This window comes from Anguilla rostrata, chromosome 17 (assembly GCF_018555375.3).
Source record: "Anguilla rostrata isolate EN2019 chromosome 17, ASM1855537v3, whole genome shotgun sequence".
Classification (NCBI taxonomy): domain Eukaryota; kingdom Metazoa; phylum Chordata; class Actinopteri; order Anguilliformes; family Anguillidae; genus Anguilla; species Anguilla rostrata.
The window spans coordinates 8,368,892-8,945,607 of record NC_057949.1 but is presented as its reverse complement, the minus strand read 5'-3'; the positions used below and the strand labels follow the sequence as shown (position 1 = coordinate 8,945,607).

At 43.4% G+C, this 576,716-nt stretch overlaps 26 protein-coding genes, 3 long non-coding RNA genes and 1 pseudogene across 52 annotated transcripts in view; 19 read left to right on the top strand and 11 right to left on the bottom strand.

Moving 5' to 3' along the window:
- rbfox1 (RNA binding fox-1 homolog 1) overlaps positions 1-3,592 on the bottom strand; it is a 398,869-nt gene extending 395,277 nt beyond the window's left edge. For all 3 annotated transcript variants that reach the window (XM_064314523.1, XM_064314524.1, XM_064314526.1), the window contains exon 1: positions 2,983-3,592. In XM_064314523.1, the coding sequence (XP_064170593.1) occupies positions 2,983-3,048 (66 nt within the window). In that variant the 5' untranslated portion in view covers positions 3,049-3,592. The remainder of the gene's footprint in view (positions 1-2,982) is intronic.
- Positions 3,593-8,187: 4,595 nt separating this feature from the next.
- On the bottom strand, positions 8,188-99,722 carry LOC135244062 (cytoplasmic phosphatidylinositol transfer protein 1-like; annotated as a pseudogene).
- Positions 33,475-99,055, top strand: LOC135243597 (septin-9-like). Its single transcript, XM_064315545.1, has 12 exons — positions 33,475-33,772; positions 46,820-48,541; positions 84,305-84,523; positions 89,617-89,745; positions 93,595-93,676; positions 93,838-93,975; positions 94,367-94,484; positions 95,646-95,712; positions 95,768-95,796; positions 96,551-96,647; positions 96,800-96,851; positions 97,437-99,055. Exons 1-12 carry the CDS (start codon positions 33,718-33,720, stop codon positions 97,591-97,593), a joined length of 2,865 nt encoding a protein of 954 aa, XP_064171615.1. The 5' UTR covers positions 33,475-33,717; the 3' UTR covers positions 97,594-99,055.
- A 3,022-nt stretch (positions 99,723-102,744) lies between the features above and the next one.
- Positions 102,745-146,950, bottom strand: LOC135243595 (F-box/LRR-repeat protein 16-like). 6 transcript variants are annotated; one of them, XR_010326691.1, is made up of 7 exons: positions 112,578-113,317; positions 110,821-111,483; positions 108,481-108,989; positions 107,758-107,842; positions 107,571-107,634; positions 106,364-107,228; positions 102,745-106,219 (listed from the first exon to the last, which is right to left on the bottom strand). XR_010326691.1 is itself a non-coding variant. In XM_064315539.1 (7 exons), exons 3-7 carry the CDS (start codon positions 111,475-111,477, stop codon positions 107,080-107,082), a joined length of 1,464 nt encoding a protein of 487 aa, XP_064171609.1. In that variant the 5' UTR covers positions 111,478-111,483; positions 112,578-112,699; positions 113,367-113,897; the 3' UTR covers positions 102,745-107,079. The 6 variants fall into 6 exon arrangements, 5 of the variants coding, with proteins under 5 accessions (XP_064171609.1, XP_064171613.1, XP_064171611.1 ...); XM_064315539.1 differs by adding an exon at positions 113,367-113,897 and having other exon boundaries at positions 102,745-107,228; positions 112,578-112,699; XM_064315543.1 differs by lacking the exon at positions 112,578-113,317 and adding an exon at positions 146,428-146,950 and having other exon boundaries at positions 102,745-107,228.
- On the top strand, positions 143,120-149,826 carry LOC135243598 (uncharacterized). 2 transcript variants are annotated; one of them, XR_010326693.1, is made up of 2 exons: positions 143,120-143,173; positions 149,148-149,826. It is a non-coding gene; the product is annotated as an uncharacterized LOC135243598 (long non-coding RNA). The 2 variants fall into 2 exon arrangements; XR_010326692.1 differs by lacking the exon at positions 143,120-143,173 and adding an exon at positions 146,925-147,973.
- A 165-nt stretch (positions 149,827-149,991) lies between these two features.
- gsg1l (gsg1-like) lies at positions 149,992-176,206 on the bottom strand. The gene is made up of 5 exons (XM_064315544.1): positions 175,484-176,206; positions 164,113-164,160; positions 158,978-159,130; positions 155,282-155,393; positions 149,992-151,323 (listed from the first exon to the last, which is right to left on the bottom strand). Exons 1-5 carry the CDS (start codon positions 175,770-175,772, stop codon positions 151,005-151,007), a joined length of 921 nt encoding a protein of 306 aa, XP_064171614.1. The 5' UTR covers positions 175,773-176,206; the 3' UTR covers positions 149,992-151,004.
- Positions 176,207-220,432: 44,226 nt separating this feature from the next.
- On the bottom strand, positions 220,433-229,309 carry si:ch211-76l23.4 (uncharacterized). 2 transcript variants are annotated; one of them, XM_064315084.1, is made up of 8 exons: positions 229,187-229,309; positions 228,778-228,840; positions 228,086-228,213; positions 227,060-227,133; positions 226,534-226,607; positions 223,174-223,300; positions 222,241-222,370; positions 220,433-221,207 (listed from the first exon to the last, which is right to left on the bottom strand). In XM_064315084.1, the coding sequence occupies exons 6-8, from the start codon at positions 223,274-223,276 to the stop codon at positions 221,012-221,014; spliced, it is 429 nt and encodes a 142-aa protein (XP_064171154.1). In that variant the 5' UTR covers positions 223,277-223,300; positions 226,534-226,607; positions 227,060-227,133; positions 228,086-228,213; positions 228,778-228,840; positions 229,187-229,309; the 3' UTR covers positions 220,433-221,011. The 2 variants fall into 2 exon arrangements, with proteins under 2 accessions (XP_064171154.1, XP_064171155.1); XM_064315085.1 differs by lacking the exons at positions 227,060-227,133; positions 228,086-228,213; positions 228,778-228,840; positions 229,187-229,309 and adding an exon at positions 224,693-224,767 and having other exon boundaries at positions 226,534-226,661.
- Positions 229,310-229,449: 140 nt separating this feature from the next.
- ift70 (intraflagellar transport 70) lies at positions 229,450-248,804 on the top strand. Of its 2 annotated transcripts, XM_064315082.1 has the most exons (20): positions 229,450-229,672; positions 230,084-230,149; positions 231,003-231,212; positions 233,322-233,378; positions 233,954-234,089; positions 235,232-235,336; positions 236,131-236,259; positions 239,208-239,257; positions 242,939-243,091; positions 243,736-243,801; positions 243,963-244,016; positions 244,480-244,545; positions 244,739-244,815; positions 245,177-245,387; positions 246,051-246,098; positions 246,291-246,362; positions 246,603-246,706; positions 247,081-247,159; positions 247,395-247,524; positions 247,958-248,804. In XM_064315082.1, exons 1-20 carry the CDS (start codon positions 229,619-229,621, stop codon positions 248,092-248,094), a joined length of 2,004 nt encoding a protein of 667 aa, XP_064171152.1. In that variant the 5' UTR covers positions 229,450-229,618; the 3' UTR covers positions 248,095-248,804. The 2 variants fall into 2 exon arrangements, with proteins under 2 accessions (XP_064171152.1, XP_064171153.1); XM_064315083.1 differs by lacking the exon at positions 246,051-246,098 and having other exon boundaries at positions 229,451-229,672.
- Positions 248,805-248,988: 184 nt separating this feature from the next.
- On the top strand, positions 248,989-254,557 carry alg1 (ALG1 chitobiosyldiphosphodolichol beta-mannosyltransferase). The gene is made up of 13 exons (XM_064314661.1): positions 248,989-249,313; positions 249,688-249,765; positions 249,898-250,001; positions 250,277-250,425; positions 250,714-250,803; positions 251,010-251,120; positions 251,231-251,352; positions 251,725-251,763; positions 252,195-252,254; positions 252,435-252,545; positions 252,858-252,972; positions 253,251-253,326; positions 253,931-254,557. Exons 1-13 carry the CDS (start codon positions 249,031-249,033, stop codon positions 254,066-254,068), a joined length of 1,476 nt encoding a protein of 491 aa, XP_064170731.1. The 5' UTR covers positions 248,989-249,030; the 3' UTR covers positions 254,069-254,557.
- eef2kmt (eukaryotic elongation factor 2 lysine methyltransferase) lies at positions 254,476-256,835 on the bottom strand. Its single transcript, XM_064314662.1, has 8 exons — positions 256,579-256,835; positions 256,367-256,429; positions 256,164-256,244; positions 255,932-256,033; positions 255,666-255,799; positions 255,176-255,426; positions 254,723-254,875; positions 254,476-254,632 (listed from the first exon to the last, which is right to left on the bottom strand). The coding sequence occupies exons 1-8, from the start codon at positions 256,693-256,695 to the stop codon at positions 254,532-254,534; spliced, it is 1,002 nt and encodes a 333-aa protein (XP_064170732.1). The 5' UTR covers positions 256,696-256,835; the 3' UTR covers positions 254,476-254,531.
- Positions 256,836-257,589: 754 nt separating this feature from the next.
- pigq (phosphatidylinositol glycan anchor biosynthesis, class Q) lies at positions 257,590-267,586 on the top strand. 3 transcript variants are annotated; one of them, XM_064314659.1, is made up of 11 exons: positions 257,590-257,737; positions 259,270-260,026; positions 260,631-260,762; positions 261,575-261,695; positions 261,786-261,912; positions 262,112-262,265; positions 264,008-264,119; positions 264,268-264,348; positions 264,859-264,973; positions 265,400-265,461; positions 266,009-267,586. In XM_064314659.1, the coding sequence occupies exons 2-11, from the start codon at positions 259,317-259,319 to the stop codon at positions 266,159-266,161; spliced, it is 1,767 nt and encodes a 588-aa protein (XP_064170729.1). In that variant the 5' UTR covers positions 257,590-257,737; positions 259,270-259,316; the 3' UTR covers positions 266,162-267,586. The 3 variants fall into 3 exon arrangements, with proteins under 3 accessions (XP_064170729.1, XP_064170728.1, XP_064170730.1); XM_064314658.1 differs by lacking the exon at positions 257,590-257,737 and adding an exon at positions 258,304-258,512; XM_064314660.1 differs by lacking the exon at positions 257,590-257,737 and adding an exon at positions 258,348-258,404.
- A 2,823-nt stretch (positions 267,587-270,409) lies between these two features.
- Positions 270,410-287,594, top strand: LOC135242918 (ras-related protein Rab-40C). 4 transcript variants are annotated; one of them, XM_064314244.1, is made up of 8 exons: positions 270,425-270,511; positions 271,133-271,298; positions 271,726-272,040; positions 277,932-277,992; positions 278,785-278,845; positions 280,677-280,754; positions 282,075-282,297; positions 283,533-287,594. In XM_064314244.1, the coding sequence occupies exons 3-8, from the start codon at positions 271,887-271,889 to the stop codon at positions 283,805-283,807; spliced, it is 852 nt and encodes a 283-aa protein (XP_064170314.1). In that variant the 5' UTR covers positions 270,425-270,511; positions 271,133-271,298; positions 271,726-271,886; the 3' UTR covers positions 283,808-287,594. The 4 variants fall into 4 exon arrangements, with proteins under 4 accessions (XP_064170315.1, XP_064170314.1, XP_064170312.1 ...); XM_064314242.1 differs by having other exon boundaries at positions 271,133-271,317; XM_064314243.1 differs by lacking the exon at positions 270,425-270,511 and adding an exon at positions 270,518-270,800 and having other exon boundaries at positions 271,133-271,317.
- Positions 287,595-288,380: 786 nt separating this feature from the next.
- Positions 288,381-295,989, top strand: gcat (glycine C-acetyltransferase). Its single transcript, XM_064314238.1, has 9 exons — positions 288,381-288,640; positions 290,231-290,361; positions 290,965-291,066; positions 291,695-291,841; positions 292,490-292,644; positions 293,111-293,193; positions 293,649-293,820; positions 294,678-294,799; positions 295,515-295,989. Exons 1-9 carry the CDS (start codon positions 288,424-288,426, stop codon positions 295,664-295,666), a joined length of 1,281 nt encoding a protein of 426 aa, XP_064170308.1. The 5' UTR covers positions 288,381-288,423; the 3' UTR covers positions 295,667-295,989.
- An 821-nt stretch (positions 295,990-296,810) lies between these two features.
- mcm5 (minichromosome maintenance complex component 5) lies at positions 296,811-304,967 on the top strand. The gene is made up of 16 exons (XM_064314229.1): positions 296,811-297,325; positions 297,657-297,783; positions 297,938-298,066; positions 298,336-298,508; positions 298,843-298,998; positions 299,306-299,478; positions 300,126-300,297; positions 300,470-300,581; positions 300,967-301,110; positions 301,486-301,551; positions 302,021-302,197; positions 302,605-302,717; positions 303,060-303,188; positions 303,714-303,856; positions 304,039-304,166; positions 304,444-304,967. Exons 1-16 carry the CDS (start codon positions 297,156-297,158, stop codon positions 304,543-304,545), a joined length of 2,214 nt encoding a protein of 737 aa, XP_064170299.1. The 5' UTR covers positions 296,811-297,155; the 3' UTR covers positions 304,546-304,967.
- Positions 304,968-305,123: 156 nt separating this feature from the next.
- Positions 305,124-311,803, bottom strand: hmox1a (heme oxygenase 1a). Its single transcript, XM_064314239.1, has 12 exons — positions 311,612-311,803; positions 311,192-311,243; positions 310,547-310,658; positions 309,717-309,932; positions 309,292-309,564; positions 309,095-309,182; positions 308,564-308,615; positions 308,238-308,349; positions 307,367-307,582; positions 306,535-306,807; positions 306,027-306,102; positions 305,124-305,657 (listed from the first exon to the last, which is right to left on the bottom strand). Exons 2-12 carry the CDS (start codon positions 311,239-311,241, stop codon positions 305,536-305,538), a joined length of 1,590 nt encoding a protein of 529 aa, XP_064170309.1. The 5' UTR covers positions 311,242-311,243; positions 311,612-311,803; the 3' UTR covers positions 305,124-305,535.
- Positions 311,804-313,460: 1,657 nt separating this feature from the next.
- On the top strand, positions 313,461-321,982 carry foxred2 (FAD-dependent oxidoreductase domain containing 2). 3 transcript variants are annotated; one of them, XM_064314230.1, is made up of 10 exons: positions 313,461-313,604; positions 315,251-315,474; positions 315,832-316,143; positions 316,582-316,833; positions 317,737-318,063; positions 318,590-318,756; positions 318,853-319,018; positions 319,759-319,985; positions 320,414-320,584; positions 320,913-321,982. In XM_064314230.1, exons 2-10 carry the CDS (start codon positions 315,260-315,262, stop codon positions 321,113-321,115), a joined length of 2,040 nt encoding a protein of 679 aa, XP_064170300.1. In that variant the 5' UTR covers positions 313,461-313,604; positions 315,251-315,259; the 3' UTR covers positions 321,116-321,982. The 3 variants fall into 3 exon arrangements, with proteins under 3 accessions (XP_064170300.1, XP_064170303.1, XP_064170301.1); XM_064314233.1 differs by lacking the exon at positions 313,461-313,604 and adding an exon at positions 313,693-313,714; XM_064314231.1 differs by lacking the exon at positions 313,461-313,604 and adding an exon at positions 314,512-314,689.
- Positions 321,983-322,611: 629 nt separating this feature from the next.
- ankrd54 (ankyrin repeat domain 54) lies at positions 322,612-330,129 on the top strand. Its single transcript, XM_064314240.1, has 8 exons — positions 322,612-323,555; positions 323,983-324,030; positions 325,249-325,347; positions 326,529-326,600; positions 327,004-327,051; positions 327,407-327,531; positions 327,768-327,875; positions 329,704-330,129. Exons 1-8 carry the CDS (start codon positions 323,183-323,185, stop codon positions 329,776-329,778), a joined length of 948 nt encoding a protein of 315 aa, XP_064170310.1. The 5' UTR covers positions 322,612-323,182; the 3' UTR covers positions 329,779-330,129.
- Positions 330,130-330,257: 128 nt separating this feature from the next.
- Positions 330,258-341,143, top strand: hmgxb4a (HMG box domain containing 4a). Of its 4 annotated transcripts, none has more exons than XM_064314236.1 (13): positions 330,258-330,528; positions 331,393-331,466; positions 332,430-332,566; positions 333,190-333,268; positions 333,847-334,572; positions 335,703-335,945; positions 336,455-336,660; positions 337,407-337,488; positions 338,230-338,294; positions 338,595-338,697; positions 339,163-339,335; positions 339,992-340,114; positions 340,407-341,143. In XM_064314236.1, exons 2-13 carry the CDS (start codon positions 331,430-331,432, stop codon positions 340,449-340,451), a joined length of 2,019 nt encoding a protein of 672 aa, XP_064170306.1. In that variant the 5' UTR covers positions 330,258-330,528; positions 331,393-331,429; the 3' UTR covers positions 340,452-341,143. The 4 variants fall into 4 exon arrangements, with proteins under 4 accessions (XP_064170306.1, XP_064170304.1, XP_064170305.1 ...); XM_064314234.1 differs by having other exon boundaries at positions 332,427-332,566; XM_064314235.1 differs by having other exon boundaries at positions 331,362-331,466; positions 332,427-332,566.
- A 6,821-nt stretch (positions 341,144-347,964) lies between these two features.
- Positions 347,965-350,773, top strand: si:dkeyp-69e1.8 (uncharacterized protein LOC100001340 homolog). The gene is made up of 3 exons (XM_064315528.1): positions 347,965-348,892; positions 349,361-349,542; positions 349,847-350,773. Exons 1-3 carry the CDS (start codon positions 348,694-348,696, stop codon positions 350,726-350,728), a joined length of 1,263 nt encoding a protein of 420 aa, XP_064171598.1. The 5' UTR covers positions 347,965-348,693; the 3' UTR covers positions 350,729-350,773.
- A 3,309-nt stretch (positions 350,774-354,082) lies between these two features.
- Positions 354,083-359,329, top strand: LOC135243277 (uncharacterized). Its single transcript, XR_010326593.1, has 2 exons — positions 354,083-354,340; positions 358,599-359,329. It is a non-coding gene; the product is annotated as an uncharacterized LOC135243277 (long non-coding RNA).
- Positions 359,330-371,076: 11,747 nt separating this feature from the next.
- foxd7 (forkhead box D7) lies at positions 371,077-372,777 on the bottom strand. Its single transcript, XM_064315558.1, is given in 2 exon segments — positions 371,077-371,487; positions 371,489-372,777. Coding segments are annotated over 2 exon segments (969 nt in total). The 5' UTR covers positions 372,376-372,777; the 3' UTR covers positions 371,077-371,405.
- Positions 372,778-376,916: 4,139 nt separating this feature from the next.
- LOC135243275 (riboflavin-binding protein-like) lies at positions 376,917-384,565 on the bottom strand. The gene is made up of 6 exons (XM_064314986.1): positions 384,376-384,565; positions 383,020-383,209; positions 382,165-382,264; positions 381,175-381,303; positions 379,691-379,787; positions 376,917-379,273 (listed from the first exon to the last, which is right to left on the bottom strand). The coding sequence occupies exons 2-6, from the start codon at positions 383,183-383,185 to the stop codon at positions 378,950-378,952; spliced, it is 816 nt and encodes a 271-aa protein (XP_064171056.1). The 5' UTR covers positions 383,186-383,209; positions 384,376-384,565; the 3' UTR covers positions 376,917-378,949.
- LOC135243276 (uncharacterized) lies at positions 376,917-526,148 on the bottom strand. The gene is made up of 2 exons (XR_010326592.1): positions 525,957-526,148; positions 376,917-377,691 (listed from the first exon to the last, which is right to left on the bottom strand). It is a non-coding gene; the product is annotated as an uncharacterized LOC135243276 (long non-coding RNA).
- On the top strand, positions 393,456-420,001 carry LOC135243973 (microtubule-associated serine/threonine-protein kinase 1-like). Its single transcript, XM_064316133.1, has 27 exons — positions 393,456-394,689; positions 400,542-400,573; positions 405,310-405,398; positions 405,495-405,570; positions 406,173-406,245; positions 406,487-406,638; positions 406,845-406,920; positions 407,201-407,410; positions 407,706-407,807; positions 409,014-409,146; positions 409,561-409,628; positions 410,084-410,160; positions 410,733-410,941; positions 411,096-411,234; positions 411,890-412,022; positions 412,422-412,587; positions 412,875-412,976; positions 413,136-413,289; positions 413,444-413,473; positions 413,861-414,091; positions 414,611-414,837; positions 414,967-415,194; positions 415,408-415,637; positions 416,165-416,287; positions 416,394-416,530; positions 416,835-416,995; positions 417,288-420,001. The coding sequence occupies exons 1-27, from the start codon at positions 394,651-394,653 to the stop codon at positions 418,820-418,822; spliced, it is 4,932 nt and encodes a 1,643-aa protein (XP_064172203.1). The 5' UTR covers positions 393,456-394,650; the 3' UTR covers positions 418,823-420,001.
- On the top strand, positions 423,523-451,604 carry LOC135243056 (transcription activator BRG1-like). Of its 2 annotated transcripts, XM_064314544.1 has the most exons (35): positions 423,523-423,730; positions 427,796-428,062; positions 429,016-429,148; positions 430,919-431,359; positions 432,417-432,515; positions 433,051-433,306; positions 434,834-434,960; positions 435,388-435,561; positions 435,953-436,126; positions 436,157-436,163; positions 436,481-436,641; positions 436,928-436,978; positions 437,258-437,388; positions 437,979-438,033; positions 438,775-438,884; positions 439,217-439,364; positions 439,674-439,837; positions 440,263-440,329; positions 440,569-440,679; positions 440,902-441,144; positions 442,041-442,154; positions 443,320-443,427; positions 443,643-443,729; positions 444,121-444,167; positions 444,657-444,823; positions 445,404-445,567; positions 446,125-446,352; positions 446,949-447,026; positions 447,287-447,505; positions 448,231-448,496; positions 448,645-448,753; positions 449,070-449,171; positions 449,379-449,511; positions 450,221-450,360; positions 450,849-451,604. In XM_064314544.1, exons 2-35 carry the CDS (start codon positions 427,841-427,843, stop codon positions 450,879-450,881), a joined length of 4,869 nt encoding a protein of 1,622 aa, XP_064170614.1. In that variant the 5' UTR covers positions 423,523-423,730; positions 427,796-427,840; the 3' UTR covers positions 450,882-451,604. The 2 variants fall into 2 exon arrangements, with proteins under 2 accessions (XP_064170614.1, XP_064170613.1); XM_064314543.1 differs by lacking the exons at positions 423,523-423,730; positions 427,796-428,062; positions 429,016-429,148; ... (5 more) ...; positions 435,953-436,126; positions 436,157-436,163 and having other exon boundaries at positions 436,556-436,641; positions 437,979-438,060.
- On the top strand, positions 460,118-477,523 carry LOC135243186 (low-density lipoprotein receptor-like). 2 transcript variants are annotated; one of them, XM_064314811.1, is made up of 18 exons: positions 460,118-460,410; positions 465,338-465,463; positions 465,907-466,029; positions 466,351-466,728; positions 467,325-467,444; positions 467,868-467,990; positions 468,286-468,405; positions 469,102-469,227; positions 469,603-469,774; positions 469,899-470,126; positions 470,365-470,483; positions 470,723-470,862; positions 471,661-471,802; positions 472,640-472,792; positions 473,158-473,283; positions 473,459-473,536; positions 473,817-473,974; positions 474,280-477,523. In XM_064314811.1, the coding sequence occupies exons 1-18, from the start codon at positions 460,332-460,334 to the stop codon at positions 474,313-474,315; spliced, it is 2,547 nt and encodes an 848-aa protein (XP_064170881.1). In that variant the 5' UTR covers positions 460,118-460,331; the 3' UTR covers positions 474,316-477,523. The 2 variants fall into 2 exon arrangements, with proteins under 2 accessions (XP_064170881.1, XP_064170880.1); XM_064314810.1 differs by having other exon boundaries at positions 460,119-460,410; positions 473,155-473,283.
- On the top strand, positions 486,234-489,060 carry cdkn2d (cyclin-dependent kinase inhibitor 2D (p19, inhibits CDK4)). Its single transcript, XM_064315814.1, has 3 exons — positions 486,234-486,618; positions 486,734-486,876; positions 487,526-489,060. The coding sequence occupies exons 2-3, from the start codon at positions 486,736-486,738 to the stop codon at positions 487,895-487,897; spliced, it is 513 nt and encodes a 170-aa protein (XP_064171884.1). The 5' UTR covers positions 486,234-486,618; positions 486,734-486,735; the 3' UTR covers positions 487,898-489,060.
- Positions 490,064-493,774, top strand: spc24 (SPC24 component of NDC80 kinetochore complex). Its single transcript, XM_064314984.1, has 6 exons — positions 490,064-490,212; positions 490,675-490,851; positions 491,356-491,500; positions 491,954-492,058; positions 492,448-492,524; positions 493,583-493,774. The coding sequence occupies exons 2-6, from the start codon at positions 490,683-490,685 to the stop codon at positions 493,687-493,689; spliced, it is 603 nt and encodes a 200-aa protein (XP_064171054.1). The 5' UTR covers positions 490,064-490,212; positions 490,675-490,682; the 3' UTR covers positions 493,690-493,774.
- LOC135243272 (sphingosine 1-phosphate receptor 1-like) lies at positions 496,570-501,716 on the bottom strand. Of its 2 annotated transcripts, none has more exons than XM_064314982.1 (2): positions 501,561-501,716; positions 496,570-500,246 (listed from the first exon to the last, which is right to left on the bottom strand). In XM_064314982.1, exon 2 carries the CDS (start codon positions 499,875-499,877, stop codon positions 498,657-498,659), a length of 1,221 nt encoding a protein of 406 aa, XP_064171052.1. In that variant the 5' UTR covers positions 499,878-500,246; positions 501,561-501,716; the 3' UTR covers positions 496,570-498,656. The 2 variants fall into 2 exon arrangements, with proteins under 2 accessions (XP_064171052.1, XP_064171053.1); XM_064314983.1 differs by lacking the exon at positions 501,561-501,716 and adding an exon at positions 500,525-501,507.
- Positions 526,149-535,481: 9,333 nt separating the features above from the next.
- LOC135243399 (ferredoxin-2, mitochondrial-like) lies at positions 535,482-540,514 on the top strand. The gene is made up of 5 exons (XM_064315189.1): positions 535,482-535,704; positions 536,080-536,131; positions 537,231-537,337; positions 537,813-537,900; positions 538,239-540,514. Exons 1-5 carry the CDS (start codon positions 535,518-535,520, stop codon positions 538,393-538,395), a joined length of 591 nt encoding a protein of 196 aa, XP_064171259.1. The 5' UTR covers positions 535,482-535,517; the 3' UTR covers positions 538,396-540,514.
- The last annotated feature ends 36,202 nt before the right edge of the window (positions 540,515-576,716 follow it).

The window sequence follows — 576,716 nt, the reverse complement described above, 5'->3', positions numbered from 1 at the left end:
GGCTCACTGTAGTACCATTATGTAAGGCCAGCAATCAATCAGCCAATTAAGGTTTATTGCTCATTAATACAGTAATAAATTACAACATTTAGAAAAAATGCCTGCCCTTGGCTGGAAGACCTTGGTCTTTAGCTCAGTGGGCTAATCATATTTCTATTTGTGCAGAGTGGCTGGAAAGTAATGCCAATAACAGTCACCATCTCTCCTGTAGTACTGTGTGGCCTGTAGGATATAAAATGGTCACTGTCTCTCCTGTAGTAGTATTCAGCTTGTAGGGTGTAACAGTCACTGTCTCTCCTGTAGTACAATGTGGACTATAGGGTGTTAAATAGTCACTTGCTCTCCTGAAGTACCGTGTGTACTATAGAGTGTAAAATAGTCGCTGGCTCTCCTGTAGTACCGTGTGGACTATAGGGTGTAAAATAGTCACTGGCTCATACAGTGCATCAGAGGGATGCTTCACCAGCAGTGCTCCTGGTGAGAGGGAGTGGGCAGCACAGCAGTAACTCAAGAAACACAAAAGAGGCGACTTCAAATTTGGAAATACACACAAAGCAACAAAAAAAAAAAAAGAGTGATATCCAGAGCGGACGTGATTTTAACGCGGCGTTAAAAGCCGGCACACGGCGCACCGCGCTAGCAGGGTTTCAGTCTGAAAGCGGCGCTGCTGCGTCGCGGCCCTCCCGGATTAAAAATAGATCCCTTTTCCTCGTCTCATGATCCCAGCGCAATTAAAAGACATTCACAGAAGACTGGAAGCAGGAACGAAGCAGGACCCTTTCAGCACGGAAACAGGCACCGGCGAAGCCAAAAATCCAGAAAAGAACCCCTTCGCCAGACCTCAGCAGCAGCAGCAGCAGTCAGGTGGTAGACGAGCCTATCGGAGCTTGTTAGACGGCAATGTCTTGCCCAAGCACGTCATCTGAATCCATCTTTTGTGACCTTGGGGAGGTGAAGGTTGTTTTTGGCCAATTTACACCAGCTCAGTTTTCATCCAAATTTACCCAATAACAATATATGTTCAATATAAAACAATATTGCACCTAGTAGCTACCTATATTGGTGTAATTTCAGACTGGTTTAAATACCGCAAATAGAGAAGGGTGAATACACACTACAGAAAAAAATGACTTAAGGAAGTACAGAATGACTAAGTCAAGAAAAGCTTGAACTGCTGTTTTATAAGATTAATGTCAGCAAAACCAAGGATGTGGTCTTTCATTTCCAGAGACATGAGGTAATGTCTGCTCACACCACTACAGCCAGCAAAAATATTGAAATCACCTGCTCCCATATCTGGGGACAAAAACAGACAATGAACAGCAATGGGAGGAACAAGTAAACTCAGTCCACTCCGAGGTGCAGCAAAATAAATCCTTTGGTGGCAATACTACAGACCTGACTGCCTCTTATAGCTTCTTAAGTGAATCCATTTTGTAATCTGATACTGAAATCATAAAGCAAATTGCATGAAGTAGTGAACATTTATGCACAGTGACAGGGATGTCCTACCATCGTCTTATGAATTCTATGGCAACCACATCTGAGGTAATACAGCCATCACCCGAGATGACACAGCTCAATCGCTATACCGAGAATCCAACCTGTTTCCTTCAGCCTGTTGACATGCAACACCCCTGTTAATGTCCCCCAGACCAGACCATTTAACCATTAGCCCGCTGAAGCTGTAAATGCTAAAATGGCTCAGGCCTAATCCTTGCCCTCTTTGCACTTTTTTAACCTTTCTGCCACAATGTGCCAACTACCTGACTAAATTTGACTCTTTGCATATGGACTAATTTCACTCCTTACAATCTATTTTCTAAGCTCTAAACTTTGAAGTTTTTGTACCTGTACAAAATGGGGTTTTATTGCTGCACACAAATTTCCTTCCAGGAACAATAAAGATCTACTGAAACACGAGCACCGAGGTGAACTAAAAACTTTCTGGAAAAGTCTAAGGCAGAGGTCATCACCCCCTGGTCCTGAAGTGCTGAAGGGTATACTAGTTTTTATTTACAATTGACAATCAGCAACCTACACATACCATGAGCCATGTAACCAACAGCTAAATCAATCAAGCGTTGAGTAACTATGAAAAACCCTGAGGCTCTCCAGGAGCAGGGTTGAAGACAGAGAACAGCAAGACTGGAATATTAGTAGACAGTTTAATGCTAGTCTTGATTGCATTGTCTAACAAATTCAAATTCAAACTCTTTCAAATGGATGCCACTGTTGGGACTCCACTGCACAACAACCGTTCCACAGCTCTAGTCACAAGCAGCACCCTGGTCAGTAATTGTCAAAAAAACATGCTTGGTTTTACTTGCTATTGATTGTTTTGATTTCTACTACCGCATGCACCTTGGGCAACAACAATTGCAAGAAGGATGCATTATTGATAAAGTACTGTTATGGTATTTTAGCAATTCGTCTAAATACATTTAGCTATATATCAGCATGGTAATCAACTCTGCTCTTATAATATAACAATGTGTTTAATATAAACAGTTTTCAAAACGCAAATAAAAGAAAGATCATATTAAACTTCGTGTGTGTTTAGGAAGAATTTTTACTCAATTGTTTTCCTCACAAAATGATCCATTTCGCGTTACATACTTATTTCTCAAAGACAAGTACCAGCCGACAGCGATACTCCCTACTGAACACCAAAAAGTTAACAGGTTGTTAAAAAGAGTTTACATTGTGAAAAGATAACAACACACCCACTGATCACAAAAAAAGCCTTATATTTTAGAAAAAGACATGCCTAGCCCTGATGGTTTAACAGGTACTTTTGGCCAGGAAACGCATCATCCTTAAGAAAATAAAACGTACGCGTGCGCAATCATGACCAAAGCCCTTTAGTTTACGTTGAGATATTTGTATGCATTCGCAGAATGTTGTCACCTGCAGAATGTGACACCGAACACCATTTGAAACCTTATAGTAATCAATGAGATTGAGTCGGTTTGTACTCACAGTTTTTGTCTCTCCAGTGGACAGGTTACTCTTCCCTTGTACGTGCAGCTCGTGACCTCCGTTCATTTTGACCACGATCTACCTCCGTGTCGTTAGCATGTATTCCTCTTTCACGGTTGTGCAGGAGGGCTCTGCGCTTGTGCGAAAATCTACTCGGTCTTCCCTTGTCGGCTCAACAAACTCGCAAGCTTTTCCACCAAAATAGCCCTGCGCGTTACTGAAATGATTTGCCATTGTACAGTATTTTTAGCCTCAGTCTTTAACCCATGAGCGACTTGTTTCGGTCTTTTTTTCCCAAGGGTGCAGCAAAGGTGCAGAGACACGGCCCCCGTGGGGATCTTGAAATTGTACCGCGTGCGCTGTGCCTGTGTGTACCGGGCTGCTGTATCTCCGTGCCGGAGTTGATTAATTCATCCTTGGTTTATGCTGCCTCTGTGACATTGAAAAGTCTTTTTGCCCGCGTTTGTATTTATGTGGGTTATTAACCCACTACCGTGTTGTCGCCGGGACGCCTACGTACTCATCCACCCACGGGAGACGGCGACAGTGAGGCTTGTGCAGTGCACCATGGTGTCTTGCACAGGTGTCTGGCCACGTGGAACTCATGGGCGCACGGGCACAAGAGTTGAAAAAACCCCGCAAAGACATTTTGACTTAACGATTAGTACGAAGCGCCAGCACTTTACACACATATTCTCAAACAGTGTTTTGGAATAAGTATGCACTTCCGCGTTGATATAATTAGGTATAGGTTTACATAACAAAGATATGACGTGAGAGGCATTTTATTTTGCTCTAGATTATGTTACTCTGAATTAACGAGTTACATCAGTCAATATGCCCTTCAAAAAGTCTGGCTACAGTCTTCAAACTTACAAGTGGGTGGGTGTCATAAGTCATACGAACTATAAAACCACTACTGTAGCACTGATATTATTTGAAATACTTTGCTTCAATTTTACAATTTATACCAGTCCTTGAGATGTTTGTTTTAATGGATTTTTAATGAATTTTATCTGTCTGCATTAATGATTCGTCTCTAAACTCTGTACCTAAGCCAAGAAAGGATATGTATACATTTTGTATACATTTTTTCTTAAGTTATAGCTTCTTTTTTCTGTGACTGGGGGAAAATTGCACATTTACATAATTTGCTTAGCAGATATCCTTACCTATGGTAATTTACACATTTTACATTTTCCTGTAAAACTACACATGCTAAACTGGACTGGGCTTTGTTTGTTTACTTGTATAGTACATGGAATAGGATGCCAAGGAAATGTGAACTGCTGCTGGAAGACGTGTTTGTGGACCAAAAGGGGATACTCCTCCCTCTGGACCAAAAAAAAATGCCCATCAATGTCCAGTCCTGAGTACTGGCTCATTGTCGACAGTAAAGCCTCCATATCATTTTCAGAGTGAGCACCTAGTCAAATTCCACCCAGCCCCAGCCCCAGCCCCAGCCCCACCCCCAGGCCATCTTACCACCCTACTACATCTGATACAGAATACCTTCTCTGTATTCTCTGCCCACCTTGAATCCCCAGGTTGTCACAGCAAATGTCTTTACTTGTCCTAAATGTAAAGATGTAAATAAAATGGATTCCTGTTGGTTTTCTACAGTATCATGTGTTCTTTTTTTTTAGACAATATAGACTCCGCAGAGAACAATCCAATGTTTCTCTCCATTTATGCTACCCTGAAGCCATCTGTGCAAGCAATACCCTGCTTGCTAGTGTATAGAGACCATACAGACCAAACAGTACTCCGAACTCAATACTCCAAGGATTCTCTATATGCTGCAGTTTATACGTAATAAATTCATCACTATTTTTGATCCATGGCAATTCTAAATTCATAACCAACCAATCACCAAACAAATCACATAACACACAAGGCAGTGGTTCCCAACCCTGTTCCTTGAAATCTTCCGTCCTGAAGGTTTTCATTCCAACCCTAATAAAGCACCCCTCAGTCAACCGCTAGAGATCTCCTTGAGCTGCTAATTAGTAGAATCAGGTGTGCCAGATTAGGGTTGGAATGAAAACCTACAGGACGGTAGGTCTTCAGGAACAGGGTTGGGAACCACTGACATAAACCATATAGAAGTGGCCTTATTTCATTTATTTATTTATTTTCATAAAATCAGGCCAGCAAAAAATAAACCTTGACCGTAATAGATGTAACCTAAGTTAAGCTTTAAAAAAAAAAAAACACACAGTCAACAGTGTAGGCAATGTGGGCAACAGTCTAGCAAGTATGTGGAATTAAAAGCTTTTACCTAGATTGCATGTGAACAACTAAGTTAACCACTGAGGTAATTTTATGTATTGTATAATGATCAAATCAGACTAACCAACAATATGCAAATAATGTATTACCTTTATTGATTACATTATCAGTGTGACGGTTCGGGTGCTGGGACCCAGGCGCAGAGTGGGAAAAAAAACACGAAACTCAAAAAGGGGAAAATTAACAAAGACTTTACTAACGGGTAAACAAACAGGGAACAAACAAGGCCACAATGGGCAAAACCACAAACTCAAAAAATAACAAAGCAGAAAACAAGAGGGACTCACAAATACAGGCAGGGCAGAACACGGTCAGGGCAGAACGCAGGCAGGCAGAGCACAAGGGTAATTCAAACAAACAGGTAGGTCAAACAAATACAAGTCAGAAACAAAACACAAACAGGTAAAAAACACAGGCAGGTACAAAGGGTCTGAAACATACGCTGAAACATAAGTCGGGAACAAACACAAGACAGAACAAACGCAAGTCGGGAACAAACACAAGCAGGCAGGTACATGTAAGTCAGGTAACAAACACAAGAAGGCAGGTACATGAAAGTCAGGAGACAAACACAACTCGGGGACAAACACCAGTGAGAACAAACACAGGCAGGTAAATACAGTTTGCAACAGAGATTGGAAACAAACACAAGCAGGCAGGAACATGTATGTCAGGTAACAAACACAAGCAGGCAGGTACATGTAAGTCAGGTAACAAACACAAGAAGGCAGGTACATGAAAGTCAGGAGACAAACACAACTCGGGGACAAACACAAGTGAGAACAAACGCAGGCAGGTAAATACAGTTTGCAACAAAGATTGGAAACAAACACAAGCAGGCAGGAACATGTAAGTCAGGTAACAAACACAAGAAACCAGCACCCGAGTCAAGGGAACAGAGAACTTAAATAGACAGGGGTAACAAGACACAGGTGAACTCAAAAAACAATCAAACCAGAAGGAGGGGATAAGACACAGGTGGGAACAATGATGGGATAACGAGACAATGAAACAATCATACAATTAACAGGGAGGGAGCAGGACACAAAACAGAAGTGCCGCCATCTGGCGGCCCAACAGGGGAAACACAGACAGGAACACCGGAACATGACAATCAGGGTGTTTCTGTTTGCAAAAAGATGCCACTGCTGCGGGGAAAGTTTCTAGAGAAATCCATCCCACCTGATACACTACACCATACAGCCACAAATTACTCATCAGCTGCTAATAGCATCAATAAACGATTTGAGGGTTTGAACTTTGATTTAAAAAATGTGACTGCATTTGTGTCCAGTAAAAGAAGTTATATGTTAAAATCATAAAGCCATCCTTACAAGCTTGTTGCCAAATTGAGCGCATTTTACTTACAATGCCCACATTGTGACATCAGCGAGTATTATCTTGGCAAGTAATGTCCGTTAAATTGTCATGGTCAAGAAAGTTTTTGTAATACCATTCAACCCAGGAAATGTTCAACACAGAGAATATTAGGCGTGTGATGACAGAGCAAGGCGCTTTACTGTCAACAACAACCCCCCCCCCCCAAACCATAGAAAACCATGCAAATTAGGGCAGTTGTCATTCTGCTGCCGAGTATTCAACGTACGTAAGTTTATCCTAGATTAGTGGAAACGGAGACAGATATCACACCAAACGCTGCTGACAAGGCACTGCTGAGGGAGTGAGGGACTGGAAACAGAGCTCAAGACAAAACAATGAACCACCAATGTGTCAAAACAATCAGCGGCGTTCCAGAGCGACTCACAACGCATCACAACCACAATCAACTCAAAAGCCATGTTTATATCAACTAGCTCACAGGAAGTACATCTTAAGATTGTCAAGAATTTTTATTCCCAAGGAAGCGTACAGACTTTGAGATGAAAACCCTCCCCCTAGACTCAATTCCACATTTTAACTAGAAGTGTAGATCCAAGCTGGGCCATAAATTATTAGCACAGCAAAATATCACTGCAATGTCACTGGGAGAATTCTGGCATATACCTGAACAAATATTTGTAAATCTTACTCAAAAGTCGAAATCATACTTCATACAGTCCATCCTAACCAATTCTGGTGATGCAGAACGGTCTCTTCATAAAGACATGTTTTCACCAAGCATCTTCAATGACATAGGGGACTGTTAAACAACTGACATGATCAAATCAGAATGTAGAAACTTTAATTTTTATTTGAACAGTGTACATGACTTTCATAACTTTTATTTATCATTTTTAACACACCTCCTGAAAGCTATACATTTCCCACAGATTCTAACAAAAAACATCATCTGTACAACATTTCAAAATAGTGCCCATGTCCACAGCCTTTAAGAACAAAACTGAATTGAATGCAAGAGTGTGACTTGTAAACAACACTAACACTCGTTTTTGCTTAATTAGTGGTAATTACTTGATCACCATAGATTATTTGGGTGATGCAATCAGAATAATCCTAAAACATGTGGCTTGTCAATAATCCTGTCAACTTCTTGGTGGTGGACCGAAGTGCACTTGACAAACATTGGAGACGATTTGGTGGCCCTATTTATAAATGATTAATGATTTTAGCAGTCTGTAGAAGAATTATTTTGAGGGACCTCTCCTTTGGGAGAAACACAAAACAACAATATAACATAAACTGTACATATAAAATAATCCTGACCAATAGCAGACCTGCTGCAAAATGTTTATTAAACCCATATATAGAGATATATAAAAAAAAGACAGGATAAACAAGTGTAAGTCAGAATGGATTTTTGGGTGGGTGCAGTGGCACACTGCCATACAGTGGGACAGGCATGGTGGTGAAGCATAGCAGTAGAGGACCGAGGGGGGGGGGGTCCGTTGCCAGGCGTGGTCAGGGCATTGCCGCTGGGTACATGGGAGGCCTTGTGGGTTAAGATGTCCGGTGTCACATGTCGTATTTTCTCACCTTGGAGGCTCCCTGAATCACCCCCTCCAACTCTTTCACCACAACCATCGCCACATCTGTCCCATTCTGGGGAGGATGCATGCAGAATGATAAGAATTATATTACGAAGTGGTCAGTTCAACTTGTGTCTCACATGTATATTGCACCAAAGGGCTACAATGATGTCATCATTACTAATGATTTGTAAATCTGGTTTATTTTATCTGAAAGTATAAAATTATAAATGGAAAATAACATAACATAACATAATGACAAGAACAGGCCATTCAGCCCAACAATGCTCGCCATTTTCCTAATAAGTTATTATTTATTTAAAGGGATTTTTAGCATTTTACTGGGGACTCCCGTCTGTATACCTCTCCTGTAATCAACAGCATTTGTCCAGGCCTGCAGAATCAAACTAAGAATCTGAAAACAATTATTGAATCACCTCAATTTCCCTTCTTCCCCACTAGATGGCACAATAAGCCAAATCTACTGGGCTGTTGACTCAGAACCTGAAACTCAGGTTACCCTAAAAGAGGGAATGGAAAAAAGTAAAATGCATACATCTGTGGGGACGCCTGTGGGTATGTGGGGTTGGGGGGTGGGGTCTGTTGTTAGCTAGGGCTCGTAGTATCCCAGCTTCTGATTGGTGGCTAAATGCATCTGGCTCTCAAACTTGCGCACGTCCTCCAGGGTCATTCCTACAGAGAGGGCGAGATGTGCAGCTCATTCACAGTGGGGGGTTGCACTTTACTTGTCGCCTTCCCAGAAATGATATGACAGGTGAAAGATAAAATTAATACAATGCCTATACAATAGAACATTTTTCACAATGAGTGTCAGATTGACAGTTCCAGTAACACTAGAAGGCATTTTAGGATCTCATGGATAAAAACTTAAAAACCTGCCTCTCGCCCAATGCACGCTGGGATAGGCTCCAGCACCCCAGCATAGATAATGGATGGACAGTGAAAATAATTCAATGAAATACAACTTAAATACTCTTTGATACAGTGATTGGTTCACTTTTACATTTTCAATTACATTTGTGGGCTTGTCCTACCTCTGCAACTTTTGTCAATTGGAAAAATTCAGGAGGGTAAAATGGCTGCTTCAGCCTCCCAGTCACAATAGCACAGCATATCCCAGCTGTTCCCTGCCGCTCACCTCTGGACTATTTAGAAGCAGCCTGACCTACATCTCCCAGCCTCATCACAAGACTCAATCCAGTCCAGCCCCACATATAACCCTCTGCAAACTGAAAACAACCTCACTGAGGGAGACAGAGAGAGAGAGAGAGAGAGAGAGAGAGAGAGAGATATGCCCCTTTTATTTAGACATTTTTTCCATTGCATTTTCTGAACTGAAAATTACCATCCACATTTATATATCAATCAGCTCTGAAAAGCACTGATTGATTTTTGTTGAGAGTGTTATTTGCTTCCATTTTTATTTTCTGAACTGGAGTATTCATTTTTGTCATTTCTCACCACGGTACATTACGTTTGACTCGCTCTTCCCTTTCACTGTCCCGCTGAGCGAGCTTTTCTCCTGTGAATGCACTCATCTGGCGGCGTGTATTCTGCTCCGCTCACACGCTGCCTGCTGGGTAGCTCTGCGTGTGACACAAACGCGCTCTTATCTCCGCGCGGCTCCCGCCACAGAGGAAGGCGCACTTAGATCCGCCCCCAGCGCGCTCCACGCCGCGCGAAGAGCCGCACTACGGCGAATCGCCCGCTTTCAGGCGCCGCCCCAGCCGTCGAAATTGGGAGACCGAGTGTCGTTCCCTTTTGACCAAAGATAAGGGCAGCTATTCGCTTTTCCCTAGCGTCGAAACCATTAATTTTCTAGGCCGGCCAATTTTCAAAAGGCTTTGAGAAAAAGAAAAAGAAAAAGAAAAAAAAACATTCCCGAAAATGAAAGCATAAAATGTGAGCCTCACAGGGGAGAAAGGAGCTCAGATTCTTACAGAGATGAGTAATTCAAGTAAAACGTTCTTGAAAGGAGGAGACGAGACGTCGTCGGTGCTGTAATTTATCTGACCCCATTTTTCTGGAAACATTATGGGGTGATTTCAGCATACGCACACATATCAACAGATTCCAAGCGGCTCTGTTGAGCTCAAACACAATGAAGAAGATTCAAAAGCATGAGAATAAATCATTATGCGATCCTGGAAAACAAAGCGTTCCGGCTGTTGTCATGTGAGACGCTCACGAGACGTGGCCAATCGATGGCAAACTAATGAGCCTGACAAGGGAAGGATTAAGCGATGGAGTTAAACATGAGCTGGGGTGGTGGCTCATCCTGTCCAGTCGCTGTTCTAGTGCGTGGACGGGCCTCGCGGGTGATTATCGGATCCGGACCGGGCCGGACCGTGTCCCGCAGCCCTGCCGGGCGATGCACAATCATCTCCAGCTACAGCCAGGGATGGGAGGGTTTCGGTGTGTGCCCAACGTACTGGCCGGGGCGTGAGGAGGTGACATCATGTGCTTTTGCGGAGAACGCTCGCATCACTGACGATTACTGACAATCTCGCTGAGCACTGGAAGCAGTTCCTGTAACTTCTCCAGGCGTCGGCGGTAGAAGCTGGGCTCTATGAGCTCCTGGCACTGGGATAACTCCTGCTTTCCCCACTGCCAGCAAAATCCTTACGTCCTTATCCCACCCACTGGTTAAAGGACAAAGTCCATTCTGACCGGACTTGGACTGAATAGGGACCTGCTGCTCAGCCTTTGTGTGGGAGGAGTCAATGCCAGGTTGTGAGGATGCTGGTTCTGGCATACATGTGATTGGCTACTCACCATACCACTCATCCACCCAGGCAAACGCCTGCCGGTGTCCCACCAACAGAACATCTCTGATGACCTGAGCATGAGAGAGTGAGAAACATGTTAATCTAGTATTTTAACATGCCCCTTCATTAGAAGTATATTATATTATATTTTAATAATTATAAACCTTTTTGGTGCACTGCAGGGAGCACCAAAGTGCTCCACAGACAGACATTGTGACTCAAGATGCCAAGCTCTCTTTTTAAAAATGTTTTTTTTATTGTGTTTCCCCAGCCTTGGTCCAGAGAGAAGTGTCCTGGTTTTTGTCCCTGGTGAGTTTTATGGAGCTGTTAACAGAGCACTGGCCTTTATTTGCAGCCAAGAGTGGAAATAGGGAAATCCTAACCAAATAAATATATATTCAGAGTATATTTTAACTCTGCATCACACATAAAATTAACACTTGAGTACAGGCCCAGCCCCAGATCGAAGGCCTCATCTCTGCACCGAGGATCGGACCCGTGACGCACCGCACGAGCGCCATTAGGAATTCAGTGCAAGCTGCCTGCAGAGCCGTGTGCGGAAGGCCGATAGGAGCGGGAAATCAATCAGCCGTCCTCACGTGAGAGACGCAGGGCCGCGTTAATTCATTCACTCGTTTATTTAATGGCCTGTTTCCAGGATAAATCGTCAGGAACCCGTGCATAACGAACAGGGCGCAAGTTAAGCACCTGCGGCAATGTGGGAGGGGGGACCCTTGTTACTTATAAACACCGATCCAACTGTTCCAGTGCTGCCTGTGCACCGAAATGGATTAGCACTCCCTCACTCCCCGCCATCCTGTGGAGGCCCTGATGACTCTGGCCCACTATCCCACTATTGTTCTCCAGGTTACTTGCCACAGGGTCAAACCCAAGCACAACTGGTGCACTGGTGCTCTTTTTTTGACTAACGTTTCTTTCAACATATCATTAAATTTCCATGCACGTGAGCCTGACAGTTTGCAGTTTTGCCTCAAAGCGTGTCAAGACTGGGACAGTCAGTCGTCACAGTCAGTGTACAGATGCAGGTCACACTGCATGACCACCACAGCGCATCATTAGAATATTTTTACACCGTTGTAAAAGCCTTGACAGTCACACCTGCTGACCGTTACCTTGTGCACAAACTGCTCCACCCTGGTCTGGAGACCCCACACCTCAAACTGGACAGCCACCTGTTTGTAGGAGCACATGACCGGTCTGCTGCTCTCCCTCCACCCCTCCTGTAGGGGGCCCCGCCCCGTTTTTACAGAGGAGAAGTGCCTAGGATCCTGCGGGAGAAGAAGAGTCTGTTAACACTGATGAACCATAACTTAACGCAGCGGTGCGCAGTGAGGGCTGATCTGTTCTGGGGGCTTTCACCACCATACTCTCGAGTATTAGCATTAACCCAATCATTTATTTAACCTATAGCTGCAGATTGAACATGTATTTTTAGTGTCTTACTGTGCTTAGATATAGGGATTACCCAGCACACAATGTACAGTCATTTCTGGACTAACCTCTTCTGGACTAAAGTTATGACAAAAAGCTGAAACATAAAAGACTTAGACACTAAAAGACCCAAGACCTTAGACCATGACTTAATACAGTTGTTGTTTCTGCTGTGATACACTATGGCTAGATGGGACGACAGTGACATAGAACCTTTGGAATGTTCTGGAATAGCATAACGGCATTAAGTGCAATGGCGCTGTAATGTAATTTAGATGAAAGACAGAATTGTGTTACAGGGCGGAACTCTCTATGCTGTACCTCAGAGGTCCTGTAGTGTCTGTCGGGCACGTCATCGAAGGCAATGTCCAAGAAATCCACTTCCTGATCGATCTCATTTTTGTCCCCACTGAATATCTATGATATGAGAAAAGCAACATTATACTGCATCAGGCAAAGCTACTGTTCTCAGCAATGTCATTAGTGTCAATAGGAGGCTCTGGGCATTTATATTATAAAAATAAAATTACCATGAAAAAATACTCAATTGACTTACATTTTCATTGACCCCACAGTTGTCCTCATATTTAGTTTCTATGTGAATTGCAAACTTTGGCAAAAAAGAGCACTGTAATGAGAAAGAAATAATTGTTATGACACAAGCCCTGTTGCACAGGAAAAAAATTCTGAATTTGACCCTTTTAGTTCTTGGAAGTGCAATTTCCTGCCCTTGTTCTCCTGACACACTTCAAAGGAACCACAACCTCAAAGTTTGTGCAGATTGTGTGTGTTTTTAAGGTAAGGGGTCTGGTTATTCAAAATGGATATATGAAGCACTTTGACATGTTCAACATGTTGTTTGATGGGACTTGTAGTTCCTTGATTCATTTGACATTTTCTACAAGCAAGTAAAGACTTACTGTGTATTCTGGTTAAGGTCCAAGGTCCAGCACATGGAAAGGACAGAATATATTATGCAGCACAGTCCAATAAAATTCAACACTGACAGCTTAAAAATTAAAACTCACTCAAAAACAGTGCATGGATCTACTGCTTAAGACAAAGCCAATTATCAATTTAGACAACATTACACTCACTCACACACTAGATACATGATTACATTGTAAAAAGTAATTCCGTTTTCAAGGAAGGGAGGCTCCAGTTCCACTTACAACTAATTTATGAATTGTATAAATACATGAAAATATGTTGCAGAGAATTAAACACTAAGGAATACAATGATATACATCAGCAGGACAGTAATTTATATGGTCTTAGACATTTAGAAATCTTTAGAAATATAATTTTAATCATCCTGTATGAAAACATCATGTAACTGGAGGATTACTCTGAAATACTCTCAAAGAAGAGAGTACAGCACAGACAGGTAGAACATTCAGCTCACCTGTGACTGTGTAAGGATAGTAGTTCCAAGACTTTTCTGTGATGTAAAAAATACGAGGGACGACAGCTTGGGCCCAGCCTGGCAGCCTGCTGCAGAATGAACAGAGGAGCACAGTTTTATTGGGATTTCCACCATGGAATGGGGTGGGGGCTGGAGAAAGAAGCGAGGAACCTAAACATCCCAACCTTTCAGAAACAAGTTCTTAAAAATAAACTCAGATGTGACTTTAGGGGTTAGTTTGAGAGTTCTGAATGACCTCCATTCCCAATGCGTTCCCACCTCTAAAGATGCATGGTATTATGAATTAAGCGGCTAGCATGACTGTCTTTAGCACTGGGTGTGTATTCTCCGTCTCACGAATTAGCAGATAATACAGGATCAAACCACCCAAGTCTAACAGAACAAAACAGATCTGAGAAGATTTAACCAAGCAGCCCCTTCACCAAGCCCCTCCTACCACCAGTCTCCACCCCCCCCCCCCCCCCAGCTTCTAGTCTTAACCTCTAGCCCCTTCTACTCCCAATCTCCACCCCTATGCCCTCCGACATCTATCACTCCTCTTTCAAGGAACATTACCAGAGGTAACCCTCTGCAAAGCATAAGTACACTTTAAAATTGTGGCTTACATATTAAAGCGGATAAAAATAGATTCCTGTTCATAGATTTTTTAAATTTATGTTTTGTTACTCGAGAAAAGTGAACCAGGAGTTGGGTTGCCTGGCAACAGACTCTGAAGAATGCAAAATATTAACACTGGAAATGAAGTGATGAGGGTTCAGTCAGCAAAGCTCAGGACAATTGGAAGCCTCTGACTGAAATGAAGACAAGTGAGTGGTTAGCCTTGAATTCCGGGTTGTTTGAGTCTATGACAATGGTCTCAAATGCATTCCCCTGAAGAGCAAAAAAAACAAAAAACAACTTGTACAATGGCTTGAAGAAGCTGACGACATTCCAGACTAATGAAATATCAAGGCCTAATATGGTCATTCATGAAAATACACATACACTCTACATTTCCTAAAGTATGTGGACACCTGAACATCACACCCATACACATATGTCATACTGAAACAGGAAAGGGCCTTCCCCAAACTGTTACCACAAAGTTGGAACTGCCCAGTTCTCTAGAATATCATTGTATGCTGTAGTATTAAGATTTCCCTCCACTGGAACTAAGTGGCCTAGTCCAGGATGCAGTTGGTGTTGGTTAAGGCAAAATTCCCCCACTGTACACTCAAGAACACTTAATAAAGATTATGAAAGGCACTATATAAACACAATACTTTAAACTGGAATTAAGCTCAAATGTGCATGTGTGACCACAAAATAGAAAGTGAAATAAAACAAGAAGTGATTTATTTTTTACTATGACTAAAATCTACACAATGGCAGTCGGCTTTTTGGGGATTCGATACGAGTACCAAGCGGTTGTCTCCCCTAATTCATTCATCCATTCATCCATCCAGGCATCCGGTCCTTTGTGTTTCTAAGAACACAACAGACAGGACCTTAAAAAGCACGCACGGCTGTGACAGAGGCAAACCGGGTAACCCTGGTGAACCTCACCATTCCCGGTACGGCACGTTCCGGCTGAGTAGTACCACCGCGCTTGAAGAGGAATACATCACACGGAATAAACAGAAGGCTGTGACGTGGAAGGACCCCGGCGGTGCAATTTACGGTTATTTTCCTGAACAATGATCGCTGTCGAAGGGTTCCAGGTCTGCGAGCTGCACGGCTGATGCAGAGTGGCTGTTTTAAAGGCACTCAGACTCATCTCGGCGAATGAGCACGGCAACACCGCACACCAACTACCACCCAGCCCTAAACAAACGGAGCTCTGAGCTCCACGACAGCAAGCCAAAAGGACCCTGTGGAAAAAACAATGCCTCCACGCATTTCAAATCCTGTATCCCCTTACAAAGGCAAGCACTGATTACCTAAAAATACACCACACACATTACAAAATCCACCAACGGTTGCGTTATCTCTTCAATACGGTGCACGTTTTGTGTAATGACAGTATTTGTGTGTGTTTTTTAACATTGGCACAAATAATACACTTGTGGTAATAATTCATGCATGTTCAAAACTGTAGATCATCTCTTTCGGCATAGGTTCAGATTCTCATAAAAATGTTTATGTATATTGTCTTTACTGAGTGCTTCATAGAGAGGGGCTTCTGTGTTTGGTGAGAATGCAAAGACAGAGGCTACACAGTAAAATGTCCAGAGTTACTTCGACACTTAAGAGATAACATCTGGTCCCACATTCCAAAGAGGGACCAAATGTTATGTGTTAAGAGACCTGAATTAACACCGCTGAAGTTGGATTAACACTGGATATTTTACTGCGTACGCTAACCGCGAAGGGGCTGCCCTCACCTGGACAGGTGAACTCTCTTCTCCGTGAGCTGACCCTGCCCGTGCACGGGGTCGGTGTGGGTCTCGTTCCGCACCACCTCCACGCCCTCCCCCTTGTCGCTGGCCTCGTGACTGTGCTTGCAGATGGTGTACAGCTGGCCTATCCTGTACTGGAGAGAAAAGGTCAAAGGTCAAAGGTCAAAACTGATCCACAGCCGGGGCGCCGTAACGACCGCAGGCACGAACGCAAAACGACTCCGTAAACCCACAGGCACGGTATGTCAAACATACACAGTTGTACACACAGTTATGGGCACACATACACACGCATCATCCATACTGCTGCTTTGTGGGGACGTCCAACGGAAACAAACAGGAGGCCACTCAGTTATATTTATGCACCGTGTCTCCCTAGGGAAACCGAACGAGTTTCCGATTCCTCCGTCACAGGCCAAAAATACATATGACATACATACTGAAATGGACATGGGATGAAATACAAACATCAAACTGTGAGGCAGACTCACAGCATGAAATCAACATGTCATGCTATAAAAGAGAGGGCTACAAAATGTGAATGTCTCTAAACTGCAGTGGGCAAGGAGGACCAGCTGCATCCATTTCAGGATTTCCTGCCAACTTCTGCTCTTCATCCTTTTAATTAGTAATCACTGACACAGTCTGGCATTTCACAAGGAAGGCTTAAGGCTGTTCTTTTCCTATCTTCCTCACAGGAAACGTTTTACTGTGGAAACGTTTAACGCTAATCTACGAATGAACTGCCATGTTGTGTGGAGGTAATAACTGAGTCAGGGTAATTGATGACAACAAAAAACTAAGAGTTGAGAGCAATGTAGAAACTGCCCAACACTGCGTTTAAACGAATATGACAAATAATTCATAAATGACACATGAACTGTGAGCAGTGTGATTTAATGACTTGGCCTTGTCAGCTGAGGATACAAAGTGGATTTGACATGTTTGACGGACGTAGTTCCTTCTATCTATCAGCTGTACAGAGGTTTACCGTCAGCGGTTTTCTACCTCAATCCTGCACTGTTTATAAGGCCCTTTCAATGGGGCTAAACACACTTTCGACCCTTTTTAACCTTTTGAAAAGGGTACGGTCGTGTACATGTAAACAAGGATTTGCTTCACCAGATTGGAATCCCCAAATTTCCACAGGACATCGGTGTGCCATTTGTACAAATTCTACAGCAAGGGCAGAAAATGACTGTGACGACCCCCTACACTGCTGCCAGCGCTGCTTGTTTGGGTTTTCTTCCCAGGAGCCTGAAGGGCGGAGCAGAGGGCCGCTGGTGTAGTTGGGAGCACCTGTGGCCAGGGATCCAGCAGATGTTAAGATGTGATGTCTCCAGTTTTTGAAGGGAGCTCTCTCCCCACCTTTTGGCTTCTGTTTAGGTGTTGGCTGCGTTTTGGGTTTACACCGCACAGCGTTGCTTCACCATGGCTTTCACACATCCCAGGAAACACGCTTGGCAGCCAGACGGCCGTGTGAAAAGGGAAATTCAGACGGGAGCAGAGTCTGAGCGAGCGAATTCCAAAAGCCAACCGGGAAACATCACTGCCAGTACCTTAACTGCCAGGATATAACTTTATCAACCACAGTGAAACTTATCAGAGCATGTCCCACAGTGGTAATATTACAAGGGGTTTTCCAAAACATTTCATCTCACTGTTACATAAAATAGCCACCCTGTGGCTGAAGAACCCCACATTAATGATTGGCATCCTCAACAGGCTGCAATGCAGTGGCTACTCACACTCATAAGTGTACAAGTACTCATACAATAAATTTATATTGTGATTTACAGATCTGAATAATACATATATACTTAGTAAAATGTGAACATTGATTAATTACACTGATCATAGGACCAAGTTTATTTTACCTGTAAGTTCAAAAAAAACATGAAAATGTGGATCAAGTAGATAAGCAAGAGACAGGAAAATAATGCAGTCTTCTTAATGCAGTTACAATGACTTTCATGTTCCATATGCAGATTAAACAAAAGACCAGTAATACATTTCAGCTAATAAAAAAGCTCTTTGTCAGGGTATTTTTGATGCGGTGTATATTTACCCTGCACTTTATAGCACCATGACAATTTCAGGTGACAGATGAAGATAGGATGTTTCTCCTTACAAGTTAACACGCAAACTTCCATAAAAGCTGCATTTAATCAAAACCTGTCAGAAAAAAAAAACTTTACTGGTAACTTTACTGACTTCGTTTTTGTCTCAGCCCCCACGCCCCCGCCTTACCGCCCTCCTTCGTAGGAGGGGTCATCCGCACGCAGCAGCAGGAGAGCTCACACATAGACCCCCTGCCCACCTGATGCAATGACTAACACCCTCTCACCAAAGCAGAGGCTTACTGAACATGCTGTACTGAACCACACATACAACCATATGAAAGACAGACTTAACTATAAATGTATTAGAGTCCATTTTGCCACCTGTCTTTAGTGTGGCTAATGTGGTTTGTTTCCAATTATGTTTTTTGTACAGCCTTTTTATCTAGTTTACTATATTCGATACACAAACCACAAAATTAAGCACCTAGTTGTACATATAATACCAGGTATAAACCAGCTCCCACAATGCAGGTCCAAACAAATGGTTCTCCTGAGTTTAAGTAACTTGAAAGCCCCTTTCACACATCCATCTTAACCCGTAAATGTCTTGGCAATTTTCCATCTCAGTGTCGTGTGTGAATAGGAGTAGAAGTCGATTTTTTGTGAAAGACATTTCTCCAATTTGCTGGGTCAGGACCTTGTAAGATTGATGGAAATCTTCAGTCATGGCTCTAGTGTCAATAGAAGCGGCAACATTCCCCAGTCAAGCACGCAGAAGGTCACATTCATACGCAAGAGCTTTTGTTTGTGGTGCAATTAAAGACTTCACTGAATCTGCCTTCTCAACACATCTCGTAAAAATATGCGACTTTGCACACAGAAGATAATGGACCTGCACTGTGTGATTTTGTGAGGGAAATTTCCAAATATTCTCAGAAATGGAATAAACAGTGCGTCACTGTCCTTGCTTGCCTGGCTTTGTGATGACATACGATTTTAGCCAATTGTTTTCAAATGATTGCATCCAAGTCATTTTTGTTGCTCAAATCACACAATTGCACAGCTTCAAATATTACTCTAAATCAATTTAAAATTTCCAATGAATAAAATTAAACTTGCAAAGTTTTAAGTTACTTTTTTACCCAATGTAGCAAGTTGGGTAGTGTTATATCTATGTAGGCCACAAATCAATGGCAGATATAGCTAGGTATTTAACTTGGCTGAAATAATTATTAATTGCATTTTATGGAAAACAACTCCGCATACAAGTCTTGACTTTTAGCAGATAGACCATGTTATTACTCTTCAACTATATTGTGTTGGTAGGCTCTACATCTCTGCCAAAACTATTATTCAACAAAATATCTATTTTAAAGAAAAACTAATGTAATGTTAACAGATGTCCTGCATAGCTTTGGAGGGTAGACATCCTTCCTTGCCTAATCTATCCAGAACGTTTATGTCACATGTGAACAGGCTCCATAGTGTTGACTCAGAATTTTTCTGTATATAAGACCTATTTGTGAATGGGGAAAACCACTACCTTACCCGAGCATTTGAGCCTGGCAATGTTTTGGGTTCCATGTGTGAAAGGGGCTACAGAATGTCCCTCACTAGCTTTAAAAGGTTCAGAACTGGAACCTGGACCTCAGTGAGGTACTGCTCTCTGGAACCTGGGCCTCGGTGAGGTACTTCTCTCTGGAATCTGGACCTCAGTTGAGGTACTGCTCTCTGGAACCTGGGCCTCAGTGAGGTACTTCTCTCTGGAACCTGGGCCTCAGTGAGGTACTTCTCTCTGGAACCTGGACCTCAGTGAGGTACTTCTCTCTGGAACCTGGGCCTCAGTGAGGTACTTCTCTCTGGAACCTGGGCCTCAGTGAGGTACTTCTCTCTGGAATCTGGACCTCAGTTGAGGTACTGCTCTCTGGAACCTGGACCTCAGTGAGGTACTGCTCTCTGGAACCTGGACCTCAGTGAGGTACTGCTCTCTGGAACCTGGACCTCAGTGAGGTACTTCTCTCTGGAACCTGGACCTCAGTGAGGTACTGCTCTCTGGAACCTGGACCTCAGTGAGGTACTTCTCTCTGGAATCTGGACCTCAGTTGAGGTACTGCTCTCTGGAACCTGGGCCTCAGTGAGATACTTCTCTCTAGAACCTGGACCTCAGTTAAGGTAATATTTATACAAAATATTTAATATTTATCTATGAGCTCCATAAATGCACAGGCAAGTGTAACATTATTTTCTTGTGGCAGCAAAATACAGCCACTGTTTCACCGTTGCGTAAGTTTTAACTTCCCTGAAGGAAAAAAGACTAAGACCAGGAAATCATGAGTCAAAGCCTTTCATTTCCAGGAAGGCACCATGGCACCAAGACAACTGATTCTAACATTGCTGTTCTTCCTCCCGAAGGGACAGCAAATGGGACACGGCTCAAAAACGGAAACACAGAATCAGAAATTGGCAGAGAGAAGCAGATAGCATGTGAAAGTAGGGAAGCCGAAGGGCACATCATTGGAAAACAAACGAGCCATTTCCCTGAGAGGGTCTAAGCATCACTATGGCAACAGAACACGATGGCTATTATAGATTATCATTGGTTTACAGACCATGATGGCTATTTTAGATTATTATTGGCCTGTGCGCGCATGTGTTTGTGAGAGCGAAAAACGATAAATAGTTTCCTGCAACAAGATAAATACTTACATTGAAATCTCTCTACCTCTCTCTCAATCCAGTAGAAGAAAAGATTTTACATTTTACAATGAAACCTTTCAATTCTGCCGCTCACACGAATCCAGGAGAAAATTTCTTTTAGTAAAAACATACGCACGACACAAGACGAGCAGCAAGGATCAGACGATCAGACAGAGGTCAGGAATAAAATGAAGCTGCTATTAATCTGGGACAGGTTTGACTGGTGGCGTAATTACCGCAGATGAGCCAAGCGTGCAGACAGAGGCCCACACACAGGCACACACACTCAGGCCCTTCGTGCAGACAGAGGTCCACACACAGGCACACACACTCAGGCCCTTCGTGCAGACAGAGGTCCACACACAGGCACACATACTCAGGCCCTTCGCGCATGCACAGCTGAGCCCGTTTTAACACGCGTCCTCCGATGGAGGGGTTTTACAGGGGACCGGCTGACTGCAAAACACTGAGTTCATTGACCTGTATGTCTTTGCAAACGAGTACCAACTGCCTCTGGTTTCAACGCACATCTGCTGCGACAGATTAAATTTATGCCTTTATCAAGACGCAGTTCGGCAGCCATCTGCTAGTTTGCATCGCAATAACCCGCCATTTTGTATAATTCATTTTTTTTTAATCCTTATTTTTCAACCACCATCGCAACATCAATGTGCTCTGTCTATTCAGGAAGGCACAGTGCGTGGATGTCTATATCCACCGAAATGTTCACTCTGCAGTCCAGCGGGCGAGGAGCCAGAGTTACTGCAGCAGGGCAAAGCGCGCCTGGTCACAGCTGGTGTGACTGGGCTACAGGTGCCCTGACTCAACAGAGGAGTCTCTATTGCGCAATGACGGGGGGGGGGGGGCACTCCACACTGGTCACACCCGCTCTGGTCAGCAGGGAAGTGCGAGAGCCGATCCCACCACTAGCAGGGGGGCTTCTGGGCAGCAGTGTAGTATAATGGGTAAGGAGCTGGTCTTGTAACCTAAAGGTCTCAGGTTTGATTCCCAGGTCACAGGTTTGATTCCCAGGTAGGGTTAGGGTTAGGGTTAGGGTATTGCTTTAGTATATACCCAGCTGTATAAATACAGTGTCAATGCTATGTAAAAAGTTGTATAAGTCGATCTGGATAAGAGCATCTGGTAAATACCTGGAATGCAATGTATAGTGTAATGCTCCCACTCAGGATGCTCACCAGCATCCTTCACCTGCAAAACCTGGAACGGCTCGCGCAGCTACGCAGCGGGACTGCCAGTTTTGTTTGCTTCCCTGGCCCTGGCTTACCTCCTCCACGGTCAGCGGCATGCAGATGCGGTACTCTTTCACCAGCATGGTCGCTGCCAGGGCTGGGGGACGGGGGGGGGACGGGGAGTTCCAGAACCTGCAGGCTCAGGATCAGGGTGGAGCAGCCGCTGGTGGAACGTCCCGCGCAGTCCAAAACCCACAAAGTACAGAACGGCCACACGACCTGCAAGATGAAATAAAACTATGAAAGCAGTCGAGCAGGCACCTTCTCTGAGAACTGTTCATTAGTCACGGTCTTCCCCTACCTCAGAGGGGCATCTACATTTCATACTCTGCAGATGCCGTTATCCAAAGGGACACAGCTGACGTTACTTAGCACAAACCGCATTTATAGAGCTGGATATCAACCAAAGCTGTTCAGGTTTAAATACCTTGCTCAAAGACATGGCGGTGCCTGCAACCTTTGAGTTATAAGACCGGTTTCCTAACCTCTGAGACTACAGTCAATAGCAGTCGTTCCCAAACTCGGTAGCCGCATGAATAGAGTAGGGGTGGATCACAAGATACATGTGAAGAAAACAACCTATTATTCACTTTCCATAGACAGTTACACTAGTCACAATGCAAGCTGCTACAGTTTCATGGAAAGTATTAGTAACAATGTACATGCACTTGTTTAGGCACATTAAAAACCTGCATTCCATATTTTAACATAAAATTGGTTATCTATTAATAAGGCGTAAGTCACAGAAAATGCATTCGGTTATTAAAGGAGTTGAGGGCTCAGAAAGTTGGAGCAACTTACAAGCTGGGCGTGCACCCATGGCGGGCACATCTATTGACTAAGCAGCCATTATCATGAGATTTCATTTAAGGATTAGTTGTTTCAATCACAGTCCAGAAAGTTTCAGTTTCATGTAGAAAATGCCTATTTTAAAGACAATGCTGTCAGCCTCTGTATTCTTTAATTCCACAACTGTGAAGGTTTATTTTGTACGGAAACGTTTTATCTAGAAATCGTGTAAACAGTTCTCGCTAAATTTGGATAAAGGTTTTTTCAAAACGGCAGAGGTTTGCCTGTCCGTGCATATTTTTCACACTGTCGCGACCTGGGCACTGAAAATGCTCGTTCACGTTCTTTGTTTTGCGCGAGTTTCAGAATATAGGATGTTTCTCATATTAGCGCCACTGAAAAAAAAATATAAAATGCATTTTTCATTTTACCCGATTCATTGTACATGTTATTAATTTTTTTTTTTCACGATTACCCATCTGCTTTAAAACCGTCAGTCGCCAGTCTTTAAGAATCTCTCTCACACGCACAAACATACACACGCACGCACGAAGAGTCGTGCGTACTACGCTCCACGCGCCTTACCTGCCCTGAGTGCAAGTTTATGAGCACATTGTCCTTCCCAAATTATGCAGATGAGATCTTTAACTTCTGGTCCATTTCACTTCTTCAAAAAAAAAAAAAAAAAAAGCTAATGTCAAGAACTTCGGAAATTATTTTTCTAAGAGTTCTCCTCTGTCAACAAATTACTTTAATACACAAAAATAGCATCTGTGCAATCGCGAAAAGCACGCTGTAAATTGTATACGAGTACTGTGTTCAAGCGCGTGCTGCACAACGTTTAATACAAAAAATATAGTTCATGCAAGCACGTTGTTGCGTCTCTCCTCCCCGTCCCTGTTACTGGGATCTCCCTACTGCCCCCTATAGTACAATTAGATACTGTACTACAAAGGTCCCATTTTGATCTGAAAAAATATGTTTTAGTTCCTTGAAAAGTAGTTCCTGTGACTAAAAGTTCCTGGTACTTTTGGTGGAAACGCGGCTTATGTGCGTAAAACGTCACGTGTGGTTATTCTGAGAAACGATCGACTACTTCCACCAGGCGCGCTGGAACTGAAAACCATTCACCCTCTGTGTTCTCAAAAAAATGAGTGATTGGACAATATTTTTATAATTGTTGCTATAATAATGGCTGCTTAAACCATACAATCTATGCAGTAGGCTGTATCAGAATGGGAATATAGTACATTTTACCAATTTAAAAAAATATATTCATAAAGTATATTCATATTAATTGTATATGGACAGATAAAATCAGTGGTGGCTCACATGCTGTAAGTAAACATATCAAAACTGTAAGGCTGTTAAGAAGCTGTCTTTGATTACATTTTTATTAATTTTTTTCTTTGAACAGGACAGCAGATTACAGGATATTTTTGCTAATCTTCTGGAGGGAACCTACTGTACTTGAGGCAGGCTATTCCACACATTGACTACTCTCTGCGTGAAAAAATTCTTCCTAATGTCTATGCAAAATGTACCTTTTGCTAATTTCCATTTATGTCCCCTCGTTCGACTAACAGAACTCAACCTGAAGAATTTATTGTAGTTCATTTTGTTAATCCCTTTTATGAATTTAAAAGCCTCAAACAAATCATGCCTAAGTCTCCTTTTACTAAGCTTGAAGAGATCAAGCATCTTAAGTCTTCCCTCATAGCTTTTATCTTTCATACCAGGAATCAATCTGATTGCTCTTCTTTGAACCTTTTCCAGAGCCTCTATATCCTTCTTGTAGTACGGTCCCCAGAATTGCACACAATTCTCCAAGTGTGGTTAAATAAATAAAAATAGCAAATTCAGAGCAAAATGCTGGTTTCTGGTACAATGTACCTGCGCTCAGAATTTCAGGTACACAACTTGTGCTGAGAATTAATCCACAGAGCATGAAAGCCAGGTCTACCACCATAATCAAGATATAGTCAGATATAGAAAAATATAAACCAAATACAGTCAACTCCTGATAACTCTCTAGACTGAGGGTTGCTATGATATCATGCATTTGACCAGAGTATGCAGTTAACAGGAGTTATTAAGTGAGTGACCTCACTGGCGGGAAGGAAGGCGTTCTTCCCTTATGTTTCTCACCAAGATGTTTTTAGTGGCTATTTTAAGATATTTTACTAATATCCTAAAATCTAATATACTGTTCTATGAGGTCAAAACATGCTATAGCTTTCTCAAACGCACTCAATGTAAAATACTACACCGTAATGCAATAACCATCATGTGCCTGAATTCCGTGGCTGAATGGTTTCATGTAACTTCAATCTACCAATAGGTGGCGGTCTTGACTAAATATACAACACCCTCAGGCTGCAGTTTTAAAAGATCCATAAAAAAGTAGAATTTCTGTGATGGATTCCATGCTTCAACAGTTTTCTTTTCTCTTTTTTTTAAAGCAAGTTCACTGCCATATTTACAACCCCTGAAGTTAAATGCATTAATTTTTCAAGTGACCGCGGATACACGAGCACAAAACCTCGCTGCTGTTATTCTATGAGAACGCCCAGGCTACCAATTTCTCAGCGTAAATCTGAGCACACTTCACAGACACTGCAGCCTTCTGTATATATCTCTATCCTCCCTTAAATTAAATGTTATTTCTACAAACGACCAGCTACGTAAATAAAGGTATGACAATTCCAGAGGGTGCTTGGATTGTTTCAGTAGCAGCCAAGAGCATAATATATCATGCAGAACAGGATCATGTTTAAACAGAAAACTTACTTACTTTTTTTTCTTTACTTGAACTTTGTTGGTGACAGGCTGGGACCCTCATTTACAATGGTGCCAAGCTACAATAAAACCAAATAAAACATTTAAAAGAAATTAGAGTAGAAAGAGAAGGAATAACACGCATCAGTTAAAACTGTTACAATCCAAATTAACATGATTCAAGATCAAAGATATTGAATTTCCCTGTGCTACAAAGAAATCAAGTTTCAGTATTTTTTGTTCATTGTAGGTATGAGGGACACAGAATTTTACTCTTTTTTGCACCTCTTCTGACTGGAAAATAGTCCCATCTTTCTGGTAAAGAAGCAATAAATTCACTAAATTCACTCTGGCCACCAAAAAAATTCTTATTGGCTGTTGCCTTAAAGCTAGAGTCGGTTGCAGGGTTTTAATGCAGGTCAGGTTTGCTGTTGCTGCACCTCTCTGAGCAAGGTTGACCTGAACTGCTTGGGTAAGTGTCCAACTGCATATAGGCAGAAGGTGTGTAAAACACAAGCTGTGCAAGGCCTTGCTGGATAAGGGGGTTTCACTGACATGAACCCCAAAGGCAGTAGTGATCGTCAGTGCAGTTTGGCTGAGTCACCAGACACGAGCACAGACATATGTAACGGCTGCACATGTAGTTACATTCACTTACAGTATATTTTAAAACCATTCAGCTTCCACATGTGAATAAACGGAAAACTCATTTACTCATTAAATGTGTCCGAAGCATCCACATTTAACTTACAAAAGTGCAAATACAAAAAGGCTTAGGGAAGTAGCAGAGCCAACACCAAGTCATCAGCATCACAATTGAGAGTGGCTGTTAGTACACAAACCTGCAACACAGTAGGTTGTAGGTTAACAGATGGGGAGACCGGTGGCTGGTGACTCAGCTAAGACTGCTCCAGTGTGTGGATGCGCTGATACGGTCTGACATCGCAGGAGTTCTGAAACCATGTGTGCTGGTTTTCATTCTAACCTTATTTACAAACTCTGAATTGTAACAAGCAGTTAATAGTTCTTAATTAGACACATTTAATGTCCATTGAAGGGTAATTTACCCTCGTAAGCCCTTTTTATTGTATGTGTTGGCGCGCCAGAGCTTCCAGTGCTAATGCTGGTAATTAACAGAGAGAGGTCTTCAGATGGCGGCTACGCGGGCCTGTTCATTAGCCCAGCCTGTATGTCAACGCGAACGCAACAGCCGCAGGTGTTGCGCACCGAGCAGCTGGACTCCGCCCATTGAGAAATGCGGCTTTGCTTAATCTGTTGTCCTGGGAACCGTTTAACACTGATGCCATGGGGTCAACGGCTTTTCCGCAGGCCTGGACAGAGCAGTTCCACCGCAGAGCAAGCTGGTTACGTCCTGTTTTATTACTGCATGTGCTACACACACCCAACTCCCTCAGCGAAATTAAATCACACTGAATATATCCCTAAAGCATGGGTTTGCAGGTTCCAGTATGTGGCCTGTGATTGGTTAAGGCGTTCTGGGCTGTTGTGGTTGGCTGCTCGGCTGCAACGCGGGCGGGGCCTTGCTAAGGGTAGTTTGGGGAACAGGACCTGCAGGGGAACTGAACTAGGACAGGCCGCCTCTCCTGCTCTTTAGGAGGTGACCACGGCTCACAGGCTAATTACTGCGTGTGTGTGTGCGTGAGTGTGTGTGTGTGCGTGCGTGCGTGCGAGTACCTGTCTGTGAGTGTGTAGGTAAGTAAAAGAATGTGTGAGTGCGCGAATGAAAGAATAAGATTGCATGTGTGAATGCATGTGTGAGAGTATGTGTGTGTGTGTGCGTGTGTGAGAGAGAGTGTATGTGTGTATGTGAGACTGTGTGTGTGCGTGTGTGTGTGCGTGTATGTGAGTGTGTGTGTGTGTGTTTTATCATGTTTTAAAGGGGGTAATGATGCTCTCAGGGGAGACGTGCCTGGAGCAGATAATGTTGTTACTGCTTGTTTTCAGGTGGCTTGACGCTGTGCGCAGCTCTGCAGTGTTCACAGCAGATGGGACCTGCTAGACGCTGGCTCCAGTTCCCAAGGGGCACATACCCCAGCTGAGTGTCTCTTATCTCTGTCCCACAGGCTGGGTGAGGTCAAAGGGCAAAGGTCACCCATTGTCCAGAGGAGCCTGACTCAACTCGCAGGGCCCTTCTCTTAATTGTCCCCTTCAGTGGTTTTTTTGACCAAGGAACCCAGGGACTCTTGCGCGAAAACTATTCAACCAAAACGTGTCCGAGCATCTCAGCCACGCGCGAAGAGAACCAGGGCAACTACCTCTCCAAAAAAGACCATCCGTCATCACCTTTGCTAGTTTAGATGGCCAGACATGGGAGGGTGGTAGCGGTGGTGGTGGTGGTGGTGGGGGGAGCATCATACTGAAGCCAGGCCTGATTGTTATCAGAGACACTGAGGTTGTGTCAGCCCAAAGCAATCACTGACAGATAGAAAGCCATACTTTCTTTAATGTACAGCTGACATTTAGTTCTTACTCACTTTGCTTTATTCATTAAGGCCTACTGCTCTACCTTTTTCACTTTTGAAACTGAAATGTCACTTTTGGAGGAAATTTTGAAGGAAATTGTAAAAACTATCAAGTCTATCAGTGTCTTTGTTCAGTGTATGTTTCACGGCAAAATATAATTCCAGGGTTCTTGCTAAACTGAAATGGGCTGGAAACACTAAAGGCGACGATTGGCCGACACCAGAGGGGGGCTGAGCATTGGGGTACAATCGGCCCTTGTGGAAGGCGTCAGAACCCCATTGGTGTCCCTATTCCAAAAACATATCAGGAGCCTGTCAGTGTGCCCCTTGAGCCAATCAGGGTGCAGTAGAGTTCTGACGTGGGAGAAGGGGGCTTATGGTGGAATACAACAACAATACATGAGTGTCTCCGCAGCTGCGCTTTCAAACCAGTGATCTGCTAGTTGATATTCCTTTGCGCGGTTATGCATGTATATTTTATTAGATTTCACAATCTACTTCCCCAGCGTGACAAACATTTATTTACCTGTTGGTAATGAACACAAGAAAGACGTCTGGGCTGTTTTATGACAAATGGGCACTAGGGGGCGGTCTAGAGTTTAGAATTTTCAGTTGGACTCAGGGTCTGGAAAATTAGCGCCTTGTGTCAAGTCCTGCCCAAAATGTTACAAATTCCACAGCGTTTCAGGGAAACCCGGGAATCAGAGAATGTGCTGTTAAATGAAAACTGAAACCAATGTCAACATTGTGGCCCCCATACCAACATGTCAGAGGAAATAGTTCAGCCCATTATACCACATGCCAGCATATATTATGCTACACTTTTACAAGGCAGGAGAGAACATTACCTGCTGGAGGACGGGGTGGGGTTGTTGGGGCATTCGTTTTACTGGTGAGAAAATAAAACAGGATGTCTATTAAATTTCAAAATGCTGCTCCACTGACCAATCACAGCTGAAGGTTTTCAGTAAACAGTCATTTAAAAATGTTTTGTGATTAATTGCACAATTAGTGGACTGTTTTCACTGAAGTTAGGTACAGCCAAATATGTGGTTATCACTTTGTACCATACTTTGAGATGTCTTTTTATGTGTGAACTATAAGTTATGTATATATTCCAAATTAAAGTACAAATAGGTACAATACAGTAGGTATATACACTTACCAGCACAGGAACATAACAGAGTAAAAACGGAGGGATTAAAGCACTACCAGCTGCACTCATATGCAGTACAGAGCGTGCAATTATGTGATATAAAATTATAGGGAGCAGGCTTGTTCATTCAAACAAATAATGTTTCTCAAATCTTCTGATTTCAATTGAAGACCTGGTCATATAAACAAATCTGGAAGGAGAAAAAAAAGTTGTAAAATGGTTGCAAAAGAAGTGATGTTCTTTGTTTTGTTTTTGTTTGTGAAAGTATCACTTACTAACCTGGAGCACAGTATTGTATTCTATTTCCACTGAATGATCATTATCTTTTGTATTTCATGCATCTCAATAAAGTTTTTTTTTTTGTTTTCTCTAAAGGAACTTCCTTTTTTGCCTGGCTTTTTGCTTACTCTATTTCAAAGCCTCTCACTGCTCTGCAAATATCTTTGGAAGGAACCTATTAATAAGACTCAGATGCCAGGAACTTCCTGAATCAATTTGTTTTTCTTCTCTCTTGCTTCACTTCAGATCGTAATACAAAGTGTGTTTTTAAGGCACCTTCACATTCTGACTGACCCTCCACCAAAGGAAAGAAAAAACACTGAGGCACGCAGACGCGCGCACACACACACACACACACACACACACACTTTCCTCAGACCGTGTAAAAGGGCTGGTGACAGTAATCCCCAGCCATGCCAGTCTCGTACAGCTAATGATGGCAATGTTACTGCCGGCCAGACCCCGCAGACTGAGGAAGAAGGGGATTGGGTAGGGTAGTGTGGGGGGAAGCATGGGAACTCTGTCACATGGTGTCTGGACTCGTTGGGGGCTTTTAATTGGGGGCTGTTTGATACCAAACTTCATGGCCCGCTCCCCTGGTACAGGACAGCTGACGGCCAGCTAAACTGTGTGTGCTGCTCGCTACCCTGCGCTCTCTCATCCAAAATTATGGCCATTAGTATAGAGTTGGTCCACCCTTTGCTAACTATAACAACCTCCACTCTTCTGGGAAGGTGTTATACTAGATGTTGGAGCACTGCAGCAGGGATTTGCTTCCATTCAGCCAGAAGAGCATTAGTGAGGTCGGGCACTGATTGGGTGATTAGGCCTGGCTCGCAGTTGGCTTTCCAACTGATCCCAAGGGTGTTGGATGGGGTTCTTCCACACCATTCTTGACAAAACCATTTCTATATGGACCTTGGTGTGTGCCCAGGGGCATTGTCATGCTGAAACAGGAAAGGGCCTTCCCCAAACTGTTGGGGAAGCACAGAATCGTCTTGAATGCCATTGTATGCCATAGCACTATGATTTTCCTTCACTGGAACTAAGGGGACTAGCCCAAACCATGAACAGCCCCAGATAAAGTGGTGTCCAGATACTTTAGGTCATATAGTGTACCATACAGGAACAAAAAGAGAAACTTCCTCAACTACCTCGAGTAACATTCAGCTCTGTGAGCTAAAGGTCTTTTAAGTCGGTTTTTGTCTAATTAAAAATAATCAACGGTATAGCCACCTGACTAAAAAATTTTTTACCATGTGCATTAAACAGATGCTTGGGTTTAATTTGCTTTTATGGATAACCCATTCTTACTCAGGGCAATAGTTAAATGCTCATCACTGCAATAAAAGTGTTCTCCAGGTCTCACATTCCAATACAGCCACAGGAGGAAGACACCCCTTGGCTACATGTGCTGCCGGCAGGCAAGTGGCCATAAACGGCCTTTGTGACAATGCAAATAGTCCTAAGCAGCAACCGCAAAACTGCTGGCCTTCTCTGGCATTTGCCAACAACAAATTAACAAGAAAGTCACCCTCCAATTAGCTCCATATTGCTGCTCCAGTATCTGCTCCACAGCAGCTTTTAGGACAAAAGTCAGTTTGAGGAGTGTCCCGTATTTTCCCCCACTATTGACGTTATTCAGAGAATGTGCCCTTCAGAGGAAAATGGAAAAAAAGGTCAGTGGTTATGAAAAATATTCCTGGAAAAAATGTGCAGTGATGGCGCACAATGGGGGGGATTGTTCTCTCAAACAAAAGGGGGAGAAAGGTATGAATATCAGTGCTGATAAGACATCTAAGCACCAGCTTTTCTGTTGCATTGGCATTAGCATCTCAAACAGCTTTGCGGTTTTGTGAACTTTGGTTGCAGCCAATATCCCAACTACACAGTCCCAACTAGACAGTCACCTCTTGGAGATCCACCCTCAATGGACAGGAAGTAACTGGAGAGAAACCGAAAAAAATTCTGAGGTAGTTACTTTTGCACAGGAAAACACTGATAGATCAAGGCGGTGACATCATTCCTAAAGAGTGGCTGTTTCCCAGAATGCATTGCCTCTTCCGCCCTACAGTGCATGCCGTCAGAGACCACCTAAGCACATTCAGTTGGCTCGCCATGCCTACATGTTATGTAAGTTCTGCATGCTGTCTGTATTGGTATGCCAGCCATAGAGATTCTGACTAACCACACCCACCCCCTCATGAATATTTATAAAAAGGCAGCAAATCAGAACAGTCTGTGACTTCAGCAATGGGATGGAATTTTCTGCCATAAACATTCCAAGCTGAATATCGGTTTAGAAAACAGAATATCTCTGGTTCCAAGTGACTCACATCCAGTCCTTGTGGTTCCCCCGACCCCCATGGAGTGAATGCCTGTATGCCAGAACCAGTCACATGACGCACTTAGGCCATGGCACGCAGTCTACAGGCAGATCATGAAAAATACAATGAGAGGTTTTAGGGCCACTGTGATTCGCTATACATGCACTGAAATCGTTCACCATGATTTTGTGGCCTCCAATGGCTCACTGTGGTTTATCCAGATAAAGTGCTGTTTTTTCGGTACAGAGAAGCGGAGGCAGGCTACATACGATTCAGTGCAAGAATGCTAGTGTATATCATATGGCTATCTCATAATGGGCGATGAAGTGCAGCTACTGACCATATGTAGATCAGTGTATAATTAAAGTTTTAGTTCTATAAACACATTTAAACAAGCCCCCATGTCTAGCCCACATTAACACCTACCCACTCACCCTTCCACATTTGAGGAGAGAATAGATTAAACCTGAACTGAATGACTGGAATAAACCTTTGGGTTAATCGTGCTGGTTTGACCTCTCGAGGGACAAATTCAGTTTTACAAGTGCTTTTGAACTTGGTTCAATAGCTTTGGGGCCATTGGACCTGTAACATGCATGTATGCAATGTGTTCAGTCACTTGCTAGCTTGCTCAGGTATTGATATTAATGCTGATATATGTGCTAGTAAGACTAAAGTAACACACATATCAGTTCACTGTAAAATCTAGAACCCAGATAACCAATAGAATACATGCATTATGTTACAAAACATTTTCTTTTTCTTTCACATACAAACGTAAACATATTTTCTCAAATAAATATACGGATTTTGCCATTAAAATCCTATTAAAAATTGGCATGTGCAGCCAAACGTTTAATATGACAATGTTAATGAAAATATTAATTAGATAAATTACTTATAATGTATTTATAATGCGTTTATTCTGTAGGAGCACATCACGCGAGGAATAAGAAGGATAGTATCCACAAATTTCTTGGGCCAATGGTGTAACATCACATTGTCAGACACTCTGAATGCAATAGAAATTCTGCCGTCGTGCTAATCCACTCTAATTAAATTGCTTTGCTCTGATTCCATAACCCCCTACATTCCTCGCCCTCAGAAAAGGAGGGGCGGGTGGGAGACTGCATCAAGCAGGGTTAAAGTTTGCTCAACCGGGACTCGAAAGATGCATCTACGATGCCAAATATTTATTAGCCAAGAGTTTATCATTCATTCCGTAATTTTTAAGAAACAAAATGGTTGGAGCGGAGCTTTGGAGCAAAGGGATAATAAACGATTTACGCAAGTTCCCCAAGTAGGGGGTGTAGGTGAGGCGTGGAGCTTGTGATCCACCAACCAATCTTGGGGGTGGGGGGTTGGATTTTCAGGGGGCTGGGCGGTTTTTTGAGATTACCTAAAGGGAAGTGGGACTTCAACTTCTAACGGAGGGTCTGTGAGCAGCACGGTATTGCTGCGCGTATTCGGATGTGAAGTGCAGTTGGCCGAAACTTTATTTTGCAACCAAGGCAGTAAATATCGCCGACACGTTTCTTTTTTGGGGGGACTGTATATTATATGCCAGGAGGTGATTGTTTTTCAACTGATAAAAATTACCTTGGCGATTACGCATTTGTCAAAAGTTATCTGGAAGCAGAAAGTTCAAGATGTCAGATACTTCTGTGAATGACCATCTGGAGGGGATATTGTCCGATTTTGAAGGTAATACAAATAAACTACGATAATAATCATACTAATGTGCATAATGTGTGATAGACATGTATCTCCGTATAGTTAAATGCATACATACAGTCACACAATGACCATTGAGTCCTGCACGACTGTGTCGCAGTTGATAGGCTGTAACGAAGTCGTCATAATTGCAATATACAAATTTATACCCTTCAGGATCAATTAATGTGCGCAGTACTGCCATTCAGGTTAGGAATTTCTTCATACACATTTTTACACAGAACAAGAATACAATATACTGCTTGGGGGGAAAATATTGATGAACACCGGCGGCACGACAGAAAAAGTTGTTCTAATTGAAGAATGTGTGTTCGGAGCGTTGGAGAAATGTTTCACGTCTCCGAGTTAATCGTCGCGGGAAGCGGTACTGGACATTAAACTTCAATACGAGAGAGGCGCAATTAAATGTATTGTTTTCGCACAAAGGACGAACAGAAGTGTTTAATTTTATAGCCTACTTCATGCCGACCTCCCGAGTTTCACTGGAATTTTTCTAGTAAATGGCAGTGGGATACAAGCACAAAAATCAATCCGATGTATCCGGAAAAAGCACACGCTCATTACTGATGATTTGATTGACACTTATTTTACATGACACTATTATACATGATCAGATTTCGACTGGAATTGCACAGCCCTCATTTTGCGCAGCCTCGTCGTGTCAGGCTACACCTGTGGAATTTTGGAACCATATAATGGGTTCTCAGAACTAAAAATTGTCATTTGTAACTGAGCTAATCTGCGAAGCGGCAAAACGTATGACGAGTGAGTTTTTCGACATGCACTCAACTAAATAACCTGTTTTTGAATACGAATTTTATTTCACTTTCATGTTTTTTTGGTTAAACTTTATGTACGTTCAATCTCTCCTTTGCCAGCCCGCCCTGTACTTAGCAATGCGAGTGAATTGTCCTTGCATGGGAGTGGTGATTAGTCTCACTTAAGAGAAGTGGTCAACTGTTCCTTTCTCTATCCTTACATGTAACTGAATTGGCAAATATATAAAAACAAAATACCCCATGTCACCAAAAAGGTGACAGACTCCATAATGTTTTGACAGGTGGTGTTTTTAATGAGGAAACCAAACCTGGAAAAGAACATGATCAAAGAGAGAGGGACAGTGTGTGAGCGTGGGCGCGCGCGGCCAATGTTGTTAACCTATTTGGAGAATTGGCGTTGATTTTTTTGTATAAGAACACACATTCCCATAGGCTAGTGATTATTCGGTTAATGAACACAGAGGTCAAAACACACTGGCATTTTCAATGCCCTAGAATAAAATGCAACTGCAAAACACAGAATTTCTGGCAAATTCTCATCGGCCAATTACTGTGTGAGGCCACGCCTTATATGACGACATTTGTTCAAGAGCTAATTAGGCAGCCCTTTCCAACCGAGTAATCATTTTATAAAGAAAAAAGAAAATAAACGGACGAACTGACCCTCATAACCCCATGAAGTCATTAACATCGCCAAGTTACAAGAACATTTATGGTTATAGTGTTAAGTGGAAATCCACAATATACTAGGCTATATATAGCTGCCATTAAATTGTTTGTATTAAAGGCCTTAATATTTTCAAAGAGCGCTTTCAACGACAATCCGGGAGCCAGAAGCATGTAGGCTGCTTAACTGGGATTCACTAAGTGTGACAACTATAAAGTCAGTATGGTCAAAGGACAGGATTGTTGTGGTCATCTGCAATTTTCTGTGGCATCCTTTGAAATGCAGCCTACAGTGCTCTGCTTTTGTAGACATGAGGCTCAATTAGCTCTGGCGTGAGCTTTCTTTTTCAAGAACTGGAGCGTCCTGGTGGTGTACGTTAGAATGAATCATATAGAAAGAGTCGCATTAATCGGTTTAAGCCATACCACCCCCTGGCTTTTCTGGCACGGGAGTCATTTTACCGTGTTTAGTCCCACTCAAGGTCCGTGGTGGACTTGTCAACACAAAGCAAGCCAAGGGCTGAGCTTGCCAGGTTTGCCACTGGTTGCGTGAGACATTTCGCGATCCTTTCTTTTGGGCGTAACCGACAGAGCATTCTCCCCCCTCCGTCCACGCTGGGAGAACGGACAGTTGACTGCGCGCGGCAAATCAAGTCAACGTGAAAAACCTGAGGGCGCCTGTCGAGACCCAAGCCTAGAGACAGAGCATATTTAAAAGGCACTGCCTGTAAACTACAACCCAAGGAAAAGGTTTTGTTGGATGCATCAAGGAAACATTTATGATGGTTGACATTAGAAAACATCTACTTTTAAGTGGTCTCATGCTAAGCTGTAAGATATCATGACCAGATAATCACATACATGAACAGAGCAACTCCCCTCTACAACAGACACTAAAGGCTGGTGATGCACCAATTTAATGCAAAAGTACAATTTTTGGATCTCCTCCAAACTTCCCCCAGACAAGACCTGGAATATATTTATTGAAACACTCTAGAATTTAAACATCTTTTATGTCAATTTTAGTAAACCCTTTTGTACCATCCACTGACTACAAAGATGCTTTTAAACAATGTTGAACAAGGTACTAAAAAATGTAGTTAACTAGGTTGCCAGTTGTGTCACATTGGGAGTACTTTAGCTACAGCAAAGCTACCACTGAGGGAAAATGAGCTACATAATGACTATTAGAATGTAGCTACCTACATTACTGTGACCTTTTGGATGTGAAGCCCCTCCTTTTAGCTAAGCTGACAAGATTCAAGGGGCCATTTCCCAAACCGTTCATAGGCCCATGTAGTTGTGAATTCCACCAATGGAAATGCCATGGATTCACAAAGCACATGTATTTGATTCTGGGGAAGGTTGGTACCATGTGTGAAAGACTGATCATAAACTGAGTGAACCAAACATCAACCACATTTTCCCTTCTCATGCTCTCCTGCTATTACTGAAATATTTTGGTTTAAATGTATGAATGAATCAGAAGTCACAGCCGGTTCTGAGGACACAACATTCAAAATATAGTGCGAGCGCTTAAGCAAGCCAAGTTTGATAACTTGCACCGCACTGTTTTAGTCACATGCACCATATCTCCATTAATTTAAATGGAGATATGATAGATATAAAAGTATAGCTTGTCAGAAATATCAGACCCTGGCACACTTAGATATAGAATTTACAAGCTGAATTTTCATTAGTCCATGTAGGATATGGAAACAAAGCTAAAATAAGCAGTATTTAGAAGAGTTTGCAGCTCAATTTTGTGATTTAAGTCATGCAATTTAAATGTAAACTTAAAAACTGCTGTCTTTGTAATGATTACAGTGATTAAACTCAAATCAATTGAAAGTTGTTTGCCTTGCACAAAGAGTATGGTGCTGTGTGAGACAAAATTCAATTACTTGCCAATGGGCACAGAAAATTCTGTAAAGTGAACGTTTTGAGAACTTTAAGTCTTTGAAATTATGTTCACAGATGTCATCAATATTTTAAAAGCTCTGGGGCTTTGAGTCTAACAGTATGCATGTTAGTTGCTGGAAGAATGAAGCAATAAACTCTGCCTTTGCTCAGTTGCTGTACATCCATATAAAAACCAGTACATGCTTGGATAATTCTGTCATAAGCAAAATAATGGTGATAAAAAGGGGATGAGGCAAAAGCTGCAGAATAGCTTTAAGTGTCCATGCGAACAGTAACTGGATACTGCAGGCTTTTGAGGCCGACTCACACAAGGGTGTTTTTGTCTATTTAAAAAAAAATCTAGGAATGTGTTGGTTGGATTGTTTTTATGATAGGGGCATAGAATATTTACAGCTCATTAGTAATGGGCTATGGAGTGCGGTAACTTTCAAATATTTAGACATGTATGTCATTTTCACTTTTCTTCATGTTATTCCTTTGAGCATAGCAGTGCAAATCACCATAAAATTACATTGCTGAATCAATTTTGTAAGTACTGCACGTAAAACCATTGTTATCCACTCGGGAAAAATATCCAGTGAGCCGAAATTCCACATAGTGGCCCATAGGTTTTGACCAGTTAAAATGGAATAAGCCTCAAACCAGGATTTGCTTGACTTGGAATTCAATGCGACACGCCTTCTTTTCAGTGAGACTGCATCCAAAGTGTGCATCTACCACGTCCCCACTAAAGTCACCCAAGCCGAGCTGCGCATCGGGAAAAAAATGCTTCACTTGTGTTGAAGTTCGGTTGAGCGCGTGTATCATTATTAGTATTAGTATCAGTCTGGTTGCTAGCTAATGATGTTGGCTAGCAGGCCAAATGTAGTTGTTGACCTGCATATAGGTTCTTTTGGGGGGGGGCATTTGTCGGTAGTACGAATGCACTTCATAAACCACGCTAAGTATGGCCACCATGTTGGCAGCTCACGTTTGCTTTTGCTCTCAGACCGAGAAAGGGAAGAGGGGTGTTCATTTTTGCGCAAACTTATCAAGACTAAAACAGAAAAAGAAAAGGTCAGTGTCAGAGATCAGAGGGTGATACTCACAAGAAAATTGTATTGTTATTATTCTAAAATTACTCAAAAACCTGTATGCGCTGTGAAAATGTAATGGATAGTTTTTTTTTCCCCCATGCTACCTTGAAACTTGTTGAAAAAATAAGCTTAAATGCTTCAATGCAACTTGATTTTGGAAGAAGTTAAGTTAATACACTACTGGAAAATGTAGTTCAAGAAACTCAGCTACTCCCAACACTGCTTGTCACTTTTTATTTCCAAAAAATACAAATGATCTTCAGGCTCCAATTAAACCACAGAAATGGCAGCCATTTGTGCACACATTGCACAGCACATGTACACTAGTGTGAGTGCTTCCAAATGAAAGAAACCCACAACGGGACAGGCCTACAATTACGAGGGTCCCTCCAAATTGGGCAGAAAAATGGATAATAAAAACATGAAATACTATTAGTCCAGTACAAAAAAAATCAAGGGGTCACCAGGCCCTGCCAGCTCTGATAGAAATGGTTTGGCAGACACCGGGTGATAGGGGGCAGGGGCTTGATTCGGCTGTCCTCGGCAGGGCCACAGTCCTATTTTCACGCTGACCACTGCCTCTAAATCAAAACAAGGGATCGTGTTGCAGTCCCTTTTTCCCCCCCAAATTCCTCTTGCCCCCCTGCATTCCAGCCAGCTTCAGGGCACCAGGTCGAAGGGAGATGATGTTTTAGGAGCAGAGGTGGGGAGGGGCGGGGGGGGGGGGGGGGGTCAGAGAGTAATCTGGGGGGAGGGGCACGCGCTGTTCATGTGGCCATTTCGGCAGTGGCATTCGGTTGTTACGGTAACTGCCCGGACTCCGCTGGGCGCGAGTAGAATTCTCTTTGGCTGTTTGCGCACCTCGGACTGGTTTGATTACTCTGCCCCCGCTGAGGGAGAACAAGGTGCAGGACCGTTCCTCTGAAAATAAAAAAAAACCCGCGGCGGGTCTCAGTCAGCGGCGATGATTTATGTGCGTTTCCTGTTTTACCCCAGGGCACGCGCTTTTGTCGTCGTCTCACCAAAGGCAAACAGCCCGTCTCTAAGCGCTCGGGCGCAGCCGGCGCGGTGCGGGAGTCACCGGCTCGCCCGCGCGCCGAAAGCTGACCGAGCGGCCTGCTAACGGCCTTTTTCTACCTGCTTCAGTCAGGAATGTGAGTAAACCGGGGAGCATGCAGGTATTGCACAGCGTTGCCAGGCTGTTCCTCTAACTATAAAAACAAGGAATTTGCCCCAATCACGGATTTCTGCTTACGGACCCAGACATTTCGCCACACAGTATAAGACCAGGACACCTCTTGTGAACTCTTGTTTTTTATTTTTACACGGTGACGTATTATTTATTATTTTAAGAAGCAGAAATTATTTTTTTTTGAAAGACCTCTTGAAAAATTTGACCTATACATCAAAATAAGCACTGTCTGGAGGAGGTAATTTTCAGGAAATTACTGTTTACCGACATGTTCAAATTCACTTTGAGTTCCAGTCGACACAGAGTACAGGTTTAATATATGGTAAACTACCAATTTTTTTTTTTTTTTTGAGAGATAACAGCCTCAGGTGCCCTTTAAGTCAGAGGTAATACAGTATTTTGACTTGCGAAAAGCCACTAAAGTGTTTTCTAGAAAGAGGAGATGAGACGAATGATGGGGAAAAGCACAAAAACCTCCCTCAGGCAGCAAATTTGGTGTCACCGTTTCCAAGGCAATGGCCCTGGAAAAAAAAAAAATAAATTGCTCAGAATTCTGGGTCCAGATGTGCCTGGGTGGAGTCTGTCTTCCACAGGTAAACTGAACACACCTGATCTGTTCTCTGAGCTGCTGGGGGGGGTGGGGGGTGGGGGGTCGTCAGTAAATACCTGAGAAGAATGTCAGGCTGTGGGTTAGTCAGGGGGATGGGGGGTTGGGGTAGTCTCCTGGGACAAGCTCCATCCTGTCCTGATGTCTGTACACCAAACAGAGAGAGAGCCAACTTTCACCCATGCAGCGTTACGATGGGCAGACTTTACAGCCCTCTGAAGAACATGTTATTTTCTCTCTTGAAACAGACATGGATGCTGTCTGGGGGAAACACTATACAGGCTAAATACTGGCATATACATCTATACATCAGTACCTTATCATATAGCCCAACGTATAGCCTTTATAGTATAACAGGTGTAGATTAATTGTAAAGTTTTTCCGATATTAGTATGTGAAATATGAACCTCTGAGAAAGAGCTTACTTTGCTGATCAATGTCAATACGTATCCATTCTGGAAGGCCTAATGAGGCTCATTTACATGGTGCCTGGCACTAACTGTGGTTTTTAGTTTTCCCAAGGAACTGTCTTGTTGCTTTCAAAGGCTTCATACAGGAACTTGGCACATCACTGGAGTTGCTATGGCTGCTGGTCTCTGGGGCCTCAGGGAAGGGCGGCAGTTGGCAGCCAGGCGACCATGTGTTGCACTCTCCTATAGGCTGGTGCTGGAATTGACCTCCCACAATGCACTGGGGGCATCACTGTGGTAACAAGCAATTTCTGGAAGGGTGGCAGAGTGGATTGAGTTGAATTTGTCTTGGGTTGGGGGTGCTGAATGTTCTGCTTTATTGAAAACTGAAGGTTTGTTGCTTTGTTGAGCTCAAAAAGCAGGTTCTTGCAAATGTTCAGTACCCCATGTGACTGAAACAGATTTTCTTGTTTCTGATTCTACTCATCGCATGCTGAAGCACTGCAACTGTAGAAGCCAGTCACTTGCAGCCGAAGCTCATTCCCAGCTTGCTCCTCTCGTGAATATTCCTAAAGGGTGGTGACCATTACTAGAAATCCTTCAAGTGGAATCCTGCAGGACTACAGGGAACAAACAGCGGGGTTTGTGATTTACACTCTCCAAAATCCGCCCCCGTGACCTTTCAGCCAGAGCCGCTACCAAGAGGCTGTAAATTTAGTGCCTCAATTCACTGGCCCGCTCGCTGTGGGCCAGCGGCACTGGAAACGCACGGCATGTCATACACCAACAGGTCTGTTCTTTAAGGCGGCGCCGTGACTGATGCACAGACTCGCCTTCGTGGTGGTTTGGCGGTATTTCACGCCACCTTAAAAGTGCTCGTGTGAGGCCGGGCGGGGCCTGCCGTCGGGTCTTTGAGAGCCGGCCCCCGGGGGTCAGCTGTGCATGTGTAGCGGTGTCCAGGTCGACCCTGGCGTGTTTTCCAGGTCAGATGCTGAGGTTAGGATCACACTTTCCGGAAGAGCGACGAGGTGCAGGAAAGTGCCGGCGCGCCTGTCTCACAGCGGTGCCTGTCCGCTGATGGGAATCAGCGTTACTCCACATCCGTGGGACTTCTAAATAGCATTTTAACAGGAAGATTAAAAACTAATCATTTCAGTGTCCTATCCAGTTAACGAACTAGCCCCTTCAGGGCCTCTACATTAACATTTTTTTTTCCAGGGAGCACATGTGCTCCTAAGCTGAAACATTTAGGAGCACACTAATGCATTCCAATAAGTAGATAAGTAGTGCTTCTAAATTATTTTTACAGTTAGCGCACACACAATTTAATTTTTAGGAGCAAAATGCTGCTAAATTGGGAGCACTGTAGAGCCCTGCCCTTGCTACAGTGACAAGCCCCAAGTTTGGAACTGAATCCTGGCCCTGCCAGTGCTGACTGTGGCCAGGGGTAGATGGAGCGCAATCATAATGTCTTGTGACATTGTGATACAACTACAGCTTTTACAAATTGGAAACTAAATGAACAACATGTCAAATTCGACTTTTTCATTGTTTATTTTTTTAATAGTGATGGAAGAGCAGGGGTTTATGCCCCACAGAATGAGAAAAGTGAATCATATACAAAATGTAAGAACTGCACAAAGTTAAACAAGCAAGAAACTGCACAGCAAACAATATCATGATGATACATGGTTTCCTGTGACAGTTTTCTAAGTGGAGGACCAGTTCATCACAACTCAAATAATTAAAAAATAATTTACTCTCTAACCTCACTCTGTAGCCTTGCTAAACTAGTGTGTATTTGTGTTATTTGGGTGATTCAGCACATCCTGCTCGGGCAGTTTGAGGGCAGAACATTCAGCAAAATGGACTGCAGCCACAGTGATCAGTGCTATGAAGCAGCTACACTGACTCAGACCAACACGCTTTGATGTTAAGCAGAGTAATTGAATTGGTTCATATGAATCGGTGATTGACAGCACATTGAAGCTCCGCCCATTACAGGCTTCAGGTCTTCCTTTAAACAGAGGCTCGTTCCTGTCGGACTGTGAGAGCGTAGCGCAGCGCGGTGTGTAACTTAAGACTTCAGACCTGTGGGAAAGTGCCGAGACGCGGAAGCAGTGAGCGTTTGACTATCATGCTCGACCGAGGCAGCAATTACACTCAGGAGAATTTGAGAGGGTGCCAGTAATGACCTGATGCTGTCCCTCCCCGCGCTCTCTCGATCAGGCTTCAGGAAGCGGCTCAGCCCGGCTCGAGAGGCAGACGCCATTATAAAAGGCCTTCACCGCGCCGTGCGGTGTGGACGAGAGCGAGCGCGCGTCTCCTGGCTGATTTAAAATTTCTCTGCCCTGTAATTGAGCCTTAATGAAACCACCCGATCACCCGTGGAGACCCTGCCGGAGGATTTTCAAACGCGAACGTTTTCGATAGCAAACACTTCCGCCCTTTGCGAGGGGCGAACGGCGCGGCAGTAAATTTCAAACGCAGAGAGAGAGAGAGAGAGAGAGAGAGCTGCGCGTCTGTGGAGGTGCTGAAAGAGGTCACGCTGACACGGGTTTAATGGCCGTTAAATCTCCTGCAGCTGCTTTATGGAGCTCGCACTGGAGTTACTGTACCCTCCATTCACTCACCTCATTTGATTTAGTGGCTCGGACTCGCTGTTAATTAGTAGCACCCGCTAACGGGAAGAAATGCCTCAGAAACCGCTGATAAACCCTGAGAAGGCAACATGTTGAAGGTCAATATTCACTTAGCATCTCCTAAATTCCTTTAACCTGAAGACTGCTATGAAGGTCGTCCTATGTCCGAGGAGCCCCAACTTTGGACATGTAGACACATCTGACACCTTTGTCCAAAAGCAGTGGGTATCTAACACGCAAGAACATGAAAGAGTGTCTATGATAATCGATAAGGTGCCCGGGGCAGCATTTATTTGAATGTGTCAATCACACACTAAAACGGCAGGTTTTATGGGGCTGATTTATGGGCTCAGAGCAGCTCAGAGCAGCGAAAACTTCCCTCTCCCTTCTTTTATACAGCAGTCAGTTGTCCTCTGTGCGAGGAGGCAAACTCAGAATGACGGTGGGATTCTGGGTAAGAAGTTGGGGGTTGGGGAAGTTACTGTAATCTGACCCTGACCTCAGACACCCCCCCTGAGTCGGTCTGTGAATTGGCTCTTTGTGCACGACCGGCCTGTTCACTGGCAAAGGGGCAGAGTGATCTGGCGCGGTTTACCAACGGCCGCTTGTACCCAAGAGAATGAGAGTATGAGACAGCACATGCCGATTTCACAGAGCATGCGCTCCGTTTTTTTTCTTTTTTTTTGTCTAATGTTCCTTTGTGGTTTTCTAAATGACATTTTTCAAACAATGCAGAAATATGTCCTCAACTCTGCAGCCGAACCCTGGCGCAGAAAATATTAGCCAGCATTCTCCCAGCGAACGCAAATTCCTCCCCCCCAGCAGAGCTTTTACAAGCAACATCCTTTAAATGCATTTCCGTTTTTTTCTCCCCTGCAGTTGGGGACGTGCTCCAATATGTTCTGGATCTGGACGCGTTTCTTCTCTTACATCTTCCATTTTAGCTTGAAAAAAAAAAAAAAAATCCTGCTTCTAATCATCTTGGAGGAAATTCTTGGAAAAGCCAACCGACCCACTCTTATCCGTCTACTGGTCTCCCGCGGAGACGGGAATGGGCCCCCCTCAAAGCTGGTGCCGAGACGAACAGGCTGTAATAGAGACCGCCGCTCCGGCACGACAGGGGAAGAGGATTAAGATGCGCTAAGCTAGGGGGAGCAGGTGTGGATGAGACAGGCTATTAACTAATTGAAGGGGGCTGCAGCGATGCCAGACCTCCCAAGGCCTGATTCACACCTTTCCCAAGCCCTGAAAGAGACATTAATAACCAGATTCTGTTTATGCTATTAAAACGGCTCGCAGGATGAGTGGTCTCATTCATTTTAAACCGCGTCTGCATCTGTCCGGAAGAGGGATACTCAGCCCCTCATAATTGGGGGGGAAAAGCTGCATATATTCACTGAAGACTTATTATTTGAAGTGGGTGGGATTGGTGCCTGTCTGGAGTTGAAAATCCTGTAGCCAGGCATTGAACAGGCCTGGTTTTAGAAATCCAGTATGTTAGAATGATAAATTAGTGGTACAAATGCTTTACATTTCAAAATAATTATGGACCTTTAAAAAAATGGCAAAACTGATCCAAGATCAACATTCATACTTTGAGATGCTTTATAAATATGGACTCTGAGCCTGAATTAAATCAACTTTTGTCCTTAACCATGACTCACAATTATGTTATTTTTTCTTGACTACAGTTTGGGGAGTTCAGCAACCACCATAATTAACTTATTAAACTGTGTTTGTGAAGGAAAGCATTACCGCGTGCATTTATTTTCTAAGTCAACGTTAATGATGAACATTGAGTCAATGCAGGCCCACGTCTACCAGTTTTTAACAAAATGTCTCCAAACGTCACACAGCCCACAAACGTCAGCCCTCTGCTGGAGAAAACAGAGGCCTACAGCTTTTAATAGAGTCAACATCCTGTCTGATTTACATGGTAAAAATACCTGGGCGTTCACTTGGATTGGCTGGAAGCTTGGATATCTGTTACACTGGCTGATTTGTCTGTGATCCAAAACATTTCAGTTTATTCTGAAGCACTTCCTGTGGGGGACAGGCAAGGCATGTTATCACTTGTTGTAATGGGTAGGGTGGCCGGCTAGTCTGGCAGGAAGTTTGACTGTTCTTGATTTTACACTTAAAACCTAAATAGTCATTTACCACTGTAGAACTGGCAACTGGCTGCAGAGGTGGAACCAGGCTGGCTCATTGCACCCCATCCCCACTGTAACACTGGGACCAAGCTGGCTTGCTGGCTCCAGGTGGTTTTCGATGATGTATTTGATGTATATCGTCTCAGCCTACTGGCTATATAAGCCACTCCAGAAGAATGAGCTGTGAGCGGAGTGAGAAAGCTCTGCATCCATGCTGTTTCCAGAGCTGTCCTCACTAAAAACTGAGGAGATAATCACGGAAGGGAGGGGAGGAGCACAATGCCATCTCTGATGACACCACAGCAGCAAACAGGAAGTCTACTTTGTTGTCCAGGAAAGAAGCCTCATCCAACAGCCTTTCAGACAAAGTCCAGGCAGCCATCTTGCCTCCAGAAGACAGTAATGTTAAGTGTGGAGTCACATGCTACGGCTGTGACTGCAGGAAATGCAAAGGAAAGGCAGTACTGTGTCTTACCACGTTCAGTTAGTTTTGCATAGAAAAATGGTCAATGTTAAGCAAACTAAATGAGTTTGCATGAGTAAAACAAAAAGGGATAGAATATACCCTGTTTGTGCAAGATGTACTCTATCAGAGGTGATAGAACAGTGAGGGTTTTTACTGTGGCTCGAGTACATGACAGTGTTGGTTCCATTTCTCCAGTGGGAAAACCCCCTGCTTCTACAAACACACAACCCTGCCAACAACCCCCCAGAGAGATCCTCCATAACCCAGCTAACCAGCCAGGGGGGTCTTCGTATGTGGGAAGCTCAAAGGCAGATCAAATGGACTGGGTTGTAATTAGGACTAGGCCTCTCTAACAATGCGTCTGGCAGAATTGTATTGATATAGGGCTCCCATCTGTCTGAACATAGACCTGTGGGCTCTTGCAGTGTCAAAGCTCTCCTCACACCCCCCGTATTTAAGAAATCTGGGAAATTACTGTTATTGTTTCATTTTCGTATTACCATTAAAAGGGCTCTCAGTGTCACAGGCTTTGATGTGGACCAGGCAGAGACTCACGGCAATGACACATGGCCTTCAGCACAGGTTTCTGCTGGAGCTCACCTGTACCTGGCTCAAAATCCTACGTTTCAACAAGGACACACACACACACACACACACACACACACACACACATGCAGAGCAGGGACTCATTTTTTCAAAGAGTCCTGTGAAGTTTCCATTTCACAAAAAAAGTCTGTTTTTGTTTTGTAAAACAAAGGGCATTTTGTAAGAGCAAAGCCAACTGACGTGAGATGCATGATTCAACATTTCTTTCATAAAAAACATACTGAGGTTCTCGAAAGATACTTACACAGGATGAATGACATATCTTCTCGGAAAGGTAAACGGAAAAAAATGTTTCTCCAGTGTAAGCTTGTGTGTCATAACATCAATCAGCTCTCACTAAAAGATAAAGCTTTCATTCAAACATCTAATAAAGCTTTCATGTAAAATGTCTCTGGACCTAGCTATCCAGTTTACATTTTGAATATTATAGTAAGTAAAGGTACTATGAACTGAAATAGTTTAACACCACATTTAATGTCTGTCTCTTTCCTCTACAGCACTGAAGAGATCATTTGACATTGAGGATGAGATCCCTGCATACTCTCCTTCCCCTGCACACAGTTCTCCCTTCAGCCCCACCCCCAACTCCAACAAGACCAATGATGGAAGAGGGCCAGCAAACCACACTCCTCCACCCTACCAATCGCGGATCAGCATCAACCCTAGCCCTGCCCAGAGCCCGGTGCTGAGGAACAAGATCGTCACCAGCCTGTCCTTCAACCGGGGGACAGCAGAGGTCGGTGTCAAGGCCAATGGGAATGCGAGTTCGGGAATCAGCCGAGCCTCATCCTTCCAGAGCAGGTTCAACCCCAATGGCTTCTCCTCCTCCTCTGGGCTGGGGAGCCACAACGACAGCCTCCGGAGCTCCTCCTCCAGCCTGGACTCCCAGGCCTCCTTGTCCAAACAGAGTCACTCTGGCACTCTCTCTTCGGGTGGCCTGCCCCAGGGGCCCATGGGAAGGCGGGAGTTCAAAACCACGGGGCTGGTTGGCCCAGCCCTCAAAAAGTTCTCCTCCCATGGGAATGTGTTCCGCTCAGAGGTAGAGGTGTCGTCGGTCCCAGCTGGTGAGCCTGTAGCGGTAATCCACGGCTCCATGCCCTCACTGGACCTGCAGGGCAGTGGCAGCCGGGGCGTAGCCTCGCTAGTTGACAGGTTTGGCCAGACGGGAGCGACCTGGAGTGCCAGCCGCCAACAGGGTGCCGTCTCCTCGCTCCGCCACCTGACCCCGAAACCGAAAGAGGTGGCCAAGCTTAATAAGTTCCCCCTGGATCTGGAGAACCTGGCGGCCAAGCCTCAGGCACCCCCCGCTGAGACCCCCTCTCCCCCCAAACCACCGCTACGGTTTCACCCCAAACCAGCCGGTGCCCCCTCCCCTGCTCCTGCTGGCCCCTCCATGCCTGCTGCTGGTGGCTCGAGTGGGGTGGATCTGGGGTTGTCCCCTGGAAATGGCAAAATGGTTGAGCCCGTTATAGCCCCAGGGCCATTCCGTGTGCCAGCTGTCACGGCAACACCAGTCCTACTCTCCCCAGCCCAGACCCCTGAGCTCACTCTGATCACCCGGCCGCAGGTTGTCCAGCTTATCCCCTCAGAACCACAACCTCCCACATCCCCAAATGTCTCCAAAGAAACCTGCCAGGAATTGCCAAGCTTGGGGAGTGAGATCATGGGATCACCTGACAAGGAAGTGCCACAGACCAATAAGAGCATGGTTTCGCCTGATAAAGCAGTACCACAAACGAATGAGAGTGTAGGATCACTTGAAAAGGAAGCACCGCAGGCCAATGACAGCATAGTCTCACCTGATAAGGAAGTGCCACAGGCCACTGAGAGTGTACAATCACCTGATAAGGAATTGCCAAGGGCCAATGAGGGCATTGGATTGCCTGAAAAGGAAGGACCACAGGCCAATGAAAGTATAGATTTGCCTGATAAGGAAGTGCCACTGGGCAATGAGAACGTAGTTTTGCCTGATAAGGAATTGTCACAGACCAGTGAGAGCATAGAATCGCCAGAAAAGGAAATACCAGGAGCCAATGAGAACACAGTGTCACCCAGCCAGGAAGTGCCACAGGCAAATGAGAGTGTAGGATCCATTCTCCAGAGGATCGCCTCCTTCTCACAGGCTGACAGCACAGAGCCCGGGCCCAAGGAAGACAATCGCCAGGGCAACAAAGATAAGGCGGAGGGGCCATACTTTCAACAGAAGGAGCGAGAGGAAGGTAAGAGCTGCAATCAGCAGGAATGTGTTTTTGCTAACCCTACAGGTTGAAAGAAGTTAATTATTGTCTGATATAAGTCTGGAAGGGCTGGGAGTCTCACAAGAATTTCTTTTGGGGAAAATAAAAATTCTTTCAAGAGGAAAATAAAACTTCATTATCAGTGCATACCACGGCAGTTAGTTACATAAACAAGCTAATAAATAAAAATAATGGGGAACCTGTGGTGCTTGTGGTGGCAGCGGCACAATCAGTATAAAAAACCTGGAGAAATTTATGGCATACCATTACATTGCTGACAGCAGTTTATCTGTCTGTTTGGCACAGGCTAATACGAGGCGATGCGGTATGACGCATTAAATGCACCATGGCAAAAGTGAGGACCACTGACAATGATAACAGGGCAGGACAGAGCGGAGTCTGCAGCGGCTAACGCTCATGAGGATCTGAGCCATCTGTCTGTATGGAAACAATAAGGAAATCTGGCCCAGAGCCGGCTAGCGGAGGAGGGGCTGGGGGGGGTTTGGTGACCCTTTGGTTTAGTCTCTTGTTGTGGGGCTACCCCACCACTGTGGTTGGGGTGTTGGTGGGGAGGGGGTGGTTGTGAGAGAGGTTGAAGGGTGCGGAGAGGAAGTTTTGCTGGTGCCTCTTTAGTTTAGGGAGTTTAATGTTTCCCACCAGTGGAAACCAGCTTAGAACAATGAAGAGAGAGGCCTGGGTGCAGTTCTGGGTGTGGACGACCCGCTGAACTCAAAGACCTGAAGTTTATTGCTCCGTTTGATGTAATATGTTACAAACTGGTCCGACGGCTCCTTGTAAACCTCCAGCCATATGTCTCAATCACCCCCAAGCCCCTTATGTCAAAATTGTACATGTCATTCCTTAGTGCGCTATAAGTGTTTGGGTTCTTGGTGTGATAAATTAAGAGTGTGGCTCCAGAATAAAAGATTGTGTATTTTCCTGGCTCTCTCTATCCCCCCCCCCCCCCCCCCCCCCATTTTCCCTTTTCTTTCTCTTTTCCCTTCTGCTGTATGTTCTGGGGGAGGGGTGCTGGGGTTCTAAATGGAAGAGGAAGTTTCTGTGTTACAGGCCAAAGGAAACTGTTATGGGTCAACTGCATGAGCATGCTGTACTGTGCCTAGTTAGACTGTTATAGCATTTTGTTTTTACAAACATCTTTCCCTCAGAGAGAGGGGGAGAGCGGTGTGAAAAAAGAGGGAGTGAGAGAGCCAAAAAGACAGTTTTTTGTCATCTCGTCACTGAAGTATTTATCAGGTTCTCCTGTCATGCAAATTATGCATTTTTTTATTTGAGAAAGTGAGAGAGGAAGGGAGAGGACTTGAAGGAAAGACAAATAAGAGAGAAGGAGTGACAATACAGAGCATAGGAAAAAGGAACGAGTTGGAAGGCAAGGTAGGAATAGGAAGTGAGTTGATTAAAAAAAAACAATAGATAAAAAGAGGGAGAGTACAAGAAAGAAGATGAGCAATGCACTACAAAAAAGAACGGAAAAAAGAGAGGATGAGTTTCAGAATGGCCGTTTGCACAGGGGTGTAGAGGAGGCCCCTGCAGCAGTGTGTTTAGTGTGCTCCTTGGCAGCCAGCCTGTTCCTAATTCACAGGGTCCAAATTAATGACATCCAGTGGAAGGACAACACTAAAACAGGCAAAGAGGTCTGAAGAAGAAAGTTCAAGACTGGAAGGAAAACCCAGGGAAAGGATTTGGTTGGCCGTACTAAGCTTATGGATATCCTCCTCTAAGGGCCATTAACTTGGTGTTAATCCCTCTCTAAGGGCCATTCTGGAGTTCAGTTTCAAATACTGAATCGCTTCAGGAAAATGTGAAGCTGATGTCTAATGTTCTGATGTTCCAGTTAGATTTACATCAAATCTGGGGTACGCAGACCAGTGTATGCAGGTTTTTTTTACTGTTAATTACCCCAGGCTAATCAGCAGAATACACCTAAATGTAACCGCAGATTAGACAATGTATCTTACTGGGACACGTTGAGTGTCTCCAGCTGACATTCACAAGTTAATCATGAAATTAATTTGACATGTCAATAAATTATTACAATATATAAATAATGAAGGGCACAAGTTGGCATGAAAGCCATGGATAGATACAGCTCTCTCCCTGCCCACCACTGTGCTAAATCAGAACTGTAGGGTAAGCTACTGATAAATATCCAATAGAACAGCCCCGTGTCCTTTAACAATGAAAATTCAAATGAGCATATTTTTACGGGTGTCCGGTCCTTTTTGCTGGGGTGTGTGCTTTGCAGCCCAACAGGAAGTGTGAGAAGAAGCATTTGGGTGACGCATGTGTGTGTTTTTCTCCACCGATGCCACGGCACAGTTGCTGTGTTTGGGCAGCCAGCGTCCAGTTCCGGCATTGCCCCAGCATGTGCAGGTGTGTAAATGTCACCCAGCCAGAAAAACACACGCCGGCATATTTTTCTCATTGTAATCCAGCCCTGTACACTTTGTGACTCCTCTGTTATTATTATTCTACAATGTATTTTTAGATTTTTACATCCTACACCCCGTAAGCTCAGCTGATGGCTCACGTGTAGGGCCAGGGCAGAATCACTGTTCCTGATTCTGGAGATAGGAAGGGAAAAGAGGCCATTCATCAAAAATCAGAAATAACAAAAATAAAAAAAACAGCTTTACACATATGCAAATAGCATGGGGGTGCTGTGTGGCTCATCCCGCTAATACACTTGGTTCGAGCGTGGGGATGCACTTCCTTATCCCATACTGAATCCTGACTAAGCCAGTGCTGACTATGGCTCAAAATCTCACAGGACGGTGCACTAATTGGCTTTAGCATTGACTAGCATTGAGCTAGTGTCAGTTCCACATTCAATGGACTTCCAAGACAACGACTGCACAGCTCAGCCCCAGAGTCAGGCTGTACAGGCTCTGGAGGAGAATGCGTGCTAGTCTACACTCTCTCAAACGGACTGAGGACCCTTGAGGAACAGTAAAAATTGAACAACCAATAAAAAAAATAGTTAGAGTCTGAGTCGAAGGACGACACTCTGTGTGCGTCTTAACAGGCAGACCTCCAGGCACCCCGCCGACCAGCGAACAATGAGATGGGGAACCATGCCAACCGAACCCGCCCTAACTCTGGGTGAGGCTCCCGCCAATCGCGCATCGTCCTGCAAGGCTACTGGCCACAGTCGCCACTGGCGTGGTTGGGATCCGATCCCAGACCGCAGGGCTATAAAAACTGGTTCACAATTTTTAAAAAAACGTTTGATAATCGTGCTACAGCAGCAGGCAGTTCCCCAAGAAAACATTATTGATGTGATTTTGTCAGGAATAATTGTAATAATAAATACCAGACCTGGCTTAAATACTGCGCGCATTGGAAACATTACCTCTTTAGATAGTGGTGAAATTTGAAAAGATTCCTGCAAATTCCTGCGAGAGAATTTTCAGTGCAACCAAAACATGCAATCAAGGAAAAATTTTTACTTTAAAATTGCGAGTAATTTTTACTGCTGGAATGTTATTGATGTCTAAAGGGTAAAAGTATACCAAATAATTAGCTGACCCAGGTCTGACAAGTGCATCTGAAATGTATAAAGCGTTTAGAGCGATTGATGCAAAACCATTACGACCCACCCTCCCAATCAGACATCACAGTGTGAATCAAAGAAGAGCAATTAGCAGCTCTCTGTGGCTTCTGTTCATCTGAGAAAGGGGTCGCCAAAGGCCCTTCTTTGAAGAAGAAAGTGAGGAAGAAAGAAAGAAAGATCAACAGTGTATCTTTCCGCCATGACGTCAGAAATTTTATTTGAAGAATTTTGAAAATGGATCCATGGGAACGTGTTTGGTCGGACCAGCCTGACAAGCGCAAACCCCAAGCAAGTGGTGCCCACTTCTGAGCCAAGTTCATTTATGCACACCTGCCTTCTAGCTAGTGTTCAATAAATAAAAAAAACTCCTCTCAACATTTAAAAATGCTTTATACAGGAAACAGGTACAATACAGAGAAACCACAATACAAGTCCCAACAACATCAATAAGCCACGCTGAAAGGATGGACTTCACAAGCACTCATTTTGTGTTGCAGCCTCAGATGTGGTCCAGAGTTTAGGGGTTTGCCCCGAGTCAGAGTGTTCAGGGGAGGTTTGTTTGTCCCAGATCAGGCCAGAAGTGAAGTGCTGATTAGCGTCTGTTTTTACTCATTAGATCTGCAACTGGCAGATTTTAGCCTGGGCCTTGCCAAGAGCTGGGAAAGTGCTGATGATGGTGTTGTAGTACAGCTGGAATTGTTACTCGATAGTATGGTGAGAATTTTCAGTTTTTGAAACGGGGGCTCATCTGCGATAGCATTTCCTTTTGTTCATTTTAATTAAATTGCCCTGCGGCAAAAGCTTCTAAAGTTTTTTTGGAAAGATAGTTGCATTATGTCACCTGATGAGGCAAAAAAGGAAAAGAAAATAGATTTTTATCATGTTCAGCTTCTGTATGTAAGGACTAGTTTGTGCAATTAAATATAACGACTCTGCTGCCCTTATGAAGCTTATGAGGTGTGTCAGTCACCATGCTAAGGCCTAAACCAGAGGACGAGTGGAGAAGTAATTCATTTGCATTGTGGTTTGTCCTTAGGATGATATGTAGCTATGGTTACTTCTTGTTTCCTTCATAACCAACAAGTGGTCAGTTTCAGTATCTCCAAACTGCCAGCAGAAATCTTTATGCTTATCTGATTACTGATGTTTGAGTAAGACTATACTCAAATACTGTATTCAAAAGCAGTGATGAACATATATCCTTCCCAGGGTGCAGTATGCAATCCTACTAACTTTGAAAAATGTTTGCATCATTATACACGCACACACTTTTAACAGCTGAAAAATATTAAATGTAGTGGGCTTTTTTCTATTCAATTTTCATTGAATCATGTATTCCAGAAAGTTATGACTGTGACTGCAATAGTACTGCAAATACTGACCTTGAAACCTGAACCTTTATTGCAGTGTTTTGAAAGACTTCCAAAGTGGAAAAAAATAAATAAATAAAAAAGCTGCAGTTTTCCCCCATGTCTCCATCCCTTTCATCCATCAGAAGTGAAATCCCTCAACAGGCTTTTGATGTCAGAGAGATCCGTACGCGTCTTTGTAGCAAAGCACGCTCAAACCTTCCCACTCTTCAAACGACATGTCACACGACCCACTGAAAGACAGGAAACGCTATCAACTATAAAAGGCTGTTGAACTGCTCTAATTTGTCTTTTTACATGTTTGAAATGTGAGGGTGTGTGTGTACAGAATTATGAAAGCGTGAGAGCAAAGATAACGATGTTCTGCGTGCAAACCTGACTACAACTAAATTAAATCCCCAATATCACAATATCTCAAAAATAAGGCTATACTGTGGACATGAACGATAGCTCTTCCTTGGTATCACAATGTTTTCTTTTTGTTAAGCTTCAGCTACTCTTTCTTTTCAATGCAAAGACAGTTGTAGCACAAGCAGTAGAATTTGTAACTGTTGTTGGCAGTAATAGTTGGTCCTTGATTCTGAAGTACATATTTTACACAAAATGCTCTCAGTTTCAACATAAAAAAGTGCTTTCATTCGCCGACAGACCTAAAAAGCACTGCGTGGTGTGTGCTGCATCCTCCTTCCCTTGAGTGTGAGTCTAAATGAGATTTATGACACAGTACATGTACAATGGGAGTCAGAGGTCCTACTTCATATTGGAAGCAGTACACAGAATCACATCCATCCGGTTGTAAATTAGCCAGTATAACACTGGAGGATTATCTGTTCAATTTCTATGTCTCAGAAATCAGATTACGCTGATCTCCGCACCCGACAGAGAGATTTTGAAAGCGGCTTATTCGGATTGCCGCGCTTTCTGGCAGCTTGACAAGAAACAGCATGTGTGGTTTAGTGAGTTTTATATACCGTCATTCTGAGTCATAGTAAATAACCACTTTATGTGAATTTCATCCCCTTTCCCAGCCGTGTCCCTCACACCCCCTCTGTCTTTCCTCGCCTCTGCTAGGGACGGGACAAGTACGCAAACGCTGGAGCGATCAAAAGGCGAGGGCTGCTCAAGCACTATACAGTATTGGGGGGGGGGGGGACTCAGAAGTAAATGGAAGTGAATGAATGGTTTTAATTAACTTTTGCATTGCAGATTTAGCAGTTTGTTGTTTTATGGACGATGATGCTTTTGGAACCCTTGCTCTGCAGTCTGCACTTCAGCAGCAGTTGTGACTCTAAAGAGGTTTTCAATGCTGTTTTCAAAGCTTCTTTTTTCAGGTTTACTTACAGAAGTTTCTAATGACGTACAGGCCGGTATAGTGGGCTTTTGTGAGCAGGAAAGTACATGTCACATTTCATCACCACCTCCCTCTTCTGATAGTTTTGTTGGTGAACTGCTACTGATAATGTTATCTCTGCAAACTTTGACTAGCAACGTTCCAAACGCGAGAGTATTCTAAAACTCTATCATGCTTCACATCACTACTCTCTGCTGACTTCCACATTTTCACACCTTCTCCCACTCTCACTCTTTCTCTCTGTATCCTTTCCATTCCCATCTTGCTCCCCTCATCTCATCTCATTCCCTTCTCACCTCCTTCATTCCCACTCCTCCCCTTTTCTCTCTTTCTGTCACCAAGTTCTTGTTGGGTCTTGAGCAGAGCAGGCTGGGGTTCTCTTCTCTCTCTCTTTCTCTCTCTCTCCCTCTCTTTCTTTCGCTCCCTCCTAGAGCCCACTTTATTCTGGCTTTAATTACAGTGGTTTAGGGAATAAATTCTTCTGTTGCAGATGTTCTACCCCCTCCACCCTTCCATGATCCCCCCTGCCCCCCTCACCGCCCCCCCAGGGTCAAACTTCCTCTGTCAGGGAGAACCGGCCCCTCCCCCCCCAGGCCTCCCTTCAGAGAGTCATTACAGCGCTGCCAGTGATCTCATCCGTCTGTCCCTTTGTCCATTTTCTTTCATACATTCTCTTTTTTTGTCATTACTACAGCTTTGTGCAGATATCCAGATATTCACTGAGTTTCTGGCTATTTCACATTGGATACATTCCTCCTTACATTTCTCCAAGTCAGATGTCCCAAAGAAGACAATGCTATTTAAACAAAACCATGCATCAGTTCAAAGTGCCCCAAAAAACTGAGCCACCATGTCAACATTTTTTTTCTTCTGTAAAGAGTGTCACTGACTTTTTGGGATGAGTAACATCTTTTTCTAACTGAAGGATTTTACCGACACCCATGTTCCAACAAAAACACAGTGCAGGGGGCATGACTATGCAATTGGCATCAACTCAATTTGTTTGTGATTTGCAGGAGAGACAACTTTTTTGACAGTCTTGGCATGCTCTTTGTTGTTTGTTATCTTATTGTACGCATATGATTGCACAGCAATTACAGTGAATGAAAATATGGCCATGTTTATAAAACCACAAATGTCACACTATTTATGGTCTTGTCATGTGAGTTTTGTCATGTCAGCAGCAAAAGGTTTGCACCATACCCAAATGGCATGGCATTAGACATATTACACTCGTTTGTTTTTTTTTGGTAATCACTGGCAATTTGCTAGTGTAGCGTGTCAGAGAAAGGCATTAACGAATCAGCATCAGCAAAGTTGAACACTGTAGAGACATGCATTTTTGCCCCAATTGTAAAACAACATCTTTTGGGATGTTCCCACACACAAATTACTACTGCACAATGCCATACTAGCTCACGGTAGCTCAATGACAGATGCAGTTGCCAGTTTGCCATGTGGAATGCCACAGCCTGAATCTCAGCGGTCAGGGGTCAGAAGCTAGAGGTCAGGAGGGGAGGGAGGAATGGAGGAACAATGTTTGAAAATGTTGGGAAAGAACATTGTGGAGGAGGAGAAAGACAAAGATATCAACTCAATTTTGGCTTCTTTGGACAATTACCCGAAATGTGTCACAACAACATATTGACAAGAACCCCCAAGGTACCATTTCCATTGGATATAAAATGACTGCATCACTTTGCCATTCTAAGTTTAGTACAATTGGTAAACAAATGTTTTGAGAGGGTAAATTTAAAAAAGAAGTACTTCTGATTTACTAACGGTAACTGTTTGCTGGTGCTTTACCATGGTAATGCCTGTCCTTTTAAGTCTCCATATAAGGAACACGAGCAAAACTACTCTGAACCTGCTGTTCAGAATTCACCCGTAATAGGGTGAGAAAGGCAGAACTCTTCCATTGTTTCCTGTTGCTTCTTCATGCAGTTTCCACAGAATTCAGAATCCAGGAAAGCAGGGTTCTTCATAGAATGCATCCAAGCTGATCTTTCATTTTGCCAGTAGCGCTGATCTTGATTGGGACACAGTTCAGCAGTCCCAAGAGGGAACGGGGCTGGACAGTGTATGTGTGGTGGGGGTGTTTTTGAGGCACACGTCCAATAACTTTGAAGAGTGGGACTGGGATCCTTGATTTCTGTTTCGATCCCCAGAGAAACATGTAGAAATGCTACGCCAGCCACCTGCAGCAGATTGAGACACTTTGCCCCTAACTGGCATTTTCTGAATCACAGGCATTGTAAAATCCACTGTACCTGGAAAAACAAACTCGTACTGGTTAGAAATGTGAGAGCTTAGGAATGTAAAGACGTATAGATTTTTTAAAAGTGTTTTGACATTTGGTGAGCTAAACTACCCATTACAGGAAAGTTCAGTTGAAGTCTCGATAGTCATTGGGGCCTTTCAGGAAAGAAAAAGATCCAGTGACAGGCACTACTATGTTAAGATGGAGAATTACACCAAATTGACTGTAAATTAGCCAGCAGGACAAAAAGGCTCGTATACACACATACATCTTCAAGGCAACACACCTGGGTTCTCGAGAATTTTCCCTCTCTATTTAAGCAGGTTACACAAGACACAGTGTAGTTTAAAATTTCTTGTCTCAGACCTTTGACTCACAGCGTGAAATAATTTCTTGCAGCTGCTGTTTTAAGAGCAGAGTTCTGTAGCTCTTGTAATCATTTATGTCTTTCTATCTCTCCTTTTTGTAGTAAAATACTCAAATCTTATTAGGGAAATCAGCGATTATGTTAGCAAAAAAAGCCATACCATACCTCCTGGTGCCTAAAGATACATCATACAATGTTCAATGTTAGTCAACTTCGATAGTGTGTATTTTATTCCTTTTTGTCTCTGTTGCCACAGTACTGAATTAATAAAGACCAATTACCACTGGGTCTGATAATTACTTGGATGGAGAGCACCAAGTAAAACTAAATTATTGCAAGAAGAGGTGTTGGTGGGTTAGCAGGGGGACTTTCTTCCCCCTGGACAAAACAGAAATCCAGTGTTCTACTGCAGTGATGGGGATACTGAAATGTAGGAGCCACTGTCTATTGGATGAAATGTAGAACCAAGGCCCTGACTCAACCCTGCAACAATTAATGCAAGGCATTCCCCGAGGTCCTGGCCTAATGCCTAATCTGGACCCCTAATCATCCATCCGTTTAACTGGATTAATAATCCGTCTTGACTTCAGAGGATATGTGATAAGTATTCTGGCTCAAAATGGATGCCATGCATCACTCATGGAGATGGGTGCTGCACATTGGTGGTGAAGACGAGTTTCCGCCTCTTCACTGTAAAGCACTTCGTGATCCAGACGTGTAAGGCACTATAAAATTGAATGAGCCATACATTGAATGATTGAAAAAAAAGACATTATTATGGTCCAAGAGCGAAAAAAGAAAACCAACATTTCCTTTGTTAACTGCCTGCTTTATGTGTGGATTTCCTATGAACTATGAATTCCTCTAAAAATGATGCAATGAACTTTTATATTCCTGGGTACACCGAGATGTAGATTTCAAGTCAGTGATCTGCCAAATTACAGGGTTTCAGAAATACCATGGGTTTGTCTACTTTGTTAAAATTACAATCTCAACCCATTTAGGAATCTCCCAGTATGGTCAGGGGTTTGATTCCCTGCTGTGGCACTGTGATTCCAGCCCTCTCTGCTTTACCCCATCTGGATAAAATTAAAAGTACATACGGACTGTGGCTCTCCTTTAAAGGAATTATGTTAACTAAAGAACACATCGCCACATACGTTTTGGGAAATAAATTTTCTGTAAGTGCTTGACTGGATAAGAAACAACTGTGATTTGATGTGAAACTGCCTAATTGGTTGAGAAAGTGTTTGATCACCAGGGAAAGGGTTTGATTGGACAAGTATGGAGAAGGCTTGGGGATAGCAAGAATGGGCTTATGTACGTCAAGCCAAATGCATCCTTTCAGATTTATTAAGACATACAGCATAGCGATAAAGGTGTCCTGTTAAATTTTGTCCTCCTGAAAAATACAAGACATTTCTATTTCTATTCAGCCTGAAAAATGCTATCAGCACAGGAAGTTAGTTTTTTTTTCTTCTGTTAGATGTTATTAATTGCAGTCGTTAAATTATGAGCTGACTGGGTTCCAAGGCAAACAGTACTACAGGAGCTATCTTCTCTTTTTGTTTGTGCAAAAAACCCGAAGTTCCCTTTAACGGGGTGTGGGTCCTATGCAGGGCAATGTAGCTGGAAACTGTCTCTCATACAGAGGCCTTTTCAGTGATGTGGCACTGCCATTGTGGAGTGGAAGGCCAGAGGTCCATTTCTCGTATCCAGTACGTAAAGTCTTTGCCTGGAAAAATCCTCCTGGAAAATCCCTCTTTGCCACAATACAGTCCTGAGGTTAACACTGTGGCTGATTCACATCTCTCAGCCTACATTACTATTATTTTAGGGCTCTTTATAGATGTTGTATGTATGAATTCAGGATAGCTGATTTTTTTTTTGTAATGTTACCTATATACACTCTCTCATCTACAAATATTGTTAGCCAGGTCTGGCAATTTCTCATAAAAATCAGATGAATTAAATTCTGTTAAGTTACACTGTCTGGATACATCTAGATAAGACTGCCTGCTTAATGAAATGCATCATCTCTTCAGGCGCTTGTGGGCAGCAGTGTAGTATAACGGTTGGGGAATTGGCTTATAGATCGGAGGTTGCGGGTTTGATTCCCAGGGCAGAGGCACTGCTAAATCCTTGTTGTGCAGTAATTAAGCTGAATTGCCTCAGTGGAAGTGCAGTCGTATAACGTATAAAAGTCATGTAAATGTTCTTCACAATTACAAAACATTTCCCGCGAACAGCCCTGTTCTGGCTGCTCCCTTTGAAAGCCCCCGGTGTGCGCTGAAGCGGCCGAACGCTCGCGTGAGAGACCGCGCGGTCCTCCGACACACCGGCGGCATGTTCCCAGGGCCGAACGAACGCGATGAGACGTCCCCTTACACAGACGGGCTTGTCTCATCCAGTTTATTTCTGCGCAAACACAAGGGGTCCATTAAAGCACACTTTGTTTCGTTTGTTTAGATTTAATTACAAGCGCGGCTGTTTAAGGCGGCCCCAGGTTTCCGATGCGCTAGGCGCAGAAAGCTCGGTGACGAGAGATCGCTGAAGACGCCGCTCTGCTTTCTCGGAAAGGCAGGACACCCATGATGGAGTGAGTCACCGTACAGTTCCAGATACTTGGTCATAAGTGCAGAAGACAAGTATTACTGTAGCTGGGCGTTCACTTTTGTGGCAAACATCTCTATTCATAGGGCCTGAATGAGCTCTTATCTACCTCATCTCGGCTCAGGCAAAGGGAAGTTGTCCTCTGTAAATAGGCCATCTCGGTTTATTCTAGTCCTGTTACTCAGCTGTGACGTTTCAAAAGATGGAGCTCCATTAGGTAAGGAAGTACAAATAAACAAGAGCAGCTTTTCTGTGCAAACGGCTGAGAATATTTTTTTAACAAAAGACATTTCATTCAGGAAGTCCGCTGCCCGTAACGCATTACTGCAGGGTCTTTTCCAACTGCCCGCTGCTCGAAAGCACTTGGGACGGTCAGATATGTTGCGTGATTCCGTTTGAAAGGAGAACAGGATGTGCACGTACAAATGTATTTTTTAATGGCTTTGGTGGTTGGGGGGGTGTGGGGGGGGTGTGGAGAGAGGAACATTTTTATTGCGTGTTTTCATTAGCCTTTATCTGCACAGCTGCCACAGGGTGAACCCACTGGGCAAAGATGTATGAGATGGTTTAATAGAATAAAGGGAAATTCTTGTCACACTTTATATCAACTAAACAGATTTATGGCTCTGAAACAAATGTGAACTTCTACAATTGACAATTAGAGTTAAATACAATTTATCGCTTCTCAACTGAAATATAATCACAACTATCATATTGAAATCATATTGTAAGCTTACTACACACGTATAATATGCTGATAAATGTTTTTAACTAAGTTGAAACCTATTTATTGGATGTTTCCAAAAACATATTTGACCGATGGAATAAAATGGTAAACAGGAAGTAAAAAAAGACCAGAGATATACTGTACATAGATACATGTAAACGTACAGAGATTGCTTATTGCCAGGGAGACTACACTCAGACTGCAGTCCTGGTGTTTGCAAATTTGCTCAACACACTGGCCTGTCCTCACTCTCTCTACAGAACTTGTGTTAACATTGTTAGCATGCTTAAAAGGAAACCCCTTCAACCAAATCAGGCTATGATGGCCGTTTCATGCCACAAACCCTTTGAGAGTGTATTTTTCATGGGTAACTGCACACTTAGGAGGTTGTTAACCATTAAAAGCCTACGTGCTTCCCCGTATGATCTGATAGGCAGTAAGTGTGTAATTACTGTAGATCACTTGACTACCACAACATAATTTACTAAATGCCATGGGAGAAGGTTTTTCTGTGTGCAGATCGACAGTCAGTGATTTCATATTTAGGACAAATGAACGAACAAGGAAAGGTTTAATCGACTTTTTAAAATGCAGATGAAGCAAACACACATGCTGTCAATCATGTCTGTCAGTTTGTTTGGAGTTAACTAAAAAGAGGTGTGTTTAGGGGGACTACTAAATCATCCAATCAGGAGTGGATATTCAGAAAATAAGTGGCCTATATATGTTAAGAACACACGGAATGGGCCTTGTGAAGCATTCATAGTGCCTATTATCAGCTCTGAATTATGACTAAAACACACAAGCATACACAAGCATGACGACAAGCTTATAACAACTGACACAAGGTTATGAATCATGAAAGTAAGTATGACTCTAGTGACTCTAGTGAATGTCACACATATGCAGTATTGAAACTAGCTGCTATAAAATGCAGATTAAAATTACAGTGTCTATTATACATTATGTGAAGCTTATTAAGATGTTATGAATGCAACTTAAGGGAAAATTCAAGTATTACCAATGTTTTAACACCGAATTCAATGCCAACTAGATCATGGTGTTGTGAAATCTGCTTAAACTTCAGTTGCTGCCCATTGAATACCTTCAGTTCCTTTCCACTGACAAGAGCTTGTTGAAAGAGCATAAATCCAAATCATCCCATAAATAAATAAATGTGACTTTTTTGGCATCCGTATCACTACCAGATGGATTAAATCACAGCTAGTGCTTGCGAGCTGACATCTGAAACTGTTATTAAGAGAAAAAATAAATTAAAAAATGCAAGACAAAATATAAAATATTTCAATATGCCGAGGTCAAAAAAAACAAAAACAAACATGACCTGACCTAGTCAGGGTGAGAAGACACGGTGAAATGGCATCAAGAGATGCCATGGTAACCACAACCAGGACTCTGGGTTATGTAACAGCTGGCTGCACGGCCTTGCCAGAGCGCAAATGGTGGCCGGGATACAACCGTGAAACACATGGTTATAATCAAGAGCTGCGCAAGTCATTTTCACGAGCCGTTTTTCACGTTTCAGGCACTGGGGGTTAGTGTAAAAGTGAGCCAACTGCCACCCGGGTCCATCCGCTTTTAAGCTCGGACTTGTCGTACCCTCATTCCACGCCAGTGAGTCACGCCTTCGCTCCGCCGCTGGCTGGACGTGATTCCACCGTTTGTCAGGGCTGCTGGAGCACCTACGCTGTCCTCAGCCGTGAAATGTGCACGCTCTCTCCGAGGGGTCGCATCTAAAAAACAGCACAGAGACGACGCGAGCAATGGTGGACTCCATGTACTGTTGGCACAGTATACCTTTGCCTGATGTCAAAGACCACATACAGTAAGACAGAACGAAGACGGACGAGTTTATGTCATTAACGTTCTGCTTAATTAACCTTTTGTGAGGGAGGAGAATGACAGAGTTATGCGCCGTGTCACCGGCTGTATTTCACGGCTGTAGGAAAAGCACACAAAGGCGTTTTAAAATAAACGCAGTTTATGATCGCCTGCTGAAAAAGGAGTTTCCCGCTATTGGCGAAGGGAATTGCTGGTGGAGTCGGCCAACGAAGCACGGAGCATGTAGTTTGTTTGGAACATTAGACGTGTGGTGTTAGGCACAAAGTGGTGAAAACGCTTTAGATGTGTGCAGTTTCGTAGTAACTGGAGTCGTATTTATTTAGAGGTGGGGCGGTTTGTGGTCTGAGAAAGGACTCCTTCAAATAAGACATTTTTTAAAGGGCTGGATGTGTCTTGTAGTTTACTGCGCAGCCCATTGTAAAGAGGTGAGGCCTAATAGGGCAAAATGTGGCAACAGGGCCCTGCGTGCAATGTGTCAAACAATTACATTAGCTTACCTCTGAATTTTTGGATCCCTACAGAGAAACAAAGAGCAATGCATCGATTAGACTGGTATTAAGTGGTAACTGAGCTATACAAGTGAAATGCTACTTTCAGTTGTTTGGGGAACAAACCCACAGAGACTGCTTTAGTGAACAAACAAAAAACTGTCAGCAAGTCACTACCTGCATTGTCTTAACTGTTGACAGGGAAGAGTAGAGGTCTGACAAACAGGCAACCATTCCAGCTGTGAGCTATACAGGAAGCTTTCTGAATTTGGTTTCATTGACTTTGCTGAGTATAACGACTCGTTTTGAGAAGACCTACAGTGCCAACACTGCCTTCTGGTCAGAAGATAAGAAGCATTTCAGCGTTGTGGCACAACAGAGGATGCCTTGTCATTTGCATGCATGTCCATCTGTTGACATCATCATTATCTGTAGACGTACTGTCCGCTGACACTTCGCTTGAGAACAGTGGAGATGGTGAAGAGGGCTTGACAGGTAGCTCGTCCTCACGCAGCTGTGTTGTAGCGCGCAAACACAAAAACCGCGCTCTGTGTGTACCAGCTTTTCTCGCGGGTGACAGACATGAGCGACCGCCACGCGGCTGGCTTTGGCGCGCTCGCCGCGGTCAGACAAGTGGGCCTTTGTGCCGGTCGGACCCGTTCGCCGGCCGAGGTCCCGATGACACTGTAACACTCGATACGCCCGGCTTTGGGCAGGTCATAATGGACGTTTGTTGAGAACGGCCACAGGGGGGGGGGGGGGGGGGGAAGGTGAAACATTCAGAATTGGCCATGTGGACGTTAGAAAGACTTCTTTATGAGGGCTGAGTCGTGTCTGCAGGGGGCAGTGAGTTTGTCACTGCATGTCAATCCAGTTGAACATCACAGCTATTTGCTTCATTCTGTAAGTCCTCTTGTCTGATTTCATACAGGACAACAAAAAAAAAAGCTAAATGAGGCAGCACTGTGGTTAATCTAGTAAAGAGAGCTTCAGAAACCCCAAAATTAATGAAGATACTAGGCTGTATCTGTGGCTCAACAATTTGAACCAATCATATTGCTTTGCTATGGAGATGGAATAGTTTTGACTGGGTCATACAGCTCAGTGACTGGCGACATGCATCACACTCCCTCACACTCCCAAAGCCTCACACTCCCACCACTCATGCAGTTTTTATTTTTCTTGGTGGCATGCCCCCACACTCCCCCCCCTCCCTTAAACATGAGGGATTTTCCAGTGAGATAAACTGTATATTTTTTCCTTTTTGAAAGTCATAATAATCTCACAAGCTAGTACATAAACACAGATATAAACACTGAGCCTGTTCAAAAAAACCAAGTGTTAGTGAGGACAAACAATGATGCTCAGTAGGATAATTAACTGTGATTAGTTTCATGCATAAAGAGATTGTGTGCATTTATTCAAATAATTTTAATAGTTTGCATGTATTTCTTGTACAGATTTGTGTATTTGGAATGGATTCAAGTCATGTGTGTTAAAAAAAAGAAGAATGTAGATAAAGGGAATTCGGTAGCTAAACTGATAAAAGTTCTGAACTCGCTTTTTATGTCTTTAGCCTAATCTTAGCAGAAAGGCACGCGGTAAGAGTCTGAGCCTTCGATGAATGTCGTTATAATTACGATCTGCAGATGTCTCCGGCTAGCTGGCACTTCGCAGGCAGAGAGGATGACGAGCTCCCGGGCGGGCGGCGTCGCGGCGCACCGACACGCCGGTCAGGCGCAGGAATGCCAAACTCCGCGGCCCTGAGCCACGCGGTCACGGCTCACCTGGCTAACGCAGTTAAATCATTAATCTCCCGGTTAAGGCGGTTTTGTTCCTATCTGATAACGCCCTGGAAACGCTGCTTTTTAAAACGGGTACCGCGACAGGGCAGTGTGTTGCAGACTAGGACTCGTGTTATGTACAACGTCTACTTTGCCCGTGCCCAAGTGATTTTGAATCTGTGCAGTTGTGCAGTTCTCTTGTGTATTTTGATTGAAAGCATATTTTTGTGCAAGGCTCTGCTAAAAAGGAAGAAGTTAACTGAAAGCCACGTTTACTACCAAATAGAATGCCATTTTTTGTAAATGGCAAGCCTAGAGGGATTGGAGGGTCTGTCCTTGTCTTTGTGTTCTTATGGCTTTAATTTGGTTGAAACTGCACAGACTCACCTCTTAGCCATACACGCACGCACACATGCACACAAACACACACACACACACACAACCTGGTCAATCTGACCTGATTGCGTGTCCACCCAAACCTCTAAATACGTTTTTAAAAAAGCAAACTTCCAAGGTTCTTTCTTTTTAAAAAAAACCCTGTCTAGCTCAAATTAGATTAGACTCATGAAAAAGAAAAGTGCGGTAAGTTTATAGAAACGGTTTGGAGACAGGTGACAGGTTCAGGGTCAATAGGGCTAAATATGCTTATTGACGCTTCACTGAAAGAAAACTAATATGGCTGCTTCGTAAATGCAAAAACTCCTTATCTAAAAACACCTTACAATCACCATCAAACTCAAAGACGACAAGGCACATCCAAAATAAAAAATTAGATGTAAGTTTGGATATGGGATCGGGGGCGGGGCCTACGGATCCCCCCCCTCTAACAGGAGTCTCTGATAGGACGGGGATGGGCGGGTCTTTATCTGCACGCCGCTTGGCGGGAAACAGAGAGGAGAGCGTGATTTGGCGGGGGGCCAGGGACGGGGACGGCGGAGCGGGGCCCCGTGGCTGGAGGGAGCCCGCCGGGGGGCTGCATCTGGACCTGGGATCCTGTTATTGTTATTCCAGAGCGCGCTCCAGCTCCGCCAGGCCTTGACCACCGCGCACACTGGAAATGGAACACAGATAGTGCTGTTTTTAAGCCAGGCTGGAAGGACGGGGGTTGGGGGGGGGGAGGAGGGGGATGTGGGGGAACATGTTGGGAGTTGGAAACAGATGTAATCAAAGGTGACATAACGCACCGTTTAGCAGTCGTTTCCAGTGCGCAGTTTGTTGTCTTTTCTACACCCCCTCCCCCCCACATTTGTAATTGCACATCTTACACTTCCAAGCTGAAAAGGACTCCAGAATGGGGGGGCTGTGGGGGGGGGGGGCACCTGGTTGTGAACAGTGAGAGTGCTGAGAAGCTCTCTGGCGCTGCAGACACGCGATCAAAACGTGCTGTCAGATGCCCCGAGGAGCGGCGGTTTTCACGTTTGTGAAAGCACGTCACCGAGACTCAACAGTGACGCTCTCACAAGGCCCTTTGTGTCACAGCTCCATTGACATAAGAGTTGTAATAATAGATACTGGTGACTAATTCTGTAAAATGGCTCCGTAATGTCCTCACTGTCTTCCCATGGCAGTGGCACTGAAGCAGTGACCGTGCCATAGGCGTATGTGGAGGAAAAAACACTTTTTCGCCTCAAACCATTTTTCAAAGTCCTCCATTTTTCTGTTTTCTCCCAGTTTGGGATGTGTAGTTCTTTTCACGGCCCTGTCCCATTCCTGAAGTTCCCTCCTCCAAACCAGGAGAGCGTAGACTAACATCGGCTCTCCTCTGAACCGCGTGCGGTCAGCTAAACGTCACGGCTGACGTAGGCGCTAAAAAAAAAACCACACCCGAGACACCCGAGACGGGCACTGGGAAGTGAGAAGCTGCGCCCATCGGTACTCTGTGCCCGGGCTGCGCGGGACTGTGCCCATCTCTGCCCTGTGGGCACGGCAGTCTGTCTCTGCTCTGCCAGCAGCATGTGCCTGCTGCAGGAACGCAATGCTGGATGTGAGAGCGATACAGGGGACAGAGCAGCCTGTTTGCACCAGTGCTGCCTGACCTGGGAGGACACAAAGATGGGAAAAAGTGACTTCATGTACGCACACACACACACACACACACACACACACACGCGCGCGCGCGCACACACAGACCCAGGCACACCCATGGAGGCACACACACACAGGGAAACATGATGTAGTCTGAACCCTCGCGACCTTCTCGTTTGCTGGGATGAACAGGAAGTTGGGGTCGCATGCCAGACACACTTCCTGCCGAACAACAGAGCCACACAGAGTCACACGCCCGTGTCAGGAACAGAGAGAGGGATGTCTCTGCACTCCATAAACTCCACTCATTCCTCTAACCATTTAGAGAAGCAGGGATGCAATTGCAACTCTGAGTGCGCGCTGTGCACAGTGTCCTCAGTACTGGTTAGTGACAGCTTTGCTCCAATTGTCTGCAGTAGCTCTGATTGGTCAGGCTGACATAACCCCTGACTGAACCAGTGAATTGGCCAAGCATGCCTGTTTTGTGATGAAATATCACCATTCACCTCCTGTTCAGATACAGTGAAATGCTGCTAACTTTGACAGTGCAGTCAAAATACTCCAATTTCAATATATTGTTAATAACCAGGTATCAAGCAAGCTGATTGATATATGATGCCACACAAAATGCACAATATACAGTGGCATAACAATCAGTTAAAACCATTAAAATGGAGATTAAATAATCAAGCAAGCAGTTTGATCCCATTAACATAGTCTATGCGTCACCAACAGGGGGCAGCAGAACAAGGCAGTGTGGTGTGCATTTCTTGAGAAATGGACAGTCAATTGGCTAGCAATAACATGAAGAAATACCAAACTGTCAGTTTTAAAAGCTGTTAAAAGGTGTGTAAATACAGTTCTGTGTGGACAGAAAAAACGCAGGGAAACTTGGCACACTTGGCACAACCCTACAACTAAGCTTTTCACTGTAAACCACATTTTCTGGTTTAACAACAATCCAAGTGGCACGTTAATCTGAATTACAGAAAAATATGTGATTCTGACTACACTATTCCGGTGCTTACACCCAATAAGTACGCGCCTGTTATGTTCTTGTGCCCAAGCAAGGCAGGGAACAAAGCCATAATCTTTATCTTTATTAAACGGCAGGGGTGCTTTAGATAATCGTTAGCAGCATTCGCGGCATGGCTGTTACGGCGGTACATAACGGGTGGCGGTTTAGGCAGTCCACAGTGCTTCGCGCAGCGGCGTTAGTGTTGGGACGTTTCCCGGGCGGGGCACCTGAGAGTGCGGATCATAGACAGAGAGAACCTCTCGCCGTGCGTGATGCGCTTCCTGCGGAGCGCGCGCTGTAAACCGCGGCCCGCGGGATTGCGCAGGAAACGGCTGGTCGGAGGTCTAGCTTCGCAGCTCCGCTGACAGGCTCCACTGACAGCTATTCAAAACTACTATAAAAAAATGTATTTCTTTAGATTATACATTTTGGCTTGTTGCCTAAAATGAGTGCAAATCATTGGCGGTCTCCAGGGATGTTATCCCATTTTACTGACATCCTAAGAGTCAAAAGTATTTGAAATGAGTATCGGACCCAGGTCTGGTTCGGGCTGTAAAAATAACACAAGGCAACGGGGTCTGTTGCTCCCATTACCTAAGAGCTGCCGTCCAGGTCCCATTCTGCCTGGGCGGAGCAGGCCCACGGGTGGGAGTCGAGACCTCCGCGGTGCTTTTTTAACGGTACGAGTTTCACAGAGCCTTGGAGGGAGATGCATGAGGCTACAGGCCTACGTGTCATATCTGTCAGACGGCTAGCTTCTGTCCCAGAGCGGATCTGTTTCTGTAATCAGCACTCGGGTCACATTAGGCTGGAATCTTTCTCAAGCTTCACAAAATTATTATTGCAGGTTTTTTTTCTTACCCGTTACTCTTTAATAAAGAGTAATGATACTCTCATTAATAAAGTAATATGTGTTTAAGTAAAACCACAAAGCTTCTATGTATTAGGTTTTAAATGTCAAAATATACCACAAATATCATGTGATACATCAGTTACTGCCACTTCCCATGAAAACAATGTAACATTATGTAAGCTGCCACAGTTGGAAGTCATTGTGAATGTTTTGGTATGCACATTACGCATACAAATCTTTCATACAAGACACTGTCAACAACTAAAACATTTCCCTCAAGTGTGCAGTGTATTCTGACTTATCTGTATACTGGAGGAAAATATTTGAGTTTCTGCCAGCGAGTGAGCGATTCCGAACGTATAGCCTACATACTTTGGGACGCTCTGCGTTTGACCCACTGATGTAATGAATCATTCACAGAGAGGCAATCTGATTCTCCTTGCGTGAGAGACGCGACAGATTTCACACTGTGCTGAATTTACAGGGCCTGAGCTGGGGTCTCCGGGGGGGGGGGGGGGGGTGGGGGGGGTAGGATAGGACGCACCAAAGAAAGAGCATGGCTGGACAAACCACAATTTAGAAATCTGGTCTCAGAGGGGCCTGTAGTTTTTTTACATGAATGTTCTGCAATAAATAAAACGATACATGACAGGAAATATATTACCGGCCCCTTTATTGCCGCTTTTAGATATTTCACTAAATATTTAATGCAAAAAAAATACACTGTTGCTTAATACATTTATCATTATAATTTCCCACATTACTAATGATTTGTTTTGAGTACTCCTCTCCGCCTTCTGCGGTTTAAAAAAAAAAAATCCCCGCTGGACGTTGCTGGGGTGGCGCCATCAAAAAGCCATTTCCTGTCACCCAAAGATGAGGCGTGACCTCTGGACGGGGGGGGGGGGGGGGCGCGGGTCAGAAGCGAGCGCGCCCCTCCCAGCCGAGGCGGCAGAAAGCGAGCGGAGCCAGGGGTCAGAGGTCGGGAGAGCCTGGGGAACGGCAGGGAAGGGAGTCGGACGAAAGGAGTCCGTTTCCTCTACAGCAACCAGGCGGGGCTTCCCGAAAAATGGCTCCTCCTCCCAGACCAAGCGGCCTGAGCGGCTAGTCGGGCTAACGCCACAGTTCTTATCTCGAGTCCCATCACAGAGTGATGAAGTGTCTGATTTGTGAGTTAGGAAGCCTTCCCTCAGGGTGACTGCCACTTGCTACCTCAAAAAAAAAAAAAAACCTGACCAGTGCCTTTTCCTGACTGTATTTTAAAGTACATACACATTTTCTGATTGTAATATTATCCTTAATATATTATCTTCCAGCTATTTTTTAGCAGTTTCCCCCCAAAAACTGAATCCTTAAATTATTTTGGAAGATATTTATTTTTAACTTGCAAAAGAAATACTCAGGTTATGCATTTTAAAATTTAACCCAAGGAATTAGGTTTGGAGGGACATACCAAGAAAATACCACTAAAATTCTTTCCGTGGCTAATTTATAAGCACTCAGAATGTGCAACCATTAACTTTCCATGGGGTCAGCTTTGCAAGAATCCGGGGAGCCTCTCAGTGAGTGCATGTTGGTGTGCAGAACAATCGCCAGCACTATGTGGGAGAAGTGCAGGGGGAGAGAGAAGGGGGAGACCCTTCTGAGTTTGTGAGTGCAGAGGCTCATTTCTATTCTGTGGCTGGCCTGAGGACTAACCCATTTCCTCCTTTGGGAAACAACAAACACGTGCATGCGCATGCACACATGAACGCACACACAGCATACACACAACATACAAACAACACACATACAGACAACATACAAACAAGTTCACATCCAACATACAAAGAACACATGCACACAACATACAAAGAACACACTCACACAACATAGATACAACACACATGGCAAACACATGCACACAACATACAAACACATGCACAGCACATACAAGCAGCACACACACAACATACAAATAACATGCTCGCTCTCTCTCTCTCACACACACACACACACACACACACACACTCTGTAGACTTGAGTACGTCTCTTTGAATTTAATGCGATGAGGAACCAGAGGACCTCTATAACCTCTGAGTTACAAACCTAATCAGGCTGTGGGCTGCAGTGTGGAAAGAAGCGGCTGGTGACGTATACAGCCATGCTCACGCTACGTGTGGGCGCCCCCCAAACCCCCCCACCCCCCACCCCACGCTGTTTCCCACTTGCACTGGAGGCTGAGGTGCAGCGTAAGCAGATGCTGATCAAGAGCCAGGGGGCCAATCTCCCAGCATGCACTCCTTCCTCTGCCTCACACGTCCTCCCCCCTACTGGCGGCGTTTCTACGGGCCGTGATTAAATTAACCCCTCGTGCGTCAGGGAAGCCGGGGGGGGGCGGTGAGTTTTGCCATGTGAGCCACTGAACTCTGAGGCAACCCGATACTTCCTGTTTCTTCTGGAGCATTTTCCCAGCGTCCATTCCGGGTTGAACCCGCAGCAATAGACCCGTGTCATGTGGTTTCGATTATAAGGCAAACAGTAATGAAGGGATTCAGTGACTCTCCCTCGTGGCAATACGCATACACGCACGTACGCATGTGCACACGCACACAGACACATACACACACGTACGTATACCTCTGGTGAAGCACCTATGGAATCACTCTAAAATGAAACCTACTTCAGATCCTACTGTCGTTTAAGATTGTCCATTTGCTGTAGTAACCAACTCATGCAGTTTGTGACAACATTCTGACGATATATTTTGACTTTAAAGGCCGCTTCTCAAGACACAATGAAAGGTGCATTCAGCGCTGAAACACTGGCATTTGTTGTAATAAATCTTTTGGATCTTACAGATTCTTATGTAATGAGCACAAATCATTTACTTAAATAATTTTTATGAAAGATGAATGTGGCATGAAAAGTAACTGTACACACTATAACTGTACTTGTCCACTGCATAGCTAAACAGATAAGGATAACTTTAGGCTCCCTGAGATTCAAATGGTGTAGTGACATTACTTTAAAAACAATTTTGTGCTTTTATCCCCTTTTTTCCATACGCTTGGAAACACCCAATGGAATATACTGTACATACAGTGTCACCCCTTATCACTGCAACTACTGTACATGTAACAGCATCACTTCAGGACTGCACAGATGAGCATGTGCTCTCCTACGAGGCACACGATGCCAGTCACCGCAGTTCACATGTCAGGCTCGCAGGGAGACGGCTTTACAGTGCCTGACTGACCAGCAGCGGTCACTGGTGTGCAATGAGGCGCCGGTCGGTGAGGCGCCGCCGGTCACTTTCGGCGCTGCCGCGCTCCGGGTCTGATACCGCTCCGTGTGGCCCCTGCGCGCACCGCAACAGTGCCTTACCGGGAAGAGCGACCGCGCCGCTCAGAAGCTCCAGATCCCGGAGATATTTTTTTTGTGTTCTTGGCAAGTCTTCGGTAGGTGATTGGAACCACATTTCAAAAGGTTTCGTGTATCATAGACATTTCAAAACGGCCGTGCCGCTCCAGGAAAGCTGACAACATAATGTGAGCTGTTTAATTTCAGACCAAGAAAACGACATTCTGTGTGTTTGGCCAAAGAGATTAAATGAACACAATATCAACCACATCCTACTTTAAATGCCACTCCTCACAAAGGAATTCTCAGTTTCTCCCATTTCATCAATTCATAATTATGACAACCCATAATCCTGATGGAAGTTTAGTTATATATAGTAAAATAATCCATAAATTGTATTACACATACAATATAAAGGCTTTACGAAAATCATGAAATATCCTATTGATGGAAACAGATAAAGGGAAAATCCACTTTATTTGCTAATGATAACAATTGAGCTAGTGCTATGCTGACTCAAAATGATAACACAAATGTATGTCGTTCATAATTTTATTATGACACAGGGATGAAATAGTGCGATTAGCAGGATGAAATAAACTACAAATAACGGTTTGGCATTCTGATCAAAAGTAAAATTTTGCCACAATATTTTTTTTTTAAACCCTAGGAGCTATTTCTGTTTTAATTTACTCATGTTGAGCCTAGCTAGAGCGCAACATTTCGTTTTCAATGTTTCATTCAAATTGAGAAAACTTTCTCTTTGAATCTTGCAATGCAACCAAGGGCTGTGCAAACATCATGGTCAAAAAACAACACAACTGTCAGACACCGAAAGATGATTGGCTCAAAGAAAGCGGAGTAATTATTTTGTTGTGGTTCACGTATGGGTAACTGCCCATTGTAATATTTTCAAAAAATATTTAAGAAATTTCCCCCAGCATTTTGGCTCTTTTTTCCACACAAAAAGCCAGAATCCTCCATTAATGTGACCACTGACAAGAAAAATAAGCTCATACTTCATTTAGTTTTTAGTGTATTTTAGTAAGGTGGGGGGGACAGGGTTAGGTTAGAGTGTTGATGGACTGAGGGTATGGTCAAGTTGCAGTTTGGATTTAAGTGGAATGGCTATGGTCAGGATGTGGACAACTGGAAGTTATGTTTGGATGAAGATACAGATTTTAGTGGAAGTGTGTTGATTGGGGTCATGGATAGATTGAGGACAGTGCTTTAGCTGGTAGGAGAATAGCAGTTTGGGTTCAACTGAAGTATCTTAGCGACAGGGTTATGGCACATGAATTATGGTCAGGATGTGAGTACGAGGGTTGCAGTTAGAGAGTGGATGAACTGAGGTTATGTTGGATTAAGGCTTTGATTTCAGTGAGTTGTTTAACATTACGATGCGGATTGATGGGGTAGTGTTTGTACAGCGCTTTAGTGGGAAGTACATGGTTTCATTTGTTGCTCTCGCTGTGTTGCAATTACTGTTATCGTTTTACTGTTGCATTTGCTTGGTCATTTGCATAAACCACTCTCGTATATGTGCTTATCTTGTTGAGTGCTCATTGACGTATGTTTGTTTCTGTGTCCATTGGGGTTCTTTATACCATGCTACACAATATATGGTTTGCATTCTGAATTTCCCCTCTGAGGGTTTAATTGTGATTTATCGAATTACAAAATGCCGCTAGCTTTAGAGTTTCCACCCACGCTGCTCAGCGGTAGTCTTAGACATGAATGGGAGGAGGGGAGCACTGTTTTCTAGCTTTCCTGGTGGAGGCAAGTGGCAGAGGAGAGATGGATTAAGTGGTACCAGACAACAGGCCAGTGGGGGGAGGGGGTGGAGGGAGGGAGGGAGAGCGAGAGAGAGAAAGAGAGAGAGACAGTGTGGGATGGGAATGTCGATAGTCTGGAATTGTGTGGCCTTAACCACTCAATGTAAGTGAATGCTTTCATTCAGTAGTGGTCACAGCCTCTCCTCAATTGGAGAAACACACAGCCAAGAGGCATACGAATAATGACTGATATAGTCAGGGCTCCAAATTAAACACTGCTTCTCCAAAACTGGTGTCGAGTTCCTCATGGAGAAGTAGCTCAAGACAATCTAATACAATAGTGTTACATTTAAAATGCTAAAATAATTGTTTTTTTTGTTTGTTTGTTTTTTTTTTGCAAAGAACTATATCGTCATTATTTTCAGTTACGGTAATGTACGGTAATTCATGATGATTTTGTTTGTTACAGTATTACATGATTTGCCATGACTACAACGCACCTAAGCTCATAATGAGAAAGAGACAGTGCAGTCAGCACCTGGATATGTATTGGGAAGGGGAACCTGAGCCGTGTTGCCTTGCTCACCTTGCTCAGACATCGTCAGATACAAACAGGAAGTGCAAGCGCACAGGGAAGGGAACACATTTTCAAAAAGACACTCGGGGAAATTTTGAAACCATGTGGAAAAGGTTGTGGTGTCTGATGAAACCAATATGGAACTTTCTTCTCCTAAATGCGCACCATCCATCCCCCCTTCTGTGAGGCATGGTGGTGGCAGCACCATGTCACGGGCATGTTTCCCATTAGCAGTGACTGGACCACCAAACAAAACACAGAAAAATCCAAAAGGATTTCCCGCTGCCTGCTGCGAGGAGGCTGAATTCGGGACAGGAGTTCTCTCGTCAGCCTGACAGCCTGAATGAAGTACACAGGCAAGGCTATTCTGACATGGCTGAGGAACAAAAAAGGTGAACCTAGCTGAGTGTCTCGGTCAGAGCTACAACCGAAATCCAACTGAAAATCAGTAGCACGGCTTGAAGACTGCTGTCTATCGATGTTACCCATGCAATTCGACTGAGCCGGAAGGTTTGTAAAGAAGAACGGGAAAATATTGCCCAATCCAGGTGTGCAAAGTTGGTAGAGACCTACCCCAAATTTTCAACAGACACACAGCTGTAATAGGTATCAAAGAGCTTCCAAGAAGAATTAAACTAGGGGGATGAATGCTTATCCAACCATTATATTTTTGTATTTTTTATTCATTTTCTCAAATTAATTTTCACTTGGAAATGACAGGTTACGATGAGTAAATAAAATAGAAAGTTCTTATTTACATTCACATTTATTACTTGTTAATTTCTGGCTCTAAAGCAAGAAAAGGTGACCATTTCAGGGGGAGTGCAGACTTTCCATGTTTCTGGTTTATTTTTTCACGAGTAACAAGCCTGCCTATACAATCAAAGCTGCACAAGTGCAGCCGGTTCCCGTTTTTACCCGTGACCGCATTCCCATCCTTCAGCTCACTCTGTGAATATAACGGGTTTGGGTGGTGCGGATACAGTGCGTAAAGAGGAGATATTGCGCGATGTTTTTTCAGTGGGGTTTCCTTCTGTTTGGGAGACGGCTTCATGGTGAAAGTCCGTCTTCTCAGATGCCGCTGTGTGACTCGGGTCTGGGGAAAGCTGTGCGTTCCTGCGTGACTAGCTGGGAGTCTGGAGTGTGAAACGGCACTTCTGTAGCATGCACTGACCTGCTTTCCTACAGCGACAGTATATCAGATATCAGAATCACGTTGACCAAAACCTTTAGTTTAAAACTGAACAAGGACAATGTTAAACATGTTTATATTTCCCACAAGCATACCTTTTCATTTGCAAAGGTATCTAGTAATTAAATATTAATAGAATGCTCACTCGGCAAGTACCTCTGACTCAAGCCATATTCTGTAGAACAGTATGCAAAAGTTAAAGCATATTGACCTCGTCATATACATTGACCAAGAATGAAGTATAGGCTACTTATTCAACAAGTGGTGTACGGGAGTCATCACTGATGGGCCAGTAATGTGAATTTCTGAAAACATGACTCATTTTGGCCTACTTTTTAAAAATATAAACCGTGAAAAATTACTCCCAGCTACCTGACAAACCTGTTTTATGTTAAGTTTTCCCACGACTCTCTCTCTCTCTCAACGGGCCAAAAGCCCCTAACTGAACAGACCTGCCAGGGTACGGAGAGACTGCACGTTGCAAAACCAACAGAGAGCAGACCGTTGCCATGGATATCCGAGCGCCGCAAAACGTTCAACAGAACGGCGCTGCAAACTTTCAGAGCGTGAACTCGAGCGCTATCTGGCAGGAGATTTCTCCACAGGCAGCTTCTAAGGGCCCCATGTCTGGAGAGCTGGTATCAGGGGCGGCAGATAACCCCAGAATGGATGGCATTTATTACCAGCGCCAAACCATCTCTCTTTTTTTGGTGTATTAAGTGAAAGTGACAATGCTCTTAATGTGTACAAGTGATCAGTTAATTTATTACAGGACAAGGGACAGAGGGGATTGCCTCTCTCCAAAAGAATAAGCGCTTGTTCACTCGTTTTATAGGTCAATTATTTATTCGGCTAGTTTTGTGAGCAGCTTCAGTGGAGTGTAAATGAGTCTGCAGAACTGGGAGGAACAGGGCTGGGGGTGGGGGGGGGGGGGGGGTGTTATTCTGTTGGATTAGCGAAGGCTTCTGGCTCATCTGCATGTGAATGGATGAGTGCAGCTTTAGGTGTATGGAGGGAGGGAGGGAGGGAGAGAGAGGGAGTCGCAGGAGCTTTAGTGAAGGGAGAGAAGTGGGGAAGAGAAAACGGGAGAGTCACTGTGTGCAGCTTGAGATGTAGAGAAGAGAGACAGATAGAGGAGAGAGAAAGATAGAGGAGAGAGAAAGCCGCCGTGTGCGCTTTTAGCTGTAGAAAGTGAAAGAAGAGTGAGGGAAGAGAGAGGGAAAAGTCTTGATTGGAGATTTTCGTGAGGAGAGGGAAAGATAAAGAGAGAGGGAGAGCGAAAGAGAAAGAGTAAGTGCAGTAAAACAGAGAGAAAGTTCCCCCTGCCTCGGAGAAGTGATTAGATTACAAGGCACGTCCAGAGTGGGCCACAAACAACTGCTTCTCAATGAGAGAAGGTAGGACCCGTTCTTTTTATGTGTGTTTGAATGCGGGTGGCCTCAGTGCTGCGCTATAGAGAGACAATGCAGGCTGCCTGGAAGGGTCTGCAGCTGCTGGGGTAGAAAAGGAAGGGGGGGATGTCTATTTTTTTGGTGACTTTAGAACTGGGTTTAGACCTCCATGATGGCGTGGGCATGTCGGACCTGTCCCACGCCCCCCACCCCACTTTTTTGGGTGTACCACCACTGATTTACTGGCACCCCTTTGAGCATGACGCTCACCCTTGGGGGAACAGGTGGCGGCTGTTTTCTGAAGTGTAGCCTCTCTCACACCAGAGGGCTTGTTTTCCTCTCTGTCCCTTGTTCTCTCATTACCAAACTTTTGCAGGGTACCACCATACAATATTGCTACTACTGAACCTCATCAACCCTCCTTTGACCCGCACATAGAGCTGAAGGGTCTAAACTGAATTTGGTTCATTTTACTTTGCTTTTTACTTTTAGTTGCTTTTTCCCCCTCGCAGACAAAATCCTGAGAAACAAACATTGCTTCCCCCGCCTTCTTTTTCACTGTCGCTTGGGCGTTCAGCTCTGCTGCAGAAATTGATATCGGCTGTGCGATCGTCTTGACTCGTGCTTTTTTTGATTTATCGTACTGCGTCGGCACGTCTAGCAAGAATGATTCAGGGCAGTAATCCGGAAGCCTGGCCCTTGACAGTTTTTGGGGAGGTCTGCCCCGCCCCCCTCCAGCAGCACATCCAGGGTGGCTCCTGGTACATCAGGCTCTTCGTGCACACGTCGCATGCGTGTGTCTGTCCCCCAGATGTGCGATTGTCCGCTGCAGCAGCGGGATTTATCAGAGTTTGATGACATCACTCAGAAGTGCGTTCATTCAAAACAGAGGTTACCCACAGAGGCAGAGGGCTAGAGTTGAATTTATGCTTTCTTTCACTGTTGTGACACGTTACGTGACGAATGCATACCATTACATTTATAAAAGTGTCATGCAGTAATGGACATGCAGTATCACCCAATTCATTCTACGGCATATCAGTGAACAGACATATAAATGGATTTGGGTTTTAGATTTGATCATACACAGTATTTATTTATATATTTTACATAAGAGTATATGTTTGGTCCAGATTTCATGCTACTGTGTTAATGTCACTGATGTCACACTGTGTCACTGAAAGCTAACACGTAGCTGCGTAAATCAGGTGTAACCTGCACAGAATTAAACACACAAAGGACATTCTAGTCACTGCAGTGCTCCAACAAGATTTGCGCACTGTCATTTAATACTGTAATCCGAAACACTAAGCCGCCAGGTGACCAGTTCATTAATTATTCCAAGAAAAGCACCAATGGCAGTGCCTTAGAACAAGGCAACAACACAACGATATGCCCTGGAAGCACGTGTACACTACAGCACTGTGCACTGCCACTGTGGTGTTATCTATGAGCTGCAGCGCGTATTTGATAAAACACCTCTAACCTAATCTTCGGTACGGGAAATAAAACAACAGGACAGGCAGATTAAAACTGAACTAAATAAGGGGGCTCATCCTGTTAAGGCACTGTTCCATTGTTCGGGTGGGCCCCACGCTGTGGTATCAAATCTGGACCGTAGCGGTGCTGACTGATTCTGGCAGTTTTAGCCATGAGCGTGACAGGGGGAATACCGTTACCCCCAAATGATGAATGCAGCAGGACCCTGCAAACTGCCCTGATAAAAGTGACAGAACAATAAAGTATGGCTTTTTGCTCAAAACTTAAGGTTAAGAACAAAGCATTGATTGTGGTCGCAGTAAATAGCCTGCAGTTTGCCGAAACAAACAGCGGAGACATGAGCAAAAAGCAGGCAGGTCTGTTCGATCGATCAGCAGGGTTTTACTGGGGGCGCGACACGTTACACATTACTCCCCACTGGCCCTTTTTCCAGCTCCTCGAGGCTCCCCATGCGCTCAGCGCTCGCGTTTGTTTTCGTACGGCGCCCGCGGACGGAGAGGAACCGCGTACGCTCCACCGGTCGGGCCTCCTCCCCGCCACTTCGTTTGTCAGGGCGCTCCGCGCGTTCCTCCGGCCCTGGCGCGCAGTCCCCGCCGTTCCCGCTCGTCAGACTCGAGGGAAATCGCGGCCCTGAAGACGAACGGCGGTACGAGCGCCGCTGCTCTCTCGCAGAGCCGAGGGGGGATTTAAAGAGAACTCACGGCAAGAAAAAAAACTTGAAACGTATCAGTCACAGTATCCATTCAACAAAGAGAGCATGAGATTCGCTTAAAGAGTTTTGGGAAAGGTTTCTGACAGCACGTGGGGAAAGCGCATTCTTTTTTATACACACTAAGGCTACATTCCAAAACACATACTTGTAAACGACACACTTGTGTACTTGGGAAGATGTACTGCCAAGCATACTGGTGAGTATAATACCAAGTGTGTAAGTGTGCAGTACCAGCTAACCAGGTTAGATATGGAATGCACTTTTTTTGTCACCACCATGCCATGAACTTTGACCTTATAAGTACAGCATTTTCAGTAAATTTATCAAACTTCTAATTCCTCCTCCTGCCACTTTCGTCAACTGAATTTGGCAACGTAGCACGAAACAGCAAGGGCTTTTGGGAGTGACAAAGGTCAAAGCACATGAGGTCAGTGGCTTCGGTTGCATGTTATGATTGCTGGAAAGCAAAGACGCATGCGGTGAATTACGATGCATAGCTGTTCTCACATAGTTCAGTTTTAGGACCGCACGCCATGCATCAGCTACAAGCGCGCACGCTTCTATGCGGTCTGTGCACCATGTGGTTTTGACTGTCGCCAAACTATTGTCCTTGCAAAGCTAAGTGGTCAGTGCTGAGTTTGGTACAGCCAACGAGACCCTTCCCTTGCATTTTTCAGTCTCGTTGCCTTATGGTTTGATGACCACAAGACTCCATCTGTGTTTGTGTTATTGCAGATTAAAACGGTTTGTTTTCGGATCACACATCACTGACTGAAGATCCTTGGCTGAAAGGGTCGGTCAATGTCTTTTTCAAACACTCTCTGTAATTGACTGTCTGTGGTCCCATTAACCGTGAGGGCATTAACCATGGTGTCCCAATTCCCATAAAATTGCATCTCTACATCTGGCCACCCGGTTCTCCCTCGTACATCTGATGGGCTACACAATCCCTGCCATTCCCTACCCACTGTGAAATGAACTCAGAGCTCCAGGGCGACTCATCCCGTTAAGGCACTGGCTGTGGACCATGCCGGTGTCGACTGTGGTCAGCAGCCCCACAGGGTGACTAAGAGCAACACTTTGGAGGTGATGAGACAGAGCAGAATGATGTCGCACTGTAGGCTATGTTCGTTTTCGTATGCAATCAGTGAGGACAATGCAATAGAAAGTTGTTTTCTATTTATTGTTTCGCCTCACTCAGTCTTCTGCTCTGTCGCGTCAGGGTATATTAGGAATGGGTGTAATAACCATGGAGAAAGTCAAGTGACCCAGTGGTGAGCAGCAACTAGTTTGAATGGGAGTTTGGAAGTCGTCTTGTTCGACAAGGGTGATCCTGACATCTGGGCACACCTTAGGAGACACCTGGGCATAAGATACCTTTAATGTATGCAAATTCGTAGACTGTGCAATTTGTTTATTTTGAGTATTGTAGTACGAGTCGTTCACCATCTATTGCAATTTAAAGTACTAAAATGTAATCGCCTTGAAAGAAGGGAAAATAAATAAACATTTAGATTAGAAAAGAATGCAAGTTTTAAATAAGGGGGTGGAGCTCAGCGGTACCCAGAGAGGTTTTATGGCTCCATAAAGCTCGAGAGGGTCTACTTAGATATGGCAGGCCTTCAGAGATGTGGCTTGCCGAGTCCTTTCACTTAGTTTGTGAGTATGGAACACAGACCAGAACACTCCCATGGGGACAATTTTACAGGCTTAATGACTTTACCCAGAACGCCTTCACTTTATCTCTGGCTGCTATTAGATAAGCACACTAATTGTGAAGGTAAATTGCTGATTGCGTCTGGAGAACAGCCTCTGTTCCCTTTGGGGGGGGGGGGGGGGAGAGGGAGCTAGACAGTCCGGACTGAGTCCAGCTGATAAGAACGGAGATGAACGAGACCTCCAAGGTCGATGGGGTCCGAGTCGCTGTGGAGATCCGAGATGGCCAGATTCTGGACCACTCTAGTGCCAGTGAACCAACTGGGCAGTGCCAACAGTGACAACCTCATAGGAAATAATGGCCAAGATGGGGGTATATATTCACAGATAATCTGCAGGATAGGCTCATGTAGCACAGGTCCCATGCTCTTCTCTGAGTCCCCCCTTATGATTATATTAGGCCTGTCTTAGGGGGTCCATGCAGATTTTTTAAATGTGCTGTCATGATGTCATTCATTAGAACCAGAGTTGCCATTTTCATTGTTTTTCTTTTTTTAACTCTGTCAATGATGACTGTATTTTTTGTAAACATGCATTACTTAGAAACAAGGTTTTGCACTTTCCACTACTTGAACAGATACTTAAATATATACGTACAGCTGTGTTTTCGTGTTCTCATTTTAAATTTTCCGCTTTAAAAAACATCTATGAATGTATACTTTTGAGTTCACGTTCCCTGATGGCTCTCACAGGCTGGCTAGATATGTGGGGGATCACACTGTGGGGTCTTTTGTCAGAACACAATGTGCACTATGTTCCAGAAGCAGGCCTCTTGGCTGGACGTGCTTCAGCACCGTCTTTGTTAACCTGCCACACAATGGCTGCCGCGCTTGTCTGCGGTGTCCCGCGTGTCACGATGCCGTCGTCATCGTCTGTGGTGCGCTGCGGCCCACACCATGGACGTGTGACTCAACCCCTGCCCCCCCCCCCACCCCCACCTCCAACCTGCCCTATCTCATGGTGGCACCGTTTCTGGGTGGGTGCCACCCGGAGACAGGGCAAATCGAAGGGGGTGGGGGTGGGGTGAGTCACACGTACGCATGTCTCAGACTCCAATTGTTGAGCAGTCATTGGTCGGTTCATCTTCGTTTCACGCTTCATTAGAAGGCTTTCCTTCAGACTGTGCTTTAGACAAACTGACTTACTGGTGGATTGAAGTCCATTTCTTCTCAGTGTCCCCTGCCAGACTCCTGAAGATGAGCCATAAAGCAATTGGCTACACCCTCCCACTAACTGAAAGAGACCGCATGGACTTTATGAGCTGGCAGTCCAGTTAATCCTCTACAAGGAATTTCAGTTGGCAGACACTAGAGAGACCCCAAAATTAAAAGCAACAACAGTATTGGTTTTTTACAACATTGCAGTAATAAAGGCTGAAGAGTACACGCACCAGGCCTCAGAATTTCTGTATTTGCTTTCCTTTTTTCTATTGAAGTTTTCTACTGGTATTGCAAATAATTTAAAATTTTACTGTTTATTTTTAAATTTATTGACTCACATCACTATGGCCCATTGTACTGCCTTAGATTTGATGACTAACACATTCGCTCACTAATGATTTTTAAATATGCTGCTTAATGAATTGCCGTCAGGGACAATAGATACACTGACTATGCGCCATTTGACCACATACTGTGTGCAAATTGATACAACCAAGTGTGAGTGAGTCCTTTCTCGTGTAATGTGACTCCTCTATAGGTCACACTTTATGTGGCAAGTGGGCGACTCTTCCCAGACCGCCTACTTGACCCAGTGTCAGAAGTGAAGTGGGGTCGTGACCTCCGGGCAAGGTCGCGACCCCTGAGTACCAGCATGAAAGATGCTTTGTAGCTGTTGAAAGAAACATTCATGTTGTCAGCGGGGCTCCTTCGCAAAAATAAAGGTCTGGCATTGCGCAACAGTGATCTCAGATATTACAGAGGACAGCAAAAAAAATAATAAATCAAGTTGTTTTGAGCGGCGTATGACTTGGAGGGTTTGCCGGTACATGAAAGTGTGAATACTAAATATGCGCTCGACAGCATTTCAGCACATCACACACAAAGCATCACTGAGAATTAAAGAAACTCAAAGATTTGGATTTGTCCTTTTCCTTACAATTGTCATGTGCCCTCACCTGTCGCTGTGCCGGCAACTCGAGTCAGCCTTGCTCGTTTGAAACTAAAATGTTCTGTTCATGGGGAAGCCAATTTGAGGCTAAACTGAACGCGGTTTGACCACCAACGTAATCCAGCAAAAACGAACACGAGTACAGGCGTCCACACTGAGCACACTGGGGCGGCATAGCTCAGGACGTAAGACCGATTGTCTGGCAGTCGGAGGGTTTGCCGGTTCAAACCCCACCCTGGGCATGTCGAAGTGTCCTTGAGCAAGACACCTAACCCCTAACCCCTAACTGCTCTGGCGAATGAGAGGCATCAATTGTAAAGCGCTTTGGATAAAAGCGCTATATAAATGCAGTCCATTTACCATTTACACTGAGCACACTGCTGCCGCATGTCGTCAGGGGCGATGCGGTTACATCGTTCCCGAGGCGGAGGTGTGCGGAGGCCGCGCGGCGAGCGTGCTGCGGGACGGCCTGCCGCGTGAGGCCAATCCTCTCCCCTCCTAGAGCGCCCAGAGGAGCCCGCTAAGCCGCCGCCCGCATTTAGACACGTCACCCGAGTTCAAGCCCCTGAAGCGCCGCGTCTCCGACTCCACGTGACCGCCGGGTAAACGCTCACCCTCAAAAGTGGGCTGGCACCCTTCGAACGGCAGGATCAGGAGTGAGCGTAGCAAACTAAACGGCCTGCACGCTTGCACGCTGATGGGTGTAATGCAGGCGGTAAAAACCAGACAAGCCTACTATTCGTGATTTACTGTGCGTGTGCCTGGCAGTATGTTCAGTGCATTTCTTCGTAATAAAACTGTTGCTGAAGAGCAATATTACGCAGATGAATGGGCTATGTCCACAGCAGTAAATAAAATAGGGTTTATGTCCAATCCCTTTGAATAGTACAGGCTTTGTGTACCAATGTGCAACTGTCATGTGGGCCTCAATGACACAACACATATGAATACATATTCAGGAGAATAGGTCATTCAGCCCATCTAGGCTTCCCATTTACTTACAGTCTAAGGAGTATCCAGCACTGCATCAGGCCTGGGCACTTCAAGGATCTCTCCCTACACATAACCTCTCATAGAAACACCTATAGAGATTAAAACCATGTTAATCTCCCTTCTCCCCTCCCCTCCCCTCCCCCTCCAGAAATGCCAGCGCCGGCCTTGGAGCCAGACGTCCAGATGGCCGAGGAGGAGGAGGAGGAGCCAGAGGAGCAGGCCCCGCCCACTTGCCCCAAAGAGCCCAGCCCGGACGGGTACATCACGGGGCACGAGCTGTTCGGCTATGTGGGCATCGAGGCCGTGCTGGACCAGATGAGGCGAAAGGCCATGAAGACGGGCTTTGAGTTTAACATAATGGTTGTAGGTAAGCAAGCATCACCCGGGCAACGGGGGCGGGGTTTCATAGATGGGTCACACTGATACCATGTCTCTTTCCCTCTCTACACATGGGACCACACTGGACATGGTCCCCTGGCTCTCTCTCTCTCTCACTTATTATGCAAATCCAACAAAACAGATAAGACAGCTCAAAATTCTTTCACATGTGAACAAATGTGGTGATATTCAAAATTAAATGCATTTAGTGTGTGTGTGCGCGAATGTGGATGAGGGGATTCTTCTCACTGATAAGCGAAGCGAAGTCAGGAGTCTGGCGCAAGCACGTTTGTGAGCGCGGGCGTGTATGTTTGTGTATATGTGTGTATGTGTGTATTTGTGTGCGTTTTGTGTGTGTGCGGGACGGATTTTTGTGTCTGCTGCCTGACGTTCACAGAGGGGGCGAAGCAGCGGCCTCTGGCATGGGCCGCGGCTTCCCGCAGGGGCGGCTGAAGGAAAGCCGTAGCTTCTCGGAGAGGAAGCGCGGGGACAGGTGAACAGGAAACGCCGTGCCCCGTTACTGGGGGGGGGGCGGAGCCACCTTTGGCCTCACTCGGGCAGGGGAGTGAAAAGAACAACGGTGACGCTGACGGCTATAAAAGCCTCGGCTGCACTTTTCGGATCATCCTTTTATCGCCGCTAGCGACATCCTGCATCGGATGGGAGTACTTCCCTTTTGTTTGCGAAAACAGTCATTAACAGCCAGCGATCAGCTGCTTCAGCTCAGTCACCACCTGTTACATGTAAACAGAGGAGCCATTTAATTCAAGAGCTCTTAAATCTCCTTTTAACGATGTCCTGCTAAGCATTCTGCAGTTACTACGTAACAAATACATAGAATTAGAATTCATTTTCGAAAGATTCTATTTACCTTGAGTGCCAAATTGTCACTAATGGGTTACATTAACGGTGCCTTTCTGCGGACCACCTAATCCATCACAATTGGGCATTACAATGAAAAAGAAAAATGTCCTTTAAGAAGTACTACTTTTACTGTGACTATTACTGTTACTACAACAAGTGCTACTACCTCAACTACTAATCATTACCATTACCATGCATTTATGACACTGTTGAACAGAATGCCAGATTGTGGTGCGGTGCTGGTTTTCAGTTAGATGCCATGGGCCACGGAGAGAGCCATATTGTGCATGACTCGAGGCTACAGTGCAGTTTAAGCCTGCGGTTATTAAGGGTGAACAGACAGAACAGACCCAGAAATACACACTGCAGAGTAATCCTGTTCCTGGAACCAACTGCCCATGACTATGGTTGCCAAGTCCACATTATGAAACTCAGGACCCTGGTTTTCCAGTGCTGTGCATGCCAGGCTAAATAAGATGAGCCCTTCTTAAGAGGATCAACAACACCAGGTCCTTTTCTTTAAGTTTGGGGGGTAATCAATTTCAGTAACTGACATTTAAATTGTTTCTGGCTACCCAGGGTGATTTAAACCTTGGGAAAACGTCTGCCTGGACGTGCCAAGAATTTATATCAGTCAGTCGGTCAAGGGCCAATGACTTGTGCTTGCTATATGCAGCAGAACACTTTCCCTGGAGTTTTTAAATGCTGATGTCTCCCGAATTTATTTAAATGAATTGAGTTCATTTAAGTTCAAATTTGATTCAACGCATTTTAGATGCATTTCAAAGCAAACAAAACCTTAGCTGTCCGTTAACAGCGTGTGAAAAGTGCTTTGATTCTTTAAGTTACAAGACGCTGGTCTTTGGAGTCGTGTAAAATCCTTCAGGGCCCCGAAGCAGTCTGTCAACAAACATTTTCTGTGCATTCCTTCTCCCCACGAGCTCTTGGGGTTATTCACACGCTGTAATCTTGGAGTGCTACAGCTGCTGCAGCTCAATGAGAATATCCCCGTCTCCCTGCCTCATGATCAGTCTCTGTACAGGCACTCTCTACATCTCCTCCTGTCAAACGCACTCCATGTTTCTCTCTCACACACCACATACCACACACACACTCATACACCGACACAGAAAAACACATACACACTTTCTGTTTAAGGTAGGAAGTGCAGGAAACCAATGTAGGAATTCCAGGAACTTCAGCAAATTCAGTCCCTGGAATCTCTGTGCCTCAGGTGTTCGTTATCACTTGCCACCCCCCCCTCCCACCCCCCTTCACCCTCCAACAATGCATCTCCTCCCTCCTGAGTTTTCCAAGAACATTCTTCCATACCATCTTTCACTTTCTCCCTCTCTTCCCCCTCTCTCAGTATCCAAATCCCCCCATCCCCTGGCCGTAAGGAGCAGGAACCCTTTCCGTCTCCCAGGCTGAGGCGCTCTGTATTTCTCGTACTGCACTGAGTGCTGAATCCGCATTCAGAGATCAACAATGGCTTCACAACTGCGCCGGCAGCTGCGCGCTGTGGTCACGGCTTAAACCTGATTAAGACTTTAATAAACTGGGGTTACAGTACGTCCCTACTGCAGGACAGGTGGCGAGGGTCCCCTTGTGTACATTAGCAATGATGTGTGAAGGATAATTGGTCAGAGTTGCAGTCAGAGGTCACTGCTGAACCGGCCAAAATGCAGATTCCACTTCCCCAATGAGCATCACCTTCTGCTCCATTCAGTTTGAGTGAAGAACACTTTTTCCATAAAATCCCTGGTGATGCAGTGATGTGTTGTTAGTCTCTGCATTTGCATAACTGTAAATTATTACTGCACACGGTTGATTTTAATTTGAAGTTAAGAGGCTAATTAATGTCTGCATAAAGTTCAGCCAGTGTTTCTGCATGGGGGGCACACAGCAATCAAGTAGAAATGATGCATTACTATCAAGCAGCAATTATTAGGTTTAATAATGTTATGCACTGGCTACACGCCAATGTTGTCTGAGCAACAGAATATATTGTAGTACACTGTTTACACTTCATCTCATAGCTACAACTAATGATTCATAACAGTTGTTTCTTGGGGGAAAAACAGCAACAACAGAAACAGCACTGAATTTCATTATTGTAATCTCGAATCAGGTCTGCAATTTCACAATTCAATCAGCTGAACCATCCGCAGACACGATGAGCTCAGGTTTTTTTTGATAGGAAAGAACTACAAAGACACAGGAAGTTGGGAATTGTCAACAGGAAGTGGTCAGCATCCTAGTCTTTCAGCTGAAATTCTGTACAGGGAGGAAAGCTGGAAAGTGGGAGGGGAGAGTCAGAACAAATAAAGAACGCCCATAACACTAAACACCGTGCAAGCCCTTATTGATTAAGCACCTCCAACTAGTGTGGCTTATATGGAAACACTTGAGCTTTTTATCCCATTCATCTCTTTTTTATCTCATGGATAAGGCTACGATATTAGGATAAGTGAAACCTTTTCCCAGATCATGGTAAATGGTAAATGGACTCTATTTATATAGCGCTTTTATCCAAAGCGCTTTACAATTGATGCCTCTCATTCGCCAGAGCAGTTAGGGGTTAGGGGTTAGGTGTCTTGCTCAAGGAAACTTCGACATGCCCAGGGTGGGGTTTGAACCGGCAACCCTCCGACTGCCAGACAATCGGTCATACCTCTTGAGCTGTCGCCCCTTAGATCAGCACTTATTCTCTGAGATGCTTCACAAATAGCTTTTATAAATAGACTATACACACACCTGTCAATCAGACCTGGGACAAATCATTTAAAAAATATAACACGGTCTGTAAAATGAGATGCAATATAGCAATCAATGAATTAAATGTAAGCCTTCCTCCTTGTCCAAAAAGCTAGGTTCCTCACAGTGAAAGATGTCATTCTTGGCGACACTCCATAACATGGAATTTTTGGTACATACAGAACTGTATAGGCACTGGCACTAAACACACACCTGTCAGACCTGCGACAAATAATTTAACAAAAAGTATATTATTTTAGATAAAATACTTGGCCCAGGGCATCGGTACTGTGCACGCCAAGGAAGGAAACCAAACCATGAAGCCATCATCGTGTACCATAAAAGGTTTTCCTTCAATCAGACCTCAACAATTTGTCATTGTCGAGGGTTTCATTCAGTCGTGCCTTCCCTCCATGTTTGATTGGCCAAAGTCAAAGATCAACCATCTTTTATTGGCTATCCTCAAAGAACAGCAAGCATCTCCATGCTTGCTTGGCTAACCTCAAAGCCAGCTCATAAAATAAAATAAAATAAAAACAAATATTTATGGGTTGTTAATTATTGCACATCCACGCATCTGGCAAGTTCTGTGGTGATTGACATAGTTTGTCAAAGGCAGGAGAAATTCCTTTATTTAAAAAAATGTATTTAACTGGACTTTGAGATGAGGTTAGGAAACATTCATAGCATCGAAGTCGCTTTGATGTTTTATTATGACATTAACCGTAATAGTATAGTTCCTACACACTGCACCGCTCTTTGTTGTGATATTTTTAATGGGTTTTATAGGCTTCCTGCCTCGATTGGAGGGTTCCGGTCAATTGCGTTGTTTGTGCTTGACGTCGATGTTTCAGGGAATAAGCACGGTGAGCGGTGTGCTCCAGTCGAGTCATTAGCAAGAGCAGGAGTTTGGCCAAATGCAGTTTTTGGCTCACTTCCCAACCTCCACCCAGACCCCTGTCTCCCCATTACCCCTCCAGTTACAAGCCAACCCAGAAAATAAATGCACATTTCTGCTTGACTGTATATAATTTTTTTTTTTTTATAGGATCACGCAACTACATTCTTATGACTTCTCTCCACCACTTTACAAGGGGCGTCAACATCGCAAGACTATTTTTGCTTGTAGTTACTTCCAGCAGTACCACTGGCTCAAGGACAAAAACTCCCAATGAACGGGTGTTAACACACAAGGTTTTACTAGGAGCAGGTGAGCGTACTCAACGGACATTTCAGACAGCTGGGTTCAACCCTGACCTTCACCTGGCCCTAGCAAAACCTCGAATGGCTTAAACCGGTATTCATTAGGAGTGCCGTTTCCATCGCTGCTGGACGCACCCATGATCCTCCAAACCACAGGACCCACTGCAGACTCACGGCTGTCCTCCGCAGTGCCTGCGAACGTGTTCGTTTTGCCTTTGTAATGTACGCAAGTCAAACCTGCCTGTCTCATTTTCTCAGGGCAGAGCGGCCTGGGCAAGTCGACGCTGGTGAACACGCTCTTCAAGTCCAAAGTGAGCCGCAAGTCCTGCACGCCCAACTACGAGGACAAGATCTCCAAGACGGTGAACCTGCAGTCCGTCAGCCACGGTGAGACCCGCCGAATCACAATCACAGGAGAGTGCGTTAGAGATGGGATCAAGAAGGACTCCCAAACAGCAGCTAGTATGAGCGGTTTTTCAACCCCTCTCCAAGCAAAGACGACCCAGTTGGGTCAGTTTTATCAGTGCCTCTGAGCCGACATCAACTTTGCCTTCAGAAAGCCAAAGGGCAATGGGACTGCCTCAGCAATGGCCCAAAAAACATCATCCAAGTGGGTTTTCTCTTTGGGGAACCAAGATGTGATTGTTTACTGGGCTATTTGAATGTGCCATTCTTAACCACTGTGTATTTCTGACTGATCATATTAGATGCATCCAATGGTGGCATGTATGACATAAGGCCAGTTTGACCCTGCCAAAGGTTAGCCAGATTTGGCTGTATATGTAAAAAAAATTAGCTGCTGATTGATGAGCCAAAGTTGGCTCCAGTTGGCAATGACCATCACCTATCATATCCTTAAAAATGCTACATTGAACCTGTCAGGTGATGTTTACTGCAATGTCGGTTGTAAAAAGCCCGGCTTCTAGAAAAATGTGCAATAGATCAAAATGATAGTACTAGGATTGTTATTTCAATTGCAGGTTTTTGGCTGCATATGTTTGTTGACAAAACCTGGGTGTTGAGTCCTACATAAAACATCTGCTTATATCTCAAACAGCTGACTGTTCAGCTTGGTGACTGACAGTGTACTGCTCAGGTCACAAAGCAAATTTGTCATGTTCAATTACTCAAACTGAACATCTTTAGGAATGAGGCAGAGAATTTGTTTTAAAAAAATTAGATTGGAGGAAAGAAAAACCTTGTCAGCTTCAGTCGTTTGTAAAAATAAGTTATCTGCTGTTTAACTTGGAGAGGGGCCAAACAGCTTAAAGACACTGATCTGGGAACAGTAAAGCCCCTAAGAGAACTGAAGGACAGAGAATGAAGACTATCATGGGGCTCGTGCCAATTTCACCCCAGCCACCAGTGAGCTGAATTTTTCAGCAATGGCTCACGGCACACAACCTGCTTACCTCTCTGCAGACAGATATCCTTCCGCCATAAGACACTTTGCCGGAGCTATAGTCGCAGAGGTTATCCGTACAATGTCTCATCAGTATTACCTGGCTGGTGACCTGAGCAACATTTTTTTAAAAATAGCCCAGCATGTAACTGTAAGAATCCTCACCTTTCAAAAATGACATTGCTTCCTTTTCTATAAATTAGTACACAGACACACCCACACCTACAGTTTTGATTGCTCTGCACGTACAATAAAACACTTTTTTCTCAGAACCTCCAGCGATTAGGAAATGCAATGGACTGAAGGAAAGCAGGAGCTGACCGTCTAAATTGGTCTGCAAAATTTGTGGTCCATGGTTGCGTCACCCAGACAGGTCAAATGGGGAGAAGTCCACAGAGCACCCCAGGGGAAGTTTCACGCTTTAAAGCGATCATACACGGTTTATCATTCTTCCATGCTGGTGCGATGCTTTGAGCCGCACGTACCCTCAGCTCCCCTGCACCCCCCCCCTCCCCACCCCAAACATAGGCTGGGGGCTCTTGACACCCAAGGCGCCATCATGCTCAGCTGGAAAGAGGCATTAAGGTCATTGCCATGACGAAGCTAAACTTAAACGTCTTCCTCAGACTGTTTAAATAGGGGCCATGTTTGGTCACATACAGTACGTCCCACTCTGCTGTGTGTAGCAGCTCTGCGTGCATTCATGCCTCCCTTCCCAGAACGACTGAGAAGACCCCAAAAAGAAAAAAAGAAAAAAACTTTAAAATGGTAGCTTTCTTTTTATTTGTTTATATTTTATGGTTTTGGAGCCAAGCAGTCGTGCGATAAGGTCAGGCCAGTCTAATTGTGCATGCTTGTAGACCGTTTCTGTATTCAGTATTTTTGAGGTGTAAGACGAAACGAACCAAATGCCTGGCTGAGAGTCGTATTCCCTGAACAATCAACCCCCTACCCCACCCCATCCTCTCCCTCGCTGCCTTCATGATTCAGCTTTGTTTCCTTAATCCTGCTAAATCTGGTATTGTTGGCTGCGGGCCTTGTGTCAAAGGGAAATTATCATTGCAGTTTCTTTCCTGTCATTTTTCGCACAGCGGCTATATTCACCAGGCTAATTGCAATAATCTCTGATGTTCTCGTTTGAGATTTTTTCCACCGCATACAAGATCTGTGCCATGTGTTTTGTGTGTGCACGTGTGTGTGATGTACCCCATTTGTTTAAAAGGAATCTAGGGCTTTACCCGGAAGGATTTACATTCTAGTGTACAATGATTATTTAGGCTGTAGGCCTACATCTAAACTGGAGCTGCAGTTCACTTGAAGTGTCCAGAAGGTAAGAAAACCCAGTGGAAGTGTTCTGTTGGACGGGGGGTACTGTCCGTGAGAAAAGCACACGGTACCACTTTAGAATGAAGGCCATTTTGCCAGGGGTCACATGACTTCCTGAGTCGTCACCCCAGGAAACTGGAGAGTGCCCTCACTGCCTTCCCACTTGAGCACAATGTAAACAATGTCCTCAAACGGAAACCAAATATTATTTTTTATGAATGCGAAATTTGTGAAAATCTCACGTTCCAAAGCAAACATTTTCATCATTATACTCATAAAAATATCAGTCAAAATGAATGACAAACATAGTCAAGCAACTATAGCTTGTGCAAGTGTATATACAAGCAATGAAATAATAGTACTTGTTTATTGGAAGGCACTTGAATAAATTGTTCAAAGACATTAGCAATGGAAGAAAAAAAGGTGTAAATGTTCATGGAGATTTGCTACTTAAAAACAAATGGCTTAGCAGTTAGGTATAACTTAGGCTTGTGTCCTCGTACATGGCCAAAAAAAAACCAAAAAACCTCAGCTCAGCTGTTCTGCCAGTGCGCATGCATGGCCCAGCAACCATTCACCTATTGGACTGCTGTTGGCAACAGCTGTCGGCATGACAGCGGCATGCAAATTGGTGCTACAGCGGCAGAGCCGTTCACCAACTCTTTAGCCCTATTTTAACATCTGGTCCTCATCTCTGCTGCCTCACCTTGACTGTCTGCTAGCGGAGCGCTGAACCCCTGGCAGGCCCCGCAGCCCTGCAGATGGTGGGCTGCTGGAGGGCCACTGTACGCTGGCTAGCAGAGTTCACACCGGCCTTCAAAGAGCTGGGTTGGAAATCAAGTACCAGGAAAAGAGGTTTACGCGGTCAGAGCCAACAGGCTGGAGCAGAGACTGAAATATGGGAAGCAGGCTGGCCGCGGAGCTGAATACCTCCTGATTTCAGCGCCCTGGAGAACCCAGAATTCGTTCCGCATGTTTGGAAAGAGAACCGATCTTTTTTAGTCTGAACGTGGACCTGCAAACTTACACAAACGAGATAAGCCTTGATTTTCAATGATCTTCGCTATGCCAAAGGTTAAATGTGTGGTCTTGGCGTTCTCAGACAATATTGCTCAGCTGAAGTACAGCATTTTTTTCCCAACCAGACCTGAGACGTGATTGTAAGTGTGAACATCTTCCAAACCTTTTGTGGCATCTTTTACCGATGGGTTAATTTTTAAAATATTAATGGGAATTTCGGCTTTATACAATTACAAAATATATATTGCATTAAATATGGTAAACTATTGAGGACAGCCAACAATACTCTTGAGGAGAGATGTTCACCAGCCCTTAAACATGGGACAAATTTCAGAGATGTACAATCAACCACTTACTGAGAACGAGTAAGAGTTTGTCTGAATAGTACTGCCACCTAGTGTCTGTTGTTTATAACACCAGGAACCAACTATTGCTAACAAAGTTTGACAGATGTGCCTAAGCCTCTCTGCCTCTATATTCCTCAACAGTCATCGAGGAGCGGGGAGTGAAGATGAAGCTAACTGTCATCGACACCCCAGGTTTCGGAGACCAGATTAACAATGAAAACTGGTAAGTGGGGGGCGATGTCAAAAATGCCCGATGGTTCTTGGCTCATTGAATAGGATTACATTTCTGCGCATTGAAACACATTGCTGTTTGCACAATTCAGAGTGATTCCGAAGAAACAAAGTAGAATCCTTATTCCTCACCAACATGTCGTCTTTCATCAGCTGGGAGCCCATAGTGGAATATATTAATGAGCAGTACGAGAAGTACTTAAAGGAGGAGCTCAACGTCAACAGGAAGAGGCGGATCCCCGACACGCGGGTCCACTGCTGCGTCTACTTCCTGCCGGCCACCGGACACTGGTAACTTGCCCCACTTCCCCTCTGGGCCACTGCAGCCAGCCGTCACGTGTGCAGCCCAACAGTCATACAGAAACGGCTTCACTGTCACCATGGTTAATCTGCAGCAGCTCTAGTGATGGGGACAGTGTATCTGACAAGTTTTCTATCTGCACAGAACATACTGAAGTGGTTCTTATTCAAGTACATTTGGAGGGCCTAAAAGTACAGTTCCACATTGCCTGCAATTAGACTCGCCGACCCTGAGGTCCACCCAAGTCCACCCAAAACCCATTTTAGCATTCAGCCTCCACACCGCACTATGAAACGGAAGGTGTCTTTATCGTCTAGCTTGCAGTCCTAATTTAAATGCTCTTGAAGGCCGAGATCCATGCGTTCTCCAACTGTTTTGCAGGTTGCGACCCCTAGACGTGGAGTTCATGAGGCGGCTTGGCCTGATCGTGAGCATCGTCCCGGTGATCGCCAAAGCAGACGCGCTCACCATCGAGGAGAGGCTGGAGTTCAAACAGAGGGTGACTCCATTAACACTGCTATTCCCCTCCAGCCACGTCTGTTAAGATGATGATGGCAATGATTATATTTGGCCATGAAAATAATGAGTGTTGGTAATGACGACGATACAATGGCGATAACCTGAAGGCCCGAATACGTGGATAGTATAATTCAGGGCAATGCTCTGTCCTGCAGAACAGGCATATGTTTCTCCTTTCTGCAATTAATACTTCCATGAAAAGCACTGCTTACGGACTCTGTACATCGTCAGCATTCCTACAGTTAAATAATGCGGAAGGTAATGAGCTGAAACAGGAACGTGAGGGGAGCGAATGCTCCAAGAAATTGTTAAAAAGTTTCATCCTCAAAAAGCATTTTTGATTTGATTTGACCGCACAGTCCGAAATACCACAAGCGGTCCATTATTTCCTAGCGAAAGCGGTTTGCGTGCAGTGGCCCGACGGGAGACGCAGGCCACGCCACCTAAAACACGGTCTGTTCAGCTCCGGCTCCGCACAGAGGAAGCCGAGCCTGGCGTCCGGCCAGCGCGTCTCAGCGGAGCGCACGCTAAGCCCTTCGCCCGGCTCTGACCTGCGACCTCCAGCAGCCAAAAAGTCTCCCGTCACTGGGGACTAATTAACTGCTTTTATGACGTGCTTGATCATTCGCTGTCCGTCCGCGAACTGGCCTCTGATTACAGTGCTGGAACTACTGACCTGAGTGGGAGGAAAGCACGCGGGATCTCGGCTGTGCTCTAAATATGAAACCGCGATGCAAATTGTTACGAGGCCCAGCAGATGTCTCTCTGAACCCCATAATCGGGGAGGGACTCTGTGCCATCAGTCACTGACTCATATGACCCAATCAAAAAGCTCTTCTCTGTAGCACAATAGCGATTGGTTCCAGCCAGTGAGTCACCAAGTGCATGCAATGGCACCACCCACTCTCCTATCAGTACAATTTGTAATACAGAACCGTATGTATATTCATCAAACTGTATGTTCACCAGATCTATGGTATCAGAATGTAAGGAGTACGAGGTCAGAAGTGCAGGCCTGTAAATTATGGCAGTGGAAATGAAGAGGGAAAGAGGTTACTAAGGCTCAGATTTGGGGGGGGGGGGGGCAAACAAAATGCTACAAAAAGTTGCTCAATCTGTTTTGGTTTTTTTGTCTCAACAGATAAGAAAGGATCTGCAGGCCAACGGGATCAGGGTGTACCCACAGACAGAGTACGATGAGACGAGAGACAGATAATGAAGACAAATGGGTAAGATGACAGATATGATGATAAATGGTAATGAATGACAGGATAATGAATGATAAAATTAGGGTAATGAATGACAGGATAATGAATGATAAAATTAGGGTAATGAATGACAGGATAATGAATGATAAAATTAGGGTAATGAATGACAGGATAATGAATGATAATTAGGTAAAACAGTAAGATGTAATAGAGAGACAGAATAATAGGAGAACAGGATAATGAATGATAAATTGGTAATACTACTTTGCACTCAGGCCACTCTGTGTTTTTTGCTACAAGGAAATAAAATTCACAGAAAGTCATTATTACACATACTCTACATACAAATAGTAAATAGTGTGTCCAATAGCAAATAATAGTCATTTATATTAAATATACTGTTATATGGGCCATTGGTTCATTGTCTTTTTCTCAAAAACATTAGATTGATCTCTAATTTTCTCATTAGGCCCTCTTTTCAGCTAACCAGCTCCTCTACTTTTCAGCTGTGGGTTACTTTCTCTGTCTTGTAGTGCTCTGACAAACTAAACAAGATTAAAACAAAACTCAAAAACTCGCTCTCTTAGTATGTGCTCCCGGCCTCGACTCCAAACTGTGGAGAGAGGAATACACCTTTAAACAGCTGGGCTGATTAGTGTACGCAGCCCAGGTGCGTGTGCTCTTTCCACCAGCCGGGGCTGCCGAGATCAATCCGCTTCTCCAGCGGACCCAATGCCACAATATGTTTTTTACATTATATATAAATTACAGTAGATACTGTATATTTGTTTTGTTTTTTTTGCCCATCTGCATCACAGTGTGTTTGTTACATTTTTAGGAAAAGATCCCTTTTGCAGTAGTGGGGACAGACAAAGAGCACCAGGTGAACGGGAACAAGGTCCTTGGCAGAAAAACAAAATGGGGAATTATAGAGGGTGAGTACTGCATGCGAAGTAAGTGCTTGACGTATATAAAACACATAAAAATATGAACAAAACAAACAAGCCTTCAGGAAGCCCTCAATGATGGGGGCCACATTCCTAACACCCTGTGAATGGGGAAATCCTAATTCATTTTGTCTTTGCAGTGGAGAATGTTGCACACTGCGAGTTTGCCAACTTAAGAGATCTGCTCATCAGGTAAGAGGCTGTTGATGGTGCTGTGTTTTTCTATTTCTAGTAGGGGCCACACACATGCATAAGGCATTCTGAATAATGTCCTACATATTATGAATTGTACTACATTATGCCTCGTAAGTTTGAAAACTTTTTTGTTCATTTTTGGACATTTTTTTTGGGAGGGGGGCATGCTGTTAAGACACTGCCCCAGTCCTTGAAGGCCCCCCTGATATTGAATCCTTACCATGCCAGTGCCGACTGTGGCCAATAGCCTGTGGCTGCTGTGTCATCTCAGCTGTGTTTCCCACTCAGCAGCCCCACAAAGGACCAGGTTTCTTTGCACAACAACCAGTCACTGGTGGGCTGGGGCCACTTTGGTTTACCCCTTTTTAAGTGCTTTTAGATCTATCTAGTGGTAGCATAGGGGTACGGTCTTACTTTGTGCGAGCTTCATCCAAGTCAGTGAGTGAGTGGGGCAACATTGTCCTTTAGTTGCTAAGCAGCAGCTCAAATGTCTTTACATTGTCAACTTTTTCTCACCAAATATATATATATATATTTAATTGGTATATTGTTTAAAATTCCTATTAATTTTCTTCTCCCCAGGTCCCACCTGCAAGACTTAAAGGACGTCACCCACAACATCCACTATGAGACCTACAGGGTCAGAAGGCTCAACGAAAGCAACCTGAATGGACTGGGGATTTCAGCTCTGAGCCCTGTGAACGGCGTGGCGGAAAAGAGCGAGCCTGAAAGCCTCTGATTTGAAGCCAGGAGTAGGCTAATAAAGCTGAGGACGTTTGTGGGAACTTCCGTCTTCTAAGGGACTGTAGTATGGACGATCCCGCTGTCAACCAATCAAAAGCGAGAGAGACTTTTATAAGCGAATTTCAATGCGTGGCATCACAATTTGATTGGGAGAGAGAGAAATCACCTGCAATATTTTCGCGTACACATTACCGCTAAATAAAGCATATTTCTTCATTATAAAGAATTAATGTATGCGCAGATATTTTTGGAGTTGTACGTGGGCTTTTACCTGGGGGGGCGATAAGGATTTCCCACGTTTGAAGAATAGGCTAAACTTTGTAGAAAATAACACTGTCAGACAAAAAAAAAAATGTAAAAGGATGCTTTGATCTCTGCGTGACTTTTTGCAGCACAGAATGGCTCACTTCCAGCTCTTTCTCCCAGTCTTCAGTCATACGGCTGTCCCTGGATTAAAGTAGGAAACTGGGACGACTTCAGAGCGCTAATGGCCGTGTAACCATCAATAACACAGACATTTACAGACAGTAATTACTGCTTTCTAATCTACATCCATTTTTTAGACACTGCGAGTGAAGTGATAGGACTTTATTTTGCCATGTTTTGCTTTTTCATCTTAAAGGGCGCCCAGGGCCTGATCGCTGAAATGTATCCTCGGTCTACATTATAATTATCATGCAGTTTATAAATTCCTGTCAGGTTCAAATGTTTTTCTTCAAAGGTATATCAAAGTGAACCCCGGTGAATGTTTTCAGTTGTGCCGTTTGGCGGTGCATACAAAGCCGTACAAATGCTTACAACGTCCAACAAAAACGCAGACTCGGGCCGGAGTTCCATTTTCACCTGGAACCACCCTTGGTGCCTTTTAAGGAGTTATCTGAAGCGGTGGCTGTTTTAACACAATTGTTCTTACGTTACCTGCTACGTAACTGATGGCTAACAGTACTTCATGGGTCGATACTTCAAAACCGGGATGTCTCAAAGAAGACATCCGAGTGTAAACACATTAATCTTATTTCCCGGTTATGTTCTTCTACAATTCGTATTCCACTCTGATAGTGTCTTTAACAAAATGAGTAGGCCTAATAGATGTCTTGTGAGGAGAGTCAAATTCCGTCCCTAGTGCCGCGTTAACGCTGTGGTAAGAACCCATCATTTTCTCAAATGATAAATTTTGGTCTTTAAATCAAATGTAGATTAAACGTATATTTTGCGACATTTGCATGTCTAACTGATTGCTTTGACAACATAAACGGAAGTTACGGCTGAAACAAAAACTGAGTAGCCTATACATGGGCACACAGGGCACCTCCAAAGGACGGAGTTTGGCACCCCAGGCTTGCATGCATTGACTTAATATTGTCTGTTCATGGGGAGGCGCAACTAAATACTTCACCCTGTAGATCTGAACAGAAAAGGTATAGTCCACTTACAAATAAACCGTTTCTGAAGTGCGAGTGCATTGACTAATGTCAATTTCGTTGCCGAATTCATAGCTAATGCCAAATGAAAATATCCAGCTAACTTAGTTGTGGTAAATGTCGGGCTAGAATTGTGGCCTGACACAGCCACCAGCCTAAAGATGTATCAACAATCAGAAAAATACACAACCAGTAAAAGTGCGTCCAGTTGGAAACTCCAACAATGTAAAAATAATAATAATAACGTTACGTTTCCAGTTCAGATGCATAAGTTGCATTATTTATCTTTATCTTAAGTTTGTTTAACAAAAGACAATGTTTGTCAGAGCAATAATAATCGACACCTTACCTGTTTGAGTCGACAGAAAATCAGTGTGAGTGTTGACGGAGGGTCACAGCTGGTTTCATTAAGGTTGAGTTAGGTGTTCTGGGAAATTATGTTTTGAGTCTAAAAGTATACTGTTCTAACTTCTAAGGCTGTTGTAGGCAATGAATGTCTGTAAATATTTAATGGATTTCCCTGTTAGTAATTACTTCAAATATCAATTAAACAATGACCACTTGCAACTTGGGCTCCTTTTGGGTCGGCATGTGCTTCAGTTCATCCACCTTAATTAATTGAGTGTATTAAAAAGTATACGGCGTAGTTGCAAGTTGAAAGCCTTAAAGTCTGAAACAAAAGCGCCATCTTGAGGCCAGGGTAGAAAAGTACACTCACAATCACTGCCCTAACAAAAAGATGCTCTGAATTTAAACTGATTATGAACGTTGCACCATATGACTGGCCACAAACCTGTGAGGATTACAAGGCATTTTATATTGCAGCCTACAACAGTCTCTGACATATATATATATATATACATACATTTGCATACGGTGGAGGTTGATATATTTGACAATAAATGCATTTTATCTTCACATTACTAAAATAGGCATTTGTTACATATAAATCTTACAGCATATATTAAGAGATAAGGACTGGCCAAAAAGATAGCTGTTCCATGTTATACTATCTTATTTCTGATTCAATTTTAAGTGTATTTACAATTAAGCACTTCTGGCTCCTCGTTTCTGATAAAATAACCTACTCAATCGTGCCATATACATTATAGCTCCAGTGCTAACTCACCCGCTCATGTTGTGACACTGTCCCTGCCTTACAGGCAATGGTGCCTCTTGCATATCACATCGGGAGTGCAGTGGTTTCTTTCGGCCGTTTAGAATGCATTCTTATAAATTCACTTCACAATCCAAAGACTCCCTAAAATGACCACCCTGTAGCTAAGGACCCTGTCTAAATGAAACGGTTTATGTTTGACTATCTAAAAACTACTCTAGGATGCAATGCAATGGGTATCACAAGTACATGGAAGCATGTTTGAATTATGTATCTATGGAAGACATGTAGCGATTCAGCACAAAATAAATATGTAATACACTATAGTGATTGTAATATTATAAAGGATGTGTTTATTTAATCGTAAATCTAAAATATGTAATGTATGCACTATGGAAATAAAAACAAAATTCTTCTTGACTGCAGAGAAATGTTTCGGAACTTCTTCACAGATTCCTGGGGGTCCCTGGACTAAAATCTGGGGAAACCCCTTTAAATGACAGGTCAAAGACAATAGCACATTGAGAGACAAAAGAGGACGGCAAAAAAAAGACACAGTTTAGTTTTGTACAACTTTTACTAAAACGGTGCAGACTGCAACCAAACCATTTCAAAACGACAACGCTTGTCTGACAAGGCACTGCAGCCATGAGATAAAATGAACAACAAAGTTCTCCTCAAATAAATTTCACAACCATTGTTATTTACAGAAAAATGAACACAGCAAAATGGGGGAAAACAGCTGAAAAAAATAAATAAAATGAAAACAATATCGGTTAGTTTCATCGTGTGGGTTCAAGACCCCACATTGATCATAATTAGCATAATTAAATAAGTCACAGTCGATCGTGTCAGCTTTAAAACCAGAACTTGTTTGATGAAGAAAGGTCAGTTTCGTTATTGATCCTACATATTTTAATTTGAAGATAACAGTGCAACACAAATGGCCAACATTTTTTTATCCATATAACACCATGTGATGCCACGTTATTTTTTTAGCCACTATTTTATAATCAAATAGCCGGTAAAGTCTTACCTGTACTTAGAGGGGGCAATGCTCTTTGTCATGCAATTCCTTTTCGGAAAATACCCATTCAGCATCTATTTTGGGTTGTATTCAGCCCAGCAGTTTATGAAATGTAAGATTTTTGAATGAGCACATAATCTTTGGGACTTGTCTTGATAAACCTGTTGCATAAAACATTTTACCCAGGGGGAATAACTTCATAAATAGCTTCTAATTGTAGTGCTATTGCTCCAGGGTGGTTATCCTTTTCTTTTGTATCTTTTTACTGTGGAGTAATGTTATGCAACCATAGTATGCCTCTGTGTTAGAAAAAACATACCTGCTGTTGTCCACCTGCAAAGAATTAATAGGCAGACTGCCTTCCAGTAATGCCCAATCTCTCAATCGTTTGCAACCCCAGGTGTTTTGAAACAGATTTTCTATTTGTTTTTTACCATATGGCCTACATTGGCACTGAAAACCAAAAGTATGTAATTGATATATATATATTAATTGCAACCTGGACTGGAGATTTTCAAAACAGAATTATCTTAATGGGTTTTGCACATATTGGAGAAATCAGTGTTCCTTATTCCAGGCCTTCTATGGCTAACTGTGCAGGCTGTTTTTTCAGTTCAGTTAAGCTGACTACCCATGTAGTTATTTGTTTAGTTTGACTGGTTTCTCTGTTCAGACCACTCAAAATACTCTGCTGAGGTCATAGTTAGGAGCGCAATGGATGCCATTTAAAAACAACTCATGGTAATGAAAACCAGAATTTACAGTGTACCCAACGAGGTGGGATTTAGTTCTCGGCCATTTGTTAATAGGATGGTGATTATTTCATGAAACCCAAACTGGGAGGAGTTATCTTATGCTTACTGATGTGAACCAGTTATTGTGACTTGCTGTGGAGAGCACTTTAAAATGGATAAAACTTGTCAGTGATTGACAGGTCACTCCACCAATGAGGTTTGTGAAACCTCACTCTCCTGTCTTTGTCTTCGATCCTATCTAACTGCGGTGTGCTTTGTCCTGAACTTTAGAGGGACACATTTTGAGTTTAAAAATTGGTTTAAAAATTCAGTTAGCTTATTTCTCCCCTCACCTCATCTTCACAATTTGTATCACTGTTTTAGGAACAATTGGAAAAGTGATATAAAACATTAAACTAAGTAATGAAACATGGACAAAGTGCATTGTGGTTAGTTGGAATGGAAGCCTGGGGCTGACCTATTAAGTGTTCCATGTTCTATTAATGTCATTAGCAAATAAACAAACGGATTTTGAATGATGTGAGATGATCTCTCATAGCCCGCCAGCACTATTAAACTCCACCGGGAGGCAGGTATCAACAACACAGCTTGTTTTTAGTGCTGCACTTTCAGTTTATAAATTCTGGTCATTGCAAACTGCTCCATAAATATTCACACTTGCATACATACTGTAGCACAATCATTCTCTCCAATATCAGTTATAATCACAGTCCCAAAATAAAAATACTATTTAATAATAGCTTTTTAAAAATCGAAAGGAAAAAGCACCACGAGAATGCCACAGCAGGCTTGAGATAATATTCTTTGATCAGTACGCATGCCCCAGTGATATTAATATTACTTTATTATTGTACTATTTTACAATTCATATATTTATTTGTATACTGTACCTCTCTGCAATAAATATTAACACGTTCGTGTGAATTCCTGTGGGATGGCAGAGAGGAACCAGAAGTGAAGAAGCCAAACTCTCACAACACCTCATCTTCAGTTCTACATCCTGGTCAAGACTCTCGAATACAGATTTGGTACAGATTAACCAGATGCTCAGCTCCTGCAGTCAGCTCTTGTTCTGTCTAACTATAGGAGACTTCCATTGTTGAGGGGTTCCCCCTGCGATATTACGGTTTATCAATATTCATTAAGAAGCATGCCGAAGGACAAAATCATCCACTGCCAAGATAGCCCTTAGTTGCATCCCTTCATGAACATAGAGAGTCTCAGCTTCAGAACCTTTTAGCTTTAATGGTAGCCAGACAGAACTTTTTCAAGGAATACACAATAAAATATTCAATGTTAAATCAACTCTTACAGAGTTTATATGAATACACTATGGCCAAAGTGGACTCAAATAAAACTCTTTTAGAATTGAATGGACACTGGACATTTTACTGTGCATGGAGATGACTATCTGGTCAGTGTCGAGAATCTGTGCTTTGGCCAGGCCCGTTTCTGTCAATTTAATGAAACTCACAGGTTGAAAATCCAGAAATACCTCTCTTGCTAAGAAACATCCCAGGTTTACAAAAGTGTTTACAGTGGACAATATGTGTCATGGTGTAGTTTTTAAAAAAGCAAAGCATCTTAAAGAAATATCAACTTTGGGCCTCTAATCTGTTATCTAAGTGAAATGTGTGACAAATCTGACCCTCAGTCTCTGTAATATTGACACACCAAAGCTACCAAAACAGGTTATGGCAGGTAGTGTCATTACCTTGCAATGTATCACAATGTCACCAGTCACACAATCATCTTCCTTACAAAAAATATCCTGTCAAATACAAAATCCAATAAGTAAGGAATACATTTCACATACAATTCTAAACTGTACAGCATATATAGCAAATACATACTTTATTGACATTACTCTATATGTCATTTTAGTAATTATTGTATAATATATTGTAACATACAATTAGGCTACACTGCAAAATGTTAGTCAAAGCGAAACATAAGCAATGCTCAAAAAATAACAATATATTTTGCCATATATGCTGTATACTTTCCCACATACGCACATACATATGCCCGCATTTTTGGATTTCATATTTTTCCCCCATACTCTGTGAATCAGAGGTCCGTTATTACAATAAAGCTGCCATCTTATCACCCTGGTTACCCACAGGAATCACCGTCTAAGCCCTGCCATCTAATCCTCGCAAATAAATAAGATATGTACATGAATAAATTATTCAACAAATCAACACTCTGATATAAAACGGCAAATAAATAAAGAGATGATTGATTCTGTTGACAGATAAATAAACAGGAAAACAAAGAGCTGGAGGCTAACGGTGGCTAAGGAACCAGTAATCCCAATCCCGCATGGGGCGCTTATTTCGCCAAATGAAACCGAACAAAACTAAAAGTATGCTTGAGCATGCAGTCGACTTGTGTCAGAGTGTCTGCTGAAGCAACCAAGAGTGTGATAGAGAGGAACAAGGCTCCTCATGCAAATTCACTCGATTCAAACAGCGTTCTCTAGGCCACATATATTAAGCCTACCTACCGTGAGGTAGGCTTAATCTGGTTCTCAAAGAAATCGGTCGTCTCTTCCGAAACTGGCCACCACTGTTCTTCCGTCTCTCCCGTCCTTCTGCTAGCCTGCCCCCCCCCCCCCTCAACTCAATAGGTCTTCTGTCTTTCAAATGTTCACGAAAGGCCGAAAGCATTTACGTCAATGCACCATATGCTTTCAGCGTTTCTGCCGTTTGCTGGCCTGTTGCTACAGCAACACACCAGTCCACGTGGTCGAGAGGTGGGTGTGCGTGTGGGCGGTCCGCTTAAACAAAGCACAGAACTTGAAAAGAACTACGGCCATCTCGTCCCCATCCACATCTGGAGTTCAGATTTAAACCAACGACCCACGAGGTCAAAGAGTGTTTTCCCTGCTCCATATCCACAGTGTTACCATCCCATTCCCTGAATCTATGCAACAAAAAAAACCAAAAGAATGCACAATACTGTCAGCAACTCCTCCCCTGCAAACACATCAAGGATTCATGTAAAAAAAAAAAAAGCCTACTTTTTTGTAAACACTTAAGATATCATGTTCAAAAACAGCAGTCTATCTTGGCTAGACTCATTAGAAGACAGACATAACGACATCCATAAAACTCGTATTGGAAACTCCTCACCTGTCACAGTTCAGACAGTGCAGAACAGCCTTTGGAGGGACCCTGGTTTGAATTCATGCTGCATTTCATCAAGAGCCTGAATAACTCTAGTAGCTCTATGATGGCTGATAGATATCGAGGGCATGGATTTCCACTGTGAAGTGATAGCTACCAAAAAATATGAACAAAACCATCTCCCAGCTGAGAAGCTGAAGGTTGCTGTGCAGAATATTTTATGCAGCTTATCCATAACCCCACAATGCGAAACCGTGCAGGCTTCTAAATGCTGTGAAGCACAGCAGCTGCCCAAGAGAATAAATCTAGCTGCGCTTCGAGTGACATTTACACAGCCCCTATGCAGACAGTTTTTCCACGAAGCAGCTAATCCTAGACCAGAATACCGGCACCCTGTCATCACTACACTACGCTGGGAAAATCCTTTTGAAATTTAGAATTCATTTAAACTAAAACCTCAAATAATTATTCCAGTGCACCAGTGTGTGCATTCAGACACTAGTACAATGAACTACTCTGAAATCCCTTTTTTACATTAGCGCGTCATGTTTTTGTACACATAAGACTTTAAGACAGACGTTGTGTGCTTACGTTTCAAAAGCAATGCCACTTTCGAGTGCAGTAATTCAGCTGTACAGCTAAAAATCTTGTGATCATGTAGCCGAATCATTGGTAACAACAGGTAATATACAGTTTCTCGCACTGAAATGACCTGCATTGGTTCCCGCTAAGGTCACCACTAGCAGCCAAATGTAGCATATAAGGACGTACAGTTCACTGTTTTCACCCTCCTTTGAAATAGGATTTAAACTGCAACCAGTGCACAAGCAACCACATTACATGACATTAAGACATGGAAAGAAAATAAACTCTTTTCTTTAAAAGGTCAAGTTGGACATAATTATCTATGGCATATATACATAACAGGCCCTTATGATAAGGAAAATGCAACCAAAATATCCCCTCTACCCTACATCCACATGTCTCCCCTCTTCCCCTGAGTCAATCCTGAAGACCTCTCTGCAAAGAATGATCTTCTTAGCGCTGGAAGTCCTCTTCTGAACACTCACAGAACAGTGAGCTCTGCTTTCAAAACCTTCTGAAACAGGACGTTCAACACAGGGCCACCACTTCTTCCAGCAAACCTCGCTTGTCAACAACCTTTTTTTTCTGTTAATCAAAAAATAATATTTAAAAAAATAATATGTTAAATTAAACAAAGAAATTGCATGACAACAAGCGGGTAAAAGCGTGCAGCTTATTTTACACAAAACAAAACTTCTAAAGTAGCTTTTTTAAAAATCTTCTACTTACGTTCAGGTAAACGTTTTATTTCTTTTTTCATATTTTTTTTTTTTAAGACACAGAAATGTAAAAAAAAAAGCCACTGTTTGCAGAATGTAAAGTGAATGCCTCTAAATCCTGTCAGGTGATGTCTGTCCAAATTTGTCCTCTTCCTCACACACACCCCAGCCTCCAGACTCTCAGAGCCAGAACAAGAAGGATCCCTCTCCTGGGTCTCTGTATTTTCTTCCTTTTGATTTTTATTTTAATTTTTCTTTTTTTGAAAAATAAAAGAACATGGAATGATGTCACACCAAAGCCAAGTTTCACTGTTAAACGTGTAGTTTTATGCTTCATACAATACGTGTGCACGCATGTACGCGAGTGAAGTTGGTGTTAATCTCAGCACGCTTTTTTCTTGTAAAACACATTTGAACACTTTCCCTGCTTTATAAAACAAAACAAAAAAAGCAAAATAAAAAACTCCATCAGGGCTGTCTTTTGCTTTCAGCATCTCACCAACTGTGGTTATTATGTCGAGATTTTATTTTATTAGTCGAATTTTCTTTCTAATTATTTCTGGCGTTCTACGTTCTCTTCGTCTCACGTGTCCCTTTTGCGCGGGCCCCCTTCAGGGTTTTGGGTGAAATCCACGTGGGTCAGATTTTGTTCTTTTTTTCTTTTGACCAAAGCGGGGGATTTTAGGCGTGGACATGTTGTGTTTCTATTCTGTGGCTGCTCGGCTGCTACTCAATGACCATGCAGCGGGGCAGGTGCTGGGAGTAGTACTTAAAGAGTTCGGCGGTGGCCCCGGGGCAGTTGGTCAGCTCCAGCTCCTCCAGGTCCTGCAGCTGTATCAGGCCTGACAGGCCAGTGGTGGTCAGCAGGGGGCAGCCTAAGATAAGACAGAGAGGGAATCAGAATGGGAAATGAGCTCAGCTAACAGATCTTTCTCAGAAAAATGTGAAAAAAAAAAAAAAACTTGCCTAACTCCAGGTGACATTGCTGTAAACCGGGGTGGCCAAAACTACTACCTAAACAGTCGCAGTTTGTGCTGGTTTTCCTCGTTACTAAGAATTTAATTGAAACAGTTAATTTCACTCACCTTGCATGGTTTTTTGGGTCTGAATTGGTGAGTTGGTTATGATTTTAAGTTTTAAGAAAACCAGCACACTCCGTGGCTACCCAGGAACAGGGCTGGGGATCCCTGAACTAAAAGAAAAAAATCTACAGGTACCTGCGAGGGACAGAAGACGCAGACTTCGCATGCCGAACAGGTGCTGTAACCCGAAGTCCTGCACCTGGAGAGGAAAGCAGAGAACGGTGAGAAAACGCATGAGAGCGATTTAAAGGACCCAGCGACGCCTGGCTCAAAAGCACAACCATCTCCGTTCTGGGCTGAGAACATGGTGAAGAAGGCTCACCTGGCAACACCACCTCAGGTACAGGCTGTGGAGGGACGACATGGTGGACAGGTAGCCCAACCCTGTGTCAGTTATCCGCACACACCTGGGAAAAGAGAACCACACGGGGAGTGGGGGGAGGGGGGTTAGGCAAGACTCACACCAGGGGGTACATCACAAAAATCTCTCTTTGAGCTCTTAACTTTGAGAGCTTAACAAAACATGTCTACTTCAAAAATCACCACAATTTATATACGCTGACTCAGCGGATATAATTCTTGAGTTTTCTGATCCAACACAGTCTCTAGTATAATTTGTTTCAAACAAAACATCACTATGTTGAGAAATCAAGTTACTCTTCATTAGAGCACAGTGGTCATATGCTGATGGAATGCTGCGTCTTTGGAATGCAGGACATTTAAAAATCTTTGTTTTACACTAATTTATGAACTCTCTGATAAAAATAACAATTTTCGCCATGATATGCCAACTCACAGCAATAACACAATAAATGTATGTCAATAACAATGTCATTATGACACTAGTAACAGAAGCACAATGAAACAGCAAGATGAAATAAGCTGACAAATAACATTCTGACATTCTGATCTGGCCCCAGTACCAGGCTGAACCAGGTAGAACGAGGCAGAACCAGCTTAGGACCAGGCCAGAACTGCCTCAGAACTGCCCGAGCCTAGACCTGCAGAAACTCGCGGCAGCAGGGCGCGGTGTCTTTGGACTCACCGGTCCAGCACCAGCTCCTCCAGCTTGTGCAGGTCGCAGGCGATGTACTCCAGCGCCACGTCGGTGATGCGCGGGCACCAGGACAGGTCCAGGCTGCGCAGCTTGCGCAGGTTCTCGGCCACCAGCTCCACGCCGTCGTCGGTGATCTTGGAGCAGCCGGACAGGCTGAGCGCGGTCAGGTTGGGCAGGCTGTGCACCATGTTGACCACGCCGTGGTTGGTGATCTCCCAGCAGGAGTGCAGGCGCAGGGTGCGGGTGGTGTGGCCCTGCTTGGCGGTGAAGTAGGCCATGGCCGTGTCCGTCACGTGGTAGGCCTGCAGGCTCAAGTCCGCCAGGTTGGGCAGCAGCTGCGAGATGGCGGCGATGGCGTCGTCGGCCACGTTGATGCAGTCGCTCACGCTCAGCGAGGTCAGCCTCGCGTTCAGGCCCGACCACAGCCCCGCCTCCGTGAAGTCATTACAGCCCGAAAGCTCCAGGTGCACCAGACCCTGCATTTGTTCCAGCATTACCTGCAGGGGGCGACATTTAATTAGTTTAATTCTACATTTCAAGGTGGCTTATTTTTGCCTACTGTAATGAGAGTATTCAGTCAAACACTGAACAAACTGAACTGAACACAGAGCACTGAACAAACTAAGGACCTCTCCACAATAAAGAAGGCTTCTGTGACACATTAATACCCACCGCCATAACATATAAAATCTGCAGAATCCATGTTAGCATTCCAACAGTGGCATTCACTCTTGCCCTGAGATCGCTGCAGGGTGTGTAGGTTTCTGTTTCTTCTCACCAGTTTATTGATCAATAAAAGCAGTTGATTACATACACACTCACTTCATCTGGTATGTTGGGTCTGAATTTGAGGCTGAAGTTAAGATGAAATCAAAAACCAACACTCAGTTCAGATTAAAAATTTAGTGCAGATTGTTTTATGAGTGTAGACTATTCTTCTTTTTGGACCTCTGGGTCTGCTACTCCCAGAGGTTCAAAAGGTTACAGAATCACAAGTCAGTAAAGCGTAGGTAAAGTGAGTGAGGATCATTTTATAAACCGATTAAAAAATCAGCTACTTGCCATTTCTAAGAAAGAAACATTTTCCTGACCCCACACACTACAGTTCACAATTATAGCCTGTGTTCCAAAAACATGATATGATATCTCAGATATATAAACAAACTCCTTATGCTACAAAACATAAAGCTGAGACATTATGAGAACTCAATTAAGTGGGTGACTTCTGGATGTGTTTTTATTTATTTATTATTTAACATTTTTTATTTTGGGGATGAAACCCAGCCATAAATTTAGCCAATGAAAGACTGAAAACTTAACGTGAACACAGAAGTGCAACGAATATAGGATTCAGCACTGAGAGCCACTGTCAGTTGATCTTGCTATGGTTCATTTCACTTTGTTAAAATTTCTTTTCTTTTTTATCATTATATAACTAGATGTCCTGTGTCCACATGCTCAATGAAGTCATAGAGACAAAAGTCACATGACCCCCGGCTCCCTGGCGCCATGACCTTAATGGCCCTAATTGCTGCCCCATAGAATACAAGGCCCATTTTCCTGGAAAGGGTCTCTCAGTAACTGCCTTCGGGTCATCAAGTGCAAAGGGTTTAGATTGCCTGATTGTGGAGGGGGGGGTGGGGGGGGGGGGTGGTTGGAGGAGAGGAAAGACAAGTGACAAAGTGCCTCTCTGTTGGGGCTGGCATGACTGACAACAAAGTCACATTCAAACTGGGGCTGTCGAATGTGGGGGGTGGGGGGGGGCGAGAGGAAAGAAATGGAGGGGGCACAGCGTGGTGGGCAAAGACACAGCTCACCTGTAGCATCCATAATGCATCTCTTTGCTGAAAGAACACGAAGCCCAACCTGTTATTTTGTGCGCAAACGGAAGTGCCCTGCTTCCAAGACACACCCATTAAGGTGGCGTAACAAATTATGGAAAACGTGAGATTCTAGAGTGCTGTCTCAGTGCTTCTTCCAAGGGTTCCCGGTGTAGAAAGCACAGGTAACTCCTTGCTGTATACAATGTAAATACCAAACCTGGGTCTAGAACCAGCAAACGTCTGATCAGAGCTCTAGCTGACCAATTGTTACTAGAAGCTGTAAAGGTGTAAGGTAGGCCACCAGACTCATAACCACATAGCTGCAGGTTCAATTCCCAGGAGTGGCACTGCCATTGATGCTCTATCCTGGATCAACAATTAAGCTGGATTTCTTCATTTTGTATTCCATTACCAAGAACAACTACCACCTCCCCAAAGGTTTAACCACATCACCTCCATAGCGCAAACCACAGAACACAAAGAGAAACAAATGCACACGTCTTACCTCCAAGCCGGCGTCTGTGATGGTTGACCTCTTGAGGCTGACAGACTTGACGCCCTTCTTGGACAGGGGGTAGTTATCGATGAACTCGCAAATGTCCAGGTCAGAGACACCCACCAGGCAGAAGGCCTGGAAGCCCCGGAGGGCAAAGGCCTGCAGGCTGACAAACTGCTTCTCCCCAGTGGGCAGCAGGTTGTATAGCTCCTTGGCGTGCAGGATGGGAGTTACCCCATCCCAGAACTTTGGCTGGTACAGCACCTTACGCCAGGTCTTGCACACCTGCGCAAGGGTGCACTTTTCGGCAGTGGTGAAGTACCACAGCAGCCGGTTCAGGACCTTCTCGTCCAGCACCAGCTGGCCCTCCCCGGGCGGCTTGGGGAACCTGCGGAGCGGGGGGTGGGCGGACGTGGGGGAGATCCGGTCGGGGTCGGGCCCCAGGAGGGAGGCGGCGGTGGGGATCGGGTCAGCGTGGTACGGCAGGCCAGGCGGGGGCAGGATGGTGGGCACTGAGGAGGACTGGCACAGGCGGTTCTTGGCGGCCGGCGTCCCCTTGGTGATGCTGGCTGAGCCCAAGCCGTTGGGCTGGGGGGGCAGCTTGACCATGCCGTTCCTCGTCACACACGGGGGCTTCAGGTCACCAGGGGTGGACATGTTCAGCATTTACAGCTGGAAGAGTTAAAAAATAAAAATAATAATTTCATTTTTCAGATAGATAGATAGATTGTTGACTTTATTAATCCCCAGAGGGAAATGCAATAAATTCAGTAAATTTACCTATCTGTACATAGGAAACTCTATGCTCAAGCAACTGAGCCAAGATGCAACCCTATAATAATAATTATGTGCACACACTGAATAAAAGGTGTCACTTGCATGTAGGAATCTTTGGACTACAACCAATTTAAAGTAAACATATATCTTACATCTCATATATCTTCCAACAAACCAGTGCTGCACCCTTAAGTAAATCAAGAAGAATATTAGAATGTGGTCCCGCACAAACGTTTAATGCATAAGTCAAATGAGATTTGTGTACAAATGCAAAACATCTATGTACAGGGATATTAAAGAGCAGCTACAGCATTTATATTTTAAAATGATGAAATGTGACTAAATGACATATTAGAAATCTCAATTTCCATTTATGGTGCACAGTTACCTACCGATTGAAATGGATCTTAACTGTTCCAGAGGTACTAGAACACACTGGCTCTCATTCCTCTCCTAATGTAGACAACAGGTTTCAACACTAACCACACAGATATATCAACAAAAGCCAGAAAAAGTTAGTCGTCCCTTTAATTTTAACTTTAGTTGAGCGGTTTGGCCATCAATTGGCAGACCATAGTGTGCACAAACCGATCATCGTTCAGCATGAGGCAAAAAGAGAAGATTCCACTGCATCAGTTTCGTCAAAGTTGTATTAGCTTACATGTAAATTTTTCGGTATTGAGGCAACGCAAGGGCCCGTTGTGCATATTCACAAACATCTGCGCACAGAGGTGTGCTGATGAGCAATCTACAATAAGGCTACAGTAACCCCCAGAGTATTGGGGGTTACTGTAGGTACATGCTGAGTGCAGCTCAGGAATCAGGAGATTCTCTTTCAATAATGTGAACAGACCATTGAAACGGTCGCAACACAGACGGCTTCGTTCCGCTAGTTCACGAATTTAAACGCATTTGAAGACAAAACGGCAATGTAGCCTAACAGGTTGAACTTGACCATTAAGTACAAAACTGAACAAGTTGAGCAGCACCTTTGCTCTGTTCGTGAGTTCTTCAGCTTGAGTTTACGATGATTTGCGGTCGTTCGTCTTAATTTTGGCCCATTCCACCCCCCATATTCCCGGACCTCATAGTGACAGCGCAGCGGGTCCACCTTAATGTTAAAGATGAAACAGCAAGTATAATTAGAATTACATAACGCGATTGTAGGCCAGCTCTGCTGTGGGCATTATCCCTGTTGAACAGTAATCATGAATTCTTTATGGCTTTATCGGTCTAAAAACAAATACTTAAAATGGCTGCAATCGCATACGTTTCAGTATTCAATATTTATGTTATTGGTGACATCTAAAAATAGCCTACAGATGCGTTGCTGAAATAAAATCCTGAAAGCGAAAACATAACGAGAACCAATGAGCCGACAATGAGAAAATCAACAACATGTTCTTGAACAGGCCGTTTTACTCGCGTTGAACAATTGAATATCACTTGCATATAGGCTGCCTCGATTCAGACTATTATTCAAAAACACAGCCTATTTATAGGACCGTTACAGTATACAAATGTCCCCTCAAATTGTATCATTACAGTTGCTTTCACACTGACTGGGTTTTCTGAGCAGCAATTACTTATCTTTAGATACAATCCCGTCCTTTTGTATGAAACATCCCAGTGTCAAGATACGAAGTGGGCTTGTCATGCGGCAACGACAGTACCAGCATTGTGACTACAGCGAATGGCTTCTCCAGAACAGCAGAACAAAAAGACACCCTTGCGGCACACAGTGCACCGTACATAGTGAATCTGCATCATTTTCTTACCTTAAAAGAAAAAAAAACCTGATGGTTTGCGACGTGTAGGCTATTTAGGATGTGACTGCACCTTTCTTCTGAAACGAAATCGCCATGTTACTCTATTAGCGTCCACTGGGAATGGCGGAGTGAGCGTTGTTCAGCTTGAAACATCACTAGCGTTATTAAAAACGATATCGAAAACGTGCATAGCGAGAGTACCAGTGAGACTGAGAGGCAAACAATCAATAAATAATTAAGACATCATCATCAGTGATGCACAATTCCCGATTTCAGCAACTCGGTTACAGCTATCTGTTTACATCTGTGCTGATTCGCGAGCAGGCTCCGAGCGGTAACCGATCGGCTTTCAGCATCACCATGGAAAACAAGGGAGAACAGATCACAACGCGCTGAAGCAGCTGCAGCGTTATTTTTTATATCCGTCCTGTGTATTCAACGGGCTGTTTTGTCAGCACAATAAAGAGGTTCCCTTCAAATTGTTTAGTCTCAATTACTTTTCGCTGCCAAGCGCGATTAATTCGATTAAACGATGAACCTGCAATCCAGGAAGCTATGTGGAGAGAATGATTCATCTTTATCAATAGCTGAACTCCACAAGTAAAATGTTCTAAATTTAAAAATGTCGTCATATAATTACAAGTATCGCTTGTCAGGTGGCCTAGTTATATTCTGAAATTTATAGAGAAATCCCAGATGAGAAATTGCGTGGTGTTCTGACCAACACTGATACATTCATTAAACGATTCACCAGTGGATATGGCTTTGTCTAAATAAACAATGACGCTATATATAAGAAGCATACATTTTTATCTGTTAAAAGCTGGTGTTGGGTACTTTTTTCTCTTTGAAGCATTGTCATGATCAGCACGTGCCGCACGTCCACCCCGCGCCTCGAGGTTACATTTGCCTTTTTGTTTATTAAAGAAGGTAGATAGAACATTCGTTTTCCGGCCTTTATTTTAAAATTTCAAATCACTTTTGAATTTCAATTTTGAAAATCACTGCCAAATGCATGCGGTTATAAATCTGTAAGTATTTCCAAATGAAACTACGAAGCACAGTGAAAATGATGGCCAATGCAGGCCAGTTTCACTTTGTTTCCTCGTTTATGCTGCAGCGGGTGAGTGTCAGAGAGCTACAGCTGGTCGAAGCTGGAGCACATTTTACACACAGAAAAATTGAGGAAAGTGTCATAAAACCTATTGTAAATAACATGACGTACATTTGTTGTAACAACTCAAATTACTTTGCCGTGTGTCTTAATGTGATAAATAGTTGTAATGTAGCCTACTGTAAACTATTTGCAAAACAATACAATTGTTTAACAGTTGTAATGTGATATTATTGGACATGTTTTACATGCAGGAAATTTGTGATTTAAACTCAGACTGAATAACAACATTGCTGGAGAAAAACAGACCTCCAAAGAAAATGGGTCATACGGTAGCCTTTTATCATAAATGACTGGCTATATTCCTGCTGTGAGGTAAATAAAATAAACAAAATGTACAATAATAACTAGGACTTAACTAGAGAATTTACCTTGTTCTCCGACTTTCATGTTCCCATAACAACATCGTAAATTGCTCATGTAATCGGGTAGATCTGCTGTAGGTTGTGAACCAGGGCGCTCGCCATCCACATTGCAAAAGACATAATGATCATATATATATATATATATATATATATATATATATATATGATTTTTTTGTAGGTTCCCTTTAAGGATTTTTTTAAGTTGACCGAGTAATGACAGATTTTGGCCAGAAAATAGCTACAACAGTTTCAGCAATACAGTTCACAGACACATCATACTAACATCTGCACAGGTGTTTGCACAATTATTAATAGGCTTTCACACACTATGAATAACTGCATATTGGCACAGCACAGGGCACATAACCAGGTGACTAGTTTGTACAGTGAGTCTCCATTTCACAGATTTTTTGATCACTGGCTGTCCTATGATTTCAGATCACCTGCATACACACATGAAGCATGAGCACTCTAATGGACAGGCCCACCTACCAGTGAATATTTTACACCCAGGGCACGCAGTATTACAGGAGAGTCAGGGACCATTTTACCCCCTACAGGCCACACAGTATTACAGGAGAGCCAGGGACTATTTTACACACTACGGGCCACACAGTTCTGCAGGAGAGTCAAGGACTATTTTACACCCTAGAGGCCACACAGTACTGCAGGACTACAGGCCAGAACGCATAGTACAGAAGAGCTGGCCATGATCAAAGTGTTGGCACTGACAATCAGTCGTTCTGACAGCTGTTAGGGGTGCTAATGCAGTGGTAACCCAAGGAAATATGTCCATCTTAAGTCCACCCTCCCCTGGTGGGAGGAGTACAAATGTGTTGAACTTGAAATGTATATAACATAGTTCATAAGGACCAGCCAGCAACTAACGTTAAAATAGGCACCCATCTGTAAGTCACTATGAATATGTGAATATAAGCTCGACTCACACGCCATCCACAGTGTGACGCTGCTCATTTATAACAAAATATTACAACGGACATCCAATAATGCCTCTACCTTTAAAATCTTCACCTAACTTAAAATGAAATTTTACCTAAAGATATGATGACCTTGCTTATTCACCATTACATCTTAAAGTTGATGAGAGTTACACTTCACTCTTGCATTAACCACCAACACTCTGATCATCATCATGTCGTAATTGTGCCAATGCCCGCCCTGGACTGGCCCACCACTTCGGGAGATTCATGGTGAGCACTAGCCACCCCCACAGCAAAGGTATGACCTAACTTAGCCCCGAATCCACAGGAAAACAAAGGCTCTCTATCCCCAGAGAGATGGCACTGCAGTGCAGGACGCAGCCCACAGGCTCTTGCACTCTCCACCTACGACAGCGCAGATTCTCCCTCTCTAAGTCATGACGAGTCGCTCCGAGCAGGAAAGAGAGCTCCCCGGCTGCCCACACAAAAGGCAGAGACTGCTGCACAAGCCCGCCGCAGCCATGACGACGCACACAGAACCGTGGTCTGTGTGTACCTACCAAACTTTAGCCTTGTCTGAATAATAAAAGCATTGTTACAAACTTTCATCAAATTGTCAGAACAAAATAGGTCACATGGTATACCATAAATGACCAACCATGTCCCTTCTGCAGGAAATACACACACATGCAAATAAGTAAACAGAATTCACAGAATACCTCATCTTTAGGCATTCAGCAGACACACTGAACGAAAGCAACTTGCATAGCTTACATTCTTTTAACATACAATTTATGCAGCTGGCTGACCCAGCTTGTACAGTGACATTATTCCTCCACAGGTTTTACATGCATATGCGACAATCTCAGAAGGAAGTCTTCCAGTAGGCTCTAATGTGTCTCACTAGAGGAGCCCTACCTTTTTCAAGTGTTCTTTACAAGGCAAAAAGGTTTAATCAGGAACTTTTCACACCTACCATAGAAGGTTCCATAAGGAATTTTATTTGAAGATTATGTATTGGAATTTTAGATTGGAACAATTTATTATGGCACATGCAACCTAAGACCACTGTGCTCAATGAAAGAGGTACTGACACAAAATAAAAAATGACACTTACAATTGTGAACAAATGCTATAAAATGAATACGTTCACATGCATAGCCCTTGGAAACACAACATTGCTGTACAAGCTGCATAACCCTGAATGCCCTATACCTGTCAATGTAAGACCAGCTGATCAGCAGAAAATTCTGTAAATACAGAATCCATAATATCCTTCATCACATACAAAACTGCTTTGGACATCTGAAACTATTAACTATTAACTTAAATATTAAAATTTCTTTGAAAACCCTTACATTAAATGTATTGTGTGTCTTACAGAATTTATTGTATTAATAGAGTTAATGTGTTTCATATTCAGTATCTAAACCTCTTCAGTGTTTTAGAGATAGTTGGAAGATGATGCCCGAAGCCTAAATAAGTTTATTACAGATTACAAAATATTAAAGATATTAATCTGCTGTCTTCCTTTGATTGCTCTATTAAAGAATAAACCAGTCTGTAGCAAGGACTCACTACTAGCTGCTGAAAGTCTCGAGTGTTATTCACCACTGACCTCTCAAAGACCTTTTAACCCTCCTGTTATGTTGCGGGTCAAATTGACCCTTTTTAAAGTTTGAAAATCTAGGAAAAATACTTAAAATTATTTTTTCAGTATGAAACTTCTTCTACTGGCCTTAATTAGTGTAATCAACATTTTAAATGAAATGTTCATTTCATGTCATTGCAACCCCTGTATGGATTGACCGGAACATTTTGCTGTACCTAAAAAATGAACAGAACAGGAGGGTTAAAATGGTCAACAGAAGTTGTATGAAGCACAATGAAAGTGGAAGAAAGAAAGTGGTTTAAAATAACTGCCATCAATGCACGGCTCCCGAAATCAGTGCCTTGAATCCACCCCCTCCGTTGCGTAACGCACATTTGCAAACTCTGCTGCACAGACAAGTGGATGCAAAACGCACATCTGAGTCCCATCCAAACAGTCTCAGTGAAAGAGGCCCCACGGACCTCTCCTTTTTAAACGGTGGGGTAAAAATAGCTCTCTGTAACCTGCAGGCACAGAGAGACAGAGTAAGAGAGACATGTGGAGACAGAGAGGGAGTGATCGAAGAGAAGACGGAGAGAGACAAACAGAGAGAGTGAGAGAGAGGAGATAAAGGGAGGAGACAGAGACCAATAGAGGGAGGAGAATGGGAGAAAGGGAGGAAGAGAGAAAGAGGAAGAGAGAGAGACACTCAGAGGCTTCACCGAAGCAGAAGAAATGCAGTGTTGGAGACCATCTGGAATCCGTGAATCTGTGAGGTGCGACTGAGAAAAGAAGACCCAGGAAATAAAGCACTGGGCTGCACTCTGAGAAGAGAATCTCTTAACAGGGACTCCTGAGTGGCATACCCATCTGAGGCGTGGTTTTTAGTGCAATGAAGCAACATGCAGGCCAGATTCAAGCCTCTTAGTGCCAGTGCCTGCTGTGGCCAGGATCGAGGGTGCTCAACGACACCCTCTATGGTTGACTGGGGTACCTCCGCCAGCTGTGTAGTCTTCACATTCTATGGGTTGGATTTAATCATATGCACGTGGAATGTTTAAGGGCATATGCAATTCAATCAGAGCTTTAATAAAGCCTACTTTGCCCGCACTACCTCAATACAATGACTGGAAGTAGGTTTCTACCAATGAAAATTATTTTTATTGAGCAATTGACACACATGGATGTGACTAATGGGTCAGATCCATCCATCACTTTTCCAAGCCTTATCTTATAATAATACATTTTATTAATTTAGCACCATGGTATGGTTTAAGGATATCCTGTAGTGCATGTGGTGACATGCTGATGTCATTACATTACATTACATTACATTATAGGCATTTAGCAGACGCTCTTATCCAGAGCGACGTACAACAAGTGCATAGGTTTCATGATGTAGAGGCGCAAAAGAAACACTAGAGTGAAGTAAGGATCGTAGTGCCAGAAGTGACCACATCGATCAGGACTCCAACCCTGTAGAGTAAGCGTAAGAGTAAGCATTCTTTAAGTACAGCCCTCAGTAGGCAGGGCCTATAAGTGAAAATAAGTGATGGTAAAATGTAGTAGTGTGCATACCTCACTTTCTACAATGGTAACTAAGCAGAACTGACATTATACAAAGCAGCATATATAACATCACAGTGTATAGCTTCCTCAGCCAAAAGGTCCAGAACAGGGGTGGCCAACCCTGGTCATGGACAAGGACAGGGTCTGTTGGTTCTTGTTGTCGCTCAGCAATTAACTGATCAATTAAAGTAATGGATGACCCAGTTAACTCCTCTCACCTGGTTCTTCGACTGGGATCTAGTTGCTGATTTTAAGGAGAAAGCGAAAAACCAACAAACCCCTACGGCACTTCAGGACCAGCGTTGGCCAATCCTGCTCTAGATATGTTTTTGCTATTTGGTCCATATCGCCCACCAACACCCATCCATGCTGCCAGACTCTTCCAAACCAGGCAGAAAATCACCCCCATCGTTCCAGACGGCTCTCACTCCCCCCCCCCCCCCAGCAGAATCCCATGCCAGCCCGCCCCCTCGTCTCGCTCCGCCGTGCTCTGATTGCGGCCCACGCTGATTGCGCTGGCCGCTCTGGTGTCTGCGTATCTGAGTCCTCAAGCCTAAGAGCTCCCACACACTCATCCCTGCCACTGCCAACCCCCAAACACACACGCGCATGTACCCACCCACACACACACACACTCACTCACTCACTCACTCCTGCGGCTGCTTCGTTTTCCTGTCTATCTCCCCCTCTGCTCAGTGACCGTCTCTGATCTCCGTTCTCTGAGTGGTGGACTGGGCAATGTTCTGCACTCCCTTTAGTTTTTTCAACCCACATTCATTCACCTGGGAGCCAGAGGCTATTACATACCCTAGAGGCGGGGTCTCCAACTGTGGTCCCGGACAGCAGCAGGGTCTGGTGTTATGTTTATGTTTTATCATTAAAATCATCTGCCAGTTTAGACATAAGACGTCAGGTGCAGTGGGTTAACTGTGCTATCAACTGCTTTAAAAGTTCTGAGAAACAACAAAAACCAGCAGATCATATGGCCTTCCAGGACCAGCACTGGGTAACCTTGCCCTAAGTCTGCACAGTACTACAGGTGAGAGCTATCACTTCTCTGAGGAAAAGTCTCTTGGCGATGACTGCTGGCAACCTCTGGAATATTCCTTTGAAATGTGTCTCTTAGAAAGCACCTTTTATCAAACCCACTTTCCATTTTATCATTTTACTTTTTGCTATTACAGTAAGTAGCCATAAAACATGAAAATTTATGGTGCCATTTATTTGACACTTGCCCGTGATTTCAATCAAAACGTATCCTTGAAGCTAAGTACAAATAAATATCAAGTTTTACAGCACAAACAATCATTTCCATTTACCATTATCTTTGAACTCTTCAAGCTGTGTTTGTAAAGGGAAAAATATCTAATTGTGAGTCAGAGATAAGGACAAAAGTGGTTTGCGCCCATTAGTCATCCATATTTGTTGTTGGTATTTAAACTGTTAATAGTGCTTTGTACTGGATTCGTACGTTGCCTTGGATACAGGCATCTGTCACATTTATAAATAAATGGAAAGAAATTACGAGCATGACTAGTGCATGTGTTCTTGACAAGTCTAGATTTTTAAATTATCTATATTAAAACTCATGAGCTGCCAATCTACAAAGCTGGACTGAATTCTGTCCTCAAGACCATTTCGTAGTCAAATGAAAAGAAATGAAATTTGGAATTCAAACGTTTTGTGTAGCTGTTGACACGAAAGTGGTAAGGAGGATATTCCCCAGGTTAGGAGGAGGACTGGGCCTGTATTCATGAAGAGTAGGAGTGCTGACCCAGGATCAGTTTTGCTTTTGGCTCATAAAGGTTATGGACGGGGGAAACCTGACCTGATATCAGCACTCCTATTCCATATGCCTGCTAGCTAGCCCTCCTACTCCTCTGCCAGCCAGCAGTTCTGTTCATCCCTCCGAACAGGGGGTACCACATTAATACATTAACTGCATAAATGCAAAGGAACACAACTGCTGTGTACTGATCAGCATTCATCCTTAACTTGTATATCTCGATGGTCTTATTAAATGAACTGAGCAGGCTCAACTTAAAAATGGAATAAGTTGTTATAACTCAATTACAAACAGTGAATAGTTTAAATTCAACAATTTACATAAGCTGAATGGAGGAGGGTAATTCCATTCAAACCTGAACCCCAAAAAAGTGAGCAACTGAGGTAAAAATAAAAATAAAAATAAAAATAAACTCTCAGTGGGAATAAAATGACCTCACTCCCTGGTAGACTGATTTCAGGACTGTCCTAAAACTCACACAACTGCTAAAACAACCAGACAATATGCTACCACTGAACTGAGCAATATGCCTGTTATCACTGAGACACGTATTATGTAAATGATTTCATGAAAAGAATAAAATTTTAATATTTGTTTAAAAAACAATTCTGATATAACATTTTCCATTCAGCTCATCAAATGGCAGATGTTCAACAGACCAGATCAATTAATATTACAAAACAAAAAAAAAGACATCAAGGGGAAGCATGCCATGCGCTTAAATCTCCTGCTCTGAGAGGGAGGGGCACTCCTGTTCTTACCCATGATGACTTGCGCACAAGTATCACTTCAGTCCATTCAGTTTTCCTGCAATTATGTGCAATTCAAGAAAAAGTGGATGAGTCATGTCACCCAAATTTGTCTGTCCATATAATAAAGCTAATGTCTCTGTTCCTTCCGGTTCTTAAATCACAACTTAAAATATACCGCTACTTGTTTCATTTTTCATTTCTGTGTGTGTGTGTGCGTGTGCGTGTATATAGACAGGGTATGAAACTTCATCCTAAGATAAAGTTATCCTCTATATCCTCTTTTGCTCACAAGCAGTTTTGTTTTTCCTCAAATTGGAATGGCAACCATAATTCCGCATAGCAGCCCAGTGGTCTCAGAATGAATGATATGACTGTTAGACCACCTAAAGAACCTTTGGCAGAGATGGAGCCATTCGCTCCCTGACCCCTTGACCCTGCCAGTCTCAACCACGCACACTGGACCTCCAAGCAGGGCTGTGACTCTGTCCCATTCTTGTCATAGTGTCACACAAGGTGGTGTGAAGCCCACGCCGGCACCAGTCCAGAACCTTCACACTTCCAGTCCCCAGTAACTCAAATGTTACAAGGGACTAGAAGAGTCCTGCAGTTGGCCGCTTGCTATCTATGCATCCAAACTGAGAATGCTATTCTATGCTGCACCACGTAAGCAAGAATGCATTTCACACAGTGCTAATGTGAGAATGAAAAGTCCTAAAATGAGAATGCCACACCGTTACAAAAAAAATTGTGACTGCTGTGTATATGTAAGAAAGGACAGTGCTAGTGTCAGAATGTTTCCCTTTGATATGGTGCTAATATGAGAATGTACGTGTTATACATGTGTCTACTTATGTGAGAATGAACATCTACGCTACAGTGCTACAGTGCAGTAGTGGTGTTAGCGTGGGAATGCGTCACTATGCAACAGAAACAACAAACAGCACCCAACTACAGTACTAAAGCGAGAATGAACAGTGCTAAAAAGGCCATACATGTCAGTATTACAATGCTACAGTCAGAATGCACATCTGTGATATAGAGCTAATGAAAGAATGAATGGCTGCGCTAAAGTGCTTGTGTAAGCGCGTATGTCAGTGGTGAAATGCTAATGTCCGCTTGCAGGTCTATAGATACATGCTTATAATGCTAATGTGGGAGTGCATGGGGCAACAGTTGTAACTACACTGCTAATATGAGAAAGAACAGTGATAGAGAATGCACATCTCTCCTACAGTGCTGATGTGAGCATACAAGACTACGCTAAAGTGTTAAAATGGGAGTGCATATATAGTGAAGCAGTTGTGCCTCAGCGTTAAATTCGCACGATGAGAATGAATATTGCTAAATGCAAAATATTGCATTCAGATGTCAAAATCTCTCAGTGGTCGATCAGGCTAAATCCTCCTTCAGCATGTTTCGCAGAATGAAGTCCATTCGGTTGACAGCATGGATAAGCAGACAAATCAGAAGCTTACGTTAACGTGAATGACATAGTAATGGTGTTACCATAATCAGGTATGGCACCAAAATAAATCACATAATTCAAATATCAATAATTTCACCAACAGGTTTGAAAATCCATTTCCACTACCAGTACACAACATAATGACATGAAAGATGTAATTTTGTTAATTCGCAGCTTTATTCTGAGTTCATAAGGGAATCAAGCGAGTACGGCCACTCTTTTCATTGGTTCTTAATATGTGAATTACTTATAAATTAATGTAATATTCAGAATCAAGGCATATCGCGCTGAATATCAGTTTCCATGAATGCAAGTTTAAGCAACTTATGAATTCTATCTGCCTGGCGAGAATTTGCTATGAATAAACCGTCAGCAAATATGAATGGGATTACATCACTGCGCTGAACAAGGCAAAGACGTAATGTTAGCATTCCTTAAAACGTCATGTCAATCTGACTGACAAACAAATTCACAAGACAAAGACATACGATATGCAACATGGCATTCAGTAGGGCCACAGTTCCCTTATCCCATATTGCTATATAATGATCTATAAATGTTGCTAAAAATATATGTTTACGTCCGTTCAGTTCACACACCCTTCAAAACACGTAACAGCATGCCCAAAATAAAATTATTCATCATATTGCTGCAACCTACCCAAGTCAGCTACCAAAAATATAAGCGCATTTAAGTAACAATGCACTTTATTCTACAGCAAAACGTCGCGTTTTTTATTTGTCCTTACCTTATAAAGTATACATGTATGTTAATCCATGGTCCGCACGTTTGGTTGATGAGGGTAGATCACGTTTCCCACAACGTTGCGGACCTCATCAGAAAATATATAAATAAATGACAAATAATAGGAGACCAACCCTTTATTTCCCAGGCAAGTCGAAAATATTTAGCACTGGTATTGCGATTGAATCCTACCGACTATCGGAGAGAGACGGATACTTGAGGGGAAATCGTAATTGAATCGACAAAGGAGCAGCGATGTAACCCAAAATAACAGTCTAATTTCTATTCATTGAATGCTCCATCACACAAAGCTCTCTCTCTCTCTCGTTCCCGCTCTCGCTCTCTCTCTCTCTCTCACGCGTGCACACAAACGGACCAATCCCATTTAAAGAGATAGATGCATTAATATCAGTAATCAACACTAAATGAACGGGTAAACATTGAATGAATAAAATTTTAAAGCTTGAGGTGCAGATCCTTCAGCACTGAAAAACTACGTATATGTGCCACTGTGCTATGCAAATGTTTTGCATATTTCTAGAATTATGAATAGAGTTATACATCAGTTTGCAGATCTCACATTTACTCGTCAGTTTATCATAGACTTCATGCCTATAATTTTGCCTCCAGTAGGCTAATATCATTGTATCATTTTATAGTAGATTCAGGCCTATATTATTATGGAAGTATCATGTTATCATTGTTTGAAATTGAACAAGCTAATGAATAATGACATTCGAGTACATGAACATGGTCCATCTACACAGTGCAATGTGGCTGTTGCACGTCCAGTACCTTGTGAGATTTAGTCTAGTGGTCTATCGTTCTGAATAACTTATTGACCACTTGCGGTCAGCAGTATAGGTTGATGAAACCGATTTGGGTTGTGTATCTCGCCATGTCTCGCTGGAATAAGCGGGTGGCGTCGACAGAATTGTGGGAAAATCTCTCCTGAAAATGCATGTTACGACTCGAACGCATCAAGCTAAACGCTTTAGATTAAACTGTCTGGGCGGCGGTAGAGGTGGAGTGACAATCTCTCTGTAAAAAGGCACGTCTTTTGCAGATTCCCAGATATCTGCGTCGTGAGACTGTAATAACACAGCACCATTCTTCTGGACTACCTTACACTCGCTATGTATGCAGTGCGCATCTAGTGACAACTGCCGCGGAGAGCGCGGAAGCTCGGCAGCGGTTCTATTTATAACCAGCAGTCTGTTAGCTCTCCATAGCTCCCCGACCGCCCACCTAGAGACACACACACACACACACACACACCCAACAATCACAGAGCACCACACAACAGATTGGGAAATGTTATACACCCATCAGAACCCAGGGAACCTTTCTAATATTCTCCGGTATAAACAAGTATCCGGTATAAACAAATATATTTGTGAGATGACGTGTATACGCCCCCAGTGTATTAATTGATAATGAATACATTATAGCGAACGCATATGAAAGTGAAAAACGGACATTTATATTTCACCACACATGCGCGCACCCGCGCAAACATACACACCTTTTAAAATATAATTTGTTTTGCAGTGTGTGTATGCGTCAATATATGAATGCGCATAACCTACACTTGCGTCACGTGACAGCCATTATTTGTCCTCAGAGCTTGTCCAGCATAACCCATCAGAGCATGCTCCTGTGTGTTCTCCAGGCATAACCCATCTGAGCATGCTCAGCGTGTCTTACAGGCATGACCCACCTGAGCATGCTCAGTGTGTCTTACAGGCATAAGCAATCTGAGCATGCTCAGTGTGTCTTACAGGCATAACCCATCTGAGCATGTTCAGTGTGTCTGACAAGCATAACCCTTCTGAGCATGCTGAGTGTGTCTTACAGGCATAGCCTATCTGAGCATGCTCAGTGAGTTCTCCAGGTATAACCCACCTGAGCATGCTCAGTGTGTCTCACTGGCATAACCCATCTGAGCATTCTCAGTGTGTCTGACAAGCATAACCCATCTGAGCATGCTGAGTGTGTCTTACAGGCATAGCCTATCTGAGCATGCTCAGTGAGTTCTCCAGGTATAACCCACCTGATCATGCTCAGTGTGTTCTCCTGGCATAAAGCATCTGAGCATGCTCAGCGTGTCTTTCATGCTTAACCCATCTGAGCATGCTCAGTGCATTCTCCAGGCATAACCCATCTGAGCACGCTCAGTGCGTTCTCCAGCATCGGCGCAAGTGCTGTACGTAGGCTACAACATGTATGAACTCATATTCTTATACTGAGATGCATTTTCATAGAATGTCGAGGTAATGCAAAACATTTCATAAATGTTCCAAACACGTGTGTGTTTCATCCCACGTCCAACATGCATTCATTATTTGAGTTAAATGCGCACTCAGTTGGTATGATTCATGGGCCAAATGAGTCGTGTAGGGCTGGTGTCCTTCATCTGTGGCTGGCACGGCTTTTAGCGAGAGTCATTAATTCATTTCTTACAAAGGACTCCCTCACAGCACAGCCTCACTGTTGACACGCCGCTATAGTCTGCCTTAGGGGCCGCAGACCCACTGACAATGCACAGCTCCTATAGCATGCTGGGTGAATCTCATAAGCGCTGGCAAGGGCGTCATTATATTAAAGTTTGTTGGCACTGCAGTTCCATGAGAAGAAATATGAAAATGTGTCAAACGAAATTTGGTATGGGTGAGGCTTAAGTAGCTTTGCACAGCTTTCCAGTCATGACTTGACCTGAGATAATATCGGGGATGTATAATGACTGGGCAATCAAATGGAGCAGGTGATTCAAGATCTCATTCAGCAGGTAGTCACACTAATAATGATTCATTAAAATGTTTTCCTTTGGTAGTGATTAGTTGGATAACAAGAAATGAGTGGATAACAAGCGATTTTACTTTTACAATCGTAACTGGCCAATGCATAATTATCTTAGGTAGGTTGCACGGTTATCATTGGATGTGTGTTGAGGCTAGCTGTACATATAATAAGCTGAATTGCGCGTGAAAATGCTAAAATTATATTATTGTATGCCAATAAAACTGTTCTGAGCAAAAGATTGTTTTAAGAAGTAAAAGATGTGCCACAGTTATTCGCACCCATGTTTTCAGTACTTTGTGTCCCCTCGGTTCACAAGGATGACACAACCAAAACATCTTCTATGGTGCTTCATCTGCATTTTTAACATTGGTTCTCTTTGATATCTAAGACTATGATGAGCCTTACATGCATGTAAATTCTAATTTTCTTTTGTTGAATTCTATTTCAAGTAATATTAGAGATGTAAATAACACACACACAAAAAACTTTGAAAATAATGCTACTCGCACACACACAGACACACACACTAGTGGTCAAAAGTTTGAAAACACCTGGCTAACTGAAGGACATGGAGTATATTGGCAGCAAACAGCATGTTGTGCCCACTTAGTGAGGACTGGCAGTCCATTCTTGGGAGTTGTTGTCCTCACTAAGTGGGAACAATGTGTTATCTGGATTTTTTTTGACAAGCACCCCGAGCCCAAGGAAAGTCGGTTTGTTTGCGCTGGCATATTGTGGTTCTCAAACTCAGTCCTGGGGGGCCCTGTGGGGGCCAGTGTGGGTGCACACACCTGATTCTACAAATCAAGGTGCTTATCAAAGACTCTTGTGGTTGATTAGTAGAGCCATCGCCCACACTGGCCCTTTCTGGATAAGATTGGGGATCCCTGATCTAAAACATGAAAGCACCTAATCTTGTTCAAATTCTGGGATTGCAATTGTGGTTGGAACGAAAACCAGCATACACAGGGGCCCCCAGGACCGAGTTTGAGAACCACTGTGTTAGGGCATTTTTAGGCATGAGCTCCAGTTATGAAGGCAGTCGAACCTGCTGGTGTTTCTTGACGACCAGTGTCTGAGGTGATTTCCGCATTGGAACTCTGAGGGAAAGACATCACCCTCAAGGTGCTCTTTCCATGTCATGTGGTGCCATGCCATGTCATGCATGTCTTGGTGCGGCATTGCGGTGGCAGTGGTTTTCAATGGCTTTGTGATGCCAGCACCACTGAGAGGAGCCATGGGCTTCACCCACTGCAAGCATACACACTGCACTGCGGATGACTCAGCCACAGTCATTGCCATAGCAACCAGCTCCCTTTTCCCATCACTGTCTCTTAGAAACTCTGTCTGGTTGCCAAGTAACTGTGTGTGTACATGTCTGCGTGTATGTGTCAGAGTTTATACTGTGTGTGTGTACATGTGTATGTGCAGTTGTTTGTGAGTTTTTTTAGGCATGTGATGTCTTCCATAGATAAATGATGGGCTGTTTATTTTGCACTCTTTGCAGCTCTTTCTAATTTCACCCCCTATGATGTTTCAAAACTCACGTGTGTACAGAATTAGTCACTTGCAGAACTGTTATGGGACATCACGTAAAGATATAACATTAACAGGAACTCCTCCCCCTACACACACACATACACACACACACAAACCTATACACAAAACATAAATAGACCAACAATGTCTATCACAAGCACACTTGTGTACAAAAACACGTTTACTCAAACACACAGACTTGATTGGTGACTGGGAAACAACTGAGGTGTTTTGCTTGTTTGGCTGAAGGTGTAATTCTGCCTGTACCGATTCATTTCTACAGGGAAACGTTCTGCAGAGCAGAAGCCCTCCTGAATCTCCTCAGCCCAGAGGGTGCAGGTGAGAACACACAGCCCAGCACTGCACTCTCCCATGCAGTGATGCGGGGGCAGTGAGTGAATTCTGGCCCTTAAACAGCCCACAGATTCTCTACGCTGTGTGTTATCCTGGCATCAAATCTGCACCCCCACATGCTCCAAACAGCCCCTCTGTACAAACAGCCAGCCCAGTGTCACCCACCCAACCCCCCACCAAATATGCTTTAACACTGTGGGGGCCCAGTGGAGGGAAGGCTGAACAAGTCAAACACTGACACACACACTCAGCCACATGCACATATTTGCAGACACACATGCACACACATGCACAGGCACTCAAAAGCAGACAGCCACAAACATGCACACAGGCACACGTGCACACGTGCACACATATACACACGCACACGCACACTCAGCCACATGAACATATGTGCAGACACACAGGAACTGAAAACCACACAACCACAAACATGCACACACACACACACACACACACGTGCACACGGACATCCAAGCACACGCGTGCACCTGCGAAGAGCGCAACAGCAACTGTCAGCGACCAGCAGGAGGTCACACAACCCAGTGTGGCACAGAGCAGAGCAGAGCAGAGCTTAGCAGAGCAGAGCTGAGCAGAGCAGAGCAGAGCAGAGCAGGGATCCTGGCTGTCAGACAATGCTGATGTTTCTGCTGCCAGTTTTTTTCCCCTCACTCATTCATGCCGGCTGGTGCGGCCCACCCACACAGCCCTCCACCTACTGCAGGAGCCCCCGGCCGGCTCCATTGACGTCAGCGCTGACGCACGAGGCCCAGAGTAAACTGCAGATGAAAGGCTGCTACACGCAGGCCTGAAGAGGAAGTATTTTTGGTTGGCAGAAAAAGGAGTACAAAAAGGGGGAGGGGAGTGGGTGGTAGAGGAACAAGGGAGATTGGTGGGGTATGGGGGGAGCTTGTTGGGACATGGGGGAGGGGGTGTTGGTGGGGCATGGGGGGAGGTTTGTGGGGCATGAGGGGAGGTTGTTGGGGCATGGGGGGAGGTTGGTGGGGCATGGGAGGAGGTTGGTGGGATGCTGGTGGTGGGCATAGTGGACATAGCTGGAACAAGGGTGTGAGCCATTGCTGGAGATGCTGAATTCACGGAATTCAACGGGAAACCCCTATGTTTTACTATGTCGAGGAAACAGTGTGGTTAAGTGCAAGTATTGAAAAAGTTTTCACCAAAAGGATACAGTTCAGAAAGGTACAGAAGGTTCACGCACAAGTGACTTGAAAATGAAAAAAGTAAAAGAACTGAAATCTGCATCAATGGCGATAAACAGCACACGTGCTTAAATACAGAAATGCAACAATAGCATCATTCAAGGCTGCTTTACCACTGGCTAAGAAAAGGACTGTGAAAATGAGAAGATCGTGAAACTGTGAAAAATCATCTCCGCTGTCAAAAAAAAAATTAAACTGCCAGAAAGCATCACAACTCAAAGAACTCGAGTTGAAGTCTGAAAATGTCAGCAGCATTTCAAACAACGTAACTGAGGAGTTTCATATATTGACATATCAACCATGTACATTAAAATGAGTTTGTGGTCACAGGGCTTGCAATAAATGACCCTCCTAAAACAAGGCTTACAAATGGATTCTGTTTGGGGTCGACTGGACCGGCCCAAGGGCTGCGACCACACTGCTACATATCCACTTAGCGGTACGGATCCCTACTGACTGAACCCTTCTTAGTCCTGTGTGAGGTTTACACCAGTTCACCCTGCAATCGAACCAGGACCGTGGGGCTCATCCATGGACTAGAACAATAAGGCTTCCATAACCTATTCAGCAGGCCTACAATTCATTTTTTAAATGGAAGAGTAAGATATAACATTTTATTTTTTATTATTTCCCTTTTTTTCCAGGTCTTGAGCTATAGCTAAAATGTATTTGTGGCACGGTGACGCAGTGGGTAGCACTGTTGCCTCACAGCAAAAATGCTCTTGGTTCGAATCCTGGCCAGGGCCTTTCTGTGTGGAGTTTGCATGTTCTCCCCATGGCTGCATGGGTTTCCTCTGGGTTTCCTCCCACAGTCCAAAAACATGTAGATAGGCTAATCGAAGATTCTAAATTGCCCCCAGTGTGCGGTACAGTATAAGTGTGTAAGTGAATGGTGTGTGTGGCCAGTAATGGACTGGCAAACTGTCCAGTGTGTATTCCTGCCTCTCGCCCAGTGCATGCAGGGACAGGCTCCAGCGACCCTGACTAGGATACGCGGGTATAGATAATGGATGGATGTATGAAATTTATCTTACTGCTTTTTAAAACTTATTCAAAAATTGGGATTATTTTCAAAAATGTAGCTTAAATCGTATCTAAATGGGAAAGAGCATACTTGTAGCTAACTGAACGGAGCTGCTTGGCAAAGCGCATATGCTTCCATTGGCACCCCGTCAGTAAAACTGAAACGAGCGGGTCCCTGGCAGCATTTGGTGGCTCAGTTCATAAAGTACACAGTCAGTGAACATTGAACGCCCGGGTGTTTCCAGCGCTTTCCGCGAATAAAGAATGAATCAGCCGTTATTGACACAACAAGGTCGTGTCAGTGCAGTTAACCTGACGCGGCGTTAACTGCCACTATCAAAACATTTTACGACGTGATGCCTGAAAAATTTGTTCGCGTGATTCATGTTTTTCCACTGGTGTGAAAGGAGAACGCGAGAACATTCGTATTTATTCCAAATGGGTAAGCACTGTCATAATAGATCGTGGTTAATGTAATATGAGCGACCGTATAAATTTGAGAGCATGAACTTATCAAATTGTGTAGGGGAAAAACTGATCTCCAATGATTTGATATTTAAGCTGGGAATACATTTTTATCATATATGGGACATTGCCTAACTGTCAGGACGCTGTGGCATATCAAGAGAAAGCTGAAAACGGCTAGTTTGCAGACGCAAGGTTATATTCTAAAACGTAGGGAAATATTACCGAATGGTGAGGGGTTTTTCAGCACTTTCCGATTTCCCATGGATGTCTGATTTAGGGCCACCGAAAGTTTCCACTTGTCGTCCGTGTGTTCTAATCATAGTTACATTTTGATTAAAATAAATAAGTAAATAAATAAATAAATAAATAAATAAATAAATAAATAAATAAAAAATCTGCAGTGTAGCGACATTAGTGGCAGTTTTGCTCCCTCTTGTGGTGAGGTGCTGCTATTACGGTTTGTAACAAACTAGTCGTCATCAAATAAAATCTAAATTATTTTTGAATAGCGCATTTCACAGACAATTGTCACCTGCGCTTCACAGATAACCCTGGCCTAAACCCCCACAGGAGCAAACCTAAGGCAATAGTGCAAAGGGAAAACTCGGAAGGAAGGAACTTGGAAGGAACCAGACTCGAGGGCAGAACCCATTCCTCCTCTGGTCGGCTCAAGGTGTAGGTTTAAATGATCAGTCAGTGAATGTTCACGTGAATCAATTTAGTGTCAGCTAGGTGACAATCCTGTGGCTCAGATGATAGGCGGGGCCGAGTGGCGATGGTGGCGAGCGGCCGGCGGCAAGTTGGCAGGGAGGAGGCGGCGACGAAAGAGGAGGCCGTGATGTTCAACACTAGGTGGCAGCAAATTCAAATAAAAGCTTCAAGCTTTTCTGATTGCTTAATAAACAATAGATGCATAAATGACTTAATCCGAATATGTTTTTTCAGTGGTGTTCCATTAAATTACTGTATGTATTGCTATAGATAAAGATTCGACCATTAACTTGGCTTCATATATGAATACTATTCACCAGCCTCTGCATGCATGTGTGAGTGGTGTGTGTGTGTGTGTGTGGGCGCGCGCGCGCGTGTCTGTGTCTGTCTTTATTCTATCCATGGATGAAATTTGCACACGACTGGAAGCTGTAATTAAATATTTACAGTTAACTATAACATTCTTTTATTATAAATACTAAAAACTGTTGAACATAGTGTTGTTCTATTGACCCATGCTGTCTTCTGAATTGCAACTTTACAACAATATTGTTCTAAGAAAGCATCTACAAGAATGTTGGATGATACACTGAGTGATAAACTTGGATAAGATCATATATTCCAGTGCCAGGACATTGTGGATTACACCATAACAGTTGTGAAGAGAGCGCTGTTCATGCCTTCAGTAGGTGCCAGTACTACTTCAGTAGGTGCCAGCTCTAAGTTTAGCACTTACACGTTTAAACATTGGGAGGTCTAAAGGAATAGCTCACTTTCATGGCTTTTAATATAATTTCAGATTTAGTGCATGTTTTCAACTGCCACAGGTGATTTTTGTGTGCGACGAAGGATGTTTCACACATTTAAAGTTTCTGATGTTCTATTCTTCTGGCTGTGCAATGGCTAGTACATGAGAATCTGGGAGAGTGTGGTCTAAAGCAAGAAAATACACTCAAAGGTACTAAAAAGCATCTTGTACAACTATATATTACCCGATTATTCCTCAAAAAATATGTTAATGTACAGTAACACAACATAAAAAGTCTTTATAAAACATTTATAAATGTTCACTTAAGCATACATTCAGCTGCTTAACACAGCATACAAATACTGTGCTGATGCATGGTCTAACATGATTAAATTATAGTATCTGTGCCCACATCCATTATAACTCATTTACCAATATATTCATGTTGGACAAAGTATTTCAATGTATATTTAATGATGTATAATGGTATTGCTTACGCTCAAGATAAAGAATGTGTAACCTAACTAGTAAAGTGTTAATGATTGATTTATTTAAACACAGACTAGAATACAGAGGCTGTGTCACTAGGTGGGTACATGACAACAATCACCAGTAGAAAATGGAAAGTTAAATAAAGAAATAAATAAATAAATACACCCACTGGTGAGTTTTCTACTGGAATAAAATAAATATTCATCACACCTACCAGCTGTTGCTATTTCTGCCTAAATAATCACACTGACATTAGCTGGCTCTGTGGGAATATTATTGTAATTATGCACAAAATGGTGGCTCATTTTGAAGAGAGAGGAGGAGAGTGTAAACTGTTGCTCTCGGCGTGCCTTTTTTGAACAGTGGACAGTCCGTTCGTACAGAGTGAAACACGTCCAAGGAACACAAGATTACGTGAGCTCACCTCCCCGTGCTTATCTCACTGATTCAGGCCATGTGGGGCCCCATTTAAATGATCCTCATTCATGCCAATGACATTCAGACTGTGTACACAGTCCACTATCTTGAAATAATTAGCCTCTTTACATTTCAGGCTAGTTTTTTCTTTGTCTGTCTGCTTGCTGCCCCATTAGCAACTGGCATTTGTCTTTGCACTTGCACTTTATCCTGCTTTATAGGTACAGTGCATGTGTTTAGTGTTGTGTTGGGTTTTTATAGTGCGCCATCCTGCGCGATGCTGCAAGACAAACGTTCCCCTGAGAGGTAATAACAATTCCATTCATTCTCTCATTCACGAGGTGCCACACTTTATGTAACACCATATGGAAACTGAAGTATCGAGGTTATTGCAGCCCCAAATGGATACATCAGTTGCTCACATGCTTAATCACCCACCTGTTTACGTGCTCATGCACGCTCACTCAGAAAGTACTCACCTAGTCGCCAACAAACTCACACACTCATTTACATACTCACTCATTGACAATCACTATTACACATGCATTCAGTTTGAGCTCCTGCAATGTAATGGCAATACTCTTCCTTTTCCACTAGATGGCGTTAAACACAACATATACATTTTAGCCATTTGGTCAATGCTCTTATGCAAAGTGATTTGTATAGATTACTTTTTATGCATACAATCCACTTAACACAGCTTTTGATTTTTTAAACTATGGCAATTCAGGTTAAGTACCTTGCTCAAGGCTATAAGAGCAGCACCCAAGCCAGGATACACCCCTACAACCTTTGGGATACAAGCCCAGTTCCCTCACAATTATACGACCATGCGATCCTTCTAACAAGGGTATCTGCCAAAATACTGCACATGGACCTAACAATGGCTGCACTGTTCCTCTCCGATTCACTTAGTCCATTAGAATGCCAATTTAAGTGTCTCATTTTGCTGTAACACCTTCCTGGAGGCAATAGGACACCCTTGCTCTAATCTATATGCGTGGCACCCCAAGCAAATGAACAGTAATGGAGGTGAATAGCTCGTATATCTCATCCTCACCTGGAAAATCCAGTCATTACAGAGGACAATATGGCGCTGCAGCTGTTTCGTCAGTCTGGTCACTGAATTGTTTTTTGCATGCATTTATTCGTTTATGACTTTTTTGGGGGGCTGGCGCATGTTTGGGGGGGGGGAATTCAGGAGGCATAACTGACCAGAAATGGACTAAACTCCTTTTTGGGTTTCCATGGAATTCCATCCAACTGAGTAGAATGTGTTATACATTCCGCTGTCCCTCCTACTGAGACAGACGTTCAAATGAGAATTGACTGGTTGGAATTTATTTTGTTCCTGGAAGATCTTCACATTACATGTGCAATGATAGACATTTGACATGCTGGATTTGATCAAGTCATTTCAATCAAGAGACCCCCCCCCCGACCCTCCACCACCCCTTTCCCCCCCCCATTTGCACACGAGCACAGGTGAGCCACATTCTCAGAAGAGCTGTAGATTGCAAGCTGCGCCATTCTAAACTGCTTGCAAATTCAGCTTTCAGTGTTTCAGAAACAAACGAAGCTCCACTGGTTTCTGCTCACAGTGGCGGGGTCGTGAGCCTTTCCTGTGGGTTTTTTGTTTACAGTGCTTCATCACAGAAGATGTACAGGCAAATAATAACGGCTTTTAAGTTTGCCATGAAAGGGACTCCGTTCAGTCCCACTTGAGTTGGCTGGGTCTGAGCTGAATTTGTGCTTCAGAAATTACTTGGAGGATTTATGCCGCGACCATAGGGAAATGCCATTAGCATAACTCATTCAACAAATATACTTTCTGGATATAGCATGCCTCCCGGGGTCTTGGCATTTCATATAGTCCTTTCAGGCCAAAAAACGTTAAAGAGACTTATAGTGGAATATCGCTATACATTTTTAATAGGTATTGATTTTGTCACAGGTCCTATATATATATATGAGAAGGAGAGGGAAGCTGTTGATTTAAATGTGATCCAGCAGGGTAACACCTTTTTTTCTGCGACTATCGAACCCCCTGATATTCCATGTCAGATGAACAAGACAGTTAAGCCAAATGAAATTGGGTCAAAAGGAGCTTTCACGCAGGCATTGACTCCTTTTATTCCCTCAGGCCTTTCCAAGGCAAGTCCTGCCAAGGTGTAAAGTGAGAATGTTTAAAGGTGGTTAGATAGTACCTGATATACCTCCCCAATGGAGTCAGAGCTGCCAATCCACTGTCTTCGGACCAAGTCTAAAAAAAAAAGACACCTCTCTGGACTTTACCTTGCTCCCAGACCTTGGAAATGAATTACAGTATGCCCAGTATTCAGCCTCCCACCACAACAAACTCCCGAGCGAAACCTTACACTGCTATACTGCTCCCATGGGGTTAATGGAAGCTTATTAAGCACTATGCATATCATACCATGATGCAAGATAATGTTGCCCTTACGGATCACCATTCGGCACCATGTGAACACTGTGACAAAAAGCAGTTCTGCTCTGTTTGACCATTATTCGGCTCTCCAGGATTTACAACACACTATGCGTATGCTAATATAGCATATTTTAGTACGGCTTTATTGCTTAATACAAATGTACCATTACTGGCTGTTCTGCAGCTATGATCTTGATGTTTTGCTGCTCCTGTGATACACATTTTAATCCATTTTGCTAAATTGAGCTTGAAAGTCACAGTGGAAGAAAACAATCTGAAAAAGAAATAACATAACAATGAAGCTGCTACTTCAACTTATAATAATAATAATAATAATAATAATAATAAATAAATAAATAAATAAATAAATAAATAAATAAATAAATAAATAAAAAGGTCATTTAAAATACTTATTTTTGGAGAAACAAAATCACTGAAAAACAGTGCTTGTCACTCAGGTTGCATTTCTGGCGGAGCGGTGATATTAGGCTTTATAAAACTGATGCATGTGTTTGGGTACACTGGGTATATTACCCCATGACTTAAATTACTCTCAGTGTTGCAGCCTGTGGCACTGCCATGAGCCACAACCCCAGGAACTGAAGCACAATTTCATTCCACCATTATCAGGATAAAAAAAAACCCCACAACATTCACATTTATTTCTCACAGGGAACAAAAAAAGAAATACACATTCGAAGAGATTGATGCCAAGGTTGAGACACGGGGCTCATTCTAAGGAAAGATAAACATTGACAATGAAAGAGATAAATACTGAAAGATATTCTCTTTATGAAGGAAGGTCATTCCTGTACCCCTGAGAACTGCATTCACAGCACTAAGGTAACGAGCAAAGGCTGTACAGAAGAAATTATTCTGAGAAAACATTGAAATAATAAATACAGTTACTGAGGTTGAGAAATTCAGCACAGTACTGTAATCTCCACTTGAAGACCTATTAGTCTTCATATTTAGTTACCCTTCTGCTCACCCTCCCACCATTGTACGTGGCCTATTGCAATGATTCAATTTAATGATTTATTCACTGCTTGGTCTTCGTTAGTCCAGTTAGCAAGCCTGACATCTGCATTCACGGGGCAGAGCAGAAGCACATAATAAGCACAACTGCTGCAATAATATTAAAAAAATACAAGTTCAGAAACGTCCACTAAAACTCAACATGCACTTGGTAAAGAACTCAGCAAGCAAGTACCTATTTGCCCGCTGTCGATACCAGCTGTGCGAATCGGCACTGCAGCCGTCTTCTCGTGGGAGGAATATTTAACAATTTACCTTCCCGGTCTTAACAGCCGATTCTCAGTTCTCACCTCAGCTGTCCTTTATCGGACCACTGTAAGCTCCGTTTTGTTTATTTTTTTAATAAATGCTGGCAGACCGTCGGCTTTGCCCGTGGCAGGCCGCTAGCAGGGTACCGTACGCTTGCAAGTCGAGAGGGTTCTCAGATGTGACGGTGAGAATCGCCCCCTCTTCCCCAACGCAAGCATATCTGCGCTCAGGAGTGGCGTCACAAAGCCATCGGGAAGAGACAAGCAAGTGAAAGACTTTTCCCTGAACACTGGCGTGAAGTTTTGACACAGCCCTCGGCCCCCCCCTGCAGCGCCGGAGGGATTACAGAGCGGGCGGAACGAGGCCATGCCAGCTCATGGTCAAAGCCAGGTCTCCCTACCGAGACGAGGAGCAGCGAGATGGAGAAGTGCAGTGGTAGATCCCATCTCCGCATGCCCATTCTGGTTAGACTGCTCCTGAATATTACATTACATTACATTACATTATAGGCATTTAGCAGACGCTCTTATCCAGAGCGACGTACAACAAGTGCATAGGTTTCATGATGTAGAGGCGCAAAAGAAACACTAGAGTGAAGTAAGGATCGTAGTGCCAGAAGTGACCACATCGATCAGGACTCCAACCCTGTAGAGTAAGCTTGTTCAGCAGCAAGAATCCTACCAAGTACAAACTAGCACTGGAATCACACCTAATCATACAAAAACAATCCTGCCAGATACACTAACATAATCAAATTATCCTAGCTAGGTAAACCCATCAGAGCCGTCCGTCTCTTTTCCCAACAAAATCCAGCGAGTGACCTTTACGTGGGTAGGCTGCGCTACGCATTGTGTTACGCACAATCGTGGAGCAAACAGCTTAAGTGTTGCACAGTTTTGACGGATGAAAATGTTTGACTGAAATCGGGTTGCCCCCTAGGGCACAGCTTCCACGTGAAATACAGAACCAAAAAGGAGATTGTGGGGATTTATGGTTCACGCAACCACAGAAATAAAGGAAGAGGTTAGAATAGGATAGGAAGAGGATATGTCCAGATAGGAAGAGGATGCAATAGAATAGGAAGAGGATACAATAGGATAGAAACAGGATAGTTGTTCTCCAACTGTATTGCTGCATGTTGAGGTACGATTAAACAAGTTTGTAAGCATTTATTTTCATGTCAAAATTCCATTGCTGCAATGTCATCCTCTAGTTTGGGAGAGAGCAGATCGGCATGCTTGTACAGCAAATTTTGACCTTTGGAGTAAACAACTGGCAGTTAGAATGAACTCAATTGGAGTGTACATGTGTGATCATCCAATATAATCTATCCCAACTTAAGCCACTCTCCTGGGAGTTGATCTTTTATCTCTCTCCAAGAGTTTAAACTGAACTCTTGTAGGAGTTATTACTACCACGCAGACAGAGTCTTCACTTAGCTGAACCTACATGTCATTGGACTGTGGGAGGAAACCCCCATGGACAGATGGAGAACATGCAAACTCCCCTGGCCAGGATTCGAACCTGGGACTTGTGATGCAACAGTACTATCCACTGCACTATCGTGTCACTGCACCTGTCATTCCCTCGACTTGTTGTCGGTCTGGAGTCAATGACGCTACCCTCCACCCAAAATAATACACCACAAGGGATGAATCCTGAAGACAAGCTGGAGCACAGGGCCGAAAATAAACTTCAGGAATCTAACACTGTCTAACAGCCCATCTGCAGCCCATCGGCTCGGCTGCGCAGTCACTGCTGCGCAAGTAACCAACCCGGCAGGAAAAGTCCTTCAGACAAGGCCCAGGAAAAATCCTGCTGCCTGAAACTGAAACTATGCCAAGGGCACCAATAGGGGCAGCTGGGAACCCTGGGACATCTGGCCACTGCCAGTACTGGAGGGATCCGGATTCAGTTTTAGACTGCGGATCACGAGTGCTTTGAGGACCCTCCCCTACATCTAGGGACCTGAGCAGCAGGTTCATTTCATATTTTGTGGAAAAGCCAAGTCAGGGATAGAGACTGAGGCCACGCTGTGAATGTGAAAACACACAATAAAATAAAAACATGGTTTACGTCCTCACCACTAAGGAACAACAATTTTTCCCGTCCATTTCTATAACAATTTACATTAATTAACCTGAATGAGAGGAGATGGGCAAGTAGGCTTTGATTTGTCTAAAATAGAGAGCAGGGCTGTGGACGTGTGTGAGAGATTGAAGTAACCGGGTGTGGGAGGGGGCAGCAACAAGAAGGGTTGCAGGTTTGAATCCCAGGGTTGGGGGAGGGAAAGGGTTGTGGAGTGGTACTGCCATGCTAACCTTGAGCTCAGCGGTTGAGCGGTACATAAACGGAGTCCTGCCAGCAAACATTCTGCCTTATGAACAGATGATGCACGTCATATTTGCCGTCCTGGGCAAGTTTGCCTGATAAGCATATGAATAATGGAAACTCAGTTCTACACCCCCTCCCCCTCCCCCCCACCAACCCCCACCCACCCCCTCGATTCAAATTTCCAGGGGGAGCACATGGCTGACGTGACTCTAGGAATATAATGGTTCCGTCTACTTGGGGGGCTTATAGTATAAATCTCCCAGATCCATTAAAAGCGGTCACTGATGCAGCTCAGAACAGAACTCTAAATACCAACCCCCACCACTTACCAACAAGGGCAATGCATCATGGGAATCTGTTCCCATCTGAAAAGTGTGCATATCTCATACATCACAACCGCAAGTGGCATAGTAGACAAATCCATATGTGCAGATTAATACAGATACAAAAGACAGCATTTTAAAGCACCCCCAATCGACACCCCCCCCCCAGAGCTACCGGAGTCTGAGCTATAATTAAAAGCTCAACTACCGATGGGCCAAGCTAGCCCAACGTAGAGATACTGTTGGCTCTTTGACCACTGAGAAACATAAAACACTATTTTTAAAACTCACTGTCAATATACATCAATAATTCTGACAATGTGTAGGTCCCACAAGTTACAGAATAATAAAAATACAGCTATGAATATTTTACCTCAATACTGTTTATACACATACAAACTATTTATTCATATATTGTTTTTGTAATAGCTGGTGGAAAATGTTTGGTTCATATCATATGCAATTAAATAAAAAATGTAAAAAAAGAATATGGCCTATAAGAAAAAGATCTCGCACAAATCTTGTTTTGCCATGTTTATATTGCAACAACCTGTCGTATCTCCTGTTTATGAGCCTTGAAACAATTCAATCACGTCAGAACATGTCCCTAATTCAAGCCTCGATTATGGCAAGCGGAAGAGTGGTCTATAATGAAAGCGCGTCTCGTGAAAGTTTGGCAATTTGAAGAAATCGCTCGCCGAGACCGGTAAACACGGAGCGCGGCTCTTCCCCAAGCTGATGGAGTTCAGGTCAGATTCCTAACGAGTCCGTGCTTCCCAATTACAGGCAAGTGTCACCCGCGCAAAAGGAATTTCAGACATTACTGAGGATGTCTCTTCGGTCTTCCTGCTCCAGCGAGTTCGATAATGACAGGTACCCCTGATTGGATGAATATGGGGACCGGGAAGGAGGGGGTTTGTGCACAAACCATGAGGGCAGAAAATGTTTTTGAAGAGAAAACACAGGGATGGAAACATTAATCACAATCTGATGGAATGTAAGGCAGTTATTTTCTCAACAACTTTTTAGGCCAGGTGGGGTTATCACTGCGGATTTGGAGTTCAGCTCTAAACACTGAGATAGCACAGGGGAGCCATGTACACTATAATACCCAGGGCCAGCCCTAGGGTTTTGGTGGCCCTAAACAAGTGGGTTAGGGTTAGGGTTAGGGTTAGGGTTGATCCTATGTTTAAAGACCAGCCTGTAAGGAAACTGACAAACTGACAAAAACATCAGTTAGCATTGTTCAAAAAACAGCCTTACTTGCCAATAGCCATAATAAGTGCAACAGACAGGGTATGTGCATTAGCCTGCAGCATGCTACAAAGTGGATAATGAAAACGAGCCTAAGCATCGCATCAGTGCAAACTGAGTACGAGGCCAAAATTGATTTATTGCGTTCTTTTCTGCTCTCTCATTGAAATGCCCAACCATATGTCGAGCCGGTCTCAAACTGCAGCAACCTCTGTCGCCGCATATTTAAAATCAAGCCGCGATTTCTTTTCTGGGAACCAATCTGTGGAGCCGTTTGACAGCCCAAATCATTTGCCTTGATGTACTAATCTCGTTCCAGTTGTCGGTTGTGTTTTTTTCTTCATAAATCAATGTCAGTATCCAGCGCCCACGCCGAGACAGGTATTGTGCCTTTTGGGCATTAAAATCCTCTGCGCTCGTTTGTTGATGCAGGGCCCAAATGTTTCAGCCCTTTTGCCCTTCACTCTTGGTCAGTGCAGCAGGTACACCAATGCGTCCTGATATCTGACTCACATTTACATCCAACCCACCCTCCCACTGCCAAACACGCAGTGAAAGCAGTTTCTCTAAGGTCTAAATAGCGGCAATAAATTGGTGAAACAGATTTACGAAGCAATTTCAGGATGCCGGTAATCCCATTACAGACTGTTTTAACTACTCACAACATTACAGACGAACAGGATCTTCTTTTAGCATGGAGGTGGAAAGGGAGCGATTCAGTTTTACGATTAAATATATAAGATTAAATTATCTTTGTAATTTCGGGCAGACTCTAAATTTGCTGACATAAGAGTACCAAAGCGTTTTATACTGTATTAAATTTGTGGTGAAGTTACCCTTTAGTCCACAATTTCTGCACTCTGCTTGGTTTCTCCAAAAGCAAAGTGGCCACTAACAACACATTTCCTCCGGTGGTCAAGGACCACGAGCGTATGCAAATCAAAATCTCAGAAATAGCCAAGAAAGGACCACACAATTGGATATTGCATATCACGTCCCCTCTAAATTGAATTCTGGCTGAAGAATTAAAACATTAGACGGTTGATATTTTCTGCCTCCCATAAAAGTTTATACTCCTGTCAAATCCCAGTTCCGTCTACCAATAACCCACTGTTTTACAGCCCAGCAGGTTATTCACGATTTCCCTTAAGGATATATGACCCGGCATCTCCAGACTGCCGGCGACCTTCATCAGCGCGCACGCATTAGAGGCTCCCATTACCCCTGCGATAGAAGTCATCAGCCAGAGTGAAAATGTTGGCACTGCCGGAGCTAGCGACTACACAGTTCTCTTATTCCACATGCATTTACTTCTTTGTAGCGGAGAAAAACGGTTTCAATTTCTGCTTTCCTTTATAATACATGTGGGAGTGAGTTGCCACAAGGAGGCAAGACAAAATGCAGCTTTCAGTATGCCATACATACATTTAAATTATACACTGTACATCCAAAGCTGACAATATTTATTCCTGAAGAAATATGCCTGCTATTTAACCGTTATTTGCAGCAAAAAAAAAAAAAAAAAAAACATTCACTGCCTTTCATATGGTAAATATATATAATATACAGTCTAACAGTTTTACTGTGGCAGGGTTTCTGATTCTGTTTTGTAACACTGTTTGCACTGCCATCATCACAGAGAAAGAAATAATTTCTATTCAGGTGCTGTCATACCGGATGGCATCAATGGTTGAGTGTCTTTTTTTTTGGCCACAGCACAGCTGAAAAGACAAGGCGGTGTTTTATGGAGCGGGGCTGGAACACACTGTTCACCGCCCGGTGACTTTACGATTTTGAGAAATGTTCATTGCTCTCAATCACTCTTTTTCTCTCTCCCTCCCTCTTTCTCTCCCTACCTCTCCCTCTCTCTCTCTCTAACCTGTGAGCAGATGGTGCCGCAGCAGCCGAGAGAGAGTGAAGACAGAGCCCCCCCACTGAGGGTGGGGTGGGGTGGGGGGGTCTCTGGCAGATGCTGGCTGCTCTAAGGCACGTGCTGCAAGCAAAGCAGGTATGCTGCAAACACTTCACTTATCCTTCTGAAAAAATGCGTTCTTTATGACTCTGCAGCCCGTGTCTCACAGACACTCCAGTGTGAAAACATTCTGTGTGATGCACTAGTGCTCCACGGGTGATTTTTTGTTCCGACTCTCTCACTGACTTGTATTGGGGCCAGTAATTGGAACGGGAATTTGGAATCACCAGTTAATCCCAACTGCTGGTTGGTCGAAAACCAGGACTGTGGGGTGATAGTGTAGTACAACAGTCAAATAATTGGTCTTGTTACTGAAAGGTTGCAGATTTGATTCTCAGATAGGGCACTGCCAATGTACACTAGTGCAAGGCACATAGCCTGCATTACTTCCGTTTATATCCAGCTATATAAATTAATACTTTGTTAAAATGAAAAAATTAAAAAAGGAGTGTAAAGTGCTCCAGATAAGAGAATTTGCATCCCCATATCCCAAGTTGCATCCAAACTGATTGTAATGTTTAATGGGAGGGGGCATGGAGTTACTAATCATTCCCTGGGGTGGGGGGGGGGGAGGGGGGCTGGAATGGGTTACTGATCACTGACTGGGGGGGATTTCCAACTGTCGTGAATGCAGCACATCCCATTTTTTCCCTATGCTTGGCGCCACCCTCCCCCCCTTCCTTCGTGCTGTGATACTGTACAAAAATTAACTGAGGTTTCCACATGTTTAACCTACCACATACTCTTAGACAAGCACTCCTACCCACTGCATTACACAGACTGGCCATGTACAGTGTCAAATTTCTCAATTCCTGTCCATCCATCTCTCTGGCATATCCATACACTCTTCAGTCACTGCACGTATTTGAAACTGTCCACTTGTTTTTTGTCTCGTCCACACAATCCGCTTCAGCAAAGACCAGCACTATCGCAGGCATCTAACAAGAGCTATCCAGGCTGCATATGGTTGACCTCATCGGAGCCTTGGACAGCCCGTAGACAGCTGCTTCGGTTCTACCTGAGGCAGCGATTTCAGTCATTGACTGGGACTGAGCCACACGCAAGTGCTCCAATGTAAGCATCCTGTTTTCATCCATTCTTGAGTAAAAACAATAACAAGAGCCATACAATTAAGAGACATATCCTGGCAAATGCAGGCGCTGTCGGTTTGAGGTTCCCAGGCCTTTTTGATCCAGCAGTTGTAACAACATGCGCAATTAGGCTGATTTAGCCGAAGCGCTCACTCCGACTTACTTTCACCCGCGACCCACGGAAGCGACTAGCCGCTTCGGTCTCCCACGGACGCATTTACTTCATCAAGCCGTTCTTACGGCCACCAGTAAATGTTTTCCGCAGTTAAGAGCCCTGGGGAGCGTAAAGCGCTGCTCTCGTGTAAATACTTGAGATTAAATGTGCTGCGAGCGCGAGCGACCGCTCCAGATGTTGCGTCTGTCACGGCAGGACAGGAAATCAACTTTGCCACCAGGGGAGATGAAGAACTAGCTTTACGCTTATGCCAGCCGTCTTAGGGTGAGTAATTTCTTACCTCTCTCTTTTACAAGAAACAAAGACAAGAGAAACATTGCGAGGGGAAAAGTAATCTTATGTGAAAATAGACACTCAATACAATCGCCTGCATCCAGTGAACATTCTTTTCTGAAGTATAGACTGTCTGTCCATCCCACCCCAATGCCAAGCCAGCCACCATCGGGAGTGAGAGTAACTCTCATCTAACCCTGATCTAAGTCTGTATATATCTAGCAAATGCATTCTGGCCCGTAATTGGTATTCCAACTTGTTTATCAAATCCGAAGCTCTTAAGACAAAATGTTGAAATGAAACCATCAGTTTTGTCTTACAACTGTAGCTTTGGAGAGGTCAAAGTCAAGGTTGCACAGGAAAAGGAGCAGGCACCACTTAGTTACTATGCTCTTTATAATTTATTGTGATTCATACATTGTCTAGAAACCTCTATTTAGTAGCATTTATGCTAATCTCTAACCCTTGCCCACTTTCAGTTTTTTTTAATTATGTGGAGACTGAATGAATAAATAACAAACACACACAACTATTTATCATCCTAGCCCAGTTAGCAGTTTTATAGATTAAATTGTATGCATACTTGATTAAATGGCAATAACCGATACACTTACGGATATGCAGTACATACACAGTTGGGCATATATTGGTACACAAACATATTTTCACGAGCATTCCGTATCTTCTGGAGTAATTGTTTTTACTTGTGCTCTGCTTTTTCTCATAAGATGCAGGAAGCTGTCCTTTGACACCAGCTCAGCCTTCTGGCCTCTTTCCAAAACCCAGAATTTTCCTCTTGCTCAATTTTATTGTGGTGGAGTTTAATTTTAGATTTTTAAAAAGTACACAAATATACACAGGAAAGATACAGCTCTGGACAAAATTGAGACCGCATCAAATTTTCAGTTACACAGTTTATGGGCATGTGTTTGTAAAATTGAACTTTCAATTTTCTTTCATTTATCTACTGACCACATTTGATTTTGATTCCAAAAAAAAGCATTGTCATTCAGAACATTTATTTGCAGAAAATAACTGGTCAAAATACAGTATACAATGAATAATGCAAACTAATCCAGTTTATACCCACAAGTAAATATAAAATAATAAAAATAACAATGTCTTTGCTATGGATTCAACTATTTAAATTTGGTTCAGTACCCCAATTCTTCTTAAAAAAAATACGGGGTGGTCTCAATTTTTTCCAGAGCTTTACCCTCAATCAAAGTAGGCACTGTGAACAGTCTTTCCAACAAAATCAAAAGACAGGAAACCAAAAGGAGGTTACTGTACAGCATTTCTACGGCAGAATGGTGCCTTTCTGTCATCCTCCCCAAAACTCCACCTTCCAAAAGAAGGGAGTTATTGAAACATTGCAGCTCACAAGCTCAGCGTGTAGCAATGCATCCATCCTTTGTCAAAATATATGCCCTATATATACATACACCGGTGAGCTGGGTTTTAGGAAAAACCATTTACTGTGAAAATTAAACTTCAGCCAATGCGTTTATCTGGTTATAACCTATTACACATAGTCTTTCCAAACCCAACTCACCACAATGCCTGTCCTTCCTCTGGGTGCCCATACCTTTATCTCCTATCTGAGGAAGTGAAGCGCCTGCAAGTTGCACTATGGCATTTGTGACACTTGCCCAAAAGGGAAAAAAGGATGCTCGTTTGTATGAGAGAGATGGGTTAGAAGCCCCATAACTGTCACAGAGGGTGTGACTGAAAGAAAAGGGTGAACTTACCTTATTCCCTTTCTGGATGTGGGGTGATGTTGCCCCTTTTTTCCCCTCTGTATACCCTCTGTACACATACATGTTGCATATTCTGTGCAGTTCTATGGGTTATCAATGTATGGAACAGCTTAGCTGGTGAGGTTGTAGAGGCAGAGATGGCCTGGATGGATTGAATGGCCACTTCTTTTCAACACGTATTCTCGTGTGCTAATGAATTGAGTGCATTTGAGTGTTGCAGTAATCCCAGAAGAGAGCGTTTAAAACAGCTTGTCAGGGTGCTCACTTCTGTGTCTCCCCTCACAATTCTGTATTATTATGTATCTTTGCTAGGCGTTGCCTCTCACAACCATGAACATCAATGCATGCATCTCGTGGTTGAAGGGTAGGGCGTCAATCCACGTCAATGCCTGTTAAATTTCTAACTATGCAAGCTGCAAATACATAGAACATATGATTTCAAATATCTTTAGTGGTACTGCATATATTATAACTAAGTCCATGAGCTTTCCTTATTTTTTAATCTCTAACACCTATCAGTCAGTTAAAGACTTTCGGAAGTCACTGACCTTAATAATATATATATATTTTTAAATTTATCACAAGAGTGTCCAAGCGCATCAATGAATGACAGGTGTGGGTGCTGCCTTTTGTTTTAGGCCAGCACTACAACACCTGTGTCAACTAATGAACTAATCAAGGTCTCCAATCAAAACCTTGATTACTTGCATTGGGTGTTTAATTATGAGGCTACAAAAAACGAAAAGAAAAAAAAACCTGGCTCACATACTGGCCCCTTTTCAGATAACATTGAAAACTGGTATAGAGACATGCATTCCAGCATGAATGTATGCCAGGGGATTCCAACCCCGTTCCTGTAGATCTACAGTCTGTAGGTTTTCATTTCAACCCTAAGTTGGCACACCTGATTCTACTAATTAGCAGCTTAGAGAGATCACTGTTGAATGAGGTGTGCTGTGTTTGGTGTTTGATGGAGTGAAAACCTACAGGACGGTAGATCTCCAGGAACAGGGTGAGGACACACTGTCGTACACCTTCGACCAAATTCATGTTTAGCTAAAACATACATTGCCTGTAGCACTTCATTTTTTGAGCTCTGAAGCTGAAATTACTTTGCTTTCAGACAATTTTTCCACTGGATTAGAAATAGTATTCTCAAGACAGAGAACAATAACAAAATAGATTCAAAGGAATGTCTATCATTATCCTGCTTTCCAAGTATGTTGGGCACTGGGACTAAAGCCAATTATGTTTTTCAGGTGCTTATCAACAAGTTTCTATTGACTGGTAACACAGTAACTTCACAGCATTCTTCAAAAACCGCAGTCCCAGGCAGTAAATGCACTTAACACAGAGATTCCTAAATAACTTTATGCTGCATATAAAGCAGGACCTTTTTGACTCCTTGATTACTGTGACTGCACCCTCCACCCACTCAAAATTGAATGCAAAGCATAACCAGTAAATTAATTATTCATCTATGGATATAAATCTATGCCAAGTACAGGAGGGCCTTCAGGCAGTAAAAACCAATACGGTAAGCGTGTGCCATGTCTCTGAATCATAAGGTACGCTGTCCTGTTTAAGCACGTTTCACATATAAAATTCTGGGGCACTCTTTTCTAGTTCAGTGTTGTAAAATTCTTAAACCAACAAACACCCGAAAGAAGGGTAAGTTTTGCAATGAGAATGGGTCCCGGGGTGAGAAAACCCTCTTCACTAAAGTGGTTATTTTGAAATCCACAGTGCTCTGGCATAGATATACTGCACATACAGAATATCAGATATTAAACTCCTGGATTTGTATGTATCTTGCCTCCTGTCATTGTCTGAGCTGAAGTGTTCAAATTTTCTGGCAAAATCACTTGTGTATCAACCGCATGTGCTCCTGTAACCAATCTGAGCATCCTGGATACCGACACAGGGTGCAAGGAAGGTGTGCCAGGCTGAACATCTTGTGGGTAAATTGAGTATCTGTGGCCCAGGTGTTTGTTCCAACGGAGCATCATCTCAAGACCGGTGTCAGTGATTAGATGGGGAGCTCAAGTCACCCAACGCTCCAGGTGTCAATCAGCTGCTTGCTGGACGGCGTCTCTAAAACCCTCAGGACCGCATGGCCGTAAATCTCCAAGACCAACCATTGACCAACCGCTCAGTTGTTGGCTGGTCAGCCTGGCCGTCTTCTTTCAACTCATGGTTTTTCCATACACGTGGCCTGAAATTCAGTCTAGCCCCTTCTAAACACATCTAACCTCTTTCTAGGAAACACACATGGTACAAGTTGGGGTCTATTTTTAATTTTTAAGGCTCTAGAACAAATCTTTCACTGACAAATGACCACAAGATGTTACACAACCTACAAGTTGTGGCGGCATCATGGAACAGATTTGGTTTAGGTGTGTTTGTGTTCACTGAGGTCACTGATCAATGTCACTTATTTCACTCAGTCGGGCCATTTCAGTGATTGCTTTCGAATACATAAATCATAAATCTTTAAGTGTTTTGAGAGTGCTGTCCAATTATTCTATTTGTGTGTACTTTCTGGAATTCAGCACAAAGTTCTTGTTTCTTGACTCGAGGATGTTTCTGCTATTCAGTCACTTTTCTTCTCCTCAGTTACTGGCCATGTCACACTTAAGAGCGGACTTTTGCAGTCCCGTATTGTTACGTCCTTTAGTGTTGTAATATTCTGCAGTACTGTTCTTTTGCAGGATCTTCCCATGCCACCTGACAGCTTGCAAGCCAAAGACACGGGCAGTGATGGAGCCAACCTTCTGACATCATCAACAGACTCCAAAGAAAATGGCTGCAACCCAGTTACATTTTTGGCAATTTAACACATTTTACTTTGAACTTTTTTAACAGCTGCAATATTTTTATGCATTGCTTTTTTTAGATCACCATAACTCCCTAAAATATTGCAGTTCTACTTTAACATGTGCTAATCAAGAATAACAATTCTGACATCTACTTCTATGACTGGTATTTAGGGTGCATGTTGAACAGTTATAAAAACATGCCAGGAGAGAGAAAACTTCTCAAACCCCTTGTAGTTATCAAACAGAAGTGAAGTTGGCAACGGTGGCCAAAAAGTATCGAAATCTGATTTTATTCTGGCACAAGATATTGTTGATTTTGCTTTTTTGAATATTGTGTATTATAACAACTTAAGAATTGAATCTGCGCTGAAGGAAAAGCAGAATGTTTGATAAAAGGGGCAGGCTCTGACGTGCATTACAATTAATGCCGAAAAGCAGCATCATAATATTTGAAATTACTAAACATACTCTAAAAGGCCATTTAAGTCTTTTAAAGTTCAGCATTTTTGCAAAATTTGTTTTGTAATGTTTAATATATTGCAAAAAACTTTCAAAAAAGAAAAAAAACAAACTTTTGAATATATTCCGTTCACATTGCTTTGACCAAATATAAGATCCAGAAACTAGTGTTCCCACAGAGTTTAAGGTTCAACATCACAAGGATGCATAGTTTACTGTTATTATGAATGTTATAATTCTGTTTAATTTTAACAGTATGTTGGCAGTGTTATCAATACATTTTTTAATTCTTTATTGTATGTTCTGGTTCTCTCTTCCCTCTGGACAACAGTCTGCCAAATTAAAAATATATAATGATGATCACGATAATAGCATTTAAATTTGTACAAATATTGTGTAATTATACATATAAAAGAGAAAACAGAGTAGAAACCATGAATAAATGTATGCATTCAGACAAAGTAGCTTCTGTTTGTTTGGGTACATTTACATAAGTGGATGCTTCAAGAATTACAAATGACTAATACACTTTGTCACTGAGCTTTTGTGGTAAGAATCCAGCAAAGTTCATAAACGACCACAAGCACGGACAAGCAGGATATAAACTGAGCTGTAATCTTGCATAAAGAGTTTCGTTCCTTAGTGCCATTCCATCTAACATCAGTGGTGTTGGCTTTTTAACTCTGAGTGACAAATTAAAGTATTACATTGTCTGTGATACCTACACCTATCTTCAGGAGTTCTGACACAGCTTATGGAACAAACATATTGTGCAAGCGTGAAAGTCTTGCATAAATTTGTCACGCAAAGATAAGGCAAGAAAGTAGCAGGTTGATAATAAAATTTAAATCCACATTCGATATATTTACGAATGGCAGTGATACAGTCCAAAAAAATGTGCATACCTAAATTCCTACACTGAAGTCTAGAAACCTATTTGATCCCCACACAAACCTTACCTGTTGTGGGCCTTTCCTTGTTTTGATAAACCAATGGCTCCTATGCTCCTAAGTCTGGAATTAAATCAAATTTGGATTGTTGGTACGCCCCTGCCTTTTCATGAGCACACAAATTGTCACCACTTGTCAAGATCTTAACATTAATACATACAATTTATTGTCCTGTTTAACGCTCTACCGCATGTCCCCCTAAAAAATCTTTCATGTAATCATACTTCTGGAAAGACATCCATCTTCAGTCAGAAAACGCTAATTTCTTGCCGATTTCTTTCCACGGTCCTCTGATAAGGTTCCAGGCACAGGTCTGGAGGTGCCCTCTGAACGGCGTCCCTCAGCACTGCTCCTCTCCCAGAGAGTCAGGGTTGTCGCCCAGGTCTACCGAGGTGGCCACCGGGGGTCCCCGCGTTTTGCCCCTGCCCCCGCCCTGTCCCGGACCCGGGGCCTGGAAGACCTCGACGGAGCCGGAGACGGACTGCACCGAGCGGTCCCGGAAGTAGTGGAAGGCCTCCTGGTCCAGGATGGCCTGCTCCTCCCGCAGGCCCTGCTCGAACAGCTTGCGCTTGTGCCGGAACTCGATGACCGTCTTCGTGTAGGAGTTGAGGGTGGTGACGGAGGCGGCCATGCAGCAGGTGAACGAGCCCCAGGCCATGCTGAGGGGAGAGAACGGGAGGCAGGTAAGGGGGTCAATAACCGAAAACACTTCCACCGCAACTTCTCCAAACCAGGGGTCCCCAGCATAGGTCCTGGTGAGCCGGTGTGTGCTGCTGGCTTTCACTGTTACTCAGCACGTACTTAATCGTGTGCTGAACGCAGCCTCTGGTTTCTTGGGTTAATAACATTAGCGTGCAAACAAAAATTCAGCACACTGTGGCTCTCCTAGATTAGGGTCGGGGACCCCACGCTCTAGAGAAGTCTGATGGTCATAACTCATTACTCAGTACAAATGAAGCTGCAACATTCCAATTTGAATAATCTTATGATTTTCTGTCCTTGGACATGCTTCTTTGTGACAATTCATATTCCCTTTCAGAGTAAGGAAGTACAGGGGGCAAAGGTAATGCAGTAGCTGACCATCTGCTTACTATCGACAATCTGTGCTTACAGTTAACATGGTTAAGTTAAAATTCATAATGTGAGACATTCCAAAAAAGTAGCCAAAGCTTGACGACATACAATTAATCATCCAAGCACATTTTATTAGACTGTACAATTCATCACCAACATGAGGAGTTACATTCAAAGATATTACAATTCACTGAAGAGACATTTAGTATAACTGATATGCTATGTCATCATAAGAATTCATGAGAGGGGTGTGGCCCGGGACCGAAAACCAAGGGCAAGAAAGCACAGCACTGATATCACTGCCAAATCCCGTTCCTAACTAGAACTTTCTTGATACAGAACTACAGAGCATTGAAGGAACACAGCGCTGAGTCTTATCGCTCTTAATTAATCACCAGAACATTAGATAAGCCCTTCTTTAGGTAGTTAAAGTGCTTAGAATTCTTTAAAAGGAAACCTAAAAAAAAGCCATCATCCGTCTTTCTTTTATCTTTCCACTATTACTTCACATGCATATCCAAAATGGTCTGACATTTTAAGTCAGAACTTGGAAATGTGTTTGGCTGAAAACATTTAAAAAAAAAAAAAAGTAAAACATGCACCTATGATACGAGTGGGCGGTTCCAGGAACATGAAAATGGGCAGGGCTAAGCTGAGCTGTCAAAAACAAACTTGTCTGAACCAATCAAAAGAACCATTTTCACACTTGAACAGCTGTGACAATGCGGCCGGAGAGGTACGCAACCCTTTGCGCCGCAAATTAGCCTTTGAGAACCCGAGAGCATTTTTAACAATGGGCTGTTTAATTCGAGGGCTTCCTCAGATCTTTGAAAAGCATCGCAGGAAAGAAGAACAGGGCCATATGGTGGGGAGGGAGGTGTGGGCCGGGGGAGAAGCTGGGATTAATGGCGACGGAACAGCTGGGGTACCGCGGCCAATGAAAAAGGCCCTTTCGCGGCTGTCAGAACCAAACGCTTTGCCTCTGCACTCCTGTCACGCTCCACTGCAACTCCACATAATCACTCTGCTGCAAACTGCTCGCTTTAAAGGATCTTATCTTCATTGCATGTTTTATAGCAATGTTTTCCCCCCATAAAGGAAAAGATAAAAGAAAAAATTTAATCACTTAGATGAGTGCAATTTTCAGACGATTTGACCTTCCCTGTATTCTGGAATGGGATGCACGAGTGTTCTGATTATTTTGAATGGAGCCAAGTTTGTGAAATATACCAGTGAAGTGCGTAATTAATCATACTTGGCCAGGATACACGACACAAGATGCCAATATCCATGGTTAAAATGGGACTATAACAGAGCAAAAGTATTGATTGTAACCAATACTATTAGTTCAAGTACACTACCTTAAAAAGTGCTCTCTTTCTCTCTCTGTACACACACACACACATAAAAAGAGACAGAGTGAATGAGAGAGAAAGAGAGAAAGGGAGGGCGCTCTTTCTAATTGCTTATTTTATCTTGCCTCCTCAGTCCTTGCTTTGAGGACATTCCAACCCATTAAACGCGGCTTCAAGAAGCTAGGAGCTTAGAGGCTCCCGAAGGATGCTTGAGCAAAGTAACACGGGTGCATCCTTTGTGGAAGTTTTTTTTTCTCCCCAGAACACACAACGAATAAACGATCGACCTGTGGATCCACCCCTCCCCATCTGCCACGTCTGTAAATGACATGGCTTCAAACTGATGCCTGAAACAGCAAGGACGTTCCATTTGCCTAATAGACGTTTCCTTGATCCCTCCGTCCTTCCTTCCACCAATGGGTGGAGCTAGGAGCTAGAAAAGGGTGCAAGGAAAGGAAGCAAGGAGGTAAAACAAATAATTCATTTGAATGCACAAAGAGAAAAAGAGAAAGAGAGAGATAGAGGGAGAGAGAGAGATTTTTACGGTAGTGTAATGCTGGGCTCCAGAGTGACTTGGCAAAAGTGTTAGATCTGCATGAGAATCCCCTTAGCAGCTTGCCATCTGCCTGCAGGTTTAACAGTTGACCAAAATATACTGCATGCATTTTTAAATATTCAATTATGATTTTCACAAGTGTGAAATATATTAATATGTATCTATGCAAATTTACACTTTAATTTATGCATAATAATGAATATCCTCCCAAAGATTAAATGTATAACATACCTGAATGTTAAAAAAACATATGTCAAATCTTGAATAATATTGTGATTCCTTTTAAAATAATATTTTTGCCAGTAAATAACAGAATGCCAAACAAATATTTAAAAAACACATTCTGCACCAAAATCGAATATATTTAAGTGGCTTTTATCAAGTCTTATCAAGTGCTGTTCTGTTAGCACTGATCTAATCTGCTGCAGAAACTCTGTTGAATGAGCAGGTTCGAGTCTATTCAGCGGGGTTTTACCTTGGAAATACAGCAGGCCAGGTGAGGAGAAACACAGATGTGTGGGAGGACTCTTTTCAAAGAATTTTCTGTGTTGTGAATTCGCAGGCCTTCATCCAAGCGAGAATATCTGTTTGCGCTGAACAATATGCACCAACATTCACCTTTGAGCTGGTTTCCATGGGAACCCGCTAATCAGCACTGATCTGTCTGGGTGTGTGAGAAACTAATGACGGACTTTATGTGTATAAAAAGGATTGTTTTCATCGCCGAAGAACCCACGGTGCATTTTGATATCCTCGCAAAAGCTTATTTCTGTTCCTTCTGACAACCTACATTTACCAGTTTTAAACCGTCTTTTCCCAACAAAAAAAAACCACACATTTGCTATGAGTCACAAACAGGTAACGAGTACTGACTGAGCAGGTTCAGTAAGAGTTTGTTCAACACCTACCCTTCCCACCCATCTGATTTCAGCTGTGACAGACAGTGACTTGTCTAGGAATCCCTCAAAAAAAAAAAAAAAAACCTTCAATTTTAGGTCACACAGTTGCTTGGTGTTTGGGGAGGAGCCGGCACCCAAATTCTTTTTCAGAAATGAGTACAGTATGTAATTGTGATTATGCAAGTGTTTAGGAAGTAAATTTCCCACAGTCCTGCACAGTTTTAACACAATGCGTGCTTTCGATTTACCTTTGAGCTCTCCACATTACTCATAACATACTGGTTTGAACAAATGACTGAGCCTCACCATTTGATTAGCATTAGCAATTACTGCCAATAGCATCAACACCCCAGTGATTTCACTTGCCAGTGTATAATTTTATCAATTAAAAAATGCAGCCATTTTTTAAAGGAATTTGCCATGCAGCATATAACAAAGATGAGAGCAGTTACAGCACTGCATGACTGTACTGTCACACTGGCGAACGTCGCCAGCAGCCAGGTGTGGCAGCGGGGATCTAACCCTAACAGCCTCGCCCACAGAAGAAGCCTGTTCTATTGGCTGGGTATTCTCCCTCGTCACACAACGGCTCCTCCTCTGGTCCTTCAGGTGGCTGCAGTCTGCAGTCCATCAGGGCACTAGCAAGGTTTCACGTCTACGCCCCACCCTAACCCAGTCTGGCAGACGGGCTGTGGAGGTCGGGAGAGGGAGGTGGAGGAGGTGAAGCACTGACCAGAAGGACCAGCCGTAGTCCCAGGTGTGAGGCCTCCAGTCCTCCGGTCCCAGGCTGACCGTGATCTGGAACACCTGTGTGTACATCATGTGAGCCACCATCCCCAGGAGCCCTGCAAAACAACACCACACACACACACACACACACACATACAGGTACACACGCACACACACACACACACACATACAGGTACACACACACACACACACACACACATACAGGTACACACACACACACGCACGCACGCACACACACACACACACACACACACACCACGCACACACACACACACACACACACACACACACCAGCACGCACACACACACAACAGGTACACACACCACACAACACACACACAGGTACACACACACACACACACACACACACATCAGGTACACACACACACACCACACACACACACACACACACCAGGTACACACACACACACACACACACACATACAGGTACACACACACACACACACACACACACAACACACACACACACACACACACACCATACAGGTACACACACACACACGCACGCACACACACACTCACACACACAGGTACACACACACAAACACACACACACGTACAAACACACACACACACACACACAGGTACACACACACACACACATGCATACAGATACACACACGCATGCAGGCACACCCACACACACACACACATGCATGCAGGCACACACACACACAAGCAGGCACACATGCATGCAGGTACACACACACACACACACACACACACACGCATGCAGGTACACACACACACACACACACACATGCAGGTACATGCACACACACACACACACACAAAAGCAGGCATACACACACACACACACACAAGCAGGCACACACACACACCCACACACACACGTGGATATCCATAAATACAAACTACTGAACAAAACTCTGCTTAGGATTTTATGTTTACATTCCGTTGCATCATGCGTGGTATACTTGTGTTTTTCATAAAAAAAACACAGTTCAGTTAGTTTTGAGGTTTTGAGGTGAGATGCTGTACTGTACTGGAAACAGCTGATGTGGAAAAAGACATTTCTGCAGATGTAACAGACAGTTTTTTTTGTACAGTACATTAAATCCCAATGAAGCTTATTATCTTTTTTGTGCAGTAAAGTTCTCCTTCAAAGCCTCAGGCTTTTCCATGATATGTAAAAACTTGCCCTTTTTTTTTTTTACAGATTTTCAAAAACTTCTCCAGTCTGTAACCCCGCAAAGACACAATCGCCAGGGGATGCTATTTTTACTGCGGGAGAACGCGTTACGGTCTGGAAACGCTCAGCCGGGAAACGGCGTGTGTGGGCCCGCTCCCTCTCTGTCCTTTTAATTAAATTAGGAATATGATCCTGTCAGGAAGCAAATGCGTCTCATAAATCTATCCAAATAGCTTTTTAATGGCGGATGTAATTGAACCATCTCGCAGTCCGTCCAGAGTTGTCCCGTTTCATCATGCAGGTGCAGCGCGGCTCGGGGTAATGATATTCGGATTTTAAATTACATCCACTCCTTCCATTGATTCGAACGGGCGAGTGAGAGAGAGAGAGAGCGAGACATAGAGGGAGAGAGCGAAGGGGGGGGGGGGGGGAGAGGAGGGGGATGGAGAGAAAGTGCATGCGTGAGAAAGAGGAGGAAAGTGAAGATCAGACAGGGGAAGAGGGAGAAGCAAAAAAGGTTTCAAACTGAGTCAAAGGTGAAAAAACTGTGTGTGTGTGGGGGGGGGGTTAATGAATATGTATTAAAAAACAGAACTACATCATTCCTTCAACTTTCGGTGGTAACCGACCAGGTGACATCCTTGCTCGGTAGTGACCCCCTCTGGTCCTTTGGGAACCCACGGGGACCGCCCGGTCTAGCTGAGTACGAGCTTATCTGGGCAGTGAAGCACAATATCGGCTAGCTGACAAGCGCTCGGGGAGGGGCCTGGTTTTGTGAGGATGAATTTGATCCTCACACATTTTGTCTTTAATTTTAGCTTGTTACTACACACCAATTCAGAAACACATTGTGACACCGTCTCAGAAGCCCGGGAGGCCTTCAGCACCACGGACAGCGCCAATCACACCTCCAGCATGAAGTGAAGCAAGAATTCAAACACGTCACTGAATTTTTGTCTAAAAAGTAGTTTTTTTTTAATCAACAAATGAACAAGTGCCATAATTGTGATGATTTAAAATCCTGGGTCAGACCAAGTGCACCCCCATCTAGGTGACTCCTGCAAACACTCCTGGAATGCTCACAGCACACTGTTCAATTTTTCCCAATTTCAGCTTAACTCCGTCATATCCAAGAGGAATCAAATGAACTCTGTCACAGAAAAGTGCAGTCTCCAGGCTCTGTGTTTTCACTGTGTTCACCCACAGCAGGGAGAGCGCATGGCAATCCCTGAGCTCGATCAGCACTGGCGCGGGAACTACAGGGCATCAGCAGGCAAAAAGAACAGCGGCATGGGGCCGGCAGACCAGCGGAGTAATCCCCGCCCGGAACCAGCCGCCGTCGGGGCTCAGAGGCAGCGGGGAATTACAGGGACGCCGCCGCCACCGCCGCCGCCGCAGTCGCTAAGGCGGGAGAGAAACGCGGCGGATACGGCGAGCGCTGGATCCCGTCCCCCCCCTCCACCGGCCTGCTTTACCTGCCTCCTCAGAACCCGCTGCCAAAAGCAAGGATTCCAGGGTCCATTGTACTGAAAACCTGTCCTGAAACGACTAAATTATACAGAAAAATCTAATATAACATTTTTTTTTTTTTACTTTACTGTGGCATTTTACTGTTCTTTAAAGAAAAGGCTCCCCTCCAAAACATTTTTAACTGTTCGACACTATGTTATATATATATATATATTTATTTATTTAACAATTTCATGAATTATCCATTTGATATATATCATTTCATGTAATTATCCTTTCCATATATAATGTTGATACAGTTTATATTGCACAGAACAAAGGTAATATACATAATCCATAACTAGGATTTTAAATTCCATTATAGAGACCTATTCCAGTTGTTTACAGCGTACTAGCTGTGGGAGAGATGTGTTATTCTGCTGATTTGTTTTATTTATTTATTTATTCATGCATTTCTGCGCTTTGCGATTTTACAATTGCTCCCGTCCACGGTCCACAGAGGTTCTGAAGAATAACCGATCCATTAGGCAACCTTTCGACAACCTTGGCACACAAAGAACAGCCAGACGCCAAAAAAATAAATAAGAAATGCATCAGATAAAAACGCCCCCCTGTCACCCTTCAGAACGCTCTTCGGCGGCGTGAGCAGGCGCGCTCGATTTCCCCTCGCGCTGACGCGACGGGCGTGAGGTCTTTAATGGTCCCGCTGCACCTGAGAGGGAGCGAGGGCGCGGCCGGGCCCAGCCACGGCTCCGAGAGCGCAGGGAAAAGAACGATGCCATCGGAACCGTCACCAAAACGAGGAACGGTAGATGCGTGAGGGGGGTGCGGGGTGGAGAGATTTGGGTTGCTAGCTGCGTTTAGCAGTAAGGCATTGGGGTTGAGGCACCGGGGGATCAGGTGTCGTGCTGGTTGGGGGTGAATTTGGGGCTGTCTGGTGAAAGGAGGGCAGTGTTGGGGGTGGGGCAGGGTGGAGAGGTTTGGGGTGGCATGGGGAGCAGGTGGGGGGGGGGGGGTGTGCGGGCGGGGATGTACCTGAGAGCACAGTGAAGACGGCCGCAAAGGCGTTGAGTTTGAGTCCATCGATCACGTTGCTGGAGTGGAAGAGCTCCAGACACATTAAGCTGAAGCCCACCACCAGGAGCATGATGTACAGCACCTCCGACACCACCGACAGCCAGAGGACTCCTGCAGAGACAGGGGAGCAGGGAGAGCGGCTGGTGTTAACAGCACCCTCAGGACCTGGCTTCTGCCCCTCACACCACCATTGAACACGCTCTGAAATACATCACCTGAAGTACATAACACCCATTGTGAAAGAACACAATGGGTGTTATGTTTTACATGCATGCACACAGACACACACACATACGCACGCACGCACGCACGCACGCACATGCACACACACATACATACATACATGCACGTGCACACACACACACACACACACGTACATGCACAAACACACACACACACACACACACACAGACACACACGCGCGTACATGCACACACACACACTATATATCAAATTAGGAAATGAATCACCGAACACCCGTGTTGAAGAACACCCATCGTATTCTACGAGGACTCTTCAAAGAACAGATTGAAATTCTGTTCATTTCCTGAACTGACTAAACAGAAATGGGACGAATCCACCCACAGATCCGCTCAGGGCTGATTTAGAGAGGCTTAGTATTCCAAACCAAACAGACCGCCTGCCTTTATTTTCCTCAAAGGCCTACTCTTCCCCCAGTTCTCTCCACAATTTAGACCGGGCCTGCGCAATGTCCTCTGTCCGCGTGGAAGGGCAAAGAGCAGCATGTGCACCCTCCGCCCCTTCCTACCCCGGCCCTCATCTCCACCGCTCGAGCTGCGCAGACGAGCTGCGTGGGAGGACTGCGCAGCCGACGCAGCCGGTGCGTAACGGCCCGCCGGGTGCCGAGAGACCAGGACCGAACCCCTCCCCGTGCTGCACGGGGGGGGGGGGTGCCCATCACCCAATGCTGTGCTGCAGGTCTGCGTAATGACACCATCACCATCAGTTAGCTGGCTAATAGCTCATTTGCTTTACTGCTCCTCGGCTAACCCGCGCGCTGCGTCAGGGCGTGTGAATGTGAGCGCGGCGCCCTTGTGTGGTCGGGCTGTAATTAATGAGAGTTACTGGGGGGGGGGGGGGGGGGGGGCAACGCAAAGTCACTCCCGCCGCGAAGGGGGACCTCTCTTTCCCCCCCGCCAGCGCCGGGACGGCTCGATCCGGTACACGCGGAGAAAACGGCGGGATCGGAGCCTTCCTTCCCAAACCTGCCTCCCGGACCTGCGTCGAATCTGAAATACCTTCACTTTTTACATGCCAGTAAAACGCTGTGTTTCCTGAGAATTTTCATCCAAGCGTCTTACTGACTAAAACATCACAGTCACAAGAAAGAATAACTAATCTGAACAGTGTTATTATATACTGTATACAAATTAGCTTCTTTTAAATTTGGCAGTGATCAGCAGAAATTCCTCTGGTGTCTGCTGGTGTCTGAAAAGTTCATGTTTCCACTGATAATCTGGCCCAGGCCTGCCCTTCATTTGAGCTATGTTAAAAAATAAAGTGACAATTTATTGCACAGCTAAGATACCATGCGGACAAAGCCTAATTGTTTTCTTATCCTTCGTTATTTCTGTAAAACAGTCCACGCGCTCTTAGGGAAGCTCAGGTAAATTAGCACTGCGATGCTAGCACGCATTGCCCACGTTTACTGTCCCCTTTACCCCTAGCTGCGCAGCCCACAGAAAGCTTGGAACAGAAAATGCAACGTCAGTACAGTTCCGTGTAGCAACCCGGGAGAAATATGTCCCCTGTCGCCTCTGGTTTTTCCCCGAAGAGTGAATCCAATAAATTTAAAGGCTGCAGCGCTGAGATAGAGGTCCTTAAACCCATCCGTCCTTCCTGCTCCCAGCTTGTTCTGTAATAATAAATCTGGGGGCTTTTTTTTCCCAGCCCTCTTTTCTCCTTTCAGTTTTCCAGCTGGGATTCCTCCCAGGGCAGTGCGGGGCGGGCCGCCCCGAGCAGCTGGGACGGACGCAAACAAGGACAACGGGGAAGTGAATAGCCCCCCCGTGGCCACGCCCCCCCCCTCCCATCACACTTTGGGCCCTTAACGAAACGAAAGGAGCATTTGCGCGCAGATGGAACAGCCGCTGGCTACCTCTCCGCAGAATCACGGGAGAGGATCAAGGATAAAATAAATAAAATCATGAGCAAATCAACACGAGCATAAAAAAAAAAGGCAGGGAGGTTTGATGCCCAGAGCGTGCCGTTCAGTTGCGTAGGCTCGCCACTGCAGAGTCCGGCAGAGCCGTTCTGAAACACACACAAATTCGGTGGATAAACGCCGCTTGTGTTTCACGGCATTTTTCAAAATCTCCTAAGTCTCCGAATAATTCACCTCCAACTATGAATAACAGCGGAAGGTTCCGGTGCAGCTCTGAGAGGAGCCCGTGTTTACAAAAGAGAATTAATTACACGCCGCATTCGAAGCTCACGGTTCGCTCGTAATGACGGTCATGGACCGAGAGTTTTGCCTTCGAGGCAGCCGAATTTCAGTAATTACACAGTGATTTTAACAGGTCACAATTAGATAAACGTTTCCAATTAAAATCTGCAGTGTTTTAATTTGATTCCCATCTCTGAGCGTTTTTATTTTTTAAAAACATCACAACTCACATTTGGTTTTTCCCTATCTGGATGCACACTGAACAGTGCCCGCTGGCATCCAGCCAGATCTAGGGTTCTACTCAGTCACACTTTAATGCCTAACAAGTGCTGTGGGTGAATCTGGCAAGACTTTCCATCTGAGTGTGATTGTTTACCCCCTGTTGCTTATACTCTCGTTGTTCAGAAACAATTATTTGTGAAGAGACACTGGGCTTCCCTGGGCTGCCAGAAGCCAGCATGAACTGGAATTTAATGAAATTCAGTCCGTTTTTTTTAGTTTTTTTTTTTACAACAATAATAAAATGCTTCCCAATTCAGTATTCTGCAGTTAACTTTCAAATAAATCAGACTGGAAAGAGCACAAACCCACACTTCTCCCCTGTCCATCATTAAGGTAAATACCTGTCTCTTTCACTACAGTCAGGACAACAGAGTCACTGTCTATCTTCTCCTGCAAACAGAAAATACACCTGTTTACATTACATCTTGGCTCAACAAACCCTGAAAGCGTTTATTATTGGTTTATTAGCCCTAGCTATGCTACATTGAACACTATGTCCTCAAACCCATTTACTGTTCAAAGCGCTACACCCTCAAACTCCCTCTCGCCCCTGCTATGGTTTGGTGTAGGTTTATGTATGGACTGTGACTGCTGGTTGTGAAACTGCTGACTAGGCATTGCCCCCGCTCTTTGCTAAACCATTATGCCCTGCAAGTCACTCTGGGAAAGAGTTCCATGTAACTCTTAAATGCAGTATAAATGTAACATGATTACATGATTATTTGCATGTTCATATTTAAACCACACTTGGGGATTGTATACAGTATATAACATACATTCTCTTTCACCAGAAACTCCATCAGCATGACCAAAATTACCCTCAGAATAACAGAAAGAGACACTCTTTATTGTCAGCCTTCTTTGCAATCATCTTTTCCACATTTTTACTCCCATTTCTGGGATGGCCAATCACATAGCAGCGCTCATAATTGGTTTCCTGCTACGGATTCAGAAGAGCGCATTCACCATCTGCCATATTCTATGAACAGTTTTATTTCATATGTGTTTGTATATATATTCACCTATACATAAAAATATACATACAGCATATGTGTATGATATACGTATATCAACTATTTTAATTGATATACTGTATCAGACCTGGCTCAAATACGTATTTATTGTGGTTTCAAATTCTTTTCTGTGCTCTATTGATCTTGCCTGGTGTAACTGAGCCTGCCAGTATGACCAGAAGGTGGGGTTTGCACTTTTTGAGAGTATTTCATTGGTTCCAATACACCAGACAAGATCAGTAAAGCATAAAAAAGTATTTGAATCCTAAACAAATACGTATTTGACCCAGGTCTGTGCTGCATACATGTCCAGTTTGGTGCATTTACTCCAGTGAGATACCATAATACCATAAATATTGTAATATATTCAAGTGGATCAAATACCTATAAGGGTGGGTAAGCAGATACAGCATGAATGCAAGCACAGCACTGTGCCTTTCAGGAGATTAATACGAATTAGTTCAGTAAACACCCATTAAGATAAATGATAAGTATAAAATTGGAGCAGTGCAGTGGTTGAGCAATGTGGGTTTTATGGACCAAAACATTCAGTTTAAAGTCACTCTGACTGTAAAATGTAATGGAGATGCAAACGTATTATCGTTCTCATTACATTAGTACAACCATTATCAGAATAATTGTGGTCTGCATGGAGCAATTTGATATTAAAAGTCAAAGCCACCTGATATTATAGCTCTGTATGTTCACTGGTTCACTGTTGAGTGTTGGCCAATAAACATATAGCTTCTTTGATGACGATATTGATGATGACAATGCTGACGTCAATGATTATTGTGACAAGGATGATGCTAATGATTATGATATACATGCCTAAGCTCAGACTTGCCAGAACCAGACAGATCATAAAGCCTGATTTACACGTCGTCGTGCACACCCTTTCGACAAGTGCCGTGCAACAAAAATGAGTCTCAAACAACGTTCCGCATTTATACTTCGGTGAAGGTCTGTGGAGAGGATTCTGTTGTCTGCGGTAACGAGACGCCAAACTGTTGATGTTTATGCTGTTTATCTCCCGGCGAAATTACTGAGAAACAGGGGAGGAATAAATTTAATATCTACTTTTGTTTTAAAAAATGATGCAAAAGGAAAAAAGAAGGCGGTCTGTCACTCAGATTTACATAAACAAAAAATAATGACGTATCCATGACAATGAATTCCGGTACTTCATTTGGCTGTCCAATCAACAGTGGGAGACAAAGTATGAAGTTTGCGACAACAAAATTCTAGAGGTGTGCGACACTGGGGAAAAAAAAGCGTTGAGACACTTTTTTCCATTTTTGAAATACTTTTTGTCATGCGACACTCGTCGAAAGGGTTGTGCCACGAAGCATAAATCAGGCTTAAGAGAGAAAATGAAGGCCTATACTCACCCCTCTCAGATGCTGGGGCCAGATCAATAAAGCTTCTGCACTTCTCACCTGAGAAGACACAAGGTTAACAAGGCGTGAGACCAAGAGTGCAACTTTATAAGTTGTTGAGTTAAGAAACCTTTGCACTGCACACAGCTAGGGAACTCTCAGCGTGTGCAGAATAAAAACATGCCAAACACAATGGACATGTGAGGTCACTGCTTGCTACAATAAAAAATTTTGCAGCGCACAAAAATATTGGCAAATATTTCAGCAAATAATGTAAAACAATGCACATTATGGGGGTGCTGGGAGGCTCACTCGGTTAAGGAACAACACGGCAGTTCATGGACAAGCCACATGGTCTCTGATCGAGTCTGGGTCGTGCCATTGCTGAATGTGGGTGGTAGCTCCATAGTTTCCATAGTTTTAAGCGCAAGTGTGCAAATGACCTTGAGTGCAAACAATCGACTGAAGGGATTTTTCTTTGCAAATGCAGTCTGCTTAGCACATAAAGCTTGGTATGCAGGTAAATGTAACAAGTACTGAAGAAATGAGAACTGTAATAAATAGCCATGCATACCTCTGAGACAGTCCAAGCATGAACAGCAAAATATTCAGTTTACTTATTGCGTACTTTCAACTCTTACGAGGGTACATTTAGTCCCTATTGGAGCCATAGATAAACTGTGAGAATGTAGCTGTGCGGATTACGTCTTGCAATTATTATTTTATAAAGAATAACAAATTTGTTACTGAGATATTTATAAATATGTGTAAACTCTATCCTGGGTTCCACACTAGACCTCATCACTCAGCCCAATAGACAGGACTCATCCAGCATATCGATTGACTGGCTAACACACAAAGTCGAAACTCGCAGTGAAAGTTATTTTATCTCACTTCAGTCATCGGTTATGCCGGCGGGCTATTGATTAACTATTGATCACAGACACGACGGAGCCTCAGCAAACAAGAGAGTGTGAGTCTGATATGAGAACCGTGATTTCTCACATTCTGTTTCGCAGCAGTCCTGATAGGACGCAAAGTCCGCAATTAAGAAACATTTTAAGACCATTTTGGGTGTTTCTTGTATACGTTTAAGTTCCCAAACTTCTCATCCACTCAGACTTTGTCGTCATGACGACGCATGCTTTCCCAGCAACCTTCGTTGAGGGACTGCGGTTTCCGACCAAATGTGAGCTGCGCTGAAGACGCAGTTCCTACGGCAACCAGTAGCACTTCACCGAAGATAAAATGGCTTTTGTGGAGATCAAAGCGCCTTCAAAAGGAAAAAGTCCTTGTTGTGCTAAATAAGGACTGGCATGCACAGTAGATTTACAAGGCATTAGAAATAAAGCTCACTTCCTTACAGGGTCAATTTGAGACTAAATTGTTTGGAAAACTTTGAATTTGGCACTTGATACTCCTTTTGAGTACATTATACAGTAGGCCCAGGCTGCCGGAGAGACTAAATGACTCCTGAAGAAAAGCTACAATAAAAGCATGCCAAGGTAACACAACTATTACAAAATGCAGTGTACACAGAAAAAAACTAGTCTGTTCAATCATTCCCACTTTAAAATGCAATTTTCACTTCTTTAGAGGGATACATTATAAAAATATTTTAAACAAACGACATCATTTCTATGTAAAAGCCACTGCATGTAAGACAGTGTCAACAATCTGTATACTTTCTTATACATCACAATATATTTTGGAATTACAAACATGGAGTTGTATCATATTTTCTTTTGGAAATCTTGACTTTTTTGTTTGTTTTTTTTTTTCAGAAAGGGGGAGGGAGGAAACTCACAACCCATTTCCGTGGCATTGAAACAGAAAGGCCCTGGGATCTATATTCCTTAGGCTCTCTCACAGGCAAACGCACTGACCATCAGAGCAGATAATCCAAACACATCCAAAGTGAGAGATTTCATGTCTCTCTCAGTCTGCATGGGTGTGTGTGTGTGTGTGTGTGTTTGTACTTTCCTTCCAGGACAGATCACATCGACAAGAACACGCGCTGTACCACAATTCACCAAGCACAGCATCTGCCCATAATTCAGAATATGACAAACACAGACAGCTCCATTTATAACAATATTCCCAGCCTGCCTGCCCTCAGAATACAGTTAGCACAGACCGGGGGATAATACATTCTGAGGGAAATACCATTCAGTTTGAGCCGGTCCATCCACTTTCAGGCTTTGAAATATGGCAACTCTGAGATGGTGCCAAAAAAAAAAAAAAAAAAACTCGAGCAAATGGACAACTGGCAACCCCAAGAGTGACAGATTACTCTCTGACATCATCATTTGCCATTGAAAAGGAACAGGATGACAGGGCTGCTGTGTGGCTGGCCCTGTTGTGGCACTGTTCCCCTGCATGGACGGGGACCTGCTGCGCCAGTGCCAACCGCAGCCAGTAATCCCGCCGGGTGACGCACGGCTAGCGAGGGTTCGGTCGGCCGGGATCCGGTCTCATCGCTCTCCAGCAACTCCCACCGGTCAAAACGGTGCCTGTATTTTATTGGTCTATTAGCTGTTGCCAACAATCTCTGACTGGTGGAGCTCGTCCCTGTTTGCCACAATCACAGCGGTCTTATCCCTATTTAAATATCGGCCAGGGAGGGAGGCCTGGGTGTTCCCGTGGCTCACGGTGTAATAAGGAACGCCCTGGTACCAGCGACAGCGGCGCAGGACGGGGGGGCTCGGCGGCTGGCTGCGAGCAGGTCGGGGGGGGGGGGGGGGCAGAGATAAAACGCACCCTCTGAAAATGACAGATGAAATGGGTTAAAGTGAGCCACCGTGCACTTAAAAAAAACTATACAGCACACAGAAATATACAGCACAGTGTTCACTGAAAATTCTGAAAGAGTACTTTCAGCTCTGTTAGTGGCCTCACGTTCCCCCCCTGGAATTGTATAAAAACTCTCTTAGAGTTGAATTAACACCGACAATTTTGCTGTGTAAAGTGAAAAAAAAAAAAAAAATTGGGACAAAAAAGGTATACAAAAACAGAAGGCAGAAAAAAAACGACGGCTTATGACTACTCGCATTCAGAGAGCATTTCCAACATCGCAAATCACTCTCCATTTGCATCCATTTATTTCAACCGCGTGCTTCAACCCATATTGGACACCTCTCCTCACATTTTCTTTAATTCCCATTTTTGTCGCAGATAAGGCTAATCATCCATTTGCTATTCATATGGATATATGAGCAGGACTCTCCAATTAAACACAGTGAGAACAAAACTACCATTGACTCTTCCCTCGGAGCACTGGAACATTTGTAATGGCAAAAGGTGAATACGAAGCGTAATTAAAAACTTTTAGGTTGACATTTTTCTTCTCTTTTGGACATGCAAATGAGGGTACAGTTTATTAATATTCATAGGCCACTGTCACAAACTTTGGGGAAAACCACATTTCCTGAGTTTGATTCATGCTGCTGGTCATACATAATTAGGCCACCGAAAGACCACACCGGAAAACAACAATAATTAAGACCCGTTTAAAAATGTACCACGTATTTTGGCATTTATTCAAATGTGTTCCAAACAGTTCGCATTTACAGTATGTTTTATTATTTATCGCTTTACAGTATCAAAATTAATGAAGTTTATGATGGATACGAAGAGTATCCACTAAATACTGAGTATTGTATTCATTAAAATCATGCAAATAATTCAGAATGGCTATTTTTATGATAGTTAAAGTAAAAAAAGAAAAATGCTCACAGAACACAACGCGCTTCTATTTAACACAGAATGAAAGGATTTAATTATTCCGGAGTAATTAACTCCCTCATCCCTCCCGGTCCACGCTAATGAATACCGGCTTCTGATTCAGACCCTTTTTTTGGGTGTAATTTGCAGAGCGGTTAGCAGCGGTTGTTTAACAAGGCTGTCGCCATTGTAACGAACGATCTCTCAGACCCACCGCCTCTATTATCCAGCATCGGAGACGGCAGACTCAGGCGCTCTCTACAGAAGCCCCCGGTGCTCCCGTCTCTTTGACAGCCTGCCCCGCTGAGAATCGGAGGGGTCTAAAAGGGTGGCGCACACATTGATTTCCCTCGACGTCTTTCACAACGCGCCCCCATGTGAGACATGCCCTCCGCACCATCGCCGGGTCTAAATGAAATAGAGAGGCAGCTTTCTTTGCTACAGCCGCTAGTGTCTAATGCACACACGCTAAGGCCCGCGCTTCCACTGACACGCTATCTCAGTCACACTTGCCGGCGTGGTCAGTGCTTGCCCCTTCTTGCGATTCCTCCCTGAAGAATAGTCCTCAAAATCCCCCATCTTAAGCTGCTGAGTTCCACTCAGCATCTCAAGACTACTTCCCATTTTCCGTGCTAAAATACTCTCATCCATGATTTACCTCCTATGCTTTTTCCCCTGAAAGTTTTGCACTATTCACTTTGAAATATACTTTATATTTGAGGGGAAAATTCAATAAGCCCTAATGTCAATATTATGTCATTATAAATTTACACAACTCATGGCATAACAAAATGCATAACAGGACCAATGACATAACCCTGTTATAATGAATGCAGCAAACTTCACAAAACAGATTCAGAACAACTTGTTTAAAACTGGCTGCAGCAAACATTATGACACTTAGGCATTAGGCATAAGATGTAATATGCTGTCAGACCAGATATGGCAGGTGCTTTGTCATGCTCTGGCAAGTACAGTTCAAGCACATTGTTCCCCAAAATTCCCTGGGCATGTCATGGTCAGGATTTGGGGATGATTGGTACACCGAGACCCAGTTTAGTTTTCTTTAGCAGGACAAGCCCCCAAACAGCTCCAGCTGAACACATTGTAACTGAGCTGGCACAGGTCAGCCATGTTGGGGATGAAAACTCTGGGATCTTCACAGCCTGCGGAGGGGAGTGATGGCACAGATGCAGGAGGCCACGGGGGTGAGGAGAGGCAGAAAAGCAGAGCACGCCCATTTCGTCCTAACAGACCTGTCTGTAGACAGGGCCCACGGATCCCTCTCAGTGAACACTTCCTACACAGCTGCACAAATACTTTCAAAACATTCAAAGACATTCTAGATGAGACTGCGTTGGGTTTGAACAGCCCAGCCCCACACCCCCAGCCTCCAATGCTCAAGCAAATTCCACTCTGAGGCAACCTTGACGGTGAAAGTCAAAAGTACACCTACTATACACAAAAATCCCTATTTTATACAAAGCATCTATTTTACACAAACCGGGCACCGAGTTTTACAGCAACAATGAGTTTCACAGTAATATTGTCCATTAAAAATGGAAAGGTTACAAAATACATATCTGCAAACGATTAAACGCATTTCGAAAAACATACAGAAAGTACATGAGAGAAATGATTGCAGTTAAAGGCAAAGAATTTCTGTGGTACGAAATGTGAACAGATGCACATTAATTGCACCACATTGCATGGGGTGCACATGTACAAAATAGTCTCTCTTGTGACGAGATGCAAGACACTCCTCCCTCGCCACCGCAGCTGATCTGCGATGAGTGTTCTTGTGCACAACGGCTGGTGTGCACCGCCCGGTTGGGTACGACACATCAGTGGGTGAGGTGAGCTTCCCCCTCACTCCAAAGCACTTTGATACTGTGAAAAGCGCTATAGAAATGCAATCCGTTATTTTTAGAGTTGCTGCTACACAGGCTTGAAACTCCCATCCAAGGTTTCAGCAGATCGTAGTATCAGTTCTTAGTCTCCAGGGGCTCTTATTCTGCCAAAACAATTTATCAGTCCCCAGGTACACAAAACCAACAGAACAGGGAAAGATATATACGGCACAGCATAAAATTCTAATGCATATTGCCACTTTCACATCTTATTTAAAGTATGTATTTTCCATTTCCTTCCAGAATGTGCACTATGTTTCCAATCATATGCATAAAAGGTCCATGGTGATTGATATACTCTATTATATTCAGAATATCTGACATATTCCCTACAGCCCTTCTGTATTACTGCTGATACACTATTCCTCTGTATAGGGCACACCCTTTGGGATAGATTGACAGGCGGTCATTATTCAAAGGTTCCTTTTCTCACAAAGTTACAATTATTACACTCCCTGTAGGGGGATAGGAACCAATTACTCATACCAAAGGTCAAAGGTCAGAGCTGAGCCATGAGGCTCCAGGTGACCCTACAGACGCCTGTTTAATCAACACGATTGGCTGAACTTTCGCTGAGAAGCGACGAGGCAAAAGAAAAGGACAAAGAAAAAAACGACCTTGGCGTCAGCACAGACGCATATGGCGGACAAGTCTTGCCTGTTCAACCCCCTTCCCCCACTCGTCTTCACCCACTTTGGTTTAATATGAGGCGCTTTCGAGGTTTGAAATGTCCCAATGTTTCAACGGAGCCTGGCCGTTCACTGAAATAATTAAGACCCACAGAAAAGGGCTTAGCCGTACGCTCCACGCCAAATGAGGCCATCTGTTGGGTGGTGTGCACGGTACACAGGGCTGCTGGGTGGCTGGTCCTGTAAAGGCGCTGTCCTAGTGTGCGGATGGGCCCCGTGGACTGGTGTCAAACCCAGACTGCCAACAGCGGTTGTGCCCGGGAGCCGGGCAGTGCAGTCTGGCAGCATCACCAGCATGGCTTGGCAGTCAGTGGCTCACCACTCACCTCAGGCTCATTGTTTGGGACCGTCTGACTGGTAGACAGTGGAGTCAAAAGAAGCAGCAGCTTGACATCCTGTCTTTGGGAGGGCAGAGCTTGCTTGTCTGTCTGCACTCTCAGACAGACCAAGCAGGTTGATCCCTAAAACCCTAACTTGTTCTCTCCCATTGTTTTGAATGTCTTCTGGCAAGCATCTGTGCAATGGCACCGATTTGATTATACCTTCACTATCTCAAGATCCAGTTGTGGTTTCCTAGCCACACTAAACGCACCTACTGCACGTCACACTGGCTAAAAGCACCTTCTAAATACCTAAACAGTAAATTGTGAGCAGCAATTGAACCTAACTGTGCCAAGGCTGGAAGGACAGCAAGGTGTCATTAGTTAAAGGGTCACCCAGGAATGGAGGGGGGGGGGGTGGTTGAGTAAGCTGACAGGGTTGGCTCACGTGCCCACTCTCCACCTGAATCGACGCAGAACATTTCCACAATGGAACCAACTACAAAAACGATTTCACACTCCAAACTCAGAATAAAAAAACTTAAAAAGGGGAAGAAAAAATGCTGGAAAAAATACCACAGGAATTTAAAGCCACATTCACTGTTTTAAGTCTTAAATGACAGTCGGGGTGAACAATTTTAGATTTTAATTGACAACTTTAAAGTGCTCTAACCCGGGCGTCATATCAGATATATTAAATTCAAAACTAGCAGGAGTAATATTAACCAGATACCCTGCTGTTGCCTCCAGTGCCATGTATAAATAATCACTAATTAGGCCGGACTTGAAGCACAGACAGAATAAAGTACTGACCATAGGGCATTGTTAGCACATCACTAATTAGCCTCACATTTATAACTCAACATCTACACTTAATTGCCATTTTTATGTTTTTTCTTTGTCAGGAAAGTAGTAAACGGTGAAGAATTTTAAACAGAACCTGCTGACACTGTTCTTCTCCACGTCAGTAAGTTGCCCTCAATAAGAGCCTCAGCTAGATGAAGCATTTAAAAATTTACCGAAAAATCCATCCGCCCAATCTCCACTGCCCAATGAAGAAAGGGTTCAAGATGGACTGCAAATCACTGACCCATAGAGAATTAGCTTAAATCCTCAGTGCTGACCATTCAGACACAAAAATAAATAAATAAATAAATAAATAAATAAAACTTGGTCCCTAGATTATTTTGTCATTTATGACACCATAACCCAACAGGGGCTTTCTTAGTGAGCAATACACTCAGACCCTTAGCTCTGAGATTTTTAAATGCACTAGTGTTTACTCATTCAGTACCGAAACGCTTCTTGTGTGCGACGTTGGCAGCGTCCCTCTCTCCCTCTCTCTCTCTCTCTCTCTCTCGCTCTCGCTCTCTCTCTCTCATCTGATCCCCAGATGCTCTCGTCATCATGCCTCTGGCCGCATTAGGCGCAAAGCTATTGATTAATAAGGCGGAAGGCGGGTTGTGACATCTGCTTTGAGGAAAAACTCATCAAGCCCTGTTATGTAATCCTCATTTCCATGCTCTCTCACTCCACCCCCCCCACCCCACCCCCACCCCTCACCCTCTGTCTCTGTCTCCCTACCTCTGTCTCTCTCAGACGATGCCCCGCCCCCTCACCCCACAGCTAATCAGACACAGATAACTCTACCGGGTTCACTGACTCATGACGTGACTGCACTTTTTAAAAGAGACCTCAATGTTTTAGAAAAAAAAAAATTATTTTATTCCTGGCAAAAGTTCCTTACACATGAAACAATTGCAATTAAAGCTACTGCATGCGTATTTTTTTTCCTTGGAAATGCAATGTGCCACATTAAATATTTTGTTTAAGGTTCATACATCTCACTAACATCTTGTAGTTTTCTTGATTACAATTAATACAATTAAGCAATTAACATGCTATCATGATCTGTGGCATTTAGATCTAAGGATCTAAGGGAAAGACATCAGTAAATAGGGTAGGAAATTGTGGTTGAAAGCACACATTTGATGACTGTGATGCTCACTCATTAGTGCGATATGTAAGGAAAAACAGAAGAGCAACTCTTCCTCAAATGATGTCAATGTCAATACAGGGTGTGATCAGACTGTGTCAGAAAGAGCAGTCCATCGACTAGATAGGGAGGGATATTATAATAGGGTTGTAGTAGATAAACCCCTCATTACAAAGAAGAATGCACATCTGAAAGATCAGTGGTGCAAAAACCATAGGCTCTGGTCTACAGAGACGTGGAAAGAAGTGATCTGGTCAGATGAGTCATCGTTCACCATATTCTCGACAAGTCGGCGAGTGCATGTATGGCAAACACCAAGAGAACGGTACAGGCCTGAACGCTTGACCCCTACATCGAGGGGGTCCTGTGGCTCTGTTATGCAGTGGGGGGGGGGGGGGGGGCATTTTCCTGGCATGGTTTTGGTCCACTTGTCCCCTTAGAGGGAAGGGTCACTGTAAATCAACACAAAGTTATTCTCAGTGATCATCTTTATCCTACGATGAAACATTTATATCCTGATGGTCGTGGTCTCTTCCAGGATGACAATGCCCCCATCACACAGGGTATGAGGGGTCACTGAATGGTTTTATGAGTATGAAAATGATGTTAATCATAGGCTAAGTTCAATCCTGCAATGGAGAGGAAAGCGATCTTGGAACTGGAGTTATTGCAATCGTACACAGCAAAATATTGTGAAAATTCAACTCAAGAGTACGTCTAACTCAAATGAACTTTGAATCCCTATTGGTCTTATAAACTCTGCTACCATTTATTTAACACTGAAACATTTGCTGTGCAGCTGCAGTCTGAGAGTAATTGTACATCACTGTGCATTACTGTGGGCTAGCACCACCTTGACAACTTCACCGTTTTCAGGGATTTCAAGCATTAATGGGTTTGTGGTTTAAAGCAATACACTTCAAGGATCTCCAAGCAGCCTGTACAGTTCCCAGGGCCAATACATATGAACACATTAATTCTATATAGCATTTACTCACAAAGAAAAATATAAAAATCTATTTTATTTTTGGTGGATGGTCACAGGCTGCATGCATCATAGGAAATGGTTCAAACCAAATATGAGATTAAAATTAATTTTAAGATAATAATCAGGGTATATACACATACAGCCTCTATTGCATGAAGTGTTGATCCCCAATCTCAACCATTGTAGGGCCAGCAGGGCATAAAAAAAAACTTCTTTAAGTATCTAAAATATCCTTAATTGTATACAAAAACTCTGGGTCCATCCAAAACATAGACTAACACAAAAATAACATAAAAACACCAGAAAATGAACTATCCTTCTATCAAAATGGTAAAGGCATATTTTAATCATTGTTCTCACTGCACTGTTTGATCCATATTTCAGCCACCTGACCTACCACAATCACCATCTCATTAAAATATTGTAGACCGCTGCTCAAAACCCCTTTTGTATGCGGTACTGTGATGTGTAGTTCCAGGTGAGCACCAGAAACACACTTTCAATTCTCTTCAGAGAGTGGACAGTGACACAGCTTAAAAGACCACCAATGTCAATCATGTCAAAAATTCTTAAGATCCACCAGATAACATTCGGTTTCTGTACCACTGAGACCAAAACTTAACTCGTTTTTAAAGTTTATTAAGGCGAGTGATGAAGAGCAACTTTATGGCAATTATACAACATCAGAAACAACCAGAACCTTTTGTAATTAAGGAGCGCTGAGGACAGAAGGAATGCAGGACCTGGTCAGTATCTGGTCAGTCTAAATATGCAGTGATATGTGAAGACGGGCCAGTTCCAAGCCTATGCGATGGCACCCGCAGCTCTGGCCGTGCTCGTGGCCCCACCCTCAAGCCCCTGGCAACCTTAACCCCGTAACCGGACTGCACCCCCAGCTGTCTGATATTTCCTGCCAGGCAACCTTTGCCCAACCTTTTCCTATAAATCCCGGACCAAGAGGCTCAGGGGCTAAATGGCGACCTGTAATGAGCTGATGTGTTTTCCAGGTGAAGAGAGTCTGCACCCACGAACACACCCACAAACAATTTGTGAAACGAGAAAAAACCAAAATGAAGCCGCAGAAGACAGGCTATTAAAGAAGTCGTTTCTCCCCCTCGAACGCCAAAATTCGGCTACTCAGCCCCTTTCTTCTTTGAATTGGACCTAAACTGTAAAATCTGAGAAAGGTTAATAATGTTACAGGCATTTCTTTCATCGCAGAATCTGGGCTGTTGCTGAGATTCCATGTTCTCGCGGTCCGTATGAACTTCCTATATTTTTACAACTGTCTGTTGTTCCGCCCACACAAAACAGCACAGAAAAAACTACCTATTTAAGCTATTAAATATTTTAATAATTTCTGAAAAAAGTGTACAATAGTTTTCGTAATATGAGACGCAGCAGCAGTAACAGTTGCTGACGATCAGTGAACGTAACAATTCGGAAATAAATTGATAACTTTTTCAGTTAAAAGTGCCTCGCCTCATTCAGGGTTTACAAATTAAGTACACATTCATTTCTTTTATTTGAACAATTTTTAAATATATGTTGTGTTTTTCTACAAATTATTCAGTGGTCACACGGAATACAACAAATTGCCAAGCATGTATACTTTCACCTTGATTTTCACCTGTGTTGAGAGAACATTTAACACTTGTTAAAACAAGTTAAACTATAGGCTGCGAATTGGAGAATTGATTTCTGTTTCTGCTTAAACCATATGAATTCATCTGCGTAAATGTCATAGCGTAGCCTACCTGCTCCATCTATATTTTCTTCGCATGAGTACCAGATTCCAGTGTGAAAATGTCGGAAGAGGAACCTGTCGTCTCCAGTCTCCCAGCTGTAGTGAACTTTGCTCTGGTCCGTCTGGTTCACCCCGTAATCGATGCAGTTGTGTCGCCTTTCTTTGCTGCAGTTCGGTTTGGGTACCCTCTGGGTTCCCTCGCACCAGTACGTCGTTATGAATGCCGTGGTGGAGAAGAGGAGGGCTAACAGGTTCAAACCCACGGACAACAGAGCCCGGCATTTTCGAGTGGTCTTCATTGTCCGCGAGAGTTACGCTCGGTTGAGTGAAACGAGTTCATCAATGTCATATGGAACAAATAACGAAAATATGAAGAAAAAAACGTCTGTGAAATTTAAATCCCACAAATTATAAGCTAGGCTACTGACTGAAACCGAAGACGATCTGTTAAAAAAAATTAAAGTAGCCTGCCTATGAATCATTGGATATATGTTTCAGTTTGGCGCTCCAGAAATGGGATCCAGTGACTCTCGCGTGGAAAATTCACAACAGTCCAAACTTAAGCGCAACATCTCCCTAATACTTCGTTTTAAGTGTTCCACCGACAGATATAAAACTAACCAACAGGAGCGTAGGAAGCCTGCCTGACTATATGCGCCCCCTCATGCCTGCCGCCCAAAGATTAAAGTCACGATTCTCTCTCTCTCTCTCTCTCTCCCCCTCTCTCCCTCTCCCTCTCTCCCTCCCGCACGTTCTCCTCCGTCTCTTTCTATCAACGCCCTCACAAAACATACACAGAAACACCCTGTCAAAAAGTCAAGAATGACGACGAATAACGGCTTATCAAGGGTTCATCGAACACAGGACATAGGCTACATTTGCAATTGACACTAATCTATAATACTGGGGTTGCTGAAACCTGTTGATTTGATTAAATTATTAGTTTCACATAATATAGCCTAAGCAAATATGAGATTTGTGACATTGACCAAAATAAAAAGAATCTTCTGTACGCACAAATCTTGCAGACTATCTTCTCAAATAGGTAAGGTCTATCGACACATTTTGCAAAAATGCTGGTTGAAAGTCAAACAAATGTAAGCTTTTCTCTCTTAAAGTGGAAAATATGAAATGAAACTAGGCCCTATTGCCTCCTATCGATTCAAGCTCACTTAGCGTACCGTCATACGTAATAAAAATCTTTACTATTGAGATAATCCCTCAGCAATGTTAACACATTAAGTAAATGATAATGCACTGAGCTAAAAACAAAAAAGGTTGGCCGTTCTCTGAAAAAAGGAAGAAAAAAAAAAACAATTGCATCTACATCTAATATTGCATCTACAATGGGTCATTAAGCCATTTATTCTTCTGAAAGAGAAAAATCCGTGCATATAAAGTTTATAACAGCATATTGAAGGAGATGAGCAAAAACCTTTTATAAATTCAAATATACTGTATATAGGTTTGAGTGATCACTACAAATTTTTGTACACGCTGGTACTCCATGGGGAGTAGTAAACATCCATCAAATTTCATAATGATTGGCCATCATTAAGTCTGTCTAATGACTGCTGAAATTGTATTGGCTGATGACAGCCAGGTTTTTTGAAGGGTCAACTTCTCCAAAACAATCTGTCTGGAACATTGATCAAGACAAAGCATACAAAATTTCAGATGAATTGGTCATTTGTTTTACACAGCTATTTGCAATCACATACCGATGATGTCTGTCAAGATTTGTGAGGATGTGAAATGGCATTCAGGGATTATAAATCTTCTGAATTGTGCGATACCCTACATTTTTTGTCTTCTGTCAGCCATATTGTTTGTATAATTAGCTTTTCTTACAGAAAAGAGCTGCCTGGATAGAGTCTTTAAAAAATAGTGTTCTGATCTGTCAAATGTTCTAAGAGTGTTTTTTTTTTTTGACAAATGTCCAAATGGCAGTAAATGTAATGAATTGAAAAGAGATGAGCTTGTGTGCACGCTTTTTTACTGAGCCAAGGAATCTGCTGGAAAAAATTAATTTTTAACTTTTTCCCAACATTTCAGAAATAATGGCCAGAAAAAGGTCAACTTTTCAATTTTGTGCTAGTGCCACCATCTGGCCAAAGTGAGTGAGCAGCGGGTGACCAAAGGACCGTTCATTTGAAATTTGGTAGCTGTATGACTTATGGTTCAAGAGCTACAAGCCTCATTAAGGCAGAAAAAGAAAGAAAAACAAAAATTAATTCATATATTTATGTATTTCTTCTTCTTCTTCTTATTATTATTATTATTATTATTAATAATAATAATAATAATAATAATAGGATTCCAACACCAGCAGTGGTTGGACCAAAATAATAATTCTGAGAAGCAGAACAGACTAATGTAGGGCAATCTATCAGTCCAATATGGGACCATATCAAACAGAATAAGACATAATTTTTACACTGTAGCCTTTAAACTATATTGACAGCATTTTCACATCCCAAGCAGACTTTCACAGCAGATCATATTATTATTATTATTATTAATTACATTTATATAGCACTTTTCCAGATGCTCAAAGTGCTTTACAGTGAAAGGGAACTCACCTCACCCACCACCCACCACCTGGGTGATGCACGGCAGCCATTTTGCGCCAGAACACTCACCACCCATTAGCGAAGGTGGAGAGGGAGAGAACATTTATTTAGCCAATTAAATCTGGGGATGATTCTTAGTGGCAAGTTTGCGAAAGCCAGATCTGGGATTCGACCAGGACACCGGGGAACCCCCTACTCTTAGCGATAAGTGTCATGGGATCTTTAATGACCACAGAGAGTCAGGACCTCGGTTTAACGTCTCATCCGAAAGACGGCATCTCCTACAGCACAGTGTCCCTGTCACTGCACTGGGGCATTGGGGTTTATTTGTACCAGAGGGAAGATTGCCCCCTGCTGGCCCACCAACACCAGATCAGCATCTCAGAGACCTCTTCGTAGCCCAGGGTCATCAAAAGTTGTGTCTTCTGATGGGAAACATGATTTTGACACGATTCAGTGTAGATGCTTGAAGAGAACTGCAAGACACACACACACATAATCATAATCCCAGCTTTCTTTCTCTCTGTCTTTTACAGGACTTTAAAATGACTTTGCTCGACCCAAGGGCTTACACGTTTCACACGTGGGACATGGCCTGGCACACAATGAAAGCATTTTTAGAATTGAAAGTAGTATTCAAGAATGACTATCATAAACAGTTGACTTTGAAACCTAGGGTGTTTTTTTGTGTGTTTTATGCCTACTGATGCATAATTCATGCCCAGTGGTATAGTACCAAATGTGAATGGTGAATCATGTTTCTTCTATACGAGACAGAGCTGTCAAACAAGAGTTTCAGCTATCCCAAAAGGAACATTGTTCTACACCCATTTCAGCCTCTGTCATCCCAGTTATACTGTACCAATAAGAATTTAGCAGTTTCTAGCATTACTCTCCCGGGAACTACACCACCAGCTTAAGCCAAACATTGATTCCTACTCATGGATAAACATGCATAGAGGGCAAGCATAAAATTGTGGCTGCAAACATGTAAATGAAAGCAAATAAATTTGTTTACAAGAAATCACATATTTAAAGAGGTTGTTGAAGAGATGGCAGAGTACTGTCTGTGTACTGAAATATCCATTTGCTTATATGCCGTGTCATAACACTTGACCAAATCTCCTACTTTACTATTGTCTCACCCTCTCACCTCTTCTTTTGTTCTTTAAATGCTAATATTACTTTGAACTGTCAGTAAAATGAGTATACTGTAATTCACTGAGAGGTTTTTTCCTCAAAACAGCAACAAACACACTATAAAATAGTATAAAATTTCCTCAGGGTCCTGACGCCTAAATCTACAAGGTTCACGATAAATCTAGTACAGACTTACGCTATAAAGTCAGAACTTTCCTTTTTATTATTTTTTTTATAACTGCTGCAGTCTTAAGCTGGCACGTTTCAGGGACTATGTCTTCTTTGGGGTGTCAGGGGAATATTCCATTAATGCGGTTTAGTCTCAGAAAGTCTTACTCCAGGCTTTTATTCACAGAAAGCCCAGTCGGCAGTCACTTGCCAATTCATGAAACATGCTTTGCCAGGTTTGCCGAAATCTGACATCTTGTAGTTAGGTGGGATTTTAAGTTGAACGCATCTGTCATCTTCATCTTGACAGTTTTTGGCTTTGATAAATAGTCTTTGTGCCGGAGAGCTATTCTCAACAAAGTAGAAGCCGTTTCTGAATGATGGCAAGGCTTTGTGCTTATCACCTTTGTTCCTCCATTTGTCTCAGTGTCTGAGGACTGATGAGGCTTCCCCTATTTAATCACAGCCCAGAGGAACCTGTATCATACAGTCCTCAGTGCCATTGGCATCCCTCAGAATCACGATACCCCTATTCTGAAGCTGAAAGTGGATAATTCTCTGGAAATTCTCTCTCTCTCTCTCTCTCTCTCTCTCTCTCTCTCTCTCTCTCTCTCTCTCTCTCTCTCTCTCTCTCTCTCTCTCTCTCTCTCTCTCTCTCTCTCTCTCTCTCTCTCTCTCTCTCTCTCTCTCTCTCTCTCTCTCTCTCTCTCTCTCTCTCTCCCCCCACAGCATATAGGAGTCTTTTGTCGCTTGTTCTTTTGGGATATCTTTAAGAGGGATAGTGGTGCTGAAATGGGATAATTAATAGTAGCTGGAGATGGATTCAAAGCTGCCACACCCTAAACTGTGATAATCCTAATTGCCCCGCAGCGACCAATCAGAGTTGGAGTTATTCCTCTGCGAATGAGACGACTGTAAACTGTGAAAATGTCTGTGAAAATCGGGCCTCAGTTTAGTCAGTGATGTGATTCGCCTCTTTCAATGGCTGAAGTCACTGGCTTTATCAAGAAGAAAAGCACAAACAGGGCGGTCTGAGAAAATGAGATGGTATTGTTAATTATAATCCACTGTCAGCTACATCTGGGGCACGGACTATCCTGCTGAGTAAGAGCATTTTGAGAAAGGTCAATCTCCGATCCCCTCCTAAGCTCTTACAAGATAGGCCCTCCAATGAATAAAGAGGTGAAAGTGAACAAATGCAGTACAATGGTCTGATGTGTCCTTTTTTCAGGCACACCTGTCGTCATCAAATAGCATTTACAGTTGACAATTTAATATGGCAGTGGGTGTTGGGGCAGGTGGGGGGGTTGGGTTGATGGGCATCTGGTTCAGTTCAGGTCTTTAATTTTGTTTTCTAGTGCTCATACCTATATTTAGAATGAATAAATAAATACATTTTTTTAATTCACATTTTTTTCGCGGCACTATTTGTCCTGCTTTGAGGTTGTCTTTATTTAAGTATGCTCTGTGCGTGTCCTTTACTCTCACTTAATGCTTCAGCTTTATAGCGTCTGGAAATTAATTGTGTTATACTGTGAAGATCATTTAAAAGACAGTTCCATAGCCACCAATGTTTATACTGATGATATTTCAGTTTTACAGCTGTGGGAAAATGGTGTTTTGTAAATCCCACATGGGTTATACATATGATATTTACAATAATATGTGATCTTACAGTAAAGAAAATTATCAATAAATGAGTGTTGAAAAGAAAACAAGGAAGCAATACAATCATTTATTTGTAACATTTTGGATTAATATAATAATTTACATTACATTTATTTGGCAGACGCTTTTATCCAAAGTGACGATTTTGATGAAAGCAACAAATTTACAACAAAGAGCTTACACTAGTACTGCCATTTTATTTATCCATTATTTTATTTATCTATAGTTTGGAAAACAATATTTATCCAAGATTTGTTCTTTTTACCCAAGATTTGTTCTTTTTACCCAGATGCTCAATCCTCTGCCATTGCAGGAGATGACAGATACGCATGTGCCCTCCTCCTCCTCAAGAGAACGTCCAGCCAGCTGCTGCTCTTCTTCCCTGTGCAGCCCACCGGCGGATCTGATCCGGCCCCCGGCTGCTGTGTCGGAGGAGCGCACTTCACACACCGTTAGCCAGGCAGGCAGAGGGCAGCGAGTACGCGGCTGACCAGAGGTGATGAGTCAGGGATAACCCAGCCGAATGACACCCTCCCTCCCTGAGCAACTCTGGCATAATCACATGCTGACCCGAGCGGCTGCTGAAGAATTCGGTCTTACCATAGCAAGGCAACTAGTTATCCGGGAAACCCCCCATCCAATTTTAAACATTCTGCCATTCACCAGTGGATGTCTGGTGGCCTACCTGCAGGCAATGGAAAACAAAGTGAAACCATAACATTATAACGTGTACTGTAGTATTATTTAATATGAGCTGCACAAGGCTCATGCATGGTCTATCCTCAGGCTTTCTATCCTGATGACTGAGTTAGTCTGATTCATAATTATTCAGACAGGTTCATCTTTTTGGAAACAAAGTCCAAGAGACCGGAGAGTGATAGATCCCTTTTTCCATGTGGTGTTACATCACTGTCTCGTTCCACCTGGGCGTAGCCCCCTTTCCAAAATAGATGCTGTGCTCCACAAATGCAAGACGCATGCAGCACACCGCGTTCTTCTGGAACATGCTTGTTGCCGTCTGTGAGGTGCCATATCTCCTATCGTCCAATTATATTCTGCCTGCAGGCTCAGACGCTATCCCACAGGCCTTCCACTGCAGGGAGGCGAACGTGTGAAGAGATGCGGCTCACAGTGCAAGTGGCACCTGGGACGCCAGCAAGGGGATGACTGTCAAGGCCCAGGGCAGAGAGGGGGGGGAGACAATGGTGGAGATTCACAGCGTCCTCAACTAGCAGAACCAGGCTCCCAAATGCATTCTGTTTGACCGGTTATCAGTTTTGCTGGTTCCATACCAATATGAAGTTAAAAGAAACCACTTTGATTTAAACCTCCGGCAGTGTTCCCACCCCTGCACTTTCTGCTATGCAAGAGTTCTGAGCTTTTCTGTTTTATAAACTTGTGTTTGTGTGTTCGTGTGTGTGTGTGTGTGTCTGTGTGTATACATGGAGTCCCCCCCCCAACAAAGAAATGGGGGGACTAGGTATAAAAAAGGCTGCAATTCCTACATGGTGCATCCAATATGGATGTAAATGCCCACACACTAAAGCTGATAGCCTGCACTTTAACCTCATATTCAATTCAATTTTATTTGTAAAGCGCTTTTTACAAAGAACTGTCATAAAGACACTTCACAGAGCAGCAAGGCAACAGACAGAGCAAAAAAGAGCCAACACCAGGCCCAAATCCCCAAATAGCAAGTACATAAGGTAAAAAAAACTCCCAGTGGGGAGAAATCTCGAGAACAACCCAGCTATAAAGGGGGAGCCCATCATCCACTGGCCAGTATTCATTGTTTCATTTCAAATCCAACGTGTAGGACTACAGAGCCAAAACAACAAAAACTGCACTGTATATTTACAGACTGCACTGTATATGAAAATAATAAGTAACATGAGAAGAATAATTAAATTTATAGGCTAGGACTACTAATAATCCCAGAGAAGAATACATGCACAAAAATGCCGTTTTTAAAGGTAGTTCACAAAAATACGATTTCACGTATTCATATTTCAGCCGGGCAAGCTCCCACAGCCACGACAAGAAGTGAGAAATCTGAGCGGTGAATAACGGAGTTTCACCCGACGCGGCGAGGGCAGGCCCCTCGTCATGAGGGGAAAGGTGCGCCGAAAAAGCGACTTTCCCCGTTCGCAACGCGACCCTCCTCTCTCCGAAACGCGCCGAGTCTCAGCCACGCGCGGGGCTATAATTCCACCCGTCCCAGATTCCCATCCTTTCTTCTCCCGCGCAGCCGTATGAAGTATGCCGGTCCCCGTCAAACGCGCGCATTAAACTACGCATAATCAATAACTGCTGGATGTTCCGTCTCACAGGGGGAAGGAAGCGTCTGCTTCGCTCCTCCCGCTCTTTATTACTTTCACACTCCGATGTGTCGGCTTGTGCGAAGGGGAGAGGCAGCGCGCTGTCTGCGGTTCCGCTGATTTATAAGTGAGCGCGGCGGCGCTTCTCTGTGTAAATCATGGCTCCAAAGAGGACATTAGATCTATAATGGGGGGGGGGGGGGGGGGGGGGCGGAAAGGGGGAACAGACCGCTGCCGTTCCTCTAAGGTAATCTTCCACGCTGGGTCGTCTGCTAATCCCCCGAGAAGAAAAAAAAAAGGGGGGGAAAAATCCAAAGGTGATGTCTCTCTTTCTCTGACCCACGCGCCCTTCAAATATGAATCTGAAGGTGGCCCCCGCAAATGCCTTACGGTCACAGACCTCACAATAACACAAAGTCTTAGTTTTTTTTTTTTTGGTAAGATGTGTTCAATTTCGTGTTACGTGTTCGGTTCTTTGGCAGTTAAAGAAAATGGATATTCTGTTTTCTAAATCCCCAAATCCCTGACCAAAGAAACCTACCTGAACTCACATGGGCTCATGCAGATTGGATTTCTAAAGGCCTTGAGCTGATTTCACAGAGAACATGCCCCATGTCACCCAAAAAGCCAGACTTAAAAAAAAAAAAATTGTCTTCCTACTTCCTACTTTGTAATCAAACAATTCACATAAGTGCAGATTCTCAGCTTTTTAAAGGGTATTTTTTAATACATTTAGGTTCCACCATGTAGAAATCACAACACTTTTTATACATAGTCCCCCCATTTCAGGACACCATAATGTTTGGAAGGCACATTCTGATTATTGGTCATCTTCCAATACTCGGAGGAACCATAGGATCTGAAGAGACCAGATGAAGTCAAGGAAGCCAAGCAAGCCATTATCTGGCTAATAAATAAGAAAAAGCAGTCAGAGATATAGCCCAAATCTTAGGCTTACCAAAATCAACTGTTTGGAACATCATTAAGAAGAAAGAGTGCACTGGTGAGCTCAGTAATTTCACATGCCTGGCAGACCAAGCAAGACCTCTACAGTTGATGACCGAAGAATTCTCACCATAACGAAGAAAACCCCCAAACACCTGTCCGAGAGATCAGAAACACTCTTCGGGAGGCAGGTGTGAATGTGTCAGTGCCTACTGTCTGAAGATTTCACAAACAGAACTGCAGAGGCTACACTGCAAGATGCAAACCACTAGTTAGTTGCATAAACAGGATAGTCAGGTTACAGTTTGCTGAGAAGTACCTAAAAAAGCCTGCAGAGTTCTGAAAAAAGGTCTCGTGAACAGATAAGACCAAGGTTCATTTGTATCAGAATGATGTCAAGTGCAAAGTGTGGAGGCCAAAAGAAACTGCCCAAGATCCAAACGAACCCACCCACCCCCCCCCCCACCCCACCCATCTGTGAAACATGGTGTTATGGTTTGGGCATGTATGACTGCCACAGTAACTGGCTCACTTGTCTACAGTGATGATATAACTGCAGATAGCAGCCGCAGAATTAATTCTGAAGTGTAGAGAAGCATCTGATCTGCTAAAGTTCAACCATATGCCTCCAAACTCATCAGATGGTGCTTTCACATACTGCTAAAGCAACAAAGGAGTTTTCCAAAACCAAAAACTGGAAAATTATTGACTGGTCAAGTCAGTGACAGTTTAAAGTTTGTCACTCTTTCCCAATTTAGTTTAAAACCCAACACAAAAGCCAAATACACATTTCACATTGGCCAGCAAAGCTACATTTCATTTCTCATTTAATTCCTGCCACAAATCACTTGGTGACAGCAGCAAAAACTAATGTATAGAGCAAATGCACTGTAATCCAATTCTAGCAAAGAAAATGGGGATAGAGACTCTACCTTATATTGGCCACAAAAGAAGTGACTGTTAAAATTGAACGGGGATTGTAATAAGATTGCAGTCTTGTAAAACTGTACCACACAACTTGGACCCAAGACCCAAGAAGCAGACCAAATACATGCCTGTATTAAAACAGGACAGACTATACTTAATTACATCACTGGTTATATTTATATCAAAATTATTAATACAATATTATAGAATATTTCATATCAAATAAAAATTTTACTGGATTGCATCAATTGGGCCCAAAAGAGATGCCCAAATACCTGCTTGTGCCAATAACTCTATACATTCAAGAAACTTATTTACGTCAGGTTTCATTATATGATTCTATATTTCCCGTTTGCCACATCATGGGTTTTATACAAACCTAGTGTTCTTCAGTCATATTCTCAAGTGTAACATTGCACAAAACAAGAGTGCTTGCATCTGCCGTCGAGGCATATGTGTGTACATACTGAATGCCCCTTGTGTAATAGATGCTCCCTGCAGTTGCAGAGTGATATAGAAATTTGATAATCTCCCTTCTCTATTACAGTACCTCGCTTCCCCACCGCTGAGCAGCTGGCCCCTGTGTGTTTTGTGTGTTTGTGAACGGAACTGAAGGGGCTGCCGTGGAGACGGATGCACTACGAACTCGGTGAGCCCGTTGCCCATGGGAGCCCGCAGAGGAAGGGGCCGTTTGATTTTAGCACTGCTGCGGCACCTGTTGCAGCTGGCAGAGGAAAATGCGTCTGTGCACCGTCACTCACTCAAGGTTCGAAGTGTATTTTGTAAAGTTGCACGTTTGAAATTTGAACAGATTTGGGTATCAAATTAAATTTCTAGTCTCATTACATGGGGCAACAGCATTCATTATTTCATTTTTAAGCTCTGTGACCACCTGGGCATGCTCAGACAGTGGTTTCCTCCATTTTGTTGCTGTGGTTTCTTTGATTGGCTGACCGTAAATTCAGTTTGTTGCAGGCCTGCTGGGAGTGGTTTTGTGCTCTTACGACGCTATAAAACGGGTATGTGGACTTTATGGGATGGGTGGCTGCAGGTTTCACATTTTGGTTTTGTTTTCCCAATGATTCAGGTTGATATACGATGCAAAGCCGCTCCTCTTCTCAGATTCTACGCGTGAACCCGGCTGTGGAACACCGTTTCACAATGATTCCTACTTCACATTCAATTCCATACACATTTTTCAAGGTTACTTACTCTCTACTGTTCACGCCCTTGTAGAATAGATGGAATTCAATCAGACTTATTCACACTCAGGCATAGTATTCATCACTCATCCACACACCCCAGTGGTTTCAACCTTTCGAATGAGCCAGATGAAGACCCATTTTAAGAATGAGTAGGCATGTTTTGCAACTAATAAACTCATTTGATTTTCCTCCAATTGTCAGGTCTCAGCCTAGCTCTCAAGTTCACAGTGTATAAATGCAGAACACAAAACAACCTTGCCGTTTCGTTGATTTTATGGCGGTTTATTTTGTACCTACCAAGTAACGTAGATCGTAGAAAATTCCTTTTTAAAAATTGTGACTACTATATAAATTTGAATCTGATTCAAAAGTATTAATCAGGATGTGTCTGCAGTCACAATATGTGGTGACTATCCTCCTCATTTCCTCTGCCCCTCTTATTATATAAATGTGCAAAAACTTCCTAAAACATGCTCTCCTCCTTCTGTCAACCCTTATTCCCTCCATCCCTCTTCACCGCAGGAATCCAGGTGTTATATTCACTTCAAATGAAAAAGAAGGGAAATAAGCCAGGGCCAAAGGGAAAGGGGCCAAACCCATTTTGTTTTCTATTTCGTGACATTACTGGGGACAAATTGAAAGGAGCGAGTGGTGTTTGTAGGAAGAAGAAGATGAAGAGGAAGCAGAAGAAGAAGAAGAGGAAGAAGACAACGACGACTTAGATGGATTTCGCAGAATTGAGGGATGCCATCCCTCCCAAACCCCTCCAAGTTCAATCCGACATTTTACTTTGTAATGAGTGAGACTCAAACTGAAATCCCACTGCTACATAATGGATTGAATTTATTTTATTTTAATTTATTTTATTCTCCTCCAGTTCACTGGCTTGAGAAGAGGAAAGACTGCGTGCGCTCTCTCTCGCTTCAGGGAGCCATGTTTTATTCATTCTTTGTCAATCATAAAATTGTTTCCCTTCTCAGCTTCTCATGCATGGCACTTAAGCTAACATGTGCTTTCCAGCTTAATAGAAATTAGGAACTTTTATTTTTTATTTATTTTTTTTTTTAAGTCAAAGCCGTTCCACTGACACGGCAAAGTCAGGCCTATGCAACCCGCTCCTGGACGAAGCCCTTGTCCTGCTTCATTACATTACATTACATTACAGGCATTTAGCAGACGCTCTTATCCAGAGCGACTTACACAACTTGTTTTTACATAGCATTTTACATTGCATCCATTTATACAGCTGGATATATACTGAAGCAATGCAGGTTAAGTACCTTGCTCAAGGGTACAACGGCAGTGTCCTTACCCGGGAATCGAACCTGCGACCTTTCGGTTACAAGTCTAGTTCCTTACCCACTGTGCTTCATCCCACGTCTGGGAATTTAAATCTTATTGGAAAGAGACAAACCCACAGTGCAATGCACACATGCCACTGAAACAGAAGGACACCCCTAATAAATAAATCACACAGTTTTCGTCGAAGTTCTTGGAGTTCACTTCCAAGAGTACATTTGTCTGCGCTCTCTTCTCATTCCACGCTTCCCTGTGCGTGAACTAATGATGCGACAACACACAGCTGGCCAAGAAACAGCTGAGCGGCTAATGGTCCAATTACTTTTTATCCCCCAAAAGGTGTGTGTATAAAAAGGGCTGCAATTCCTACAGGGATCACTGTATATTGACGTAAATACCCTTAAATTAAGGCCGACCGTCTGTACTTTAACCTAATTTCAAATCCAAAGTACCGTAGTACAAAACCCACCGAAACAAAATATAATTGTGTATCTGTCAAAATACTTATGGACTGACTAGCTGTCAGCCGCATGAAAAGAAAACTGCCAAGAAAGTAGCTGCAGGGATTGTATAGCGTAGCCAATCTCATGCATACAGAAGTGCCACACATGGTGGCACATCACATGGACCCACACACAAACACACAATGTAATAAACTTACTAATGGCCAATATACCTTTCATATGGCTTTCCAGCTGTATCACGCCTGCCTGATGCAAGGACTCCATTCACTAGCCTTCAGTCATCCTGGTCTCTGGAGGATGTTTAGCATTAGGGTAGCGGCACTGCAACCAACAGCTGCCCACCCGGACGTTAAAAGCCAATTTCAAAGATTCACATTTCTGAAAGTGTGAACTTTCCCCTCTCTCTGTAAAGACACAATGGTGGATCGATATCTAATCTTTAAAGTGTCTCCATATGAATGAAAGCGAGGATTTGGTTGACGAAAGATATTTCACCCCGGACATTCTGTCCCGCTTGGCATGAGCGACAACCCCAAAAAAACGATGATGGGTTTGACAGCTTCATTGATTTATAACTAAGAGGGCCAATAAATGCAAGAGGTAGTTATGGGACCGTAGGGAGCAGAGGCGGTGGAACAGGGTGGGGCTAAGAGAGATTTCGAACGGCAGACGGCAGAGGAAAAAGGCCCGGAGAAACTGTTGGCCCCAACGGACATTAGGAATCCATTCAAATGGAGCAAAATGGCCCCCAATGGCTCGATCAGTAAAGCTGGTTGCTAGGATGCTGGCGTAGGACAGGGCTAAAATAAGCTTGAAGCAATTATTTTAGCTTTCCTTTAACAGATTCTTACCTAAGATTTATTTTCGCTTTGTGCACACTTTTAAAAGGTTGAGTGAATCTCTCCTTTCGGACTTATTTCAGGAATCAGATACATAAATTCTGCAACAAATCCACAAATCTGTCCTCTCCTATTGTAACTGTGACAGGTATTCAGTAACCATTCCTGATCTTGTGCCGATTTTATGCCAAAGAAAGAACATTAAATGCAAACTAATCAGCAGCACTGGCATGGATTCATTTGCTTTCCCATGAAGCATTTTTCACCACTTCAGTTGGACATTAAAATGCCCTAATTTGACAAATGGGTAATCAAACTGTGCTACATCCAGAAGACGGATTTGCCCCTTTGCTCTTTGTTGTTCAATCAAATTATCCCTCAATATTTTGTTATGCATTACTGAAACTCTTAGATTGTGTAAATCGCTTTTAAGAAGTTGCTCACTAATTTTCAGCCCTAGATGCAGATACATTCACTTGATTTTGACGGGCAATTAAATGTGTTTATTTTCACAGTCGGGGTATTTCTTGGCTTACACTAACTTTCTAACACTTAAAATTTAATCGAGAGTCAAAATTAAAGACAAATGTTGACTGACTCCAAGCCTCAGCGTTTCTACATACTCAAAACTTATTCCAGTGGAGAACTGCTGAGAGATTAATTATTTAGTGTGCCGTCTAATGTATGACAATCGGATTCCGTGCACACAGCCTTTGCGTGTTTAATCTTTTCACAGTTCTTATTACTTTTAACAATGTGACCCGAAACTTGTTTCATTACTTTCGCATCACGTGCATGGCGGATAATATCACAGCCCTGAATCTGTGCCCAAATAATGAGCAGTTTTTCTTGGGATCTGCACGCACTTTGCACTCAGTCCCCCGAGTTTCCCGTGGCCCACGGCGGTGCACCTTGTTCCGGGTCCCGCGCCGAGAAAGAGCAGCTGGGTTTCCCTGCAGGTAATGTAACTAGCCAGGCACCATATAATTCACTGTGAACAGGCCACTGGTCTCAGACAGCTCCAGCGCTGGGGCTTTTGTTCATTATCTCTGAGATAGACCAGACTGGCACGATAACTCTGAGCCTCCGTATTGATTGAAAACCCAGTGCTGATGAAAACAGGCTGTGCTTTTTTACCGTGTCCCTGGGGCAGGCCAGGGAAAGTGTGGCAAATTCGGAGAGCCTCACGAATTTTGGGATCTCGATATAACAATGACAACACAGAAGAGCTCCCCAAAAAGAAGACCAGGAGCTTCTTGTTTCTTTTTGAAAGCGTAAAGTATTTAAAACCCTGATAATTCCCCCACAGCAGGAGGAGGCACAATGGGAGAGCTACCGTGCACTACGATTTATTTCATTGGATTTGAAATGAAACGATGAATAAGAGGTTAATGTGCTGTCATAAATACCTGCAAATCAGAAACTGTCAGCTGAACCAGTCGAATTGGTTGAACCACAATGACAGAGCAACACATTTTGCCTCACTGTCCAAATACTTTACAGACTGCATTGTAGGTCTGTGTAAACAAAGGAGACATTAACACATTTCTATCCAGGTGAAGACCCACGTAGGAAAGATGGGGATCGACCATTGCAGCTCACTTAGCCAAACAGTCACCCGTTCTCTCTTGAAACCACTAATAGACTACTGGTTCTACTGAAAGTGACCCTTCAAAATAACACACCACACACGTACACAACCAGATCAAAGGCTAATGTGAAACTTAAATTACACTATAATTCCCAGAATGCACGGCACCATGCATTAACTCCCAGCCAGCAGCCGGCACTTCAGACTGAAATATGAACAACAAAAAAGCTGCAAGAGAACAAGACCTCTCTAAAATCAAAGATGCTCCTGATGTTTTGTTTTGATTGCTTTTAAGATGAAATTTAAGCAAGGGAGCAGGGGGAGTTTTAATGACACATCGGGCGATAAAGCACTCAAATATGCCAGGTTTAATGAGCAACCCTGGTGTCGTTCGGCTCCAGCTTGCGTGTATGGAGGTGCCGTGAGATGCAGGAATCACAGACGAGGCGACAGCACGGCACAGCACAGCACCGCTACAACCGCCGCTTGTGTCACCTGGCCTTCCAGACGAAAACAAAAGACTACGCTCCGAGTCTTTCAGGAGATGCCAGATCATGACTGGATGGTTCGGCTGGATCTTCGGAAGCGGCGAGGTTCTGTCACACAGACACTATTAAAACTGGCCGTCACAAGCCCAGACTCAATAAAAGGAGAGAGAGACCTTGTAACCTTGTAGCATTACAATAGGTGCTTCAGTCTAGGTCTGTCATTTTGTCCATCGAAAAAAATGTATTTCACCTTGCAGTTGTCTGTGAGCAAAATAGCAAGGGCTGCCTTTGCCCAACACACAATGATTTGTGTTGCACATATTTGATTTTCTTTCTACCCTGTCAGTTATAAAGTAAATTTCTAGCACCAACAAATCATGTTTGTTTGTCTAGGACAAACTTCTATAGGTCTGGCAAACAAACAGTGCTTCTCTTGCCCTCAGTTCCTGGGACAATCAAATAACCACATACAATGCATGCAGCTAGCAGAAATCGACAGCTTCAGATAAATCCTAACAACATAATTATGAATTATGATCGTTATTTCAGGATAGAACACCTGTATTTGGAATACCATTGATCAGCTAGTGAAATTGAGGCAAAGACACAAAAATGAAGACCAACTTTCTGGCTTTCTCAACAAGTCATTGATGAAGTTTTCAAAGGACACTAGGAGAAGGACAAAAAAAAACAGCAAAACATTTGCTTATCCCAGTGACCACAGTTGGACCAACAATACAGAATTGGAAACTGAACTTTACCATCTAGATATTGCCTAGAAAATACCAACCATCCAAACTCAGCAAACAAAATGTCAGAGAATCCATTTATTAAAATTTCAAAATACAAATTATTATATTTATTATAGTACAGGGAATATATATGGAAATATATGTTCCCTGATTAAGGAGTAAGTCCTTATTATACATTCTTATGTTTCTATTCTACAGTTCAGAAAATGTGGTGACCCATCCATCCATCCAACCATCCAAACTCAGCAAACAAAATGTCAGAGAATGGAGAACATATGCAACAGTCCACAATATGAAGTACTACACAAACCTGGCCTGTAGGGTTAAGTGGCGAGAATAACTCAATTTTACATGAAGACTTCAATCAAGGTTGAGAAGCTTTAATACATGATATCATGGAGAGAAGAACAGCTTCAGTAATCCTCTCAATAAATGCAGTTTGCAGTGATCTTTATACATTTTCTTCTGTCATATAGTGTGATAAACAGTTTCACCCGCACCCAGAGACAGGACATAGCTGCTAAAAACTGTTGTTTAAGCAAATTCAGTTACATTTGTTAGTTCTCCCAGAACATTTTTGCAGTAACAGGAATGTCCACCTGATACATGTTATCTTACAAAAGTAATTACAAAAGTAATAACAGTTTGCATTCTCTATGCACAAATACATTTTTCCTCCACACATACACACAGACACAGACACATATAATTGGACCCAACTGGTTCCCTGTTTCTCTTCTCTAGTCCCCACAACCCCCTGTTTCTCTTCTGTAGTCCCCCCCCTTTCATGTAGAGGAAGGGGGTTTATGGGATAAGAAATAACAAGGGCTGGGGTGAGGAGACAATCTCCAGGCCTGACAAGCCTGTATCAGTCAGGCTGTTGAGGATTAAGCCAACCCAAGAAGTGTAAAAAATAAATACCACAATCTGTGTGGAAAAAAAATCAAGTGGAAACTGTTTAATTAAAGCTTAAAGATTCCTGGGTCTTACAAGAAAGGCTTTCTGCCAGATGCTTTTTAGGGCTTTCTGCTTGTTTGGCAAAGAAGTGAACAATATTCCTTTTTAAATTGTTTTATAGTTCTTTTTCCCACTTGTTGCCTCTCTAATAAGCTCATTCCAGTTGCTCCACTTAAAGCACTACGAGTTTCAATTAAGCTTAGTTAAAACCAGACACCAGAGCCAATTAAAAGAATCAAGTGGATTTCAGTTAGGAAGGCCCCCTGCTTCACCCCACCAAGGGGGAAAAAAGGAATAACAATGACCAGAGTGGTCCAGCTCCTCTCCGCCCTCCTTAATGATACATTTGTTCACACTTTCACAGCTAACAGGGGAGAAAATTACCTGTGCCACTCTCTGTGGTTTCTACTACAGCCTAATCACTGCCATCCTGCGTTCTGTACACTAACTCCGTGAAATGAATTCTGAGCCAACACTATGCGGAGGGAATGAATGAATATGTTCGTGAAAAGAATGGAAAATGACCGCTTGTTAGCAGCAACTGCAGAGGCACAGAAGATACGAAGAATACAAAACGCGATCATTTCAATGCTATAATGGTAGTCAGTCCCTGGAAACAGCTCTAATTCATTCCTTTTTATGGGCAAATAGCATGGACGTTTTCACCAGTGTCTGAAGCCAACAATGAGGTCTCGAGTGGGTTTATAGAATAACAGGTGCATGCGCTAAGCAAATAAATTATTGAAAGATGTGATTTCAACTGAATTTGCTGATACATTTAAAAAAATGATGAAGACGCACAAGCCTCTGGATCAAAATGTATTTTCAAAGTTCAGCCTGAGAAAAAAGGAAAAATGCACTAGAATGTAGGTCAGGATTGAGATGTAGAAGTCCTGTCAGAGACGACAGCACAATACTGAGGAAAAAAACCTTATTGGCTGTTAAAACTTACCCATCCTAGCCTCATAAAGAAGCAAGTTCAAGTTCCACTATCAATCAATATTAGAATGATTATATATAGAAATATAGAGTATATATATATACATTGAAAAATATATATTATTATGTATATAACATTTTGATCTCACTGGGATAATATATGTGAATAGAACAAACAGTAGAGTTGACAAAGATGACAATATACTGCCGCTATTGGATAATATATTTGAAGTTTCTCTATTTATTCAAATTTCAAAATACAAATTATTATATTTATTATAGTACAGGGAATATATATGGAAATATATGTTCCCTGAGTAAGGAGTAAGTCCTTATTATACATTCTTATGTTTCTATTCTACAGTTCAGAAAATCTGGTGATGACAGTTCCACAAAAATGGGACAACTGCACCTTCAAGATGAAAAATGGAGATCTGCAATGATGTGCACTGTATTCACGTCTGGCCGTTTGCAAAGATTATATGGCAGGCATAGCCATCTGTCTGGGTGAGCAGGAAAATCCTTACAGATTTGCAGTTTGAAGTCCAACTGTAACTCCCTATGCCTCTTGAATGAGATTTGGGGACCATAGAGTCCATTTTTAAGAATTTCCTTAGACCAATGGAAAAAAGTTTTCTTTTTGCTGTTGAAAATTGGCCTGGATTCAATCAACCATTGAACGTCTTTAAACCTTGACTTACAAATAAAGGTAAACATAACATTTTGTCTTCATTAAAAACAGTTTGGCAACTTAATTGTGTTGACTTCTGAAGTCACTAAACTGTGTTAATAAGAGAAAAATGTTTGAATTTAACTTTGCATTTACTTGTGAATCAATGTAAAGTTTACATTCCAGAAAGACTGTAAACAGCTGAATCCAGGACACAGATGACTACAAACAGTCCAGCACACCAGTCTTTACATTCGGTCTTCACAATTGAACTGTCATTCAAAACCCCAATCCCTTCAACTTCTCCTGGATCTCCTTTTGTCCACACAGCATGTTTCACAGGGAGATGTCCTGGAGACAACCTTTCACTGGAAGAAGGTTGGGCTTGGGGGGAGAAGTCCTGTCAGAGCAGGATGGGGGGGGGGGCTTGTAGGGAACCTTTTGGAAGATTTCTAAATAACGGAGGTTTTCCATTACAGAGAACTACATAAACCATAAAGTCTCCCACGAGATTTCCATCAAACAGATGTGTTCTGTGATTTCAAACCATTTCTGCGAGATTCTGTACGGTTTGCAGGCGTGCAGGAACCAAGGCTTACATCAAGGAGGCTCCCGGAACCTCTGGGAGACTCAGGCTGTCTGTTGTTGCCTCAAGGAATAATAATGTGTAAGCTCTGCAGTTTGCTCCACTAGACCATATAAATAAGAGCTTTGTTGCTGTACAATAAGTGTAGTCTTGGCACAGAGGACAGTGCCACATGGCCCATCCGTATGGTGCTGTTTTTTATCATGATGAAACTGTGAGGCCCAGGTCGCGAGAGTCACGCGGCCCTCGCTGCGCCCAGCCTGGTTTAACGCTGACGCCGACAACGAACGTCTAGACACCTGCGCTCTCACCGCAACGTTCCTTCGAGGCATACGGCTCCTCCAGAACAGGGGGTTTAAGCTGAGACCAAGCAACAAAACTGCCCGCAATCTGCAGTGAAAACTATATTACTGAAAAATCGGGGGGAAAAAATTACAATATGCGGGCAAATATAAAAATGACGGCTTCTTTCAGATAAGCAGTATTTTTTCTCTTTTTCTTTTAAATAGATTTGGAGCCCGAATTTTGGGGCTGAGCATCTGCGATTCCCGCTCCAATTCGGAACGCCCAATCGTCTGCAACCGCGGCCGTGCACACGTGGGAACCCCGTTGCCAGTTTGGGAGTGTGCACAACCACGGTCGTCCCCCAAAACATGTGGTGCCACCAGCTGCTTCTTCTCACGCCGAGATAACCTCTTAAAACGGAAATCGCTGCGAAATGTACTCGTTATTCATTTCCAAAATGTCCACATATTCACAGTATATTAGAATAAAGCATACATACCTCGCTAGTTTGTTAAAGGGGCTCATATAAATTGATATCGCGCAGTAGAAAGCTCTTCTTATGTCTCTCTACTAGAACGGCCACACTTACTGCAGCATATGACATGCAAAACACTGTTTTAACAGTACAGGACTGACTCATTGAGGGCTGACCTAAGTGTGAAATTGCCTCTTTCCATCCAAGAGAGCACCGTTATGCAGGTAGGAGAGAGAAAGAGATAGGAGAGATGAGAATAATAACTATGATGAGTTTTTTTAATATATATATTTTTTTAGAAAGAAAATCTAATCTTTCAGGTAAACTCAGTGACTCTTATGTTAATGAAAAATCAACTCTGTCCACTTAACTGTGGACAAGAAAACAACAATTAAACAGTTGAGAGAACATTCATCCTTTCTGAACACATTGTTTGGCAATCCTCATTGTAATCAAGGGGGATTTTTGGCTGCATTTTGGGCACGGTTTCCTTATTTTTTTATTTTATCCCTCCCCCCTCTTTCTCTCTCGTTCTGTGAAGTTCCTGCCAGCGTTTAATCCTACAGTTTTGTACGTTCTGTACCATGGTCACATCCTCGTCTATCCCGCCTGAGGGACTGGTATCTTAAGATGGGGTTTTACCCTTTCCGTCTAATTTGTTCACTCCATCCCCTCCCGTTTCTTTTTGCACAGCACACGGGTCGACCGCTGATTCACAGGAGATATTCGTCTACGGGTTTCCTTGAATTTTCTTCCTTATAATCTTCCACACAAAGGATACGATAATAATAATAATAATAATAATAATAATAATAATAATAATAATAATAGTACGATCTCTGTTTTATTTTGTATAGCACTTTTTTTCCTTCATGCTCAAGGTGCTTCACGTTAGCAGAGAGGATATAAAAAAAAACAAAGGGAGCTAAAAATATATATTTTAAAAAGAGGGAAAAAAAGACCATTAAATAGAAGTACCATTGTAAGTGGTTCAAGGTGGTTCTTTAATTACACCGAGGCCGAGAGAATGTTTGGCATGGGGAGGGGGAGACATTTTTCACTTTTACAACTCCTTTGTCGCAAAAAGCAACAAAAAGAGCCTTAGAAGGCCGCACGCTAGAATTCAAATGAAGCCTTGGCTGATGTTCCGTAATACTCTAGACCGCAGTATAAAAATCAATGCTGTCATTTCACTAATGTACAAACGGTTAGTGTACAATCTGTATGTGTTATAGGCATTCCTTATCATCATACACATTCCTTAACATCATATCTTAATAAAGCATTGCAATGTCGCGGGATCAAATTACTATTACTATGTTACAAGTCATCCTATTGGTTAGCAAATTAGACTGGCATAAAAAGGTTGCCCAAAGAAAAATGTCATAGCTCTAGTGTGCCAGTCTGTTGGCTTTGCGATGACATTATAGAGGGAAAATATAAATTCATATTTTTGGCGCACTTGTGAGTTTATTGTCCAGCTCAGACTGCACAGCAGCAAAATAAAAGATAAACAATATTATTGATATTTTGGTGTGAGAGTGATAACGCGGTGTGAGTGTGGTGCTGTGTTGTGAGAGTGATATCATGACACAAGTATTTTTCAACATACAAACATTAAGAACAAATAAAAAAACATTCACAACAAACCTCACTGATCAATAAAACGTTAAACTTTTAGACGAGAGGTCACAAAGACATTGGTCTATCTGAAAGCCACTTTATGTTGGTGGTGCCACGAACAGGCCGTTCCTTAAAAAGGCCCTCGTCAGAATGAATGGTGACAAAATTAACTTTGGGAAAGGCCATGACTGGGCCTGCCAAGCACAACCACCCTCGCATCGAGCTGTTTTTTTGAATCCCCGACTAATATGTCGGACCAAACATGGTTTCCCAGGGCGACTCATTTCTCACGTTTTAACAGGCTTTTATTGTTCACACGTGTGTCAAGGCCCAATGAAAACAAAGCACGCTGAAACATTACTGAGAGGGCAGCTGATAATCATTTGATCACGGTTAATTATGAACAGAACAGAGTGGGATAGGAGCTAGGATTTGAACTGGCTTCGGCGATCGGTGCTGCAGCTTGGCTCCATTCTTAATGGGTCCTGAAGACATCAGAAGAATTGGAACTTGGATCAGCTTAACAAAAACGTCAGGACAAGCTGTCCTGGCGCAAGGCCTTTCAGTAGGATCTTTATGAGGGCCCGTCCTGAAAAACCTGTTCAAGGCTGTTCTCACACAAAGAAGGGATGCTCCTCATCTGTTTGGGGTATATATTTACATGACAGAATGCCTCTAAAAGATAGGTTGAGCAGGGCTGACTCAAACCCAAGATGCCCTTTTTGTAAAAGAGTCAACCGCTTTCCAATGACCACATCTGCAACCTGGAATATGGCCACAGTAACATATCTACAAGGACGGAGCCTGTGGTCCCCCTCCCACTTTATGTGCTAATTTGTGCTATTTCTTTATTTTTGCTCAGAAAAAAACAGATTTTTTTCTGCTGCTATTTTTGTCTGAAGGTGAGCTTACTTGGAGGGGCAGACCGACAGAATCGGAAGATGATGCAGTCCTCTATTTTTCTGCGTATTGTTGTTAATGGTGGTAAATGCAGAAATAGAGATTATGTTGATAATTCTGAATCTGGGATCAAGGCAGTTAAATAATGCACACCTGAACAACAAACATCCAAAAATATAATTTGAAATGGAGTGTACTCAGCAAAAATGAAAGAAGCTCTGCTTTTTTTCCAAATGTAATACCACTTTAATAAGATGTTTCTATTCCTGTTCAGACTGTATTTTTTCTGGTCAATAATGAGCTAAATGGCTGAAATAGAAAAATAAGCCTAGAACAGTTATGGTGTGCATTAAACCAAAGGCATAATGGAGTCTGTGATGCAGTCCAAACATTAGAACAGGCAACTGCAGGTTTCATTGTGGGTATCACTGCAGATGAAAAAAAAAATCAATTTTAGGAAAATGACACATTTTCATCAGCATGGTTTTCACTTATTCTGCGCTTCTAAGACGCATCAGCAACGCTGGACTGGAAGCAATCTGGCCTGCAAATAAGTGACTCCATTATGAGCTGAGGGTGGCTGGGGATGGGGGGGGGGGTTCATTAGAAATGAAGAGGGCATCTGTGTTTTGTAGAGATGGTGCTGCAGGAATTTTTCTTTTGAGAGATGTACGATGTACAACAACAACAACAACAACAACAACAACAACAAAAACAAAAACAAAAATAATAATCATAATAATTATTATTTTTCAGTCAATCGCTGACCTGAATTCCAAGCTTTTTTTTGTTTCCCGGAGAGAACGCCATGTTTCTCTCTTCCCCTAACCCATTCCCCCCAGCGACACCATCTCCACCCCGTCTTCTGAGATTATTGGCTGGTCCTCTGCTGCTGCTCTCGGTGTGAAGCATCTGCTCTCTCTTCCTGGCCCAGGTGGCATGACTTCACCTGGCTATTCCTCTTCTCATTTCCTTTAATAGCACTGGCCATGTGGACACTCAATATTAACCACCTGCTCCATTTAATCCAGAGACATGGCACCTTCCCATCGCTGACATGGACGCCTCCCTGACTGAGTCAAGCAAGAAAAAAAAGCGTATGGTGCACCGTAGCAGTGTCCAAAACAGGACAGGTAACCAGAGGGCCTCACTTGTGTCTCCTACATACATAAATGGGGAAACAAAAAGTGAAACTCTTGTGAAACAATGCCACAGTGAGGCAGGGCTTATATTAACAAGTGGAGGCGGGAATTCACCGATTTGTATTGTCGATTACAAAATCTTCATAGGCTTTGAGATCCACAACTCACTAAAAGATCAGTAATACCTGAAAGAGAGTGAGAGAGAGAGAGAGAGAGAGGGAAAGAGAAAGAGGGAGAGAGAGACAAAGAGAGAAAATAGAGAGAGAGCGAGAGAGAGAGAAAGAAAGAGAGAGACAGAGAGAGAGCGAGAGAGAGAGAGACAGAGAGAGAGAGAGAGAGAAGAGAGAGAGAGAGAGAGAGAGAGAGGGAGAGAGAAAGAGAGAGACAGAGAGGGAAAAAGAGAGAGAGAGAAGAGAGAGAGAGAGACTCAGTGCAGCATATGTCTCGCGAGACGAGCGCCAGCCCTTGAACACGCTGACAGATGGGGCCTGGCAGGTCTTTTTCTCAGAGGAAGAACAGCGCTTACAAGATTGTCACCGATGCCCACTTAACCACAGGGAAGGCACTTTGAAGCACTACGGCGCATATCCTGTGTTTGGGACAGCCAGGGTCTGGCCACCTGGCCACGCTGCACCCCTTTTAGCTGCCAAGTATGACTTAAACAAACAAGGGGGGTGCTGGTGCAGTGTAGGGCGGAGAAGGGTCACAGCTTGGATGGCCCTAATGCTTGGACGGCCCACTGGATACCATATAATCACAGTGCATGTTGTAACTATGTGTACAGTTGTGACAGTTTTCAGTATCTGGATAACCTAGCTTTGAGGGTACCCTAGCACCCTAGGGACCTAAAAAGTTCCATATCTGACATGTCATTCTGAAACTGGCTCCAGAGCATGTACTGATGAATAAACTTGAATGTAGGAATGGGCTCTGACAGAGAAAGCAATAATTCCAAATTGGCAGAAATAGTTTCAAAGTTTTTTCTGCGATGACAACCACATCATTACTGCAGCTGTAGCGCACTGGCCCAGTCAAATCACATGCTGCTGCAATAGAGCGCCAAGAAAGAAGAATATTGAAAAGTTCTTAAAATGGCAGATCCCTTGCAAGGATTCCAGCAGTGACACATCTTCTCATGAGGAAGATGAAAACATGCCCTATGTCATTAACACGAGGGAGGGTGACCCCCCCCCCCCAGAAATCATTTATTTAATATACAGCAATCAGTATTTTATATCTAATTTAAAATATAATATAGAAATACACAGACATTAGATTGCCTCTGAATAACAAGTTAAAATACAATTTAATGCAATAAAATATATTTGCTTTTATCATACGCTGTAAAAAAAAACTGTTATATGAACTCTTACGGAGTACATGTGGTCCCCATGGTCCATTCCCCCCTCCCGCCTCGGGGGCTTTAAAACAAATCTGCAGCCCCTCCCTGCACTAACTGCAACTTTCTTAGAAAACTACGCTGAACCGATCTCAAAATCAGTCCCAAAGAGAGGAAACAATGGAATATAAGTGGGGCTGTGAATGATGATCATTTTTATAATCAAATCAAATCAAAATAGCATCAACGGGGAAATCTAGGAAGAGGTTTAACAAGCTCTTCTTTTTGCAAGCAAAGTTGCAATATAGCTTTGCAAATTCACGTGCATGAAGCAATAGCCGATTTTCATTCGAATTGTTCATGCTAGTCATGTGGAAGCGTGTTAGCATTGCTGTAGCACAGCAGATAGCAAGAACTCTGTCAAACTAAACCATGCATTAGTTTAAGGACAGCTAATGTCTCATCTACCACACACGCGTAGTGGCCACGTCGCAGCTTCGCGTGTCATCCATCAGTGAATCGTACTAAAGTAACGGCAGGGGAACAGCAGTGAGCAGGTCACGAACCCGAGCCCACTGAGGACCTTCCCTGACACTTTGCAGTCCACATCTGTCGTATGTTTTCGGCTTGCTCTGCAGCACTATGAAGCCTTTATACACATAAAGCTGGTCTAAAATGCTAGATACAGCCAAAGATTTCTCCCATTTATTTAGCTATGCATTTTGGAATTTTTTTTTTTGCCAAAATTGAGTAAAGGCAAGACTTCTGCAAGACAACCGTTTCATGTTCGTTACAGACTGCTGACAAATAGGCAGCACAATTGAAGCCGCCGTTTTTGGTAGGAATGGTTTGGGTTGCGCATATTCAAAGAGGGACGTCAAGTGGGAGCGGGACCGAAGGCCAGGTCCACGCCGGACCGTAACTGGAACAGTGATTATGATTGAAAATGACAATAAATTTAATAAGGCGAGAAATCACCCCGCAGTTCGAGAACCTCATCAAGTTCCCCACCTCCTCCCTATGCCGAAGACAGTGACACCAGCTCGGTCTTCGCGACCGCGGATGTAAAATATTAAATCTGACCGGGGTGCCCCCCATCCATGAGGTTCGGCCCGTCTGTTCGACCGTGAGAACGCTGACATAATTGATTGCCACTTCGGTGGGTCTGCTTTGCTTTGGCCGAATCGCAGAGCCCCACGGAGCACCCAACACATCCAGAGCGGATATTTTCACTACACTTTTATCAGCCCCCAAGACATCACTGGAAAAATGTTTATATAGTGACACTGAAAAAATTCAAGGGGGATATTATAATCTCCATGATATTCATTTTTTTTCCTTTCAGAAAGTGCCAAGAACATATGGTGTTACTTTCAAGCAAGCTGGTTGTTTACTTAAGTAATTATTTGGTCGAGGGTGGAATAACTTTAAGTAAATACTGAAAGACTGCTACTTGGTCATGCACAGTCACACTCACACCATTACACAGACAGGCCGGATGGGGGTGTTTGCGTTTTGAGGCTTTTAGAGGTTTAAATTAGACATGGCGGATAAGGCTCTATTTAAGGTGAAGACCCAAGGTCATTTAAACAAATTGTGCAAAAAAACATCAAACTGTAGAATTGCATGAAATTGCCTTCAACAAGGTATAGTATTCACACAGAAGTGTAAAAAAGGTGTCAGGCAAATAGACAGGTAGACTGGAGGTACACATACTGGACTGGTTTGAGAAGAATCTTCATCAGAACCTTACTTATTACTTCTTATTTCTAAAAAAAAATGTATTAGCTTAGCTGACACCCTTGTCTACTGCCATTTAAACTTCTTGCATTTTTACATATTATTCAACTGTGTAGCAATCCAGGTTGTGCATCTTTGTAACAAGTGAGAAGCACTCACCCAGGGTAACATTTGAACCTGCACTTGAAGGTTCCAAAGAGAATTGTGTTACCAGTCAACGACAGGCGAAACTGCCGCTACCTAAGGGTGAGAGAGCGCTGTCACCGTAACCTGCTCCAAGGTCTTTGCTATCCCGCACCTCACTGTGCTTACTAGCTACCACTATGCCACGCTACACTTAATACAAGAGCACAAGAGCAAAGTCCCGAAAAGACTGGAGAAGAAGAGCAGGAAGAAAGCAGTCTACATCACAGGAAAACAAGTGACAGAACTGCCGCAAACTGTGGAAACATTGACAAACATATCTGAAACACACGTATACAGTACATCTGTCACTGGGTGTATTAATTGTTTGTGTATATAAAAGGGCATTTCATTTATATTTATGGTATATAGGTTTTAACCATTTTATAAAGCAGGAGAGAGATAGAGGAATGTCTATACCAGGTTATGAAAGATCATGAACAACTGCTATCCTACTTACTACCTTTCTCTCATCTCTCACTAAAAAGGGCCCAAATCTTTCCTCTAATCCAATTCAACAATTGCCCAAAAAAACTGGCTCCAGTATAGAAGAGTTTTCCAGCGTGACGTTTGATCCACCACCCCCCTAAATGGCATCCGAACGGCTGATTAACAGGGGCCCCACTTTCAATCTGACAACAGGGGCCCCACTTTCAATCTGACAACAGGGCACTTTTGTTCAGCAAGTCTCAGATCCATTATTTTTGGAAGGTGCTGTGGCTGTTTTTAGTGCCTTCGACTGCAGCGTTTTCTCTTTCATTTCAGCAAGTGATAAACTCAAAGTTCAGCGATGGAGAACAGAAGTGACATTTTAAAAAATCTGTTGTTGAAACAGTTAGGAACAAAGCATATTACATATTGGGTTGAACCTAACCCAACAGTGCAAAGATATCTTGTAGTATTTGGAAGTGTGAGTTTCCCACACTGAATTTCAGAGTGTGACTTAGACACCGTCTCACCCTATCTGAACATGTATGGACATTGAGGGTTAGTGGATATGAATATTTTGGTAAATAAATTATTTTTAAAAATTAAGAGTACAAAAGGGCAGATTTTAATTAGCAGGAAGAATTAAAATAACAGAATAATAGAATAATAATAATAGAAAAAAATTGGACACTGCCATCCCAAACTTTCCAATAAAAAACAAACTGTCTTCTGAAAACATACAGCTATGTCGGTGGCGGCTGTCTCAGACAGCAGGCTAATTAAGAACCAGTTTTTTTAGGTGATCAAAACTAAGAAAAATGCTTTATGGAGGCTGACAGCCCACACCCACACAATACCATAGGATCCAGACAAAAAGAGACATTTTCAACTGACTCATAACAGACCTCTAAGAGTGAAAATGTTCATTTTACAGAAGGTGCAGGCCTACAGTTGTTGTACAAAGACATCCGTTACCACTTTTACGAAAAAAAACAAGACGTATGTATTGTGAAAACACAAAGTAAAATGTTCAGTATTTGATCAATATGCATTTTAAGCTGTTGAAGATTAATGTGAGAGTTGAATTAACTCTGAAAAGTTTGCTATATATACAGTGTGTTCTCTGCATTTTAGTTGGAGCTGTTAACATCAATGTAGTAAATTTCATTTGAACATTTGTGTGGGACACTGTGTTGCTGCCACAACCACCCACTCACTCACCCCCCAACCCAACCCCAACCCCCCAACTCAACATTGAGGGGGACAGGATGTCCCATCCCCAGGCCCCAATATCTACTTCTATGTTTAAAGTTGCAGGAGCAGCAATAGAGAATGCAGTCTCAGTGTCAGAGAACCAAAGACCCACCTTTTCAGAAAACTCAATTGCAACAACTGCCTGTTTTTGCTTTTGTGCTGTGCAAACCTAATTATAATCTTCTATCTTATAAAAGTTACCAATATCTCAAATTAGGAGACAAAGAACAAGTTTCTGCAATTATATGAAAGGGAAATAACAACAATGCTGAGAAAGTGTAGACTGTTATTTTTTCTGATAAATATATTTGGAGCAATTTTAGCCTCACTGCCAGTCCCCAAAAGTTAAGACAAAATACAGGACAAAGGAAACATGAGGCCTTCTATGCAACAGAGCTCAGAGGCAGGCTTCACCCTGGCAACTGCTTATTTCTGCCTGTCATCACCTTGGCCCCTACCGTTTCAGTTGGCACTGTGCTAGTGCATAGGCTATTGTAGAAACGGCGCTTTTTCAACACATCAAGCTCAAATTCTAACTGACAGAGCAACAGCCCCTCAAGGTTTAACATTCTTCAAGAGTACAGAAGTGGAGTGTTCCTAGGATTCAAACCTTGAACCATATACATGTTGACCAATTAATGTGTGAGGTCGCACAGCGTTTAACTTGTGGTATTGTGTTTCGCGTAGAAAATATAGTATTTACAATAATGAATGAACATGGTATTACCTGGTCCCTGGTTAGTCAGCCGCTGTGTTGATGTAAGCTGGTTAGTATTCCCCCGCTGTATTTTTCTTCTTTTGAGTTCAAGGTACACACCTAACCGTTACACAGTTAACATGTAGCTGTGGTTACTTGTATCGCGTTGTTTCGTGTATTGTTTTGTTAAAGTGGCCATCCTTAATTCCAGTTTTGATGGGATTTGGCTACGTCTGTGATGAATGATGGTCACAAACGTTCGTTACTCCAAATACTACAGTTCCATTCGCAATGAAACTATTACTTGGAACACATTACTTGAGTTATTATTTTTCTTAAATAATAAAACGGTAGCGTATTTCGGAGAAAGAAGCCAAACGACTGCTGGGCAGAATGTTGAATGTTGAGTTGAAAGACACCTCTTGGCTATGGTGCAAACACTTAGGTGTCTGCTTTTGTGCATGCGCGGTAACCCCATTTTCCATTTTATATTGACCATGACGTATGTGGCCACAGAGGTTTCTACTTGTAAAACTTTAATTTCTGTCAGATTCTAAAGCCTAATGGATAAACACAAGGTTACAGTTTCAATTCCAGGTGTAGGCTACCTGTCGTCCAAAAGAATCATGTAGTCCCTCTGCAAAAGCTTAAAATGCACACATGAATTCCAACCAGCGGCTCTCCCAAAGCATTAAAATGTTGACACTCTCAAAGAATTAGCATTGTTCAAAATGAAGCAAAAATTAATTTGCCATTTAGCTAAGACACCGCTACCACAGTATTCTTTTTGAGCTATTCTTTTGCATAGTGTTCCGCTTGACACATACTGTATATGCTTTTACCTTTAAAATAAGCTTGTTTGGAAAGCCTTCTAGCCTTTTATTTGTAACCCAGTGTTCCACGGTGTTTGCAGTGTGGTATGCTAATAATATCAATCAATGTGAGTTTGATTCAGTTCTCGCCTTCTACTTTAGTCAGGCTTGCTAAATTTACATGACAGCGTCGTATCATTTTAGACTAAGACAAAATCAAGGACAAGCCTAAAATGTACACATGAATTCCAACCAGTGACTCTCCCAAAGCAGTAAAACATCACCACTCTCAAAGAACTACATTAGCAATGCTCAAAATTAAACAAAAATAAATTTTAAAACATTAAAATACATATTTCCCCTTTGCAGTAGACTAGATGGCAGCAAAATACAATTGTTTCTCATTCAATCAAAACAAAAAAGGGCTATGGTTAAGCTGACACCCATTCCTGGAAGGACAGCAGGCTTAGTTCAAAAACAATACTGTGGTGCCCAGGCACTAGCTAAACCACATCATGACCCATGTAAACTGGGAAACCAGGATCACTGCACATACAGGTAATGTTTGCATCATGGGTAAGCAGTGGCTTGCAAATCACACACAATTAAATTTTGCTGCTGATCGTTCCTGTTGTTTTTTTTTTTTTCTTGAAAACTGTTCTGCTATACAAAATACTTTAATTGCTCTTGACAAGTCCTACAGTTGTACCACAAACTGGCACAATAACAGCCAGCCAGGAGCTAATCAATGTTTGCGTGAGATATCCCCTCAGATACAGAAACAGTGGAAGTGTCTAAGTGGTAAAGGGACACTTGTAGTCTTACCCACTGCAACTGGAACAGGATTCATTTAGTGATTTCGCTCCAAAATAATGTTGTAACCTTTCCTCTGCGCTAACAGCTATACATAGATGGAGAGTGCAAATGATATTCCAGTAGTGCGGCTCTATACGGATCACTATCTATCTTGGTAGATGCAGACATGACTCTGGTGTGTATAGCCTGCAAAGATACAATTGTGTATCTTGCAACAACGCTAATGTATTGGCCAGGGACTACAGGGTGCAGATATCCTGAGCTCTGTGTGTGTGTTAGGACCTTAAAACTGCTAGGTGTGCAGTGGTAAGAGTCAAAGGGGAATGGCAGGTTAAAGTGGATGCAATTTATTGTACAGTGTGTTCAATAACAGCATTATTTAATGTGCACTGCAAATGTGTGTGTCGTGGAATGGCTATAATAAAATGTCACCCTGCCGTTCGTATTGACGAGTCTTCCTGAACCATTCCACTTATACCCGAGGAACAAAGAAAAACCCCAAGTCATCAAACAAGGACACAAACACAGCAAAACAGTACATCAGTGATCTGCAAGCCTATCACACCGGGTTAACCTTTGAAGCACGGTGTGCTGACTCATAGATACCAAGATCTTTAGTCAGCGCCCACTGTACCACACTACCCAAAGACACTAACTTGTTCCCCATGACATCAGTTTTCCAACAATACCGAACATGATTACACTGTATTTTGGAAAACCTGCTGATCCAGTAGGATGTTTTGCAATTGAGTACTGTCTCTTCATCAAAACCTGCTGACTCTCTGTCAGCACTGTAAAGACGGTCTGTTTTCCTTTGGGGACACTTTTGTAAACCACCCTACACTTGCTTGCTACGATGCAGTACTTTTGGCAAGTTTGCTAACTCCTTCAGTTTAAGTTATCCTGAAGAAATCTAACAACATCAGAATCTCTTTTTTTTCTTGACCTTGCATTTGTCTTTGTCTAAAAAGATATGACTTTCCACTAAATGTTTGCAAGTACTAGCACAAGAACAAGTATGAGCACAAGAGCGAGTATAAGCATAAAAACTGAACAGAACTCACCACATATTCATTAGCAAGCATTAAAACTCTACAAACAGCTTTCTGGTACTCAGGCTTACAAATAAAAGACTAGAGGGCTTGCCAAACAAAGGGATATACCAGCATACATTGTGGTAGTTATACTTAGTTAACACTTGGGAATCATGCAAAAGAGTAGGCTTCATTCTAAAATAACAATGTGGTGCCCATGTGTTAGCTGAATGACTGGCTGGGGGGCGGGGGTGTTCCATAAAACTCAGTAGTTGTTAGCTTAATCAAATCCAATTTTATTTGATTGCATGAGCAACAGTTGTAGGAACTAAACCTTCATTCATAAAAGGTCTGAAATATCACGCTTGATACAGTGCTGGATACTCTCTCGTTCGTTGGTAGATGGCAAACCTAGATGGGAATGGTCTGCTCTCATCAATATTTATTCTTATGTTATTTGGTGATTGCTGAACGCTCCAGCCTTTGCTCGTGAATAAATTTAATCTTGAAAAAATTGTTGAATCCAGGCCAACGTGCATCCCTTCAGACGAGCCGTTAATTCAAACAGTGCTTGGGCATAGAAATAAAAGCCACTGTATTGCTGCAGCAAGGCGGCGAGGAGAGCGTATCTGTTGCCTATTACGAGGGTGATCACGTCCACGCTTCGAGCCGTTCTTGAAAAATAAGGTGCGTCATTCTTCGGGTCTCGGCGGGACGATGTGTAATAGGGAGGGCTTTTGCGAAGAGGATTGTGAGTTGTGAGTTGACCTTGATTAGTCCGCCTGAAGAGCACAGGAGAGAGAGCTGCAGCATAGACATTACGGGTTGAGACAGCTCGCAGGTCCTGCCTCTGTTTCTCCACCGTGAAACCGACAAATGAAATTCCTGAGGAATTCCCCTAATTGGTGCTCTTGAGCTCGGGAGTAGTTGTTTCGTTAGATTGCCCTGTGGTGTTTAGAGTTATCAGCGTGAGTTCTCGGTGGGTGTTTTATTCTACTGCCGTGTGACCCGTTGAGCGACATTTATTTAGCTATCCTGATAATCCACCACTGATGGCACTACCTCTGCTGAAATTTACGGGCCTTTTTCAATTAATATTGGGGCTGGGAATAGCTTCAAGGCTGAATCGGTCGTATAACAAACTGGTTCTCTGGTTCTTAACCTTTTGTGCGTTGTCGCACCTAAGCATCCCTCTTCAGACCGCTGTCAGAACATGCCTTTGAGTTTTGGGCAACATTGAAAAAATGCCGGGAGGAGCCGGCTGGGTCTGTGAGATCAAGTGGCAGAATCTCTGTTAATAAACAGCACACAGTAGATCTCACAGACGCATTTCCATGCATGCATATTAATCTAATGCTATTTTTACGACTGCCCCCCCCCCCCCCCCCCCCCACCCTTCCCTATATTATGTACCCAAGAATCCAAAGTCAAGCATATGAAATTATGGGATCATCCTCAGCATATTTCTCATGTGATCAATTATTCCTTTCCTTGATTTTGCTCCTTTTTGATGCACCTCTTCATTGTTAATTTGTAATTGTGGCGCTGAAGAAAATGTGGCTTTCTAATTTAGTATTGTCAAAACATGTTGTAATATGTATTCCCCAGCAGAAAAATGGATCCGCCCGGCAGGCAACCAACAGGAAATCAAAGACAATAAATTCTTTGCTGGTGATTAATTATGAATGGGTTCCATGGTCAATATGAATGCTTATCAACTGTTATTCACGCCATCCAACTGAGAAACTGGGAAACAGTGCCTCAATCAACATTCATCAATGGCTTTTTCTGTCAGTTTTAAATGCAGTCCAATCAGTTATGTTATTGTTCACATTGCAACAGTGAAACAGAATTTTTAAAGACCCTTTGCAAGCAAAAGCATATTTTTTCAAATAGGTACTTATAGAACCGATGATATCAAGCTTATTTAAATCAATCATTTGCTGACAGCAACAAAGGAAGAAAAAAAACTCTTGGTGGCAGTGCAAGGGTGCCAGAATGCTCTGATCTCTGAAAGCCACACCTGTGTCTCTCACTGTTGCTTTGAAGTGTTGGAACCCGTCCACATTTGCAGGTTCTCATTAGGCTGCATCCAGCCTGCGTCGCCTTCAAAAACTCCCCGGACAGCTCTGCGGGGCGCGCTGAAACACTGTGGAGGTTTTTGGTTGGGCGACGCACCATAGAATTTACAAATCTACCTTACGAGGACCACAGACCATATAATTTACAAAAATCTGCCTCGCATGGGCCATGCACCATAGAATTTATGAATCCACTCAACAAGGACCCCAGACCTTATAATTTACAAATCTACCACATGAGGACCACAGACCATATAATTTAGAAATCTGCCACATGTATACCATGTTTATTTCTGCACTATTAAGTAAATCATGAAATTAGTTTTCTCCAGATGATTTCTCCAGGTCATTGTAATTTGGAAAAACACCTGGATTTATTTTGTTTTTAATCTGTTGCTTATTTCCTCTTCGCAGAGTTTTAAAGACTGAGTTTTGGCTGGATCAAATTAGTTGTTGGCTTCTTTAGAAATTCATCTCATGCTTTTGGAAATGTTCACTTCCTGCAGTGCTGGGTTTTAGAAAAAGCAGCAATTTAGTCAAAAGGGATTTACTGTCATGGTCACACCTTGCTCTTAGGGTCCATTTGCATTGTTTAGAAAATGTGTCATGAATAGATTACCACCTATAAATTAAACATGGCTCTCCATTTGTCTAGGCATAGTTTGTAAACACTCAAAAGGAATTACGGACCAGTTAAAACTTCAGTTTTAATTGTTTTACGCAGCAAGGTCAGAGAATGACATTAACCAACAATTGCATTATTAGAGGCATATATTTAAAAAGAAAATGTGAAAAGCATTCATTGTACATTCATGGTCTCAGATCAAATTTGGACTCTGCTAGTGCCGACCGTCGCCGGTAGCTTCATAGAGCAATGCGCGATTGCCGTTTGCGTCGCCCAGGGAACAAGAGAGTTCACTCGGTTAGAGATCCATGCTTCATCATTATCTAATAACCCCTGCTGGTCGATTGAGTGCCCATGGACTGCATGTTAAAGAAACACATTAAAGCTCTTTCTCCAAATCTTTGCAAGCTTAGCTGTAACTGTGAAATGAATCAGACATACAACACCGTGGAGGCTGTCTGTACTCTTCCGAATTGGCAATGGGGCTCGCGCGTGAACGCGGTTCCGGGTGCAGACAGTTGGTCATTCGAAATTAGGGTGGGAATTCCACATGATCAACCCCACATTGAGTGCCAAATTTATAATAAAAATATTTTTTTCACATGTCATATGGCAGAAGATGCTAGTAACATTTATTCACAGTAGTTTCTTGCAGCTATTCTCTGTCTGTGAAAATGATTGCTTTAACCTGTTGCAACGTACAAAGTAATTTGCCTAGGAAATAAAATGTAATATGTAAATTTAGAAATGAGATAGTATATAAATGAATGAACTTGGCATTTATACTAGTATTTAAATAAGTATATATTGTCATTTGTCACATTCATTTGCTTGGGTTGTACTTTACGTGGTGCAGATTCCTGTAGGCCTTTTGTCAATTGATAAAAAAGTTGATGATTCTCCATAAAAATGACTTTGGTCAAACTGTAGCCCCCAAAGTCCCTCAGGCACCTCCAGCCCTATAAATCTGAACATTTTAATCATGCAAAAATTGAATCAGAATCATGGATTTCAAATCCAGCTTTTACACTTGGGGTACAGGTGCAGCTGAAGACTTTTGATTAAAACTTTTTCTTTCTTTCTGAAAGATACGTTTAAACAATTGCACATGTGCACACACTTGCATGCACTTGTGCGTGCGCACACACACACACACACACACGGAACTCTTAGATTCAATGTGTGCCACGGTCATGCTTATTAAAGTATTTGAATTTTGGGCTGCTGCCATAAGTCCCTGCGATCTTCAAAAGCCAAGGACGACTTCAGAACCACGGACAGAGCAGCCCTGCCAACAAGCACACACAGCTGAGGCTAACTGCTAATCAGTCCAGGTGTTCCATGTTGCCTTAATCACACCTGTTACCAAGGAACAACCTGCCGTGTCTTTTCAAAGACCCAACACCATCTGCTGCATGACTTGCCACAAACAGTCAAGTCAACAACCAGAACTATCTTTCTCAAAGCCTACTTCTCCATTAATGGGAATAAAATGGTTGCTGGGCTATTCAGAGCCAGGCTGGATAACCTCAGTCCTGGAGGAGGTGGCATGTTTGTCTGGATTTTATGCCAGCTTCTGCTCTTAACTGTTTAATTAGTCTTATTATTTCTATTTTTACTGCAGGGCCAATTATTGTGGAGAACAGCCATAGATTCAAGCAATGGTTCATTATTGGAAACTTATCACTGGGTCATATGCGTAATTAATGATGCTGTTAGAACTTAATGATCCCATATAACTTTCATTGACATTCATACACACATTGAAACATATCACATTTTCAGCCAAGTGTCATGATTGAATAAAAAGCATAGTAAAATATTTATGTTTGCCCATTGGGACAGGCATGCTACTTTTTATTTTCCAGCTGTTGTATCAGTTCAGCTGAACATCTTTGCTATGTGATGAGAAGTGTGCTTTTAATTCTTGTGACAGTCTTTCTTGTCCTTTAACTATTGCCAGGTCATTATCAATGTCCTTGGATTAAATTCAAGACATTGCAAAGTTTTATCAGTTCATCTGCCAATACACACATTTGAAGTGAGACACAGCCAGGATGTCTTGTTGGCAGAGTCTGAGAGTCAAAAACATCACAGCAGTGAAGAACTTTTGAGCTCTGTTCCTCTCAGACTTTATTATGGCTGGTTGTTTTTTCTTTTTTGCACGTAAGTTTGAAATTTCACATATTCAAACAGAAACCGTCTCTCTCAGAGTTTTCTATATAGAGTCACACAGGTGACAAAGTGTGAGTCTCAACTTTTATTCAACTTTTATTCGAGATACTAGGTGCTTTGCAACATTACAGAAAGTGTTGTTCAAATCATTCCCCAATTATACACTTTAACCTTTTATTCATGCTATATGGTGTCATTGTGATTTTATTGGTAAAAAGGACCTATATTCTGAGAACAGTCAGAAAGGTCAGAATGTATCATAGTGCTGGATTTATAAAGTCTAATATTTTAAAACTTATATTACATTGTCAGCTGCGTAGTATATTATGGCACCAGGAAAGGTGATAGACGAGCGGTCTTTACTGCTGTTGCTTTTATTGTACTGTTCCTAGTGGACAGTGCCTGTCCCACTCACAGGCAGGGTAACAGGTGTGCCTCCTTTCTCTGTACAGCTATTACCCACTGCCTAAGTGCTGGGGTTTATAACAGGTTTTGCACCTCAACCTTTTTGTCTTCCTGGCCAATTTTCTTTAGTTCTGGTAATGTCCTTTTGGACTGTTAAAATGGACTGGCACCTTACTATAAATGTTCCGTTGGATTCAAGTCTGGATAGTCACTGGTTTTGCTCTATAACTGAGCTATTATTACCATTTAGCATTTAGCCTGTTATAATTTAACCACACTTCAACTACTGACACGTGGCCAAGCAGTGGGAGATGGGTTCCCTACTTTAGGCCGGGTCCCTGCTGAAATTTATTTCTTCCTGTTTATTTGTGAGTTCGAGTTCAGTCATTCCATTTTTGTCTATTTTTTAAGTGTCTTTGTCACGGAGTCTCTGCTAATTGAAATTGGATTAAAACTGAAATGAGTTGTTTTGAGCCAAGATCAGTTTTGAATGGTCATTTTGAAGCCTGTTTTAGGTAAGTGGCTGACTCAAGCAGGGTCTCCTGCTAAAATTCACCTGTACCTCCACCTTCCACCATCCTCTCAGCCCTGTGGAGCTTTCCAGCCCCAGCTGGTGAGAAGTGCCCCCTTATCACCACACCTTATCCCTGGGGACCAGTCTCTCTGGCGATGTGATATGCTGGTCTTGTGCCAGACTTTTTAATTAATAGATTAAAAAATGTCCTATTTTTTGGCTTGCCTTTCAACAAAACCGTCTGCCACCTGTCCGCAAAATCAATTACATGCTTTTTCATAATGAAACGTTTTTTGTTTACTAATTGAAATGGGGGACTATGTATAAAAAGTGCTGTCATTTTGACATGGTGAAACCAAAGTGTATAATAATACCCTTAAATAAAAGCTGAGAATGTGCACTTTAACCACATGTGCACTTTAACCACAATGGTTTAGGCAGTGTAGTATAACGGCGTAGTTACTTGTAGGTCGCAGGGCTGTATATACTAGTCTTGTAACATAAAGGTCAGTGGTTTTATTCTTGGGTAAGACACTGCCGTTGTACCCTTGAGCAAGGTACATAAATGGATGCAATGTAAATGCCATGTAAAAGTTGTGTAAGTCGCTCTGGATAAGAGTGTCTGCTAAATGCCTGTAATGTAATGTAATGTAATGTTGTTTGATTATAAATCTAATACTGTGCCTCATGGTGAACAAGCAAAACAAACCCGGAAACATGTTTGGCTTACTGCCATTTATTTACCCCAGGTATCGAAAACAAACAAAAATGCTTCCGGAAAGTAAAAGAAAAGTGGGAAGAAACTGCGATAACTGCGATGGACTAACAGTTGCTACCCTGTCTGTGAGTGGCGCGGGTGCTGTCCATGGTCCTGCAGTTCCAGCTTTGCAGGAATACTGGAATACCTGGGGTGCTGAAGGGAGCGCACCCTTTCTGGAACCACTATATGTACAGTGAGCTCTGTGTTTGGGACAAAGACATGTTTTTCTTGATTTGTGCTCTGTGCTCCACAATTTTAAATTTTTTAATCAATGCATATGTGGTTATACACTTTGTTGTACATCGCTCTGGATAAGAGCGTCTGCCAAATGCCTGTAATGTAATGTAATGTGGTTAAACTGCACATTTTATTTGAGGGCATTTTTAATACATTTTGGTTTCACCATGCAGACATTACAGTACTTTTTCAAGGCTAAATCTGTGTGTGTGTGTGTATACATGGAGCCATTTTACAAAGATTTATTCAGGCAAAATATAAAGTCACAATAAATAGACTAATAGACAGACAGTCAAGTACTTTTTTTTAAGTTAACTTTATTGCGTTATCTGTCTTACAGGAATTGCCTTCACCATCATTGGAGATTTTTGCATTTGATTCCCAGTTCATCTACCTACATTTCATAAGCCCCATACTGAGTTCCATTTTGCAATGCACATGAATTATTCATATTGATGGATGTGTCAGAATTCATAGGGTTCTCTCTCCTCCGCTCTCTGTATTCATAATCTTTATAGTGTTTTACATTTTATTCCAGATATTCATTGCTTTTAAATAAACCAGACAGTTTTCTATTCTTTTCACATTAAGTTTTTCCTGTGTTCATTATTAATGCCTTTGTCACCAGCTCATAAGTAAATTCTTCACCCCAACAGTGACCTCACCACCTCCAAAAGTGACCTCACCACTGCCAGTGTCCCCACAATATCAGACATTGATTGGTTGCCCAGGAATCTCCCACCACAGTTCTAGAAGGCCACGGTGCCTGCAGGTCTCCGTGGTTTCCTTTTGATTTCCAGCAACTAATTTAGGCCTCTGAAATAATGTGTGTGAACTCTTTAGCCATGACATTTCATTACATTACAGGCAATTAGCAGACGCTCTTATCCAGAGTGACTCACATTACTTTGTGCATCACTTAAGTGGTGAATCGCACCAAAAACCAGCAGACTGGGGCACTCCAGGACTGGAGATTAAGATTCCTGGGTCAGCCCTTTCCTGTTAACTTAAACTGGATTCATTATGATTGCAACTAGTACTTTGAACACCCTTATTACAAACCCTTATTACTTTCCTGTTTTATTCAATTTTCAGACTACAGAGCTATAAGAATTGCAAATCGATCGGATTATTACCAACCAACGCACGATATATTAACTTACATGCTTTAAAATTTTGTGATCTAGTTGATCTTAAAATTGCACAGATAATGTACAAATCACAAAATAATTTGCTTCCTAACAGTATTCAGAGGTTGTTTGAAATTAGAGAGAGACAGTATGAATTTAGGGGAATAGGTATGTTTAAAAAAACAAGGGTAAGGACAAATATAAAGAATAGATGTATATCTGGGGTTAAGTTGTGGAATAGTTGTGACAAGGAATTAAGAATGTGTAGTTCACTTCGCAAATTTAAAAAATGTTTAAAAATAATGTGGTAAACAAATATAAAACTGAGGTACTATTAAATGTTTTTTGGCCAGTGAGTGGGAGAGTGAGCTTTCATGAACCCAAGAATGGGTGGAGCCCTAATGAGGCACATTAGCGTGAACTCGTTTGGGTCAATCAAAACATTTTTCTCTCCATAGGACAAGCAAAATGATTGGCTGAAGTCAGTGTGTCATTAATTCTATTGGCTCTGCATATTCTTTGGGTTTAATGACAGCCTCATTCCGCCATCACTAAATGTAAACAATTTAAGGTCCAAAAGTATCTCAGGGTAGTAGTGCTGATCTGGGATCAACTGTGCCTTTTTGCTCAGAGTCAGGATGCGCTGATCCTAGATCAGTATTCTCTGAGGAAGTTCATGAATATGGGTATAGATCTATGGCAGGAGACAGCAGAGGTTAGTGTTTCAGATGGTATATCCTAGTTGCTGCTCAGGATGCTGAGATTGCCTGTCGAATACGTCCAAATGATGAGAATGTAACAGCAATGACCAGCCAGGGATTTCAGTGTACCACACTCTGGTCTGAAGCCCAGGGGCTTCTTTTACTATATAAGCTGCTTTGGAGTTACTTGAAGTGTAGTTTCTTGTTTTAGACAATCCCAAGAATGCCCTATACCTGCCATGGTAAAGCCAGCTTGTGATCATCACAAAATATATCAAATATCTCTCATCACACACCAGTACTGTCCGAGCTAATCTAAAACATGTACTATTATAATTCTTTTTTACTAACCTTTATTTATGCAGGGTAGGTTGACTGAGCATGCATGTCTGACAGATCTTCAACGGTGATGCCCTGTTAATTCCCTGTTAGCAGCCTAACTTGCATGCCTTTGGAAAACTTTGGAAAAGTAAAACTGAAATATTATCAGAAAACTGCATAAAAGTGAATGATCCCTTTCATTTTAACAAATGCCCAGCACTACTAACTTATTGAGAAGAAAATATGTGAGACATTTTTATTACACATAAAATTCAGTACAAGTTGGACTTTGACCACTCAGTCCATATATTACTACCTTCATGATACTAAACCACAGCCTTATTTCCCCAATGTTTATCAAACAGGGCTAGGAGCAGCCGGGCCATAAGAAAGGCTAGTTTGCATTTCAAGCAGGGAGGACTGTTCTCTTCAAACGAAGGGCCTGGCACCTATGTTTCCTGTTTGGACATGATCAAAGCTGGGGGGGATGAAGACTTCTCTGAAGTACCCGACCTCTGCCAGGCTTCATATGAATGATGTTTGCACCTGTTAGAATACATCTGTTGGCTCAAATAATAAGATGCAGTAGGTCAACCACTGGCACACCTTGCTTTGAAAAGCAGCTCAAAACAGGTGAACTGTTATTCTGTGCATACTATTGAAATAAAAGTAGGAACAACTTGTAAGACCCATGAAACTGTGTGAAATTATAAGATGCTGAATAATTCTGAGAAAATGTCTTTCAATTCAATAAAAAAGAGTATATGGCTGTTCTGCCTCTTAAAATATTGATCTTGCATGTACAGTAATGTGTACTGCTGCCCCTGGGGTGTCACAGGGTTCCACGCATTACAATTCTCACTGTCATTGGTGCACAAGACTCCATTCCATTCCAAGCACCATGTTCCGTTTGAAAGTAAACTGTTTGGTACTGTGTATTGTGTGCATGTGCTAGAGAACAGAACACAATTATAGCTGTGTTGCATTCACTTTATTCACTTTACAGAGTCTCCTTGTTTGGGAAGATGTGATTGGCAGATAAAGCAATAGATGAAAGTACAAAAAAAAATGATCAACAATGGTGGTGCTTTCCGTGGCCAACTCAGAAATGCTAATTAGGACTCATTCGTTATTGTGAACTCAGAAAGGACAAGCGTTATCACACACTCTCGTTTCCGCCAAAAAAATAAAAAAGAAGGAGTTTAAATTATGCATTTCTAAAACTTGCAGTGATGCAATGTGATGCAAGCCCGACAGTTCCGCACACTTTTTCTGTTTGCCCGTCCTGTCTCGGGTTGGAACCCTCATTGGAGGATTACGAGATTTAGCTCTTAAGATTTTCCTTTGTTGATGTGCCAGGAAACTTCTGTGTATCCACCCGAATCGTGAGTAGAGTAATAGAAGGCCTGTCCCGGGTCCTTCAAAACCTATTGTGGGGACCCCTGAGTGTTCTGATTTGCTGTCCCAGTAGAACCCTTAATTCTTTTAGGTTATTTGGGTGATGTGCTTCCATGATTTTTCTGTTTGATTTACTCATAATGTAGGTTTGGCTCACTGCTATTTCAGGGATATAACTTATCTTTCTTTTAAAAGAAAAAAAAAAACTATTTATTTGAACAATGAGAGTTTTAAGCCTGTCTAGCATGCCAATAAATGAATACATTTGTATGTCTGGTGAAATAATTTAAGTGTGTGGGTGTATGTGTGTGTGTGTAATGTCACATACTGAATTTATATTTTAGTATGCAAATGAAAATATAAGCAACATAGAGAATCCTATATATGTGAATATTATGCAGGATAAATTTTAAACTTCCCCGAAGAGAAGAGTGTTGAGCAAATAAATACTTTAAATGAAATGTCTGTCTTTAAAATATGCAACCGCAAGACATACTGTACTTGCAGAGGGCATGCAGTTAACACTGGTGACCGCTTAGACTGTCAAAGTGTGTCAAATGAGGGAAAACTAACACTTTCCTTTATTTCTAAATCAAGGTTAAGGGTAGATATTGAAGACATCCAAGTCATTCTGGTCAGATTTGACACAGAGTCCTCTTTCATAGGCATATTCGAGATAACCAAGTTATGGGAACATTTTAAAACAGATACAGGACTCTCTGAACATCGAGATGCAGAGCATTGCAAGTATGATGACTGAGAGGGTGAATTTGTGGCCAATTAGATATTTTAACTCAGGGCTGCCCACGCCTGTTCCTGAAGAGCCACCATGCAGCAGATTTAAATTTCAACCCTAATTTGAAGTTCAGTTCAATGAGATCTCTGGCTGTTGATTGCTTTGTTAGGGTGGGACTGAAAACCTACAGGACAGTAGATCTTCAGGAACAGGATTGGGCAGCCCTGCTTTAACTCAATGAAAAACATTACATCACCATCAGCCTAGCAAAGCCAATATTCCTGCCCCCATGACACACCCACAAAACATCTCCTGAGGAGTGCGGTGAAGCACAACAAACTGTTCAGCGTGAACTTCTGGATCAACAGATGGAGCATTCAAAATAACATAAAGTTCTGCCCACTAAATAAGCTCCACGTCTGTCTGGAACTGGCGAGCTTCCTATTAACCAAAGACAATTCAGCGGTCACTCGTTTGGTAGAACTAGAGTGAATGAGAACATCATGTCTTTTAACTCTATTACAGGACCACTGGACTACACACAGGTATTTATAAACTCAACTGTAACAACCTCAGGAGAACCCAACCCAGAGTTATTTTAAAGAAATAAAAGTGATGCCAATTGCAGTTTTGTCATGACCACCGCCAGCACGCAGTGGGCGAGAGGCAGGAATGCGCAGGAGGCTAATCCATCGCTGGGCCCACATACCATTCACTCACACATTCACACCTATGGGCAATTTAGTGTCTCCAATTAGCCCACTGCATTTCTATGTCCATGTGGGAGAAAACCGGAGTACTCGGCAGAAACCCACGCGGACACGTGTAAACATGTAAATGCCACACAGAAAGGCCTGTGGTCAGGATTCAGTGCTATTTGCTGTCACCCTCGTGCCACCCATGACCACAGCTCCAAATGTATAAATAACTAACTATCCTTTGGTGCTGCTGCAGGTGTTGCTAGGGGAGCCATTTTCCATCACGATGCATGCAGTGTGCTCATTATTTTGAATCATTTCCATCTGTTCATTCGATTTTAAGGCTTTTTCCTCCCCATTTCACTCCAATTTGGAATGCCCAATTATAATTCCACTTCAACGCTCATCACAACTGCCTTTTTCATTCAGGAGGGCGGAAGTCAAGCATGGGTTCTCCTCCAAAGCATGTGATGTCAGCCGTCACGTATGACATCACAGCTTGTAAATTTGGCTCTCAAGAACAAGAGTCAGAGGAAGGTATTTCATGACTAGCTGAAAAGGTGGATTTGCAGGCTTGGTCTGGATTCTCTACCAGACCTCTTGGGGCTCATCCATGCACTGGAACAGTGCCTCAACTTGATGAGTCACCCAGCAGCCACTGTTCTTTCCTTTTTTAAGAGAACCCCTGAGATATATTCATGCCAGTCAGCATTACTCCCAAATTATTTTCAGCTCTTCAGCGCCCCCACTGCAAACAAACTGTCATGTCCAAACTGCCAAACCTCCCCGTGGTCCATAAATGTGATGTGAACATATGTCTCCCTCTGCTGGTCAACTGAATGGCATGAAGTCACAAGATGTATCGAAGTTGTTACTGTATGATATACAAATGAAGTCTGTACACACACAGAAGACCGTAAGTCCGTGCAAAATAATTGTATTTATTTATAGCTTACATCATTTCAGGATAGAAATATTTTAGCTGAGAGATTTCTACACCACAATGACCACGTTGTGCAAGGAGAAATAATGCAAAGCCATCTCAATTCTCCCCGGCATAATGTAACAAAATAGAAGATTGATAATATATCACGGTGTTGTTCTAAACGACAGCCATGGGTCCCATGATAGTCAAATGGTCAGTAAAATGATTTTTAATGCAAATGGGTGTAGCATGGTAACCTATTGGTTACAGCATTTGTCCATATGTTATCCACTTTTAAGACTTATTTCAGTTTTACGTTTGAACACGCGGGTTTTCGTTGCTGCTCGATATTTTATCGGGACACTGGATTCTGTACATGGGCTACCAATAGTTTGAATATTGACTGTAATGAGAAACCGCAAGAAAGGGAAAAAGATTTCAACGCGTTCAGACTGTTGCTATGGGGATACGCAAACAAAGCTTACAGAACAGGAGATGCACGAATCAATCACCACTTTTTTTTTCTCTTAAGGAAGTGCCAGCACTGTCGGTGGACGGGGGTCGGTGGTCGGCTTCAGGCCTCAGAGGCCGGGGCTTTCTTCTTGACGATCCTCCTCCTAACGGGAGTCGCGCTCGCGGCTCTCTCCGTCTTCAGCTCGTCGATGAAGGTCTCGACGGCCACGACTTTCTCGCCCAGGTCCCCCAGATGCGCCTTCAGGGCATTGAACTCCTTATAGAGATCATCCAATGCCTCGGACAGGGGTTGGATCCTAGATAAAGACATAGATGCAAAATAAATCAGACTTTAAAACAGATTTTAATGCAATTTGAGCAAGAGAGAGAAATAGCAAAACGAATGAGAGAATTCTTTGGCATAGAATTACCAGTGATAATTTTGTCTAAGTTGTCCTAGTATTTTGAGGGAATGAAATCACTGGCCTCCAAACCACAAAGATGGAAGTGTTTCCTGTTTTCCTTTGTGAAAACACCAGCTGTTTTCCTTCTGTGGTTTTGCAACGGGGCATTCCATTTGAAGGCAGGTTTGTGAGCTTTAGTGTCCATCAAAGGGTGTGACCCACACTGCATAGCCTCAAACCCAGGCCCGCCATGTGCTTTGAGTGGAAGGAATACTACAGCTGACATCAGAGAGCTTCACTCAACAACAAGGGCAGAAGAGGGGTGTGAGAGGGGCTATTGATGGGACAACTGAGGGGTACCTGACACAGCTTCTTACTCTACTCCTGTGATATACAATGCACTGTAAGTCTAGTCAAGGAAAGCCATGTCTTTGTACCGTGGAAAGTACAGGCAAACGACTCAAGGTTTTTTCCACCAATTACCTCAATTCATTAATTACTTCTATACACTAATACTGGTTGACTCACAGAATAGATAGACCACAGTAAGTCTATTTATGTAGGAACTCAAGAACAGTTTTCAGCTGTCATTCATGTGGAAATTAATTGAAAATGTTAATGTAAATGACTGGGTTAAATAAATAAAGTGTCACTGCATTAGTGTTACTGTACCTGTGGTAGTGTCACTCTGTTAGTGTTACTGTACCTGTGATAGTGTCACTGTATTAGTGTTACTGTACCTGTGGTAGTGTCACTGCGTTAGTGTTACTGTACCTGTGGTAGTGTCACTGAGTTAGTGTTACTGTACCTGTGGTAGTGTCACTGTGTTAATGTTACTGTACCTGTGGTAGTGTCACTGCGTTAGTGTTACTGTACCTGTGGTAGTGTCACTGTGTTAATGTTACTGTACCTGTGCAAATGTGTCACTCTGTTAGTGTTACTGTACCTGTGGTAGTCTGGGAGGACAGACTGGTGATCATTCTGCAGCAGGTTCTTCATCTCAGTCAGGATGTCAAACCTCCAGTTGTCCAGGACCTGGGTGAGGTTGGCCACTCCCCGCATGCTGACCTTCTCAGCTGGGTTTCAGGGAGAAAGTGTAGCTGTTAAAATATTTATAAATCGACATAAAATATGTCAACGAGTGCAGAATCTACCGGACATTATGGTTAAACAGAACTGTGGGATGATGGCTGGGGGAACAACCCCCAAAGGCTGTGCTTTTGAGCCCAAGATGAAAAGCAGAGAAATGTGCCCTCAGCCTCAGATGACAGCAGCTTGTGTGATGCCATGGACATGGAGTCCGATGATGCCATGGAGCGTCTAGTCAAATGTCAAACTGGACCTAGTTGTTTTCCAATGGAAGGATGAGGGCACATTGATTTGCTCAAAGCAAGTCAATATAAACTTAATATGGAGTCATGGACAATATGACCTCATGAAACTCAAGTTAAATTAAATTTAAGAAATTTGAATTCGATTTTCTTTCTTTGCCATTGTGGCATGCGGGCAGTAGTTCTGTTGCGCTGCCATTATAACTCTACCACTGCTAAATCCTCTATGCAGCTGTGACAATAGCTCAGGAGGTAAGACCGATTGTCTGGCAGTCGGAGGGTTGCCGGTTCAAACCCCGCCCTGGGCGTGTCGAAGTGTCCTTGAGCAAGACACCTAACCCCTAACTGCTCTGGCGAATGAGAGGCATCAATTGTAAAGCGCTTTGGATAAAAGCGCTATATAAATGCAGTCCATTTACCATTTCCATTTACAACCTGCTAAGGTGGGCTGAGCAGCTGTTTGTGCAGCGGATGTGCGAGTCCTCCCCAGGCGGGGTGAACACAGTATGTTTCCCTGTCTGGTGCGGGTAAGAGACGGAGCCGCTCACAGCCATCCCGGTAGTTCCACTCGCTCTGGGTCGGGCGTTTCCTCTGAGCCCACACTGTCACCGCGGCGACCGCCAATACCAGCACACTGAGTCTGAAACTCATAGTGGACCCCGAACGGCACTCGTCCTGCAAAACAAAAAATATACCCTCTCTCTTTCTGTCTGTATGGATTGTGTGTGTGTGTGTGTGTGTGTGTGTGTGTCTGTGTGCACGCTTTTGTGTGTGTTGTCAGGTCCAGAATTATTGAAATACTGATAAGGATGACAAACAAAAGCTGTATAATATAAACAACAGAGAAAATTAGAAAATTGAAAAAAAAATTAGAAATTGTGTGCTCAAAAATTGGGAAATTATATTTTTTGTACTCATACAATTGTTGAGTGAAAAAGATTTTTTACAGGCAATTACAAAGTATTTTTCCCCAAAAAGATCTCAAAACTATTGGCACCCCTGTTTTCAATTCTTTGTGTACCCCCCTTTGCAAGGACAAAGCCACTGAGTGGTGTTTTGTAGCATTTCATAAGATAGCAAGCATATTGGGTGAGAGACTTACCATTCCTCCATCCAGAATCAAGATCCTACAGTCTGTGTTTGTGGATGACCCTCTTGAGTTCAAACCACAAAGTCTGACTGTTGCAAAACAGTAATTTTGCGGCCGGTAACCATTTCTTGATTTTTGAGGTATACTTTGGATCATTGGCTCACAGAAAGATGCATTTGTGGCTAAAGGGGATACCAAGTTTTTGGCCAAAGTCTCTCACTTGTTTTTTACTTCAGCTCATGCTTTCACTGACCTTAACAAGAGCTCTGGAACCTGTAGATGCAAAACAGCCCCATAAAATAGAGATCTGTCACTATATTTCACTGTAGGTATAACATCCTTCAACATAAGCCTCCTTCTTCCTATGCCAAACCCACCACGACCAAGATATTTTGGCCAGAAAGCAAATATTCAACCCCTCACCCCCCAGGGAGCCAAAACCTGCCAGCAAATGGGTCGTTCTCAAGGCCCTGATCTCACGCATACATCAAAATCAACCTAGAAATGGTCGACTGGCCACAAAATTACTGTTTTATATGGCCATTTCAGTCTTCAGATTGATCCCAGTCAAAAATGAGTGGTTTGAATTGAAGACCACAGTGATTTGAAATGAAAAGAATACAATATTGTAACATTCCCTTTTTTGAGCATATGGCATAGCTCATATCCTGTGTTCTTTATTTTTTGTTATTTTGTGAGATTTTCTTTTAGGTTATCAAGAGTGCCTATACTTCTAGACCTGACTGTGTGTCTGTGCGCGTGTGTGTGTATGTATATATATTTCCACACTGTATGTATATATTTAGCATAGACTGCAGACATTGGTTATATTTTTTCATACTCTATGTACATATAGATTGCAGACAATATTTTACAATTCATGCAATTTTTCAGTAAATTATGCGATCTATGAAACATTGGTGCCAATAAGTCAGCCTGTACATTTTCTAATACTTAATGTTTTTACATATACACACATGTTTGCATGGGTCAGCTTCTCCTCGGGCTTCTGCTGTACCTCATCTCACCAGCAGGGGTCAGGCTTTTTGATTCTTAACACAAATCACAATTGTGTATGGGGCAGGACGGTGGTGCAGTGGGTAGCACTGTCACCTCACAGCAAGAAGATTTCGGATTGGGCCTTTCTGTGTGGAGTTTGCATGTTCTCCCAGTGTCTGCATGGGTTTCCTCCGGGTATTCCGGCTTCCTCCCACAGTTCAAAGACATGCAGGTAGGCTAATTGAAGACTCTAATTTGCCCATAGGTATGAGTGTGTGAGTGAATGGTGAGTGAATAGTGTGTGTGCCCTGGGATAAATTGGCAGGCTGTCCAGGGTGTATTCCTGCCTCTCACCCAATGCACGCTGGGATAGGCTCCAGCACCCCCCGTAACCCTGCCCAGGATAAGTGGGTATATAATGGATGGATGGACAACTGTGTATGTTCCTATTCAATGGGAATTCTGAAAGCTATTAATTTATACATTAATGATCAGCCCTATTTAATTGAACTGTAATGCGATTGCCTGTCAAGTTTATGCCATTGATTTTATTTTTGCATTAACGGCCGTCTCTAAAATTATTTTTTCATTAGTTGATGGAAAAATCATTTTAAAAAGAGGTTTTCATTCGTGACAGATCTAAAAAAAAAGGGTATTATTTTCACCTTTCAATCAAAACTTTATGGTATTTACCATACAAAATGGTGCCATTTGGCATTGATCCAGTCTCAGTTTTCATTTCCGTTCATTTTCTTTTGAAGAGCTGAGAGTCTGCATGAAGTGGAATTTGTTCAAACATGCAGGTGAATGTCTAAAGTAAAATCACCTTCTGTGTGTATATGTTTCTCCATGCATGTGGGTATGGGTATGTTTGTATGCTTCACATTTACCCCAATGGGTTTCATCTGCTAAATTTAATACTTCACATTCAGTCTTGTGTCTGAATGTGTTTGGGAAAACTTAAAAAGCAGTCAGGATTGTGGTACAGACAATCCTCATAATTGCCTTTTAAAGTTCACTTCTGACTCATTTTAAATCAGTTTTTAGTACTCTGGAAAAAAAGGTCAATAAACATTCCAAACCACATCACTGGGAAAGTCATTATTGGTAGACATTTACCCTTTCACTACCCACTTTCCCTTTAATGGGAAATAAATGCTAAAGTAGGTAGCCTACATCCAACCAAGCTCTTTCATATTTCAAAGAAAACAACCCCTAGATGTCTGTAAGTTTCTTAGCTTTAATATAGAGTATGGGACCCTGCAAGGCTACAGACCGACTTTATAATAACAAATACATGTATCAGTTTTTCATCTTTATCCTACACCTAATATTAAACAAATGATGTCCAAAAACATGTGCAGCATTGCTTTTCTGTCAAATAAAATAAAATATTGAAAATACCATAGCCGAAATCATTGATAATGTGCACACACACCCCAGGCTCACATATGTAAGAAAATGAACAGTATCAAAAGAAAACTAAGTGCATGTTGTGTAAATTGCATAACTGCAGTAGAATTCCATAGTAAAAGAAGCGCTGACCAAAACTACCAAAACATATGCAAAATAGAAAAGGGTCCCGCAGCAAACTGACTACTGTACATATAGTTACAGAACTGCACATATTTCTCCTGCATGTATAGCATTGCTGAGGAACTCAGGCACCAATAAAAACATATCCTTTCTGCATTCTTTTCAGGAACACGATGGAATTACGTCTTTTAAACATTCTTTAAATCATGCATGAGTAAAGCTTAAAAGCGTATAATTCAAAACATCATGGCATTTTAAACAGCAGGTATGGGTGCATACTCACCTGGTTGTTGATGAGGAAGGCTTGAGCTTATTACTTGACTGTGCCTCTGAATTCTAAAGCAAGGCTGCTTTCACCTCCAATCCACCAATCAGAAAGAGCAGCAGTTTGTCAGTGGAGCATGCTTCAACACACCCACACACATATATACAGTATATATACACACACACACACATACACACACACACTGACACACACACTCTCACACGCAGACACTCACACACACATGTAAGCACATGCTTTCTCACATGCACAAAATGATATTCTTCATATACACAGACCCACACATGTACAGACATGCACACACAGTTTGTCAGTGGAGAATTTTTCAACACACAAACACACACACACACACACACAGAAATACCCTCTGATGTGACATTGTGTGCTTCATGTATGCTCTTCCACACACACACACTCACACATAACATTTTGTGCATGAAATAACATTATTCACATACACACCCACCCACAGATGCAGTGCATCTTATAAACACACAGGATACATTCTGTTCATTTGTATGCTTACTCTCCTTAGTGGGGTGAGTCAAATGTGGTTTGAATTACAGGCAAGCCTCCAAGTTCTACAGGTCCTTTAGAGTTCTGGAAGAGGTGGGAGTTTACATTTACCCTTGATGCGTGCATACATCACCCATGCTTATATCCCATGTCCTGGCCCAACCTCATATTTCATTCATTTATCTTTAAATTTCCCTAAAATAATTCTGGTTGGAGGGAAGGTTCTGAGGAACACAAGTTCATGGATCAAGAAGTACTCTTGTTGAAAAAAAGAAGTCTACTTGGTTTGATTTCATTTTTCAAGTCTGTGGCTTTGCGGTGTTTGGTTTGCTTACTGTTTTAGAAGCTATGGAGAGTGAAAATGTCCTAAAAGGCACTTTGTATGACACTACAATTTAAAACCTTGAAAAATGCTTGGTGTGCCATATCAACTATTTATAAATCTGTTGAATTGTGTGTGCTTATCCTAATAAATCTATAGGGGACCTTTCACAAATACTCAGATACAGTATGACACTCAATTTTCAAATAATGAAATACAATATTTCTTTGATGTTTTTTCACAAAAAAATAGAAATTAGTTGAAGGTTTCAGCAGTAACTATGTGATACCATATAGGTGTACACCAATTTTTAAATAAACTTATAGCTGTATATATTTTCTTGTTTGTGGTTTAAGTAACTGTGCATCCTTAATTAAAGCCAACACAGACCTTTCAAACAATCTTTCATATATGTCAATTTCCAATTAAATGAAAAGGTCATGCAATCACTGAATAGAAATAGTATCACATTTCCAAAATCCAAATTAGTACTGTGTCTGAAATTGACATGGGTTCTCAAAATAAATGCTGATTCCTGCAAATGGGTGCGGGAGGGGTGTGGTTCAGTGTGCCGTTTGTTGTTGGTTGTTCCAGACCAAGTTGGGTGAATGCTTCTCCAAATAAACATTGATGGTGTTGTCTGACTGGATGCACATCAAGAGAAATGGAAATACACTAAAGAGCTGCCTCACCTTGCAGACTTAACAGACCTACCTGGCCACATTAATGTTGCTACTAATGTGAAGGATTACACGTTCCAGGAAGAATGACGGACAACCTCAACTTTCATATGTGCGCTTCACATCAACTGAGTCTGTTTTGATGAATTTCCCTGGTTTCGTCTGTGAAGAACCACAAACAGACATCTTATCCTCTCACAGATTAGTGTGATTTAAATGGCTTAGCCTATGCTTTTCTGTTGAATAGAGTTTCTCTCTGTATTCCAGTGCCACGTTGAAACAGCCATTAATGGCTAACACATGTGCACTGTGGTCATCATCCAGGTTTAACCACTAAAGCTGTGTATCCAAAGCGTTCCCTCCTAGGCCTTTCATACAAAACTTAATCTGGCCAATTTCAGTTTTGAGGTCTTGCAGAGTTTATTAAAAGTCAGGCTTTAAAGAAATTGTATAACTATTTTGGCATTAGCCACTTTTATTCTAGGAGTCTTCAAGCTTGAGGTCATTGCTGGCATGTGCTAAAACCAAGTTAATTTCATGTATGTCTAAACAATCTGATGTGTGTCAGCATCTCATACATAATTTTAACAAAGCTGTGAAAACGCTATATTTTATTTTGAAACTTGACAAAAAACAGTACACTTCTGCAGTAGCAGTCCAAAATATCTGGACTGCTGAAGGCCATGCAACGTGATGTTCTTCATCTTATAAGCAACTGAAAATTACCTTGTCTCAGGGCTCTGTCATCTCCATGGCACCTGGCTCTGCACTCTGCCTGTGCAAAATGGCCTGCAACAATGCAGAAAATGTATTTTCTGATGTGAATTGATCATGTTACCCAAAGTTTTGTCTTTAGCCCTCACTAATTGTGGACCTACTGGATAGGGTGTCCCTTATGCCATAATTAGAGGCCCAATTACCAGTTAAAGTTTTGTAATATTGTATTTATAAAAGGCCTAATCGTTTCCAAAATAAAAGATTAACACAGTTGCGGTAACAGCAAGTTAATGTATTATTATTATTATCATCAAAATCTACTTAAGATTCTAAAAATTTAACGTGGGATTAAACATTTATAAACTGTACATATATTTTCTTAAGTATTGCAAAACCCTCGGTAGACTACTGCACTCACGATTTCGCACTGAACAGCAGGGGTATAAATGGGCTGTATTAATCTTTGTTCCTAAATCAGTCGTCAAGGTCAGAGATGCTCTGTAACGGTACTTTTTGGCCACAAATTGTGGGGACCTAGCATCAATGCAAGATGCCTATATCTAATGATAAAATGACTTAGAAACATAAAGTTGTGTGGTTATAAACCATTGTTCTGTGTTTGAACCAACGATTCGGACAGAGACTAGGATCACTGTCTCAGGTTCGAACCCTCTGGCTTGGCCAGCTCGCTTCCTTTTCCGGTTCGGTTGCCTGGTAACTCACAGTAAGCAGTGGGGGATGAAAACAGCAGTAGCTCAGGCTGGAAATAAAGCTACCTTTAAAGTACAGTTTTAATCAGCATATTCTGTCCGTGCATTTTCTTTAACCTGTTTTATTTTGCGGACGAATCATGACGTTAATTACGATTAAGGATGGCGAATACACGGCTACAATATACAAAATGGTCGGTAATGTTTGCTATCTAACGTTGGCTTGGTATGATTGCTGTCGATAATATTTATTGAGTCTTGTTGCACTTGTAGCTAGTTAGCTAGAGACCCGAGCTGCAACCTATTTATTTGGTTTAGGCTATTTAACAAGTCTTGTTTATTTGTTTGAGGCTAGCTAACTGCTTTACAAGCGGTTGTTAGCTAGACAACTAAAACGATATCAGGCACGTCTCTAAAGGGTTGCGTTGAAAACTCATTCTCGCATATCACAAGAAAACGTTAGCTACGTTAATGAACGTTATTAAATTAAGCTAACATTTGCTAACGTAAGGTAACTGTCTAGCTTGCTAGCCAATTGAATGCTCGACAATAAAGCACATTGCTTAACTATTGGCATTAACTATTAGCTAATCTTTGTCTTTCAGATCAAAGATGGGCGTTACGGAGAGGCTATCCACGTTCTCAGTAATGAACTTCAAAAACAGCTCAAAGTAAGTCAACGTAATTTTTTTTCAGCTTTAGTTATGTTGTTTTGACCAGCTTAATGTTACTTACCTTACCGTGTCATGTGTGTTAAATGGGCGCTACTGTGTGTGCATGAGTGCACGGTGTATTTGAACAGCTTATGGTTAAGTCTGTTTCAGATAGGACGTAGCCTATTAGCTAACGTTACTTAAATAGCCATTCCCCTAGCTAACTAACCTACTCCCAACCACAATAAAATGCTTGTTCTGGAGCAACGACCCAAGTGAGGAAAACGAACCAGAAGGAATGTTTTGAGGTAGCCTACTGGTTATGGATGTTGTGTTTTTAGCCAACTAGTCATCCACTGGAAAGGCAGTACACCAACCCTGGCTTAATTGTAATCTTCACAATACAGCCCTCTGTCCCAGCACCCTCAGGTGACCTAAACTGACAACAATATTAGAGTTCAAGCTTCATTCCATTTGGCCAAAACCAGCTTTCCATTCCAACAGATCTCTTGTTCACTTCTTTCACTTTTCCTCCTATGAAATCCACTTGAAATTTCCCTCTGAATCACAGTTCAGGTAGAATATCAGATTCCAGCAGGCCTGTCTCTTGTTGTTTCTTGGAGTGTGAAGCCAGCCCACAGAACTGAAAAATTGTTTTCTCAGCTAGGTGCTTTTTCAATGGCCCTCTGTCTTTTCTCAGATTGGCCGATGTGACAGGTCACATGAAGGTGGTCATTTTATCCAGAGAACAGAACTCATTTAGTCAGAGGACAGACCTAGGGCTCCATATAGACAGACTGTCCCAGATCTCTGCTGACCAATAGTACCCCATCACTGTGTTTGCTCACCAATCACTGCCTATTGTGTACAGTCTAGGGCAGCACTGTCCCTCCTGGGCTACTGCTACTACCATATGCAGGACTACATCAACGCAGCTGAGTGCTACGAGCAACTGACCCAGCTGCACCCAGAGGTGGAGGAGTACAAACTGTACTATGCCCAGTCACTGTATGGGGCTTGTGCATTCCCTGAGGCCATGAAGGCCACCTTTCTCCTGGACAACCCCAACAGCCACACCAAGGTAAGCACTTTGTCTCAAACAGGCATGTGCTCTCCTCCAAAGCACTTAACGTCAGCTGCCATTGTTTTTCACAACATAGTTCACAAGTTGGCCTCGACACAGACGTGAGTCAGACAGCACTTCATGCACAGCTCAACAGGTGGATTTGCAGGCATCTCATCGACCAATGGGAGAAGAGATGCTGTAATATTGGCTGACTGAAACTCTTCTGTACTTGAGCGACTCTAGAGTGATGGGAATCGCCCTGTGGGGCTGCTGGCCACAGCTGGATTTGAAACCTGACTGTTGGGCTCGTTCATGCATTAGAACAGCCTTACCACAGGGATTTCAAACTCAAGCCTGGGGACCCACCGTGTATGCTGCTTTTATTTCCAACCATTATTGCTAGCTGTCAGTGAGCCTTTAATTGTTATTAATTAGACATTGTTATTAATTAGACACTTAATGTCTACTGAAAGATGAGTTACCCTTTTAAGGTCACAGTATGTTGGAAATGGCTCTGTATGCCATGTAGAATGAATATTCCACATTCATGTTCCAAGGACTTTTAATCAGTCAGATCAACTAATGTATTTATGTTCTGTAATGTTCTGTATGGCAAATGATTCCTTTTGAAAGAAGTTACATTTTAAAATGGATTCAGTTATAGACTGACCGGTGAATCACTGGAGTCTTCATTTCTCAAAGTGTGGTCAGCTGTTCACTGACGTCACTGAAATTAAACTATTTATGAAAAATGAAGATCAGCAACAGAGCAAATGGAAATGAACCAAACCTGTGGAAGTAAGTAAAAGTACAAAATAATGTTTCAACTTAAACACATCTTCATCAACCTCATCAGCATATTGGCTATAACTAAAACCAGAATACACGGTGGCTCCCCAGGACTGAGTTTGAAAACCATTGTTTTAACAGGATGAGCCACGTGGAAGCACCAAATTTCACATTTTGTGAAGTTTTTTTGGATGCCCGGTGTTGATGTCTGAAGTTATAAACTTTTCTCACGGACTCACAGAGTTTGTCTCACAAAGCCTTATGTGGGCAAAATATAGGAAATTCAGCTGCAGACAGCTTTAAGTTATCTGGAAATATATGTAAATATTTACAGGATGAGCTCCCAGAAGAAAGGATTTGGTTGGTGTGTTTTGGTTGTTGGATGTGCCAAGTGCCTAACAAGTCAATGGCCCATGTATAAAACTATTTTAAAAAGGTCTGGCACATCCAAAAACAAGAAATGCTTGCCCTGGGTCTTGTTTCCTTATAGCGTAACACGAGGTGCTTTACAGAAAAGACAGTCCTGTAATTTTAACCTTTACAGTGCTTCCAGACAGTTGTCCACAATTTTTTATTTGCTTTTAAATTGAATTAGCATGATTAAAGTAGTCTGCTTGACCACTGACTGTTAACCATGGCATCTCATCCTTAAATAAAATCTATCCCTGCCCTTCAGCTGGTTCAAGAAAAAATGAATGTGAACATGAATGAAGGTGAAACACCCTCCTGTCATATTATGCGATGGTGCCAGTCTGTTTTGCTCAAACCAGTCTGGCTTGCTCGCGTGGAATCCAGTGATCTACCTTTGGATGATTTTCATGATCCTGACTGTCTCAGGTTCAATCTGATTTGACTAATTTAACACCTCACTGTATATAGTGACTACCAATTGGGGTTCTTATGAATATGAATTGCTTCATTGGATGAGTTGAAATTATTCAAAGTTAGAAACGATTTCATTGGATACTCAAATACACATACACAGTTTATATTGTAGCTCATTCACGTGTTCCGTGTCTGTGGTGATTTACTGCGACAAGTGTAAAAAGCATGATTAATGTTGGTCAAGGTTTTCAACATAATAAGAATAAATAGTACGTTTTCAAATAACATCCTGAACCGGCGAGTTGTCATGGGGCTAAAAAGCAATCAGCACTCTTCCAAAATGCTTTCAGCTAGAATGTATCCTGCTCATTTTCATCTGGTAGAGCAGATGGAGAAAACTTCGCTTTGACTAAACGGAAAGTCATCTTGTGTTATCTGCTATTTTTATCCAAACCGAGTTTCATAATAGACGTTCTGAGTCGGAGTGGTGTTTGGTTTTTCCCCTAACAGATGATAAAACTGCAGGCTGCCATTAAATATGGAGAGGAAGACTTGTCTGGGGCCAAGGTAAAAAAAAAATAAAACAAAAACAAGGAGTTTTTTTCCCCTTTCTGTTATGAACTGCAGAGGATATTTAGCATGCCTGAACATCATATGCGGTGCTACTGTGCTGAAAATGTGTAACCTTCACTGAGGACAAGCACTGAATTTTAAAGATGTACACTGAGAGGCAAAGGTTAGAGAGGGAAGGTTAGAGGATGACAGAATGAAGTCGGAAAGAAAAGGACGAGAGAGGGAGAGAATGGAAAGAACACAGAGGGAGAGAGACAAGTGAGGAGAGGGAGAGAAAGTGAGAGTGAAAGGGGTGACAGATGAGTTAAGTAAATAGATGTGGCAGGGGGAGCAGATGAAAGGTTGAAAGCGAGAGAAAGGGAAGAAAGGTATAAACAGAAAAGTGTGTGTGAGAGGAAACAATATGTGATAAAACTGATTATGTGTTTGAATGTGAGAGCAAGAATGTGTGACAGCAAGAAAAGGTGTGTGTGTGTGTGTGTGTGTGTGTGCTTGTGCGTGCACACGTTCATATATGCATGTGCATGCATGCATGCAGTAGGTATTGAAAAGTTGTTTTTGTGTGTCAGAGTCTGGTGGAGCAGCTGCCGCAGGACGACCCGGACTACGAGGTGGATCTGGGCTGTTTGCTCTACAAAGAGGGAGAGTATGAGGAGGCCTGCAAGAAGTTCATCACCTCCTTGCAGGTGCTGGGCTACCGTCCAGGTAAGCCATCCTGAAGGCCTTTTTTAAAAGTTGTGTATGTCGCTCTGGATAAGAGCATCTGCCAAATGCCTGTAACGTAATGTAATGCCTTTTGACTGACTGAATTCCAGCATCTCTTGCGGCCAAAAACATTCTCCGATAGGGGGAGGGATTCAGTGTCTGGATTTGAGTGAGGGAGGGTTTCAGTCGGTAAGGTGTCCCCTGCCTGGTGAAAAAGTCACTCACTCTGCTTGTGCCAAATTGTGCAGCCCCATGGTGCAGGAAGTTCAGCTGGTACATAATGTAACAAAAACAACTGGCAACTTTGGGGGACACGTGCGGTGGTGAGCACGCTCCCAAATTCATGGAGGATGCTGCAGTAATGCTACAGGCCTACAGGTGACTGCTACTGTCAGATTAAGGCCCAAAAAAGGAAAACTGAGAGGTTTAAGCTCTTTTGAAAAGAACTGGGATGGGTCGTCTGGGTAGTGTAGAGGTATAAGCACTCGCCTACCACCGCAGAGACCCGGGTTCAGTCCCCGGCAAGGGTACTTCAGGCTTGGTCAGACGTTCTTACGAACACAATTGGCCGGTGAGGGTATGAGTACTGCTCGTTGCATTAGCGACTCCTACGGGTTGGTCGGGGCGCCTGTTCAGCTGGGCGGGGATCCTGGGGAGACAGCGTGCGTTACGCTCTCCCAGTGAAACTCCTCGCTGTCAGGTGAAAAGAAGCGGTTGGTCTACACCCTCCCCAGAATGATAGAGGATAGCGCATCGACCAGGACTGTGATACACACAAGGAATTGGTATAACGAGAAAATGGGAGAAAATGGCAAAAAAAAAAGAAAAGAACTGGGACAGGAAGTTGTGTCTGTTCTGTAGTTTTAGCATCAGTAATAGAGTCCCTCCTGGACCAGCCCTGGCTGAGTCTGCCATTTGAAGAATGGGTCTGAATAGTTCTCCTGCAAAATCCATCAAGTGAAACATTTGTAACTATGGCAACAGCTGGGGTAGCAATTTGGTTCTGTGTGGTTTTGGAGAAAGAGCAGGGAGCTTATGACCCGCAGGCCTGCGGCGAGGCGCGTTCTAAAAACAGCGGGCGTGACCGTGACGTTCGGGCCTGGAGCACAGCGAGCAGGAACCCGCCCTCTTTCTCGTTGCAGATCTGTCGTACAACGTGGCCCTCTGCTACTACAGCATGAAGCAGTACGCCCCGGCCCTGAAGTACATCGGGGACATAATCGAGCGCGGGATCAGGGAGCACCCCGGTGAGAGAGGCCTGCACACCGGCAGACCGAGTGGCCTAATCCGCCTCAGCCCGTCTCCAAGTCCAAGTGTGCCGAAGGAATCCACACTGACCTGGTTTAATGAGTCACCTTCCTGTTATGTGTAACGCCATCTGCGGCGATAAATCCATGTGAAACGTAAAAGAAAGTGCAGTTTACCTTTGTGCTAGGTACAGTTTTAAAAATGTCGGTCTGACAAAAAAATACACAAACAATTGGATTATGGTTTTTTTGTGAATTGCTTTGTCTGTATCCCCTAAATTTAAATTTAATCCTCAAAAAACTTTTGTTTCACGGTTCCCCTCTGAACCAGTCAAATTATCATATAGCTCAGGAAGTAAGAGCGGTTGTCTGGCAGTCGGAGGGTTGCTGGTTCGATCCCCCGCCCTGGGAGTGTCAAAGTGTCCCTGAGCAAGACACCTAACCCCTAATTGCTCCCAACGAGCTGATTGGGGCCTTGCATGGCAGCCTTTCGCCGTTGGTGTGTGAGTGTGTGTGTGAATGGGTGAATGAGAGGCATCAATTGTAAAGCACTTTGGATATATCAATATATAGATAAAAGCGCTATATAAATGCAGTCCATTTACCATTTACCATCATATTCTCTGAGTGTGAATGCATGCTTCTGAAGTAGCCTTACTTATTTAAATTCATGTTTCTGAAGTAGCCTTACTTTTTTAGTTTTGATAATTACAGGTTGTCTCCAAAAACAGCTGGAAAATGGTGAAAACCATGTCAGTGTGTGTTTATATATTTTTTTTCTTCTTTTACCTCAGAGCTCAGTGTTGGCATGACGACGGAAGGCATTGATGTTCGAAGTGTGGGGAACACTCTGGTCCTGCATGAAACTGCGCTGATAGAGGCCTTTAACCTGAAGGCGGCCATCGAGTACCAGCTGAAAAACTGTAAGAGCATTATGTGCAGCCTGTACACAATGTTCTAAATAGCTGAGCTAAAATGCTGCTTAGATTTATGGGTATGGCCATTTTCAGGTCATGATGTTGTATCGAACATTGTGTCATGCGGTCTAAGTAGTCCCTGTTTTTTGTACCTTCGGTAATATTTTTCAGAAATTGAATGATCGGTAATTCTAGTACAATTTCAGAGATATGAACTTTGGTTGACCAGTCAAAGTTACGGACTGACTGGTCAACCAATCCAGGCATTACCATAGTAGTAGCATAAGGAGTTACTCCTATTTATACGATACATAGTTTTTGTTTATTACAACTGGTGAAAAAAGTGAGCATTACATGGAAATGAGTTGCACATAAATGTGTGCTGGGTCTGTCCAAAATCAAGACAAGATTGTGGGGTTACCGTACCATAAAATTGGCATTAAATTACACTTTTCCAATAGTTTCCCTAACCAGTGTGTCTGGCACCAGGGGGAGATTTCCTTTGGGACAGAGCAGAAAATTGAAAATGATGACTGATTTTTGGACAGCTCGCTGAGGCATTGGAAAGGAGAGGAGAGAGCTCTGTGCCTCCCCGAGGGCCACGATCACAGGGGCCACGCCCGCCTTTCATTATATGCGCACACCAGGGCAAGACTTGTACCGGTGCTGCCCAAATTGAAAATCAGGATTAATGTTGTTCTGTGGAGGCATAGAGGATGGCAGGATTTTACCTGTTTGTGCATCTGTCTGTGGTACTCCTCCCAAGTTCATTATTCCCTCCTAAAAAAGTTATATAAGTTTGTTCACAGCAAATATGAAAGTCTTTTTTCTTTTATTTATTTATTTATTTTTAGTTTTTTGGAAGAATACACTTGGACACACACTCAGTGGTGTACCCTGGAATCATTAGGTGTTTTGGGTCTTTTAACATCAGAGGGGCGATATAGCTCAGGAGGTAAGACCGATTGTCTGGCAGTCGGAGGTTGCGTTCAAACCCGCCTGGCATGTCAAGTGTCCTTGAGCAGACACTAACCTAACCTCAACTGCTCTGCAATGAGAGGCATCAATTGTAAAGCGCTTTGGATAAAAGCGCTATATAAATGCTGTCCATTTACCATTTACCATACCCTCGCCCAGGTGACCCAGCCAAGGGTAATCAGGCCTCGGCTTGTTTTCAGGCCTTCGCCCACGGATCGCTACTCTTGATCCACAGTCGCATAGAGGCACGTTCTTCTGCCTTCTTTACCAACAGACTATCTGCCTGCAAGCCTCGGTCAAGTCCAGGGGGCTGTAGGCCCTACGGAGGGACTGCCCTGTGACCCCCTTCACCCCACTTCAGTGGGTTCGCGTCTCCCTTTGCCACCTGTTGCTCTGGCACTGTTCCTCCAGCTCAGCGTACTTTCCCCTCTTTCTCTCATTGGCCTCCTCGATATGGTCTTCCCAAGGGATGTTGTGCTCCGAGAGGATGACCTGATTGGAGGTTTTGGATAGCAGGACAATGTCTGGCTGCAGTGATGTAGCTGCAATGTATTCCGGGAACTTAAGCTGTCTCACTAGATCAACTCTGCAGCCCTGGCGAATGAGATGGCTTTCTTCGCTGTGCGGAGGTGCCTGCAGTGGGTGGTCCCACTACAGATGGTATCTGCTGTGGTCTTTAGGACTTGGCCATGATGCCAGCGGTAGTGCCCCTCACCCAGGGCAATTGGACAACAGCTGAGGATGAGCTCAAAGGTACCCCTCTTCAGGTACAGTGGGCTGGAATCCCTTGTCGGTAAATCTAGGCCTTAAAGTTTCCAGGTGGACCTGACTTCTCTACAGCGACCGGCCAGGGCCTCTAGCTTCCTGGTTATTTGTCCGTATCGCTGTTGTATCTTTCAGGCTGAAGTTGAGCGCCTTGCCCAGGCTCTTCGCTGGCTTCTCCGTGATGGATGGTGATTGGTGTCGTGCCAATGACAAAGTGAAACTTGTCGATAATCTTCGGCTGAAGTCATGCCAATGGCAATGCAAAACTTGCCGACGATCTTCCACCTCTTCAGCACCGGGTATCTGGATTTCACTGGCTTAAAGAGCTCACGCGATCAGGTCCTCCAGACCCTTCAGGGTCCACCTGCCCCCCAGGACAGAAGACATAGTGACTGTCAGATCATCCATGTCTGCCTTGATGGAATGTTTTCACACATCCTGTAAAGGACTCTCACTGCTCTCTTTTCCCCCCAAGCCAAAACTTTCTGCTGCTAGGCGAATGATGATATAGTGGTCATTGTCTGGAAATGCCTGTCGACCTCACCCTTGGCTGTTGCTTCCAGTACAGAGTCGGTCTTCATCTTCGTCAAACTGGAGCCACTTGCTTCTCTTCCTCGCTGGAGGCCTCTTAACCTGCCGCAGCTCCGAAGCTTTGTGCGGGGTTGGGGCTTGCACCACTTGGGGTTTCCTGGCACTGTGAGGTGACTCCTGGCCGAGCTCCTCCTGCGTCTCACCAGGAGTAGTTCCTGAGCGCAGTGGCGCATGTAGCGACTAATATCTATTTCAAAATATGCCAGGGTGTACAGCAAACGTTACATTTCACCATAAATAAAGCCGAATATTCTACGAAATGCCCTCGTTGCTACACGTGTGCCGGCAGCTATATCTGATTTTTTTTTCAATTTATGCATATTTGTTGTTGCATATTTAATTCTTAAATTGTTTATTAAATCTTTAATTAATACAGTGTATATTTTAGCGAAGGTTTTGTTCTGTGAATTGATTAGAGAGCGCCACAGCCGCAGGTTGTACTGTGGATAACCGTACTCAGTGCATTTCCCTCAACCCCACAGTGTGTGTGTACCAGCTGTGTTTGGTACGGTAATGAGAGATGCACACTGTGTATTAACCTGTTCCTCCCTTCCTTTCTCCTGCTTTCCCTGTCTTTCTCTGCTCTCTCTCTCTCTCTTTCTCTCCCTTTCTCCCTGAAGTTGACGCAGCACAAGAAGCTTTGACGGACATGCCCCCCCGGTCCGAGGAGGTAGGCGGAGCATTCGCAAGCCTTACGAAACGTTCACTCAAAAAATGGGACCCATACCACGATTTGTTATCACAGAGATGCTCATCAGAAGTGGGTAACTGCTTAAGACCAGAACGGTAAATTTATAAGAAAAGAGGTGCATAGATTAGTGGAATGTAGATGCAACTGCAAAGTGCTGACAATGGCCCAGAGTCCTATAGGTCTATGGATAATTGTCTGTAATGTGGTCCAGGGAGGGAGGGTTTCACTGGTTATTGTATTCCCAATCTCCTCACTCAGTAGCACCCCCTCTGGTACCTCACTGCACCTGCATTTGGTCTGCCACTGCCAGCTGTGTCTGCTGCACTGTCCTCTAGTACTCTGTTGTGAGCAATGACCAGCTTGGTTCATTTTAAATTGAGTGGTGTACATATTTCATTTTTAGGTGTTGCATACTCACTGCTCCCCGGAGGCATTAAGATTCTCAATTAAAACACAGACACCCTGACAGTGTTTGGTTAGATGTACCATTCATTCCTGTACACTGTACACAGTATAAGTCAAAGATAAAAACAGCAATAAATAACTGGTTTGCTGGGAAATTAATATTTTCTTAGCTGTAAATCAGATCTGGGCGAAATATGATTTGAATTCCTTTTCAATCATTTTTCTGTTCCTGACTGAGCTTGCCTGATGTGGTGGAATGGGCCTGAATGCAGAAACCGAAACCCCACCCATCTGGCACTCCAGGCGGGTTCAGTCAAGCACTCAGCGTATCAAAGGTTTTCAGTAGTGTTTCAGGCAAGTCTGTAAATCCAACAAATAAATCTATCTATAGACTCATAGAGAAATATTGCATCCCAGATTTTCTGGCACAAGCTACTGTAAAATCTGTTGAATGAGACAAATCATATCATTTTTTTTATAAATAAAAAGTGAGGGTGTGTCTTTGTCTAATGTTACCAGTGTGTATTCAATGTCCGTTAAAGATGTTTGGTGAAATATCCTTTACATCCAGCACTTTCAATACTTTCCTGTCCAAAATTGAAGCTGCCTGATTGGTTCACTGATTAGTGCCCTGATTGGCTGGATCTGTCAGGAGCAGCTCTGTGAAAGGAAACAAGCATAAAGAGTAGAACAGGGATTAACAGTTATTGCTGTAGACTAAACAGATGGTCGACTCCATATTCATAACATTGAAAGTGCTGTCTCCCATCTGTTAAACTGAAAACATTCTAAATTCTACACCATGAGCCAATACAGCACTGGAAACTGTTACTAACCAAAACTTCCTGTAGTGTAGGAAAATGGAACATAAGAGTCTACCATCTGGTTAGTCTATAGTAATGTCTGCTGAATCCTTTTTGGTTTGTGGTTGTCGTTCTGCCAAAGCTTACAATAGAGAACAAAGACGCTTCATACAACTTAAAACAATTATGAAATGTCTTTTAAGGCCACTGGTGGAAAAAAATATATAATGGGATACAGCAGTTTCCCTTTTGTTGTGATCCTTAAACCTATTTATTGAATAACTTGGGTATTTGTACTTGGACATACCAAGCCTACACAATGCTCAGCATTGCCACTTTCTCTGGGTTTCATTCTTGTATAGAACCACATTTGGTAGCTTTTTGAACCTATTTAAGATGAAGTGAGATGAACGGTAACAGCCTCTGGAGTCACGTGTGTATGGAGAACTCTGTGCTGAAGACATCATCTCCTGGCTCCCTTCCTAAAGCAGTCTGGAAAATTCCTTCAGTACTGCAGTACTGTTCTTACCCTGTGATCCTTCGGTCATCTGTCAGTATGTGTGTGTGTGTGTGTGTGTGCGTGCGTGTGTGCTTATGTGTATGTGTGTGTGTATGAGTCTATGATTTTGGGTCTGTGTGTGTGTGTGTGTGTGTGTGCGCGTGCAAGCGCATGTGTGTGCTTGTGTGTGTATGTGTGTATGAGTCTATGATTATGGGTCTCTGAGTGTGTGTGTGTATGTATATGTGTCCGTGTTTGTGTGTGTATGAGTCTATGATTATGGGTCTCTGAGTGTGTGTATATGTATATGTGTCCGTGTTTGTGTGTGTATGAGTCTATGATTGTGGGTCTCTGAGTGTGTGTGTGTGTGCATGTGTGTGTATGAGTCTATGATTGTGGGTCTCTGAGTGTGTGTGTGTATGTGTACTGGCCACTGGCATCGTGATGCACACCTGCTCTGTGGAATGAAAGCGGGCTGCAGGGACATGTCCTTATGCACTGATCACTTGGCAAGGACATTCAGCCTCTTCAGTCAGTTCAGCTCCACATAACCCCTTACACGCCATGACCCTGGTCTGCTGGAGAGATATCAGTGAGCACTCATACAGTACAGTTCTGAAGGAGAGAGCCTGGGCTGGTAGTGATATTAAAGCTGTTTTAAAGCTGATATAAAAAAGCTTCGCTTTTTGGACCAGGAACAGTCACACCAACTCTAATTGATAATGTGACATGTTGGATACATGCTGCCATGATGCAGTGTTCTTTAATTTGGTAGATGTTCTTTTGTGATACTATTTGCTCATATTTACTTAAGTTTTAATACAACACAGTATTGCTCTTGCATAGCAGTGAATGCATATGCATTGATGTAAAGCATGAATGTAAATTGTTATTTTAAATGTTAAATTGTATATGATAAAGTTTTAATTAGAAAGTACACAACAGTATGAGTTGTGCATACTCATGAGTACATACTCATACTTGAACTAGTTTTCTGTCATATTCATATTAAATAACTTGCCGGGGAATATTAATGAAGTGGCACTCCTAAATCCATTCGCCAGCAGTCAAGGCCATATGCTGGGAACACAGCTGTGCAATGAAATCTTATTTCATTTTAATTATTTAAATTACCATTTTTTCTGAGTCTGGGAACTCCGGGGGTTAAGTGTTAATATCCTGCATTAGCCAGTGCTTACGTTTCTATTCACCGTCTTCACTGTCCTCGCATTTGGAGGTGTACACCTCATCTCTGCTGGAAAGGTCCCTCGAAACATGTTGTCAGGCGGTTATCTCCAAATGAACTGATCTCCTTTCCCGTGGCCCCTCTGTGGATCACCCTTCACCCAGTTTGGAAATGTGTGATGTGAGACACCAGCTCCAAAGGGCAAGCCACTGTGACTTGATAACTACTGCCCTCTAGTGGAGGCTTGCCACAAGTGCAGTATTTTCCCACTGCCTGTGTTAATGGGAGGACATTGCACTTGTGACAAGTTATTTTTCACATATTTGAAGGTTAGCAATTCATTTGTTTTTCGTGCTATTGATATGTAGTTAATATATTGTTATGCGTGAAAAGCACTTGGCATTTGCTGAAGTGCATTTCAGGGTTTTGAGTTTTCATATCAAACTGCACTCACCACTCATGGTCCGGTACTGCATTAAATAAACAGAATCTCTTGTATTATTTCACTTGATTTGCATGTTTCTGGCACTACTGCTGACTACTACTATCTTTGTTATTTTAATGCCAGGAACATCTCTTTAGCAGTAACACAATACCATACTTTATCTGAAGCACACACTTTAGCTCAAATAGAGGTAAAAGAGGATAAGCTGCTTTAATTCTGTGGTTTGGCTGAATTGGATTGTTCTGGAGTAGATTGCATTACATTATATTGGATTGTTTGTTCGGTCCTGCAGTGAGTTGTGTTGTATTGTATTGTATTATAGGAGCTGGACCCAGTAACCCTTCACAACCAGGCCCTGATGAACATGGACTCCAAGCCCACAGAGGGCTTTGAGAAGCTGGCCTTTCTCCTGCAGCAGAACCCCTTTCCCCCGGTTACCTTCGGCAACCTGCTCCTGCTGTACTGTAAATACGAGGTGAGCTTGTGCAGTGGATTCTGGGTAATAGCCCCATATATTGGGTCAGTTTTTAAGGACCCCAGGGGGGCTTACCAGGACCTAAGCACACAGCTATTGTCTAGCACAGGGGTCCTGGGGAGCTGAAGGGTGTGCTTACCAAATTTTTACATGCATGTTGAATGGCGGTTTCAAGGTGAACATTTTAGGAAACAGCCGGAGTTTCCAAGCAGAAGACCAAAACAAGGTTGTTTTTGGGGATTTTTAGAATGCCGTTTAGGTGCTGGGGACATTAAGCACAAAGCAGCTCCGATGTATGTTGGCAGTGTAATGGCAGTATAATTTTAGTGTCAGCCAGCCTCCCGTATGTTTCAGCATGTTGCCAGGAGATTTAGCTGACTGGGCCTCATGGAAAATCATGGAGGTCATATTTTTTTCAAAAATGAACCCATTAAACCTTTTTTAATGCATCTGCATGAGAACATTTTATTTCACGTTCAAAGCGGCGATCCTGCTGTGGTCGGTGAACACTAATGGGGTCATTACAAAAAAAGGAACCTGTTGTTTGAAGTGTTTTATATAAGAAACAGTCACTCCGAGTAGCATTTGGAAAGTAATGTGATTTGAATTAGGCTATAATGGTTCTTGCTTGGCTATCTTCGCAGTACTTTGACCTGGCTGCAGATGTTTTGGCGGAAAATGCACATCTGACGTACAAGTTCCTCTCTCCGGTAAGAAAACACATTTGGTTTGGAACTAAATCTGGGTCTGTTTTCATGACAATACTTTGTGTTTTGCCTCAGTTGGGCATTCCTAAAAAGAAGCCACTGAAAAGTTTGGTATGCTGTGTATCTTTCAGTGTTTCATACACCTGTAAAACATTTCTTTTCAGTATCTCTACGAGTTTTTGGATGCCATGATAACCTGCCAGACTGCACCAGAGGAGGTAAGTATGGCAATGTTGCAATATGCCAACATGTTCCAGATGTTGAGAAATGTATTTTTTCTTTGGAATGTTTTTAGCTTTGAAATTTTTTTTTTAATGAACATACCACTCATCCAGCGCTAAGTTTCATGTATTGATTAATCAGTTAATGAACTGGACAGTCCCATGTAAATGCTAAAGTGGTAAGGAGGAATTAGCACACATTACAACAATGACCATTTTATAACAAGACATTTTATACAAAAGATTTAAACATGCTTACTTTATTGATAAGCAGAGAACATGAGCCTAGAGCTATGAAGTCCCTGCAGGAACATGTCACCTGGCACATTTATGACACATCATTGTATCAGCCATAATCATAGCTTTGGGCAGATACTGAGACGTCCCCTATGTTATCACGCATCTCTAGTTTGAGAGTGCAGTACTGATTCCGCCTTCGGGCTCTGCTCCATAAACGCAGGCCTTTCGCAAGTTTGATGAGATCGCGGGGAAACTGACGGAGCAGCTGCGCAAACTGACCAAGCAGGTGAGGCGCCACCGCGCATGCGCCTCCCCGACCCCACCCGCGCCTCCCTGATCCTGCCCGCCCCTCCCCGACTCCACCCGCGCCTCCCCAACCCCCAGACTGAGGGGACGCCTCGCGCCCGGCGCACCGAACCTCTTTAAACTAACGGTCATTCGGCCTTAATCGGACCTCCTCATTTCTCTCCACCAATCAGGTCCAGGAGGCCAGGCATAACCGTGACGACGAGGTCGTGAAGAAGGCCGTCCACGAGTACGACGAGGCGCTGGAGAAGTGAGTGGCCTTCCGTTCACATAGAGAGCACTGGGCTTTCCCCCCTGAGCGTCTGCTGCCCTGCTGGCGTGGCTCAGATACAATCAGACCTGAGATCTCTACCCATCCAGCATCCCTTTCTGCTGCTTTGAGTGCCGTACCCTTCTACCCACAGTGCCCTGCTACAGGATACATACCCATTCTCCTCCATTGTAGTGTTACAGGTTCAGAGCCAACTCGCCCTCAGTAATGTATAATCAGATTTGAGTTTCACACCCAGTCAAGCTTCCTTTGTGCTGTTATGGGTTCATTACCCATGAGCCCACAGTGTGCTCTTAGGGGCTCCTGACCCGCTCACTCAGTGTGCTGCTGTCGGTTGCAGGTACATCCCTGTGCTCATGGCTCAGGCCAAGATCTACTGGAACCGGGAGAACTACCACATGGTGGAGAAGATCTTCCGCAAGTCGGTGGAGTTCTGCAACGAGCACGACGTGTGGAAGCTCAACGTGGCGCACGTGCTCTTCATGCAGGAGAACAAGTACAAGGAGGCCATCGGCTTCTACGAGCCCATCGTCAAGAAGCACTACGACAACGTGAGTGCGACTCCCTCTGCGTTTCGCACGCCTGACTTTCAGTCCGAATCTCCCTGGAGCCTTATCCAGCGTCCCAGTCTTTTAATGTCATTATAACCAATCAGTGAATAGAGTCGTTATGACCGATCAGTGTGCAGAGCCATTATAACCAATCAGTGAGTAGAATATAAGTCCCCAGAAGTGTGCTGTCAAAGAAATGGCCTCCCTTGTTTGTTTGTGTTGTGATGAGACATTGAGGATTGTTACTTTCTCAGCAGGTACCTACATGACTTACAGATTTAACATGGAGGATCTCGGTCATGGCCTGGAAGGCTGTGGTGCCTGCAGGTTGTTGTGGTTTGCTTTCAATCTGCAGCCACGTTTGGCCTTGGAAATAAGGCCTGTGGACTCTTCACACCACGGCTTAAATGAAGCACTTGAGTGCTGAAAAACCAAACCCAGCTGCACTGGACATCATGTCCAGAAACACTGCAAGCTCTCCAGCACTGGAGCTTAGAGGCCTCGCTTTACATTAGCATCCATTTACACAGTTGGGTTTTCCAGGAGGTCTTGAGAGTGGGAATGTCGTCCGCATCATGAACACTACAGAAACCCTACACGGAATGACCTAGAAATGGCAATGACCCTGAACCCCAAATTGTCTTGTGCTCTTGTGCCTGCCAGCTGGAGCAGTGTAACATTCAGGAATGTCCGTGCAGGAGAAAGCCTTCGGTAAAACGTGCCTCTGACCTTTGATCTTTGCTGCCTTCCTGGTTGGAGATTTGTTTGTGAATCACCTGTTTGCGGTCCTGCATGGGAGTTTCTGTGTGGTGAATTGAAGTGTTTTCCGTTTGTTTTTTGTTCCAACTGGGTTTCATACTATTTCTTGCGGCGGAATAATGTTTCTGTTGCCCAAACCCCCAGATCCTGAACGTCAGTGCAATCGTCCTCGCCAACCTGTGTGTGTCCTACATCATGACGAGCCAGAACGAAGAGGTGAGTGCGATCACATGGCCATTTTCTAATAAGCAATTGGCAAAAAGCTACACAAGAGAAATGGTGGTTTAACAAGGGGAAGAAAAAGAAAAGGAAATGATTGGCTGGATATTTAAATATGGTGGTCCAGCATGTTCCTTAGGAAATATGCCTGCAGTCTTTTCCTTGAACGTGAATAGAAAGCGTTGATTTCTGAAGGTTGAGTGTGGTGTGCTTCTGTCCTGCAATGCTTTTGTAAAGGCAGAGGAGCTGATGAGGAAGATCGAGAAGGAGGAGGAGCAGATATCGTACGACGACCCCGATAAGAAGGTCTTTCATCTGTGCATTGTCAACCTGGTAATCGGGTGAGTCCTGCCTCATAGAGCTGCTGCTATTGGTACTTTTATTTTATTTGCTATTGGCCCTCACACTCGCCAATCACAGTGCCACTATGACTCACAGAGCTGATATTATCTGTACTTATATTCACCAATCGCAGTGTGACTCTCTGAATCCATAGTCTGTAGCTTTTCCTTTTTTAAACTGATAGGATGAAGAACCCACTGTGACACATTGACAAAATATGTACAGAATTTTATGTTTCATATATAAACTGATCAACACCTGGATTACATTATGGTGTCCTGATTAGTGGGCAGTTGATTTGTGACATTAAGAAATTGTATTTTGTGTTACACACATGCCCCCTTCATGTAATCTCTCTGCATTTACCCTGTAGAACCCTGTACTGTGCTAAAGGGAACTACGACTTTGGCATTTCCCGTGTGATTAAGAGCTTGGAGCCATACAATAAGAAGGTATGGCCACTTGTTACATTGTAAACAGGGCTAGCTTGGCCACTTTGAATAGCTGTTTCTGTGCTTTGCAGTTCATCACTGACCTTGTTTGTATAGTGTAGAATCTTTTTTATGTGGTTCTTTTATCTTTCCTCAAACTCGTTAATAACCGTTCCCCCAAAAAAGGAGTGTGTGTGAGGTTTTGGATGTCGGGGGCTAGTGGTCGCTGAGGCGCTGTTTCTGATTGGTCGCGCAGCTGGGGACGGACACGTGGTTCTACGCGAAGCGCTGCTTCCTGTCGCTGCTGGAGAACATGGCCAAGCACATGATCATGCTGAGGGACACCGTGGTGCAGGAGTGCGTGCAGTTTCTGGAGCACTGTGAGAGTACGTCTTAGGCCTCTGCTACAGGCGCACAGCTGTACATATTATTATTATTATTATTATTATTATATTATAGGGGTAGTACTAAGTAGTATATATTTGGTAAGTTGTACATATGAGAAAGGTCAAGGTCATGTGGCAGCCCTTCCACAGCTGGTGTGTTTCTTCGTGAGTAGACTGAAAAAGACTTTAAAATGACATGCTACTCTAGTACGACTGCTGCATTTGCAGTTGGTATGATTTCACCTGTGGCATTTTACATAGGTCAGATTTTTTAAATGAGTTTCATACCAGGGCTGGACGTGGTGTCCCAGAGATTGGATTAAGTGGTGTTGCATTACCGCCAACAGCAGTTAAGGGAAAGGAAAACGCTTTGTTTCCACGTTAATCAACAGAACAATTTTTTTTTTCTTTTTTTTCTCTTTCCTTTCTCAAGTTTACGGAAAGAACGTTCCAGCCATCATCGAGCAGCCGCTGGAGGAGGACCGGCTGCATATTGGCAGGAACACTGTGACCTACGAGTCCCGCTTGCTCAAAGCACTCCTCTACGAAATCACCGGCTGGAATCAATGAGCCGCGAGCCGTTTTTTAAGAGGCACCCCGTGAAATTAAATTCACGGAAAGAGTTTAGTCGAATGAGACTGGGACTCTGAAAACAGCTTTTTAAGGACCGCTGGTCACTGATGAGGACCGTTCACATGATCTGCAGTGCACATCCATCAAGAAAAGTTTCTACTGAATTCTTATTTTTCAGAATGTTCTGATAAACTGGAATATCCAGTTTAGCTACACATGTTAAATGACAATTCTAAAGAAAACAATTGATAATTTTTCATTGGGCAGTCTATTGTTGTCTTTATCCTGAATTGGCTTTGTGAAACCAATAGATCAATTATTTTTCACCAGTCAGCTCTCAAATGTATTCAGTTATATAACAGAGCTGAATAATGCAGGAGATGTATCATCTTTCATTGGTTCTTATTTATATTGCAATGCTATTTTGTCAGCTGAAAAATAGGTTATTTGTCCAATTACTCAACCTTACACCTGTAACATAGTATGCATATAAAGAAGAGAATCACACCTATTTAATTACAAAACACATTTAGATGTTGCCTATGTTATTGTTGAAATTTGTTTGGTCATTTTAAAGCAAGTGGATATTTAACCTTTATGACACAACAGACATTGCCCTCTCATGAATTTCATGCCTTGAAGATTTTCAAATGTAGTATCCTATATTTATTTTTCTATTTAATAAAAATATACATAAAAAACATGAATTCTGTATTCCTGTCTTCTTACATCTGGTTTATGTGTTATATATTTTTTAAAAGCCAAATTAAATGACTGTGACTGTTTAATTTGAAGTTACACTATGACTATGCGCAGGACTGTGTTGGAGGACTCAGCCAAACATCCACTAACGCGGATTCAAACAAAGGTTGCAATGTCCCTTTAAATCACAGTGTGCCTTCACGATGGGCCACGTCATACCGGAAAACAGTCATGGCGGACACGAAGTCCTCTGTGATTGTAGTTTTGTTGCTTCTAACAGTATTTGCGTGCGGTTTGTATTTCAGGCATTATGGATTATTTTACTCTACCTTCCTGGCTTTCGCTGTTGTATGCTTGTTCCTGCAAGCGAGGAGGTTGCGGGCAAGTAACGGACTGGCAAACCGCAGCGTGTGTGTCTTGGTGTTGGGAGATATTGGACGAAGTCCTCGCATGCAGTACCATGTCGTGTCCCTCAGCAAACACGGATACAACGTTTCATTTGTTGGCTTCCTTGGTAAATTATTGAAGTCCTCTTTAGCTATCAGTGCTGAAATGTACACGTGCTGTACAGATAGCCAGATCCATTCCTCTGACGCTAACTAACTAGCCTGAAGTCGTGTGAACTGGGATTATGAGAGAAGCTGTCACTTGGAAGACAATGAGCACACTTAGTCCCTGACTCTATAGCTAACATTAGCTATGCTTTGGAATCCCTCTTTGCATTTATTATGAAATACAATTATAATACTTTCCGTGTACCATCAGTGATGCCATGCTCTTGCTTGTCAATATGGAAGGCGAATCATATTTTCGTAATATGACTACGATTTGGCTTGATAAAGATGTACACATTTTAATCTACATCTGAAAGTGTATATTTACTTTCAGGCACAAAGCCCCACCAAGATGTTCTTGGAAATGAGAGAATAAAGATTATCCCAATTTCAGAACTGACAGGGCTTACAGGTAACTACAAAGAATTCCCGAAATGTTCCCATGTACACAGATCTATTTTTATTTTTACTCTGAAACTGGAAAATATGCTTGAATTTGCTGATGAAAGGAAATGGTATTTATTATGTCTTTTGCTGTTTGCAGCTGGCCCAAAAATCCTCAGATATGTCACCAAAGTGATTTTACAATCACTGCAACTTTTGTATGTGCTGCTGAAGATCGATGCTCCCTCTTATGTTCTCATGCAGGTAATAATTGTGTCTGAAAATAGTCACGGTGTGGAAATGAGCCCATCACCCTAGTTCTGGGGTGTCAGCCTGCAGCCCTGGAGGGTAGCAGTCTCTATGGGTTTTTGTGGTTTCTTTCAGCAGTTATTTAAGCATTGGAGTTCACAAACCTTGTTTTCAATCAATGGCTTAAATGACTCTTTGGTGCTGAAATACATTGAAAATGATCCTCACAGACTCACTAATTTTCTAATTCCAAGCCCAAGCTTAACTGTCCTTATTACTTTCTACTCTAGAACCCCCCTGGTTTGCCCGGTATTGCAGTGACGTGGTTGGTGTGTTTGTTACGAGGCAGCAAGTTCATCATAGACTGGCACAACTACGGCTACACCATCATGGCACTGACTCATGGAGAGAAGCATCCCATCGTCCGGGTTGCCAAATGGTCAGTACATCCGCATTACCTCTCATTGTTGCCGATGCAGTGATATATCTAGGAGAATTCGGGTTTTAAAATAGGGTTAAGACAGACTGTGAAGTATTTGGGCCAAATTGGAACTTAGTCATGTAAGCAAATGCTTCATTCAGGTTTGGCACCAAAGCATTGTTACATCACAGTCCGTCTTAACCACTGGACTGTATAGACAGTTGATAGAATCCTGTGGTCCCTTTTTGAAAAACCCTGTCAGGAATGCACAAGAGACTCTAGTCATTATAATTCTCTCTTGGCCAGGTACGAGAAGTTCTTCGGCGTTTTTTCTCATCACAACCTCTGTGTCACTAACGCCATGAAGGAAGACCTGCGGAGAAACTGGAGCATAAAGTGAGCCTCCAAACTCAATTTTCCAAATCGGCATTCCTGTTATTGCATTAACATGGAGATAACTAAATTATCAACACCTTTTATGCATGACAATTTCTAACGTTTTAAAATGTTAAATCACTAAACAGATAAACACTGAGGAATCTTCCGGAGTTATCTGGAGTTCGTGTGCGACGTATGACGCATCCCTGTTCCTCTTCTTACAGGGCAACAACACTGTACGACAAGCCCCCCCTGATGTTTAGGGAGGCCCCTTTGGAGGCCCGGCACGGTCTCTTTATGAAAATGAGGGATCTCTATTCTCCGTTTAAACCACCGTAGGTCAACGTTCTGCTCATCTGGGGTCAGTGTCTGAGCAGCACATGTGGGATATGATGCCCCCCAGTCTGAGAGGTGACACTGCGGTGATGGTTGTGTCCCTGCACAGGGAGGAGGCTCACGGCGAAGGGGTGGAGAGGACGGCATTCACAAAGCGGGACGGGGGCACGGGCACCGTCACCCTCGCTGACGGACGCCCCGCCCTGCTGCTGAGCAGCACCAGCTGGACCGGTCAGTACCGCACCCCCCCCCTTCCCCCTCTGAGATCACGGGGGGGTCCCAGAATATATCAGTGCTGGTGGGCTGTCTGGTGCCTGAGAGTGTGTAAGAATTTCAGCTTGCGAGAAGTTAACCTCTTCAAAGTGTCCAATCAAAATGTGATTTCATTGAAATACTGAGTGCTATACAAGTACACCACACAAAATGTGGGTCTGGGATTAAAAAATTAATAATTATGGATAAAAAAATTTAACAGAAACACATGCAGAATAATGTATGTTACAAATAATGTAATACATTGAAACAGTTGTATGTGAAACATTTCACATGATGTTAAGTAAGCATAATGTATTTTTTTTGTTCTTTCTTTTTCTCGCTTTACAGAAGATGAGGATTTCTCCATTCTGCTGAAAGCATTGGAAGGTAATGACTGTTCGTGTTTCTGTTGTAACTCAGGAACTGTGTAAGAATGCCACAGTTATAAGATAGATCTAAATAACTGAACAGTGTTTTGCTGTAGTAAAGTCATGGCAAACTATGACCTGGATCAACATGTCCTTTAGTTTTGACTTGCAAGCATTGCAAGTGTTAGTACAAACACGTTTGTGCAGTCACTGAAATTATGGTGAGTTGAGCAGTCACTGAAATTAAGCTGCCAAACCACAATATAATTTTGTGAAGGAAAAAACAACACCTGTATGCATTTATTTGTATGTCAAAATCAAGGAAATATGGCCCGCTTTTTAGCAGTGGACCAGGACCAGGTGAAATAATCAAGCCGCCATTTAGTTGAGAGGTTCTCATGGTTAACCGCCTGCGTTCATTGCTCCTTTTGACCAGCGTTCTCTTTACAGAATATGAGGAGTTCGTCGAGGGCGGGGCCTCATTGCCTCCTCTGGTCTGCGTCATCACAGGTACGCTGTCACAGTTCTGTGATGTGTTCTGTCTGACTGCTGGAAGACCACATTCAGAACAGGAAGTGATATAAAGTCAGAGTCATCTTTATTCACAAGTGAAACGTGTCCCATTAGCAAGACTAGTGATTCCTATGAGCAAATTGCATTTAATTCTTGTTTTTTCTCTCTGTACTGTAGGTAAAGGCCCACAGAAGGAGCACTACAGAGCACTGATTGACACACTGCAGCTCAAACATGTACAGATCTGCACACCTTGGCTGGAAGCTGAGGATTATCCCATCCTTCTCGGTAAGTGTATACAGTGTATACAGTAAATGTATATCTCTCAAAAAAGAGAGAAACCTTGTTATACTAATAAGTGAGTGTTTATTGCTGCTTGAAAAAGGCAGAAGAAAATGCAGGTATAAGCTGAGTCACTATGCAGTCAGTTTTTTTATCATTTCAAGGTACTTTTTAAGTAATCATCAAAACCAATAAGATTAAAATTAAAATGAAATCTTGAGCATTGACAGGCAGGCATATGTTTGGGCGATGCCTTTTTTATTTTTTTATTTTTATTTTTTTAACCTCCCCTCACATTTCCACATCTGATGCTACCAGGATCGGCTGATCTTGGAGTCTGCCTGCACAAGTCCTCCAGTGGCCTGGATCTGCCGATGAAGGTGGTGGACATGTTTGGCTGCTGCTTGCCAGTCTGTGCCATACACTTCCAATGGTGAGCTTGGGTGCATGGAGAAACACGACCTCCAGGGGGGTGTGTTGTGCCGTTCATTTTACAAGCCTGCTCTTGTGTGGGGTTTATCATTTTTTTTGCATTATGAATTAACATTTAAATGGCGGGGTCTCAGAGATTTTGTCTCCACTTTTAAACTTTGATTGAATCTTGTCAGCTTGGCCTTCTTGGCCATATTCTGTGGTCAGTCAGCAAAGCCAAAGCATTTGAAGCATTTCAACCCTAGGAAGAATTAAGCAATCACTCGGTCCTGTCCTCAGTTTGCATGAGCTGGTGAAACATGAAGAGAACGGGCTGATATTCAAGGACTCCCAGGAGCTAGCTGAACAGCTGAAGGTAGGAGATAAAGCTTCTTCTGTCATTAAAAAATGTACAAAAACACCTAAACAGGGGAAGGCCAGGATTCACATAAGTTCTGCATCTGAAGTTTAACGGTGTCTTACTATAGAATACCAAACTCCACAAGTGTTTTAGACCATTACATGCATTGCCATTGACTGTTTGTTGTCATAATAACCAAGTTCCTGGCCAACTGTGTTTGACCGAGAGGTAGCAATTACTCTGTAGTCCTTGAAAAGACACAGAGATTAAATGTTCTGAAGAAATTGTCCTCAGTCCTCTGCAGGAGAAATCAGACCTTGTAGATCCATTCCAATTCAAATAATTGGTCTTGTATATGATCTCGTGAATTTTAGTGATGTTAAAGTAATGTTATCGTCATGCATGTATTTGTAATATATTGCCTCTAGTCCTTATTCGCAAGGGTAAATTCCCTATTTAGATTTACAGTAGGACATGTTCTTATCCAGAGCAATGTACAAGAGTGCATACACAAAGGCAGAGAGCAGAAATGAGTCATAGTGTCATAACCTGTAGTCACTGTAAACTGTCAGTAGTTTTAAGGGTAAGAAAGTTCCGTTTCCTGTTGTTTCTCTACCAGACACTTCTGTCAGAGTTCCCGGGAACAGAGGGGAGGCTGGCTCGCTTTCGGAGGAACCTGAGGACCAATGAGCAGCTGCGATGGGACGAGAGCTGGGATAGAACTGTCCTCCCTCTGCTGGCCGCTGACGCCAGCTGACCAAAGACCCCCCCCTCCCCAAGTCAAGTGAAATTGGGTCAATCAAAAACAGCTGAACTAAAATAATATTGCCCTTGAAAGTGAAATGTGCACTTAAAAAGCAAATGGGGGCAGGTTTCACAGGACATTAAAACCCAGGAAAAGCATTTAGTTGACCAACATCTGTAAAGCGCCCTTGCAGGAGCCATTGACTTGGCACACATTTTGTATGCCCAACTTAATTTGTTCCATGGTGGTTCTTTTTGTGTACGTTTTTTTTCCAGAAAATGATCCCCAGAAAGATGCCCTATCTAATGGACATTTCTGCAGTGAAGCTTTCTGTTTTCACAGATAGCAACCTTGGGTGTCCATTTTCGTACATTCCACACAGAAATTGAAACTTGAATATATGTATGTCAATACACTAGAACTGTTCATGTAAATACTTTATTATAAAGCATTGTGTTGCATAAACATTATGCATTTATAAATGCAGTTTTATTATCTCAATGGAAGTGGTCCTGTTGTAAGGGAAGACTGGCTTGACAGGACCACTGATGACCTGTTGCTTGATTCCAGCACTTTCTGTAGATGAAACAAAGAGAGACAACAGGTTCCAGTTAGTCTGTCGTCTCTTAACTTCAGTCTGAGAGAAAGGGACCGTTTGGCACTAACCGAGTTGTGTCTTGAAGCAGCTGTAGGTGTCTGGATTTCGTATGGTGGAGGAAATGTAGATGTTTGCACAGCTGCCCCCCTGGACTGTGCAATTCAAAATCTTGTACAGTAGCCCCACCAGACAGCCAATGACAACAGGGTCATACACCACGTCTGTGCCAAAACAAAAAAACGGACTTCATTTTAACGCATTTATTCATTGCACAAATACATTGTTATCACTAAGGGCAAAGTGAGCTAGGGGTGAGATTGACTGGTGAATGTTCTGCAAAGGTGCGAACGACAGGTGAAGTCCATCTAATCTGGCTGTGGACTACTATTCCCATCAGCACTTCTGTGTAATATTGCAGTATTTCTCAGCAATCGCAGACCCAATCTGCTGTCTAAAAAAAGAGACTCCCCATGAACTGCAAAAAGAGCACATGCAGAACACTGTCCCGTTTGCCGACGCACCTGAAGCGATGACCGTGTCGAAACGAAGTTCCCGCAGCCGATCCTCCGTGACGGTGGCCCAGTCCAGCTCCTCCACTGTAACACTCGCGTGGGGGCCGCTGCTGACCGACAGGCCGTTCAGCCGCACATTATTGCGCAGCTGCTTCAGCACGCTGGGGTGGCAGTCACTGAACATGTACCGGTGCGGGGCACAGGACCGACACACGGCGATGCCCGTCAGCCCCACCCCGCTACCCAGTTCAAGCACATTCCTGGGGGGGTGGGGGGAGAGACGTTACAAACATATGCATAGCTGCCAAATGTATCTTTAAACTGCATGTGCCTCCATGTTCAATTGATACATTTTTGTGTTATTCAAATATTCCAAAAAAAGTTATAATTTCATAAGAACATAATCATGAAAATACATCCCAGACAGACAAGCAAACACTGGAACCAGACTGCCTTGTTCTGCTCTTTTGCGAGAAATTCCAGTGAAACCGATACCTACCTGTCTGCAAAGACTTGCGGGTTCTCCAGGGCCCACTCTGCCAGGTAGAGCGCCGCTTCCCACGTCACCAGCCCTGTGGTTCCCTCGGAAACGACGGCCATGCTTTCCGAAAGACTGACAGCATCTCCGGAGGGCTAAAGAGAGAAATAAGTCGCGGTGAGCAGCGTAGTTTTGTAAAATGTAAACAATTGTGTAGATTGAAGGTGACACTAAAGATAAAACTGGAGGGTTTAGAAGTGCAAGCATTACAGATGTGAGTTTTGTACCAGTAAGTAGCTTTTGTAGCACACCGATTTTTCTTCCGCACCCAAAACTTCCCCTAAAGCATCGTAGAGTTCATCCAGTGGTTCGGTAGTTGTGGCTTCATGCTAAAGAGGGTAATCACCATTAATATCTTCAAATAAATTAAATGTTTTAGTACTGAGTAGCCTCTGATGTGTGTTATAACCAATTATATTCTCACTAAAATAAAAACGCATTCTTGAACAAGTTACTCACCCTTTTAATCAATTCGGAGAGGAAGAGTCGCCTGTACTTGACAGATGGGGGAGTCTTTCGACATATTGAATGAAGAAACGTCTGCGAAAGACATGATACGATTTGAGGCCGTTTCACGCAACACACAATAATGCATACATTTTATTGGTTAAACAGGCAGTTCTGACAGTTCTGCTCGATATAATGAAACGAGATACCACTACCTTGTTCAGAATTTCAAGGATAATGTCAGAAGATTCGTCACACTGTAATTTCATTTCAAGGGTCTAGGAAACAAAGCACAAGATTTAAGATATCGTTCACAAAATCGACAGCTTACGGCCCACTACATTTTTTTAAACTACAGTTAGCATTTTTAATCAATTTTCACTAGTAAAAATCCAGAACTTTATGTACTACTAGTTAGCCTACTTACATTCCATGGAAACGAAGACAATCGACACATTGCGAAGAAGGAAACTTGGAAAGTAAATATCATATCTCTAACGCTCTTCCTGTCATCCTCGCCAATTTTATCATTTATAATATTCATGATTTAAAATAAAAATGTATTTAATTCATCTGTAATTAAATAATTTACGATGCGATTAAAGCTAGACGCTGCACGCCAAAACAATGTATGGCTACAATCACAGCCATGTGTTCCATTTTGTTCTCCCATAAACACTTCTGCTTCCTGGTGTTTCATGGTAAATGTAGTTTATTTTTTCGATGCAACCCAATTATGTTCCTGACGGGCTCCAGTTCAGGAAATTTCGTTTCCACCCATTCACTGTACTAATTAAGCTCTTGTTGTAACCCACAGTGGTGGAACCACATATACCCATTTTAAACTAACATGGGTGGGGGTACCCGATAACAGTCCATGATTAGTGGCTGTATTGTGCAGCCCAATATCATTGGGCTGGCTTTCAAGATGAATGTTTTACAGACACCCATCAATTCACATCATTAACGTGTATGAATAGACCTAAAATATTGAACTCAGCAAGCAGGATGATCAGTAGAAGGTAAGTGATTGCTAGAAATCTTTCTAGTAGTGTAGAATTCAAAGTACACTCAGGAAAATATGTGTACCACCAACAAAAGTAAACCTTACATTTGGATGCCAACATACTCTTTCCTTTCCATACTGTGAGTTGTGCCATTACACTATTCAGTTAGTGGCTAGCCGAGTCCACTTTGTAAAGGGCTACACCCATGTCTTATCAGCTGCTGCAACCAACAACTCAAAAAAGGTCAGGCAGAAGTGTATTAGGAAGTTGTTGCTCAGAGACGTTAGCCGGAAATTGTTGCTGAAAGACTTGATATCAGACTGCACATATAGCCTGGGTGACAGTGATTGCAAATGTGTTCTTTTTGTTGAGAGAAATCATTTTGGGTTGCAGAGTCCTGAATTAACTGACTAAACATTCTTTTTCACAACGGCAGGGGTGCACCGTTATCTGTATCCTTATGCTGGCTCTTGGCCAGCCCGCCCTTTTATTGCAATGTCATAGGCAGAGGTGGTCTTCAATGCTTTGCATCTTCGCACTGTGTTATTACCACTAACAGCACAGAAGAGAACACTGTGGGTAAGTACTTGTCTATCACAACAATGTTTTCTTTAAGCTAAGGTATTTATTCAATACTGTATAAATTCAGTTCAATGTGCCATTAATGTGGGGGATAATCTCAGAAGGACAAAGCAATGTGTTTTAACAACAAGAAAATGACACAGTACACCTCATGCCTATACAGCAGAGGTTGACACTTATTCGGTAAGATTAGTCTTGAAAAGATTATGAATAATCATGCAGATTGGAAGGCAGTGCAGCACAACATGGAACTGGGCATGCAACTCTGAGGTTCTATGTTCGATTCCTTGGTGTGGATGATGTTGAACCATTGAGCAAGGTATGCTACTAACTTGAATTGCTTCAACAATTATCCAGTTGTATAAATTGATTGTGTATGGAAAATAATGTAGCGCTAAGCAGTGTAATCGCTTTGGAGTGTTTGCTAAATGCCTAGACTAAATGCGATATAAAAATACCTAACATACCCATCTAATTTTGGTTGCGTCTCAAACCAGGTTACAAGAAAAACGAAAACCAGGGTCTCTCAACGTCGGAACGGAAGTTATTCATTCTAAAAAATATGCTTGGCGGAATAGTTTCAGTGACGAACCGCGACTTAAAAATGGCCTACAGTGATGTCGGTAGCTAGCTATGTTAGCTTAACTGATGGCTAGCTACGTGGGTAATTATTATTTCGCGATATACATTTGGGCTAATATGAGTGCTGGATTGCTTTGGTAGTGTCATATTAAGTCAAGACTGGAACTAGCTAACAATGAAATGATCAGTGGTAAGGTTAACATGTTTGTTCCACGCTAAAATGCAGTACGTTTAGTCTAGTTTGTAGTGAATGAGACGGAATAGCTAGTTAGCTGGGTAATGTTAGAAAACTTATGACCTCCTTGCTTTTGCAATTTTGCTAGTTGAAAAATTAGACTGCCTACAACTATCTTGTTACGAACAGCTAACGTTAGGTAACTTAACTAATGTTGGTTGTTGGGAACTAACTAACGACGAGGAAGCATAATATAATTGAGCACTGTACACAGCTAGAAAAATCAATTTTTGTTTTCCCCCGGGGCCTGTGGTTTCCATAGAAACGCTTGCAGGGTTCAATATTTGAAGGACAAGAGGACACTTTGGGCTTAGTTTAATAACTTCACTGGGGAGCTCGCAGCGCATGTGACATCCGAGACGAACTAAATGATTATATGTATGATTTCTCTATTTGGAAAATATATGACATACTATTCTGCTTTTGTGAATGCACTCCTTACAGGAGTATCCATGGAATTGTTTGTTATATATTCGTCCACATTGACTTTTGTTAACTTTGAGAATAGACATTTCTGAATGTAGGCAAGCTATCCTTCTAATGTGGCAATATATTGGGCTGACAGAGCTGATTAAAACAACAAAGCAAAAATTGTGGACATCTTTTTATTTTAACTCAATACTACTTTTGCATCATATGTGGTACTAAGTGTGTATTGTAATGAGTAATGTATTATATTGTGTAGTTATAAAATAATTTCCTCTCCTTGCAGGTTTTTTTTATTACAGTATCATCCAGTGTGATCTGTGACCTGGCGCCATGGTGCTGAAGATTTTCTTTCCCCGGTGCTGCAACATGGCGGACAGCGGCCTCCTCATTGGCCACTGGCTCCCGGGTCAGGACTCGGCCGTGGTCCTGGCCGTTGTCCACTACCCTTTCATCCCAGGACAGGTGAAGAGGTACCTCAGCCAGTTGCAGAATGAGAGCCGGGTGGAGCTGGCTGTGCTGGGCTCCTGGAGTATGCCAAAGGAGGGCCAGGAGGGGATGGAGAGCTTCCTGAGGGACCTGAGCACAATCTTCCCCCGCGGCCGCTGGCTGCAGCTCAGCCGGGAGATGGGCAAGAGAGGCTTCACCTGTCAGGTGGTCCACAGGGATGGCGAGCTACCCAGAGGGGAAGGCGAAAACTGCAAAGGCGATAATGGAGACGGGGGAGGGGTCATCTTCATCCACTATGACCAGCGCAAGGTGATGCTGTCCCAGCTCCACCCACTCGAGGGAGGGGATGGGGGCGTGGCCACTGTGATGGGAGCGGAGCCATCGGAGCTTCGCCTGGTTTTCTCGACGGTGGCGCAGAGCCAGCCGCTCTTCCTCACAGACAAGTACGATGACGGGCCCCTGAAGCTGACGCACTGGCAGTCGGAGGGCCGGGAGGCCAGCATCATCGTGGAGTTAGCCAAGCAGGCCTCCGTCCCGCTCTGCCTCCTGCTCACCTGGCTGCTCTCGCTCTGGACCTGGCTCTGCAGTTCCAGGTGAGACACGTCTGCGGAAAGGGACTCATCCGAACACTGCCCAGACCACAGTGTGGATTATAAAACAGCCTTCCTGAATATTGTACTATTACACTGCCACTGTAACACTGTGGATTATTTCACTAGCTTCAGCATAGCGCATTATTACACAGGAAACTTTCAGAGTTAAATCAACACTGATAGAGTACATTTGATCCATCCTGCAATCCAACAAGAGTTAGATGAAAAATAATTATTTCATTCTGTACGCTGCCCCCATAGCACAGTTTATTATAACTGCCAGTCTCAGCAGTGTATTTTTAAATGAATGTTATTGCACAGCACTCAGAGCACAGTTTATTGATACGCTGCTTGCTTCAACATTGTTTATTTTAATGCCGGTTTCAACAATTTTACACCTGAAAGTGTAATAGGAACATTTCGTTCTTTTGCGTTCTTTCTTAAAAAATGCACCTCGGCTGGTTGCATATGGTACATCTGTATGTATATATGATAAATATATTTAATTTCATGTAGACTCTTGCTGTATTTTTAAAGAGAGCTGCCTTTGTAAATCATATTTGTGCTTTCCTTACTTTTTGAAACACCCCCCCACCCCGCACAGGCTTCTGAACCTACCGCCGGTGCGTCTTGTGTCCAGTAAATTGTCCACCTGTGTGCAGTTGAGCTACAGAACGGAGCACCTTCAGACTGTGAGCTCCCCCAAGAGAGCTCTGGGCCACGCAGAATTCATGAGGTGCGGGCTTTTGGGTCAGGGGTCCTCCGTGCTCTGAATTCACAACTGAAGCACGTAGGATTCAGTTAGTCCTTACGCCTGTAGGCACTATTCAGTTCTGTTTAATTACACATTAATGGCATTACGTTTGGAAGATGTTTTTGTCCTAGGACCGTGATGGCACACAACACAAAGTGCAAATAACCAGGATAATTACAGGCACCAGTCCAGAGTACATTGCATTACATTTATTTGGCTGGCGCTTTTATACAAAGCGACATACAATAAGTGCATACCAAAGGTCATTGGAACAACTACAAAACACAGGTCTGATACAGTAGAAAGTAACACTGGAAGTATTATCAGACTCAGGCACTCTACAGGCAAGTCAAATAAGATATTATATGCACAATTGTTTTTATATAATGTAATTTTTTTTTGTTTTGTTATTTTATGTCACACTGTATGCTACATAGGTACTTTTCGCAATTATGTTTTTTTCCTTTTTGTTTACTTCTCTGATTAGTGTATTGATTCACACTTACATTTTTATTCTCATTGCAAATTGCTGCTTTTACATAGTTTTTGAAAATTTTCCTGCTTTTTACCTGCCAAGGGACTACAGATGAAATTGGGGCAGTTTCTAACTGTCCATTGTCCCTTTCAAACAAATAAATAAATAAATACACAAACTTCAACGGACTAGTCAGTATTACACTAAAAACACAAGCAGTTTGAATGTAATAGATGAAGAAAGGGGAAAGTGTTGAATTGTATCTGTGTTTGTAGCCTGTAGCAGAGCAGTGAATTGTGGACCTTCTCTTTCCCTGCAGGAAAGCCAACATCTTTGTGTCTTTCTTTGTGGACGTGGCTCTGGGACTGCTCCTCATCTCCTGGCTGTATCGGGAAAACCGAATTAGCCGCCTCGCTAACACACTCGTGCCAGTGGCTGATGTGAGTGTCAGCCTGTGTACTCTCAATGCCAGTGGCAACGTGTATGTATAGTCACCGCAGTGTTGGTTGACTCGTTCTCCTGTGTTGCAGCGTGTTGCCAAGGAGCTACAGGAGCTACTGCAGTGGCTGATGGGAGCTCCGGCTGGATTTAAGATGAACCGGGCTCTGGACGAAGTCCTTGGCCGGTTCTTCCTCTACCACATCCATCTGTGGATCAGTGAGTGTGCTGTGCAGTGGCAAAGATTCTATAGCTTAACCAGATAGTTATCTTCTGCTTTCACACTGCTGAAACAAGTTGAAATGCATGCATAAACACACACACACACACCTGTATACATGCATCCACTAGTAACCCCCCAGGATGGATAAAGGGATTGCTTTAAAACTCAGCTGTACCGTGCTTGTACCCCACTTAGGTTACATCCACCTGATGTCTCCCTTCATTGAGAGTCTCCTTTGGTACATGGGTCTCTGTGCGTGCTTGGGGTTGACCTTTGCCCTATCTGTGCTGTCAGACATTGTGGCCCTGCTCACCTTCCACATTTACTGCTTCTATGTCTACGGAGCCAGGTGAGTGATTATTCTCGACAGGGGTTATCACATAATCCCATGCGCAGTTTTGCCTGTCAAGTCTCTTGCATGTTTGTTCAATGTGTTCTATCCTGCTGAGCTAGCCTCTGCCACCAGGGGGCGCCATTTTGGCTCAAGCCATTTGTTCACTGCCCTCTAACTTTGTCTTTTACAGAACTGTGCTATTGCACATGACCGAGTGGGCTATCGGGTACATTGTTTACATTGGTTGTGTCTAATCATGATGGGAAGTAGTTGTGTTGCCATCGTGCCACATTTCACAGACCTTTGTTCTTAGTTCTCCTCACGGCTTTGTTTATGAAAAGTGACCATATGCCAGGTCAAACTCATTTTACTCTAGGAATGTTCTCTTTTTTTACACTATCTGCTCGGATCTGCTTGACAGCCTAATCCTTTCTAAATGTAAATTACACATCATATTTTAATTATGCGATGGGGCCATTCATTATTCAAGAATCATTTTTCTGCAGTGTATTTTTGGATGCATTCATTCATTAGTTTTGTAGTGGGAGCACATTTGAACAGCTAATGAAGTAATCTGACAAATTGGTGAAAATCCAGCCCTCTGGGGATGGAGAATATTGTCTGAACTGGAGACGGTCGTTCCCCCCCCCCCCCCCCCCCCCCCTGGCTGGGCTGAAGACTGATTTCAGCAGTCTGGACTAAGACTGGCGCAGAAAGTTTCACAGACATTTGAGTGACTCTAAGGCCCACTCCAGACGATTAGTAGAGTAGACCTTCTGAGCTCAGGTTATGGGTTCAAGCCTCTGGCTGGACTGGTCTTAAGAGACACCACCCCTACCCATGCTCTTGGGAATGAAGGCGTAATATGGTGGCTTTCATAAATATATAAATAATCTTTAATTACAGACAGTGTTTTTACTGCAGTCACTTGTCAATTATAGCTTTGCTGATGACAAACCATTCATGGTACAGGAAAAGGTGTTACAAAAAATAATCAGAGAAAATCAGCCAAATGTCGAAAGATTGCTTTTGCAGCAACATCGGGGAAAAAAAAATTTGAAAAAGCATAATGCCTTTACGTGGGTGTGCCCGTTGTTTTCACTGCGGTGAAAATAGGCCATTTGATATGGGGAACCTTCAGTTTGCTATCAAGATCAGGAACTTCCTAGACAATGGGCTGCAATGCAAATTAAATGGCCTCAGGCTAGGAACAGACGCTAAGATAAAAGCCATTTTTCCAACAGTTGAGACCTTCATCTATAGAATCACAGGTGTTCCCTTCCAGCTTTGAGGTTGCACGTACTCAGAAACCCAGAGCGATAAACAGCGAGGCGATTATACACTTCCTCTCTTTTGGATCTTGCACCATATGGGTGTGAGTGGCATGCCAATTTCTCAGTTCACCCATGCACCCTCTTTGGCAGGTCACCCATGCTATTTACTTAACTGAAATGTGAGTGATCATGGCACCGATTGAGTGACGATGGTATTAATATTTATTGAACATATTTACTAACACTAATTAATGGCTGTACGGAACTCTGTCATGTACATTTACTCATTGTGGCATGAAAAATAGATGATATCCGTCACATATCAAACACCTGTCATGTATGCAGGGCCCTCAGAATTTCCTTCATAGAAAATGAATGAGAAATAATTTTGAAACAAATTGTTTAGGGAACTGACGTGGCAGTGTCAGCTCACGCTATTGGGTGAACCCTGAGTGACAGGTGTGCCCATGTGCCCTCTCACAGGCTGTACTGTCTGAAGATCTACGGGCTGTCCTCTCTCTGGCGGCTCTTCAGGGGGAAGAAGTGGAACGTCCTGCGCCAGCGCGTGGACTCCTGCTCCTACGACCTGGACCAGGTGAGCCTCACACCTGGCACTGATTGACAGTACAGTCCCCCCCCGTGGCTGTTCAGGACCGCGGTTGGCCGCCCCTGAGCATTGTGAGCCCGTTAGCCTATGACTGGAAAAAAGGCCAAGCTTAAAAAGGTCTGTTTGTATCTTTCAGCTGTTCATTGGAACGTTGCTCTTCACCATCCTGCTGTTCCTGCTGCCCACGACCGCTCTGTACTACCTCGTTTTTACCCTGGTGAGTCTGCCCGGCTGCTTAGGGGAGTTTAAAGGGAAACTTCTGGGGGATGCTTTCAGATCACAGAAACAAAGGGATGATATTGTATGATACTGTATGATATTTTATATGCTTTTCCATAAGCACATGGGGTATTTTCTTTCCATTCTGGACTCAACATACCATCTGCTGTGCAGGACTGGAAATGACTCTCTTCCTGTAATGTCTTTTGGATTTAAGTGACTAGGGTTGACTGTCAGTGTTGATTAGTGAGTCTTCATAGACCATGTAATGTGTGGAGCTCTGGGGTGCTGTGTTGTGATGTGCTGTCAATCGCCGATTATTATAAGCCAATCAGAAGGCTTTGAATCTCACAGGCGGGAAATAAATGACATGAGTGCTGGTGAGTCACAGAGAACTCAATTTCCCCCAAACATTTTTTGGGGTTCATGAAGAAGCCTCACTTTCCCATCACCACTTGCAAAGCTTGTGGCACTGTTATTGAAGGCGCCTTCGTCTTTTGGGCTCTAGCTCCGCCTGGTGGTGGTCCTGTTCCAGGGGTTGATTCACCTGAGTGTGGACTTCATCAACTCCTTTCCCCTGTTCGCCATGGGCCTGCGGCTGTGCCGGTCCTACAGGCTGGCCGGTGAGTGACGTTTGCGCAACGCTGCTACAACGGTAGCAGATCCCGTTCAACACCTCATATGCCACCTGTAGTCATTCTTGTCAGCTTTGGTAAATTTGAATTGTATACCCGTGGTCTCCCTCCCGCTCGGCTAAGAACGTTGGTGTCACCCTGGCTACCCACGTTCATATCAAATAGCTTGCACTGGCAGACCGGTCTATGAATGGCACCGTCCCACCCTATCTTTAGACAATGATTACACTGTACATTCCAACCTGAGCTAGCCAGTCAGCCTGTCCCGTCTCTTCAAGCACCTGTCTCGTCTCTGTCCTTGGCCCCTGATGGCGGACAGGCAGGTTCACAGGCGTTTAAAAATGTGACTTTTTGGTTTGGACCTGGTTGGTCCACGCTAACTTCCCAGCTCTTTCTCTGCATCTCTCCCTGCAGAGGGCGTTAAATTCCGGGTGCTGTGTGAGGAACCTGGCAAACCCCTGCACCTACTGATGGAGGTACACCATCCGCCTTACCACACACTGGAGCCAGTACACCCCACAGAAGGGACCATTTACTACAATAATAGTCATCATCATCATCATTTTATCGTAATTGTTTGAGTTCACATCCCTGTAGTAATTAGGCAGGTATTCTAATGGGTGTTACTGGAAATGGTAAACATGACCGTATATGGTATATTAGGTTTCGTGCTGATGCTCAGGGTGCACATTGAGCACCTTCCTTAATACATACGGGGAAGTGAACCCACAGCCCTCTGGTTGTGAGTGCAGTTCCTTAAACACTACACTGTGTGTGCCCCTTATAAAAAGTGTGTGTTGTATGGGCAAGGGTAGTGATGGAGATCAACCTTTTTCACTCTTTCTCTCTGTTTCCCCCTCTCTTTCTTGCCTACTTTCATTTTCTCTTATACTCATTTCATGTTTTTATCTCGCTGTTCTTGTGTCATACTCTCACTCCCTCATACTCTCTCTATAAATCTTTCTTTCCTCCCTCTTCTCTCTCCCTCTGTCTCTTTCTTTTGCCCCTCTCTCTTGTCTGCAGATTAACCCCCTGCAGTATGGCTCTGTGCTGCAGTGGTACAGAACTCCCACCTATAACTGCTACCCCAAGGACTCCTGGGCGGCCCTGTGCAAGAAGCTGTTTGTGGGGGAGCTGGTGTACCCCTGGAGGCAGAAGGGCACTAAGACGGACTGAGTCCAGCGGGGGGCGCCACTGAGCCATGCATGGAGAAAGTTAAGTTGAGCTCACCATTCATGAAGCTGAGCATTTAGGGAAGGAGTGGTGTTGGGTCTGGTCATTTCTTTTGGCATCCGACCGCTCGTGGAGTTGAAACCAGCACTGTGAAAACACCCAGCACTTGCAGCAGCACAACGGAAAGCTGCCTGAGATTTCTCTCTTTTTTGAAGTGAAATGAGAATCTTCCTTTTCTCACACAGGGATACGTAGCTCAGGACTGCACTGATTCAAGCTGGTACACTGTCTTATATGTCTTGACAAGTTCTTAATATTTATATAAATGTATAGTAAGTATATAGTCCAAAATATACAGAGTACATACTTTGATGTCTCGGAATATATAGCATATTATAGAAAATGATGTGTATTATATTGGGAGTAATGAAGTAATTCAAATTTAGGTTGTATATTTTGGCACTTTTAAAGTGTATTCCTTAGATTTTTAATGTTGAGTTTTAATCTGTGTGGATTATTCATTTGATGTAGTGTGATCTGATTTTAATCTTTAAATAATTTGCCTAATATTATTAAACTGCTAATAACGAGTCTTACTCTCCCAATGTCTTAAATGTCCAGGGGAGATTTTTAATGTAATTGGTCAAAGTATTTTATGTAATAGTTGATGCGTCCAGCATTTATTTGCGTTTTGTTGTAATGTATGTCTGTTTTTTCTATGCCAATAAGGAGATTGTACTTTCAAATAAAAATACGTTTTTGTGCCAAACTTGAACATTCAGTCGAATGTAAGCATTGTCATCCAGGACAAATCACCCTTCGTTCCAGTCAAGTGGTCTGAATGTGAAAACAGCAGTGGTCCAGTCGCAGACGAGCTCTCCAGAATTGCTCATTGTAACGTAAAACACTGACAGACTCACTTCTGTGCAAGCGAGGGAAATCGCAGGAAAGGCCACATGCTGTGTTGTACTCTCATGAGTCATTGCTGCAACCATTAGGAGAGCTGCGCATAGGTCAGTTCTGCTGCCAATTATATACTATTCAGTCATTGCAAATTGATTTGTTACGGGGCGAATGACTCTTGAGAATTATTATGTTTTCCTTTGATGCTTACTTTCTCTGTGGTGCGTGTTCACGTGCGTGAGTGTGTGTGTGTGTGTGTGTGTGAGAGAGAGAGAGACTTGGCAGCTTGATTGAATGATTGCTGGGAAGCCTTACATTCTCTTAAACTGACCAAATCCAATGAATTGATGAGAGTTTATTACACTATGATGTTATGAGATATTATGGTCCATCGTCTGCCTTGTTACTGACCCTACTTTGGATGAATTACATTTGTTTTTGTCTTGGATCCATTTGCTGTAAAGCTCTGCTATTTTTCCTTAATTTTTGTGATGGCTTAATAAATTTTCTCGTGATTAAAAACCATTCCTGGCCGCTTCATCAAAATCTCTGTGATGTCATTGTCTGAACCTCAGTTCAGTAAAGCAGCCACGCGATGTCCATGTGTGCAAGCGTGTGCATGTTTGTGTGTGCGCGCGTGTTTTCGCGTGTGTGTAGTGTGTGCGTGTGTGTGGCAGAGCGAGGTTACTGTAGGTTTAATATGAGATGTACAGGTAAGTAGCCGCACTGAGGCTGTCAGCAGAGAATGTGACCCGACAGGCTAGGTGGTGATGAAACCTGGGAAGGACACAACAAAGAAGGACCCCGTCAACCAAAATGCATCAGTGTGAACAACAAAAAGCATGCGTGTTAATCTTTTATTTATTTAGGATTGCTGGGCTTCCAGTTGTTTTCTCTGACACAAGAAAGCTACATGATGCTGGACTGGGGGGGTTCAGCTGGTTGATCTGATCATTAATTCAATCCGTTATTCTGGTAAGCAAAATCATTAAGCAGTCATGGATTCACAAAACATATTCATACGAAATATACTCACACTCAACAATGACAAGCAAAAAAAAAAAGCTGTTGAACTAGACTGTGGCAATGTCCACAGAGCAGCTGACTCAACCTCTTTCCTCAAAGCAGCTGCGGATTTGATTCCTTGCTGTGGTATTTCTGTACTACGATCCCATCTCTGTCTGGAGCCCGCGCCGTTTTTCACATCTGAGTACAGAAGAATGAGGGCATGCTCTCTGCTCTCCTTTTAAATCTTTTTTTATGCAGTTTTACATAATTAAGACAATTACCACAACAGCAAGTTTTGCCAATCTATTTTAACAGGGCTGAAAGAGTTTGTTGTTTTGCTGCAAAGATAAAGGTTTTAAGTAGGTAGGAAAGGCTGCTAGTGACACAGACTGAAGACCCGCCTCGCAAGGTTCTGGCATCGCTCCCCTGACCCCCTTTGTGTCCTTTTCTTTTTCGTTCTCTGGATCTTCTTTTGGATTATGTCCAAGGTATATCTGAGTAAAGATGAATTATCTGTCTAGTGTTACCTTCTTTTATTGCAACACAAATGAACATAACACTTACTAATTATGAATTGGCCTCTGCGCCTTCTTGGTGATACCACTTTTTTGTATTCCTGAAAGTAACATTATCAGTCTCCACGTTTGTAAATCGCACTGGATAAAAAACTAATGGAATATGTTAACATGACGATTTTGTCTTACAACAGGGGCTGTATTAATCTTGAGTTGTTTGAGGCAGTATTACTAATGAAAAGAATAAAAATTGTATTATTTTTTATTAATTTTGCGGTAAAAGTGCACTAAAATTGCCATTTCATTATTGATTATTAAAAAAAGATAATAGCCTCGGTAAGTTTGATATTTACCGTTCATTGAGGCGTTGGGTAAATTCGATTGTGGAGAAACAGTGCTATTTTGATTGCGTTTTACATTCCGTTTGAAACAGCAAGGAGTTGTGATGCTGTAAATATTGCCAGGTGGTTGTTTGCGTCATTGGAAGGGAACACAGCCCCTTATTTACACATGGACATGTTTTCACTCTACGCCCTCTTCCTACGTGTGCGGAAGGCCTGAGCTGGGGCCGTGTCGGCCACTGGCTGGCCTCAAGGCCCAGCTCAGCTGCCATGTTCCATCGGGTTACGATGTCAGCATCTCCTTCCAATGCAAACACAGAACGTAATCAGTGCACACCCACAACAACTAACCTTGGTACCACGTACGGTTTATATGAGGGTTCGCTAGACACAATGAAGTCGGTGACTGTCTTGGTCTACTACTGTCTTAACTTACACTCACAGAAATAAAGGTAGTCTAGGCACATTTTTGTTATTTAGGAAACACAGTTCCCAAATGTATCCTGAAAGTACAATTATTTTTTATTTAGGTACTAAAGTGGCTTTTACAAGCAAAAAAATGTACAAATTAATTTTGCATTGCTGACAAGGGGTGCAGTTTCATGTGGGTACCACCCCAGCGACAAGCGTTTGTACCTTTCATTTTTTTCATACCTTTTTCTGAGAGTGTACGGCTACTTCAGTCTGGCCAACCAGAAGTGATTTCATGTTATTCTGGGGGTTTATGAAACTCGTGGGTATTGTATTTGAGATTTTCTTTTGCTTGAGTGGCTAAAACACACAAAGGCGGTTAGCCAGGTAAGGTGAACTGTTATATGTAGCGCACTGATGGAGACCCTGTCAGAAATAATAATGTTTGTGCTTGCAATGGGTTACATTCATCAGTCCACTAATATTATGTGGTTTTTATCCCCTTTACACGCTACATTTCTTAATTTAGGTCTAGTTATCTAAAGTTAGTCTATTGTATGTGTGGTGACGACTATAGGGTGTGTGTCATACTCGCATGGTAAAACAGGTTTTACACGAGCTACACCCCAGCGCACTGCATAAACACATCAACGTACATCGTCATCAACTTGCCTCCATCAAGATAATTCCAGAAGGAAATAAAATGATTCATTTATAGTTTTGTGTTGTCTCGTTCACGTCACGTTTGACACCCCGTAGGCTACTGTCATTTTTTTTACTGTACAAAAATCCATACAGTAATATCAGACGTGATTCTGTCAGGCAGTTAAAATTGTATACTTAAATGACACCTTGTGATGGTGCCTGACTCTGAAAAAAGGTTAAAGAAGTTCATTAAAAACCAAACAATACCTCATTGTCGTTATTTTCTTTTACGTAGTTTTGTCTCTTCAAATTTTGCAAATACAGTCAACTTGACTCACATGTGTGGCAGTTCATGTAACAGAATGTGTTTTAAACCAATCGCAAGAAATAAGTGATCTATTATCCAATTGAAAACGGAGGAGGGTGGGTTTTGCGTTTGGGGGTGGACACCGTGAGCGCGTCGTGTCTGACAGATCTGCCAGAATATGAATAACGAACAGGACACAGGCACAAGCTGCTCGACCTGATATGTATGTATATTTTTGGCTGCGTGATCAGGTTAAGGTTTCATTTCAAGACGCAGTCTAGTTAGCTTCGTGGGAAAGACGTGTCTGGCCTTTCAGTTCAAAATTAGTTTCAATACATGCCGAGGAGTTCCTAAGCTTTGTTATTCAGGCCCGGATCTGTACCTTGGACTAAGTAGTGATAGCCAGTTAGCTGCACCCGTGTTGTGTACGCTCTTCAAAACAGATATGATCGTATAATAACAAATAGTTAGTACGCAGCCCGCTAGCGTTTTGGTTGGATCTGGACAACGAGGTAGCCAATTTAATCCGTATTCAAAGTTAACGTAGCTAGTCCGCTAGTGTTTGCCAGTTGGTAGCCTTGCTACTAGTTAACGTTATCTCCAGTCGTCCTATGTAGCCAAAGCCATCGTTGTCTTGTTGATTGTTAGCTAGCTAGATTGGATTACCTAGCTATCGTCTAAGTTCTTGTTGCTTGTTTTTACACGACTTGCCAACTAATTAGCTTGGTCTCTCTGTGAGGCTGCGACTTGCTACCTAACCTTAAATAAACGTTTCACGGTTGTGTATGACCGCGGTTCATGGGACATTTGAAACGTTTCTGAAAGACTTCCTTTGTGTTGACAGTGCGCACCCGCACGAGAACAATGAAGCATCAGACCTAGGCGAGGAGAAGGAGCACATCATCGTTGCACGAAGGGAAAAAGAAAACAAAGATGTGTTTTCCTTCCCGTGGGACTGAGCTCCTTTCGGATTGCGCTACGCTTTTCATATGCAGACTGTCTGTTAGGCGGTAATTATACATTTTAAATGTAAGTTCTGCTCAAATCTTAAACAGACGTTGGGCTCTAAAGAAGAGGGCAGCAATTGTTCCATAAAATTAAAACTTGATTTTTGGCAATTTGTTTGATAAATTCAGTGATTAATGAGTTGATTAGCTAGCTACGCTGGAGTGTGAATGTGTTCATTATATTAAGTGTGTTTATTTAGCTCGTTGACATAGGTACCATTGGATAAATTTTCCTCCGTTGGCTTTTGTCTTTTATTTTTGGGTGTAGTATTTTAACTTGCAGCGCTGAGATGTTCAGTGATGCTCATTTTTCTGTCAAGATGCTGTAAGACTTCTGGAAATTCTAAGTTAATTTAATGGCACGTTTATTGTGTGTTTGGGTCTTTGTACAAATACTTATTTGATGTTTCCCGATTATTTTATTTTTAAGGACGAACAGAAGAGAACATCGTGACCTTGCATGCCTGCTCACTTGGCCGAAGACGTGTCCGCAGTAAGCTGTCATTGCTCTGGGAGGCGACAGCTAGGAGGGGTGCAGCCGTGGGACCAGCCCAGGGCACGCCCGGCGCTCTCGTGTCACGTGGAGTTCCGATGCGAGGAACGATGGGGACTCAGGGTAGCCCCGTCAAGAGCTATGACTACCTCCTGAAATTCCTGCTCGTGGGAGACAGCGACGTGGGGAAAGGCGAGATCTTGGACAGCTTGCAAGATGGATCGGCAGAGTCGCCCTATGCCTACAGCAGCGGTGAGTGTCACGCGCACACATCCACAAGCTCTCCTGGACAAAATTGAAGTTCTGCGTGCATGTAGCGAAGCATTCCATACGTTCAGGGGGATTTGGAGGATCTGTCGGTTGAATGACAAGTAAACCAACACAAATATAAAGCTGGTATAGCTGGTATGACTGCACACAGTATCCACAAACGTACACGTTTTCAGTTTTCTTGCAGGTGTTACTTTTTTAATCTTGCCGTCATACAGCATATTTAGAAGTGTTGCCTACTGTTTCAGTGCTAATTAAGTATTAATTATGTATCTTTATTCAGCAAGGTAAACCCCTATGGCCACAGTCAGCCATGGTGGGCTTAGTCTAAGTTTTGCAGAGATCTTGTACACTTAATTCAGCAAAAGTGGTGTTGACTGCACAGTCATTCATGTGCACTCTTTACATGAACATTGTTCTGATAGTTGATAGTTCATTAAAAGAGATAGTCAGTCTCATTTCACTTACCAACACTTTCTGATGAGAGATTATGATCTGTTATCTCCATGGGAAGTCAGATATTTCCCCTCTAGTCTTCAGCATGGTTTTCATAATGGTCCATCAAAGTGTTTTTAGGGAACCAGTATAGTGAGCCAGAAGCCTGATAAACATGAGTCTGTCAAAGCAGCAATGATTGACACACTGTTTCCATGGCAACATTGACAGTTGGGCAGGCTCAGGGGCTAGGCAATGAGTTTATTTGTATACAAACACACACAGACAATCAATCTTATCAGGTCCCTGCATATGGTTACAGTTGGATAGTCTAATTGTATTCATTTTTATTTTTATTATTATTGTAGGAAATACTTAAGAATACTCTAAAGAAGTGTGAATATGATTGAACATGAGATTTTTTTGTTTAAAGTTGTGAAGACAACATTTTTGAAGGCGAAGATGTTTCTTTGATGTTAGGGGGTGGGGGCACCGATTGGATTATGTACTATCTGCTCAGACCTTTTGAAGTCTTGATGGCTTGTTGCCCTCTTCATCCGTGAACTGAACACCCCACAGTGGGCCATCACTGACTGAACTGCCATGCTCCATCACCGATTTGCTTGAAGGAGCAAAAACTAGCCCTTATCTCTTTTAATGTAGCGGTAATTGCTCAGACTGCCACACTCCACGTCTGTTAACACGTGCCGCCATTTCCCACCCCAATGCATGTTCATTCCTTTGAGTCCAGAAACATTTTTTTTGCTGGATAAATGGGGGGGGGGGGGGGAGTTGTTTCCATTGTAGTTAATGCCGTATACTGTACCATTTCTTTTTCCTCACAATGCAGTCACCCCGCTTGGTTTGATTTCTACAATGCCCGATTTTGACTTTCCAAGCCCAAACAACGTGGCCTTGTTTTATTTAGTCTTCCAGCAGGCGAGTTTGGCTGTGCCACTGGTTTCTCTTAAATACTTTGGTTTTCAGATACACAATTCATCGCTGCCTCTACCGTGACCTCTCTGAAACAGCAAAACTATGAATCATTAAAATATTCACAGAAACCTCTGCATCAGTGGCTTACATACCATGGAAGCCAAGCTGTACTTCTGGACAAGAAAACCATTGTTTTCCTTAATAATTGTTTGATTTATTTACAACAATGTTTTCATTTTTATTGGCTGGTTAATCAATTTGTATTGTGTAATGCTTATTCAGAGTGATATATACAGCTTTAGGCATTACAGTGCAGAACAGCCATAGCCTAGTTAAATAGCTGTAGGCCTAGGCCTACCTAAAACACATCAGTGGGTCTTTTTGGATCTTATCCAGTGAAAACACACCCCCCTGACAGTAGGTAGCAGTTCATTGTGACTGCATTTGAGCTTTGAAATATATCTAGCTGTATTAAGTAGTGATGGAAATAAGGCAATTGAATATATATGTTTTTCTTTTAACAATAACATACCATCTAACGGTTGTCATGGACATCAGAACACTCTGTAGAGCCAATTCTCTTTCATAGAAAATTTGAAGAGAAGCAAAATTCCTTGGGTCTTACAGCTTTTACTGATGTTCTTTCTAGATGTCTTCCTTTCTAGTTGAGAGAGCTTAGTCGTAAATATTTGAAGAGCGCAGAGCAGTTACACAGGAGAATTTATCCGGTCATCTCCGGCTTTTAGTCGTCGAGAGTTCTCCAAGGCCCTTTTCAGCGCAGGTGTGGAATCCTGGGCTCCTGGCTCTTGTAGATATATCTACAGACCTAGGGCTTAAAGGCATGTCATCTGAACCTGTTATATCAATCAGTAAATCAGATGTATTTATTTAGTGCTTCACACATAGAATTCCATAGAAACCGTTCATGAGACGTCCTACCAGAAATGAGGTGTGCTGCAAGCCCGTCCACTATAATTGCAGGTACAGGATAAAGACATAGGAAACAATGAGGAAAAACATTACCTACACAGTGCTACTCCTCCAAAATGTGATTTGTGAGCGTGAGCCCATTGTTACCTCCTCATGATCACCTAACGAATACCAATGTGGTTGAACTGTTGTCCTTTTGATTGCATGATGAATCGTCACAGTTAGGAACCAGTGTACGTTGTCCCCCTCCCTCACTTCTGACAGGAACACGCAGCGTATTTTAAGATGTCATCAATATGAGTACTGTAAACAGCGTTGCTCTTGAGGGGGTCTGAAACCGCACCTCTGGCATTTGTGATTCGCTGTTTTTCCAAAAACACAGAGCTATAATTTAGAACACAGAGCTTTTTTTTCGGAGATGGGAGCGCTAGGACTACGGCTGGAATCCAAATTTCAGGTTTCTTCTTCTTCCTGCAGCCTGCATATTTCATCAGGGCAGAAGAACATTATGATGACGGGAACAGACTGTTCAGCTCAGCTCAGTGATTTTGCACGTATCTGCAGTAAGGATGATCATCTTGCATTTGCATGGCAGTCCTTATGGATGAAAAACAATGAAGATCATAGCTTTATATGCAGATACAAATGGAAAAATATGATATTCAAGCTGACCTGAAAAAGAATAAAAAGTAGATTAAGGTGACTGTTCATCTAGAGCGAAAGACAAACCCAACATGTTTTTTTAGCTTCCTCAATTATTCTGGTTTTTGCAGTAACTTGTGCTGCTTTAAAACGTGTATTTCTATGCAACAGCCACAGAACAAGCTACGAAAGCAACACTGATTTTAAAAATAACCCAGAATGACCATGTTTATCGTTTTATGCTGTTTCGCTGGCAGTCGGTTTTGTCGTTCAAGGGTTTGCAGTCTGCACGTTTTCAGTTCGTACCAGTTCCTCGGGGCCAGATGCAGTGTACTCTAAACGCAAAGCTTTGCCGTTATCTTTGAATAACAGAAATAACATCGGGAGTGCCTGGAGCGAAAATTCTTCTGTTTTATTCCCTCTGAGCGTACGCGAGTGTCAGAGTCGTGTTGCTCTATAACCAATGAATAGAGGAAATGTACAATATTTCTCCACAATTTAAGGACATGGAGCACATTGCGATTAGATCTTATCCTCAGTTTCAAGAGCAGGCGATGGAAGAAATGTTATCTGGGACTTCGGAAGAGGTTACACTATGTCATTCATGATGATGTTATCTCTGATGTAATGACATGGCGATGGTCTTAATATCTGGCTGCCATGTGGCATTTACATATTCGCGGGGTGCAGTCGAGCTACCTGGACGTCAGTAGGAGTGCAGCGCGTGCATCATTTTCTGTCAGTCACTGACAGTCGTATGAGCCAATCAAAAGAACCTGTTCTTCATGGAAAAAGGTGATTGGCTGGAATCACTGTGTTGCTGATTGAGCTCATTATCTCCTCCGACTGGGGTGTATGAAGCCTCACTCTGCCACCACTTCACTTGAGTGGCTCAGCTTCTGTCAGAGACCGTGTGAAGGCCGACTCAGCCTGTGAACCCGCACCCCTCACCCCAGCCCCCACCTTGTCCACCTGCTGCCCTGTGTGTGTGGTGCTTCTGCAGGGGGGTCTGCAGGCGCGGAACACGAGCTGGTAATTACACCGACGGCACGTGCCACGCGTCCCCGGTGGCGGCAGCTTGGACGACCAATCACAGAGCGGCGCGACCAAATGAGTCCGCCCCCCCGAGGCTGAGTGGGCTGATGGATGGACGGAAAAAAGCAGGTCCCTGTAGCCTGGAAAGGGTGCTTTTTAAACCCTCTCCTCCCTCCGGCAGGAAGGGACAGGAACAGCTTGGTGATTAGCGTCGCTCGCTCCATTTGTCACAGCTGTGCCGGTGCGGTTGGGACCAGTCGTCCTTCCGCGGTAATCTCGTTATTGCGGGTGACTAATTGCGAAAGATGGACGTGCGAGGCCTGTCTGTACCCCTGTCCCGTCTGTCATCTGAGAGAGTGGCGCGTATCTCCGTCCCCAATACCGGCTGGTGTTTCTACATTCGTTTAACCGAGAGAGGTTTTTTTGGTCATTACTGGGTCATCACAGAGGATAGATTAGCACAAAGTAGCTTCCAGGAATTGATGCCTTTAACCTCAGAGAACCTGTTAGTGTTCTGTTTTGTACATCCCCCCCCCCACGTTCGGCCTGTGGGAAAAGCACGCCGGCCCTCTGTTGCAAGCAGAAGACCCCATTAATGTGCAAAACAGCTCTGCTTAAATACCACCTGGAGAAGTCGTGATTCCATCAAAAAAGGAGCCTAACTAGTGTACAGCATCACTGTGAACACCAGAACACTGTGATATCCTAGCAACAAGCAGACTTCACTGAAAGCTGTTATAAGGCTTTCCAGACCTATTACAGAATTAAACTCAGGGAAAATGTTTTGCTGGACATTACAAAGTGTTTCTTCATCTGCAAAGTAAGGCCCTTTAGCTAGTTTGTGCCAGGTATATCCAACTTAACCAGGGGTGCATTTAACTTCTGTTCTGAATTTATTGAATTGAATTGAATTATTTCCTTTGTAAACAATCATTTGTTTGAACTGGCCTTTTTGATAGTTGTGAGCTACCATTGCAGTCCTTGTGTATTCTGCCCTGTCCTGTTTTGATGTGGTGTGGTCCAGCGCTGGTGCATACAGCTGTTGATAAAGATAAGCCAGAATAATTAGTTGGAACAAAAAGCAGAATACACCGGCCCTCCAGGACTGGAACTATGCACCGCTGAACTTTGACGCTTTCCCCGGCGAGCACTTTCAAATTAATTAACTTCTGAAAAAATTCTAATTAATTGCTCCACTCTGATTAGTTTTCCACATCATGCAGTAAGGGCTGGGTAATACGGCATTGTCCAATGAGAGACAGAGAGAGCTCTTCTCCTCCCCGTGTTGCCTTCCTTTCCGCCTTGTCGATGGCTGTCGCGCGAGGGTGCGGACTGCGCTGGCCGTCGCCTCCCGTTAGAGCGACGAGACGGCGGAGCTGCGGGATCGAACGCTGAGTAACCGCAGTGACAGGGAGGCACAGCGTCATCCGCAGGGAGGTTTCCCACAGCTGTACTCCAACGACAGGATGCTAGCCAACAGGCCGCCTGTCGCTGGGTCATTGCCAGGACAGACTCAGCTGCCGCTTTCCCCTGGAGATGTGCTGATGCTTCGTTTGATTGAATATCCATGTGTCTGTCAAGGGAAGCATTTGCTCAAAACTGTGCTGATTCAGGCCATAAAGACAATACAAATAGGCCTAAAACAGGTCATACAGAAATTTTGATTAAATATAATTGGGGGACTTGTTAGGGAAATGAATGCTGCATTTACAACACAAAAAAAAAAAAGATTTTCCTATTGCTTTTTTCCTGTAAGGCATGTTTGAGTCATACTTGGGACGGGAGCTTTGCTACGTGTTGCTAACAGACTGTGTGTTGGTTACCAGCTGGATGTTTGTAGAGTCGGTCATGTTCCAATTCTTTTTTCCTGGCTCACTCGTCTGGTTTTCTTCCAGGGATCGACTACAAAACCACCACAATCCTGCTGGATGGACGGAGGGTCAAGCTGGAGCTGTGGTGAGTGGATTTCCACAGCCTGCGTTCCACATCTGCACACGTGTGCTACACACTCGTACGGTACCGCTAACCTCTATGGTACTGCACTCCTGTACACTGCAACGTACCTGCACCCAACGTCCTGCAGACCTTTACATTACTGCGCACGTTCACTATACACCTGTGCTGCACTGCAGATCTGTGTGCACTGTAGCAGAGATAATGATGCTCCTAATGCGTAGTGCAGAGGCAGATTTGTGAAAGAGAGGAGAGTGAGCCGCTGAATGAGCACAGGGCCAGCATCCAGGGCACGACAGATGCAAGGGATTATGGGTGTCGGCGTCGCCTGGCTCATGAGCAGATTAAGTGTAACATATGGGAGAGTAATGGAGGGATAATGGACGTTCTGGGCAGGCCTGAGGATGGGTGCTTACCGGTGAATGCTGGGAGATGTGTTTCAGGGCCACAGCGAGGCCTGCTTTTGGCGAGTGAGCGCTCGTCCTACTCGTTGCACACCCAGAACCACACACGAGGCCCAACCCCCCCCTCCCCGCACCATGTGTGTCTTTAATTACATCACATTATTTATTCTGTTAGCCAGCAGCCCAAAGCCAGGTGAGAGTCTCAGCCTTTGCTGTGTTTACACTGCTGGGTGTTTGCTGGAGTTGGCTGGCCCATGTTTTTCGGGTGAGGCAGCTGCAGTGAATCTGCGACCATCTGGTTCAGGGCCCCGCTCCACTGCACTACCCTGCTACCTAGCAACCAGCGTCCTGTCTATCCTTCACCCTCTCTGTCTGGCTGTTTGTCCTGCAGGGATACGTCGGGACAAGGTCGATTCTGCACCATCTTCAGGTCCTACTCCAGAGGGGCACAGGTATGGGGGGGAGAGGGTTTCGGTCATTGCTTAACTGCATGAGGAAAGGTACTGTTGTTTTCATTTCATGTTCTGCTCCTTTGGAAACTTGCTCCCAAACCACTGATTTTGGATGGACCCGACATATCGTTAGAAAGGGAGACAGACCTGGGTCAAATACATACTTGTTTTGGATTCAAATACTTTCCTGTGCTCTGTTGATCTTGCCTGGTGTAATTGAGCCTGCCAATATGATCAGAAGGGTTTGCACTTTTTGAGAGTGTTTCATTGGTTCCAATACACCAGACAAGATCAGTAAAGCGTAGAAAAGTATTTGAATCCAAAACGAATACGTATTTGACCCAGGTCTGGAGGGAGAGGAGCAATACCAGCTTTTTTTACTGGTGGAAAGTGTGACTCCTCTATGTTTAATGCTCAGTGATAATCAGAAATGTAATATATGTGTTGTCTAATAAGGAGGTTGAATTTTGAGGAGGTGCTTGTGTGTATGATTGTTTCATGCTCTTTTTCGTTTGACCGATCGGTCTGTAACTTTGGGGCCTTCTGCTGTGTTGTAGTTATGAAAGGAAGTCAGTCAGTTGGGGGTCTGTCTGTTGGGGAGGAGATGTGCCTTTTGGTTGGTTGACAGATGGAACTGCATGTGATCCCGGGGAAATGAAGCTACAGCTATCTGCTGCTGCAGAGGGCTGTTCTCTGCAACTGCCCGCAAGCTGTCAAATGTGCTCTCTTCCTGAGGAGTCTGCCTGTTACTGTCGGCCCGCTAGCTGTGTTACTGTGTGTCACTCATTTTAATGAGCTGCCATCTCTGCACTTCAGTGTGTTCACACTGAGCTTCAACAGGCTGCTCTCTGGAATAAATAAAACAGCCACATATCAGTGCCCAGTGGAGGGTGCGGGATTATTATCAGTTGTTACTATTAATTAATTAATTCATTCATTCATTCATTCATTTATTCAGTAGGTGCACTTAGTTCATGAGCTGAGTGTCTGAGACACCATGGAAATATGCATTAAATTCACATCACAGGAGCAACAAGACAGGGCAGCAGCACAGTGATGGAGAATCCAACTGAAGAAGTGCCACTTAGATTAATCTTTCCCTCATTGTCCGTTTTCATGAAAATTCCTTTTGTAGGCATTGGCACACACATAGTGCTGCATTGCTGTACATACTATACCGTATAATAATTATCCAATACAACACAATATATATTGTGCATGTACACCGATAGCCAAATAATATTCTGTAAGAACAACAGAACCTGATTACAGAGCTCATGTGGTGCCACATAGTGAGCCTTAAGAGAAACATTGCCTTGCATCATTTTGGAATAACACAGAGAGTAACAACGAGCTGGAATTTGCTCTGTATCAGATCTCACTACGGGAGGTGCAGTGAACAGATGCTGGGGTCGGGGGCATTAGGTCAATTAGCTGCTGAGGTTTTGGAAATGAAATTGGCTTAAAAAGATCCCATTGAGCGACAGGGAGAAGCTGACCAGTGACCTCTGGCCCACAGGGAATTCGAGGTCTGGCTGCTCTATGGATCAGTTAATTAGATATTGAGCCTTGTCTAGGGTTACCTGTGTTTGAGCGGAGAGGAGGGCATGTGTCATTGGAGGGGAGCTGTAATTGGTCTTGTGTAATGTTAAGCCTCAGGGAAGAAGCTACAAGTCAGTACATGTCATAGGGGGCTGGTCTTCACAGTGCGTTTTTCTTTATGTATGTTTTTTTTATTATTTAATGCCTGATGTTGGCCAGGAGAGTGATGTCATAATTAGAAATAACGTCGCCAATGTCACAGGAGACTGGTCTTCGTGTGTCTCCACAGGGAATTTTGTTGGTGTATGACATCACCAACCGCTGGTCCTTTGATGGAATCGATCGGTGGATTCGGGAGATTGATGAGGTGAGGGGGAAGACCCTTGTCGAGGAGGAGGGTTTGTCAGTCTGAAAGGGGTCTCTCAGCTCTCTCTCTCTCAGTGGAGACGTTCTTTATGTATTTATTTTTCTGTTTGTGGAAGAGCTGCTCCCCTGGCAGCTCGTGCCTCAGTGCTGTGGAGATGAAGACAGATGTGACAGGGGTCACTGTAGGCCCTGGTGCCATTCCCCTCCCCCACAGTCAGGCTCAGCACATCTCCAGTGTGTATGCACGCACATGCACAGGCACACACACGCACATACATACGCACATACACACGCAAACACACACACACACATGCACATACAAACAAACACACACACGCACATACAAACAAACACACACACACACACACACGCACACACGCACATACACACACACACACGCACATACACACAAACACACACACGCACATACACACAAACACACATACATACGCACATGCACACACACGCACATACATACGCACATACACACACACACACGCACATACACACAAACACACACACGCACATACACACAAACACACATACATACGCACAAACACACACACGCACATACATACGCACATACGCAGGCAAACACACACACTAGCTTAATTACAAATGCATACTCACTCTCACATGCATACACATTTACTTGCTTACAAAAGCATACACACACCCACCCCAAGACATGCACAGCACTCACACACATGCACACACATATTCAGACATGCACACTTACTTGCTTGCAAACGCATACACACACACACACACACACCCAAAGAAATGCAAACCACTCACACAGACACACATATACATGCATACATATGCACACTCGCTTACTCATAAATGAACAGACTCGCAAAAACACACGCAGGCATCCATGTCCTCAGGAGTGTTCTGTCCCAGACAGGCTGTGTCCTCGTCTGCCTCGGGCCCCCAGCCCCCCTAAATCAGCCCCTCACAGGCCAGAATGCAGGGCCTGATGGCTCCTCCTGAAACATGCCCCCCCCCCCATCCCCCACAGCACTGTACTACATTCAATACACTGGGGAGAGAGAGACCGAGAGATCTTTTTGGGGGGGGGGGGATGCAGAGAGAACGTGGGATATATGGGAAGATATCAGATGAAACAGATTGAAAAACAGACAGTGGGAGATTTTACTTCACGTGCTGTGGTAATACTCCATTTCTCATGTTAATAAAGCTTGAATTAAAAAAAAAAAAAAGAATAAACGAGAGGGATAGAGAGGTGACAGTCGTAAGCAAAAGCTGTGAGGTCCATGCCTGAGTCTGTGGCTGATCTCTCTGCTCCCCGTCCCAGCATGCACCTGGCGTGCCGCGGATCCTGGTGGGCAACCGGCTGCATCTGGCGTTCAAGCGGCAGGTGCCCACGGAGCAGGCGCGGGCGTACGCGGAGAAGAACGGCATGACCTTCTTCGAGGTCAGCCCCCTCTGCAACTTCAACGTCATCGAGTCGTTCACCGAGCTCTCCCGCATCGTGCTCATGAGGCACGGCATGGAGAAGTTCTGGAGACCCAACAGAGGTGAGTGAGTGAGCCACTGACTGACCGACAGCCCAATAGATGACTGACTAGGTGACTGACTAGGTGATTGACTGACTGACTAATTGGCTGACTATGTGGCTGACCGACTGACTTGGTGACTGACAGACTACATGACAGATTAGGTGACTGACTGACTAACTAGGTGTCTGAGTGACTAGGTGACTGACTGACTGCGTGACTGACTGAGTGACTATGTCACTCACTTGACTCGGTGTTTGAGTGAGTTAGTAAGTGACTTGGTGACTGGCTGACTGAGTGACTGACTTTACTGAGTGAGTGAGTGAGTGACTAGGTGACTGACTGAGTGACTAGGTGAGTGAGTGAGTGACTTGGTGACTGAGTGACTAGGTGAGTGAGTGAGTGACTAGGTGACTGAGTGAGTGACTAGGTGAGTGAGTGAGTGAGTGACTTGGTGACTTGATGTGTATGAGTGAGTGGTGAGCTGAGACAGCCTGTGGGTTGGCTATTGAGGGCTGAAGCCTGTAACAGCTCTGCTCTTCCCTCAAACCCGAAGTTCCAGGCTTCTCAGATGCTAGTAACCCCTGGCGAAGCAAGTCTGTTAAAGCACTTCCTAAATGTTGGCAGTTATTATTGCATTTTTCATGTCATTTGCATCACTTAAATTCTCACCCTTCCACCGTTCTGTCAAAAACTCTGTTACTGTGCATTTTAATTATGGAGTTGCTGACTGGTTATTGTTTTGACGCCTTTGTTGTGGTTCAGTTTCAATTGTCTGTTGTGCGACGTAATTATTTTTAATTAAAAATAGCCTTAAAGCAGCTTTTTCTAAAATCTAAAAAATTTTGATATTTAAAATTTTGGTCTTGCATTTTCCATAGGTTTTCAAGTTAATTTCAGTTAAATACAGAAGAAGGTATCAAAAATTCTAATTCTCCCTAGGGAAAAGTATTTGTGGTCCTTCTAAATTGATTCTGGACCACCATCTAGTGGTGTGGAAGGAAATAGCAACTTGCTAGTGATCATTCCGGAAGGATCTGTCAGGCACTTTAACACTTTCACCACTCTAACAACTTTTTCTTTAGTTTGACTTTTCCTTTAGTAACAAACACATTTATATAAAAAAAAACTAGCAGGTCCAAAAGAAGAAACTAAAAGCCCTCTGTAAAAGGGTTTACCAGTTAAGAAGTAGGTGTGTATATATGTGTGTGTATGTGTGTTTATTTTTGTGTTTTGTGTGTGCTTGTCTCTTGTAGTGTTCAGCCTGCAGGACCTGTGTTGCCGGGCGATAGTCTCCTGCACACCAGTGCACTTGATTGACAAGCTGCCCCTCCCAGTTGCCATAAAGAGCCACCTCAAGTCCTTCTCCATGGCCAATGGCATGAACGCAGTCATGATGCACGGCCGCTCTTATTCGCTGGCCAGCGCCTCGGGGGGAAGCAAGGGCAACAGCCTGAAGCGCTCCAAATCCATCCGGCCCCCTCAGAGCCCCCCCCAGAACTGCACCAGGAACAACTGCAAGATCTCTTAGCGCAGGGGGGGGGGCATGGGGGCAATAGGATGTCCAGCAGGCGGTGGGTAGGTGACCCTCACGTGGTGGTTTGGCTCATGGAAGAAAGAGTGTCTCATACTCCACAGAGCTCCGGCTCCTCAAAGGGGGGCTGCCCCGCTCCCGACCCCCTGGCTGAGCCCACGTCAGCAGTCAGTGCTGTGAACCTGCATGTGACAAGCCCAGAACTGACCCCAGATCAGCATGGAGTAGCAAGAAGGTTTTGCCCACCTTGGAAAGCAGGAGGGGGGTGGGGCATCTGAACTGATAGGACAGAGATTTGCACAGGCTCCGCCTTCCGCATTCCAGAGCCATGCTTCTCTGTTCTCAGTCTACACTAAACTTTTTTTCATTGTTTTGATGTATATATGGTAATTTAACAAATGTAATATGGAAAGTACCTGTAAGTAAGGTGTTATGGTTTGTTTTTATTTGTTTATTTTATGAACATTTTCATTTTTTGCTCATAGCATCAGTGTTTTTGCACTGAATCTCACCACCACCTCATCACCTGGAGAATTTGAAACACTTGGCCATTTTTCTTGAGACAGAAAATACTAAACCAGCAACAAGATAATGTCATCCTTCACTGCTGCCTGCTTCCAAATCCGCCCTGCTACTCTTCATTCACCCCAGAACCCCTGGATCATTCTCTAAGGACAGCGCTCAATGGAGAGGCTCCTGTTGACGTGTAACACTTGAAATGCTGTTGCCTTTAACACATCAGAACTCACTCAGTCCCGTATCTAGGGCTGTGTCTGAGCTGATGGCATGTTCAGCGCCATCCTTCCACTCTTCTTCTTGCAAACTGCTCTGTCACTTTCTCTCCTGTTCCCTCTCCCTCATCCTCTCCCTCTCCGCCACTACCATTCTCATCTCTCACTCTTGTGCCCTCTCTCCCTCACTCTCCTCCTCTTTTCTATTTGCAGTCATGCATGTTTGTGCGGAGTCCTTGGTCATTGTGTTTGTGTTCCGTAATTTAATCATTTTTTCATATGAAGCTATTTCCTGTACAGGTCCAGGCCAGACGGGTCTGATAAGGTTGCTCTTTTAATTGGGGACACTACAGTAGTGATGGAAGAGCCAGTCTTTGTGAATCCGGGAATAGGTGGAGCCGCTGTGTGCTATCAACTGCTGACTTGTCTCGGCCAATCAAATGCCTTTTCTGTCTGCAGTAGAACACTAGCTTTGGCTCCTGTCAGTAAGTCAGACATAGCCCACAGTGGCTCCACCCATTTTTGCAGTTCTCGAACCCTCACTCCCCCGTCCCTACTCTCCAGACGCCCTTTCTGGGAAAGCCCTCAGTGATCAGAAACACGGTTTCTCAATACCCTCTGTTTATTTCACAAATCTTAGAAACGCTGCTTTTCTTCCTCTTTCCCTGCAAGCTTGCATTTGCAGTTGTTTCGATTTGAATTTCTTTCCCATTTGCATGTGCGCAGAGCCCTTGGATCCAATGCTTCAGTAACTGCCGCTCGCTGCCACTTTTAGCCCTGTTACCCACTTGTGCCAAATGCATAATGGCTGCACCTACTCTCTGTCTACCTCTCCTTGTGTTCAGTAGCGTACAGTGCTAAAACAGTCACAGGAGTTTTGCAGTAGATTAACCCTTTTATGTCAGGACTCTAGACTCCAGGTTTTTTAATATACATATTTTTGATCTCCAGTGAATTACCAGGAAATAATTGTGTTATAGCATGTTTTTGAAACTGCACCTGATTTTTTATTTTATTTTATTTTTCATTTTTTGTTAAATGCAAATTGAACTATTTTTGAATTGTCTGGTTTAAGTTGAGAACAGGAAGTCCATGCAAAGTGTGCCAAAGTTTACCTGAGTGGAAACATTGATAAGCAGAGGAACAAGAATAAAGTTATTTGATAAGCACAACAGAGAACATACCCTACAGCTCCTGTCAAAATTATGATTGATGACTTATGATTGACAGCCGCCCCTGATGTGTACATTTGAATGGGCGTAGATCTGTTTGAACATTTTTAATGTTTTTTTTTTTTAATGTGATAGGCTAATTTGTATTTTTTTATGTACCAGTATTTGGCAAATGACTGAACTGATTTGCAATCAATGGAGTCTTGTTTTCTTGATGGCTGACATAATGGTCACAAGGGTAGCATAACACCACCTTTTTAAATAATTAAACAACTGGTATAGCATCCATCAAGGAATGATTACCTCAGTCGATCGGGAGATGATCAGGATAAAATTTACCGATGAATACACTCTTTTTTCAGTAATTTTTAGTTGTGGATATAGAAACCCTAACCAAGCACCACTCTCACCATTTCCTGATTCACCTATCTTTTTCCCCCCTCGTTGTATGTGGAAAAACAGCTAACAAGAAAACAAGACTTGATTGATTGACAATCAGTTCTGTAGGTCTAAAAATGAAAAACGCATATGCGTAGGTTCTATCACAACTGAAATATGAATTATAAACTAAAGAACAAAAACAAGCAGCATTTCTGGGATGTAAACTGCAAAATTGGGCTTATAATTAGGGGCTTGATGTACTTAAATTGAAAAGCCACTGGCAAACAAGCACTTGGGATAGGAGGGATATTTCTACTCCACTTAGCTGGAGTACAGCACTTTCATTCCTGTGGTAAACCCAAGCCCTGATGCATTTACTGCTAATATGTTTTTTTTTCCCTTTTTTGATTCTGTTTGTTATTTAAGCAACTGCCTTTGTAGCAATAGTTGGCTGTCTGCTAACCCCAGTCATTCTCTCTCCACTGCCCCCATCCCCAGACCCTTTTTAAATCTCAGGGACCACCCCATTTAGCAGGACCCAACCAATGCAACCTGCGTGCTTAAGGCTGAGCATTGGGTCTGACATGGAGGCCTTCTTTTCAAGGGGGACATAACCCCCCCCCCACCCCCCACCCCCCCACCCTTCCCCCTCACAACCTGTTCTTCGGGTTGGGGTGAGTTCAGTATTATAGAAATTTTTACCATCAGCGCAGGAAGAGAGATCTGCCAATAACCCAGTCCCCAGGAGGAGTAGAGAAGACCCAGAGTTAATTTGAGCTCCTGTACCTGCATCTGCTCCTGGGCTTTGTAGGGGTCTTTTACCCTCACCTGGAGTCTCCTCAATGTGCTTCCTGTGGTAAAGTCATCCACCTCACACCCCACCCCAGGCATCTGGACAGATGCATTAGGATTTGTTAATACTTCTGCTCATGTTTCCATTTGATGAGGTCATTTGTAGCTTCTCCAGCAAGACGCATCCTGTTCGGACCCTGCAGCCACTCCCAAAAAGATGAGTTTATTACAGATAGCCATGTTTTGTTTTGTTTTTTGGTTTGTTTTTTTTTTTTTACATGTATTTTTGTGAATGCAGGAAAGTAGTCAACCATTTATTCAGTATGTCTGGCAGTGTCTGGATAATTTCAAATGGAATGTGAGAGAAGATTAATGGTGGTGGGGGTAGAGTGGGTTTGGTCATAGTCCTTGCTGATCTTTTGTTGCTGCTGGGGAAGGGTGGAGTGTGAAGCTACAGTTGCATTGGTTCAGTCTTATCAGGTTTTTCCTCTTGTGTGGAATGGATGAAGGGAAATGTGATATTATTACTATGATTATTAAATGTAAACACTATTCTTTTGGTTTAAGCTGCTGGGTAACTTTAATGAGGAATGCTTTCTAAGTGTTATTGAAATGACAAATGGAAAAATTATTATTATTATTATTGATTGTACAGTTCTTAGTATATGAAATGCAAGGCTTTTTCCACAATAAAACTTAACAAAACAATCCTATTTTGTTTCATTTCCAGCTGTGTGCTGTCACAGTGCCTTTAACTGATTATAAAAACCAATCCCAGAACCCAAGTGATCCTTTTGCCAGTAGGCAAATACTCAAAAACACAGAGACTCACGAGATGAAGTAAGTTGAAGCACTACCACTGACAGAATTTGTTTTCATAAAACACCCAAAGCAAAAAAATTGTTCAAACAATGGTGTCATTTTTATTTATTTTTTATTTCAAGTGTAATAGCTGGACTGCACATTAATTTAACTATAAATGATTGCTATTTAACTTTCATGTGATGCATAAACTTTGAATGACCACATTCTCTTCAAATGGTAAGATGAAAAAACACAGGTCCAAGTTATATTAAATAATTTAGGAAACATTGGGAAAGCTTTGGGATAGAGCTTGTTTAATTTGTGTGAGCTAAAATAGAAAATATTGTTTATTGTAACTTGGCCTCATTTTGATATCAATACTTTTAACGGCAGGCCTAGATTTTGCTAGTTTTAATTAATGGCTTACAGACAGTGCTCTGTATTAGTGAGTAACTTGCCATTTTACGCTGAAAACGTGTTTTTGTTGAGATTACATTCGCCGTACAAATCATCGAATACGAACACTGAACTGTATTGTATAGAAAAGACTGAAACGCTTCCGCGAAAATACGGCAAAGTGGTATTTGATTGGACTCGGACCTCGCTACCCTTCGTACTGGATGTGGATTGGTCATATTTCCTCCACCCCTTTCGAGTGATGCGTAATCATTACTGGCCACTCCCACACGCCAAAGATTTGCCAACTGACAAAGCTAGAATCGACAGATTCGCCATGCTCGTCCGGAAGGCTGTGCGCAGTTTAGGCAACCCCTTGCGGGGTATTTTTTATCCTTCTGTCACCGTGAATCGGAGCCAGACAGCTCTTGCGCAAGCTAGATCAGTGTTGGAGAACGAACTGGACACGATTCGAGCGGGGGGCACGTGGAAAGGAGAACGAATTATCACCTCCAAGCAGGGAGCGCATATCTACGTGGACGGCAGTCATGGTGGTGAGAAAAAATGATGAAATAACCGAGCTAGCCAAGTTGGCTTGCTTGCTGCCTCTGTTGAAAACTGCTTGATGTCTTTATCGAACAATAACGTAGCTGTGCTCTGGCGGCTAATTCGCATGCCGTCAAGGAAAGTTCGACTGAGGTCATGGCTCGTAATTTTGTATGGATAGGTGTCATCTACTCAGCAGGTATATCATAATACAACGTGCTCACGTTAGGTTGGTGTTCGATATTCACACGTTCGGCGGAGTTTAAATCTCAAACAACGTCATTTATTCTTCCCTACTTAGCTTCGTTTAAGATATTGGATATTAAGCGACGTTTCAGTCTTTTCCCCTCGTTGCCTATATCCAAAGTTATAGCGTTTTGAATGTCGGACACCTCTCGTTTTGAGAGAAAATTAATGCAAGATACCCTGGAGTGTAACTTTTTTGGGGCAGTATTTGTGTGAGGTCAAGCTTTTTGTCTTAACCTTTTGTTTCTATGTTTGTAAAAGTTCCATTAGGTGCCAAAGTGATTGCATTGTACATGCCTTCATTGTAAAGGCAACAGAGGGCGCACCCGCCTGTTTTCTGTAGCGTCTTGTGTTTTAAACACAGTTCATTTTTTGACACAAAACAGCTTTTGTGTATCTCTGTCTTCTGTTTGCTGTTCAGATTTGCTACATCATGCCCCCTTCCCTCCCTCGCCCTCGTGCACTATGCACGGTCGCTGCTTTCCTGTCAAGCGCCCCCCCCCCCCCCACCTTTGCTGTGCTTCTACATATCAAGAATAGCAGCCCAGAATATTTACCTTCAACCCAACAGTCAATGAAGGTCATCACATAGCTGTTCTCAAATTCTGGTGTGCACAACAAGACCTGATCTGTTGTCGGATTTCATTCCAACTTCTACTGTAAAGTATTTAATTATTTAATTTTACACAGAGTAAAAAAGAGCCTGACTACAGAACCACCTTCATTTAAAATCAATATCACCCCCTTCGTATTCTGCATAAATGAGATATTTGGTCATTACTGTACGCAGAGCACCCCCTCAGCTGCCGTAGAGAAAGTCTGTTTGCTTTCATTTGTAATACTGTGCCCACTTCTCTTAACATCCCAGACTAAATCTGGCCTGCTGGCCAGGCACACATGACCTGGCCTAACTGAAGCCCTCAGAAAGAGTCAGGTGAAACACTAACAACCAGTCACCAGTAAATCTATGTTGTTCCTTACAGGATATTTCACATGCTGCTCACTTAAAATCACAGTCTGAATATGATTGACATTGTGCCTAGAGATACACCCATATGGCTGAAATACTAAGATTTAATAGTTTTTTTTTTGGGGGGGGGGGGGGGTGTCACAACGAATTCCAGCCTTGTCTGGCCACTTTCCTGAAATTATTTAGGGATTTGCTGAATTTTTTTACAGCTCTTCATTACATTATTATTATTATTTTTTTGGCTATGCTTTCGTTTTATTTTTCAGCTGACTCTAACCAGTTTTATTACTTGTATGTCCAGTGCAGTATAATCTACGTGCAGGTGGTATTCGCCTCCTACCTCCTCCTTTCTCCTGACCTCTGCCAATCCCCCACTCTGCAGACATATTGAACTTCTGTGCCAATAACTACCTGGGCCTGTCAAGTCACCCGGCGGTGGTGGAGGCGGGGGTGAAGGCTCTGCAGAGCTATGGAGCAGGGCTGAGCTCTGTGAGGTTTATCTGTGGAACGCAGGTAATCGCATGGACAACTGAATGGAAGACTCCCTCGCAAAAGGGCTGGGTTTCACCACTCAGTAGATTAAAAAATAAAATAAAATAAAAAAAACATGGATTCTGTTGTTGAACGAAAGGAGGTGCTGCCTGGCGGAATATATAATTTAAAAAGGGAGACTGCCGCTCTCTCAAGCTTTGATGCTTGGAATATCTTTATTGTTCAGACCAACGTCTCTAGAAACAGGTGCCAAGGGAAGCTAGAGAGTGCTGCAGTCTCCCTTAAATTAAAAAACTGGATTCACCAGTGAACTGTGCAGTTGCCAATGTGACAATGAGGCTTCACAAAGCGCAAAATATACCAGGCTGTCCTGTGTTTATTGGAGGAAAAATCTGTTGTGAATGTGTTGTTTTGCCACAGAGATCATCCACGTTTTTTTGATTGGTTGTTACGGGGTAGTGATTGACAGGTGCTGGCAGCCACACCTCTTATAGGGTTTGTGAAGTCGTGCTGCTGCTGTAATGTCAGGGTTCCTGTGAGAGTGTTTAGGCAGTGTGTGAGCCTGATGGTATGTGGACCTCTCTGTATATAGGTGTGACTTTCTGGCTTTTGTTTTTTTCTCAGGATATTCATAAGAATCTGGAACGAAAACTGGCAGAATTCCATGAGCGGGAAGATGCCATTCTCTATGCCAGCTGTTTCGACGCCAACGCTGGGCTCTTTGAGGTGCTCTAGACTTAATCATTTTGTTTCCTCCTCCATGCTGGTCTTCTGTCGTAATCCTGGACTTTTTCCCTCAGACTGCTTTTAACATTTCCCCTCATATCATACCTAGTTTTTTTAAAACCATGTTTCAACACACAACACATTGTATTTCTCAACCGTGGCAATGCTGTGTGCTGCCCTCAGTTTCAGTTCAACTCAGTGAGTCGAACTTGACTCATAATCAGCTCAATGTAGGTCATGATCTCTGTGAATGTCTCCACTTTTGCATTGTCTGCAAAAATAAATGTATAGTTGGGTGTGTTTTTGTAAGTCAATGAAAAAATAATTTTTGAAATTTTTTTTAATAAGTTAATTTAGTCAGTTTAAACGAATTTTATGCAGGCAGGCATTTGAGATTATTTGTTTTTTTGTTGTCATAACTGTAAATGGTCAGAATTCAGTCTGAACTGTAGAGTGTATCACTGCACCAAACACAAGTGTCCTAACTGGAAATCATAAGCGGTGCAAGGAGGGTCCCAGGGACTGGAAATAAGAGGGTTTGGCCTGCACAGCTGCTTGTCTGTTTGTTAGTGCATTAATACATGTTGTGTGACATCACATCATTGAACTTTGTCCCCCTGTACCCTAGGTTCTGATGGGCCCGGAGGACGCGGTTCTGTCGGATGAGCTGAACCATGCTTCCATCATTGACGGGATCCGGCTGTGCCGAGCCAAGCGGTTGCGGTACCGCCACCTGGACCTGAATGACCTGGAGGACAAGCTGAAAGAGGCTCAGGTGCCTAGTTGAGCGTGGACCGATGGAAGACTGAGCCAGATCAGCACTAGCATGCCGGCTGGGGCCTCCTCACTTCTTAATTCTGTTAAACTTTTACTTCTGCCTGAAGTTTACTTTGTCAGCCCGACTTGTTCACTGCGATGATAAAACAACTGTCTATGTAATTTTCATTCCTTTTTTATATCAATATAATCAAAATCTATGACTGGGTTAAGAAGTCAAGGTCACCTCACGAGGAAGCGTATTATCTGTTACTTTGAAGGATCGATAGTTGAAACTGTTTGAAGTGGCTCACTTAAGACCGTAAGACTTATGGGAAGAACTTGGTTTTACTTGAGAAAGATTTCACAAACTGCCCTTGTAACAGCCATTGATTTCTGGAGTACTTTCAGTGCTTCCTGGGGTTACAGCAGTGATTCAAGAGGCATAATTGGTGATTCCAAATTAGCAAGGGAAAATTAGATTTTAAAAGAATGGTAACCTAGCTCTTGCATCAACAACCTGTTATGACTGACTACTGTTTTCCTCGGCATAGTGTTCTTCACACGTTCGTTGTAGCAGTGGCACAAGGTCATAGAAACTTTTCCGTTTCAGGGTCTGCCGTTAGCATTTGTGTAAGCCCCACCCCCTTTTTTTTTTCCTCCACAGTCATCCCGGCTACGCCTCATAGTCACGGATGGGGTTTTCTCCATGGATGGTGACGTGGCGCCCTTGAAAGAGATCTGCGACCTGTCTGACCGCTACGGCGCCATGGTCTTCATCGACGAGTGCCACGCCACAGGCTTCCTGGGCCCGCGGGGCAGGTGGGGGAGGGGCAGTGATGGGTGGAAGGTGGCGAGGGTTGGGACTGGAGAGGGTGAATTTACATGGTGCACGGTGCAAAGTGAACTCGTAGCTAATGGAGTTACGGAATTCACACATTCCAGGAAGTACAGGTGTCCTTTATTTTTAAACCCATTAAGTATTTACCACTGTTCGTCTGTTAATGAGGAACATCATTTTAACAGTTGGTGCTCATATTTTAACCAGAACTGAATAACTGAGCCTGATTTGCCTTCTGAATTCAAACTGGCATAAAAGAACTCCAAAAAAAATCTAATAGCCATATAAGTGGAGGTCTTAAAGCTTTAGAATCTTTGTGTATTTACGTTTTAGTAATTTAACCTTTATCCCTTGCATAGTTTGCAAATGAACATGCTATGCAGTTATACTCCAGTGTATTTTAGTGTCTCATTTATGAGATTGATCGGGCTTCCGTTGTGTTTGCAGAGGCACAGATGAGCTGCTTGGCGTTATGGACAGAGTTCAGATCGTCAACTCTACTCTGGGGAAAGCGCTGGGAGGAGCGGCTGGTGAGTTCTGTCTCTGTTCTCATTGGTCAGAATTCCTCTCTGCCGCTTGCACAACAAGCAGTTTAACGACTGATAATAACTTACTTCAAATTCCAGAAACAATGTCTGGGATGATGTGTGAAATAATGCAACATTGTGCTTTAGATGTTATACAAAGCATGCTTTTTGCAAATGTTTTTTTCCCAGTTAAAGTTGAAAACAACGTTTCAGCTGTTAGACATCACTAGCTGTACTAATGTGTGGTCTGTACGGAGCAGAATATTTCGTTAGTAAGGATTATTTATTATTATTTATATATTATTATTCAAGTTGCACAATTAGGAGCAGAAAAGGGGGTTACATATTTACTATAATAATCTGCCATGTCTAACAGTACTAGTGTTGCGGATAATTTCTGGTACTCTGTAAATTCTGTGTGTGTTTTGCATTTAAATGGCTTTATCTTCCCCCTACAGGTGGCTACACAGTGGGTCCTAAACCATTGATTGACCTGCTGAGGCAGCGTTCTCGCCCATACCTCTTCTCCAACTCCCTCCCCCCTCCCGTAGTGGGATGTTCCACCCGAGCTGTGGAACTTCTCCTGGAATCCAATGAGATTGCTCAGTCCATGACAGCCAAAACCATGAGGTGAAGGCTAAAGGGGATTTCATTGGTTTAGTGCTTGTGAGCCGCAGGGGCGTATACACAGTGTTCCCTGCTTATACAAGCTTTTCAAATGGCTATCTATTAGCGAAAATCTAAAAATAAACCTACCCTGTTCGTCTTGCTGCAGGGTGGTGCATACACAAGGCAAAGAAAAGTGTTCTACGTCAGAAATTATTAGATTTTCACTCATTTCAGTATTCAAATTGAAACAATTTTGAAATGGCAAAACATGTCTGTCAGAAGAGATGTACAAGTCTTTATACTTAAAGGAACACTTTACAAAAAAAATCAAAATTCTTGCCCACAAAATTGTTTTCTCACTTAAATAGATGCTGTTGCCTTCACACAAATTACTCACAATTTATGTACCCTTCAGTGTTCCATTATGCAAGGCTTGGCTTTCCTTGTCAAAAGTAATGCTAGAAATACAAAACGGATGCCTACACAAAAACACATAGCAGTGCTATAGAGTCATTGCATAATAATTTTAGTTGTGGCAAATTTTTCATACAGTCTAGCAGTTAGTCATATGCAAGACACTACTTTTTCAAACGTGCCTTTGCCCTGACATGTCACAGGAAGTCTTTGGAAGTGTAGTTCTTCCTGCCAATTTAAAGTTGATGGTACACAGTGCTAAACTACACTACCCAGTCTGTGTTGCAGAAACTATTCCAATTGAAGGAAGTGTACAAAATGTAAAGATAGTAGTCATATCCTTAATGAAACTAAGTAAGTAGAAAATTGGGACCTAAGGATTGATCCAGTATAAATTCTATTTGATTTCAGGATAATGTTGTGTATGTGTCGACTAACCTTGTGTACTCTTCCTTCTCCCTCAGGTTCAGAAACGCCATGACTGCGGCTGGATTCACCATCTCCGGCAAACTCCATCCCATTTGCCCAGTCATGCTGGGGGATGCTCGGCTGGCCTCTCTCATGGCTGATGACATGCTGAAGCTTGGTGAGTGTCTGGAACACCCCTCCACAGGTCTGACCGAAGGTCACAGCTCACAGCATGCACACACACACACACACACACACACAAACAAACAAACAAACAAACGCATGTTCAGATTCAAGATGAGCAATTCCAGCACTGTTAAGAAGGAGCTCATCACACTACACTAGAGGGACAGTTGACAGATATACACATGCTTCGCTCCACCCTCTCTGTTCAGTAGCCTTCCATGCTGTTGCAAGTATACACATTTGGTCTGCCTGGTGCTTGCTGTTGTTTCACTGTCTGCCTGTCATAGACAACCAGTCATGTTTTTCTGTGCTCTTTCATATCCTTATTCACTGCACCTCATTTTGTATTACATACAAAACCTATAACTTTGACATAATCACATTATACAAATTGATGAAATTACGTAAGTGTTGCAGCATTTGGAAGTGACAGCTGTTGCGTATATATCACGTGACAAGAAGTGGTCTTTAGAGATTAGTTTTTGCTTTCAAGCAAATTATGTGTGGGAGTTGTCTTAGAGATGTCTTAACCAGCAGCTGATTGGCCTAGGAACATCAGGTGACTCATTCCCAGCCAATGGCTCAAATAATGACCATGAGGCCTCAGTTCGAGTTGAGTGATCTTGTGTAGCAGGTACACCATCATTCTAGGCCAGTATTTCCCTCCCCAGTCAGGCTGATCATTCTGCCTTTTTATTTGTTTTCAGGGGTGTATGTGATTGGTTTCTCATTCCCCGTGGTTCCGAAGGGGAAGGCCCGGATCAGGGTCCAGATCTCGGCGGCGCACTCGAACGAGGACATTGACCGCTGCGTGGATGCATTCATTCAAACGGGACGGAAACATGGTGTTGTGTCCTGAGCAGAGCAGCGCCGCTACAAAATCAAAGGGCTACAAAAACGAGAAGGATGCAACCAGCAGGCACATCAAATGGACTGTTACAAACTGGAGCTGAAGACTGAATATTAGTGCTAATTATGAAGGTCAAATGTGGTCAAGGCTATGTTCTGTATTGAAGGAATAAAGCTTGATTTTTTGTTTTTTTTAAAGCATCACTGTTCTGATGTCAATCCCTTGTGTTGAAATGGAACTGAAAGCCCATTTCCCGAAGGAAATTTGTCAAGGTCGCAAAAGTGCCTGTATATAATAAGCACGTAAAATACAAATACAAATCCTCAACCTCAGTTGCACTTGCGCATCTTATGTGAATGGGCTGTGGGCTGTCTGAAATTCATTTGTGTGAATGTGATGACGTCCACAAACACCAGGGGGCAGGAGTCCATCAAACGTAAACAATTACACATTTTGCAACAGAAATGCAAAATAAAGTGTAAATTACGATATTAAAGGACTGTTGGTTTGTGACAAACAACTGTTAATATTCATTTCGAAAAATGTTTCAGTGCCTGTCAATTATTTTTTTACATTTAAGTCTTGTGATGGTGCCCAATTGCCTCAGAAGCAATTTGTTCTTTTAAACTGCTTACAGCATAGCGCGTGTACCATTGCAACAAGTGAAATTATTTTTTTATGTGAAAGTATTTTTATATTATTTTTAGTTTTTCCTACACTACGAATCGAATCGAAACAAACACACCTTGCAATATATCAAGGTAAATGCAATGATCTTTAAAAACTACTGTATATTTAACTTATTATTGATATGGTAATATCTTTCTTACGGATTTAGACACTTTTGTTGTCCATATTAATTTTTCCATGCAGATATGAATATAATCAAAATTTCGTATGAGATGAACAGCGAATGTTTTGGCAAAATACAGACAGGACTCATTTTCGTCGGGCAATTCAGACTACTTCTTGTTACCGCCATATTATCCCGAAACAACCCTTTCCCGCCACCAAAGCTATAAAGCTCCACCTTCCAGAAATAGAAGGCGTTTCTATCAACAATTTCCAGCGAATGGCCGTCAGGAACTCACTTTAACCGTTATCTTTATACCAATGACTTCGTTTGTCAGTGTGCAGGGGATGTACGTAAAAGCGTGACGTAAAGTTTTGCCGCGAAAGTTGCAGAAGGCAGCAGCACCGGGAGAGGAAGGATAGTAAATGCGTAGGGCAGTATTTCAAACATCTATCCAACAAAGACGGGTCTATTTTTCAGCATATACTTTTGTATTGTTATTAGCATCTTTGACTTGCAGACAGCGGATTTTCTACAGCAAAAAGTCTTACTTCCCAACTGTAGTTAACATACAGTTGTAGTTCAGCTAACCAGCACAACTTCGTTGGTTGCTATTGTTTGCCTTGCTAACAATATCAACAGGACTTTGCACAATATAAAAAATAGTTTATCCGTAATTAACTGAAATAAATCAGTTGGTGCAGTATGTCCGGTTTCGACGACGCTGGAGTGTATTACAGTGACAGCTTCGGCGGCATAGATGGACCGGCGGATGACGGAGCTGTTAAGCGGAGTCAGCTCAAGAAGAGATTCCGGGAGTTTCTTAGGCAGTTCAGAGTTGGCACTGATCGAACGGGGTTCACCTATAAATACCGGTAAGCAGAAGTTCCCAATAATTAAATTGCCTCTGTGTCCAACGATTCAACCCTGTCAAAAACTTTCCTATTTAGATACGTGTTACATGAAATTGGCAAATATTCGCTAACTAGCGACCATGAGGTTTTAAGTGCATTAGCGCAATAGGCTACTGGTATCTTGGAAACTGACCTTTACTACTCTTATCACGCGACGGCTAATTTCAGAGGTTTTTACATTTTTTCCCCGAAGAAATGTTGCTAGATGGCTGGTTTTGGCTACCGCGTGAGGTGGCTGTGTATTTTGTTGGCTAAATTGGTGTGACTGACAGTCGGTACGGTTGTGTTTCAGTGATGATCTGAAGAGGCACTACACTCTGGGCGAGTACTGGATAGAGGTGGAGATGGAGGACCTGGCCAGCTTTGACGAGGACCTCTCCGACTGCCTCTATAAACTACCTTCCGAGAACCTGCCTATGGTGAGGTCTTTTTGTGGTATTTATGAATGATTGCACGCATTGGTGACCCTGATGTTCTCACAATGAATTCACGTGAATTCGCTAATACACTTGGTGTGTAGGCGTATACACCCCCGCCTTGTTTTATTTATTGCACTTTCATTCTTTTCGGCAGCTGGAGGAGGCGGCACAGGAGGTGGCGGATGAGGTGACTCGACCCCGCCCAGTCGGGGAGGAGGTGGTGCAGGACATCCAGGTGATGCTGAAGAGCGATGCCCACCCAGCCTCCATCCGAAACCTCAAGGTGAGACGGGGGTGAAGGTGGGGGCTTACCAGTGTTTAGGGAAGGTGTATATTTGCTGGCAAATATATTAGCTGTGCATACTTGCAAGTTAATACTTTTAATACTACTGAGTGGTTCATCAGTGATCCCTTTGCATGGGACCTCTGTTCATTATGGGATGTGTGAAGTCTCACTTTCCCTTTAACTAATGTGAAGGATCATGAAGGCACATGCTTTAGGTATCCCACGCACACTCACTCCTCCCTGACTACTTCTCTCCGCCCCTTCAGTCTGAGCAGGTGTCCCGTCTGGTGAAAATCCCGGGGATCATCATCTCGTCCACGGCGGTGCGGGCGAAGGCCACGCGCGTGTGCCTGCAGTGCCGCGGCTGCCGCTCTGTCATCAGCAACATCCCCCTGCCCCCCGGCCTGCAGGGCTATGCCCTCCCCCGCAAGTGCAACACGTGAGTCCCCCCCCCCCCCTCCGCCACCCTCCCTGCTGCTGCACTCTGTAATGGACACAGGAAGTGCTTGTGTGTTTCAGGTTTAAATAAAGGTTGTAGAATTGTGAAATTACAGATTACTCTCCTTAAACGAAGTGCAATCACTCTGGGGGAAATGTCGGTTGTAGCAAATTGGGTGCACAGTCTTTAATGGTTAAAGGTAAACCTTACACTATAGGTTGCCATGGTTATGGCTTTTCACCACTACAAAATGGGTGATGTCATAATAGGCTCCTGCTCGCTTAAAAAAAAAAAGATAGATTTGTAAGTGTCCTCTCCATTCCCCATCCTGCAGTGAGCAGGCCGGGCGGGTGAAGTGTCCTGTGGACCCGTACTTCATCATTCCGGACCGCTGCGTGTGCGTTGACTTCCAGACGCAACGCCTGCAGGAGTCCCCTGACGCTGTACCCCACGGAGAAATGCCCCGACACCTGCAGCTCTATTGCGACAGGTAACACGCACACGCGCACACGCACGTTCCTCTTAACACATACCTAAGCCATGCCATTCACTTGCACGTGTGTAAACACAGTTACCCAGTGGCTGCTGGGTGGCTAATTCTGTTCAGCTGCTGTTACAGGCCCCATTGTCTGGTATCGAATCCAGACCCTGCCAGTGTTCCCTACAGCCTGTCAGGGCGGTGAACACTTGACTCTAGCCTTGCCCAAGGATGGGAGCTTTTCGCATACAAAAGTGAAATTGTATTCATTGCAGCGTTTGGGCTCTTGCTTGCACTCACCTGTGCCTGTCTTTCTCAGGTACCTGTGTGATCGTGTGGTCCCGGGGAACCGGGTGACTGTCATGGGGATCTATTCCATTAAGAAAGGGGCCCAGACGAAGGCCAAGGGTGGCCGGGAGAAAGGGGCGGGCGTGGGCATACGCTCCTCCTACCTGCGCGTGGTGGGCATCCAGGTGAACACCGAGGGAGCAGGTATGACAGGAGAGCAGGTCACGCCCAAAGGCTGGCTGTGATTGGTCTAATTTACAGTTACTACACTGTGTTATTAGTACTCCTTTGCCTTTCTAATATGGAGTAGTAGAAAGGAATTGTCTAAGTATTTGTGCTTTTGGTTTTGTTCATTTATTTGTGTGGTGACAGCTTTGCACAAAATATCTGCAGTGTTTCTCTGTTCTGATGCTTGTAGTTACCCTTGTTTGGTGCATGTGGTGGTATTTTTTGTAATGGCCTGGGTGAAAAGAATCTGCTAAATGAGTAAATTAAAAGTGACCATTAAGGAAACGAGATCTGATGTTGACTCTGCTAAGATGTTCTTGTAGGAGTCTGTCAGTGAGGTACACAGTTTGGTCTAGAGCCTCTAGTCTATTACTTGACTTTGCTTTCAGTTGTTCAGCAGACACCCCAGTCCAGAGTGAGGCATTAGTGTTAAATTTGACTGTCATTAAACAAACCTACAGTGTGCTGTTAAGTGCCATAGTAGGTGGGGGGGGGGAATATAAGGACACAGTGCTATGAGAAGCGTAATGAATTTGAGAACGTAGCGTTAGATGTGTGAATGGTGGTGTATATGGAATGTGGTTGTGCGGTGCTCGTGGTAACGAGTTCCTCTTCCCCCTCAGGACGCGGTGCCACGGGGTCCGTGACCCCTCAGGAGGAAGAGGAACTCAGGGCGCTAGCTGCCTCCCCCTCCGTCTACCTGTCCCTGGCCCGCTCCCTCGCTCCCTCCATCTACGGCAGTGAAGACCTGAAGAAGGCCATCGCCTGCCTGCTCTTCGGCGGCTCCAGGAAGAGGCGCGTCCCTTTACTCTGTTAGCGGAACATTACGGTGTCCAGCAGATGCCAAAATTGGCTATTGTAAATTGCTTGTAACCCGCATGTTAACGGGTCAAATCTGTATTTAACAATTGAAAGTAAATTAATTGATTACATCAGTCTGTGTGATTGTAATACTCCCTTTGTGCAGGTTGCCAGACGGCCTGACGCGTAGGGGGGATATTAATCTCCTGATGTTGGGGGATCCCGGCACGGCCAAGTCCCAGCTGCTGAAGTTTGTGGAGCGGTGTTCTCCAATCGGGGTGAGGGGAGCCTTGCTAGTGAAATTTACAGTTGCTATTAAATTTATTTGATAAAGAACATCTCCACTAAAGGTTAAAAAACAAACTTAAGCGCCATATTGGTAACATGTTAACTGGCACTTATCATTGCTTATCAGCATACCAGTCATTTCTAACTACTGATGATGTTGCAAAGGGCCTGGCATTCTCCTTACTCTTGATCAACCATTTTGGTTGCCTTTTATTTGAGATGCATTTCTGTTCACATAGTTGAGGGGAAAAAATGGCTGGCTCCCACTGCAGTGCTCTTATTGCTAAGTGGGATTGTGGGTCCCCCAGGCAGGTTGTTTGCGTGTGAGGTACTGACCGTTTGCTCCCCCTCTCTCTCCCTCCCTCGCTCGCTCAGGTGTATACCTCGGGTAAGGGCAGCAGCGCGGCCGGTCTCACGGCCTCCGTCCTTCGGGACCCCCACACCCGCGGGTTCGTCATGGAGGGGGGCGCCATGGTGCTGGCTGACGGGGGCGTGGTCTGCATTGACGAGTTTGACAAGGTGAGTGGGCTGGCGGTTAAAATGTTTCACATTAATCCATTTTTTCCTGAATTGTGTGTTTGTTAATTAAATTTATTATTTGACCCGGTTCTAGTCAGTGTATTTTGTCTCCATTTTGACTTTCTAATCTTACAGAAGTTACATGTTTTATTACACAAAATATATAGCTGTGTTTGCAAAAAATGGATTCTGTCTGCAAGCACTGTCCCTAGTTGAGCTTTACATTTACGGCTACATAAACCTGTTTCTGGATACTTTTCCCACAAGTCAGTTGGGGTTTGCTGGCTGGATTGATAAACTGATCCTGGATCAGCAGAACCTAAAGCCTGTGTGCTGCAGTGGGAGGGACTGTGCCCATCTGTCTGTGCTTTTCAGATGAGGGAGGATGACCGAGTGGCCATCCACGAAGCCATGGAGCAGCAGACCATCTCTATCGCCAAGGTACGGTCCTTCCTGGATGTGTGGTCAATGTGCGGTCACCTTCTGGTTTGCCGTGTGGTCCCCATAGCATAAGCCCCATGCCGGCTCCCAGTGTTGTGTGTTCACAAGCTTTGTTTAAGTTCATGTATGTCAGACACATGAATTTAGTGTGTGTGTGTGTGTGAGAGTGTGTTTTTGTTTTAAGTATGTTAGCTGCTGCGCAATTTGCAGTCATGTTCTCGCACATTTCCACCATTACTCAAGTTCCATATGTGTTTTATGTTTTCATCAGTGCGATCAGCATGTTTAAAGCTTTTCAATCACAATGATTTTCAGTTGTAAATGCTGCATGTAGCAGGTGAAAGGTTTAAGTAAAAAAAAACTGTTCACTGGTGCTGGTAGAAGTGGTTCATTTTGGCTGCATTTCACATGGACCGAGTGCACGCTATTAATCGTCATAACCCCGCCCCTCTGACTCCACCCCTTACAGGCCGGCATCACCACCACCCTGAACTCGCGCTGCTCTGTGCTAGCTGCTGCTAACTCGGTGTTCGGTCGCTGGGACGACACCAAGGGCGAGGACAACATCGACTTCATGCCCACCATCCTGTCCCGATTCGACATGATTTTCATCATCAAGGATCAGCATGACCAGGAGAGGGACATGGTGAGACAAGTGCCCGGGTTCCTGTCTGTCTGTTTGTCTTGTCAGGTATTCTTAATTAGCTGCAATATCCTTGCCATAAGACAAGGTACCAAATTCCAGTCTTGGAGGGCTGCAATGCTTGCCGTTTTCTGTAGTTTCATTTCAGTCGGCTGCTAAGCTTTTAGCAAGGTGTGAAATGATGTGTGCAGCCTGTAGGCAATCAACAACTTCCATGAATCATTAAAGTGCTGTAAAGCAGTGAAACTTAGCAGACACTGGCCCTCCTGGACCTCCAGTTTTGTGTTACAGATAATGCAACTCCCCCCCCCCCCCCCCCATAGTTTTATTTATGTATTTATTTATTTATTGAAGTGTGTACTCATTGTGACCCCACCTCTCCTCATTGACCCCTCCCCACTCATCACCAGACCCTGGCGCGCCACGTGATGAACGTCCACCTCAGTGCTCAGACTCAGACGGAGGGCATGGAGGGAGAGATCTCACTGGCCACGCTGAAGAAGTACATCGCCTATGCCAGAATGTGAGTCGCCTTCCAGTCTGACTGGGACTAGAACAGGAGGGGGAATCCTGGGAACTGTAGTTCCTGGGGTCATGGTCACCATGATGGAAAATCAATTCAGGTTCTGGTTGCATGACTGGTATCTACACAGACAGTGCATGTGCCTGTCTGTACCCTCCCACATTAACGGTGGAGTGTGTGGTATTGAGCGCTAGTAAAACACCAAATAGGGCATTCCAAATCAGAAGGAGGCGATTAGGGAGGAATTTTTAATTAATTTTCATTAAGCTACTGCTCACAGTCAGTATTCCCCTCCTAGATGATAGAAAATGGCCGTAAGCCTTAAAATGCTTTCCCTGACAGAAAATGCGGTCCTCGGCTGTCGGCCGCAGCAGCAGAGAAGCTGAAGAACCGATACGTGGTGATGAGGAGCGGAGCGAGGGAGCACGAGAGAGAGAGCGACCGGAGGCCCTCCATCCCCATCACGGTCAGGTAGGTCCTACCCGCTCACTCACGACTGCCTGACACACCTGCAACCGACCATCACCAGATGTACTCACCTTTCCACAACAGTGCACACCTGACCATACTCACCCATACTCAACCACACGACCACCCATCTAAAACTGAACACTCCTTCATTCTTTACCTCGATGACCATGCCTGGCAGGACCTTACTGAACCGTTATTGTCCATGGTTGTAAGCGTCCTTGCCTCATTATCACTGCCATTATACAGGTACTGGCTTTTAATTGTGCTGCCTCTTGCAAAAAAATGTTGGTTGAGTCTCTCTTGGTAAAATAAAAGTTAAATAAAAACCAAACCTGGTACCTTTCCAGTCTGCAAACATTGATATGCAGCTACTGCATACATTCATACACGTTGCACTTCCAGTCTCTTGCTGCGTACTATGATGGCCGATTCACACGATCCTCCCCCCATGTTGACATGGATGAATCAGAATGTGCTGAAACGCGCGCTCTCTCTCTCTCTCTCTTTCCCCCTCTCCCTCCTCAGGCAGTTGGAGGCTGTGATCCGGATTGCTGAGTCTCTGGCTAAGATGAAGCTGCAGGCGGTGGCTGGCGAGGAGGAGGTGGACGAGGCTCTTCGTCTTTTCCAGGTGTCCACCCTGGACGCCGCGCTGTCCGGCAGCCTCTCTGGTATGTCTGTGCGTCCGTCCTGTCTGTCACACCGGAGCGTGCCACTTCCCCCGTATTTATTTTCTATAATGTGTATGTGTATGTGTGTGGGTGTCTGCCCAGTATTGTTTGTGTTTTGACTTGTTATGGGTATGTAAACCTGTGTGTACACGCGTGTTAACGGTGTACGCCTGTGTGTTCAGGTGTGGAAGGCTTCACCACACAGGAAGACCAGGAGATGATCTCTCGCATTGAGAAGCAGCTCAAGAGACGCTTCGCCATCGGTTCCCAGGTCTCCGAGCACAGCATCATCCAGGACTTCACCAAACAGGTGAGCCTCAGCCGTGCACCCCTGAGCACTGCCCGAGCGCCTGAGCGCTGCCCTGAGTGCCTGAGCACTGCCCTGAGTGCCTGAGCACTGCCCTGAGTGCCTGAGCACTGCCCTGAGTGCCTGAGCACTGCCGGTAACTCGGCCACGCCTGTTCTCAGATCAGCCTTTGGCTCTGTGCTCTTCTCTCTTCAAAATGCTATTTCTCATTGGATCGGTTTTGTCTCTGTGAGATGGCTGTTCTCAGATCAGTTTTCCTCGCTTCTCTCTCTCTGTACAGAAATACCCAGAGCAGGCCATCTACAAGGTGCTGCACCTGATGATGAGGAGGGGTGAACTGCAGCACCGCATGCAGAGGAAGGTCCTCTACAGGGTTAAATAGATAGAGACACACACGCGCACGCTGTGGCATTGTAAATAGTTTGGCTCAATCTGTATGTCATTCTTTATTCTGCTCTTCTGACAAGCTGAACAGCCACGCCCACCTCCAAGCCATTAATCCTGACCACATGGTTGCCAATATACAATAATGATGATTGTGATGACGGGCTTTGGGGTGTCACATCTGTAAAGGAGCTGTGGTCTTGTTTTACGTTTCCTTTATTCTTTAATCTGCAGTGTGTGAGTTGGAGATGGAGAAAGTTTTGTGTCTCTGGCACCCCCTCCCTACATGTTATTGTATGTGCAGGTTGGGGTGGGAAGGGTTAATACATTTGTTTCCCTGTATTGATTGTTAATGTAGTTTGGCACTTCACCTTTTTTGCAATGGGAAAAACTAAATAAATGATGGCATTTAGCAATGTTTACAGTGCTTGTATTGCTTTTGTGTGTGTGAAGTTTGAGATGTGTGTGTAGCAATCATTTCCTGGTCAGATTTGTCTACACTTGATTGGTCTGTATGTGAATTTGTGTGTGGATGGTAATCTGTACTGTGACCGCACATAATCTGCAGACGCCATGTACAGAATTCATTTGCCTTGTTTTATTTGGATGTGTAAAATTTTTGTACATATACAAGAAAGTGATTACATGGTAACTAGCAGTTGAAATTTGACAGTATTTGAAATCTCGATTTTGCTTACTTCATTCAAGTATTGCAACATTATAAACATTATTACAATAGACCCAGTGCAGAACACTTGATTACAGTAACTTCAAATCCTATTAAACTGAAATAGTAGTATTAGAACAGTAAATTACTGCGGTAGTCTTCACATACTTTGGAAATAAATTTGAGCTACAGTATGCACAATTATAATGTTAATGAATCTGTCAGTCAAAGCCTGTGCGTTGCCACTTGTCATAATAGTACAGTTAATACTGTCCACGATACAGTGAGTGAAGGTTCAGAATGGTTCTGATAGTTGTATTGTCATCGCAAGTATATTCCCACAGCGACTGCCAAGACGATGCAGACTCCTAGGACAAATCGTGTTACAGATAAGGAGGAAACCAATGAAGTGGGTAGTTGAAAAGCCATAGTTGATGGGTCTCCTGGAAAAAGAAAGGGGAAATATTTTTTTTATGGTTTGTTGCCATGACATTGTATTTCAAGCAGCCCTACACAACTGTTGCTGATCAAAGTTTAAAACTGTGTTAAAGGACCTTTGAAGAATGGATTTCTAATACCCAGATTTTTAATACCCTCTCCAATATTTCCTTTATCTGCCTCATTATCTTTTCCAAAATGGGGGTTTCCAACCACATTACTCCTGTGGTGCTATAGCCAGTTACAAGCTTGATAATGTTTTTGTGCTACAGTGTCAGAAATCTTGGCATGTTCATGAATCATTCATAAATTTGTGCACAAAGTTTGGGTTGATTATGCTATTTGTCACATTACAGTGCGGGTCGTGGCCTTACCGTTGCCCGTCGTGCGCCTGTGTCTGACGTCAGTCTCTTCTGTGACTGTAAGCATTTTCTGCAGGTCATCAAAAACCTACCCCACAAAAAGATTAATTCAGACAACTACACAACTGAACACAAGATCACTGATGCTAGTGTGCTTAAGAATATCTACATCAACTCATGGGCCTAGAAATTCCAGTACACAGCATAGCAGCTTTCTTCCTCTCTTTTACCCTCTTTAAATGGTATTTTGTGATGCAAAATTAAAGCTGGCAGGGTGTTGGTTGCCGTGCAGAAAAACAGACTAACTGATCTTTGCCGTGTGGATGCCTTGGCATATTCCCTGAGCCCATGATAAGATCCTGATTCACAAATGATCAAATCAGCAGAATCAGTAGCATTAATCAAAAAAGAGGCCTATAATTGTGTGGTATTATCCCATACAAATACCATAGAGTTCAGTGAATACACAAATTACACCATCAGAGATGAGGCTGTCCTCCCTCCCGTCTGTCTCTCTCACCTGGATGTTAAACTCGAATGCTCGGACAGCCTCCTCCAGCACTCCCTCTCTCTCCTCCTCTGTCAGCTCCACACTGTTCATCCTGCTCCTGTACAGCTGCTTGAAGCGGTTGGGACTGCTCACTCCAGGGAACGAGAAGAAGGACAGACCCTCGCCGCTGCTCAGCCCCAAGGACTTCTGGGTAATGCGTCCCAAGACCTGCCCACCTGACAGGTCACCCAGGTAACGGGTGTAGGCATGAGCCACCAGCAAGATGGGGTTTTCTTTGCCAATCTATGAACAAGAAACACAGGAGTGTGAAATTTAACAAAGCCCAGATACAAAAATAATAAGTTAAAAACCGTGAGAGCTGTTTAACAAATGAAATGGCTGTTTCCACAAGAAGAAGATATGAGTTGGTTGAGCATGCTGATTTGGTGTTTCATCTCTGGGAAACCACAGAGATTCAGCAGTTGTCACAGAGATTCAGCAGCTGTTACAACTTGCTAATGTGTCAATCCATTATCTATACCCACTTATCCTGGGCAGTAATGCATCCAGGACAGGCCGCCAATCTATCGCAGGGCACACACACCATTCACTCACACACTCATACCTATGGCCAATTTACAGTTTCCAATTAGCTTACCTGTCGGGGCTGTGGGAGGAAACCCACGGGGCACAGGGAGATCATACAAACTCCACACAGAAAGGCCCAGGCTGGATTCGAACCCTTGCTGTGAGGCAACAGTGCTACCCACTGCACCACTGTGCCGCCCTTTGCTAATGTATAGTGAACAAAAAAAACTGTAGTATAAGGTGTTCTGGCAACTTGTTCTGTAAGGCTCAGTACCTGTCTCAGTCTCTCTGTGTATCTGTGTGTAGCAGCAGGGACTGCTATCCGCTCCTGCCAGTTCTTTCCAAGCAGGAACTCGAGGTCCTTCTCCAGTGTCTCTTGTCGTGCCAGTTCCTGGGGGAAGTAAATTGGTGCAACACCTGGGTGGGAGGAGTTTCTGTCCAGCTCCTCCTCCAGAGCTCTGTAGATCTCATAGAGTGAACACAACAGGAACTAGAAAGAGAAAAAGAAAGTAATGAACATCACTTAGTCAAAATCACCATACACCTAATAGAAAAATATTATCTCTGATTGTTTAATGGTAAATGGACTGCAATTATACACATTTATATGGACTGTTTAACCCTGTTAATCTCGGTTAATCTCATGGAGAGACGGAGAGAATGGAGACAATGAATGCAATCTGAATGACTGCACTGATCACACCCCGACAACCAGACTTTGATATCAATGAGTACCTAATTAAAACTCTGAATAGAAACAAATATGAATTCAAAATAAAATGAGCTATACTGGAGATTAAATGTGTCTGGTACAATACGTTGATATACTGAACCACTTTTTTCAAATGAAAATGTTATTTTAGGACAGGGGTGCCCAACCCTGTTCCTGGAGATCTACTGTCCTGTAGGTTGTCATTTTAACCCTAATTTCACACACCTGATAATACTAATTAGCAGTTCAAGGAGATCTCATCTGTTGAATTAGGTGTGCTTTGTTAGAGCTGGAGTGAAAAGCTACTGGATGGTAGATCTCTAGGAAAAGGGTTGTGCAGCCCTGTTCTAGGACATGGGTGTGATTCAGTCACGTATTCTCAAGAATAGCTTTGTGCATGTTGTGCAGTTATTGATAGAGGGTTATGGATTACCTTGTATTGTGGGAGAGTTATATGTCCCCTTTGGTAGCTCAGCATAAGTTCTGTGTTCTCAGCTCTGACGTGACTGTCCTTAGTCACAGCTTTAATCTGTTCTGATAGGTCACTGGAGGGAGAGAATAAGGTGTGTTAATAACATATAGTCATATTGACTGAAGTAAAATAACTAACAGCAAATATTTGCACTGTGAGTAGGTGTAAAAGGAGGACAGGAAGTGAGGTAGTAATGGTTGTATGCCAGGGTAGGTTAACAGTTCCAACAGAGGCCGTACTGGGCGCACACAGTATTTTGTCTAGTGAGAGTAGAGAACATGCATCACCTGCTACTTATCTGTACTTTTTCCGTCAGTCTGTTCTTGACAGTCTCAACACCTGTGACCAGACAATAGTGCAACACCAGGTTAATTGATCATAGTAACATACAACAATAAAACAGCTCAAGAGCTGGGTGACGTGGGAAAACCTGCATCTGATCTGTGCATCTGTACATGCTGCAAAATTCTGATAATTGCACAGGGTGTTCGCACACTTATTCCTTTAACACAACTGTAAATTGGCTTTCATGTAACAGGATTAAGTACATTTAGCGGCATTTCAACAGGACCAGTGGCACCGTGTGATAAATGAGACTACGTGATTATCCAGTTAACCGATATGGAATGTGAAGCTCCTAGGTTTATGTCCTGTTTAAATGTTCATTCACTTTAACGTGTCATTGTGCACTTAACTGAGGTCTGCACAGTTCTATGTAACTTTGCTGTCCTCCCCTGTGTGACATGCTTTCACAAGAAGTCCACTAGTCTACTTTGAGCCCTGCCACTGTATTTGAGCAGTGGATCAGTGTGTCTTACCATCTTTACTGGAGTGTTGCGCCTGTCGGCGTTGCCAGTTGGCGTCGGCCTCTGTGACTGTCAGCATTTTCTGCAGGTCATCAAAAACCTGCACAACACAAGCGAGAAACCGTGGATTACTACCACTGCACTCAATAATACAACCAAACAACTCTCCCCTTTTGTGTCCCTCCCTCTCTCCCGTCTGTCTCTCTCACCTGGATGTTAAACTCGAATGCTCGGACAGCCTCCTCCAGCACTCCCTCTCTCTCTTCCTCCGTCAGCTCCACACTGTTCATCCTGCTCCTGTACAGCTGCTTGAAGCGGTTGGGACTGCTCACTCCAGGGAACGAGAAGAAGGACAGACCCTCCCCGCTGCTCAGCCCCAAAGACTTCTGGGTAATACGCCCCAGGACCTGCCCACCTGACAGGTCACCCAGGTAACGGGTGTAGGCATGGGCCACCAACAACGTGGGGTTTTCTTTCCCAATCTGTAAGGGAGAAACACAGGAGGGTGACTACAACAACACATACAGACATGTAAATAATTTACATGCATATAATTTATATGTATAGCGATGTATATAATTAAAATAAATCCTATCCAGGATTGCCCATGCTGTTACAGTAACTCTCTTAGTACCTGTCTCAGTCTCTGTACATATTTGTGTGTAGCTACAGGGACTGTGATCTTCTCCTTCCAGCCTTGTCCAAGGAGGAACTCAAGGTCGTTCTCTAGTGCCTCCTTTCGGGCAAGTTCCTGGGGGAAGTAAATTGGCGCTACGCCTGGGTTGGCAGAATTTCTGTCCAGTTCCTCCTCCAGGGCTCTATAGATCTCATACAGTGAGCACAGCAGGAGCTTTAGAGAGAGGGGCAGAGAAAAAGAGAGGTTAATGAACATCACTCAATACACATGTCCATGAACACAGAGAGGAACATGAACTCTAATGACTGATAATGACTCCCTCTCACAAAGAGGCACTTCATGCCCTGAGTGGAGGACTGACTCACAGCCAACCTTTTTTTTTTCAGCGGTAACTTTAGAAGTAAATGTGTTTTTTCATATTTAATTATGGTACAAGCTCACATTTACATTGTATTTGCATGGTAAGTTATGAACTGAACCGGTTATCCATGAGAAAGCAGTTGCAGGACATTGGTGCAGTTTAGTCATGTATTCCTGCATGCTTCAAGTTCAATTTATTCCTCTGTACTTTTGTATGTAGAAAATACATACAGTAACATCTTCATTTTATCATAGGCTGCTTAATATAATAAAGGAACTAGTCGGTCTGTTCCCCAAGTACAGATCAACGAAAACCAACAACTGTAGGAGACTGTCAACACTTTAACTGGATTAGAGGATAGACAAGGTTATCGCACATTGGCCTACTACAAGGTGAGACATTTCAGCAGGGTTACCTGCACTTGGCTCCCATGTTTTCCTACAATTGATAGTGCGCTATGGATTACCTTGTACTGTGGGAGAGTTATATGTCCTCTCTGGTAGCTCAGCATGAGTTCTGTGTTCTCAGCTCTGACGTGACTGTCCTTAGTCACAGCTTTAATCTGTTCTGACAGGTCACTGGAGAGGGAGACAGAGATGTGTGAGCACAGCACAGTCACAGCAGCTGACTGAAGCACACGCGCACTGTGAGTTTAATGCAGTGTGTCACAAAAACATTATGTTAGCAATGTGTAGGGATGTTATACATTGTACAGAGACCAACAAAGAAATAACAGTATTTATGTTTTTACATTTTTCTTGCATTTATTTATTTATTTTTAATTTTGGCATTAGATATATCCTTAGATATTTATTCAGACATACCAAATGCAGTCAGAGAAAACAGTCAGTACCTTTAATACTGGCTGTGCAATCATGTTTTCTGTTGTTACTTCTGCTTTGACAAAACTGTGAGTATGTCAAATATGTACCATCAAAACTCAAAATGAAACCAAACATTTAATGGAGAGGGGGAGAGTCTTAAAGTTAACTTGGTAATGAGATCAGACCAAAAAAGGCTTGTATAGACTTGGCAGGTAGGTGCACTCTAATGTAAGGCTCTGTATGGTGAATGAGTGTCGGAGGTCATATCAGGGAGAGATAGACATTACCTGTCTGTGCCCTTCACTTTCTCTGTTACCTTCTTCATGTCTGCTTCCATCTCTACAAGAGAAGGAGAATGGGTCATGCAAGCAATAAAGACTGCAGTGTGATGCATTTGACACCCAATAGACAGCTATTACAGAAAGAATTGTCATACTTTTAAATTGACAGTGTACAATTTGACAGTCTACATATTTGACTATAAAAGCATGTGACTAAAATATTTGCTGCTTTGCCTGCCCCACTTTTTTTCTTTTCACTGTGTAAGTCCTGAAACACTTCATAATTTTATTTGGCGCTGTACAGGTGGCCATTTCCCACACTGAGTTGGCTATCCAGTGCACTGTTAAACACTATATCCTTTTCATGAAAATAATCTTACAATTAAGCCAACATAGCATTATTCATAATGTGTGTGCATTACTCACCTGTGGTGTATGTTGCTTGTGGCCTCTGAAGTCTTCCTGTCCCCTGCTTCTCTCTTGATGTTTTTTTCTGCAGTGATTTGCTCAGCTTAAACTTAGCGTTTTGTCTCCACTCCTCTGTGAATACGTTTTTTAACTGCCGTCCTTTGTCGTTCAGTCCTCAGACATCTCCTTTTTATACCTCTCTCCTCTCCCCTCCCTTTCTGGCCCGTCACTGTGCTATTCAGCTGAGAGAAAACGGGAAGTGAGAATGTTGACTTCCACTTGATAAAAAAAGTGGGGGGGTTCCAAAACATGACTGCGCTGATTTTTTTTTCTAATGGAGGAGGGACTGGGAGGTACAACTGTTACTCAGCAAAATTAGGAGAACTTTGAATCCTTGGAAAAGTCATACATGCAAGAATGTGAGTGGCAGTGATTTTCTGTTTGTTTTAACAACTAACCTCTGTGGTGGGGTGTGCTGAACCATGGCCTGCAAAACAGGAGGCTTTATTACTTATCATTAAGAAATAGTCACTCCAGCCTTCTTTCCTGAATATTTCAATTAAGCAAATAGGTGTGCCATTTTAAAAAATACCAACTGTAATACAGTTATCGGCATAATGAAATGGTGCCTTCAGGTGTTTAGGAAACATGTATTAGGAATGCATTATGAATGGTTTATTGATATGAAGAAGAAAAAAATCTTACAATTAAGCTAATACTATAACTATGTGTATAACAAGTACAGTCAAATGCACGTTTTATACAAACCTTTGCTTTGAACACAGCATATTGGTTAATGAGAAATATGCCTTGGCCAATATTTACCTTATGGTTTAGACTCTTACATGCCCTTACATTCTCCCGTTTAACAATAGGCAAGTAAGCTGTTTCGGACACGGCTGTTTCCATGACTCAGCACTAGAGACGAGGCAGGCGACTGAGAGAAAGCAGGAACCATGACTCCGCATAAACAGTGCACAAACAGACAGAACTTTCAACTGGTAAAAAAAGTTCAAAACTGGACTCAGCGGAAACGAGACTTCTCGTGACTAAGTTAAACAATAGGCAAGAGGGGATGTGCGTAGTGCTGTATCGTCAATACAGTCACGGCTACAAGGGAGCAGGTGCTCTGTTGATTTCTCCTTGTCGAAATGTCCTGGTAGCGCAAATTTATAGTCATAATTAGAGATCTTTTCTACCGACTACCGCAAGTAGATTTTTAGTTCTACTTATTAGATGATAAAGTAGGTAACCCTTACCTTATGCTTCTTAACTAATTACATTATTTTCTTTAGGATAAGTCATTCTACACCAATCGCAAATATATCTGGTTGGGTTTCCATGAGACTAATAGCCAAAGATATTCCTTTTCCAACACTCTTGCATGACCACAGCACTATAACAACTTTTTCTTTTAACGTCAGAAAAAGCTACCGACATAAAACTTTAGTTAGTAGACAGTCTAAATTACCTTATCAGAAAATGCTACCAACTTGAAACTACTATTGATATTTTATAGCAAATATTATTAATAGTGACACCGCAAAAACAATAGGAAGCATATTTTGTTGGGCTAATTCGCCCAATCAGAAAATCCTACCATTGTTTTTATTTTTATTTTTTATAGGAAATATCACAAATTGCCTCCAGAAAGTGGCAAAAACAGCAAGATTATGCGGCCCCATTGCTTGAAACAAGTTCGTAGAGAGTAGTATGGTGGTACAATTGTCTTAAAAATAAATAAATAACAGGAACATTCCACGAACAAAATGAGATTCACACATATTTTCTGTAACTTATAAATTAAACTGAATTGCTTTCCAAAACAATTATAAACACGTGCAACGTGTCACGTGACGTTGGGACCAGTCTTACAAACGCGAATGTCTGTGACTGAGTGGTGAAGTTACACTATTGGTCGGCCGGTCCAGCCATATACTAGGTTTTGGCCTGGTCTTGCTAGTAATACACAGGTGAACTCAAGCTTAACGTTAAAGACTCTCATCTCAAGGTAGGCCAGATAGTCATTGAAATTGCTTACGTTTTATTTAGGCTGCAGAGGCTGCAAGATAACTATGAAGACTCTAAAGACCCACGGGTTCACAGCTCTTGTCCTCGAGGGTTGGTTTGTGTGCTGGTTTTTGTTCCGACTAATTACCTTAGTTTTAGTTTTTGACTGCTCTTGAGCACAGTAAAAAAATTATTTAGGAAACACTTGCAACATATTCCACAGTTTGGGAAAAGTCCAGATCTCTTTGTTTTTAATCTAGATCTGGGGGTTACTAGCAACCCTTGGTCCTAAGGGACAAACAAGTTCCAATAGACCCCATTTAACAGAGAGATTGGTAAGATGTCTAAGGGACATCATTAGAAGCACCAAATCAGTGAGGTCTTGTAAAGTAATGAGAAGGGGGAAAGAGTCCAAAACTACTGGCTGAGATGGGCAGCTGATTAGGGGTGTAAAAGTAGGGAATATTTTATCCCTTATATTTCTGACTTTGTCCACAAAATATGAGAAATACAATCAATAATACAATCAGAAATGGAAAAAACGGGTACTGCAGGGGACGCAATACTTTCGGATTGCATTTACTGAGAAAATAAGCGGCCCGATCCTTAATATCCTTAACATGGCATTAAAATTTAACATCTGATCCTTTTAAATTCTGGTGATGAACTTCCACGAACGGGATTTCCACGAACGCTTAATCTTTCTGCATGCACGCTTAAATGAACGGATATCATCGAGCCACTAAAAATAATAGCATCTTAAGTTATTTTCTGTGTCCCGTTGTAGCATATGATCGGTAAATGTTTTATTGAGTTGTCTGAGTAGTTTGGTTTTTTAAATTATTTCAACTCTTTTGCCCTCCGCATGCGCAGTAGAGGCCTTTTCAGTTACTTCCTGTGCTTCACCGCCTGGCTCCTCCTACCCACGACTGTTACTATACGCTCCGAGCGAGTGTAATTTAGGCATTGACTGGTTATGAAACATGAATTAATCTATATAAAGCCAGTTACGTTTGAAAGAAAAGAACAACGCTAAACCAGTCTGTTTGATGTGTTAGCGGGACGAAGGATACCCTGCGCTGTCAGGTAAGCTGTTCCATCTTAAATAGGATATTACTAGCCCTGTGGTCGCTTTTTTCCAGATTAATTGCCATAGGTAGGCTATGGTCTGAACGTTGTTCCTAGATTCCAGCTGCAAGGGTGGGAACTGTAGGACCTCAAGGGCGAGGATAAAAACATAGCTAGGCCAACAATGTTATGGTTATGCTTGTTGTCGTGCATGGAAATAAATGTATTTGACATGTCGTCCTTATGTGCAAATGACTTGACTGTAACGCAAGTTTCCTAAATTCATATAACAAAAAAGTCCCTCCCATGTATCGAATTTGTAGACTGCGAGGTTACATTACTTGGGGATACCGGAGTTTTAATTGTTGGAGATTGTCTTGTTTGGCTCGGTAATTTTGTGGTGAGGTTTTTCCCTGTGCGTGCTTCTCAGTCACAACACTGTACAGCCAGTAGCCTAAATGTTACTGATGACGTTATGCATAGCATCTCACTTGATGCTGTGTATATGCACTGTGTGGGGATGTCAGTCTACTGTCCAACTTGAGTTCCACTGTATTCATCGCAGACTTTATTTTTCAGTTGGTGTCCATGCCTTCGTCGCCCCTCCCTATCCTTTCCCTCCTGGTTGCCTGGATCCACTGTCTCCCCGGCAATAACCACAGTACCAACAGCACCCATCACCATGACTACTGTGTGTTGGGGGCAGGACCAGCAGGGTTACAGATGGGATACTTCCTGTCCAAGAGCCAGCGGGATTACATTATCCTGGAGAGGAATTCAGGACCAGGGAGCTTTTTCAACATGTGAGTGTGGAGATGGAAAAACACTCCCACTTCATAGAGGTTTCAAACTGGCACTCCAGGTCTTGCATACTTACTGGTTAGCATAGCATATGCTCAGTGCATTAACCAGCTTCTATTAAAAACCTGGAATAGCTGGCTCAACGTTAACTGATAGTTTAGTCTTATTCCATTACTGGAGTATCTTTTTGCTATTATTATAGTGTTTCTTTCAGCTCTCTTAAAAGGTGGTGACCTGTCCCATATTTGTCATCAGACTTTTTCTCTTGCATCTCCCTGGTCTGTGCCAATTCAAGGTTTATGTGAGTGAATTTGTGTGTCTTGCTGCATAAAACAATGTTCTTGCCATTCCTTTACCAGTTACCCTCGACACAGAAAGCTTATCAGCATCAACAAGATCTATACGGGAAGGCGGAACCGGGAGTTCAACCTACGACACGATTGGAACTCCTTGCTGAGCGACAGGCCGGACCTGCTGCTCCAGCGAATCAGCACACAGATGTACCCTGAGGCAGACGCCCTCCCACGCTATCTCTCCCTGTACTCCAGGGAGCTGGGGCTGAAGGTGCGGTATGGAGTGGACATTGGGAGGGTAAGCGCCTCAAACCTGAGGACCCCTGGGGGGAGGAGCTATACACTGATTGACCAGCAGAGAACGGAGTACAGCTGCAGGTGTGTAACTCGCTTCCTTTGTTCTCCTCAAGTCAATACCGGTCTGCCCTTTAACCTTCAATATTTTAAACTCTTTCCCCCAGTGATTTAGTCTCCAGTTATTCTACTCTGTTTCTGTCATTATCACTTCAAGAAATACTGTTTTAGTCTTATCTTTCCATGTCCTGACTTTCTTAAATCCAGTTTTTACAGTTAGCAGGAGATAAATTGGTAAATGTTGCCTAAGTGTACAGCAGCACATCTGAATATTAATACTGATTAATAATCTGTAACTTCTATAAATAACTGACAAAAATGAAGACTACCACCTACTCTTGATTCTTGTGAAATTCGGATACATTTGATTTGTTACTATTGACCCATGTGGTGTGTGTGCCTTCACTGAGTGAGCCACTTAGTGTAAACCTTGTGCTTCTATTTTGTGTTTCTCATTCTCAGAGTCCTTTTGGTTTCCACCGGTCTCTGGGTACCCCAGCAGGTCCAGTTTGTCGGGTCTGAGCTGGTGGAAGGTTACGAGTCGGTGCCTGTGGATCCAGAGCAGTACCGGAACCAGGCGGTTCTGATTCTGGGAAAGGGGAACTCTGCTTTTGAAACGGCTCAGAACATCCTGGGCCATGCCAGCTCGGTGCACCTCTACAGCCCGAACCCGGTCCGGCTGGCCTGGCAGACACACTACGTGGGAGACCTCAGGCATGGGAACAAATCTAAATTCAGATTCAAATATGCTTTATTGACATCCATGACTACACAGTGGCATTGTGATGCCAAAACCATTTGCATCATAAAATATAGATCAACATTAACAATTCTGTTTAATTTTCACATTAAATTTTCCATTCAAATTTTGCTCCACTGTCGAGACAAACTCAAGGTGTTATATTTCCAAAACATGTATGTTAAAAGAAACAACACATCTAATAATGCGAAGGAAGCACTGGAGCTCTATGTGGTATGTGGCAGTGTGTTCTAGCTAAAGCACTATGTGTCCCATGATACGGGGTGTAATTCTAAACGTGTGAGTGTCCAGCACCGCAGGCGACACATGATTGCCTACAGTTTGTCCGGACAGTTGTTCCCTGCTTCGTTGTGTAGGAGCAGCTACTCTGGCCAATCGGGAGGCCGTGGTCTGCCTGTGCCAGTGTGCAGGATGTGCAGTCCTCTGGTGCAAATGGCTGTGCTGCTCAGCTGGTGGACCGCAGTGTGAAAATGAGTGGCAGTTTGCTGCACATGTCTTAGGAGAACCTGCTTGATAATCTCCACCCTCTCAAACAGACAGGTTGTTGCACAGATGGGACAGGCTTACAGCAGCTATTAGGCATTCCATATTAAGGAATAAGGAAAAAAGTGAGCATTTTTTTGTATTTGCATTAAATTCTTAAATTTAAAGTGTTCATTAAGATTAAAGATAGGGGTTGCTGGGTGGCTCACCCTGTTAAGGGAGTGTTCTAGTTCATGGATAGGCCCGGCGGTAGCAAATCTAATGCCGCTTGTGGCTCACAGTTGCTTTTGGTTCTTTATAATTCAACTGTTTAGAAAATCTAGATTTTGTTCGTACAGGGTCTTTAAAAAATAGTGTGACCTTTTCTGTTTCAGGGCAGTAAACAATGAGTTATTGGACACTTACCAGCTGAAGTCTTTGGACGGCCTTGCGGACGGAGGTCTTGAAGAAATCGCCATCGTCAAAGATGGAGGTGCAGACAGGAAGCGCAAAGGGAGGGCAGGAAAGGGGCGGGACACAGGCAAGGGGGGGCGTGGCCAGCTGTACTTCACCTTGGCTGAGCTCCTGGATAGGCCCATGGGCAACAAGACTTCAGATCCAGTCTCCATATCCAGTTACCACGATAACTTTCCTTTCCGGCTGCCATATGACCGCGTCATCCGCTGCCTTGGGTTCCGATTCAACTTCTCCATCTTCGACAGGTAAGAGCTGGACGTATCTGATATATTGTTTTATAATTCACAATATACTGTGTTATATAAATGTTTTCTGGGAATTAAATGATTATGATCACAGGGTTTTTCCATTGTCATGAAATGGGTCTTTGGTTGATCCCCATCATTGGGTTAGTGCTTGTGGCCACTCGTCCTCCCACTTCATTCACATTGAACTATTTTGCTTTGCTATTTTGGCGCTTGCAAATTTTGCTTTGGTGAATGCCAAAGATTTCTCTATGCCGGAAAAACCTTTGATCATTAAAACTTGTATAATTATAACTGGATGTTTTATCTTAATGAATCTGCCCTCATGTTCTAAATTGGAATCCTCCCCCCCGAACATCACCACCACAGTAATCTTTATTGGTCCGAGTTCTTCACATGTACAACCAAATACTTTCCTGGGGTTTAATTTCACATTACTTCTCAGCGGAACGTATTGTCCACCCGCTTTTGTAATTGTGGTTCTGCTCGTTGGTTTATACTGTACTGCATTCTGACTGATCTGCAGCTCTGCCAGACCGTCGCCCAGTGCCGAAGCCAGGGGGCGGTTGCCGAGGGTGACAGCATGGTACGAAGGGAAGGGCACCCCAGGCCTGTTTGTGCTGGGGACCGCAGCACATTCCCGGGACTACCGCTCATCTGCTGGGGGTTTCATTCATGGATTCCGCTACACAGGTGATGACTCTTGACATTCGACTCTAGAATTGACTTTTCCAGAAGTCAGATTCACTGGCAGATTCACTTCCCCTTTCTGGTTTTTGATTTCCCCAGTACGTGCTGTGCATCGAGTGCTGGAGCAGCGCTACCATGGTAATGCTTGGCCATTGACATCGCTCCCGAACAATCAGCTCATTTCCTGGCTGCTGAGGAGGGTCAATGAAGCCTCTGGACCATACCAAATGTTCCGAGTGCTGGGGGATATTGTGTTACTGCGAGGGTAAAAAGGCACTGCGCCTTGTTCTCAGCATTTCCACATTCTAAGTGGCCATCTTCAGTATAGATTGTCTTGCCTTCATAATATGTTTGGACTTTCTCACTTTGATTGGGTGACTTCCTCCCATTTAAAGGATCGTACTGGTATTTTGGATGTTAAAGCCCATTTACACATTCTTTACGTAGCTGCCAAACGTATAGAATTTTTGAATTTGTTTTTCCTAACAATTAGTTCACCTTCCAGGCAGCAACATACTGCTACCATGTACTGGTGTCAAATAGCCACTGTACTGCAGCCTGTTGTGGGTGTTGGATAGAAGTGCCAAATTGAAACCATTATATTGAGGTGGGAGTCCTCAATCTTATTTTAGGTGGACTTAAGTTTAAAATAGCTCAAAATAGACAGTACAGCTGAACATCCACTTATACTCAAAATACTCACCTTGGGAATCTTCTGAAAAGCTTGTTTACTGTGCATTCATAATATGCTGGGTGGGTTTTTCAGAACATTTCATTCAGAAGAATCACATGTATACTCCAAACTTAACAATGCAAACAGACAAGGCTACATATCGTTATTTCATACGAGTACTTGAAAACTCAGTGTATGTGATTTCAAACTATTACTACTTGCCAAAAAATCATATGCCAACATGAATTCAATAAATAGCATTGCTATTGCTAGACATATATATAGATTTTATTTTATTTAAAATTCTTCTCTCCCATGCCTCCCTCCCACAGCTCTCACTGTGAGTACCTGGAGGAGTTCCCCCTCCAAGCTCTGCCCAAGCTCCCAACCCTGTCAGGCCACCAGGTCACCAAGCCGGGCCTGCTGGTTTTGGTCATGGAGTATGGGCTGAACAACACCGACACACTGGGCGCCGGGCGTTCCCAGACAGAGTGGACCCAGGGCTGGAGGTCCAGATTCCTCCACCCGGTCCTGTACTTCTACAGTAAGCTGCCCACAGGTGAGCCATGGTTACATGTATTTATATAGAGTGAATGACGATATACGGCATTATTTTAATCTAATCTTGATTTAACCAGGAGATCTCTTGAGACTGAGAACCTCCTTTTCAAGAGAGACCTGGTGAAGCCTGCAGCCTGTATTTGAGCTTGTAATTTGGCTAGCCACAATGCAAAAAGACACAGTCACAATAGAACATGTAAGCATACTTTAAGCTGCAGTAACAAAGTTGAAATATAGCATAAGCTGTGGTAAACAGTTTGGCCTGGATTCAATCAATGGTCTTTAATTTTGCCTTTTGAATGATTATTGATTCTAGGTCATTGTCCCATGTAAGCACTGTACTAAGGAGAAGTGTGAGTAGCATTAATAATACATGGTTATGCTGTTTTCATTCCTGAAATATTTTTTTAATAACCCTCTTCTCAGAGCGTGATATGAGACAGCGGCCTGCTGGGTGGCCCCTACCCCGCCCCAAAGCCGTACACCACATAATCGAGGACTTCTTGACCAAGTGGGACGCACCCATATCCCACATCCAACCGCTACGTCGCTTTCTAGAGCACTGCCTCCAGACGGACCTCAGAGCCTTCTATGCAGGTACTGCTGATACCTCACTGCAGGTGGATACATTTAATTTCCACTTTAGGGATTATGCGTTCATTCATGCCTGATGATCACAAATCACTGTGGTTTGGAGTGGTACTATATACAACCGGAGGATATGTACTTCATACCCCTTACAAAGGATAGCAATACATTCATTGTTTTTGTCACTGCAGGTGTATTCATATTATCATTGGTTTGTTTTAAGGAAATAATGTCTGCACTCAAACAGTTTTCTGAAGATTCTATATCTGATACTACATATGGTGGAACTCCTCTGAATACTTAATCTGTTGTGTTCTCCCCCCCCCCACACACACAGAATCCTGTTTCCGTTTCTCCCTAACAAATCGAAGGCCACCCACCTTCTGTTACCAAGCATACCTGAAGAAACAAGGGCTCATAGGCAACAGTCAGCTGTGGCAGCATGCACGGGACGCGGGGCTCATGGCCACCAATCATAACTCTTGGACTGCTCCAGAGAACACGCCCCTCCCTGATCACGAGTCGCCCCCGAGCTTTTAATGGCTTCAGGAAGTAACGTGGACCTCTGATTACAAAACTCATGACTCCTAGTTGAAAGACTGTCACAGCGAAAATTCAGAGGGGATTAACTGACGTGTATGTTGTCTTCATGCCTTGGCCCATTTTCTGCCTGCATCGCACTTTACACAACAGAAATATCAGTGGACCTGTGCAAAATTTTAGCCCAGTAAGAAAACGGGCATATCTCATCCCACATTTTTGAGGCGGTAGATTCACTGAACTGTAGTAACAACTTTAGTTCTGTGAGTAGGTGTGAGGGAGGTAGTTCCTGATTGGGTCTCGACACTACAATTGACTTGTCGTTATTCACCTCCTCTTTCTCTAGGCCCATATGGGGTATCTAACTCCAATTCTGGAGGGACATGGCGTCCCGATTTTTGCAGTTTTCAACAAATAAGCTGGCACTTTAGGCCTTGGAAACAAGGTATGAACCGTTTAAACTATCAGTGACTTAAATGAATTATTGGTGCTGAAATGCACTAGAAACCAGCAGACATTGTGACCCTCCAGGACTGGAATCTGACACTTCTGCCTTATGTTCACTCACTGGTTACTAATGGTACTAAGAGGTAAGATATTGCGCTCGGAAAAGTATGTCTAATTTTCTTCCCTGTTCATTCTGAAACCAACCAGCCAATCTTCACCCTGTCTTGCGTGTCTCTTTTTTTTGGGGGGGGGGGGGGGGGGTTTTGGTTAACAAAGAAAAGTGAAAATGTTTGTGTATATATGTAGTATATGTATATGCAACATAAATTATGCAGTGTTTTTTTAATATATATTTTTTGTGGTACAATTGTCATTTTGTATTTGACTATTTATGCAATAAACAAATGATTTTAATAGCTAGTTTTGGATGGCTTCAGACTGCAGTTTCATTTTTTTTAAATGTAAAAAATAGAATAAAATTGCTGGACAACCAGAATGCGTGCTCTGGGTGGTATTTCACAAAGCAGGATTACGGAGTTAGCTGGGCAGCTGCGTCGAGTAAAACCCAGAGCAGCTTTTTTACTTTTTATGTTCCAGATTTGGGAGGGTTCTGGGTTTTACTCTGTGTAGTTGTTCAGCTAACTCTGTAATCCTGCTTTGTGAAACAGGGCCCAGTTCTTAACCCTGGTCCCGAGTCAAGGTCATGCTGGTTTTCCTTGTTACTCTAGGCATGATCTGTGGATTAAAGCAAATGAGTTACCTCTCTTGGGTTTAGGTATAAATTGGTCGCAGACTTAAGGCAAAATGGAAAAACCGGCTGACCCTATCCTCCCCCACAAATTAATATAATGTTAAGAGCATTTGGGGTATTAATATTATATTTCTTATCAAATTTTCGTAATTCCGTTATCAAACATCCAGACACTTTAATGATAAACTAATTATGGTAGGCAGGTGATAACAATGAAAAGAAACAGGGTTATTTTGAGTATACAAACTGAACTTTGCACATTTCTGAGTCAATGGAATTAAAAACGGTAGGCGTTTAGATAGATGCACTTCATGCAACTTTGACTATATGTTATGCTAACTGACATGTTCTTTTAACCCATTGTAGAGTAGGTTTTTTGAAATTCTAGGCCAGTGTTTGAGAACCCCACTGCTTTCAATTAACAACAGTGATTGTTACATCAGCATTAGAATGTGCAGTTAAGAACATTTTTAAGATCATATTTTTGATCGTGCACCTTAAAGCGTTAATCTGTTTATCACTATTGATTGGCTAGTTCAACGTTCAATTCAAGTGTACGGACAAGTAAATGCGATGTGTATAACATAGGAAATGGCTTCTCAGGCCAATGTAAACAGAAAGTGTGAAATGGGCACCATTTTGGCTCACGAGACGGGAAGTTACTCACTTAAGTGTCAATATTTGAACCAAAATGGCGGATGTTTCGAACGCTGGTAACAGCATTTTGGACGCTGTGTGTTCGAGTCTGTAATCCAAGTGAAGGAAAGGGATATTAATAAAACTGTTCACGAGAATTAACTAACTAGCGACCACAAACATAATTTGAACAAAAGCGTTAATATAGAGAATCTACGTATGTTACTGTGAAAATGGACGGGTGGAGTCCTATCGTTGCTACTGCTTCAGACGATGAGCACTCAAGCTCCGAAGGCGAATACACAGTCGAAGCTGGACCGCCGCGACTGACAGAGAGAGACAGCAACAGAGAGAGGGACGAACAACGAAGGGATGGAGATGCCGTTGGATTTGGGTTTAGTGGGTTTGGGGAAGGGGCAGCGAGGCTCGGCCGAACTGGACAGACCGCTGAGCAAGAGCTTCGGTACCTGCACCTATTGTGGGAACCGAGCCGAGCAAGCACTGTGGCCGGAGGTGCAAGCAAGCCTGGAAAGATGACGGGGAGCCGATCATGGCGGCACGGCAGAGCGCGGCGCAGTACTGGGCCCATCGGGAAAGATCTGTATGGTAAGTTACCAGATATTAAAATGAATGTGAATAACCGTAACGTGTGTCCTAACTAAAATAACTAGATTTCACGTGAAATGTGTAGCTAGCTATATTTTGTGATCGCCACTGGAAACGTTAGCGTCCTGAAACTGCATTAGTCTAAATATTATTTCTGCAACAGTTTTGCTCTGACGAGTGTATTGGCAAGCTAACATCTGGTCAGACTACCTGACAGAACAGTCTTGACGTTGGTAGTGTATGTTGAATACCACAAGCGGCACTAGCAACAATCTAGCAACAGTTTTGCGAACTAATCACGGCATGTAGAGAGCTGTGTAATTCAAATTGTAAATCTGTTTCTAATAACTATATCTATTGGCGATACCGTCATTGTAAGGATATTATATTCTAACTCCTAGAATGTATTGTCTGCTTTCCTCTGCAGCGGTGAAGAGACTCAGAGAGGCAGCGAACGGGAATGACATCGATACAGGTAGTGTCTATTATGTGATTTACGTCTATAAAATGATATGGTGCGTAAAATTACCCTAGTGTACGTAGCTATGTGTATTTGGGACAGAAAGGTTTGGTTTGAACGGATGTAACGTTACGAAATGAAAGTGTGTGTTTCTGCGTGTCCGTTTCTGTCAAACAACAGATGTATGGTAATGTGCGTGGGAGTGAGTGACTGTAACAACTGTAACTGTAGCAGGTCCTCACTGAAGACCTCTCAAAACTGGACCAATACTGCAAAACCTGGCGCCTAAAACAAAGCCCAGCAAAAACAGTCTCCAGTGTATTCCACCTCCAAAATGCAAAAGCTGCCAAAGCACGCCCCCAAACCAACCTATCTGGGAGTGACCCTTGACAGGACCCTGTCCTTCAAGGAACATCTGAAAGGAACGGCGGCAAAGGTGAAGTCCAGAAACAACCTGCTTTGTAAGCTATCAGGCTCAAAATGGGGGGCAGCAGCCCCCACACTGCGTACCTCAGCACTGGCCCTTGCATACTCTGCAGCAGAATACTGTGCCCCTGTCTGGTCCAGGTCGTCCCATACACACCATGTGGACGCCCAGCTTAACACAACCATGCAAATCATAATCGGGACTATTCACTCAACACCACTCCCCTGGCTCCCTGTCCTATCTAACATAACCCCCCCACATATCCGACGAGTCACACTTACTCAAACAATGCTCCAAAAGGTCAAAGATTACCCCCATCTACCAATCCACGCAGGCATCTTCAATCCACCTACTGCCCGTCTCCCATCTAGACGACCAATTTGGAAGAAAACCCCACCAGCCTACTTTACCGCCCAGTCTGATTGGGAGAAGGATTGGGAGTCCAAGGATGCCCCAAACAAACGTCTGGTGTCGGACCCCACTCAACAGGTCCCTGGCACCAACCTCCCAAGGAGACAGTGGTCAACCCTCAACAGATTCAGGACCAGCCACGGCCCCTGCTTGGCCAGCCTTCACAGGTGGGGCAGCAGCCCAAGCCCACTGTGTGCATGTGGAGAGGAGCAAACAATGGAACACATCACTGAAGCTTGCCCTCTGCGAAGACTAAAAAGAGGATTAGTCACCCTCCATACAGCAGATCAGGAGGCAACTGCTTGGCTCGAGGACTTTGCATTCGCTAAATAAATAAACTGTAACTACAGCTTGTGTATTCGTAGGAACTACATTTAATTCTGTGACATTCCTAGTGCGCCGCCTGCTTCAGGATGACATCGACCCCTGCGCTGCAGACGATAAGGGAAGAACGGCTCTCCACTTCTCCTCCTGCAACGGCAACGAGAGTATTGGTGAGTGACAGACGGATACGCCGACCGCAAAAGCTCGTTAGTACCCAGACAAATACCTGGGTTTCCAAAAAGCAACAAATTTATTACGCTTTTGATGATATTGCTGAAGCCTATGTGGTTGGTAGATACAGCCAATATCCTCGTTTTTATTCACCAGTGATTCCCAAAATGGTATCCACACACATTTTTAAGCTTCTAAACTTTCTTGATACTACAAACCTGAGCTATCGATTTTCCTACCTACCTCATTCCAGCAGTTCTTGCTGTTATTGCACTGATATTGACAATAACTGTGGGCATTTAGCTAATTGGAACTAGTTTCAGGCAAAGGGGAAATAAAAGGTAGTCTTTATTTTGAGTACAACCTGGAAACTACCCCAGTTTGGGAAATAATGGACTTCAGGCTTTCCTGTGTGAGACTCTTATCCTCTTGACATTCTATAGATTATACTCACATATGAAAATAAGGTTGTAAAAAGGAGATTAATTATATATTTTACACCATCCCAATCTGGCAGAAGACCTGAATTGCTGCGAGACATTTTCATTGTCTAAACTGATCACCTGTGTTTCTGCTGCATTGTTGAATGTTTGCCAAAGGTTTCTGATATGACCTTATGTCCACCAATGGGGAAAGATATTCATCTGTTAACTGCATGCATCCTCCTATTTGTTGCAATTTCACTTCTGCGTTTGCTTGCTTTTTTGTGGACAACCTTGCCTTCTCCATGTCCCACACAGCGATATTGCTTCTTTGCATTTTCAAGTGAGAAGATGAAAACATAATTGACCACCAGCTTAGATGTCATGAAAACAAACAGCCAATGGTAACTTTGGCACTCATCCAAAACACCTATTAATACTGGCATAATGCAGCTTTGCTGCAAAAAACGTTTTGTAGCCTACTGTTTAATGCAGGGGTCTGCACCCCTGGTCCTTAAGAGCCAGAACTCTGCTGGTTTTTGTTTTCACCTTAAAATCAGCACCCATTTCAGACCCAAGTAACCAGATGAAGTGAGGTAACTGTGTAATCAATTGTTCGATTCGATTATTTAAGTGCAGAGTAACAATGAAAACCATCAGAGCCTGTAGCTATCCGGGACCAGGTTGCAGACCCCTGCTTTAATGCTTTCCCATTCCTGCTCATAAGAGGTCTTTGTCTCCCCCGTGTGGTCTTGTAGTGCAACTGCTGCTGAGCCACGGTGCAGATCCTAACCAGAGAGACGGCTTGGGCAACACTCCTCTTCACTTAGGTAACAAAAAAAGATAAAGATGTGTAGGGTGGAAACAATGTTCTACGCCAAGTTTTTTAAAAATGTAGAGATAATAGCTTCCACGGTATACTTATTTGAAGCATTGCAGTGAAATTCAGAAACTTTATGAACATTCCAAACCGTTGTATGGATCGCATCATATAGAAAAATGTAGGCACTGTATTAGACTATTAGAGTTATTTTAAGCAAGCAATTATATTTTAGTTTGTACAGTTGTCATTTTAGATGCTGTGTTTGTGTTACTTATGTGTTATTCTGACAACTGTACAAAGTGTCCTTGCACTATTAGTCTCAGGTAAGAGTTGTTGAGAGGGAAATGTTTGGGTTAGCATTTTGTGATCAATAATTATTTCATGCTTTGGTTGTTTTTCTGTCTCTGCAGCGGCCTGTACCAACCATGTGCCTGTCATCACTACCCTTCTGAGAGGAGGTGAGAACAGAGTATAAATTGTAGATAGAGGTTTTTACATATTGTTGGCATTGACATTGCTATGAAGAGCATTGTAACAGGATATTCTGCCATGCCAAGAGGCCTGGCCTTCTAATACTGACTGGAATATGGTGCTGTGCTATGAGTTTCTGTATCAGGAAACTAAGGTATAATCTTACATATATATATATATTCAGAAGCCTCTGTGTCCATTTTGAAAATTACTCCTAATGTGAAGTGCAACTGTGCTGTATAAATGAAGCTTCTTTTTTATTCTCATTTCCCACACTCCAGTATGCTGTACTTATTTTGTACTTAACACATAGGAAATTGAACCATTGCATTTTTGTTTCAGGCGCACGTGTAGATGCCCTGGACCGTGCTGGGAGGACCCCTCTGCACCTGGCGCGCTCCAAACTCAACATATTGCAGGAGGGAGACTCGCACAGCATAGAGACTTTAAGAGGGGAGGTCACACAGGTAATGGACACCTGTCTATATCCACAGAAGCTGGCAATTACTCAAAGAATCACTCTCCCATTTGAAGGTCCAACTCTCCAAGTACTACACCACAGCATTAAAGACTCCAGTGCTCTGACCACTATGGCAGAACACTATCTTATTCAGAGTCCAGTGTCCTGACCACGATAACCCACAGCACATTCTCCCATTACGACCAGCTCTCTGACCGCTACACCATGTTATCTCACCCACAGATTATTCAGATGTTGAGGGAGTACCTGAATGTTGTTGGCCAGAGTGAGGAAAGAGAAAGGCTGGAGCACATCTCTGCCCAGCTGCAGCACACCCGCACCAAGGCACAGGTAACACCCTCACCTGGACACACCTTCAATGTCAACATCCAATGTGGATGGGGACAGAACTAAGCCCAAAGGTTCTAAAAGCATTCATGTGAATTTTTTTCTTTTTGTATTGCAATTAAAACAATAGGCAAAGTGATATTCTTTGAACTGGACTGAGAAAAAACACTTGATGTCTGAACAGCGATTTGTTTTAAAGGCACACTATGGAGGATTTTTCTTGCCTTGCTGTGGTCCTGTATTTACAGTTAAACAAGTCTCCTCCTCCATCTTCAACCCCGCCCACTCACCATGAGTACCCTACCTAACATAGCTAGCTGGATATCTAGAGGTAATGTTACTCACAGGTCAAACAGAAAACAAGCCAACCCCAAATTATGGTTATATTCCCCAGAAGTGACAATTGCTTATCTTCTTAATATTTCTTTCAAGTTTTTAACACTATTATACCTATTGAATTTTAATAAACACTATTTTTGTGACCTGTTCAGCAGATAAGGATAGAGTGGGCATGTATCCTGCGCTCATTATTGTTCATATCTGTAATCACGTTATATGTAAACTGTTCCTCATTGCTCGGTTAGAGTAGGATGTCCCGTGCAGTAACATTAGACTGCCAGGCAACACGAAAGTAAGCAACATGAGCTTGGTTTTACCATAATATATTTAAATGTGCAGATCATTCAGTGTGTAATAATGTAACACTGAGCTATTGTACTCTTAACATTTGACTTGATAGCAGTCTCAAACTCCGGACATTACACCCGATTAAAGAAAGGATTTGATTTGATATATCTCAGCTTGAAAGATATTTAATTATCGGCAGCTAACGATAGGCCTACTTACTGATCCATCACGTGTCTGTTCTGCAGCGGCTGTTGGGAAGGAGGTGAAGAGAGGGAAGGCACTACATGCACCAGCGCTAGCTTTTTAGAAAAGCCACATTGTTTTTGTAGATAGTTGGTAGGATGGAAGTCTCCCTCACAAAAGTGGGCACTACAAATATTAACTGTTGGGGTGATTGCAATATTTCAGTGCCCATGGGAAAAAAGCATATTGGTTTTATGCATCCAGAGAAGGCACAATGTTTAGGCATTTCCAAGTTAGCTTGCCTGCACAAAAGTGGCAAGAGCATCACTTACATATTTCAGGTAGAACCCCAGTTAATCCCACCTACTGAAATCCTGACGTTTAGCCAAGGGGGAAAGCAAGCAAATACATCAGCAAAGAATTCACAGATTTCAGTTTCCAGGACCTTTAATTTTGTTAAAAATAAAAAACAAGTAACTTAATAACCCAAATGTATACCATGCATACTTCCACAGATAAGATATAGACATTAAAATATTTTCCTATGAAGAATATTTTGTATAGATTTCTATATTTCATGAATTGCCTTTCTTGGCTATCAAATAGAATACATTTGTGTGGATTAGGCATCCTTGGTAATTGTTATTATTCAGCATTAAAATTGCAGTAAATGGTCATTGAATACATCAGATATACTTACATTGCAATTATAGAAATGATCCCATGTGCTGTTAAATTTCCACCGCATTTTAAGCTGTAGTGAGTGATTGATAAAGATTTCAAATATTGGGGTAAGGAGTCCTTGGACACAGGGTGGTTATTTTAGGGGGCTTTGAGTTGAAAAAATTGGGAACCATACGTTTAAGGTAAGGTACACAGTGTTAGAAGGTTGGTGGTTTAGGACAAGCTAAGTAATATGAAGCGTTCAGTAATAAATTGTCTTGATTTAGGTGTGACACTAATGCTTCTAAGAGATAAGCTGCTTCTTAACAGGTATCTGCCATACCATTCTCTCTTTCAGGTGGATGAGGTGGCAGACTTGCTGGCCAGTTTCACGTCCCTCAGTCTACAGATGCAGAGTTTGGGGGATAGGTAGAGAGCGGTCTCAGGACTGGACAAGGGCGGACATGGGGCGGTTTGATTTGGTTGGGGGTAGAGGCAGAATTGGAGGCAAATGACAAACTGAGATACATGGTTTCATTACCTCATCCTTAACATTTTTGGAAGCTGGTCGAAAATGTACTAGCTACGTGAACTACATTCACAAGTACCGTCGCTGTTTTTTGGTCAGTCTCTTCATCCCTGTCACGTTCTACGTTTGCTTCTGCCCTCCTCCCCCTTTACCGCATGTATTGTACAGGTGCTCAGTGTAAATGAATTATAGTTGTTGGCTGTTGTTGATGTGTGTAACAATCAGGATGAAATAATAAAATCACTGAAAATTAAACGCTGAGTTTGAGAGTGTGCTTGACACTGTTACCATATGCATTGCATTTTGGCAACGTTAATTGACTAGTTTTCGAGCTGTGTAATGTTTTCGATTTCGCCCTACGTGCGATTTATCTAGCAAATGCTCTGGCCGCATCTGTGTCCACCAGTACGTTCAGTAGCAGTTAATGCGCCACTTTACGATGTATCCTTTTTCGTTAAATGCAATCTTAATTTACGGAATACCTGTTAAAAAGTAATACTATAACCTAATATAATCTATTTTATTGCCATCAAAGTTACGGTCGTAGTACGCGCTTGCAGTTCAGGACCCTCCCAATGTGCCAGCGCGTATTGTTTACTGAATTCAAAGATGGCGGCTGCCAAGCAGTAAATGGTAGCTATCTGTGGAGCGGAGGTAATTCAAATATTTATATTTTATATATATTCATTTGTTTACAGCTTGAATATCTAGCCATTATTTGCAAATAAGAGGGGGAATTATGCATGCAACGCATTATATGTTGTACAATTTATGTCGCACAATTTCGCTAAACCCCAAGTTGGCCTACATGCTACAAATCCATGGGCTCGATTAGCCATGCTGCCCGAATTGCGATGCACATACCCGGCCGGGAGTATTTCAAATAGTTTCTGTGCCGGGACAACAGAATGGTGATGGCTGAAGGGGGTGTGTTTGTATATGTTTTTGAAAGTAGGCGGGAAATATTTCCAGATTTAACGTTATCAAGTCTAGCAAATATATTAGTTATCTGTACATTTGATTTAGTCAAGATTAAGTTGCTGGCTAACACGGCTAAATGTTACCCTTACCAAATATTAGCTAGCTAACCGGCCAACAGTCTAACCAGAATTCAGCTAGATGGATAGTTAAGTTAGCAGACTAGCAAACTGGATTATTACATTTCGATAGCTAGCCAGCTAGCATTCACTCCTTACGTGCTAAAATGGATTCCTAGAACTAGCTAGCTTCCCTTATAGCCAAGTGAAACTAGACCGTAGCTGGCCGAATTATCGTGCAAGCTAACGTTGATTGTACAATATTTCAGACGATGTGTGTTTGTTCGTAGCTACATGTTAATAGCTAACTAGTTGGGTATGATTTTCTGAAAATAACACGTAACTAACATTGACGTTGCCCGGGGTGATGGCTAAATTAAACTGATAACACAGGTCATTTTCACTCGTTTACCGCTGGCTAATGACATTACGGCATTAATATTTATCTAGCTAATGGACAAAGATATATTTCTGTGAACAGAGAGCCTTGAACGGTGACTGGACCAGTGAAGAGGACTATGGCGTTTGAGGAAATAAAGAAGAAAGGGATGATAGGTATGGGCACTCATTTTCTTCAGTCTTTTAAAAAACCTCTCTAGGCTTGCTTACGTATGACACAATCCCATAATTGAATTTGTGTAATTAGCTACTTCGACCTGATCTTGTTAATATCTGAATTGCTAATTGTCCTTTAAGAGACCCCAGACCTTTTTAAATGTGTTGTCTTGTTTTAGACTCTCCCTCATCTATTATTTGAAAGTTATTAAATGTTCACACGTTTTGAATAGAACATTGAAATCATTTGATAAGTCACAGAGGTAGGTTTGGTCATTTCATAAGGTTGTCATTTCTCATTTTGTTTTTTGTATTTGTTCTACTGTCTTTCTTGGTATGTGGGTCCCTATAATGATATCTAGTTTCTGTTTCTGTTCTGTGATTCACATATTTCACAACTTTCTGTCTTTTAAATAATTAATTTTATGTTCTTTTGTTTTAGTTCCAATCGCTGCTGTCCTTTCAATTAACTCATTAAAATAGTATTTCAGTTCCCTGCAATCATTTACATTCATAAAGCGTTGTGTGGCAGTCTTATTGGGAAAGAGCTCTATAAGGTAGCAAGGACTGTCCCCTGAAAAAGTTATCATTTAGCATGTACGTATCCAGTAGGGTGGGTTGGGGGTGAATCGAATGAATTACATTTTCTTTTCTTAATTGACTGAATTGATATGGAACTGACCCCAATCCTAGTATCCATTTGGAAAAAAAAATGTAAGTGTTCTGGCAAAGAGTGAATAAGCATTTTGAAGTAAAGTGAATAAGTGGAGGTGCCAAGCACACACAGTCCCTCTGCAGAGCAGTGCCTAATCCCAAGCATGTTCCCAAGAGACCGTAGCCCCTAGCAGGTGTGCCTTAATCCCCAGCTCTTAACAGGCAGAATTGTGAAGTTGGACCCTTATGAAAATTCAGTTGCCAGGAGCTTTCAGCAAAGATATACTATGTTTGAATACCTTTCAGAAGTTTCGGGGATGGAGGGGGACGTGGGCTTGGTGGCTGGGCGGAGTCAGAGGGAGAAGAGGAGGTCTTATAAGGACCTGCTGAGGGAGGAGGAGGAGATCGCAGCGCAGGTGCGCAAGTCCTCCAAAAAACGGCCCAAGGTAACAGCGCTCTCATTTCTCAAGTTTGCTCATTGGAATTTTTTTTCTCCCTCATCCGTGTAGACCTGTCTAGCGTTCTGTTCTCACTTCCTCTCCCGCTGTCCCTCTCATATCTGTGCATTTTGTGTCTCTTATCGTGATCGGTTCCTCAATTCAGTTTATTAATATTCAGTGTTAGTATGCATTACAGTCAGTAGATATTGCCAAACCATAGTGCTGATTATCAGTTTGTGAATTTTGCAGAACTCTCCTTCAAATATTATACAAATTCAGTACACCTAAACACTAATGTTGAAAATGCAGCGACATCAGCGTTTGGGTTTTCGAAACACACGAACAACTAGATGAACATGTTTCATTGTGAAGGCAGCATTCCCATGAAATGTCAGTTAATAGCATGTTAATAGGTAAACAGAAAATGATTTATGGTAGTCCTGTTAATGCCAATTAGTGCCGTTGCCGCTATGGATATTATTGCATGTACGGGTAGTATCCAGTCATTTTGTCACATTAACACCTGCCTTTAATAATACTGCCGTTGGTATTGGTCCATCTGTAGACTGTGCCGCACTGGAGAAGTTGCTTTGTGTCTTAGCCTCTGCCGTTCTCCATTCTCCCCTCAGGACTCTGAGCTCTTCCTATTAGGAGGAGACTCGCATAAGAAGAAGAAGAAGCACTCGAGCGAGGACTATTTTTACAGAGGTGAGGGATGGAGCTTTTTGCATGTAGCTGGTTTAACCAAGGTTTTCATGTGCTGGTTGTTTTACAGGGCACAGAAAATGTATTTTTGAGAACTGTGTGATGCTTTTGTGAGATGCTCGATGGTGGTTTATTGTTCTTCTGACTTACTTTGTTGACGGGTACCTAATATAATCTCAGAGCAAACCGTAGTGGTACCCGGGACAAAAGCCAAGTTGCTTAACAAAAAACAGAAATACTACAGTTTCACTAGTGTGCAGCTATGCATTCCTTCTATGTGCTCCTTCAATTAAATTGTTAATTTAAATTAAATTAAATTATTTTATTGTACTGTAACATGACAAAGTGTATCAAGGAGAACGGAATGCATTGATGGAATCAGCAAAAAGTAAGTGCTGCGTGAATATCAGGAATTATTTTTGGGAAGTTGTCGATGTGTGGAACAGTTTGACACCTCACGTAGTAGAGGACGTGGGACATGTGCGGGCTAGAGCAGTGCTGGGTGGTCCTAGTAGACGTGTGTTCTTGTGTTCTTATGTGTTACCTCCAACCTACTCTTCCTTCCCTCTGCCCCGCCCCAGACCTACAGGGCTCTGGCCCACCCCCCCACAAGAAGAAACGCAAGCTGTCCGACCACTCCTCCAGCTCCTCTCACCACACCCCCCACTCCACAGACACGGCCATGGGACTGCTGCAGGCCATCACCTCCCCCATGGCCACGGGCTCCGAGCCCAACCCCCACCTGCACAAGAAGCCCTCCTACCCCACCTTCTCCTCCCACTCCTCCTCCAAGGAGCGCAAGCGCGAGGGGGGCGGGCCCGGCGGGAGCAAGGGGGGCCACTCCTCCTCCTCCTCCCACTCCCGTTCCACCTCCTGCTCTTCCTCCTCCTCCTCCAAGAAGCACTCCTCCAAGTCGTCGCTCTACCACAGCGGGGGCGGGGGTCACGGAGGTCACGGGGGTCACGGGGGTCACGGCGGTCACGGCGGTCATGGGGGCCTCGGACACGGCGAGCCGCTCACGCTCAGAGAGGCCGAGGGGCTCAAGATGAAGCTCATCCTCTCGCCCAAGGAGAAGGCGGAGGGCGGCGGGGTGGCGGGGGCGGGGGTGGGCGTGGGGGCCAGCGAGGGGTTCCCCTTCCCGCCCCTCTCCTCCTCCTCCTCCCTCTCGTCGTCCTCGTCCGGCCTCCGGAAGGGCGGGCCCAAGAAGGAGAAGGACCGGGACAGGGTCCTGCTCTCCAAGGCCCCCAAAAAGAAGCAGCAGAACCGGGACCCCTTGCCCGTGGTCGGAGAGGAGGTGGAGGTTGAGGGTGAGTGTGGAACTGAGGTCGAACAGAGAATGTTCAGTGTTAGGGTTAGGGTTAGGGTTTTTAACTGGCATGGAAATGGTACTCTCCCAAAGTGTAGTTGTTTGATCCATTCCAGGTTTTATGACTAGTATTCTTCTTGTAAGACTGCTGCCATCTTGACCAGGACTCCCTGGCAGAAGAGATATTGTATCTAACCTTTCTGGTTAAATAAAGGATAAATAAATTTTTTTTTAAAAACCTGGACTGGCTTAAACAGCTGTGCTTTTGGATCGCTAGTTCATAATTGGGTGTATGTGGGGTCAGGTAACATTGTGAAAATGTGAGCTGTATTAGTGTTCGTTGATCGGTTAAAGACAGAGGTGCAGGTTCCAAGGCAAAGCCGAGGAGAACGCTGGTGAAGGTAATCTCCACTGAGGATATGAGGTATTAGTTGTGATTTTTATTCACCTCGTTTACCTCGCTGCTTGGATTGCGATGATTGATTTTGTGCACGACCCGCTCGTGGATCCTGGCCCCGTGCTCGATCCGCTTTGACCGCGCCCCGTCGAACCGCGTTCGCCCGTTAACGTTCGATGTGCATCGACCGTGCCCCGTTGACAAATCCTTTGATTTCCCGCGAGCCGCTTTGGCTCCGCCCCCCAGGCCGGGCCTTCGTCTCCCCTCGGCTAGCGGTCGAGGCGGAAAGCGCGGCGCTAAACGACTGAAGACTCACCTCTTCAGGCTGCACCTCTCCCCATCCCTCCCTTCCCCCCTGTAAATGACTAAACTTAGGGTTGTAACTAGGCAGCTGTTTCATAGGTGACTTAGGCGCATCAGCTGTCTTAACGACTACTTGTATTTTTATTTATTTTTATTTTTCCATAGATTGCGTTGTTGCCGTTCTCGTTGTTAGTGTTAATCAGTTTAAACCTTCAGGGTCCAAGTTGAACTATGCGGTTGTTCCCTGCACTTGGACCGGTACTTCTCTCTAGGGGTTTCGTCATACTTGTTCCTGGTTATGGTTATTACACTTTGTTGTACGTCGCTCTGGATAAGAGCGTCTGCCAAATGCCTGTAATGTAATGTAATGTAATGTAATGTAAGCCTGACGTAGCCTCGGTAGCGTAACGCGCCTCCTCTGCCCGCTCCAGGGCACTACGGCGCGGCGCTGGGGGCGCTGGCGGGCGACAGCTCCTCCTCGGCGGGCGAGCTGGAGGCCGGGGAGCTGGTCATCGACGACTCGTACACCCACCTGGCCAAGAAGAAGAAGAAGAGCAAGAAGAGCAAGAAGAAGAAGGAGAAGGAGAAGGAGAGGGAGCGGGAGAAGGACAAGAGCGGGCGGGAGAAGAAGCACAGCCGCGGAGGGGGGAAGAAAGGAGCGGCGGGACAGACAGGTGGGGAGAGAGAGCGAGAGACGGAGGGAGGGAGGGAGGGAGGGAGGGGTTGGGCAGGAGAGGTCTTTTGTGTTTCTATCAGACCTATCTGGCCTTTTTGTGTTCAAAATATGGAATCATAAATACATTATACGGTAATGTATTATACTTAAAAAATGCATGATTTACAGTATCTGAAAGCAGCAATAATTTGTGTACTTTTCCACATATTGTGAAAAACATATTAATCGTATATTTTATTTTGACATATTTTCAGTCTACTCTATTTCTGTAATGGGTGAGGCTGGTAGTTGCCTGCTTACCTAAACCGTCTTTCCCTGGGTTGTGCAGTGACCATTTATACGTTAATTGATCACCCTGTGGGGCTACTGGCCATAGTTGGTAATGGTATGGTCCAAATTCAGCTCGTCTGCACATCATAGGATCCTATCAGGTTTAGGATTTATTAACCGATTAGTATTTATTTTATTTTTGAAATTGGTCTGAATTTACCCTACTCTGTTTCACAGGGTCAACCGTCCTGCTCTCTCCAGGTGATGCCTCACGAGGCCACTCCCACTCCCACAGCTCAGCCAATCACAACACGACCGTGGGGATTTACACCATGACCTCTCCGGTCTCCTCACACCACCATGTGGGCAGTGACTTGCAGAATGAGAAGAAGAAGAAGAAGGAGGAGAAGGAGAGGGAAAAGGCAGAGAAGGACAAAGACAAGGTGAGAAAAGAATGCAGAGGAGGTTGGGGAAGAGGGGGCAGACTAAGAGGACACCTGTGATGGCGGATGAATATTGAGAACTCTGTCAGGGTGAAAGTCCTACAGATTAAAACCTACAGGTGCACCACCAGGTCTGTTCCCTTGTGTTTGCACGTGACGTACAATACATCTTATATTCTTCTGCTTTTCTGTTCCTCAGCTGATTCTGGCTACTTTCAATGGCAGATTTGATCACCTTTACAAATTTTTTTCATATATAAATGTAAACTCTCTTCTGGTGTTGCCCTTACTTAATTTGTTAGCGTATTCGTATGTTAGCATGTTTAAAAAAATAAATTAATAATTTATTTAACCAGGAAATAGCCCCATTGAGATCGAAATCTCTTTTGCAAGGGGGACCTGACATAAAACACAGTTACACACGACAGTAGACAAACGTTACAAACATCAAATGGGGAATGAGACAGCAGTGTAACAGTTACTAAAAAGCAGAGCAGAGGTTAAAAGCAGGGACATATTTCACTAAGAGTCATGATTTGCATGTTTAAAGTGAGCAATTGAAAGTAATTTGTCCTCGTCGGCTTGCTCAGTAACTTTGCTGTGTTCGGCTGAGTTTTTTCAGCGAATCCAGTGCGTTCCTGCGTAATTAAATAGGATTTATAACGGGATGTATATAGTTGCTGCAGGTGTTGTGCGGGGTTGTGTAAGATGTGGTTTGTTCTCAGTGTGCTGTGTGTCTCTCTCAGCCCAAGAAGAAGAACATGACCGCGTACCAGGTGTTCTGCAAGGAGTACCGGGTCAACATCAACGCCGAGCAGCCGGGACTGGGTGCGTTGTGCTCTCTTACCTCACACTCTAAAACCTAGGGGTCTCAAAATCAGATCCCGGAGTGCCGCTGTGTCTGCTGGTTTTTGACGTGCTCCTGCACTTTACTGCTTAAGTGAGGACGGAGTGTGGCACAGTGGGTAAGGAACTGCGCTTGTAACCGAAAGGTCGCAGGTTCGATTCCCGGGTAAGGACACTGCCGTTGTACCCTTGAGCAAGGTACTTAACCTGCATTGCTTCAGTATATATCCAGCTGTATAAATGGATACAATGTAAAGTGCTATGTAAAAAGTTGTGTAAGTCGCTCTGGATAAGAGCGTCTGCTAAATGCCTGTAATGTAATGTAATGTAAGTTGTTGAAGGGGTAAAGAGTCTGCACGTCTTGTTTCCAAGGCCAGTACTTCCAACTTATTTGTTTTTTTTTTGGTCCTTCAAGAACAATTTTATCACTTTGTAGTTCACGTTGTGGTTTAGGAATTTAGCGGAGGCGTTTGTCCAGAATGACTTGCAGATTGTTTTTACGTACAGTCCGTTTATGCAGCTGGGTATTTGCTGAAGTGATTCCAGTGGAATACCTTGCGAAGGATTCGGTGTCAGTGCCACAGCAGTCACACAGCCCAGTTCCCTGAACGTTATGCTCCACTGACGTATCTGCACGTGTCACTGTTATTGTGCTCTGAAAGGCCTGTTGTGTTTTTTTTTCATACAGAGGTTACATGTGAGTCTGTCTTTTCACTTCTGCAGTGTTTGGGGAGCTGAGCAGGAAGCTAGCTGACGTGTGGAAGCAGCTACCGGAGAAAGACAAACTCGTAAGCCTCCTTCCCCCCTCCCTTTTCACTATTCCCCTGTGTGTTACCTGCATCTGCACAAGGAGCACTGCACTGATGCACTCGCATGCAAGACTGTTTTACGCTCTAGTGCACACAGCACTACAGGAGGGTTGTGGCATCCCTGATCTGTTGTTGATTGAATATATACAGAACATGCTTTTGAGTGTCAGTTTGGATTGTACACTGGACTGGGGGGTGGGACTTGTCACTGTATGGATGTTTCATGCTGTGTCGACAGTAGTCCAAGTTTTCAGTCTGTGTCTCTGTCGCCCCCTGTAGGTGTGGAAGCAGAAGGCGCAGTACCTGCAGCACAAGCAGAACAAGGCGGAGGCCACAACCGTCAAACGGAAGAGCTCCGGCGCAGACGCGTGCAAGAGCAAAGGTACCTTTGCCCCGGTGGGCTCGTTTGTGTGTGTGTGTGTGTGTGTGTGTGTGTGTGTGTGTGTGTGTGTGTGTGTGTGTGTGTGTGTGTGAGAGTGTGTGTGAGTGTGTGTGTGTGTGTGTGTGTGAGTGTGTGGAGTGTGTGTGTGTGTGTGAGTGTGTGAGAGTGTGTGAGAGTGTGTGTGTGAGTGTGTGTGAGTGTGTGAGAGTGTGTGTGAGTGTGTGAGTGTGTGTGAGTGTGTGTGAGTGTGAGTGTGTGTGTGAGTGTGTGTGTGAGAGTGTGTGTGAGTGTGTGTGTGCGCGCGCGCGCGTTGGTGTGTACGTAAAATAGCATCTCGGTCATACTATGGAGGGTCTTGCGAAAGTAATAATTAGCAGAGAACTGTCACAGAAAATAAACAAATAAATGAGTAAACTTTAAAAAATAACAGCACGCAAATTGCATCTCTCTCTCTCCTTCTCTCAGGCTCAGTGAAAGGGGCTGGAGGAGGCGGGGTTATGTCACCAGGCCGGGTGTCGGTGGGTGTGTCCCTGTCCCCGGCGCGGGTGCCTGAGGTGGACCCCATTGATGCAGCAGCTCACCTGCAGCTGCTGGGGGAATCACTGTCTCTGATTGGCCATCGGCTGCAGGAGACTGAGGTCAGCAGTGGTACAGGCACAGATGCACTGTCACCACGGTTACAAGCATTATTATTAATATTATTGATTATGATTTCATAAATGATTTCAGATGCTTTTATGTATTTTTAAGAATGTATTTTTTTATCACTATCCCTTGTTTCCTGTGCATTTTCATACACTACATTTCCAAAAGTATGTGGACACCCCTTCTAATGAGTGGTTTTGGCTATTTCAGCCACACCCATTGCTAGCATATGCATGAAATTAACCATACAGCCATGCAATCTCCATTGACAAACATTGGCAATAGCATGAATGAATTGTACTGAAGACCTCAGTGACTTTCAATCTGTCAAAGGATGCCACTTTTCCAAAAAGTCAGTTTGTCAAGTTTCTGGTTTTGGAATGAGATGTTCAAAGTGCATGTGAGAGTGATGTTCAGGTGTCCACATACTTTTGGAAGTGTAGTGTATGTTGCATATCACAGTGTAGCAGTTTTTTGTAGTTTTTAAATTTTTATTTGAATGAATGTGAGTTTAACTGAACTTAAGTGAATTGTGACTGAACTGAACGAAGTAAAACAGAATAGGAACTGAACTGAACTGCAGCTGAATTTCGTTGAGCTGAGCTGAGCTGATTTTTTGTCATGACTGTGTGTCTGTGTGTGTCTCTAGGGCATGGTGGCTGTTTCGGGGAGCCTGTCTGTGCTGTTAGACTCCATACTCTGTGCTCTCGGGCCTCTGGCGTGCCTCACCGCACAGGTCCCAGAGCTCAGTAGCTGCCCCCGTCATGTACTGGTGAGTGCATTCATCATTATCAGTATTGTTATTATTAGTCATAGTATTGTTACTATTCCTACTACTGTTATGAAATAATATGTAATAATATGCTGTATTTGTCAATATCTGAACCTGGAATTGATTCTGCCTGTATGCTGTAAGGTGGTATGCCAATAATATTTGGGTGTATTGGATCATGTGTACATTATGTTTATTGCACGTGGATGCACATAGCAGCCATTGTTTAAGAGACCTTTAAATTGCCTTTGCCTTTCTCCCCCATGCCTCCCTCCTCTTTGGGACCTTCCAGTCAAACACCCTGGACAATATTGCCTACATTATGCCAGGGCTGTGAGGGCAGCTTGGACCACTGAGAGGAAGTGGCTGTTTGGAGCATACCAACCCAAGAACAATTGGGGGGGGGGGTGCTTTTTCCCCATAAAAAAAGAGGGAGTGGCAGTGTGAGAACCTGACATGCTATGATCAAGCATGGGGACAATGGGGAGCTGGCAACAGACACACTTCTGGATTTTAACTTGGTTCTTAACATTTTTTATACATGCGTTTTTGTAAAGTCGTTTTTAAAAATTAAACAGATTTTAGGGAACAGGTCTTTTTTCTTTCAGCTTCTTTGTGTGTCCAGATTTGACTATTTCTGTGTGTGTGTATGTGTGTCTGTGTATATGTGTATATGTGTGTGCGTGTGGGTGTGAGCGTGCGTATGTATTTGTGTGTGTGCATGTGTGCACACAAATTTTAATGTCCTGCTGCGTTCATTTTTATAAATACCCGTAACACAGAGAGAATAAACTTGGTATTTAAGGAGTGATATTATTTCTGTAATGACTAAAGGCCGACGTTTTGTTTTATACATGTTGGATATTTCTATTGAACTAAGAGTTGAGTTTGAGCTTTATTTTAAAGAAAGAAAATGTTTAGAATGTAGATAGGTGCATAGGAAAAAAAAAAAATCTTATGTGGTCATTTTTGTAACCATACAACTGTAAGCAGTATTTTTATTGCCATTAAAATATTTCAGTCCTTGTACATTTTTTATTTCTGTGCAATGGAAATGTCAGGCTTTACCAGCAGAGCACACTGGTGGTGGATGAAGGTGAGTTGTTTCTGTTTTTAACAGTGGGGTGCTGGCTGGTCTCGTCTGTAGTGGCTGTTGACACACTGAAAGAGCTACACTAGACTGAATCTGAATTAATTTCATGATCCAGGCAACCAAATTTGCTGTATCTGTGTAAAACTATGTTTCCATGGATACAGGATGTTTATAAGTGTTGTGTCCCTTCTGTTGTGATTAAGTTACTATTATCTGGAAGAACCTGTTACACTCCTGTATATGCTTATATAATATGAAACCACCTGTGTTACACCCTTGAAAGTGTTGGACAGGTGAGGCTGATTCATTCATTACTCTACAGGTAAACAAAGACATATACTTTATATTGGATTCTTTTGGGAGTGTTATGGGTATAACTGTAAAGATAGATTATATGTCTTGCGTTCTTTTTGTTTCTGTTGTTTGTTGTTGAACGTTGTACTTATCGACTAAATGGGCCGTCTTGGTGATCTCACACTTTTGTATTCCTGAGATTAACACCTCCTTGACTTGACTTGTCCTTGGCTTCCGTAAGTTTCTCTGGACAAGAGCGTCTGAAAAGCAACTCTAATGGGATGGATGATGTGTTGAGAATCAGACATGGTACCTTATTTTTTTTAAATCAAATGGTTTTCATTACTGAGGGTGAGTGGGGACGATTACAGCTAATATCACAGCATCTTTTGTTTTTTCCCGATCAGAGCTTCAGGGTGTTATAGTTGACCTGGGTTAAATCCTACACTATTATTTGGAACATCAAGTTCTCAAGTTCTCAATTTCTCCTGTTCTCAATAAATAATTATAAAGATGTTTAAGAGCCATGAAAATATTAGAATCCAAATCATTGTTATTTAAATATTTGATCCACATCCAATACTTGAATGGAGATTTGTGGTTTTATTGTTTATAAATTGTGTTTCCTGACTTTCTCACACCAGACTTACTAATTTCAACTCTTTGCATACAATCATATATTTGCCTCTGTTCTAATTTATTGAAAATAATTATAACGTAACATTTTTAATGCTACAATGTTATTCCTGTCTCTTAAACATTTTTATAATATAAAATTGTTTTTCAGTTCCTAGCACGCTTGATTCAGAAATTGAATATTTATGTTATTACTGACAGATAGTTCCTTGAGTTTCACATTAAATTTCACTCTCAAGACCACCTCAGGGCTATATCGGAGGACTACGCAGAAAAAGGGAATGGGAATGGAACGGCAGCTGGGGGAGGCAAAACAAGGGAAGAAGAAGGAGTACCTGCTCCGATTGGTGGGAGGCAACAGCATGGACTGGGTCCCGCCTGGTTGTGAGTGCCACTGTGCCTGGTGTCTGAATCTGGGGTCTCCTCACCCCTCCACCCCACAGAATCAGTCATTACATGACTTTATATTATATTATCGCGTATTATTATAGTTCAGTAAGGTACATAACCTTAACAAAGGGAAAAGGTTCTGGCCGTATTACTGATCTTTAAAAAAAAAAGACATGGACTGTATTATTATTGCATTGGTGGTTTATGCCACTGGTAGCTTATGTTTGGACTTATTAATATGGAACTTATTTCAGGACTGAGACTGAGACTGTACCATGCTCGGCTATCTGCCGATCGCAATTGAGTTCATCTGTGCCGTTGTATGCGTGTGGTATGTAGCTTGAGTCATATGAAACAAACGAGTCCTGCTGCTTTTGTACAAACCTGCAAGGACATTCTGATAATTTATTTACATGGCTGTGCACAACCGGCAAAATTAGCTGATACAGCCGGGTCTTTTTGTAGCCAAGTAGAATTTGGACTCCTATTTTTTTCCGACTGGGAATCAAATCCACAACCTTTGAATTACAAGCCTCACTTACATTATTTCTTACCCATTAAACTACACGGCCATGTCATATCCAAGCCATTTGAAAACGTCCAAATATTTGAAAAATGTCAGCTAATCGAGACCTATCATTTGAAATCTGCACAAACAGTTGCTGTGGATCAGAATTTTAGCAAGTATGTAAAAGTGGCATTAGCTCAACGGGATAGTGATTGATAGGGATATTGATCAATGTGTTCTTTCTGTTCTCAGTGAGTGAAAAAAGGCTGGGGATATTGGAAAGAGGTTTGGACATGATCCCTGCGACTCCTCTCATCGGCTCTGTCGTGGAGCCTGGCAAACCTTCGCCGTGCCAGTTGCCGAGTGGTCCGGAACAACCCAGTCTTTCACCCGGTCTGCCGGTGGGCTGATTGGCCAGGCACTCTTTAAAAATCTCAAATGAGTGAAGGGGGTGAAGCAGGTGATGATATTGGACATGATCCTCCTTTATGACACACCTCTCCGCTGTTAAAATATGCCTTTGAACAATTGTTTATCAAGCGTGAGCTATTATTTCAACATTGGCAAGAAGGGCAGGGCAACAGAACTTGTAGTTTTTGTAGTTTTTCAGCTCTGCAGCTTATAAACCAAATATAATATCTTTATCTGTTTATGTGTACGTAATGTATTTCTTATTAAATGTTAAATACAATGGTAGTGTAAGGTGGAATTTTATAGCACCCTTGCGCTCGGTGGGAACCTAGATAAAACCAATACCTACATTGTGGACTGAAATAAAACATTATGTGGGCATAACTGGGGATGATCTGATAATGTGGTGGACCCGGTCACATTGTTCACGGAAGGCAAAAATCCCTTGAAACAAACAGGAACGGAAGATGGCTACTGTACAGGCCTGGCAGAGCATCACCAGAGAAGATACCCAGCATCTGGTGATGGCTGTGGGTCGCAGACTTCAGGCTCTCATTTAATGCAAAAGATTTGCAACTACTAAATATGATGACTTTATTTAAGATCATGTACATTTGTTTGATTACTTCTGAGAGACTGCGTATAATAAAAGCTGAAATTCCTACATGGCTCATCACCTGATGTAAGTTCCTGCAAATAAATAAAGCAGACAGTCTGTACTTTAATCTAATTTTCATTATTTAATTTCATGTCCAAGGTGTTGGAGTACAGAGCCAAAACCACGAAAATTGTGTCACCATCCATTGTGGATATATATTTTCGGATATTGAGTGGCTACATGATGGCCTAAGAGAGAGAAACAATGTAATTGTGATAGGGCAAACTTGTTTAAGGTTCATAAATATTATATTGTTTCTAAACAAGAAAGCCGCCTGTTCTCCCCTCGACAAACATCAAAGGAAATGTGGACGGGGCAATTAAGTCATGCTGAGACCCTAATCTAGGCATACAATGAATTGGTCCCACCTCCTGCAGAACTGGAAGATATTTATGGGGTGTCAGGGCCAAGCATGACCACAGATGGGTCATGGATTTCTTTTTTTCCATTTTAAGTTTGAATGCCAATCCAAGACATTTGTTTGAATTTGTCTGCTGAAAGTCCTAATGTCTGTGTAGAACTAGTTATTGAGGCCTGCCAGTTGAGATTTACTACCATCACATCTGTTGTTAAAAGCAGCATCATTTTTAGCACTTATTTCCACTGGTACTGTTCTGCAAGGGTGATTAAATGCAATCTCACCTCTTACGTTTCACTGTGTTTCCATAGCAGACTGGGGTGCTTTACTGCACTGAGAACTAGTATTTTAGCAGGATGAACCACAGTACAACCCCTGTACAGAGGTATTCATAGGTTGAGATCTGAAATGACAGCAAGGGAAAGGGAACAACACTGTACCCATAAATGGAATCCTTTTCATAGAAGTGAAACAGCTGGTGCAAAGGCTCTGTTATGACGTTAGTCAAATACGTATTTGTTTTGGATTCAAATACCTTTCTACACTTTACTGATCTTGTTTGGTGTATTGGAACTAATGAAATGCTCTCAAAAAGTGCAAACCCTGCCTTCTGGTCATATTGGCAGGCTCAATTACACCTGGCAAGATCAATAGATCACAGAAAATTATTTGAATTCAAAACAAATACATATTTGACCCAGCTCTGTTTCAGTGCCATTGAAACTGGCATGTTGAGAAATGCCTCTGAAGCCTCTGAATACCTCTGAAACAGCAACTCTTTTGAAATGCACACAAAGGAATCTTTCTGAGTTCCACTATTCTTGTCTGGATGAGCCTGGCTTACGCGGAGCTATTGATTCACTTACACGGCAGGAGAACTTTCACCCTGCGGTTTCATTCCTGGAGGTCTGAGAACAACAGGGTGTTTGGTATGTAAAGCGTGGATTAGAGAGCAATAGAGAGGGAGAGAGAGAAGGTGTAGAATGAGGGTGTTAGAGAAAAATGTGCTGTGTGTGAGTGAGAGAGAGAGGACGAGAGGGAGAGGACAGGAGGGAAAGATAGGGAGAGAGAGAGAGGGCGAGAGGGAGAGGAAGAGAGAACGGGAGGGAGAGAGGGCGGGAGGGAGAGGGAGGGAGAGAGGGCAGGAAGGAGAGCACACGGGCGGAGAGTGTTTTATGCTTCAGAGGGTGGAAGGAGCGAGAGAGAGAGAGAGAGAAAGAGGTGTGGCAGGAAGTGCTACAGTAAGTGACGCATTCTTGTATTATTTCGAACAGGAAGAGAAATTAAGAGACTGAAAACAAGGCGACCAAGGGCAGATGCAGTGAAGATACTGAAACAGTCCTCAGCAGACGCTAATTTCGTCTTAAGGCAGAGCGATGTCATCACATTCCCCTCAGCCAGGCAAGTTCACAGTCCGCTTAAAAATGCAGGGATCCCTTATCTCTGTGTGAGTATCATGCAAATTTTTTTTTAAAGTGGCACTGAAGGTAAATGCAAATAATATGTAGTGACAATTTGCAAAAACATGTTTTGGTTCCTCATTGACTGAAAAGAGTAATGTAAATTCTTATAAAAGAATAGATATCATCGTGGTTAAGTTTAAGCTAGTACTGTATCAGTACCAGAAAAGCAGAGTCGTTGGCACAGCGGCTAACTGGCATGTCCTGGACGTGATAAGACGAGGGTTGTAACTACATGTAAGATAGTTATAGTGTCCCCTAGTGGTGATGTTTGGAAGCAGCAGTCACGGGGATTAAGGAAAACATCTTGACGGTGTCCAGTGCCACAATGCCACGGTGTCTCTGTTCAGTTCTGTGTGCTTGTCATATGTTTATCTATAGTTGGAATGTCCAGTGTGTGTACAATTACAATTTATAATGTAGTCATTTGGTAGACACGTGTAACCAAAGCAGCGTAAAAATGTTTTTAAAAATGAGGGAAAGTGAATCCCATGTGGTAAGCAAACATCAGAATTTAGCTAAAGTTACAGTCATGCTAGTGCCTCGAGTTCTCTATTTATTTTTTATTAAATAGAAATATTGAGGTTTAGTTCTGAAAAGTTCAGATGAGTTTTGTAGATGTCTGTAGAAAACAGACTGAATGACTGGGGGGGGGGGGATTTGTTCCATTATTGGCTGATGAGGTCAGAGACACTGGGGCCACAAGGAGTTACTACTGGATGTTTGAACGAATGGGACAGCCAGCTGGTGGGCAGTTGCTGAATGGAGGTTATATTTGTCCAGACGAGAGATTAGGGGGGTTTGCTCAAATAGCTGTGTAGCCTTGTGAGTGGGGGAGGGGCGGATCCTTCTGGTACTCTAAAGCAGTGGTGTCAAACTCGTTGCCATGGAGGGCCGTGTGTATGCAGGTTTTCATTCCAGCCTCAGATCTTGATTATATAATTAGTTAAATTATTTGCTGAATTAGGGATGCAGGTTTGTGCACAATGGTGACCCGACGTCTATGGTGACCCGCATGGTCTAAATAAAAAATTTCTTATATTCTGTGCTTCAATGCAGTTAAACGCATATGGCTGAATGAGTAATTGGACTCAATTAAGGCAGCATTAATTGGTTGGAATGAAAACCTGCATACACACGGCCCTCCATGGCAACGAGTTTGACACCACTGCTCTAAAGGGAGGGAGACCCAGCAGGACCGGGTGGCCATGAGCAGAAATGACTGGGCCAAACAATTTAAAGACAGAACAAACGAGGACCGGGTAATGAGCCCTGTGGGATGGTCTTCAAGAACTGAGTCAATCCGCACGAGGGCAGAGCCTGTCCATGAGGAATGAGAGAAGGTTTGATTAGCTGATGCTGTCAAAAGCAAGCAGACAGGTCAAGAAGGATGAGGATGGAGCTGAGTGGCTTCACTCTCACTAAGAGCCTCACTTGCTGTGAGCAGAGCAGTCCCAGTGGGGTGGCTTGAATTTAAACCTGATTGGTTGGGGTCAGGGAGGTTACTCAACAAGTGGGAGGGACCGTTCACTGTAAAATGAGAGGAGTGAGGCAGGATTGCAACTGTGTACGTTAGCTGGGTTCAGAGAGGATTGTTTCAGGAGAAGAGTGACATTAAAAATAATGGGGACCGTGGCAGTTGAAAGAGGGCAGTAAAAGGAACGATATCGTTTTGAATGGTTTGAAGGAATAGGAATGGAATAGGGTCGAGAGGACAGGCAGTGGTGCAGTGGGATGTTAGTGTTACAAATAGGAGAGGAGTGCGAGAAAGGACAGGGATTTGGTTTTGTTAGCACATGGGCAGACTGCAGAGGAGGTGAGGAGAAGGAGGTACAGCTGATATTTTCCTTTTCAAAGAAGGATGCAAACTGGTCTGTGGTTACAGAGGAATGGGTGGTGACAGGGTGAGGAGTAAATGGTTTGCGTGGGTTAGAAGTAGCAGATTGGATTGTGGAGTCGAAGCTGTGTTTCAGTGCGCTTGTTTCCTCCTGTGAGTGGAGTGCAGGTAAGGACTTGCAGGGTGGAGTGTTTTCATGCTTCATGGACCCAAGACTGGAGAAATGCTATACACCTACACGTATCATATCTCTTTGTCTCTCTCTCTCACACACACACACAGTCACAGAGAAGGGTTGCGCCTACTTACACAACACTAAATCACTGACAATAACTGTCAACAAAAGTGTGTGTGTTTCTGTGTATGTGTGTGTATCTGTTTGTGAGTGCGTCCATGTATGTGTATTTTGTACTAATCTGATGCCTTTATACTGTCTGTGTATCTATGTGACAGAGTATCTGTGTGTGTGTTCAGTGTTAGTTTATTTGTACTGTGTGTCAGTATATCTGTGATAGTGTATCTACACTGTGTATCAGTGTGTCTATGTGTCAGTGTGTCTGTGCTGTCTGTCAGTTTATCTAGATGTCAGTGTACCTGTACTGTGTATCTGTGCCGTGTGTCAGTGTACCTGTACTGTGCATCTGTGTGTCAGTGTACCTGCACTGTGTGCCAGTGTATCTGTGCCGTGTGTCAGTGTACCTGTACTGTGCATCTGTGTGTCAGTGTACCTGCACTGTGTGACAGTGTATCTGTGCCGTGTGTCAGTGTATCTGTGCCGTGTGTCAGTGTACCTGTACTGTGCATCTGTGTGTCAGTGTACCTGCACTGTGTGACAGTGTATCTGCACTGTGTGTCAGTGTATCTGCACTGTGTGTCAGTGTATCTGCATTGTGTGTCAGTGTACCTGCACTGTGTGCCAGTGTATCTGCACTGCATGTCAGTATCTGTGTGCTGCTCCCTCCCCTCTCCAGAAGAACAGGAGGTTGGGGAGCAGCATGGAGCTGAGGAAGCGGTGGCTGAGAAGCAGCTGGGGGGCAAAGGGACCCTGGAACATCAGCCGCACCCTCAGCCGCAGCAGCTGCAGCCAGAGCCGTGTGACCAGGGGCAGGCCTCAAAGACCCGCCAGTCCGCAGGTACAGACGCAGGCCGTACGCCACGCCTTCAGCCCAACTGAGTCTCTCACTGAGTTCAGTTCGGCCTTAAAGACGCAAGAGCCTCCGACTTCACTGGAGAGCTGGGCTTGTCTCTCAGAGCAGGAGGGCTGATCCCTGGCCAAACCCTAGACCAGGGATCATCAACTCTGGACCTCGAATCCAAATCCAGCCCTGGTTTTCTTTTCTCCCGGGTAATTAGTGCTACTGATTGGCCAGACTGTCTTCACCCCTGACTCCCAGGCAAAGGGCGGGTGGAAAACCACCAGTTCTCGGCCCTCGAGGACCGTGTGTTGCTGATCCCTGCCCTAGACTGACCCATGCTGAGACAGACAGGCGAAGCTGACCCTGGATCAGCTCTGTACTCTGAGATATGTCCACACGCATTCTCTTTATCCTGCTGCTAACGGGTTTATGGAGCTGAGTCTTTTTTCCGTTTGCGTGCTTCAGTTCCCTGTAAACCCCCGGGGATCGCTGAGCTCAGGCTGGTGCTGCTGGGCCGAGTGGGCTCGGGGAAGAGCGCGGCAGCCAACGCCGTCCTCGGCCGGGGGGAGTTTGAGACGGGGGACGACGACGCAGAGGACGTCATTCAGAAGTGTGAGAAGAGGAGGGGCACTGCTGCTGGGAGACAGGTCAGATGCTAAAACGCTTTGTTGACCGATTTAGCACCGTCTCTAAACTCGCAAGCATTGCTCAGAGCTAGCTTAAAAATCAACAGCCCAGAGAAACCTCATGGAGCCTGCAGGAGTCTTTTGTTACATAAAATTAATTAGAATTAAAGTATAAAATAAACCACTATAGTGTTACCCAGATGTTATAAAAAGGAGCTAACCAAGGTAAGCATACCTGGCTCTGCCAAGCGAGTTAGACTCTCCCCCTCTCTCTCCCTCTCTCTCCCTCTCCCCCTCTCACTCCCCCCTCTTTCTCTCCACGCAGGTGGCAGTGGTGAACACGCCGGATTGGTTCAGCTCACAGCACCCCCCAGAGGAAGTGGTGAGTCAGCTCTCAGCCTGCGCGGCCCTGGCCGCCCCGGGCCCCCACGCCTTCCTCCTGTGCGTCACTGTGGACCGGCCGGCCGACGTGGTGCTGAGGTCCCTGGGGCCCCTGGAGGAGGCCTTCGGGCCTGGCGCGGTGCGGGCCCGCACCCTGGTGCTGTTCACCCACAGCGACCGTCTGGAGGAGAGCCAGGAGGGGGCGCAGGGAGTGGAGGACTACATCGTCACCCGCCGCGCGGACCTGGTGGCGGTGGCGGAGAAGTGCGGAGACCACTTCCACGTGTTAGAGATGGGGGGCGGGGCCGAGGACGGGGCTGCGGGTGGGGCGGAGAGCGTCGAGGCGGTGGAGCTCAGCGTTAGGGAGCTGCTGGAGAAGGTGGAGCAGATGGTGGGGGAGGCCGGGAATGCCCACTACACCAGCAGCCTCTTCCAGCAGGCCGAGGCCAGGGTGAAACAGAGGCAGGAGGAAATCATGAAGGAGAGGAGAGAAAGAAGAGGGGAAGAGGTGGAAGAAGAGTGGGAAGAGGAGGAGGAGCGGGAGAAAGCGAGGGATGAAGCGGAGAGGAGTGCGGGTGACCTCCAGCTGGACAAAGTGCCCTCCCTCTGGCTCTCACACTCCGACACTCCTCCTTCTTTTCTGCACTCTGTCTTCAATACCCTGGCCGGCTGGCTGAGGAGCTTTCTCAAATTCGTACAGGGCGGGGCCTTGCTGGGTGGGGTCGTCCGGGTGCTGGTCGGGGGGCCCCTGGGGGGCCTTTTGGGGGCGACTGTGGGCTCAGTAGCGACAGAGGTGGGGAAACGAAAGCACCTAAAAAAGCAGTAAAACTTGAGAAAGACGTTGAAGTGCTTAAGGGCAGTGATAATTATATTTACCTTATCTTTACATCGTGCAATATTATCACCTTTTGTCCTCATCAGCAACCGCCAGGTGTGTGTTAAACTAAGCCTTAGTGCCACTTATTCAGGTTTGTTGTATCCTTTAATCACGCATACCAGATGTTAGGCTGGATGTGCGACTGTTCACCATCCAGTAGGCTTGTGACTGCCCCTTTAAATTAGGTTGTAAGAGACCATGTGGTATCCACTTATTTATTTAGAGGTGACTTTAGCGACTCGTGCTGATAATTCACCTGGGATGTTTTCGGTTGTTGTCTTTACTAAAATTGAGCTGATATGGCAATGAGGTATCCACTTAATATTTAGTGGCATGACATTTACTTTACTCGTATATATTTGGAACTGTTAATCCATACCATCCCTTTAACACCCAAATTGCGTCTCTCTTGAGAAATTATGCCAGTGTTTCATTCTATTATATTGTAAGGGGAATGTTGGAACATACATTGCTTTTTGGCTGTTTTCGAACATGTAATGCAAGACATGTGCTATATGTTGCATTGCATGACTAAATTTATGATCTAAGGATGAGTTTATAAATGCTAGCAATTATGTTTAAATATTTCACTGGCTACCATGAACGGATTCCAAAAACATACCCCTAATCCACCATGTATCAGAGTGATCTACACATTGTTTAACATTTAATATGCTTACTGTTGTGATGTATTTTATTATATCCTGAAACTCTTTCAGCAGTGAGTCACTTTATTTTTGCATTTTCTTTTGACACTAGATGGAGCTAAAGTGTCACATTTGCCATATGAATCATTATGTGCCCTATGGCTTTCCAATCAGTTCTGATTTCAAGCTTTTTGGGGAAAAACACATTTTCAGCGTACTGCATGCACAGCACGTTAAAACAAGTTCTAACGCACTTATGAGAATACCGACACAGTGTTGTACCGTACAGGTAAATGCACTTAATGTCTACAAGAGTTCAGTGGAGTATGAGGGTGTGTGCGTTTTACATACAACTGTATCTCATTCCATGCTTCTTAGATGCACACTAGTTTACCGGTGCTGAATTTGGGATTCCAGACAGAGGATATGGGTTCATAATCAGTAGGCTGCAGGTTCGAATCATTGGCGACTGCTACATGACCTGTGATCATGGTGCCTAAACCTGAATTATTTCAGTGGATGTCCAGCAGCATGAACGGCTGGTGTATAAAAGCTACAAAGTCTGTATGTTGTGCTCGACAAGGGCTTCTGCTGAGAACATGAAATAAAGAATAAAAAGATTATGCCCAGAAAGCAGTGTGTAGAATTTATTTGGAGTAGATGGAACCCTGGATGGAAAAACTTCACTGGAATTTCTTTACACTTTCAATTTTTCAGCCATATGAAGATACTATTTTTGGCATTTAATTGTGTGTCACACAAAAGAATAAAACAAGTTTTTTAAAAATTATTTAAAATGTAAGAAATTCATTGACTTCTGCAGCAAACGTATATGGATAATTATGTGAATTATTTTGCTAATAGTTTACTGCCAATATCCTGTGACTGAGACATTTAGAATGAGACTGATATCAGTTGAAAGGTTCTGTAAAAATGCTGTGGAGAAAATCTCTGCACAGAATGCATTTTACATTAATGGTCTGTTCCTGACATTAGGTAAGACATTATTTGACTTTACTAACAATAAAAACAAAACAATTCAGTATCTTATGTTGAAGGATGACAGCTAAAGAATGCAGTAATTCTGAATTGTGAATAATTATAATTGGTCATATGAAAGACAAAACCATTACTACTACAACTCCTACTACTACTTTTACTACTACTACTACTAATAATAATAATAGCTAAAAATTGCAATTCTCAGATTTGATGTTTTCCCCGTTGCCCCTCACACTATTCCGCTGCTCTCTCTCCTTCTCTCTAAGTGAGGCGTTTCCGAATGTGGGTGGTCTCTCTTCCGCATGGGGAATTAGTACTGTGCTCAAGTTTCCAGAAAAGAACAGAGAGAGAGAAAGAGAGAGACTCTGGACCACATCTGTCGCCCAGATGTGGCCTCCACGGCTGTTTGAAACTGAAAAAGGGGTAAGAAGGAAAGGAAAAGTCGGTGCAGAATAGCCTTAATTATGAGAGATTACTCGTACAATACGGACTACAGTGTACTGGGCCGGGAACAGACTGGGTTTGATTTGATCAATCTTGCAGGCCCCGCTCGTTGTGCAATAGTAGGGGAGAACTGCCATAAATGTAACGCTTGATTAATGTAACACGGTCTATAACTTAATATACAATGCGGCTACCGTAGCCATTTCAGGTTTGACCCTGTGCAATTCAGTCGTCGACCACCTCCCAAAGGAACGAAGCAATGCGATAGGCCTAGTCGTTGCGGGAAATTACTATTGGAACTAAATGTTACTCGTGGAAATGTGTTCCTTTGATTAATATTAGCATGTGCAGAAAAAACCTGCATAGGGCGTTTTCATTTCATTCACTGTTACAATTTTCCCGCACCTGTCTCAATCATACTGAGTGGGTTGTATGAATGTAACATTTGTTTTAATTGTGTCCTACTCGATTAAGTTATGAATGTAATGACATGCCAAAGCAAAATTGGCTAGTGCTAGGCTAAATAAATTCACTTGTTTGACTCACCTCCTCACCTGCAGTGATACGCCCGCATCTCTCACTGACATGCCCTCGTGTGGAAGAGACAGAGAGGTAATGCGCGGAGCAGTATAACAAAACAAAACAAAAGTCATGGACTCTTTTGAATTTGTAAATATTTTAATGATGTGGATTTTGTAACATGTAATGTGCCTGAAAATTTAATGAAGCACTTTTAAAAGGAAAGGAGACATAGGAGGAAATAAAAGCATGGAAAAATGTTAATGTTTTTAAATCGACTTCCAGATAGAACCGAAGCGAAGATAGGAAATTTTGCACGAAATCTACCGTGGTGATGAACACACGAGGAGGAAAGAATATTGTGCTAATTTAAGTAGCTGCAGTTAGAGGGTTACTCAGTGAATTAAGTGAGGTAATTAAAAAAATTTATAATTCACGAAACTTGCCTCTGAGAAACGTGCTGCTCAAACATCTTTGATGTGTGAAGGAGCTTCCCGTGCCTTCTGTCTGGACACGTGTGTGTTCATAGCCTATTGTTACAGAGATGGAAAGTCCACGGGACAGAGAGTAAAAGTCCTGCCATGTGTTTATTTTACTCATGAACTCAGCCACCTGGTTTTCACTGATTAGTTTTTCCTCCTAGTTGAGGAATTATGTTAATTAGGAACTCCAGGTGATTGAAACTTGAAGACCTGGATTTTCCACCTTGCCACTGTTTGTGATAGCATCGCCACGCCTCTCTTAAATGTCCAGGCTGTGTCTAGAATGTATCGATAAAGCATGCTCTCCTGGCCAGGGTATCGGCCCCTTTGAAAAGCGCGTTTGCCTGGCTGCACGAGACATGCATTTTGCACAGGCGGGCAGACACTCTTCCCGACAGTTGCCAATGCTCGTATGGACTATTTTCTGCTCAACGTGAAAATAGTTAATACACGATGGCAAAAAGTAGGTAGGTAGCAGACTGGTCAAGTGCTTTAAGGTCATCACTTAGGGAGCCATTGACATGGCGATAGTATTGGATATAATGTATTAAACGCGAAAGAAAACCCAGCGTTTCGGCAGCATTGTCTGTGCCTTGTTCAGCGCACAAGAAAGATCTTGTGCTCTCCAGTACTCCATACTTCATTCTGACATAAAAAGCCCTTCTAAGTGGGTGGAGCAGTAGACTTTCTGAACCCCGAATGTGATACTACAGTGGCACGTGAGTAATAGCCTACACCTCACCTCACCTAAAGCGCTCGAGTAGTACACGCTTATCTGTACGAATGGCCTGTCGACAGTTGTCAAGCTATAGAACATGGTAACCTGCCCATGCACACGGTTCTTTTCTGTTTCTCTGATAATGCAGGCATTGCAACGTAATCTGGTGTCCGCATGTTTTTCCGATTAGCGTTTTGACATCCCTCGCAGGAGCCAGAGCGTGTGTGGCTGTGATTGTTCACGGCGCAGCGCATATAGAGTTCGCCCCGCTTTACGGACGCTGACAGGCCGTGTGTTCATAGCCGAGCCTTGTAAAGTGCAGGATGAAAGCTAATTAACGAGAAATAATCCGAAAAAGATGTGCGCCTGGAAACAATGCAGTATATTGTAATTACACTAAGAAAAACAGCTTAACTCATCTCTGTTTATGTGTCGCTGGCGACGTAAAAATATGCATTAAAACGTTCTGTTGAAGTGCTGATGCGTGTGTTCACGTCGTGCCAGGCGTTTGAGGCAGCTTGAACCAAGCCGACGTTAGTTTTTCTTCATGAAGACATCCTGGGGTTATTAATGGAGGGCTGGAAATGGAGCACAATCAAATCTCGTTTTGCAATGTGAAAACAAATGAGAATTAGCGCAAATCCAACCAACGCAGTCTATCGTTATCTCTCACTACACAAAAGAGGGGACTCCGTTCAACCCAAAGTGCATTTGCGCTGTAAAATATAACTTCACACTTAGGGTTCTCACATCCTTTCTGGTGTACACACACACACACACACGTTACATACAATACAATTAAGTCATACAGAGTTTTGATGGAAGCCTAAGAAACACTCAGTTTCTAGAGAAGCCAAAGTTATTAAATTCTTTTAAAAATAAATGAAGGCACTACCGAAACTGAAACACTGAGTGAAAACAGTAGTCTGAGGGAACACAGACAATATTGTTCTGAATCCATATATTGTATGTTAAGTGTAATTTAATATCTTTATTTTCTACACTGTATGCTGCATAGCCTTTTGTTAGAATCTTGTAAGAAATCCAGCCAGTTTTACAATACCAAATGATTACTTCCTCTGAAGACAAGCCAAGTACACAGTCATCCTTTGACTCAGAGAAATATGATACCTACAGTTTTGAGTATATCTGTCAAATAATCAACGTAGAAAACTATACATTGGGGACATCTAGAGCCTGTTCACATCTGGAGGAGCAAGCAGGGACATGCCAGTGGAAGCAGTAACTAAATCTGCAGAAATGATGATCCTGTAATGTGCAATCAAACGTGTACACACACACGTGCACACACACATTTTTTCTCTCTCGCACACACACATACTGTCTCCCTATGTACACACACACAAGCATGCTATCTTGCTCTGTCTCAGACATGCACAGATATTCTCACTTTCACACAAACTCATGCTCTCACTATCTGACATACTCGAGGGAACAGACGAGCAGAGGAAATGGAAGGGAACTACTTTTGAATAAAGGAGAGAACAAGACAAAGAGAAAGAGGGATCATACGCAAAGGAAGGAAATAAGGAGTGTAAGTGATGAATGAGTGACAGAGAGGGAGAGAGTAATAATGGAGGTGAAAAGAGAAGAGGAGGAAAGGGTGAGGGAATGAAAGTGAGAGATGGTGGAACTGTTTGTAGGATCACTTAATTGATGTGTCCTACGTGGTTCTGTGCGGTATGCTTTATTCACTTCCTGTTTTTCATTCTCTCTCTTTATATACCCCTGCAGTCCAGACAGCCCTTCTCGGAAATCACCCGAAAACAACAACAATTTAAAAAAAAAAAACAATCGCAAAAATAGCTTTACACCAAATTATAGCTCCTTTTTTGTTCTCCTTCTTCCATTTGATTTATGCTCCCAGTGTTGTTACTATAATACTGCTGAGTACATCATTGTTAAGTATCTGTGCACTTAATATAATGTATAATTTCTCTTACCGTGTAGTGGCACAGTCTTATCAGATTTGCACAAAATATCTGTAAGATAGTGGGAGGGGTAGGGTCAAATCTTCATGAGAGAGTCTTGGCTGAGTTTTTATGACCTGTACATGGGGGAGGCTTCTATCTGTGTTGCGGCGAGGGTTTTTGGGGCTCAGGGATGAGGTTTCAGGGGAGGGGGGGCTGTGGGATTCTCATACTTTTTTTTGCCATAACACCTTTGACAGGATGTCACTAAGAAGTTAGGATGGCTTAATCTGATGACTAATTACCCCTCTCCCCTCCACCTTATCCAAAATCACTGGGGTAGGGGGAGTTGGAGGAGGTTGGGGGGATATGTGATTAATGGCAGAACAGACACATACTGACGGGTGCTGTTTGCTTTGTACTGTATGTGGGCAGTCAGTATTATTATTTTTTTAGGAGCTGAAGCCTAGAACTATGTTTGAATATTCAACAGATGCTGTGGCTTGGTCACTGAGTTGGCAGGCCAATATAACTTTAGATTCTTTCCATTGAACTTGGGACTGGGATGAGGGTTTCTATTAGTTGTAAATTAGAAAGCCATTTAAGGGGAGGCTTTATGAGAAAAATACACCCCAGGGCAGTGATTTTTGGATAAATCCGCTTTATAAGGGACACTTTTGGTAAATCTGCTTTCCATATGTTTTTTTTCCCCCCCACTTTATTCAAGCAGGGGGAAGTCAGACAAGGTTATAGATAAAGATGTGGTGACAGTGCAGGAAGTGCCGTGGAGGGGAATCAAACCCCTGGCTGCACGGCGGGATTTGTTTATGGGTTGAGAGTCGGCCGCCCTGCTGACTGCACCATGCAGCCTCCCTGTATTCCCTTTTCTTTGAAAAAGTGCCTACAGACAACCACCCCCCACCCCCAGAACTATGTGTATTAATTTCGGTACTTTATTAAATAGTTTCAATCTTGTTCACATGGTAAATAGCTTTTATTTTCAGATAAACTGTTTGCTTTCTTAAGGACCTATCCTAGAGACCTCTTCTGAACCATCCAGGTTGAATTCAAGTAGCTACCCTGGAGTCCACCGCTTTGGATGTCCTCACTCTTCTGATCTATTCAATCAATATCACAAAATGGCCGCTCTGACAAGCACAGTGTGACAACGGAGCAAAGATACAAAACTACAAGACCTGGCGCTAAACTCACAAGCTCACTGAGGTGCTTGAGAAAAACTGCCCACTGAACAGTGGAGTGAAGCTGCTCGGCAGTGGACTGTTTCCCGAGGCTGTTTGGCACTGGCATGGTCAGGGCTCCATCCCAACCACAGGGCGTGTCACCGCACCACATGTGCGGCACAGTCAGATTTTCAGTGTTAAATAAACTCTGATAAGGGTAAATTTTACTCTGACAGGCTACATTTGAGCCCCCTTTGGCTCAAACTCTTTTAATTCAGTTTACACTGAGCATTTTACCTTGGACTGAGAGCCAGTGCTTTGGATAGATATGTGGCCCAGGAGCTTGTGCGTGAAAATTTATAGAGCCCCACAGCCCTGCGGCTTCCACAGATCAACACAACTTTGCTAAAGGTTTCACTTTATTATTTGTTTTGTTTGCAGATAACATACATAGACATGGTTTATACAGAGACAAACATCTGTTGATGGATTATTGAAGTGGTCAAGTAATGTTATGATATTTTCCTATAACAGTAGTATGCCTTCAGGTTACGAGCAAGGCTCCCTAAAATTAAACGCCAGGCCAACACTGCCTCCCACTCAACAGAGACATAACAGGAAACAAAATGAGTGACTTTGACAGTGATTAACTCAAGCTGCGGCCCAGCGCACTAAGAACCATTCAAATCAAATTAAGGGGAAGGAAAAATTACTTTTTCCTTGGGCACGTAATGACTTTTTGTTTAGAGAGACATTATCTTGTCACGGCTTTCCCATTTGAAAACCCGAACGAATTCCCGCAAGAAAACTGGCCTCGCTGGATTGTTTTTTTTTTTTTTTTTTTAGTGGAGGGTTGTTGACCGCAGAACCCGGGGGTGTCCTTCTGATTTCGCAGATGTGTGTGCATGGCCCCTTACGGTGCCTTTGTCCCGGACCGCCACGGTCTGCACGGCGGGGCCGGAGAGCGCAGGCCTGGAGCTCCGAGCGGCAGAACGCCCCTCAGACGCGGGCGGGCGCGGAATGAAAGGCAGCTGTCCGTTCGGCCCAGGAATAGAGCTCCGATTCGTCATGTGGTTCTTCTGCGGGAGCGCACATTGCGAATGGGGAGGGAGTGACAGCGGGGAACGATGACACAGAGACTTTGCGGGGAAAGAAGCGCGGGTTTTTGGTGCGCCAGTGCAGAACTGGCTCCCCAACGGAAGGCGGCCGTGAAATGTTGCTGATAGGTTCTTAAAGCTGTAGCACCAACAGCAAATGGGGAAAAACACACATTTCTGGCAGTGTTTGTGTATGTTTGTAATGATGAAAGACTTGCTCCCTGGGGAGCTAAATTTGTGCTTTTTTTCCAAGAAATAGTAGACTTGTGCACAGTTTCAGTGCAGTGTGAGTACTGGTAGCTCAGTAGATTAGTGCATGCGTATCTGGGATTAGATGTGTGTTTCTGTGAAACTCGGGATACTGAACATAAGTATATATAAACAAATGATACTGGGGGAACTTCAAGTACCATATACCCAGCACAAATCCTAAAAGGGGTTTATCTGTCTCTTACTGCATCTTTCCCTTTGAGGAAAGTGCTGGTTTCTACTTTACCTTTAAAAATAATAAATTTATGATATAAATTCATTATTTCTCCAAATTCCCAACACATTTGGCTGATTCCATATCAGTTTGATTCTGTTTAAATAGATTTTTGCACATATGAGTTTGATTAATGTGGGTTTGTTAGATTTCATCTGTTCTGATTCATATAGTCCACGGGGACAGTAATGGGAGAATGTGTTAGAGACAAGAAGCAAAAGAACAAGACAGATTGTGGCTACTTTGAAGTACATTATGGATACATGCTATGAATAGATACAGAGAGTGTGCGTACATACACACATGTAATATAATACTCACAAAGATACACAAACATTTCATTATATTAGTTTGCTGTTATCCTGAGTGACTTAAAAACACAGACAGACATACACACACACACACACACACGCACACAGACAATAAATTATTCATTTCGTCAGACATGGAGTGGAATATGTGTGTGTTTGCTATGAGCTGTGTACACACGCGCGCGCACACACACACGTGTGCATGCATGTTAGACCATAAGCCCCTCACATGTGCAGGCTTGTCCACCACGTCACTCGGTTCCTGCCTAAATAAAAAAACCCTTCCTCCCAGAACATCCCCCTGCCTGGGTCAGACAGGCGACACGCCTTAAACAGACATAAACCAGCCTCCGCTGCATCCAAAAAGCTTTCGTAGTGGTCTCCCCTTACCCCCCTCCTTCATGAAAGAGAGGAAGAGTTGCATCTGTGTGATCGGAAATCTGTAGCCAATATGGCCACCATATGTCTGGCTTCAGCTTTTGTCTTTCAACTGGGGTTATGTTTTTGTTTTTGGCAAAATCTGGGTTTTCTGCACATATCTATTTGTCTATTTTTTCCTCCCTCTTGCTGTATTTCTAGTTTATTAAATTAGAGCATGGCTCCACTGGAAAGCCAGAGAATGCGTCTATATTTAATAGCCAGAGATGCAGAGCAAACTGAGCCAGTGCGCAAACTAGAGACTTTAAATCATACACACACACAGAAGCAAAGAGATTGTTTACGAAGTAACAATAATAATACCAAAAGATGATAATTGTTGTTGTTGTTCTTTTTAGTATTAGTGATGTTTCTGTTATTTATCAGCTTATGACTATGACTAATACATTGTAAAAGCATCAGTATTACAAATATCTTATCTAAGGCAGCTTACTGTACAGCTGGGTAAAGACAAAAGAAGTCTCTTGCTCAGTCTCAAGGTGGCAGACTCCAGTGAAATCTAATCTGAACGGATTTTCAACATGGGTTTTTTTTTTAAACAATGCCCTTGAGTGCGTGAACCATAGGGCAGATGGAGAAAAAGAGTATCCCTCAGGTATTACAAGATTACCACTACTATCCCTTAGATATCCTTGAGATACTCATGATATGTTCATCATGTGGTTCCACACAGGTTTAGCCTCTCAGTCCTTCTGAGTGGCTGTGTTCATATAAAGCTAACATTCATATAAAGACACATTTTCATTGCGACGTGTGAAACCAAGCAAGTCATATATCACTTGATATCATTTCTTATGTCGCCTTTTACTTTGTAGGGCCTGTGGTGTCTGGGGGACACCTGCCTGTTTTGGAGACACTGATAAACTGGCGGCTGACTGACACCTGGAAGAATAGGTCAGTAATGCTCCTGCTCAATTTGTAGCCTCAGGTAAGAAAATAAGATGCAAGCAGTCCAGAACCCCAGGGGTCCATTGCAGTGTGCTAAGCTGGAGTTCAAACCTCAGGCTTAAACTTCAAGACCACAGGACTGCATTACAACTGGAACAGCTCATCCTCGTTCCACAGTTTTTGGTAGTTGTTCCTGTTCTGTTTAACAAGAGATTTGAACTCCAGCTAAGTGCACTTCAATTGATCCCATGGGTATCTAACAGAGTTAATCTATGAGCCTCTTAGACAGAAGTCAAAAATATAAAGACATCCCATGACCATACTTGCCCTTTGTGCAACATATCTTGGTTGCTACCATCTTCATCCTTGTGCAGTGGAGGGCCTTACTGATGGAGAGGAGTGCAGTTTCTGTTGAGTGGCTGGTCCAAAAGCAGGTTGTTCTGCGTCAGTCTAGCTTTAGGACATCATGCTCAAAAGTCCTAACTTTAACTGTAAAGGTGTTCCACTGGTCCTCAATCTTTTGGTTTTCAAATACACTATTACTGTGACTGTTCGTGTGAGACGTGCTCTGCAAAATGACCTCTGTTTATTATTTTGTTAAATTCACTCATGACTAATCTGGCCTGGGGGTGCTGCATCCACAGTATGTAGCGCTCCCATGAGCAGGTTAAAGGCCAGAAAGGTGTTTTTTAAATTGTAGTTTCCATTGTTGGACATTTTATGTGATGGGTTTGCTCTAAATTATTCAGCAAGAGAAAAGCACACTTCCTGACCTAAGCAGCGACTGCTTCATGCCACTCAACAAAAGTCATTCTGCGGATTACCCTGCCCCTCTAATTTCAGCATACCAAACTGAATGTCTGTTCTTATCAATCAATTACAAATAGCAGATGGGTGACGGACTACGCATGTGCCTGTGCCTGACATGAGTTCAGTCGTCTCCCACAGTGCACTAATACCACTAATACAGCTAAGTTCAGCATGGTAGCGAGCTTCTTACAGTGGTGGGTTTTTTTGTTTGTTTCATTTTTTTATTACTGATTCAAGCATCTGAACAATGGTCATTTTATTTGTCTACATAAATTGTACTGAGGATATGTGTTTATTTTCCCTCTGAGCCGTGCATATTTAATGTGCAGTGTACCATTTATGTTTGCAGTGTCCCACTGTTTGTGTTTACATACTTATCTAACTGCTCTGCTGTGGGAGTGAAAAAGCAGGCATGGTGTTTAAAAGGCGGCCTGGTTTCACCAGCATTGAGAATTTACAGTGTGAGACCGAGAGAATCTGTGTACAAAAAGCTGAAATTTACCTTTTAGCGTTGGGGTCAGGGTGGACCATAATGCCCTCCTGCCAAATGGGTGTCCAGTTATGGTGTATCTGAGCACGTGAGTGGGAACCAGGATGCCATAATGGGTGGGGTTGCAGGCACACATCCAGGAAGAGGTACTGCAGGTACACCACTTTAACTAAGCCTTTGACTCAAATCACTCCAGTTAGAGTACTTTTTTGAATGGATTTAATGTTAAATAATTGGGATTTGCAGATATACCATCCACTAAGTTTCCAGGGCACACCCCAGAATTATACATTTAAGAATTATACAATCAAGATCCTGTGATTTATTTATGTCAGAGCACAAGCAAAGCACAAGTCTGCTATAGCAAAGTACATTCAACGTCATAACACGAGCAGTAATAGTTATATGTGCAGAACAGCAAGAATGATGCCTATAGGCATTAAGCAGAAAGTGTTAAAACTTAACCAAAAAATGTTGTCCAATATCTAAAATAAAAAGAACATTTCTGCACAATCATGCTTCTCTCGCGTGGAGCTGGCTGCGGCAATAAAACTCTGGGCAATGCGTTTTGGGTGTTCCTTCACCAGGTTCGTTCTGTAATGGATTGAATGCATCTGTAATAGATTGTACGATTTGTTCGTTCTCTGTCATCAAAAGGACAAAGAACTTTTTGCACCAATGAAGTACAGTTTTGAGTATGTGGCAAAGGGAAAGCTAGAGCTTCCCATTGTCAGCTACATTCGGTGTCGTCTAATATCTGTTATCCTTAAGAGAAATGCACTTACCTCACACTAAGGCGAATATTTAGAGAATATATGGAGACATACATCTAAATATGTATTAAGTGAACAGATGGGTTTGTAACTGATGTTTAAAATACAAAAATATTAGCAGTCAATGAATCATTTCTGGCCAGGCTGTAATCCTGTTTTGATTCAGAGAGGGAGATAGAAAGAGAGAAAGAAAATCACTTCCTCAAGCAGCTTTTTCAAATTTGCAGCTTGAGATACTCGGCCAAAAGCCACAAATTACCTCCCTCTAGCAGCAGAGAATTAGGGAACAATTTTGTATTTGCTATAAAAAAAACAGAGAGAGAAACGAGTGGAAGAAATAGAGCCTGCAGCGGACCACCAGAGCAGAAGGGAGCGCAGTGAGTAGTTCGGGTCGCCCCGTGGTTCACCGGTGCACCCTCGCAGCTCTTGACCAAGAAGCCCGGGGTTCAGGTCCCTGTGTGGTGCTCGTCATGTGCCCATGAGTGTGTCTCAGCTTCCTCCTTTTTCTACCTCTAATAATGATACATGGTCCAAGAGGTTGCATATTAAGCAGTATTAGTAACAAGAGGTTGCATATTAAGCCATATTACTAACACATACATGCAAATGAATGCAAAAATTTGTATTAATTAAATAATAATTTGTATAATAAGAATAATGATCACTGACATTATTATTATAATTATTATTATTATTATTACTACTATAAAAGCACACAGTTGTAGAAATTGACACGACTGGTCCAGCAGGAAAGAGCTGAATGACAATCGAATGTTTTTGTGGAGCCCTTCCGTCTGTTTCTATCCATGTTTTTCTCATCTCGTACACTCTCCAAAATCCAGCTCCTCTTAAATCTGTTTCCAAGCCGTAATTCACCACTACAAAATGGACTGAATATGGATAAACGGATGCCGGTATGGGTGATTAGGTTACGCACTTGGAAAGTTTAAACTTGATTTCTGAGGAAATGCCTTATATTGACAAGTGAAATCGCTTTTCTCATACCCGAACATATATTAAATGGAGCAGAAAACGGCAAGGCCAAATAATTTAACTGCTCTCTTCAAACCACACGGCAGTCTAACCCAGCCCCGGCAATTCGCGGAGACCCGGACGTTCATTATTTTTGCGATTCCCTTTGTCTTTACGTTTTATGTTCAGAGAGTGTTCAGATTTTTTCGCCGCGTGCGCAACCCGGTAACGCTCCTACAAACAGCTGCGTGTTTAAAAAAACAAAAAACACCGGACCGCGCACACGTGAGCGTGCTTCCCAGGCCGTCTTCCAGCATTCCCTTTCTGCGGCTGTGCAGCCCCCCCCCCCATTCCACCTGGGCAGTGCCAGGTGGTGGCAGGCTGTGTGGCCTGGTGAAAGGTGCCAGTGGAGAGAGTGGCACCGCAGAACAAAAGGCCAGCAGGGAGCCAGCAGAGAACAGGGGAAGGCATTAGGCATACAGAATACCACCCAATGTGAAACATATAATGGCTGGATAAGCATTAAAACCATAATTTTTTGTGGGTTATGATGGTGCAGAGAGCCTGTTGGTCCATTTCATCTTGTGTAATGAGGCTGTGATTCCTGGCCCCAGCAGAAATCTGGGATTTGACTTGCTGCATGATGTCACACAACCTGGAGTAGCATTTGCACAATAGTGAGGAATGATGTTGTACTTTTGTGTTTTTCTGCTTTTTAAACATCCTTTTTTTGTGTTTTGGTATGGTAATGACTTAACTGGAAACATTTCTGGAATCACATGTCAAAGGAGGAGGGAGAGGGAAAGGGAGAGGAGGAGGGCTGGTGTTTTTAAAGAACACGTCAGACAGGGACTGGGTGGGTGAGGGGTTAAGTGGTTAGGAGTGTTGAGGTCACTGGAATTGTCTTTTGCTTTTGGGAATTGCTGTGAGACCTGGGACTGTATGGTTTCTCACCATTGTCAACTCTGTTTTGTTTTATCCTCTTACGTTTTCACACCGTCTGCTCTCCCTATCTGTGATGCTTTTACACCTCATGTTCACCCTTTCTCTTTATGTCCGCTTATAGCTCTCTCTCAACATCCCACTCCATCTCTCACTCTCTCTCTCTCAATCTCCCACTCCATCTCTCACTCTCTCTCTCTCAATCTCCCTCTCCATCTCTCAGTCACTCTCTCTCACTCCTGACTGCCAACACGCCCTCACATCAGCACACACTCTCACACATCACACTCGACTCACTCACATACTCACAACCTACTCACACTACTCACACACCCTAACTCACACACTCACACACACACACACCCACACACTCACACACACTCACACTCACACTCACACACACACACACACACCCTCACACTCACATACTCTCACACACTCACACTCGCACACCCTCACTCACACATACTCACACACACCCTAACTCACACACTCTCTCACACACACACACACACTCACGCACACACACCCACACACTCACACACACTCACACTCACACTCACACACACACATGCTCTCACTCTCTCTGGAGGGCCGGAGTGTGAGCTCATTTGCCTTCTGGGTGGCTCTGCTGCTGCATGTCGCTGTCATCTGTCAGCGCTCTGGGGGGGTCCCGCGCTCCTAAAACACGGCCGCGGTCCTGTCTCACCACCCGCGCGCATAAATCCTGGGAGAGTGTGAGGGCTTTCAAACGGCGCAGGGCGGTGTGGCGGTGTGGCGGTGTGGCGGTGTGTTCCCTATGCCCTGCCTGTGGTGTTTTTTACAGTCTCTGAGTGTGACATGCAAATGGGGCCAGAACATTTATAACTGAACAGAGGATAAGTGTGAGGGGACTGGGCTCGCCAGAAATGACTTTGACCACGACAGTTGAAAAGAGGGAGACATTGTGTTTGTGTGTGTGTGTGTGCGCGCCTCTACGTATTTGTGTGTGCATGTGTGCGTACGTTTGTGCGTGTGTGTGTGTGTGTTTGTGTGTCTCTATACGTATCTTGGAGAGAGATCTGCAGGCTGATTCATCTACGTGCATTTTGATGATTTTATATGGGAACTAATCCTTGGCTTAGTATGCTACCAAACCAAAACTCCATCTGTTTACCATTTACATAATAATCCTATCAGGCTTAAATTATATTTTGCTTTGCTTAGCTTTGCGTGTAGGTTTGTGTATATATTTGATCCAGCCACTAGCAATTTAAAAGTACATACTCTTATGATTAACAGTATTATTTATAGGCTATTATATGTAATGCTGTGGGGATAATGAACAGTGGGGATAAAGGGGCAGATATCAGCACAAATGGACACACTTGAATTGAGAGATAAAAAAATGTCCACTTCAGTGGCGGAACTGGCAAGAGGAGAAAAATCCACGGTGCTCCTCCCTCTTTTTGGTGGCCTTGCCTGCTTGGTGTTAAAATGTGTGAATAAACTGCTGCTTGAGAACAGTTGGTACTCATGACAGAATACATTCCAGAGGTATGACCAGAAAATGTAGTTTTCTGGGCCAGGCTGGCAAAACTGGGCATTGCTACTGTAGAGTATTCCATTAATATACTTTGTCAAATCAGTAAAACCATTTACTTCACTTAAATTATAATATTGTGGTGTGCTGTGTGCATGATGTCAGATTTGTGCTAAGATGTGAAGCAGCTTGACGCTTGTAATTCTTTTAAAGCTTATGGTTGCTTTCAGCCAGGGCTGTGGTATGTGTCATTCTAGCATAGGCAGATCACAGTAAAAAACTGAGTCAAAGGATTGACTCATTTTCCAGAACGTACCATGAGAAGGAATCTTGAAAGAGAGAAGAGGTGTGCTTGGAGTTGGTTTCCATCTTCTGTGTGTGTATTTCAGGGGGTGGTGAAGCTCTCTGCTCACACTATCCCAGGATGAACAGCGAGAGCAAAATTAGCTTGTTCACAGAGCAGGAGCTGCATAGATCCACTGATCTTCATCATGGGCAGTCACACTAATTCATGTCATATAAAGATTATGATCACCTGCCCTACAATGATTCTTGTGGGCAGAGTAAGGAATACTCAGAGAACCAGAGAGTGCATTTGCCATTCTCCAGATCTCCTGCACATCTGCTGTACAGAAAGCAAAGTCCCATTCTGTGTGTCTGAGACACACAGTTTTAAACTTTAGATAATTCTTGTCTTGACAAGTCCAAGGACCAATGTACATTAGGAATACACCTCTGTAAGCTCATGGCCTAATTCAGTCGAATCTCACATTGGTTTATCTGTATGAACATGCACTGAGGAAGTTTAGCAAACAGGATCTTTGGCATCTGAGAAAGTGCTATATAAATGGAATGCTTCATTCATTCATTCATTCATTCATTCATTCATCAGAGGCTTTTAAGCGGTTGTTTTTCTGTTGTTTTTAAATTGCTGTTGAAAATCTTTGCTCAAAACCATCTTTCTCAAGACTGCAGCTGAGATCCTTTGCTAGCCTGAATCGTCGAGCGCTTCTACCACAGCGCACCGCGCGTTTCAGCTTGGAGATCTTCACCTGTACTGTATACAGCGCTCAGTTGTAGCTAAAACTAAGGAAATAAGTTACTTCTGAGTCCCGGCCACCCATACGAGGCATATGCTACTCGTAACCACACACGCAGCCTCCCTAACGACTAAACACACGTGACAGTTTACTGTAAAACTGAATCTGATGTGGCAGATTCCCTTGTGGTCAAGCTTCCATAAACATAGGGCTGGTTTATTTTAGATAAGATGAAAAGATTAGTCGTCAAAGCATTGTCGGCGAAAGGATAAATTAGCCTATTGCACAGATTATTATATATTGAGTTTCATAATCAGTCTTCAAATCTAGCGAGGCGTAGGCCTATATGTACCCTACGTTTTGTTTCCGAAGTCATTGTGTCCTGTCTGACCTCAGTGTCACAGTTTATTATTTTTCAATATAGGCCTACGACACTGACATATTTTTGTGACATTGAAAAATGTTGACAGCGTGAGTTATATTTAAAAGTTATTAAAAGTTAATTATTTTTATACAGCTACTCTACTGTGGTGTTTTTCACAAGAATATGAATGCTTTTCATATTTAACAACCTCTATATTAGTATAGTGTTTAAAAAAACAAAAAAAAAACATATCCCTGTATAGTAAACTACGTTCTGAACAGTCAATATGCATAATTTAAAAAAATAATTATGGCACGTTTTTATTTATTTTATGTCTTTAACTATCGGGTCATTATGCTTCCATATTAACGGGTTTCCTATTTGTGATTTTTTCATGTCAACTTCTTGCAGCTGGTAGGAGTTGCAAATCACATGCATCTTTCGGATCCAGGAGCTGTGGAGTTGCCCTGGAATTACCTCTTAATAGCCTAATGTTTAATGTGGTTAAGTCCTTGCGTCAGATTAGACATGGATTTTCAGCTGTCCATTCACATACTGATACGGGCCTCCGAAGTCTCAATGTACCTAATTTAATTTAACTAGTGTGAAATGTCAAAATACAAATCGATAACGTGCGCATTCTTTAAACATATCCGACTTAGCATCTATCTTTTGCGACAAAATCCACGAGGCAGGCCCGAATAGTGGTTTTAATTTACTGCTCAGCAATTCCACTGCTTGCGTCCGCAATACGTCAGCCAGGTTTAAATTAATGTAGTATAATATATTTAAGCATCCAACTAGGAGGGTTTCATGCGTATAGTTTCAATGCAATAATATTTCCTGTCTCCACTTAGTTTGCAAATGAAACCTGAATAATGAGAACTTGTCAGATCCAGATTTCAGGTAACATTTAAAAAAATGTTCAACAGATACCCTGGCTTCGATAAAAGCAACCTGAGGCAGTCTCACGGATTTTGTCCCCTGAACATTCTAATGGGGAAGAATACATTTTTGTACAAGGCTCAGTGGAATAAACTTCCCTCTGAATTGAAATCATGTGCATCAGAGAATAATTTTACGCTATCCTTAAAATGATTGCTGTTAGATGTGTAACCATCATTGTTTTGATAATATAATCTGCCTATCTGCCAGTATGCTGTCTGTCGTGTGGTGAATGTACTGTTCTGTCATATCTGTTTGTATTGCACTAACTATTGTATTGGATGTTTTGTCATGTCTATGTTTGAATGTTAAAGACCACAATGGAAATAAGCCTGCTGGCTTTATTGTGTTTCTATCCTCGACTATCTTTTAAAGATTTACTGTCTGCTATGCAGTCTTATGAAATCTCGTTTTAAAATAGTCAAATAAATGTATTCATTCATTCATTCATTCATTCACTCAATCTAAAATATGTGGCTGGGTGCTGGTGAAGTAGCCCATTGCAATGAAGGTACATTTGTGTTACGAATGACACCAGCCTTTATAAGGATTGTAATATAGCCGATAGAAAAGGGCCACAAAATTCTCAAGCGACATGATGTTGCGTCTTTTAAAAACACATTTTAAAGCAATAAACTTAATTTGGACTCTTTTGTTCTTCTGCGCCCATAAAATTGTATAGTCTGTTCGTACTTTCACGCCTAAGAGTGATAGCTGCCGATAGGTTATCATTAAGGAAATCATTGAAACCAGACTTTTTATTTGGAGACCTCATTCTTCTCGATCACCGTAAATATTAGGCAAACTCTAATTGTTTTATTTTTTAGCAGAATGTCAAAACTCGCGAATGTATTGTTAACGGAAAACCAACTGTGGTTTTATAGAAATCGCTCCATAAACAGCCCTGACAGAATATTTTACAGTCTCCGAAATTAAATGTGTCATGCATATTTTCTCCTGCATGTGAAATGGGCTTGAGTAATGTCAGTGTGTGGGCCAAAACCGACGGATGTGTTATTCCCCAAAAATCGGAATATATCTGAAGTCTGTGTTTATTTGCAGGGCTAATTGTTTTGCAAATTAGTCTTTGAATGACTATTACGGAAAATCAGTATAGGCCTATATATGCTAGTAGGTTTAAGCTTACTGATACGCCATACACGAAGTTATATGATAATTTCCTGCAAGAAGCAGTTGTAAACATTTAACGTTTAAGGGATGGCTCAAATATCTTTCTTTTGTTTGATTGTTGTATTAGTGTATATAAATTGGGGCACAATAATCTAAAAAAAACACGTAATTTCAATGTAATTTTTTAAATTATCGCAATACGTCCCTATATCACACCATATTTCATAGACCTCGCCTATATTAGTTATTCAGTTGATCAAATACATGGGCTTTGATGATGTAAATAGCATGTCTCCGCAAATTAGAAACTATTTTGACGATTACTATTTTTGACAATTATATTATTGCTGTAAAAAAAAAAGCATTAGCCGTTCTAGTCACAAGCGCGAATAACTAAACAGTATGCTAAACGTTTGAGAATTAATTTAGCAAAAGAAAGTCCAATGCGATGGGCTTGGTGTAAATTAGCTTTGTATTTGTATTACTGTTTCGAGTCGTGTCTAAATCTGTGTTAAACGAAAACTGTTAATACGGCTATATCTGAATCTTCCTGTTAGCGCTTGACTGAATGCATTTCGGTTTACTGAAATATTTTGAATAGAAGCCTAACCCGGCCTTCGGAACTACGTATTATTTCAAGTCAATAATAAATGAAAGTCGTGCATGCATGAGTTATATTCCTTGTAGTCGAATAAAATGGCAAATTATTATGTATTTTCGGCAACAGTCCTTATTTGAAAGTGCAATGATAAATTAATCTGGACGGATTTGATTCATGGATAAAAAGTGGATTGTAATGTCCCATGTTGCCAGTGATGATGAAGGCGCGCTTAAGGTAACATTTTGCGCCATCGTTGAAATCACCTGGTAGAGATGATATCATTTCGTATATAACCAGCGTGCCGTACATTTATGCATGTCAGGCACAGCACTGGAAGTAAATTATTTAAACTTATTAACACCATTTCGGCTGTAGTGCCAAAATAACTCACTTTATGACCACAGCCTACTATTTAAATTTCCATATGCATGATATTGATATTTAAGATGAAATCTACCTTTCAGTCAAACTTGTCAACTTATGTTACAGTCTTTTCACTTTGACACAAATGTATATGCATATGTAAAATGAACATGGAAACTTGCTCAAAATCAATTTTCTTGACTTTATTTCTTTCCAGCGGTTGTTGATTAAATACCATATCCAAGTTTATTTAAAAACAAAGTTTAATTATTTGGAGAGGAAGCTTGTTATGGTTGAAGGAATATCGTTCACGGACAACCCATAGTCACTCAAGCAAGTATAAGTGAGAGTGGCAGTTCAACACCCCGCGGGAATTGCATCCATGAAACTGATCTCTTCATAATATTCAAATAAATGAAATTGTCAAAACGGTTCGAATTCCACTGAATCAATATTTTCAGTTAATCCGAGACCTGAAAAAAATCAAACCATCTTTGATTTCCCACACAGGCGATTACTACTTTTGGTCGCCTAACTGTCTCTGAAGTTTTTAACTGTCAGATCGGAGTTGCTGCGGAGAGTTTTCTGGTACTCCTGTGTAGCCGACAAGATGCGGAGGCGCCGTGGGTTGGACCGGCGCGGTGGACAGGAACGGAGAATTGGGTAGTAATGTCGAGGTGAATGCGCACCGGTTTGTTGTAAGATGCTCAAAGGCTATGGACGCAGGGTCAAAGCCCTTGGCACCTAAGGAATTACGGGAAAAAAGAGTAGACAGAGCCGGTAAGATGTTCCGAACAGGTTGGGTGGTGAAAGTGCACGGCGAGTTGGAATGGTGGTGCACGCCAAGAGGATATATGTTCGGACCAGGGAGCTGCATACACGCCGCGGCAGAGGCGTAAGTACCGTAGCTGAAAATGGGCAGCCCACTGTGGTCCAACACTTGTTCCGTCAGCATTCCGAATCGCGACTGCCGCTTGAAGCGCTTTCTCCTACGCAGAAAGCTCCCGTTTTCGAACATGTTCGAGGAATTAGGGTCCAGTGTCCAATAGTTACCTTTCCCAGGGTTCCCAGGCTCTCGTGGTATTTTTACGAAGCAGTCGTTGAGCGATAGGTTGTGTCGGATTGAATTCTGCCAGGCCGGGAACTTGTCTCTATAGTAGACGAAACGGTTGCTGATGAAGTCACATATTTCACCGAGGGTGAGGCGCTTTTTTGGGCTCTGGAGGATAGCCATGGTGATCAGTGCGATGTAGGAGTACGGAGGCTTCACTGCCGGACCTCGTCTGCCCACATTTGCACAAGTCGTCGAGGGGCTGCCGTCGTCCCTCTCAGCTTCTCGATGTTTTGGAGATAGTGGCGCAGCGCGCGATCGAAACAACAGCCCGTTCTTCACCTCCCTCACAGGTAAAGACAAGTGCTGCTGCTGTTTTCTGACGTCCTTGTTTTCGTCTCCCACGACGTCGATGTAGGATTCTTCCATGGGTTCAGTGTCCAATATCATAATAACCGGAAGAGCAATCCTTTAACACCCGTACCATCGAGTGGCTCTGATCTGAGACTTGCGGGGGCTCACGCACTAGCCTTTGCGCTTTCTGTCAGCGCGGACACACGCAGTATACACATAAATAAATCTACAACAAGTGCATGATATCTCTGTTCCTGTCGTCAAAATCCAACGAATAAAATATACTGTTAAAACCCAGCGTATTTACTTTAACTCATCTTCAAAATTGACAGGGAATGAATTTAATCCGTATTGGTGAAAGAATGTTAAAATAATATTGAAAATAACCTAAAATCGTTTGCCCCACGAGAAGTCTGCTATAACTTTGAATACAACTAGTAAAGAAGACAGCATTTCCCTTCTTCTAACTGTAACCGAAGTTTGGTCCGGTGACTGTGATGTAATGACACTGTTCCACAAAAGTAACTCGCATTCAGAGTCATTCTGTAGCACCGCCCACTATTACATAATTGTAAACCCGAACGTACACCTGTGTGAAGTCTCTTCATTTTCTGGACCTGTCATGGCATATCAGTTTGTCCTATTTTAAAAACTTAGGCTTACATAAAGATTTTTTAAATTTGCCATAATAATAGTGTTGAAATCCTACTTTGCTATTCTAATAAGTAAAACAGCACCCCGGATATAGTAAGAAACAGTTATCAGTCGGCCAATACTCAGCTATTGATTGGGTAACCTAAAGGTTTTTTAAAGGTTTTGAAGGCTTAATGATCAAAGGCAATATTTTACGCATTAAGCAACATCAAAATAAATCAAAAACAAACTTGTTGGTTTCATCGTATAAGAGGATTTTAGGCTACGCTGTGAATCCATAATTTAGTTAGTAGAATGTAAAAAGCATTTCACATTCTTATGGAAATGTAACCTATTCTTAATGATTTTTCTAATCATTGTGCATAATGTTTTGCCGTAACTTCTCCAAATATTCCGACAAATGGGGTAGGAGAAATTGACTTTAATATTTGACTGACGCAACTGACGTAACTGCAGATTAACATTTGCTTGTTAAAAGGTTGTCATAAAAACAGTATGTTTTTCTGCAGCCTACTTTCACTTCAAGGACCAACTCAGCGAGGTGAAGTTTTGCGTGATTACGTGGCATAGCTAGCGTTTTTGCGTTTTTATTCGGAGACCTCCTGAAAACAATGGCAGCTATTGTACCTTCGCTGAAAACATTTGAAACTGCATCAGTTGGTAGGCTACTTGCGGCACTGTAGCTTATGTCCGATAGAATTTATTATGAAGTAGTGTCTTTATTAAAGACGTATTTTTACCCGTCTAAAGCGGCTAGCGTAATGCACCTGATTCAAATAGGCTAGTTAAGCTACCTGTTGACTGGCAGTAATTATATCAATTTTCAGCCCATTTTAACACACAGTTTTTACGGGAATAGGCTATATAACGAGTCAACAATAGCCTACAGCATTTAGAAATTAACCTGTCGTCGTTTTATTTGCGTTCTCATGGTGCTGTGGTTGATTGCTTTCGTTTATACTCTATAATCAACGTGTTTTAAAATTTTAAAATATATTACCAGTTGTCACATTAAACGTTCATGGTTTTTCTTAGAGGGCTGCTTCGTTTCGTGTGATTGTTGTTTAATTCAATTGAATAGATGTGGAAAATGTAATGCATTTCAGCGTTGACGAAATAAAACTATTTTCACACAATAAATTAATAATTTAATGGTTTATATGAGTCAAATGTGGATCTAACTAATCTTATGTATTTTAATAATAGAGCACCATATAATTGCTTAGATAGTGAGATATTGATAGATTTTGCATTTTGCACCAAATGGATCATCAGGACATCTCTTTTTTCATGTTAATTGTGTAAACTGAAAACCCAAATTGTACTATTAGCATAAATCTACAGATTCTTATTTTAAATATTTAAAATAACCTTTGGGGCAATATAAACCCTGCGGCAAACCCATTAACACAGCACGAATTTAAAAAAAAATCCTGTTAGTTGGAACGTGTCATCATTTTGACGCAAAATATTCTGTGAGAATGGAAATCAAAGTGATCGCCAAATTCTGCCGTGCATCAAACATTTGTCAAACCAGAAAGTTTATTTTAATGGGCTTTCTTTGAATAGACGTGCACCGGAAAATTACTGCAAACTCAAAGTTCTTTCGTTGCCGCGTTCAGGTCGGTCTAAGCTAACGTTTTTACAGCTGTTATTTTTGAACCAGATGTCTCGTCGATAATTATCGTAAACCTCTGGTTACCTCGTGAACCCTGAGCGAGCGAGAGTCTAAGAGAATGTCCCGAAAGACTGTACGGGACAGGATCAGGGAGCGAGCTTTATTGTTAGAGAGCTCAGGGCTGTTTACGTTAAGACAGAGGCTTTTGTTGCGGTTTCCCGAATTTCCTGCCTCCGATGCCCCAGAGGTGCGGACGGCAGGACTGTCCTGGGTGGCCTACAGTTCTGGCAAAGTTGTGCATCGTTTCCAAAATGTATCACGCTTGTTAGATGATCGAGAACAGTCCCCAATATTGCAACGAAGGGAGAGTTGTATGGTTTCAATAAGAATAAACGTGGGCTATAATAGATTTTCATTGATATGGCGCTGTGAATTTGCTCGATGACGAAGGCACGCTTTATTCATTTCCAGCGACAGGAACGGATTATAGGCTAGTATCTATTCCAATGAAATATGAAGTTTCCCTCTGTGGCTCAGCAACGTGTCGCTTTGGGTTAGCCTATTAATGCCTGGATTTTACATTATCTGATTTTTATCCCTATAAACTATTCACTATAGTCCGTTCAAAGATTGTAATGCATAAATCTTCGAATAAATATATTTATATCAGGGAATATGTTTGAATCGTAGCGAACGACAAAATAATCGGATTCTTATTTCATCGCGGTTTTTTCTTCGTCAGAATACCGTTATTGGATTTAAATGCACAAGAGCAGAACAGGACAAAGTGTTCCGTTGTTAGAGCGCTGTATTATTCTGCTTGCATAAAATTACGCATTTGAAGTACAATCAGTTCAATGGATGACTCAAAAGTTATTATTCAACCAATACTTTAGGAAAAAAGAAAGCTTCGCATACCGAAAGATGCCTTAAATTCGCATTAGCCATGACGTTTTAATTGAGGATTAATCGCATACGTTCAGCGTCAAGCTTTCCTCCGTGTGAAACAATTGACAATGATGTACTATTCAACTGATACTTCAGGAATAAAGTTTTATTATCATTGAAATCTACGGTTGGCATATATATTGTTTTCACCGTTTGTTGTGAGTTCATATTAATTACGTGCTTCCGTAGGGAGTCTTCACTTACAATTGTTGGAAAGAGCACTATATTAGATGGCCAGATGTAGGCCTACTAAAAACCAGAGCATAGCAAAACAAAAAAACATATTAAGGTACTATTTGACTTAACCCTGATTTTTCTATTTTGTCTGCGTTCGCTAATAACTCACTAAATTGGTAATTGCATAGCTAGAGAATGTGTCCCAGATATTCTTCACCTATAAATAGCCTATGGATTATATTGTTAACCTGCTTATTTTGTGTTTTCAAATTATTCCATGTAATGTCTATTAACGTGTGGTTTTCTGAGAGCAGCTCAATTTAAGCAGTTTTAAAATAGGAACATTAGAGCAATCGTACTTTGATTATAGGCTGCGCGGAAGTGTGTTTCAGAGAGGCTCTACTAATAATACTAATTTTCTGTGGATGTTACTCCAAAAATATAAAGACCTGGAGTAAACCTGGTGCAGTGTGTTTACATTTTCTGAAGTGCACGGCATCGTGCAGGATTTAAATGAATCACAACCTCATTCACGTTTTGAATCATTCATGATTTTAATTATTTTATTTTCATGTATTTTCGGTAAATTACTGCCGGGGCGGACTGCAAGCGGACACACATAGCCTGGTTCACGGTTTCACGGAGTAAGAACCATTTAGTCCCAAGACGTCATGGTCACGGTGACAAACTCGGTCTACTCATAAATCGCTGGTCAGTGTTTTCAGTGATGTAGAATACTTCCATCGATAATCGAAAGAACTGCCATCTTGTGGCAGGATGCGTGTATTACACGACCTTTTGTTCACGCTTCACTCATTGTAACTGCTAAGGATAGTATCTTTTCAGGTAGAACACAGTATCTGCCACGTACGGCATGTTGAATGATGCATTACTACACGTACACGCACAGTAGGGTTATATGACCATTTATTAAATTCTTTTAATACTGCAATGCATGCAAAGCTCTCTCTCTCTCTCTCTCTCTCTCTCTCTCTATATATATATATATATAATTGATATATATATATATATTTTAAATGAAAACTATATGCATTTAATGTAAATTAACTCACTGCAATTATTTATATATTTGCCGCTAAATGTAGTGCATTTTGACCTACATAAATATCAAATCCTTTACATTTAGTGTTTTATGGTTTTTAAAAGTTCCTGACCTGAAATTTCAATCATGTAATGCTACTTGAAAAGTCATCTAATTCATGGAAATAAACCAGACACGTTTGCACACATCTATTCTTTATTGAGCACTTCAGCAAAACAAGAACATTTAAAATTCATACAGATCCTACACTGAGACAAAGGAGCATCAACACTCAGGTCCATCCATGATTATTTTTTCTTTACTGTATTTTAACCAGCTAAATTTTCTGGAGCACAGACTCACTCATCAGACTCATAAAACTCATGATAGTCTGAGTCTGACTAGGTTGACACATTGGTGTGGGATAAATCTGTTTAGGCTCAATGGATGTGGTCTCCAAACCAAACCAGTCAGTTATTTCACCTTTTGAATCACAGTCTCCTGTAGGTGAGGTTCCATTTGGATGTGTCAATCTGAGCCCACTCACTGACCGATGATGAAATGCTGGATAAAACAGTCCAGGACAAACCAGATTACAGGAAATTAATCTCACAAAGTGTATCTCCTTTCTGAACAATATAGAAATGCATGCTTTCGGGGTGCGGGAGTTATACATCTCTTCTCTGATCTGACTCTAGCTCCGGGGTGTCAAATCTTATTTAAAAAGGGCCGGTGTGGTTGCTGGTTTTTATTTTAGCTGCAAGACCTGATTGAACTAATTAACTAATCATGGTCTTCAATCATGACCTTGATAAGTAGAATCAGGTGTCTTCTTGCTGGGCTAAAACAAAAGCCTGTACCCACACTGGCCCTTTTCAGATAAGACAGGACACCCTTGCTCTAGCTCCAACTTTCTGGCTAACCCAAAATGCCCATATTTGTGTCTTCTGTATAGCAATATCATTAATATCACCTCTGAACTAATGCACTTGTTGTACGTCGCTCTGGATAAGAGCGTCTGCTAAATGCCTGTAATGTAATGTAATGTAATAGCAATAATAGCAATATTCATAATCATGTGAAAGCTTGTCAGAAACAAACACCATGGCTTCCTGCCTGCTATGAAGATCATTTTATTCATTCATTGTAAAGGTTTCGTTGCCGTTCTTCTTTCACTGTCAGACTTTTGTTCCTAGATTCTAAAAGACCTGCACTTACTTTGCAGAGGTACAGAAATTATCTGAAAGGTGATTTTTACAGCTGACCCCACTCACCTCTACATTTTCAAATCTTATGCTACATATACATTTTTGATGTCATGAACTACAGTTGCTGACTGCCCATGTATCTGAGATGACTGTGGACACATGTGAAGGAACCAGCATTGGCATATACTTCTATTTAGAAAACTATACCAGAGTAATTGGTTGGGAAAAAAAAACAAGCATACACAACAGACCCAGGCCTGGAGGTGTGCACCCTTGGGCTAAATCCTGAAACCCTGTTTTTATAGGAGCTCTGTGCACTAACAGAAGTCTACTAACTCACTTCGTCTCTAACATTGCCCCATTCTGTCAGCAAAACCATAATTCCTTCTGAAGCAAGAAAAAAAAATTTCATGCCTATAACTATATTCGTATGATATGTTATGTTGGGTTAGGGCTTGCAACAGATGGTACAATATATTAGTTAAGAAGGGTATACGCAGTGTACCATATTTGTGGTTAATATGGTATATGAATTATTTATGCAATTCATATATGTGGTATATGTTTTGGTGATGTATTTTATGTTATATGGTATGTCTGGTTCATTGTATGTGATGTGTAATATTGCATATATGATATATGTTGTGCATGTGTGATGTAATATATATGGTATCTTTTTCATGCTTGGTGTATGTGACATGTAATACCATGTTTATAGCATCCATGTAATGGTGGGCAATATATTGTTTAATATGTCAGTTTAAGTTTATGCAAAATATGATTTTAAGAATATAGTGCAAATCCGTGGATGGAATTAACATTCAGATGGATGGCTAATGTGTCTCTCCACCCAGCTGTACCCGTCATCCAATCACCATTTTGTTTTAATGCTGGGATACGGGGGTTGGATGGGGGTCTTGAAAGTAGCTATAAATAATGGTCCCTGTATTTATTGAAATTATTTGGCAGGGGGAGGGGGGTTTGCAAAATTTGACTTCTTTTCAGGGAGTGTCCCTCAGTATTCTAGAACCCACTGCCGCTGCCTTCTGCGTCATCCTTGGCGACAGAGCGTTTGCTCACAGCTGCATTTTTACCTCCCTTCCGAGCCTGTGGGGGCATTGGGGGCAGCAGGCGGTGGCAGGACCTGACGGGACGGGGGCCTTTCTGGGTGGTCTTCGGCACGCTGGCGCCCCCCTTGCCTCCCTGCATAGAATTGATAACTGCCCTGTCAGAGACGCTCAGGGTCAGGCAGCAAGGTCCTCCATCTCCCACATCCTCCTGGTCCTCCACTGTCATGAAAGCATCCCCCATCATGTGGTTGCACAGGTCACTCTCGTCCTTGTACATCTGCCATGCCCACGAACCAGCACAAACACAGAAAGACATGGAGGGAGTGAATCACACATCTGATTGCACATCATTCAGATTTACATGTCCAATTGATTGATTTGTTACTTTGCCTCACTTATTTCCACATGAACTATCCACTGCTTGTCTGGGACTCTTCGGGGAATGTCACCTTAGTGCTGTTTTTGACGAGGAAGGTAATATGACACTGCTGAGCCTCTAGGGGGCAGCAGTGATACAACTGAGAGGGCAGGATGTGGAAGGCTGCGATAAACACTGTGCACGCTGTGTACATGTGTGTGCGCGTGCGTGCGTGTCCCTGGCAGTGTGAGATTGCATCAGAGTCAAAGGGCTGACTGACATCCTCTTTTCTCATTGAAGCTGTGACCTCACCTGACCTAACAGAGTTATGCTTACCTGATGGAAAGGCACACAGGGCCCTGTACAGTTGACTCCCGCCCAGTCGGTTGTCCAGTTCCTTGCGCATGTCATGTCATTCTTGCAAGCCTCAAACCTGACAAGCGAAGGATTCTCAATCACTCCAATTGCTACTATTAATATCACATGGGCATTACTTTTTAATTCAGTATTTAATCATGCTTAAGAAAGCATAATGGATTATATAATGAGTTATAAATACTTTAATAACCCTTGTGTTCTGTTTACTTATTTGCACCTGTGAAACTGTTAGTCTGGGACAAATATACCCAGCACATAATTGGGATTTTAATACAATGCAAAAATCTAATTTATGCAGAAATACTTTATATGTGATATCTATCTCACTTACAAACAATATGAACAACATATATGGTCAATGGTTTCCATTTACATCTAACATTTAACAATGAAACTATCATCAACATTTTGTAATGATTCATATTTAATAAAATCCACTATAATTAAGGCAAATGGGCATAAATCCGTCTTTCGGATGAGACGTTAAACCGAGGACCTGACTCACTGTGGTCATTAAAGATCCCATGACACTTGTTGCAAAGAGTAGAGTGTTCCCCGGTGTCCTGGCTAAATTCCCAATCTGGCTCTCTCCAGCTTGCCACCTAATCATCCCCTGATTTAACTGGCTAAAAAACGTTCTCTCCCTCTCCACCTTCGCTAATGGGTGCTGAGCGTTCTGGCGCAAAATGTCTGCCGTACATCACCCAGGTGGGTGCTACACATTGGTCGTGGGTGAGGGGAGTTCCCACTCATCACTGTAAAGCACTTTGTGCATTCAGAAAAGTGCTGTATAAATGCAATGATTCATTCATTCATTCAAATCATGTTTATCTGTGCAAACTTAACATGAAACAAGATTTTCATGCAGCATATTATCAATATGTGTTATTTTGAGCTTCCATTCTCAATTTTATCTTGTGATATTCAAAGAAATCATATAGGCAAAAAGACATAAAGCAAATATGGATTAAGACCAACATTTAGAAAAACAAAACAAGAACCAGGTTGACACTGGTTTAGTCACTGATTTGGAAATACATCTCTCAAACTTGTCATTGCTCTTTTACTGAACGTTTAAAATGGGTCAGGTTGAGGTTAAGCACTTAGAGCTACACCATGTTCTGAAGTGCTTAATGGGAATATAAAATATTACACTAAATGTATTTTTTCACTTTCCTGGCTGGTTTTGGTAGCACAGACTATTTTTAATCAGTCTTTGGAGCCCAGCGATCTGCTTCTTTTCCAGAAAGATTCTTGAATTACAGAAAGATATTATCCTGAATACAACCACCACTCGTCTTTATCTTCGACTTGCAGAAAAACGTCTGTTTTTCTGTGTTCATTTCGACCAGAGGTATTTGTGAACATTGGCCCGCCACAGTTTGAAATTAACCCGGGCCTGGGACGGTATGAGTTTCATTTTGTTGCCATGGTGATCTCACCAGTTTGTACAGAAGCTGCGGCAGAGGGGTGTGGCCTGAATGGTGTCTGGGGGGTGGACGAGGGCCCACAGCATGGCGTCTGGGGAGCATCGGAGGAAACAAGCCACACTCTTCAGGAAGTTTGCACAACTGGAGGGAGAGAGAGGGAGCAGTTGACAAACAGGAGAAGACGGGACAAGAACGGCAGAAAGTGTGGGAAGGACAGCAGGAGGGAGAAAGAGAGAGGAATTGAGGAGAGAGACAGAGGGGGAGGACAGAAGCAGAAAGGGTGGTTGAGAAAGAGGAGGAATAAGATATGAAGAGTGGAAGGCATGGGTAGAGAGGGAGAGAGAGATGGAGAGGAGGGAGTATGGGTTCTTTAATTCTTGTAATTATTTAGGCTATTTAGTAAAACCATTCAGAAACGCTACATTTATGTCCATTTACAGATTCGACCATGGATTCACATTGTCAGTGCAGGCACAGAGCACCTACTGAGGGACAGTCATTTGCTAATCATGGATAGCTGGTTTTGTGGATCATCAAAGTGAACCTCTGGATTTTGCTCATGGGCTACAGCCAATGGCACTGTATATGTGACTGAAATAAAAAGTGTGCAACCAAAGGCCATGTTTCACAGGATTTCAGCACCGCTTGCTCTCCATTAGATGCCCACTTGAGCACTCTGCACCTGATTGTGTGCAGTGTGGGGTAAGCAACATGATGGCGATTCATTGTCAAGTGTATGGGGTAAAGAGCGTGGGGTTAAGTGCACAGTGCTGGGTAAGAGGTGTGGTGTTAACTGTGTAGTGTGGGATTACTACATGTGCAGTGTGAGATAATGGCTGTGGGGTTACGTATGTAGTGTGGGAAAAGGTGTGCTGGGTTAAGAGCCCATTGTGGGATAAGGGGTGTGTTAATTGTGTAGTGTGGGGTTATTACGTGTGCAGTATGGGGTTATGGGTGTGGGGTTGCGTTGTGTGGTGTGAAAGGGGTGCAAGGAAATCTTACCTCGGGCTAAGAGATCCACACCAATCCCAAGACTCATTGCCCATCATGGCAGCTGGGTAGCCTGAAATATCTTCAATGTGCTCCTGAGAACAGCAGGAATCTGGAAGTAAGACAAAGGGGGAGGAGGGGTGTGGGGTTAGAGAGGAAACAGGAGGAGAGGTGGGTAGATGGAGATATGGGTATATAAAACAGAGCCACATACATTGATGATCGCCACACTAATATATGTCTTGTGGTGGATAACAATTACTGCATGCTGCTGCAAACAGTGAGTACAAATTCAGCCTGAATCAGTTACTCAACAGAAAAATAACAGGGTTTTTTGCTGTATCATAGAGACAACAGTTTTTGTTCATTCTCCCCTTACCACAACTTAGTCCTGGCTCCCCAGTATTAATGTGGAATATTATCAGAGATGGAAAATTCAAATTCAGAAAGTAAAAGTTCTTCCCAGTATTTTGTTCCAATCACCTGGATTTGGTCATTGGCACAATTCTTCAGCCAGGAGGTAGAACTAATTAGTGGAATCAACCAATCAACTGGCTGATTAATGGATGGAAGAAACACAAGGCAGGACTTTTACTTTCTGCCTCTGAATAATGTGATATTTTATTTTGAAGTAAGGTATGCAATTTTACAAGTAAGTTATTTCCATGAGTTTATTTATACAATAGATCTATATGCTAAAGGCCATTTTAATTGACAGAACATCTCTATTTATGGAACACTTTACAGATATGTTGCCTTTTTTTAATTACATTATGCTTTGCTGCTGTTCAAACTTGAACTTGGACTTGATTACCTGGGGGGAAAAACATAGCGCGCGCACACTATACATGCTAGTAATGAACTCACTCTCTCGGTACAGCGCGCAGTCTCTCAGATTTGGCTCCGGACCGGGCTTGGGTTTGTGCCAACCGTCTTGCAGGCATGCCCCTTCCCAGCTCCATGCGCAACCGATCAGTACAGCCGATACATATGCGACCACCGTTAAAGGCATTGAGTCTTTTGTGCCGCCCATGTCTTCACTCTGCCAGATGGCAAACTACAAGAAACATTTGATAACTGAGTGCATACATTCGTACTGAGTGCATACATCAGGTTTAAAATGACACGGCATTAATCAACATTCCTGGTAAGGACGTGCATTCGCGAATCCTCAAAATATCCTTCGCTGAAAAATATTTTCAGTGACTTCGAAAAATACAACTTGAATCTTCCGAGGTGAACCACAGAAACTCCTCTCTCTGTAGCTGGTAATCTATTCAGCACTTGACGGAGACAAAGGGGGGATTCTCCAAAAATGGAACGCTTGATAAATGTAACGCTGTCACTGACTTATTCTACAGTTCGGCTACGGTAGTCATTTCAGGGCTGTACAAGTGCAGTTTAGTCTTCTACCACCTTCCAAAGGAACGAAGCAGTGCGATAACATTTCCGGGCATATTTAAAAACCTGTTTTTGAGCGATTTTCAAGTTTAAAGCTTTATTTGTATTTGCAATATATGAAATCAAACATCATTTTAAAAAGTTAATAGCTAAGTTTAGAGCCTCGTCTGCGTTGCTCTAACAATGTGCTTTTTTGTCGTTCATTTTTCATATAAATATGTTTACATAATTCCATTTAAAGAGAAAACGAGAGGATTGGTACCCAAGGAGGTTATGAAGAGGGATTCAGATTTTGAGATGAGAGGCTTACAACCATCTACATGTAGTGTCCTTTGGGCAGAACTTAGGTTTTTTTAAATTGTGTTTTATATGTGTGTATATATATATGCGTTGACATGGCATCATCTTCTGGACGCGACTCTCCCCTACTAACGCCTTGTATTTTTAGCTTAAAATATCAAAACGTTTGGTAAAACGTGTGATAAGATGTAGCCTATTTCTAACATAATCCGATAGGCTACTTAATAATAAACAAAACCACACAATTCCGTTTACTCGGGCATGACGCCCATTACCATAAGAACCATTGCATCTGGTCTGTTATTAACACAAAAAGATGAAACACCCCGTTCATACAACAACTCTATTAAAGAAAAAAGTCATAAAGTTAAACGACAAGCTCTTTGCCTATAACAATACTGAAGAAGCAGCATGTTCACAGAAATGGCCACATAACCACAGGAAACCTAAATGATCGGCTGCATCGACAAGGCAGAACCCGGTCCCACGATACATTCCTTAGGTGGTAGTTTGGACTCTTACCTGCAGAGCTGGTACTTAATATCTGTGAAGATATCGTTGCGGGATTTTCCCGAAATGAGAAAAGGAGAGGTGCGTTCTCTTGTCAAGTGCACGTTTAGTTCTGCAACGTTCAAGCTTTCCTGTCCCAATTCCAAGCTCCGGGTTCCTCCCTTGACATCTTTTGCTGTTTGTCTGTAGTTTCTTCAAGGGCATCTGCTGTACAAGCAAATCACCCGCCTACCCACCCCCACGCCCCACCCCCACTCCCAGCCCCCTTCTTGCCATAGTTGTTCTCAGAATTATTTGTTATTGTGGTTTTTAAGTGTGGCAGACTTAGTGGGGTGTCTACTTGGCGACTTTTGGTGTGAATTACTAGACTGATATCACTGATATATCTGTTAGGCCTAAATCAAAAAGGCTTCCCGTTGACCAGAAATGAAATATTTCGAAGGCTATAATATCTAAATTTCAATCAGTGCCTTTTTTCTACTAGTTTTTTTTAAAAATCTAAATTTATTTTTTATTTTCTTAACGAAGTAGGCTATTTAAAGTTTGATGGAATGTGGATGTTGCAGTATGGAATGAATCGCAGCCAGTATTCAAGCGTGTTTCTTTTCACCTGCGAAGTCACACACACGCGATTCAGACTGATTCGGGTTATTCCAGGTTGCCGGTGACTAGTTTTATTCCCCACATTGCCGCAGAAGCATTGTGTAAACACGAGATGAGCTGCCAGGTGCTGAATCCCCGGAGAACCCACCTTCACGGGGGTAGCGGATTCAAAATGTGTTAATGTGGACAGACGCTTTTCACGGTTTGGGAGGGCCTTGGAATTTTATAGACAGGAAGATTCATTTCCCCTCAGACTAGTAAACCGCATTTCCCACTCTCCACTTGATATACCGATCTGGGCGTCTGACTGTTGCGAACGGTGAGTCAGCAGAGCGACAAACAGTTCTTAATGCTCCTTGAGCCCATCACATCAGGAAGCGATGTTCTAACCCCAGGTGACACAGCATTAGCTATAAATCCCTGGCAAACATCTTTGGAACCACCGAAACAGATGGCACTTAGTGCCCTAGATACATTGATATTCTCGGTGAAGTTCCCCACCTCACCGTGATAAATACTACAAATTAATTTTATAGAATAAGCTAATGAAACAGATCTCTGTACAAACTATTCAGATCAATGAGCTTTATATGTGTGAAATGAATAAAACAATTACAAAAATTAATAAAATTCAACCTTTGATTGCTGCAATAGGTGATATTTAAGGATCGTCCAGATACAGTTACTCATGCAGACCCCGTTGCTTTGTGACATGCCATTTTATGCTTTGCCACAAGTGAGGCAGTTATTCCCTCACCCATGACTATATAGTAAGATATATTGGACAGAACCACCAATACTATTAACAAAGACTTTTACAACACTGTCACCGATCTGATACAGTAAACATTCCAGAGTGGGTACAAATGTTATCTGTTAAGAGTTTAATTAAAACGATTAGAATGAACACTGGACATTTTACTGTGCAGCCATTTTCTTAGATGTTTGTCACGAATGTAATTTGCCAATGCATTTGCTCTGTGCAGACTCATGCAAACAACAGGTAGCCTGTTTTGAATTATGCAAAAGCATTGTGGTATTGAAAAGGAAATGTAAAGTCGCTCCGGTTGTTTATCTTTTATCATCTCTGATTTTTGACGTATACGCATGCTGCACTGCAGTGACATTTGTCTTCGTGTGTTGTCTTTCAGAATGACAAGCTTTGGTGCTCTCAAAATGATTTGTTCAGGAGGCAAATAATCACTTGTCTGGCAGGCAATTTGTTTCACAGTCTCAATTCTCGTTTTACCCCTCTGTCACGCGCTGTAATGTTACCACTGACCTCTTTATTTCAGAGCCACACTAGCTACTTGAGCCCCATGTCGACTAATTCCAGACTTGAGAATAAAACCTCACAGTAGCAAAATGAAAAATTCAGCATAATGAAAAGTCAACAAATCTTTCATCGTAAATGTAGATTACGTTTTCGTAAAATAAAAAATAAATACACGGAAACAATTGATTATTCATGGTCTAAAATATCATTGGGTTTATCCTTATTAGTGCATTTTCTTTAGGCCTAATCCATCCTGTTTGTCACGTGCAGGCTGTGATGGCAAAGCAGGGGCAGCAGAAGGGATAGGTTGGATTTTGAAGAACAGGCGTTTACGCCGATCATACTCCCACTTCTGTACCCGACACAGACGGACAGTAGATTACACTTTCGCCCACACACTGTGACCCCAACCACCTTTACGACGTGCTCGCACAAACCGCTTGGCCGTTGTGAAAAGCGTGCGAGTCCAGGCTTCCTTGTTTGGTCTCGCGGATGAGATTCGGGCAGACAACCGATTTGTCTGCGATTATTTTGAATGAACTAATGGCATTATGTGTGCTACAGCTATTCGTGGACTGATGAAGTGAAAAACAGGAATGAGGAAACAAGCCACAAATAAGTGCTGTAGAAATAATTGAGTCAGGCATGGGTATTTCAATATGCTGTCATTTGCCGCGAGGTCGCCGCTATTGTCTTAGGCTTGGCAAGCAAAACCAGACCTTCCCCGCCGCTAATTGCTGGACATTCGTTTCCACTACTTAGAGGTGCTTTCTCTGATATACTGAGCTCTTTGTCATTTTGTGTGTATTATGCATAAAAGAGAAACCAAAACATTCCGAAGACACCTTTGTGTTTTGCAAGGCGGCGTTGCAAACGATGGAGCTGTTATGCAGCCGAACGTAAATGTGGAATTCTGCAGGGATAGCTTAAATGCACACGAGCTGTACCCCTTATTCAATGAAGGAATCTGGTAAGCGGAAGCCTGAAGCAGAGAAATTATGTTACAAAGAGTGTACTTAAACATACAATACTGTATGTCATATAAACATAGTGTGACAGGTACTTCTTTATATAGCTAGACTATAGGAATAATAATTAAAAAAAACAATTTCTCACCGCTCAGACACACAGAGAGAGAGAGAGAGAAACTAATGATTATCAGTCATCTGTTCTTTGGCACTGAGTTCAGGTGTTGCTTGCTGTAGTCGGAAAAAAACAAATACAAGAGAGAATTTAAATTTGAAATGAACTTTATTCAAAAACCCTTCACCAGCACAAACAAATACTAAGCAACTGAAGTGGTGAGTGACCTCTGCCCAAGATCACACTACGCAAAATACAAAAGATGAAAGTAAAGGAATGAAGTGACAGAATTAGAGAGAGGCTGCTCTGCCAACTCAGAATTTCACTTCCATATTTTGTTCCCAGGCAAATAATGCTAGTGAGGATGTTCTGTTGTCATTTGAAGTGGCAAGTGGATGCAAAATAAAAGAATAAAAAACACATTTCCTACCACTCAAAAATAAAACAACAAAGAGTGAAGGATGGCTAGCACTGTTCTAAACCTATTTTCAAAATAATCAGACTGACAGAAGTAAAGCTGCAGGTCAGCTTATAATAATTGTCTTTCTTCCTGAACAAGTACTAGAATATAAAGCCAGTGTCATGGTTGGCACAATGACTTAGTGACTTAGCATCTGTTTGTTTTTTGTTGTATTTCACTATGTGCACACCAGGACTGCAGTCTGACACCTCTTGCATAAAATATGAGCTGTAAACAACTCTTAAAGCACAGTTTGTCCTAGTATGTTCCTCCCTTTAATCTGCTGCCGTGAGCAGGTTTATAAATGCTGTTGCAGAGCACCTTCTGTCTGATGGGTTAATTACAGAAGTGCTGCAGTGGTAGACATATTACCACGGATAGTCACACTTTGACAAAGACAGACAATTAAAGTAACCACGACATGGAAGTATTTCTATAAAAATTCATCCAAGAAAAAATTGCCATTAAAAAAAAAATAGTTTTTGTAATCTTTTGCTGTCATATTTTTGAAGATATGTGCTATTCGTTCATATAATTGATGAGCAATATTTTAAAGGTGGTTGCATTTAATTGGCCTGATTTGCCTCCAGAGATTAAGTTTGAAGCAGATAGTGAACACTGACAGGTCATTTATTTTGCTCGAATGGAACGCTGATTTAATCAAGTTAACAATCCACCATTTCCTGTATTGCAAATGAACCGCAACCACCTGAGTAAATTGTCACTGTACTGCCCTCGTGTGGCGCTTATATGAATGATCGCTCTACCCAAATACGTTCTCATAAGTTCTCCACGATTCAACTGACCGGATGATGGGTTAAAATACTGCTTAATACAGTAAGTGTTCTGTCGACTTTGTTCCTGGGGAATCATGTAATGTAATGCTTTGACTTTGCTCATTTATATTCTTATATAGTCTGTCGTACATTTACGTCATTCATAGGCTACTCTCTTTTCTCTGGCGTGTATCTGTACGTTTTTGTTTATTTTACTGTCAGGATTATATGTCCGGGGACAACACATATACTCCGCCGGGGGTAAGTAAAGTATCATGCACGGTTGCACGTTATATGTGATTGATGTTAGTCACGGGACGCGCTATGTCAGTGGTAGCCAATCCTGTTCCTGGAGTTCTACCACCCATAGGTTTTTATTTCAACCCTAATTCGGCAGACCTGACTCAACTAATTAACAGCTCAATGCAGATCCTTAGCTGTTGAATGAGGTGTGCTTTGTTAGGGTTAGAGTGAAAACCTACCTAATGGTGGATCTTCAGGAACTGGGTTGGTTACCGCTGCACTAAGCTGTGGCACAGGGGCGACTGAAGGAACCGAGCAAGAAATAATTCGCATCCTCGGATTTGCGACGTGGCCTTTTATTTCACTGACAGAACTGCCTCGGCAGTATAGTATAGTAAGTTTGCCAATACTTTTCAGCACCACGGACAGTGCCACAGTGCCCGGAATCCGGTAAATGCGGTTGGCTGTGGATTCATCGTTAATTAAATCATTTCTTCCTTAAACCGTCCCAATATTCGCATTGTGTCATTTTATTAAATAGTCTGCAGTTTGTACCATTCCACAACGGGTTCAATGGGAAAATATAGAATGGACTGGAATGCATCCAATATAAAAATACACTCGTAACTGGAACGAATGAATAAATCTGCTTCATCCTGCAAACAATTTCGAGATTAAATTAAACAAGTCTTAAGATTTGTGCCGTTGTTCTTTGGTGTCCTTGCATCTTTGGTAGGACCGGAAACAAACATCTCGAGTGAAATTTATGCCTGTACCAAATATATCCCTGTAAGAGTGTGGCTTCAGATAACGCCAGGTTCCTAAACGGATTATTGAATGTCCAGGAAGCTGATTATTTCTAAATGTAAACACTTTGTCTTGATGCTTTAGTCATTTGCTTCGCCCATTCTTTGGGTAAGAAGTTGAACTGAGGTCCCGACCGTGGATGGCGCCTTGACACTTATTGTGAAGAGTTTTGCGGTTCCCATGTGTCCTATCAAATTACCCATCTAGGACAGTAGATCTCCTGGGACAGGGCTATGCAGACCTGCTCTAGAGTGTGTATGATTCTCCTATTTAAGAAACCATTCAGTATTACAAGCTTTGCACCCCCCCCCCCCCCATCTCCTCCTGACCTCCCCCCCCCCCCACCCCCATCTCCATTTAGGCTCCTCACTCTGTCCTAGTTTGACTTAGCATTGGTTAGGTCAGAGTAATGTTCACTGTGTGAACTGGACTTAATGTGTTCATGGCTATGAATAACTGTACAAAATGACTATTGTACCTTATCTGACCTGTGTTGGCACAGTGGGTAAGGAACTGCGCTTGTAACTGAAAGGTCGCAGGTTCGATTCCCGGGTAAGGACACTGCCGTTGTACCCTTGAGCAAGGTACTTAACCTGCATTGCTTCAGTATATATCCAGCTGTATAAATGGATACAATGTAAAGTGCTATGTAAAAAGTTGTGTAAGTCGCTCTGGATAAGAGCGTCTGCTAAATGCCTGTAATGTAATGTAATGTAATGTGTTTCATAGTTATTCCAAAGACCTTTGGTATGCACTTATTGTACGTCCCTTTGGACGTCTGCCAATTAAATATAATGTTCTGGTGAGGACAGCTCTTTTTAATCAGACTGTCAGTCCATGACTCCCACCCATAGTTGCAGGGTTCTGAATGCTTGCCACAGACTTTGGGTAATTCACCTAATCAGCTCTAAAAGCTTTCCATGTCCTCCATACTTCTAATTATACAGTAGACGACACAAGAAAGGACCAATCTCTCTTTCGTCTGGTTCAGGCCAAAACAGGAGGAAAATGTTATTGTACATTTTTTCACTCACCAGTACATGGCTATAAAATCACCTCTAGAGCTAGAGGTAAATAAAGCTACAGTCAAATCAGGGTTACTGTAGAGCTTTTGCCACAAGCTCCAAATTTGCTGTAAGGACCAATTCACCAGAACAATGCTTTAGATATTCCATATATATTCCATTATATATATATAGTCTTTTCATGACACAAAAAAATTATGTCAGTGCATCTTTCTCCACGATTTCAAGCCAAATTTGAAAATAGACTTGATCTTCATGCTATGTGACATTTCAACACAGGGGGGCGCAGTAATGTCCGATCAATCAGTTTAATTTTTCTCTCTATCTGGTGTAGAAGGAAAGACTGGCACCGTTCACAAAATGCCCTTTTGGTTTCTGTGAAATACCCCCTAATGAGAGCTCCGTGTGCAGGCACTTATCTTCATATTGTGAGCTATGCATGCATTGTACAATATCATTATATCACTGTACAATTGTACAATATCTTGTTTTGATATATTCAAAACATATCATATGCTAACTCAAATACATATGTGCATCTGAGATAGTGTCAGATTATCATTTTTATTTGGCAGGCAGAATATTTCGACATACTGTATTTTACGATGCATTCCTTAACCTTATAGATTTTGATTTGGTGTGCACTGCTAGTTACATGTGTAAAGATTCATCATCTGTACAAGTAAAAGGTGTCAAAAGAATAAAAAGAAGTAAAAAGAATAAATGGACACGTGACAAAAGACAACCACTCTTCGGATGTATATTTCCATGGGCAGACATACATCCTGACCCCAGTCTCATAGAGTTCTCTAATGTGTTATTAAAAGAAAACTATAACACCAGTGCTTGTACTACTCCTGAAAAGTGGAGTGCTCTTTCACTTCTTTGTTTACTGGTTATTGATCCTCCACCGTTTCCTTGTGTTATTAAAAAAAATAGATAGAATTAACTCTGCCATGCTTAGCTTTCTGTAAACTATGTTTTCTTGTGACTTGTCTGTTGAGGTTTTGTGGCACAGTGTTCAGGTTTTCTATGCTGTGAGCATGCAGGCCTCAGTGCTGTTAAAAGCTGTTAAAATAAAACGAAAGTAGTAACTCCTTGGCGACAAGCCCCATGCCAGCCCTTTCATCCTCCACGTGTCCCAAAGGAGTCAGTGCAGTAAAGCAGGGGGGATGAAATCAATGCTGCATCTGTGCGGCTGCCAATAGCGTACGCGTGGGTCTCGTCCTCTGGCGGACGCCTGTCAGATAACGGCAGTGCGTGTGAGAAGGGGGGGGGCGAGGTGGGGGCACTGTCAGGCCTCGACGCACTTCACGCGGGCTGTGCATTTCGGTTGGATGCGCGCCGAGGGCCCACAGCGGATTGGTGGATCGCACACGGGGTTAATGCCTCACAGCCGTATCACGTGCCTCGGGTTCAGAGATGAAAGTCATGCAGTGATGGAATGATAGATTTACTGGCCATATGTCATGAGGCACAGTGAGAAGGTTTAATCATTGCCAGCATTACGTAACAACATGAGCCTGCTGTGAAAAGACATGGGAACTTCTACCCATCTGTCAGGGGAAGCAAACAATTTGACAAATACCTTTAAGTATGTGCTATTTATTTTTTGAGGGGCTTTTTAGCTAAGTACAATGGATTTTTCATGAGCATAGGCAGTGACCAACTAGTTATGGATTTTCTCACATGAATTCATTTGAGACCGTGGGTATTTCATTTTAATACACACTTTGCTTTGCCTTGAATCTAAATGATAATTCCAATGTCTTCATTACTCTGTAGTATGTTAAATGAAATGCAGGCTTTCACTCTGAGGACCGAGGGTTCTATGACTGCAAGCAAACACACTCTGAAATATGACTAGCCTCTCCTTGAAGACAGACCCTGCTTTCTGTGGTGATAACCCATGACCTCTGTCATTCTTACAAGCATTGATCGCATGTCTGCAATCGTACGTGCTTATCTTCACAGTCCACAGTGATGGTTGAATAGCCAGGGATTTCACATACACATACAATCATGAAAGCAATTGGGATTTAGGTGTAGGTTTGTATTAAGCTATGCAAAGGAAGGATATCAGATCTCTAAGCCTGTTCTGGAAAGCTGGTTTTAATGGAATGCCAGTTTGTTCTGTTTATTGAGTTAGCAATAGTTTGGTTTTTTCTCAGAGATTAGCATACAATAAGAAAAAAATGAAATATACTGAGACTGATGCTACATGGAACCTATCAGGATATGCCTGCCTGCCTCCCTACCTGCCTATGTGCCTGTCTGTCTGTCTGTCTGTCTGTCTGTGCTAGTGGTTCCCAACCCTGTTAATGAAGATCTATCATCCTGTAGGTTTTCATTTTAACCCTAGTTTGGCACACCTGATTCTACTCATTAGCTGCTCAACCATATCTCTAGCTGTTGAAAGAAGTGTACTTTGTTTGGATTGGAGTGAAAACATACTGGATGCTAGGTATCTAGAAACATGATTGGGAACCACTGGTCAATGTCTTGGATTAACCATTTGGACAGTGTGCTCATGTGAATATGTTTATGAAATTAATCAACAAATAAGACAAAATACATGTGCACACACACAATGCATGTGTGTGTGATTTCATACAAATACTTATTGTTTACTGGGACACAGTTGCAGCCTTCTACATGTGTATAGCCTTGCACTTGTTTGTCAGCATGAATACATATAGCTTCGATAGTGCCAGTAGGTCCCCTTCAGAAAAGACTTCAAGCTCATAATCGGCAGGAGAGATGGAGATATGGGTGCGGAAGGGTTAAAGTGACATCGCTGCTCGCCCTGTTTCGGGGAAGTGAGAGGCAGGCAGTGGATTTGAATGGAGGATGGTCTCAAGGGGAAATACGTTTCCTGCGTTAGGAAATAAAGCGAATGGAAATGTGTCCAGGATCGAAGATTAAAAACTAGTTTCTCCCCTCCACTGGATTGGCCGGAGTGGGAAACGACGCGTCAACATCTCAGCAGTCCATTCCGATCGAGGAAGCAATCGCTTTACATGACAAACGTGGATCTAAAAGCGACGTTTGCAGGAAAGCATCTAAATGTGGTTTCGTTTGTGTTCCTACTGTGAAACGCTGTAGCTTTGAATATTGCCCATATGTATCCCATATACCCTCTCTCTCTATCACGTGCAAAATATTCATGCACGTGTATCATACGTACATAGCAACAAGACGGCGAATTATGAGGAGGGAATTTAATGTCTGTAAACAACTGCACTTACGGAGGACGCAAGCCCAAATACCTTACAGCTGCGATCAATGGATTATGGAGTCATATTTCTGAGGATTTCCAACGCTTTAAATCTCCAAGTGTACGATGTCAAGACGTGGACGATGTCCAGACCCATGACTATTTCAACGATAATCTTAGTTTAAACTGCTTATTTTACATTGTGTGTTCTAGGAGCCTGGATCCACTGAACAGACTGAAGTCGCGGAAAATTAACAGAGCGAAGGAAGAGAATACGGTGGAAGACAAGAAATAAACGCAGCCACGTAGAGAGCAATGAGGATATTAAACAGAAAAGACTTGGTTAAATTTGACGCTATTTTCCATCTGTTCTAATGATGAAATCATCATAAGGAATGCGATATTTCTTTCTTGATTGTCTACCATTAATGATATTTAATCTGTTCTTACGGGGAATACGGACGAGCTGAAGCATTTTGACAACAGAGAATCTTTAACTGTTGGATTTTTTGTTGTTGATTTTTGACGATAATCAGTAGTTAAGTCCTCCAGTTATTATAGGGACGCACCTCCGGACTTGCCCTCTTAGCAGTATGTAATAGCTATGTGAAGTGTTCCTGGTATAGCTATGTGAAGTGTTCCCGGTTTGTTTTTTGGCTCAAGCTAAGCGTCGTACGCCCTGATCTCTCGAGAGACTCCGGGCTGCCGTGCACGCTGAGGAGACGCGCGCGGACGCATTTGACTCGGAGCCCAGCAGCTGGGGAGCCCTGCCGCAGGTGCTCGTCTGCGCTCGTGACATGGATGACTCGGGGATTATTCGTCGTAGGAGGCTGCAGGTGAGACGCTTTCAGATGACCACGTCCTGCCTAAATTAAGCTCTTTTAATGTTTTATGTTTTAGATTATTGTTATGAAACGGCAATCGGAGGGACTCAAATCCTTTTGAAATCTCACGGGTATGCTAATAAATGGATTTCAATTGCGGTTCGTGCCTTTATATTGAGGTCGCAAAATCAATGGTAAGAGCATTGCTTTTATCCTTAGTGTTTTAGGCCGTTGTCAAACGAGCACTACCCTTATTAGCATTATCATAGAAAAGTTTATTTTCTCCTAGGATGAATTGTACTGCGTTAGGTAGGTACAAGGTTTTGCATGATTCATCGTTTCAGAAATAGGAGGGAATCCCTCTGTATGGTACTGCGGGACTCCCCTTTATCTGTGGCGCGTGTCTAGGCGAGGTCCGAGCAAAGCCGGCTGACTGCAAAGAGAAACTGAGCCAGAACTGAGTGAGGTCGAGAGACCGCACGGTGGTTGAAAAAACAATTAGCTATAGCTACAATGTTCTCATATACGTGAACAGGATTTACCTGCACCATTCTACCAATTCTATAAATTACATTTTCTTATTAATTCTATTATTTCAGAGTACGCTTTGATTGGTCTCTCTCTCTCTCTCTCTCTAATGTGCAACTGGAGAACACATGAATGAGCGAGGAAATATTGATGTGTTCTTTGCCAGAACACAATTTTCTTTTTTGGAGAGGGGGGTGGTAATTATGGACCATTCATTTTCCATTTCCCACCTCCCGCCCACAGATGCTTTTGATTGGCTGGCTCCAGTAAGCTACCATTAAAGCAAGACCCTCTTTTGATGCCAGATGGTCAGACCCTGAGGGACCGTAGGAACACATCTCACAAGGTCCATCGTAGGTCCATCTCACAAGGCATCGCTTTACTAGGGTCTCAAATGGAAAGCGTGGGAGCTGTGTGTTTGTGGGCATGCGTGCATATTCCAGCATCTGAAGCACAGGCACATGCGATGATGGGATATTTCACTACTCTGTAAAGTGTTCAGTGGTAAATTAACACTGATAGAGTGAATTCTATTCAGAAGGAATATGTTCGATCCCGACTGGACTCGTATACACTGGTAAGAGCTGAAGTAACACTGAACATTTTACAGCACACTTTTAGCTTGCCTTGTGTCATTTCCCAACTATAACACAATTGGCTCCATTGTTAGTACCCTGAGCAAAATGCTCTGTGCTGTACCAGTTCTGCATTTATGTCAGTCCAGTAGGGACCACGTGTACTCTGTTAGGTTTAAACGCATTCGGTCACAGTCCGTTGTACGCTGAGAAGTTCTCTGCGTAGGATGGTCTGAAGTTGGCCGGGTCTCCTCGTTTTAACACTGCATCAGCGACCCCGCAGTATCTACTGGGCGCAGACAGATTTCGATTGATCACTGAGAGATGTGCTCTTCCTCCGATCCCTTGCTGCATGTTGTGTGGCTTGTGGTGTGGGAATGGATAGATGTGATTTTTGTCCTGTCTTTAATCTCGTTAATGTGGGGTTTCTGATTTTCAGACCCTAAATGTATCGAGCAGAAGCAGAGGGCTTGGGTATGTCATGTCATATGCTGGGTGGCAGTGTAGTATAATGGTTAAGGAACTGGTTTTGTAACCTAAAGGTCACAGGTTAGATTCCTGGGTAGGACGCTGCTGTTGTACCCTTGAGCAAGGTACTTAATCTGCTTCGGTTTATATCTAGCCATATAAATGGACGCAAGGTAAACGCTATGCAAATGTTGGATAAGTGCGTCTGCTAAATGCCTGTAATGTCATGCAATGTCATCCACTGAATATGCACATCAAGAGCTTTTGTACTGTTTGTAGCAGTCCATAGCAGGAGAGAACATTCAGCGATAAAGCCAAATATTAATTAATCTGGGGCCTGAAAAGTGAGTTTTTCCTAATGAGACAGGAAAGAAGTCTAGAGAAATCGTCTAGAGACAATCTAGAGAAATGTTTATGCTTCTGGACTGCCTGTGGGTGTGCGGGACCCAGCTGGATCGTCGGGTGGGTCAGGAACAGGCGTTCCGGTTGATTGTTCAGCTGTTGTAGCACAGCAGTCCTTGGGTACAGCCAGGCTCATTGTTCGATGAGCAGCAGACAGGCAGGCAGACAGGCCAGAGTGGTGAGGTGCAGCTCCGTCGATGATCTGAGGTGATTGAAAGCGCCCAGACGGGTGGCGACATTGTTTCACCGTTGCCATGGTAGCCAGGGCAAAAAATGATGCTGTCCCGGGCGCGGAGCCCAGCTAATTAATTACACTGCTGGCATGCGTGACATCATTCCTCCGCTAATGGCTATGTCGTCTGTCATCTAAACGATGCTCATGTGTCAGAATATTACTCATGTCCGTCTGCTCCAGCGACGACTGGGGGGTCCCATCTGATTATTGCTGCCTTTTTGCAGAGGGGGTCACAGCCAGGAAGCAGTTTTGGGGTAAGCTAATTAACACCCAAGTACTTCCCATGGGACTGTGATGACATAGAGGCATAGAGACTCTGGGCTCAAAACACCGAAACTGATCCTAGAATAGTCTCTCACAATGATTGAGATTACGATTAAAATGTAGGGTTTCTGACACTGGATAAGCATGGACTGTTTTCTTAGAATGGTTGGGGTAGGACGTGGTTTTAGGAAACTGATGATCCTAGATCAGTGGATATCTTATCCCACACAGCACTTGGCATTGCACAGCTTTTCACAGAGAATGACAATGCAGGTTGCTCAGGTTTGAATGGGAGCATTCAGAAAGATGTTTGCTTCCAGTATGAGCGCATTCACGCTCAGCGCAGACAATAGCCTTTTGGCTGACAAAGGCAAGCACGTGACTGGAGACACGTGCAGGCCTGCAAAAGTGTGTCAGCGGGAGGCAGAAACGAGGCCTTGCATTTCGGCTGCACACTCGCTCTCTGCTTCTCTCCCTATCCTTCCCTCCTCCCTCTCTCTCTCCTCCGGTCACTCCCTTTTTCTCTCTCTCCCTCTATCCCTCCTTCCTCTCTCTCTCTCTCTCTCACTCACTCTCCCTGGAGTCTTTTGTGTGGGCGTGGATGTGAGTGTGCACAGGCCGTTAAAACACAGAGCCAGTGACACATGTGGCACTTTTTTAGCAGGTACTGTAGAATGTGTGTTCTTTGTGTGATGATCGAGGAATGTTGGGGATGGTTTCCTTGCCACCACCCCACCCCCCACGCCCCCGGCCATCTGTTGTCGGGAAAGCCAGGAGGGGGAGATGGCAGCCATAAAAACATAAGAATATAAAGCAATGATGAGAACAGGCCATTCGTCCTATCTAGACTCATCATTTAGAGGCGGTCCAGATTCAGCACTGTGTCAAGCCTGGAATGAAAGCCACAAGCTGGATACTCTAGACGATATCATATTTCCATACAAACTGTTGACTAAGGCCCACCCTCCCTGGCTGACACTATGGTCAATTATACACCACTCACATGCTATCTAATTACTATACAGACCCTATGGTACCTGTCACTGATATAAACTATTTGCGAATGGAGAGTGTATTCAGCCACTGATCTCTAAGCTCGAATCTAGACGTTAAATAGCACTTGGGCCTTAAATAGCTCAAGCCCTTGGCTGTCTGATGCTGTGCCAGTAGGATGACATTATGGGCAGCAGAGAGAAGGTGGCACAAAACCAGTTACCAGTTTCCTCTCTGCATTTCAATTCTGTTGAGCTTCTAAGGTTAAATTTTTATCAAACTAAAATGCAAAATTCCAGAGCTAAAGGAAAGCCGCGTTTTATCTTCAAAAGATCATCAGACCCTCCACACCTACCGCACCTGACCTTTCTGCTACCCCTGCACATCTGGCCTTTCTCAGAAACACAGCGTATCAGCCTGCTGGTCGTCACTGATTGGTCAGTCTTCCAGAACTGTCCCAGAAATCCTCAAATAATGTGATGCACAGCTGCTGTTGGGGCTTGGCAGGTATTTTGAATGTTTAAAAAAAACTATTTCAAACAGATGCTTTTAGGAATGTGTGACTCACACAACACTGTGACTACCCCAAATAGCACAACACTCCTTTCACAAAGAAGCACATTACCAAACACATTAGGTTTTTTTCTGAGACAATACCACAATAGGACAGCGAGGTGGCTTGCCTTTTGCTGAGTTAATTGTGTCCCCATGGAAACGTTCATCAGTTTGTGAAGTGTTTTTTGGGGTGAACCACTGCTGTACAGCACAAGGAAAATATTGGCTCGCATCGGGTGATGAATGCCATTATAGCTCACATCATTGCATTTCCTCAAATTACCACGTGACAGTGTTGTTAATATACCAATCAGCACATTCTCAATGTGCAATCTAAGTATACATATCTACTTATACATTAAAATGAATACAGATTAATTTGAATTCAGCCCTGACGGAGTTGAAATGAATCTGTATTGTTAAAAGTACTCAGTACTTGTGCTGTATATGAGCAGTGTCTGTGTATGTATGCTGTAGCCGGTTTTAAATTACATGTATGATATACAGTGCCATGAAAAAACCCCTTCCTGACTTCCTCTTAATTCATATTTGCCACACTGAATAGTTTCAGATCTTTAGACAAAATGTAATATTAGACAAAGGGAATTAAATAAAATAATAGTTTTTAAAAAAAAATGTGTTTTGTGTTCACTCAGGTTCTCTTTGTCTAATATTACGTTTTGTCCTAAAGGCCTGAAACCATTCATTGTGCCAAATATGCAGTAAAGAGGAAATCAGGAACTGTAGGCAACTTGTGCTGTATCTCTGATCATTCTTTGGTGTGGACAGGCCTGTTCATCTGAATTTGAGTTTGAGAGAGAGTTCAGGCCTGTTCATCTGAATTTGAGAGAGTTCAGGCCTGTTCATCTGAATTTCAGTTTGAGTGAGAGTTCAGGCCAGTTCATCTGAATTTGAGAGTGTTCAGGCCTGTTCATCTGAATTTCAGTTTGAGTGAGAGTTCAGGCCTGTTCATTTGAATTTGAGAGTGTTCAGGCCTGTAACATTTGAATTATAATTTGGGGGAGAGGCTGCTGGCACGGTATGGGAGAGGATGAGCAAGCAGCTCCGTTTGGCTCTCCTCCCATCTCTTTGAACACTATCCAGCTCTTGCAGGCTGAGTTGGCCGGGTGCTCCTGTTCTCAATGCTTCCTTTGGAGGAGTTTTTGTTGTCGTTCCAGCTCGCCCCTCCTTGCCCGCCCGTCAGGGGTTTGAATGAGGAGGCGATGGGGAGGGGGTTGGGCCGCAGATGTCTCGCTCTACCCTGCTGGGAGAGAGGGAGAGAAAGACTAAAAAGATCTGGCACTATCTTCCGCACTTGGCTCAGATGTGGAATGTGACTATCCCATCAATGGCCTGCAGGGGCTGCCAAGAGCTCCCCTAAAGGCAGCTGATGGAACTGCATGGTTACTGGTTTCTTCTCTTTTCAAAGGAAGATCATGTGGATCCCTGTGTGAAACCTACTGTGCAAACTGAATATGAATGCGCAAAGAGTGTGGGCCTGTAAAGTTCAGTGAATATAAAATTGCTTTGTAATAATTTAGCAGACATAAGTGCGTAAGTACATAAGTGTATTCAAATTGATTAATAAGAAAGGAAAAGTCTATTAACAAACATGGCTAGTACCTGAGTAAGGGAATGTGCCTGAAGGATTCTAGAATGTTCTATATGGGCCATGAGCTGGCATGTGCTTCAGTTGCTGGCTGGGACCAGGTATAGGATTATTGTTTTGTATTTGTGGGGTGGAGCTTCACGATTGGGCCCTCTGTTAGTACCCTAAAAACCAATCTGATTTATCTCTCTCTCTCTCTATCTCTCTCTCTCTCTCTCTCTGTCTTTTTTTTCAGAAGGATCTTCCCCTTCCCCGCAAAAGCAGCAGGTGAGTGCATTTTCTTGTTTGCTGTCCAACAGCACTTCTGTGAGTTTCTCTGAGAATGAAAGTTAGCTTCAGGGAAAGGATTTGTGTGGACCCAACAAGCATTTATCAATCGTTGGTCTCAATCTCAGACAGCAAACCCTTGCCTCAGGAGGCTAATCCGTCATTGTCCCTGTCACTGAAGGCTTGTGTCCATGCGTGTGTTCATTCATGTAAATTAGGTACAGCATTGGTACATACTACCAAGATAGGAGTTGTTGCAGCTTTTCACATGTTGGAAGCATTCAGTTTTCAAGAAAATGGTGAAAAGTAATTGGAGGTAAGACTGCACATGCAAAAGTAAGCGATTAGCAGTCCACTGTCTCCTCAGCTCTGAAACAAAACAGTCATTTCGCATTTCATCATTTACTTGTTCCAAGCGCTTATGTGAGGTCATCATAGAAACGATGGAGCGTGTCTTTGAAAAGGCAAGCTTCAATAGCTGCTTTTAGAAGGGAGGCCAGATAATTTTTGCTCTTCCCTATGGCCAGCGACTATGTGCTGTTGTTGGTGCCTGAATACCTCCTTCACTCTCTTTGTGTTTACTGCTGCTGCCTGCACTCACTCACTTGTGGAGTCCACTTGGAAAGATAATGTCTCAGATGTCAAAACAGCAAAATGTCTCCCCCATCAGGGGTGCCCACAGACCTGTCACCCACAGCAGGGGTCTGTGTGTACCCCAGCTGCTGTTTAGTGCTCTCTCTCTCTCTCTCTCTCTCTCACTCATGTTGTCTCTCTTTCACTTTCGCTCTCTCGCTCTCACTTGCTCTCTCTCTCTCTCCTGCTCACCCTATTCTCTCCACTCCCTCTCTACCTTCACCATCTCCCTCTCTCTCTGTGCAATTTCCAAATGTACAATATGTAAGTTTGTGAATATTAACGTATTGTAGTATTCATATTCATGAGGAATATTCGACTTCACTGAAGTTGAAGAAGAATGCGGGGATGGAATTGTCATAAATTTCATAAAGTCAATTTGCGAATACATATAAAGGCATTAAGAATTAATTTCAGATAAAATATGCAGTCTGGCCTGTGTGTAAAATGTGATTTTTAAACCACTCTGTTAGACACCCGACTGAGGAATGAGATGGGATTACAATGCGGCCTCTGCTGTCAGTACTCCCACTGCCCCAGGCTAGACACTCTACCCCCCCTATCCTCCTCCTTCAGCCAACCACCCTCTCTCTTCCTCTTTTTCTTTCTATCTTTTTCTTTTTCTCTCTGCTCTCCTCCTTAAAAGAACCATGCGCAGCCTACATTTCACTCTCTGTTTCTCAGTAGGCTTCCACACGTACACACATGCACGCACACACACACACATCCATGTATGCATGCTCACAAGATTGGGGTTAAATACATAATTTCTACCCTTTGAACCTTTTGTTTGAATGTCATGTTTTTTAACCCAGCTACGTTACCAGCTATTAGCTCTCCCTCCCCCTCTCTCATTCTATATCTCTCTCTTACTTAAGTCTTCAGAACCATGGACAGCAACAGTCCGACTTATAACTAATGCACAGCTGAGGTGGTCTTGCTCATTGCCAGGCCCAATTTGCTGTTCCATTAGTTGAAGTTCTACTGGAATGTATCTCTGTTGCTGGGCCTCTGGTGGTGGGATTGGGATAAGGGTGGGGTTTGTTGATTAAGATTCAGATTGTGGCTGTAATTTGGTTAGGGATTGTGAGTGCTGCAGGTGTGTGAAGCCTGTGGTTGTGGGGAGATATCCTGCAGTCAGTTGCACACTGACCAACTACACGAGCCATTATGGATGGGCAACTCAATGGCACATCACATTCAAAAACTGAGAGTCACTGTCTCACTCTGCAAAAAGCTCATTAGCACGCACAGTCACGTCCACACACTGAGAGAGCTATATTTAAAGAGAGAGAGAGTCCCTTTCACACACAGTCTCAGCCACACACTTAAGTCACATTCACCCACAGGATTCACATTCACAGACATCATATCACACTTTTAAGCATTATTTCTGTCTTGTTTTTTTGACAAGAGCAGAAGGGTGAGAGAAGCAAGTCTTTTCTGATTATTTATCCACAGATATGCTGGTGCACAGAAAACACCGGAATGTTTTCGACACCAATTCTGCCCAGAGGGAGATGTAGAGGTTGTGTTCTGATCCTCCAATTTCAAAGGGCGTAGAAAAATAGACCAGTGTAAATTCATTCATGAGTGTCCATTGTGTCAGCCTGTTTTGGACTGTTCTCATTGGAATCCCTTTGTTCTGTGAATTTAAAGTTATACTAATTAAGATCAGTCCAGAATATTAAATTATTAAAATTGTTATTTTTCTGCATTTTGAAGGGAAGCCAGGGGCAGCTCTTTGGAGAATAATCTGCAGTTTACATTTGAATGATAATTTTACATGCATATTTGATGTCTGACATTAATTAGAAATTTTCAAAGTAAAATTATTTTTTAAATTTCCCTAATTTTAGTTTAAAAACATAACTAATTACAATCTACTAACTAATCTACTCTGCAAGAACAGCTACTGCTGTCCCTTTCATTGAAATGCATTCTGTTGTTCAATTATAGCTGTTGATTGCGCAATTAATGCTCCACAGTTTGTTTCTTGGGTGTGAATTAGTTTCTAATTTTAAGGTGAAAACAAAATCTAGCACACCGTGCATCTCTCCAGAACCAAGGATGCACACCCCTGATGTTGGCCCAATTTATTTAAAATAATTTATTTGAAATAATAAAATATGAAGTCAGTTTGTTTTGGGGTTACGAGTCAAAAAGAGTTCATGTGTTTGTCAGAGTGTGAGACTGCATTGTATGTGTGTGTGTGTGCTTCTTCCTGATTTTGAAATACCCCATTTGTAATTGTAGACGCATTTCATCAATATATATATATATATATTCTCCTACATTTGCATTTTTGGGAAATGCTTGGCAGGTTCTATCATCTTGCAATCTTTAAAAAAATAATTAAATCCTTGCCTTTCTCTGATTGGTTGTAGACTTTTTGCTGCATCATTTCCACTTCCTGTCCTGTATCCATGTCCTTGTTCTGCTATTCTTATGATACGAGTCCTGATTTATGTCCTGTGATATTGAGTCCGCTAGTCCGCTAAGACTGTCAAGTAGAGAAAGGAAAATGAAAAATCGTAGAAACTTACCTTTATGGAAGCTTATTTTACGTGTGCTCCTGTGCATTCAGCCAGTTGCCATCACTGAGTTTTATTAATCCGTTCATGCATGAATTATTACTAAACAGAGCAATATTTTTTTAGTAATTAGTTTTTTTTTTACTTCTAAGGACATGTGAAAGGATGTTGAAAATGTCTTGGCTCCATGAAAAGGCCACACATGCAGATTGCAACTCTTAATGCATGATGTCCACTAGAGTGGACAGAAGGTTTTTTTGTTTAAAACTTAGAATGCTCCTTGCATCATACCTAACAATAATTTTTTTTTCACATGCTCTGTTTTCTAGGAATAGAAGGCTTTCACAGTTATACCAGAAGTACTTTGAACGTTTTCACCTCAATCCACCATTTTGACCTTCAATTTATCAAAACTAGAAAAGCCAATCAAATGTAGCGATATGGAGCATATCACAGTTTAGGCAAAGGTCCAAAGAATCTGCCATCAAGCAGTTGAAGATCAGAAATGTTTTTGACTAGGTTAAAATAGACTTTGAAAGCTCTATTCACTGCTGTGGACACCATGCATGAAAAGGTTCATTCAGAAGAAACTGCAGCAGTCTTCCAGAGTGATTTTATCCAAACAATTGGAATTGCAGGGGAAACATGCAGAGATGTGCAATGGTACAGTCACCTTACAGTCATACATTGAATGGAGTTACTCTGTATACCAAGGTACAAAATAAGTGAATATAGCAAGTCTGCATGAGAGAGGGCTTTTGTCGTGAATGCTGTGTGACAGTTTGGTGATGGTAATTGTGAAATTGCGCAGTCACTGCTGTCAGAGTAAGTGGAGTCTCTCTCTAGCTCCCCCTCTCTTTCCCCCTTTCTCTCTCTCTCTCTCTCTGTCTTTCCCTCTCTCGGCACTCTGTTAGTCATTTAAAAGCCACCTGATCTTTCCTTCCTTTCCTTTCTTTCTTTGCTGTCTCTCTTTCTCTTTGTGTGAGACACAGTGTGAGTGAGACGCAGTGATCTCATCACATCGTTGCTCTTATCTCACACCATGTGGTATGGAGTCAGGCTCTACACTGAAACAGACACACACACACATACATACAAACACATACATGCTCCTTTGCATGTACAGACCAGCTGGAACACACACACCAGCATAGATACACAGACATATACATGCATATTCATACACTGGAGCAGACACCAGATACACACGCACAAACTGACACGTACATTACATTCACACACACATTTGCACCTTTGCACAAATACACACACAAACAATTATTCTGGCGTGCACAGGCACGCACAAATGTACACTCACATATTTAATCACATACTCACAACCATGTACTGGCTAAGGTACAGACACACACAGACCTGCACGCACATACACACTGCATTCATATTTTCCCTCTTACTTTCACTTGTTTAGTACTTGGAAAAACTAGTACCGCTAGATTAATAAATATGAATAATGTGATGGTAGATATTTTGGTAGAAGTGTTGTGAATATTTCATTACTCATTACTGTGTATCATTAAAATCTTGAGTGTTTTTTTTTTTTGCCAATAGTTGCCGTGCAAGCAACAGGAAGAGCCTCATCCTGACCAGCACCTCCCCCACACTGCCCCGCCCACATTCGCCCATCCCAGGTCACATTGGTGGGTACTGTGTATCTCAAAAAACAGCTGTGGACTGGCGCACCTCTGGCGAAGGAGCACCTCTCACCTCTCATTCCCCTCTCTCCATGCCTTTAGGGAGCAGCCCCATGGACAGCCCCCGAAACTTCTCCCCCAGCGCCCCCACGCACTTCTCCTTCGCCTCCTCCAGGAGGTAAGGCTGCACCCTAAAAGGACGAAGGCCCGTGCTCAATTGATGGCCCTCTCTTCACTCACAAAGGCTCCTGCGGGGACACAGCACCTCCGTGAAATTCCTGTTTATCAGGCCTATTTTAATGTCTCTGCTATTCGTGGAGTTCCCTTTAATGTAATCTCACAGTGTCGCCTTGTCTCTTTAAGCTGTGGAGGATTGCTGCTGCGATGGCTCTATGTATTGTGTCCACCTCACAATGGAAAAATCCAGTGAGAATATAATTAAAGAATCTAATTTCTATTAGTTCAACAGTATTTCCCTCAGCTTTAATGACTGTCTCTTTAACTCGGTCTATCTGGATATTTATCTTTTGACTATAAATGTAAATTTATATGGATTGTATGATATTGTATAAAACATGTTTGGATTTTAGGTGAGTATGGGTTGGATTTGGGTTCAGTGATTTTTGTTTATGTTGTAGGAATAGGTGAGCAAGCACTAAGACAGTAAAATGTCTAGGGAGGGGACCCCTGCTGGATGAGAATAGTTGAAAGAGTGATGATTCCTCCGCTCCAACAGAGGGCGCCACTTGGGGTTAATCTGCTGCATTCTCCCCCCTGCAGAGCAGATGGGAGGCGATGGTCTCTGGCCTCACTGCCTTCCTCAGGATACGGGACCAACACACCAAGCTCGACGGTATGTACGGCAGCAAAGTCTCCTGCTTCGGCTTTTTCTGCCAAATCGTCTGAATTTTCACTGATTTCACACTGACTTCACCTCTCCTCTTTCAACCTTTACTCCTCCTCCTCCTCCCTCTGCCCTTTGTCTTTCCATCTATCTCCTCATCCCTCACTCTCTCCCCTCTCTTGTTTTCCCTCACTTCTCCTTGCCTTCCCTTTGTTGGCTCTACCCCCCCACCCCCCCACCATACACACAGTCCTCTAGCTCCTCCCAGGAGCAGCTGCCCTACCAGCCCACCATGGATGAGCTGCACTTCCTCTCCAAGCATTTCGGCAGCACGGAGAGCATCGCCGACGATGAAGGGGGACGCAGCTCGCCCCATTTGCGCGCCCGGTCCCGTAGCCTGAGGTGGCCGCCTCCTACAACGTGCCGCCTCTGTTCCCAATAATAAGCTCCTGTTTGATTAGTCAGTCAGGGATTATACATATTATACATACATGTGTAGGGTGGCTGAGTAGGGGATTCACCTCTTAAGCAACTTAAGCTGTCACTGAAAGGGTGTGCAATTGATCCTAACGCCCCCCCTCTCTCACACACCCTGTTCCCCCCTGCAGCCCGGGACGATCACCCTCCTGTTACGACAACGAGATTGTCATGATGAACCACGTGTACCAGGAACGCTTCCCAAAGGTCAGACCCCCAGTGCACATGCACACACACACACACACAGATACACACATAAATATATGCACACATACATACTCACACACAAATGTGTACATGTACACAAACTTGGACACACACGCATAATTGCATACGCAGACACGCACAGATACTTGCTCAAAGATTCACTCACATATACACATGGACATATAGACAGGCACACACACACACACAAGCACACACACAGTCTCTGCCCGTCTTGGTGACTGTAGCTTGGGCCCATCCGGTCCCCGCCCTTGTCCCTCAGGCCACGGCGCAGATGGAGGAGCGGCTGATGGAGTTCATCCGGCGCCACGCCCCAGAGACCACGCTGCCGCTGGCCGATGGGGTCCTCAGCTTCATTCACCACCAGATCACCGAGCTGGCCCGGGACTGCCTGACTAAGGCCCGGGATGCTGTCATCACCTCTGTCTACTTCCTGGAGCTGCAGGAGAACCTGGAGAAGCTCCTGCACAATGTGAGTCATCCATAACTCCAACTGTCACTAGAACATGCCCTGTGAATTGTGATGTCATAATGACACAAATTGACAACGGTGATTTAACAGAGAACTTGCCTGTCGGTGACACCTGGCTGCATCTCACTGCTCTGGCTTGACTGATTTGGTCTTGGGCTGCTCTATCTTATTTTTCTGTTTTGATTGAGTTGACCTGGACCTGCTGCGTATTGATGTTCTAGTCTGAGGTTCTCTCTCTCTCTCTCTTTGTCTCTCCTTGTCTCTCTCTCTAATTCTTTTCCTGTCTTTTTCTCAGGCATTTGAGCGGTCAGAGAGCTCTGAGGTGGCCTTTATCACTGAGCTGGTGAAAAAACTCCTCTTCATCATCTCTCGCCCAGCCAGGCTCTTGGAGTGCCTGGTGAGTCATACTACTACCGTTTCAACTGCTACTATACACCTGAGGTTACTACTGTACCATTATTACCATTGCTAATACTGTAGTACTGCTGCTACTACACTTCTGTTACTATGATACCACCAATTCTAATGTTATTAGTATACTGTATATACCCCTTCTACTTCTGCTACTACTATTGGTTCTACTGCTCTGGCTACTCAGTTCAAACCACTCAGATCACAGTAATGCCAAAAAGTCCAGAAAACACTCATGAATACACAAACCTCATCACTGAAAAAAAGCAGATAGAGATTACTTCTCTTATTTTTCACTGCTTCTCTTTCTGCAGAATTTCCCTCCACCAGATGAGGTTTTTAAGATTATCCAATATTCAGAATCAAATTGCATGCCTTCATTTGAAATAAAAAAACAAACATTTTACTTCCATAAAATGAACAATGAGCTATTTAACAGTTTAATTTGCATTTAGATTGAGGGTCACTTTATGTTAGGTAGAGTGTCTAAGTTCACCCAATCTCCAGCAAATTTCTAATGATTTTTTGAAAGTTCCCTTGCTTTAAAGTTTTCCTTACCTTAAAAGCAATTTAGATGACAGCCAGTGGTACTGGGTTGCAGTCTGTCTCACGTGGCAAGGCTAACATTTTCACCTTGCTCTCTGGCTATATGACAGAGAAAAGTTAGGAACTTGGAAAAATTTGGAACCTCACTCTCTTTCTGACAGTAGGTAACTTTTAATTTGTGTTTTGAAATTGGGTGAACATTGGATTTGCTCTGGAGACCCATCAATTTAATAAATATATATATTTTTGTCAGCCTGGCATTCTCCATTTCTGTCGGATAGATTTTGTGGGTTTAAATGGAGTTGAGGGGCTGCAGGGTGGCACATCCTGTAAGGCACTGTTTAAGAGCTTGGATAGACCCCACAGTCTGCTATTGAATCTGAATTGTGCCATTGTAGGCTGTGGCTGACAACCCCACAGGAAAACTTAATTAAATGTAGCATAGCCTAAGGATAGAGAGGGATTCAGACAGCAAATTGCAGAGCTTGCAGTGTTGAGGACACTTATTGAATATGATTAGGCATTCTATATTGAGAGAAATAATGACTTTAAAAAATACAGAGCTGAATATTTGGTCAGTCACTAGAATCTGTGGCTTGTGCTTGTGCAGCCATGTGTCACGGTGAATGTTGTCCCCCTCTAACAGGAGTTTAACCCAGAGGAGTTCTACCACCTGCTGGAGGCGGCAGAGGACCACGCCAAGGAGGGACACCTGATGAAGACGGACATCCCCAGATACATCTTCAGCCAACTGGGTCTGACCAGACACCCGCTGGAGGGTGAGCCTGCTGCACACTTTTTAAAATGTATTTGACCTTTATTTAACAAGGAAATCCCACTCAGATATAGAATATCTTTTACAGCTAAGTGCTGGCCAACATCCCACCAGGAAGTTTTTTATTTTATTTACCTCTGCGTGCTTTTTGGGGTTTCAGGCTTTTTTGCCCAGTTTTCCTTCTGTTACTCAGGAAAGTGTCTTTGTGACATTTCTCTGTAACGAGCACTATACAAATAAAATTGATTTGATTTGATGAATAAATAAATACCAAAAGTATACAATGAGAGACACAAGAGAAAAAGAATAACAATTCATATAGAGCAATGGGGTAGGCCTTTTAAGATGTGCGTGGGTACGTGTTGTAAGTTTTTATTTATTTTTTTTTTTTTGCTTTTTTGTGTTCTCGTGCCTCCAGAAATGGTGAATCTGGACAGCTATGACAGCGAGGGATCCCACACTCCTGAGACGGACGATTCCGCAGAGGTGAGGACCCCGTTCCTTCCCCAAAAATTCCCCCCGACCCGTATTAGGACAGCCCATCCCGTCGGATGCAGATCTGTGGAGTCATTCGCCGCTTACGGCTTATTCCAAGCCTGCTGTGGCTGTTCCCAGCCCTGCCTCTCAACTGCTGCTCTGTGCAGCTAAACCTACGATTAGCCCCCTGGGCAAGAGAGCAAAGGACCGTAATCATACTCTTATTGCTTCTGCAGGGGTGCTGTTACAGTCTGTGAGGGACGCCCATTTAATGCAGTATCACAGATTAAAACCCTTCCTGCCTTTCAGAAATAGGACAGAGTCAGCTAAACTCCATGTCCGCTGCTCTTGGAGGTCCAGCTGATTGATCAGAGCGAAGAACGGATGCCTGGGAATGCGCTTCACAGTGCTTTTTTAAAGCGGTCTCGTCGAGTCGGTTTACGCTCTCGCGTTTATTACGACAGGGCAAGATCAAAGCCATGAAGCCACCGAGCGAGAACGACTTTCAGACCATCAAGCTGATCAGCAACGGGGCGTATGGGTGAGCCTGGGGACTGGGGGGCGCGTACCGGTCTGGTACCCAAGGCATAGCATTGCCAGAGCAATTGTGTACATAAAAGTGTTATATAAAATGATGTTCACATGTCACTCATCTTCTCAAAGTAGACTGATAGGAGTTGTTCTCTGAAGCTTGGTTTGACATGACCTCCACCCTCAGTCTGACCCCACTAAGAGGTGTACATTAATTACATTACATTACATTACAGGCATTTAGCAGACGCTCTTATCCAGAGCGACTTACACAACTTTTTACTTTACATTGTATCCATTTATACAGCTGGATATATACTGAAGCAATGCAGGTTAAGTACCTTGCTCAAGGGTACAACGGCAGTGTCCTTACCCAGGAATCGAACCTGCGACCTTTCGGTTACAAGCGCAGTTCCTTACCCACTGTGCCACACTCCGTCCATGTGTATTATACATTAGTTTGGAGGTCATTTAGGCGTAACCAGCGCCCGGGTCCTGTCACCGCCTCCTCCCTGAATTGTACTGTGGGTCACCTCCCGTCGCGCGTCCCTGTCTGTGTGTGAACCCTGTCCCACCCGCCAGCGCGGTGTACCTGGTCCGGCACCTGGAGACTCGCCAGCGCTTCGCCATGAAGAAGATCAACAAGCAGAACCTGATCCTGCGCAACCAGATCCAGCAGGCCTTCGTGGAGCGCGACATCCTCACCTTCGCCGAGAACCCCTTCGTGGTCAGCATGTTCTGCTCCTTCGAGACCCGCAGGCACCTCTGCATGGTCATGGAGTATGTGGAGGGTGAGAGGTGGGGCTTGGGGAAAGGGGGCGAGTCTTCATGTTGTGTGGGTGGAGCTTGGTGAGAATATAGAATCCATATTGTTTATTTTTTTGGACAAGAATTTGAGGACAAATGTTAACCAATTCGATGCCGTAACCGTAATCTCTTTGGCAGGAGGGGACTGCGCCACTCTGCTGAAGAATATCGGGGCGCTGCCGGTGGAGCTCGCGCGCATGTACTTTGCTGAAACCGTGCTGGCTCTGGAGTATATACACAACTACGGCATCGTGCACCGCGACCTGAAGCCTGACAAGTAAGATGTCTCCCTCTGCTGGCTAGTAATATGAAATGCAGGGAATATCAGCAACAAGACTGTGACAAATGTAGATAGAATTCATGTTCAAGGACTGTAAATAGTACCTCAGACATATAAAGTACAATGTACTCTAATTTGCTTGTATCTTCTCTATGCAGTCCTATGGTAGCTGAAAACTTTTAACTAAATTAAAAGTTTTCAAATGCACATTCTTCCTTCGTAGTAGAAGGCAGCAAAATACAATAGTTGCTCATGCAATCAGAATAAAACAGGATATTTTTGAAGCTGACATGCATTCATTCTTGTGGAAAGAGAGCAATATAGCATTAGATGTGGTTAAGTAGCCATCCATTTAGCTAATGCACAGTGGCTGCCTATTGATCAGCTAATGGCTGGCTATTGTTATCGAACATCAGCCATATGGTACAGCAGTTATCTGACCATTTGCCAGTTTGTGGGACTTTGTAGAAGTTCAGAATGTAAAGTAAATCAGAAATGCATAGTCTGCAGAATGTCTGTGCTGATTATATTTGATGCTGTACAAAATATCTACTATACCATTCTGTGATCTACTCTACTAAAGGTGAATATGAATTAGTATCTCCACGCATCGTTACAACATCAAAGTGAGCTTCTCTCTCTTGTCCCACAGTCTGCTGATCACCTCCATGGGACACATCAAGCTGACGGATTTTGGGCTGTCCAAGATGGGCTTGATGAGCCTGACCACCAACCTGTATGAGGGCCACATTGAGAAGGACACCCGTGAGTTCCTGGACAAACAGGTAAGGCGCTACTCCACGCCTCTGAACATTCCCTTCTCCAGGAGGAACATTTCTCTGGTTTCCAGGATGCAGGACATTCCCTTGAATGTTATTTTTAAGTGACAAGGAATGCTGCAAGAACTGTCTTATAATGTTATTCAGGTTTTTACTGTATGTCAGTTAAAACATTTGAACTTGTATTATGCTGTCAGTTCTTTACACTGTATTTTAAGTTTTATTGTTAGTATGACACTTACATAAATGTCTTTATTTGGTGCATTTCATACAGTGCACTCAAAGCACTTTCCAAGTAAAGGCAATGGAAAGTATAAATAAAGTTATTATTTTCAAACATTCATTGTGTTCAGTAAATGTGCAAACAAAAGTAAATGATGTGAGTGCAATGCGTGGGGTCCTCAGGTGTGTGGCACACCGGAGTACATCGCTCCGGAGGTGATCCTGCGGCAGGGCTACGGCAAGCCGGTGGACTGGTGGGCCATGGGGGTCATCCTGTACGAGTTCCTGCTGGGCTGCGTGCCCTTCTTTGGAGACACGCCCGAGGAGCTCTTCGGACAGGTCATCACAGGTGAGGCATGCTGGAATGTGCATGAAAGATGAGCTGGGTGACCTGTAGATAAAATGAATCTGTATGTAATGGTAAACCATAGAGTTGCTGGCTTGAATGCACATTAAACTATAGGTGGTGAAGACTGAGGGTCAGTGGAAACTGAGGGGTTTGTATCTTTGTGCTTCATTTATGAGCTTGTGATGATCTGAATACTCCTGTTCAGTCTCCCTCTACTTTCTCTTCCTCTAGTCTTACCCTGTCTCTGTGTTACTGGTGTTTACCTGTGCTGTCCCTCCTGTCCGCAGACGACATTGTCTGGCCAGAGGGTGAGGAGGCACTTCCTGCTGATGCTCAGAGCCTGATATCTGCCCTCTTAGAGACCAACCCCCTTCTGCGGCTGGGCACAGGTCAGTGCTCACCTGCAACAGGCCAGCTCACAATAGTTTATGAGCTATCATGGTTTTTGCACCCCAAAAACAGCCTTTTTTCGATGCATCTTCATGACCAAGTGTTATCCTTTCTTGGGATTTTTTAACAAGCAGGCTTTTTGTTCCTCCTGCCACTAGGTGGTGCTGTTGAAGTGAAGCAGCACTCTTTCTTCACTGAGCTGGACTGGAACAGCCTACTGAGGCAGAAAGCTGAGTTTGTTCCTCAGCTGGAGTCTGAGGAGGACACAAGCTACTTTGACAGTGAGTCTGTCCCGACAGCTTCCTCTGTCTAGAAAGAAGGAAATCCAGTTTCTATCTCACGTTCTCTCTCTCTCTCTCTCTCTCTCTCTCTCTCTCTCTCTCTCTCATCCACCACACACCTCTCTCTCTCCCCATACTCTTTACAACACCCCAAACACACCTTCCCTTCTCTCCTCTCCTCGCAGCAGTCGGCGCCTATCCCCAAATAAACTATCGTATGCATTGAGCAACAATGATGATGGCCGGTGGAGATCCGCAAGTCTCTCCCCGTGCCTGCCCTGTACCTTGAGCAAGGTCCTACCGCATCCCCCAAATCCAATGCAAAAAATTTCCAAGTTCTCTAACCCTTTATGCATTGGAGCTATTAATAAATGCACTGTAGACATACTGCCCTTCAGTTGGGAGTTATATTTTATTTCTTCCCTCTTCACTCACCTTCAACATTTGGTTCCATAGCATTATCCACCTCCTCCACTCAAGACCTGGCTCTTTTTTGGTTTATGGGTGCAAAACAAATAGGGAAGAGCATTTGGAATGAAAAAGGAGAGAGGAATAACAGGCCTCAGAGTGAAACAGTTCAGGTTAACAACTTTTGTTTGAAGGCACAGCAGCAACGTCCAACCTGGGATTCAAACCCGAAACCCCATTTCCATTTGGTTTCTGGCGCTGCAGGTCTACAGCAGCATGGAGCACCTGTCCCAGCTGGAGCAGAAGCCCCCCTCCTTGGCCAGGCGGGACCCCAAGGGCCAAGTGGAGGAACGGGCAGCCAAACGGGAGAGCCTGGGGAGCCTCACCCTGCGGGACAAGAGCTGGAGGACTGGCTCTCCGGAGCTGTGAGTCTGAAAATACATCACGCAGACACCAAAAAGCCTAAATAACGCTGCCAATACTGCCATAACATAAAGCCAGCCTGTTACCAATGTCATTACATTATCAAAATGCATGCAGTGACAATTCAGTAGTTGATCCTGTACCTTTGGTCATAAGCTGCCATATGCTGTCATGACTGGTTATGAAAAGTTTTATGTCATGCTTATGACAGTGTTATGTAGACTCTATGGTATTTGGCTAAATTATTGCTAAAAACGTCTCCCGTGAGACAGGGGCAGACATGTGATGATTTATTATTATCAGTTTGTAAGGTGTGCTGCAGCACTGGATAGAGCAATGGGCTCTGCAGATGTTCTTTTTGTTTCGCTTCTCTGCCTTCAGTCACATTCAGTTTCATGGGAACTTGACTATTCCAGCAATGAACAAATGATCTTTGAAAATTGTACCTGAGAGTGCCTGAAAGCTATCATCTGGGTAAGGTGTTCAGTGGCACTCCCTGTGATGTCGGCTGTTGTTCTCAGGGGAGCCCGCAGGAAGCGGCTGTCCTATTCCGAATCCTCGTTCGCGGACAGCGACCCCAACTCCCCGCTGGGCGCCCGGCGACGGTTCTCCGCCCTGATGGATGTGCAGCGCTTCACCTCTCCACTGGAGGGTGAGGTTGAGCCTCAAGTCAAGGCCAGAGGTTGGTCCTTCAGCCAGGTGGAGGTGAAGGCTGCCCTGCAAGAGGGAGATGGTACTGCAGCCTCAGGTGAGGGCGGGGGGGGGGGTCTGGCTTCTACTAGAATAATTGAAAAGGGTTTGAACAAGATGATCATGAGATGCATTGCTATCCCACAGGCCCTCACAATCCTAAATCTGCTCCTCCTCAACATTACAGACAAGCTGCCCAGACCAAGCGAGACACCCAGTGGGGCAACAGTTCCCCCTCCAGTTGCTGTGAGAGGGGACTTGGACCCCCAGGGGTCCCGTCCCACTGGCAGCCTGGCCATGCGGTGGACGCGACACCAGCAGTTGCCAGGAGACGGGGAGAGGCGTGGCTTGCGACCCGTGACTAAGGTCACCAAGTCCGCCTCGGCGACCGCGCTGTCCGTCATCATCCCTGCAGGTGCGGCATGTCACCACCAGAGGGAGACTGTTATTCTTGCACGAGCGAGCTAAAATCCAGTTTTCTCTCCTGTGCCATTTTATATTTAGGGGGCCTGGCAGCAACGGTGCCAAATTTCTTCCACATGCGTACCACCTGATCCTGAACAAATTTGCTCAAAGAACCCATAAAGTCTGCCATGTTGGATTTCTTTCTCTCTCTATTTCACTGCAGTAGAGCAGCATGGGAGCTCTCCATTGGTCAGTCCCTTGTCTCCGCGCTCCTTCTCCTCCGACCCCTCTTCGCGTGACTCCTCCCCCAGCCGTGACTACAGCCCGGCGGTCAGCGTGCCGAGGTCCCCCATCACCATCCACCGCTCTGGCAAGGCCTACGGCTTCACCCTGCGAGCCATCCGCGTCTACATGGGAGACAGCCACGTCTACAGCGTGCACCACATCGTATGGGTGAGAGAGAGAAAGAAAACATGCATGCACACGCGTGTACAACAGTGCTCACGTACACATGCATACATGCGCACACAGCTGCATGACTACTGCTATAGTGAGGTTACATCCATTCTCACTGGTCTCAGAATGTTATTGGCTAGGCCTGGCACCATTAGTCATATTAATCAGGTGAATTCGCTTATGCTTCTCCTGCAGTTCTCTCTGGATAAGACAATCTGTTAATCAAAAATAATGTAATGTAATATAATTGAATGTGGACACATACACAAACACGGGAACACACTTAAATACAGGCACATTTGCACTCATGCGCATATAGATACACATAAAGAAGGATGCACACATATGCATTCACTATCAAGTACACACACGGACACACACACACATATATATGCACATGCATGCATGTAAAAAGAATCTACTAGTGCAAGCTATTTTAATGAGATGAAGCAGTCTTTATAAACCTGTCTGATGTCAATGTTCGCTATACCCCCGTGTTTAACACTACTTTCGACAAATGACAGCACGTGGAGGAAGGAGGCCCTGCACAAGAGGCGGGGCTCTGTGCTGGTGACCTCATCACCCATGTGAACGGAGAGTCCGTGCACGGATTGGTCCACACAGAAGTTGTGGAGCTCATTCTGAAGGTGAGGAAAGCAAAGAAATGAAAGAGTTTTGAGGATTCGGGCTTTTAGGTTTTCTTGGCCAATAAACCAAATTGTGAACACTTGTGAATGCCGTGCCCCCCTTCAGAGCGGCAACAGGGTGACGGTGACCACCACGCCCTTCGAGAACACCTCCATCAAGATCGGCCCGGCGCGCAAAGCCAGCTACAAGTCCAAGATGGCGCGGCGCAGCAGGAAGACGCCAGCCAAGGAGGGACAGGAGAGGTAGGACTGCTCCTGCAGATGACGTTACAGACATTACTGTGGTCATGTTCTGGTATTTTCCGCACTCCAAAGGCCATGGTGCCAAACTGGCTAAATGTGTTCATTTTGAAGCCAGCACACAAAGAAATTACCTTTAAAAAAATGCTAATAAAGAGAGACTAGTGTGTCAAATCAGGAGATATTTTAGTATGGTAGTTGCTCTCAAGCGGTTTTGTGAGTGAACTATTTATACACTGTGGTAACTCTCTTCCATTCTTCCTTTTCCCTCCCTCTCTCCTTTTTCTCTCCTTCTCTCCCCTCACAGTAAGAAGCGCGGCTCTTTATTCCGCAAGATGACCAGGCAGAGCAACCTGCTGCACACCAGCCGCAGCCTCTCCTCCCTGCAGCGCTCCCTCTCCTCCGGGGACAGCCTTCCCACCTCCCCCACCCAGGGCTACCGCCCCGCCCCAGACTCCACCCATTTAGGTGAGCTCTGCCCTCAGAACCTTCAACACCACCCCTTCAAAGCCCCCAATCATTCCAACATTCAATCAATCACTCAATCAATCAATCTTTATCGCATAGATCAAAAAGGTTATTTGCCCTTTTAAAGATAATACGGCTGAAAATGGTGGGATGCAAAGAACTGTATCCTAGGATCTCTAGTTAACGGTAAACTTCGCCCAGAATTATAGAAATGTAAATGTATGTGTGTGTGTGTATGTGTGTGTGTGTGTGTGTGTGTGTGTGTGTTTGTGTGCATCTCTTCTATTCTCAGATTCTCTGTCCCAGAGCGCCCCTACTGGCCCCCTGGTGTCACAGCACATGCGGCCCAGCTCCCTGCATGGTCTCTCCCCAAAACTACACCGCCAATACCGATCTGCCCGCTGCAAATCCGCCGGCAACATCCCCCTGTCCCCGCTGGCACATACCCCCTCACCTGTCAGCTCCCCCCAGGCACCACCCCCTCCCCTGGCCCCTTCCCCAGCAGTGGGTGGCCCTAAGCTCCACCCCTCTCCGCCCCCAGTGCCTAGGGCCCGCCCCAAGAGTGCCGAGCCGTCGCGTTCCCCGCTGCTCCGGCGCGTGCAGTCGGCCGAGAGGGTGGACAAGGAAAGGAAGGGGGCGGGGGCAGCCGGCGGGGGCGGCGCTGCCATGGCGAGCGCCGTCCGCAAGCACGCCGAGTTCCGCAGGGATTCCTTCCACTGCGAGACGGGCCTGCAGAGCCTGCAGGAGACGGAGGCGGAGAGCACCGCGCCGTCCGAGCTCGCTCCCGTCGCCGATGGAACGAAAGGGGGCGGAGAGACAGGCATGCTGCAGCCACCCACAAGGAGACTGGGGAGGCAGGAGTCCCCCCTTAGCCAGGAGGCACTGCTGTTGGTGAGGAGGGAGGGCCCCCTGGGGGTGATGGGGCAGGGCAGGGGCAGGGCCGATGCGCTGTCGCTCGTGACACACACACCCCCCACGGTACCAGCGAGCAGCACTCACAGTGGCCTGCAAGGCATGGACCAGAAGCCCCCAGGCAGGGACCCCCCAGCTCAGAAACAACCTCCAGCACCTGCAGAGTCAAAGCCCTCCTCGTCACTGGCCACCCCTACCTCTGCTGACCCGATGTCTGGACAGATATCCATGTCTGTGGGCCAGCCTCCAGAAAGGTGTCCTCCAGTCTCAAGCGTGGGTTGCGACCCAAAGACCCCAGAGCCGCCGCCCAGGAACCGGAGGCACCAGGGGGTCCAGACAGAAGCCGGGATAGCCAGCCAGAAGCAGGAGAGGGGCGAGCAAGACGGGCTGCTGCAGGAGGAAAGGGACAGGAAGGCAGAGTTAGGGCAGAGGAGGCAGGGCCAGGAAAAAGCCACAGTGATGTCAGAGGGGACTCTAGGGACAGAGATGGGGAAAGGCACCCAAAAGGGAAGAATAGGCAGAACTCCAGCAGCAGGGGCAGAGAAACCCAGCCTTACTGGCCCTCCCCCATCAGGTCCCACCACTGAGAACACGCGTCTCCTGGAGGCAGTGGATGAACACGCCCCTGGCCCCTCCCACTCTCCAACTGCCATCTCCCCTGGCAACGGAAAGTTGCAAGCCACTACCCCAGCAGACAAGGCTGGATTTGTGAAACAACTCACTGGTGTCGCCAAGGACATGCTGGGGCCGCCCAAGGCCGGAGCTCAGGAGGGGGCCAAGGGGAAGGACAGCCACAAGGCGGTGGAGGAGAAGCAGGGATACTCAGCAGGAAAGCCAGAGGCTTCTTCTGGCCCCACCTGCTCAATTCAGCCACATAAGAAGGACCTCCAAGATTCTTCCAAATTCCAGTCATGAGATCTGATTTAATGAGAGGGGTGGGTTGGGAATTGGGCGGGGGGTTATTGTATGTTCAGGAACTGTACAAGTTCAAAAAAATTCCATCCATCCAGGTGAAGATGACTGAAGAACTAGAATAATTTCTTTATACATGTGTGTATGTGTGTGTGTGTGCGTGTGTGTGTGCATGTGTGTGCCTGCTGATCAAAATAAGTTAAAATAAACTGTAAAAGTCATCTAATCAATGGCTTTTCCATTCTGTATATTAACTTTGTACTTGTGTGCATATATTGACTTGCAATTGCTTTGAGTCTTGGTTAGCTGCGCTAGTCTAACCTTAGCCTTGGTAAGCAATATAGGAACAGTCGCCAGGATAAAGCCAATGAATATAGCTGAGGAGGAGCTTCTCACTGGAAATAGGGAGGCATGAGACCATTGGAGAGATTTTTGTGAAAATAGTGCAATTCCAGCTCTGCGCATAGCTTGAGGATTTAAATCCCGGCAAGCTAGCTGTGGCTCTGTACACAGACGGTGTTGTCCTTTCCACAAATACCAAAGCATAGATCAAACTATGGCTCTGACTGTAGCTAGGCAGACCAAGGGACTGTACAACGTCACCCATAATTCTGAGGCGTTTTTCCTTGTGAAGTGTCACCACTGAACAAGGTTTAAAAAATAAGATCAAACGATCAAAGTGTCCATCAGGAAAAACTGGCTTCAGATCCTAAATGATTTTTATACTTTTTTGTTTTAATGCAGTTTGTCTTTTGGAGTAAATTGGATCGCTGTATAAAACATTATGTATTGTGTGCTAAGATGGGGTAAAATAGTTAATTTCTCTTTTTGTACTGGTGTCCATTCCTGGATGTATATAGGTCCATACTTCTTTCACTGTTTGGCTCTTCCCTTTGCAGCATTGTTGGTTGCCATTTTACATATGGACTTTCTCAGTTATATCACTATGCAGTCATTTCAAGTCACTGCTTGAATGTTTGTTTGTTATTTATTTGAGTACATAATTGTGACTGGATATGAAAGATGGAGATGCATGAAGTGCACTGAGTGGAAAAAGAATGAAAATAAAAGAACTGCTGTACTTGAAAAAACCTAGGCCCTGTCCATTGTATGTGACAGATTGTCTTCAAAAAACAGTATGTTGCTACTGTAAAATAAAATCCCAATAGGCAAACACCTTCATTTGACTAGTGATATTTGGACAACTTGATTGATGTCTGATGTAATACTGTGAAAATTGTGGGATTGCTACAAATTTCAATAGTTTGCGGAAGCTGACATTATTTTTTTTTTTCTTAAATCAGCACCGTCTATTTTAAATAACCTAGCAGTCCCTCTGCTTTATTCTGTTGTCTCCTGGATATAGTTATACATCATGTGTTTCAGATACCAATACATATTGGACGGAGGACGGAGTGTGGCACAGTGGGTAAGGAACTGCGCTTGTAACCGAAAGGTCGCAGGTTCGATTCCCGGATAAGGACACTGCCGTTGTACCCTTGAGCAAGGTACTTAACCTGCATTGCTTCAGTATATATCCAGCTGTATAAATGGATACAATGTAAAGTGCTATGTAAAAAGTTGTGTAAGTCGCTCTGGATAAGAGCGTCTGCTAAATGCCTGTAATGTAATATTGACAGAGTCTTCATCTCTGACTGGAGGCCCTCTGTAGAAATGTGTGGTTGCTCACCCCATTATAAACCTGCAGACCAGACGAGGCTTAACATCTACAAGTCAACAGCACAGGGTGGGCAGCCATCTCTGAAATATGTGCAGGGTAAATGTTGGCCCCAACATGAGAAGGGAGAGAAAACTAAAGCCTCATCTTATTGAAACTGCAAAAATTAAGTTTCCATTGGAGTTAGTGTTGGTGGGGCAATAGGAGACAGTCTTCATATTACATTACGTAGGACTTTAGTACTCCAAAGAGTTTTATTTAAGGACACAAAGAGCAGACGTGCTTCTTATATAGATAATTAGAGCATTGGTAATTTTACACAACTTCTATTCACATAATTTTTTGTATTTATACAGTGTACCCATTGTTTGTACCTCATCTGATTAAGGAGACCTAAGTCTAAATGTTCTCCCATTGTAACAACATAATATGAACAAAAGAAGTGATTTCACTTGATAAGTAAAATTGTATGATTGTATGAAAAACTATGATTAAAAATGAAGAACAAGTTATTATTGTATTTATGATTTTAAAAATAGTGTTTTCCATGTACACACATAATATAAGTATTCTTAAATCATAATATAATATAAATTATTCTGTTACAGAAAACAAAACAACAGTCCTGTCCTGTACCAATTTGAAATCTGACGCATTCAGTTGTACCATAGTTCTGCTATTTAGATCATTGTAGGATCACTGTTTCGACGCAGGTCAGTACCTTGTCAGTTACCTAGTATCAAAATTTACATTCTTACAATTCCTCAACTTTTGCCTTCTGATTGAGTTCATGCAATGGCCCACACCTCTCACATATGGCCAGGAAACAGACAGGACCAGACAGATTGTTGTTGTTGCAAGTCATGTGACAGGATGTTCTTCAGTGGGAAGCAGGGAAATATGTGGATTCCTCAAACCATGTGACAAAGATTAAAGCTTCCTCTAGTGAAACCCCTTGCCAGTCAGGTGGCACATTGATTTGACTCTTCCGGAAGGGGCTCTTGTAGTTAATGCAAACCCGCCCTCTACCCATTGCCAAGGAGATCCCAGTCAGGCTTTCCTAACTGTTATGAAACAACTAAATTAAATTATTTATTAATTCATAAGCATATTTTCTTAAGATGCAATGCGCCATGAATCTGCAGTGGCTTTGTAGTTTCTTTTAATAAATGTGTAAAGTTAATTGATTATCTGTACTCCAATTTATTTTTACATGACACCTAATAATTGCTATAAAAATAAAATAGTAGTGTTTCTGCCGCACACAGAGACGCGGTCACTCAGGTGACTCAGTCCTTGGGTCTCCTAATCCAGGGAAGCCACATCATGGGTGGGCCAGGTGTTCAGGTGCACATAAACCAGGTCCTCCAGCTCCAGGTGCAGCAGGTCCCAGTGGAGCACCAGAGACTTATCAAAGTGCTCTCAGCTGGAAGGCCACCTCCAGCAACTCCAGTTACTCTGGCCAGGTTGAGCTCCACCCCTGTGCTGCCCGTCCCCGTGTTAGCTTGGTGGTGGCCTGCTCACCAGGCTCAGGAGGAGGATGTGGGCCATGGCACCCCAGGGGCACTGCCTCAATGCAGAGAGGCAGAAGGGTAAACTCATGTGAGCAGGAAGACTGGAGGATAAGCCTCATCTTGCATTCTGTGTTTTCTCTGGGTCTGACTTTCGGCGCTTGTGCACTGTAGGACTCGTCTTTAATGCACCTTGAACATCAGGCACAGCGAGAAGCTCCTTTATCTCCCCTCTTCGGTGGTTTGTGACAAGAGGGAGTGATTTAAGCACTAAGTTCTGTGATTTAAAAAAAAGTTTATTTGATGACCATATATAACTTTTTAACAATTGTTTTTGGCTGGTATGCAACAGCGGGGCCAACCCTACAAACGTGGATGTCTGTGACTGACTGAGTGACTGAGTGAGTGATGAAGTTACACCACTGGTCGGCTGAGTTATGACGTCACACCATTGGTTGGCCGGTCCAGCCATATACTAGGTTTTGACCTGGTCTTGTTTAATAGCTTGTCTGTACCCAGGGTTGCTTGGCAGAACACACAAAAATCAGCAAAGTGATCAATAAATTACAAGATGCATAGGATGAAGAATAAAAAACATAGGTGGTGATACAAGAGCTTTTTCAGGGGTAAAATGCAAAAAATGTTTTAAATATTTTTTAAGTAAACTAAATGTAAAAATGATATCCTACATAGAAATTGATAACATTTTAAATATTCATTTAAATACAAACTGTTTAAATATTTCGAGAAAAATGTTCATTTGTCAAATGCAGTGCATCCTATTGGTGGATCTGATTTAGACATTGATATCAAAGGTAATTTAGCATTACATTTTCCTACAGGTTCAAACAAAGAGCTGGCCACAGACCAAACATAGTTAAAACAGTTGTTTTCCTCGTCGGTTACTCAAATTTTTGTCACTGATTGATCAAAAAACTACAATTTATTATAGCATTTGTCAAAAACGAATAATAAACTCTCCTCCCAGCAAATTTAAAAAAAGAGGAAGTGAGGTTAAGAAAATGAGACGTCTCTCAGTAGTGACGCAAACACTTATGTAGTTCTACACTTTCGGATTTACGTGTTAGCCTCACAGACTGTAGAAAAATAACCAACAATTCAAATATCAAATATATAATTTCTGTGTAGTGAATTTTCACTTAAAATGTGTGTGGAGTCCGTAAATATGATGTTACTCAATGAAACTGCGAGAACAACTTGTAAGCGACCCGACACAAAATAGGCTATTTCAGATTTCGAAAATAAGCACTAGAGTAAATCGGTCCACAAATATGCAAACATTTCATACATAGAATCAAAACGACGGTGCATACTCGGCGCACGGAAAGAGAAATAACATTTTAATAAACACTAGTTCAAGTGAATAGGGCTACAGTCCCAATTCTAGTACCCATCCCCCACGTTAGCATTTCGACCGCATTCCTCCCCGCAGTGGTGTTTCGACTGAGCATGCGCTGTGATTCGCCGGTCTGTCGTTCGAGAGGGGCGGGGGGCGAATGTGTTGAAGGGGGGGCGCTCGAGCCCGGCTGTTGCTGTAGTCTGTGGTGCGTTCAGGCAGTGCCTCAGCGATACAATCAGACGAGAAGGGGGGGGTGAGAGGGAAAAAAACGTAAGCTCGCTGAGTCGCCCTTTGTTTCTAGCTAGCTTGCTAGTCATAGAAAAACGAGGGGAAGATACCGGCGAAACAAGTATTTACAGTCGGTAAGTCTTCTGCAAAACTATTCTTTTGCTTTATTTGTTTAATCGATCGGAAATATATTTATTCAAATGTTAATTTGGATTTGTTGTATCCTTAAACAGCAGTTTATTTGTTTTTTTTTCTTGTTCGCCCGCTCGGTAACGAGCGAACCGACATTACACATAACCAGTTCCCCCTCGGCGGCGACTGGGCGCAATGAATGAATTATTCTTTTTGGAAATGTAGCGAGAGCGGGGGACTGAGCCAAGGGTACGGGAGGCGGGTTGGATCAATCAACTTAAAAAAGAAAATGATACATTTGCTTTTGGAACTGTTCACTCCTCTCAGCAGAAGCGTAAAAAGGGACTAGACCTCGTTCTCTCAGACATGGTGGATAACATAGCATGGCCGGCTGGCGATAGGAACTCCTTTGTGTTCTCTGTTTAGTTACAATCAAATATAAATAATTTTGGTTTCCTTTTAGTGTAAAACGTGTCATGTTCAGTAATATCGAATCGTGCAATTTCTCCTATAACACTTGACAGATGAAAAGGCACTGCTTTGTTTGAAATGACCTGGCTAGTTTGTTAGCTGAAGAGTTGAAGGGAAACTCGAAATGGTGCTGTATTGTTTGTTAGCCAACAGACAGGCTGTCTGGCATAGCCAAAAAGCAGTGTTATATGAAATTTCTACATCCTTGTCAAATTGGTATATATTTCAAAATAATGTGTCACGTTAGCTGGCAATAATTAAACGATTCTTGGTAGTAAATAATCATGTTTAACCAGCTGATTTATGAACTTAGCCGCCTATCTAATGAAGTTAGCCGGTTAGCTAACTAGCCAGAACTTGGCTTACCGTGTAAGCTAGATGCCCAATAATGTAGATAGCTAGCTGGCTGTATTTTCAGTTGTTCCCGTCGTTGAAATCTGGAAAATTTTGGCAAAACCGCATGCTAAAAACAATCCAGTGAGACATTTTTCCGGTCCATAACCTAAACTTATTTGTGCCCGAATCTCAACAAATAGCACAGATCTTAACTAGCTAGCTAGGTCTACTTTGCTAGCTGTACATTGTTATTACCACCGGCTACAACAATCTAAAAACCACGAGTAGCTAATGTAGCTAGTTTGCTATATTAATATTCCAAAAATATGTTACTGTTGTTAACAGACTATTTCTTTCGTTGGTTGTTTTGCTCCTATTGTGTGAAATAATCCCTTTGTGACTCTTCTCGTTGCATTTCTTTTCGAGAGGATTCCCTGATGTGAAATTGTACAGTTGAGTGTATGGCTGCTGCTTTCTTCCTTCTGTCCATATAACCTCCTAAATGATGAAAGCTCGCGACCGCGCATATATCAAGTAATATCGAGCAGTACCTCTCTCTCTCTCTTTCTCTCTCGCTCTCGCTCTCTCACGCACACAAACTCCTTAGTTTTGGAGAAGACCAAATCCAAATGACCGCCAGTCATGCCTTTTGCAAAGTTATGTTATTTGACTTGTATGCATTCAATGTTGTTTACTCCTATTTCATTTTATGTAATTTGCGATTTGGGGCCCTTAAGCTGCACACGATGTGATGCAGGAATTTCAGCTGTTTGATGTCATTTTGGGGTTAAAGCTCCAAAGGCTGGCAGAATCCATGTTTTGGTTTTAATTTTCACCCATACCTGCCCTATGCTTGGCTAGATGGAACTGGCTTGGACACCGAACTTAACCTCAAGTAGTTTTGCACTTGCGAAAATGTCCACTCTTAATATACAGCATTGCGTCAAATCCTTTGTAACCTCTCCTGCAAAAGATGAACCACTATTTGGAGCAGTTGGTGAGCACAGCTGGGCTTATGATCCAGAGGTTGCAAGTTTGATTCCCATGTTGGGTGCAGTTATTGTATCCCACCAGCAAAGTGCTTGACCAGTTGATCTGGTGGAATTAGCAATTATTTAAAATGAGGAAAGTTAGAAACATCACCACTGAATACTGCTGTTGACGACCACATGCTGCTATCGGAACAGCATAGTAAGGTCAGGTGCATCTGCCATGAATATCCTTTTATGTGGGTTTATGCCAAACTGGTTAAACCAGTAACCACAGGCAGAGACTTACCCTGCATCTACTGTATTTATACTGTCTGTACAGCATAATCTGGTCCATAATGTGGTCTACCATTCATCTAGGCCTACCTGTAGTTCAGCTGCTATGCTTAGTCTTTCCCTCTCCCCCTATTTTTGTTTTGGGTTTTTTTTTCATTGAAAGGGCTCCTCCCATCTCATATCTGTGTGCTAATGTTCACCAGAATTCCTGTTTTTCATAATTGCAAATTGGATGAGCGCTACTCTAAGATGACATGCATGCGTGTGTGTGTGTGTGTATGTATGTGTGAGTTCATTTGTTTGTTCCTCTGGTCTGTCTTGGCTTTGGCGAGTCTCTTCTTGAAATAGCCATGTCGATACTAATGAAATGCAAAACCGGGTAACGGATCCTCTTGTAAAGTTTTGCAGTTCTTTTTTGGATTGGTTTGTGCAGTTATGGAGGGCGTTTGGTTCTGATTGGACGCACTGGCCGCTTATTGTTTGTTTTTGCAGCAGCTGTCGTGCTTCTCCATTTGAATTGTAAATGTGAAAGGGCTAAATGGCAAACCAATAATGAAGCCCTGAGGCCTGCATGTTTGCAAACTCACACACACAGACTCAGTCACAATCACAACACCCCCACACACACACACACACACACACACCACAGTAAACGCACACAGACTCAGTCACAATCACAACACACACACACACACACACACACACACACACACACACAACACAGTAAACACACACAGACTCAGTCACAATCACAACACCCCCACACACACACACACACATACAACACAGTAAACGCACACAGACTCAGTCACAATCACAACACGCACACACACGCAGACACACACACCACAGTAAACGCACACAGACTCAGTCACAATCACAACACGCACACACACGCAGACACACACACCACAGTAAACGCACACAGACTCTGTTACAATCACAACACACACACACACACACACACACACACCACAGTAAACACACACAGACTCTGTTACAATCACAACACACCACACACACACACACACACCACAGTAAACGCACACAGACTCAGTCACAATCACAACACGCACACACACACACACACACACACACACACACACCACAGTAAACGCACACAGACTCTGTTACAATCACAACACACCCACACACACACACACACAACACAGTAAACGCACACAGACTCTGTTACAATCACAGCGCACACACACACGCACCACAGTAAACGCACGCAGACTCTGTTACAATCACAACACACCCACACACACACGCAGACACACACACCACAGTAAACGCACACAGACTCTGTTACAATCACAACACGCACACACACACACATACAACACAGTAAACGCACACAGACTCAGTCACAATCACAACACGCACGCACACGCAGACACACACACCACAGTAAACGCACACAGACTGTTACAATCACAACACACCCACACACACACACACACACACACCACAGTAAACGCACACAGACTCTGTTACAATCACAGCACACACACACACACACACCACAGTAAACGCACACAGACTCTGTTACAATCACAACACGCACAAACAACACACACACTCACGCTCACACACTTGTACTCACGCACACAGACTGTCACAATCACAACACACACACACCACACCACAGTAAATGCAGTTACTCTGTCACAATCCCAATATACACACACACACACCACAGTAAACGCACACTGACTCGCTCACAATCACAACATGCACAACGCACACACATATGACACACATGGAGACACACGCATGTATCAAACAATCTGATGCATTGTTTGGCATTTGTTGCTTATGGCTAACAACCAGTACTTTGGGCTTTTTAAAAATTGATTACGTGTCAAATTCAGTAAGCTTCAAACAAAATCAAGTAAAAGAAGAGAAAAACATTCAAAATGACATTGCATGGTAAGAATATGCATCTACACATGTATGAAACATGCTAAATGTATGCCTGTCTTCCTTCAGGACCCCAGTTTGCTGGCTTCTCCGTGAACAGGATCTGTCACGAGCATGTCCACCCCGGACCCCCCAATTGGAGGGCCCCCCCGCCCAGGCCCTTCCCCGGGCCCCGGCCCCTCCCCCGGAGCCATGATGGGACCAAGCCCGGGCCCCTCTCCTGGCTCCACCCACAGCATGATGGGCCCCAGCCCGGGGCCCCCCTCCTCAGGACACCCGCTCCCTCCGCAGGGCCCCTCCGGGTACCCCCAGGAGAACATGCACCCCATGCACAAAGCAAGTCTCCCAGCTTCCCTCTCCCTCTGTTCCTTAAATGCTTTATATTACTTTATAAATAAAGAACCAAAGAAAACACATAGTATGCTATGGAGTGCCACAGTGATTGTGTTTGTTGGCCAACCCAGAAGATTCTTCCCCCATGGTTTCCCTTGGCAGATTTCAATGATTTTTTTTCCCCAAAGGGATTTCGATTTCTGTAGAAAATAAGGTCTGTGGTTTTATTATTTCTATGGTTTCCCGTTTTAATCAGGACATAAATTGCAGCCATTAATATCTTAACTATGAAGTTAGAAGTACTTTTAAAAAGTAAATTGTTTACACATTGATGTATTGAATCTACAGCGGTTGTCGCGTGCAGGCGGGCTAGTTTGGAAACTTGAGTGGCGGTTGTAATCCAGACAAGGTTAGTTTTATCTGGAAATGAGAATTGTCATTTTAAGATGGCCTTGGACCATCTCGAGTTTGGAAACCCCCGTGGCCCACCCTGCCGAATAAAACCTAGGCTGAGAGTTTGGGATGGGTCTGCAAATCTTTTTTTTTTTTTGTGTGTGTGTTCTGAAGTGAGGTTCGTTTAGTTCTTTTTGAGATTGTTTTTGAGTGGTTCCCAGAACGCTGAATACAAAATAACAATCTCTGGTGGCCTTTGCCATAAACATTTCCAGTAGTTTTATTGTTAAAATTAACATTCCTGGTACCATTAATATGTGCTTATTAAGGTTATTCTGAATTGCTTGTTCTTGAGAGAGAATATCAGAAGAATTTAGTCTCCCATTTCCTTTTAAAAACTCAAGGCACTTGTTATGATCTTATTTCATTGTAATCCTTGATTTGTTTTGTTCTCTCTCTGTCCTGTCTGTCACTCTGTCTGTCTGTCCTATCTCTTTGTGTCTCTGTGCTGTCTCTCTGTGTCTCTGTCTGACCTGTCTCTCTCTCTCTCTGCCCTCCCACAGCCTATGGAGGGCATGCATGAGAAGGGTATGGCGGAGGACCCCCGCTTCGCACAAATGAAGGGCGTGGGCATGCGTCCGGGGGGGCACAGCGGAATGGGACCCCCTCCTAGTCCCATGGACCAACATTCCCAGGGTAGGTGGGGGGGGCCTCGCTGTAAAACGGGGGATGCTCAGACGGGCTGGGGACCACACTCTCCCACCACGGAGTCCTGCATTGTTAGGGAGAAGGGTTTTTACAAGCAGCCATCACACTGATTGGACCCGCACCTCAGCGAGACCCATAGAAATGAACACGGTTATCCTCTGGCACAAATCTCCATAAGGATTCAGCAGCAGCGGCAGGAGCCTTCTCCCAATGTACCGCTGTTTGGATTTTCTGGCCAGCTGGTGCATCATGGTTCTGTTGAGTTACACGCCCAGTGAGGCGCGAAAGCTTGTCTCTGCGGTCGTTTCTGAAGAACGGCTCATTCGCTGGGGTTACTTGTATCGAGTGTGCCAGTGAATTCAAATAAAACTCATATGGTGGTGCGAGTCCAGCAGTTTACTTCTGCGTGCCTAAAGTCTCAGTGTCCAATCAGGCTACGGCCCTCCTGGAGTGCATCAGTGCTGCTCAGGAGAACAGAGTGATTTCCTGTGTTCCGTCTGTCGAAAACCAGAAGAGGGTAAAAACCAGTGGTCTTTTTGTTCTCTTCAATTGGTCATTTCCCCCCAGTAAGCATACACAATACTCTCTTAAACAGAAGTACAAAAGTTAAAAATGTAAAACACCGAGCATTAAGATAAAGCAAATAAGCAAATAAATAAGTTGATGCATATTGGTAATGAGCACGGTTGCACCCTCGGTGACTTCTCTCATAGTTTCTCACTGCAGTTGTAACAGCTGTCTGTGGCTTCCTCTTTTCTGAGACCTTTGTTAAGAAAGCAGGTGCTGGAGTACCCTTCTGTGGGGAGAGGGAGTGGTTAAAGTCCTTGGGGGCGATCGGTGGCTGACATTTTCTTTTATGGCGGTGGGAGAGGGTTCTGCTTTGACAGACGGGGCTACGGACAGCTCTAGCGGTGTAGTCTCGCTGTCTGCAGGGTAGTGTGTGTGCGTGTGTGCGTGTGTGCGTGTGTGCGTGTGTGCGTGTGTGTGTGTGCGCGTGTGTGCGTGTGTGTGCGCGCGTGTGTGCGTGTGTGTGTGTGTGTGCGCGCGTGTGTGTGTGTGTGTGCGTGTGTGTGTGTCTCTGTGTGTGCGTTTGTGTGGCGTGTGTGCGCGTGTGTGTGTGCGTGTGTGCTGTGTGTGCGTGTGTGTGTGTGCGTGTGTGTGTCTCTGTGTGTCTGTGTGTGTGCGTGCGTGCGTGTGCGTGTGCGTGTGGCGCTGCGTGCGTGTGTGCGGTGGGGTGTGTGTGCGTGTGTGTGTGTGTGTGTGTGTGTGTGCGCGCGTGTGTGTGTGTGTGCGAGCTCGGGTTCAGCAGATGGGTCTGATTGTTCCTCTGCAGCCCGGCGGCAGCGTCCTTTGTGTCGCCGCAAGCGTTTCGGAAAATTGCTTCACCTGTCCCGCCCTCTCCAAATTGTGTACATTAAGTGAATGTAGTCAGGTTCATGTGTTGAATAATAAGGCATACCTGATGTACAGTTCCAGTCTTTGAAATGTGATACCCTACCTTTTTACAGGACAGTCAAATTTAAGATCAGCCCTGCAGGTCCCTCAGCATGCTGCTTAACAGAACATACTATCATAAAAAAGAATTCACTTGCGTTTGTGTCAAAGGAGTTCAAGGGTTTAAAATAATCATTTGTCCTGGGGCAGATGACATGTTCCTGATTTATATTTGGGTGAAGTGCGATCTTAGACCATCACCATATTGAGGAGTGTTACTCATCTTCTCTCTCTCTCTCTCTCTCTCTCTTTGTCCCTCCCCAGGTTACCCCTCTCCTTTGGGGGGCTCGGACCACGCTCCCAGCCCCGTTCCTGCTAACGGCCCCCCGTCTGGTCCCATGATGCCCTCTGGCCCGGGCGGGATGCCCATGGACGGAGGCAGCGGCGGTGGCGGCGGGGGCGACCCCCAGGCCATGGGGGGCCAGCCGAACCGGGGCGGCGCCCCGGGCGGGGCGCAGGGCGGGCCCGGAGGACCCACGCCCTTCAACCAGAACCAGCTGCACCAGCTGCGGGCGCAGATCATGGCGTACAAGATGCTGGCGCGCGGGCAGCCGCTCCCGGACCACCTGCAGGTGGCGGTGCAGGGCAAGCGGCCCATGCCCGGCATGCAGCAGCCCATGGCCAACATGCCCCCCGCCCCTGGGCCTGGCGCCGGTCCTGGGACGGGCCCCGGGCCCGCCCCCGCCAACTACAACCGGGCGCACGGTAAGTAGTGGGATGGGGTCTGAGCTATCGGACCTGTTTGAGTGGTAAATGGTAAATGGACTGCATTTATATAGCGCTTTTATCCAAAGCGCTTTACAATTGATGCCTCTCATTCGCCAGAGCAGTTAGTGGCTAGGGGTTAGGTGTCTTGCTCAAGGACACTTCGACACGCCCATGGCGGGGTTTGAACCGGCAACCCTCCGACTGCCAGACAATCGGTCTTACCTCCTGAGCTATGTCGGTCTTACCTCCTGAGCTATGTCTGCTTTTGGAGTGGCGGTGCGGCGTGTTTGTTTGGGAAGGGGGCTCGTGACTGTGAGGTTCCAGTACGAGGTGCGGCACCGCTGTGCCCTTGAGCAAAGAGCTTCAGCTGAATCGCATCAGTAAAAGTAGCCAGCGGTGTGAATTGGGTTGTATTAAAATGTCACTGGATAAGATTGTCTGCTAATCACTCAGTTTGTAAATCTGTCTGATGGACCTTGAGGCCAGTAGTCAGAGTTTGCATTTACCTGTTCAAACGGCGTACAGTTTACACGACAGGTGGGCAATGGGACCTTAAGCTTGACATATGATGACCATGAGATGAGGCCAGAGTTGGAGGGAGGGGGTGTCGTGATTTTAATTTGGTAAATTAATTTATTGGGGGGGTGGGAGAACTTACAATAAACTAAGGATTGTCTGGCCATTTTTTTAAATTCATGAATTGAATTTTAAATCTTTTCCTAAACTGAATGACCCAGTCCTGGATGAGATTTGAGGCCACTGATCAAATTGTGCGCATTGTTTCTTAAATGCTTTTGTTTTAGAGATCGTGAATGTGTGGTGATGATTTCCCTGCTTGAGTGTGAGTGAACATTGGTCTGTTAGCAGTGAGTCTGTTTGATTCAGCATTCACTTTTAGCAATGGCAGACTGAGGCTTCATAAACCCTGTCACTGGTCAAGCTGCCTTGTTCTGTCAATCATCCATATAGACCAGTGAGGATAGACGTCGCCTTCCATAGAAGGGACACTATGATTACTTAAATTGGTGAAACTTTTTTTTCTTCCCCCATCCAGGAGTAGTTGGCCCTAACATGCCTCCCCCTGGACCTTCTGGAGTGCCTCCGGGAATGCAGGGACAGCCCCCCAACGGACCTCCAAAAACCTGGCCAGAAGGTGAGAGAGGCTCCCTATCCCGTCCTGTCGTGGGGTGGGAGGGGTTACCCGAGTGTGTGCAGGGCAGCCTCGGTTCAACATGGCTCTGTTGACGTGGCTTGACTACCCTCCTCCCGTGTCTGTAATGGTAAAGCAGCATTACTGCAGTGGACTGACTGTATAATGATGGGAGAGCTGAGATGCTGTCAGTCAGTGCCCTCTACCCCACTGCCAAAGCATCGAAAGTGCTGACTGCAGAGGAACATAACGTAAGCATGTTGTCGCATTGTCAAAATATTCATAACCAAGCAGCAGCGCTACTGCTGCTGTTGCTGCCACTACCGCTACACAGCTAAATTTTCAGTGTTATATCAACTCTTACGGAGTTTATATGAGTCCACTATGGTCAGTGGCAACCCTGGACATTTTAGTGTGCACTTACAGAGGTGAAAATGTGAAATTATTACTCTGAATGAGTCTCCCTCTGTCGGAGAGAGATGTCTTTTGCCGTGTTTTCACGGTCACGTTTTTCCCGTCCCCCACCGCTTGGCGACAGGGCCGATGGTGAACGCAGCCGCCCCCTCCACCGCCCCCCAGAAGCTCATCCCCCCGCAGCCCTCGGGCCGCCCCTCCCCGGCCCCGCCCTCCGTGCCCCCGGCTGCCTCCCCCGTCATGCCCCCCCAGACCCAGTCGCCCGGGCAACCCTCGCAGCCCCCGTCCATGGTGCTGCACCAGAAGCAGAACCGCGTCACGCCCGTCCAGAAGCCGCGCGGCCTGGACCCCGTGGAGATCCTGCAGGAGCGCGAGTACAGGTGAGCTTAAAGATGCTCTGTACAGGTGAGCTTAAAGATGCTCTTTACAGGTGAGCTTAAAGATGGTCTATACAGGTGAGCTTAAAGATGGTCTATACAGGTGAGCTTAAAGATGCTCTGTACAGGTGAGCTTAAAGATGCTCTGTACAGGAGGTGAGCTTAAAGATGCTCTGTACAGGTGAGCTTAAAGATGCTCTGTACAGGTGAGCTTAAAGATGCTCTATACAGGTGAGCTTAAAGATACTATAGTACAGGTGAGCTTAAAGGTGCTCTATACAGGTGAGCTTAAAGGTGCTCTGTACAGGTGAGCTTAAAGATGCTCTGTACAGGTGAGCTTAAAGATGCTCTGTACAGGTGAGCTTAAAGATGCTCTGTACAGGTGAGCTTAAAGATGCTCTGTACAGGTGAGCTAAAAGATACTATAGTACAGGTGAGCTTAAAGATGCTCTGTACAGGTGAGCTTAAAGATACTTAGTATACAGGTGAGCTTAAAGATGCTCTACACAGGTGAGCTTAAAGATGCTCTACACAGGTGAGCTTAAAGATGCTCTACACGCCCTCCAGGAGCGATTGTACAGGCGAGCTAAAAGATGCTCTATACAGGTGAGCTAAAAGATACTATAGTACAGATGAGCTTAAAGATTCTCTATACAGGTGAGCTTAAAGATACTATAGTACAGGTGAGCTTAAAGATTCTCTATACAGGTGAGCTTAAAGATACTATAGTACAGGTGAGCCTAAAGATGCTCTATACAGGTGAGCTTAAAGATGCTCTGTACAGGTGAGCTTAAAGATGCTCTGTACAGGTGAGCTTAAAGATGCTCTACACGCCCTCCAGGAGCGATTATACAGGCGAGCTAAAAGATGCTCTGTACAGGTGAGCTTAAAGATTCTCTATACAGGTGAGCTTAAAGATACTATAGTACAGGTGAGCTTAAAGATTCTCTATACAGGTGAGCTTAAAGATACTATAGTACAGGTGAGCCCAAAGATGCTCTGTACAGGTGAGCTTAAAGATACTATAGTACAGGTGAGCTTAAAGATGCTCTATACAGCCAGTACTCATTCAGCTCTGCAGGTGAGGCCACAGCTGCTCAATATCTATAGATATGCAATATCATGGGTCAGAATCCTCTGCTGGAAGGCCCTCCAGGAAAAGTTTACGAACCACACAGCCCTCTTCACTAGAACCCCAGACCCCTTCTCTACACTGAACAGGTATTCCGCTCTTTACAGAGGCCAATAATGCTCTGTCGCCATGGGTAATCTATAAACTGAGCAGATGCGCAGCTCTGCTGGCCTGCCAAAGATACTCTATAAGGCAAGCAGATATTCAACCTTGTCCAAGTGAGGCCCGAGATACTCAATTTGCCGAGCAGATATTCGTCTCCTACACAAATGCATAAACCACAGATGAGGCCACAGGTGTCCTGTTCGCTAATGAAATGCTCAGTTCACGTTGAAGCAATCGCTTGAAGTGTGTGTGCACGTGGGGACGAGCGACCATCCTGTCCTCTGTCCCGGCAGACTGCAGGCGCGCATCGCTCACCGCATCCAGGACCTGGAGAACCTTCCGGGCTCGCTGCCTGGGGACCTGAGGACCAAAGCCAACATTGAGCTGAAAGCCCTGAGACTGCTCAACTTCCAGAGACAGGTACCACACACATGTGCACGCCGCATACACACACACACACACACACACCTAATGGAAAACATAAACATGACTCTCTTTCCCATGTCTCATTTTGTATTCAGATTTGATCCAATATTGGCATAATTGGCCCTATCAAATGAAGGAATCGTAGTGATGGAGTGGGCGTGGTTTATTGGGAATATAAAAAGGGCATTCCACGCTCCGACGACACGATTGGATGTTACGTATAGTTTCTTGTTTTGAACAGTCCTACTTGCTGATCTGATTCGATTAACGAAAGACATAATAAATCTCTCTCTCTCAAAATTCAATTGAAATGAACGGGTGACATGACAAAAGAAATGGTGCCCAGAGCGTGGTAAAGCTGACGGGAGCGGGCGTGGCGGCGGTGAGTGACTCTCTCTCTCTCTCTCTCTCTGGCGCGCAGCTGCGGCAGGAGGTGGTGGTGTGCATGCGCAGGGACACGGCGCTGGAGACGGCGCTCAACGCCAAGGCCTACAAGCGCAGCAAGCGGCAGTCGCTCCGCGAGGCGCGCATCACCGAGAAGCTGGAGAAGCAGCAGAAGATCGAGCAGGAGCGCAAGCGCCGCCAGAAACACCAGGTGCCCCCCCCGCCTGTCCCCCGCAGGCCCCCGGCCCACGCCCCGCTGGAGTCCTGGTGTTCCGGAAGCTTCTTGTAACTCTAAGCTGAGGGTGAAACCCTGTGTGCCATCTTTAAATTGTAAATGATGTCAGCGGTAAATGATGCTACACGGGACAAAGAGGTTTGGTTTGGTTTGGTTTGTTTGGCGTGCTCGAGAGGTGGAGCCGGATGTTTTTCTGAGTTTGCAATTGAAATGGGCTTGATGGTATTGGGTTTAATCTGCAATCATTTCATTGTTCAATGTACTGCGCTGTTTAGGAAAGAAATGTGATTTTAGGGGTTGTGCAGTCAGTCACAATTGGTCATGTTCTCCTGTTCTGACCGTGGAGTGTTTTTTCTCTGTTTTGAAGGAGTACCTCAACAGCATCCTACAGCATGCCAAGGACTTTAAGGAGTACCACCGCTCCATCACCGGGAAGATCCAGAAGCTGACCAAAGCTGTGGCCACCTACCACGCCAACACTGAGCGCGAGCAGAAGAAGGAGAACGAGCGCATCGAGAAGGAGCGAATGAGGAGGCTGATGGTACGGAGAAGAGGAAGCGCGACGCTCAAGGCACGAGGTCAGTTCCTCACAGACACCATGTCTACACGTACACACACAACACAGATCTTCACACACACACACACACACACACACACACTGACTCACACACACACACACACACACATGCTCACACATATACACACACTCACACACACACACCTCTACTAACACAACACAACACACACCACCCACAACACTGACTCCATAAACACACCCCAACACACCACAACACACAACACACACACAAAACCCACGTCCACACACACACACACACACACACACCACACACTGTCTCCACCAAACAAAACGGACACTGCATCGTTCTGAGGTGAGATGAGGAGGGCTACAGGAAGCTGATCGATCAGAAGAAGGACAAGCGGCTGGCCTACCTGCTGCAGCAGACGGACGAGTACGTGGCCAGCCTGACTGAGCTGGTGCGCGCTCACAAGGCTGTGCAGGCCCTCAAGGAGAAGAAGAAGAAGAAGAAAAAGAAGGTGAGGAGCTGTGGGAATGTGGAGAGAGAGAGAGGGAGGGAGTGGGTGAGTTAGTGAGTGAGAGGAGGTAGACGTGCGAGAAAGTAGAAAAGTGAATGAGTAAGGTGTAGTAGTGAGAAAGTAAGAGAGGGTGACTGAGTGAAAAGATGTTGCATTGTAAGTCACTCTGTCTGGATAAGTGCTCTCTAAATGAATGTAAAGTAAAATAACCAGATGCAATGGGAGAATTGCACGCTTTACTTGTGTGTGTGTGTGTGTGATGGACTCTCCTCCTCTGTCTCTGCAGAAGCTGGAGAATGCAGAGGGACAGACCCCCACCCTGGGGCCTGACGGAGAGGTGAGTGTTGCCACGGTATCACCCTTGAAATTCTATTAGCTGGAAAATAATTCTGACATTTTGGGAATTTTTCCCATTAACTATTTGAATTTCAATTAATTTCCTGTAATTTAACAGAAATGGAACTGACCCCCCCCCCCCCCCCCACACACACACACACACTGGTCTGTTTGTCATGAGGTGAAAGCAGAAGCACTGAGATCGCTGTCAAACACTGACTGTGAGCCAATGGGAAAGAGATCAGAGCTTCATCTCCCTTTGTCCCACCCCCCCCCACAGCCCCTGGATGAGACCAGCCAGATGAGTGACCTGCCGGTGAAGGTCATCCACATCGACAGCGGCAAAATCCTGACGGGCATGGACGCGCCCCGGGCGGGGCAGCTGGAGGCTTGGCTGGAGGTGAACCCAGGGTGAGACTCCTTCTCCTTCCAGAAGCTTCCGTCTCTGGCGAAATGAGTCGTGATGGTTTCTGTGCTTCAGAGTTCACCGGCGTCAATTACGAGATTTATCAACAAACCCTGTTTGTGTGATTGATTAACCATAACCAAGCCAATAAGTTTTCTAAGAAGCACTTTGTGGATTGTGCCCCCCCCCCCCCCTTCATCCGAAATTCAGAAATCTGCAAATGTGTGGAACTTTTAAACCTGTTCCCTGATCTGAGCCATAGATTAGGATGTGCTAGCCTGTCATTTTGTTTTTAATTTTTCAGGATGCAGAGCTATGTGTGTAAATATTTATATAATTTATCTTTGTTGCAGACACTCTTTTCCAGAGAAATTTACAACATACTCCATGTTATGTAACGGCAGCATAGATAAGAAAAGAAATGTGCTCTGAGGATGATTGCTGTTGAGTGTTAAAGGAGTAAAGAATGTTCTAGAGTGAATCACAGAGTTTGGTGAGAAGTTGAAAGTCATGGTTAGCCATGCTGCTGGGGAGAGCTCTTTGTGCTCCAGGTTTTTGGTATGGCTGACGTCTTGGTCTCTACCGCCCCCTGCAGGTACGAAGTTGCCCCCAGATCTGATAGTGAGGACAGTGGGTCTGAGGAGGAGGAGGTATGTGAGTCATTCCTTATAAACTCGGTAAGACCCCTGCAGCACCTCCCTCTCCCCGTCTCCCTTCCTCTTCCACTCTCTCGCTGGCTCTCCCTGTCTGTCTCGCTTCCTCTTTCTCTGGTGCTCTCTCTCATTCTTCCCCTCCTTGCTTTTCTTTTCTCCCCTTTTCTCTGTTTTCCCTTCTGTTCTACCCCCTCTCTCCACCAGGGGGCACCACCACCAGGGCTGCTTTTGTGAGTGTATGTGTGTGTAAGGCTTGTGTTTTGACATTGTGTGTATAGGTGCGTAATGCACTAGCTCTGAAAGTAGGCCACTGTTTCTTTAAACTGAAAGGAACCCGTTCACCCCTTCCCCCCTACAGACTGGCTAAATTGCTCAACTCATTATTCATGTTCTCAGACAAGTAATGCTTATTCAAAATCTCTGAGACAAGTAGATGGGGATCCTGTGCCTCTAACTGATTTTTATGCTTCAGGAGTTTTAAAATATTTAGCTAATTCAGTTGCAAGTTCAGTCGTTTGGTGGATTTCATATTTCACTTGGCAGTGTGAAACTATAGCATGCTTGTTAGTGTTGTGCAGTGCTTGATACTCTCGTATGTAATATTGTGAAGCTTGCATTTTTATGACCATCAGAAAATGAGGATATGCATGGATGAAATTAGATGTAGGCTGTTCTTTGTGTGTACGTGCTTTGACTGGGTATTTATTCCTTGGCCCCCTTGGCTCCCCCCCCTCACAGGAGGAAGAGGAGGAGCCCCAGACGTCGCAGGCTCCTGTGGAGGAGAAGAAGAAAATTCCGGACCCGGACAGCGAGGATGTGTCGGAGGTGGACGCGCTTCACATCATTGAGTGAGTGACGCCGGAGCCAATAGGAAGTGGAGCTTGGGAAAGGGTGGGGCCAGTTGTGTCTGAGTGCCCCTCCCCCTCCGGTACACACTTCTCCTACTCCAGCCAATAATGGGTCCGATTCCAGGGGTTTACCAGGATGAGCCGTCCAGCAGCCTCCCGCAGGGGGGAAACATTAAGTGAGATGTGAATGGGTTTCGCTTGGAGTGGCCAACCATAAGGTTCCCCTGGGTTTTGTTTCCTCGCAGAGTGGCGCACTGGCTTGTTTTGTCCTTGTTTGTTCAGAGGCAGAGCAGCCTTCACTGAAAGGCTAATTCTCTGGCGTCTCTCTGCAGAAACGCCAAGCAGGACGTCGACGATGAGTATGGCAGCGCGGCCTTCGCTCGGGGGCTGCAGTCGTACTACGCGGTGGCCCACGCCGTCACCGAGAGGGTGGACAAGCAGTCCTCTCTGCTCATCAACGGGCAGCTCAAGCAGTACCAGGTAAAATCCTGACACCGAGATGCTTGCCATTGAGTCCAGAGATCCAAAACCCTCATTTATCCACAAGAAACTCGACAAAATTTTAAATTTGGATTTAACTGCTAGCTTTTCATGTTCCTACTGCTCTAGTCCTGTTACCTTATGCTTTAAAAATGGCTGAGCCCAAAATCGTCTCTACTCTCTAAATTCTCTACTCTCTCTTCTCTGTCTCCGTTTACCTTTTTCCTCTCTCTCTTTTTTTCTTGTTGTTTTCCTTCTTCGCTTTTTCTTTCTTCCCCTTTCGTTGTCCCCCCCCCCCCCCGGTCTCAGATTAAGGGCCTGGAGTGGCTGGTGTCTCTGTACAACAACAACCTGAACGGGATCCTGGCAGACGAGATGGGTTTGGGGAAGACCATCCAGACCATCGCCCTCATCACCTACCTCATGGAGTACAAGCGCATCAACGGACCCTTCCTCATCATCGTGCCCCTCTCGTGAGCCAGAGCCTGAAACACGCACACACACACACACACACACACACACACACGCACACATGCATCCATTTACCCAGCATAGTATGGGCGCACACACATGGATGTACCCACCCCTGAGATTCACTGCACTCAAACAGGTACTCGGCTGAATGGTTTTACTTATGAGAAAAGCTGACAGGAAGTGTCAAAACTGCACATTTAAAGTCTCGGCAATTATAGTCCCAGTAAGTCCCATTACCACTAAAAGAATTGCATCAGAATTCCAGTGGACCTGACTGGTCCTGGCTAATCTAGCTCGCAGAGGGACGTGCATCTCTGCCACAGGCTCCAAGCTTTATGATTCCTGTAATGAATGTCCTTGGAAGGGGCACGGATTGGGAGACATGACCACCTGTGTCAATGGATCTTCTTTTTTTTGTCTACAGAACGCTCTCCAACTGGGTGTACGAGTTTGACAAGTGGGCACCGTCTGTGGTGAAGGTGTCTTACAAGGTGAGGATGTTATGTAGAGAGAGGCCCAATGTGTAGCACTGGAGGTTTTTGTGCCATTTGAGTGTGACTGCGATGTGTGTGTCTCTGATGAGACATGAATCGGGTAGACTGCTTCTAATATGAGACTTTATTGTTATGGGCCATTACCACTCGGTTGTGTGTGTGTGTGTGTGTGTGTGTGTGTGTGTGTGTGTGTGTGTGTCCATAAGTGTGTAATCGTGAGGTTTCTCTCCACACAGGGATCTCCTGCTGCTAGACGAGCCTTTTTGCCTCAGCTGCGCAATGGAAAATTCAACGTGCTGATCACCACCTACGAGTACATCATCAAGGACAAGCATATACTGGCCAAGGCACGGATATACGCACACATACAGGCTCATACACACACACACACACACATTCAATTACAGCAACTGGCCAAAACCTCTTCTATAAAGTCACACTTGTCATACCCACTTGTATGCTATTCTTACTTACGCACCACACACACATGCACACGTCTGCATGAGCACACTAACCACATGTACAGCATCTTCCGGGAGTAGACCTAAGCCTGACGCTCACCCTTCCAGATCCGTTGGAAGTACATGATCGTGGACGAGGGCCACCGCATGAAGAATCACCACTGCAAGCTGACGCAGGTGCTCAACACGCACTACCTGGCTCCACGGCGCCTCCTGCTGACCGGGACGCCCCTGCAGAACAAGCTGCCCGAGCTCTGGGCCCTGCTCAACTTCCTGCTGCCCACCATCTTCAAGAGCTGCAGCACCTTCGAGCAGTGGTTCAACGCCCCATTCGCCATGACTGGAGAGAAGGTAGTGAACAGCCAGTCGGAGTGGAGCCAGGGGGCGGGCCCTGTGACAGGGTGCTCAAAGGCTCTGCTCCCTGTCAATCTCCTTTCTCCTGTCCTTTTTTTTCCCTTTTTCCTTCCTTTTTTCCTGCCTCTCGCACCTCTCTCTCTTTCCCCTCCTTTCTGTCTTCCCTAACTCTTTTGTCTCTTTCAATTCCTGTCACTCATGGTTTCTTCACTCTCCTCTCAAACTCAGTCATGTAGGCTTTTCCTGGCAGGACAAGCACACACTAAACTAAAGCAGCTTTTGAAATGAGACATGACAAATCAAACTGGGAAAAAGGACACTTGTATTAGAACAGGCACGGGACACCGATGAATTGGGTATTTAATATTTTGTTTTTTGCTGGTTTTCCATCACTTCCCTATCCCCTTATTTTCTCTCTTGAACGTTTCTTTGCAATTTGGCTGATATTTGAATATATTGCCCAAGAAGCTTTACAATGACACAAACATATTTTTTTCTTTTTGTCTCCCTCTCCCCATTCCTCACTTTGTCTCTCCATCCCTCTCTGTCCCCATCCCTCTCCCCCATTCTTTTTTTCATCCCTCTCCCATTCTTTCATTTCCCTTCCTCTCTCCCTCCTCCTCACCTCCCGCTTCGCCTCTCTACCTCTCTCCACCTCCCCTGCTCCCCTCTCTACATCCCTTCCTCTCCCTCGCTTTCCCTCTCTCTCTTCTTCTTTCCCTCCCTCTTTCTCCTCTCCCCCTTTTCTCTCTCCCTCTCCTCTCCCCCATCTCTTCTTCCCTGTCTCTCTCTCTCCTTCTGCCCTGTTTCTCTCCCTCTCCTCTCCCCCTGTCTCCCATCTCTCTCTCCTTGTCCCGCCCCCGTCTCTCTCTCTCTCTCTCTCTCTCTCTCAGGTGGATCTGAACGAGGAGGAGACCATTCTGATTATCAGGCGTCTGCACAAGGTTCTCAGGCCCTTCCTCTTGCGCCGGCTCAAGAAGGAGGTCGAGGCCCAGCTGCCCGAGAAGGTGGGGAAGACGCATGTCCACGCGTGCGCACGCCACACACACCAGCTGGACTGCACACAGGACGACCATCACACAGCGCCACACGTCCACGCCCACACTCTTGCACGCACGCACACAAATGCCCCACACGCCACAACACTGCACACGCACCACTGCACGACGTCACACAACCACCACACCGCACACACCACAACACTGCACACACCACGCGCAACCACACCACACACACATCACATACACTGACCGACGCATACTGCACCGCACCACACACAATGCACCACACCACACAACACTGCACCGCACGCACCGCACGCACCACACACACCACACCACACCGCACACACCACACACCAACCACACCACATCACTTAAAGTCATACATTACTAGGCTGACCAGACGTCATCTTTCCTGGACATGTCTCCTTTTAGGGACCAAAAATGTTTGTCCAGGCAGGATCTCTAAATTTTACGTATGTCCGGTTAGTTTCTTCTCATTCTGTAGACCAAAAAATGTCCGGTCATAGTCTCGTAATGTCCACGTACTGCCTCGTTGTTTGTAAATCTCATTCTGTGCACCTATATAACACCGTGACACACCCCTTCACTAACACACACTGCCTGTGTGGGTGCACACTGCTCTTTGGTCACACTGCTCTGTGGTGCACACTGCTCTGGTGGTGCACACTGCTCTGGTGGTGCACACTGCTCTGGTGGTGCACACTGCCTGGTGCACACTGCTCTGTGTGGTGCACACTGCTCTGTGTGGTGCACACTGCTCTGTGTGGTGCACACTGCTCTGTGTGGTGCACACTGCTCTGGGTGGTGCACACTGCTCTGTGTGGTGCACACTGCTCTGGGTGGTGCACACTGCTCTGTGTGGTGCACACTGCTCTGTCTGGTCCACACTGCTCTGTGTGGTGCACACTGCTCTGGGTGGTGCACACTGTGCCTGTCTGGTGGCACACTGCTCTCCGTGGTGTGCACACTGCTCTGGTGGTGCACACTGTGTGCACTGCTCTGTCTGGTGCACACTGCTCTGTGTGGTGCACACTGCTCTGTGTGGTCCACCTGCCTGTTGGTCACACTGCTCTGGTGGTGCACACTGCCTGTGGTGCACACTGTCTGGGGTGCCACTGCTCTGCAACTCTGCGCCTGTGTGCTGCAGGTGGAGTACGTCATCAAGTGTGACATGTCCGCCTTGCAGAGGGTTCTGTACAGACACATGCAGGCCAAGGGCGTCCTGCTCACCGACGGCTCCGAGAAAGACAAGAAGGTGAGGAGCGCGTGTGGTTTCGAGCCTGTGTGCACGACCGTGTGTGAGTCAGTGCGTAATGCCCTGGTCTGTTTTCGTGTTTTTGTGTTTGTACGTTTGTGTGCGTGAGGAGGGGTGGCTTGTGTTTTGACGTTATGTGAATAGATGTGTAATGCTCTAGCCTGTGTGTGCATGTGAGGTGTGTTATATACAGTATGTATGCGTTTTTGTTTCAGGGTAAGGGAGGTACCAAGACCCTGATGAACACGATCATGCAGCTGAGGAAGATCTGCAACCATCCCTACATGTTCCAACACATCGAGGTACTCATTACATTACATTACATTACAGGCATTTAGCAGACGCTCTTATCCAGAGCGACTTACACAACTTTTTACATGGCACTTTACATTGTATCCATTTATACAGCTGGATATATACTGAAGCAATGCAGGTTAAGTACCTTGCTCAAGGGTACAACGGCAGTGTCCTTACCCGGGAATCGAACCTGCGACCTTTCGGTTACAAGCGCAGTTCCTTACCCACTGTGCCACACTCCGTCCTACTCCAGCACAGTGCCATATAATAACTGGTATAGCACAAGCTAACACGGCACAATTGAAGGTAGCGCAAGCTAATTCTGTCCTTTCAAAGTGCCACCAAAGAAGGTGCATTTAGAATCAACACTGTTTCTGGAAATCTTGTCTTTCCCAGGAATCCTTCTCCGAGCACTTGGGATTCACAAACGGGATCGTTCAAGGGTGAGTACAAGTGCAGATTCTTTAGACTCACCAGATATTTAACTCCAGTGTTCCTTCCGTCCTACTCGCTTCTTAACCACAGGAAATTGTGGTCCGTGCCGGGAGTTTCCGGTGCTGTGCTGTCGTGCTTGATCACGTTCTTGAATGAATGTTGGGTTAGGTGCGCTCCTGCGGGTGCCCTTGACCAAGGCACTGGCCTCAGAGCTGGAGTTTGGTCCCCGGGCGCAGCACAAGAGAGGCAACTGCCCACTGCTCCTAAGTAACTAAGGATGGGTCAAATGCAGAGGACAAATTACCCCACGGGGTTCAATAAAGTGTATCTTATTTCAAGATTCATCAAATGCATGCTTTGAGATGAACATTAGTGGAGACTGAACTTTTAGAGTTAAGAACACAGAGCTACGTACTTCGCTATGTCTGCAGTATCTGTGGTTAAAGCTGACCCTTGACCTGTGACCTGTGAGGCTAACCCCGCACGCCTGCTTCCAGGCCCGACCTGTACCGCGCCTCGGGGAAGTTTGAGCTGCTGGACCGCATCCTGCCCAAGCTGCGCGCCACCAACCACAAGGTGCTGCTCTTCTGCCAGATGACCTCGCTCATGACCATCATGGAGGACTACTTCGCCTTCCGGAACTTCCAGTACCTGCGCCTGGACGGTGAGGCTCACTTTAAGGCACCAGCGCGCTTTAACTGAGGTTTTTCTTTGACTGAAAGATTGAGCTGGGATTCATTTGGACTGTAAGATTCAGCTGGGACTCGTCTAGGCTAAACTTTTCAGTTGGGATTCGTTTAGACTGTGAGATTCAGCTGGGATTCGTCTAGGCTAAACTTTTCAGTTGGGATTCGTTTTGACTGAAATTGGCAATTAGGCTCCCTTTTATTAAACCAAGTGCGTCGACTTGGGGATTCATTTAATCTCCATGTCGGTTGACCTGCTTCTGTTAACCCTGCGAGTGACCTTGTGGTCACCGTGAGTAAATGTGGGTTTTTTTTTAATCCACACCACAGCATTCCTTTGCTTTGCAGAAGGCCTTATCCAGGGCCCATTCCATTATCGGTTTCCACAGCCGCAAATTTACAGAAGCTGATTTATATTAAACGCCCTAATGCCAGAGTTTAGCCCCCATTGGGGATTCAAAACCTGCAGCCCTCTGAGTCTAGAATCCTGGCTCCTTATGTACCATTTCTCACAGTAAAAGACTCTCTCTCTCTCTCTCTCTCTCTCCCCCTCCCCAGGTACTACGAAGGCTGATGACCGAGGCATGCTGCTGAAGACCTTTAACGACCCCGCGTCTCAGTACTTCATCTTCATCCTGAGCACCCGGGCGGGGGGGCTGGGCCTCAACCTGCAGTCCGCCGACACCGTGGTCATCTTCGACAGCGACTGGAACCCCCACCAGGTACGGCCCCGCCTACCTGCTCCACCCTCCCCCAGCTTACTCATTAGTGTATGCGCACGCGCGCACGCACGCACGCACACACACACACAACAGGTACGGCTCCAAACCCTCGTTCCATCGTTCCATCCGATACCAGCCGCAACCATTTCATTCCTCCCCCTTTTCCGAACCCCTAAAAGCCACCCTTACCCCTACGTTTATTTCCAGCCTCGGTGCTTTCTGGGTTTGCCCGCTCGCGACTCCATCCCCTCCCCAAAAAATAAAGTAAACCTTCAGCAGGATACCGTGGTCCCTCTAACGTGGTCTGTGCCCCTGGCAGTCCCCATTCTGTCCCATAGCACCTTGCCACCCCCCCCCCCTCACCCCGAATCATTGGCCCTTATTCCAGTCCCTACACCCCTGGCAGTTTCTGTCACATCCCAATCGGACTCCACTAGCCCCCCTGCTTCCTGATCAGGTCTTTAAACCCTCTCCTACACCCTCCACATTTGATACCGTCTGTCCCAAGAAAAGCTACTCCTCACCCGACCCCCCTATGCCCCCCCCCCCCCCCCCAGGACCTGCAGGCCCAGGACAGGGCCCACCGAATCGGGCAGCAGAACGAGGTGCGCGTCCTGCGCCTCTGCACCGTCAACAGCGTGGAGGAGAAGATCCTGGCCGCCGCCAAGTACAAACTCAACGTGGACCAGAAGGTGATCCAGGCCGGCATGTTCGACCAGAAGTCCTCCAGCCACGAGCGCCGGGCCTTCCTGCAGGCCATCCTGGAGCACGAGGAGCAGGACGAGGTAACGAGCCGGACGCGCCCGCCCCCCGCTTCCCCCCCCCGCGTCCTCCGTCCTGCTGTCCCTTTCTTTCACCCCTCTCTCGCTCTCTTTCTCCCTCAGTCTCCCTCTCTTTCTCTCCCTCTCAGTGGTTCAGCTTTTTGCTCACTCTTACAAAATATCCACTGTTATGCACACTATTGTATTTTTGCATTTGTAAGCATTGTACTTATCTGATAATGTTCATATACAGCAGGGGTCCTCAATCTTATCCAGAAAGGGCCGGTGTGGGTGCAGGCTTTTGTTCCAACCAAGCCGTGACACACCTGATGATACTGATCAAGGTCCTTAGCCAAGACTACTCTAGTGGTTGATTAGTAGAATCAGGTGTGTAACTGCTCGGTTGGAACAAAAGCCTGCACCCACACCGGCCCTTTCTGGATAAGATTGAGGACCCCTGATATACAGCTATGATAAATGACCGGACTGGCACCCTTGTTGTAGCTCCCTGAGAGTCAACATACGCTGTGGTCTGACTGTCTCTCCTTGTTTCCCTCTTTCTCTCCCCCCCCCCCTCCTTCCCTCTCTCCTTCCTTCCGTTTCTCTCTGTCCGTTTCCAGGAGGAGGACGAGGTGCCGGATGACGAGACCGTGAACCAGATGATCGCCAGAAGTGAGGAGGAGTTTGACCACTTCATGGTCAGTGTTTCCTCCGTCTGTATGTCTGTGTGAATGTGTGTGTGCACGCGCGTGTGTGTGTGTGTGTGTGTGTGTGTGTGTCTTTCTCTCCCCTTCGAGTATTTAAGTATTAAAACCCTTTCATACACGAGTGCCAATAAAAAGAAAGTACACGTCAATCATGATAAAAGGCTATAAGTGTATTAAATATGGAATAAAAATAGAACGGAGGAAGAACAATGATAGGAAGTAAACCCCTCCCTCGCTCCGCGCCTCTGCAGCGGATGGACCTGGACCGGCGGCGGGAGGAGGCGCGGAACCCCAGGCGCCGGCCGCGGCTGATGGAGGAGGACGAGCTGCCCGGCTGGATCATGAAGGACGACGCCGAGGTGGAGCGGCTCACCTGCGAGGAGGAGGAGGAGAAGATGTTCGGCCGCGGCTCCCGACAGCGCAAGGAGGTGGACTACAGCGACTCGCTCACGGAGAAGCAGTGGCTCAAGGTCAGGGGTCGCCTGGAGGGGGGGGCACAGGGCACAGATTCTCTATGGCAACCAGATGGTCAGGTCCTGCGTTCCCTCCATCATGTGCTGTACTCTAGGTAAAGTTCCACCTGGTAACCGTAGTTTTGTGGTGTGGTGCTAGTTTGTGCTAGTTTCGGCTCAGACTGTCGAGAGGCAGAATTGTATGTGAAGTATCCAGAGCCGGCCATCTGGATAGACTAGAGAACCTGGATTTTGGGGAGTGGGGTTGTCTGTTGTGGTTGTCAACCACTGATACTGACCTGATAGTCAGTTGTGCTTTTCTGTCCTGTGTGCTTCAATGTCCTTGAGATTCCAGTCGGGAATGCTAGAAATATGAGGCTCTCTGCAGGGGTTGTTAAGGGTCTTTGTCATTGATGCACTGTCTTTGACCAATTCCATTTGGTAAGGTAACACTAATGTGGGCAGCACACAGTGCTGAATATCTGTGTAGTCAATGTGATATGAGTGATTTGCTGTTGATATTTGGTTTGAACGCATGTTTAATTTGTGTAGGATGTGGGAATATGTGTTTTGGATTTGAAAAGATTTTGGATTTGGGATTTGGAGGATTTGGATTTGAAAGACTGCCATTCCCTGGAAAGTGCAGCGTGTCCTCGGACCCAGGGAACTAGGAGGGTGGGGCTAAGGACGGGGCGGGGATTGCGATTAGGTGCTCCGCCCCTCACCGGTCCGTGTCGTGACAGGCGATAGAGGAGGGCACGTTGGAGGAGATCGAGGAGGAGGTGCGGCACAAGAAGACCACGCGCAAGCGCAAGCGCGACCGCGACCTGGACCTGCCCGGCCCGGCCCCGCCCGGCGCCTCCGCGCCCCGCCCGCGGGAGAAGGACGAGGACGCCAAGAAGCAGAAGAAGCGCGGGCGCCCCCCCGCGGAGAAGCTCTCCCCCAACCCCCCCGCCCTCACCAAGAAGATGAGGAAGACCGTCGAAGCCGTCATCAAGTACAGGGACGGGTGAGGAAACTGCTTGAGAACTGGTGTGTGCGTGTGTGCGTGTGTGCGTGCGTGCGTGCGTGCGTGCGTGCGCAAGAGCGTCCGGTGTGACATCATCACTTAGCGCCGTAGCCTAAGGTAGCTCCTCCTCCTCCTCCCGGTCCTACAGCAACAACGGGAGGCAGCTGAGCGAGGTCTTCATCCAGCTGCCGTCCCGCAAGGAGCTGCCCGAGTACTACGAGCTCATCCGCAAGCCCGTCGACTTTCGCAAGATCAAGGTACCGAGCGCATTCGTATCTCCGTTCCGGTGTTTATTTTTTTACTGTGTGGACTCGCTTCTTGTGGTGCCGTGCGTAGACCTCTGCTCACAATCCGAGACGTTTTGGTTTCTGTACCCCTGACAAAAAAAAAATATTCAGGTAACCATGTGCAATGAAAGCAGTGTCTGTCTGAAGCTCAGGGTGTTTGTCATGGGGAAACGAAGCTTGGTCCTAACTTAGAGCAGGCGTTCGCACGGTAGGGCTGCAGGTTTGACGGTGCCGGGGGCGGGGTGTTGGATGTGAATGACAGCTGGCCCTCTTCCTCTCTGCGCAGGAGCGAATCCGGAGCCACAAGTACCGCAGTCTGAACGACCTGGAGAAGGACGTCATGCTGCTGTGCCAGAACGCGCAGACCTTCAACCTGGAGGGCTCTCTGGTGAGACACAGGCTTTATTGGCTTGACAGGTTTTCAATGCTGCCAAAGGATTTTAGAATGAATCATTTCAAACACCCCTTCTTTCCCTCCCTCTCTGTAAAATGTAAATTGTTAATAATAATAATAATAATAATAATAATAATAAATAAATTTGGGAGAAAGGTAACAGGAACTGGATTTAAAGACATGACGTTTTTCTCCTCTCAGATCTATGAGGACTCCATCGTGCTGCAGTCGGTCTTCACCAGCGTGCGGCAGAAGATTGAAAAGGAGGAGGACACCGAGGGCGATGACAGCGAGGAAGAGGAAGAGGAGGCTGACGAGGGTTCCGAGTCAGAGTGTGAGTGCAGTTAATCTTTATTTTGAAGTGGTGCCATTTGCTATTGGGTTGTCACAGCGCTTTTCCAGATGGAATGAGAACAAAAAACCGCTTGGTTGCCGTAAACTGGACTGAGGCGGATCAGACTGGTTCTGCCGTGAATGACACCTGCGTGTGTGTGACTGCTTCAAACTGGCTTGCCGACCCATAGATGACTAGAGTAGGCCTGGTGTCAGATCAGTTGGTATGGTTTAACAGTACCAGGAACTGGAGCACTTACTGCATTCATGCTGGGAAAAACCGGGACCAGTTTTGACCTGTGCGGGACCAGTTTTCAGCCTGTGCGGGACCAGTTTTGACCTGTGCGGGACCAGTTTTCGGCCTGTGCGGGACCAGTTTTGACCTGTGCGGGACCAGTTTTCGGCCTGTGCGGGACCAGTTTTGACCTGTGCGGTACCAGTTTTGACCTGTGCGGGACCAGTTTTGACCTGTGCGGGACCAGTTTTCGGCCTGTGGGGGACCAGTTTTGACCTGTGCGGGACCAGTTTTGGGTCTGTGGGGGACCAGTTTTGACCTGTGCGGGACCAGTTTTGACCTGTGCGGGACCAGTTTTGGGCCTGTGGGGGGGGACCAGTTTTGGGCCTGTGGGGAGGACCAGTTTTGGGCCTGGGCGGGACCTGTTTCGGCCTGTGTGTTTGTGAGTGTTGTGACCCTGCCCCTGTGCCCACAGCCCGCTCGGTGAAGGTGAAGATCAAGCTGGGCCGGAAGGAGAAGGGGCTGGAGAGGGCAAAGGGCCGGCGCAGGATGGGTCGCGGCTCCAGGGCCAAACCAGTGGTGAGCGACGACGACAGCGAGGATGAGCAGGAGGAGGTGAGGCACCAGGGGGCGCCATTTACTCTATTTTATACTTCACGCTAGGGGTCAGCAGCCTCAGAGCAGGAGAGCTGCTAGATCTGAATGGTTTTTTTCCCCCAACTTTAAAATTCATAGCCAGTTCAGATCCATGTAACCAAGTGAAGTGAGTTAGCTGTGTAATAAACTGCTCTGATTGGTTAATACTGAGTACCAGCGAAGAAGGACCAAAGCAGCAGACCTCCAGCTTCATTCTTTATTGTGCACTTTGGAACCAATCTATTATTTCATTTGACATTTCTAGTTATCACTCTGGTGAAAGGCTTTTGTGTGCTCTGAAACTTTACCTAGAAGTCAGCCACTGGTGAATACAGCTGTTTATAAAATTATGCCAATGGCTAGGCAACGTATGCTAGTTGCATAAAACTGATCACTGTGGCACTGATCCCTGTGGGACTGATCCCCATGGCACTGATCCCTGTTTTACTCTTATCCATGTGTTACAGGAGCGTTCGGCTAGTGGCAGCGAAGAGGACTGAGCCACGACCAAAAAAGGACCAACACCCCTGCCCCCTCAGTGCCTCCCACCAGGGTCTTATATTTGATTTAGCAGAATGGACAGCAGGGGGTGGGCACACACAAGGGGAGGGGAATATGAGGAAATTTGGGTAGCTGTACTTTTTAGATGAGCTGAACTTTTTTAGTGCACAGTGTATCAAATGATTAAATAAATAATAAAAACTTTTAAAAAAACACACAAAAAACACAAAACTTGAAGTGAACGACTTCCACTTTCCATATTTAAGCAGATTTCTTTGGTAATTTGTAGTTGTTTTTTTTTTTTTTAGTGTTTCTCTACCCTCTACCCCCTTTTTTCCTGAAGATGAAGCATGAAATATCTTTGCAGTTGATCTGAGGACCACACAGAGAAATTTACTTGACTTTTTAAAAGTGAATTTGTTTTGTCTGGAGTACGTGAGGAGTTGCTGTTCGTTTTTGTTTTGTTTTGTTTTGCCCAGACCTGTGAATGCATGTTTGTGTCTGTAGAAAGTGCATTCTCTTTCTCTGTTCAGTTGCCCTTTGTATGTTTTAATTTAAGGAAACGAATGGGTCACGGTACGGCTCTCTTGACCCCCTCCCATCCCCCCTCACACATACACTTGACTTGACGGGGGAGGGATCAGGAGGGTGGGATGGGAATTTGTTTCGTGTCAGTGTCACTGGATTTCAAAACTACAATAAAGTCATCTCACAAAACTTGATTTCCCATGATTCTTGTGTAGTTTTTTTACGAGATATGGAGTATCTTAGACTCAAACATAAGCAGCTTAGGGTTGATTACTCTCAGCACATTGAATACATGTTAAATTTGCATTTTAAGATCAACAGTGTTGATGTAAGAATGGATGGTGTGGTTAACCCCCCGTCGTATGTGAGGGTGTTCATTTTCAAATCACTTTTATGAATTGGAAAGCCCAAATTGTGATTTCTTGAGTAATTGTAATGGGAGAACGCTGGGTGCTCCGTAGATTAAACAACTGGGGGGAAATAAGAAAAAAAGGGTTCTCTGAACCAAAGGAAAATCAACCAAGGTGTTCTTGATTGGCCCAAAAGGCTTTTGTGTTCGACGATGGATACTTTTGATATTCAGAGAAGTTTCTGATGACCTGTCAGTCTTCCAATAGGTGTGGCACATTCAGGGGTTCATGGTCTAAAGCTAGAATATAGGCTTCAATTATCTCCAAAGCGGCTTGTACAGAAAACTGCTTCCAGATGATCTACATCTAAACAGATTAATGTTATGTTTTCTCACAATCTTGACCATAAACATCAATTCAATATCTGGCCTGTCTTTTGTAGTTGTTCCAACGACCTTCAGTATGCACAAATTGTACATCAATAGAGTAAGAGCGTCTGCCAAATAAAATCTAATTATGCTGGTACCTACTGAGTGCAGCTTTCTCAGGTGTCATGTGGAATAGGAAAGCCTTGAAAAAATATTCAAAATAATCAAATAATTTGGAAAGTGTTATATTCCCCAGTAGTTCTGGGGTTTTAACTGTGAACTTAAAACGACTTTTATGAAGGCAACGCGTACCAATTGTATCTTCTAATTTCACCAGTTTTGTCATTTGGTGAAGAGAATAATCTTTAAATCTAAAATTTGCTGTGTGTAGGAATTGCAACCTCTCCCAGCTCTCTGTGTGATTTACTGAAGTACGCTGTGTCTTAATGTTGAGAGCATCCCTCACAGGGTTCACGCCCTTCAGCGGAATTCCTTCCGCATGTGTGAGATTCAGACTGGGTTTGATAGCTTTTGGACCAGAGTAAGGCAGAGGTCCTATGCTAATGAAATGGCCAGTGAATTGATTTATGTTTCACTTTGTAGTTCACAATTTTTTCCTTTTCATTTTTGCTTCAGACTTTGAATGTCCATTGGTAATCATATAAGGCTGGGGGTTTGTCACGGGAAATATTGCCTGAAGTCGCGGAGCAGCGGCAAAGTTGCAGAAAATCACAGAAAACTAAACATGAAATAAAAAAGCGGAAGAAATTAAACGCAGTTTAAAACGCAGTTTATTAAATTATTAGTTCTCATGGCCAGCAGTGCGAAACGATTGAAACGACACGCGTAACTGTAGCAACAATAACAAGTGCTTGCAGTTTAACAAAAATCAACGGGCAGTAACCGGCCGGTTCCGAGGAACAAATAGCCTACGAGTGAAAAGCTGGTGAATTTAATTGCTTAATTTGGTCCATCTTGGAAAGAAAGAGCATGCTTTTTTGTCTTTGGTTTAACATAACGTTGTTCGAAACAGAGCATGCTCAAATTGCATTAATGTTACCTTGTGTCTGTTTTTATCTCTTTAAAGTTTGTTTTGGTACACCATGTTGTACATTGGTTTAGTCTGTGACGGACTTGTCACTGAATGGTACCGTACTGTGGGAAGAGCCATGGGTAGACTATCAACATTGGGGGGAATCGGGAAAGTTATAGAACTGCCAGAAATCACGGAATATTATGTTTTGGTTTTTGTTTATTTTGATACAATGACTTGGTATTATTTAACCTTTTTTCATAAATGTATGGTAAAATTGTTTTTAAGACCGAAAAAAATAAATAAAAATAAACTAACTAACTAAACTAACTTCAATGACAAACACATCCTTAATCACAGTCGCGTCTAATTTTTTCATCATCCTTTGTTAATTCCAAAGGGCAAGTGTGCAAGAACCTGCTTGCCTCGGCGTCCTGTGAAGTACATGCAGCCACGTGCCATCTCTTTTCACTGGGCTACCAGTCCACGAGGAGTGTATAACTAGCAGCAAGCCTGATGGACTGTAGGGGTCGCTATTGTGCAAATTTGCCCACCCCCTCCCTCCTCGGCTTCTGGACAGCCAATTATGCGCTTGCCTGCAGGAGTAGTAGGCTATCCCCTGCAGCAGACTACTTTCGCTGATGTTTTTCTTAATCTAGCTCACAATGCCCTTCCCGATTAGCTCTGGTGTGTATTTACGCACGTTTAATCACCAGTGGTAAGTAGAGGGGGAAAAGGAAGTTGGGCAGGGTTTCCACTCATTTTATGTCAGTTGATGTCATTTCCTGCACCGGAATAAAAAACGCGGCGATAGTGAGAGGTTTTTATACGGTCTATGGAGGTTCCCCTCTTTGTGGTGTGATGTGTTTTGCAATTCTGTCTGCTCATTTAATATTTAAAATTGCAGTTCATTTCCTGAATCGACTGAATTGGAATGGAATTTACCCAGACTCAGCACACTCTTCTCTTACCGTGTACGTTTTTAGCTCATGTCCAAGCCGGCCAGCACGCCAGCATTCATTGTATTTTTTCCGTCTAGAAACTTCTAGAATACAACTGTCTAGTTTAGGTTTTTTTTCTGGGAGTAAGGTGTCCCAAACTTGATCTACAGCCCTCCATTCTGTGCTGGTTATGGTTATAACCATAACTGCAATGCCCCAAGTGTAACAAGATTTTAAAAGACTGCTCTAATGCACTTATTATCTAAATATTGGTTGGGTTCTGTTTGTTCAGGTTAAGTTCTGTCAATAGAACGAGGGGCCATAAATGTAAATGAGCAAAAAGTAAATTTCGTACAGACATTAAGAAGAATTTTTTCACGCAGAGAGTATGTGTGGAATAGCCTACCAGGTCACGTAAAAGAGGCAGAAACTCGGGATTTCCAAGACTAGGCTTGATACGGTGCTAGATAGTACCTGGTCTGTCGGTAATTAGAGCACCAATTTAGTCAGGAAAATGGCAAGCATTGTTGGGCTGAATGGCCTGTTCTTGTCATTATGTTATGTTGTGTCATGTCATGTTATGGTATGTTAATTTTCTATAATGTGTCCTGTGACAGAGAAAGTTTGCTTTACTGACCCGTTGAATAAATGAGAGTCGAGCCCTCATGGTAACAGCTCAGCATCTGTAATCTTACTGGCCACTGAGAGCCGTTGTTGCCGTCCCTGATATCGCCACAGCTCCAAGGCTGGCCCAGCCTCCCGCCGTTATCTCCCAGCTCGGGTTGACCTGTCTGCCAGCTGTCTCTCCCACTGCCTCTATCTGAATGCCCGTGGCCTTGATCACCAGAGTCCACCAGCGGTGTAGTAAGGGGGGCAACAATATTTCAAGGCTCCGCCTCTCTATCTCAAGGCCAAGGTGACTGTTGTACTCTCAGCAGAAATAGTTAACACAGTGAGTGGTGACCTCACCCTGGATTGACAACTGACATGGAGTGTGGCCAAACGAAGCCAACTGTCAGATGTTAAATCTACAAGTACAGAGCCTGAATATAGACCCCGCCCCCACGAGACCAAACAAACCCTTCGGCTAAACAGTGTCCCATGCACTTAACTGCTCTGCAGCACAGCAGAGCTAATGCTGCCTCTGTTTATTTGCTCCATATGGGGTTTAATTTGCTTAAGCAGGCAGCATGCTGCATGTGGAGCTGGGGGTTTTGGAAAATAAGTGCCAGATAGGATCTGAACCAGCTTGCTTTATTAGATATCCGACTCCTCTTTCCTGCTCGCTTATGTTTTATTCAGAAAAGAGCTGCAATTAAGGAAGCATGTGAGAGAAAATGAGAGGCCCACAGGAGCTGAGTGTGCTTGCACTGCCTGTGAGAGGGAGGGGCTACATGTGGCAAGATGTTTTTTTCTGCAGGGGGGAGTGAGGGGGGCGGGGGAACCTGTGTTACCTGCCCTTCTCTCTCACACCTTTGTTCCCACCCCTGACGCTGCGTGTTTACAGTGCCTGATAGGGCACGGTATCTAAGGAATGTATCTCTCTCTCGCTTGCTTTCTCTGCTATGCTACCCAGCCACTATTTCAGCATTCCAGGATGAATGACTACACCCAGTCCACCTGGAATAAGGGGGGTGGGGGTGAAACTCTCTTGTACCCTGAATCACTTCGGACCACGTTTGTGGAAACCCCCGTCCAGCACAAATGTATATATATATATAAGTATGTGGACACCTGAACATCACACGCATATGTACTTGTTGAACATCTCATTCCAATACCATGGGCATTGATATGAAGTTGGACCCCTCTTTGCTGCTGTAACAGCCTCCACTCTTCCAGGAAGGCTTTCCAGTAGATTTTGGAATATGGCTCTGCAGGGATTCACTTCCATTCAGCCACAAGAGCATTAGTCAGGTTAGGCACTGATGATGGGTGTAAGACCTGGCTCACAGTCGGCATTCCAATTTATCCCAAAGGTGTTTGATGGGGTGGAGGTCAGAGCTCTACAGGCCAGTGAAAGTCTTCCCCACTGAACTCAGCAAACCAATTCTTTATGGACCTTGATTTGTGCACAGGTGCATTTTCATGCTGAAACAGAAAAGGCCTTTCCTGAACTGTTCCCTTCACTGGAACTAAGGGGCTTAGCCCAAACCAAGAAAAACAGCCCCAGACCATTATTCCTCCTTCACCAAACTTTACAGTTGGCACTTTACAGTTTGTGCGGCTGCTCGACCATGGAAACCCATGTCATGAAGCTCTTGATGAACAGTTCTTGTGTTGACATTGTTTTCAGAGGGAGTATGGAACTTTGTAGTGAGTGTTGCAACCGAGGACAGATTGTTTTTATGCGCTTCAGCACTCGGCTGTCCTGTTCTCTGAGTTTGTGTGGCCTACCGCTTTGCAGCCAAGCTGTTGTTGCTCCTACGCGTTTCCACTTCACAATAACAGCACTTACAGTTCACTGGGGCAGCTCTAGCAGGGCAGAAATTCAACAAACTGACTTGTTGCAAAGGTGGTATCCTATCATGTAATGTAATGACAGTGTCACGTTGAAAGTCACTGAGCTCTTCAGTACGACCCATTCTACTGCCTGTGATTGTCAAATGGAGATTGCATGGCTGTGTACTTGATTTTTTATGCACATTAGCAATTGGTGTGGCTGAAATAACCAAAACCGCTAATAATAATGGGCGTCCACATACATTTGGAAGTGTAATGTGTATACACATGCCAGTTATACAATATTTGTGATAATTGATTTGCTTGTCTTTATTTGCAGCTGATATGTAAGGCTCATGATCCACCTATCTTCTCACATGCAACATTGATCCCGCTATTGACAGCAAACTGCAAAATCAATGCAGAGTATGGCCTCGCCTGAGTGGTCGACCCCACCCTGACCCACTGAACGATGCTGATGCCTCCCTGCTCTTCTCTCCCTATAGGTCAGTGTGTTCCACCGCACCACACCCGCTCTCTGCTTTTCACTTCCATTGATACACATGCGTTCGGCTCCAGGCAGTGTCGGTACTGAGGTCCTGTGACATCTCTCGGGGGTTCCCCTGGTGTTCTCGCTGAATTCCATCTCTGGATTTTTAATTCTGGCCAGCTAATCAGCCCTGTAGAACTGTTTAATTAATCTCTCCCATTCTCATCTCATTCTGACATTCTCACATTCTGAAACAGAATGACTGCTTGGTGTCAACCAGGTATGGGCTATGGCGAATTGGGAACTTTGTGATGCAGCAGACTGCCCTAGTTTTCCCATGCAGAGGTGAGGGAGAGTAAGGGTGGAGCACTAAAGCAGACCGTGGATATAATTACAACCCTGTACCCACCACCCCCACCCGCCCATACAGATCAAGGTTGTTTTGGTGGGGTAAGCCAGTCACATTACTGTCACATGATTACCCCCGAAGGCATACACATACCACATACTTTTATGGCTTTGGATTCTGCTGTGGGTTTTGGAAAAGGTTGGATCATGTGACGGGTGGTCACAGTAGAAACATACGCAGGATTGGGGTCAAGCCGGTACTGTACTGTAAATGCATGCACAGCTGGGAACCAACATTTCTGTTTCTTTCCACTAATGGAGTGCCAGTAATAACTGTTCAGTTTCCTGCCAAAAAAAAATCTGATATAGTAACCAAATCAAAAGTAACTGAAAAGGCAAGAATACAGCAAAGATAAGAGTGGGTTTCAATAGAGAAACAAAAACACATTGAAAGTGGGAAGAAACTCAATATGCTTGTTATGCATGCTTTTAATTCAGCCTCCTAAGGATCAGCAGCATACACAACAAAGACAATAGCTTTTCTGAAGCGGTATGTGGTGACGCTATTTCCATGGTTCCATGTGAAAAATAGCACCATCAAACACCGTTGGGTAGGAAGTAGCAAATCTCTCTATAATGCGCTCCTTTCCTTTAGCTTTTCTGAAGTATACATTTTATACATCGCATTCCTGCAGAAGAAGGGCTGCAGGGCAGAATTATGCTGAGATCTTTCTAAACCACATCGATCAAGTTTGCAACCCTACTTATAGATATCTACGCGTACCAGAAATATTCAATCAGTATGGTTGTGTAAGGGGTTTGTGCTTTTCCCCGTTCTTGTTGGGAAGGACTCTGATGACTTTTTGGAAACCTTAGGATCAGGGCTGCGAGGCTAGGCTGCATTTAATCCACACTCTTTGTGTGGGAATCACACTCTGGGAATATCTTACAAAATAAATTAAATCTCAAAATAAATGCCCTCACTGTAGCTCAGTGGGTTTGCTGGAAAGGACTAGATTTTTCTCCAAAAAAAAAAAAACCATCCTTCAAAAAATTTAAAAATATACAGTATAGTCTATATTAGAAAACATTTTCATATGCGCTGTGTAAATGCTTAAAATTGCATGTTTGAATGTTTTTATAAGTTATATAATCTACGTAATATATGCAGCCTCATTTTCACATGTAGGCCTGTTAATATCAACCTTAATATTCACCTCAATGTGTATATACTGTATTTTACACCACCATACTTTATGTGACATTTAATTTTTCATTGGGTAAATCTTAATTGTAAATGTTAGATTGATACAGTAAAGGTTACAAGTGTAAAAACTAATTTTGTAGACAGGATACATCCTGTAAACAAGGTAAGTAGATAGCCATAATAACCACGTATGGTCACTTTATAGGAGTTTTGACTAATCTGATGACATATTGTTATCTATCTATTGATAGATTCAAGGTCTTTGTTAACTATACACATGTGACTAGAATTTCAAAGGTCAGTGTTGCTTTTTTGCTTTTCTCTGCAGTTTTAGTTATAACCTCAGAATTAAATCAGAATTAAGTGACATGGTGCAGTTGCAATACCTTACTCAGGATAAAATTCGATTTGCAAAGCCCGAGAGTTTCCAAATGTTTCATTTTATAAATGGTAATAATTAGAATTGAGTTTTTGGTTTGTTAGTGGGTAATGCCTTAGGTTTTTTTTTTTTTTCAGAAAAATAAGAACGCAGATATGTAAAGGTCACTTTAATGGGTTGGGGGATTTTGTGTTTCTCTCAGCAGCTCTATGCAAGACTTCCCGGACATTTCAAGTACTCTGATTTACTAAATGTTTTATTCAGTTGCAGAGGTCATTTCAGAATCGCGAGCTACATTATTCCAGTGCCACAATGAAAATTGAAATGTTAAAAATTCAACCAGAACCTTCTACAAAAAATGGTCATGGTTCTTCCCTAATGGCAAACATGCTAACAAGAAAACCACGCTGTCAGTTTGAGGAAGGCCAGTCCGATTTGTATTTTTTCGAAGAGGACACTGGATGACAGTCATATGTGAAATTTCCTTGCGCTGGACAAGAACAGATAGCAAGTAGCCTCACTTAGCTACCAGTGTAGCAGGTTCGCAAAGTCTCGCTGAACACAAGAGCAATGCACTCCAGTCTTAAAACTGCCGATGGTTGCTGATAGCTCCTCCCATCCCTCGCATTTTCTTGCGCATTCGCTGGTGTAGCCTACTCGTCTCCATGGAAACCGGATGAATTTACTTACCGGCGTGTGAAAATGTGAGAATGAAAAAACGATTCTGGTTCATGTAATCGTCAAAACCTTTTTTTCTTTACTTTCTATTTTCTTAAATTATGTTTTGCGTTTGATAACCCCGTGTTGCCGTTATGAATTTTAACAACTGCCTATGTTCGCAATTTTTTTTATTTTCGCAGGTAGGCCTAACTATTTATTTAGAGTAACTTGTTGCGTTAATGGAGCTAGGTTTGGTTTCAGAAACAGACAAGTTGACTCAACACCACGTAACACGAGAGAGGATGGGGGAGGAAGAGAAAATGAGAGATGACGGATACTTTGTTGCTTTCACCAGAATCTAAAGGGTTAACTCCCAACTCCCAATATGTGCATGGTGCGCCTCTGAGTCCCGCCTCCTGCGTACTGAGGTAGCATATTTCAAACATCACACCACTCTTCTGTCCCGCCCACACCATGACCATATTGAAATTGGTCAGATTCTGTTTCCTAATTCTATATTGGACACCATCCCTGCAAGTCGACCTCACAGTGTGTAGGCTACCTTACATTAACTTTACAGTAATAGCAGGAGTTCAGCAATATTTTTCTCAGAAGTAGCACTACTTAAAAAAAAGTTTGGTTTGGCTACCTGCACACCTTTCCACTTTAAAATTACCTTCTAACGAGTCAAGCAGAAACGGAGATGCTGTCAGCGGTTCGGTGGAATGCATTTGGACTGGCATTGCCCGTAGTTGTCCTGATGACCTGCCTTGTGCAAACGAGTAAGTCATGAAATACCCTGAAAATATTTTACAAAGTATTTGTAAAAGTTCGATTATGTTCTGACATATATTTCAAGTATATTCAGAATGTATGGAACGTTTATTACGTTAAAATTGCCTGTGCATTTCGGGAAATAATGAATGTTTTAACCAAAATGCCCGTAGGCTAGTGTTTAGTGGAAGCTAGGTAAAGTTTTATTGTTTGCATAGGTTTCCTTATTAGCGATTGCTTAAAATCTTAATGGTTTATTACAGTATGCTGCGAAATGTGACTGTTTCTGTTTTTATGATTTTGGTGGAATTAAAATGCCTGAGGCTACTAGGCTACTACCTAGCTATGTCGATTCATCGGTGCTTAGCATGTGGATGTACGTGTAACCGGTTAGCGGACAAGCTTGTTGTAAATCCCCAAAATTTGCCATCGGGACTAGACAGATTTCAGACTACTGTGTTTTGTAAATTGAGCTCACTTAAATAACCTCAGAATTCTCACTTTATGTCTATTAAAGTTAAAATTAAGGCGTACCCTAGGCGACCGGTGATTTCAGTGCGTTGTGTTTATGTTACCGGCGTTTGTATGAATGGGCCTTGACCTCCGGTTTCTGATTCGTTCTCTGTTGAATAACGTGAGATTCGGGAGCCAATCAGAAAGAGGAATGTGTTAAACTGCAAGAGTAGCGTAGTAAGACGTTCAAACGAGGACTTCGGAAAAGACCGGTTGTCATTGCCAGTATGTAGGGCGTGGCTCACAGTGAGAAAATAGTGTATTGACATTATAGTTAAATAGCCAAGCGATATAATTTTAGTCAGTTCTACAATTTCTGTCAATTCTGGCTTTCGAAATGAGATGTATATCAACCCTTTCTGATTTTGGTTGTGTTGGCATGAGTTTAAGCTCAGTTATTTGGTTGCAAATAACTTCCACCCTCTCCTGGTGGCCTTGATGTGTGGCTAGAACGTTAAATTAAGGGTGTGGTGTGTCGGGGACAGATAAGATTTTGGCCATCAATTTGGAGAATGAGCGCTACACACCAACAGTTTCATGATCTTGAGTTGGTTTGTATTTTGTTTGTGCTGGAGAACAATTGTAAGGGGTTTATGTTAATACAAAATTTTTAAATTTCCCACTATATATGCGCCAGCCACTTAAAAGGGCTTTCCAAAGGTGGAATTATTTTAAGGAATTTAGATGTTGACACTGAAGTTAACGAAACAATGGAAGGTAGTACCGTACAGGAACTTCTTTATCCGTTATACAGTTTCCCATCAAAGTACAGTGGCTACTGTAGCTAAAACTCTGTTCCTTTAGCTTTTGAGGTTATTTCGTAGGCTATGGACGTACAAGCCAGGGAAGTAAGAGTGTAGAGTGAATTCGCCCGTACTGCAGGCGCAGCCTCGAACTTAACCACTGTTTTTACCATATTTATAAGGGGTGGTGGTTGCTTGTGTCACCATTGGAAGCTTTAAAATGAGTGTCACCCTTAGGTGTAGCCTCATAAAAGCCTGTGACGTCGGATCATGTCACATACAGCATAGGACAATTTTTTTTTCGGAAGCGATATGTGGCGACACTATTTCCATGTGAAATGGACTACAATGAAACACCATCGTGTGTAAAGTAGAAAATCCCAGAACAATGCACTATTCCTTTTAGACTTTCAGAAGTATACCATACAGCTGGAATAATCTGAGGTGGTTTTGGCCATCGCGATTAAAATTCACTTATTCACATTCCCAAGGAAATGGGCGGAAGGGCAGAATTATGTAGGGATCTTACTGAACCACAACGTTCGTAATACCGCTTCGTAACCTGATTCTGCCACCACTCAGACATAATCCATAGTCAAAGGTCTCTGGGGATTTTAGACTGACACATTTTGATCAATTATTTAAGTCAGCTATACTGCAGCCATTAGCCATGTAAAGCTTTAAAGAACGCGCACTAATAATAGGTCCGGTTGCATGTAGGTACATGCTACTTGCGGAGGGCTTCATTGTTAAGTGCTACGTTGACATGGTCTAAATGGGAGTCTGGTTGGGTTGCATTATTACTCTAGCCTAATAGAGGCCTTGCGAATTATACTACTTATAACGTGCAGAATGGTGAGAGAATCACGTTCCTTTTAGAACCATCTCCACTCCCTGGGGTGTGTATCGTGTCGCCTGTGTCATCGTCAGCCTTGAGAATGTAAACTGGATCGTTATCGGCATTTGCACAGTTGGGCGGAAATCCGTCTTAACGGCACGCTACCACACTAGGCATAGCCTCATTTACCCGACTCTCTCCGTTACACATTAACTAAGTGTTAATGAAAGCTATCCCCTGAACCAAAAAGGGTTACACTAAACTACACTAACTGGCAACTGTTTCTGCCAGGCGCACTGTAGCTACGTGTGGGACTACCCCCTGACGAAATCGGCGCTATCCTGCATTTTCAACATTTATATAATAACTCTACTCAAGTGTATTATTCTTTCCCCTGTATAATAGAAATATCACTGTACATTTAGCATTGTTGCTGCATCCTTTCCATTTCAGAAGAATTACTGATTAGGTCAACATGCATTTGCATTGTTATATTTCCTGCTTGCTTATCAAGGGTGACTTACAGCTCACAAATAAACAATGTGCTCCTTGGGATGTCTGCTGAAGCAAGTCTGGCTAAAATAACCTTGCCCCCAGACACACACACCAAAAACACAAATACACACACCAGCACACAACGGCAATACATTCAGCACTCTCAGGGCTCAGCTATCTGTCACGTTTTACAGATGAGGGGCTGGATGTGTGAAACCATTCTGTGGTTACTTTTCAGTTACTAAATGACTTGACCTGAAACCTCAGTTCCATGTTCAGTGTGCGAGGTTATGACACAGAGAGAAAGTAACGTGAAGCCATTTCCTGTCTGGGAACCCTTTCAGCTCAGGTTGATGTGACTCTCAGCACTTTTCCGTCTTATTTTTAAGAAATTTGAGTTTTTATTTTTCTTCTTTAATGTACTGACTGTGTCAATATGGTCACATAGGAAATGTTACCACGGGGACCAGATAAGGGGCATTATTTAATCTGAAATACTCAGCCATCATCGATCTCTTGAACAGAGCCACTGGGTGTTGAAGGTTATCACGTTGCGGTTGATGTTTTCAGTGTTTATCGGGTACCTTTCTGCAGAAGTACCAGAGTTTCTTTTAATGCTGGTCAATGGGGTTATCTGTATTATGGTATTTCCAAAACATGTTTTTCTATTTTTGATGTGAGTATCAGAGCATTTTTAGTTATCACTCACAAGAACTGTGACTCTGTGACCTCAGTGGCTCTGGTTTTGACATTTCCTTCCTGGCAGGTAAAAAGTCCCTACCCCCTCGCCGTGCTCCCGTTGTGAATATATTAAGCGGAACCTCCGTGATTGGCAGTCGGCAACCGGTGGTGTGATTTTCAAGGCTCCTCCCCCCTTTCCATCTCTCTGTTGGGAGCAGGTGTCTGTCGTCAGTGTCGGGATGCCTGAAGGAACGCTAAATAAACAGCCAGGGGAGACTCTTACCAGGGCAAAGTGCTTCTCTGGCAGCACGCACTGTGACTCAGCATACATAGCGTATGTGGTTCCCTTGGATACGGCCTCGCTGTCAGAGCTCGAGGCCTTTTAATAACGTCCCTATTAGAAACATCCCGTGCCTAAATGGGATATGTAAATGCAGGGGTCTGAGGGACAGGTTGGTCAACAGCGAACCAGTAGTTCTTCCTTTTCCATCCGTCGATGTTTATACCGGTGCTGTCATTACATTACATTACATTCCATTACAGGCATTTAGTAGACGCTCTTATCCAGAGCGACTTACAGAACTTTTACAAAGCATTTTTTACATTGTATCCATTTATACAGCTGGATATATGATGAAGCAATTCCGGTTAAGTACCTTGCTCAAGGGTACAACGGCAGTGTCCTTACCCGGGAATCGAACCTGCGACCTTTCAGTTACAAGTCTAGTTCCTTACCCACTGTGCTACACTCCGACCACTCTGTCCCAGTGCCTGTCGGTTTTCTCTCTGAAAGCAGGTGCAAGCAGGTATGGAGCTGATTACGTAGAGTGCCTTAGTTTAATGTCAAAAAACCTGAGCAATCAGTGCCTGTTCCTCCATTCACCCAGCAGAGTTTGGCACCAGGTTCTCGTCGCATGAACCGAAGATGCCATTCCTTGTAACAATTCATAGTCTGTACGCGGAGTATAAGGTTCTCAATTGGTCGGCTGTTTTCACGCAGTGTACTTTGTCATGGGAACGCTTGCTGTGGCGCGCGCGTCTGTGTGTGTATGTAAATTCGTCAGTTCCCCTCCCTACCCCCTCTCATTTGCCATTTATGACCACAGTAGTGATGTGCTACTTAATGATGAAGACCACGCTGGCCTTACCAACCTGAATAGTGCCTTTAAAGACAAAGGCTTTTCTTTTATTTAATGTCTTGCTTATTTTGTGAAGGTAAATCAAATTAATTTAGGGGCTGTTGTTTAGATTAAACTCCTCAAAAAAAATGTCCCTGGAAACATGGTTAACAGGAAACCATGTTAAAAATTCCAACGGCATTACTCACATCCTGTTCCTGTAGCAATGCTGCATAGATTTTTCAAGCCCTATGCTGGCTTGGTCACTGTTGCAATTAATAATTGCTTGGTTTTAGGTTTTAGAGGGTGTGACTTTGTGAGCTTAGCTAACCACAGAGCAATGTAATGTATGACAGTATAGATTTATTATTAAACTGTTTTAACTGTGTGTGGCTGTTTAAAGATTAAGTTGAAAGCAGCATCAATAAATAATGAAGTTCTGCTCCTGCATTTGTTTATTCATTCAGGTGCATATGATGTCAGACCACAGGCTTGGGGGGTTTTGGGGAAAGGGAAATGGGTTATTGACCGTACTGCTGCTCCACAGGTGCAGCTTATACGTGCAACTCGAGGCAGTTCCAATGTGGAAACGGGAAGTGCATCACGCTGAAGTGGGTGTGCGACGGGACGGACGACTGTGGCGATGGCACCGACGAGCTTCCCGAAACCTGCCGTGAGTAACATGCCCCGCCCCCCCCCCCCCCAAACCCCCACCCACTCCGGACTCTTTTTCCACATTCTGCTCTCACACGCCTGCCATTACAGGACATTGCATTCAGTAAGCAGACACTCTTATCCAGACCAATTTACAGATATGGAGTGCATCAGTGTTAGTCTCAGGAATTAAAAAATGCAGTAGCACCAAGAAGGCACAGAAGGCCCATTTATAATCAAAGTATATTATTGTCCCTCAACCTCATCAATGTCCCAGAAACTACAAGTTCCAGAAAACTAAATGCCCCAAACTGCAGTGGGAAAAGGTCATATGGAGAGGTCAGCAGCACAGCTCTGCTCGGTTCCGTTTCACATTGTGACATCACGTCTGTTGCGGGTTTGCCCTGCTTCACGCAGTGACGGTCTCTCTCTGCATGGCCTGTGTGTGCATTGCCTCTTCAGGAGCCCGAACCTGCTCACCTACGGAGTTCAGCTGCGGGGGGAGGCTGAATCGGTGCGTGCCCATCGGGTGGCGCTGTGACGACAAGGCTGACTGCGAGAACGGGGCCGATGAGGACAGTTGTGGTGAGTACAGGGCCTAGCTCTTCCTGCGTCCTCCGAGCGATACGCCACAAGTGGACGCAAAAAAAACAGCATCTCTCTCAAATGAACTCAAAAATCCACACCTATCGCAAAGGAACAATCAAGAGAAATCACACTACAGGCAAGAGGACAAAGAAAATTCTGAAGAATAGAAATGAACAATGTGAGTGGACAAGAATCAGATTTTTGAACTACATATAAAAAAATGAAAATGGAAAAGGGAAAGAGGAGAAAGACATTAAAGAAGGAAAGCTGTGCCCCCCCCGCCCCCCCTTGCCTCACCATCCTATCCCACATCCCCAGTGCCCAAGACCTGCGCGGACGACGAGTTCACCTGCGCCAGCGGCCAGTGCGTGTCGTCCTCCTTCGTGTGCGACGACGAGGCGGACTGCGCGGACGGCAGCGACGAGGCGTCCTGCCGGGCGACCACCTGCGGCAGCAACGCCTTCCGCTGCAACAGCTCGCTGTGCGTGCCGCGCCTGTGGGCCTGCGACGGCGACCGCGACTGCCCCGACGGCTCCGACGAGTGGCCCGAGAGCTGCGGCGGCCACGCCCCGCCCGCCCCGCCCAGGCCCTGCTCCGCCCTGGAGTTCCACTGCGGCAGCGGCGAGTGCGTCCACAGCAGCTGGAGGTGCGACGGCGGCGTGGACTGTGCCGACCGGTCGGACGAGGCCAACTGCAGTGAGTGGCTCTCCCCGGCCCTGGCTTGCGCCGCTGCGTCGCATTGCCGTTTGGCAGACCCGCGGGAACTCGCGAGGGATCGTCAGTGCGTCTGTCCGTTATACGAGCGGCAGGGATGGACCCCGCTAACAACCCTGCACTCTGATAGGGCAGTGCCAGCCTAGAACGCTGCAGTCATACGTACATGATGATAGTGATGGTACAGTATTTGTATAACATACAAATACCACTACTATCAGCGAATGGCTATAGAATTTAATGTAATATACATTTCACTGTAGCATTTAGTACACTGTAGTAAACCTACTCTGTACTTTGCTCAGTGCTGTACTCCTTACTGTAATTCTTGGTGTTCTATGTGCTATGTTATACACTTTATAATGACTTCTGCTACACTTTTCACTCTACCTGCTACAGTTTGCAAAAGCACTTTGATTTGATAAAAAAAGTTTTTGAACACTCACAGTTTATCTGTGGTAAGCAAGGTTGCCAAATACTGGGGGGGAGGGGGGGGGGTTGATGAGGACGGTTGTTGAAATAAGGGTGGGAAAAGTGGCACGGCAGGACCCCGTCTGAGCCCCCCCGTTCCCTCTCAGGCCACCCCACGTGCCGGCCGGACGACTTCCAGTGCAGCGACGGCACCTGTGTCCCCGGGGGCCGGCAGTGCGACGGCGAGTACGACTGCAGGGACATGAGCGACGAGCTGGGCTGCAACGGTGAGTTCACCCCCCCCCCCCAATTCCACACAGAGTCCTGCAGGACTCTGGCCTTAGCACTACCATGCTGAGGATGAACTTCTGGACCTTGGAGTCTGTTACTGGCCATACCAGCAGACTCCCCCCCCCCCCCCCCCCCTCCTTGCAGCTGCAGTGTACTCTGATAGCTGCAGGCTGGAATCTCTGAGCCTTTTCTAAATTGGTTTCAAGTTAATGCCCCAGCAGCAATACATAACGGAAAAAATATTTACATTTAATAACGGTACGTGACGTTGCTTTCTTAAAGCCGGACCTGTTAACGGTTCTGTAGAGTTATTAAACCGTACTGTAAATCTCGCTGCACTGCTGTGGCCCTGATCCTGAAAGGCGCTGGCCTTAATCTCTCCTCCCCCCTCCTCCCGCCCCCCACCTCGTCCCCCGCAGTGAGCACGTGCGAGGGGCCTGACAGGTTCAAGTGCCGCAACGGGGAGTGCATCAGCGTGGACAAGGTGTGCGACAAGCAGCGGGACTGCAGGGACTGGTCCGACGAGCCCGTGAAGGAGTGCGGTGAGTGCACTTCCCGCCCCGCCGGTTCTCACAGGCTAATTTTTACGCCCGTTTGGCTGTGCTGGGGGTGGTTCAGGGGTGCTGGGGTGGAACAAATCCAAATTTCTGTTCATGGCTAACTCGTAGCTCGCTGCACATTTGGTTTCTCAGTAGAAGATTTTGTCTTTTTTTCACAGAATTACTCACGCATTCAAGGAGTCACATGGGAGCTGGGTGACGGCAGCAGCCGCCAGGCAGAGCTAACGATTGCGTTTTATTCACTGATTGTTCATTTTTTTTCACCTTCTGCCCCCAGATAACAACGAGTGCCAGCGCAGCAATGGAGGCTGCTCCCACGTCTGCAGAGACCTGAGGATCGGGTTCGAGTGCCTCTGCCCCGCCGGCTTCCGATTGGTGGACAACAAACGCTGTGAAGGTGAGGCCCCCCTCCCTCAGCTGTGTCCCCCATTCTGCCCAAGCCAGGCCCTGCAGCCCCTCGACATACACACCCACGTTTTCTTTACTCCCCTAAAAACAGAAACCATGAGAACCTCATGAATAACAGGCTGTTTGATTTGCGCAACAGAGGCTTCTGCGCCCTATTTATTTTTGGGAGTGGGGAGGTTTCAGTTGGCCGACCCTCACCTGGGGCTATCGTGTTTGCTTTGGCCAAATCGCCATTCCCGGGTGGCAGTGAACGCCATGTGGGTCACAGGTGAGGACAGCCAGCTCCCTGTCCTGTACCTGTCACCCCTGCCTTCACGATGAGTCAGCAGCCCCCCCCTTCCCCCCCACCCCTGTCCCGCCCGCACCTCCACCCCACGATGTCCATGATAACTGCATGGATGAAAATTCATGGTTGCAAAACGCAAAATTCCTCCCAAAAATGTATCCGTAAAACTGCAACTGAATTGGTTGAGGCGTAGTTTGTTTTCTAGTGTCTCAGAGGTTTAAACCTTATAGAAAAGAGGCGAGCGTCCCGTATTACGAATGCACTGCGCGCATGCAGATGTGCATTTCAAATAAATGTGTATTAAATACATCCCTTCCACACCGCTGTGCCCCCTGACCCCTGACCTCTGACCCCTGACCCCTGATGCCTCTCTCTCTTTGCCGCCGTCTCCCATCGCAGACATAAACGAGTGCCTCAACCCGGACACCTGCAGCCAGATCTGCGTCAATCAGGAGGGCGGGTACAAGTGCGAGTGTGAGGAGGGCTACCAGCTGGACCCGGGGACCAACGACTGCAAAGCCACTGGTGAGCGGACGCGCCAGTCAAGGGAGAGGTGGCCATGTAATGAACCAAAACTGACACACTTTAGAGGTGTCGTTCATCCCTCCCTGATAGCATCGAACCTTTTGGTTGAAATACAGTTATTTCAATGCAACAACATCGCTGAGCTCTAAACGTTTTTCACTCCTGTGAGCATTCATTGGTCTTCATGCAGTGTTGGGGGGTCACTTGTATTTCAGTTGGGTCAATTCAAGACAAAGAACTGAAATTCAATTCATTCATTAAAAAAAGGGAATCTTTTCAGTTCTCTGACCGAACGGAAACCGACTTGATCTCCGAGACTCTGGTGTTCATGCAGAAATCTGTATTAAAGTATTAACCCCCGTTCCCCTTCACCAGGCACGGTGGCCTACCTGTTCTTCACCATTCGGCACGAGGTGAGGAAGATGACGCTGGACCGCAGGGAGTACACGCGCTTCATCCCACAGCTGAAGAACGCGGTGGCCCTGGACATGGACATCCCCACCCGCAAAATCTTCTGGTCCGATCTGTCCCAGAAGAAGATCTACAGGTGAGAGCACTCCAGGTGGAGAACGAGGGAGGGAGTATATTTTGCCAATTCTTGTTTAGCCCAAATGCATTTTGTTGCATGTGTCAGAAAGCTAATCCTGTCACGCCCCCCCCCCTCCACTCAGCACCCACATGGATCTGGCTGGTAACTCCTCCCACCACAACACTGTGATTGGCAAGGACATCGAAGCGCCTGAAGGGATCGCCATTGACTGGATCCACGGCAACCTGTACTGGACTGACAGCTTGTACGGCACCATCTCCGTGGCAACCGTGGATGGAGCGCGCCGTAAGACGCTCATCGACCAGAACTTGGCCAAGCCACGTGCCATTGTGGTCGACCCCACCCACAAGTAAGCCGTGCCCCTCCCCCAGCCACCTGGCTGGCCAATCCATCAGCAGGAGATGGTGTAGTGCAGCAAGTTAATATGTAATCCTTGGTTTTAGTGGGTCTGTACTGTTTGGGTTATAATGGGACTAGTTTTTAGTGTTTAGTGTTATTATTAAAAACATTTACCCACTCCAAATGGTGTGAAACTGTGGTTATCTGATGAGTTTGGAACAGGCACTGACTGTGTTATGTCTCTGCAGTTTCATGTTCTGGACAGACTGGGGCACCCCGGCCAAAATCGAGAAGAGCGGGCTGAACGGAGCCAACCGCGTCACCCTGGTGGCGGACAACATCGAGTGGCCCAACGGCATCACCCTTGGTGAGTGACGACCTTTGACCTACACAGACCCCACTCCCTCCACTCACCTACCGTTACATGCCGTAAAGCAATAAAAGCTTGGCCGAGAGAAGATCAATGTCCGTTTGTGCACTGAGAGTACGGTCAGTGCTCATAAATCTGTGGATGTTTTTTGTGCTGGCTATTCAGACCTGGTTAACTGTTATCGTCAACTGTCTTCCCTCTCTCTCTTTTCCCCTCTCCCTCCCTCCCTCTCTCAGACATGTTGAACCAGCGGCTGTACTGGGTGGACTCCAAGCTCCACACGCTCTCCAGCATCAACGTCCAGGGCGGTGAGCGCCACACGCTGATCCTGGATCAGCAGAAGCTGGCCCACCCGCTCTCCCTGACTGTCTTTGAGGTGAGCACGTGCTCTGGGGCAGGAGGAAGGCGAGGGGGAGGGGGAGGGGGCGCGGGTGGTCCGCATCGGTCCTTTTTCCCTCGTAATATCCCGTGGAATTAAGACGTGGAGATTTGGGCCGACGGGAGGAATGTTCTCTGGGGGTGTGGGGGGTGTGGGGAGGGGTGTAAGAGGGTTTAGGATTTCATGAGCTGCCTGCTTACTGCCACTGGGGTTTCAGCCGGGCTTATCCTGCCTTGTTTTTCAGACACTTTGAAGGGTTTTTCATTTCAAATATTCAATGCCTGCATTATATATCTGAAAAAAAAAAACTTAAAGCTGCTGACTAAATGTACCTATGGAGGGGGGGGGGGGGTGGGTTTGACTGATAAATAAAATAAATATACAGATTATTTTATTTATCACAAAGAATGTCCTTCCTTATTCATTTGATGAACTGCCCCTAGCACCTCAGTGCTTTCCTTTGTAATGAACAAGTAACGTATGCATCATAAGGAGGTACCATTTCTGGCAGATTTTGGTCCTGCTTGATTATTCTAGGTGTATTGATTGAATCATTCATTACATTACATTCTTACAGGATTAGCAGACTTCAGAGCGACTTACACTTTTACATAGCATTTACATTGTATATGTAGCTGGATATGTTACTGAAGCATGCAGGTTATACCTTGCTCAAGGTACAACGGCAGGTCCTACGGAATCGAACTGCGACTTTTCGTTTACAGCAGTTCTACCGGTGCCACCTCCGTCTCCATTGAGTTCATTTGTATTGCTTTCCCTTTTTTTTCCCCACAGGAGAGAGTGTTCTGGACCGACGTGGGCAACAAAGCCATCCTGAGCGCCAACCGGCTGACGGGGGGCAACATCACGGCCGTGGTGGAGAACGTGGCGTACCCCGAGGACATCGTCCTGTACCACAACCTGAAGCAGCCCACCGGTAAGAGCTGCCCCCCCCCCCCGTGCAGGCGCTCCCGCCGCACCCTTAGCTGCAGTCTCGAAACTCAGGCTGCCACGGCTGTAGGACGGAGTGTGGCACAGTGGGTAAGGAACTGCGCTTGTAACCGAAAGGTCGCAGGTTCGATTCCCGGGTAAGGACACTGCCGTTGACCTGAGCAAGTATTAACCTGAATTGCTTCAGATATATCGCTGTATAAATGGAATACAAGTAAATGCTTGTAAAAAGTTGTGTTAGTCTCTGGATAAAGCCTGCAATGCGGGTGTAATGTAATGTAATGCCATCTGAAGGGACCTCAAGAGACAGAACAGTACCCACGGTGGCAGTAATACAGACCAGGCGTGGGTCAATTCATTTGAAATCCAGCCACTGTTTGAACTGAAATTCATGAATTGAAAAGGAATAAACAGTATTAACTCTGTAAGGACGCAGATCTTCCATTTTCAAACCGCATGGTCAGCTCTTGTCATTTGTACTGCGTTATTCTAGGTTACGGCTGATGAGACATTCCTGTGCCTGTGCTGTCTGTGCTGCTACAGTAGATATGGATGATCTGTACCAAAGGGCACCCACTTATGAATATTCATTAGGACGTTTCACCAATGAGAGCGCTGGAAATTTAGCCAATGACAGTGCCAGAAATTTAGGCAGGAAGAATGCAGAGCTGACCGTCTTGTGTGCAGGTGGACAGGGTGCGAGAGGCGGAATGATGGAATGGATTAAGAATGGCGAGAAAGCAATGGAGAACAAATCTAGTGGAGAAGGGAAACGCACGTTTGGGCATTGCCTGCTAAAACCCTGCCTTTCCTCTCTCGTCAGGTGTGAACTGGTGCACGGCGGGCAAGATCCCCAACGGAGGCTGCGAGTTCCTGTGCCTGCCTGCACCTCAGATCAGTGCGCACTCCCCGAAATACACCTGCGCCTGCCCCGACCACCTGACCCTGGGCCCTGACATGCGGAAGTGTGTGCCAGGTCAGTCTTATCATTATCCGCTACCACTGATCCTGGATCAGCACTTTTTTTCTTGTACGTTCACGTGTTTGGGGTTAGGGTTAGATCGAGGGGTGAGATCTGGGACTGCTGATGGGGGGCCGGAAGGGCCCGGGTTGTCTCCTTCAACAAAGCCCCCTGGGGAGCTTACTGAAAAGGGAAAAAAAAGTTTATCCCTGTTTCCCTTTCTCTGTCTTGTGCTCTGATATTCACTTATTCTTATACACATGCCCACACACACACACACACACACACACACACACACACATACATACAACACTCTCAAACAAACACTTGTGCACACAGAGCAGACAGCTCATTGTTTTGCTTTCTCCTGTCCTCAGCAGCTGGGAACGTGCCGAACCTGCCTGTCGTTCCCAAAGATCCCACGCGCCCCGCCACCACACCCGCTCCTCCAGGCCGGGCTAAGTTCCCTCAGGCCACCAGCGAAACCCAGGCCACTGAGCTGCAAGGTTCGCTCTCTTACTTCACTCTAGTGTTTCTTTTGCGCCTCTACATCATGAAACCTATGCACTTGTTGTACGTCGCTCTGGATAAGAGCGTCTGCTAAATGCCTATAATGTAATGTAATGTAAAAATGAGAGACCGTCCTTGACGTTTTTTCTTTCTGTTTCAATTTCAATCTAGGGGCCCACAATGGATTAGCCGCCATTCCCAAAGCAAACGAGAGCTCTCCCACTGCCCTGTACATAGTGCTTCCCATTGGTGAGTACCTCAACCCTTTGAGTCCTGAAGTCCTTCTCTTAAGAAAAAGAGGCAGGACAGTAAAATTAAGTCATCGTCATGTGACAGGAAAGAAGGTTGAGCGGAATCAGGGGGCTGAATGAGACTTCCGCTGCTCCTAGCCGATTAGCACATGGAGCAGCAAGACTCAGATTCCCAGTTTGCTAACTCTGGAGTTGGAATGGTTGAGCAGATGTGCGAGGCGTTCGGGCTGGGTTTGGGAGCGTCTTCTGGCCGCTGACCGGGTCCTGTTTCTCCGCAGTGGTCCTGTGTCTGGTGGCCTTCGGCGCCGTCCTGCTGCGGAGGAACTGGAAGCTGAAGAACACCATCAGCATCAACTTCGACAACCCCGTCTACCAGAAAACCACCGAGGACGAGGTGCACATCTGCAGGAGCCAGGACGGATACTCTTACCCATCGGTGAGCTCAGCGCATGCACACACACACACACACACGCACACACACACACGCACATACACACGTGCATTCACACACAATCACAAACACGCAAGCACGCGTGCCATAAAACACATTAACAATTTTCACTTCCTTAAATGCACGCTTTTCACTTCTCTAATGTGTTTCACAGTGTAATCGATTTACAGTGTATTCCACTAGTGGCAGTGACTGTATACTGTACATTACAGTATGTTTCCTTGGATATGATATTTACTTTTTAAAGTGTTTGGGGTTTTCCTAAGAGCTCTTTTTCGCCTCCTTTTTAGCGGCAAATGGTGAGTCTGGATGAAGACATGGCGTGATGTGCGATGTCCAGCAGGAAAGATGAAACCGCAGAAGACAGATGAAGATCATGTTAATATGCTGCTCTGAGAACTCTTAGTTAGAACTGTGCAATTTTTCTACTGTGGCCCCGGGAGCCAGAGGAGAGAAAAAGACTCCAGAAGAAAATAGATATAATAGATATGAACACTGTCCGTTCCGGTTGCCTGCAGCTTCCTCGGTTGCAAGCAAGAAGCGAGGACACTGCAACCAAAGAAGCAAAAACAACAAACCACTTTATGATTTTTCACTTCCTTTTTTTCTCAGAACTTTTTAAGAATGAAGGAGGGTATTCCCTAGTCAGAGTTGCCAACCATTTAAGCTCCTTGATGTCAGAACACAGCGGGTCTCAACAAAGCATTTGTAAGATGTTGTACCACTTGAAATTCTGAAGGTCTTTTTTGTTAGATTTTTATTCCTTTTGCGTTAATGTAAATATTTTTTCTGTCCATTGTATTTTTCAGGGGGTAGGGGTATAGCCATAACTAAATCTTGCACTAGCTTGAGATTAATTTAATGGGCTTTGTTATTTTAAATCCAACAAAAAGCTAATATTTAGATTTATTTAGATCAAATAATTTTTTTGTGCAATAAGGTGACACAGACTTAAGGTGACACAATGATCTCTGAACCAAATAAGCCTGTTTACAAATGGAGAGATTGAAGAATTAAGCACATAACGAATGTCATTTTCTGCAGAAGTGGTGAACTTGTAACCATTTCTGACCTCGAGAATTTAATCATCCAGACAGGGATACGGGCACATGATAAATATCTCTGGACATTGCCGTAGCTTTTTTGTGTGTTTTCCAAAGGGCCTTTCGACTGTTGTGGCACAACACCAGACCTGTCAAGGTTGCAAGCCTCGTTTACCTTGTGATGACGTCTCACTGTTGCCTCAGTAGCTCTGGTTGCGTTTCACTTTAGCAGAAGCAGAGGCAAAAATGCATCAAGGACAAAGCTCCTTTTGGAATTACTTGATGATCTATTTGTGACCCAAAGAATCTAGGTGGTGAACAGGGTATGCCGTTAACTGTGCAGCTGTAGAAGTGTTTGCACGGCAATTAGGTTTTATTCTTTTTCCCCCCCACTGTGGTTCATAATGCATTATGTGCTAACCAGGAGGCAGCTTTCAGTTCATTGTACATGTTTTTGTTGTTTGTCCCTTGCAAATTGTTCCCACTTTTAAAACTCAGTTTGTTCAACTTCAAATTTTTTGCTTGAGAAGAACCTATAAGCCTTAAAGTTGTGTAATGTGGCCAGAGGCTGTGTTTCCAGTGCTTGATCAACTAAGGATCATGATTACTGACACCAGTTAAAGATCAGAGGTGCTGTTAGGTACCAGATGCTACAGTCGTTTCTAAGGGTGATATGTAGGCTAATCAAGACTGTTGTCACGTGCCTGCCTTAAACTGCCTTAGTGCAGTTGTTACATTCCTATTTAAAAAGCCATCTCCCCTACAGTTCACCTGTGACCCTTGTACATAGGCCAAAGATCTACGTTTTTCAAATGGCTGTCACACCTGCAGCTTTAGTTATTTAATCCTCAGGACGGGGAACCATTGGTCAATGAGAACTGGTGCCAAACTGACTGGCCGCCTTGAAATGCTGAAGACCCGTCTTTTCACTGTTCAGTAATCTCTTCTCTGAACCAGAAACTAGTGGCCTTCTTGTAGACTAAGTTTTATAAGGTTACGTTTTTTTGTTCCTTTTTTAGGGGGGGTCTATGTATTTTTATAATTAGCCTTTCTCTTTGTGTGGTTTAAGCCAAACAGCATTAATCATATTTAAGTTTTGCCAGTAAAGCTGCATGACCAAACTAAAAAGGTTCAGGTTTTAGTACTTTAAGATAAAACAATTAAAATATGCAGTTGTGAGAATGTACAATGTTTGACTGTAGCTGGGTAACTGATGATGGGAGGTTATGGGAAAGATATTTTTTCAGGTGAGGTGTATGATATGGATCTTGTGAATCGTCTCTGTGCTTTACAGTGGTGGAAGGCCAATGTGTTTTTAGTCACAGTAGCCTTGTATTGTTAGCTACAGGAGTGAATTGGGTAAGTTTTCTGAAAAGTACCCAACAGATGAAACCACTGTGTCTTCTTTGTTAGTGTGATTAGTTCGAAGAGAACATATGGGGATTTACATAATACATGCCATTTTGAATAACACATGCAAATGTGATGGACTGCTAATCTTAATAACATGCCCTGTATATGAGTGTGTAAATATTTTGTTAATATGTAAATAGCTTGTACATCTCTAGTCTTGCCCTGTTGAGTCTGTACATGTTTCTTAAAATGTCCACCATTGTACATAAACAAATGCTTTTATTTATTTCTAACTCTGCATCCCTTGATTCGTTGTACCATTTTATTTATATATTCTGCTTGCCTCCAGCTAATATTCTGTGGGACTAAACACTCAAATCTACCATTTATATATATCAACATCATTATTATTCTTGTGATTGTACAAATATTGATCACGTGTGACCAGTGCTGTAATACCCCACAATTATGCCTTAAAAAGGGGACCACAGACTAATGTGATTGTTCTATGTATGTCTGTGCTGGTGGCAGACCTACCTAACTACCCTTTTTCATGTTACTGGTTTCACACACAATATACTGACAGTACTGTAGATTGCTAGGTACTAGAGGTTGCGCCAGCCTGGATGTTAACACTCAGAGAATCTGTGAGGTGAGGACTGTGGCCTGCTTGCTGCCCTGCCATTCTGTGACTTGAAAGAAAAAAGCTTTTTCCTTAAGAAAAAACACACGTAAACCCAGGTTGAAAAGCACATCCAGCATAGAGCTGTGTGGAGTGTCCCATTGTGAAGAATATCCCTTCAGGGAAAAAAACACAATTATCTTTGTTCGCTTTGTATTGTGTGGTACCACTTTGCACCTGTTGCCTTGCTTGCTGTTTGCTGTCCACTTTGTTTTTAATAATTATATGCTTTTTTTATTTTGGCATATATATTGTAAACATGAATGCATGAGTTCTGGGTAATCGGTTTCTATTATATGAAAAATCAAAACTGACGGATTTATGAAATTTAATGTAATGTATTTATTTATCGAATTTTACAATGCACATTGTAAATATGGTGAATCGCACAGCTGTTTTATACTTGCAAACTAAGTTGATTTATTGTATTTGAGAATATAAGCTCAGACCACTAAACCTTGTGTGAATGGTACTTATTGTCCGTTCAGTACTTCTAATTCTCTTGTCCGTAATACATTTTCATCAGTGTTTCAGACACTGAAAAATGTGAGACTGGTGTGTTCATTCATTAGAGAGAACATTCTAATCAGGTTTTACACGCATAAAGGTTGTTTTTCCTGGGTTAATATTCTTCTGTTATCTTGGCCCGTATGTTAATCTGTACCACTAAGCTTTGGATAATCTTAGGCATTTTTTAAATTATTGAATGGCTCTTTCAAAAGGAACTAGGGCATTTGAACTAAAAGGAGGACAAATATATTTATTATGGAACATATATATTATAGAATATATATTCATTATTTCATCCTTATTTTTTAAATGGATGGTTTTATTTTTGGAAGGGTTTCTGACAATACAGTTACATTAGACTTGCATGTGAACTTTACCATTGTGAAGGTATATTCTGAACACAACCCATTCATTTTACAAGTCTGTCCCAGGTTTTATGCAATTGGCTCAATAAGTTAAGATTAGCAGTGACTATGGATGGAAATGTAAAATAATGCTCTCAGAATTGTACAGATTGCATATCATACATATCAGGTGGTGCAGTAAGTTTATTAATGTCAATCTCCATGTCACATAAGTTCACCATGGGACCGTGTCACAAATATTCAATAATTGTCCCACTTGCCAAAGAAAATGTAAATAATTCCAGACTAAACAATTTTTCATTTGAAAATCTGTTCCCGGCAGGGGAAGGTCAAATAAGTATAAAACACACTGCAAATGGGTTAGACATGAATGGATTCAAGCTGTTCTCAAGAACCATGTTCAATACCTTGAATACCAAACAAGCAGTAAACCGGTTTCCCTTTTGGCTTGAGCGCAGTGGATTCTATTTCTTTTCCTTAAACTGATACTATTCGGGTTGCAAAGGGTGGCTGAGGCCGGACACACCTGCGACAGTACAGGGGGTAACGGACAATGGCGCGTCTCTCCTGTTAAACCTGTCCGCCTGCTAGTTGGGTAGACTGCTTCACGGCTGTTTTCTACTATTCTCATTGAGAACGCAATTCTGAAACAAACAAGTGAACAAATGAATAAATACATTTAAATTCAACATTTACATTTTACATTTGTATTTAGATTTAACATTTACATTTAAAATTTATGTTCACACATAATATATTGTTTTTCAATCTTGCTTCGATGCATAACTTTACTCTTAGAAAAGCGATTACAGTTTTAGATGTTTAAAATGTTTAAAATAGTGACACGGGGTAATTGTAGTGTATTTTCTTTACACTTGGCAATGCTAAATGTGCAAATATTGAGCAGGGTTATGCATGTGCACCATTTTACAGATGCCACCCCACCCCCCTTCACTTGGCATATAATTAAGCTGCGAGTAGTTCCTTTTTCAGGTCTGCATTTGGCTTGTTTTAGGATTGGAATGATTTGTTTTAGCACTCTCCATCGACCCTCTTGTATTAAAAAGCTTTCGTCTTTGGGACTAGCGCCTAGGCTTGTCTTTAACCCAAAATGCATCCATCTATCTAAAAAAGGACAACTTGTTTTTTTGTTTTGTTTGTTTTTTGTTTACTGGAAAGCACGTTTTTCCAGCCACCTTTTCACTGATGTGGTCCACCTGTTTAGCTGCAAAGTCATTGCATTGGAGGATCGCTTCTAGGGCACCAAGAACCCCCCCCCCCCCCCCTTAGTATAGGTACACACACACATGTACACACAAATACCCACCTCACCTATAGGGGTCCTCTGGACCCAGTAGTGCCCCAGAAAGCTTCCTTATTACACCCCCTTAGTTCTTGCACACCACACTGCACTGCGTGGTCATGGGAACCTCTGGCATGGTCACAATTATTTTCTGCATCATGGCTGATGTCCTTTCATTGCTACTAAATGGTTCTTTTGCTAGTATTCTATAGTCACCCTTTCCTCTGGATTTCATTTGGCTTCAGAGTCTGGTAAAAAAAAATAAAATAATAAAAAGTTATGATGCTGCAATGCAGTCAAACCTGCTTTGACAACCCAGAAAAACACTTTTTTGCTGTGTGCTCAGGCCATCCTTCGAGTGAAAGCAGGAGCCATTCTTCACATACTGTTCTGTACTCTGTCACTGTGTTGCACAGGGGGGAGAGAGACAGTGATCTTAACATCAGATGTGGATAGATGTAGGCTTTTATGAATGATTAACTTTATCAGCAGTGTGGCTCCTGTAGTCCAGCATGGTCCGGGGTTTATCCTAATGATTTTAAAGTGATATTTTTTTTATTTTTTTTATGGCAACACACATTGCACTGATGCAATGGGTTTGCTGCTGATGTGACTTTTTCTTGTGTAACTGCCAGATAAACACATGGAGACCAAAGGGTCTGATTCCTTTTTTTTTGGCAGGTAGACTAGCATAAAAGTTCAAAGCTTAAACTTGTGCAGTCAAATGTGGTTGCTGTAAGCTGGAGTTCTAGGGTTTTCTGATCCCAAGATTGAAAAAGGGTATATAGACCAAACAGTTTCCCCATACTATTTACTGTTTACCACATGAACTATTTGATGTGTTGGACCTTCAAAAGTCAAAAGGTAGCTCAGACAGTCATCACTGCCTGAAGAAGACCACAGCGGTTGAATTACCTTGCTGCAAACCTTTCCGAGTGCAAATAGCTAAAATTACTGTTGTTTGTTTAATGTCCATCTGTACCGAGAGCTAATTGCAGTCGATTTTTTGTCATGCCCACATACCCATTTCCGTCTAAAATAAAGAACAGACTATGTACTTGTTTCATTTAACAGCGTTTATTGGCCTTGGTGAGCTCCACTATTTAGATCGCAGATAAAACAAATGTAAATAAATACAGTTGGACATATAAAATAAATGCCTTGGTAAAAATATTCATAACTGTGGCATCATTCCATCCCCACTGGTTGAAATGCTGACACTGTGCAGATACAGTCATGTAAAATGTCACAATTTGTATTGTACCTGGATACTTTTTGTACCCCTTTTAAAATATCAAGGCCAAGATTATGTCTATTTGGTCTTCAGGCTGCCAGTTGAAAAGCTGTGCTGTAGACCAACCATCAGCCTTTTCAAATTATTATATCTTGGACTATAGGTGGCCAACATCTTTGACCACCGCTTCAACAGGCAAAGGACAACTGTTACCTTGCTGTGTACATATACATATATGCTTAATGTAATGATAGCACCCCCAATATTCACCACAACTACAGATAAGGTAAATACGGAGTGATGCTGTAAGGACAGAGTGATTTTTTGTCCATTTGCTGGAAAGAAAGCTTTCATGACAATTTCTTCCCGTGGAAAATATCCTGGACATGTGGACATATGCTTTTGACGATTTGTGGGGACTGAAATTTGGAAAGTAGCTGTAAGTGTGTACAAATGACTTATTTCTTGTTTGTGTCCAGATGAGGTAGGAGCTCAGCGTAACACTGACTGTGTAACACTGACAAAGACTTAATTTACAAAACCCTCTTTTAGTGCTGCTGTTCATGTTTGTGTGTGTGTGCATCCGTAATTAAGTGTGAGAAGAGCACTTGATGTATTGCCACCTTGCAATGCCATCTCTTTCAATTTCATACATTGAAATCCTTTGATTGGCTAGACTGCTGCAAATGGGTGGAGCCATTCTGTCACACCACTCTCCCTGCATGGATAAAGAGGCGGGGTCAAGAAAGGTTAACAATGAGTGTTCTGTATGAAGGGGAAGTCCGGCCAACAGAACAGACCGGAATGTGTGTAGATAGAGCGCTGATAGGACTGATAATGTTAAACAAAAACAAACACAGTCTAAGCTGCCAATATAAGCCAAGCCCACTGAGACAGTCATATGGAATGCAGTGGGGTGGATACAGAATGACGCACTGAACACAACAGAACTGAATGTTAACTTGGAGAAATGCGCCCCCTTCAAATGAATTCACCCTAATAGTTGTACATTCGTCCTGTGAAGATTCAATCACTCAATTCTGTGTGAACTATGTAATTATGGCAAAGAGCAATAGAAAACATTGATGACATTAAATCCAGTTAAAGGGAGATGACTTCAGTATAGCATATGCCTATGACAAATATTTGAATTAATTATTGTACATTTATGTTTGTATCATGTATCAGTGGTTCTCAAACTTGGTCCAGGGGACGCCTGTGTATCCCAGTTTTCAGTCCAACAACTCAATTGCAATCCCAGAATTTTAACAAGCTGTCCATTTTTTTTTATTAGAAGCTTTTCATATTTTCAAGGATTATTTACTCTCTTTAGCCACATTATGTCAGGAATAACCATGCATTCCGTGAATAACAAAAGTCTCATATTCACATTGTGCTTATTGTGCTATATTGCAAATGATTACATTAAATGATGTAAAAAAAGTCTAACTGAACAAATAAAGGACTGATGTGAATCAATAGGCTCCTTCCTAATTGACGAAAATGTGGACACCTGGCCACTAAAACTAAACAACTAACCATTTGGTAGATAATGAAGGATTCAAAGAGACACAGCAAATGATAATTAACCAATGCTGCATTGTGTTAATAAGTTTAAGGAAAAAAATGTGAAAGAACTTCAACACGTGTTCAACAACCTTAATTGAGCAAGAGATCAGCTGTAACAAAAAAACAGTATGCATGGTGTCCCTAGGACTGAGTTTGAGAACCACTGATGTAAATTGATTGAAGAGGATATTTTATAATATTACAGCACATATAAAGTAAACAGGCATATGCCTCTGGTAAAGTTTTGGTATTATAATACAGTGTGTGTACATGTATTACAATTTAATTAAGTTTATTCTAAATTTCTTAATTTACCCATGTAAGTTTCTGTGTTTCCACTGGATCAGCCTTGGTGATGAAGAGAGAAACAGGGTAAAAACAGCATGTTTGTGTGAGTAAGCAGATCTAGTAGTTGCATGGTGAGCTGACTGCACCGCCATGACAACCACAAGGAAATAAGTACACAAACCTTTTTTAAGAAGGAGCAGAATAATTGGCTCTCAAGGGCAACCCGGCAACGGTCTTAGTGAGTTGATGTATGACAAGAAAAAAAGTGTTATTCCAGATCCTTTATTCAAAGTTGTCTGTATGAGCAATGGCAATGAACAAAATGTCAAAGACTGGCTGTATAATCAGGAGGATTCAGGTTTGAATCTCAGGTGTGAATGTTTGAGTAAGGTCCTGACTTTGATTTCCAAACTGGCAATTATTCTCTCATACAACTGTGTGGAACCTAATTTTTGGCCTACAGGTAAATGTATTAGAGGAGTGCATACACTCCAGCAAACTGGACAGAAAAACATATTCAGTAAAAAACATGAATGGTAAAATACAAATTACATGCATTATCTGAGACCCAAATACGTGACACAATTAAAGGTGTAGATGAAAGCACTCAGTGGTAAGAGGAAACTCCTTTATTCTGTGGATGCTGGGCTCTGAACATATTCTTAAGCTATTTGTGGATTTTGGATTGCTGCCAGACCTATATGAGGAGCCAGAAATTGTTTGTCTCCCTCTTGTGTCAGGGATAGCGCAGCATGGGGTCAGGGCAGGGTCGCAGGTCGGGCAAGGACACAGTTTCGTACCCCTGCAGAGTTCATTCGTTCCCCTGACTGACCCATCTCGCTGCCAAGTTCCAGCATATCAAAGTATCCATCACTAATTGGTTTTACTTAAAACTGAAAATACAAAAGACCGTCAAAGTTTCTTTCTTTTTTTTTTAAAAGGAGAGTGGGGTAGTCCTCACTCCTTTTGTATTTCTTACCCAATTTATTCAGATGGGGAAAAGCAGAGAGGGGTACAGATGGGATCACAGTCTAGAAAGTACCATGGCAGAGAATGGAACACCTCCCGGCCACATGGGGGAGTAGCAAATGACCATGTGGGCACCCCTCAAAGTAAAAAAAAATTTTTAATCCCTCTTTTTTTCTCCTTCATATTGTAATTGTGAGCCTGTCCCATAACTGTGATGGCCTCTAACACTTTCAGAAGGCATGCACACTAGCACACAAGTCCTTTAAAATGTGTGGAGCCGGTTATGCTTCTCTACATTCTGCCATCTAGCTGTGTTCTGGAGGACTGCACAGACCTAAAATAACGGGTAAAATAAGTCCGGAGAAGCAATAATTTCATGAGAACAAAAGGCAATTCAACTCATCTAGTCTTGTCATTTAGACACAGTCTAGAGAGTATGCAGCAATGCGTCATCATGGCTGGATTTGGAACACCCCATGGTCATATGACCTGGCAAACTGTTGCACATTGAATACTCAGTGTAAAAACAAAAGCTTCCTGATCAGTGTCAGATTTACTAAAAAAAAAAAACAAATGTCCACCCATACCCTAGCGAAGGGAATCCTTGAAACATTTCATTTTTTTGCATCCAGTAGCCCCTTTCTGGGTGGCTATTAGTGTCACATTAACAGTTCAAAAATACAATGATACCAAGAGTGGTATAATCAACTGAAAGGTTGCCATAGGGGGGCAGAGGAAGTGATTTATGGTTTACTGTATTGTCATTACCAGTTTGCTTTTCCAACACACTCAGCGCTGTTTTATTCAGGCCTGGGCTGTGAACACATTTTTATCTAAAGGGCGCTTTTAGCCAGCTGTCTGGAGAACATGCCCTAGAATTGATTGGCACAACACAAAGTTCTCTGGAGACATTTCCATGTTTAAATGCAAGAGTTGGGCGAGATGGTGTAAATAATGTGTAGCTCAGTCACCTCTACTGTGTCAAGAGCTTGTTCACGCCAGAGAACTAGTGGTTCGTACCCATGGCTACTAGTAGCTGTTCAGTGATCTGCACGGGTGAATTGGATTTGACCAACTCGAAGCTTAGTTTGACCTGTTACCTATAATGTGTCTTTCTAGGTTTGAAGACCTTAGAAGACCTTATTGTCTCATACACTTAAGTCAATGCTTCCCTTAAGATAAATATTTTTTGAATGCATATTTTATTTTAATTAATGTATGACATCAACTTGGGTAATCAACTTAGGTATTGTATCTTATGTTTTATGAACAGGAGCAGATTTACTGGTAAAAAGCCATGACTGAAAAAGACCAAAAACATAGGTACGATAAATGAGCTCATAGCGCCCCCAGGTGGTGACATTACACCCATTTCACTTGCACATATTGGTTATTGAGTACCTACGTATATGGCTGCCAAGTCCTGACTAATTTAAGTGAAATAATAAAATGTGCCAAATAACAGTGTTGCAACAAAACATTGGTATTAATCATAAATATACATATAATCATACATAATTTTTTTTTAAGAATAGTGATAAAATTAGCAATGCCATTCAGACATTTGTTAGTACTCAATACTGTAGTAGGCTACCCATTATTCTGAATAAATTATTCACATAATTTAGACTGCTTATATGGAAAACAGTGGGGTTAGTCATACAATAAAAGTGAAGAGTGGCTACCAGGCCCTGACCTGGGTAAGAAACATCATACGGAGCAGAGGCATGGTCAGTATTTACAAAATTCTTTCCACTACCAGGTATGATAAAATGGGGATACTTCACTTGTAATAATTTCCTATGCAATTCAAATACAGAGAGGAGCTTCGGGAGCTCTGCATTATGTACTAATAGAAGAACACAAATAGATGCCTTATACACTATATGACCAAAAGTCTCTGGACACCCCTTGGTTTAGGGCTGTTTTTCATGGTTTGGGTGAGGGTCCAAGTACTTAGTTCCAGTGAAGGCAAATCTTAATGCAATGACATTCTAGATGATACTGTGCTTCCAAGTTTGTGGCAACAGTCTGGGGAAGGCTATTTCCTGTTTCAGCAGGAAAGAGCTGTTAGTTCAGTTTGAGAAAATATTGAATTTCTAATTTTAGAAATGTCTGGTAGATTTTTGTAAATTACAATTATGTGTTTAATTGTAACCCCCCCCCCCCCTTTGCTTTGTAATTCGTGTATGATTACATTGTTTTAATTTGAAATTATTTTGAATAACATTTCATAATTTTTTAAAAATTCAAATGTTATCTGGAACAGTTTAATTAACACAGTTAGAGTTGAATTAACACTGGATATTTTACTGTGTATTCAGTAGATTATTAGGATATTCTTTTTTAAATGTAGCCTATATTTTACGCGCATATTTTGTATATGCATTGTTCAGTCAGTTAGTAGTGCTCTTTAATTAGGGCTATTGAAGTACAGTGGCGGCCTAGTTTTGAAAAAGCATTGGCGATCTTTGCAAAACGACAGGAAAATGTAGCCTATTATTAACGAAGGAGTATGGGAAATTGGAATAGAGTTATTTTATTGTAGGCCTATTACTTGGATGGACAACCAGCTCCCTTTTTGCCTTGCGAGTATTACGTTAAACTACGTAATTGTCAATTTAACTATGACACTGTAACCCGCCTTTTTTGCATATAACCTATTTGACGTTTGTAGACCTACAATTACTACTTCAGTACTACGGCAGAAGAAATGAATGAACTGTTTACAACCTCCGTCGAATAGCCCGCCTTCTTCTGCGTTATTGTCATTGGTGGATAAGGGAGTTACCACGGTGACACTGTAGCAACCGCGAAATATCTCCGCCCCTTTCGCCAAATATGGAGTTGCTCTGCCCGTGCTCCCGATTCCGATTGGTTCAGTGTTGACTCTCCAGGGTTTGTAAGATTATGGTTGGATTTGAGTCTCAGTTGATATCTCAGCGCGCAAATTAAAAGTCTTGCAAAACCGGGTCAGACAACAAAGCTGTTACAGCTAAATATTTTTGTTATGCTTTATTTGAAATGTTGTTCAGTCGAACTGAAAAACAAAAAAGCAGAAGAGGAAATAACGGTTGGACAACAACGAATGAACTAAATAGCGAAATATAGCTCGCTAGATATCTGAGAAGCAACCAGTTCGTTTTAATATTTTCTGAAGCGGGGTATTTGCTTGTTAGTCGCGAAGTAGCTCTTTGACATAATATAGCCTACGCACATTTCAGATGCAGTGTAGCTACTGGAAGCAACCTGTCTATTTAACCGAATGGACTCTGTGACCTGCGAACTGTGGACGTACATACCTAAATAACAGGTTAGCAATCTAGTTAGCGAAGACAATTACATTTACCTTGTAATTTATTACTATTTTATTTTAGAACACCGATAACTTAATAGGCCTATATTAAAAAACAAAACAAAATCCACAGCCATGGTTCTGAGCGAGAACGATGCCGGAAAGAATTTAAGCGCAGCAGCGGCGAGAGGAAACGTGAAAGAACTGCGGAGGATGCTGGAGGAACAACGCGTACATCCTGACACAGTAAATGAATTTGGAAGGACAGCTCTTCAGGTAAGTTAATGACGGTACTCTAAATTATCTCATAATATACACTAGCTAAATAATCCTAAAGTAGGTTGCTGTTGCTTTATTGGTTGGCATTGATTGTTTTAATGTACTATAGTACGTGTTAATGTTAGCTAGCAATAATTTGTTTAAATATCTGTCTTTACCTATATTTGGCCTCCTATTTGGCTAGCTGTAACGATAGGCTACTAACTGGTAAATCAAACGTTCCTGTGCATTTGCGCATCATTGTGTAGTAAGTCCGTCCACTTGAGTGCTCAGCACGGTTTGTCAGATACAATGTTTCACAAGACCAAGTACGAGAGGGGCGCCAATTCAGGTGAAGCTATTCCAAGTATTAAAAATGACCACTTTCTACAGTCTATGTAAGTGACAAGGAGCTGTACACAGTGAATTGACCACACTTGAATCGATGGCTGTCCTTAACATCAATATGAAATCAAATTAACTACGACAAAATGACTAGAAAATCTACACCGTAGGGCCATGCCACGGGGTTGGCAACATTTGCTGCCAACCTGTGAAGTAAAACGATCAGTGTACGTCTCACACGGCAATGAACGTTTATGTCACATTTAATCGAGTCAGAAACTCAGAAATTGTTTAATCGCCTATGTTCTTCCTCCTTGTGCAGGTGATGATGATGGGCAGCACCAGTGTCGCGTGTCTCCTGCTGGAGCACGGCGCGAATGCCAACGTGCAGGATCGCCTGGGAGTTACGCCAGCACACGACGCCGCACGTGCCGGGTTCGTTGACACGCTCCGCGTTCTGGTGCAGTTCGGAGCGTCTGTCAACACACCGGACAACACCGGCGCACTCCCCATTCACATCGCCATCCGAGAAGGCCACAGCGACGTAGTCGAGTTCCTGGCACCTCGTTCCAACCTAAACCACCAAGACACCAGCGGGGACACGGCTCTGGACGTCGCCCGCGCCATGCGCTGCCCCGTCGTAGTAGAACTTCTTGAACGTCAGTCTGAATCAAGCTTGAAGTGCCAGTCATAGTTGATAGTGGCACGCTCAGGCTTTTGTATCGAACCGACTGGAAATCAAACTAACTTCCTGTGACGTAATGTTTCGTGCAACGTCGATGTTTTTATATATTTATTAGAAGAAAAAAACAAACCCATCTTTAGTTCTGTGATTTACGTTTGTGTAATTGGTGTCTAGGAGAAACACGCTGAATCCTTGGATCTGACGTTTTGTTTGCACATACGTTAACACATTTATTAGCCTAGCTCGCGCAATCTGACCTCATATTAATGATGTAAACTAGGAATTAATTTCTTGTTTTTTTGATTAATGAGTTTTTAAGCCGTGCTTATAAAGTAGGACAACGTGTTTCGTCATTTTTCAAACTTGACACACATGCAAAGACATTCGTGCAAGGCATTGACATCTTTTTATCATATTATGAAAGCAACCTTGCATTTTAAAACTTGATGAAATTTATATTTACTCTCTTTGAAAGCTTTAAAGAAAAACGTACTTGCACTCATTGTGCTCTAAGCTGATTTGTTAAAAATTGTTTTTAAAAAAGGTTCGTCAGTTGTAAGATTTTGATCCTACCGTTGCTAGGCCTTCATTAGAACACTGATTAAAACATTCAGACTGGTTTTAATGGTAGTCATTGATATTGTTGGAAGGGCAAGACAGATAATGTCCAATGAACACTCTGAAGTCACAGCTGAATGGACAGACATTCATTGTTATTAGGCCAATTGTATGGTCTTAACTGCTAAACCTGATCAAATATCAGTTAGTGTGAAAATATCTCTTTGGACCAGTCTTGAAATTATTTTTGAACTAGCACCATATGTTAAGAAGCTTTGGAAATAATATGTTTGCCTATCGTCTATCAAAGGCTTTGAGCTGGAATTATTTAATTAGTGTGACTAATTACATTCATAATGTAATTATTTCAAGTAATCCATGCCCTTGTTGTGAATTGTATTGTTTATTATTTGTACATAATACTTTAAAGAATTTATTAGAATTATTTATTAAGATATTGTCATGAATTGTACACATGTTTAAGTACATTATATTTAAAAAGTTATCACATTAAAACGCCTTATAGGTATCAACTTTTAAAGATTGTCTACTTTCACTTGAATATTTATTGTTTAAACCAGAAATAAACTGTTGGACTCAACTAAATTTTGTGTTTTTTATACTTTTATAATGTTTTATTAAAGCTGAACGGTCCATTGGGTTAAAACGGTATCCAGATTCTTCCTTAACCTATAATCTTGCCGATATATATGGCATGACTCAAGAATGCCATATATAATTGTTCACATTAACCTGACTAATGTTGTGGCACTAGACCTCTACATCAACCTATAAGAACATGATAAATTCACATAATAAAAAGGAAACAATACTGGTTCTGAATATGAAACTAAGTTAGAAATAGGGACTAACCAACACTGTCTGAAGCAGAGACCATTGAGCCCAGTCTCAGTGCATTATATGTACTGCCGGCAAAATGAAGAGTCTTGTTGAACTGAATATATACTATAGTTCTGATCATTGAATTTGTACTCACTCTGAACCTTACACACTGTTATGAAAAAACAGTAAATGTAAACAATGTATTTATTTAATTATGAACTTGTATTTTTCTTGCATCATGATCTTTTTGAGCAGATATCTGCATTCAAGATATTATCTCCCATTGGCATGACAATTCATCTGTCATTCTGACTGCAGGCCACTCAGTGACAGGTGAGAACTACATGTAAGGCTAGTATTGCAGTGATCATCTTTTTTTAATTTAAATGGAAAAATTTCGGATCAATTGCATTTTACATTTTTTATTTATAATACTTCCTGTTCTGAACTTACACCACTTTGTTGTTAACTATGCTCCAGTTACGAAAAACCTTTTCTCCCTCCACTAATAAATATCGGCATTAATTCCAGTCAACTTTGTATGGCAACAACCCGTTAGCGCTCTCCTGTGGTCATTTGGGCTCATTGCCGACTGGGCTTCAGCTTCCGACCTGCTTCCGACTAACCAACTTTAGGTATCTAGAATGAACGCCGGAATAAAAATATTTAAAAGAATAAACACAATCAAATTTGGAATCATGTCATATTTAAAATAATTTAGCAATGTATATGTAATGAAAATATCTATACATATATCAAATTATTTATTTAAATAATTTTAAATTATGGTAATCTTTTTACATTCTTTCCAACGGATACCTCCGGATACGCCAAGCGCGGTTCTTGCGAGGCTAGTTTGAATTTTCAAAACAAGACTCAACAGGAAGGCGACTGCCGTGGTGAATTAGAAAAGCCAGTTTATTGTAAGTTGTATGCTTTTTAACTGTGTAAGCTATCCATTTTAAATTGTGTTGATTGTTCGCAAGTAAATAAAAACATTTGGGCATGCAAGTTAACTGACCTTAGTTGGCTAACTAACTTAGCTAGTTAAATTACCGTCCGTGGAGATTTTTCATCTTCTTGGGCAAACTGAAATTCTACAAGCATGATTTGCAAGATAGCACTGTTTTATAAAGCATGCTATGCGTTGTTATTAAGAGTGTACGTTTTGCTTTCTAATTGGCAAGCTTAAAACTGAAGTAGGATAATATTCACTTGTGGAAGGTAACATTATTAGCAATTTATCTTTATGTTAGCTAGCTAGCTAGTAAATTACAGTGATCAACTAGAAACTTTCATAGTAGGTCAATTTAGCTAGCTAGTTTAGTTACTAGGGCGCACAGTGTTAGCTAAATCTGTCTCTGGATGCTGCTTAAACGGGGCAGGCGCGACCATGTCACTGAACAAGGGATTCCAGGATCTGGAGGAGTATGGGGAAATGTTGGTCCGCACCATCAAGAGCAGCAAAGTCGAGCACAACCTGCGCACCATGAGAGAAGGGTACCAACTTCTGTTCGACCTCCACACCAACACAAAGAAAACCATCACTCAGCTTTTAAGCGGTAAGAAAAGTCAGGTAAAAAAAATAGCTATACGTGAGCATAAAGGCTGCATACGTCTTTGCCAGTGTCTTTTGAAGATCAGTAAATCATTGTATTGTTTTGGAAATTGTTTACTTTCAGGTTGCTACAGCACGCCTGACGATGGCTGCTTTCCAGAATGTGTTTTAACAACCATTGGTGAATTTTTCTCTTTAGATTCACCCAGTGAACAGCATGTTGACTGGTTGATTGTTGCTTTTTGGAAACTTTTTGGAGTTTTTTTTCTTTGTAGATTTTTCGGCTCCATATCCAATCCAATGTCTCTTCCTTGCCTTAACCCACCCTCTCTCTACCTCTCCCTCCTGTCTCTCCCTTTCTTCTTCTCCATCCATCCTTCACCCCTTTCATCAAATCCCTGCCTCACCTCTCTCTCCCTCCACTCTATCCCTCCCTATCTTTTTTGCTATCTGTCTGTCTCCTCTCTATCGTTCCCTCTGTCCTTGCTTCTTGCCCTCTCCCTCTCAGATCTGACGCATGCAAAGGAGGGAGTGGGGCAGAAACTACTGGCGGTGGAGAGGCAGAAGAGTGAGCTGTCGCAGGAGCTGCAGAGCCTGGAGCAGGACCTGCAGCACAGTGTGGCTAAGAACCAGACCATGGAGGCCGAGCTGCAGTATCCTTCTGCCACAGCCACGTCAGCCCCCGCTGCTGCTGCTCTTCTGGAACAGCTGTCTTCTGTAGCGTATTGACACGCCCTACTGTCTGTCCTTTCACACCTGTGGCTGAGAGTCCCATGGGATGGTGTGTAATTGCCTGTAGTGCCATCCAGGGGAAGGGAAGATTTCAGTTAGCTTGAAGGGTGACCTGCATTGAGACTGGGTGTATTTTTTGGTTGGACGTCCTCATATGTGAGGTTGGTGTACGTTTTGTAAATGGATGTCCCTGTTTGAGTGAGTGTGTGCGCGCGTGTGTGTATGTGTGTTTTCTATGAACGAATTTTCCATGTACGTGAGATTGTTTTGTAAGGGGTCCCCTGTACATGATGCTGCTATGTGTTTTGTAAATGGTCTTGTGCATGTGATGTGGGCTGTCCTCTTGCTGCTGAAGTCCTTAGCGTTTATGCCAGGTTCCTGAAGAGGGAGCTGCAGAACCTGAAGGACTCTGAGCGCGAGATCCAAACCCTGCAGGACGAGGTGGACGAGGACACAACGGAGATCATCCCTTCTGCTATGTACGGCATCAGGGCAGCAGCCCTGCTATACTTGCTCTGACAACTGTAACCACTGCAAATTCCACTGTCTTGGTGATTCCACTTGGTGCACTGTTATAGCATTCTGCTGTTATATTAACTCTATAGCCACCCTATAGCAGTGGTTCCCAGACTGAGCCCTGTGGGACCTCTGAACATTCTGGTTTTTATCCCAACCATGACTGCAGGCTGATTTCTAACAGGCTGTTGATTGTTCTTGGAACACTTTTTTGTATATTAAAGATGGACTTCAATCTGCTCCATAGAACTCCACTTGTGCTCTGTTGCTCCTCAGTCATATATTACTGCCAAATGCCCTTGGTAACATTTTTTTGGCAATCATTGTGTGCATTCTGCTCCTCTTCGTGCAGATACCTCGCCCAGCTGTACTACAAGGTCACTAAGATTAAGTGGGAGCATGACAATAAACCTGGAGTCCTGAAAGGAGGTATGTGCTCCTCACCGCTAGCACCCCAAACTCTTTACTTCATGGCCTCAACCTCCAGGGTGCGGCCCTTCAGTAAAGTCTTTATTGAAAGATGCTTTGGAGTGCATGGGATCAGTACATGAAGCATTGCTTTGCTAGGCACCCCCTGGCTAAGCTGCGGCTAAGGCTAACAATAGATTCAGTTGATCTTTGTCCATAGTTCATCCTCACGCAAGTGGTGTTTGTGCTCAGACTTGCGGCAGCTGTGTGTCAGTGGCACCAGGATATACACAGTACACAATAGTTTGGCTCACTGTGTGTGTGTGTGTATGTATGTGTGTGTCATTATTTAAAAAATGTGTTTTATCATGAGGGATATTCCATTTGTGCACACAAGGAGTGCTCATAATGTTGAAAAGAGAAAATGGTGTTTTAAGGCCGTTCCTAATATAAAACCAAAAACACAGTTTCTCCTCTATAACCTACTGTATGTGAATTTACCTGTATAAAACACACTATTAAAATATCTGGAAGGATGGAGAAATTTTGTCTTGGGTGGAGAAGGGGCTTATCTCTTGAAACTTCTGATAAGTCGCGTTTTCAAACTCATGTCTGTGGGAGCCCCACTTGCGAATTACGTTGTGATAAGCGGTGGCTGACATTTCATTTAAAAAAACATGATAATGGTTTCTTATATCTGTACTCATTGAATCAACAGAGTAATTGTGCTTTTTGGAAAGAGCAAATAATTTTAGCAATCCATGTTCAACCTGTGTTGTGCATTCTTTTTTTCAACCGACACATTACTAGCATTCTTGTTCCACTACTTATATCCACGATAGTATGATAATTTACCGCTTCAATATAGTTTAACTCGCTTGTCCCTTCCGATTTATATTCCGATGCTAATCGTGGAAAAACAACATTTTGTAATAAGGACAGGAGCCCGTCCTGGTCGTTTTTTCCTTGCCTCAACGTCACACTCGATGAACTGAAAACTCTCGAACACGGTGATGTTTTCTTAGACGGTACAATTTACGTTTTCAATGCCGTTTTCCTCAATCCCGATGTTCTTGCAGTGCATTACGGAGAAGACCTTGCCACTCCGATCAACGTCGACCTCTCATCGCAGTCCAAGTGCTCCGTTACCGACTACCTCTGGAGTTTCGTCGGCACCGATTGGTAGAAGTTACGTTTTTTTATGTCAGTTTTTTGCCTGTTGTATTTATGTGTTTGTATAATACTAATAAAAGTGTTCCTTTTTAACACGATACTTCGTGATCATGTGTTAATTTAATCAAAATAGAAGCTAATGGCACAATGACGATTCCTCGTTTTGCAAGGTTTTTTTCCCTGAAAAATAGTGTACCTGTCTTGAACTATAAGTCTCCGCTTGCTAGAATTGATAAGCTGCATTTATAAAAGTGGCCGCAAGGCGTCGCAATCAGCTAAGTTGTGTTTTAGGGTTTTTTGTTGCTATTTTTCTCCCCGAATTCGTTATACCAATTCCCCGTGTATATCACGGTCCTGGTCCATGCGCTATCCTCTGTCGGTCTGGGGAGGGTGTAGACCATATGTATCGGAGGAGGCATGTGGAGTTGCCAGCCGCTTCTTTTCGAGGAGTTTCACTGGGAGAGCGAGAGTGCGGAGGTTCACGCTATCTCCCCCAGATCCCCAGATGCTGAACAGGCGCCCCGACCAACCAGTAGGAGTCGCTAATGCAACGATCAGGTCTCATACCCTCACCGGCTTCCCACCCCCTTCCCACTGCCAATTGTGTTCGTAGGAACGTCTGACCAAGCCGGAAGTACCGCTGCCGGGGATTGAACCGGGGTTTCTGCGGTGGTAGTCGAGTGCTCATACCTCTAAAGTACCCAGACGGACCGTTGATTGCATACAGTGAATAGGCCTGCTTGTCATTGTCGCTAGTGCCATTGGGTACTCCTTGTGCAGATATGTCACTTTATTACAGGAACACGCTTTATTACAGGCACACGCATTGACTGTAATACATAGATATACCCTTAATGATAAATATCAACCAATTGTTGGCATTAGTAGTTGGTCTCTGTAATCTTGTTGAAATGGAAGGTTCAAAGGCTGCAGAGAATTGAATGAGTTGATGAGGAAATATGAAAGTCAAGTCATAAGAAAAAAAAGGCTACTGTACGATATTCGTTTGTATTGTCTAAAGATACCTTTTTGTTGGCCCAAATATAGACCCACTTTCTAAAAGTACAGGCTGGTCTAAACCATCCCCCAGTTGGCACTATTGTATTCTGTTTTTGCATTTATTCTACCCATTTTCAAGTTAATAATGTAATGTCTGAAAATATAATTGTCATCACCACTGCACTGGTAATGTCATTGCACAGATGGCTGAAGCATTAGCACGTGGGCAATTAACCTGATGAGTGATCTTGCACTGTAAGATGAACACTGGTATTGTAATTCTTGTGCTGTCCACATTAAACAGTGTTTGGACTTGTGTCTGTTCTTGAGCTGTGATGCTGATTTACTTTTACATCCAAGTTTGCAAGTAAAGTCACCCATAATTATCTCCTGAAGTATGGAACAATCAAATTAATGTAATTGTAATTGCCTGGGAAATTAAAGTAGTATTTATAAATACTGAACATGTATTTATGGTAGCGTATTTAATTACATTCAACATATAAGCCATTTCTAAGGTTTAAATGATGGATATTTGTAAACTAATAAACTTTCCTATGGCCATACTTGCTTTTAAGTACTCTTCACTTCTGAGCAGTACCTGTTTTCCCCCCATTATTTGTCATGCCTGGGGTGGTACTTGCTGATGAGCAGGGGAACAGGGTGTATATTGCTAGCACAGGTCTGAAAAAGCTTTGCAGTATTGCAATTGTTGATTTTTATTTTTCTTGTTTCGCAAAGAACCCACTTGCCCGTGCTTATGTAATGAGCTCTTCTAGTTTGGCACCCCTGTGGCTTGTGTTGGAGGTGGTGTAAGATGCCCTGCTGGGGGCGGGGGGACGGGGGGGGTCGTGTCGTTAAGGGGGCTGCGGAACAGAGACAGACCGTGCTTCTTGGTGTTTTTGCGTTTTGGTTTTCTGCATATCTCATGCGCCCCCCGCCCAAGAGTAAGGCTGTTGACGGGATGTGCTCTCTGCTCTGTGGTCACAGGGTAGGCATAGGTTTTTATTTTCTTTTTTTCTAACCACTCCACTCCGCTGCGTGACTACTCAGTTCTGACTTTGTGTGGTCACGCTCGTCGCGCTTATGTGCGTCCTAAAACCTAACCGCAGTTCCAGGAAACGGTAGCCTATATGACTGCCATCTTAGTCATACAAAAATGTGTTGTACATATACCACCGAAACATTTTTTTTGTCTATGCTTTACAGTTTTAATAAATAACAACATTGATCCCATACAGTTTTTGTCATTAGTTTTTTATGGCTTTATTATGCCATGAAATGGTAAATGGACTGCATTTATACAGTGCTTTTATCCAAAGCGCTTTACAATTGATCTCATTCACACACACACTCACACGCCAATGGTGAAAGGCTGCCATGCAAGGTACCAATCAAGTCATTGGGAGCAATTAGGGGTTAGGTGTCTTGTTCAGGGACACTTTGACACCCCCAGGGCGGGGGATCGAACTGGCAACCCCCTGACTGCCAGACAACCGCTCTTACCTCCTGAGCTATGTCGCCTAGCAAGCTAATTTCGGCTATGTTCGGCTATATTTAACACTTTAGTAGGAAGCATTGGCGTGCTGCTTTGCTTCAGGAATAATGAAAAAGGGCGCTCTTCGCAAGGAAGCATCTTTCTAAGTGTCAAAAAGGGAAGTGATTGCAAGGCACTTTTTTTTTTGTTGTTGAAGTTTTGGCAGTTTTCATGTGTAGTGAAGTAATGTGAACAGCAATGTAGCTTTTATACCTCATTTCAGACTGATAGTTAGGAGATTGGATTTAGCCAAAAAGAGTAAGTTAATATAGAAATAATATAGTCTTCTCTTTCTTGATCTCAAATACTTCACTGTAGTTGTGTAATAATAATTTGTGTCAAAAACCATGGACCATATTTTGACATTTAATAAATTCACTTTATTCTTCCGAAGTGCATATGAAATGGTCTCACATAAAAAAGGAACATAACTTAAAAATTTCAAACAAATATCCATTATGAAAATACATTTTGATAAGCAACTTACATTTTTTCTATGTACAAAAATGCATAAAGGTGAAAGATGGAACACTTTTTCCATGTATACATTTGTATACATTTCTGTGGGCATTATTTCAAGCCACATTCCCAGATTCAATAGGAAGGAGACACTTTCCCCTGAATGGGAATTCAGCACACAGGTCCAAAACACTAGCTTATAAGGGGATAATATCCACTTTACCTATTTTATTAACTTCTGTGTCAAATTGTCTCACAAAGGAAAGGCGTCATCAGCTATAGATTGTAAGGACCGTAAATAAAACTTCAGTTGCATAAGATCTGGAGTCACGACAGGCTATTACATGTGGGACCTGCTGCTCTGGCTGACTGGATATGCGATAGCCCCAAGACCACACAACAAATGCCTGCTGACCAGAGAGCTTTCCAGAGTTCCCGGGCACTTAACCGTCCACCTGGGCACATTTATTTTACATGGTAGGTGCATTTTGTCAACGTCAGTATATTGCTTCTTGTATTATTAGTTTTTTTTAAATAAATTGAGCTTCTGTTTAGATGAGTATTGCTCAAGGTGCTGGTTTGGTTGTCCGGTTGTACTGACAACCACATTTTTGCCACGAGGTAGCCATGACCGGCACCACAATCTCTGCTGGAGTCAGTGAACAGCAGTGGTGAATTCCTCTGTGGCACCTGGTTCCAGTTGGTCAGCCACAACATGTCTTCTAGCTGTGGGGAGACTTAAGTCCTGTGCCTATGTACATGCACAACAGGTCAAAAACTGCATGTCACCAAAAAAATAAAATAGATTACACCTGTGCTACTGTTTGCAGGCGGGCTATAAATCTCTTATAGTGAACAGGCATTGTCTTAATCATAGTCATAACACCATATTTGGGTTTGAAAAAGCATGACAGAGAAGGCCTAAGCAGACGAGAGGGGAATCGCCCTGTGTCCTTTCTATTTGACAGGTTGTCGAGTGCTTCACAGTATAGTTTACATGCATGGTTGCTAGCTTCCTTCTGGGTACCCTAATTTACCCATAATTCCCTGTGAGGCTCCACGAAGCACGGTCTTCTCCAAAATATGCAGGCTTCCAGTGGAACCTGTCCTTGCATTCCAAAAACACTGTCCGTTTGCCTCTTCAGTCACCACAGGTTGAGGACTTTATAGCTGAAGACTGAGATTCACTGGTCCAAAAGTCTGTACATTAAATGGTTGCTTTAATCTGAACATCGGTGACCGTGAACCAGAAAATATAAGACGAGAATTGTCATCGTGTCCCGTAACTGATGAGATTTGCTTTGGTAGAATTACTGAGCTGCCACGAGTACGTGATGTTTGCTCTCACCCACGTTAGGACGCCGCTTCACACGACCACACCGACAGCGCTCAAATCAGCCCGGTGGTTTTCGTTTTTACACTCTAGCAGCGAGGTGACATTCACACATAAATTCCCTCACCTCTGGTGACCGCATTGGCTTTTCAAACACAAAGGAAAAGAAAAAAAAAAAACTTTCAGAGCGAGTGGAAGCATAGCTGGTGTCAAACCTGACCTAACTTATGTTTGTAATTTTGGAAGGCTGAGAGTTTTTGAAGCAAGCTGTATTGTTGCTGAAATGTATTTTTGTCTTCCAACTCTGCAGCTGAGTATCAGTTTTTTTCAGCTTGTTTTTGGAAATTCAAAACACTACTGCAAGATTTAACTGACATCCTCACAAGAGGGTGTGTGCTCATAAAGCAGTAGGTGGAATTCAGAACACATGAAATTCTAGGATTTTTTAAAGGTCCCAGATAAAGTGAATTGCAAAGAAAGGAGAATGCAAAAAACAAAACAAAAAGAAAAACAACATTTGAAGTTTCTGTCAGTATGCCGCTGCGACGGGATTATTACATCTGTGCTTTCCCCGAGGCTTTCACTGGCATTAAAAAATGAGTTCTTGTTGGCCAGTTCAACAAAATGTTCTCACGTGGCCCAGATCAGGGCCTCACGTCCTGAGCACTTTGGAGTAGAGGGCCTTGATTTGCGAGGGCGTGATGTTGCCGGTGGAGACGTTGTCCTGGCCCTCCAGCCGGTGGGATGCCACCTCTGTCTTGCTGGTACTGTAGTCCAGGAAGGGCATTCCGATCTTCCTCATGTGCCCGTCTTTGGTCACCAGGCAACGGCGGCACAGCAAGCGGAGGATGGCCCGCCGCATGTCCCTGCTGGTGAGCGTGTAGATGATGGGGTTGAGCAGGGAGTTGATGATGGCCACCCCCAGGAAGTAGTCGGCCTTGAGGAGCACGCCGCATTCACCGCGCGGGCAGCAGAAGTCCGTTAGCAGGAGGATGAAGAGGGGCAGCCAGCAGGCAATGAACACGCCCAGCACGATGGTGACCGTCTTCAGCAGGGCCAGATACTTCTGCGACTTGCGGGCCGAGCCCCTGCGTGGCGAGGGGGAGGCGACCGTGCCCCCTCCTCCGCCAATGCTCAGCCGCTGTGTGTTGGACTTCACAATGCGGAAGATTCGGACGTAGAGCACCACGATGGCCAGTAGGATGGCAATGAATATGGAGACGCAGAAGAGGATATAGCTCTTGGCGTAGAGCGGCAGCACCGTGGAGCAGCTCTCCAGACCCCCTATACAGTTCCAGCCTGTTATGGGCAGCACCCCCAGCAGAGCTGCCACCACCCAGCTAGCTCCTATAAGGCTAAACATGCGGCCTCGTTTGGCCCCTTGGTAGGGCTTCATCCTCACCATGGTAACGTGGCGCTCGATAGCGATGGCCAGCAGGCTGATGATGGAAGCTGCCAGCGTGATGAAAACCCCGCCCTCCCGCAAGAACCACTTCACAGGAGTCAGCCGCAGCGTGTTGGCACCCGATGTTACAATGTTCACCATGTAGGTGAACCCTGCCAGCAAGTCAGAAAGGGTCAGGTTTCCAAGAAGGTAGTACATGGGCAGGTGGAATTTCTTGTTGCGCCAAATGGCCACCAGAACCACTGTGTTCTCCAACACGATGAGCAGGCAGATGACCAGAAACACAATGTCCACAGGCTTCAGACCCTCCCGGTACTTGTTCCCCGACAACTTTCCCGTGTAGTTGTAGTGGGCAACTATGACTGAGTTGTTCTGATACTCGCGGAACATACGGAACAGGTAGCCAGGAGCCGGGTCGCGGGGATGCACTGTAGAATCTAGTGATGCAAATGCCGCATCGGCCTCCATGGTTTTGTTTATCTTTTTTTATTAACTGAAAGATCGTTTAAGACGCTTTTTTTTCACCGGGAAATGGCGGCACCACGGTTATCGCTCATCGTCCTGAAGTTCTGATGCAAGCCATAGACTTCTGTACTATCTTTAAAAAAAATATAGAACCGGGCAATGTAAGGATCTCGTGTTAAAAAATAGGATTAACCTCCGGAACTGAAGTCCCGATGACGGAACTATAACACTCAGAAAAGAAGTTAAATCTCAATGGGAATAGTAGAGTCCACTTAGATGTTTCCCGGCTTTCGTTTCTGTTTAAATCACAGCTGTGCTCTATTTTCTGTGACCTCCGGAGGGCGCTACAAGGCGCCGAGAGTGTGGCGAAACCTGAAAGAGCAAAGACAACTGGTTAACGTCATTCAGTTCGTTCAAGTAGCCTAATGCAAATAAACAAGAGCTGATGTATTGAAATAACAGTCCTTTGGGTAGAACGTTCATTTGCCCCTAAATAACTTTCCCAATAAAACTAAATTAAGTGCAAGTTAAATTACTGCATCTGAAAAATGCAAACTTTCAAGTTGTAGCCTACATCGATGTGTCAACTAAATTGTATGAAATTGGATATAGGCTAGCTAGGTTTGTGGTATTAATAAACGAAAACTCACAGCGGTGTGCAATTCAGGTTGCTGTCTGCTTAACCCTTCGTAGCCAGATATTGGAATCCTTGGTTTTGCGTTAATCAATTTTCTGAAACGCTTACTTTAGTCATTGTGATTCGTAAATGTTGTCATAACGTCATTGCTTATGCCGATTAATCATTTCAAAATCAGTGACTTATAAACTAATGTTTTAACAGTTTTTAAACAAAGCATTAAAAATAGCATAGCAGGAGGCACGGCCAAATGATTTTAAATGACAATCCCGGATTACACTGGTATGTGGTCTACAATGATGCGTTAATCAGAGAAAACTAATTTTCCCTGTGGTACGCATTAGACACCAGGCGGGGAGTGATAAGAGGCACTTTGATCTTAGTTAATTGTGTTTGTCAGAAAACAATTTGGCTAGTTGCATTCCTTTAAATGACCCTGAACCAGTGATAGCTGTTGGCCTCTTTGAACTTTGAATAATGTCGACAATTGTAGCCTAATTGCAGTTGCGTTCTTATGAATAGCGATATGACTGGTGTCTAGCCTAAAAACTCATGGCTGTCATAGCAGATTTACGTGTTACTTTGCCTGGTTTGTTTAAACGCAACACAATTATATTAATGTGTGCTAGAGCCGTATAGTCATATAAAAACTACAAATCAAGACTTTTAATAGAGTTCGTTTGAATTTTCACGCATCTGTAAAGCCGCTGCCGGACAATTCCTACAGAAGCTAATCAGTTATAAAATGTTTAGTTTTAATATTTGCTACAGTCAGTCAGACTATAGCATGTAGGCTACTGCATAAACACAGAATATTTAGGCATTTGCTCTTTACAATGGTAAATGAGAACCCATTCGCAGAAAAAATGGAATGGCGCCTGTGTAATGTCACTTGTTATTTACTAAAATGTAATACTTTGCTTGAATCTGTTGCAATTTCTTTGCCTATTTTGGCAAAGAATATCGCGTTCATTCTGTGCAAAAATAATGAAATGCATCTCAAAATACCAATTTATTTATAAATATTAATGAAAAACCCATATGCCTACCGTTGTCGTTTCTTACAGTGCACACAAATATCACACGCAGAGCTCCTGTAGTTGTCGAGCTGTGAAAACACACGCACACGAATGAAATTGACAGGAGGTAAATCGAGAACAGAACATGGGGCTGGAGGACGTAACTCGAAGTGGGCAGGTCTTTGCCCTGCATAAAACCTTGTTTCTCCCTCTTTTCTTTCAAGCGATGGAAGGTGGCGTAGCTGCTTTTTGAGTAAAATGTGAATATGATGCGCCTGTCTGAATTCATTTATTTTCCCTTCAATTTGCAGTAACCAGAACATATACGTATGAGAGCACGTTTCCTCGTGGTAGTGACTGAGCTTTCTTTGTAGTTTATTTTATGGACTATACATGTCCTGGAACACGCATGTAGTTCTTGGATAATTGTTTTATGTTGTAATGTCATGTAAAGCAATGTCATGTCAATAATGTGAGTGTTAAACACATAGTAAGCCAAAGTCAATAAGTTATTTTATAATGGGCAACGGACTGCTTATTCCAGGCTACATCGCTGAATGCACAAACAGCATTAGGCCTATAGCCTACATTATATTATAGGCTGCATTCATTTTATTAATATAGTTTCTTCACCGCACGCGCGTTTCTTAACCTCTTTCAAAATCTTCAGCTCTTACAGTGATGTAGTTGTGCTTGTTTGAACGCTTGAGATGTCATGACCACAGATAATTGATTAAATGAAATTCAATTAAATGTAATTAAGTTTAATGAATGTAATGACGACATTAGGTGTCGGCCCAGCGACGCCAAAAGTTTATCAGCCTTTCTGGAGATTCTTCCCTTGAATCCCTGCAGCTTCCTTGGTATTAAGCTGTATTTTCTCTCTCTCTCTCTCTCTCTCTCTCTCTCTCTCTCTCTCTCTCTCCTTCTCCTCTTCTCTCTCTCTTCTCTCTCTCTCCTCTCTCTTTTCTCTTCTCTCTCTCTCTCTATATATATATATATATATATATATACAGTCCCCTCCAAAAGTATTGGAACAGCAAGGCCAATGTTGCAATACACTGAATACATTTGGGGTTGAGATAAAAAGATGAACATGAGACAAGAGTTCAGAATTTCAACTTTTATTTCCTGGTATTTACACCTAGATGTGTTAAACTACTTAGAACATAGTACCTTTGGTATCAGACCACCCAATTTTTAGGTGAGCAAAAGTATTGGAACAGAGAGTATTTAAGTAAATGAAAGCAAATAACACTTAATATTTGGCAGCATATCTCTTGCTTGCAATAACTGCATCAAGCCTGCGACCCATTGACATCACCAAACTGTTGCATTCTTCTTTTGTGATGCTTTTCCAGGCTTTTACTGCAGCCTCTTTCAGTTGTTGTTTGTTTCAGGGGGTTTTTCCCTTCAATCTCCTCTTCAGGAGGTGAAATGCATGCTCATTTGGGTTAAGGTCTGGTGATGGACTTGGCCAGTCTAAAACCTTCCACTTTTTCTCCCTAATGAAATCCTTTGTTGTGTTGGCAGTGTGTTTTGGGTCATTGTCTTGCTGCATGATGAAGTTCCTCCCAATTAGTTTGGACGCATTTCTCCGTAAGTTGGCAGACAGAATGTTTTTGTAGACTTCTGAATTCATCCTGCTGCTACCATCATGAGTTACATCATCAATAAAGATTAGTGAGCCCACTCCAGAAGCAGCCATTCAAGCCCAAGCCATGACACTTCCTCCACCGTGCTTCACAGATGAGCTTATATGTTTTGGATCATAAGCAGATCCCTTCTTTCTCCACACTTTGGCCTTTCCATCACTTTGGTAGAGGTTAATCTTGGTCTCATCAGTCCATAAAACTTTGTTTCAGAACTTTTGTGGCTTATCTCTGTATTTCTTTGCAAATTGTAATCTCTTCTTCCGATTCTTACTACTGATGAGTGGTTTGCATCTTGTGGTATAGCCTCTATATTGCTGCTCTCAAAGTCTTCTTCGAACAGTTGATTGAGATACCTTCACCCCTGTCCTGTGGAGATTGTTTGTGATGTCACTGACTGATGTTTTGAGGTTTTCCTTCATAGCTTTCACAATGTTTCTGTCATCAACTGTTGTTGTTTTCCTTGGTCGACCTGTTCGATATCTGTTGCTCAGTACGCCAGCGGTTTCTTTCTTTTTCAGGACATTCCAGGTTGTCGTACAAGCTATCCCCAATGCTTGTGCAATGGCTCTGATCGATTTCCCCTCTTTTCTAAGCTTGCTTTTCTCCCAAAGACAGCTCTCTGGTCTTCATGTTAGTTTATCTTTTATAACACAAATGCAGTTTTCACAGGCAAAACCCAAGGCTAAAACCAAGAGTAGACATTCAGAACTATTTATTGTTTAACCAATCAATCTAACAGGACACATCTGGGCAACAAGAAACACCTGTCAGTCATGTTCCATGTTCCAATACTTTTGCTCACCTAAAAATTGGGTTGTCTGATACAAAAGGTGATATGTTCTAAGTTGTTTAACAAATCTAGATAAAAATACCAGGAAATAAAAGCTGAAATTCGGATCTGTCATCTCATGTACATCTTTTGACCTCAAACTCAATTGTCTTCAGTGTATAGCAAAAACAAAGGAATTGACCTTGCTGTTCCAATACTTTTGGAGGGGACTGCATATATAATTTTATATCGCAATGTGGCCTCCATACCAAAGACCACGTCTCGTAATTGTAACTTAGTCTCAAAAACGTAATCAGTTCTAAATTCTAAAAAATATATCAATTATAAGCCAATGTTACAACAGCCCCAAATGAATTTACGCCCCCACTAATTCTTGAATCCCGCAAATTCTTTCCAGACCACGGTGGTAGTTGACACGCGAAATGCAATGCAATGCAATGCGATGCAATGCGATGACATTAGACCGCAAAATAACTGCGGACATTACATCATCGGGAACCTTAATTCCTCTCAGTTTTTAAACAGGAAGCTTTGTCATTGTGCTCAGAAATGTTAGGGATATCCTAAAGAAACACCTAGATGCTAGACGTGCCGAGCCCTGAGCAGCCCACAGAGAAAAAAAAATCATTTCATTGAAAAGGCAAAACATTTTTTCATTTGGGTGCATAGGACTTAAAAGAGCTGTCTCTTGAAGGAGTGGATGAAACTAGTAGTAAGTGTTAACGTAATTTGCTAAAAGTAGTTTTTTGAAAAAATAACAAGGCCGCCACAAGAACAGGAATATTATGCATTGTCAGCAATGTTTCCTGAGGAGCTGAAGCACATGGCATAAACTTGGAATTCATCAAACTTTATTCCAAAGACCTGAAGCTAGGAAGATAATACACTTTTGCACTTGTCTGTATTCATGTCAATTATAGGCTAAATATGTATGCACCCTTAATTTTCACTTGCAGCTATTATTATTATTATTACTAATAATAGGCTAGTAGTAGTAGTAGTAGTGTGTTTGTATCATTATCATGCATCCTGATGTATCACAGCTTACAGCGCATGAGACAAACGCAGAGCTACTACAAACAAACTTTTCAGTAAAACGAATAACCCACTGAAGAGGAGGTATTTTACACTGTTTTTTTCTTCTTCAAAGTTCTAAGTCAGTGTTCTAGAACTCCATTGCTTCCAATTACCAGTCGATTGTTACATCAGCCTTCTATTCAGTTAAAACAAAATATTTGTGATCTTACACCTTAAAGCGTTAAAAACTGTAATATACTCGTTTGAAAGTAAAAGGCAGGAAAATAATTCTGCATAGGCCCTAAACTAGGTAAGTTCTTAAAAAAAAAAAAAATTTATCTCGACTGTATAAAGGCTGGAATGCTCCAGGCAAGGATTAAAGACGGCCGTGCGCTCGAGGCGGAAACGGCTTTTCGTTTTGCAGGAAAGTGCAGGTGGGAACAGGCTCTGACACGCCTCATGCTGCCTGTCTCACCTCGTCACACCTGCCCAGTTATGGCCGCCTGGAAATAAAGCCTAAATGCGTTACAACGAAAATAGTAGGCTACTCAGTAGAACGCTCCAATTAGTAAAATGAAGTATTTAAAAAGGAACTAGTCAATTTTAACTTTAACATTTTAATTAAATATGATTACAACCTCTTCTGATCTGTCGTTGAATATAGTTACTTTCTCCTACGAAATGATACAGAAAGGAGCTTTACTATATTTTATAATATATCTTCCGTTCCGGAAACAGATTGGCAGATTTGAAACGTTAGGCCGATACGTTAACCTAATTGGCGTTAGTGTCTCGGAAACCGGACTAACAGGATCACGGGTGTCACAGTTTCTTCTTCCGTCTTTAGGTAGTGAGTAAAAGTTCTGTTTCATGTAGGAGCTCGCTCGAATAGTTTCAAATAAACACATTTACGGCAGCGTATGTTCGGACGATGCAAAAAACAAATCCATAACAAAATCATTGACCTTTTTCTGTTATATGCAGTGTTTAAACTTCATAAATACACAAGCAGTTGAAAGAGCTGGTTAAGGCTGCTGGTTAACCATCTGTTCATATACATATGTACAGTTTATAAGTATGTGTGCTGCGTATGCGTGTGTTTATATGTACATATATATATATATATATATATATATATACACACACACACACAAACACACTCATATCCTACTGTACATATGTATATAAACAGCAGCCTTAACCAGCTCTCTCAAATTCTGGAGTATTTATGAAGTTTAAATTTACATATACAGCACATTTATATATACAGCATATTGATGGATGGACCAGGCATCAATTATCCAGAAGTGGAAGCTGCATTGTAGCACCTGTCCCTGCTTAGTGGCTATCCCTCCAATCTCAGCGACCAAACAAAAAGGAAATCAGTGAAAGAACCCAGTGCAACGGCCACCCATTTCTTTTAAAGAGTTCAGTGGCTGAGGACGGAGACGATATGCTTCAGTCAACAATAACAAGAGCACTGACCAAAACTGCCCTAAATGGCTGGATGACAAGAATTGCTTTGAAACCTCTTCTCGGCACCCCACCTGGTGTTTGCTGGAAAGCATGAGAGTGATCCAGCTGAAATGTGGGGAAAGGTATTGTGGTCAGCTGAGGCTAAAGCAGCGCTTTTTTTGTGAAACATGTCCCACAACACAAGTGATGCATAGTGGTGGCAGTGTCACACTATGGGATGCTTCTTTTCGACTGGGAATTGGAAGCTTGTTAGAATTGAAGGACAAAAATGGAAAGTTCAAAAGTATAGGCGTATACTGACAGAAAACTGAAGACCTGAAACTGGGGCAAAAATTGGCATTTCAGCAAGACGACAGTCCACAGCCCAGAACCAAAGCTACACTGGAGTGGTGAATGTTTTTGAGTGGTCCAGTTAAAGCCCTGACCTCAAGATCATTGAAAATGTGTGGCACAATTTGAGATATGCAGTACATCAGCAATGTGTAAGCAACTTGCTTATTTGCCAAATGGTGCTTACCATAGTGAAGTGATGGGTCCTAAATACCAGCCATGCATTTCAGCTTTATTTTTCTTAGAAATATTTTGATGACTTGTCACCTATGGCAAGTGACCATGACATTCTCTGGAACCAAGCATTCACTGTGGATGAATGTGTCCAGCAGGAAAACTATTAGGCAAATGTCATGGAAAAAGGACATCAATGAATGACTCAACTGAAAAAGGTGCATTGTTGGCTGATCTTTAAAAATTTGTTTAGGGCGGTTTGTTCTGTGGTCTAAATGGAACATGGCATACTAGAGTTCTTTTGGATTCACAATGCCTTTGCAATTCTGCCATACATAAAGAGCCATTTTGTTGTGTACTCGGAACATAACTTATTGTGTTTTTTCTCAGAACATAAAGCTATAGGTATATTTAGGTCTTAAATGGGCAATTTAATGTAATGTAAATCTGTTAAATGAAAAACTATTTTATTTTTCTCTGAATGAAATAGTCTGCAGGAGAATACGTTTGAAGTTCCCATTAAACTTTCTGGGCCTTGTTGGTACAGTCTTGTTAGGGAGCTATGATGCAGTTTTTGTAATGACTAGCACGTGTCTGTTTTGCCTTTGTATATGAGCCAGGCAAGCAGGCTTTATAACAAAGGACTGAGCAATAAAACAGTTTACAGTCAGACAAGTTTACAATCAAATGCCTTTTGTTTAAAATGAATTAATTTGTTTTGGCTTCATTCTTTATTATCTTTTTTCTTATTAAACGTATTTTCCTGCCAAACAGGAAGAAGAAAAAAAGGCATTTGAAAGGGTTTAAGCTCTCTCAGTCTCTGTTTTTCTCAAGCTTTGGGACTGTAGGTTGTTGCTGTTTTCTGGATCCTATAGCGCCAGTCAGTTCCTAGGTCGTAAATGATATCACTATTTAGGTCTGAACTTGGTGCCCTGCAAAATATTGGGGTGCAACTGGGGTACATACTTAAAGCAGCCTGACACGCCCCATGTTGAATGACAAATTGAATGATAACTGTGTGTACTGCCTGCACGGAGCTTGTTCCCACACTTGGTTTGGAGTTTGGGGGGAAGGGGTCAAAATGGCATGAGCCTGGGGGACTCAGGTGTGGTCTGGACTGGTGTGGTCTCACTGGGATATTTCCTGAGATGGCTTTAGTTGCAGAGGCATGACCGGAGGCCAAAAGAAAAACAACCTTTTTATTCCTCTCTGAAGCTGAATTCCTCTCAGGAATGTCCTTGTCGCCTCCACGCAGAGGCGCAGGGGTGGCATTGTGCAGTGGGGATGCTGTGAGGAATCTGTCTCTTCTGTCCGGACCATGTGCCTCTTGTTCCTAGCAGAATTTCTGGGTCTTTTCCAGGTCGGTTGCATTTCCACCAGATGTAGACGGGGGGAAAAAAGCCCCAAAAAACTTAGAAAAATAATAATTTTAGGCAATGCTTACCTTCCGCTCTGCTCTTGGTTGTCTCTGACTCTAATGAGATCCAGATCCGGATTTTTTAGGGGGATTTGCTGCAAAATTCAGGGGGACTGTTTTTTTTCCCTCTACAGTGAGGTTGGGAGTTGTGCAGAAACATAATCAGAGTTTTCCCATTGTTCACATGAACATGTTGTTCTGAGTCTCCCAAGTGCATGACAGTTAACCGGGTCTTAGAATGCGGGTGACGTAAAACCAGAACGCACTGTGCCAGCAGACTTAACCGCAAAGTTAAGTGTAGTGTAATGTGCCATATCAAGCTTCTTTGTTCTTATTGCTCCAGCTTGGATGGCCTACCACCCCCTGCCCACTCACCCCCAACCCTGTAAATACTTTAGATATTATTTCTTTCTTCTGGTATAAAATAAACAAGGCAATAACGTAAACGAAAGCCAGACTTTGGTATTTGGCCTTCAGAATACGTTTAATCTGTGTTACAAAGGGCCTGGGAGCTGATAAGTCGAAAGCAAAAACCACAGACGCCTAGCCCTGAACTTTTGTCTTTTTTTATTTTTATTTTTTCCCCCTTTTTTCTTTCATTTTGGAAATAGTGTATTTCAAATGGTAATGGATTCAAATATGGGTGCATTGTATCTAAGTCAGGGGAACCATTGCGTGACAAATGGCTATCTGCTACAAGGTCAGCACTCATTGCCTGCCCATATTGGCTGAGTGTGTCTAAAGCAATGATATATTTATTTATGTGTTTATGTATTTTTCAAAGGAGTCAACAAATTTGAATCGGAGCTCGGTTTCCTTTTTCTGTTTGCGAAATGCAGGCAAATAAGCACAGGAAACTTCCCAATAAATTTACACTTTATTGAACTGATTGCTGATTGCTAATTAAAGATGAATTAAAATTAAATGTGTCATAAAAGTTACGTGGAACACAGATATTTTCTTTTCATGCGATTGCTCATTTTTGGATATGTTCAGTGACAAAACATTTTGAATTATTTGTCACAAGTTAAACTGTCCACTCTGGGCCATTATATGTCAGAATTGTTACTGATGGTTGGGATAATTAAATGCTTGAATTTGGATTGTAAACCAGGAATTTGCCACTTCTTGCTGTGGAGTTTTGATCTTTGCTACAGTTGAGACAGATAAATGTTAGCCTTTCTGCCATCTGTAGATCATGAGCACAAAAATGTGAATTGTTCAAGTTTATTTATGAGTCAGTTTTATTTCAGCATACAGAAAGGCAATTAGCGGTGTATTTCGGGAACTGCTCACTTCTTGCCCCCACCATCTCCCCTAACACACGCACACACCTGCATATACCCACCTCTGTTGCCTTCCCATGAGTCTTTTCACAATGCACACATGCTGCTTCTTTTATTGTCTCTAAAAACGGAAAGATGCCCTTGAGTTATAAGGGTGGCTGGCCTCAGAAAGCAGCTAGACAGCTAGCCTGTCAGTGACAATGAGAACACTGGCCCAGAAAGCAGCTAGACAGCTAGCCTGTCAGTGACAATGAGAACACTGGCCCAGAAAGCAGCTAGACAGCTAGCCTGTCAGTGCACATATCGGAGCAGACATCTGGCCTCAGTTTGCTAGTTAATCAGGGCGGGTTAAAGGAAATTCACGTAGACATCAACATATTGCACTCTGTTTATACTGTACCTGGCCCGAACCAAAACTATGGTTCTTGCTCCTCTCTGCAGCCAGATTCCACCGACCAGCAGCACGTTTCTTAGGCATTGTGCTCATTCATTTGTTCAACTTTTGGTTGGAGGGGTTTGATATGTGCCAGCCACCCAGGCAGCCAGAAGAGGCCTGCAGTCTGCAGGCTGTGGCTTCGGCTCAGTCAGTTCATTTCTCACGAGAGGATGTGGTTGGGGGGTGGGCGGGGGGTTTGGGGAGAGACATATTTACCAGAACAGAGAGTGAGAAATTTGAAATGCTTGAATAATACAAAAGTTAAATGCCCTCTGGAAATATAATGTGTGATTGTGTGTTTTTTTTTTTTTAAAGAACTACTTGGATGTCCTAAATATTAATTATAAAAGTGCTTATTAGGAAGATGTGATCAAGAAATGCACAGAAGTGACTCTAACCTTGGATGTGAATTAGGCTAGATTTCATTTGGCTTAAATTTTGCTTAGTTTGCATGCTCGGTCACACCCCCATGAAAGGTTTGTTTATCTGAAAGCGGCAAATGAATCAAGGGCAAGTTTGAACAATGTTATTTTGGCATTTAACAGGCACTCTTTTCCAGAGTAACACAAATTATTTTTTTTATATACGGTCAATTTTATACAGCAGGGTGGTTTACTGACGAAATTCTGGTTATGTAACTGCTCAAGGGTACAACAGCAGCACCACATCTAGAAATTGATCGTACAACCTTTCAGTTCCAAGACCAGCTCCCTAAAACTTATCATACACTGCTTCCCTAGTGTGATTACAAAGATTGCTTTTCCAGGTTGATTACATTCCCTGAAAACATATTTTGTTGCTGATCTCGTCTGGTCTTCAACCTCCCCAGACACTCCCACGTCACTTCCCTGCTCACTACCCTCCACTGGCTGCCTGTTATAGCTCGCATCAACTTTAAAACATTGGTCCTAGCATACCAGGCAGTCAAGGGATCAGCCCCAGCATACCTCCACAAGATATTCAAACCCTACATGCCAGCCAGATCCCTCCGTTCTGCTACATCAGGACGCCTGACACCTCCCCCTCTTCGCACCTGCACTTCCAGAACACGTCTCCTGTCTGTTCTGGCCCCACAATGGTGGAATGACCTCCCCGTGGAGGTCAGAACAGCTGAGACACTGACCCATTTCAAACGACGACTGAAGACTCACCTCTTCAGGCTGCACCTCTCCCCATCCCTCCCTACCCCTCTGTAAATGACTGTAAGCTTAGGGTTGTAACTAGGCAGCTGTTTCGTAGGTGACTTAGGTGCATGAACTGTCTTAACTACTGCTTGTATTTTTTTCATAGACTGCGTTGTTGCCGTTCTCGTTGTGTTAGTGTTAATCAGTTTAACCTTCAGGGATCAAGTTGAACTATGCGGTTGTTCCCTGCACTTGGATCGGTACTTCTCTCTAGGGTTTTCGTCATACTTGTTCCTGGTTATGGTTATACACTTTGTTGTACGTCGCTCTGGATAAGAGCGTCTGCCAAATGCCTGTAATGTAATGTAATGTAATGTGAAGCGATGCGAGCTCGTCTGCTCTTCTGTGTGTCTTTAGTGGTTACACATTTCAAAACAAGCAAACATATTTCCTCTAAAATCAAAGGTAAGGAAGAAAACATATAAAAGCAAAGAATTCCAGTATTACTCAGTGCAAACCAGTAAGACAAAAAAATAAAAAAAGAACCCATTTAAATATTTTTTTTTAATTTTGTCTTTATTTATATTGTCTGCCCTTCTGGGATCTGAGTTTTTGTCAGCCGTCATGCATGAGCCAGCTGTCTCCGACCCACATCGGTTCTTACTGCGATCTGGATCTAGTGCCTTGCCCAGGGTGGTTGGAGTAGAAGGCCAGGGGAAGTGTTTCTGAGAGATCTGATCTTAAACATTCCACGTCTCGATTACAGCAACCACATCCCCAACCTCTCCCATTCCCACTGCCAGACAATTTGCCTCCAGAGCTCAAGGCAAACACGGAGAGGAAGCTCGGCGCTTTTACTCTGAAAGAGGAGTACTTAAGCCAAAAAAGAGTGGTAGGTCCTGTCAGGCTAGCGTCGTGTTAAACCATGCTTGGAGCAAAGCTGCAGCTGCACGTCCAGGTTTTTACGGACAGCGAAAATGTACCCTGTAATTACATTTATTTTATTTTGCTTTTATGCAAACAGGTAGGTCCGCTCGGCCTTCTTTGACCTGCGGGAACTGAGCGGGAACTGAGCGGGTAGGGAACTGCGGTCAGATGTGGGTGGGATGATTCAATGCACAGATGTAGAAAGGCAGTTTCTGTGGGAATTTGGCCAGGACACCGGGGTTGACTCCCCCACTCTTTTTTAGAAACGTGCCGTGGGATCTTTCACGACCACAGCGTGTTAGTATCATTTCTGGTCTGAAGGACAGCACAGGGCCCCCACCACTGTGCTGGGGATACTGGACTTCTGTTTGGTCCTGAGTGAAGAGTGCCCCCTATTCACCCTCCAGTTTGACAGTAGAAGGGTATTGGGTGGCATGCCTGCTGGCTATTGCAATGAGCTCAAACGTGAAATGTTGATGGGCCATGGCGCTTGAATACAAAAGGTATCTCTTTATTGGGAAATGGTGGAAAGGGTTAAAAATCTTCATTTTTGTAACCATATCCCAGCTGGCTGCTCCCACCAGTCCCGAGATGCTGGAATTGGGATGATACAGTTTTTGATGCCAATCCAATGTTTTTAATTTCTCAAACCATTTTTGTGCACCACTTTTCTTGTTAATTTAACAGCCAAAGCATAAATACACATATTTCTTGCAAAAAATCTGTAATTTGTTCAATTAAATACAAAGTGCTGCATGCTTAGAATTAACAGAAGTCTTCCACTTCGTTTTTTTATATTTGAATTTGAATTTTTGAATTATATTCAAACATGAATTTATTTTTGTGGCCATCAGTTCATCTTTCTGTTGATGTTGTTCATCCATAATTTCCATGAGTATTATTTTTTTGTTGTTGTTTATATCCATTTCCAGTAAAAGTGCAGCCAATTGAAACCACAGTAGAGTAACTCTGGTCTGGATAAAGAAGGAGCATTGTCTGAGGCATGAAGCCCTGTGAAATTTACTCTGGAGCATTTGTCCACAGGCAGTCAATTCAAAACATTCAGAGAATTAACCTCTTTATGACATCATCCTGCCAAGTGACCAATTGGAACTTCCAGAGTTCTCTTATTTTCCCATTCTCTCTCAACACCCATTGCCTGTTTTTGGTTTTGGGGAACTTGAGGAATGTAACTTAATCCATTATCCCCCCAAACTCAGCCCCAGAGCCTCCCACTATGTGCTTTTGTTCCCCAAGCCAATTTATTGACCAGTTAATGTTATTGAAAACAGTAATTGAAGCATTTCCATGGAATTTCTGTCTTTAAATGGACTATAACGGAAGCTTTGGTTTTGGTTTTCTTTGTTTTTCTCCACTTTCATATTTGAATTTAATTGGCACACTGAGCAATTGGGACCATTGTACATTTTTACATTTTCACCATTTAGCAAATGTGCTTATGCAGAGCAACTTACACAGCTTACATTCTTTATATACAATCCATTTATTTAGCTGGATATGTACTGACGCAAAGGTACTTTTGAATTCAACCACTTAGGTTGAAGCTCAGATCGTTATGTTACATTGTTCCCCCTCCATTTACTTATTTTTTTCCTCAGTTTGTCAATCAGTTTAGCAAACAAATATAACCTCTCTCTAAAATGTTTTGCCTCAGAGTGAATTGTGATGAAAATTTATGCATACGTTGTCAGCAACCTTCATGGAATTATAACTACAAAATTGGTTAATTGTTCATTCATTGTCTGATCAAGTCATCATATGAAACTGTACTGCAAATCTATTTCTGACATGGGGCCATGGAGGCAGATTCTAAGAGTAATTAATATCAATTAAAAACCTCATTATTTTATGGATAGATGCCAACATCAGGTCCCAGGTTTAGTCTCAGAGGGGCTTCCGTGCCTTGTCAATGCAGGCTCAGTTAAAGCTCAGCTCGTTTTCTATTCTTTAAGAAGGCTGTGGCAAACACGCCTGCCACAGGCCACCGAAGTGGCTTTCCTTGGGGCCCACCAGCACAGAGACACAGGGAGATGATGTTAAAACAGTCCACATTTATTTGCAAGGGTCGGCAAGATGTTATAGCCGAGGAGCAGATGTTAAAACACTGTCATGACAGAGAGGCTCCCCTGTGTGGGTGGGGATGGCAGAGTTAACCTGTGCGCACTGATTACCTCACTACGCACAGGTGCAGCCACTCCTGTTCCTGGGTCCAATTAGCCTGGCCAATTCTCTCATTCTTAACCAATCATCCAATTGGCCAGGTCTAATTAGCGTGACCCAGGGCAGGTGTGGCTGCTTAAACCAGCCATCCCCACACCACAAAGGCATTGATTGACTGTGTCTTCTCTCTGAAGATGGAACTGCATACATTAAAAGGTGAAAAAGTGATTAATTGTCTTATATTTGGAGATGAAATCGAAGAGCGTCAAATGGACTGGTGACTGGCTTTTGTTTTTTACTGCAAAGCGACTGATGTTTTTAACTGAGGTGTGAATGACGTTCTGTGGCTCTGTCGGACAGCTTTATAATGCTATAATTCTTGAAAAAATGGGAACTGTACAGGAGGAAATAGCAGTCACCGTCATGCTCATGAAACCAGCTTGAGATGATGCGTGCTTTGTGACAAGGCACATCTTTTTGGAAGTATCCGCTTGAAAAAGGGTAGACTTAGGTATGCTTAGGTATGTTGTGGCATTCAAATGGCCCTCAGTTAGAATTAAGGGGCCTAATATGTGCTAAGAAATTCCCACACCATTGCACCCCCATAAACCTGCACATGGCAGGATGGATCCCATCATGCTGTTTTTGCCAGATTCTGACCCTATCATCTGCAAAAAGATTTGTCAGACCAGGCAATGTTTTTTCCACTCATTCAATAATTGGTGAGCACGTGGCCACTGTAGCCTCATTTTCCAGTTCTTAGCTGACAGGACTGGAACTTGACGTGATCTTCTGCTGCTCTATCCCATCCACTCTAGGTACTGTAGTGCCTGAAAATCCCAGGAGAGCAGCTCTTTCCGAGATGCTGGAACCGCCATGTCCGGCACCAACAACCATGCCACGGTCAAAGTCGCTTAGTTCATGCCTAGATCACCCATTCTAATGTTCGGTTGAACAACAACTAAATGCTGCTTGGAAGAGCTGTCTATTTGTGTTAACAAGCCGGTGTACTTCCTAATAAACAGACTACGGAACGTGTTTCTACACACAAACCACTACATCGCATGTTGAAAACATTCACTGGGGTAACTCTAAACTGGATGCGCTCGAGGGAGTTTCTCAAGTTGCTACTGAGCCGCTGTTTATTTAAAAAAACGATAGTCCACGTAATACGCTTCCGCTGTCCAGCTCCTTCTCGTCTTTCTGGTCCGGATGCCAGATATCGTCGTTATTTTTTTAATTGGGGATGAGGGATCCATTAGGTTACCTAACTATAGTAATTGTAAGCATATGCTGTATTCAAATAACGCTACTCCGTCATGTGTTCATGGGAAAAATATCTTTAAAGGGTGAACCAGTTTGCACCGGTGGCTTTGCCCTGACGTGCAGTAGCCTAGCGGCTGACTTCACGGCGGGAACCTCGAGGCTGTGCCACACAAACCATTTAAAATGTGCTTCCTCACCAGCCACGTGAGAACACGATACAAACAAAATACTGAAAAAACGCAACAATTTAAAATATAAATTTATTATATTTATTTAATAATTTTTATTATATTCATTTTAAGTACTTAAATATTATGTTTCAAATGTTTAGAATGCGCGATCACAGACATGAACACACGGGTTCAGTTTGTCAGAGTGTGAACTGCACGGTGGAAACGGGTCAGTATTTTTCTGATCATCCGGCTGCAACTATTCCCCCCAGTGACATCAACCCCTCCCCCACCCCCCACCCCACCCCCGCGAGCTCACACTGCACACAGGCACACATATGCACGTATGCAATGCAATTCTTGACGGGAATTTTATGGGGCCAGTCTTGGGAGAGAGGGGCTTCCATGAGAAAAGTTAGAAAAAAATGTTCCCTTATATTACCTTCTGTTGTGCTTTCACTTTAGGGCCTCAGCAAACGGTATGATTTATAGATTTATGGTAGCACTGGACTATTTCCCCTAAACATTTAGTAGCCTTTTGTGTGTGTGTGTGTGTGTGTGTGTGTGTATACTTTCTCAACCATGGAAAAAAATTACTGTATTTGGCACAATAGTTGGCACATTTGGAAGAATTGGCATGATTTTATCATTTTTCACACTTCACATACGCAAGCAGACTGGAATCAAAATCTTTAAAAAAAAGGACACAAAGAATAAGAAATTGTTCATTAGAAAAAATGAAGGTGCATCCCTTCCCCCTCATTATTTCAGTTCCTTTGATTTGATGATGTGCCACTTATTAATGTGTCATAGGTACCAAATATCATGTGTAGTTCAGTTTTTCTGCCTGACAAATAAACACTAATGTAGCACATGTTGCCTTTTCCTGTCCGTTGAGGGTCACATTCAGCACATAAGCTGAGTGACTGGTGACTGTGAGTCTTCTTTTCCGTGGCATTTACGCTCACAGTTGGGAGGTGGAACTCTTGATTAGGAGAACTGCAGGAAACACCAGCCATAAATGTTACTGAAACAGAACCAACCCACCCCCACACGTTTATCTACTCGTTGAATGTTCGTAAGGCTTTGTACAATTGTGTTTCCTTTTAAATGTCAGCGCTAATCCCCTGTTTGAGCTGGGCTGCATTCCTGGGTGCTGTAGGGGGTGTGTGGGCAGGCCGGTGTGGGGGAATCCCAGCATGCACAGCTGATAGGTCCACGCTATCTGATTGCCCTCCACCTTCCTTCCTGCAGTCACTGTCCGGATGCTACTTTTTTTGATTGTGTATCGTGGGAATTCAGAGTCTCACTCTCCCTCTCGCCTTCTCATGACTAGAAACTAAAATGTGTACACATCTGGGGTTTCCTGTGGGGGTGGCCAATGTGGGACTGCCAGATGAAGTTCAAGGAAATGTTATCGTTTTGGGACTTTAAAGTCCCTTTAGAAAAAGAGAAAAATAAACATATATTTATATCAGAGGTGCAACAATAGTTGATGACTCATTTTGGAAATGAACAGTGTAAGCAGAGTGAGCTCTGTAAGGCTCAAAATGAATCAAGGGATTTTCACACACACACACACAAACACACTCTCACTCACGCACATTCACAGACAAAGCTCTTATCTCAGTATTTGTTACTGGGATAGTGTCTGAAATTGAGCTGACTTTTATAGGATGTATTCAGGGTTTCTTTGCATTTTGCCAGCTTATCTGCTACTGGGATCATTTGACCTTTATTAAGTAACTGAACATATTTGGTCCAAAGCCAGAATAGGCCTTCGGGGGAAAATCTATCATTGGTAGGGGCAAGATGGGCTGGCAGAGATCAGGTGTTTTCGTTTGGGGTGGGACACCCGGCCATATTCATGTAAGGCCTCGCGCAGGTTTTCACATGAACTAGGATACTTTAACAGGGTAACAGCCATTGCAGTTACCCTGGTGTCCCAGAACCGTGGCCCGAGCCAGAGCGCGGTTTCTGTCCTGTGGAAAGCACTGACGTGCCTTGGAACGGGAAACTTATTTCTCACATTTAGTGAAGCCGCAGCTGTTTCACACTGCATTACAAAGTGACAAAAACAGCGTTGTATGGGCCGTGTGCATGCGGGTGTGCAACACAAGCCTTGCAGAAAGAAACACTGGACCTGTGGTTTTCTGGGTGGAGCTGTTCGATGCGAAACCCCCGAACAGCAAGCTGCGTGAAGTAAAAATAACTAGCGCACGTAGGACACTTCAAGGTTGCAGTCAGGGCAGTTTGCAGAACCATAGCCGGGTAATCAAAAAGGAAAGGGTAGCTGCATCTTGCTTCTCATAGCTTTGTAGACTGGGTGGTTTGATGAGCCCTTTACAGGGACTGCTGTCTGCCGGCCAATTAAATAATTTAAATATTCTTAGCTATACAGCATTGGGCTTGAGCTGGTCCTTCAGGAACCCAGGTTGGATTCCTGGTTGAGGTACGGGACATCAGTATCCTTCTGCTGCCTGAGGATGCTACTTTGGTAGGTTTCCTCAATTTTCCTCATTTTTTCTCCCCTAATTGGAATACTTTATTGCAGCCCATTTCAATGCTTTATCACCCTTGTTCAGCTGGATAGAGCTAATACTGGCACATGCATACGAGCTGGTGCCAATCCTTCCCACTCTCCTTGCAGGTGACCAGGCAACCACAGGAGTCACTGTTGAGCAATGAGGTTAGCAGTACCCTGCTCACTAATACCTCTCTCTCAGGTAATGTGACTGAGTACCAGCTTTACCTCAAATACATTCTTTAAATACTTGAATTCTACCTATTCTTTTAAAATCAGAAAACACTCCTGTCAGTCCCCAACCATTTTCAGTAAAACATATCACAAACCGAAATGTCCTTTCAAATATTCATATTTTATTGTGAATATTGAAGAAAATATATATTAATTTCAGTAAATTGCTGGAATTGTACTGGTTTTAAAATAATTAAATGACCCAAGTTTGTTTAGCACTGTCATAGTACTGATTCAATAGGGCTGTTGGGCACAGTGCTCAGTAAGCACTAGTATCTTGATGGGATGTGCTACTAGTATTTATTTTTTCTGTTTTATACAACAACAGCCACAAAATCACCAGCAGGCCTGGAGGGAGTGAGTGGTTTACTTATGTGAACACACATTACTGGCCACAATGTGGGTGCAGGAGCATTCCACTGTGATATTTTTGAGTATTTTTCATGTTTTTGTCTGTGTTATTTTTTGCATAACAGCAGATCAGAATACTTGCCTTGAATTTCTTTGTGGTTTTGCAAGGCTGGAGCTGAATTTGTTTTCTGAATACAGCGAAATGTGAAAGTATTGGGACAGTTACAATATGTGGTTGTTTTGATCTGTACTAATCAGATTTGTATTTCAAACAAAGTCAAACAATGACTATGAGGCGAAATGAATAATGTATGCATTTATTTAATGTGTTAAAAAAAAACAGACACTGAATTATATTACAACAATGGCATTCAATATGTCAAGTCCACCTGTTTGAAGTCAGCATAAACATTTTCCCTCTGCGGGATCTAATTCTCTGATAAGTGAATTAAATTGCTATGACAACCTGTTATTAATAACAACATTATTAACACAAGCAAGATACAGGGTCCACCTTTATTTGTTTATTTACTTGGAGGACAAAATTACAGATGTCCTTGAAAACACATGGTCATATGACAGTGCAAACAATGTTAAATTTGCCACTGCAACTAAATAGGGAGGTACATTCCTAAAACAAAGAACACTTTATTCTGGGAATATAAAAGTTCCCCCTTAATCAGCAGTGATGGGACATGGGGTCAGCGGATATCAGCTCTGGCCTGTTAATGCTAACACTGCTGATGTTCATGCACCATTGTTATCCAGTCCGTATTTCCTGCTACCTCTCTGCTGTGTCTGCTGCTGATTGGGTCATGCTGTCTTGTTTAGGGTTCTTCACATGCAAGGCCACTTCCTGGTGGGGGGGGGGGGGGGGGGGGGAGCGGGGGTGGTGGGGAATGGGGGGACGGTGTGTCGATGGTGGTGCATTGCCCTGCTGTGCCCTTTCAGAGTTTGAAGTTTGTCAGCAGAGTGTTGTGTCGGGGAAAGGGAAGTCCTTTTTCCAAAAAAAGATGCAAAAAAAGTGTTTTGATTATTGGAGCGGGGGTAGATTGAGAGACGTGTGGGAAAGAACAGGAAAGCTCTTTTACTGACCTATACATCATCTCTGAAGTTCCTGAAGCACAGCTCCACAGTGTAGTGGGAATGTAATTTACAGCCATTAGACTGGAAGTTCAACTCCTCATTGGGACACAGTAGATCTCAGCTAAACGAATGGATTTCATGTCAAATATGAGCGATGGAAGTTTGCTTTCTGGGAAAGGGAATTGATAAGCTACCCGATGCAGTTGTTTTGTGCTGCTATGTAGGATGGCTCATTCGCTGTTGAGATCTCTGGGCGTGTCTAAAACAGACCACTGTATTAGCTATGGGAAACACCTGTTCATTCCAACCCAGCTCAGAAGTGTCAATCATTGTTAGACAAATTAGTGCCCCCTAGGTGACATGATTTTATTTATTTAAAAAGCTTGTATTGTCATTTGTCATTTCTGCCACAGTCTGAGTGCAGCTGTTCAGGTTGCTACAGGGGAAAGTATGCCATGTCTCTTAGTATTTCTTACCTTTAAAATGTTTTGTACTTTTAGAAATGGATGAACATTAATGCTGCTCCAAGCAGTCCTCATGATTTAGATTTGTATGTTTTCCTCAAAGAAGAACATGTTTATCTCCAGTCTCTCTTATCTCTAGACTTATTGATTCTTTTTGCTTTCTTATCAGAGAGAAGACCCTGCCCCCCTAGTCCCCATACACACATGCTGTCCCCATGCTATCTTCAGCTTTATCTGGTCAAACAGACACAGGCCTGCCCTTCCCTTCCCTTAGAGTGATAAAGCCTTAAAGATAACCTTTTTATAGTCAATACTAAGCTGGCCAAAAAAAACAAATATAAAAGGTTGGGATATGCACGATTAGTTTATCTAATTAGATTCAGAAAATCTAGAAAATGACAGTGGCAGCATAGGCAGTCAGTTGATTAAATTTGCATCATAATTGTAGCACAAAAATAAAAATTTCAACCAATTATTACCATTTTTTTTTTAAATTATATCTTTTTTGATTTGTGAGTTTATTTTTTCAGAACTTATTTCTTAATGTGGGATTCCCAGTCATATTTTTCGGCACATCCCATCGCTGTGGTACCCTGCAGTTCATGCCAGCCATTGATAATTTACACTGTGCAGCCCAGCAACAGAGCCATCACAAATGAAAAGGGCTGCCTCTCCTGACCCCGAATACATTTCACAGACAAAGCATGCTATCTCCCGCTTTCCCCTGAATAATTCTGCCCATGTTCTTTCACCATTAACGTTATTAAACCAGCGTGTGCCAAATTATGTGTTTCAAAACGGAATACGTGGTTTACATATATAATGTTATCGTTCAGTCATTGGTGATTGCTAGCGGCGCCCTCTCACGATAAACGTCAGAAATGGCTTCTCGGCGCTTTCCTTCCTTTCACACTTTTGTTTCGTGCTCGGCTGCCTGTTGATTTCTCACCTTCTGTCTGTTTTCTTCTAAATGAGAGGCCAATGGCCATGTGCTCCATTTCCTCCACAGGAGTGCATTTCTTATAAGCATTTAACTGTGGGGGGGGTCAAGGTTTAGGCCTATGTTGAAATTCCGTCAAATTTTGCCTCAATGTTTTAATAGAACTTCTTAAATAAAGTTTTGAGCCGTCTCTTGGCGCAAACTCATCGTAGTGCTGCACTACAGTGTGAGCAGTCCCTTGCCTGATTATGGGACCCAACACTGTGACACCTTCTATGGTGCCCTGATTCAGTATTGTTCAAGAGGAGGTGGGGTGTGTAAGGGTATGTACTAGTGCTGTGTATTTATCAAATAAAGGTTATACTTGCGCTGTACCATAAATATGTAGCGGCCCAAATTTTGAAGGACATTTACAAAATCGCTGTAAGTGTGGCAGTCCGTTTTTAGCTGAAGTATGGAACTTTCTGGTGAATACGGGTCTGCTGACAACATTAGTGCTACATCCTCTGCCTTGGCTGTCCAAGACATGACCAGGTTCAACTTCTGCGTGTGTCCTTTTCTTATGTGTAGTTTTCTGCAGTTCGTATTGAGAAACTTGAGATTTGTGGATTGAGGTGACGTGCAGTTTTAAGTATGATTACATTTATCTTAATGTTAGAGCTGCTTGGATTTTAACGACAGTCTGGAACAGTGACTGGAGGCTGGAGCTGGAGTCTGGTTTCCTTCTTCTGTTGAGATATGTGAGGAGGAGAGACTGTGGAGGAAAGGCCCAGTAAATTGCTCTTGGGCCCCCCGCACCCCCCCCCCCCCCCCAGCACACCACAATCCCTTTGCATCGCATCACCCGGTTGGGTCGAGAGGTTGTTATTTTACTCCAGGACGAAAGAACCCTCCTGCTCGATCTCCAGACTTGCTGCCGTTCCCGTGGAAACGCCGGAAAACCCCGAAGTCCAGACGCAATTAGGATCAGCCTTCATCTGGGGCCATTTTCATTCAACCCCCTCATCCCTCCATCCCGCCCCCTCCTCTTCCTTTCTCCATTCCTCTGTGGTTTTCAAACTGGAGAAAACCGCCGATGAAGTGTAAATAATTGCAGTCACAGATGGAACCGATTTCTGTTGTGTTTCTGTGGGATAGGCACTTATTCAAAATAACTTCCTAGAGACGTATTGTGAGAAATTCGCACAAAGAAGTGTGCTCAGGAAATGGCAGTTTTATTTGAATGGAGATGCTCGGGCAGAGTAGTGCAGGGGTTTAACGATCACATGCGATACCAGGGAGATTGTGGCGTAGGTTTCTGTTCAAAGGGCAAATATCCCAAGTAGTCATGTAACCTGATCGTATACAGTCGTTTATTGCAAAGAAATCATTATGGATCATTATGTACTAGGAAACATTGGGCAGCATTGTTTTGAAATACAGTTTGTTTAATTTGTGTGAGTTAAGATGGCCAATATTGTTTCTGGTAACTTGGCATAATTTTGATATCAATACTTTTAATGACAGGCCTAGATTTTGCCAGTTTGAATTAATGACTTATAGACAGTGCTTTGTATTATGAGCAACTTGGCATTTGTGTATGTTGACAATGTGTTTTTCATCAGATTTGAGTATACAAGCCCATAAAGTGTGCTAAAAGATCAAATGGGGATTTGTATGTACTGGAATTCAACTGATTGATTCACAACATTCTTGGGCACAACGGAAGAGTTACATTACAGGGTGTTCTCAGATTCATCTTGCAGAATTTTGATAAATGGTCCTTCAAAATAGCTGATCAAGTGAAATGCAATCTTGATTTGGATTAAGCAACGTCCTTTTCAACGTCACGTCAGGATGTGTGTCCTTTGGTCTTTCTTGGACAGTCAGCTCTACAAAACAACAACAGAAAGCCCCAGGATAGAACAGAAAAGAAACTTGGTGTGTTGCCCCCTCCCCCCCCCAAAAAAAACCCTGAAGCCCATCACCCCTCCTTTTCCAGCCCCCCCCTCCTTCCTTGTCCGTTATCAAGCCCTGTCATCGAACACTCACATCCTCACATTGTCCCAGAGGAAAAGCAGGCTTTCCAGCTGTAGATATAGTCCTGGTTCACCCCCACCCCCCCACCCTCCAAGAGACTGGGGTGAGCATGCACGGAAGGCGGGTGGTGGCGGAAGTGACTGAAACCTTTCTTTTTTTGTTTTAAAGAAACAAGTTTCAGACAGTGTGACCTTTTCCATTTCTGACCAGTCGCATTTTCTTGGCTCGGAGCAAGGCCGAGCAGACCCCCCCCCCCACTTCTCGTAAGGGATGCAGCTGGGTCTGCCTGTGACGTCTGGGGGCAGCAGAAGGGCCTGAGGGTCACAGAGGGGTGCAGGGACTGTTTGGGTAGGCGATCTGTCAGCTTTCAAGGACACGTTTCTCTGCAGCAGCTCCGGAAAGCCAGAGCCAATCACAGCTCTGTCATCTGTGATCTATGAAAATCTCCCCAATTCCCACTAAAATACACCATTTTGTCTATTTTAATTAAATATAGATTTTATTTGAGACAATGCAAGTGCATTACATTCATCGTCTTATATGTAATTGTAATGCTTTTGAAAAAAAAGTTTAATTTGTTTTTATTGATATCTTCATTTTTGCATCACTGCATTGGACATTTCACTGCTTGTTGTTTCTTTGGGTGCGTGAAAGAATCACTTTTCATTTCATTGCTATCCACACCCCTAACATGAAATTCCCTGGAAATGTGCTTTCATGGTCTTATCTGATCTGAAGAATAGAGTAGAACACTGCCACCAGCAGACCAAACTGCAGAGTTAAACAGATTAGATTGGATCAGGCTCTTCTGGATATTTTAATACAACTTTCCAGAAGCAGTGTTCCTTTTTCCAGAGCTGTCAAAATGGAAAAAAATGTTACAAAATTTTGTAATAATTACACAATATTTATTTATGGTAACTTTTTGTTTTATTATTATTATTATTATTATTATTATTATTATTATTATTATTATTATTATTATTATTAATATTATGGCAAAACTATTAGCTACTTGTAGAGAACTTTTTTATGGAAGCAAGTGGTTTGGCTTTCTTGCCCTGCTATGCCAGGGCTAAAGCAGACAAACGTGCGTCTTAGAAAAGGTCTCACACATTGTTCCATGTCTAATTTCCAACAGACGTTGGAATTCATTTTATTCCTCAGACCGTTCAATGTCTGATCAATACTTGGTGGCAAACGTTACGTTAGTGTTCGTAAAAAAGCAAAGAACAAGAACCATTCAGAACTGTTTACTGAGGCGCACGTGCACACCGACACAAAATGCGTGCACCATTACATATCAAACAGCTGTTTTTGCAGAGACCGTAAAAAATGAAAACTTGAAAGAGATTTAGAGATTTATAATTTTATCTGCGGGCTGACTCATAGGGAAATCAAGGGCATAATCAGATTCAGACTCGAACACGGAGAGGCTGTAGAGCTCAGGGTTACAGTTTTTATGTAAGCGTAGATGCATGATTTGCACAGACCACAAACGCGCCTTGCAGATGCATTGCGCTGATTCCTTTAAACATTACATTGCTTTACATTTATTTGGCAGACGCTTTTATCCAAAGCGACGTACGAAAGTGTTCATGGTCAGTTTCAGTTTCATGGTCATGGACAACTACAAAACACAGGTTCAAAAAGATACAATACTTATTTTGTACAGCTATTTCTAGCCAAGAACACAGTTTAATTCACACAGTGAACACTATTCTGGCCTAACCTCTACCTAGCCAACTAGGCAGAAGAACAAGCAACAATATTAGGACAAATCCAAATGACCAAAAAGTGCTGGAGCCAGGGTTTGATTTTACATGTGCATTATGTGTTATAAATGCTTTAGTTAACTTTTGCACAGCTGTCTGTTCCATATTCAACTTTTGATCTCAAATCCAAATGTTTTAGCAAAAATATAGCAAAAAATAACAAATTTCACTGTACTGTTGCCATACTTTTTGAGGGCACTGTGTGTGTGTATATATATACATATATCTGCTGTGCCTCCTAAAGAAGTGAAACCAGATAGTTGATCCCCTGCCCACCCATCTTATCATTAGGCTTGCGTGTGTGTGTGTGTGACATCCAGAGGATCATCAGACCCTACACACCAGCCAGACCTCTCCGTTCTGCCACCTCTGGACGCTTGGCACCTCCCCCTCTTCGTGTCTGTACTTCCCGCTCCCGTCTGCTGTCTGTCCTGGCCCCTCGCTGGTGGAATGACCTCCCAGTGGTGGTCAGAACAGCAGAGAATCTGACTACCTTCAAACGTAGACTAAAGACTCATCTCTTCAGGCTGCACCTCTCCCCACCCCTCCCTAGCCTATAGTTTAGCTCAATGTACCTAGTTAGGCTAATACGATCACATTAGTTTTTATTTGGCAGTATTGTTTTTGTCTGATTATGATTAGGCAAATGTGATTTCAGTGCTAGTTTGTACTTGGCAGGATTGTTGTTTGCTGAACAGGTTACTATACAGGGTTGGAGTCCTGATCTATGTGGTCACTTCTGGCACTACGATCTTTACTTCACTCTAGTGTGTTTCTTTTGCACCTCTGCACCTTGAACTAATGCACTTGTTGTACGTCGCTCTGGATAAGAGCGTCTGCTAAATGCCTGTAATGTAATGTAATGTAATGTGTGTGTGTGCACGTTGCATTCATGCATGCATGCGTGACTGTATCTGTGCAGAGGATGTAGTCTGGGGGGAGAGGGGCCTGTTTTGTGTCTAGTGATACTGTTTTGTGGTAGTGAGTCTGGGTGTACTGTATATTTTAGGCGAGGGTGGGGGGGAAGGGGGGGGTTGGGGTTGGGGTGGGGTTGTTTAACAGCGTGGTCTAGAGCTCTGTGTTTGGGGAGCTCACAGCATTGTCATAGATAACCCCTGGTAATGAGGCTCTATTGCTCCCTGGGGAGACCCCACCCCCCTAGTTCTTCTGCAAGTCTGTGTGGTGCATTGGGTCAGACAGTGACAGGTCCCATATACCCAGAACTCGAGAGACAGAGAGGCATATAAATGAAGGGGTGATATGGTACAGAAAACAGACCGGCGGGTAATTTGCACTTACCTTATCAATGGCCCGTGGAATGCTAGTTGGGAAGTTACTCAAGATAGCTATTTTTGAAGAGCCTGCATCGGATTTCACAGCATGCTAGCATACAGCGAGACGTGGCTCAGTCCGCAGGGCAGCCGAATCTGGCATAGATCCCTGGCATGGCACTTTCTCAGCTGTGGTCCCGTCTGTTGGCCTCTGCTTTCTGCTTTTCTTCTACCTGTATGAACGTGAGCTTGTGAGGTGAGGAGGAAGAACTGCTGGGTAACAATTTAAATGAAGAAGCTTTAAGGCTGGTGACAGGCTCAGAGGCCTCTGGTGGACGTTGAGTGACAGGCGTACCATCTCTGCATGCAGAGCGAAAAAAGACGCAGGAACAGGCCCACTTCATCCTCGTGACTGTGGACGCTCGTGCGGTCAACTGTAGCTGCGGTTGAGCACTAAAAACCATGCGCCTGCCCTGTAGATTGAAAGGCAGAGTCCTGCTGAGTGCTCTAGAGTTTCTGTGGAATGTACTGGTGCCAGAGTTCTGTGAGGAATGTTGACCACCCTAAAGGGATCCATATGGAACTTATCAGATGCAGGGAGGGGAATCACTGATTCCATCTTTGCTCTGTGTAAGGCAACTGTAGAATTTCAATCCAATAACCCGTTTCCCACTAAAATCAAGAATAAAAAATATCGTATTGATTTGCAGTGCATTGCCATTTTGTGCTGCATGGGAATGGATGTAGACAAAATCTTTCTGAAGACTGGGAGAAATCCAGGCTTTATGCAGTTTCATATTTTGCTGCCACCCAGAAAAGCTGTGTTTTCAAATCCCTGTGCATTGCAGACAGCAACAACTGGACGCCCATAACGGGGGAGTACAAAAATCTGTCCAAACATATATTCTGTGCTTTGTTAAATTATTCATTCTTATATAATAAGAATTGGCATCAGTATAAAAAAAGTAACACAATTAAAAAAGGCTTGAACAAACTGCCGAAAGGGATTTGCAAATACCCCACCTTTGTCAGATTAAAAACAAGCGCACGCACGCACAAGACTACTTACAACAAATTAAAATCTGCCTCTTCACAAATCTGCAGCTTTGCTAAAAATGAAGGAAATGAAAATAATGTAAAAAAAAAAAATATTGTGCACCCAATATCACATTGTTTTTTCCTGTGATGAAGCACAGTGGTATGATCAGCCTTAGGATTTAGGTCCTAGTTGCCGTGACACCAGGCCGAACATTATATTCTGGGATGTCCTGCCCTGTCCTGAGACGCCCCCTCACCCGACCTTCCCTTTCCCCGTTTGGACGTGTGTTCCCCTCGTAAATCACGCGCCTTTAGATCCCCCCCCTCCGCCCCCCAGCAGGAGGTGAAGGATCCTAAAGTAGAGTGGCCTTGCTCCACGGCGGTGCGTTGCGTAGCGCCCTGCTCTCCATCCCTGGGCCGCTACTGCAATCAGCAGCGCTGCCGTCCGCCGCCGCGGAAAGGGGAAAGTCCCCTACGGAGGACGGGCGTCAGCACGGAAGACGGAAAAGACGAGCGGAGAGGAAAGACCGAAAGGCCTCCACCGGACCCGTTTCCATGGAAACCAAGCGGATCGTTAGTTTCTCTTGTAGCCGTCGATCGCTCGAGACAGTTCCATTTTGCGTTGGATTTAAATTGACGTTTCCTGCGGAAAAATAAAAAGCAATGAGAGTCTGAGTGCGACACGCCACGACACACACACCAACCGGCCTTCTGTACACAAGCGTGCGTGAATACACACATGCGCAGTCAAATGTGACGTCCCCACATACTCCATGCAGACTGCACATACGATGCCTTGAGAAAGTATTTGGGGCGATTACTTTTTTACATGGGTGACATGAGTTTTTGATGACTTTTTTCATTAAATAAATGGAATAATTATTTTTAAAATGTGTTTTGTATTTACTCCGGTTCCCTTTGTCTAATATTACATTTTGTCTAAAGATCCAAAACCATGCAGTGTGATGAATATGCAATAATAAAGGAAATCAGGCAGGGGGCAAAAAAAAAAAAACTTTCACTGCACTGTTGGTGAAACCAGATTTGACTCCTGAGCCCAAAGCACTGAGAAATCAGCACTCCAGTTCTGTGTTGCGCACATCAGACTCGACACCGCCCTTGTCTGTCATCTGTGACACACGATTGACAGGATCAACAAGACACTTAACTGGTGGAACTTGGGTGATCAACATTTTATGAATCACACTGTCTAGATCGAGTCAGCCCCAGATCACCACAGGGTAATTTGTCTTGGTAAAATAGTAAAATGTTCTGTACAGCAAATCCCATATGTAGAACAAGGAATACTCAAGAAATCTCATGATTTACACGAGATTAATTGTGAACAGACAGGAGACACATGCAAGAAATTCAAAATGTCGAGAAAGTAGCCTAATCTAAAATCTTTTACTCTTAACTAGGGTTAAAGCACAAGTTCATACCTGCCCTGCTGATCCCTCCCACGAAAAATAAATAAAATAAAATGACTTCCATCTGTCTCTAGTTTCTCAACTGTGGTCGGCAATGGTGGGATGCTGCTTGTTTCTGAGATTTCAGAGACAAACAGATCTCAGAGTGCCTTGGAGTTTTTAACAGCCAACACCATTAAACGGCGCGTGGCAGCCATCGTAGTCATGTTTGTCAGCACAGAAGGTGCCAGAAGGTGCCCAGGCACCTCGCTGGCAAAGTAGGCCACCCAGGACCAGTGGGCTGAGCTCGTGTTCAGTCGGCACCACAGCAAAGGGAATGGAAACCCAGCCGAAACCTGGGCTGAGTGAGTGAGTCATCATCTGGTTTCCGTACTATTGTGGAGAAAAATAAGACCAGACCTTTATGGGCGCCTGCAGTGCAGTGAGCCTTGGTGAGCTGCCGTTCATTACGCTGTCACAACTGTGGGATTCACAGCCTTGTGTTGTTTTTTTGCCTACCACCATCTCATTCTCTCCCCAATGAGGAAAGCATACTAAACTAATATGAAGTGCACTTAGAAGGTTACAGTGATGATTGAGCAATTTGGTAAAATGTACCTTTGTACGTTTAAAAAAAAATGTACCTTTGTACTTGCTTTGCAGATGTTAGACCAGAAGTGTTCATTGTTCTCGGCTAGAAATAGCTGTACAAAATAAGTAATTGTACCTTACTGAACCCGTGTTCAGCAGTTGTCTACGATCATGAAATGCACTTTTTTGTACGTCGCTTTGGATAAAAGCGTCTGCCAAATGAATGTAATGTATTGTAATGTAAGTGTCTTCATATTTAATGGTCTCAGATTTCTTCTTTTTTGAGTCGTGGAATGCAGTGTTTTTGTCTGCTGTAATTTTCTTGGCCGTTTTTCTTCCAAAGACATATCGGGTGTATTTCGTGCAGTGGTCGTGTTTCACAGAAAGGGGGGTGTTTCAATGCTGTGCTGTCTGCGCTGGAATTTTAATGTGGTTTGAGAGAGAAGAGAGAGAAGACGCAGAGACAGGCAGTGAGAGAAACAGAGAGACAGAAACTTCTAAAGAGAGAGAGAGAGAGAGCGATGGAGTTCTGAAGAGCGAGAGATACAGATATACAGGTGATAACTGTAATCAAACAGCCAAAGCAGGAATGAAATAGCACAATAATTGTTTCATAGATGAATATATACCAGTGGATCAATCTGGGCAGGTGTAAAGAAGTCAACCTAAACCATTCATATAAGAGACAGTGATGCTCTAATGATTTAGCACCTGCAGTGAAGTGTGAAGCACTTTGGTAAACTGTATCCACATCAGTTAAGTTCTGAGTAATAATGAAATAAAACACATCCTATGACTCTCCGGGACCAGTGCTGGCCTCCCCTCGACTAGCGGGCGTAGTATGTAGATTAAGTATAGGATTTATCCCAGCAGAGTTTAGGAAATGCACTATTTTTCCCATTGCCCCATTTCTCGATCTGGTCATGGGTCACTTGCCCCAAATGTGGCCGTTAGTGCCCCCAGAGGGACGCAGTGCTCCTGGACCTCTTTCACACGCCCCGACCAGCACCTACAGTGACTCTACCGGGAGATAAATCCTTGCAAATGTGTTTTGCTTGAAGGTGCCAAAGATTTATATATCGGCTTTGCAGTGTCCATTCACTTGATGTGTTTTTCAAGCATAAATCTCCGTTCTGGGAACGGCAGGCATGTATTTGTTTTCTTTCCAGTTCATTGCCCCACAGCTTAATTGGTCTAATAAATTAATTAGCCGCAGGCCTATCGCAGCTAACAATGTTTGGTTCCCATGGCATTCTCTGGAACGTCAGGGTAAACCCTCCCAAAGTGTTACATTTACCGCATTACTGGATGTTCCTTGAGTATTATTTGTGAGTCACAGGGACGTTGCAAGAATGGTCTTAGAACGGTGTTCAGTTTTGTTTTTCTGGGCAAAAAGGAACTGAAATCATTAAGTGTGAATATTCAGTGAACCTTCAATTTCAATGCTCACTTTTGAAACATTCTTAAAACTTAACTGACTTGTTATCTTCACAGTGTTTTTATGTGACCAAATGAATAAACTGTCAGGGGGTGTTGCTTGTAAGATTGCACTGGAGCATTTTTATATGGATTTTATGCATTATTTGGAGGAACACGAGCATTGTAAGACTGTTCGGGGAACATTCTCATCCTAACTTTAATCTCACAATTTAGGAATCTGAGCTAAATATTATCCAATGTTCTTAAACATTTTATGTTTGCTGGCATTATGCTTTTACTCCTAACACAAATTTCCCAAAAGTGCAAGTGGAAACATATTTTTTTACTTTACTATGCAAACGGTGTTATTCAGTCATTATTCTTAATCAGCAAAATGTTAATAACTGGATAGGTGACAGACAAATGGAGCACAAGGATATGACACAGCATATGATGGATTGGGAGGACAGCTCTAAACATGAAAAGAAGAAGAGAGAAAAAAAACTTCACACCATGCCGTGAAGGCAGTGCCAAAAATTTAATTGGCACACGGCTGGAAACCACTGACAGTGCAAAAAGTTCTGCAAGACTAATTATCTTTCGGTTTGTTTGTTTTGGCTCATAAACAGGTGGAAAAGGCCATGTTAAAAACTTTGCCCTACTGCCAACCTGAAACGAAATTGGCTCCCAGCTAATGAGCTGCCGTTCATTTACATGCTGGAGGTCGGAGTTTTCCCATGCTGTGTCAAACAGGGGCACCTTAGAACCTGTTCTCAGCCTCAGTTCTGTGTGGCGGGTGGGGCTGAGTAGGCGGTTCTGCTCTTGAAAGTGCTGAGAGCTTCTTAATCATCTTACGCAACGCACCCACAGCCTGCTGAAACTTGCACTGCACTAGTTTACTCAAAGGCATAGACATGAAAAGGCCGAAACATTGTCATCATGCTTGGTGGGAATATGCGCATGTGTGTGTGTCTGTCTCTGTGTGGTTGCATGGGTAACTGTTTGTTTGTGTGTGTGTGTGTGTACGTAGACATGCAGCAATGACACCGACCAATCAGGTTTTACCATATAGGGCAAAAATGATTTGACTTGTTCAAACTGGTTGGTGGTTGACGGGTCATTGGTCCCATTATGAGATCTTCTGCTCCCATCACAGGCACTGTTGTCCGTTCTCAGGAGTGACCTGGCGAATCCCTGGATCAGTGCCCTCAGACTGTTCCAGTACAGGGCAGGGGCAGAGGAAAGAGGTCTCTGCAGGAGTGATGTCATTCACAAGCAGGTACAGGCACACACACACGCACACACACACACACACACACATAGAATTCCCACTGGCCATTCCTTCCCAATTGAATGACCTATTTCAGGTAGCTGCACACTGTGAGACTTCCCTACCCCCCTAGACTGAGAATAGGGAAGAGAAGCAGCGCAGGGCATCACTAGAATGTGTCTCTTCCTGTAGTCATGAAGTCAGCGCTGCCCCGGGGGGTGTATGACAATAACACGGGATTCTGACTCAGCTGGAGCTTTTCAACATGTTTGTTTTGATGCATATTACAACTGCGTTCAGATACAGAGCAACTTACAAAGCTTAATTTTTTGAGCATATAATCTATTTATGCAACAGGTATTTGCATTCCAACTTCCCAAACCAGTATACTACGCTGCTACTTTGAGTGATTGAGAGGACCTGGATCCTCACCCTCCCAGGCTGCAAGTTTGAATCCAGGCAGGGTCACAGCTGTTATATCCATTGGAGAGGTTCTCATCAGGGTTTTTTCCTGTACAAGTAAAGCTGTTTAATATGGATCCCATTTAAAATGTACACTGTGTGAGGTCACCACAGGCAGGACTTCATACTACAAGCCCATAACATACATGATGTAATTGATGATATTTTGAGCACTAATGTATTCCAGTTCTCATTTTAGGGCAGTTTGTCTCTGAATTTTGGCATCAATGTCTGCGTTTCGCAAACCCTGATGCATAACAATTTAAAGAACAGGCAATTATGTGTATTCCTTCCCCACCCTAAATTAGCTTTGAGGTTGTTAAAACAAACACAGTATTTGGCAGAGATGGAAATCTCCTAACCACACACGTTCCCTATCCCCCATCTGATTGTGGGTGATGTGTAAACTTCCATAATGGCCTTCTTTGCTACCCCCTCTTTGTGTAGCCATGCACACAGCATAATTGTTGAGACTATTAAAAAGGATTTTTATCCATATACACAGTATATAATATTACAATGCATATTCTGCCGTCCTGACATGTCCTAATATGCCCCTAAGAATGTCACGACATGTCCTAATATATCCTGACTGAATAGCAGTGTCAGGACGCTGTGAGTATGGGGTATCTGAATACCTAAGTGGAAAACCGAAGTGCCACTGGTATAATCAGCCCACCATGCACACGTCTAGTGGGAATTGTCCCTGGAATGTGGGTCCTCCACAGCTGAGTGGGCAACACAGTTGCTGGGGGTGGGGGAGGGGTTTTGGGAACAACATGACCTATGAGCAAATGGATTACCTCTCCACTCTGGGGTCATGACTTTTAGAGCCATAGGGAGCAGTCCCTTCCTGTTTAAAGCTTCTCAGGACCCTGAAAATTCATTCTGGGCACATTCTTTAAATTCTGAGCCAAGTACACCTGGCATGCGAACATCGTGTAAAATGACAGGGTCAATGTAATATCTTTCTGGTTTTGTTATACTTGCATAAACATTGATGTATTATGTGAAACATGATCAAGGAGTCGAATTGCTTAGTATATGCTTTTGGATATGTATTTTAACAGTTGTAACTCTGTAGTGTAAACGAGTAATAATGATGTATTATGTGAACAGTCAAGGAGGAATTTGGGCTTATTAGATATATGTTTTTATTGTTCTCTTTTAGAACAGGCTTTGCCTCATTAGTTCTGTGTGTTGTCAGGAGTAATAATCCGTTGGTATGTTTTGTTGTTGCAAAGTTTTAAAGTGAAAGACTTTGTGGCTATGTTATTTATTTATGTATTTATAAATGACCCTTTTGTTTGTGTATATGTATGTTTATTTTTATGTATATGTTAATATGAGTATGTATGCATGTGTATATACATGCCATTGTGTTTTGTTTTAAAAGTCCAATATATGTATGGAAAAAAATGGCAAGACAAGAATTTTATCTATACCATTCAAATCCTACTAAAATATAGACAAAGGAAGTTTGCTGTCAAGCTATCAAGAGGATGTGTCTCCATGGCAACCTTATCACAGCATTTGAATCAGACAATCTTATCACTGTCCCCCTGATAATGTACATCAGCCAGCATGTTCCCCTCCAGCTCACTCCAGCCATAACACACACGCACGCGCACGCACGCACACACACACACACACACTATGCCCATTCCTTCAAAATTGAATTTAACACACACACACACACACACAGGGGCGTCATAGTGGGGGGAAAAGTGGGACTGACTACCCAGGGCCCGAATGGGGGGAGGGTCCTCGAAAAGCCTGGAATGATGCGTGAGAGACATGGATCAAGAGAGAAAGAGGGTCCACAGAGACTGCTTATGTATAGGGCCCAGAATTGTGTGCTACATCCCTGCACACACACACACACACACACACACACACACACAACACCCACACACACACACACACACACACACACACACACACACACATATTTTAAACACTGTTCCTAATTCCTCCAACCTACAATGTACACTGCGGTGTATTCAGTCACCATTTTTCTTCTTACCTTTGACTTTAAAATAGATGAAAGTGATACATTTATTCTCTCCAAACACTTATTAACAAGTTTCTAAAGGCTCGCCAAACCGTGTTTATGGAAGAAAAATATTTATACTTGTATTCTTGTACTCCTATCCAACACAACATTCAAAAACGATGTGCATACGTTCTTTTTCAAAGATAACAGCAGCAATACTACAATACACTGTAAAAACACATGCCTAGACTGAACAACAATAAAGAAAGTGAGACAGATGGAGTGTTTAATTTATAATTGTGGAATGAGGCTAAAGCGCCCCCTTGCGTTGTGTGTGTGTGTGTGTGTGTGTGTGTAATGCAACAATGGTTTGGCATTTAGGCAACATCGCACTTGAGAAAGCACACATTGGAATCTATTTTTGAATTCCATGATTTACCCCTCCCTTTTGAAAACCAAGGAAATTACATTAATACTGCAGGTTTGTGTTTATATGCAAAATATTATGCAAAACAAATATACATATATAAACAATAACCTCAAGTAAATGTTATCTGTTTTCTATGCACATTAGTACAAGGAAAGTTGCAAAGGTTTCTATGCAGCACTGTCACTTGGGATAAGTATTCCTTATACTATGGCTCCCTCTGTTGGGGTATACCTATCTAGAATTCGATTGCACACTTAACAAATATTCGGTATTTTTTGGTCGGGACAAACTGAAATATAGGCTATGCTGAATAAACATTTAAACTGAAGCACAGTATTGGAACTGAAGAAAAGGCAACGCATCGAAACATTTATAAACACCTCAAACGGAAGACAAGGAGTTTCCCAAAATGCGTCCATTGCGATTGGCTCCTTTCAATCACATGACCAAAACACTATCATGGCTGCCAGTACGGCGGCCAGGATGAGTGTGGGGTTGACTTTGATATTTTCCCGAATTAATACAGGGTTTAATTTCTGTAATTTACCCAGGTTAAATACCTGCGCGCATACAAACCTTGGGTCGACGAAGGGAGGCATCTTTGATCCTTTTCGAAACCTCTACCGAAGCGTGCAAACATCTAACTGTGAGTGCTTTCCTTCTCAAGTTACCAATTCTGGCAAATTAACGACGTAGTTGGAGGAAAAATAAACAGATAGGGCTACCCACTGTTATAAACGCTGAACGCTTGAAGAACCAGCTATCTGAAAATTTTCAAAGCTCGTTAATGAACTCTGAGTAACACAGTGGAAGCGCGTACTCTGGAAACCAGATAGATGGCTACCACTTAGTCACAGGGAAAATTTTAAATGTTATTCAGATTATCAGAAAACATTGAGACTTGTTCTGTTAATGAGCTGCTTGGCCTAAGTAGCTAGCAACGTATGTGTGTACAGTTACCCATTGCTTTTCATGACGAAATGGCCCTACAGCTCGGTTTTCTTCTTGTGAAATTCTGCAGGTGTGTATTTCAGCGAGAGCGTGAACACTAGTGCAGAAGACTCTGAAGATACGTGAGTGTCTTCAGTTTTCTTGTGTGTTCAAATGGATCATTTTTAGTGTGACTTAATATGGAGCGCATAATCGGTTAGAACGTGGTCATAATATTAGGCGCGCGGCTTGTATTAAACCAAATGAAGTTCCGAATTTAGCTAGTCGTGTCTGGTACTATCTAGACAAATTTAACGAAATGTCTAGCGTAAAACAAAGATCATATTTTCCGAGGCAAGAGCAAAACGTGTGAACAGTGAGTTTTATGCAGGGCGAAAGTCTGTCGATCGAATCATCATGACATCACTACATGAACAAAAGTATCTGGACACCGCTTGGTCTCTTTTTTGAGGGTTTGGGCTAGGCCCCTTAGTTCCAGTGAAGGCTAATTAATGCAATGGAATTCAGACGATTCTGTGCTTCCAACTTTGTGGCAACAGTTTGAGGAAGGCCCTTTCCTGTTTCAGTGAGGTGAGGCACATAGTGAGGTCCATATAGAAATGGTTTTGTCAATTGGTGTGGAAGAACTTGACTGGCCTGCACAGAGCCCTGACCTCTACCCCATCCAACATCTTTGGGATCAATTGGAAAGCCAACTGCAAGCCAGGCCTCATCGCCCAATCCGTGCCCGACCTCACTAATGCTCTTTTGGCTGAATGGAAACAAATCTCTGCAGCAGTTCTCCAGCATCTAGTATAAAGCCTTCCCAGAAGAGTGGAGCTTGATATAGGAACAAAGGGTGGATCAACTCCATATTAATGCCTATAATTTTTAATGAGATGTTGGCTGTCAGATGTCCACATACCTTTTGGCTATGTAGTGTCAGTATAATAATGCTACTAGCTAGCTTGTACACGGACAATCCTTATGCTACATATATGCTACTCTGTATCCTCAAACCTAGTTGCTGTTTAATGCACTCCATTCTCTGTTACCCTCTTAAATCTTTTATGGCAGGTATTAGCTATATATTTGCTACTGTTCTTTGTGACTTAGATGAATGAATGTATGGATGTGCATCCTCAGTAGTGTGCATCCTCAAATGCATCCTATTGCATTTTAAAAAAATTGTTGTAATGAAGCTCAAACTTCTTGTTGCTGTTGTGTTGTGTTGTGCTGCAGTGTTAATGTGGTTTACATCGACCGGTCGGGGAAGAGAATCCCAGTCAAGGCCAAAGTGGGAGACAATGTACTCTTCCTGGCTCGCCAGCATGGAATAGAATTAGAAGGTGAGAGCTTACCTCTTGAGGCATGACTCTTGCTAGAAGCGTCTGGACATCTTGTGGACATCTTATCATCTTAATGACTTAATATTTCATTGTTTAAAATGCTTGAAGTCCTCATTAACATGCTTTATGAAGCCACAAGCCACTTACTCATACTCATAAATACTCCCTTATTGACATAAGTAAACCCACTTAATAAAATGTTGACAGACATAGGGATTTTTTTTTTTTTTTAAAATCATACTGGGACAAGAAATCATATTACGGTAGGTTTTTCTTGCGTTCTTTTGGGAACCACTGCGCTAGTTTCATAACCTTCTCCAGTTTTCCCACGGTTTGCTGTTGGAAGTCTTTTCACGCGGTGCGGTTTGAGCAGTCGCCGTGAGCTGTTTTCAGTGTTGTGAGTGTGGCGCCGCGCGCTGCTCCTATTCAGCGGCTTGGCCCCCTCTGAACTGCTCCTGCTGTCCTCGGCTTTCAGGAGCGTGCGAAGCGTCTCTGGCCTGCTCCACGTGCCACGTCTACGTGAAGGACGACTACTACGACAAGCTCCCCCCGCCGGAGGAAAGGTAACGTGCGGTAAATAACGGGCAGAGTGGGTTTACCCATCAAGATCAAACTTATGATGCGTGTTGTATCTGTTCTGTAATGGGGGGGGGGGGTTGACACAATGTGACCTTTTCACTTCTCATCTACTGGTATGTCCTGGCCACGCTGGGTGGTGTTTAGTTCTGATTGTGCTATCACCGAGATGGTTACTCTCTATGGTTACATTAGGTTTATTTACAGAACTCTGTATAACCATAACCGCTTTGTTTTGTATAGGGGAGGCACTGTGCCTCTGTAAACATCAGAGAAAAATCTATAAAACCTCAGACTGATCGCTTACATACTCTGTTCCCCACAGGGAGGATGACATGCTGGACATGGCTCCAGTGCTGCAGGAGAACTCGCGACTGGGTTGCCAGATCATCCTCACCCCTGAGCTGGATGGCATTGAACTGACGTTGCCTAGGGTCACACGCAACTTCTACGTGGATGGCCACGTGCCCGCCCCCCACTGAACTTCAAACTGAAGCTTGAGTGTGCTTTGTCTGCCTCTGGAGGCGGCGGAGGTAATCCTTGCCTGAGCACGCCTTCTGAGTGTCCATGTTGTATGTACACAGCCAATGACGCACAGCAAATCAGCCCCTGGTGTTGAGTGGCTTGGGCCTGCCACTGACAACCTGTAGTCGCCCGTCGCCTTTGTTAAGGTGGCCCCTGCCGCCGCCTGCCCTCGTACTGCTGTGAGCTGGGAGATAGTCATCCCGAGTCCCTTGTCTGTGGTTTATTTAGCTCTGTATCCAGTGTGCTTTCAACATGGCAAATTAGCTACTGTTAGCTGACTTTCACAAACTAATTGTTTTCAGACTGTTCCTTAACTTTCACTGATGTTATGGAACAGTCTGAAAAGGCAGTATACAGATGATGCCGAGGGGAACAATAAGGCTGTTAACAATTAGTTTAAATAAATGTAGTATTTATTTTTTAAAACAAACCATGTATAATCCTTACTTAAAATTGCTCTCCTTCTCGTCCATCTTATTGAAATCACTGTCATTGCTGAACCGTGCTACAAAGGAAGGGTTTGCCACTGATGTTCCTGTTGAATGCACAGCAGGTACTACACAATCAAACAGCGCAGACCAATAGAGACAGCAGGCAGGATTACTCCAGTGTGATCGTGATTGCGGTCTGTTCATAACAAAGGTAGAGATCTTTGTCATCGAGATCCAATCTGGAGCCTGAATCATCCAATCTGGAGCCTGAATCATCCAATCTGGAGCCTGAATCATCAAATCTGGAGCCTGAACCATCAAAACTGGACCCTGAACCGTAACCTGACCAAGACTCGTGACCCTTTCATGTTGCCTTCCACAGTGCCACAGTAGTCTGACCAAGCAATCAGCACGACCCTCATATTGGGTTTGAAAGCTCAGTCCCTGTGTACGCTGTTTTTTTTGTTGGTGCGCTTCTCCCCTGTTAGGAATGCTCAGTCATGCACAGCCGCACTCGTGCCGCAGTCTTCACAGCAGATGTCAGAGAGCGTACACAAGCACACGCTCTCCTCTGAAGCATGTGATATCACCAACTGCTCATTTCCAGAGGCAGTCGTTCATGTGCAGCTTCGCCAAGCAGACCACAGGCACCTGATTGGACGGTGGGCGGTCGCTAGAGAGCAATAAGAAACAGATCCTAGTTGACTGAACCCTCCTTTACCCTTAGCTGTGCTACTGGCAATTATACATCACCTTATTGGTCTACCAGCCACCGTAGGCACTGGCATGGTCAGGATTCGAACCTAGATCATGGATTCTTGCTTTAGATCACAAACCCACAAGTGGCCCTATATTAGCCATGGTAAATCCAGCTTGTTCTCAGAAACTTCTGTAGGCTTACAAAATATGCTTAATTGCATAAGCCAACTGTCAGGTCCAACAGAAAATACACAATAACTGGAATAATATAGAAAAAACCCCAGAAAGTGAATTGTTCATTTAATTGGCATTTGACACCTTGATGTTCTAGGTGTCATCAAGCTGGCTGTTTGATCACAAGACCAGGTGTTAATGTTACTCACTTATCATATAACAGCTGTACATCAGTTATGTCATTATATCAGTTCAAGGGTAACCCCTTCACTTTTTTGGTTGATTTCCGATGTCACTCTCAGGACACAGATGCATAACCGATACCTATTGTGGAGTGTGCATCTTAAAAGGTCAAGGAATGCTGCAGGTTATCTTTCTGAAGAACAGATTTGCACCTGATACCATTGATGAGGTCACTTCCTGTCCCTATAGACCTGAAATGAATCAAGGTGGAACAATAAGCTAGGCAGAGGTTCTAAAAGATTAAGTGTTTTCAATTAGTGTGGTGCATCAAAAGTATCAGTCTCTATATTTTCTCCTGCATTTTGAATGAATAGGTGCATTTCACTAGCAGAGTAGCTGGGATATGCAAAAAACTGGTCTCACAGGCATAGGGATTCTTACTTCTGCAGGTGTACTTGCATAGGATTTACCAATGGCTTGGCCTTCCCTTAACGTACTGTACATGTCAGAACCACGCACAAATGTTTTTGTTAATGTATTGTACATTTTTTTATTTGTAAAAATAAATTGTACTACATATTATATTAAATGATTGCCTGACGTTTTCTGTTCTGGATTAAACTTTTTATTTTTATTTTTAAATGACACCGAGATGTAAATGTTTGCACATCGGTTTAATTCATGTTTCAAGCATGGCCATTAACAAAAAAGCTTTGATTTAAGTTTTGGTAAAAGCCATCTCCACACAGAGAGTTGCAGACTTTGGCACCTAGGCAGTGTTCCAGAGAGAAACTGCTAAGTTATTCATTTTGGACAGAACTAGTCAGATCTGTAGAAAAAAAATCTGTTTAAAATTCAAGTGACTGTTTCCCCCTATTTTTCGTCACCCGCCCTGTAGTTGACTAATAATGACTTTGGCTACCAGCTGTGATCAAATGTGACGGCAAGAATACAGGTGGAGCCGAGAGGATTGGACCAATAATATTGACCCCGCTGTATTTCCGTCCAATCAGAGAAGTGGTGGAGCTGTAGGGCTTTCGTATGAATTCATTTTATGTTCTTTTGACATCATTTTGGGAAAAAAGTTCAGGGTGGTGAATAGATGGATTGTACTCAAAGATTTTTGGTATGATGCAGAAATATTTTATTCATACATTTAAATGTTCAAAAGATGTGTGCATTTCCACGTACTTTGTGCTTTTATGTTTCTGAATAAAACATTTTGAGCAAAAACCACCTACTTGCTACCCTGAAGATGGGATTTATTGGTTTTCCTGCACCATTTAAAACCTTTTTCCGACCCACAAGCTGGGTGAGCACTTTGGTCAGGTCTTTTTAACTCAAAAAGTTCAGGACAAAGGTTTACCGATTTATTTAATGTTTTCTCCTTCACAATGCAGGCTTTTTTGGAGGTTGATAAACTCATTATATAATTATATAAAGGGCAACTTAACACTTGCATTTCGGTTTTATGATGTTTTCAGTTTATAGATGAGGGGATGAAATGCAAACTCAAATAGAAGGATAACACATTTTGATAGTCACTTAACCCTCCTGTTCTGTTCATTTTTTAGGTACAGCAAAAATGTTCCCGGGTGATATAAACATACAGGGGGGGTTTGCAAATACATGAAATGAACCATTTTCATTTAGAATGTTGATTACACTAATTAAGGCCAGTAGAAGAAGTTTCATACTGAAAAAATAATTTTAAGTATTTTTCCTAGATTTTCAAACTTTAAAAAGGGTCAATTTGACCCGCAACATAACAGGAGGGTTAAGCCAAAGACATTCTGTACGCCTGACTGAGGATTCAAATACAGCACTTACCATCCATGGCCACCAGGGAGCAGCAAAAGCCCTGAATATAATGGGGATTAAACAGTAGCATATGAAATACTGCTACGTAGAACGGAGGAGAGAGTTACAGAGGAAACTTGACCTAATTAGAGAAAAGGCTGCACCTTTCTCATATAGTCTATATATTATTCGTCTTGCAGGGTAGTTTTTGTGTTTTTTTTTTTTTTTTTACTTTGAAAAGTGATTTCCAGATTTTCACTTGTACTAAGCTCCGATTTCATGTCAGCTGACCTTTTTCCGTTTGGAAGAAGTCATACCACACTTTACCCTTCTCATTTCAATCTGCTGAGGCTTAGCTGGTTTCATAGGTCTGAACTGGTTTTTGCTTTTAAGATGAAAATAAAATATGCAGACTGGGTGTATAGGACCGTGATGGAGGAGTCCTATTTTCAGCAAATCCACTATTATTTTATATGTGCACATACTCTGTTCTCTCTCTCTCTCTTTCTCTCTCTCTCTCTCACACACACACACACACTCACACACACACACACCTGCTGTTCTCCCACAGGGAACACAAAGACAGGCTCTTAACCCATGCCCAGCTCTGGCTAACGTCCTCCTGTTGCCCAGAATACTTCTCCCCCCCCCCCCCCAACAGGCCTGGACATTCATAATAGCACATCAACAGATAATCCACCCACACACATACGCAGGCAGACCCACACTGTTCACGCACACACGCTGCAATCTGGCACCCTGCTGCCCAGAGCGGCCTACACACACTGCGCACTCTTCCTCTCTCACTTTCTCTTCCCTCTTTCCTCTCCTCCTCCTTTTGTCCTCTCTCCATCTCTCGCACCCTCTTCATAGAGAGGCAAGCTGTATACTCACACACACACGTGCGCGCACACGTGCACGCTCACACACCTTGTTTCCAGGGACTGCTGGCAGCCTTTGTTGGCTCGGCTCTTTGACCAGCTGCTGCCTGTAACCCGTATTTTCCCTGTTTTTCTGCCCGGTTGTATTTGTCTGTGTGTCCCACTGCTGCACTGTCCTCTCTCAGTTTGGGAGAGCTCAAACCAGCAGCCCGGAACAGGCTTTCTGACAGCCTCCACTTCCTTTTTGCTCTGCAGTCTGCTGGCTCAGCTGCATTGCCATTGCTTCGGAAGAGTATACTTCAGACGTAATTGGAGATCGTAGGTGCCTGATCAAACCAGAGGTGGCGCTCCTGTGCCACAGTCCACAGGCCCAGTGGATCTCGTAGCAAAAGTCATGATTTTGGTTTCACCTTTTGGGTTAATTGCTCCAAGGGCGTGTGCAATCACCTTTATGCTGTTTTCTCCCCAGTCTGGAATGCACAATCATGTATGTATATTAGTGCTCATTGATGCAGCTTCTGATATTGAACTGGGGGGAGTGCAGAAAAGCATGTGCTCTCCTCTGAAGCGTGTGATGTCACCACTTCATATCACTCCACCGTTTACAAGTCAGGCTCACACAGACATGAGTTGGAGGAATATTCTTCATACGTAGCTCAACAGGCCGACTTGTGAGCAACACATCGACCAGTGGGGTTTGCTAGTGAGCCTATAATATCCCATCCCTGTGGATGCTAGAGACATTTGTGCCTTTAGTTCTTTGTGTATAAATAAGAAATATGATTTTGATTGCAATCTTTAAGAAATACTGTTTCAGCTAGAAGTGTTGCCTAGGTGACCTTCTTTACCATTAATACCATTACCAGCTGATTGTGGGCACACTTGGTCATCCATTACATTGCATCCAGTGCACCCTATCATGTGGAAGAACATAAGATCATTCACCTGAGTTCTATGAGGCAGAATGCCAGGCCGGGTTGGAGACATTCCCAGAGCGGCTAGGGTATATGCTACATTGCTAATGCACTAATGCACTTTAACTGTGTCAACCCAGTACAAAATGCAAATCTGAATGAATGCAGATCACATCCAGGACAGGCCACACAAAGAAAAGAAGGCCAGCTCCCTCATATGCAGTCTTAGCAGGAAGTTTTATTGCTGATAAATTAGAAAATAAACTTGCCGAATGCTTGGCAAACTGACATTGCAATCCAATAAGATATTAAAACTGAAACACTGCGTTCTGTCCAAATTACTCAGCAATTCACAGTAAGCATGCGGTTTTAAGAGGGGTTAACAGGCATAACCACAACTCGCATTCAAGTGCAAGTGAAACAATTCCTTTGAACTCCCTCTTATGAGAAACTGGTATTCAAAGATGAATGGTCTCCATCACACATCTAATAGAAAAGTATTTTATCAGAAAGGACTTCTCCTTGTGGTTTCACAGCACTTTAAGGCATTTCTGTTCTCTCTCTGTCAGTTTAGAGTTGCGTGATAGCAGCAGTTTGAAAAAAGAAAATCTATATACATGGTTGTTAATCTTGTCCTCATCACAGTTTGTCATTTAAACTAATGGTTCATTTATAAGCAATAAAAAAAACAATTCCAGGAGAATGTACATCGAGAAATGTACTGGACTTGTAGACTAGATCAGGTGTTTCTAAGCATTAACATGGTTAATGTTTTGACACCTTTATCCAACACCCACTACAGGCTGCAATGCAGTGGCTATTTAACACACTAACACATGGAGCCATGTCTGAATCCTGATTATATCACAGATTCTGTCTTATCTATACAAGACGTGTAGGCATTTAGCATAACATAGATATTTCTTCATTACAACACATCACATTGCCACCAACAATGTGTAAACCAGACCAAGGTTTATCTGGAAGATTACATGCAATTTATGAAATATGGACATAAATGCAATATTTTTATAGGGGAAGATACTCTCTTTGTCCCATTGTGGATGAGGACCTTCCTGGGCTCAAATGAAGCAGCATGAGACATCTTCCAGCTGCTTGGCTAGGCTATGCCTGGCTGTGGAGTGGAGAACCAGGCTCAGGTGATGTTCAAAGGCCGTCTAAAGCAGGAATCTCAGTCTCGACAGACTGCTGATTTATGTGCGCTCTAGGACTTAATCATAATGTGTGTATGCAGACACTTCTTTCAAAAAAAATAAAGCCATGACTAGTTGTTGTTGTGGTTAGCTTCGGTGATGGTATCCAGCCACCTACATTTACTGGAAAGAAACCTTTCGTGTGAAAAAAAGGATTATTCCAGGATAAAAGCACTCGTGCCCTAATTAATAAAGAATGCAGAGAGCACCTGCAGTTTTCTGTGGTTTTCTTTTAATAAACCGCCAATCCAGGCCTTGGAAACAAGGTGTCGGCTCTTCTAGCCAATCAGTGTGCCAGCCCAACCAAGAATATTCTCTAATATCATGGGATAAATGTTAAACATTTATTTTCAGTAAATATAGGAGGTTGGTCAGCAATGCCCATACTCATATCAACAACACAACAACATCTTAAGTCTTTTAGCTCACAACTGTGTTTTAATGCTAAAAGCATCTCAGTGAAAGTGTCAATGAATTTCATATAGTACATAGAGTACATAGAGAAAGCAATAGTTGATCCCATTGTCTCAATGCTGCATGGTATCAAACTATGATATTTTATAAATACATGTTTTGTGTTCTGTTTTTGCCATGGCTGAGTTGGTATTGCTGATGCTTTTATTTCTATTTATTTGTCATTGTGGATTGAGAGATGTCTGCCTTAGGCCAAGGAGTAGAATGAGTAATTCATTATTTATCAGTTATAAATTCACACAAAAAAGGTTAAACTGCGGTTTCGTCAAAGAGCACGCTACATGGTGCTTAAAATAGCCCTGTTCTTTGGAAGACTGGGGCCTAAACACTAGGATGTGTGGCTGTGACCACAGTTCACCAGAGCCGACCATGGCCAATCACACCCCGGCACTGCAGCCTGCAACTGCAGGGCGAGGGGGAGGGGGAGAACACGCTCTTCATGAGAAAGAGAAAAAAAAAGCAGAGAAAGGTGGGAGGAAAGGAAACTAGAGCAGCGAGGCATTCTCATTAACAGTGTGTATTTATAGAAATTAAGAAAGACCAAAATGAATGTGAAGTGAACTGTACCGCGAGTGTGTGTAGCTGAGGGATCGTTATGTGGTGCCAGTTCCTGTCAATGGTCACCTGCGTGCACCTGGCTACTCTGGAGACCTGCAGGAGCCTCCACTCCCTGAGCTCCTCGGTTTCAGATGCGACCCGGAGAGCAAGCGGCGCCGGGCCGGATCTGGACCGATTCAGGCCCGAATGCAGACCTGGCCTGGGTGTCACTCTCTGTCTGGGCGGTGGTGGACCTTCCTGCAGGATGCACGTTTTCTGGAGCAACCAGCTTGGAATTCTTCAAATTATTGCAGCCTGTGTACCAGTATTCACCCCACTTACGGCATGCTATTAGTTTTAGTATAGAGCACTACCCCCCTCCCCATCATCATAAATGCATAAAGACTCCCTTGGACTGGAAACACAAAATTTTACATAAAGCATTCCTGTGCTTTTCACACATTAGACAGTGAGATGAGTTATTGACGTGGAGAAATAGCACCTGCCACATTGCTGTTTCTGATATTTTTATTGTGCAATCAGACTGATAATATTTTGACCAAACAGATCTTTGGCATGTCAGTGCGGTGAAATAAGTCACAGCAAAATATCAAAAAAGTGAGTTATTTGCCTTGGCAGGTGCACTGATTTCATTTAAGATGACGTACACCTATTAGAAATATCATATGTATGGCTTCCTGCAGAAATATCAAAATGTACATTGCGTTGATTGGGCGATCAGATCATGGCTTTAAATCAAATGTTTATTGTAGTGACATGACCACAGAAGTACTTTGAGGAATGAACCGCTGTACTAGGGTTCCGGAGCTCAATAGTTTCCTTGACCCACAATCTCATTTTCTACCTCGATGTTAAAAACAACAATACACTAGGTGGCTCTGCTGAACCAGAGATAATGTCTTGTCAGTGTGTCACCTTTCACTCACCTTAAATCAAGTACTCACCAGAGGTTACATTTCCAGCATTTCTATGGTTCATGAATTCAGACCAGGCTCTGCAAGGACCCACCAATCTTTATATATTTAGGATAGAATGCTGGTGAGAAATGCTTATCGGATTGGCGTTCCTACGTATAAAGATCAGTGGCAATATTGAACTCACTCGAACCAGATCTGGATGAAATATGTACAGACTCTTACACACTGAGTCTAACTAAGTCGCATTGTAATATGATGTATGCAGTGCCTTACAAAAGTATTCAGACCCTTGAATAGTTTTCACATTTTGGATGATACATTCAGGTTTTTATCAATTTAATGCTTTTTATTCAAAATTCACATGCTCAAACATTTTTGAAGGTAAAATTATATATGTCAGCAAATATTTTAGAAAATATGAGAAATACATTGAATTAGTATTTGGCCAAAAAAGCACCTTTTGCCACAGTAAGAACTTTGTCATTTTGGTAAGTCTTCCAACTTTGCACACTCAACGATCGCAGACCAGGGAACCGGTGCAAGATGGCATCAGAAAAGTTATTTTCATCCTCTGATTACTGCACAATTAATATGTCTGAATTTAAAAAATAAAATAACATTTCAAACCTGAACTGTGTGGCCTGCGGATGGATGTGGCCCTTAACGACAATGCAATACTGGCTCAGCAGATGAAATGATGGAATCCGCTTCTGCCTCTACAGTGCCACCTTTAACATGTCGTGTGTTAACAGCCATCAGCCTAAAGGCAGGAGAACTGAACATCACTGAACAGCATAAGATGGCATCAATTCACACAGATGTGTAGTTATTTAAGGACATACAACACACCCTCAAGGATTCTAGAACCTTCTGGTCACAGGGTTGCGATCCCAACACAGTTACGTGGTTGTCTGGGCCTGTTCCCTAAACAGGATTATCAAGCTCACACCACAATGCACGCATGCATACATGCGCTTACAAATGAACTTTATTGGGAATGTGAGTGTCTCTTGAATGTATAAGCAAGCCAAGCTGTGTAAGTCAGTCAGACCTCAGCAAGGATTTTTAAACATTTCTTTTTACTTCATATATCTCCCTTCTTTCAACCTCTCTATCTTTCTCCATGCTTTTCCATCTCTCTTTCTCCCCTTTTTTCTCCTGCCTTTTCTCACTGTTTCTCTGTCTTACACTCCCTGTATACTCCTCTCTCTGTCTCTCCATGTATCTTTGTTTTCTCATTTTTCTTGCTTTGCTCTCAGTCTCCCTATCCCTCTCCCCCCCTCCCACTCAGGGAATGGTTTGTGTTTTGCGGGATCTGTGACAACTACTTCCTGTTTGCTCTGCCATCCCCCCTGACCCACCTGCCCCCTCCTCCTCCCCCCACCCCCCCGGCACACCTGCGCTGTGTGCGCCGCCGTCTGTGTCACTTCCTGTCTCTCTCACCCTGCCCTGCCAATCAGGCTGCCCCAGACTGGGACGGTACACAAGGGTGGCGTGGAGCTGCATGTTTGTGTTGGCGTCTGCCTTGCTATCCACCATTACCATTCAGACACCACCAGACTGTCAGTCCGTCTGCACCAGCAGAGCGTCTACAGAGACGGCCTGTCTGTTCACCTTTTTCATGTATTCATCTGCCTCTGAATCAGTCAGTCTGTCTACAGTTACTGCTGATAATTCACATACATCTACAATCTCCTTGCAAACAATCATAAAAAATTCTATTGGGGGCAGTCATTGCGTATATACACATAGTTCCACTAAATGGTATGGAACAGGTAAACAGGCTTCCATTTACAGGGTTTAAGTGCAGCACATACTGGTTGATAAAACCTTGGTGGTTCTGGCTTGTGCCTGTGCCTGAGTTATTCTTCAAATGAAACATTCATTTTATTTATTTATTTTTTTGGAAAATGATTTAATTCATTCATTCGTTCATTCATTTATTTTGTGAGTAAAATTCACTTGTTCATTTGGGAACTGACAGGCACATATCGCTTTTCATTTATCTGTCTACAGTATATGTATATTTGCTGTTTGTTAGTCAATGTCAGATATTCTCCACATGAGAAAAAAACTTTCCCTAAAGATTCTGCCAAAACTCATTTTATGCAGATTGATGTTGAGGTGGCCATTGCAAAACAGTAATTTGGTGGTCAATTTGCCATTTGTTGGTTTGATTCATTGACTTGCTGAAAAATTCATTTTCGGCCTGGTACTTGCATGAGTTCATGCATCCATTAACCTTAACATGGTCATTAACATATTTCACCATAGGTAAAATGTTGTTTTCTTACAAAAACACCCTTTTATTTACATAAAAATAAAGGAAACTGTACTAGTGGCTAATATTGTTCACTTTTATTTCTTGACACAACTAGCACCTTTTATAAAGAAGCACATTGCACATGTGTTTTTATCTTCTTATTAAATATATATGTATATGTATATATATATATATATATATATAATATGGGGAGCAGAGGTGAAGGGAGGGGGTTCTTAGTCACTCTGCGGTGGAGGTGGCGTGGCTGTTTTTGGAATTATTTCCGTAAGTAGGTTCCTCTTTTTCTCTTTCTTCCTTTAAAATTTTTCCACAGATGTGCTTCCTTCCTTAAAAAATAAAAAGCAGCACTTCTCCTCTTTTTGGGCTCTTTGACGCATGGCTGAGGCCCCCTGGGGAGGCTGCCAAGGAAGAAGGGGGCCGAGGGAGTGAGCGGAAGATTGTGTAAGGGTTCGATGTTTGAAAACTGCGGTTCCCCTTGGCTGGACAGCAGTTAGAGGAGGAGTCCCTCGGGCCTGGTCTCTTTCCTAACTTACGGTAGGCGTTTGGCTGGAAGCTGAGCCTCTGGGGCAGAACAGGGACCCTTATGTAGTGATGAGGGCCCAGTGCCCTAACCACTGCACTACAAAGGATGCCACAACATCTCTCTCTGTATTTTTATTTAAGTTATTACTTCTGGGTAGCGCATAGGCACGACGTACATAAAGCACTTTAATCATAATGGGGGACTTCCAACCAATGCACTTATGAAACATCGGAGTAAGTTTTGTTGCTGGAATACAGTGAGTCATGTGCATTAATTAAAGTAGCGCGTTGTTTTTGTGATTGCCCATGGGGTAGGAGAGAGGCGGGGGGTGAGCCTGGCAGTAGGCTCTTGAGAGAGATGAGAGAGAGAGAGAGAGAGAGAGAGAGAGAGGGAGGGAGGCAAAGAGAGAAGCTGCACCTTTTTTCCATGCCTCTGCTTCCAGGTGTGGAAACTGTTGGAATGTTGGCATTGGCTACATCTCTCATGTGACTGCCCCAGGTTTGAATCACCAGGGGGAGGGACAGAGACTGACAATTATACTAAAATTCAGACATGAGGTCATCTGTACACATTGACTGACAAGATAAACACAATGAAAAAAATGAAAGACAAAAATGCATGGTTCCAGATTCCAGTCCTGCCTAACCACTGCCCACTCCTTTTCAGCACAAACACAAACACACCTGCGTGCTGGTTTACTGAAGAGTGGCTAACACATGGGAACTACACCCGCGCTATGAGGCAGGGGAGTGTCTGTTCTGTCTGCATGCATGCGAGCACGTGCACCAGTCCAGATACTCTGTCGGATCACACAGGCTCTAGGGCACCTTTTATTTTCCTAACTGTCTTTCTATATTCAAGAGCGCCTTGTGTTGACTGATCAGTTCGCTTATGAGGCATGAGGCGAGTGGAAAAAGTAACTCTGTTAATTTGAACATCAGATCAATTTACCTGGGGAAAACTCACTCATAAACTCCATGATTTTTCAATGCGCTGGAACTAAATCTGTTTCTTCATGTATATTTGCAAACTTAAAAGATGCATGTAAAGTTTTCATGAAAAAATACACATGAAATTTAGAAGTCCTAAAACAATAAATAATTATTTTGCTTGGTGAATAACTTCTAGATGAACTTGAGTTAAAAATAAAAATAATAAAATAACGATAAAGCTTGAAGTTACCTCTTGTGATCCCAAACTACAGTAGCTTAGTACAGGGGAGGTGAACTAAGGGCCCCTCCCTTGGGTATAATGAGGCCAGTCTATTAGCAAGCCTGCCAGCGACGCCCAGCAAACCAGCTGTGCCACTTACATGCCTGTTTTTATTAGACAGGAAGAGAGATGTGGTTTATGGTGTGTACATAATGTACGTGTGTACATGCGGGTCTGCTTTATATGGGTATGGGTTGTTTGTTTCTTTGTGTAGTGTACGTATTTTCTGTCTGTGTTTGCCTGTGTTTTAATTGTGTTTTTCAGTTCATTTATTCTGTCTCTGTTTTTGCATATGCATTATGTGTGGGTTTTGTTTCGTTGTATATGCATTGTGTGTGTGTAAGTGTGTGTGTGGATTATGTTTTGGCATATATGTATTGTGTGTGTGTGTGTGTATTATGTTTGGGCATAAATTTCTTGTGTGCCTTATGAGTGTGAATGTATGGCTCATTGTGGGTGTGCATTGTGTGTTTCTGTGCCTTGTCTGGGTTCACATGGACACAGCTTTATCACAGGCCCAGTATCTCCCTCCTTCCCCGCACGGACGCACATGGCCAACCCAGGGTGACTCAGATGGCCCTGGCTATTGGGTGTTCCCCAGGGAGAGTACCCACGTGTGTTTGGGTCCTGCCCGAAGGCATCAGCCTTGCCTTCTCCCAGGGCAACGTGAGTCCAGAGCTCGTGCTGCAGTCCTCATACTCTAGGAATCCCATGCACCCGCACAAGATCTTTGGGTGTCTGTACAGCTCAAAATATCCAGGTCTTCCAATGGATGTCAAAATTCCAGAAAGAGCGAAAATGTAAAGCGAGTTTTATCAATCATGAAAACGAGGCACTCTGTTTACTGTATGTCAGCATTTTCCTTAGTGCCTTTGTGCTAAGTCAGATTGGCTATTTTCATTTGGCACACCACCATGATACATAGGTGAGGGAACTGGGTGGGGCTTGTAACCAAGCAGAATGTAGATCCGATTGCCCCACCTTTTCTGTTTCCCTACCTTTCAACATGGCCAGTGACCTGGAATTTTTCAGCAAATACTCTGCACAAACACAAGATCGTCTTGGACAAGAGTTTCTCAGTAAATAATCCATGTGACATAATCACAATGTGAAATGTGTTTGAGTCTTGAAATATGCTGAGATTATTGCTCTAACTGTGCTTGCTTAGTAGTAATGTTTAACTGTTCATATATTTTTTTGTATGTACCTAATTTCTGTTGGTCAACGACTAGTTCTACGATTTAGGAAAATGGTTAGTGTCAAGGTTGAGGCAGCATTAGGGTTATGTTTAGGAGCTTGGGTTAGGGTTAGTGCTAGAGTTAGTTTTTGTAGCCAGCAAAATACAATGTAATCATACAAATGAACCACTCCATAAGTGCTGAAAGATGACTACCAGTAACATGAGGCCTTCCACTAATGTGAACACTCACCGGCGTTCCTTTTTCTTAACATTGCCCTGGTGTAGGCTGGCCAATTCACTGGGTTTTTTTTTTTTAAAGTAATAAAGGCATTCTTATACCTCACATTTTTTATTGAGAATTGGTGAGGTTCTCATCCACCTCTTAGCTTTTTTTTAAATACGCCTTTCTAGAACTGAAAGACAATGGCCAGAATATTATTCCGTCTGACTGGGCTATTTGACCAACCAGCAGAGAGGACTCAGGTGCAGGAGTGAGCGCGCTCCTGGAACACCGTACCGTGGAGCGCAGTGGCGGTTAGCGGTGGCGCGGCGCTGATGACTGCAGTGGACGGGCGCGGTAAACAGATGGAGGCTGCTGAGTCAGGAGTAATTTCGCTCGAGCGAAGGCTTGTGGCTTCGCCTCTTTCTCAGGCCTGCACTTGTTTACGGGGCGGCTTGCGGCTTTGCAGGTGTAATTAAGGTCATTGGGGCTGGGAGGCAATTAACAGACCTTCAGCCATCGGCAAGTGGGTGAGGACATGTTTGCATCTGAGACAGGAGAGGAAAAAAAGAGCCATGCATGAGAATTGGACTAAAAATATTGTGAAGCTTTCTCAGTCTTGCTTGTAAGTGCAGCATTAAAAAAAAAACTTATTTCCACATCCATATTAATTCCTGATGGGGCAAATTCTAATTATATTTTTTATTTAAGCTCAGTTCATGAGTTGAACTGAAATGTAAATGAAATTCATTGAACAGTCTGGGCAATTTTCAGTTCATTTCTTAAACCTTCACAAACCCTGCATCACATAGTATTCATTTGGCTGGTAAATGAGTAAATTTAATGAACATTAATACCCTCAATCCACATGTAAAATATACCTGAAAATTACTTTTTTTTCTTGAGGAAGTACAGTGTCTTGCAGCGTTAAGACCAGTAGAATACAAAATAAATAAATAAATAAATAAATGAAAACATGAAAATTACACAAGGAATGGCTTTCTATGATTGATATGTTTTAATTTTTGTGACTGTGATTTACATGATGTAATTTATTGACATTTATTACTTGCTGTTTTGACAATGGTCACAATTAATGGAGTTTTTGTGATTGTTCAAATGCAATCAAGCATCACACCCTGATGAAAACCTTGTATGTGCCAAGATCTTGATTATTTGATCATTTAGATTTAGACATTTAGCAGACCCTCTTTCCAGAGGGTCTGCTTTTTTTATTTTTTAGCAATGCAGGTTATGTACCTTTGCTCAAAAGTATAATTACAGTGCCTCACCTAGGAATTTAAACAAGCAACCTCTATTTACATTGTGTACCATTGCAGCCCGCAACCATCTAAGAATGCAAAGACACTTACAGATGTTTTTGGGTGAAAAATGTTCAGTGAGTTTTTTTTGACCACTTAAGGGAATTTCAGTGGAGTTCCTGAACTGAAATGGACTTGGCCCCACCTCTGGTTGTCAAGTGTCAAGAACGCATTGAAGTGAATGCAAAGGGGCAGTCCATCACTGGAGCGTTGTTCTTTTGGCAGGCCTTGTTGCCACGGCTCCCTTCTTTCCATGGGGAAGGTCACTCGCCATTGGACTCAGCACTAGGGCTGGAGAGGGGACAGTAGACAGCTGGACCTGTCAGCTCGTATTGGACGATGGTGTTTCCCAGGCAACCGGGGGGCTTTCCCCTAGGGAAGATGGAGGAGTGGCGTGGGGTTGCATTGGGGGGTTGGGTTGGGGGGGTGGGGTGGGGCTGGGTTGTCACAGGCCTGCTCCTCCACCACCACTACAGAGATCACGGGTCGCCCCAGGGCATGAGAGGAATATTTGGGAAGCACCAGCCTTCGCACTGACTATGCAGATGCAGCTCCGCAGTGTCCCCTGTCCCCCATCATCCCACGTGATTGCTCCCTCCTGCTGGGCAGGGCCAGGCAACCCACCAAGGCCATGTCCTCAAACTCATAGAGTTATGGCTCACGATCTGTAACTATGCAGCACAGCCCCATTACTCAAGGAGTGAACTTCTCGCACATGGTTATTGGTTTTTGCACGCAGTCGATGAAATGTACGGATGGAGCATTTGTTATATTTGATTTTTATTTCAGTAGAAAACATGAACCATAACCCTAACCCAGTCTCTAAAACACAACCCTAATGCTGCCTCAACTCTAACTCTACCCCCCTAATACGGAAGTCTCATCAACAAAAAGTGAAAAATCTGATTAATCAAAATATGTGATTTTTCATTAAGATGGATATGAAACAATTTAAGCATAGAAGGTGAAATATATATTGTACAAGGAAATGTATGTAGAATCAATTATCATGAAAAAAGTATTTTAAAACATCAAAAAGCATAAGGCTATGGTTGTACAGTACAGTGAAAAAGTATTAATCCTTGAAGTTGGATAATCCAATTTTTTTTCTTTTTTAAGGTGCAATGTAGGAAGTGTTGAAACCAAACACATCCTATATTTGATATAAGTCTTTCGCATTGCTGTAGAGGAATTTTTACCATGCCCTACAAGAGAAATTCTCCACCTTGAATTTTTTTTTCCTCAAACCTGTGCCCTCTACAGTATGGTAGTTACAGCCATTGTTGAATGGGCCAGTCTTGCTTATTCTGGTGTGCTACAAACCCATTCAGATGTATGTTTTTGAAAAATAAAAGAAGAAAGGAAGAAAAACTGAAAGCTAATTCAGATAAAAAGTTTTTTTTGACACTCCAGATGTTTCCTCAGGCAAAGATAAGAGAGGAATGAGGAATGTGGAAAACATACATGGCAGAATGGTGCCACAGCAGCCAGATTAGACTATTCTAAACACTAAAACATTAAAGAGGTCAATTAAAGGCCTGCCCAGGGACTGATGGGCAGATGATGATGAAAGCAGCATTATACTGTAAACACATAAAATGTGTTTAGCAGGGGAGGTGACACAGCTTTCACAATGACCTCAGTGATTCTTCCTGTATCAACTGCCTCTCCCCCCCCCCACCCTCCGACCCCCCCCCCCCTTAGCACACACCTCCTTCTCCCACTCCACCCTTCTGGGTAAGCAGAAGTCCAGTAATGGGCAGATTATTTCACTATTCCCTTCCCATAATTCTGTGGTGCTATTTTGGCTGACATATACTGTTGCTGGAGTGCCAAGTCTTGCTTGCCAGCTCAACACAGATGTCTGACAAAAACACAAAAGGGTGTACGTGCTCTCTCTCTCTCACACACACACACACACACACACACACAGCACACACCCCCTTTATTAAAAAGCCCCTGGGGTCATCCTTAAAAATATATATATTGATTTTGCCATGAGCAAAGCATACTCAGAGCTGAACATCAGGTGTATGCTCACTGTAATGAGACGAACAGGAAAGAGTTTGCTTGAGTGGGTAGTATCTGAAGCAGATAGCCCTTCCCAAGTTTTTTAAATAAATGATCAGAGCCTCGAGCTAACTGCATTCCATTGCCTGTTTTTTGGACCAATAAAGGGCTCTGTAAGACGTTTTGTATCAATAGATCAATAGATCAGCAACATGGGACAGCTGACATTTTTTGCCCAGTGCCGCTGGAGAGAAAAATAACAATCTCAAGACAGATCAGGGTGAGTGTAATCTGTGGTCTGCCATCTCAGACAGCCCATAATATGCACCACTCAGATTTTATCCTACTCTTCCAATTTGTTTTGGATTTTTTTTCCTATTTCTATTTTAACCCCACACCCAACCCCTCTGCCCCTGGGCAGTTCAGGACCTGTATGGAAGTGTACAGGCATTTCTGTAATGAGGATGTTCCTCCCTGCCCATTCCTGTCCCTGTCTAATAGCTTTTTACACCAGGAGCAAACTCTGATGAGCCTGTCTGATTAAACGTTCCACACAAAGTGCATTTATTCTTGTCAAAACAGCCAACCCTGGCTGGAAAGCCCCTTGGCAAAAAAGATAGAGACCAAAGACAAGCAGAGGAAAAAAAAGAGTCCGGAACTTTCCACAGCCTCCGTCTAATGGCACCTCTGTGTCCTTTGAACTGCCCTGGCCTAGGTTTAGACTTGTGTGGCACATCAGTCAAGTGTGAATTTTGTAAAAAAAATCAGTCGTGTGTGAATTTTGTGAAACTTTGTAAAGGCCACATGGTGGAAAGAGAATGCGTGGCCATGTGGCCTTTACAAAGACCGGGTCCAGTTACAGTTGTAACTTTTTACATTAACATTTTATTGATCATAGGCTATAATAGTTGTAGGAAACCATGGTTCTTAAATGAGTAGCTGGAGAAAGCTGTATCATATTTAAAATATGTCAACAAAATGAATTTGAAAGAACAGCAGTTAGGCAACATACTACGCACGACCATTATAAAATGGGCTACATAAACAGTCATATGGTCCAACAGTTGTGATATAAATTAAAAAATAACATTTGCTTTTGACAAAATTGACCCTTCAGAAATAAATTAAATGAACACTACATGGCCAAAAAAAAAGACAGAGATCGTCGCTGGGAAATGTATGCGTGCCCTTTTGGCTCAGAACAAAGCGAGTTTTGTTTCGCTCACAGAGAGCGCTCTCCGTGCCCCCGTGCTGCAAACTCGCGACAGGCTACCGGCGATAATTAGAGCCTCTGCACCCCCGCAAAGATTAAGCGGCTCACACAGACGCGCACTAACTCAGCGCTGACCCCCAAGCCTGTCAAAGCAGACGGAGAGAAAAAAGAAAAACACATTCCTGTTCCCGTAAAGAGGGAAGAGGGGGAGTTTTGGGAAGCTCGGTGAGTCATCACTTTTTCTTTTGGCGGCAACTCCCCTCGATCCGGTCGGCTGACTTTGAATACCTCATCCACAGCTAACCCAGTCGCCGTTTTCCGTAGTCAGGCGTATCGAATTATGACCGGCAGCCCGCACACACACACACACACACACACACACACACACACTCCACATGAAAAATAAATAAATAAAAAAAAGAAAAAGTAGCGGCAGCTGTCAAACCCCCAGCACAGGCTCCGACTCTTGACACTGTTTTTCTTTTTTTTTCCATTTTGAAGTTGAGGCGGCTTCTTTGAAACAGAAGAAGATTTATAAGACTGTCTGCCAGCAGCTGGTGTACATTTACAGTGGTCAAATGTCTTTACAATGGGCGAAATTCAAAACTTGTGAATAATTGAAATTGTATGATAGGAATCAGACATGTGATCCAGCATGTACTAACAGAGTTCATCAACGAATTGGTTAAGCTGGAAGGAAAAGCCATATTTAAGCTGGTGCAATCATGAGAGTCAACAGTGAAAAAAAAAATCAATTTCACACATGTAGGCCTACTGTAAGTTCTTGTGAAGAACATACATGGAAAAATCCACTGAACTATTCTTTGTTGGACTTAGGTAGGTTTAATAGTTGTAGCTTCCTGATATGAGTTCATGTTCAAAACATATATATTCAATTTAAGATGCCCTATATTGATTAATTTTGTACCATTCAAAAAGAAAAATGCACAAATAATTGAGGCTTCCCCATGGCCCGTCTCACTGAGTCACTTGGTCTTAATTCCTTTGTTAACATAATCCTCAGTAATGAAGTAATACTATGAGTGCCATTAATCCATCCATCCATCCATTATCTATAATCACTTATTCCTGGCCATGAGGTGCTGGAGCCTATCCCAGTATGCACTGGGTGAAAGACAGGAACACACCCTGGACAGTTCGCCAGTCCATCGCAGGGCACACACACCACACGCTCATACTTAAGGGCAATTTACACTATCTAACCTAACCTGCATGTCTTTAGATTGTGGGAGGAAACTGGAGTACCTGGAGGAAACCCACATGGACACGGGAAGAACATGAAAACTCCAGACAAAACATTATATAGTAATAATGTTAATCTGTAGTAGAACCATTTCAAATTAAAACAAATTTATTAAATTGATCAGTGTTCTTTCTCACGGCTGCTCTATGCGACAGAGGAGAGCAGGCACGTGTTGCCGTGGTACCCCGCATGCAGCTGCCCTCGGCCCACGGGGCAGCGGCAGGTTTGCTGTGGTCGCTGCGTCATGTGTCAGCTTGCATTGCGGGGGCTGGCAGCAGCTGTCGAGGGCACTTTGCCCCCCGCCAGTCACAAACACACACTGTGTTAAAAACAAAAGCAGCCGCACCATTCCCACCCCCCCCCCCCCCGGTCCTCTCATTCAATAGGACAGGCCTACAATCTCTCTCTCTCCATCTCTCTCTCTCTCTTTCTACTGCTCATCCCTATCTTCTTGTTTTTCTAGCTCCTATCTCAGGTCATCTACACACACATGCACAAACAAGCACAGTGACATGAAAATACACACATGCAAAACACTATGATGTACAAAAACACAAATGTATACTTCAACCATCTACATGTTCAGCTTAGACACATACAAATACATGTGCACCACAAATGTACTTACACAGAACACACACACACACACACACATGCAGGTACCCTCTATACACACATATCCACTCTACAGAAGCAGCATATTGTGTACAGCCACCTACTGTGTACACACATATGCAAGCAAGAAGAGACATAACAAGGGTAAACTGGAATAAGGGTAAGCAAACAAACGACCAAGGGAATTAGACACCTCCCATCCCCGCATACTTTCTCAGTAAGCAGATGGTAAGTGTATTGAAAGTCTGTTATTAATGTGGTCTGTAGTACAAACACAGACACACATGCATATTACATAAATTTCTTTTCCGTGGGTCCATAACCACAAAAGTCGAAGTTTATGTGTGTATAAAAAACATGTGCACTTGGATTTATGGAAAGCAGAACTCCGTCACTCCTGTGGCATTCCCATGTGGTTTTCCAGCTCGTACCCCTGCAGATTCCCAGTGCGGTTTTACCGGCTGCCTGACTCACTGGCTGGAGTGCTGCGGATTTCCACTTCCACTCTGGCCCGTTTTTTTGTGAGACGATGAAGACGATAAACAGAAAAAAAACAAAACTGCCAGAGACAGGATGGTGAGGATGGTGGAATCTGTAAGATCTGGGAACCATTAGTGTTGGCTGGGGGAGGGAGAGGGGGGACTGGTTGGAGGGCTGTATGATTTAAAATTGAGGTTTTAATCACAGTACGTATGACAAATTAATACCAAATCTCTAACTGAGAACAGGGGAAAGGCGAGAGTCTAACCTTAACCTTTCACTTCACCCCCCGTGGCCATATGCTTCTTTCAACTCTTTCATTTCATCACTCTTGTTCTTTCTCAATCACTCACTCCCTCTTCTCTTTCTCCATGTCACTCCAGTTCAGCTTCTCCGTTTCACACGTCCTCCTCCTTGACCCAAAACAAAAACTACAGCCCTCCGCCCACCCACAGACCAGTGAGCTCAGACTGGACTCCTGGAGTGCATCGTGCCTACCCAGCCAAACTGTTTCAATTAGTTAACTACCTGTACATATTGTGCAAAGCTATTTCAGTTTAATTACTCTTCAGGTAAAAGTGTAACCTTTGGCTACAGTTTTTCAATTGTGAAAATGTGCAAAAAAAAGCAAGTAGAAAACACATGCATTTACACTGCATTCTGGCTCAACTAAACCTGAGCATTTACTACAGGTTTACTATCCCCAGGTAGACGTACACTTGTGTTATGTCTAATTAAGCCCAACTTCCATTTTTTGGATGAGAAAAAAAATTTGAAGGAATAAGAAAAAATCTATTATTTTGTGCTGATTAATGTAAGCTCAAGATTTCACCAGTTCATCCATTGGTTATATCCACGCCAGTGTTCATTCTAAACAGATCAGATGTATTGTTATTGAATTATTGACGCTCATGTGCAGATGCCTGCTGATGTTTTCAAAGCTTTACTCTGAAGTTTTTAGTATGAAATTAAGAGGTTAATGATTATTTGTATATGACATCAGATTATCCATAAAACAAATATCTATTATTTGATCTTTTTTTTCTGTTAACAGTCACACACCTCTTGTCACAGTAAAAATGTTAATGACAGCCTACTGTATTCCAGTGATATGCTAGCCTAGTGTGATACAGGAATATATCAGATGTTTAGCATTTTTAATTTTCAGGTATTCTAATACACCAGTTTTACAGTTAAACTCATATTAAGTTTAAGTTTATTGTCATTCCTTCTCCTTACAGGTTATGCAAAAAGCAAAACAGCTGAGTGTCCGACTGTTAAAGTGCTGAAGTGCTTTTGTAAGTCTAAAACCTTCAGGTAGGACAGTTCAGGAGACCAACAGCCTGTGGAAAAAAGCTGTTTTTGAACCTGGTGGTTCTGGTCTTGATACTCCTCAGCCTTCTTCCAGAAGGCAGCAGGTCAAACAGTCCTTGAAAGGGGTGAGAGGAATCCTTCATGATGCTGCAGGCTTTTCTTTTACACCTTTCTGTGTAAATGTCCTTGATGGCGGGGAAACTGGTTCCAGTGATGTACTGGGCCGATTTCACAACCTGCTGCAGGGCCTGTATTAAATGTTCATACACGTGCATTTCTGGAAAAAAACACATTTATCTCAGGTGGTTTTAACACCACAAAAATGAATCCTCTCATGTGCAATAAAAATAAAAGACATAATATGCAGGAGCCATTTCTTTTCAGATAACGTTTTTAAAAACTCCAGCTGCATGTTATCTTAATCAAAAGGGCATCAAAAACCTCTCAGCACTATCTGAGCATTTTGAGGCAGACAGGAAATCACTGAGACATGAATCAGGAAATAAGGCAAAAGTGCTAAACTACAGTCAGCACTACTCAAAGTAAATTATTTCACTTGTGTTCTTACTGTTCCATAAGACCTGACTCAGAAAATTAGTCTCTGTGTCTGATAAATGACCATGTAATCCACTATAATGTACACACATCAAGAGAGTTTATTATTTCACATTAAAATCAGCACTTCACAATCAGCGAAAGAAACTGCCTGAAAAGGTAATCTAGCGGTCACCACCACAGTAGAGTTTTGATACAAGATGCCCACCATTAGACTGAATATGGAGTATGGTATTTTGATAAATGTGGAGTATGATGTGTAGATCTATAGGCTCTGTTAATCTCAACAAATGAAACAAATTTGTTTTTAAAAAAGTAGTGTGCTGAAAAAAATGCATGTGTACACGTTTGTAGGTCACTATGACTGAAAGCATCTTCCGAATGACTATGCAATGCAAATATAGATGCTCACTTGAACCAAGTAATGAGAGCAGAACTAGGAGGGGGAACCAGCACAAGACCTGGCCCTTGGGAAACTTGATGTCGATTGACAACTGCATGCTGGTTTGGTCCAGCATACTTTGGATGAAGTGGATTGGCCAAACTCAGACTGTGAATAGGCCCATTTTATTGGGCTATGTCTTGAGGGGGAGTTTATTTGTAGTTGTAGTATTTTGTAGTTTTGTTTTTGTCTTCAGGACAGATGAGATTCAGGAGATAGCTCCAAGGTTGGTTAAGTGATGAGATGTGGTGACTCAAACATACAGTGGACTGCATTCATTGAGTTTTAACATTTTACTATGCCACAAAAAGATGTCAAAATGCACTTATTTGCAACTTGTTTTTTATTAAAGATGCATTCAAAGGCCTCTATTCCATCACAGTTGAATGAAAGTTTTACAGACTTTTATTATTTTTTAATCGTAATCAGATTTCTCAGGTATTATCCATCCTGTACTCCAAACCCTATTTAAGTGCATTGAAACTGTCTTTAGATTTTTTAAATAAATATGCAACATTTGAATGATGGATGTGGAGCAAATATTGCTCCACATCCATCATGTCAGCCTCAGCATTAGATCTGGGTATTTTATGCAAAGAAATGTGAGATAATGTTTGTCCGTGAGGTAGCCTATCCCTTATGAAACAACAATGCTTTTACAATTTGCATTTTCTGGTTATGTAGGTTTCATAAAATAACACAAATTTGTAGAATATTCATTCAGCTGTGATGGAATAGATGACGTTGGAAACATCTTAAATAAAAACAAATCACAAATAAATGCAGTTTGAAATCTTTTTGTGGCATAGTAAAATGTAAAAACACAGAGGGAGTGAATACTTTTGCAGTCCATTGTATCCTCCCGCAGTGAGACCTCCCGGATCACCCAGACCACCACTACCTTCGCCCCGCCCCCCAGCAGACCCCCCAACACCAAGAGGCAGGGCACGTCCTCGGCCTGTCCCGTGACTCACGGGTGAATCACCGCTGGCCTAACGCGACTCACCGCCCCGAACAGCCGCCGTGCACAAGCTCCCCATTATCAGCGCCCTGTTTGTGATTGACAGCCGCGTGTTCAAAAGCCCAGCGGCAGCACCGGAGCGTTTGCACGGGAGAAACCCCAGCGGTGAAACAAGAAGGCTTTTTCAGACAGAGCACCGCTTATTCCTACCCATACACCTGAGGGAGGAGGAAGGTGTTTTAGTGAGAGTTTGAATATGCACAACAATGGCCGCGCCCTTTCTTATTTTCCTCTTCCAAAGGAAGACATACAGAAGCATGCGTAGAAAGGTAACCAAGTTAAATTATCTGGGTCACAGGCAAATATGTATTCAAAACAACCTTTAACTCCTTACATGCTGCAGATCCCTGAGAATTTTTCTTCTGAAGCATGTTACAAATATGTGTAACATCATATGAAAGCAGAAGAATTGTGTTTTGAATGTTTCTGAAGAAAGAAGCTTATTTAATCTGTGGGAATTTTAGTTTCGAAAGGGGTAAAGTGTTTAAATTAACATTTATTTGATCTCACCAAGTTTCACCTAATTTTACATTGTAATTATGTTGAAGCAGAAAAACACATTTTCAGAATCCGGTTACTTCTACGGGTACTCCTGCGTCGGTTATAGATTGTGGATCTTTGATTGCTGTTATGCTTATTACTGCTGTTGCTTATGGCTATGACATGGGTGAGGAGAGGCTGTGCAGAGACCTTTTGAGGGGCTGGTGCTCAAAGTGAGAAAAGGTCACACCAACCCAGAGAAACTGTTTTATGACACCCAGTTATTGTATAAAATATATTTTACTGAAAGGAATGAATGAAAATGAATGACTGCAACAGACATGAATTTAAAAAAAAATCAAATCAATGGAGCACATTGAGCACCTGGGGCAAGAGGAGCAGGTGCTCAGGCATCCAAAGCCACGACCCCTGCATGTGTGTGGGGAGGACCTGCTGTGCGTTACAAGGAAGCCTGGGATTTTCAAGAAAAGTTTCTCCTTAAAAAGAAGCACAGCTAGGGATCTTGTGAGGAATCGGCCTCAGATAATCTCATTGATAAATCTCTCCTTTTTTGGAAGAGATTTTATATACGACACTGCTGATCGTGACAGCTGTCAAACTATGGCGGTGATCAATATAAAAAAAGACATGATTTGCACATAAGACATTAAAGCGGGAATTCAGCAGCTGTTCTCAAAAAAATAACAGTAATTTGCCTGATATAAATAATTTAACAAGTGCATATATTGGAAACTTTAGAATAAGTTTGACATTTTCTGAAAAATAACATTAGTAAAAGCTTTTTCTTGGAAATGCTCAGCCAATGGCCCTTTTAAAGCTGATGTGTAAATGACTGGCGTGTCCAGCCAAATACTTTCACAGGGTTTTTTGTTCTCATAAAACCACCCTAGGTGCCATTTAAATATTTCCAGTTCACCTCGGAATAAAACACACACACACACACACACACACGCACGCACATACGCACACACAAATACACACATAAATAAATGCCTTTTCGATAGCCATGAAAACAGGCAATGGTGCGTTTTATTACACAAAAAACATTTTCAGGAGAAAAGAAATTAAGTGATTAAGTGACAAGAAAAGAAACAACAAGAAGAGAAACGAGTAAAAAAGGACATGGAAAGAAAATGTGGGCATGGAAAGGAGATAACAGAGGATGTGTGACCTGCGTTTGTTTGTTTGCTCGTTTGTTCGTTTGCTCGTTTGTTCGTTTGCTCGTTTGTTTGGTACCGGCTATACAAAAAAAAAAAAAACAAAAAAAGAAAACAGATCACCCACAACATTAGGCTCAAATGAACATACTCTATTGTACATTGTGGAACCACCGCTTTTGCACAAATGCCACCCACATCACATGACCAATCACATGGCTCACCCTTCCTCTTCTGAGGCCTTCTCTGGAAATATCTAGCCTCGGCGGAATTTTTTCTACTTTGTGTAGATTTTTTTTTATTTTTATCTTCCGACACCTAGGATGTTAGGTCATAGCTTCCTTGTGGTTTGTGTGTTGTTAAGCAACTTCATTCACTGACGTAGGCAAGAGCATGAACCTGGTGAGTCTCATTTCTTAAAAATGTTGCTCTAGAGCATATGTGCGTGTGTGTGCGTGCGTGCGTTCGTGCGTGTGTGTGTGTGTGTGTGTGTGTGTGTAAATATTCTCAGGAATGTGTGAACACCAAATAATACAGTATGCTGGTTTGTGATATGAAGTACACATTACTGGACTTCCCTCCACACCAGGCTCCGTTAACTGGAATTCTTGTTTTCACTATAAATCAAACTCAAAGTAAATTCAGAAAAGACTGGGCGGATTTCCGTCGAGATCCAGGGAGACACAATGGCAGGAAAAAAGCTTTTGTAACTCAATGGAAAATAAAATACGTCCTGCCCCCACCAGCCAACAAATATTTCATGTTCCTGTATCACATGACTCTTGGATTCATGTACGATTGAGTGGTTGGTTAACCCAGAGACCTATACACATTGGCTTTCTGGACAGCAAATATACAGTTTACCATGCACCTCTGACACCACATAATATTCTTTCTCAGGATTTTATAACAATATGTGCAACAATAATAAAAATGCAGGTTATTTAATTGCACAGTTGAGCCTGCCAGCAGAACTCAATGAATTGCACTTTGGTTATGTTTGTACAAGATGAAAGAGATCACTTGTAGCCAGACTCAATCAGTAATTAGTCCATGTTAAAAGGAACCAATTGGAAATTAATGTTTAGAAACTGAGAAACGGTGGAAAGAACATAGAAAGATGGCTACTATGCATCTCTTGTAAATTAATGAGTGAATATGAAACTATTTATTCTAGAACAGATAAAAAGGCGCTATGTCCTGTATTTGCAAATAAACATATTTAATAAAATATTATCTATGTATGTATCAGAGCTTGTGAGCAGACTTTTTTTACTGGCAAATATCTATCAGGCCATACCTATTGCCATTGTGTGCATGAAAGACAGAAGTGTTTCAATTTAACAAAATAACATTTTCTTTTTTGGACTTTGAAAACAACATTATCACAAAAATGAAGCGTAGAAGTATGCATATGCCTTGTATAATTACTGTCTTGCAAAGAGTGCACAAATGTTGGCCTACATTTATACATAAATATAAATACATGAATACATTCGTCATAGATGGAGACAGGTAAAAATAAAAATTGTAGTTTAAAAGGTAAGGTATTGAGGCTGGGGGGGAAAGGCAAAAATGTCATTGGCCCATGGTTTTAACTGTATGACGCTACCGACCTATTTGTCTCTTCATGCCAGCATTCGGACTCCAGGAAGCACGGAATACGGGAGCAGAAACAAGAGCGGCGTGATTGGATGAGAGAATAAGGGAAGAAAGCGAGAGAAAGAGAAGGAGTGGGCGGAGAGCACTGCCAGGGCCATACAGCTGGTCTTTTCACCGCGTGCGTCAGTCAGGCTATTCCCAGCAACACACGCAGGCATACGCGGCACTACGCTCCTTCCTTTATATTCCCTTACAAAATCTAATTAGGAAGGGGGAGTCCAACTGCACCGTTTTTCTTTCCTTTTTTTTCTCATGCAGTTACTTTTTCCCCTCGCAATTTCGCCCACGCCACTCTGCAGACAGTCCGGTTGTTTCCCTGGCAACAGCTGCTTCCTGTTTGTCTGTCTAGACTTTCAAGAGGTCCAGGAAAACGTGGATACAAAGTAACAAATACTACTAAGAAATCAGATAAGAGTTTCAGAATGGCAAGATATTAGGCAGGTTTTTGTTTTTTGTTTCTTTTTGTTCTTTTACTTCCCCAGAGTCATTTTTTTTGGTTTTGTGATACGTCTTTTAGCAGTACCTATTCTTTTGTGATTTACAATTTGTAAGACCTCTTGTTTGGGGTTGGAGGGTCAAAAAAAAAAAAGATTTACGAGTGAGTTGGCCTAACTGTATGTTGTGCCCGAATTCTCTAATTAATTGTTAGAGATTGAACTCCTGTACTCGGATGACTATTTTAACCAAAGCTGACATGAACGTGTGCATATCTTTGAATCATTTGCACTAAGTACACTGAATTATGCTTGGCCTAAATTGCCAAAATTATGCTACACCAATCCAAATTGATATCCAACGGCCACAGATTCGATGGGCAAATTAAGTCAAGCTTCTCCCCACACAGACGTCGACTGCCACTGAAAAATACACCAAAATGTGGTATAATAATAATAATAATAATAATAAAAAGAATAAAGCTTAAGGCATTTGCTGACGCGGCTTTAACGCGGAGTGGGAAAGGGGTGAGATCTAACTTACGGTAATAGAAGGACAGGTGACGTGCAAGGCTGATGTCCTCGTGAAAAATAAGCAGTTTCGTCTTCGGGAACTTTTCGAGTTCAAATAAACAAGCATATTGTGCGTAGATGGTTGGGGGGGGGGGGTGTGATTTATGTCACTTCTCGCCTCTTCAAAATCTCAAAAGATGAAAGAGAACAAGTGGGGGGAGAGAGAGAAAAAAAGAGAGAGACAGGCTTCAAAGGCAGTGAAGGAATTTCTTTATAACAGGGCACTCCGAAGACCACATCAAACAAGTCAGGGAGAGCAGGGTATAGTGACAAGGGAGAGGCCGTCCTCACGTTACACAACCTTGCCGCGGTGCCAGTGCCTACATCGCCCAGGGGCGAGAACCTTTTTTCGGCTTCAGTAAAAGCATTGTGTATATTCTTCCCCTGTTCACTCTTAATCACAGCACACCTCGGGAATGCAAAGCAACAGCCTGTGGGAAGTTATAGACACACATTAATTAAACCAGGGCGTCCAATCTCATCCGAAAAGGGCCGGTGTGGGTGCAGGCTCTTGGTTTGGCTCAGCACTATGACAGCTGTTTCAGCCGATTGGCTAGGCCTAACCCCAGTTAAATCAAAGATTCAGGTGTCTTAGTGATGGACTGAAAAAAACACGCCGGCCCTTTTCAGGTAAGATCGGACACCCCTGAATTACACAAAACGCGAACACAACGAGAGAACAACGGAAACTCTTTCACTCCGTTATTAATTTAATGCTACTTTTACAAGATGAAAAAAAGCATGGTCTCTAAAAAATAAATTTTTCACAGCCAAACGCCTTCTGTATGTCGGCTATGTAACGCCTGTGACAATGCATACTGAATAGACCATTCATCATCAGGCTCAGAATTATGGTAATTGTTTCAGTCATCAGCGGGTTAGAATTCAAGTGGTGATAAGAGCTTCAATTAAATTATATAGTCATAATGTTAATGGAATTATACTGCAATTAAAATGTCATGTACATTCAATTTAGATTGTGATTATGTCACAATGGAAAGTTGATGAACACAGGTGACTCGGTGTATTGTTTAAGAATTCACAGTAGGACGGTGCCTTAAAGACCATGTTTTTACATGGGAGAATTAGCCTTTTCCTCTTCTTCTTCATTATATGAACTGTCTGAGTCTGCAGTGTGCGTCCTTGAACTTGCCGGTTTAGTGCCCGTTCGCCTGTGTCTGCTGCCCTGGGTATGCTTTCCTTGCTTTTGGTCGCAGATTCGGCTCATTGTCCATGTGCTCTCCCACCAGTCTCCTCAGCCCTGTCCGTGTCCATCTGTCCCTGTGGCTTAAATCACTTCCTCCTTGTATTGCAATGCACTATCCGTACTTCTTGAATTTTTTAAGAAGCATAGATATGGGGTGGTGGCAAATGTTGTTCCACCCTATCTGTGTAATGTTATTGAAACACAGGACCAAATGTGGACAAACGTCAGAGATGCAAGCTTGTGCAATTCCATTTTGAATTAGCTGTGGTGCACCTTTTGATGACCAAATATTTAATCTGGATGAGAGAAAACAGCAACACCAAAAGAGTGTCTTGCTGCACGTGTAGACATAGGACTCCTGAAATACTCACGTGTGAATCAGACAGGAACATAAGAATACATAATGATGAGAGCTCAGCGAACATCCACCCTGTGTCACACCTAGAGCTGGAACACTTTGAAGGCCTCTGCCTCGACTACATGACCTGGCAAGCAGCTCCACACATTGACAACTGTTAAAGAGCACTTCCTGACATCCATGTGGGAATTTAAATCCCACAAATCCCCACTTATGCTATCTTGTACTACTGACAGAACCCAACCTGAAAAATCTTTTGTAGTTAAACCCAATCAATTTGAATCTTCTTTTTCTAAAACTGGACAGATTTTAAGCCTTTTCTTGTAACCTTTATCATGTATACCAGGAATCAATGTGTTTGCCCTTCTTGGCAGTTCGTCAAGAGCTTCTATATCTTAATGTAGTGCAGTGCTCTCACAAAACAGTAACCTCATATTTGAAAGCACAAGGAAGCAGGATATATTTTGTAGCCTTTGTGTTTGCTAGCAAGTAATCTAAATACACATACAAGAACCTATCATACTACTAGTAAAGTGTAGTCTCACAGACACACATAGACACACACACACACACCCACACGTGTGCACACACACACAGTTACTACAGGAAGAGGCAATAACGCTCTCACATTTGCCTCCCACTTCCGGTGCATGGACAGCCTGACACGTCTTCAAAAGAGGAAGTGAGGTTTGTGTGTCACCATATACAAAGTGCACGTATGCAGTCCCTGGCAACAGAACCTGAGTCAGTCTCAATTATGCACTATAAGGTTAGTGGTCATGATTTGGGTTGTGTTAACTGATCTTAGATCTATTGTCAGAAGCAAACAAAGCAAAAATGCAACTCAACATACATATCCAGTTTTGGAAGGGAGGGGGAACCTAATAATATAAACTAATTAAATGTTCTGAGGTCCAAGCGTGTGGCCGTGCAAAGCATTATGGGAATGTTCCACTTTCTCATTTAAATTTACTTCAGTTATTTATTTGGCAGATGTCTTGGCCCAAAGTGACTTAGAAGGCCCGTAAGGTAAAACACAATGTACAAATAACAACAAGCGCCTGGACAGAGTAGCAAGTAACTCAACAGATACTGCATTTACTACCAACAAGCTGATCAAGACACGCGCATGACCACACAAGTAAATGAAATGAGATGAGGCACATTTTGCCAGGACACCTCTTTGCACTAGTCAACAATGCAACAGAATAAACCAAGAAGAGCGCAAATAAAACAGATATAGTTCAAATGTGCTGAAATTGTAACCAGTACGATTAGGCTGCTATGAATAAAAGTGGTTTGAGACCGAAAGAGGTAACAGGAGCTGGCTGAAGAGGTGTGTTCTCAGTCCACAGCTGAAGGCCGGTAGCGGTTCGGCAGGTTTGAACAGTACAGGTGACCCAAATAGTTGGCGGTGAAGGACAGCAGCATCGGGCTGACAGGATGCACCCGGCCCCAGCACAGGGGAGCACAGTGAGCATTAGAGTACCTTTTGGTTTCCATGACGATGTGAGCACACAGCCCTGAGTCCCGCCCCCTCTCCCCCATGACTCCGTTCCCTCTCGGTTTATGTGAGCAGGTGGACGCTACAACCTCTCCAAATGCCGTACACTCTCAGAGGGGGGCTGTGGGGCATCTTATGGGACCATTAATGCTAATCCCATTATCTCAGGTGCTCCCCCAGGCTTGTTAAGGGGCATCTTTCTGATGAGGCTTAAGAAGGCAGATGCTGATCTTCACTTGACCATGACATCTGGAGATGTAGACAGAAAGGAACAACTCATGTGTACGTGTATGAGTGTGTGTGTGTGTATGTGTGTGCATGAATTTGTGTTCCAAACATTATGGAGCTCACTGTAATTACTGGCACATTTTATTTCATCCAACAACATTAACATCAGGTTAAGTCCAATCAAATTAGATCCAATTAGGTATCCAAGTACGTCCATGCTGTTCTGTAAATGGGGAGCATATATACTGTCCTACTGTCCATCTCCTCTAGCCTGGTACTTGGCTTTAAAAACAATACATACATGGACTACTAATACATCCAGGATAAGCACAGAAAGACTAACAAAAACACACTGATAGAGAGGGAGGGAAGAAAGAAGAAAAAAGAGAAAGAGACGTGCTGTTCAGCTCGGAGTGTGGTTTCCGAAGCGCACTTCCTAATTTGCCACCACAGTTTCCGCACCTCGAGAATCTGTACACTTCTTGGAGATATTCACTCAGAAGAACACGATAGATTCATTATTTGAACCCGCAGGTCCGCGCGTGCACGGCGATGGAAGTGGAGAATAAAGAAACCAGCTCTCGCATTCATCAAGGCCTCTAAAGACTGGGAGCGCAGATCCACAATCGCACTGAGCCTTAAGCTCGCGACGGATAAGGTTACGATACGGACCGAGATCAGCGCTTCTCCTCTGATATTCTTCATGACAAGAAGTCCCGGACTGCTGAAGTTTTAACGCGGTGGAGCGAAAAGCGTGTGCTCTCGTAAACCAGCCTCCTCGTCTCACATGGGAACATAGCCCTCGGGGCGGTGTGAAAACCAACGTTCAGAGGCGCGCGTACCGGGAAATGAACCTAACCGTTTAAATGCGGCTGCAGTTTGAGAAAGCTGTGGTCTTCCAAAAAGAAGAAACCTCATAGCCCCCCCACCCCCTCCCCTAGTTCTCTCGCTCATTCGTTCACGCTCCATCGCACTCGTACGTTCATGGGGTTTCAGAACTGCTAGTATCTCTTCAGACTTTGGCACCAAATCATCTTAGGCATAAACCGACTGTCTCAATACAGTTGTATGTTACTTGATAGGTGATTTTTTTAAATTACATTTTCATTTAGCCAGGTTTTCACATCGGCATACCACATATATCACAATTATACCTTTTAAACTTTATCTATAATGCAGCGTTTATACAATGTTTGTAGCTCTGCCCTGGTGGATGTTATAGCATGAACAATATGCTAAACTAGTTTAAAAATATATGCAATAAGTAACAATACAATAAACCGTTGTTTATACACTTATTTAAAATAACCAGAAAATTAGTTGCAAATTGTGAAGATACACATATCATAAATGATGATAGTAAAGGCCTGTTATTTTTTCAAATCACCCATAATTTCCTTTAAAGTAAATGAGTCAAGCTCTCTGACAGCCTGCTATGGCATATGATGAATAAAGTATCCACAAGCTTCTGAGTACAGGGCTCCATTAAACAGCATGGGGCCCCCACTAGAGGTGTGTTCCATTATAATGGCTCTTTTTTAATTAAGAGACTTCTGAATAATGCTCCATCCATTATTGCTTCAACAGGGTGATGTTAATGTAATGTGAATTATGTCAGAATTTTCATTTTTTTTATTTCAATTAAATTTAAAAAAGGCACTCAGGATAATTAGTCTTCAGAATCACCATGCATTTTATTTTACATTGTAAACAGCAGGACTGAACTGAGATCGAGTGACGCACACACTCCTATGAAAAAAATGGAAAGCAAAAAACCAAAACCCACACGTGAAGAGTACACATGTGAACTAGAAGAATAATCCCACTGATGAGATGAGAGTGGGAAAAAGGTGACCTATGCTATCTGAAGTCACGTGTTTTGTTTTCGAAAGGTGAAAATGAAAGACCTGTGGGAAAAGACACACGTGTCCACTCAATCACAGGCAGCAGCACTCTGCACTCTGTACCCGCAAGAAAAACCAAACGATTCAGGAAGCACCTATGCCAGGGCATTCAGCTGCAAGTCTGGTGTCCACCACAGGCACACGCTTGGCCCTTTGATTACTGGGAAGAACAACAAAACGTATTAATCCAATGCATCATAAAACACTGACTATGTCCAGGTCTGCATCTGCACAGTGTCAGCATATCTCCTACTGCCGACAGCAATATAAGCATAATATATAATGACGATCTGCTTCAATTAAAATGAATCTGCCTCCCAGGAAGAAGGAATTGAAGAACACTGACCCATGGGTTTGCATTCTCAATCCGAATAAACTCTGTGGGGATGACAAATGGAACAATGTAGGTTTAGGGCAGGGCATATATGCTGTTTTTCCACTCTGTGAAGCGCTGTTAGGTTTTCTTGGTTAAAAGTAACAGACTTTAAAAAGATGCAGATAATAGCAGATTTAACTTACCAATAGGAACCCTGAAATGGGACAGGGTTTACAATGATGGAATTGTAATAATAACAATATAAAACCTTCATGAGCAGTACTAATGTAAGAAGTCATTCATGTCACAATGACAATGTCAATGTTACCCAATTTCTCCACATGCTAATGCTCAGGTATTAACACACGTTTGTAACAGCATATACCTTTATCAGGAATTATATATACCTTAAATTGAATGATATCAAACATTTTAGGAGCTCGATATTTCTACAGTAGCAAATATGGGTAATGATGATGATCACAGCTTTATTTGAAATATTAGGAAATTCTTCTGTGTCATATGATATATATACAGTCATTCACATTTCAGAAACACATCCAGAGAAATATAACTCAATATTTACTTTCCACAGATTGTGATTGTGCACCAGTTGGAATTATAACCCACAACATTCTGGTTCCATATCCAGTTCCTTATTTATTACACATGGCTGCCATGCTTGCAGTCTATAGGATGGAGAAATACATAGTGTCCATAAAACTGCCGTCCTGCTGAGACAGGCTCCAGTTCAATAGAGTGTGTTAACCACAATATGTGAAAAGTTGGGTTGAGGTGGGGTGGGGTGTGGTAGTGGGGAAGAGGGCATGGCTTCTCGTAAGTGCCTTGGGTTTAGCGGAGACAGGGGGAGGGGGGGGTTGGGGGCCGTTGGTGAAAATGGGGCACTGATACAGAGAGAAGCTTGTCCGTTTGAAGGATGGGTCTCTGCTTCATAAGCACTCTCTGTCCATTACAGCTAGTAAAAGCAAGACTGGGCCAAATCCAAAAGAGAACTGATTTAGACTTGCTGAGTGAAAAAGGTTTCACTGTTTAATGGTCGACGCTTTAATTCGGTGTTTCCTTCCTTCACTCACTATAATTATTTTTTGTCATAATAATGTAAAACCGTTTTTTTGTACAACAAGCCCTTCCATGAGGTTACGCTATAAAATAAGATCAGTTTGCACAGTGGGCATTAGCTGTGAATAAGGCTACAAGCACACAAACACACACATACACACACACGCGCACACAAACACACGCACACGCACACACACAAACACACACACACACATGCATGAACGCACACACACACACACGAACACAAACACACACACATACATGCACAAACGCGCACGCACACACACACACACACACACACACACAGGCACGCACACACACATGCACATGCACACATGAACAAATGCACACACACAACATGACCTAATGTTCTACAAACACCAAAGGCCTTCCCTACAATTAAAAGCAATTAAAAGCATTTAGGGTTGTATCATGAAATTAAACACATGTTTATGACAAAATGTGGTAAAAAAGAAAATCCTTGAAGGATCATTTTCAGGATCAGAGCAAAGTGCCTCAACTCTGCGGTGAAGCTGGGGGCCATTACCTGACCGAGCGCCCACCGCAGAGGTCCTAATTGGATTTCTTACGGCACATTTACGGACTGTCTCCACCCAATCTGGTTACCCAGAAGCCCTGGTGTAGCAACAGGAGGACTGAAAACATTGCCTCAAGCAAAAACCCTCAGTGCAACAGCATAGGGAAATACCAGAACCAGAATTAGAGTTCCTATTAAAACAGCACATGCTGTGAGCACAAACTACTAGAGAAGCAATTAATTAAAACACATTAAAACTGCACATTAAACTAGTATAAAGAGCAGTAGGATAATTAGAATCATCTTACTTTAATTTAAAAAAATAAACCCTGTACATGTGTGTTGCATTAATTAGGAGAAAAATCCTTGTCATATCCTAGTCAACCGGTATACAAAATGTTCCAATAAGCTCACTACTACAGTATGGCCTGGTGGCGCTGACACAGTTAAGAATATCTGTGTACCTGTTTGTGTGTGAGTTGGATAACTTCAGGGTGTCACGTCTGTACTTGTTTAAAGACATTAAAACTGCTTTGCTCTCGGCCCAAGGAGAGATAACTCAGTGCTGGAACATCACGCAAAGTTTCCTTGCCCCAAGGTCATGCACAAATGTTTTCAGAAGTTGCAGACATGGACATTTTTTGTGTGCTCACTGCAGCACCAACAAAACCTATGTTGGAGAGAAAGTGTGTATGTGTCTGAGAGAGTGCTCCACTGTAAATATAACATCAGTACAAAAAATAACAATTGCCTGCGAGAGACCATGAGCACCCCTCTTGACCTGCCAATTATCAGGGGGGTTCAAGTCAAGGCCCCACACAGGGCAGGATACTCTGGAGTCTGTAGGTAAATGGGCTAACCTACATGGGCTCTCTTACGTTCTCCTAAAACATACTGTGGGGGAGGGACCTCAACCAAAGGGCGGTCATTTCATGGGATGCTTGAGAACAGAAAGTATGGGAAGCCCTGCTCTTAATGCAATTGTTTGTGTGATATGCTCAATTTTTGGGGAGGAACATGAGTAAAGCTAACTACAGCATAACATGTAAGCACCCCGTGAGCTCTCTTGCTCTTGGCCTCTACTGCAATAAAGGCGATCCACTGCTAACAACTTTCTCAATGTATGTATATAGTAACTGAGTGTGGTTGCCATAGCAACGGGAATATGATTAGTTACTTACTCAATCCTGCATCTACCGTTCTCATGTTTCAGTCCTCATTATACTTATACTTTTTTTTTTTCTTCCATAGACTGCGCTGTTGCCGTTCTCGTTGTGTTAGTGTTAATCAGTTTAAACCTTCAGGGTCCCTGCACTTGGACCGGTACTTCTCTCTAGGGTTTTCATCATACTTGTTCCTGGTTATGGTTATACACTTTGTTGTACGTCGCTCTGGATAAGAGCGTCTGCCAAATGCCTGTAATGTAATGTAATGTAATGTAATATACTGCATGGCGTCCCTCCCAGCACCGTCTGTGATGCCAACAAGTCTGTCCTGACGGATACTCCCAGTACCCAAGGGGGTCGTTTCTGACTTTTTCCGCTGCATCTGATCGCCTTTCGGTTGGACAAACATGAACACTGAATGAGACTTTGGGTGGGTGGGTTGGATGTGTCATGGAATATGGACGACTGCCAGCATACAGAGAACGAGAACCCACAAAAGGCTGAACACTTGGGCCTTAGCCATGCACAAAAAATGAAAAAATGGTTTTACTTTTTCTACTAAGTTTTTACTCATTTTTTTTACATAAATACATACATATGGGATCTGGTTTTATATCTTGGTATGCTGCTTGAAACAAAAACACTGCCACCAGCAAGAATCCTGCAGGAAAAATGGGCTGGAAATATGGGCTGATTTATTTTGTTGAGCTCAGAAGTTTCATTAACTCAGTATGCCACTTCTTTATTCTGTCTTTAATGGAAAAATAAAAGCAAAAGCCTTTCTTAGTCTGAATGCAAAGTTAGAGCAGTCATTGAAAGGCCAAAAAGCTAACCCATTAGCATGGGCCTTTTAGAAGTCAGGGAGGCGTGACTGCTCAGTGGTTGGAGAAGGGCTGATATTTGAAAGTTTTATTTTACAGGTCAAAAATAGTTTGCTAGTGTGTTTGTGTGAGAGAGTGATTCGGTGAATAATATGCCCCCCCCCCCAACCCCCCCACCCCTTTTCTCCTACCTAATACACCCATGAGCCAAGCTTCAAAAGGCAACACACAGATACAAACAAGTCACTGCTGTGCAGGGGGAAACGTAACTGGAAAAATCTCACCATAACTCCAATGAGTCTTTTCAAATTTGGCTTCAAGCCAGACACACACACGCTCACGTAAGTGTGTGTATGTGGGGTAGGAGGCTGTGGGTGGGGGGCTGGGGGGGAGGTGTAGAATTTGAAACCGACTGTCTTTTCATGCCATCTTCACTCTCACTGGCAAGACCTTTTTCTTCTGCTAAAGGTCTCCTTGTGCTACAAGGCTCCTTGGCTCTTCACTCGCAGCTACGTACTGAGGGGAATCTGACTAAGACGTTCATTAAAACGATTACACGCACGACGACCACTCAGCCAGCGGCTGCGGAATAAAGACGGGCAGCAAAAGGACAACAGCGGAGGCACGGCCCTGCCAGTCCCGCTGGCGCAAAATCCAGTGACCCGCACCTGTGGCTGATTAACCTCCCGTTCCCCGTGCGTTTCCTCAGTAGGAGAGCTGTCGCCCCTGGCGACCGCACTGGCTTGCGCTAAGGCTACCCGACTCACGCGGCTCTCACGGGCTGCTCCCTGTTTGCCTGGGCTTCTCAGGGGCGCGGACCTTGCCGAAGAGGCAACCGGGAGATTTCCTACGCTCCATTAGTCACAACGGGCTGTATTAAGTGCGCCGGAAGAGGGGCGCTTTGTCAGTCAGATGCGAGCAAGAGGTTG

Bases quoted from the DNA above. Each gene is read 5' to 3' on its own strand.
- si:ch211-76l23.4 (XM_064315084.1), bottom strand. From the start codon at position 223,276: ATGAGTTTCAGACTCAGTGTGCTGGTATTGGCGGTCGCCGCGGTGACA. The intron at 222,371-223,173 runs GTGAGCGGCTCC...CCTGAAACCCAG, and splicing joins GTGGAACTACCGGGATGGCT to CTGAGAAGGTCAGCATGCGG. The intron at 221,208-222,240 runs GTACAGTAACAC...GTCTTTATCTAG, and splicing joins GTCCTCCCAGACTACCACAG to GATCCAACCCCTGTCCGAGG.
- spc24 (XM_064314984.1), top strand. From the start codon at position 490,683: ATGTCACTGAACAAGGGATTCCAGGATCTGGAGGAGTATGGGGAAATG. The intron at 490,852-491,355 runs GTAAGAAAAGTC...TCTCCCTCTCAG, and splicing joins CATCACTCAGCTTTTAAGCG to ATCTGACGCATGCAAAGGAG. The intron at 491,501-491,953 runs GTATCCTTCTGC...CGTTTATGCCAG, and splicing joins ACCATGGAGGCCGAGCTGCA to GTTCCTGAAGAGGGAGCTGC.
- hmox1a (XM_064314239.1), bottom strand. From the start codon at position 311,241: ATGGAAGCAGACATGAAGAAGGTAACAGAGAAAGTGAAGGGCACAGAC. The intron at 308,350-308,563 runs GTGATGCATGTT...CTCTCCCTCCAG, and splicing joins AAAGTACAGATAAGTAGCAG to TGACCTATCAGAACAGATTA. The intron at 305,658-306,026 runs GTAAGGCCACGA...TTCTTTTTCCAG, and splicing joins CAGGCGCACGACGGGCAACG to GAGACCCATCAACTATGGCT.
- gcat (XM_064314238.1), top strand. From the start codon at position 288,424: ATGCTCGTCCGGAAGGCTGTGCGCAGTTTAGGCAACCCCTTGCGGGGT. The intron at 290,362-290,964 runs GTAATCGCATGG...TTTTTTTCTCAG, and splicing joins GGTTTATCTGTGGAACGCAG to GATATTCATAAGAATCTGGA. The intron at 293,821-294,677 runs GTGAAGGCTAAA...CTTCTCCCTCAG, and splicing joins ATGACAGCCAAAACCATGAG to GTTCAGAAACGCCATGACTG.
- alg1 (XM_064314661.1), top strand. From the start codon at position 249,031: ATGGCGGACACGAAGTCCTCTGTGATTGTAGTTTTGTTGCTTCTAACA. The intron at 249,314-249,687 runs GTAAATTATTGA...ATTTACTTTCAG, and splicing joins TTCATTTGTTGGCTTCCTTG to GCACAAAGCCCCACCAAGAT. The intron at 252,973-253,250 runs GTGAGCTTGGGT...TCCTGTCCTCAG, and splicing joins TGTGCCATACACTTCCAATG to TTTGCATGAGCTGGTGAAAC.
- gsg1l (XM_064315544.1), bottom strand. From the start codon at position 175,772: ATGAAGACCACTCGAAAATGCCGGGCTCTGTTGTCCGTGGGTTTGAAC. The intron at 164,161-175,483 runs GTAGGCTACGCT...GTGTCTTCTCAG, and splicing joins AGAAAATATAGATGGAGCAG to GTGAGAAGTGCAGAAGCTTT. The intron at 151,324-155,281 runs GTCAGTGCTTCA...CTCTCCCCTCAG, and splicing joins GACTACGGCTGGTCCTTCTG to CATGGCCTGGGGCTCGTTCA.
- cdkn2d (XM_064315814.1), top strand. From the start codon at position 486,736: ATGGTTCTGAGCGAGAACGATGCCGGAAAGAATTTAAGCGCAGCAGCG. The intron at 486,877-487,525 runs GTAAGTTAATGA...CTCCTTGTGCAG, and splicing joins TTGGAAGGACAGCTCTTCAG to GTGATGATGATGGGCAGCAC.
- si:dkeyp-69e1.8 (XM_064315528.1), top strand. From the start codon at position 348,694: ATGTCAGTATCTGTGTGCTGCTCCCTCCCCTCTCCAGAAGAACAGGAG. The intron at 348,893-349,360 runs GTACAGACGCAG...TGCGTGCTTCAG, and splicing joins AAAGACCCGCCAGTCCGCAG to TTCCCTGTAAACCCCCGGGG. The intron at 349,543-349,846 runs GTCAGATGCTAA...CTCTCCACGCAG, and splicing joins GCACTGCTGCTGGGAGACAG to GTGGCAGTGGTGAACACGCC.
- LOC135243056 (XM_064314544.1), top strand. From the start codon at position 427,841: ATGTCCACCCCGGACCCCCCAATTGGAGGGCCCCCCCGCCCAGGCCCT. The intron at 436,979-437,257 runs GTGAGTGTTGCC...CCCCCCCCACAG, and splicing joins CCCTGGGGCCTGACGGAGAG to CCCCTGGATGAGACCAGCCA. The intron at 449,172-449,378 runs GTGAGACACAGG...TTCTCCTCTCAG, and splicing joins TCAACCTGGAGGGCTCTCTG to ATCTATGAGGACTCCATCGT.
- LOC135243973 (XM_064316133.1), top strand. From the start codon at position 394,651: ATGGATGACTCGGGGATTATTCGTCGTAGGAGGCTGCAG. The intron at 407,808-409,013 runs GTGAGTCATACT...CCCCTCTAACAG, and splicing joins CCAGGCTCTTGGAGTGCCTG to GAGTTTAACCCAGAGGAGTT. The intron at 412,977-413,135 runs GTCAGTGCTCAC...TCCTGCCACTAG, and splicing joins CCTTCTGCGGCTGGGCACAG to GTGGTGCTGTTGAAGTGAAG.
- foxred2 (XM_064314230.1), top strand. From the start codon at position 315,260: ATGCCTTCGTCGCCCCTCCCTATCCTTTCCCTCCTGGTTGCCTGGATC. The intron at 316,144-316,581 runs GTGTGTAACTCG...TCTCATTCTCAG, and splicing joins AGAACGGAGTACAGCTGCAG to AGTCCTTTTGGTTTCCACCG. The intron at 316,834-317,736 runs GCATGGGAACAA...TTTCTGTTTCAG, and splicing joins CACTACGTGGGAGACCTCAG to GGCAGTAAACAATGAGTTAT.
- hmgxb4a (XM_064314234.1), top strand. From the start codon at position 331,430: ATGGCGTTTGAGGAAATAAAGAAGAAAGGGATGATAG. The intron at 338,698-339,162 runs GTACCTTTGCCC...TCCTTCTCTCAG, and splicing joins AGACGCGTGCAAGAGCAAAG to GCTCAGTGAAAGGGGCTGGA. The intron at 339,336-339,991 runs GTCAGCAGTGGT...GTGTGTCTCTAG, and splicing joins ATCGGCTGCAGGAGACTGAG to GGCATGGTGGCTGTTTCGGG.
- LOC135242918 (XM_064314245.1), top strand. From the start codon at position 271,887: ATGCGAGGAACGATGGGGACTCAGGGTAGCCCCGTCAAGAGCTATGAC. The intron at 277,993-278,784 runs GTGAGTGGATTT...TTTGTCCTGCAG, and splicing joins AGGGTCAAGCTGGAGCTGTG to GGATACGTCGGGACAAGGTC. The intron at 280,755-282,074 runs GTGAGGGGGAAG...TCCCCGTCCCAG, and splicing joins GGATTCGGGAGATTGATGAG to CATGCACCTGGCGTGCCGCG.
- LOC135243595 (XM_064315543.1), bottom strand. From the start codon at position 111,477: ATGCTGAACATGTCCACCCCTGGTGACCTGAAGCCCCCGTGTGTGACG. The intron at 107,843-108,480 runs GTGAGTCCAAAG...CTCTTTTCCCAG, and splicing joins GAGGAGCTGGTGCTGGACCG to GTGTGTGCGGATAACTGACA. The intron at 107,635-107,757 runs GTGAGCCTTCTT...TTTCCTCTCCAG, and splicing joins ACCTGAGGTGGTGTTGCCAG to GTGCAGGACTTCGGGTTACA.
- LOC135243186 (XM_064314810.1), top strand. From the start codon at position 460,332: ATGCTGTCAGCGGTTCGGTGGAATGCATTTGGACTGGCATTGCCCGTA. The intron at 470,484-470,722 runs GTGAGTGACGAC...TCCCTCTCTCAG, and splicing joins GCCCAACGGCATCACCCTTG to ACATGTTGAACCAGCGGCTG. The intron at 473,284-473,458 runs GTTCGCTCTCTT...ATTTCAATCTAG, and splicing joins CCAGGCCACTGAGCTGCAAG to GGGCCCACAATGGATTAGCC.
- mcm5 (XM_064314229.1), top strand. From the start codon at position 297,156: ATGTCCGGTTTCGACGACGCTGGAGTGTATTACAGTGACAGCTTCGGC. The intron at 297,326-297,656 runs GTAAGCAGAAGT...GTTGTGTTTCAG, and splicing joins GGGTTCACCTATAAATACCG to TGATGATCTGAAGAGGCACT. The intron at 302,198-302,604 runs GTGAGACAAGTG...ACTCATCACCAG, and splicing joins ATGACCAGGAGAGGGACATG to ACCCTGGCGCGCCACGTGAT.
- LOC135243597 (XM_064315545.1), top strand. From the start codon at position 33,718: ATGTCAGATACTTCTGTGAATGACCATCTGGAGGGGATATTGTCCGAT. The intron at 84,524-89,616 runs GTAAGCAAGCAT...TCATTTTCTCAG, and splicing joins GTTTAACATAATGGTTGTAG to GGCAGAGCGGCCTGGGCAAG. The intron at 93,976-94,366 runs GTAACTTGCCCC...ACTGTTTTGCAG, and splicing joins CTGCCGGCCACCGGACACTG to GTTGCGACCCCTAGACGTGG.
- LOC135243399 (XM_064315189.1), top strand. From the start codon at position 535,518: ATGGCTGCCAGTACGGCGGCCAGGATGAGTGTGGGGTTGACTTTGATA. The intron at 535,705-536,079 runs GTGAGTGCTTTC...GAAATTCTGCAG, and splicing joins AAGCGTGCAAACATCTAACT to GTGTGTATTTCAGCGAGAGC. The intron at 537,338-537,812 runs GTGAGAGCTTAC...CTCGGCTTTCAG, and splicing joins GCATGGAATAGAATTAGAAG to GAGCGTGCGAAGCGTCTCTG.
- eef2kmt (XM_064314662.1), bottom strand. From the start codon at position 256,695: ATGAATATTATAAATGATAAAATTGGCGAGGATGACAGGAAGAGCGTT. The intron at 254,876-255,175 runs GTGCGTCGGCAA...GTTTTGGCACAG, and splicing joins CGACACGGTCATCGCTTCAG to ACGTGGTGTATGACCCTGTT. The intron at 254,633-254,722 runs GTTAGTGCCAAA...TTTCATCTACAG, and splicing joins CTGCTTCAAGACACAACTCG to AAAGTGCTGGAATCAAGCAA.
- pigq (XM_064314659.1), top strand. From the start codon at position 259,317: ATGGTGCTGAAGATTTTCTTTCCCCGGTGCTGCAACATGGCGGACAGC. The intron at 260,763-261,574 runs GTGCGGGCTTTT...CTTTCCCTGCAG, and splicing joins GGCCACGCAGAATTCATGAG to GAAAGCCAACATCTTTGTGT. The intron at 265,462-266,008 runs GTACACCATCCG...TCTTGTCTGCAG, and splicing joins CCCTGCACCTACTGATGGAG to ATTAACCCCCTGCAGTATGG.
- LOC135243275 (XM_064314986.1), bottom strand. From the start codon at position 383,185: ATGGGCGGCACAAAAGACTCAATGCCTTTAACGGTGGTCGCATATGTA. The intron at 381,304-382,164 runs GTAAGATTTCCT...CTCTCCCTCCAG, and splicing joins TGTGGATCTCTTAGCCCGAG to TTGTGCAAACTTCCTGAAGA. The intron at 379,274-379,690 runs GTAAGCATAACT...TGGGCATGGCAG, and splicing joins CCTGTGTGCCTTTCCATCAG to ATGTACAAGGACGAGAGTGA.
- LOC135243272 (XM_064314982.1), bottom strand. From the start codon at position 499,877: ATGGAGGCCGATGCGGCATTTGCATCACTAGATTCTACAGTGCATCCC.
- ankrd54 (XM_064314240.1), top strand. From the start codon at position 323,183: ATGGACGGGTGGAGTCCTATCGTTGCTACTGCTTCAGACGATGAGCAC. The intron at 324,031-325,248 runs GTAGTGTCTATT...TGACATTCCTAG, and splicing joins CGGGAATGACATCGATACAG to TGCGCCGCCTGCTTCAGGAT. The intron at 325,348-326,528 runs GTGAGTGACAGA...GTGGTCTTGTAG, and splicing joins CAACGGCAACGAGAGTATTG to TGCAACTGCTGCTGAGCCAC.
- ift70 (XM_064315082.1), top strand. From the start codon at position 229,619: ATGACGTTAATTACGATTAAGGATGGCGAATACACGGCTACAATATAC. The intron at 236,260-239,207 runs GTAAGAGCATTA...TTCTCCCTGAAG, and splicing joins CGAGTACCAGCTGAAAAACT to TTGACGCAGCACAAGAAGCT. The intron at 244,017-244,479 runs GTAAGTATGGCA...CCATAAACGCAG, and splicing joins GCCAGACTGCACCAGAGGAG to GCCTTTCGCAAGTTTGATGA.